The sequence below is a fragment of the Prionailurus bengalensis genome, chromosome B2 (genome assembly GCF_016509475.1).
Source record: "Prionailurus bengalensis isolate Pbe53 chromosome B2, Fcat_Pben_1.1_paternal_pri, whole genome shotgun sequence".
Lineage (NCBI taxonomy): Eukaryota > Metazoa > Chordata > Mammalia > Carnivora > Felidae > Prionailurus > Prionailurus bengalensis.
The window spans coordinates 95,677,883-96,254,598 of record NC_057349.1 but is presented as its reverse complement, the minus strand read 5'-3'; the positions used below and the strand labels follow the sequence as shown (position 1 = coordinate 96,254,598).

At 39.9% G+C, this 576,716-nt stretch overlaps 4 protein-coding genes and 1 long non-coding RNA gene across 8 annotated transcripts; 2 read left to right on the top strand and 3 right to left on the bottom strand.

Moving 5' to 3' along the window:
• Positions 1–144,877: 144,877 nt before the first annotated feature.
• LOC122489819 lies at positions 144,878–146,238 on the bottom strand. Its single transcript, XR_006299016.1, has 2 exons — positions 145,899–146,238; positions 144,878–145,673 (listed from the first exon to the last, which is right to left on the bottom strand). It is a non-coding gene; the product is annotated as an uncharacterized LOC122489819 (long non-coding RNA).
• Positions 146,239–150,897: 4,659 nt separating this feature from the next.
• Positions 150,898–181,944, bottom strand: QRSL1 (glutaminyl-tRNA amidotransferase subunit QRSL1). Of its 2 annotated transcripts, XM_043592035.1 has the most exons (11): positions 181,835–181,944; positions 173,425–173,584; positions 173,005–173,103; positions 171,889–171,985; positions 168,979–169,155; positions 165,129–165,304; positions 164,926–165,038; positions 162,706–162,898; positions 162,046–162,163; positions 155,156–155,361; positions 150,898–152,366 (listed from the first exon to the last, which is right to left on the bottom strand). In XM_043592035.1, exons 1-11 carry the CDS (start codon positions 181,856–181,858, stop codon positions 152,146–152,148), a joined length of 1,584 nt encoding a protein of 527 aa, XP_043447970.1. In that variant the 5' UTR covers positions 181,859–181,944; the 3' UTR covers positions 150,898–152,145. The 2 variants fall into 2 exon arrangements, with proteins under 2 accessions (XP_043447970.1, XP_043447971.1); XM_043592036.1 differs by lacking the exon at positions 168,979–169,155.
• Positions 181,945–182,093: 149 nt separating this feature from the next.
• On the top strand, positions 182,094–230,889 carry RTN4IP1 (reticulon 4 interacting protein 1). The gene is made up of 9 exons (XM_043592037.1): positions 182,094–182,763; positions 192,775–192,926; positions 194,192–194,260; positions 195,166–195,290; positions 205,972–206,020; positions 214,392–214,528; positions 218,173–218,356; positions 222,321–222,413; positions 230,762–230,889. Exons 1-9 carry the CDS (start codon positions 182,487–182,489, stop codon positions 230,867–230,869), a joined length of 1,194 nt encoding a protein of 397 aa, XP_043447972.1. The 5' UTR covers positions 182,094–182,486; the 3' UTR covers positions 230,870–230,889.
• A 1,277-nt stretch (positions 230,890–232,166) lies between these two features.
• Positions 232,167–418,851, bottom strand: CRYBG1 (crystallin beta-gamma domain containing 1). Its single transcript, XM_043592034.1, has 22 exons — positions 418,636–418,851; positions 346,521–346,659; positions 282,481–284,096; positions 275,050–277,387; positions 271,951–271,998; positions 271,747–271,865; positions 269,899–270,064; positions 266,701–266,840; positions 259,541–259,667; positions 255,581–255,616; positions 254,431–254,585; positions 253,640–253,766; positions 253,405–253,550; positions 246,760–246,886; positions 246,522–246,554; positions 245,382–245,494; positions 243,629–243,758; positions 241,181–241,320; positions 238,607–238,730; positions 238,015–238,173; positions 236,361–236,523; positions 232,167–233,937 (listed from the first exon to the last, which is right to left on the bottom strand). Exons 1-22 carry the CDS (start codon positions 418,806–418,808, stop codon positions 233,849–233,851), a joined length of 6,408 nt encoding a protein of 2,135 aa, XP_043447969.1. The 5' UTR covers positions 418,809–418,851; the 3' UTR covers positions 232,167–233,848.
• A 27,468-nt stretch (positions 418,852–446,319) lies between these two features.
• Positions 446,320–576,112, top strand: ATG5 (autophagy related 5). 3 transcript variants are annotated; one of them, XM_043592031.1, is made up of 8 exons: positions 446,320–446,609; positions 455,156–455,321; positions 469,369–469,496; positions 478,412–478,490; positions 499,745–499,907; positions 522,341–522,435; positions 556,233–556,350; positions 575,336–576,112. In XM_043592031.1, exons 2-8 carry the CDS (start codon positions 455,214–455,216, stop codon positions 575,470–575,472), a joined length of 828 nt encoding a protein of 275 aa, XP_043447966.1. In that variant the 5' UTR covers positions 446,320–446,609; positions 455,156–455,213; the 3' UTR covers positions 575,473–576,112. The 3 variants fall into 3 exon arrangements, with proteins under 3 accessions (XP_043447966.1, XP_043447968.1, XP_043447967.1); XM_043592032.1 differs by lacking the exon at positions 446,320–446,609 and adding an exon at positions 468,828–469,002 and having other exon boundaries at positions 455,208–455,321; XM_043592033.1 differs by lacking the exon at positions 469,369–469,496 and having other exon boundaries at positions 446,322–446,609.
• The last annotated feature ends 604 nt before the right edge of the window (positions 576,113–576,716 follow it).

The following is a 576,716-nucleotide window of genomic DNA, read 5'->3' as shown; positions in this document are numbered from 1 at the left end:
ACTCTGGAGTGAAGGTTATGGTGGAGAATGGAAAGGAGAAAAACATTTTGAGGGTGCCAAAGTGGAGACGAGAGAAAGAACTATTTTATTTGAAGTCTCAAGTTTTTTTTTTTTTAATCCTACAAGCAACTCATGTTTATTAAAGGAAATTTGGAAAATACAGAATAGATCAAAAAATAATTCTACCCCGAGCACAATTATTTTAAATTTCATATTCTGCTTGTTTTCATTTAGCATGATCTCAACATTCTTGAGAACTTTCATTCAGAATTTTATTAAGATTGATGGCTGCAAATGTTAAAGGATATGAACTACTTTCCCCCAATAGCATTTTTTTCTTCTTATTAAATAATATATAACTGCCATAAACATTTAGGGGGAGGGACGCCTGGGTGGTTCAGTCAGTTGAGCTTCTGACTCTTGATTTCCGTTTGGGTCATGAACTCATGGTTAGTGTGTTCAAGCCCCATCTCTGTGCTGGCAGTGGATAACCTGCTTAGGATTCTCTCTCTCTGTCCCTCCCCCACTTGCACTATCTCTATCACTCTCAAAATAAATAAACAAACTTAAAGAAGTGACATTTACTTCTGAACTTCTGGAGAACTCTTCTGCACCTTGAAAAAAAAAAAACATTTAGGGGGAAAAGTTGACGTTCTTTTTACTCCCAAAAGATGCCAGACTCGGGGCGCCTGGGTGGCACAGTCGGTTAAGCGTCCGACTTCAGCCAGGTCACGATCTCGCAGTCCGGGAGTTCGAGCCCCGCGTCAGGCTCTGGGCTGATGGCTCAGAGCCTGGAGCCTGTTTCCGATTCTGTGTCTCCCTCTCTCTCTGCCCCTCCCCCATTCATGCTCTGTCTCTCTCTGTCCCAAAAATAAATAAACGTTGAAAAAAAAAAAAAAAAAAAGATGCCAGACTCATTCATGCCTCAGGGCATTTGCTTAACTGTGTCCTCCGCTGAGAATGCTCTTCTCTCTGATTTTCCAATGGCTAGATCCTTCTAGTCTTTCAGACTTAGCTGTCACCACCTCAGAAGGGTCTTCTTTGATGGTTATTGTAGAGGAAATACCAGTCAACTCTGTTATTAAATTATTCTATTTAAAATTTCTTGTGGGGGAACCTGGGGGGCTCAGTTGGTTGAGCGTCTGACTTCGGCTCAGTTCATGATCTCACGGCTCATGAGTTTGAGCCCTACATTGGGCTCGCTGCTGTCAGTACAGAGCCCACTTCCGATCCTCTGTCCCCCACTCTCTCTGCTCCTCCCCATTCATATTCTCTTTCAAAAATAAATTAACCTTAAAAAAAAGAATCCTTAAAAAAATTCTTGTGATGCTAAAGATCTGAATTTTTTCTTACTTATTTGCCTATTTTTTGTCTCTCCCCAAAGCAGCAGAAATCTGGTTTTTTCTATAGCCTCAGCCCCTGGCATAGTGCCTGGCACACAGTAACACATAGTAGATGCTCCATAAATATTTGCAGGATGAGTGAGCTCGGGTTCCACATACCCAGGCTATTCACTATAGGGTCTTCCTCCTCCCTTCCTTCTTGGTGGGATTCAAAGAACTTACTGGTGTCAAAGAAGTAAGGCTTACCTCTTCATCTGCACCTTCATCTGCACCTTCTGTGAGCTTGCTTTGGCCACACAGAAGCTGACCCACTGTGGCTACGGGAGGAAAAGTTCTGTACTTTCAGAATTTCATCTGCTAAAAAAGGAATGTAAAATATGAGGACTCATTCATGGTATTAGATTGGTCTGGGTTTATGGATATACTCAGCATGTGCATCACGAATAATTCAAAGATGGGGAGCCTGGGTGGTTCAGTCAGTTGAGCATCTGACTCTTGGTTTTGGCTCAGGTCATGATCCCAGGGTCGTGGGATCGAGCCCCGTGTTGGGCTCCATGCTGAGTATGGAGCCTGCTTAAGATTCTCTCTCTGCCCCTCTCCCCCTCTTGTGCACTCTCTCTCTAAACAAATAAGAAATAACAAAAAAAGATTAATTAAAAGTTAATCTGCAACTTTTATCTAAGATCGACTAGTTTCTTCCAAAAAGGGTTGGAGTTGGTGGGGTCACTAATAAATAGGCTTCCTGGTTCTTGTGCAGGCTGGTTCCTTTTTTTGCAAATGCTTTGGTCACACACATTGCCAAGTGTGCAGAATGACTTTTGGTCAAACCATCTAAATATAAGTTCTGAATTCTGCTATGCTTATCTGTGTTGTACCTAGTCCGTTCACAGATAAATACAAAATGAGGTAAAAACTCAATTTTTACTGCTTAATAAATGTTTAAGCAGCATAATAGTATAACATTTACTAAAAATGTCAAATATTGACTAAAGCCAAGGTAAATATTACTTAAATTGGCAATAGAACTGGGAAGGCATAAGAGCTGAATAAAACACATGGTGATTGTAGAAAGATTAAGGAGTATATAAGAAATTTAATAAACCTCCAACTTGAGAACTGAGATCCAGTAGTTTTTTTTAAATACCATTTTTGAGGACTGGGTTTTATTCCTGATTTTCTTTACTGGAAGGGGGACTTCAGGAAGGCTTTAGTAAGGGAGCCAGATTTCCTCTCAAAATCCTCTGATAGCATTAGATATGGTAATTCAGTATGTTTAGTACTTGCATGTTTATAAAATTAGATGATTTTTGTTATGCACATTTTTGAGGTCACTTAATAAAAAACTTGTTTTCTTATTCAAAGTATTCAGAGGCGTTTCATACTGGGACTATTTAAAGAAATCACCCAGTGGAACTACAAGTTGACAGTAAGTTGGAAAGTCAAATTGACTGTTGCTGTCATCAAAAGATGAAGCCTTAGTTTGTCTCGAGTGAGGTTTCGTGAATTATGCCCACACTTGGCATAGCATTGCAAACACAATAAGCATTCAAAAGCACGTGTTTATTTTATTTATTTATTTATTTATTTATTTTTTAAAAATTTTTTTCAACGTTTTTTATTTTATTTTTGGGACAGAGAGAGACAGAGCATGAACGGGGGAGGGGCAGAGAGAGAGGGAGACACAGAATCGGAAACAGGCTCCAGGCTCTGAGCCATCAGCCCAGAGCCCGACGCGGGGCTCGAACTCACGGACTGCGAGATCGTGACCTGGCTGAAGCCGGACGCTTAACCGACTGCGCCACCCAGGCGCCCCGAAAAGCACGTGTTTAATGGATAGTGTTTATATGCATTGCAGTTGATCTGTCACATGTAGAATCATGCCATATTTTAAGATTTTCATTTCATGAGTAATTGCCATAGAAATTCTTCTCTACCAAATCCCTTCATTTAAGTCACATTGTTCACGGTTTTCCAGATACCAAAGCACACTTGCCCTCCATCCCCTTGCTCATTCTGGGCCCTCTTCCTCGGATCCTCCCCTCTCTGCTCACCCTAATCTTATCCATCTTTCAAGATGGTAAGGTCAAGCTTGAGATCGTATGAAACCCTCCTCTGCCCATGGTGATTAATACTATTTATCCCTACCTTTCTTGCTTTCCATTCCCTTGTTGGGCCCCCTGCACTGATCAGGAGAATCACATACCACCAATGCTAATCCAACGTACAATCACCCAGAAGAATCTACAAAAAGTGGCTGCTGTAACAAACTGGGTTGGGGGTAGTCGGGTAAATAGAAATGTTTTTTTCTCACAGTTCTGGAGGCTAGAAGTCTGAGATCAAGGTCACCAGGGTCAGTTTCTTTTGAGAGCTGTGAAGAAGGATCTGTTCCAAGCCTCCCTCCTGGTTTTGGGTGGCTTGCTGGTGGTGATCTTTGGTGTTCCTTGACTTGTGGGTGCCCCGATTTCTGCTTTCACATTCACGCTGTGCTTTCTCTGTGTACAAGTCTGCCACTGTGTCCAAATTTTCCCTTTTTATAAGGACATAGTCATATTGGAGTAGAGCCTACCCTAATAACATCATTTTAACTTAATTACATCTGTAAAGACCCTATTTCCAAATTAGGTCACATTCTGAGGTACTGGGGTTTAGGACTTGAACATATCTTTGGGGGAAAACAATTTAACCCACCACAGTGGCCCATGTGGGAAATGGTTCTATCAAAGATTTGCATCAAAGCCTTTGCCCTCATGGGTTGGGGTTCAAGGGTGAAATAGAGGCTCTATCTAGATTTCTCTCCCAATGGCTTCTTAGCACCCATGGCTTGGTACTGACCGGACAGTGGTTTTATATTTCAGCTGCTTTAGAGGATGAAAACCTACAGCTTTGAGGTACCTTCCTGGAGGCTGCAAAAGTGATTTTGTGTGTACTTAAATAAAATGGATTTACCATTTTAATTTTATTTATAAAGATTAATCAATAGTAGTTGATAGGCCATAGAGTATAGAAGTTAAAAGTGTGGATTCTGGAGCCAGAGAGCTTGGCTTCAAATCCTTGCTCACCTCTTATTAGGTGTGCAATTTCAGGCAAATTCTTTGATTTTTCTGTGCCTCAGTATCCCCATCTATGCAGTGGAGATATTAATAGCCCTAAAGTCATAAAATTCTCATGACAGTTAAAAAATTGAGTACACATGAAGCTCTCAGCAGAGCGTCTGACACATAGATACATTGAAAGTGCTCAATAAATGGCAGCTACTGTTATGTGTCCCTAGCTACCTCTGCATGTCCCTCCCTGTGCTTAGTGCTGGGCCTACAAAGTCGAAGACACAGTCCCCATCCTTCAGAGCTTATGGTCTAGAGGAGACACTGCTGCTCCACTGTCACATGGTAGGAACTGGATGTTCTAACTCTTCCATAACTGGCACTTAGCTGGTTGGTTTTGTAGCTGCTCATGGGTGGGGACCTGCTGGGAAGAGCTGGGGTGCAAGATTCCAGCAAAGAGCCTCAGCCAAGGCCCTGTCCGGGTTCATGAGCACCCCAGGAGCTGAGTCATCATCACCTGCTTGTTACCCAGCTTCCCCTTGTCTGCAGCAGGACCTCTGCCAGCTGGTTCCCTCGTTGGTGCCAGAGAGGACTTATCTGAACAGCATCAGGCACCTCACCCATTGTTGCCCTGCAGGATCAATGCCTAAAAGGATTCTGACTCCAGTTCGTAAGTCGGGGGCGAGGGGGTTGAGTGGGAGGACAGGGATGGGGTGATTTCCCCACACCAACAAGCAGCTTTTAGACGCCAGCTGAGTGTACTACAATTTAACTTACTCTGACAACATCTATCCAGAGAAAGCATCAGATCCCACAAGTTAAGGGCTCGGTTCTACAAGACTGCTGCCCCCCACTTCAGATGCCAAGTGCAAGCCCAGGTTGTCACCTGTGCTCCTGACTGAAAAGATCAGAGGTTCCCGTGACCCCCTCCCTGGCTATGATTAATTTGCCAGAGTGGCTCACAGAACCCAGAGAAAGATTTTGCTTATTAGATCATCAGTTTATTATAAAAGCATACAACTCAGGCACAGCCGGATGGAAGAGATACACAGGGCAAAGTATGTGGATATGGGCACAGAGCTTCCATGCCTGCTCCTGGCACACCACACCAGGCACTCCAGGCACCAGGCACTCTAGGCACCAGCACCAGCACCTCCATGTGCTCACCAACCCAGATGCTCTCTGAACTCTGTAATTTGGGTTTTTATGGAGGCTTGATTACTTGGCATGATTGATTAAATCATAGGTCTTTGGCAATCGATTCAACCTCCAACCCCTCTTCCCTCCCTGGAAGTGAAGGGTGGTGGGTGGGACTGATAGTTCCAGCTGTCTAATCTCTTGGCTGGTTAGTTTTGGTTCTCTTGGCAAACAGCCCCCATCCTTAGGTGTGGTCCAAAAGTCACCTCATTCACATGACAAAAGACACTTTATGGCTCTGATCACTTATGAAATTCCAAGGGTTTGAGGGGCTCTGTGCCAAAAATACAGGGACAAAGACCAAATATACATTTCTTATTATAAATCATAATATTACAATGCGTGTCTGTATCCAAGAGTTGGTTTAGAGTCTGAATGATTACTCTGATTAACACCTCTTGGTGTCCTCCAGGCATGCAGAAGCTCCCCTAAAGAAGGGTAGGGACTTTATACACTTACTGGAGTTCTGGAGATGAGTTTTGTTCAGGTGCAGTTGCTGATATGGGGCAGTGGTTGCTGACAGCTTTGCTGGGAAGAGGTGGCAGAGACACAGGCTTGGTACAGAGGTGGCTGCAGAGAGGGACTGAGCAAGGCAACTGAAGGTACAGGCACAGAAGTTGCTATAGACTGAATGTTTGTGTGTCTTCCAAAATTCATAAGTGGAAATCCTAGTGATGGTATTTGGAGATAGGGCTTTTGGGAGGTAGTTAGGCCAGAAGGGTGGAGCCCTCGTGGTGGGATTAGTGCCCATATAAGAACTTGGTCTCTCTTTTTGTCTTTTATGTGAACAAACAGAAGGCAGCTGTCTATAATCCAGAAAGCAGGTTCTCACCAGACACCAGATCAGCTGGATCCTTGATCTTGTACTGCTAGGCTTCAGAATTGTTGAGAAGTCAATGTTTGTTGTTTAAGACACCCAGTCTATGGTATTTTTGCTGCTGCAGCCTATACAGACTAAGACAGAAGGCTCCCCAGAGGAAGTTCTTGATCTAAGCCTTAAAGAATGTGGAGACATTTGACAGGCAGATGGTGGGGAGAACAGAGGCCCAACCTTAGGAGAATGGGAGGCATTTCATTATAGGCAAAGGTTAGAGAGAAAAATGGCCAGAGGTGAGGCTAAGAAGGGACTGCTGTTTTGGCCCAGCGGGCTTTACTAAGAATTTTGTGATTGGTCTTGTGTTACTGGGGCTTATTGAAAAAGTTCTGAAGTGATAAAAAACTATTATATTTTTGACAGATCCTGCAGGTTTTCTGGGTATTGGATAGATTGATGAGAGGGGGGTGGGTGGAAGAAAGAGCCAAAAATGGAGGTAAAGAGACCATTTAGGAGGCATTTGTAACATCCAGACATGAAATATTAAGAACCTAAGCTAAAGTAGTGTCTGTGGGATTGAAGAAAAAGGGATCTACTTAAGAGACATATAAGGTGTAGCCCTGGCAGGACTTAATGAATGATTAAATATAGAAGAAAAAGGAAAACTAAAATGACTCCAGATTTCTGGTTTGAATGATAGGGCATGTGGTGATGTGCATAACAGGACAAGGTATATGTGGAAAGGAACTGGTTTAGAGAACAGGGAGGGAGAGAACAGGCAAAGACAATAGGTTCTCTATTGGAGTTCTTACTGTACCTGTTATGGTTTCACTTATGTTTCCCTGAAATTCATACATTGAAGTCCTGATCTCCATTACATCAGAATGTGACCTTTTTTGGAAATAGGGTCTTTGTGGATGTAATCAAGTTAAGATGAAGTCACTAGGGAGGGCTCTATTCCAATATGCCCGTGTCCTTATGAAAGGGGGAAATTTGGACACAGAGACAGATGTGTGCACAAGGAGAACATCATGTGAAGGTGAAGACAGAGATTGGGGTGATGCATCCACAAGCCAGGGAACTACCAAAAACTAGGAGAGAGACCTGGAACATATCCTTTCCTAGCATCTTCAGAAGGAACATGGCACTGTTAACACTTTGATTTTGGACTTCTGGCCTCCAGAATCGTGAGACAATAACTTTTATTGTTCTAAGGCACCCTGTTTTTGGTAATTTGTTATGGCATCCCTAGAAAACGAATACAGTGACCAATGTACAATGACCAGTCCAACTGGGGATGTCTGGGAGCCAGCTGATGTATAGGTCTGGAGTTCAAGAGTTGGCATTAAGCCAGTGATGGAGTCATCCATCCCTAGCAGTGTGGTGGACACATGACGTTTATATCTGATCATCATCTTTTTTTTTTTTTTTTTTTCAGAAAGACTTTACTACTCCATGTGGTCTCAGTAGAACTGATATCTTGGGGCATCTTCTCCAGCTTGCAGACATGGTCTATCTGTAGCAGGAAAAGAATGCAGCAAATACTCAAAGACAAACCAAAGCAAGCAGACATAAGAAGTGGTCAGAGATAAAATGTCCTGATAGAGTTGAGCCCTGGATTCTCGTCCCTGGGGCCCAAATTCTTGAAGATCTGGGAATTCTGTGAGCTACCCCAGCTGTATCCTTTCCAGCTATCTGAGGCAACACATTCTTCATCTGTTTCTGAGAGCTTAAGCATCAGCTGCCTTCAAAAGAATATAATTGTTTGTCAAAATCATGAGAGTGTTTGAGGCAGTGCATGTAGAATGAGAAAAGAATAAAAGTGGAACTCTGGGAACCACAGAGAGGGGGAGACCAAGAAAGGATGATGAGAGGTGGGACTGTAGAGGAGATAAGGGAAAAGATTAGTGTTTCATGGTTCTAGAAGGGAATATGAAAAAGAAAAGGAAGCATTCATACATAGCAGAATTTGAGTCAAGTAAAGGATAAAAACATAGTTATGGGATCTGTCCCCTAGAAAGCTGTATTAGTTATCCATTACTGTATAACAAATCACCCCAAAACCTAGCAGCTTAAAACAACAAATATTTATTATCTCTCAGTTTCTGAAGGTCAAGATTCCAGAAGGAGCTCAGCAGGGTGGTTCTGGCTGAGTCTCTCATGAATTTGAAGTCAAGTTGTCAGTCAGGGATGCAGTCTCTGAACGTTTGACTGGGACTGGAGGGTCAACTTCCAAGGTGGCCACTCACATGACTGTTGGTTGGAGGCTTCAGGTCCTTCCCTGTGGGCCTAAGGGACCGCTCGAGACAGTTTTCTCCATAGCCAGTGATCCAAGAACTGAGCTCTTTTTATAACCTAATTTTGGAAGTGATATAACCAACCACTTGTGCCATATTATATTGACTTGAAGCACATCATTAAGTACAGCCCAGAGCCAAGAGAAGGGACATTATACTCTACCCCTTTGGGGAGAAGTATCAAAGAATTTGTGGACATATTTTCAAAACTACTTCAGAAGCCTTGGGTGATTTCTGCCAGAGTCCATCGGGGCAGTGGATAGAGAGAAACAGTGTGGGCTCCCAAGTGAGGTGAAGTCAATACCTCTCTCTGGAAATTTGGCTCTAAAGAAAGAAGTGTAACTTCATAATTGAAGGAGGAAGATTTAAACAAAATTTTTTAAATGCTTATTTATTTTTGAGAGACAGAGACAGAGCGTGAGTAGGGGAGGAGCAGAGAGAGACAGAGAGGGAGACACAGAATCTGAAGCAGGCTCCAGGCTCTGAGCTGTCTGCACAGAACCTGACACAGGGCTTGAACTCACAAGCTATGAGATCATGACCTGAGCTGAAGTCGGACGCTTAACTGACTGAGTCACCCAGGTGCCCCTAGGAGGAATAATTTTTAAACTCCCTATACTATCTGTTAGCACAGGGACTGTATTTTTATATTTTTATAGTCCCCCAAATGTTAACAGACTGAATTCAACATTGGTGAAATAGGTTTGAATTTGGGAAGGCACTTTCCCACAGAAATGCCTTCCGTAGGAAATGGGGCCACCACACAAAAACCTATTTGACCCATGTTTCATTTATGGTGCAGTAGGGTGCCAGGGCCATCATAGCATCCACTCACTTCTGTGTAGGATCTGTTACCAGGTAGGACCCATTGCCCATTTCTGCAAGGATCCCCAAGTTCACCACTATGGGGAATGCCAAACAGAGAGCCCTTTGTAGGTAGACCCATTTATCACGTAGACTGCGTCTGCTAGCATCTTTCTATAAGAGAATGTCCTCTTGTCAATCCAGCTTGCCATCAACTGGAACGCTGCTCTGTCTCCGGGGCTCTAAGCAGTACTTCCCTGGGCTTGGGTCCTTGGTGGGATTGCGCCTTCACGAGGGAGAGGAATGAAGGCATAATGTGAGAAGAAGGAAAGGAGATAAAGGAAGTAGGACTGACATGGATCAAAAACTTTACGTACCTGTCACTTGGGTTCTCACAATCATCTAGAGAAGTGAGTCTTATTCTTTACCATGTTTAAAAATGAAGAAATGGAGGCATGGGTATAAAATATTGGCCAGTTGTAGAGCTACATACCTATATAAATTCTATAATAAATAATATATAAATTAAATCATAATAAATTATAGTGAAAGTGTGGCAGTTAGCGGTATGGGGAAGCCTGCTCAAACCAGCTGATCATGTACAGCATTTTCCAACTCTCTATTCAGTGACATCATATCAGCAGCTTGAAATCAGCCACAGCAGGAGTATTTACATCATGGAACTGGACAAATGTTGCAGATTCTCTTTCCCCATAGAGCCAGGTGCTAAACATTTACCAGCACACTACTGGTTATTGTGCAAATGTGAGGTGGAATGTTGATGAAATCTAATGGCTCACTGAAGAAACGGTGGCAACCTCAGTTGGCAGAGAGGGGGCGTGGGGCTGGTGCAGAATTCCAACCACCGAAATTAGGCAATGACATCTAAGTCCCTCAGTGCAGCTGCAAGGGGTGTAATTTCCTCTTTCACCTCTATTTCCTGCCTATTTTCTGCACATGCAGGTCAAGTTGGGTGTGACATATGTAACTTCTTTTGGGTGACATTAAGGAAGTGGACTGATTGGGGAAGAAACTCCTCTTTGGAGGAGCTTGAGAGGTCATTTGCTTAGAGATTGACAGCTGCAGTCTCCCTTGGAAAGGCCTAAGTGGGAATCTTTGTCCTCGCAAGAGATTGAGAATAAGGAATTAACAAATTCTTCCCATTTGGGGTCTAGACCTACAGAGTTTTTATATCCAGTTCTCTTATAAAAAAGAGAAACTCTAGTCTCTCTTCTACTGGATTCTGGACCTTGAGAATTCTGTGGTTTTTCGAGTGTGGAGACGTAGATGAGGACTTCTTCAGAGCCCTCTGCCCCCACCAGCTTGTCTGGTTGTTCTAGTCTAAGCTCGGGAGCTCAGGGCAGAAAGAAAGGGTTTTAAGACTTGATTGTTCAGTGACTGTGAGGGGATAGTGGCCTGGGTTAAGCTAGGAGGAAGCTGTGGGTTTCCTTTACTAATTGTTTTCAGGCCTGTTGCTTAAGACTTTACTCACCTTTTCAAAGACTTTACTGCACTGTCTATAGTGCAAGTTACTTAAGAGGCTCTTCTCGCATCACTGTTAACACCAGCAACTTCAGTCACAACCTCACTTGTTTTCCCCGACAGTGTGTTTCCCTGTTATTTGTTGCTTTTACCTGGGGAATCAGATTATGCTTCCACACCCTAAGATGAAAAGTTTTGGAAGGATATGCAAGAAGCTGATACAATGAGCCCTTCCAGGGTATTAAACTAGAGATCCAGTATGTTTCATATATTTTATACATTTCTGAAATTTTCTATTTCTTTTTTCCCTTTTACTTATTTCCTTGGTTCTTTAGTCATTTGAAATATTTCAGTAAGTGCCTGTGAAGCCTCCACCCTGAACAAAAGCTGAGATCTTTCTAATAATTTCCATTTGGCCCTCTGATTTCCCTACTTCCTTCTCATATCCCTGCCAGCCCTCAACTCATGATAACCTTCATCCTGGATTCATCATTCTCTCACTTTCTTTCTTACACAGTTTTATTGCAGCAACTGGATTCCTAAAGATTATATATTTTTATTGTAGTTGTCTTAAATTTTATGAAAAAGGAGTAATGTTTTATATAAAATTTGGCACTTATGTTTTCTAGTTACTATGTACTAAACTGTTGAGATTCAACCAAATATTTGATTCATTTGGTTGCTTACTGTCTAAATGTTTTACCAATAGTATTTTGTACAATTTTAGTAACAACTAGCTTAAATCTTTTTTTTTTCCAGAGAGAGAGGGTGCAAGTGGGCAAAGGGCAGAGAGAGAGGGAGAGAGAGAGGGAGAAAGAGAGAAGTGGGGCTCAGCTGAAGCGGGGCTCGAGCCCATCAACTGTGAGATCACGTCCTGAGCTGAAGTCAGATGCTTAACTGACTGAGCCACCTAGGAGCCCTAAATCTTAAAAAAAATTAACATAATTGACAAAAGGAATATCATGTGTATTAGCAGATGAAACAACAATTTGATATTATCTTTCAGTGGGCAGTAACAGGGCTGTACCTCCTCTGAATGCACATTGCACAGTCTTTTCCGATACTGGATTTTCAGTGTCTAATCTTTACCTCTGAATCAACCCTTTTTCTCTTGTTCTGCTTTCTAATCAAGAAGTCAAGCTTAATGGAGGCATTATATAAAATGTAGAATATCAGAAATAACCTGAGGGACAATACAAAAACACTGATTTGCATGAAGTTTATATTTTAAAGATACCAAGCAATCTTTCAACTTTCCACTTGCTTATGCTTCGCAAAGTATTATACATCTTATAGTAAGTGTTAGCATTTTCTCTCTTAATTTTCTTAGAACCTTGTCAGAAAAGAAGAAAATTTTCCTCTAAACTCTTAGATTTAGTTCTTAGAGGCCTGTGAATTAAACTGATGCAATTAGCAAGAAACAAGACAAAATTTAATCATGTATTTGTATTAACATATGTACAGGAGTTCATAGAAAACTATGATTCAAAGGGAAGATTAAAATTTGGGGTTTATAGGGCATCTTAATAGGGGAAGGGGAGGAGGAAAAGGGCACTTCTAGGAAAACAAAGAACTTTCTGGAAAGATAAATGAGCCCTTAGGTTCATATGAGATATGACAGCTTTGTGACCATGTCTGTTTAGATGTGGGTAGAGACTTCTCACTTCTAGTTGTCCTAGGGAGTCGATTTATGATGACTGAATTTTTTGAATTCTTTGATGAGGGTCTGCTTTTAGGCAGATAAGAGACTTCAGGAACTCAAATGCCTACTGCTCAAAATAATTTTTATGCCACAGAGGTGTATTCTGGACCCTTTCCCCACAACTGCAACCTGTAGTATTAAAATGTCTGCAAAATAGTCACCAAAATTTCTAAATTATCTCACCTCTCCTCTTTGCCATTTTAAACATGTGTGTTCATAAGGCATAGGGAAACACTGTTCTTCATTTGTAATTCTAAACAGCATTTGATAAAATCCTATGCAGATCAATGTTGAAGAAATTTCTGATATCTATGGCAACCGTGCTGGGAACTGTCTAGAAAGACTTTCTAGGACCTCAAGGCTTTCTCCAGAAACCTGTTGCCTTTGCCCAGCGAACAGCCTAAGGCCTCCACACTCCAAGGAGCCAGTACCTCCCCAAAGAGACACATCTGCGTGACCCCAAGACTCTTTGATAAATGCTCAAAGATGAAAGTTGGCTCTCTTCCCTTGGAGAGACATTGGGGGATGTCAAGAGATAAGAAGTTTCTAGGAAGAAAAGAATGTAAGGGGAACAGCAAGAGGATAAAAGTCTTCAGATAAGAGGCAAGCGAGAAAAGCATTTTCTGCCAACATTGTGAGAAGTGGAAGAAATATAAGCAAGCTTGCTTTAGGGCAGAACTAAAACCAACTGAGCAAAAAGAGACTTAACTTGTGAGGTATGGGGTTTTGTAACAATGAGAAAAAGCCCAAGGGTAGTCCAAATGCTGGTCCAGTGTTGCCTAGGACAAGGTCTGCTGTAGGTGACCAGACAAGACACCTGGCCCTGTGGGGGGATTTCAGAGCTACCAGAGAGGCTCCCTGGACCCCCCCCCCCCCACTGCCTCCACTGTTCTCCGTGACCTGAACAAGAGTCTGAGGCTACAGGTGAGAGTCAGGCAGAACCCCAGCCTGCCCAAAGGGCTGCCTTTCAGTGGGGGGAAGGGAATCTTTGCAATGGGAGGAGGTTGTGTGTGCCCATCTTTTTCTAGAAGCTCCCCAATTTCAATTCTTGAAAGACAGTCCATAAAGGAAGGTGTCATTCCACCCTGTAAGGTGCTTTTTTTGCAAATAAGAAAGTGGCACCTCTGTAGGCAGCCTGGTGTGGCAGACACAATGTGCAGATAATGGCACAGCAGGTGAAGGCCGGGGCTGGGTGGGCCCAAGTGGTTCTCAGAGGGGCACCTTCCAGCAGGGCTTTCCGATTCATGGATGCACTCTGGGACCTTGATCCCTACTTAGAAGAGAGGTTCAGCCTGAAGTTGCCAATCATTTCTACCTCCCTGTGAACCACCTTTGGAATCCACTCTGTGCACGGACTTTGGTGGAACACCAGGACAGAACCAAGAGGCAAGGGCATTGAAGGAGAGCTTGAATGGACCGCGCTTTTGCCCAGGGCCAGCCTGAGCCTGGAGCAGGGAAACAAGGAGCAACTGTAGGAAGTAGAAGCCTCAAGGCCACAAGGCTGGGCTGCTTAGACTGAGCCGATGATGCTCATGGGTTGGCTTCCTTCTGAAAGATGAGAAGACACAGCAAGTGAGGAGGAGGTCTGGCTGAGGTTGACCACGGATTACCACTGAGAATGGACCAGACCAAGGCCTGGGAAGGAGCCGGCTGTGGGCAGATGGTCCTAGCACTTCCCAAGCCAGTCTGAACTTCTTGTTCTCTGTGTTTATTTCCCTTTTACTCTCTCTAATGTTCAGTCAAGCTTTGCCAAAGTTCCACCCAGTTTCAGCTTACCAGAGCAATAAAGAATGGGGAGCTGGGTCATGGTGAAGGCAAGGGAACAGAGGACAAATTGGGGCTTGTTCGTCCTCCAGCTTTTTCTGCCTGTAGATGCTCTCCTGGCATTATTTCTGCAAAGCAAGACATTATTCTAGCTCACTCCTCATGCCCGGGGAATGCCTCTCTCAGGGCTCCAGGTGCTGGGCCACCCAGCACCTCTGGCCCAGGATAAACATTGAGCAGTGATTTCCCTCCAAGGTGTTGGAGAGAAAAGTACATTATTTTGTAAACAGGCAGATACATTGTAGAGGACAAACTTCATATGAGCTTCAAATATTTAACACAGATTTCAAAATAAATTTCTTAAAAAAATTAAAAATTAAAGAAAAATTAAATAATTTTTTAGCTTTGGGAAAGCGGCCCCTCGAACTACTCCCAGGTTTTCTTGTGATAGTAAGTCATTCATCCTCTTCTGCTTTTGGGGGTATTTCAGCAGAAAAGTTTGAGAAATAGGCTTTAGCAGAAGCAAATGAGATTATGAGGCAGTTGAGAATCACAGAGAAAGGAGTTCTCAGACTCAGGTGGGTTGTCGAAAAAGGGCCTGGAATGTTGGCAACAGCTGGCTGAGAACATTGACAAGAGTGAGTTTGGAATTTAAATGTGTAATTCAATGCTGATGTACCTTTGAGGACTTCACTCCAGGCCTGGAGCTCTTAAGTGAGAAAGGGCTTTATGTTCTATCAGGTCCTTCCTTCTCTTATTTCTGGGGAAGACCCATAGCCCAGAGAAGTTAAATTATTTGCCTCAGGTCACACAGTTATTCGCAAGGATGGAACCAGAACCAAGGTCTCTTGTCCCCCCCCTAAAGCCCTAATTGTGATCATAGGAAGCAAAGCTCTGTTTCTTATTGTATTAATCTCTAGGTTTAAAGATCAGCGTATTCTTACTTACATTTACTTCCAGGTTAACATAAACCTTTCAGGGCTAGAAGTTTCTTTGGAGTTGTGATGGGGGGCATTCCAAGAATGGAAAAGTGAGATCTTCACTATTTGTTCATTCACCCAGTCATTCAACGTGCCTTAATTGCTTGCCTGTTGCGTGCCAGACACTGTGTGGGTGCAGGGAATATAAAGATGAATTATTTTCTGCCCTCGTGAGGTGGAGAGATTGGACTGGGAGATACCCAGCCTAATGGGGTTGGTGGTGACCCATCACAGCACATCAGGATGAGTGTGGGACAGCCACGCACAGGGTTTTTAGGGAATCACATAAGGAGGTTATCTAACCCAGACAGGGATGGGATCAGGGAAATTCTTTCAGAGGTATCAGTTTATAAAATAGCTGGGTTATGGTTGGTAGGCTGGAATGAACCTTTTGATAATAAAGTTCACTCTGCCAGAGTTCTTGAAATATTTGAAAAAACTTGGCAGAGTATAGTCCTTGTATGGGTCATGTTACCAAATGTTTGATTTGTTGGGCTCCTGTGGGCCACACAATGGAAACAGCTTATGATGTCCACCATTCAACCTTATGCCATCATACACGGCAACAGGGTCATTCACCACAATTTATTTCTTCTCATGTCACTCTCCCCATGTCCGTGCTGCTCGAACCACACAGCCGCTTCCCTGTGACTCAGACACACTGAGCACACTCTTAAGTCAGGGCCCTTGGACTTGTTCCTCCCTCTGGTCACTTGCCCACAGTATCTCCATATGCTCCTCACTTTATTCAGGTCTCTGCTCCCATGTCCTTTTGACAGGGACAGCTTGGCTTTCCCAACTACATCATGAGAAAAAGTAACATCAACCTGTAGTGGGTTGACTGGTGGCCTCTCGAAAAGATATGTCTCCATTCTAATCCCCAGAACCTGTGAATGTGACCTTACTTGGAAAATAGGTCCTTGCAGACATAATTAAGGATTTTGAGATGAGGATATCATCCTGGATTATTTGGATGGGGCCTTACATGTAATCACAAGTGTCCTTATGAGAGAAAGTCAGAGGGAGAGTTGAGATAGACAGAGGAGAAGGCCATGTGCAGACGTGGGCAGAGGTTGGAGTGGTGCAGCCACGTGAAATGCCAACAGCCACCAGGAGCTGAAGAGGCAAAGAAGGGAATGTCCCCGACAGCTGCTGGAGGCTGGGAGGGCCTACTGATGATGTTGGTTTTGGACTCTGGCCTCCAGACTGAGAGCATAAGTTTCTGTTATTTTAAGCCATCAAGTTTGTGATAACTTGTTATGGCAGCCACAGGAAACTAGTGTATGACACAGCTCCTGCCAGTCTCTGCCTCCTTAGGCTTGTTCTTCGTTATCAGTACTCGACATATTCTTCTGTCTGTCTGTCTATCTATCTATCTATCATCATCATCATTATTCATCTAAACACGCACACACACACACACACACACACACAGAGGCGCGTGCGATTTCTTCATTCTCTCTTTTGAATTCAAGGGCGTTGTTTTTGTTCACTGTTATATCACCAGCCTCTAGAATAGTGCCTGGCATATGGTAGGTGCTTAGTTGACACTGAATGAATGGATGGAGGAGACGTTGGATTCTGAGGCTTTGCAGGCACTTGGCATTACTTTTTCATCCTGTGTGTAACTGAGGAGACAGAAGGATCCCACTTCTGGTGATGCAGGGCTTTGAGTAATGGGGAGGGTCAGTGACGGAGAGATCTGGATTTAAATCATGGCTCTGCCACATGTTAGCTGGTGACTTTGGGCTCAGAACCTCAGTTTCATTAACAGCAAAATAAATACTGTTGCTGTAGGGCTGCAGGGAATGTTAATAGCATGGCTGGCTCGGTGCCTGGTGGGTGGTGCTCAGCATGGTTCTCTTTTCTCTCCCATTCATGGCCCTAAAACTCACTGTAGGGACAGACAGGAAGGCTTTCCTCTGTGTGGCCATTTCCTCCTGCCTCAGCTGCCCAGGTTCCTGAATACTACCTATCCCCTAGGGCTAGCCCTTGCCATTCTCTTTAAAGGTAGGATTTGCTTAATTGAACATAGCAAACCTGATGATTCTCTATTGTGAGATGATGGGCTCCACGGGACCTTGAATTTCCACCCTGGACACTAACTCTTACAATCACTTCATTTTATCAGCCTTTGTGCTGTGAGGAGAAAAGTAGAGGCCATTTTTACACCTGCATCATTATGATGGTTGCTGGCATCCATCAATGTTAGAGAGAACAGCCTCTTCCAGCTTGCCCTGTAGGGATAGCTCTTTAATTGTACATTTGTACCTGGTAGATCCTCATATTGTTTAAGGAAGGTTATACACCCACACATGCGTGTGCGCGTGGATCTAGTTCTCTTTCTCACAAACATTGGTTAAACACCTGAAATATTAGAGAGATTAGCAGTTATTATCTCTAGGCTCCTGGGTTGTTGGATAAAGCATGGTTTTAATCTTTTTCTTGATGCTTTTCTTCATTTTCCAAAATGTAAATTAAAGATGTTTCTAATTCATTTTTTCCGTCAGATAAAGCCACAGGCTTTGCCTTTGAGATTTCATTCCTAGAAGTGGTTCAGAATATAAATGTTGAGGTTAGCTTCAGTGCCAGTGACTGGGGATTTTCTCTAGTCTCTGGCTGAACATGTAGAAGTTGTGTTTTTCATTTCTTTTCTGTTCTTAAGCCATCATACAGACACAGACTTGCATGGTAAAGAGGAATAATGGCAACTGTTGTCTGTCAAGAAGGTTAGCTGTGATTTCCTCGATCTGCTTCTCATCTTTGCAATTTCACTGGTTCCCTTGATGCGAACTTTTCCTGAGGTCTTATACAGACTCCCTGTAAAGCAGTGATTTCATCACACTTCTTTAGCTTCCAGTTAAAAATAGAATATCTCATATAATTCCCAGGGAAAATCAGTTTTGTCAAAACTCATTGTTAATTCATAAAGGGCATTTGGCTGTGCAAAGAGAAGAGCATGGAATCCAATGGATGTTTCCAAAGTTATCAATTCTTACAGGAGCTTAATATGCCATCTCTGTCAACTGTGTGGGCCTGAACCGGTTAAACTTACTTCATCCAGTGGAGATACATTTGATTTTGCATGAATTAGGGCAGCATTTGCAAAAAGCTCTTGACAGAATATTTCATACATATTCAGTTCCAGCATCTTGTGCTTTTCTTTAAAGTTGGGAAGAGAAGCGTTTCCACTATTCATTGTAGGCAAATGTGTTCTATGTTTTCAAGTGGAGCTAGCATAAGTTGTTATTATGATAACGTTAATAACACTTTTCATGTACTACATTCTGGTTGACATTTCCCCCTAATTGAGAAAAATCTAAAATTAATCTTTGTAAGAAACAAGACCAGAGAGGCTAATCAGGTCTGGAACTGGGACTAATTGTACCATAATCAGATTGATGGGCTGTTAAATATCTGATGTGAAAACCATGGCATGAAATGGCAAGAAAGGATCTGTGCAAAAGTCCCATTGAATTTTCCCCTTGTCCTTTATTTCTCAGTTTGTTCAAAAGGCTTATTACCTCAGCCTCAAAGCACAGATCCAAGACCTCTACCGTTCGGTAACTTTTATTTTTTGATCAGCTCAACTTTTCCTGAGAGAGTTGCAATAAATAGACAAGTAAGTAAGTAAATCTTTATCCTCTCTTTGTCCAGGATAAGGTCCTACAGTGATGCTGGTTTAGAGCCTGAAGCTGTTGCTGATTCTGATGCTTTGTGATTAATTTTCAAGTCTGCTTATGGTTAAATTGTTGCTCAATTTTGGCAGATTGAGACAAGCAGACAAGGGACTAGGCACTGGGTAGAATGGGATAGGTCTGAGCAGCAACTGTTAGCTCTTTCACCGACGTTAGATCCCTTTCATCATCTCTGGGGTGGGGTAGTCAGTCTGGTCAGGGAGTTGGTACTCACGATCCTGTAGCCTCATAAGAGTTCCGTGGGGAGTGATGTGGGGCAGAGGTGTGGTGGCGCATAAAACACTAGATTAACTTTTGCTTTTCTCCTGGAAGCAGCAGAAGTCAGAGGCAGATGTTCTATGGGAGGGACTCCATGAATTTATATCAGAGACAGTCTAAAAGTCCAAAGACCACCTAGACCCATGGTCAAGGATGGCCAGTCACCAACGTGATGATACTGATGAAGTCAATAGCCACGTGCCCCCTGCTCCAGAGTCTTTGTTTTAGAGTCGATTGTTGAAGTAGGAGTGTTGTAACCTCAGATTCAAGTTGCAAAATGACACTGAGAGATTAGGTGTCAAGTTACAGGCTTGATATTTGAATAGGAGGCTTGAGGCGGAAGCTGGTGGAAGCAGAATAGGAGATGGACTCAGATGAGGAGGAGGATCGTCAGAAAGTCTAACTCAGAAGAAAACTCCGTGGGTGTTTGTAGGTGCAAAATGTATGCCCTGAAAACATTCAAAGAGGATGTATCTTTTATTTGGTGGGGAGGGGAGAAAGGCATTGATTGATTATGTAGGATTTAAAGCACATAAATCCCACTCCCCTCTAACGTCTCTGTCCCCCCAGGAAGTGAAAAATTGCATGGAGAGCACACTTTAACCCAGAATTTTGTGAAGAGATTTAATGAACTGAAAACAAAAACAGAAAAGCCCCCCAAAACCCATTAGATGAGAAGAAAGGTTCCTGAGATTACTGCTCAGTCACCCAGTCACTGGAGTCAGATTTGTCTTGTTTTCTTCACCTTGAGCCCCTCTGAATGTTCTATGGAAGGACCATGTCAAGACCTTGTCGTTTCTCTTTCTTAGCCAGAGATCCCTTACGCCCTGAGCTCCTAGAGCCTCCTGGTGGGGGCAGCCCTCCTGTTGGCCCAGCTTTCCTCCCATTCCCCGCCCCCCCCCCCCCCCCCCACTCTTGGCTTCTCACTCACCAGGAGCCAGCTTGGTATGCTCAGGACCTGCCTCATTTTACAAGGCACAGTTCTCTACAAGGCACAGTTTTCTGCCTTAAAAGTGTTCACTTTCTAGAGTCTGGTCTAAGACAACAGTGGAGGATCCTAGCAAAGGTGTGGTGTCTCCAGCTCTGACTTCGCTGACTGGCTTGGCTCGCTCATCTCCGGATCCCTGCCCAACCCACCAGGACCATCTTCCAACTGCCCTTCCAGCATCCCATTCATACCTCAACACCAAGGGTGGAGGGGCAAAGGAACTCCATTTGCAAATCATCTCTGTGGAAGAGGGGAAAAGAGCAAGTGACACAAATGCACAGGTGTGGAGGGGTGCCTGGTTGCTTAAGTGTCTGACTTTGGCTCAGGTCATGATCTCGTGGTTCATGAGTTCGAGCCCCACATCAGGTTCTCTGCTGTCAGCACGATTGTGCTTTGGATCCTCTGTCCCCCTCTCTCTCTGCCCCTGCCCCACTTGTGCTCTCTCTCTCTCTTTCTTAAAAATTAATAAACATTAAAAACAAAAAACAAAAACAACCCAAATGGACAGGGGTGGCTTCCGCAGACACCAGAAGCTTAGAGGACCGTACACAGTCAATTCTGGCCAAACCCTCCTCACCAATGCAGAGTCCCTGAACCTATTTGCTTCATGGAGGCAAATGACTCAATGAACTCTTTAAAAATGTCTGTTGAAATATTAAAGGCAATAAATATCTGTTATAAAAAAATAAGACACGTGAAAGTAAAGTAAAAAGTGAAAGTTTTCATTCACTTTGCTCTCCTAACCTCGTCTCCTCCCCTGAGGGAAACACTGGTGGCCTTTGAAATGAATTCTTCCAGATCTTCTTCTGTGCAATATGAGTGAATAGCAATTAAGTCTTTGAATTGTTACATCCACAAATGTGGAAACTGGAAGCATCTTGGGCAACGAGAATATGCCGTTAGCTTATTAATAACAAGGCCTGGAGGCGTACCTCAGTTCTTTCCTTTTTTTTTTTTTCTTTTTCTTTTTCTTTTACTTCTCTTATCCTATCTAAAAATGTGAAGCCCTGCTAAGGCTATATATCAATTTTACCTCAATAAAAAAATGTAAAGTCTTAAAGAATATGTCTAAAGAGAATCTTTGCTTGCTCCGAAGCTCACACACATCAAAATTCAGAGTATTTATGCTGTCCACTCCTGCTCCGCAATCCCATCTGTATCTGCAGCCTACTGTTCAAGTACACTCTTAGTGAGGCTTATTAAAGAAAGGCTCCCGGTTCTGATTCCAGCCTGCCTTGTGTGTTACATGTGTGTTTCTGGACACCTAGAAAACAGTCTCAATTATTTAAAAACAAAACGAAATGCAGTGATCTTTCCCACACTCTTGACCTCCAAAACGTCTTGTGAAGTAACTGCTTTGAACACTTCCTGATTTGGTTGCTTCAGGATGGAAACAACTGTTACCTGAATGTTCTGCATACTGCAGCCCTTACCGACTCACACATCCTGCATCGAATGTCCCGCAGACGTGGTCTTCTTTTCCTTAGCAGGATGGACCCAGCATTTCCTTTTTACCAAGGGTCGCTCCCCAGGGACCACACATGCGTGAGTCTCTCCGTTCTAGCCTTTTGGCTAAAGAGAGAAGCTTGTGAAGGTTGGAGTGGTCACCCCAATTTATTGTTTGTTCCCAGCCAGGAAAGTGGAAGACCCGGCTAGTTTCACAAGAAATTTTTTTTTTTTTAATTTTTTTTTCAACGTTTATTTATTTTTGGGACAGAGAGAGACAGAACATGAATGGGGGAGGGGCAGAGAGAGAGGGAGACACAGAATCGGAAACAGGCTCCAGGCTCCGAGCCATCAGCCCAGAGCCCGACGCGGGGCTCGAACTCACGGACCGCGAGATCGTGACCTGGCTGAAGTCGGACGCTTAACCGACTGCGCCACCCAGGCGCCCCTCACAAGAAATTTTTTGAGAAGTCTTTTGAAAACAGTAACACAACAGAGAAACTTCATTCTAGAGTTGTGATCCATGGCCTCCAGGGCAAAGTGATGTCAAGGAAGCCCCGGGGCATGCAACTGGGTTCAGGGGAATCTCATCAAGAAAAAACCCTGGCAAGAGGCTCCAAGGGATTGCTGCAATCTTTTCTTTCTTTTTTTAAAAGTTCCTTTATTTATTTTGAGAGAGAGAGAGAGAATGAGAGAGAAAAAACATGAGCGGGGGAGGGGCAGAGAGGAGAGACAGAACCCCAAGCGGGCTCCAAGCCATCAGCACAGAGCCCTATGTGGGGCTCGAACTCATGAACTGTGAGATAATGGCTGAGGTGGAGAGTCGGACACTTAACTGACTGAGCCACCCAGGCACCCCAGGAGTTCTTCAACCTTAATTGCTACTATTGAAGGAAACTTGGGGTTATCTAGCATAATCTCCATGTTTTATAAATGAGAAAGAGAATGCACAGAGCGGGGGAGGAGACTCGTCCATAGTCCCAGAGCTGGAACAAGAGGCCGGGTTTCCAGCTCTCCACCCAGGACACCTTTCAGTGTATCCAGCCACCGCTCTGTCTAGGACTCCTCCAAATTCCAAGTTTTTGCTTCAAAACTGCGACTCGAGTTGTATATGTTGCTATTTCTACATCATTCACGGTGCTCATTTTTGAAATGCCGTTTTCATTAAGACTTTTATCTATGGCCTCCAAAGAGCTCCCGGAGCCGCCTCGTGCTGGTGATGTGGAGCCCCGTCCAGTCAGGGGGCCCAGGGGCCCAGAGGCACCACTGCTTCAGAGGAAAGAGTGCTAGGCATGCAGGTGCCCTGCCAGGGAAGGAGGCCTCCTATCCAGAGCCGAGCCCCGCGCTGCAGCCTGTGCCTCTTCTTACGTGCCAGGCCAGGTGCTGCTGGTTCGGATCTATAGCAGCTCCTATCAAAACCTGCTTCAAGTCAGCGGGGAAAGATGGATTATTCAATAAATGGTCTCGGGGTGACTAACCATCCCGTTAAAAAAAAAAATGCACTGCTGCCTTCTTATTCCTTATACAGAAACACATTCCAGAGGGATCACACACGTAGGTGTAAGAAAGTGAAGTCGTAAGAGTGTTGGAAACAAACATGAAAGAATTTTTTTTTGAAACATGAAAGAATTTTAAAGTTTAATAATCTCACGCTGGGGCCAGAATTTCTGAGGCTGAGACACAAAACCTAGAAGCCATGAAAAAAGAGACTAGGAAGTTTGACTGCATAAATAATTTAAATTTCTGCAGAGCAAAGAATTACTATAAAGGAATTCAAAAAATACAAATAAGCCTTAGAAAAATTATATATATATATATATATATATATAACAGAGGCAAAGAGCTAATTTACTGAGTGTCTTTTTAAAAAGTTTTACAACTCAGTAAGAAAAGGATCTGCAACTCTATAGAAAAATGAGCAAAAGGCAGCTAGAAGCAGACTAAAGGAATCCAAGTGGTTTATAAACAAAGAAAAACGGTCAGGCACATGAATAATTAAATAAACACTAAAACAATGGCAATATTTTTTACTATTAGATTGTCACAGATCAGAAATTTTTTTAATACATTAAAAAAATTTTTTTTCTTAATGTTTATTTATTTTTGAGAGATAGAGGCAGAGCATGAGTAGGGGAGGGGCAGAGAGAGAGAGGGAGACACAGACTCTGAAACAGGCTCCAGGCTCTGAGCTGTTAGCACGGGGCTCGATGTAGGCCTTGAACTCAGGAATGGTGAGATCATGACCTAAACCGAAGTTGGACCCTTTACCAACTGAACCATCCAGGTGCTCCGGAGATTTTTATATAATAAACAGTTTAGGCAGTAGGGAAACAGGCACTTAGATGCAGGTAGGAGACGTGTAGTTTGGTGCGACCTCTTTGGAGGGAAAAGTGACAATATTGATGAAAAATTTAAATTCAAATACATTTTGACCTGGCAATTTCTTTGTAAAAAAATTATGCGAAGAGATTTATATAAAAGGATGCTCATTACAACGCTGTTTGTTACACAAAATCACCTAAATGATTTTTTTTTTAATTTTCTTTTTTTACATTTCTTTATTTTTGAGAGACAGAGAGAGACAAAGTGTGAGCAGGGGAGGGGCAGAGAGAGAGGGAGACACAGAACGAGAAGCAGGCTCCAGGCTCTGAGCTGTCGGCGCAGAGCCCGATGTGGGGCTCGAACCCACGAACTATGAGATCATGACCTGAACTGAAGTTGGACGCTCAACTGACTGAGCCACCCAGGTGCCCCCTAAGTGATTGTCAATAGCAAGGTGGCTACATAAATGATGTACCTTCCCATGACGGAATGTAGATATGTCTGCGCCAGAGGTGAGAGGACATGTGTATAGGTACAGTCATCACAACATTGTTTGTAAGTTGCAAAAAAAAAAAAAAAAAACATGGGAGGGACCACCCAGGTGTCCTTCAACAAGGGCCCGGCACTGATGGGAAGCTGTTGCCAGAGAGATGAGAACACATGTACAGCCGCATGCTGTTAGCGTGGTGATCACAAAGACACATACATGTCTGTGTGTCCTTTGAGAACCTGGGGAAGCAGTCACAGGAAGGGGATGACGTGCCTGCTTCTGGGGAGAAGACCATAGGGTCTGGGGAACAGGGTAGAGAGGGGAGACCTGCTTTTCATTGTGTATTTGTTTGCACCTGGGACCTGTATGTCATGCTCTTAAACATTATTGCTGATCCCGCTGAGTTTTCATTGACACACACCATATTAAAAACTGAAGCTGAGAAATTTTGAAAACACAAGAAAATAAGCAGATTCCATCATCAGAGCCCTGATGACATTAAGGAATCATGTAGCCTGAAAAATTTCACTGTATACTAGTTGAGAGATTAAGAGTGAAAAGAATAAATAGCATCTTAGTATTCTTGTGAAAGTAGTTCTGACTTCGTGAACCCCACCCCCAGGGGTCCCTGGTCTGCACTTTGAGAACCACCGTTACAGTGAATATAACAGATACTGATAGATGGTGAGAAAACCAGGCACACAGACCAGGGCTCTGGACACCAGGACTAGGCTGGTGTCCCAGTGAAATGCTATATCCTGGTGTCTCCCCTTCCCCTGGGCCGATGACAAAGGACAGCGGGCACTCTCGGCCCCCACCCCTCGCCTATCTCTTCCTTCAGCTGCAGGGCTTGTGTGTAACTATGTACAGTAGCTTTGGAATGTGGCGTCACCCAGGCGCATTATTTCTTGGCCTTAGAGGCAGACATGTGACCACCTGGCCTGGGAGCCCAGCCCTGGCTCTCTCCTCAAGATGATGCTGACAAAATTTGTGGGGTTTGGCTCTAGAGCAGAGCCTATTTGGAAGTGGGATTTGGGGTCTAAGACTTTTGAGAGATTCTTTATTTATTTTTTTAAATTTTTTAACATTTTATTTATTTTTGAGACAGAGAGAGACAGAGCATGAATGGGGGAGGGCCAGAGAGAGAGGGAGACACAGAATAAGAAGCAGGCTCCAGACTCTGAGCCATCAGCCCAGAGCCCGACACGGGGCTCGAACTCATGGACCGCGAGATCATGACCTGAGCTGCAGTCGGACACTTAACCGACTGAGGCACCCAGGCGCCCCTCTTTATTATTTTTTTTAATATAATTTATTGTCAAGTTGGCTAACATACAGTGTATACAGTGTGCTCTTGGTCTTGGGGGTAGATTCCCATGGTTCATCGCTTCTATACAACACCCAGTGCTCATCCCAATAAGTGACCTCCTCAATGTCCATCACCCATTTTCCCCTCTCCCCCACCTGCCCACCTTCAACCCACAGTTTGTTCTCTGTATTTAAGAGTCTCTTATGGTTTGTCTCCCTCCCTCTCTGCTTTACAGCCTAGACAGTAGCTGAGCTTAGGAAAAGTATCCTGCCTGGTTGACACGAGGACTCAGCCACAGCCTGTCACGATGCCTCTTAGGTGGTGGGGCCAGGGGGAGCCCGGCCATGCTCTTTCAGCTTCTTGCTTCGTACCTGACTTCAGCATTTCAGTTTCTACCTCAAGTTGGCAGCAATAGAGTGGGGGGCAGGAGGCATCCCTAACTGTCTCGAGCAATACTTGGAGGAATGAGACCCTAGAGTGGTTGGGATAGGAATCTTACTCTGGGTACTTTACGCACATTCGCTGACTTAAACCTCACAATCATACCATGAGGTGGCTATTATTACCTCCACTTTACAGATAAGATGATCTTAGAGAGGTTAGTTCACGCCCACGTTCACACAGCTATTATGTTGTGGAGCCGCATTCTATTCTGTCTGACTCAGTGCTCACGGTCTTACCCATTCAGAAATACTGCCCAGAAGCCTAGAAGGTTTCATTTGAGTTTTGCTTCTTTGCCTTACCCAGTTTTGGAAAGAACCATCCAGAAACACTTTATCTCTCAGGAGATAGGACAGGTAAAAAAAAATGTGATGGGGCAGGAGATTGGACATGTGCCTTTCTTTGAATTCCTGATGAAGTTTTATTTGCAGGTAATTCTACACGAAATGAATCAGAATAGCCTCCTTACTTCCATTATTCTATCTGAGGAACTGAGGAATTTTGTTCAGGTCAGGGACTGAGAAAAAGTGAAATGGGCCTATTCTCAGTGTCCTTGGGACCACGTCTTGACTGCTCTGTGACCTCAGCAAATCCCTGTCTCTCTCTGTGACCTTTGGTTCATCTGTAAAAAAGTTTGGAATAAGAGTTTTTTTCTCCTTAAACAAAACAACAACAACAAAATTGCCCAAGTGAATTCCAAACTCCATATTAAATTCCAAATTTAATATGAATGGTAAGATTGGGTCTGATTCATTTTGCATAGAATTACCTGCAAAAAAAGTCATAATGAATTCAAGGTTGACTATTGGGTTGCTGATTCTTTTTTTTTTTTTGGCATAATTGTTTTATTTTTTTAAAAATAAATTGGTTAATTTTTAAAAAATGTTTATTTGAGAGAGAGAGAATCAGAGACAGAGACAGAACATGAGTGGGAGGGAGGCAGAGTGAGAGAGGGACACAGAATCTGAAGCAGGTTCCAGGCTCTGAGCTATCAGCATAGATTCTGATGCGGGGCTCGAACTCACAAGCAATGAGATCATGCCCTGAACCAAAGTCAGACGCTTAACGGACTGAGCCACCCAGGTGTCCTGGCATAATTGATTTGTGTAGGGGTATGGCACAATCCTTCACTTTACATTTGGTTTTCATAGTACACACATAAATGAGGTTGGGTTGTTTTTGTTTTTGCAAAAATATTCCAAGCTGTTATCAGTTTTCCCACAAGTTTCAGCCCAGTCCTTTGATATTTAAATGATCTCTTTTGAAGCCCCTATCCTGTCATCACCCTCAGATTTTCTCTTCTTCAGTTAGTTGGTGTAGCTTTCCCAGATTCTCATTTGTTAATATGGCTTCATGTGTCTGATTTGAGCAGCTTGCCAATAACACTTTCACCCACTTCACAGAAAGTTCGTTTTCCCCAACATTTGCCATCTCTTGGCATTTTTGCATGTACCACTTACAAAATAGTCTGCAAAGAACATTCTTACCTTTGGGGGGAACTGGCTAGTGTGAAAAGGAGAAGGACGGATGGCTGAGAAGGTATACAATAGAAAAGTGGTCAGTACTTTTAGTGAATATTTTGTGTTGTGATTAACTTTTGCTTTCTGTGTGCAACTTCATAACTGAAACGTGGGTAGTAAATGCTCGTCTAACAGGATCCATGGGAAGGATCAGCCACATACTTGGACAAGGGAGAGCAAATAGGTATCACCCAGTGTACCCACTCCAATTGATAGCTAGTGCTTGTCTGAAGCATTGTGTTGAGAAGGATCCTGAGACTCCTTTTGGCCTTTCTAAGGAAGAGTAGTACAATTGATTAACATGTTTGATGATGTGTGGGAGGGACTGAGTGGCAGTCTGTGTGCTGACATAGCCCATACTAAATACTCAGCAATTGCCAAGTTTTCTTTCTTACAATGTGGCATTATTGAGGAGAGATTAAAAAAAAAAAAAGGAAAGAAAAATGATGATGATTACTCAGAAGTAGTTCACCTCTGAGAAAAGATGGACAGAGACAGGAGTTGGTTGAACATTTATTCTGGTAGTACCTGCTTTGGCTGCTTGGCCAGCCAGATGACAAAAAAGAAGTCTAGTGGTTATTAAGAACACAGATGACATTTTTGTTGTGACGATTTTTGCTTCCCCCTGCTATCTGACAATCGTGGAAATGTAGATCTAAAACAAGGAAGTGAGATAAAGCAGAAATGTTACCTCTTGTTATAACTCAGGCTCTGGAGTCAGACAGATTGGGGTTTAATTCCAGTTCCAACATTTATTGAATGACGGTAAGAAACTAGCTAAATCTGTCTAGACCTCAGTTTCCTCATTTGCAAAATGGGAATAATAATAGTAGGTGGCGCTCTGGGTTGTTAGGAGGACTCCAAGTGCATGTGCAGCAATTTCCTGCTTCCTGAAATGGGATAGTGAGTTTCTCTCCCAGGAAATGTGTGTGATGCATAGTTAAGGGTAATGTATGCAAAGTGCCAGAGAGTTTAAGTGCCACCGAAACCACACATCAAAGTCTTGACCCTAGGGTCACCCGGATGTCACTGAAGCCACAGAGAGAGCTTACAGAAACAAAAGAAGCCGATGAACCAGTGGAGTTACTGCTCAGGACTCTCTTGGCAATCTCCTTCCTGCTTCTCTCCAGGAATGTGGTTGCTGCTCAAGCAATACTCCCATCTCCACTAATGATCTTAAAAGCTAATCAGAAGATACCAAGAAATACAGCATTCTCAGCATGCCTAACCTTTGCTGAACCCTCTTAAATGCTTTTGTTTGAGAGAAAGTTGTTTTAATTCAAATCTATTCAGTCTTTCAGTTTCAACCTTCTCTGTTTCACTCAAGCTAAAGGTATCCTTATTCTCTAGCCTGGGAGGGAGCCCCAAGGTCAGTTTCGTTTGCACTAAAAAAAAAAAAAAAAAAAAGAGAGCAGGGAGATGGGCTAGGGGCTGGGATGAGAGAGGGAAAAGGTTCATTATTTTCTAGTCAGAGAGTCAGTGGGTTGTTTGTTTTACCATCTCATTTTGAGATTTTTCTTGTTGACGTGAAGAGTCAGATTTTTCAGGAGTGAAAAATCAAATGATTCAGAAGCCAAGGGGAGAAGAGTGAACAGGTCACAACTTAAAATATTAATAATGACTTTTACAGTCAAAGGGTAGTCAGATAAATTCTGTGAACATTGAGTACCCTCTGAACATAAATCATCGATGAGCAGCCTTTGTAAATCTGCCTCACTTGTATTGTAGCTCCATGTTAAAGTGCAGGGGCATCAGTTACACGGCAGAGAGACCGGAAGTGGGAAGGAGAGCACGCCTTCGGGGCACCGAGGCTCTGGTATCAGGTGCAACCATTTTCTGAGCTCTTGAGAGACAGGCTAGGCATCTGCTAGCCTGGGCTCTCTCGCTCTCTAGCTGTAGGACACGTGGTCATACATCTCAAAGCCTTAGGCTCCTCGTCTGTAACGTACAGGTCATAGTGTTGCTATTATTAGGCCAGGCTCAGCTCTGTGGCTCTGCTTCCACTCAATAGTGAGTGATCAATTACAATGAACAGTCAGCATCTTATAGTTTACTATCTCCACGCCAGGAAATAAGGGACTTGCCCAGGGACACATGGTAACAAGGAGAGCCAGGAATCAAGCAGACCTTTGAACGGACAAAATCCCTCTCTTGGTTCGGTACATGGCCCTGATCTCACATGTGGAAGTCATAGGTACCGTGAACAGTGGCTGCTCAACCAGAACTAAACGCAGAGTAATGATCTTGGATGGTCGTGGTGCAGCCTCTTTGGAAAAATAAGCAAAAGGAAAATTACTTATGTGGCATACTCTACCAACAACAGTTTTTCAATGTTTATTTATTTTTGAGCCACAGAGCGTGAGTTGGGGAGGGGCAGAGAGAGAGGGAGACAAGATCCGAAGCAGGTTCCAATCCGACGCAGAGAGCCGACGCGGAGCTCGAACTCGTGAACCGTGACACCATGACCTGGGCCGAAGTCGTCTATTTAGCCGACTGAGCCAACCAGGTGCCCCAAGAACAATTTTTAGAAGAGGATCATTACCCTATGTTAATTGGACAGATAGGGTTGTTGTTTTTTTTTTCTTTTACATTGCTTAGGCTTCCTAAGGCATCGTCTATATTCATATGGGCCTTGGCCTTCTATGGACAAAACTCGAAAATGTATGACCACACCTGGAAGAAGAGGCACCTGTATTGTCCTTTCAGGCATGAGGTTGAAGCCAGGCCCTCTTCCTCTGCCTCTCCATCACTGCCTACACCATCTCAGTGTGGCCCAGGGGCTGTTGCCAGCTCTCTTGCCCAGTGAGTGCAAGTGGGCACTGAGCTGGCTATGCTATTACTCCTTGTTTAAAGCAAACCAGCGCTTGGCTACCCAAGTCTTCCCAGATTTTCTTTTTGCCTAACTTGCCCTACAGCTGTGTGTTTTAAACTTCCACGTGCACGCAAACCTCCGGGAATCTTGTTCATTCTGGCTCAGTAGGTGTGAGTTGGGGTCTGAGATTTTCCAATTGCATCAGGCTCCCGGGAGGTGCCCTTGCAGCTGACCACGTTGATTATAAATAAAATGCACCAGCTTTTCCGGCCAGGGCAAAATGGAGCATCTTGAAGCCATATGGTTTTAAAAGAGACTTTAATAATAATAAAAATAAAATAGCGGGCTCTGCCAACCATGTACAAAATAGTTTACTAAAATGGTCTCCTCTTTAAAAACGCTCCCCCCTCCTCACCTCCACCCTTCCAGTATCCCAAGAATGCATTTAGAGTCAGCTACCATGCCAAGATTTTTGCTGGACTCTCTTGCCTTGGGTTTTATTTCTACATGTGCTTATATCAGCCTTTACCTAGTACTTGAAATGTGGGTCTTTCAGAGAGCAGTGCCTCTGATTTGATCTCCAAGTTAACCAGGGGCTGCTGACAGATGGCCAGTGAGGGCTGACATTCTCCTGTCTCTGCCTTATAGTGAGCTCTGGCCTTGGCTGCTGTGTGTAGTTGTGAGATTTGGCTCATGGAAACATGATTTCCTGACTGTGGGCTTGGCGCCCCTCTCCTTAACACCAGTGATAAGCTTCATCCAGCACTTGATAGTCCACGATGTCTATCTGGTTGTTTCTGCAAGCCAATGGACTTTGGCTGCCAGCAGGCAGTCCGGAATTCTAGCCTTGATGTTTCTTGTATTTTCATTTCCTTCTCGGCAGATGTCAGCAACTGCTGGCCTGCTTCTGTCAGTCCGCCATGACCATTCGTTCGGGGGTCAGGATGGGAAGCTCGGTTACTTCGTAATTTCCTTCCCTGCATCCCCTCCCTGCCAACCCCAGCCATGAACAACTAAAAACGCAGCAAGAAGTTGGAAGACCCTCAGAGAGAAATCTGCAACATGGCTTTATGGATAATGGCTTAATATCCAGGTATTACTTTCTTACTGAGTCTCAAAGCTGCCATCAAATGCCTTCCCGCCACTGTTCTGATGATACACGTTGTGTAGATTCGAGAAGCTCTGTGGGTCTCAGTAGTGCAGAACACGGGGTTGGAGAAGGAAGGTATGAGATGAACTCCCCCTTCGGTCTTTATGCCTCTCGCACAAAACTTGATGCCATGGCAACCACTTGATCCTGGGGACAGGTCCACGGAGGGCCTTTCTGTAGGTCAGCAGCATCACTGGTGGACCACTATAGGAAAAAATAATTAAAAAAGAGTTTCCTGTCAATCACTGAGATCTGTCCCTTTTCAAAATGCTTTCTGTGTGCAGCCTTTCCCCACCATTGGTGCTGCCTGCAACCGCCTTGGTTCAGCCCTCCTCCCCGCACCCCCTCTCCCGGTGCCTTGAGGCCTGCGGCTCCTCAGCACACGCTTACAAGGGAAGTCTCCCTAAAGTACTGTTCCCCTTGTGCTGTTCCTCCACTTAGGAACCCAAAATGGCTCCACATTGCCTTGGAGATGAAGCATGAATCCTGCTGTACATTTCAGGGACTATGCAATCTGGCATTCCCTGATTCGTCAGCCACATTTCCCACCACCCCAAGGTGGCTCAGGCCCATGGCCTTGCTCTCTGCCATCTCCAAGGCAGGACTCAGGACTCAGGACTCGGGGTTGCCCTTTCTTTTCCTTTGTTTATTTGTAAAAATTTTTAATGTGTATTTATTTTTGAGAGAGACAGAGAGACAGAGCATGAGCAGAAGAGGGGAACGGGCAGAGAGAGAGACACACACACACACAGAATCTGAAGCAGGCTCCAGGCTCCAAGCTTTCAGCACAGAGCCTGAGGCACGGCTTGAACTCATGATCTGTGAGATTATGAGTTGAGCCGAAGTCAGACGCTTAATCAACTGAGCCACCCAGCAGCCTCAGCGGTTGCCCTTTCTGCCCAGCTTTCTTCTTCTAATGCTCCCCAATCACCTTGTCCTTCTCCTTCCTGGTTCCTGGCATGCTTGTCATTAATGTCTCGATTGCATAGTTGTTTGTTGTCTGTCTTCCTCAACACCCTCATGCCCTGTGAGGGCAGGGGTACCGTGCTAGGGGTACGTCTGCTAGGGCCGCTGTAACAAAGTACCACAGACCAGGTGGCTTAAACAACGGACATTTTCTCACAGTTCCGGAGGCTAAAAATCCAAGATCGAGGCATCAGCAGGTTTGGCTTCTCCTGAGGCCTCCCTCCTTGCCTGCCAGATGGCCACCTTTTCGCTGTGTCCTCACATGGTCGTGCCTCCGTGTATGTGTCTCCCTGGTGTCTTCTTGTCCAAATGTCCTCTTCTTCTAAGGACACCACTCAGGTTGCCTTACGACCCACCTTAAAGGCCTCATTTTAATGCACTCACCTCTTCAAAGGCTCTACCTCCAAATATGGTTACATTCTGAGGTACTGGGGTTGGGCTTCACCATATGAATTTGGGAGGGGGGTACAACTCAGCCCATAATAAGCACTCTCCTTCCCTCTCACTTGTGTATGGCCAGCGTCTAGCCCTGTGTCTGGCTCATGGAAGGCAGGTCTCAGCATAGGTTTGTGGCTGAATGATTTTGTGAAAGAAGCTACTGTCCATCTCTGACGTGTCCTGTCCCTTGTCCCTCGAATCATTTGAGGCCTGGTCCAGCCTTCCCTCACCTGGGAGGACTTCCCAAAGCTGGCTGACTTCCTACCCTGGACTTCTCTAGCCTACACTTATGCACACGCACATGCCGACTCTTTCAGGGCTATTAGCCTTGACCCCTTAGCTGGAGTGCACAGCTGGAGCTGTGCCCCACTCCTCATGGACCAGACACAAGGAGGGTGCTCTAAAACAAACTCCCTAAACAAATGTGTGGGTGATTTTCCCTTAGGAATGATTTGGATCTGTTGAGGAGGTCCTTGAGGGAGCTCTAGCCAAGTCCAGGGAGAGGGACCACTCAGACTCACCCGGCCCCCAGAACAGAGCTGGAGGAGAAGCTGTGGGTTTGGGGACTTTAACCAATAAACTGCGTTTCCTTTGTCCTGGAGATCATCACAGACCAAGCTGGAGACACTACTCATCAGCCTTTCCCAGATAACAGCTTGACACATTTTATTATCTGAAAGCATTTAAAATCTGGGTGACTTTGTCTTCTTTCCAACCATTATTCTCTTGCCAGCCGTGGGAGCATATCTTCTGAAATTCAAAGAGTTAGGCCTGGTTATATATTGACCTCATTCCCCAGCAACTTAATTATTGACCCAGCTTGTAAATCATTCATAGCTTTCCAGAGGTATCCATATACCTCTGCTGGCAGCAAATGGTACCTTGGGCTATTTGTGGAATGGAGGCTGGGGTCAGGGAGAGTGTGAAAAATTAAGAATAACAACACTTCCTTTTCTCCCTGAACTTTAACCGCCCTTTTAAATACAGCTAATGCTTTCTTCCTTTGCCACCTGCTCACAGAACCTAAGTTTACTGCCAAGAAGGCTATGTAGTTTCACTTACCATTCTCCTCCATGCCATGCCACCCCAAGGACATCAGGTAACTTCAGTTTCATCTAGGAGGGAAGTAGCTGGAACCAGCCGTCTTGCCTCAAGTCTCTCTGGGTTTCAGCCAGGGCGTTAGGAATGTAGCGTCTTAACATTTTAAGTACCCCTTCTAATCGTATCTGTTAGGGGCTGGATAAGAAGTAACGGCTTTCAGCTGGCCTGCCGGTGGGGCGTTCAGGCGGGTTTGTGGTTAACCAAGGCCACACATCCAGTGAGCAACAAGATGGGGTTTAATTGTAGTGGTGTCTGGTGGGGGGCCCGCACCTCTGTGGCGTCAGGTATCAGCCAGGCCTGCTTACTCTCCAGTGAGGGGAGAGGGCCAGTCAGGTCTCACCGGCTGGCTGCAGGGTTCAGCTCCAATGCCTGTGAAAACAGACACCAAAATAATCAAAGCGCTGCATTCCTGTGTCTAAACGGCAGCTAATCCCCTCTGCTCTGAAGGAGCAGAAACCACAGGTGACAGTCCAGCCCTGGGTGGAATCAGCTGTTTGGTTCATTTGTCCCCCAGTCTTGTAGTTCTCAGAGTTGAAAGGAACCTGAAAGATGCCTCAGTCTGTCTCCCGGGTGAGGAAACGGAGGCTGGAGCGTGTTCAGGGGTTGCTTCTGTTGACCACTTGTGAGCGACCCTGACCCCAGTTCTGCTGTCTGCTAGGCTATAGGGCTTTCTTTCCATCATGTCGTGAGTTGTCGTTCTCAAATGGGTTAGATAAGCCTTCTTTACTCGAGTTTCAATTAATATAAGCTGGAAATGGGCCTATTTTATTAAACCTGGAAAAGAAATGAATGGCAAGAGTCTTTTTTAAAGTAAACAGTAGAACATTTAGAACGCCAGAAGATGATGTCACTATTTACCAAAGCTAGAGACAAATCGTTCTCAACTTGTTCAGTGCACACGGTCTGGCTCCCAATCACTTCTAGCCAAGCTTGTCCTGAAGCACAGACCCTCCCCACCTCCCTGCTCCCCGAAAACTACTGGAACAGGTGGGCAGCTCCTTTGTGCTTTAGAATTGCCTCTTTGTTTCCCTTGGAAGTGTAGTCGGTTGGCGTTGGGTGGGGAAATCCAGGAGAAGAGATCTGCTGGGGAATTTTTAACAAGGTTTGAGTGTTTTACAAGCATCCTTGCAGGCTTCACTACAAGATGCCCTATGACTGCCTGCCCCCTTGTAGATGCTTCTAGGAGCCCGAGATTGCAAAATCAAACTTTGTAGGTAAGCAGTTGAGGGCTGCTGCATATCAACGAGCCACTACCTTTCTTGGTAACCTCTTTTTTTTTTTTTTTTTTTTAACCTTTGGAGAGCATCTGTTAAAGCCAAGCAAATCATTTTTTTCTAAATTTTGCTCTCACTTGGTACCACTTCTGCTCAATTGCTTTTCATATATTAATGGACTCATTTAATATTCATGAAAACCCTTCAAGGTGGGTTTTCTCATCCCCAATTTTCAGATGAGGAAACTGAAGCCCTGAGCAGTAAGTGGCTTTCTCGAAGTTACATAATTAGTAGTATCACCGAGTCTGTCTTCATTCCACTGTACGTTTTTAGCAAAGCACAGTATCCCATGATTAAAAATAAAAACAAAATTCTTGACCTTAATATGCAACCCTGCTTAGTTAGGCAGGTGACCAGAGAAGGTTGCTGAGTGTCAGAAGAATTCACACTGTGTGATTTTAGAGTCCTGTGCCTGTATATTACGTGTGTGTGTATGATGGACTGAATGTTTGTGTCCCCCCCGCCCAGATCCCTATGTTGAAATCTGAAATCCTAACCCCCAATGCGATGGTATTAGGAGGTGGCCTTTGGGAGCCCTCATGAATGGGATCAGTGCCCTCATAAGGATAGATGTGAGAGAGCTTTCTTCTTTCCCTTCCTCTGCCATGTGAGGACACAGGGACAAGGTGGCTGTAAACCAGGAGGAGGGTTCTTATCAGAATTCGACCATGCTTGTACCTTGATCTTGAACTTCCAGACTCCGGAACTGTGAGAAATAAATATTTCTATTGTTTAAGCCACCATAAGCCACCTGGTCTATGGTAATATGTCACAGCCTCTCCAAGCAGACTAAAACTACGAATACTTATACATAGCATCATCATCATTTTCCCTCTGGGATGGAGTCCGTGGTGGCCTGAGGATGAGGTCTGTGACTGTGGCTGCAAGCTTTGTCAGTGTATTCACTGGGCAGAGATGTGGGCCCTTGCTTTGGGGGGGCAGGTGGTAGGAACATCTTGTTTACTCCCAGAGTTCTGCACATCTTGCTCTGGCTTAACCAGTTCACAGAGGGATATGAACTCGAAGTAAGGGAGGCCTTTCCAGATGAAATTATCCAATTATATTTCTTAATTTTAACAGTGTGAGTAATAGAGACAATGTTGGATAATTTGCAGGCAGGTCAGAGAAAACAATATGCTCCCTCACGTAAAGGCTACACCCTAACTCCAGCACGGGAAAACACCATACAGTCCATCCCTCGTAAACCCCAGGTGCGATGCCAGCTCCTAGGGCCACACCAACGTGGCACAGATGAAAAAAGCTACCGGAAATGCCACTTCAGGCTGTTAAGCTCCTGCTGTTCTCTCTCTCCATACTTTTTTTGGCTGCTGGTAATTTGCCCGAGGTTCCAACCCCTGCTTCATGACCAGCCCTCTCTCCTCAGCCAGCTCCGATGCTCCCACCAAGCTGAGCAGATGAGCCCAACAGTGCTCATTCCTCAAGGGGCTCTGTTCCAGCCAGCCTCCTCCTGGGCCCCCAGAGTGCACGTATAAGAACAGCATTTTGCTTACAATTTTGCTTTAAAAAGATTATAAAACTGACTTCACCAATACTGGAACACTGGTTGTGGCCCTAAGAGCTGGCATCGTGCTCAGGGTTTATGAGGGGTTGACTGTATGCTGTTTTCCCATGCTGGAGTTAAGGTGCAGCCTCTACGTGTGGGACAATATTGTTTTATCTGACCCGCCTGCAATTGATCTAACGTCAAATCTCTATTACTCACACTGTTGAAATTAAGAAATGTAATTGGATACACATCAGGATTTATAATTTATTATTTTATTGTTATTTGCTGCATTTATTAAATCTGGCTTTCTGTTGCCTTAGTTTCTAAAGCTGTTTAATACCTTATATTTACTATTTTATATCTTATATTTACTCTCTTACGGTAAAGAAATATATCAACCAAAAAAGACGGTTGAAAGATATGTTTTTATCAGTGTGTGGTCCTGGATTCATTTCTGTCTCCGAATTGGGTTCCCTACCCCTGGTCTCAGTATAAATTAAGTTCTCTTATCTCTATCTGACAGGGAAGGTCCTCAATAGAATAAGAATTATCAGGTGGGAATGTCTGCAGCTTTCCTCTCTTTCCCAGATGGCTGAAAAAAAAAAAATGCTATATCTGTCCAATTTCCTCTTTCCTTTCCCCTCCTAAAAAGGAGGTGTTTTCATTGCTTTTTTAATCACTGGGAGAGGGTTTGTATCAATGTACATAATCAGGAGACAGAAAGAAAAGAGGAAGTAAAGAGAGGAAAGACAGTGTGGGGCTGGCTTGGAGAGAGATGCTTGAGAACAGCAGATATGAGTAAAATGGGCAGTGAAGGAAGGAGAATTCATGAATGTTGGTTTGCCTTCTCTTCGTGGTTTCCAAATAAAGACTTTGAGTCTTTGAAATTCCTTTTTTTGTGCTGAGCTGTACTGTTTTCATCACACCACTATTAGACTGAACCATGTGGATCCTGGCTTTATTCAGGTCATATGTGAAAAATATTCCCATGTCCTCTCCACTTTTAGGGCTTTCCATTACTTTGCTCCAAGCAATTCAGAGGCATGGAGTTATGATCACAAGCGTCATGATTTTGGCTCTCTTAGGTGGATCACAGTCTTTGGGATGGGTCTACAATAAGTCTGGACAGAATTCATCTCTAATGAATCTGATAAGCCTAAGAGGAATTACTTCATTACCATGAATAAGAAGCTTCCTAACTGGATTTGATTTCAATAGTGAGGACATGGGGAACTTACTCCAGATGTATTGACTAGAATAATAATAATATCTGTTAGATAAGTTTCAAAATATTTCAGATTTGTTCCATCTTTTTGTCTGGAGAATCCTCTGAGGACCACACCTGTCTTGTAGAAATGTAGTCAAGATCATCTTTTAGAGGGAATGGTGATTTTGCTGGTGTTCTTTCAAAAAATTTTTTTTCTTTAATTAGAGAAATCTCCACTGCTATAAGCTGTCAGAAAGATGTGGTGCTGTCTTTATTTATAATAGAAATGTGTTCAGCAATTTTCCCCCCTGTATGTTTTACTAGAGAAATTGTTTATATTATTTATAAAGTTCAAAAATGCATTTTTAGGCAACATTCTCCAACTCAGCCTGTCCAGGGTGCTCACAGAGTCTAAGAGATACCTTGTGGTCCTCAGGACTGCCAAGAGCTGCAGAGTTGAGACTACTTTCTCATTCTTTTTTTTTTTTTAATGTTTATTTTCTTCACAAATTTTTTTTTAAATGTTTATTTATTTTTGAGAGACAGAGACAGCATAAGCAGGGGAGGGGCAGAGAGAGAGGGAGACACAGAATCTGAAGCAGCTTCTGGGCTGTCAGCACAGAGCCCCATGTGGGGCTTGAACCCGCAAACCGCGAGATCATAACCTTAGCAGAAGTCAGAGACCTAACCAACGGAGCCACCCAGGTGCCTCAATGTTTATTTAATTTTGAGAGAGGGAGAGCATGATGGGGAGAGGTACAGAAAGAGAGGGGGACAGAGGATCCAAAGAGGACTCCATGCGGACAGCAGAGAGTCCAATGAGGGGCTCGAACTCATGAACCATGAGATCATGACCTGAGCCGAAATCAGATGCTCAACTGACTGAGCCACCCAGGCACCCCTTCTTTCTCATTCTTGTGGAAATGGTGTGCTCTCAATTTGGGGACAACTAAATGACTAACATCTGGGATTTTGCCCTTGTTCACTGTTCAGGGGTTTGCCACTCTGGCAAGAAGTTTGTGAAAGACAAGTTCTAAGTGATTAACAGACTGGAAGCTTATGTTTGGTGACTAAAGTTTCCCTAGTTCATTTTAGAATAGAAAATAGAGGGGCGCCTGGGTGGCGCAGTCGGTTAAACGTCCGACATCAGCCAGGTCACGATCTCGCGGTCCGTGAGTTCGAGCCCCGCGTCAGGCTCTGGGCTGATGGCTCAGAGCCTGGAGCCTGTTTCCGATTCTGTGTCTCCCTCTCTCTCTGCCCCTCCCCCATTCATGCTCTGTCTCTCTCTGTCCCAAAAATAAATAAATGTTGAAAAAAAATTAAAAAAAAAAAAAGAAAATAGAAATTTGACAGTATTTCTTTTTTTTTTCCTGTGCATTATTTTAATCATTTAACTGATTTTTTTTATTAAAAAAATTTTTTTTTTAAGTTTATTTATTTTTGAGACAGAGAGAGACAGAGCACGAACGGGGGAGGGGCAGAGAGAGAGGGAGACACAGAATCGGAAACAGGCTCCAGGCTCTGAGCCATCAGCCCAGAGCCCGACGCAGGGCTCGAACTCACGGACCTCGAGATCGTGACCTGAGCCGAAGTCGGACGCTCAACCAACTGAGCCACCCAGGCGCCCCTTAACTGATTTTTATCTATGCAAGGCCTCATTCTCCAGTTCTCTGGCTTTCTCCATTGTCCGAAGCATTTTCCCTTCTCGACCTTCCCAGCCTGGGCCTTGAAGTATACCTGGGGTTATGCTAAGTGTTGACCAGTCCTACAAATGTCACCTGATTACCTTTGGTTGGGTGGCAGGCTGCACTGCAGACACTGTCAGGAAGTAAAAATATGGCTACTATTTGACTTCCTCCTTCCAAATCTGATGCAAAGTTTCTTGGAGGCTTACTTTGCGTTTCTGTATAGGGCTTATCTCCCCCTCTGGTCTGCTGTCTCCTGACTGTGGTGTTGGGATGTCAACTTTCTCCTCCTCACTGGGAAGCACCGTCCAGGAAGTCAAAGGTTGAAGCTGACTCTGGTAGGAGCTGGGGCTGCAAACTCCTGCCAAAATGGTGGGACATGCCAGAACCTGAGGACCAAGTCAAGCCAGAGTCCCTAGGAAGACTGAGGTCCAAATACCAGGCTGCACATGGATGAATATGATATTTAGGAGGTCCCAGGCAGGGACCTGACTCAGGGACTCAGAACCCGGAGTTTGGAGTTTGGGGATGAAATTAAAGTGAAAGGAGACTGCCGTCAAGGCTAGGGTGAGAGGAAGAAAAACACCAGAGCAGCTGTGTTTTATCATAGCTGCTGTATATTTGAATCCATTTGGGGCATAGTATATGGGGAGACATATCTGAGAAGTAAACAATGTGGAATTTCTCAAATAAATCAATAATTAAACATTAAAAAAATTTTATTTCATGGGGGGGAGGGGCAGAGAGAATCCCAAGGGGGCTCCGCACTGTCAGCATGGAATCCAACATGGTGCTTGATCCCATGCCTCTAGGATCATGACCTGAGCCAAAACCAAGAATCAGATGCTCAACCAACTCCGGCCAGACCTCCTTTATTGGCTTCACAGAGTCCTGGGCCAGGTGCAAGTGTAGCTCCGTGGCAGAGAGTGCCAGTTTTTCCTGCAGGTCACCGTACGATCGAGGTTGGAGTTGATGAGAGATGCAGGTTCCAGTTTGTCTGCAGTGTCCATTTGTCCTTGTTTCTACCCACTCCCAGCTGCTTTCGTAGCTGCCCCACAGCATCTGGCTGACCCACAGCAACTTCAGGCTCAACCCCAGACACAGGGCCAACTGATGCCCCCAGCTCATGCAAGTGCAAAGGGAGGACCTCTGTACACTTTATTCTCTATCACCCACAGAGGTTCTGCATCTTTGATTGGACCCTGATGGATACAGAATGATGTATCGATTGCCTCTCAGAGATGCTGTAACGGACTGTACTTGGAATTTGTTGATTGAACAGAAGATCAAGTTTTAACTGTATATTGATTGGAGTGGTGGAAAATGAGCAAGACATAAAAATGCCCTGTGGAGATGCATGGAAATATATATTCTCTAGTCTGAAAAGCAAATCCTAAGTAACACAGCGGCCCTTCTACTCTGACACTCAAATAGCCTGCATATTCTTCAAAGAGGAAGTAATTATGAGTGCTTAATTATTCATTTGGGGCTTCTGGGTGGCTCTGTTGGTTGAGCATCTGACTCTTGGTTTTGGCTCAGGTCATGATCCTAAAGTCATGGGATCAAGCGCCATGTTGGGTTCCACACTGACAGTGCGGAGCCCCCTTGGGATTCTCTCTGCCCCTCCTCCCTCAATGAAATAAATTTTTTTTAATGCTTAATTATTGATTTATTTGAGAAATTCCACATTGTTTCATGGGGAAATATCATGTTCATCTATGTGCAGCCTGATCTGGCTGGCTGTGGTCTGGGTGTCTCTTCACCCTAACAAGTCAAGCCAGCAGTCAGCAACAACGTTTTCTGGAGGCCACAGCACCTGCTGCAATGCAGACACCTTCAGGAAGTAAATGTATGGCTGCTCTTTCACTTCTTCCTTCCAAATATGATGCAAAACATTTCTTGTGGCCAGTGCTAACCCAGAACGATACAAGGAAGGGAATTCTTAGAAACATAGTTTCAGGTTAGCTCAGGTCACAAGGTAAAAGCCACTGTGGTCTATTCCTTGTCAACTCAACATTCACACACCCTTCTTTTGCTCATGTCTAATATCCAAATAAAGACAATAGAACATTGTGCTTTTGCCTAACGTGATACAATTATTTTTATACTACCTAAGACGTACTACCCTGTCCTACAAAAAGTTCTAGAGTTCTTGCATCGCTTCTCGGCCTTTTGGCTGAGATCAAGTGTAGAGTTCTTGTTTCTGCATTGGGAGGTATTAGTTTCTCCCTTACCTAAGTCACACTCCCCCTTTGCTAGTCTGTAACTTAAATGCTGAGATCTAAAAATTAATTACCATGAACACATCTCATGTTAGATGTGAGGAGAATGAGAGGGTAATTAACCTCTTTAAACAATCAAACATATTGACCAAAGCTAGACTCAGCAAAAGCTTTCTTTTGAATGAGATTATGGATGTACTAAACTGATGCCTTAGTCCCTGAACTTAAGCTGGCCATTTTAGTTTCTTTTAATGCTGTCAAATTTATCCTGAGAGGAGTGGGGCTCCCAGCCAAGCCTGAACTGTGATTCTGCAATTTGGCCTGGTGGTATCTGATTAATTTGTGTGCAGGAAACCCCCTAGGCATCTATTTACTTAGAGAAACTGAAAACTCTGAGGAAGAAGCTTTGAACAGAGCTCCCACTCACACCCCCGCTGAGTTGGGGGACAGAGGTTGAGAGAAAAAGAGGAAGGGCAGCGTCTGCCTTGCCCAGCTCCAGGGCTTAGATCTGACCTCCAAAGATAGGGTAGGGAACTATAGTCAGAACTGGTAGGGGATGTATGTTTGGCAGATACAATCTTACTTGGAATTCAGGTGGAAATTGTGGCAGAGAGTGAGAGAGTAGGCAGTCTCTCTATTTCTTAGAGAGCATCACAGTCCCATCTGGCATATCTAAAGTGTGTAGGCTTGGGGGTTTCCGGAGGCTGCATCCTGGGCAATAGCACATAAGCCTTGGGGACAGATAGAGCAGAAGGGGAAGAACCAGACCTTCCTCAGGCCTGTAGGAAGTGAGTGTCAAGCAGGCTGGAGTGGGAAAACATGTCTGAGATTTCTCTGTGAGATACCTTCTGGGGACTCAAAAGGAAGTGGGGACAGGGGTTAGGGAGGGGACAATGAGGAAGATGGGGTAGCACAAGGATCTTTGTGGTGATGAAACAGTTCTGTATCTTGATTGTGGTGGTGCTTACATGAATCTACATAGGTGATAAAATTGCATAGGAACACACACACACACACATATACACACTGAATAGAGGCAAAACGGGAAATTTGTGGCTTGTACCAATGTCAATGTCCTGGTTTTGTACAAGATGTTACCAGTGAGAGAGACTAAGGGAACACATTACCTTTCTAATCTATTTTTGCAACTTCCTATGAATCTGTAGTTATTTCAAAATACAAAGCACATTAAAAAAATGAAACTGGGGGAAATCAGTGAATCTGAATCTTTAGGTCTGGGCCTGGGCATTTCTGATTTTTTTCCTTTTCTTCTTCTTCTTCTTCTTCTTCTTCTTTGGCATTCACCAGATGATCATAATTGACCCAGGATTGAGAATGATCACTTTATCTGAAATTGTGAGGGTCAGATATATGAATTTTAGTAAGGATATGTGATACATTGTACTACATATTATATTCTCTAGATGGTCCTGAGGCAGCACCCTATAATAAAACATGAATATTTTTTCAGCAAAATTTATAAATATTCACACCAAGTAGGATAAACAACAATAAAAACTGGTAGGAGACTTTGAAGAGAGGGTCCAGTTCTTTCCTTTGTGCCGGGGGAGGAGTCGAGAAGCCACACTGCTGTAATTTGGGCAAAATTGTTCATTGATCTCATTTACTCCACAGGGAGCTAGGAGATCTGAGGAAATATGGGAACTCATCAGAGAAGCATATACAGATTTCTATATAGAGCGATGTCTGTCCACTTTAAAATTGGAAACAATTAGAAGCAATCTAAATATACGACTATATGGCCTTTTGCTTCCTTACACTGGAGAAAGCAAAACGGGTCACTAGGAGTTCTACTGGAGCCATCCAAAAAAAAAAAAAAAATTCAGCAAAGGCATTGGCTCAAATCAGCAGTCTGACCTGGAACTACAGTGTCAATATGTGCTGCCAGTGTTCCCGTGATTAAGTCGGACTAAGTGAACTTCCTTGAATGGGTCATCCAAGATATCTACCTTCCCCCAGAAACAATGCCAGCTCTTTGTACATAAAATAAAAATACTTCAATCGTGAGTGTTTATATATCTACAGATACATATGAAAATGGTTATGTAAATTATGTTACAGATCTACTGTGGAATATTATACAAGTATAGACTTTGCATTTTAAAGCTATAATGAAATAGAACATTCTCTCTTATGTAATATTTAGTGAAAGTGAGTTTATTTTGATAAGCAGTTTTTTAAAAGACAAGCTACATCAAAGTGTTAACAGTGAATATCTCTAGATGGTGGGAGTACAGGTAATTTTTATTTTCTCTTTTATATTTTTTATTTTAAAATGTTCTACAATGAACAGGCTGACTTCTATCACTAGAAATAAAACAAGTATTATTAATTTTAAAATATGACAAATAATGGTAGTGTGTCAAAATATGCTAAATTATAGTTGATTATTTTCTTAAGTTATGTCTTGAGACTATCAAAATACTTAAGACTTAATTAACATGTTATAAAAGTTTTGGGGAACACTACTTAACAATGTAAATCTATACTGAAATGTTGTAATAGAGTAAATAACCTACCAGGATTTACTTGTCCTTCCAAAATATACATACTTATTCTTGTGATAATTTTAATATTTATGTGTTGCACAGTGCAACTTAATTTGAAATTTTTCTTCAGTTTCCAGATTTTAAGAAAAACAATCTGCATCCATTTTAAGTGAGGCAAAACCATATTAGTAAAACAATTTTTCTTGCAAACTAATTATATGCTAACTACTTTACCTTTTTTCTTTCTTTTTTCACTTAATCCTCACATCTGCCCTATGAAATAGGTGTTATCATTACCCATTTTACAAATAAGGAGACTGAATCCCCATTAAGTTAAGGTCACGCAGTTGGCTGCCTGACTTCAGAGTCAGGACTTCTAACACCATAGTTCTCAAGGAAAGAGGTTTAGATTGTGCTGGAATGGGGAATAAGATAGAATATGAAATTCCACATGAATGGGAGCTTTTGATCAAGATCTGTGCAGGAGTGGATGGAGTTAGAAGGCAGGTGGAATTTCTCTATGTGGGAAGAGCTGTCGGAGCAGAGGGGGCCAGTCACAGCCTGTGTCAAGGCCCTGGCTTTTACTTCCAGACCTCTTAAATGACTTGGAGAAAATGAGTTATTTACTCCACTGGGAGAATTGCATGAGACAAAACAGAGGCTTTCCACATCCTTTAGCTTTCTGAGAATCATATTTTTCTTTAATATTCTCATTAAATGACTGAAACCTCCATCCCAGATTACATAGTGAATTAATCTTCCTGCCAGTGTGTTAAAAGATTCCTGGGGCATTTACATTTGCATAGCCTCCCTATTTCTCCAGTTCTTGCTCAGGTCAAATTCTTTTTTTTTTTTTATAATATAATTTGTTGTCAAATTGGTTTCCATACAACACCCAGTGCTCATCCCAACAAGTGCCCTCTTCAATGCCCATCACCCACTTTCTCCTCTCTCGGGTCAAATTCTTGAGTGATCCAGTATTGTCCTGCTGGTCATGGTCACTGCCCTCTCTCCACCCTGCTTCCTTCCATACCCGACATTACTCCCTTCTCTTGTTCTCCAAGCAACACCTACATCTGTTAATTAATGTCATGGTAGGTGGTGTCAGCACATCTGGCTGACTTTCACTGAAGATTTGGAGGTAGAAGGAGGGAAGTATGGTTCTGTCTAACCCAGCACGAGAACATGCCAGTAAGTCAACTCCAGACAAGTTCTTTCAAGTTTCTAACAGGTTGTCATAAGTATCAAGTCCTCCTCTTTCTTTCCTGGGAAGGCTCTTTTCTCTTCAACAACTGTTCTCATTCCTGGAGTTCTATGGCCAGTTCATCAGATCTCCACTATTGTATTATGCCAAACAAGTCCTGCTTTTTTTGTCCAACTCCTGGGGTCCATCCTGCCTAATTACAAGAGGGAAGATATGTCCAGCCATTCTCCTCTCTACTTTGGCCTGTTTGATCATGGGTGAATTATGGAGCCATTCTGAGCCTCAATCTACTTGTCTGCATGTTGGGGTAGTAACTACACTTCACCCCCCAGGACTATTGTGATAATTCAGTGAACATATTCACTTAGTATAGGGCTCAGAGATCAATGCCTGCTCATTAGTATTATTCCTTGACTTCTTAACTTCTGGGAACATTCAGACTTGTTTTCTCTCCTGTTATGTGTTGAGTCCTTGCTGGGCACCCCCTCTTGGCCAGAGGGAGGTGAAGACTGTTCCTTGGAACTTTTACCTCTGCTATGACTAGTCCTCTCTTACTGTGGATGTCAGGGAAGAATCTCAGTGCTCTGAAACCAACCAGACCTGCCCTTGCCCAGGATGAACAGGGAGAATGTGGAAGCCATAGCTATTGTGGACTGTTGGCCAAGTGTTTGAGTTGGATGATGAACCCACAGATGGTCACATGGCCCTGGAAACTTGGAGAAAGGACTGATGAGAGCAGCTCAAATGTACAACTTGGTGGTTTCTTTGGGGAGAGGCTGGGAGTGAGTGGGAGGGAAGGGGATGGCAATGAGATTAGGGAAAAGAAATCTGATGGTATTGAAAGTTAACATAACTACTGAAGAGTGTTATGGGTGGGATTTGGTGATCATGAATAAACACAGAGATATTGGTCAGGTCCATTATATGAGCAAGAGTGGACAGAGGAAGAGGAGGAGTTCAGCAGCGTGGCTGAGAGGACATGAGGCACATGTACCAGAGTCAGGTAGATAGCTAGGAAGCCTGCAAGACATTCCTCAGAGTTCTTTCAGACTCGATGGTGGTATGGACCCTTGAAGTGCGGCACACTCTTGGTGTCCCACTTACCCCCACCCCTCACAGTGAGGTGCGTGCCCTCTCCTAAGGCCCTCCCTCATAGCTGCCTCCTCCAGAAATGGGTAGGGGCAGGCCCAGCCAGTTCCTATCCTTCTGCTCCATTGGAGACTGTACTTCTGGGACACTGGTGTACCCACAGAGTGCCTGGCACAGAGGGCCCACCTGCACTGGAGTGGGAGGTAAGGGCTGTCAGGGGCCCCTTCTGTAGTCCAGGAGAACATGGAGCTGACTTTATCTCTAGCTGATGGTATCTTGTTCCCTGGAGGAATAGGGTACCAGGTGTGGGGACCCTGTGAGAGAATGTCCCCTCCCTCAAAAAGTTCCTCAGGATGGGCTACCTTGTGAAGTTGGCCACCTGGGAGTAGGCAACTAAGAGAAGCCAAGGACAAGACCCTTCCTCCGTTCTTAGCTGCCCCACAGGCCTACACCTGGAGGTCAGGTGTGGGGCAGCTCCTACTGAAGAGGCAGGATGTGGGCATCAGCGGAAATATCAGCCACTGCCAGAGAGCAGCTTTGGCACTGGATGGGGTTATCCTTGGGGTAGGCAAGGCAGGCACAGCCTCTGAGCCATCTCTGAGCCCATCCTCGATGCTTCAGGGTGTGAGGGGGTACTTGGCTTTCAGGAATTATGTTAGTGGATGCTCAGCAAGAGACTATATGCATTTTGTTGTTGTTGTTGCCAGATTTATGGGGATCACACTGTCTGCCTTTTATAGCCTTTAGGTTAAAGAAACCTAGGGGAACACATGATTCAAAATAAAAGTTGGTTCATCTTTCCAGATCAAAGAGTTATAAGTGTCAAAACTCTCAGGCAAGATCTATCAGTGACGCCATGACCACATGCCTCTATTGAAATTTCTCTTTGCAAGTAAAGAGGTATGTATTGTTTTTTCCAGCAGTGGAAATACAAATGATCTACTCTGGAAACCTTGGCTGTTTTACAGATAACTAATTTGTTTGCTGATAAATGATTACCCAGGAGCTGGGGTGGAGACCCAGAAATCCAACTGCAAAAATAATTAAGTTCTCTCTGCGCAGGCCATTGTGCTAAGTAGTTAGGGTACTGCAAAGAATGTGCAGGGTACAGACTTTCTCCATTAGAATTTATGGGTTAGTAAAAGAAAGAAGACAGGAAAAACAACACGAACACATATAACTGTAACAGATAGGACCTATGCTACTCACACTAGCCATTGTATGATTAGGATAGGGTCAGAGACTCAGAGGATGACTTCTTGAAGGAGGTGTTCAAGCCATGGTTTGGAGATGAGAATTCAGGGTCTGGCAGAGAAAGGAGGAGAGCAGGTGGATATTGAAACTGCTCTCATAGTATTTTTAATGTTGCTCTTATTTTTTTTTTTTGAGGGAGAGAGAGTTGGGGGGGGGGAAGAATACGAGAGTGGGGGAGATGGGGGCAGAGGGCTAGACAGAGAGAATCTCAAGCAGGCTCCATGCTCAGTGCAGAGCCCGACATGGAGCTTGATCCCACAACCCTGGGATCATGACCTGAGCCAAAATCAAGAGTCAGACAGTCAACCGACTGAGCCACCAGGTGCCCTATATTGCTCCTGTTCTTGTTGGTTGATTCAGGGCAGCCGTAGTGCAAGAGCGATAAGGACATTTGATTTAAGAAATGAAACAGGGTGTTCCAAAATTAGATCAGAAGTTTTGTTCAACTAGAGTTCAGAACTGGGTTTTGGAAATGTTGGGGAAATTGTTAGTTTTATTCCCAGGACCTGATGCTTCAGTGGTTGGATATTCTACATGACTATTTGCTTTCTCTGCTCATGCAAATAATAGATTTCCCAGACAAATAGTTTAGTGATCCTGGCACCTCACTTCTCAGATGGAGAGGACCTTGTACTGCCATTGTGGGCAACGAGGAGCCATTGGAGGATAGGAGACCAAGAAGTTGGATAATTATATCTGTATTTTAGAAAGATAATCCTATCAAAGGCAATATGGAAACATTTAAAACTCTGCTACTATTATGGTTGGGTCTGAATTTTGAAGTACTATATAGTCTTTTTCTTCCTAATACTCTTTCCTAACCCTCTCACCCACCTCTCCTCTCCTTGCTGCTTTGAGCAAAGTTTGTGCTCCCTGCCTCAGTGAAGGATACTCAACACAGAAGAAGTATAAAGCCCCATTTTGCTGGCTTTTGAGTTTCTCAAGTCTAAACCATGGGAGTGAAGGACCCCAATATATACCACAGATTTGGGAGTACATGATGTTTCATTTAAAGGTCCCTGTCCCCAGACCCTGGGGACTCTGGTGGAGGAGGTGGCTTAGAGGGAAAGTAAAACTGTATAGTCATTAAGAGATTCTTACAAGTGGGATTGTGTGTCCCAGGTGCATGGGAATGATGGAATCCATTAATTAGTTTGAGAATGGAGAGACGGGTACCTGTTTCTTCTAGGGTCGAGCCTCAGGAAGGTAGCAAGCCCCTAAAGAAATGGATTTGGGGTATGCCTGGGCAGGCAGGGCTGTAGATACAGCCTCACAAAGTTCCCCAAACCACAGCATAGACTGAGAGCAACAGAATAACTCTCATGATGCTAAGAGGGGAAGAAAAGAGTGGCTGGCCTTTAATGGACTTAGTGGGTGTAGTGAGGGTGCACTCAGCTGCCCTGGGCATGGACAATGAGTGACCAGTGCCAGATGAGACTATTGTGTCTCAACAGACGCCAATGTGGACAGATGACTGAAGCCCTCATATTATGCTGAGTGAATATCAGACAGAGAAAGACAAATGCCACATGAGCTCATTTACAGGTGGATTAAAAAAAAAACAACAAAACACCATGGGGCACCTGGGTGGCTCAGTAGGTTTAGCGTCTGACTTCAGCTCAGGTCATGATCTCAGTTCATGGGTTCGAGCCCCACATTGGGCTCTGTGCTGACAGCTCGGAGCCTGGAGCCTGCTTCAGATTCTGTGTCTCCCTCTGTCTCTGCCCTTCCCATGCTCATGTTCTATCTCTCTCTCTGTCTCTCAATAATAAATAAAAGTAAAAGAAAAAAACCCCAAAACACCATAAGGGCTAAGTTCATAGATACAGAGAATAGATTGGTGGTTGCCAGAGGTGGGGGTGCGGGGGTGGCTGAAATGGGTGAAGGTGGTATAAACTTCCAGTTATAAAATAAATAAGTCATAGGGATGTAGTATACAGTTTGACAACTATAGTTAATAATACTGTATTGCATTATTTGTAAATTGCTAAAAGAGTAGATTTAAAAGTTCTCATCATACACACAAAAATTCTGTAACTATGTGGAGATTTTGGGATGTAACTATGTGTTGATTGATGGTGATAATTTTGCAATACGTACAAATATTGAATCATTACATTGCACACCTGAAACTAATGTAATGTATGTCAATTATACCTAAAAAAAAAAAGAAAGAGAAAGAAAGAAAGAAAGAAAGAAAGAAAGAAAAAAAAAACAAAAGAAAATACTAGAGGCCCTTAAATACATGCACACACACACCCCTTAGTACACTGAAACAAAGATACAACCTTGAACTGATTGAGATAACGTTTGGACTCCTCTGGTGAAGGGCTAAAATAGAAATTAAGTGTGTCATAAATGAGTAAAGAAGAATTTATGTATCTGTACACTAAGATTTGTGCCTGCTATTGTCTATTGCTAAATGATAAAGATTTTCTTCCAGTTAATTTTCCTGGGGTTCTAATCGGCTTTCTAGAAGATTTTGGATGGAACCCAGGGATTTTTAATGTCATAGCTTTTAGTTCTGATCCTGCCTTTTGGGCTTAATGTCACATTCCTATGAATTCTCAGGAATGTTGAAAAACAATTATTAGGGTATCCCAAGTTTATGTGAAGCACAAGCAAAGAGTTGGAAGATAAGCCTGTGGTGGATCATGGCCAGGCCTGCCCGTGGAAAGCCCCTAAATGTATACAAATAGAAATTTCTTAGCTCCCATAATAAAAGAGCAGACAAAGGGAAGTTACTTAACTTGTAGCATTGGCAAAGAAAAAAGAGAGACTGCATAAATACTGGGCAGTAATTATTTTAGAATCCCAAATCTGACTATAGGCCTAGGGGATATGCTTGCCAAGCTATTGCGTGGTACAGTGATACGAATTATCTCTGGGGACTGGCATGGCCCTTCCAGAGGGGAGAAGATAAAAGCTAGGGAGCCCCTTGGTTTTGGGCTCCTGGGCTTGGGCTAATTCCTCACCCCAGGGGCTGATGCCTACAGGACCATCCTAGGTATATATAGTTAAGGAACATATGGGAATCTTGGGAGGCTGTATTTGTGGTCATTTATTTGTAAATACTGTAGCATGAGTAATGTAGTATGTGTGTGAGTTAATCCTAATCTGCCCTAACTCTTTGGAGTGGTTTAAACACTTTAAACATTTGTGGATAAAACAAGTAAACCCCTTCTAGTCTCTGTCAACAATTTAGATTGCTGTATTTGCATAAAAAGTATTAGAAGTAATTTTTGATTTAGTAGAACCTGCAGATTCTTGGTAGGTGTTTGGTTAGGAGTAATATAATAGGACCAATTGTCTTGTATGAATAAAGGATAAAAACCAGCAAGCTTGATAATTATGCCTCAGTGTAGGGCTGAGGGGTGGAGTTCACTGGTGTGATGTCTCAAAGGATAAGACCACTCCCCCGTCTCTCCCCACTATCTAACCATAGGAACCCAGTCTCTGTGTGTGCTTCAAAAAGCCTGACTCCAACTTTTGAGGCTGGGGCAAGAGTGCAAATGGAGGCCCACACAGGATGTGTCTAAGTATTTAAAAGCTATAAATTGAGCTAAAAATCTATAATATAGAATATGTTCCATCCTCTTGCCTTGAAAATATAGATATCTTCAGACAGACCCAGAATGCCAAGTGTGAATACATTCTTGGACCCCTCAGAGTTCTGCCTACTCCCTGAAGTTCCCTTTCTCTGCCCACCCCCAGCTCTGTCTCACACATTAAAGACACGCCAGCTTACATGCCCAATTCTCTATGAAGAGCTGTCCCCTTAAGCCTAGGGGTGAGCACAGCCATGGGATATTCTTCAACGTTTATTTATTTTGGGGACAGAGAGAGACAGAGCATGAATGGGGGAGGGGCAGAGAGAGAGGGAGACACAGAATCGGAAACAGGCTCCAGGCTCTGAGCCATCAGCCCAGAGCCTGACGCGGGGCTCGAACCCACGGACCGCGAGATCGTGATCTGGCTGAAGTCGGACGCTTAACTGACTGCAGTCGGACGCTTAACTGACTGCGCCACCCAGGCACCCCAGCCATGGGATATTCTATCCTCAATACTCAGACCCCAAGAAGAGGCCTGTGCATGACCTAGAGATGGGTTTGGGACCCTTGGTGGGGAATTCTGGGAGTCTGGGTATCAAAGAGTGATCTGGAAAGTGAGGTATGGGCTTTGGGTGGGCTTGTTTCCTGGACCCTGTGACTCATCACTCTGCGGGAGAAAGGGTGCCCAAGGAAGGCCAGATAGGTACCCCTGAAGGACAGGGTTGGACAGCGGCTCCTCTTGCCTTGGTGTTTCTGATTTTTTTTTAAATGTTTTTAAGTTTATTTACTTTGAGAGAGAAAGGCATAGAGAGAATCCCAAGCAGGCTCCATGTTGTCAGCCCAGAGCCCAACGTGGGGCTCAAACCACGAACCATGAGATCATGACCTGAGCCAAAATCAAGAGTTGGACCCTCAACCACCAAGAGTTGGACCCTCAACCACCCAGGCGCCCCTCTGCTGATTTTTGTTAGGGTTTGGGGGGAAGGTTGCAAGAAGAAGGGAGAGAAATCTCTTCTGAACCACAGTGAGTTTTTTTTTAAGATTAATTTTGTCTACTATCTAACAAAGTTCCCTGCATTTGATGAAATTTGGTGTGAGCTGAGACTTGCTTTTATGGCAACAGCTCCACTTGGCAGCAAGCTTGTGGGGGTGGGAGCACATAGCCTTTACTTGTGTACAACATGGCTGGTTACTGCTATTTTCTATGGTCGGTTCATAACTTCTGGATGCAGAACCAACCATGGCCCAAGGGTTCTGTTTGCAATTGCTCATGCCCATGCTGGACTTAGCATGTGCTGAATGACTAGTTGTGTCCGCTAAGAGCTTCCATTCCTTCCCTCAAACTTCAAAATGGCATTCTTTAGGAAGTGGTATAAGTTTATGGATCTAAGACCTGTCTCTCCCCGTCCACCATGGACTTTGGGCAAGGACCCCTTCCCACTGGTATCTGAACCTCATGGAGCAACATGGATGGTAGCCTCATTCAGCCCCATCTAGGGAGCTGACAAACAAGAATAGGAGAACATGAGCTCTGATAATTCAAGGGTCTTCAGAAAACCACAGCAAGCCAGGAAATCCACCATGTTCTCTGGGGAAGCAACAGGGGGAAGGGATCCAAATCTCTTTTTCTTTCTAGGCCTCAGTTTCCCTACCTATAAGATGATGAATGTGAATTAAGTGATCTAAAGTTCCTTCTAGTGCCAGAATTCTTAGGTTACCTGGCTCTTCTTGATTAAGGTGACTTCTAAGCAAAAGTAACATTCCCCTCTTCTCCTTCAGCACAAATGGAATTCATTCTGAAGGCATGATGGGCAGCTATGTCCTGGAGGGCTGGGGGCAGGAAGCCACATCCATTTGCCTTGAGTCAACAGGACAGGAGACCTTCTGCCCACCTCTTCATGACAGGCCTGGACTGCCCTGCTCAGCCAGGCAGTCCTCCTGCAGGCTTCAGTGAACAATTTCCTTCTCCCTCACATTAGTTTAATTGAGCTTTCCTTTTTGTGTCTGCATGTCAGTTGGTACTCAGTGAATCATGTGGTTTATAGATGTATAGATAGAATTTGATTCTAGAACTCCTTTCCTCCAGGCTCAATAGCTCTGGTGAACTGTATGCCTCTCTTCAGCTTTCTCCTTTTTCAGGAAAAGTGACTAAGAGGTGAAGAAAAACACCTTGAGAGGGAAGTTGCTGGAGCAAGCTCTTCCCAGCTTTAATGTCCCAGCTGGTGCCCAGATTGTACCCTGCTCTTAGAGATTGTTCCAGATCTTACCCACTCGGCCACTAAGCCCAGAGGCAAATACAGCCTGCACAGCAGCCAGACAGAAAGATTGTCCAGCTGCTTTGCTGTTTTCCTTGAGTGTGGATGTCACGAGGCTCATAAGGTTGTGGGGGAGACTGGGAGTCTTAATTGTTGGAAGAAAGATAAATTTCCTCAGCCTTGTTTACATGTCTCAGACTGGCTGTTGTGACCTGGAGGTGAGTTACGGGAAGAAGTTGCATTGCCCAGTGGTTGAGATTGAGCTGCTGTCAAATGGTGGAGACAAGCCTAATGTCATGTGGTCCCTTTTTTTCCGGGCACACCCACCTTCCTCTTTTTCTAGTGTCTTCCTCAGTTATCCTGCTGACCGTCCCTCCCTCCTCTGCCCTTAGGTCAGCTTAGGCCCCACCAGCATTTTTTCATGATGACATGTCTCCTCCTTGAGTCCCATGCCTATGCTCTCTTGTGAGTGTGTTATGGCAATGTTTGCAGGACTGTGGGACAAAGACACCTGAAGGTGTCTCACTTGAATGTAGGAAGTGAGCAGTCAAAGGAATTGGGGGTTGTCTGTTTTTCAGGAAGATAGTTTGGTGGGATTGTTTTTTGTTGTTGTTAATGGTGGCAGCCTCTTCTTGACAAAGTGATAAAGAAGGTCAAGTGTATTTCAGACCCTGGCTTTCCTTTCTGAAATATCTTTTTCACTGACTGCTCTAGCCCTCCCAAACCCAACTCTGTCCTGTGAAACCTCTTTCCATGAAAATCACCCCCATCATTTCTTTCTTTCTTCTCTCTCTTTCCCTTTTTCCTTCTTTCCTTCCTTCCTTCCTTCCTTCCTTCCCTCCCTCCCTCCCTCCCTCCCTCCACAACTTTGAACATATTTAATAAGATGGTCAAGGTCATGAGGGACCTGGGGAGCTAGACACTGGGATCACTGAGAAGTTGGGAGAAAGAAGTCTGCCAATGTTCCTGGAGGTTCAGCCCCTGGTTGTCCCCTTCAAGTGGTGGAGTCATTGGCTGATGCCAGGCCATACAGTTGGTGGAGGAAGGAGAGTGGAGAGTCAGGCTTTCCTGCTGAGGTAGGCAGCAAGACCCTAGGGAAGGTATCCCTCCCTCAGCCATGATCCCCCATCATTTCTTCATTCCACTTTACCCTCCTCAGGATGTCATGGATTATCTTGTTAACATGCCCCTCAACTGTCTAGTAGGTTCCTTTTATCCTTAGCTGACCAAGTCTCAGAATGCTCGGCACCAAGGTGCAAAGAAGGACGCAACCAGCCAGAGGGCCCAGCAACCTGAGCAGAACACACATGAAATCTGTCCCTGCCACCAGCGTGTGGTGGTGCAATCAGCCAGATGACACCTTCTATTATGTTGAAATTAACCTGCTAGACAACTCTGAATTGGAGAGCAACTAGCTAGGAGAAAAGGTCCTCAATTATAGTCATTTGCAACTGGATTAAGAGTTTTAAAGTTCCTGGTATTAGTAGATGAAGTCTGTTGTTTACCTGGCTGGTAAGGAAAGAATGATACACTGGGCAGAGCCTCACCAGGACTCACAACAAGTTCCAATGCACTTATGGCCTCATTTTGTTGCCACTGTTGCTTCTATTTGTATTGGATAAAAACCTTCATGTGGGCTGTGGTATGAACTGGTGTCTGCTTTGGTTTGGTCTGAGCAGGTTTCATCACTGCTTTGTCTCACAATATAGGCCAGTACAACTTTGGTTTTTTTATTTTTCACAATGAAGTGCTCCCTATGAACTCAGTAAAATTCACTGCAGAATAGGGAATTTTTTAAAGCCTCCTCAGGAATATTTGTATTTTAAACCTTATTGCTAATTAGGAGGCGAGTGAAAAAGTCTGCCCCTGTTAAGGGAATTTCAGGCATATGACAGCCCATGGGGAGGATTCAAGGAGAAGGAGTGCCTTCTGTGACGTTCAGATCACACCCAGCATGGAGCTCCCTGGGCCACAAAAGGTCAGTTCAATGTCTGCTGATTGGTTCAAAATTATTTTTCGGGTCTAAGGGATTTTTTTCTTTCTCTTTAGAGAGAGAGAGAGAGTGGGAGAGAGGGATGCAGGAGAAGGGTAGAGAGAGAATCTTAAGCAGGCTCCACATTCAGCACAGAGCCCAATGTGGGGCTCGATCCCACAACCCTGGAACCATGACCTGAGCTAAAATCAACAGTTGGATGTTCCACCACCTGAGCCACCCAGGCAGCTGTGGTGTAAGGATTTTTGAAGTGCTTTTTCCATACTGTACTACTCAGGGATGCTAACTTAAGGGGAATAAATTCTTTAGAGATTATTTTAAAATATCACCTAAAATTTATAAATGAAGGAAATGATTCTACATTCTACCATGATAGTCTAACTTAGCTGGGTCATCTTACACTAAATGTGGACTACTTTTTCTTTTTAAGTTTATTTTATTTATTTTTAGAGACTTAGAGTGTGTGTGTGCAAGCAGGGGAGGGGCAGAGAGATGGAGAGAGAGAATCCCAAGCAGGCTCTGTGCTGCCAGCACCAGCATAGACCCCAACGTGGGGCTCGATCTCACAAACCATGAGACCATGACCTGAGCCAAGATCAAGAGTTGGACACTTAACCAACTGAGCCACCCAGGCACTACTTTTAATAGGCCATTTTTGTGTAACATTACTCACTAGTAATTGATGTAGATGGAGAATATTTAGCTAAAAGAGACTTGCATGTCCTTTATTCCTGGCTATTGGAAATGTGGTTCATGGAGATCTGTAGCATATCTCCCTGTCCCCAATGTGTTTCACTAAGTTTGGACTGGAGCCCAGAGAACTCGGTATTTAAAAAAAATCTTCTTAGGAACAGCCAAGTTTGGGAACCATCAATCTGGTCCATCTTTTGTTCTCCCGATGAGGAAAGTGAGGCTCAGAGTGGTGAAATGACCTATCCAAATTATCAGCACATTAAAAACACTCACTACCAGGCCAACCTACGTTAAAAAAAATCACATTACCACACAAGATTGGAAAGACTATGTACTTGTGGAATTTGTCCCAAGAAATAGAAGGGGTTTTGCCTGATACAACACCAAAGCTTGGCACACACAAAGGAATTAGAGGAATTAAGAGTGGCTCTCAAGGAGCTTCTAATTCAATGGGGTGAAGAAGATGGTGGCCAATCCAATAAATAAAAACACATGTAAGAAAAGGAACCTATAAGTGCATTTGCCACTCCAGACCCATGTATGTGCATCTTTGTATTGGAATTGTTTTGTCCTCCACAATCCCGTAGCATTTTGTTTGTTTCCCTACTGGGCCATTTCTAGCCTCCACTGTATCAGAATTCTTTAAGTGTGAAGCTTTGTGCCTAGCCCCTAAGCAACAGAGTGCCAAACTCTATCTTTTCTTTTCTTTTAAAGATTTTATTTTTAAGTAATCTCTCACCTAACAGTGGGACTCAAACTTACAACCCTGAGCTCGAGTCGCATGCTCCACCAACAGCCAGCCAGGTGCCCCAAACTCTTCCTTAATGGCCATAGTAGCCAGGCTGCCAGTGCTCTGCAGCCAGTTGGAAGGCAATAGCTTTTTTTTTTTTTATTTAAACATTTATTTATTTATTATTTTTGAGAGAGTGAGAGGGGAAGGGACAGAGATCAAGGGAAGGTCTCTGTGCTGACCGCAGAGAGCCTGACATGGGGCTCAGAACTCACGAACCACGTGATCATGACCTGGGCTGAAGTCGGATACTTAAGTCCAGGTGCCCCAGAAGGCAGTAGCTTTTGAGGAAAGGAATGCAGGGAGCGGGCCATCCTCCAAGTAGCCATGTAATCAATTACCTGATGTACAATAGGTGCATTGAGTGGTGATTACAGGACCAAGATTATAAAAGATAGTCCTACCCTAAGGATATTTATAACCTGGTAGGGGAGACTATGCATGTTCTCTTAAAAATATAACCAAGATTATTGGCACGCCTGGGTGGCTCAGTCGCTTAAGTGTCTGACTTCAGCTCAGGTCACAAGTTTGCGAGTTTGAACCCCCCTCGGGCTCTATGCTGACAGCTCAGAGCCTGGAGCCTGCTTGAGATTCTGTCTCCGTCTCTCTCTGCCCCTCCCCTGCTCACACTCTGTCTCTCTTTCTCAAAAATAAATAAACATTAAAAAAATTAAAAAATGTATAGATAACCAAGATTACAAGACAATATATAATAAGGGCCAATTGAAGAATTAAAGAATGTGGAACCAAGGTTCCCAACCCTATTAGACCCAACACTCTGTTTTTATAACAAATACTTTTAAATGGTTCCTTTGAGACACCTGTGGGGTTCAGTCAGTTAAGTGTCTGACTCTCAATTTCAGCTTAGGTCATGTTCTCACAGTTCATGGGATCTAGCCCCACGTTGGGCTCTGCCCTGACAGCACAGAGCCCACCTAGGATTCTCTCTGTTTCTGCCCTTCCCCTGCTTGCATTCTCTCTCTGTCTCAAAATAAATAAAATAACAAACTTAAAACAATAAAATAAAAAAATAAATGGTTTCTTTATTTTCCTGAAATAGAATCTATGAATAATATAAATGATTCAACAACAGTATAATGAATTCCTTAACTCTGATATAAATAAGAAATAAAATAAAAGTAATTTGTAATAAAACCAGATGTATTTTAATATAGAAATGCTCAGGCACATTTATGCCAAAAAACATAATGAAGCAGTCAGATATAAAATCACAGCCATTGGAATGGCTACAATGCAGACCGACACAGAGATCATGTCCTGGAGACTGAAATTCTGTGAGCAGCAATGCTATGGAGAACGTGTGTCTCCAAAGTTGTGAACAAAGGAAAAGTTCTTAACAAAACAAGGGCAGTCCTCCCTGAATTTTTACAGAAGCTGAATTCCTAGACAATTCAGTGTATATTAAAACCATGCAAGCAATATTTGGTGTCTCTAGGTAAAAAGGAATTATGGAGCGCCTGGGTGGCTCAGTCGGTTAAGCGTCCGACTTCCGCTCAGGTCATGATCTCCCCGTCTGTGGGTTCAAGCCCCGCGTTGGGCTCTGTGCTGACAGCTCAGGGACTGGAGCCTACTTCCGATTCTGTGTCTTCGTCTCTCTCTCTGTCCCTTCCCTACTCGTGCCCTCTCTCTCTCTCTCTCAAAAATAAACTTAAAAAAATTAAAAAAAAATAAAATAAAGAACTAGGTTCTGGGCTAAGATAATTAAAAAGAGGTTTTTCACCTACCTGGCTGCCTGGCAGCACTTTAGAAAGCCATGTGACTTAAGAACCAAGTTTTCCTTATAGGGGACTGTCCTCTGTACTTGTCCAGTACCATCCCTGCCCACTCTTGCTAGTGGCACTCCTGCCCCGCACCCATCAGTGTGACAAACCCCAAATCCTGTATATGTTCCCAAAACACCTAATGTGACTTCCAATGAGAACCACCAGGAGAAAAGTTACCTGGGGGTAGAGCAGTGCTTCCCAAACTTCAGCATGCACTGGAACTCCCGGGGAATCTTGCTAAAATGCAGGTTCAGGATGTTTGGGGTGGGGCCTGGGAGTCTGCATTTCCACCACAGTCCCACAGTGTCTAGCCAGAGCCAGGCTAGACAGATCCAAGGAGGAAAAATACACTTTGGGTTTAGGTAGCAAAGACCTCACAGAAACGAAGGGAACACAAACAGGGCCTTGAAGAGTAAACAGATGTGGAGCTGATGACATCCCGTGAGGCCTGGGCCGTTGGAAGGTAGGCACCAGAGAGGGAACAGCAGCGAACGGTGCCCAAAGCAAGCGAGCAAACAGTCTTGAACCCACAGTGGCCCCACCGCTCCACAGGCCCGGTAAAAATCACAGCTCCCTATTGGGGGTGTGTCTGCCAGACCCTGGTGAAGTTCATCTCTTTTGATAAATCCAGCGGCTTCCCCTTTGATAAATACTGTCAAGGCTGGAACATGTGGTGCTAACAAAATATGGTTTTAATTTGGGGCCCACTGCGCTCGTGGTTAAATACTGTGCGTGTGTACACAAAAGCAGACTCACAGCGAGCCAAGTTAATATGCCTGGGCTGAAAATGACTCAGCCCAGGAGGATTCGGTTGTACAGATTTTGCTGCTCTGAAAGGCAACCTAATCACCGTCATCACTTTTAATGCTCCAAGACTTCTTGTGAACATGGAGGCTCTAAAAATCCAGCCATTTGCGCGTCTGTATCCAGCGCTGAAGCAGCACACATGCGTCTTCCTGGTTATGTGTTGGCTGCTTTATTGTCATATGTTGTTTGACATTCAGAAACTAGCACGCTGTTTTCATCAACTCAACACTGCATTAAAACTTGATGGTCCCTAGCTTTGCAGCAAAGGGAGGTGGGGGCGGAGGGGGGAAGCAGAGTGGGAAGAGGAAATGAGAATCCGAGAGTGGCAGCAGACCGGGTCTTGTTCTGGTGGATCCATTCCTGGGAAGACAGACACGCTCCGTGTTTTTGTCAATCTGTGTGTGTCCACGCTGGAACGGCCCAGTGAAAGAAGGGAACTGGCTAAACAAGTTTCTGTCTGGCCTCGGAGGTGGACACTGCAGGTAACTGGACTGCGGCCCATTCGTGAATAATGAAGTCTGCTCCGTCCAGAGTGTAGGTCACAGGAACTGCACCAGGGCAATTGCTCAGCAAACCAAAGATTACAGCACCTGGCCAGTAATCTTATCGGTGAAACAAACAAAGCTGAGAATGAGGTCAGCGACAGGTGTCCTCCGTGCAATGGGACGCAGAGAAAGTGAAGAAACCAGGTGGGTGGTGGGAGAGCAGGAAGGAGGAAGAATCTACGAGAATATCCCGACCCTTCAAAAGACCAGCTCACCAGGAAAGTGAAACTGAGGGAAGCGAGCCAACGTGTTTCATGAAAAGGAGCAAGGAAGGCTCTGATTTCTTGAAAAGACTAGGGATTTATCACAAAGGGAATATGAGGATGAAAAGAGCTGATGGGAATTCTTCCTTCCAGAGGCATCTGCCATGTTGCATTTTAAAATTAGCCAAAAGTGTATTTTCTTTCTATCATGTTATATATCATCGTAGTGACAGAATAAGCATGAAATGCTGTGAGCCGTGTCTTTCTAGTCAGCCACTGGTTATCAGGGGAACTTCTAAGGGAGCACAACTTTGTGGGAATGTTTAAGCTTTGAATATCCACATTTATTTTAATTTTTTTTTGTGGCAAAAGTGAGGTATGATTATTATAGACAAATATAAAGTACTAAAAAGTGCACCCATTTTTGAGAATCAGGGAGAGTTCTCTTATTACTGGGCTAAGTCTTTCATGGGGCTACCTTAGAATGATCAGGTTCAAGTCAGAAGATGTGAGGATCGAATAGACTGAGAGATCCCAAGGTATTTTCCAGTGGTCTCTGGGGTCCCCCAAGTCTTCTCTGGTTTTCTGGAGGAGGAGAGAAAAGGAAGTCTCATAGCCGCCCCCACCCCCCACTATGAAGGCTACAAGATGGTTTGGAGCTGTGGGGGGATGCCAGTCAGGCATTGTCCAAGCCAGGCGAACATTTGGAAGCATTGCTGCATTTGGGATTTTCTTCTTTTTTCCTTGGATTCCTTCCTCACTAATGGAAAAGATTGAAAGGAGGGCCTGGCAATTTATCTGGAAAAAGCAGTCAGACCTCTAATGGTATAGAGATTGTGTACCATTGGAAAGGGTGGGGACAGAAGGATCTGTTCCTGAGCACTCATCATGGTGATGAAATGTTATAGGGACAAGAGGTCAGTGGGCATTTAACCCACACCAAATTTAGCAACTGAAACAAGCCTCTAATTGGAGGCCTGGATTCCACATTAAAAGCCATTCTCCACCTGATACCTTTTTAAGATACTGCCGTGGTATCTGAATTTCATGGACTTCACTCATTGCAGGTCCCCAAGCACGCTAGCCATGAAGCCATGCTATAGCACATCACCTGCTTCCAGCAGCCTTGACCCCAAGGGCTAAGTGGGAAAAGAGGCAGCTTTTCTCTTTCAGGCTCCCTATACCTCTCTAGTTTGTGACCTTTTAACCCCCTCCGGGTACCTTGGTTCTAGTCTCTTCCAATAATCATCTCGGTGGGCCTCTCTTGTTTCTACACCAGTGTCTGCCCTTCCAGTGAATAGGAACCCAGATATTTATCAGGGGGACTCCCCCACCCCCACTCTAAGTCCCAGATATTTATGGGGGGGCTGCCCCCTCCTACCCTCAGTCTATGAGGGGCTGGTGAAACTGACACCCTTCTCCCTGTGGGGTGGGACAGGTGAGCCACACTTAGGCCAATCATTTCATCCTACTTCATGGCCACATGATTGTTCCTGAGATGGGCACCGCAGCCCAGGCAGAACCTAGGAAAGGCAGTGTGGATTTTTGTAGCTGCTTCTGGAAAACAGCCTCTCCCTTTCTCCTCCATACCAGATACCTGGGAGGACACAGGGATGAAGTGGCTGCCATCCTCTTGCAGTCCCAGGAAGCTGGAATTAATTCTAACAGTGCAATGGGCAGGTTTGAAAGCTAGGAACAGAAAAGAAAAAGCAAAAAATCAAAAGCAGAAAACCTGTGTTCTACTGATACTATATAAACTCTAAATCCAGCTCTGCCCAGAGCTAGCCTTTTTATGGAATTTTAACCTATATTTCCTATAAATGCCTTTGCTTAGGTCAAAGTTGTGGCAGGTTATCTGCCACTTGCAATCAGAAGACAGACACAGCCAGGAACTTCTTGTTCTTTCTCACTACCCATATCAAAATCTGTTTTCAGAAAAGGGTTGTCTGTTCTAAATTATGAATGACTGATAATGCTTCAAAGTATGATTCCTTCAAGAGAATTTTCAGTTGTCAGCATTCCTTCAGCAAATATTGACCCCTTATGGTACAAAGAGACATGAGAGAGTGTGGTATGAGGAAGGGATAGCCAAACTTTCCCACCAAACTCAGAATTTTTTTTAAGTTTCTTTATTTGAGAGAGACAGAGAGACCATGAGGAGGAGAGAGGCAGAGAGAGAGAGAGAGAGAGAGCAAGAATCTCAAGTAGGCTCTGCACTGTCGGTGCACAGCCCAAGGTGGGGCTCGAACTCACGAAACTATGAGATCATGACCTGAGCCGAAACCAAGAGTTGGACCCTCAACCGACTGAGCCTCCCCGGTGCCCCCAAACTCAGATTTTTACTGTTTAATTTTCTCCATTTAGATCAGTTCCAACTTCTGACAGTGGCAGAGTAAATTGTATCTGACTAACCTTTCTGCCAAAGACAATTATAAATTCTGGACCCCAAACAAAATAATAACAAAACCTGTTTAAGGCACAGGAGAGCAAACGAAATGATTTGGTTCTGCAGACAAAACCATCTCTGGGGAAGTGATGACCCTTGAAAAAAGAGAATCACACTGGGTGAGATCCACATTGATGAGGCATTTCCTTGCACCACTAAGCACTTCCCACTGTGGTAGGAGACAGCGTTCGAGAAGAAAGTGGCAATCCTACCGAGCTGAAGACTCAGACGTTGGAGTTTGGGGCTCCCATAGCAGTTTGAAATTGGGGAGAAGGGAATCCCAGAAAGGAGGGAGCCTCAGATGGGGAGCTTTCAAACCTATGTAGAGACTTCCTGCAAATCCTTGGCTTACTCCTAATCTGTGCATGTGCAGGGGAGGCACAAAGAGCCCAGGGGAGAGAGGAAGGCTGAAATAGCAGTTGCCTTGTGTTGAGAGATGGAGCTGAGTTCAATCCCCGCCAAGTCAGAGAGGTGTGGTAAACACCTAGGACCTTCCACTGGGAACGCAAAAGGGCACACTTTGGGAGTGAGGAATGCTCACTCTGTTAGTGAGTCTGTGCCCTAGGAATAAAGGTGAAGCCCAAATATACCTGCCCTAATAAAGCCTAAAACCAAGTCCCCACAGCTGCATTATTCAATATAGTAACTTCTAGGTATGTGTGGCCTTTGGAATCCAGTTAAACTTAAATAAAAAATTTAAAATATAATTCCCCTGTCACAATAGTCATATGTCAAATGCTAATAGCCATTCGTGGTTAATGGCTATTGTGTTGGACTTCACAGATTATGGAACGTTTTTATCATCACAGAAGTTTTATTGGATAGGATCAAGATAACGTGCTAATTTAACTGCTTGCTAGAACAAAGCTCAGCTTTCTTTTAAGAAAGATAGCAGAATCCAAAGTCTCCTTAACTTATCATACAAAAAGCTCAGTGTACTTCCCCCCCCGCAAAGTGCAAAGAAATAGGAAAATGCAATCTGTAGTGAAGAGAAACAATAGTCAATAGAAACGCAGACCCACATATGACCCAGATGTTAGAATTAACAAAGACTTAACAGCTATGATAAATAGGTTAAAGAATCGACAGGACATTATGGGTATAGCAGGTGAAGAGACAGGAAATTTTAAAAGAGACAAGAAAATTAAAAAAAAAAAAAAAAAAGAACCAAATGGAAATCCTGCAGCTAAACAATACAATATCTGAAACTGAAAACTCATTGGTTAGAAATTAATAGCACAACGAACACAAAATATAAAATTATCAGTAAACTCGAAGTGACCTTGAAGACAAGTCAATGGATATCATCCAAATGGAGAGGGGGGGAAATGACTTAAAGCCAAAGAACAGGGCTTCAGTAACCTGTGGGATAGTATCGAGAAATCTAATATACATGTGAGAAGAATCCCAGAAAGAGAGGAGAAGCAGAGTGAAATGAAAATATATTTGAAGAAATATTGGCTGGAAATTTTTTCAGTTTGATTAAAAAAACAGTAATCTCAGCAAACCTCAAATTTCAGCCATATAGGTGTCTTTGACCCAGCCCCACCCACTCACTGACAAGATACGGGGGATCTTCTGTAAGTACAGTAGGGCCTGCGTTAAGGATGCAAATATTCAGAGGCAGCTCTGATACTGACAAAATCCCACAGGTCTCTTCCTCCATTTTTGCTGACTCCAGATAACAATTCCGGAGGACACTTTTCCTACCTAATGATCTGACATCCTTATTTCAAGCCACCCTGAAATGGGATCCCCACATATTTTGAAAGACTTAGGTTGATTTGACTCTAGTTTAAATTCAGCTTGAAGGACATGTTCTATTTAAGTGGAGAATAATAGTGATTTCTGAGAGCTAGAGAAAATGGGGTGGGGTGGGGTGGGGAAGAAACCCACCTGAGATTTCAGCCTGAGAACTTGTGGCACCTGGGATGTTTTCCATGGCAGATAATAATAATAATATTAAAAAAAAAACATACTGTACCAACTTGAGTGAAATACAAGGACATTTGTTATCTCACAGGATTCCACAGGTGGGGTAGACTCCAATGATGTCAACAAGGACGCACATGTTCTCTCCTCCCCTGTTCTGCTCTTCTCCACAAAGGTTTCGTCTTAAAGTTGGTTCCCTGTGGGTTTTAAGAAGGCTGCTAGGGCGCAGGGCTATGTGTGTAGACCTGTTCACATCCAGCAGGAGAAAGCAAAAAAAAGAAAACAAAGAATATAAGTCCCTTCCTTTAGTCTGATTCAGCCAGCTTCAGTTGTACCGATAAGGAAGAATATATTTATTTTAGACTCCAGTGGTTAAGATTTTAGAGCAGAAATGTGGATGGTACCTTTAAGACTGAATTTCTAGTCAGGTTCCTAAGAAGGGTCTCGGATATCAGGGAGGTTCTGGAGTTACAAATCTTGAGGGTTTAGAAGTAAATCTCCCGTAGCAACAGTAAATTGCATTTTTGTTTGTGTTACTACAGAGCAAGCTGATGAGCCAACTCATTGAAACTCCATCTTTGGCCTGCACTGCAGGGTTTTCGCTAGTATCAGACATTTCTCCAGCACCTCGGGATGAAATCTGATAGGCAGCAAGGGCATGCTCTTTGAGACAGTTCGTAAGCCTTTTAGGTGACAGATGATAATAATCAGAGTGCCAATAATCGAACCAATGCACACACAGCACCATCCAGAAAATATCGAGGGCTCTCACAACAGCAACCATAAAATCCAAAACAATAATAACAAAACAAAATAGAAGGGAGAACGCGGAACTGAAAATTACAGAAAGAGTTTTGATTGAAGCTATCCAAGTGGCGATAAGTTCTTATGTGATTACTCTAAGTCATCCTGTTGCGTAGAGAAACGAGTTTGCTAAGTGTGTTTTTCCCACGTAAGTGGCTTTGTATTCTAAGTTGGCCTATCCACTGTGGCGCATGACTATAGGTCACAGGGAGTGAGGAAAACAATGACAAACAATTGTGATGTTTGTCAAGATGAGGTCACACCTCTCATTCTAAGCATTAGTAAGAAAATCACAATAACCCCAGCTGTTGCCCTGAGAATGGATGAAGGCGGGAGGTGGATGCCCAAGCAGAAGTGAAGCAGGGGAAGAACAGCACAGAGAAGTCACTGGAGGACAAGTGCAAGTATAAGATATAGTGAGAGGCAGACCTAGAAAACCATCCAAAGAATACTGGCCTAAAGCAATCCTTGGTGGGTGCATTCTTTTTAATTTGTTTATTTTTTAATGTCTTATTTTATATTTGAGAGAGAGAGAGAGAGAGAGAGAGAGACAGAACATGAGCAGGGGAGGGGCAGAGAGATGGAAACAGAATCTGGAGCAGGCTCCAGGCTCCGAGCTGTCAGCACAGAGCCCGAGGTGGGGATCGACCTCACAGACCGTGAGATCATGACCTGAGCCGAAGTTGGACGCTTAACCAATTGAGCCACCCAGGTGCCCCTGGAGTATTCTTTTTAAACAATGGTGTTTGGCAAACCAGAAAATAAGGACACAAAGGTAAAAATCATGTCAGACTAAGCAAACAGCAGCTGGAACCAAAGAAGCCCAAGGACAATCTTGAGCATGGAGAAAATACTGCTGGTTAGGCATTGTTCTCTAGAGCCAGACCACACACATAGAGTCACCACTGAAAATGAAGGACGATTAGAGTTGGCATATGTGTGTGTTTTTGAAAAGCAGGAATAATGCTTTCTGAACACAGACACTTATTTTGAAATCTCTGTAATGACAGCTCTTTTCACAAGCTGTGACCAAAACATGCTCAAGTTGAAGCCTCTCCTCTTCATCCCTGGTCCTTTCTGCTGCCTCTTCTCTCTCATCAGGGGCCTTGGTACCTTAGCCCCATGGAGAACCTCCATCTTCTTGCCTGAGTTGAAACCCATCTCTAACCACAGTACTGCTAACTTTTGTAGGTCTTTTAGGTATTATTCCACACCCTGCACACCCAAGAGGAGTGGGTATAGTCTGCTCCTCATTTCCTGGTACAGCATCCAAACATTCTTGTAAAATGGCTGCTCCCCTGAAGTTCTGGGGTCATTGTCATCCACTGACCTCCCAGATACCCCCTCTCATTCCCCGAGGACTTTACCTCCTAGCTCACAATATTCCATCACACCCCAACCCTGCCACCCTCCTAGGATATGTTGCTGTATCCATGGATGACCTAGTAAATCCTCTGGCCTCCCAATTCCTTAACCTTCTCCACCACCACCAGCACCTACTTCTCCGTCACAGCCTGGACCTTCTCATCTCTCAAATCTCCCACTCTGACTACAACTCCCTCCCACTTTAGTCTAGCCTGCTTAATCACCCACTCAACACCTCTTTTTACCAAGGCCCTTAAGCTTCCAGCCCCTCTGCTTTCCATTATCCACCAACCCTCTGTGTCCTTGTTTCCCTTTGAAGTCATGTTTAGATCCCATGGTTCACTATGTGAATCACCATCTGGCCAGTACCCTAAACTTACTGGTCTATTTTGTCCTTTCCTCAAACCTGCCTGGAAAAATAAAATCAGTCCTGGAAGAACTCAGCAATACACCTTCTTCACGTCTCCTCCTAGGCAGCAAAGCACAACTGGAGAAAAACCCCCCAGCTTAGCAAAGTCTTCTCCATCATCACTTCCACTGACTCTCAAACTACCTTCCCCTTCCCCCTGGGGAACCCTTTTGTCCTCTTGTCCACTCACCCTTTGTTCTCTGAAATGACCATTTCAAACTTTCTTCTCAAAGCCTTTAGTCCCCCTCTTATCCCTCACTCCTGGTAGATGTCTTTGCTCCTACTTCACAGAGGAAATAGAAGCCCTCATGTGGGAATTGCCTCACTTCCTGGACCTGAACCTATAAATCAAACTGCATCTCTAATTGTACCTGTGTCCATCCTTTGTTCTTTTCTTCTGAAAAAATGGAAGTAATGTCCCTCTTCCTAGAAAGATCAACTCTCTTCCCCATGCTGTGGATTTCAACCTTCTCAGAAAAGGCATGTTACCAATTATCCCTCCTTTATTTTTTTCTTTTTTCTTTTTATTATTTTAGAAGGAAAGAGCATGAGCAGGGGAGAGGGGCAGAGAGAGAGAGAGACTCTTAAGCAGGCTCCATGTTCAGCACAGAGCCAAGTGCAGCACTAGATCCCATGACCCTGGGATCATGACCTGAGCTGAAATCAAGAGTCAGAACTCAACTGACTGAGCCACCCAGGAGCCCAAACTCCTTCCTATCTCTGATTTGTTCCCCTCTAGTATATTCTTTTCATCAGCATCTAAAGAGCATCTAGTCACTCCTATTCTTAAAAAAAAATCCCATTTCTGGACTCCAAATTTTCTTTGTGGCTCTACTCTTTTCCTCTCTTCCCACTCTCACCCAAACTGATTGGAAGAGTTGTACATAGTCATCATTTGCCCTAATTCAACACCTGCTTCCTCATTAGCCTCCTCCAAAAGGCTTCCTTCCCTATTTCTCTATTAAAACTATTTTTATCAAAGTATCTAGTGACCTCCATGCCTCTAAATCTCATGAACACTCCTCGGTCTTCATATTATGCACTCTCAGTGAACTTTAACAAAGGCGACCCTTCCTTCTTTTGGGGAAAAACCAATTTTCTTGGTATCCAGCCTCCTACACTCCTCTGGTTTTTCTCTCATGTCTCTGCCTCCTATATTTCCTCTGTCCCTTTGCCAGATTTTCCTCTTATACTTGGCCTTTAAATGTTGGAACTACTCAGGTTCAACCTTAGATCCTAGCTCACAGGAGGCTTCACCTCTATGCTGAGAGCTCTCAGATTTGTACAACTGCATCTCCAGTCTCCAGAGCCACTCGACTACCTGCTTCATACCTCTGCTTAGATGCCACAAGAGCATTCATTTAAAGCTAAACCATGGCCTTTTCCACCATGCTAGAGGTCTTAGATTTTTTCCCCCTGTAGATCCCCTCTCTGTCCAGGAGGCTAACTTGGTTGACTATGTCCACTGACTTGCTTGCCTGAGGCTTCCCGTTGTGTTTGGCTGCTGAGGATATCTGGCAAGAGATTGTAACCAGAGGAGAGAGTTAGGTCAAGGTATTTATTCCCTTAGCTCCCTCTGTGCGGTTGTCACAGGTTGTGTGAGTTCCATGACTGAACATCAGTGCTTCGATTATTGGGGCCTTTTCCATATGACCCTCTTCCTCAAGTCTAGGGCATTAATGCTCAGCTGCTCCTCCTCCTGGGTTTTGCCTTCTCTTTTGTGATTTCCCTATGCCCTATGTATACCACTATAAGTAATTTCCACTTTAAATTATCCTAATTTGAGCACAACCCGGTACTTACTGGTACTCTGACTGGTACTCTGACTGATACAGTAATTGATACTAAAAGGGACCACGAAATCGATCTTTGTAATTGGAATTTGAGATTGGGTTGATCATGTTTGAGGAGTTCAAGGGATAACCTTGTGGGGAGTGGGGAGATTCAAAAGATGGAAATAGATGCCAATGATCTACACATGCAGTAATATCTCAATCATTCAAATCATCCGTGGTCATAGCATGGGATAAAGAGGAAGTGGGGAGGGGCAAGCCATTAGGAGATCAAGATAGTATGGCACTTAGTTATTCTGTCAAAAGTAGTGATTTTAAAGACTGTAAAGTCATTTAAAGTCTGTGATGGCCTACAATTATTTAGGTTGAAATTCTGTAAATTGTCTGGCATAGTGTAGAACTGTGGTTGATACAGAGTGATGACCATGTCATCTGGGACCATCAGCATCAACTGGGAACATATTAGAAATGGAAATTCTCAAATCTCACCCCAGATTTACAGAATCAGAAACTGGAGCTGAGCCCTGGGAATTTGTACTTTTGAAAATGAATCTTGATGCACATTAAATTTTGGGAACCAGTGCCGTAAAACAAATTTAATGTGCTTATGCATCACCTGGGGATCTTGTTAAGATGCAGATTCTGATTTGGCAGGTCTAGAACAGGAGTGAGATTCTAATGTGCTCTCAGGTGATGTGAAGATGTTGTTAGTCTGTGAATTACACTTTGAGTAGCAAGGCTGTAAGAGTGGAGGGAGCCTGGAGGCTCAGGGAAATGGGAATGTTGGAATGAATCAGTTACTCCAACCTGTTCAAGTGTCACTTAACCAAATGCTCTGTGAGGATTTGAAGAGCAATTCACCAAGGCAGTAAAAAATTCATTGGTAAAGGGAGGTGTCAGAATCCTTGAAGAGCTCTGAGGTGACTCTCTAAAGGTCAGAGTGGCAGTGCTGATGCCATAACAGAATTGGTTTCCCTGGTCTTAGTAGGACTGTAAGCTACAAGGTACACACAGTGACCTTCATAAAAGCACAAGGATGAAGAGGCAAAGTGTTTCATACACAGGTATCTTTGGCAATGGCAAATTGATCACTAGATTCCAGAAATGAACTAGAAGAGCAGTTTACTAAATCACTTCTTCACATAAACAGGGAGAAAACTTCTAGTTTTGCTGGGCAAAGATCTAACTTGAATCGCCATAGTGGGTAATACATGGCCTCTTATCCAGTTCCCAGGCTTAAGCCAGTCCATAGCCCCAGAACCCTTTTGGAAAGGACCTGCAACTTCCCCAAGCCTTGGAGAGACCAGTGACCATTTATTAGGGTGACCAGTGACCATTTATTAGGGTACTGGAGAAAGAGAACTATCCAGGGTTTGAGTTTATGCTGATCCCTAGACCAGAAATGCCATCTGGGTCCACTTTCAGAATAGGGAATATGGGGTCAGATGATAGGGCCTTGACTTGAACTCATCTGACAAGGGATCCAGTGAGACTACAGACCAATTTGATACTCTGTCTGGGAATGTATACTGAGGAGATACACTCAGTAGCTGGTAGAATCCCCATGTTGGTGAAAGGACCAAGTGGGAGCCCCTGTATGAGCCACCACCTCTCTGACATCTGGTAAATACCCCCATCCCAAATAGCAAACCCAAAGCAATATTTTATTTCTGTCTCCACTGGGAAACCCCAAAAGCATCCCTCTCCACCTTCCCTCTTCCTTTTGAGTCTGTGCATTTCTTCTCCACAACTCTTCCCAGGATATTCTTCTCCCTCCCAACCCTCCCCTATTCCACTGGAGATTACTCTCCTTTTTACATCCTTCAGCTCCTCTCCGAAGATGCTTTGCTCTGCTGGCCTTCTCAGAAACTTGCCTCTCCCCACGACACTTCCTTGGTCCCAGTTTGTTTGAGGAGACGCTGCTCATACCATAGAGAGTTGGTTAACTGTCATTATTGGTATATTTAAGTTCTCCTTATGGTTAAAAACAACTACTTAAACCACAAAACTGTTGGTTGTAAAGCACTGTAAATATACAGGAGAATATAGACTAAAACCGAACTCTCTTTTCCTCTACTTCAGAGGAAACCAGTGTTAAATTTCCTATTTATTCACATATACACACCAACTGATATATGGCTTTGTTTATTACAAATAGAATCATCTATCATTTTTTGATATGCTTTTCTCACTCCACAGGTATCATAAACCTTATATCACATAGATTCACCTTGTATCTTCTAAAATTACACTTTCTATATTGAGATAATGGTAGATTCACGTGCAGTTGTAAGAAACAACAGAGATCTCATGTACTTTTTACCCAGTTTGCCCCATTGGTAATACCTTGCAAAATTATAGTACAGTATCACAACGAGGATATTCATATTGATACAATAGGTCAATCTTATTCAGACTTCCCCAGTTTTACTTGCGCTCATCTGTGTTACCGTGTGGGTGTATGTGGCTCTAAGCAACTGTATCACCTGTGTAGGTTCCTATATGTACTATCACAGTCAAGATGCAGAGTAGTTCTGTCACCATGAGGATCCCTTGTGCTGCCCTTTTATACCCACACCCACCTCCCTCTTGCCCCTTCCCTCACTGCTAATTCTTGACAACCACTCATCTGTTCTCCATTTCTAAACATTGGTCATTTCAGAAATGTTACATTTATGCAATCATATAGCTTACAACCTTTTGGAATTGGCTTTTTCATTCACCACAACTCTCTGGGGATTCATCCAATTTGTTATGCATGTCAACTTTTTATTGCTGCGTAGCAAACAATGATATGGATGTGCCACTGTTTGTTTAACCCCTCAACCATTGAAGAACATCTGGATTGTTTCCAGTTTTTAGCTATTATGAATAAAGTTGTTGTGAACATTTATGTACAGTTTTGTATAAATATAAGCTTCTATTTCTCCGGGATGAATGCCCAAAAGTATAATTGCTGGGTCATATGTTAATTGCATGTTTAGGGAAAACGAGCACACTCCTATTCTACAGATTTAAGTGCAAAATGGAAGAATATTTTAGAAGGGTCAATTGGCAGTATTTACCATTTTAAAAATGCATATTAATTTTAGCTCAATTTTGCTTCTAGGAACTGTCTTCTAGAAATATTTGTGTACTTGCTAAAAGATATATGTACCAGGATGTTCATTGCAGCATCGTTTGCATTGGGAGAAAATTCAAGACAACCAAAATAGCTATATCATAGTATACACGATAAATCTTTTTATTTTCTTGCTGTTGAGTTGTGTACAAACTGTTATGTTTTATTTTTTTTTTTAATGTTTATTTATTTTTGAGAAAGAGAGAGAGACAGAGCACAGTGGGGAAGGGGCAGAGAGAGAGAGAGAGAGAGAGAGAGAGGGAGACACAGAATCCAAAGCAGGCTCTAGGCTCTAAGCTGTCAGCACAGAGCCCAACACAAACTGAGATCATGACCTGAGCCGAAGTCAGACACTCAACCGACTGAGCCACCCAGACACCCCTAAACTGGTATGTTTTAATTTGAAACTCCTGTAGGAGTTAAGGTGTAAGCATTTTTTTCATAAGATTTTTGATTATTTATATTTCTTATTCTGGGCCTAATTATCATGTTCCTTGCACAAAATACACACTTTAAGGGTTAATCTTTTATTGACTTTTAGGCATTTGTACACAGTCGATATTATGGGTGTTAACCCTTTATCTGTAGGTCTGCTGCTCGGCCTTTGTAACATAGAGGTTTCTTCTTTCTGTGTAATCACATCTGTCACATTTTCCTTTATGGTTTCTTGTCATGTTTTGGAATTAGTTTCCTATCTTCCATCCCAGTTTTACTCCTATTTTATTAGAGTTATGGGTATACACATGTGTTTGTAACGAGCCTCGAATCCTTTTTGAAGGAGGCAAGGAGTATATGGATCCCATAAATAAATAAAAATGTTGGGTGAGATATGGGAAATTATTTTTATCTATTCATAACTGTCATGTTTCTTGACAAATATAATTCTTGCTGTGCTGTATACATTTTAAAGTGATGCCGGAAGGAGTAATTATATCATGACTTTTAAAGGATTATGAACACCTAAGGGAAAGGTAGTGTTTAAACACGTTGCTAATAATGTGTTTGCACATTTTTCAAACTGCTCAAATTACATTCACGAGCATCAGCAGCATGATCCGTACCGGCCTCCTTGGAGAGGGGCGGAGGATGGGAGGAGGTCAAGAATATTCCAGGAGAGGTTGTTTAGACAAGGAAGTAATTTATCTTGCTATGGACAGAATGAAGAGCTCACCACCCAGCAATTTGTAATTGATCACAATTATGTGGCCTAGCGGTGGGGTGCAAAATGAAGGAAAGTATTTGGTCAAAAGATTAGCACAAATAGAAGAATGTTTAGTGAGATCCAAAATTTAAGTTGGTTTAGCAACAAGAAAAAACAAAGCCGTTCGGAAGGACGAAAATGAAACAAAGTAAATGAAAATGGAGATTTAGTCCACATGTTGTGGGTTGATGTTTCCTTGGAAGGAATGGTTAAGAATTTTTGATCCTTAAAGCAACCTCATATTAAAGTAGTTTAACTAATTTAGACATGTTTGACACTACCACAAACAAAATAAATTATATTGGGCTCTACACTGGTGGCTAAGAAGCCAGTTCACCGAAATGGAAGGATATTGAAGGTACTCACATTATGTAATCGGTACAGTATGTCAGACCTAGTGGTCTGGTTAACCAAATGAAGGCATATTTAGTGAAATTCAGTATAATTTTTTCCTAGAACTACCCCACTTGATTACAGCAAAATAGGATCTACTAATCATAGACTGCATAAATTGGAGATTGAGCATGGTTTTGGGAACAGAGATGCTTTCATTATATTGTTTGGTCTTCTGTGGCACATGAGGGAAGATGTGTCAGCAAGGCTAACATGGGTCCTTTCTTTAGGAATCTGCTTACGATGATCATGGAACTTGAACAAGCTTCAGTGCTCATTTAGTCAACTCCCTTCGTATTCCAGAAAAGGAAAGAGAAGAATAAAGGGTGTGACTTGCTTGAAGTCATGTAGTGAGTTCAGGACCCAACTGGAGTATACTCAGGACTTCTGATGCCCAGATCAGTGTTCTTTCCACTGTAGGAAAATGCGTGCTTCAAAAGTCCAGGCTCAATAGGGCCTCTGGCCCAATTTCAGGTTAACTTGGACATTTTCATAGTCTTCCCTAGGTATAAAGCTACATTGAGTTAATTCCATCGAACAATGGAAGGTATAAAGAAGGGATCCAGAAACTAGGCTCTGAGCCTGAGGTGAGGGCTTTAGCCTTTTTTTCTTTCTAGAACTGACTTTGGTTCTTCACTGCAGATGAAAATCCAGATGTGGCCACCATTGTGGAGAACTCAGGTCATCAGCTCCTGCTCACTCTCACCAGCCACTGCTGGTGGCTTCATAGTTTGGAACAATGCACAATGGGCTGAAGTCCCAGGGAACTCAGCTGGGAGTAGGAATATCACCAAAGAGGAGGAAAATGTACCTATCTAAGTGTGATGCTAATTGATAACTTAAAAAGGTAAAATTTGTGATTTTCTTATGTATTTTGGAGCCTGTGATTTACTCCCAAGTCTCAGTTTAAGTGCTGAGAAGCTCACAGGCCCTATACTAAGCTGTGGAGCCTAAGGGATAGAGGACATGGAAAGGAGGCCATCCCTCTGCTGCGATGTTTCCTTAGTCTCTATAGTACCCCTCACCCTGCCCAGGACTCTCTCAGGTTTGACCCCACCACAAGAAGATCCTGGAGTGACCCAGACTTGCTGAAAATGACAAATTAGGAAACTTTGAGCCACATGATCTCTCTTTTTTTTTTAATTAATTTTTTTTTTTACCGTTTATTTATTATTAAGAGACAGAGCGTGAACAGGGGAGGGGCAGAGAGAGAGGGGGACAGAATCAGAAGCAGGCTCCAGGCTCCGAGCTGTCAGCACAGAGCCTGACATGGGGCTCGAACTCACCAACTGCAAGATCATGACCTGAGCCAAAGTCGGACGCCCAACCGACTGAGCCGCCCAGCCACCCCCCACATGATCTCTTCTTATTCAAATCCATTTGAAAGCAAGTTTACAACTAAGCTAGGTGTTATGTCCTGTCGGATTTCCTTTTCTTGCTTATCCAATAGGATCAGGCCAGTTTTCTTTCATTTCCTCTATTATTAATATAATAGTGTGAATGTAATGTTGTTGAAGGCAGGACTGTAGTGAACATGTGGTATTTCTTTGTCTATTTAATATCCATTCCACCCTCCAGATGGCATCTGATTTCTTTCAGGGACTTACCTCTTCTACATGTATGCAGTCTAAAGCCAGAATCCACATGACTCCGTTTATATGAAGCCTGAGAACAGGCAGAAATAATCTATGGTAATAAGAACAGTGGTTACCTTTGGAGGAGTGTTGATGAGGAAGAGGCACAGGGAGACTTCTAAAGTACTGGAATTTATTTAATCTTGGTGGTAGTTATATGGGTGTATACATATGTAAAAATTCATTAAGCTGCCACTTAAGATTTGTACATTTTATTGTATGTATGTTATACTTCAATAAAAATGAAAAAAGGAAAACATAAAACAAGAAAATGATTGTATGGACATCAACAGCTCCATAAGTTAAATATGTTTTGTTAATTCCACACACAGTCAAATTAGATTTGTACCCCAATCCCATATATGACGTTGAGAAATGTTTAAAAACCTTTTGTATTTTTCCCCTCCATTCTTTGTTTATATCAAGGCAATAGGAAGCTAATGTGTTTCCCCTTCCAGGAGTATTTTTATGTTCAAAGGAAAACCATTGGGAGAAAGTAATAATTAACACAAAGGAATGACTGGCTTAATGGTGGGCTTTCAGGCATCAGTAGAGGAGGTATTTCAGGTCAAGGGAGGGTCAAGAGAATCTCCCAGAGAATTCCACACTGAAAGGGTAGAAATGAACAATAAATTCCTAACAGACATTTCTGCTAATTCACTGGTGTGGCCAACAGTCTTTGGTGTTCCGATCCTTGGATGGAAAAATCAGCCTACTTGTTTTCAACTGATAAGAGAAGTTTGCCTCCTGGGGATGGTCGTTTCCTCAAAGCAGAGGGAAGGGAAATTTCGTGGGCAGCTTTCCCTCCATACTGAGAAGAGAACAGAAAGCAGGAAATAGCAAGGCCAGGAGAGGGGATGCAGAAGTGAGGGTGAGAATGGAAAAGCACAGGAGAGAGTGGGTGTGGGCAACACCTGTGGGGAACTGATGGAAGATCCAGCAGGGGGAAGGGGAGAGAAAGGGAGCCCAGCAGAAAGTCAAATGAAAACAGAGACAGTTCATGTGAAAGAGACCAGAAGCAAGGCACTTGGCACCTGCAGCCTGTGCGTCCCCTTGCCCCTCATGGAGCATCTGGGCAGGTGAGTGGCCTCCTGGCTCCTTCCTTTCGGTTCCCAAGCTTTTCACTCCATCCGCTATGCCTACAACGGCGCAGTGGTCTTCTTAAGACCTCATCTGATCATACTATTCCCCAGCTTAAAATTGTTTAACAGCTCAACATTATCCCCTTTAAAAGTCCACGCTCCTAACCATTGCATACCAGAGCCTCTCATGACTCGTCTTTGCTTGCCTCTCAGCCTCATCTATTTTGTGAATAAAGAGTGAATGCGTTCAGTGAATTTTACTTATACAACAGGCCCCCTTATCCGCCGTTTCGCTTTCTGCAGTTTCAGTTTCCCACCGTCAGCCAGGGTTGGGAAACAGATGGTCCTCCTCCTGACATTGTCAGAAGATCAGTAGTAGCCTGACGCTACATCACACTGCCTACGTCACTCTCCTCACTTCATCTCATCACCTGGGCGTTTTATCCTCTTATCAGAACAAGAGGTGTGAGTACAGTACAATAAGATATTTTGAGAAAGAGATCACATTCTCATAACTTTTATTACCGTCTATTGTTATAATTGTTCTATTTTATTATTGGCTAGTGTTAATCTCTTACTGTGCCTCATTTATAAATGAAGCTTTGTCATAGTTATGTATGTATAGAAAAAAACCCAGTGTATATGGGGTTTGGTACTTCCGCAGTTTCAGGCATCCATGGGGGGTCCTGAAACGTATCCCCCGTGGATAAGGGGGGACGACTCTCATCCTATTCATGGAATTTGGCTGTCTAGTTGCACTTTAAGAACCCTAGGAGGGTATTGATTGTATTTATACAACCCAACTCCAGGAGATCACTGTGAGTGAGTACCTGACCATACAGGAGCCTGGACAGGACTTGATTCCTCCAACCAGGACTACCTGGACCCTTACCTACTGAATGGGGACAGGAAGTTGGCATTCGCTAATCGAGATGTGAATGCAGAGATTACACCGTTACCTATGACTCTTATCAAGGACCCTGGTTCTTTCAGAGAAAGCCCTCTCTTCTGCTGTCTAAATCCTGGCTACCCTTCAAGACTTATCTCAAATACCACCTCTATTGTGTCCACTCAGGCTCAGAAATAAGGCTTTCCTGTATTTTTGCAGCAGCCCTAGTTTGTAGGGAGAGGGAAGGACTTGGGGCCAGAAGCCAACAGGCCTCGGGATGGTAACATGAGGGGGGTGCTAGTGGTCAAAGGTCCAGTCTTCAGGGGCCCACAGCAAATATGCTTAGTTCCTACAACCATCAATCAGTCACCTAGAGGGTCCACACTCCTGCTGGGGCATAGAAGCAGACAGTTCCGGCAGCGAACCTTGGCTGAAATTAACTGAGCAGTCTCGTCAGGGTGGTTCCCAGTGACTGGTACATTTACAGCGGGAGTCCTCCTGGGGACAGGAGATTGTGGTTCAGGTGCCCGAGGGAAGAGGCAAACATGAGCAAGGCAGGATGCCCGGGCCTCAGTCTGGATTAAGAAAGTTGATCAGATCTCAATCACACAGACCAATCTCCCACCAGGGAGAGCTCAGAGAAGGTGGAAATGCTGTGGGTCCCAGGTGTTCAAGTCTCAGTGGATGCCGCATCAGCGAACTGGCAGCAAACTGTTGATTCCAGCCCGACCAGCTGCTAGTCACCCCGGCTGGTGCTCCAGAATGGCTGAGCTCGAGGGTGGAAGGTGTTGTGAGCCGCAGCTCCTCTGGGCCAGGGGAGGCAGGGGCCGTGAGAGGTTGCCCTGCTCTCCTCCCCGTCCCTGTTATGTTTGCTGTCACCCCTCCTTACTTTTGTGTTCTCCTCCTGTAAATAACCCCTGTGGCGGGTAGCAGAGGGCCAGGCACACACAGTAAATGAGAGTCAGTTGGATCGAATTGCATTGAGCTCCTTGGCAGTTCAGGCCTTGGTCTGTGCTACGCTGCCCAACCCGGTCCTTTTCCATATTTTTTATATCACCGATGAGGACTCCTCTTCCTCTGTGCGTGGGTGAAATGTAGAAGCAGTGACTCTCCATTCTCCAGGGTGAGTAGCTGGACACATAGGAAATGGAAGGCAGTGCATTGTTTCCCACACCCTGCCTTCCTCTGCCCCTCAGCAAAAGTGATCTATCCCTTCTTCCTTTCTGTCCCCGACATCAGTGGAAAACTTGATCTGGTTGCCATGGAGACCAGCCACTGACTTCAGAGCGCCTGTTTATTAAAGATGAAAGTAATGTATGCCTGGCTGATCTGAACAGCTGTCAGAGATTCGGCTGTTAGCAAAGGAAGTCACTAATTTCGAGGTATAATCACTCATCTAAGAGAGAGACGGCCCGCCTTCATCTTCCGAGTGGAGCTGGGCTGTGCGGGTAAGGTCGGCCCGAGCAGGCATTTCTGGTTCTTTTTTTTTTTTTTTTTTTTTTGGCTGTTTGTTTTATGACTAATACGGTAACTCTACTTCTTTTCTCCTTTATTTCCTACTGAAAATACATGGTCTTTCAGTCGTGTGATAGATTAATTCAGTTTCGTGGGCAGGCCCAGGAAACCCAAACCCTCTTATGACGTCGTTTCCTTTGGAAAATGTATTCTGGATTCCAAGCCACCTACTTACAGATGAGGTTGTCTGTTTATCCGTTCAACAGCCTCCACCAGGTGTGCAAGAGGAAAAGAGGCAGTGTTGAGCCCCACAGAAAGCAGACTTGGTGTATCTTGGGTGTGCTTCGACAGGTGGGAGAAGCAGGCACCTTCCGAGGGAGGCAATATATTAGAAGAGAGGTGGGGTCTTCATCTTTCAGCCCAACGAGCTGTGTGATCTTCAGGAAATTAGCCCCTTTCTTTTTTCTTTTTGCTCTTTCCATTCTTTCAATGATAAGCCCTGAGTGTTCTCCAAAACCGACTGAGAAAATGGGTTAATCCCTGCTGGGTTGTAAGGAGCGGCAGTGCCCTCCGCAGCACTCCGGGAAGACCCAGCGACCAGGGGGCCTGTGGTGCAGGGAAGAGGCTGCTGGTTGCTGATGCCTGCTGTCTCGTCACAGCGCAGATGACTCTCCATTCTTTTCTGCTCCCTTTCCTCATCTGAAAGAGAAGTGATGAGTAAGCTGATTCTTTCCAACTGTAACTTTTCTTTTGTTCCATAGACACTTAAGTGTGGGTTTCCATGAACAGAGAGGCCTCCCAACACTGGACAGCTAAACAAGGGTTAACCCTGAGTCTAGGTCACCGTTAACCAAGTACAACCTGTACCTCTGGTCCAAGTTGTCTCTGGCCAAGGCAGGGGCTTGTTTCCGTCTCTTGGCCTCGATGTGCAGGTACTTATGTAGTGGTCTGGGCAGGAGCTCCTGTCCCATTTCTCCTGAGCTGCCCGGTGTTTGGGAACAAAGATGAAATATGAAGTGGGGATCATTAGTGCCTTTAGAACATGGTGCACCCAGAGCCCAGATTAGCCTGGACTCCAGAAAGGCAGCTTCTGGACAGGCAAACCTCAGAACTGCCACCATCTATCCCCTGGGAGCTTTTATTTCTCATCAGCTCCATACCTAGGGTAGCCAAAACAGCCATCTCCTTGTCACCATAATGCTTCCTCCTTTCCGAGTTCATCCTGAACCCATTTTTCTCCACAGGATGTGAACCTGTCTTAGGTTTACATGTTTCACTGAAGGAAATTCAAATCCCATTCATGGGATGCCAACGTAGGTCATAACTTAACACTTGTTATAAGCACATCTATTTGATTATTTTTTTTTTAATTTTTATTTTGAGAGAGAGAGAGAGAGAGAGAGAGAGCGAGCACATGTGCACAGGGGAGGGGCAGAGGGAGAGAGAGAGAATCTTAAGCAGGCTCCATGCCCCACATGGAGCCCAACTCACAACTGTGGGATCATGACCTGAGTAGAAATCAAGAGTTGGATGCTTAATCGACTAAGCCATCCAGGTGCCCCAGTACATCTATTTAAAAATTTTTTTATGCTAATTGTATAAAACAGTAGAGGAAAGGAAGAATACTCATTCATCCATCCATCCATTTAATAATTACTTATTGTAGGCACTTACTATGGGTCAGGTAGGTTTATGAGGTAAATCTGGTCTCAAGGAATGTGCATTTATTTTTCTTAAAACCTGCCTTATTGAGGGACACCCGGGTGGCTCAGTCGGTTAACCATCTGACTTTGGCTCAGGTCACAGCTCACAGTTTGTGAGTTCAAGCCCAAGTCAGACTTGTGCTGACAGCGCAGAGCCTGCTTGGGATTCTTTCTCCCTCTCTCTCTGCCCCTCCCTGCTTCCCTCTCTCAAAAATAAATAAATAAGCATTAAAAAAAAAAACGGTTCAATAAACCAATTCTACAAGTGGATTGCACTGTCAAAGGAAAACCTTTTCTTTTCCAAACTTCTTTCCTTTTTCAAACTGAGAGTGATTAAGGAAACTCATTTCAATTTCTTGTTTTGTTTTGTTTTGCCTTGCTTTGTTAAAGGAAGACCGGAGGAACCTAATCCTAAGTACTGCTATTGTATGGGGGCTGGGAAACTAACACAGCACTATTTAGTGTGGGGCAGAGCCTATATGGAGGGAAAGCCATTTTGTCCCTGTCTGAGGCCAAGGGAAGCCATGATCTTCTCAGAAACTCATAGAAATTCCAACTGAGAGAAAATTAGTATGGCGTTCTGTATGCAATTTCCTTACTTTCACAGAATTTACAATCTAAAATGCAAAAACCCTGGGGCCCCTGGCTGGTTCCGTTGATGGAGCCTGTGATTCTTGATCTCAGGGTTGTGGGTTTGAGCCCCATATTGAGTATAGACGTTACTTAAAAATAAAATCTTAAGGGGCACGTGGGTGTCTGTCAGTTAAGCCTCTGACTTGAGCTCAGGTCATGATCTAGGGGTTCGCGAGTTCCAGCCCCACATCAGGCACTGTGCTGACAGCTCAGAACCTGGAGTCTGCTTTGGAATCTTTGTCTCCCTCCCTCTCTGCCCCTTCTCTGCTCACAGTCTGTCTCTCTCTGTCAAAAATAAATAAACATTAAAAAAAATTAATAGACCATAAAATAAATCTTAAAAAAATAAAATAAAATGTAAAATCCCATTCTTTGGCAGTTCTCACAGAGGTTTGGTGTGAGTGAGCTATAGATCCATAGCAGGCAGGCCAGGCTTGTCCTGGGGCCCTTTTCTTGCCGCAGAGGGAAGTGAATCATAGATCCACCACTCTCAGATGCAGATACTGTTTTCTCTCATCCCAAAAAGAATTCAGGCAACCGTGATTTCATCCACATATGTCATGAGTCAGCTTATCAAAGTCTGAAGTGGGACTACCCTTAAATGATCTGTGTTTAAAAACTACCTCCCCCCATCCCCATAAACAAGAAGATGTAAAGGAGCACTCAATCACCTACATAAAAATCATGAATCATGAGCGCTCATCTTGCCTGCCTGAGAACTCTGGCATCTTACACATTTGATTCTTTTTTTCTCTGTTCTCCTTTGGGTTGACACCCAGAGCCAGGCCTCATGGTTGTTTATCAGCTGTCCAAGGCTACTTTAAAAGATTTTTGCTTTCATTTATAACATAAGTCACATTCTTCTTGCATCCGCTACTGTATTTTCCAAAGGGGTTATGTTAAAGGAAACTCAACACCCACTTTTCTCATTATTTGCTCCTCAGTTTGCTCACTCATCAAAAGGCCAGTGCTATTTGATACTTCAGAAGATTATTTTCCCTGTTAGGTGATGTGTCAAGGCCAGGGGAGCTGGCCCCAGTGTCAGGTGACTGAGTTTTGTTCCCATTTCTACTGTTGACTCAATAAATGTCCTTGGGCAAGTCATTGAGCCTTTTTGTGCTGCAGTCTCTGGGGATTAAATCTGCCAACTGTATCATATGGATTTGAACCATAATGTCCTCCGGGATAAAAATAGGAGGGGGCCAGGTGTCCATGGGGCCCCAAACTGATGGGAGGAGGGTGACCATGGGAGCTCAAAAATGTCCTTGAGCTGCAAACCCTGTAACAGCTTCAGGTCACACCAGTGCCTTTGGGCATTTGTCCAGTTGCCTGTGGGGTCAATTCCAGCACTTGAATTTTTCCAGAAAAAAGAAGGTACTGCATTAATCACCCAGACTTGTATATTCTGTCTGCTCCATATCCCTATGCCTTTATACTTCCTTCCCCTGCTATGATACTCACCACTGACTGCTATTACTTGTTTGATTGCTTGCCTCCTGGGCTGGAAGCTTCTTAGCAGGGGATGGAGGGGAATCATGTCTGCCTCATGCAACATTGTACCCACAGTGTGGACCATGTGCCTGGCAAATAGAAATTATACTACAAATATTTGCCAAATGGATGAATGAATGAGTGCTGCCTAGCCTCAATAACATCCCATTTTGTTATCACTGAGGTTGCCTATTCCTGGCCAAGAATGTCGTGGGATCTGATTATCCCCATCTCCCCACAGCCCCACTATGGTATGACAACAAAAGCAGGTCTCAGACCAAATGGCTGTCATGCACACACATTTATTAGTAAGAAGATCCAAAAACATTCAAAAGCAGTTGGTTCCATAAGCTCAGCAAAGTCCCAGCCTTCTGAATTTTTAGGTGTTCTGTCCACATTTCACATGAAAAATTATCTTGACAATGATAGGACAATATCCTAAAGACCAGATTTAGTTAACATTAGGCATCCAGAATTGTCCCACTTCATGGCCGAACACAGGACAAGTTCCAAATCATGCCTTTGACTTCTGAAAGGTGACCATTGAAGAGCTGGTTACAGTGTGATACTCAGCGTTCATAAAAGTGGGGACCGCCCCTAATGTTTTAGCCAATCCACCTGTCTTGAATACCACTTGGTTCAAAAGCCCAGCGCTAGCCTCCTTTATATTAATTAACAGATTGCTAATTTTGCCAACAGAAGTCACTTCTATCCATTTTGCTAGTCAAATTTCTGCTGTTGACTCCAGATAAAGATGGTTAAAGCACTCGAAGTAACCACCTGAATAGTTTTGTCAAGATGAACTAATGGAAGCAATAGAAGCCACTCAGACTTTTAAAAAGCAATTAAAAAGGCCCATGAGGCCCTGCTCTTGGAAAATGAAGAGTTGCTTAGCTCCCCAGGGCTATCCTCCTCCAGTGTTCTTACTAACCATCGGGGGAGGGGGGTTTGTCTACTGGTTGCCTTCCCCAGGTGGACCTCAACCTGTGCATTGTAATGGAGTATAATATATTCCAGGCTTGGCTATGCACATAATTGTGGGTCCAAAGGAAAGTTGTCTGATGGGCCCCAGAACCTTTTGGTTCTACTGACCAAGGAAGTTTTCCTCACCTTCCTCTTGTTTCTGATAAATATTTATATCAAGGTCAGCTGAAAGGTCACCCTCACAAACTCCTCTTGGCTCCCAGCTTCTCCAGTCTCTCAGATCTGACATGGATGCCCTGCACCGCTGACCCACTCCATAATGGTCAGGAGCCTAAGCCATGTCACAGAGAGAGGTCTCTGGGCTCCTGGGTGGCTCAGTTGGTTAAGCGTCTGACTTCGGCTCCGGTCATGATCTCGCTGTCCATGAGTTCAAGCCTTGCATCAGGCTCTGTGCTAACAGCTCAGAGCCTGGAGCCTGTTTCAGATTCTGTGTCTCCCTCTCTCTCTGCCCCTCCCCTGCTCGCTCTCTCTCTCTCAAAAATAAACGTTAAAAAAATAAAGAAAAACAAACAAAGAGGTCTCATGCTATTTGTACCACACTGACCCTTTGTGCTATTGTGGCTGATATGTTTCCCAGAGTTGTATCAATGTTCTCCCCTTACACACACACACACACTGCATTCTATAGAGTGAAACTCTGTCTTGGGAGTCTGCTCTGAACCTCAGACAACGTGGAGATTCTGCCTAGCTTCTGTTGCTCTTCCCTGTAGAATTAGAATATACCCCAGGCAACATGCAGGCAATCACAGGCTCTCAGGGGAACCATGGCCCAGAACCATGCCATCCCGCCACACTGGCTATCAGGAACCCCTTGGAATACAATACACAGCCTGAAGCTGCTAACCCCATTGGATATTTTATCCTCCTGGCTACCTCTGGGATAACGAATCCTGCTGCCCTAATTCTACCTAGTTATAGGTTCTTTTCTATCCCACCATGTGTGATGCCAAACTTGCACAGTGTATTTGACTCATAGTGTTATCACAGCAATAGGGTTAATTTCATATGTGTCTCTCTCCATGGGAAACAAGTTACATTATCTGTCATTCCCACTTACCCTGCTGGGGGGGGGGGGGGCGGCGGGGGGAGGGGTGGGAAAACCCAAAAGAGCAGCTTTAAGTGGTTGTGCTTTGCTCCTTATGACCCCGCTCCTAGAACTGGTCCAGCGGGTGGGGGCAAGGGAGGGAGACACTAACCAACAGGCAGCTAATCAAAAGGCTGGTCAGCAACTCATTTCATAACCTGGAGCACACGCAGAAAAACTGGGTTAATCTCCGTTTCTCTCAAATTTAAATAGAAAAATGTCAAGAAAAAAAGACGCGGTAGGATGCTTAGAAACAGGAAGAGTGAGGCCCCAATGGGATCACAATGAGCCCAAAGTACAAAATATTGAAACTATGGGTGAGCGGTAGCAGTGGAAGAGAGGAGTTTCAAGCCAAGGAAAAGAAGCAGCTGGGAGGAAACTGAGCCAGGGCAATGGGTGTGACCCTCTTGCTCCTGCCACGAAGCCCAGAAGTTTCCCAAAACTAGAGTAGCTCCCCAGTCCCAATGCTGTGAGCCTGCCCCGTCCAATGTCTGTTCCTGGCTGTCTGTGGAAGACCAACTCCGGTAATGTTCTGCATTTAGTTTTACAAAAAAAATAAAAAATACCCCCCCCCCGGCCCCCGCCAGGCTAGTCTGCCTGAATCTGCTCCTACGGCCAAGAAAATCGTCCATCTTTCTGGACGATTCTCAGTGTGTGCAAAGATGGTTGGCATGTATCTTTGTAGCTTTTGATCCCTAATACAACACATGGTAAGCAACAGGTTCTCTGTAATTGAAGCCTGAATAAAAGAATATTTGAAAGCCCAGTGAACAGTCAAGTTCATGCAATTACTATCTTATGTTGCAATGTCTTCAGTTTGGCTCTCAAAGTTGAACAAAGGATGGTCACATTTCCTAGCTCCCACCCCTCAAGCCTTTCCTGCTCCATGAGATTCTAGACACACGGCTAATTTTTAAAAATATAATCCTTAATCAGATTCAAAATCTCCCTTGAGAAAGTAAATTGTCCTATTCCTGTTCTCATTCCAGTTTGTTGAACTAATCAACACACACACACACACACACACATCATTTTGATTTTGGACTGTCCTCACTATTTTTAGTACCCAAGTTTGTGGTTCTAATCAATTTATCTAAAAATTAACCAGAACTGGTTTGAGTTCCTCTTCCTGTTTGAAAGGTATTTATCAATTCACTCTTCTGTAACTTTGAAGATAAGTTAATTTATTACAGGAAAGCAGTAACTTTTTCTCCCAAAGGTATATAAACATCAGCTTGGTTATGAAGGGAAATTTTTAACTTGGGGCTATTGAAAATTATTTACCAGAGGAGGCATATGTATTGATCCCCTAACACAATGACGAACATCACGGTCCCCTCTCTGGTGGCTGTCCATCTAGAAGTGGAAGTTGGTCCATCTGTTTTCCCCCACCATTCTAAGAGCAGTGGTGGCTTTTGCTACCTCAGCTGGCCCTGGCTGGACATCAGGATGGGGAGGGAGAGGGAGGTTCATGCTAGACCCGGGTCAGCAAATATTTACAGTAAAGGGCCAGATGGTAAATATTTTAGATTTTGTGGGCCTTACAGTCTCTATCACAACTACTCAAATATGCTGTTGGAGCACAAAAGCCACAGACAATATGTAAATGAGTGAGTATAGCTGTCTTCCAATAAAACTTTATGGTTACTGAAATTTAAATTTTGTTTTGAGAGAGAGAGAGAGAGAGAGAAAGCATGCACATGAGTGAGCAGGGGAAGGGCAGAGGGAGAGGCAGAGGCAGAGCAAGAGAGAGAATCTTCAGCAGTTTCCATGCCCACTGTGGAGCCTGATGCAAGGCTCGATCCCATGACCTGAGTGGAAATCAAGAGTCGAGGGTTTAACCAACTGAGCCACCAGGCACCCCTGAAATTTGCCTTTTATGTAATTTTGTGTGTCACAAAATATTATTCTTTTGATATATTTTCAGCCATTTAGAAATGTAAGAGCTATCTTTGCCTAGTGAGCTGTACCAAAGCAGGATAAAAACATGGATGTAGGTATGAGGTCCCTGCTTCCTGCCCTACTTGAGCACTGGGGGTTCAGGATATAGAATAGATGCCTCAGATAAATGTGGCAACTCCCAGGGTGGAGAGATTTGGGTCTCCCACCTAGGGTGAGTCCTGGGGAGACTTGAGCCTCCTATAGAAATTTCATGTCCCTCATGGTATAGGAGCATCAGAGTGACAGTGGTCAAGGGAGGAACCTAGAGAGATAGGCCTGGAGCTGGCTCTGTGACAAGCACCCAGAATCATGAGGGCAAAGTAGTCAAAATTCCTGAGACCCTATCTGAAGGGAGTGTAGGGGAGGTTGACTGGCATGCAGCAGATTGAGAGAAGAGGCTTGCTGGGAAGAGACACCGTCTGGACCTACAACCAGTGGCCCCTCAGCAGGGACAGCAGAGACAGTGGCTGATGCCCAAAGATCTCATGGGATGTGGTTCTCTTCAGAGGAGAAGCAGCTTTCCCCCACTCCTTCAGGTTTCCTAGAGCGGATGAGAGGCTCCTCACCTGCCTGAACTAGAGGTCCCAGAGGATTGTGCAGAACATGCTCTGAGCTCTGCCAATGCCAGAGCCGAAAAGTAGCCTTTCCTTAGAGAATATTGCTATCCACAAATGCAGAAGATCTGGACTCCCTGTGCCCCCCACCCCTTCTCCCTGGAGTTCTTAGGCAGATGGAAAGAAAGTGCTGCAGCATCTAGGCAGTCTCGAGAGGAGTTTCGGGCTCACTACTACTCTCTGCCCTCCACTGGCATCTTCTTAGCCAGAAGCTGTCACATCTTGTCCTCACAGTCACGGGCTGGCATCTACTATCCATGCCCCAAGTCTCACCATGGTCTTCAGTCAGCAAGTGCACGTGTTTGCATTCTTTTGATGTCAGTCTCACTTTCCTTTGGCTCTGCAAGCTTGTGATACTTGGACAGTTAGGCACACCTGGCTGCTTTCTCTTCCCCTCACTAGAGAGTAGGCGTCTTTGAGACACTCCCTCGGCCTCTCAGTCATTGCTGGTGCCATGCCAGGCAGGGCCAGCTCTCATATGCTTGCAGAGCTCCTGGTCCACATTCAGGGAAGTGAAACATAGCCCCCTCTGCCCCTGCTTCATCTTTGACCAACATGGCATTTTTGTTGCCCCACCTCCCAGACTCGAATAAGGAGGCTGATGGTGAGGACAGTCAGGGGCCCTCTCAAAGACATGTATTCATATCTATCTAAAATTTATTCTCATAATTCTTTCACTTCAGACATATTAGGTCTTGGTCTGGATGACTTAAATTATAAAGATGTCAAATATCTCCAAATTGATGTATCAATTCAATGGCATCCCAATCAAAATCCTAGTTTTAATTTTTTTTTTGAAATTGATAGACTTATTCTAAAATGTTTGGGGAAAAAAAGAAGTTCCATAGATAGCTAAACCAATCTTGAAACAGAAGAATAAAGAGGGGGAAATTGCCTAACAGATATTGAGACACTTACAAAGTTGTTTTTAATGTGCCAGTGAAGCGGAATGTAGAGCTCATAGGTAGCCCTATGTTTACCTATGAACTTCACCTAACACAGAGTTGGCATCACAGACCAATAGGGAGAGAGGATGGATTATTTAGTAGATGGTGGTGGTGAAATAGGTAGCAAAAGGAAAATAAATTTGGATCCCCATCTAACCCTATATACAAAGAGATTTCCAATGGATTACAGACCTAAATATGACAGGTGGAACTATAAAGTTAACAGGAAAAAAGTGTGGTAACCTGGAATGGGTAAAAATTTCTTAAACCAGCCTTCAAAAGTGCAAACCATAAAGCACAATGATAGATCTGATTACATCAAAATTAAGGGTTTCTTTTAACAAGTGACACCACACTTGAGCTGAATTTAAGAGATAGATGACAGATGGGGAGAAGAGATTTATGATGTCTAAAAGTGACAAAGGAAAGGCATCTAAAATACACAAAGCCCTGCGATTGAACAAGAAAAGAAAGTGGGCCAAAAGAAAAATACATTAATTATGCAAACAGGTAACTTACAAAAGAGGAAACCCCAAAGCTTTAAAAGGATAGGAAAGAAACTGTTCATTAGTAATCAGAGAAATGCAAATTAAAGCAATGATAGAGATCACTTTACATTCTGAGGGTGTGTTAAATTGTAAGGTTAACAGCTATTAGGTTGGCAAAGTTAGCTGGATAATGCCAAGTGCTGGCAGGGGTGTGGAAATAGAGATTCCTCTTGCTGCTGGTAGGACCACAAGTTGGAGAATTATCTGGCACTAGCTAATCAAATTAAGTATGGATACTTAATGACCCAGCAATTCCACCAATGACATAGACCTTGAGAAATTCTCACACACACACACACATTAAAGGGACATGTAGAAGTAGGGGTCAATCCAAGATTTCTGGGGCTCGATGTTTATATTATTTGGGGAAGCCTGGCTACAAAAAAATGAATATAAAATTAGGTACAGAGCTTTGGAAAACCCTTTGGGAAATGAGACCTTCAAAGCTTAGGCTTTATCAGCCTCTCTATGAACCTGTCTCTGGATCACTGTCATGTGTGCAGACTGGGGAGTTGAAAGCTTCTAAGCCAGTTTTGTTACTACACCTACTGGGCTCCTTAGGGGTAAATAACTTAAAAAAAATGTAATCTTCCAGTAATGGAGATCCAGATCCCCAAACTGGCTCAAATAATCCCTATCACTATAGCTGAGGACCACTGGGTATAAATATGCAAGAGGGCCCAGAGAGATATAGTCAGGAAATCCCCATGACTCTGGCTTGGCAGGAACACTCAGATGTACTTATGAGAGAGATAATATTTTGCAATACTTCCCAGTTTATTTATTTTTGGGAATGCCTTTCAACCAAGGAGAGTGCTTAGAAGAGGAACCATGAGAGTCCCTGGGGTATGCTGGCTTGTTCTATTCTGCATGCTGAGAGTCCAGGACATGGCCCTGGGCAGTGTGCTGGGTTCATCTGCCCCAGCCAGCATTTTTGGAAGGGCAGCAAAAGCTGGAAACACTGGACTCTTCTTTGAAGCACAGTAGCCAGAGAAAAGGAAGAAGCTAGAGGAACCTGAGCCTCTCCTATGTGGAGCTAGATCTACAGATAGCTGGTGTGAGGCCTCTGGGAGGTGATGAGGTCATAAGGCTGAAGCTCTCATGAATGGGATTAGTGCCCTTCTAAAAGAGGCCTAAGAAATCTACCTTGCCCCTTTTGTCACATGAAGATACAATGACAAGACAGCCATCTGCAACCCAGAAGAGGGCTCTCACCAGAATCTGACCATGTGGGCACCCTGATCTTGGACTTGCAGCCCAAGTGGCAATAAATTTCTGCTATTTATAAGCTACCCAGTCTATGGTACTTTGCCATAGCAGCGCAAATGGACTAAGACACCTCTATAGAAAGGATCATTCGCGAAGGTTGCATGCGGTGGATCCATGACCTGAGGCTGATAGGGTTTGTGATAGAGCATGTAACAGAGCACCAAGGAGGCACTGCTGGACATACTAGATGGGGTTCAGGACAGAAGCCCAGTGACATGGAGGAATGGAGTGGTTGGCTGATGCTTAGGGCAGATTGGTCACCCTTTTTAAAGGGCCATCATGGTGTATTGAGAGTCAGTGAGGTGTGTGTGTGTGTGTGTGTGTGTGTGTGTTACAGAGAGAGAGAGAGAGGGAGGGAGGGAGAGATGTGTTGGGGAGTAACCACTGCTGCTTCAGCTCCCTAGGCTCACCTCAGGCTCAGAGCACAAGGTCAAAGACAACTCAACAAATTCCAGCTGCCACCTGCTGGTGCAGCTGGGGCTTCTAGTCAGGAGCTCAGCCTGCAATGATAGAGCAGCTGAGCAGAATGGGATTGAGGGAATTAACTGGTAACATTTCACCTACGATTTGCCTAGCAGTTATGGAGGAGGAAACCCCATGAGCCAAGGTAGAGGAGAGAAATTTCATGGGCCCTCTGGGGCACCCCTGGCTGTGGTATGGACTATATGGCTTAAAATGGTGGAAGAAGACTGTAGAAGAGAAATTTGGGGTCCAAATGGCAAGGGCCTTGAATGATTGTGGCCTCAGAGTTCAGCCAATGATGAGCAACAGAAGATTTTTAGAGAGAAAAAGGGGAAATTAAATGTTTTTAGACAGAACTCTGGAAGCGGGAAAGAGAGGAACGGGGGGGGGGGGGGGAGGGAGGGGCTTGGACCTACTGTGCAAGACCTACTATGAAGGTGCCTGCAGAAGTCTCTGGAAAAGATAACAAGGACCTGAGCCAGGGGCACAAGGATGCAAGGCCCAGATATCCACTAAACCTAGCATGGGAAAGATGAGAAAATGGATCAATACAATGTCAGACACAGCCTGTGAGGACTATGGCAAGGCATAGACAAGCACCTCATTGTGCATGGTGGCAGGAATATCATAAAGAGACGGATGGTGAGCTGTGTTCTGGAGGATGATCCAGAATGAGCCAGGCAGGAACACTGAGCAGAAGGTATTCCAGGCAGGAGGAACAGTACGTGTGAAGGCCTAGAGGCCCAAGAGAGCATGGGGCCTTTGGGGAAGTGCAAGGGATTTGCTGTGTGTAGCTGGTGTCTGGGGTGTGAGTAGGGGATTTCGAAGAGATTTACCTCCCCCCCACCCCCGACCCCCCACATCAGGCTCATGGAAGGCAATTAAGAGCCACTGAAGGTCAGGGTTGAAATGCAGATCAGGAGCTGACAAGCCAGGTAAGGGCAAAAGACACAGATTAGAAGATCATGTTACGCAAACACTGATTTAGAATAGCTGAAGGAAAACTCCCAGATTTCTTTTCTCCGTGCTCCATTCTTAAATTCTGTTTTATGTGGCAATCAGTTTAACTGGTACTTTTCTCCCAGTCTAGATAATTACTAAGCATATGGATTTTTCCAGTATGAAATTAATCTGCTCTATGGAGTAAATTGCTTGGGCAGAACTACCTCAAACTTTTTTTCTGCCCTGGCAGTCCCCACCCCCAGAGGGTCTCAGGATGTGCTGAATTTGACCATGGACTAAGTCCCAGGTGGGCTATTGAGCCAAGGCTGAGGTGAGAGGGTTCCAGCAGGAGGTACAGGCAGTGCAGCTCCTACTTGGGCCTCAAAGGACAAAGGCTTCCGCTGGGGACAAATGGTGGGGAAGCAGACAAGAGAGAGGAAGAGTAGAGTGAGGCTCCTTTCCAGCTCGTCCTGCAGTGATGGTGTTACGTTTAGGAGTCAACAATTTTTCTAGCCAATAAGAAATTCAAATTTCCTGAAAGGGAAAACACCCTGGCATTGATGTAGCAAATTTCAAGTGGACTCCACATTCCACGGGAACAATCTAGAATGCATGTACTAGTTTCGTCTGTTATTGCAGGTTGCATTCCCTGGCAGGCCAGCTTCACTTGGCAATATCACATTTAAAGAGAAATGGACTTATCTCCAGGTTTTGTGTCCCAGGCTTACCAAAAAGAAGAATAAAATTAAAATAGAATCTGAAATTTTAAAAACACTAAAATTAGTGTCTCGGTTCAGATTGGCTTTTCTTAAAACACTGCTCTCTACTCACAGTTTTGCTGCTGAGGAACCCATAATAACTGTCTACAGCCTTTGGATTTGGTTATAACTTTCTTTAGTCTTTAAGGCTCTCCATAAGGAGCAATCTCTTCAGTTTTGTCTCCCACTCCTGTGAACTTCTATCATGTATCCTAGTTCAGCCTATAATCTTACTGATCCCCCTGGACACCAGCCCCCAAGCTTGTTTCTATTTTTGCATTCTATTTTGCCTTCTGGTTTATACAGCTTTCCCTAACTGCCCCCTTCTTTTTCCACCTGCCCAAATATGTCAAGATTCAGATTTGGACCCAGTGCTTCTGTAGCTGACCATATTTTGTAGCCTCTCCATATATCCATGTTTCTCTTCTCTCAGACCTGTTTAGGGGTCCAGCTCTCCCCCACTCAGAGGATGGTGACCTGACTGCAGCTCAGGGTAAGTTCTAATTGGCTAAGTCAATCATTATGGTCTCTTCCACGACTAGTTGGGGTGGACCATGAGTTGTAGGGGAAGAGGTCTGCCCAGACACCTCTGAAAAGTTTTCTTTCACTAATGGACATGGCCATGTTTGGATGCTCCAACTGGACACTGTGTAGCCATCTTGTGCTCAGGCAGGAAACTACCAACTACACGGAAAATGGATGAGTGGAAAGATGGAAAACTCCAGCGTTGAGATTCTAACACCTGCCCTGTCTCTATATTTGCCATTGAGTGAGATAATGCATTTCCATATTGTTTAAGCCTCTTTGAGTTGGAGTTTTTGGGGCAATGACAGCCAACAGCTTCCTAAGTGACCCAGGCCTTCTTAACCTGAGGTACACAGACTCCCAAGAGGTCTGAGGATAGAATTCAAGGGTCCATGAAAACTGTACATTTAACATTCAAATATTTCCTTCTGTTATGAATGTAGGCAACAAGCTTCAGCGATATTAGTAGAACCTGTGACTTGGTCCTAATAGAAATCATGGTTATTTTCATATCATATTTTGGTTGTTAGAAATATTGTGAACAGCACTTCATAATGATTTTCATAGGCCCTAGGCACCTTTGCCTTTGTGGATCTCTTGCTCCATGAAAACTATATTTTGCTACTGCAGTATAAATACAAATGTATAAGTATATATTAAAGCATTTTCTTTGGCCTCAAATTTACATTTTCTTTGGACTTTAAAATGAAAACATTTTTAGGGCCCCTGTGGTCGCTTAGGCACTGTACCTACAGTGACTAATGAATAAGTCAGGTCTGATCTCAAATATCATTAATGTTTATCACTACTTCAAAATTTTGGTAGTTACCTGACCCATTGCTAGAGCTTCAATGCATTAACTCAGAAGTGCGTATTTATCACATTACAAATTAGGGTTTTTTTAAAAAAACTATTTTAATAGTTTTATCTCAACAAAACTGATATGTGATACATAAACATATATATTTATGATTATATTCTACATTTTAAAGTATTATTCTGGAAAAAAAAATTTCTGTGAGGGCTCCACAGGCTTAACCAGACTGTCAAAGGGTCCATGGCATGAGATTGGTAAAGAATGACTATTTTAGCATTCCCCATGATTGGAGGTGACTTTGGCTTCTTTCCATCAAGACTCATAGTAGTGCCAGTCGTTTTAAGAAATGATTCTATTGAACTCAGGATTTTAAAGTATTTGCTTTCGCCATGAGTGATGCTTCATGTTTTATTGTTTCTGTAAAGTACATCTCCTCCTCCTGTAAGCTCTTTGAGGGCAGACAATTTGCCATCCATTTCCTTCTACCAAATAGTACTGGCCCAGCCCCAGTCATCCAGTAGATGCTCAGTTAATGCTTGCTCACTCTCCCTGGCCTCTGAGAGCCACCTGAGAGAGGTGATGTGGAAGGTTGTGGTTGTCTTTTATAACATCAACCAGCAAAGTCCACAAACATTCTAGTTTCCCTTAATCTGAGCTGCAGGCTCAAAGCCCTTACAAATTTCCCCAGAGCAAAATGAATTCTAAATTGAACAAAAGTCCAGTGTTTAGGATTATAAATGTAGAAACACAGGGATGTGGGGGGAAAAGTAAGAAATCTCATTTCAGGGAGGCACAGAGAAAGAGGTCTTCCTTAGAGCTTAAACCAATACCCCATTTTCATACAGGTGTGTATGGGGATTTAGGGACCTCCAGGCCAAGTCCAGAGTCCAGCTCTATGCACTTTCAAATGCCAGCTTCCAGCTAGAAAAGTAGGGGGGTGCCTAGAAACCCTGGAAGAGGAGGCTGAACACAAAATAAGAGGCTGAAAATGAAGCGCTCTCTGCTTGTCCTCCATTTATCACCAGTAAAGGCCCCAGGAAGAGTGATGCACACCTCTGACTTGCACACACTGTCCTCAATTTAATCCTTACCACAAACCCTGTGAAGCAGATATTATAGTCCCTGCTCTGCAGACCAAGGAAATGAGCCCAGAGAGGTTGAAAGTTATAGACCTCCCAAAACTAAACTCTTGCTTTTTTTCAGTGTGTATCTCCTAAGAGATCCGTGCTCCATAGACTCCTATGTAACAATGGTACAATCAGTACTGTGTTAACTCAGAAAGGTCAGCATTGGTGAAATTCTATTATTTAATGTACAGTTCAAGTTCAAATTTCCCCAATCATCTTAATAATGTCCTTTTTATCTTCTTTTCCCCTTGACCCAGTATCCAATGATTACACGTGGCATTTAGCTGTCACATCTCTCTTCTTTAATCCAGAACAGTTACCCAGACTTATTATTATTGTCTTTCTTAACAATGACATTTTTGAGGATTTCAAGCCAGTTGTTTTGTGGGACATCCTTCAATTTGGATCTGCCTGTTTTCTTTGTGATTAGATTCAAGTTAAACAATTTTTGGCAGGAATATGGATAATTTCTTCTTAATTAACTGGTGTTTTTTGCCTGCTGGACCCTTTAAAGTGTGAGGGGGAGGCAAAGAATCCATGTTCTTGGGATATCTTGTTTACAAGCAAGTTTCCCAGGTACATAGCAGTTTTGAAGACACTGTTATCTTTGTGTTTCTTGTCCCAATTAATGAAGCTTCTTCTGTCAAGACAGGCCTTTATTTCTCCAGACCCCTGGCCATCCTGCCCATCCAGACAGTGCCTGAGCCGGGGCCCAGGGGCTCAGCTAAAATGGTTGTCAGGAGATCAGGTAGGTGAAAGCAGCAAGGGGCTGACAAATGCCTGCTGTTTCCACAACCTCCCTTCCAAGTTTCCCCAGGGATTCGGCAAAGGTTTAGCTTACAACCTCAAGGACTCTCTGGCTCTGTCTTCTTTCTGCCTGGTGGCTCCCAGCTCCAGCCCTAAAAGGCTGAATAGGGAAGGGAATGGGGCCAGGCACCATTATAACAGGTGCAGGATAAATGGCCTAAAAGTCAAGACTATGTAGAAACAACCAGAAACCTGTAGATGGGAAAGAGTTTCAGCTGCTTTTCAGATCACTGCTGTGAGCCAATATAAACAATGAGTAAATTCAGTTGCTCAAACTTTATTTTGCTTACCAACATTCGGAGGCTTTATGCAAATTTCCAAAGGAGCTATATTCTTTAATATCTTCAAATCTCCCCTTTCCCATCCGTCACAGTTGTCCTCTCTCTGACCCCAAGGGCTCAATTACTCCTATCAGAACTTAGTTTCCCTATTTTTGTTCATGCGAAAATATAAGTGACTAACAATAACACTTTAAAGTATTATTTCTATGACGATATTGGCATTTTGCCAGGCTCAATGGCCAGTGGAAGAGATGGAGCTTAAAGTTTCGTGCATCTGGCGAGCCTGTGAGCCAGCTGCACCAAGGGCCTGAGGCTCGGGCAGGTGAAGCTGGTCAAGGGTGGAAGAGGCTGAGGACCGGAAGCAGAACTTCACAGGAAGCCCAGAAGCAGGGAGCTGGGAGGGCCTGGGAGAGCATGGGCAGCTGCACGCGGCTCTGAGGGTGGCTATCATGATCGTGCAGCCCAGGTAAAAACAGTGAGCTTGGGGCACGGACAGTGAAAGGTGAGAGTCGAGGGGGATGCTGAGTCCTGTCAGCTTTACCAGAAGTTGCTTCCAGGGTCTTCTCAGCCGTCTCCCAATCTCCAAGGATTTTACAGAGAGGAAACAAGTCGAGTGTGAGCTGTGGCTGTGAACCTGAAGCAGGAAACAGGTAAGGGCCAGGAAACCAGAGCTGGCTGAGGCCGTGGAAGGTGAAGGGTCATTGCAAGAGCCAGACGTTTGGAGCACAAAAGAGTGGGTTCATGGGAATCTGAGGATATGAGGACACTACAGTTCTGACAGTTGTAAGGAATGGGATTGGCCCCAAGCTTGGTTTTGGAAGCTCATGGCCTTGTGTGTGTTTTACTAAAATTCTGCCAGAACTTGTAGAAGACTAGGAATCTGGTAGAGATAGGGTGTGGTGGCTTCCAAAGTACCGAAAGTTTGCAGAACAGGCTTTGGAGGCAGGAGGAGTGGTTATCTGGAAAGGATGGAGAGCCCTAGGGTGCATTAGATAAAGGTCGGCTATATGGAGCCAGCTTCCCGGTGAGTTTAGCAGAATCACAACATACTTTGACCACGTATTCTTGGTAAAAGTGATTTCACTTTTCTTTCAGTGAGTGGCTCATATCTGCTAAGATAAAGATATTTACCAAGCACTTGATGATTTTGTAATGTGGACTGTGGGTGATTTTGATCAAGCCTACCCAGATTCAAGGAAAAAAGACAAAAAGAAAACAAATTTTCTTGCATCTGCCATGTGGGGAAAGTATGAGTTTGTGTGTGGAATACCCCTAAAATTATTATTTTTTGTTTCAATAAATATTTATTAATGCCTATTACAGTAAAATCTTAGGGAAATATAGGGATGAATATACAAGTGCACAGGAAAGAATTCATACAAATGGGAAAATGTGGCATTGAAAGTTAAGTAAATGTCTTGCCTGAGATTACCAAATTTACTTCTGCCAATCAATACATAAATCACTCAGATGTTTATTGATTATTTCAAGATGTACCTTTCTTGATACAAGAATTATCGGGGAATATTGGAGAAATGTAACTGAGTCTGTGACCTGCATTTACAATCTAGTTTGAGTTGCAAAAATAATATGCATGAAGCAATTAGCCAGTGAGGCAAAATAATGAGTAATTAGTTATTAAACTGTGTGGCATAAAAAAATAAGGGTGTTAGCAGAGAGGAAAAATAGCCTTTAGTATGGACATCCTTACCATCTCTGCTCACATATCACATGTTGGCTTGTTTTTGTGTTTTGAGGAGGGTGAATATTTTTTAAATTCTAGAAAGTACAAAGAATAATGTAACAAGCACCTGTGTTCCCTTTTCCCGGAATTAAAAAATGCTGGAATTTTTCACTTTTGTTTCAGACATGGTTTTGTATAAAATGAAGAAAATTTCTTAGAGTTGATGTTCTTTGTTCCACTCCTCATCCTCTCACCTAAAGGCTTCTTTCGTTGAACATTATACTTGTGGGATTTGTCAGTGGTTAATGTCATTTGTTCATTTTCAGTGCTGAATAATGTTCTATTGTTTGAATAGAACAACTTTATTCATTCTACTATTCATGGCCATGTGAGTTGTTTTCATTTTGTACACCTTTTTGGTGAGCAAATGCACTAATTTCTCTTGCTTATATACCTTGGAGTGAAATTGCTGTAACAAGGTGCAGGTGTCTCTTCAGCTTTAGTAGTTATTGCCAAACAATTTTCTAAAGCAGTTGTACCTATTGTTCCATAGGTATTGTCCATATCTTACATCTTTTTAAACTTTAGCTTTTTGGTTGGTTTAATAATATCTTATTTGTACTTCCCTGATGACTAATGACGTTCAACTCCTTTTCACGTATTTTCAGGTATTTTCTCTTTTGTGAAGTGCTTGTTCAAGTGTTTTGCCCATTTTTTTTCTGTTGTCAGTTTTTACTTATGGATTTGTAGGTCTTTATATAGCTTGGATATAAGATCTTTTTATGTATTACAAATAATTTTTCCCTCTCTGTGATTTGTTCTCTTACTGGTATCTGGATGAACAGACATTCCTAATTTTATTTATTTTTCAATATGAAATTTATTGTCAAATTTTTTCCATACAACACCCAGTGCTCATCCCAACAGGTGCCCTCCTCAATACATTCCTAATTTTAGATTGTCCATTTTTTTTATTAAAAAAACCTTTTTATAGTTAGTGCTTTACAATTCCTGATTTGGAAATCTTTGCCTACCCCCAAGGATATAAAATTATTCTTTTATACTAGCATATTGAATCTTAAGTTGTTTTACCTGTCTACAATCCACTTGTAATTGATTTTTGAGTATGGTGTGACACAGGAGTCAAATTTTGCTTTTTCCCATCTGAATATCTTACTGTCCTGCATTTATTGAAATGACCATTCTTTTCTTACTTTTCAGTGCCATCTTTGTCACAATCAAGTGTCCATTCAACTGTGTATTTGTTTCTGGACTTCCTCCTTTCTGTTCCTTTGGTCTATTTGTCCTTGGACTTTGACTACGTATTCCAGACATCTCTTATCAAGGGCTGAGGAAGCTGGGATATTTGTTGAAATTTGTTGACCAATTCCTGTTATTCATTGGTTAAAGGTTGCTCCTGGAGCCATTAACTCCCTAGTATTTCTGTCCTCCTCCATTGGAAATCCAAGAATAGTTTTGCCACTAGGAAAAGCCTTGAGATCTACTTTCCTACTCACTTGGTTGTTGGCAGCATATAGTTCCTTATGGTTGTGGGATTGAGAGTTTCAGTTTTTGGTTGGCTGCTGGTCAGAGGCCATTCTCATTTCCTAGAGGATGCCTAAATTATTCACTACTTTGGATTGCCCAACATGGTCACTTACTTTTTCATAAGGAAAAAAGGCTTTAGCAAGATGGGCACTGCAATTTTATGAAACTGCATAATCATGTACACATAATCATATATCCTGCCACCTTTTCCTTATTCTATTCAAGTGATAGGTCTCACATTTACAGGGAAGGCATCCAACAAGAGCGAGAACACAGAGGAGCAGGAATCATGGGGGCTACTTTAGGAGTCTGTCTGCCACAGCAGGTATGGGAACTATCTACCAAGCTGAAGGTGACTGCCGAAGTGTGCCAAATAGATATTGGCAAGATATTGCCAGGGTCTCTTATATATCTCCATCCTAAACCTCTCTTGAATTTCAGACTTACAAATACAATGGGCTCCTTAATATCTCCTCTTGCACATCCAGTAGGCATCTTGTCCTTCACATGTCCCAAGCTAAACTTAATTCTCCTCTTCCACACCACCAATAACAAATAGAAAAAAATCTTGCATTCTTCCAATTGTGAAAATCTTGGAGATATCTTTGATTATTCTCTTTCTTTTGTAACTTTGTTGGTTCTGTCCTTAAGTTATATCCAGAACCTGACCACTTTTTATCACCTCTATAGCTATCAAACTGGTCCAAGACACCATCATCTCTGGCCTGTTTCTAGACTTTGACCCCTGGAGTCAGCAGCTGAAGAGATCCTATTTCAATATAAGTTAGAAGTTGGCAGTTCTCAAATCAAAAATCTTCCAGTGGTTGCCCAAGTTCCGCAGAGTACAGGCCAGAGATCTAGTGTGCCTACAAGCCCTACGTGCCCCCTAACCTGAACCCCCTAATCCGTCCCCCACCATTCTCCTCTCTTCAATCTGCTCCAGTGATGCTGGCTACCTTGCTGTTCCTTGATTGTGTTCAGCACATTCCTGACTTAGGGGCTTTGAACTTGCTGTTGTCTCTACTAGAATACTTCTCACCCTGATAAACATATGGTTTATTCTCTCAGTTCCTTCTGGTCTCTGCTTAAATGCCCCTCTCACTAGGGAGGCATTCCCTTACCATTTGACATAAAACAACACCCTATCCTCCTTACCCCATTGCATTTCCCTCCATAGCAGTTTCAAATAGTCTGATGTACTGTGTCGCATTTCCTTATCTATTTATTATTTCTTGTCCCCCACTAAAACATAGATCCCATTAGGTTAAGAACTTTGTCTTTATTCTCTATCATATCCTCTAGATATAGCCTAGAATAAGGCTTTACATGTGGGAGAGGCTCAATAAATTATTGTTAAAGTAATGAATGCTGTATCCCACAAGAGACCATAGATGTCACTTGGTCTGGTCTCAGTTCAGAGACAAGACCAGGCTACCACACATTTAGTGAGTGGTGGAGCTGGGGCAAGTGTCTTTTTTTCTGGTTTGTTGTTCTTCCCATTCCACTACTTTCTACTCATTGATGGAAGCCCAATCCTGATAACTGGTAATTAGGTAAAGTAATAGGGAATAGTACTGAACATGTTCCTAAACGTTTTGCCAAATAAAACTATGCTGTTCTTTCAGTCTACTAACTTAGCATCCAAAGCAAATATCAATGGTGAGTAGAAGGGGGCAAGACATGTTATAACTGCTTTAGACTTATAGTTATATTTACAGATCAAGTGAGTCATTGTCCTGTCCAGGGAACAATGGTCTCAGTTGTCTGCAAAGATAAATGACTCTGGTAAAGAACTCAGTTTTCTCCTTTGATGAATAGGCAAGGAAAGGGTCTGTCTGCTCAATTCCCCCCTTTCACTCTGTTCTGTACCTGAGCAGTGCCTCCATAAACCACATCCAACAAGCTCAATGTCTACCTCACAAAGCTCAGAAAGGGAATCCCTCCTGTAGGAAGTAGTTTGGGCTTTTTTGCAGAGAAGATTCATGTGGAGAAGAATACCTCCTCCCCCATCTTCCTCCCACTCTTTCCCCTGTCCCATCTGTCTCCACTTTTGTGAGTAAACGTTGTTGTTAAAACAACTTAATTAAGCTGAAACAACTTCCTAAGCCCCCAAGTTATTTCTTTCCCCGCCTTTTTCCAGGTGCCTTTCTTTCTCTGTACTTTATTCAAATACCTTTTCTGTAATGGCTGGACGTGGAGCTGGGATGCAAACTAAAAAAGAATGGTATTATTTCATTTGCATATTTCCATAATTCCTCCAGCAATATGATGGATGGAAGTGGTGGAGGGGTTTTAGATGTCAAATTTGCAGGTAGGATATGTCAGAAAGTTGTCTTTTTGCTAATTTAAAATAATTCATCATAAATACAATGATGCACATATGTGTAAATTAACTCTAATATTCACTCTGGGGGTCATGGATAACATGTGAAGGAAAGTAATCAGGAAGCCACCATCTAGAAGTGTTTATGTAAGCATTATAAATATTGTTATAGAAATATATTCCAGAGAGTGTGCCAATTAGCATAAATGATGTAAGGAAGACTTTGTTATTGACTAAATGAATAGTCTTTTTGAGCTATGAGCTTACATAGAAAACTATATTGGGTCTCTTTATCCTTGTGTGGGAATAATGTACCTTTCCAGCAACCCCATGAGCCTTACACCTTGGGGCAATGCTCCAGGTCCAGAAATCCATCTTGCCCTGCCTCTTCCACTGCATGTTAGGCAGGTTCTGCTGCTTTATCCTACCAGAAGCCCAACTTAGCTGCTGTCAGCATATTGGGGTGTCTGCCTGCTTCTTTGGTAAAATGCCCATTGGTATCTGAGTGTGGGGACTTGGCCAAGATTAAAGGAAGGGTTCAATGATGTGTTTTGTGCCTGCTTGCTAATGAAGTTTTGCATGTGTGGCAGAAATTGGCCGAAGACTAGCTTTCATCATAACAAACTGCCTGGGGGAAAAAGGGTAAGGTGGTGGGAGAAAGGGATGTAGAGGCTCTGCCCTCCTCTCATCCCAGGTATTTATCAGTATTTACCACAGGAACCCAATAATTACTGAATGGTTAAATTGGCTTAGGTCAGTTTGCAGCCCACATCTTCAGCCATATTTTACAGTTGTTCTTGATGAAGATACAAAGTAAATAGGCCTAAGTGGCTAGTGGAGGATGACAAGAGGTAAGATTTTTCCTCAAAGTTGTCCATTGATCTCCTTAAAGATTCTGACTCTCTAGACTTCTTGGTACCTTTTATTTCCTTCATCTGGGAATATGGTGGACACAAAATGGTAGGGCTTACTTGGGTTTTCCAAGGTAAAAACTGTTATTGAAAAGGAGAATTCTCTTAATGGTAAGTGAAAGTCAGACCTGTGGAGTCCAGGGCAAAGTATCAAAATATCATATACAAAAGTAATTTTTGGCATAAAGGCCATTGGTACCTAAGGCCAGGATGGGGCGACAGAAGTAAGATAACAAGATGAATTTTCAAACTACAGCATCATCACAGAAAATGTTCCTCGTGGCCAAAGTACCTCCTGAGTAGAGTGGCTGAAGTGTCCTTCCTGTGCAATGGTTTGGGCTGATGAAGGGTGATTCTCAGAAAATAAGTAATGACCCTTTAGGAGAGATCGGGTTTCTAAGGGCCATATGTAGGAGGGCACTCTTAGTTATGGGACTAAGGAAGGTGTAGACTATGCAGAATGATTGACATATTTTTACTGATCCAGATGACTGTAGTCACAGAGAGATATTATCTCTGCCCTTATTTTATTGGGGGAGGGACCTTCCTCAAAACAGACACTCAGAGTCCAGTGGGGGCTTGTGCCCCAGCAATTGTGCCTTCTGGCCTGGCAACTGTATGGAAGGAGAGGCAGCTACTTTGTTTTTCTCTTTTGCAGCTTGAAACATTTGAGGGCAGATGAGTTGGCATAAAGCAAACATAATTACATGTTAACTTCAAAGATGGAAAATACTATGTACATTAAATTCTATAACCTGCCAGGAAGGAAATTATTCATGTTGACCTAATTTTATTTCTGATCATCCTACCATTGTTTAGAATAAAAATGTTGGTGGTTGACTTTATAATTCAATGTTTTTATTGGAAAACAATTTTTAAAATGGCAATATACTGCAGAATAGAATGTGCCTTGTCCCAATTACATATTTTACAAGAAACTGAAAATTATGGATAGTGGGTGGCCACCTAGTAGAGAATTTAGGATCTTTATTGAAAGAAAAACTATAGAATCAGCCATTTTGTCTTTATTTGATTTGGTGATCTTTTACCTTATCATGATTATTAATTTATCATTATTAATCATTATTTTTTTTTTACTTTCTTATTTTTATGCATCAACTCAACATAATTTGTGTTTAAATTTTTGCTTAGACACAACATTATTTCACAAAAACATTCTGGTTCATTTTATCTTAAGTACTAGGGAAGAAAAAAGTAGAGATCAAAGGAATCTTAGTAATCACTCAATCCAATCCCCTCACTTTATTTTTATTTTATTTTATTATTTTTTTAATGTTTATTTATTTTTGAGAGAGAGAGAGAGAGAGAGAGCGTGAACAGGGGAGGAGCAGAGAAAGAGGGAGACACAGAATCCAAAGCAGGATCCAGGCTCTGAGCTGTCAGCATAGAGCCTGACACGGGGCTTGAATTCACAAACTGTGAGATCATGACCTGAGTCGAAGTCGGATGCTTAACCGACTGAGCCGCCCAGGTGCCCCTTTTATTATTATTTTTTAAAGTAGGCTCCATGTCCAGCCCAACAGAGGGCTTAAACTCAATACCCTGAGATCAAGAGTCACATACTCTACTGACTGAGCCAGCCAGTAACCCCAATGCCCTCACTTGAAAGAAGAAGAAATTGGTATCAAGAAAAATGGTACTGCTTACCCAAGGCTGCATAGCTGGTTAGTGGCAAAGATGGATTCAGAACCCAAATCTCATGACTCATGGGCTAGGGATCCTTCTCCCATACCATACTGTTCCCAATTTCCCTGGCCATGCCATACTTTTAAATTCTGGTTCTTCCCCTTTGAGTGAATATAGACCTTTTAAATTTTTTTTTGTGTTAAGATGGATTTTTTCTGGTCTCTACCCCTTCCCCTTTTCCCTCTCCACATACCTTGTGGGATCTTTGGGAGGAATTAAAAGGAGATTTCGGGGAGAGTGGGGAGTAACATCTAATAGAAGTCAGGGGAAGGAGATAGTCGACACAAGCAAGATTTGTTTGTCTTGTAGATGCTGCAGTTTGAGGAATCTGAAAGACACAAAGGTTTTAAGATCAGGTATAGGCTCCCAGGCTGGAGGACGGGGCAGAGAATAATAACAGCAATATAATGATGACAAGAGGATTCAAGAGGTGGAGTCAAGGAAGAGAAACTAGAGAGAAAGAAGGGAACCGGCGATGCACCCAAGGAGGACCCTATGTGGACTGATAGAAGGCTCGGCACCAACCCTTAGACTCCGTGTGGTTGAATGATTGGCTCTTGATAGGAGTCTCTCTTTTGATGATAGGTTATGGGCCTATTAAAGGTTACATTGACAATTTGGGCATATTGGCAGGTTTGGGTTTTAATATTACCACTCTGCTATTTGGAATCGTGTTCCACGCCAGCTACTCTGGGCAATCCTAAAACAGCTCTTATTATTGATATGTCAAGTGGTCCCATAGGGCATCTGCTTAATAAGGGTTCAGAGGGCTGTACAGGATACATAACTGGAGTGATGCTTGGGGCGCTTCATTTCTCCCACAGCTGAATTCTAGACCAATTCACCTTATGTGAGCATATTGCAGTATAACGGTTATAGGCTTTAGCATTAGATCCAAATTCTAACCTCCCTTCCTAGTTGAGGACAAAATTTCTTTAACTGCCCAAGTCTCAAATTTCTTATAATAATATATACTTTGTAGTGTTGTTGTGAGAATTAAGTAATATGGATAACACACTTGGGCTATGCTTGGCACAATTGTCAAAAAATGGTGACCTTTATTTTTCTGGCACTACTGAGAAGAGGAGGGAGAGAGATAAATGTCTGAGGAAAAAAGGGCAGGAGTTTCTTTATCCTTGGATGGAGGAGGTTTTGGAGTTGGTAGAGATGCCTGGTAGGAATAATGAGTTGGCTAAGAAGAAAGATGGATGGAGGGAGGAAAAGAAAGATAAGGTGGAGAAACCAGTCAAGGTCCCCAGAAAGAAAAGTAAGAAATGGCTGTGAGCAGTAATAGAAGGTGTTTTATAACCCCTCTCTACTGAAAATGTGGTCCTTGTACCAACAGCATTGGTCTCACCTAGAAATTTGTTAGAAATGCAAAGTCTCAGGCTCCTCCCCAGACCTTTTAAATCAGAATTCATAGTTTAACATGATCGCCAGGTCATTCCTATATTCACTAAATCTGTCGATGTTGTTTTTATGAGCTAGGGGTTGAGCAGATTCAAATCAGCAGGAAAGCCCCCTGGGGCCTTGTTATCTCTGAATTTATCAGGACAGTTTCTCAACTAAATGGGTCCAGGATCCAAGATGTATCACTCCCTTTGGCACTCTGATCTGGACAGGAGGTTTTCCAAGCCAGTTAGGCTGAAGAGTCTGAGGGATTCTTAGAACTTCTCACCTGGATCCAAAGTAACAGGCTTGGAGGAACTGAAAAGTGGAGTGATTAGCATTCTTTATCTATTGAGGAAACAAAAGGAGAGTTAGGGTTGTCCCTTAGACACACCTGGTAACCCAAGGATCCACCCTGCCTGACAGGCATTCTGCCACCTGCCCCTTCAGCTCCTGGTACCTTTCCTTGCCTCTGAACAACAGAAGCACCTTTGTGCCCAGCATTTAAGAAACCACAGGTGCTTTCTTCTTAGCCAATTCAACAGGACTAATGTCCTCAGGCAAGCCACATCACTTCCCTGTTCCCAGTTCCTGTTCCCTGTTCTATTTAGAAAGGCTCCTGGGGTTTCCCAGTGCACTGAGGACAAGAACCATGACATTCTGGTGGCTCTTCGTACTGAATTATACTCCTAAGTAAGCAGCCAAGCAGGTGATGAAAATGAGAGAAGTTGCTAGATATAAGAAAGTGTTAGGTCTGGGGCCAACAAGAGAGCACTTGCACCATCAAAAAAGGGTAGTCTCCATTCAATCCTGCCAGTTGTCAGGGCCCATGGTAGCCAATCTTTTTTCAAAGGAAAGCTAGAAGTCCAGGCTTTTATGTGAAGTTTTCTGATTTTAAAAGCTGACAATGAATTCATTTTTTTTTAAAAAAAACCCTGCTGCTCATACAAACCATATCTGAGGGCTAGATGCATCCCACGGACTGCCAGTGTGTGACCTCCTTCCTAAGTCTTCTAAAAGAGGAGGATTGAGGGGCACTTGGGTAGCTCAGTTGGTTAAGCACAGAATTCGGCTCAGGTCATGATCTCATGGTTCATGGGTTCAAGCCCCATGTCGGGATCTGTGCTGACAGCTCAGAGCCTGGAGCTTGCTTTGGAATCTGTTCTCCCTCTCTCTCTCTCTGCCCCTCCCCCGCTTGCGCTGTCTCTCAAAAATAAATAAACATTTAAAAAATTTAAAATAAATAAATAAGAGGATTGAAATTTTCATCAGACTTCAAATAGACAAATGAGACAAAGACTCTTGAATTGGTGTTTGCCCAGCATGGTAGGCCCTGGGGATGGCTGCCCAAGGAAAACAAAGATGCTGACTTACTCTTCTAGCTGGACACAGTTTGAATGAAATATTGCTGTCATACCTTTCCATTGCAACTAAATACAAAAATACAAAAACATTCAATAACTCACATGTTCTGGGATGAAAAGAGCCTATCATAATTAGTTGATTAATCATTGTCAGCCTCTTGTCATGTGCTGATACATGAGTAACGTATGTTCAGAGTATTGATTGCATTCAAGCTAGGATTCCTTTGAGGCTGTCACCTGAAGGACACTGTGACCACAGAAGTCCACCTCAGGTTACTGCCTTTTGCAAAGTGATAATGGGGTGCACAGCCAGGTGTAATTTAAGCACATCTTCCTACAGGCAGTGGGCGGTTATGGCTGCACTGCTGTCACTGTATTGCTTTCAGCTTTAATGGGAATCTTTATTGAAACAGAAACCTAATTCCATTTGGGTTAATAATATGCCCACTCAATCTTCCTTTCCAGAACCACCCTGATCTTTAAACTTTCTGAGGGGAGACTGGCAGTGATTTCTCATTGCAGGTGGATATCTCATCAGATAAACCAGGGTCTTAAAAGACTTATGCAGAGTCATTTTGATTCCTTTTTTCATAGTGAAACTGCAGTAACTCTCTCTTATCTCTGAATATAGTGGTGCTAAAACTGTGGTGGAGGACCACAGGAGTTGGTATTTGTCTCCCAGATATACCAGCTTGAAATTCAGGAATGGGATGAGCTTGTATTCAGGTGCCAAACCAGGACTAGAGCTATTCATTCCAACTCTGCTCTTTTAATCCAGGCTTTCCCTGTGTGATTAATGGCTATGGAAATAATTTATGAGAACCAAATGGGGGTTCTGGGACTATGACAACCCAGATGCAATTTCCATCTTTCCTGCCGCCAAACCCCAAATTTCTTCTTCTCTGGAGCCAAACACCTGCTAACTCCCATGGGTGCTTGGGTGCAGGTGAGGCCTTCAGCTTTGGTGGGTTCCAAGCAGAGAGAATTGTGGAGCTCCTTCTTCAAGTGGACTGGGCAAATGTTTAGAGAATAATGTCAAAGGCTGTAAAGAATGGAGGCAGTAAATCCTGGGAAGGGTTGCATTGTCAGGTCTAAATTCACCAAAGGCCCAGTGTGACTGCACTGAGTTTTCCAACCCCAAGAGTCCGTGGAGGAGTTGAATGGGGACTGAGTCCTCTCCCCTTCAGCTGGGACAGTGTAGGAAGTCTCGAGGAAGGAGGGTTTCCTGCAGGTGCCTAATGGAGTGCAGGCAGCTTCTATAATTCAGCGTGTGGGGCCTGAGATTTCTTCACCATCTGTGGGAGTCCCACCACTTGGAACATATAAGCCACCATACCCTAAGACCTAAAGATAAAATACCATACTATTTAAACGGGGCCAGGCGGCCAGAGAGAGGATAATCAGAAAAAGCAAAATACATTCCCAGCAAAATGAAGCTGGGAGAGGAGTGTCTAGGTGTGGGAGGGGCAGGGATAGGAACCTGAATGAAAAATCAGCAACTGTTGGTGAAAAGAGAGGGAGAAATAAACAAGATTCCAAAGGTTTATAGAAGGGAGGAGAGAAAGTCAAAGGATTCTAAAGCTCTTGTCGTATCAGAGTAAGGGAGCACCAGGAAGGAGCTAAAGCATCTCTGTGGGGAAACAATGCATACTGCTGAGGATAGTAGTATCTTGTTTTTTTGGGGAAAAAAATATACATATATATATATATATATGTATATATATATATATATATATATATATATATATATATGCTATATAAGAAGCAGTTAGGCTCCCAGGTCACCTCTCTTGCTTTACACAGGATGAGTGGCACTCTACTGCCTCCTGGCAGGACTGTCTGAGAGGTTGAACCAGAGGGATTCAGGACTCAAGGACATCAGGCTTACTGAGGCAAGGATATCACTGAAAATGGGGATGAGGAGGAAGATTAGTTACAGAAAGTTGGGATCCCTCATCTTCCTCTGTGCCTTACCTTCTAGAATACTAGCTACCTATGCTTAATCCTCCCACTAAGGGAATTAGAGGTTTCCTCTTTGGGGACGTGACCAGCTCAGGAGAGAAGACTTAAAGATACTGACAGAACCCCTCAGTGAAGCAGACAGTGCTGGAGAGAAGCCCACCAATCAACAGATTCCACTCACACCCTCTGAACTCTGGTTCAGTTAGCACATCACTCTTAAATATGAGCAGACAACCAAGGATTACAGACATGTAAGAAAATCTAACATGAAAGGCAGAGACCAAATAAAATAAAATAAAATAATAAAAAGTATTCTGGAAAAAAAGAAAAAAGGAAGAAGCTTGAAGAGCCCTCAATATCTCCAGAGAGAAAAGAGAAGATATCATATTCAAGAAATGAAAGAAGTGATTAAAAAGGAGAAGTGAGAGAACAATTGAAAGAGATCTTGGAGATTAAAAACAGGATAGCCGAACGGAACAACTCAAGAGATGAAAAAGTATTGTCAAAGTTACCAAATAAAAATACAGGACTCCAGTTTAATTTGAATTTCAGATAAACAAGAAATGTTTAGTGTAAGTATGTCCCATGCAATGCTTAGTTTATCCGAAATGAACATTTACCCGGGTATCTTCTATTTTATCTAGTAACCCTAGACTGAAGACAAAATTGATGAAATCTCCAAGAAAATATAACCAGAGAAAGTGAGCGAGAGAGAGAGAAAGATGGATAGATAGGTAAAGTGAGAGAGAGGCACACAGAGAGAAACAGAGGATAAAATTCAAGGATTTGTTAAGTCTAGTATTTGAATGATAAGGAGTTCTAAAAAGGGGAACAAACAGAGAAAATACACTGTAAAAGAAATTTCCCACAACTGATAGAGTCTACCCAGAGTCAAGCACAGAGGACAAAAAATCCCTGACAAAGCACATCATTACAAACTTGCATAGCACCAATGACAAAACAATGAAAGATCAACCCATATACAGAGGATCAGGAATGAGAATGGCAAAATCTTTCTGTAGAAAAAAGTAGAGCAATGCCTTCTGAATTGTCAGAGAAAATTTATTTTCAGTCTAGAATTCTACACCCAGCTAAATAGACCTTCAAATCTGAAGGCAGAATGAAAATTTTTTCCCAGAACCTTCAAGATATTAAAAAACTTACCCTCCAATACCCTTGCTTAGAAAGCTATTGGAGTATGTGCTGCATCAAAATGGGAGAGCTAACCAAGAAACAAGATAAGGACCCCCAGGAGAGAGAGGCACAAAATCCCTGAGATGATAAAAAAGGGAGATTTTAGGATGACAGCTACACAGCAAATCTAAAGAATGATCAGGCCTCATTGGAACAGAACAGAAGGCTCCAGATGGGCTATTTGAAAAAAGATAAATTTTATAGAATATCTGATGTTTGGAAGTATTGAGATGAGATTTTAATTCTGTCAGAGAGTTTGATTAATAATTTGGACACAAGAAAATTAAGAAAGTGAAAAAATTATGAACTCTAAAGAAAACCAAAAATTGTACAATAAGGAAATTTAATTATACTTCATTTCATGACTTAATAGGGAATATTATTTCATTATTATTTTAATATTAATAGCCATAATAATATAAACTCAATATTAATCAACAAGACTATGATATAACTACATGTAAGGAGAAAAGTATGCTTGTATGCATTAGCATGCCTGTGTGTGTGTGTGTGTGTGTGTGTGTGTGTAAAGTTTGTGAGGGTAAAGAAGCCAAGTCTTATAATATAGTAGTTAGGAGTTTCTACATAATAATCCAAAACTGAAATAACAAGAAATAGCTGTATAAGGGGCTCCTGGGTGGTTCAGTCAGTTGAGCGTCCGACTTCAGCTCAGGTCATGATCTTCTGGTCCATGAGTTCGAGCCCTGTGTCGGGCTCTGTGCTGACAGCTCAGAGCCTGGAGCCTGCTTTGGATTCTGTGTCTCCCTCTCTCTCTCTTGGCCCCTCCCCCACTCATGTTCAGTCTCTCTCTCTCTCTCTCTGTCAAAAATAAATAAATGTTAAAAAAAATTTTTAATAAAAAAAAAAGAAATAGCCATATAAGCATGCCATTTGGAAATAGACAAGCAAATACCAGAAGATATAGATATAAAAGTTGTGGGTAGTTGTCTTCTAGATCATGGAAATTAACAGGTGGTAGGGGCAAAAGTGTAGAGTACTATTTTGTATTATACGTGTTATATAACTATTGACTCTAAAACTATTTACCTTAATAAAAATAAAGGTAAAGTTTTAAAGATTTAACACATTTTTATTTTATCTGGAATCCAGTAATCCATTCAAAGAACAGCATTCTCAACCACGTAAGAGTTAGTCTAGGAACTCAGTATCAGAAATTCAATATCAGAATTCTGGAAGTAATACCAGAAAATCTATCAAAACCTTCAAATATGAACAATATGAACAAACTGAAGTTTTTCACATGATCCTATCCATAAAAATCGTTTTTATAAAATTTAGCAGACACTCCTCAAAAGTTTCTAAATAATTAGAAATACAGAAGAATAGTTTATAAAAATGATAAGGTGTATTAAAGTCTACAAAGATAAAAAGATTAAATATCATCCTAAATGGCATAAGGAAAATGGTAGGGGATTGTTCTTGAGAGGTAGCAGCCCCTACAGCATCAAGAACCTCTTTTCCTGTGATGTGAAGGCATTTAAACTGTATCTTTCCTGTAGTCCTCAAAATTTGAATGATCACCTGCATTAGAAACACTTGCTCCAGGCACCCCAGAGTCTACATTTAAATAAGAGCCCCAGATAATTCTCTTTTGGATTAACTTTGGGAATGGCATCTTAGGCCAACAGAATTTACCACCAGAGGCTTCAAACTGAGAAGCAACAGAAACAGATTTTCAAAGACCTCCTTATTCCTTTTCTTCCCCCAACCCACCCACCCATTCCTGCATCATTACAATAGAGGACTAATGGCTTGTTACTCAAAGTCAACCACACCATTTCCTATGGAAAAGTTGGGTCACATTGCCATTCGATGCTGGAAAAGTTACTGGAAGTGGCCTTGGTTCCCGGAGCATCCCTACTTCATCAGGTTGTCGGCAAATAGCAAGATAGCATCTTCTTGGGGAGCAGGGAGAGAAATGCTGTGATGCTGTGTGTTGTCAGCAAATCTGAAGCTGGCCTATCTTGGTTTTGAAGGTTTTTTTTTTTTTTAATTCCATCATAATGAAACTTGAAATAGTTCTCTGAATGGTCATTGCCACTTTTGCAAGTGCTGGAGGAAGTAACCAGGGCAGCAGAAATCCTCTGGGTAGGACTAAGAGTCCAGCTGGAGCCATTTTCATTCAGAATTTGGTGACATCAAGGGCACCTGGGTGGTGCAGTCAGTTAAGTGTCCGGCTCTTGGTTTTGGTTCAGGTCATGATCTCATGGTTTGTGAGTTCGAGCCCCATATCACCCATATCAGACTCCACACTGACATTGCAGAGCCTGCTTGGGATTCTCTCTCTCCCTCTCTTTCTGCCTTTCCCCCACTTTTCTTGTTTTCTCTCTCTCTAGCAAAAAAAAAAAAAAAAAAAGAAAGAAAGAAAGAAAGAAAAGAAAAAGAAAAGAATTTAGTGACATCAGACTAGGAAGGCAGATGAGCTTGCTTTGGAGACCGGAGAGTAGCAGCCATAGAGAGCCATGGGGATCTCAGGCAGTTTACACAACAGTGACAAGAACAAACTGTCTTTGAGAGGTGGCTCCAGGGAGGAAATGACTGGAGCGACCTAGTGAAGCCTTCTCACCCAGGCGATCTGTTGAACAGAAACTCTAGGCAGCGGCTCTGGAGCTTTAGCATGCATCAGAATTACCTGGAGCGCCTGGGAAAACCACCAACCGCTGAGCCGCAGCCCACCATTTCTGATTCTGTAGATCTGGGTGCAGCTTGAGATCTGGCATTTCTTTTTTTTTTTTTTTTTTTTTAAATTTTTTTTTTCAACGTTTTATTTATTTTTGGGACAGAGAGAGACAGAGCATGAACGGGGGAGGGGCAGAGAGAGAGGGAGACACAGAATCGGAAACAGGCTCCAGGCTCTGAGCCATCAGCCCAGAGCCTGACGCGGGGCTCGAACTCCCGGACCGTGAGATCGTGACCTGGCTGAAGTCGGACGCTTAACCGACTGCGCCACCCAGGCGCCCCGAGATCTGGCATTTCTAACACATTCCTGCTGCTGCTGCTGCTGCTGCTGCTGCTGCTGTGGGGCCACTTAGAGAACTACTGCCTTGTGGTTGGCAAGGGAAATCTGCTCAGCGACATTTTTTTTTTTTTTCTGGGGCAATGGCCTTGTGACTCGACTGAGGGAGAAAAGCTAGGGAGGCTGATGGCATGCACACTGGGGCCACTTCAAGGTCTGCGGGGCTGTAATTAAATGCTCCTCTTGAGGCCAAGAAAGAGACTTGGGCCCCGTTGGCGAAATAACTACTGCACCTGTTTACATTCATCAACCCACAAGTATCTGATGAGTGGCTATCATTGTTATAGCTATCATTTATTTATTAAAAAAATTTTTTTTAATGTTTACTTCTTTTTGAGCAAGAGAGAGTGAGCGAGAGAGCGTGAGCAGGGGAGGGGCAGAGACAGAGACACAGAATCTGAAGCATCTCCAGGCTCTGAGCTGCCAGCACGGAGTCCCACGCGGGGCTCAAACCCACAAATCATGAGATCATGACCTGAGCTAAAGTCCTATGCTTAACTGACTGGGCCACCCAGGTGCCCCTATTGCTACAATTTATTAAGTGCTGTCTGTATGCCAGGCACTTCATAGACATTCAGACTTTATGGCAACCCTGTGACCCCCTCCAGACCTTGCCAAGCGTATCCCGCCCCAGGGACTTGGCACTGGCTGGACCCTTGGCCTAGAATGTGTTCCCCTCTTTACGCCCCCAGCTCTCCCCTACTCTCGGGTTTTGCACCAATACCATCTTGCCCAAGCAGCCTTCCCTGGCCACCCCCTAGAATCTCAACCCCCACCCTAGGGGAACTTCCATTCCCACCTTCAGGCTTCACTCTTCTCTCTTGAGCACTTAACCACTGACATTCTATATATTTTGTTTATTAGCTGCTCCCTGCATTAGCATGTAAGCACAGGGCAGGGCTTATGTCACCATTGTTTCCTTAGAGTCTAGAACTGTCTGGTACACAGTTAATAGTCCGTACTTATGGGTAAAATGAACAAATGAAACCTCTGGAGAGCCAAGCCTTCCTTTGCAGGGATGTGCAGAATTTGGTAGCGTGATGATTAGAGCCTATCAACTAAAAAAGTATTCGTATCCAGCTTATTTCATTGGAACTGTTTACATGTGAAGAAATTGAAATTAAAACAAAAAGAAGATGGGTACAGGGGCTAGGAGGAGGGAGCAGGTAGTGACACCACGCATGTGGACCCTGGGGATAGTTAGTTGTCCCTCAAATCTCCTGGCAAGAGTAGCTCTAAGTGGGTGGGTGTGTCTCTTACTGGGGGCAGAAAACGGCTACCACAGTCAGCAAACACGGAAAACCTTGCCCAGCCCAGCTGCTGGGAAGCAGGTTTTCTGAAATGACAAGGAAGGGTTAGTTAGAAAGAGGAGCTGCCAGATAGCCAAACCAGCTGACCCTGGAGGGAACCAGAACTAGGCTGTCACCCAGAAGGAGCAGCAGGCACAGCAGCATGGCGGCACTGAAGATTCAGGGTCAAAGAGAGCCGGCCACGAGCCAGCCACCTGACAGACTCCCGAGGCAAAAGGAAGAACCTAGGCCCCTGATTTAACTGTATAAACGGACTCCGTCTGATTAGAAACACTGATAGAGTCCACGCCACATGGAAAATATTAAACATTTCCTCCCTTGGCACCTGTTGCTAACGGACAGGCTGCAGTGTTGATGATTTTGCAACAATATATAAATTCAGTCCATTAATGAACTCCAGGGAGAGTCTACATGCCCTGGCTTATCTCATATTTGAACATAAAAAAAAGAGAGTGCCTGAACGGTTGCGTTCACAGCGTTGTGCAAACAGGCAGGTGCTTCGGTCACGCTTCATAGCACAGCACCCAAGTGAAGAAAGAGGAAAAAGAACATAAATGTTAAAGCCAACAAACAGACTTCACCCACAGTGATCAAGTGACCAGCAACGAGATTCAATTCAATTTAATTCCATAAACAGTAATTATAGGAGTCAGCCTGGGGTGAAAAATCCTCTAAGCAGAAGCTGAAGTGTGGTCATCGTGACTGGTCCCCGACATTAAAAGCCCTCTAACGGAGAGTAATTCGGTGATTTGGCAAACCGTACTTCCTATCGCCATCAGGGGAGCATTGAAGACCTACCATGGGCTGTGTGTGTGTGACGACAATCACCATGCCAGGTTGCAGTGAGCCCAGTGTAGTCAAAGGGAGTGGCCATCAGGCTAAGCTTGGTCTAGGGTAGTGGAACTGTTAATAGAGGTTGTTTAATAATAGGCCTCAGGGTCAATATGTGTGGGATCTATCCGGTTAAGCAGAGGTTAACCTTTAATGTATTCTTGTATAGGCTAATATACACTGGAAATCTATGAGAGGACTATGGTAGAGTGTTTCTCAAATATCTGACTATAGAAGCGTTTTTGCAAAGAAACCCACATTAGAAAAATCTAAGCCCATTTCTCTCTCTGCACCTATGTTGAGAAGACAGTTATGGGCTAAGTGTGACTGTTTGTTTATTTATTTTGAGAGAGAGAGAGAGAGAGCGAGCAAGCAGGAGAGAAGCAGAGAGCGAGGGAGACAGAATTCCAGGCAGGCTCTGCATTGTCAGCACAGAGCCCAGCGTGGGGCTCGAACTCATTAACCGTGAGATCCTGTCCTGAACTGAAATGAAGAGTCGGACGCTTAACTGACTGAGCCCCGCAGGTGCCCCAAAGTGTGACTGTTTATAAGCAGATTTTGTTATATTGGTAGGGAAAGATTTGGTCACTACTAAATTAGTGAGTTCTTGAAATGGATGTTAAACTTCCTCGAGCCTCTAAACCTGCCTGTGACAGTGACCTGGAGAGAATGCCTCTCTCCAGTAATGGGAACTCAAGGAGTCCTTTACTGGATATGATCTCACACTACAAACCTTCAGACAACACCTGCCATCAGAGTCAAGTGCTTTTTTTTTTTTTAAAGTGGTGTTTACAGCTTACCAAATTGATTTTATTAATCCCCAAAAAGTTGGAAATTGCAGTTTGAAAAACACAAGTTGTATCCAAATGGGAGCCTATTAAAATTCTTATGCCTCTTCCCTCAAAGAATTCTGTGTTCATTGTCTCATGTGGCATAAGGGAGCTGGAAAAGGCTGGGGACCAGGTTTCTCCTCCAGGAAAGGTGGTATTTAGCACCTTCTTCACGTGCTACAAGCTCTTGACTAGGCCCCTGATTTGGAAAAGAACAGGGCAAGCTGTGGTTAAAACTGTTTTTAAAACAACGCTTTTAAATTTTAAATGTTATTCGTATTTTAATCTTACTCTGTAAACAGTCCATGGCTATTGCCAATATTTGTTCTAATTGAGATCCCAGGTGACCGCACAGATAACAAAATGATATGGCTCCAGCTGCCCCATGTTGGGAGGCTCCCAGGTAATCACGGGTTAGGAGCATTACCTACAATGCTCTTTTTTTCCCTTCGCCTCACCGTCGGTGTCTGCATGCCACATCAGGCCGGGCTTATCCTCTGAGGGTCAGTGGACCCAAAGTCTCCTGGTGCCCTGAGAAAGGTGAGAAAGATTAGTGACTTAAAAAAAAAAAAAGAGATTCTAGGGGCACCTGGGTGGCTCCGTGGGTTCAGCGTCCGACTTCGGCTCAGGTCATGATCTCACAGTTGGTGAGTTCGAGCCCCACGTCGGGCTCTGTGTTGACGGTTCCGAGCCTGGAGCCTGCTTCGGATTCTGTGTCTTCCTTTCTCTCTGCTCCTCCCCTGCTCACACTCTGTCTCTGTCTCAAAAATAAATAAATTTTAAAAATTAAAGAAAAAAAGATTCTTTAATACTTTCTACTCTAGCAAAAAGGCCTGAGCCTCAAGGCCCTGGCCTCAACCCCCGCCGTGTGGTTCCTGGGGCCAGCACGCACCGCTTCCCTACCTTTCAGGGCACCAAGGGTGCTTCCAACATTTTTTTTAAAAAACTAACAATTGAATGTGATATTTTGCAATACACCGTGGTTTTTCAAGCTTTAATATTGAGGGTTCTAAAAAAATGTTTGTATTCTCAATTTTCTTTTCTCACTCTCTTTCTTCCCTTCTTGATTTGCTTGATGTTTTCTGAGCATTTTGGCTGTGGCGTTCTTCCACTATTGTCCCTTGGAGTAATGTCTTAAATATAAAATACAATCTTGTTGCTTGGAAAATTAAAGAAAAATAGAAGTGCAGGTCATGGGGCCTGGGGCGCAGTAGGAGAGAACAGAGGTGGTGGTGGGGGCAGGGAAGGATTGTAGTTCAGTCCGAATGACACATGATTCACTGTAATGTCAAGATTGAAAAAAAAAAAATGGATTTTACCGTGCTAACTCAATTTAACTGTTCAAATGATTATTGTCCCCCTGCTGTTTGTAAAAACATATGAGATGAAAGGAAACGGACTCATAAAGACTTGAAGAGTTTTCAGGAACCATTATGCCCACAAAATCTGTTTTGATTTTGCCAACATTATGTATCCTGATCTATCCATTTTAGTGTCTGTAGAACCAAGACAGTAGAGAACGGAGGTCAAGAGGGACCTCTGTCGCTGATTCACTGTGTGACCTTGGGCAAGTCACTTCACTCTTTTAAATGGGGATTATTCACAATTGTGCTTACCGTTCAGGGTTGTTGGCAGGATTTAATGAAATAATGTGTGATAAGCACTTAACTAAAAGCTGTCATGGGATGCCTTATTGGCTCAACTGGTTAAGCATCTGATTCTTGATTTTGGCTCAGGTCATGAAGTCACCGGTCAGGAGTTCAAGCCCCACATTGGGCTCTGCGCTGACAGTGTGGAGCCTGCTTGGGATCCTCTCCCTCTCCCTCTCTCTCTGCCCCTCTCCTAAGCACATGATTTCTCTCTCTCTCTCAAAATAAATAAATAAATAAACTTAAAAAAATGTCTGTCATATGGTGAGTGCTCAATAAATTTTATTATGAAACTCTGCATGCATAGGAGACCAGGGTTCCATCTTTGGCAGAGTTCCACAAAAGCCATCCAAGAGAAGTCTTGTAGGCCTTTTGCACCGGATATTAAGCACAACAGATTTCAATGGCAAGTGATTTGCCCTTCAGGGGGTATTTTCAATGCCTGGAGATATTTTTGGTTGTCATAGATGTGTGCATATGGGAATGCTACTGGCAAACAGTAGGTGGAAGCCAGGGATGCTACTTAACATTTACTTTGCACAGGGTAGCCCCACTACCAAAAATTATTTGGCCTCAAATGCCAATTGTGCCAAGGTTTAAAAAAAAAACGGTTGGAGCGCCTGGGTGGCTCAGTCGGTTGGGCGTCCGACTCCAGCTCAGGTCATGATCTCACGGTCCGTGAGTTCGAGCCCCGCATCGGGCTCTGTGCTGACAGCTCAGAGCCTGGAGCCCGTTTCGGATTCTGTGTCTCCCTCTCTCTCTGCCCCTCCCCTGTTCATGTTCTGTCTCTCTCTGTCTCAAAAATAAACATTAAAAAAAAAATTAAAAAAAAATGGGCTTAGCACAGCCCCTTTAACATCTTAGGTCCAAAGATTATACTTTTCTTCATGGCTATGAAAGGAGTTGTATTAATCTGTATGTGTACAGTTTTGTGATTTTTCTTTTTTTGTCATCTGACTTTCAGAAGCTTGTGTGGAGACGAGATGGTGAATGACAAGAGTGTTCTGAAGTTGGCTATTTTTGTATAATTTTTATTTTTTAAAGTAAGCTCCACACCCAACATGGGGCTTGATCTCACCACTCTAAGATCAATTAAAAAGAGTTATAAATAAAGTCTTAAGAGAACAAAAGAAAAGTCTCAATTTCCTAAGGGTCAACCCATTGGCAAAGAGTTTGGGGCAGAACTGGGAAATGCAGTTAATGCTGGAGACAGAACCCTGGTATTTATTCACCACTGTTCCAGACTTTCAATGCTGAGGTGAACTTGTGGGAGCACAGAGACCCACAGGGAGAGTTAGACAAATGAGAACATGGACTTACTTTGAAGAATTTACCTCGATGGCAAGAGAAAATTTTGATGTTAACCTAGGTCTTGAGATGAAAGCACAGATAAGCTGAATTATTCACAGAGCTAGAACAAACAATTCTAAAATTTGTGTGGACCCAGAAAAAAACCCAAATAGCCAAAGTAATCTTGAAAAAGAAAACCAAACCTGGAGGCATCACAATTCCGGACTTCAAGCTGTATTGCAAAGCTGTAATCATCAAGACAGTATGGTACCAGCACAAAAACAGACCCGCAGATGGATGGAGCAGAACAGAGAATGCAGAACTGGACCCACAAATGTATGGCCGACTAATCTTTGACAGAGCAGGAAAGAATTTCCAATGGAAAAAAAGACAGTCTCTTCACCAGATAACATTGGGAAAACTGGATGGCAACATACAGCAGAATGAACCTGGACCACTTTCTTAAACCATACACAAAATAAACTCAAAATGGATGAAAGACTTAAACATAACACAGGAAGACATAAAAATCCTAGAGGAGAAAACAGGCAAAAACTTCTCTGACCTCAGCCACAGCAACTTGTTACTTGACGTGTCTCCAGAGGCAAGGGAAACAAAAGCAAAAATGAACTATTGGGACCTCATCAAGATAAAAAGCTTCTGCACAGTGAAGGAAACAATCGGTAAACCTAAAAGGCAACCAATGGAATGGGAGAAGATATTTGCAAATGACATACCAGATAAAGGGTTAGTAGCCATAGGAATGCAAGCTGGTGCAGCCACTCTGGAAAACAGTATGGAGGTTCCTCAAAAAACTAAAAATAGAACTACCTTATGACCCAGCAATTGCACTACTAGGTATTTGTCCAAGGGATACAGGTGTGCTGTTTTGAAGGGACACATGCACCCCCATGTTTATAGCAGCACTATCAACAATAGCCAAAGTATGGAAAGAGCCCAAATGTCCATCGATGGATGAATGGATAAAGAAGATATGGTACACACACACACACACATACACGCACACACACACACAATGGAGTATTACTCAGCCATCAAAAAGAATGAAATCTTGCCATTTGCAACTATGTGGATGGAACTGGAGGGTTTTATGCTAAGTGAAATTAGTCAGAGAAAGACAAATATCATATGACTTCACTCATATGAGGACTTTAAGAGACAAAACAGATGAACATAATGGAAGGGAAACAAAAATTAAAAACTGGACATAACATAAGAGACTCAGAAATATGGAGAACAGGGGTGCCTGGGTGGCGCAGTCAGTTAAGCGTCCGACTTCAGCCAGGTCACGATCTCGCAGTCCGTGAGTTCGAGCCCCGCGTCGGGCTCTGGGCTGATGGCTCAGAGCCTGGAGCCTGTTTCTGATTCTGTGTCTCCCTCTCTCTCTGCCCATCCCCCGTTCATGCTCTGTCTCTCTCTGTCCCAAAAATAAATAAACGTTGAAAAATAAATAAATAAATAAATGTGGAGAACAAACAGAGGGTTACTTAAGGGGGTATGGGAGGGGGGATGGGCTAAATGGGTAAGGGGCACTAAGGAATATACTCCTGAAATCATTGTTGCACTATATGCTAACTAATTTAGATGTAAATTAAAAAAATTAAAACAAATAAAAGTAAAAAAAATAAAAATAAAGGGTTAGTATCCAAAACCTATAAAGAACTTATAAAACTCAACATCCCAAAAAAGAATCCAGTGAAGAAATGGGCAAAAGACATGAATAGACATTTTTCCAGACAAGACATCCAGATGGCTAACAGACACATGAAAAGATGCTCTCAACATCACTCATCATCAGGGAAATACAAATGAAAACCATATGATTTACCATCTCACACCTGTCAGAAAGGCTAAAATTAACAACGCAGGAAACAACAGATGTTGGTGAGGATGTGGAGAAAGAGGAATGCTTTTGCACTGCTGGTGGGAATGCAAACTGGTGCAGCACTCTGGAAAACAGTATGGAGTTTCCTCAAAAAATTAAAAATAGAACTACCCTGTGGGGTGCTGGGGTGGCTCAGTCAGTTGAACCTGACAGCTTTGGGCTCTGTGCTGACAGCTCAGAGACTAGAGCCTGCTTTGGATTCTGTGTCTCCCTCTTTCCCTCTCTGCCCCTCCCCTGCTTGCACCTGTCTCTCTCTCTCTCTCTGTCTCAAAAATAAATAAACATGAAAAAAAGAACTGTATGACCCAGCAATTGCACTAGTAGGTATTTATCCAAAGGTTGCAGGAATGCTGATTCGAAGGGGTACATGCACCCCAATGTTCACAGCACCACTCTTGACAATAGCCAAAGTATGGAAAGAGCCCAAATGTCAATTGACTGGTGAATGGATAAAGAAGTTGTGGTATATATATACAATGGAAAATTTTTAAAACTTTTTAAATGTTTATTTTTGAGAGAGAGAGAGACAGAGCATGAGTAGGGGAGGGGCAGAGAGCAAGGGACACAGAATCTGAAGTAGGCTCCAGGCTCTGAGCTGTCAACACAGAGCCTGATGCAGGGCTCGAACCCACAAACCGTGAGATTGTGACCTGAGCTGAAGTCTGACGTTTAACTGACTGAGCCACCCAGGCGCCCCTATATACAATGAAATATTACTCAGTGATCAAAAAGAATGAAATCTTGCCATTTGCAAGAACACAGATGGAACTAGAGTGTATTATGCTAAGCGAAATAAGTCAGTCAGAGAAAGACAAATATCATATGATTTCACTCATATGTGAAATTTAAGAAACAAAACATATGAACATAAGGGAAAGGAAGCAAAAATAAGATAAAAACAGAGAGGGAGACAAACCATAAGAGGCTTTTAAATACAGAGAACAAACAGAGTTGCTGGAGGGGTGTTTTGTGGGGGGAATGGGCTAAATGGGTGATGGGCATTAAGGAGGATTTGTTGGGATGAACACTGGGTGTGTATGTAAGTGACGAATCACTACATCCTATTCCTGAAATCATTATTACACTATATATTAACTAACTTGGATTTGAATTAAAAAAAAAACACAAAGAAGTTGAATCTAAGGGGAATATCTTTTTTTTTAATGTTTGTTTATTTTTGAGAAATAATATGCAGGGGTGGGGCAGAGAGAGGGAGACACAGAATCTGAAGCAGGCTCCAGGCTCTGAGCTGACAGCACAGAGCTCGAAGTGGGACTTGAACCCATGAACCGCGAGATCATGACCTAATCCAAAGTCGGATGCCGACTGAGCCACCCAGGTGCCCCTAAGGGGAGTATCTGAACGGATAATTCTTTAGACCTATTTAAAAGTAAATATTAGATCAGATTGGATCTTCCTTATGGGAAGGCTTTTTTCAATTCAAATAAATATACTAACGTGTGGATAATTCTCCCAAGTGTGCACAAATCAGATCTAAAGACTTTTTAGAATGTTGTTGATCATAGCCCCAAAGAAGAAAGTGTACCTTTATGCTTTGACAACATCCTACCTTCAATTTGTGATCAAACATAATAAGACAAATCAGAGAAAGAGGCTGAGAAATGAGCTGGCATCACGTGGTGTCACAGACTGTCAGGTGTGGCCGTCTTTCCTGTCATCTCTCAAGGAGCAAGTTCAATGGAAAGTAGACAGTTCTGTCCTCATGAGATGCAAATCTATGTACTTCCAAGCCACTCCTTGCATGTGTCTGGCAGAGAGAAGACCACGTAGCAAGAGAGCCTCTAGGATGCAGGTTGGCAGACCCGGTGAGCCCAGCAGCCCTTCAGGCCACAGCCTCTTTGGCATTTGCCTGAGTTTTGTAGCCTCCAGTCGTGGGGATAGTGAAAGGTAGGTGTAAGGATGGCAGGCCTGACTGGAAGAAGCAGAGTTGGAAAAATCCCTGCAAAATGGCCATGACCTTCCCATGTTAAACTTGGAAGGTCAGTGCGCCACTTGAACTGCCGTTATGGCTCATTCCTCTTGAAATGTTCTCACATTTAAATTTCTATTGGAGCTGAACCAAGCGTACAAGTTCTCCAAAGGCAATTTAAAGTTGAAAACATTTCAAAGGAATGCAAAAATTGAATAAACCTCTTGGTTTTGTGAGGGGATGATGGCCCACTGACCTTGCCACTTTATGAGCAGAAGGCAGGTGTGAGCTTACAAATTAATGTTCCAGAATGTCCACAGGAAGTGAATAAAGATTACCCTGTTGTCCCGTTTGAATGCCGTGCCACTGTTAGCAGTGCCAAAAAGTTTGATTGTATGGTCACCTTTGTTGCAAGAACAGAAGTTCAAGTGATCTTCATAATATGGATAGAAGCAGTTCCAATAAAATATTTCAAAAGCAGAATGTTCCTCGGAGCCTGAAACTTTTGGTCATGGAAGGGAACATCTGCAAGTAAATGACTTTGTGATAAGCATATATTTAAAGAGTTCCCTAACTGACCATGATATAATAATGACCTCTTACAAAACACTTAGCTCTGGAGAGGCTCTAATGGAACCTGGGGATCTGTATGGTTGGAAAGAAGTCTCCTTAATGCCTACATGAATGAAAAAGGCAGCATGGAAAAGTTCGCGGTGATAAAAGAGCACTGGACCAGGAACCTGAAGACCAGGCCAGCTTCTTACTTCCTGCCCTTGTGATCTCATTGTCCAACCCTGTAGAGTTCAGCCCCATCAGTAAAATGAGTATGGATGCTGGCATCTGCTATGTACCCTACTGGGCTGTGAACATTTGAGAAAGCTTCATGAATTGTTTACCAAATAACCAGTGTCTTACTGTTCTTGTCCAAAGGTAATGAGAGTTAGAATCAAATTGTATCTTATTAAGGAAATATGTTTATAACCAAATTACTTCCTGAGAACTTCGTTTCCTGGCATGGTCTTGCATTTCTCTCCTAATAGAAAATCGTCAGGAAACCTATGTTTCACTGAGTAGAAAATCGCATCGCCAATAAATAATATTTTCAGATGTCTTATTTTATGGCCATCTCCTTTGGTCATCTAGATGTGGTTTTTTGGAGGGGGTCTCAGCCAGAGACCTTCTCATTACGGACGACAGAAACCCATCCAAGTTAGGTCAAATGAGAGAAAGCTTGTTACAGAAACAAAAGTGAAAAACAGCAGTCCAGCTCATGTGCATCCCAATCCAAATAGAATCACCCCTCACACTGGGTTTGGGAAACATCCACAATCAAAGTAATGTGTTTTTTTTTTTTCTTCGATGGTTTCATGGCTTATTTTTCTCTTAAACACACCACAAACCCACATACCACAAAACTGGCCCAGTCAGTATCCCCAAGTCTATAAGACTGTGTTGGTGTAATTCCATGTACCACAGTTTCTGTGTCTCTTAGTTTACTGTCCTACTGTTCTTCCTTCCTCTTGCCTAGAATGTAGGCGCAACACTATTCTCTCCACACCAGCTTCCTTTACAGCAGTTGAAGCTCAGAGTGCACATCACCAGAGCTATAAAATGATAAGCAAATCTGGAAGTATACTTTTACAAGACCACCTTTGGGCAAGTGATTTAACTTCTTTGTGTCTCAGTTTCTTCATCTGTAAAATGGGGACAATATTATTCCCAACCATAGCGCCTGGTTCATGATGCCCAACATTAGCCATTATCATTATTAATTTTCAGGAGAAGCTAATTTATAAAACTGACCAAAAGCAGGCATAGGACTGTATAATCTAAACACTATATCAAGATCCAAAATAAGAGGACTTAAACCCTGCATTGAATTTGTCCTGTAAGTTTCCAGAGAAGATGACTTGGCCTAGGTCCTAAAGGAACTGACTGAAATGACTTGGTGAAGAGAGATGGTTTGGTTTTCATCAGTGACTGTAACAAACCACCCCCAAAACTTAGTGGTTTAAACAACAACAATTATTTATTTACTCACAGTTCTGCAATTTGGGCAGGGCTTGGCAGAAGCAGCCCATCACTGCTCCACATCTACTGGCTGGACCATCCAAGATGGCCTCTCTGCTTATGTGCCTGACACATCAGGTGGGGCTGGCCAGGCATCCTCTTTCCATGTGGCTTCTTCATGTGGTTAGCCTGGGCTTCCTCTCATCACGAAGGTCTCAAAGTAGTCAGACTCCTTACAGTGTGGCCAGCTTCCCTGAAATGCAAAAGCAGAAGCTTCCAGACTTTCTTTGTGCCTGGGCTCAGAAGTCCCAGAATGTCATTTCCATCATATTTTATCAGTCCAGGCAGTCACAGGACCAGCCCAGCTTCAAGGGGAGAGGATTTAAGAGGGCATGAATATCGGGAAGCTTGGTTCACTGGGACCACAGATGAAAGGGACTGCCAAGAGATTCAGGGTTCAAAGGTTCAAACTAGGAAGTAACAGGACAGCCCTCCACCCCACAAAGATCCCTGGAAGCTGTCATCTTTGGGGAATTTGATTCATGTCTTTCTTCCCACTCCAGGTCAAATCCATTGAACTTGTATCAAGCTTTCAAACCGGCATGCACACTAGCAGAACCCAACAGTGACAAAGGCTCTGAGTCAGACCTCTGATAAGTTTATTTCCATGGGCACTCTTCATCACTTACTATTAGCATTTTTTCCTCTCAATTTTTCCATCTATTTCTGTTTCCTGAAGCAGTAAAAACCTTTAATTTTCTGTGAGCTGATGATTTTCCATGCGGGTAGATCTGGAAAATTTCCCAAAGAACCAGTTTTTGGTTTGGTTGACCCTGGGTATTGTTTGGGGGATCTGCTTTCTGTCCCCATGGGTGGGGGTGGGGCGGGTTGCTACAAGGAAAGTCTGAGGTTAGTGTAGGGCGACTGCTAAGGCCTTCACCGTGGTTGCTCAGGTGGGGCTTGCAATTTTTACACCAGTGTTTCCCTCTCCTGCCCCAGAAATGGAGAGCTCAGGCCCTCCTTCTGGATACCTCTCTTCCCTTAGAGGGCTAGTGGAGCCCGTGAACAGCAAGGCATTCTCCCATGGCAGAGGCATCAGCGTTTGTAGGGAGCTGGGGCCGGCCTTGAGGTTATAGCTGAGGGAATGTCAGGGCCCCTTCCATTCACAGAGGCTGCCTCTTCCTTAGCCCCCATCTGCCACTGCCTCTGCCTCTTCACCCTGCACCTGCTGCATAGGTCTCTGGAGATTAGAGCCCCTCTTCCCCTTTCTTCATTCTTATCTCCAGTGTTCTCTAGGGTACCTTCAGAAGGTAAGATTGTTAAGAAATGTACACAACTTCACTTGAAAGCAGCATTAGTCTCAGGGTTCATTAATTAAGACATCACACTTAACGAGAATGTTAATTCATTCTTGGAACAGCCCTCAGTGCTTGGCACAGAACACGGTGCAGAGTAGGAACTCAAACCATAGCTGCTGAATGATGCATGAATACCACCCTGCAAGGAATCACACCCAGCTTGGAATTTTCTATTTTGTTTCCTAAGTTTGTCCCTTTGGACTCTGCTTCCATCGCAGGCTGTATCAAGGGAAAACAAGAGATGAGTTTCTTAGAAACAGCTTGTGTCAACTGTCCATTTCCCTCCCTCCCCCTCCCCTGCCCAAAGTGGTGAGGCTGTAAACAGCTTTCATCAGAAAACTGGCACTTGGAAAGCAGAAACCAATTAGGGAGCTGCAGAATGACTCAGGAGAGTACTATCAGAGAACCAGGAGGGAGAACACACATGTATCGGACACCAACCTTTAAGATGTAACCTTTTGGAAGACAGCATTGATTGTAAATAGTCAGGCTCTAAGTTTAATCATTCAGCAGTTACTCAACTTCTCTAGATATATCTTGTTGGGCTTTGTAAGATTGCTGAACTAAGGGGATTTATCAAGGGGAAAGCCTGGATCGTTCTTCAGGGAAATGTTTTATGTGATATTCTTTTGCCTTGTATATTAATCTGCTGGGGCTGCCATAACAAAATACCACAGACTGAGTTGCTTAAACAACAGAAATGTCTTCTCTCACAGTGCTGGAGGCTGGAAGTCCAAGATCAGGGGGCTGGCAAGGTTGGGTCCTTCTGTGGCATCTCTCCTGGGCTTGTGGGTGACTGCCTTCTTGCCGTGTCCTCACATTGTTGTCGCTCTGTGTATGCTTGCCTGGTATCTCTTCCTTTTTATGAGGACACCAATCATATGGACTAGGGTTCGCCCACATGATGTCATTTAGCCTTAATTAAATGACGCTATCTCCAAATACAGTTGGATTCAAGGAGGGGGGTGGGGAGGGGACACAGTTCAGTCCACAGCACCTTATATGCTTGTGGAGGTGAAGAGTACCAGGGTGCGCTACCCTAAAATATACCACCTTGGCATAAGGATTATTTTGAGGTAAGGGCACTTGAAAAACAACATATGTGAAAAGGACATTCCAACCTCTCCTTTTCTTCCTAAAAACATGAATGTACTCCCTATACCAGGAGGAAAGAAACATTCTTATCACCAGAGATGGGAAGGAGAGGCTGAGAGAAATCTGTTCAAAACAGACCTTGTTAAAATAACCCTTATCTTCCTCTAGTCCCTCCATACATTTTAGTTACTTTTTCACAACTACTTTTTGTTCACCTAGTACATACACACTTAGGCTAATTGCTTTTGGGGTCCTCGCTTTCTTGTGAAGGCTCCTATGTCCATGTAAAAATATTAAGTTGTATGCTTTTTCTCCTTTTACTCTGCCCTGTATCAACTTAATACTCAGGCCTGTAAGAGACTGGAGTCTGTAAGAGGATGGAGGAAAAGTTTTGCTTCCCCTACAGGGGTTTGCTAAATACTTTATGTTGGATGAATAATGACATCCTTTCTCCCCCTCACCCACTCTTTCTTCTAGTTCCTGGGATTATTGAAATACAAATAGGCTATAAACAGGTAAGGGGATTGTGCAGGGAGCTCCAAGAGGCACGTGTGAATATGGATGACTTACCAGGGGGCCTTGGCCCTACCTGCTTTGCCTCTGTTTCCCTTGAGATCATTTGACTCTTGCCTTGTTCTGTTTGTTACAGCAAAAGAAATTAGATTGCAGACTCATTGGATGGGGGGTGGGGGGACAGTGCAAGAAAGCAGTGACTGAATTACTAACAGTCTTTTCAGAAGTCCTGTAGGTTTACCTCTGTGGAAATCCCATGGGGGGTCTCATTACAGTATTTTAATTGCCTGTAGGGCAAGGAATCAGCTTGCTAGCTACAGTTTCTCCACAAGTCTTGGGATGTGTAACACTTCTCATCTTTTGTCTTGAGAGGTGTCTTGTGTGGTCTTAGAAGTCAAAGCTGTGAATGTAGGAGAGACTATAGCAAGTTGTCATGTGACGCTGCTAACCTACTGCCATGGCTTTGCTGCTCATGAGTTCCCTCCCAGGACGACGTTCGGCAGAAAGGCTCCTCTTCCTGACATGCAGAAACCGGAAGACAGGCTTTGCTCTGCGATGATGCCGTAGATTAGAATTTAATGATGTGTCTCAGATGGGACTCACTGAGAGGGATGACTTTGGCATAACCCTGGAAAGATGGAATTTTGGTGTGGTTGCAGTATGGCGGCTCTAGATTTCACTTCCAGGTTACAGCTACACTTGTTCATTTTTCAAAAGAGAGATGTCTCCTGATAGTTTGAAGACTGATCACGTCTTAGCCAACCAATGTCCTTGATTTGAAATGCTGTTGTTTTCACTTTCTTCCTGTATGAGAGTGGAAAATGGCATCAGAGAGAAATGATACAGATTTTGCCTTCACTTGTATGTCAGGAACTACTAAAATAATTTCTTTTAGAATTATTTATCTAGAATGAACACTATGATGACTGAGTCTTACAATTCCTTTTCAGGCCACATAATCCCTCTCTTTTCAAATAATAGCAAATGGAATTATTTGCACAACCGAAGCAATTATTTACTATTGAGTATACAAATTTATCAAGGTTTACTTACTGAAATATTTGTCTTGTGTTTTTGAGAACCATGGAAAAGGACACATCCAGAAATGTCAGGGGATTGTGTGTATGATCGTCAACTTAACTTTTAAGAAGGGCAATTTTGATTAAGTCTTTAAAAACACTTAACTAAAAATAAGAAAAAGCTTAAATTATCGTTAAAAAAATATTTTAAATTATTGTTAAAAAAATTTACAAACTGCTCCTTAACTCACTTTAACTTATATTTTATACATTTAATTTAATTCTATGAAAACTCATGAAGCTTACCTTGCAGAGGTGTGCAAAATTCATTCTTGTTACCACATTGTTTGAGTTTTTTACTTAACTTGATTTTTTTTCCTTATAGGAATGTATTAATTTCCCAGAGTCCATTGGAAAAGTAACAATGATAAATCTATGTGTTTTTTAAAGCTGTTTTCTAGTCCAGAGCAACTTCTAATTAGACTCTGCAAAATCAGTTTTGAGTCTATGTGGATAAATAAATGGGCTTATTAATGGGTCAGGAACTTCATGCAGATGAGATACCTTTAAAGGAGATATGGAAGAAAAGGCAAAAATACATTAATATGCCCCAAAGCTTCTGTTGACACAGAACTTTTAGAGAATAGTGGGTTCATCCCTGTTGTGGGAACACTCTCTGAGGACAAACTGGAATCTCCATCCTGTATCCTGCGACTTAGTTCCTGAAAATTGTCTTCACTGCTGGCTTTCTGGGCTCGTCTTAAGATACAGAGTAAATGCAGTTAGTCGTATGGAATCCAGCTTCAGTGTAAGCAAACTCTACTGACCAGAGCTACTGCTGACAAATGTCAATAGCTCCTAGAAAAGCATTGTAAGTTTGTTTGTTTGTTTATTTATTTAAAGTTATTTTATTTATTTGTTTATTTTTATTTTAGGGCAAGAGTGTGCAAAAATGGGGGAGAGGGAGTGTGAGAGCGAGAGTGAGAGAGAGAGAAAGAGAGAGAGAGAGAGAGAGAGAGAGAGAGAGAGAGAGAGAGCATCTTAAGCAGGCTCCACGCTCAGCAGGGAGCCCGACACAGGGCTCCATCCCACAACCCTGGAATCATGACCTGAGCAAAATAAAGAGTTAGACACTTAACCAACTGAGCCACCCAGGCACCCAAGCACTGTAAGTTTAATAATGTATGAGGTGTCAGGGAATGCTAAATGTCCTTTACAAAAATTCTGGTCAACCTCTGTGAAGATAAAAAAGTATTTATATATTTCAACTGATAATGTGTCATTATGGTTGATTGCAGCTTTTGTTCATTTCTCTATTAAAAAGGCAAACAACTACTTACCTTCAGAACAACTGTATGGAATGTTCCATGAGACCCAAAGTCCATTCCTAGCTGAATCCATGCACATTCTGTTTCACTCTTTGGTTGACACATTCTTCCTAACACTTCAAAAACATTCAAAGCTTCAAAAACATTCATCTATGTCAACACTTGAGACAGAAATTGAAATATTTTCAACAAATATAAATTCAAGTTCCACCAAGTGATTTCTGGTTAAATGTTTCAATTAAGCAATTATGTTTATCACTTCTGCTGGAAACAACTCCACATAAAAATCATAAAAACATAAAAACCACAAAAACAAAAAGAATGAACGAAAAAATGAAGTAGCATCAAAAAACTAGAAGCTGGCAGTATTTGTACTAAACGATTTAGGACGGGGTTTTTCAGCCTCAGTACTGTTGACCTTTGGGGCCAACTAATATTTTGTTGTGGGGGGCTGTCCTGTGCGTTGTAGGATATTTAGCAGCACTCCTGGCCTCTACCCACTAGATTCTAGTAATAGCCCCTCCCCAGTTGTGAAAACCAAAAATGTTTCTACTTATTGTCAAATGCCCCCAGGGACAAAATTGCCACTGTTGAGAACCACTGACTTAGAGAGTGAGAAAAATGTAAAAGTGTCTCTAGGGAGAGTCCAAAAGCAGGCTCATTCTGGCCAGAGAACCTCCAAAAGACTTGGGGGTCTAACGGCAGCAGGCAGAAAACAGGATTGGCTGACAATCTGTGTAAGAGGTAGATTAGCCACTCTATATCCTTTCTGCTAGAGATTCCTTCTTTGAAGAGGCTGAGTCTGGGGAGACTCCAGGCTTGGGACATCAGGCACAGCTGAAGATGAAGGTTCCATACTGAATGTGGGTATTGTGTATAAACCTAATAAAGTCAGTGCAATTCTAGCTCCTTTCTCAACTCAGTTCAAAGAACACTGGCGTCCAGGTATGTATTTTCCAGGTAGGAGACTGGAGCATTCTTCTGATGAAAAACTAATGAAGCCAAAAAAAGAAAAGAAAAATCTGTTGTTATTCAGATTAGTAAATGGACCTGGTCAGACCACCCTAAACTCTAAAGTCTCCTGGTCAGTTACCTACCCCCAGCCCCCACTCCCATCATTTCTACTCATAGGTTTTCAGTGCCCTGTTCACATGAAACAGCCAGCCAAGAAAAGCTAGGCATTTTAAGAAAACTTCAGTGTGATAGAAAAAAAAAAAAAAAGAAGAGGAAAGAAGGGACTTGGAGAAAACAGTAATATTGTGAGGAGCACATAAAAGCTTCAAAACATCATATGTGAAGCTTCCCTTTCCAGAGCTTGGTTTCTAAATACCATTCTCCACTGGGCTAGATGCAGAACAACATCCTCTTGTGCCAGAAAATAAAGAAATGCTTAAAGCATGCTGAGGTCTTGGAAAAGAAAACAGGAGCCAGCTTGAATAGGTGTCTTCTAGCCCAGTTGGGGGCAGTTTGAGCATAAAAATAATAAAAGTATAGGATTATGACCCTCAGTTAAAATAGGAATTCATGGGGGCATCTGGGTGGCTGAGTCGGTTAAGCATCAGACTTTGGCTCAGGTCATGATCTCACGGTTTGTGAGTTTGAGCCCCACATTGGGCTCTGTGCTGTCAGTGCAGAGCCTCCTTGGGATTCTTTTCCCTCCCTCTCTGCCCCTCCCTTGCTCATGCTTTCTCTCTCTCTCAGAAATAAATAAACTTAAAAAATAGCAATCCATGAATCCATACTGATACAGGCAAAAGAAGGAGAAGGGAAAGCTCTTCCTTCCAGTAGAATATCGGCTAATAATTGTAGAGGGAACAACAGAAACAGATAATCACCAGTTGGCCACCCAGTCAGTGGTAGCTGATACAGAGGAGGTCATCAGTGAATGCTAAGGCTGGCAGCGGAGCAGGATTGGCATACTCAGAATATCCCTGCACGAAACACCAGTCAAATACAGAGAGGGAACTGGCGACTTTACAGTGAAGAAAACTGGCGGACACCAAATGACAGGTGACCAGGGTTACTATCACCAGTAATAGAATGAGTTGGTATCCTATGTCTGATGTAAGGCGCCAAGAAAGAGCACAGCATCCTTTTCGGAGTATGTGTAAGTCTGTCTGTATGCATGTAGCAAGCCTGGTCATGGGGAAACATTGGACACACCCAGGGTGACGATCATCCTGCAAAATGGAAGGCCTGTCCTCTTGATGCAAGAAAGACTTGATGCAGGCGTGTTTTAGACGGTCATATAAATTCAGTATATGGTTCCATGGGGAGTCTAGACCCTAAAAGAAAAAGAGAGATTGTTTGGACAGTTGGAGACATTCAAATGGGGTCTAGCAAAGATACCACATCTGGTGCAGTAGCTGTAATTAGGGGCACTTCTTGTTTACATTGTCCACTGTTTCCCTTAAAATTCTGACAGACTGGTGAATTAAATGGAAATATTGTGAGGTCCACTTACTACCCCTGCATTCTTTTAACTTTTTCAGAGTGGCACTAATTTCTGCTAGACCCCCTGTGATGCGATATCGTTTTTGATTTACTATCTTGGCTGTGTGTGTGTGTGTGTGTGTGTGTGTGTGTGTGGTTGTGTGTGTGTGGGGGGGAGGGGCAGAGTGGCACATTCAGAGCTCCTTCCATTTGGCCATCTTCACTAGGATAGCTCTTACCCCACAGACCAAAGAGGCGGTGTGGTATTGTGTCAATTCCTGGGAATATCTATCCCAAGTGTATATTGGGAGACCAGGAAAATACTACAGGTGGGTCTACAGGTCCAAAAGATACACTGTAAGCCACCAGAGCCAGAACTTCATTTAGTATCAGGACCCTCCTATATCCCCACACAGGCCAACCCAGCACAAACTGAAAGAAAAGACCCCTTGTTCAAAAAATTATTAATAATTTTAAAAGGGTACCACCCAGGCATTAAACCAAGAATTAAAGCAATCACAATTAGAACCTGTTGTGTTATTTGTTTTCCCCACAGTTAGAACTTTTTAAATGTAAAATCCTGTGTGACTGCACAGGTCACACACATGTCTGTGACACTGGCCCTGGCCTACTGTAACAGGGTACCATGATGATATTCCAGGGCTCTGGGTATCAATGTCAAACTGGACCCTGTGTCCAACAGTCTTCGTGATGTTTGGATCTTCCCCTTTCCCCAGTGGACACTTACCCAAGTAAATGGCCATGGACCCCTCTGGGGAAAGACCAGTTAATCATTACTGTGAATATTTGTGTCTTCCTGGCCACCTAGCCTCTTTCAATTGATGGGTTCTGGGTCCCAAAACTGGCTCAGTCCTGGAAGACGGGCAGGGCATCCTGGCTTGACTGGGATAAATGCCTTCACCCTCCATCCTTGATTTCTTTTGTTTGTAAAGTTAACTAATAGCTTTTGTTTGTGAGGTTACCTAGTAGCTTTTTTGTTTTTGTTTTTGTTTTTTACCTACTCACGTCTTTGCCTCTAGGAACACTACATTTATTAACCATCTCCATAACTCTGTGTAGGTCAGACCACTGCAAACCTACCATTCATTACAATAATTACATCCATCTGACTGATGGCCATGTCCTACCAACTGGCCTCTTGCAGGGGATGGCAAGTTGGGGGAGTGATGGAGGAAAGGGGTGAGTTGTCCTATCATTCTCATTGCTGTCACTGAGCCCAGGCGTGGAAAGATAGAGCTTGATACCTGATGTCCAGAGGAGAGCTACCACTGAACTCTTGGAGCTCCCTAGCACATGCCTTATTGCCTTGGTCAATCATGTATCCCCTGGATCTTCCCATGGAGCACAGTCATTTGGCTTCATATAGTATGTCCACCCTAGAATGCCCACTTTTCTGAGGCCTTTTACCCCCTCTTCCACCATCTGCAGGGCAATGCTGGCATTTCAACCTCCCTTAATGGGGACCATTGCTTTCTCCTTGCTTGTTGGGACCATCCTGTCATCATGCCTACACCATCTCGTGGTGTTCTTGTCAGAGTGTTGAATCCTATATTCCAGGACAGTGCTCCAAATAAACACTTCTTATCCAATGTAATGTATTGCCTGCTTTGATTCAACACCCCCTGAGTGCTGTCCCACGGATTTTCTCCTAGCTCCTGCTGGTTCCTGTTGGCTCAGTCCCGCCACTCCTTTGGTGTGTAGCTGCTTTCCTCCTCAAGCTGAGTTATGTTTTGACTTCAAGCTAGTTATTGGCCTAGTGGCCAGCTAAAAACGTAGGGGCAGATCTGAGGGGGGTGCATGCTGTTTCTTAGGGGAATGGTCTTCTTGTGTTGTCTTCAAGAAGAGGGAGTATTCACCCGTGATGCGGAGGGATGGACCAGTTCTGCAGCTTTTTCAAAGCAGATGTCCCCATCCTACTGTCCTTTCTCAACCAGGTCCCTGACCTTGGCATAGCACACCTGCCGAGTCTGAGAACTTAACTGTTTTGGAGATCTGCTACCCTGTAATTAAATCCTGAGCTTGGTCCTTGGCTTTCTCTGCTGAAGAGAGATTCTTTATATGCTACCAAGGAGGCCTTTTTGCTTTCACGCTCTCACACTTTTTAAAGTCCGTCAGTCACTCTCTCTCATTATCTTTCCCCATAGCATGATCTGAGTTTAGTAATAGCCACCTTTATTGTCCTTTTAGTTGCTGTTTTTGCCATGTTGCTCAAATGCCCGATACAGCGCACGAGCTGGTACATTTGCCACCACCAGTGAATGGTGAACAGCTGCATTGTTACCTTGTGCTGTGTGGGCCCCCCCTCCCACCAACAATGGGGCTCTGCCAACCAGATGGCAGGTGACCCCTCTCCAGAATCTCCTCTTGGCATCTGCTTTCTCAGACCATTTCTGGTATCAACTGTGGCAGGTTTGGTTCCTCGGAAGGCGACCCTGAAACAGAGATTGGCAGGCAGAAGCCTTATGGGGGAGAACTTTTGGGATCCATACCTGTGGGAAGGAAGAAAAGAGAGGAAGCAGGATTGCACAGAGGGAGAATCTGGCCGTGACAAAGACCCCATAGGGAGCTCTAAAGCTGGGCTGGCCCTTGAGAATTGTCCCAAGCTGCAGGGGGAGGGCCTTTTGCCACCATGTTGAACAGTCATTGAACGACAGCTGCTCAGGGAAGGGGTCGTAAGGCAACTCTCAGAAGTTGAACCACTTCCAAAGCAGGCTGCCAGTGGAAAGGTGTCTGCGAATAGCACTTCCAGCAGCTGGGGGCTAAATCCTTCCATCCTGAAGAAGGTGTCTCACCACAGCAACTTCTGCAGCTGTCTGGTAATCACGTGAAGTTATATCACTTTTGATGTAACTAAAAATTGTGCTATAATTGAGAAAAGGAACGCGTGTGGTTTTGTGTATGTGTGAGATTGAGGAATGCAAAAGAGAAAATCCTCTCTTTGCATGGTAGGAGGCCAACAGATTAGACCTCAAATTCTATTTAAAAAATAAGACAAAAAAAATCTATGAAATAGGCTTGCACAAGTTGCCTAATTTACTCAGGTATTTCCATCTTCTCTTGTTAAAGATGCTGTGCTGTCTACTCACCAGGATAGGTAATGGTATATTTCTAAAAATATTTTCAATATTTTCCTAATGATAAAGGCCTTTTTGTGTCTAATCTTTAGATTTTCATTTTGCTGGACAGAAAACTAAACCACCAATTCAGAGGTAGACACTGGGCAAACTTAGTGGCAGTGAAGACAGAACAGATTAAATCTGATATATTTGGAAAGGATTGGTCACCTCTTTCTTCTTTCTTAAAAAATTTTTTTAAACTGTTTATTTTTGAGAGAGACAGAGCGCAAGTTGAGGAGGGGCAGAGACAGAGAGAGAGACACACACACACAGAATCTGAAACAGGCTCCAGGCTCCGAGCTGCCAGCACGAGCCTGATGCAGGGCTTGAACCCACCACAAACCATGAGATCATGACCCGAGCTGAAGTCGGACGCCTAACTGACTGAGCCACCCAGGTGCCCCTGGTCACCTCTTAACAAAGAAAGATAATGGGCAATTTAAAGTTGTTTGACATCTTTCTTTTTTTTTTTTTTTTTAGTGTTTGTTTATTTTGAGAGAGAGAGAGAGCATGAATAGGGGAGGGGCAGAGAGAGAGGGAGAGAGAGAATTTCAAGCAGGCTCCATTCAGAGTCCGATGCAGGGCTCAATCTCACAAACTGTGAGATCATGACCTGAACTGAAACCAAGAGTCAGACACATAACCAACTGAGCTACCCAGGTGCCCTGAAAAATTGTTTGACATTTTTCAGATTACTTTTACATCTTTAGTTCTTGTAGTAATCATCCAGTGTTAGTAGAGTAGATATTTTATCCCCATTTAACGGGTGAGTTAATTGAGGCTCAGAGGGGCTTTGTTTTACCAATGAAATCTGTATATAAGTATTGGACAATAAATTTAATTATAAATAGATTTACTTAGTTTCAATTGATTGTCTTGAATTTTAAAACAATTGCCGATAAAAAGAAATTGTTGAATGATAAACTATGTTCTACGGCTGATTTTTTTTCTGCCTGTGGTTTTCTAGGGTAGTCTTCGACAGATAAACTTGTTCTAGAATAATTTCTTCGGGCTCGAAGAACATCGTGTCAATACCCAGAAAAATTCACTCTGTCTTTTGAAAGATCTGAACTGTCTGAACTGTCAGACAGCAAATGGTGGGATTAGACAATTCCATTCCTAGCGGCAAATGATGTATCATTTGTGTTAAAGATTGCTGGGTGTAAGCGTCGACACTTTAGAGCGAGACGGAAGTGTTTGGGTAGGTGGAGGAGGGTAGGAGGTACACCGGTAGTTGCATACAGTGGCATCCGTGCCAGAGTGCTGGGGAGGGCGATGGAAGATTGTAGCTCCACTCTATAAAGCATGGTTTTATTTAGGATGCTCTGAACTCATTCCGCTTCTCATCATTTAGCCCATTTGTATTTTTACATGGTGGAATGACTGCAGACTACTTTGGCTCTTCACTTTTGCTATAATTCAAAGTGCTCTATTTATTATTTATTTATTTCAAACAATTTTCATCTGGAGAGCAGAGTTGCGCAGCGGAAGCGTGCTGGGCCCATAAAAAATTTTTTATCTTTGTTTATTCTTGAGAGAGAGACAGAGCATGAGCAGGGGAGGGCAGAGAGAGAGGGAGACACAGAACCCAAAGCAGGCTCCAGGCTCTGAGCTGTCAGCACAGGGCCCGACGCGGGGCTCAAACTCACAAGCCATAAGATCATGACCTGAGCTGAAGTCAGACGCCTAACCGACTGAGCCACCCAGGCTCCCCTGTTCTCCCCCTTTATAAAAAGTCTTCTTCTGGGGCGCCTGGGTGGCTCAGTCGGTTGAGCATCCGACTTCAGCTCAGGTCACGATCTCGCGGTCCGTGGGTTCGAGCCCCGCATCGGGCTCTGGGCTGATGGCTCGGAGCCTGGAGCCTGCTTCCGATTCTGTGTCTCCCTCTCTCTCTGCCCCTCCCCCGTTCATGCTCTGTCTCTCTCTGTCCCAAAAATAAATAAACGTTGGAAAAAAAAAAAATTTTTTTTTAAAAAGTCTTCTTTAAATAATAGAAATTCCATCTGAACATGTACCTACTGAGTGCATTGATAGGTCCTCATTGCTTACTAAATGCTTATGGAACAGCTTACTGAATTTTAACCTTCTAGACAAGAGTTCCCGCACTGAAGCCTAAAATCACTGCCCACAGACCTTTTGCAGCTCTTACATAAAAAATTGAAATAAATTTAGGACAAGGGTGGAAGCTACATAGGGGAGATGCAATACTTGTATACATCTTAGGTTTGGGTTTTTATAATTATTTGATTTATTTTTAAAATAGTTAATTCATATATATTGTGCAAAATTCAGTAGTTCAAAAGAGGCATCAGTGAAAACAAAGTCTCTTCTTACCCCTGTCCTGAGCTCCCAGTTTGCCTGTCCAGAGGAAACCAATTTTGTGTTCCCCTCCCAGAGATCCTCTCTACACACTTAAGTCTATACATAGATGCTACACAAATGGTAGCTTACTACATACTTTTTATACACACACTCTCTCTGCAGTCCACATCAAAACATAATAGGGGTGCCTGGGTGGCTCAGTCGGATAAGCGCCAACTTCGGCTAAGGTCATGATCTTGCAGTTCGTGAGTTCGAGCCCCACGACAGGCTCTGTGCTGACAGCTCAGAGCCTGGAGCCTGCTTTGGATTCCGTGTCTCCCGCTCTCTCTGCCCCTCTCCCACTTGCGCTCTGTCTCTCCAAATCAAAAATAAAAATAAACATAAAAAAATTTTTTTTGAAAACATAATAGAGCTGCACATTTTCTTTTCAAATGGTTAAATAGTATTAAATTGAGTACATACTATAATGTATTTAATCAGGTTGTTTCTGGTATTTTGCTATTATGAGCAATGCCGTAATATAGTTTTCTTTTACGTTTACATTTTTACTACACTTGGAATTGATTTTGGAGTAAGGGGTGAAGTAGGAATACAAATTTGTTTTTTTCTAGGTGGTTATCAAGTCCTAACACAATCTGCTGAATAATTCATGTTTACAATTGATTTGAAATGCCTCCTTTATCACATACAAACATTCTATAGGTGTTTGAGTAAGTTTCTGGAGTTTCTCTTCTGTTTTATGTATATCACTCTAGGGCTGTTCCTCTTATTATTTTTTTTTTTCAGAGTTTTTGTGACCTTTATTTCTTGTTTATTTTTCATGTGGCCTATGGAAAATAGTTCCAGATTGTCTATTTCCCCCAAAGCTTCAAGTGACTATTGAAGACTTGGACCATGGCTAATGTCACTAAAAAGCCAATTTTAAATTTTTTTTTGATTTTAATTAAAACTTAGTTACATGTGACTAGTGGCTACTGTGTTGGACAGTGTGGTTCTAACAGATTCTTATTTGTGTATAGAAACATGACTGATTTCTGAACGTTAATTCTGTACCCAGCCACCTTCCTTAATTCTTCTGTTCTTCTTTTTGTGATTGAAGTATAGTTAACACACAACGATTACATTAGTTTCAGATGTATGATATAATAGTTCACCAAGTTTATATGTTATATCCTGCTCACCGTAAGTGTGGCCACTGTCTGTCACCATAGAATGCTATTGCAATACCACTGACTGTATTCCCTACATTGTACCTTTCATCCTGTGGCTTATTCATTTCATAACTGGAAGCCTGTATCTTCCGCTTCCCTCCACCCATTCTCCTGACCCCCTCCCCTCTGGCAACAATCCACTCTCTGTATTTATGGGTCTGTTTCTGTTCTTTGTTTATTGCTGTACTCATTTTGTTTTTTTAGATTCCACATATAAGTGAAGCCATATGGTATTTGTCTTTCTCTATTTCACTTAGCATAACACCTTCTCAGTCCATCTATGTTGCAGAAAAGGGCAAGATTTCATCCTTTTTATGGCTGCGTAATATTCCATTGTATATATGTACTACATCTTTATCCATTCATCCATCGATGGACACGAGTTGCTTCCATATCTTGGCTATTATAAATAATGCTGCAATAAACATAGGGGTGCATATATCTTTTCAAATTAGTGTTTTCATTTTCTTTGGGTAAATACCCAGTAGTGGGATTACTGGGTTGTATAGTATTTCTATTTTCAATTTTATGATGAACCTCCATATTGTTTCCCATGTTGGCTGCACTCAGTTATTCTATTATTTAGAATAATTTCTTGGTTGATTCTCTTGGGTTTTCCAAGCATGCAATTATGTAATCTGAAAGTGATAATTTTACCTCTTTCCTTCCAGTTATCTTGAGAAAGAGACCAAGCACAAGTGTGAGCAGGGGAGAGGCAGAGAGAGAGAGAGAGAGAGACAGAGAGAGACAGAGAGAGACAGAGAGAGGGAGAGAATCCCAGTCGGGCTCTGTGCTGTCAGCAGATGCTCGAACCCACGAACTGTGAGATCATGACTGAGCCAAAACCAAGAGTTGGATATTTACCTGACTGAGCCACCCAGGCACTCCATCTTTTAGTTTAAAGGAAACAGTGGTACACTGACAACTTCATGGTATCAATTAATTCAGCAAACTTTAGTTGTCTTCTAAATGTTAGATACTGGAGAATACAAAATAATTAAGACGTATTCGTTGTCTTCAAGAATTTGTAGTATGGTGATAGGAATATCTCATAGAGAAGTATATTACAGTATAATAAAACCTAGAATAGAGATCTACAAGATTTTTGGCCAGTGCAATGGCATGAAAGTGCCTTAAGTGTGCGTGTGTTTATGTGTGTGTGCACAGGCACGAGCAAGGGAAGACTTTTGGAAAGAGCATGCTGAGGCCAAGTCTTAAAGAATTAGCTGGAATTAATCAGACGAAAGGTAGAAGAGGATCCAAAGAAGACATATAGATGGCAAACATACACATGAAAAGATGCTCAACATCACTCATCTTCACTAATGCAAATCAAAACCACACTGAGGGATCACCTCACATCTGTTAGAATATGACAAGAAGTAACAGGTGTTGGGGGGAATGTGGAGAAAAAGGAAGCCTCATACTCTTTTGATGGGAACGTAAATTGGTTCACCACAGTGGAAAACAGTGTGGAGGTTCCTCAAAAAATTAAGACTAGAAATATTGTACGATTCAGTAATTCCACTACTGGGTATTTACCTAAACAAAAAGAAAACACTAATTTGAAAAGATATATGCACCTCTGTTTTTTGCAGCATTGTTTACAATAGCCAAGATATGGAAGCAACCTAAGTGTCCATCCATAAATGAATGGATAAAGAAGATACGGTGCATAGACACACACACACACACACACACACACACACACACACACACACACGGGGATATTACTTGGCCATAAAAAAGAATGAGATCTTGCCATTCACAACAACATGGATGGACTTAGAAGGTATTATGCTAAGTGAAATGAATCAGGTAGATAAAGACAAATACCATGTGATTTCACTTTATGTGGAATCTAAAACACAAGCAAAGAAAAAGCAGAACAGACCCATAAGTACAGAGAACAAACTGATGCCTACAGGAAGAGGGGAATGGGGGAACAGGCAAAATGAGTGAATGACAGTAGGAGATACAGGCTTTTAGTTATGAAATGAATAAGTCATGGGGTTGAAAGCTACAACACAGGGAATATAGTCAATGCTATTGTAATAGTGTTATATGGTGACAGACAATAGCTACACTTGTGAGCAGAGCACAACATATAAACTTCCTGAATTGCTGTGGTGGACACCTGAAACTAATGTAACATTGTGTGTCAACTATAATTTAAAAAGATGGAAGAGGAGATATGAATTTCAGACTGAGAAGACAGTAACTTATCTATAAATATTTTAATATTGTTTTTCTTTTGACTTATTAAAAATGTTTACTCTTTAGATATGGTTACAGGCATTTGCGCACATATTTATACAACATATTGATCAAGCATATTTTGAAACTTCATTTATGTTTGGAAAGTGTGAGGGCTTTCATAAAAATAACACATGATAAAAGTTAAAATGTTACTTTCCAATAATGTTTAAGTTGCCTGCCTGTAATGGTAATAATACAATTTAGCTGTTAGACTAATTCCAAAGTTAATTCCAATTCCAAAGTTAATTCTATAGTAGTCCTAGTTTCTTTGCTAGTAATTCTTTCACAGTGGCAGTTCATTAAGCCTCAAAATGTATAATCCTTTCCTAGTGGAAGTGCTCTAATATCAAGTGTTTTATGTCCCGTACAGAGCCAGTGGGATAAGTTTAAATGCCCTTGGAAACTCTCGACTAAATTGTTTCTTCTAGAAATGTTGAAATTGTAATTAATCACTCACTGTCAAACAAAAAACAAAACAAACCAAAAAATGGGTGTTGACACTCTTTGATACATAATGGTACTTCTTTCTCTCCCCCAAACGTTACCTGTATTATGATGATAAAATCTCCACTATTGTAAAGGTCTAAGTCAAGACAGCAATTTGCCAAATGATCACTTTATCAAATTATATACACCCATTTTGTTTATACTGATTGCTCACAGTTTACACCAATTTATATTTTGCTGAGGCCTCACTGTTTAATGCATTTAGAGAATGAGCACATCAGTGTCAAGAGTTTTGTAAACGTCCACTAAATAGAAGCACAAAAGGCCGTGGAATAGATTGAAAAATGGTAAATATGCATCAAATTTGGTGAGTTAATCTTATATTTCTTTATAGTGATCTTTCTGGGCGGTGTGGAAGGTTTTGCCTTTCCTGGGAACTAGTTTTTTTCCTCTGTAAATTATTACCTAATGTAACTTATATAAATGTTTCTTTTATCTCATCTCATTTTTGGCACACTGGCACAGTTCTAGAACACTCAGCTTCCTTTTTTAGAAATGTTTGTTTGTTTTGGGGGGGCAGGGGGAGAGAGAGAGACAGAGAGACAGAAAGAACGAGCTGGGGAGGGGCAGAGAGAGAGGGAGGCAGAGAATCTGAAGCAGGCTCCAGGCTCTGAGCTGTCAGCACAGAGCCCAGCGTGGGGCTTGAACCCATGAACCACGAGATTGTGACCTGAGCTGAAGGTGGACACTCAACCAACTGAGCCACCCAGGCGGTCCTAGAACACTCAACTTACCCTAAGATGTAGCTGAAGTTGTTATGCATCTGAGAAGAGTGAATGAGGGCACAAAATGTGAGAGCACTTCAGGCCCAATTGCTTCATGCACTACCTGAAGCTCTTCCTTCAGCTCCCATTCAAAAAAGACCAGTGCACTAACAATACGTCAGTGACTGGTATATACTGAAATAGGCTGCTATGCTTCATTAGCTTTCTACCCCAAATTTCAATGGCTTAAAACAACAAAAGTCTTAAAAGGTTTTTATTTTTTGCTCATGCTACCGGTCCACTGGGTTGACAGAGGAGCTCTACTAACCTTAGTCATTCAGGGACTCAGGCTGATAGAGCAGCCACCATTTTGGACATTGCTGGAGAGAAAAGAGAACTCTGGAGGGTACCAAGTGACAAACTCTGTCCCAGACACATGGTACTTCCAGTCACAGTGCATTTACTGAAACTAGGCATGTGTTCGCACTTAACCACAGGAGGGTCTGAGAGTAGAGAGAACTGGAAATATTTGGCACACAACATTAATGATTACCACAATTGGATTGAAAAGGTATTGACTCACTGGGTTGTGTACCTGAAGCTAGTATTGTACTGTATGTTGGCTAACTAGAATTAAAGTAAAAACTTAAAAAACAACAACAACAACAGAAAATGTGTTGAAGAGCAGTTTTGGCAAGAGCAGAGATGACCTCAGCAGAAATGGAAAAACAAGGTGAACAGTGCTGGGTCACAGTGTTGGCTATTCCATGATTGTTGATACTTCTCTTTCCTAAAACTGTTTTTTAATTCAATTTGCTTCAACTCAATTCGGTTCAATTCAACAAATATTTAATAAATGCCTTAGAGTGTGAGACACCTGGCTATACAAAGGTGGGCAGAAGCAAAACTGTAGGTATCACTATTTTTTTTGAACTCAGGCTATGTTGGGGGTTGCCTTAAGAGAAACTAGCAAAGCTTTGACAACGAGGCTAAATCAGACCTAATTATATAGAGGCATTAGACTATAGTAATAGTGTGGACAGGTACTGAGCTAATTGGTATATTTTTAAAAGTTAGATGCCTTCATACCATTTACTAAAATATATTACAGATACATTTGACATATGACACCAAAGGCAAAAGCCACAAAAGCAAACATTGATAAATTAGACTTCATCAAAATAAAAAACTTCACTGCTTCTAAGAAAACCATCAAGAACATGAAAAGACAACTCACAGAATGGGAAAAGTTTTTTACAAGTCATATGTCTGATAAGGGATTTCTATCAAAAATATGTTTTAAAAAAACCCTCAAATTCAGCAATAAAAGGACAACCTAATTTTAGAATGAGCAAAAGATAGGAACAGACTTTTGCAAACAAACAAGTAAAATATATATAGTAAAACCTTGGATTGTGAGTAACTTGTTCTGTGAGTGTTCCACAAGACGAGCAAACATTTCTAATAAATTTTAACTTGATAAACGAGCGATGGCTTGCAATACAAGTAGTATGTGATGCCGAACGTCACATGATCACAAATGAACCAATGGTTCTTGAAATTTGCCTTGATATCCAAGTGCTTTGGATTACAAACATGTTTCTGGAATGAATTATGCTCGCAAACCAAGGTTTCACTGTATATGAAATTGTCCAGTAAGCACATGAAAAGATACTCAATGTCATTAGTCATCAGAGAAATGCAAATCAAAACTACAGAGAGATACCAGTTCACACTCACTGGGTTGACTATGATAAAAAAGATAGACAATAACAAGTGTTGACAAAGGCGTAGAGAAATTGGAACCCTTGTACATTGCTGGTGGGAATGTAAAATGATGCAGCCACTTTGGAAAACAGTTGGGCAGTTCCTCAAACTTACATACAGAGTTACCATATGACCCATCAATTCTACACTTAGGTATATATTCAAACAAAATGAAAACACATTCACACAAATACTCATACATGAATGTTTATAGCAACATTCATCCCCAAAAATGGAAGCAGTCCAAGTGTCCATCCAACTGATGAATAGACAAAATGTAATATGTTTTTACACATGGCATATTATTCAGCCATAAAAAGCAATGATAGTGATACATGTTTCAACACACATAAACCTTGAAAACATTATGTTACATAAAAGAAGCCTCACACAAAAGGTCACATATAGTACGATTCCACTGATACAAAATGTCTACAAAAGACAAATCCATAGAGACAGAAAATTAGTGGTTGCCAGGAGCTAGGGAGAGAATGGAATGGGATGTGACTACTTATGGGTGTGGGATTGATGAAACAGTTCTGGAACCTAGTGGTGATGGTGGCACAGCCATGTGAAATATGACACCAATTGTATTAATAAAATGCATATATCTACATCTGTATTTACATATACATACATCCTGATGGTGTAGATAACAAGTGATTTTTTACTCTTTTTGTGTCTTTTTCTGTTTTCTCTCTCGCCACCACCATGGAGAACATACATTACCTTTGTAACTTAAAAATGAAAACCTCCTGGGGCGCCTGGGTGGCGCAGTCGGTTAAGCGTCCGACTTCAGCCAGGTCACGATCTCGCGGTCCGTGAGCTCGAGCCCCGCGTCGGGCTCTGGGCTGATGGCTCAGAGACTGGAGCCTGTTTCTGATTCTGTGTCTCCCTCTCTCTCTGCCCCTCCCCCGTTCATGCTCTGTCTCTCTCTGTCCCAAAAATAAATAAACGTTGAAAAAAAAAATGAAAACCTCCTGAAATCAGTTCAAATCAAATTCAAAAGCTGAGATCTTGCATTCTCCTAATAATCTTTTAAGTAACCCATGGCAGATTACATTCATATGAAATTCTAGAATAAACAAAACTAGGTTGTGTTGGGAAAAAAAAAATCTGAAGAACAATTGCCTCTGGAGGGGTGGGGGCAGGGACTAAGTAAAGTCATAATTTTCTGAGGTGACAATAAGGGTCTATATGTAGATGGGGATTGGGTTACGCAGGTGTATGCATTTTTCAAAAGTCAGGGCATCTACACTTAAGATTTGTGCATGTCATTGTAGAGTTTTACATTTAAAAAACCAATAAACAGGGGCGCCTGGGTGGCTCAGTCAGTTAAGCGTCCAACTTCAGCTCAAGTCACAATCTCACTGTCTGTGAGTTCAAGCCCCGCGTCGGGCTCTGGGCTGATGGCTCAGAGCCTGGAGCCTGCTTCCGATTCTGTGTCTCCCTCTCTCTGCCCCCCCCCCCCCCCGTTCATGCTCTGTCTCTCTCTGTCTCAAAAATAAATAAACGTTAAAAAATAAAAAATAAAAAACCAATAAACAAATACTGAACTCAAGTTAATGTTAGGTATGCTTAAGTATTCAGGGCAAAATGCAATTTGAGATATACATTTTAAAAATAAGGTAGATTAATGGATGAATAGAGAGAATAGCAGGATGGACACATGACAAAGGAAATATAGTAAAATGTCAATGGTAGAATCTAGGTGGTGGATGTGTGGGTGTTTGCTTTTATATTTGAAAGTTTTCATAATAAAACATGGGGGAAGAAGAGACCCGATATAAAGACGTCACTATTTAATATCCTTTTGACTCCCCAAACTCCATTTTACTTGTCTCTCTTCCCACTGTTAGGTATTTCCACTTGGTTGTGGAATTAATCTGCAGCCCCCACAGGTCATTCTTCCCTTCCTTGTTTTTAATAAGAGTGACAGCATTTCTTCTAGTCGTGGGCATTTCTCAGGATAAAAATCATGTTTCTTTCCCTCCTTTCTCTCATACCCTCTAATCCAGGCAAGCCTTACATTATAATTTTCATTTTATGGTATTTCACTTCTTTTCCCATTAGCACCACCTTAATTCTGCACCAATTACCTGCCATTTCCATGGAGAAATAGACTGGTATAGCTAAGAAAATAATTTGCATGTAATTTGATGCTTTACTTTTATATGCAGGCTATAAAATGGTTCTGATAGAATACTGTATTAGACTTGGTTATTGTTAAGTCTTAGAACTCCCACATTCTAGCCTCACTTCCTTTTAGTTTATATTCTAATGATCTGAAACCGGTTGGGGATGATTTACACACACATGTAAATCACAGAAATCAGAAAAATAAGGCTTCTGTACTATGTTTGGCTTCTATAGACAACTCGTCCTGCTAAATAAACTATGCTAAAGTCGTCAGTTACCGTCTTGTCAGATATCTTACACCAGTCCTATCATGTTATTTTGCAGGTCCATTTTGCAAAATATTTATCTTGGAAAACACTTATCTTACATGCCCCATGGGTACTTCATTAACTTTTTTCCCCCTGATGGCTATACTAGCAGGCCGTTGGCAACATCAACCTTAAATTTTTCCCATTTTAAAATAATTGCAGTGAAGATGTAGCAATTTGGGGCCTCACTTATCTGTATCTATATATTGAAATGGAACAGAGTTTTAGTAGGAAGACCGTGGCTCTGTCAGAAGCATTCCCTGCCCCCCAATGGGAATATGTAACAGCCGTATTTTTGAGAGACTTCATTGTTTTTTGTTTGCTTATTTTGAGAGAGACAGAGAAAGCGTGAGGGGGGCAGGGACAAAGAGAGGGGAAGAGAGAGAATCCCAAGCTGGCTCTGCTTGGGCTCGAACTCACAAACCCTGAGATCATGACCTAAGCTGAAATCAAGAGTTGGACTCTTAACTGACTGAACCCTGCAACATATTCTTTTAACAATAGAGCTTTTCTGGGAGCCTGGGTGGCTCAGTCAGTTAAGTGTCCAACTCCTGATTTTGGCTCAGGTCATGATCTCATGGTTCGTGGGTTCAAGCCCAGAGTCGGGCTCTGCAATGACAGTGGGGGGCAGGAGGACCTGCTTGGGATTCTCTCTCCCTCTCTGCCCCTTACCCACTTTTCTCTCCCTCTCTCTCTCAAAAATCAATAAACATTAAAAAGAGAAGAGTATGTTGGTACTGTTCTTCATTTGATTGGCAGAGCACAGGGGCCTTTTGAAGACCTTCAGTTCTTTGAACGTTGTTGGCCAATTCTCTATCAAAAAAAAAAAAAAGCTCATGGAAATTGCTTTAAAAATATGCAGGCCATTGGTTCTTCTTGATATTTTAAAGTCCATCCTTAGGGGAGCCAGATCATCAGGGAGCTATAGAAACTGGTCTCTAATACAAGTTTTCAGCAAATTGTTACTTGGTCACGTGCCGTTAGTTTACCATGCATGCATTGATGTGTTGGTATTATCTACATGTATTGATAGTATCTACAGTTGACCCTTGCACAACGTGGGGCATCGGGCACTGACCCCATGTGTAACTTTTGACTCCCTCAAAACTTAACTACTTACAGCCTTACTGATAACATAAAGTTAACATGTATTTTTTTAATGTTATATGCACTATATACTATATTCTTAACAATGAAGCTAGACAAAATTTTATTAAGAAAATCACAAGGAATAGAAAATACATTGTACAGTACAGAGCTGTATTGTACTTATACAAAAAAAAATTCACACGTAAGTGGACCCATGCAGTTCAAACCTGTGTTGTTCAAGGGTCAACTGTGTAAGAAAATGACTTAAATTCCTAATTGTATGCATTTACTTATAGCTACAAATTATTGAGTGGTTAGTCTATCAAGGCATCATGCGTCATTTAAATTTAATCCTTCCAAACATCCCTTGGAGTAAATATCATCTCTATTTTACAAGTCAGGATACTGAAGCTCAGACAGGTTACACATCTTGTAAATGGCAATAATAGGGTTCAAACCCAAGTTTATTTGATTTTTAAACCGATGGCCTTATCCATTAGGTAGCCTACAGGAAAATTCCCCACTATGTCATACTATATACCTTTAAGCATCTGTGTATCTTGAGGAGAACTTTTATTTTTGATTTTATTCCTGGTTTTATTCTTTTTCGTTACTTTCATCGTCATACTTATTTCCTCAACTATTTACTTTTATGCCATTGTAATAATGTTTTTAATAAATTGCCTAAAATCCTTTTGGGCTTATATCCCACTGAGGTGTGAAGAAAAAGAAATGAAAAAAATAACCTACTGAGATCCTCCAATAATTACTTTTAATGTTGGCTGGGTTTTTCTCATGTTATTTGACTTTATTAAATTTTCAGGTTTATGTTTTAGTGTACATGCTGCTTGAGTTATGAAATAACTGAGGAAAACCTGCTTTAAACTGTTCTCTGGCGCTTCTTACCACAATGAACAAATTTTAGCCTAGGCTTGCACAGTCAGTACCTATTTAGCCTCGGTATAGATAATCAGATGTTTGCAGAAAGAGAGGGAGTTAAAAGTAGTTAATGAATGAAAGTTATGGTGGAAATTCCATTAGCTTGCTCCTGTCCTTGACTGGAACAGGGTATGACACAGTCTGCAGGATCCCTGAGCTATACCAGCTCTCTTCACTGTCCTTCAGTCTAAAATCCTAAAGGTATTTCTTCTCTCCATTAGAAGGTACAGGTGATTTCCTAATGGGAGTCACCATTCTTTTTTTTCTTTTTTTGTCATTCTTAGAAGCTCCTCTTCCAAACCATGCTTTTTTCTAGCTGGCTCAAGGTCCTCTGTGTTCCTGATGACCTGGTAGCAAATGGCCAAAGAGAACATTCTGCCTCCCTGGTTTCAAGTGATTTTCTTGGGAATGCGACTTTCCCACTTGCTCCCTGGGCTCTTGGTGGTGTTGGGGTGCCAGGTTTTGTGATCTCATCACATTTTTTCACTCTAGCAATGCTTCTGTTGTTGAATCTAACTGTTCTTTGTTTTGCTGTGTTTGATCAGAGAACTCATCTTACACTTGTAGCCACCTCTGCCTTTCAGAATTGCTTTGCTGCTAACAATTTCAGGGTTTAATTAGCTGGGATACAGAAACCATTTCCCACTTAAATTCCCAGACAGTGATTTGGTAAAATGAGATCTCCTAGATTTAGGGTAAAGATGGAGGAGAAAGAAAAACAAATTAGGTATTATTTCATGCTAGTTGGGTATAATTATGTGAGAACACTCAACGTTTCACTTCCTTATTTCAGGATTCACATCATTAGTGCAGCTCAAGCAGAGATACACGAATAAGAGAGATAGGAATAGGAGAAACTGTATACACATTCTTTGAAAAAAAAGTTATTTCAAATTATACACACATTGAAAAAAGACTAGGGCAAAGATTTATTATTTGCTTGCTTTTTACATCATATTAGCTCCTTCAGCTAAGATGGATTTCCCTCTTATAAAATAATGCAGTTCGGGGCGCCTGGCTGGCTTGGTCGGTTGAGTGTTGGACTTCGGCTCAGGTCATGATCTCACAGTCCGTGAGTTCGAGCCCCACGTCAGGCTCTGTGCTGACAGCTCAGAGCCTGGAGCCTGTTTCAGATTCTGTGTCTCCCTCTCTCTGTGACCCTCCCCCGTTCATGCTCTGTCTCTCTCTGTCTCAAAAATAAATAAAAATTAAAAAAAAAAAAAATTAAAATAATGCAGTTCTCTCTCATGAATTTCTTCCTCTTTCAGGGATTCAGAGTCAAGATTTGTAAGAAAACTAGTGGGCCTGGCACCGAAGGCTTTTATATAAAGTTTGTCCAATTGAGTATTTGGAAATGGAAGGATCCTGGGAGGAGAGAAAACTATTAATGAAAAGGTAACAGGCAGGTTAACTTTCTACCATGCCAACACTCCAGTGACTCTGCAGAAAGTTCTGCCACTTACATTTCCCCCTCATATAATTCATATTTAGAAAAGATTTCTTCCTTACTAAACAAAGTGAATTTATTAAAAAATAATTCAGTTTCTGACATATACGTATAGTAACATACAAATGACAAATTAGAAGACCTGATCAACACGAGATGACAATGGTGTTCTGGCAAAGACAAATCCAATGATGAAACTATACCAGGTAGATCTATGATTTTCATAAATATTTTCCCAATTTTTGAATACAGATTCTCATTAATGTCTCTTTGGGTTCAAGGGACTCAAAATAGAGAACACCTGTAAAGAAAGCCAAGAGGGCAAGGAAACCATAAGGAACAGAGAATCTGAGGTAAAGGAGGAGGCTATGGGCCTCCTCTCTTTGGCATCCTCACCAAATTATCCACAAGTTTTTCATATTGGGTATTTCTTGTGTATCTTGAAAGTTTCCCACTAAAGTCATGATCCACGACCAAGTTTCAAGTCCAAGATGGTCTCTCAAGGTTACAACAAATATTTCTGTGACACCAATGAGTTCATTTGTGATTGGTTAACTAGAAAAATGAAGTCAGTACAACGTGGAGTTGTTCTGGTTCCTTGGCATGGGGTTCTGGGAGAGCAGAAGTAAAATTTTCACCTTCAGCAAAAAAGGAGAAAGTTCTCAGTCATTGCAGCTCTATTTTTAGAGAAATAAAGAGTGTCTGCACCTGTGGTTTTCCCCAGAGAGGCATGCCCCCAGTCCTGCATGACTCTGGGCCCCAGCAGGTTGCACTTCCTCCGGTGCTCAGAGCTCCTCTTGTACCTCCTCTGTTCAGAATTCAGAAGCAAATACTCCCATTTTATTGTTTTTGTGCATTTTTAACATCTCCTGGGACAGCCTCCACCACATGTTCAACTACCTGTCTGCCTGGCTGTTCAGGTTGTCTCTGGAGGTACAAATTACACAGTTTTTATCAGCACTTTGGTTACAAAGATGTACAAGTTTTGAGAGGTTTATCCCTAAGCTTACTTTTACTCTAAGCTCTGTTCTTATCAATGAACATTTTTTCAGAATGCATCATTTTTCAGGAACATGTATCTTGTGTTAATGCAGAAATCCTGTACTTTACACTTAGCGGATACTTAATAAATGCTGACAGATGATTTATAATTAATTAACTATATCACAAGAATTTTAAGAAGTGAGTCCAAGGAATGACTGTGTTGACAGTGAACCAAATTATAGGAATTTAGCAAGATCATCTGACTTCCCTAGGCTATAAAATTTTCAAGTTATTTTAATTTGTATGCTATATGTATCACTACTGTTTTAGAGAAACAGAAGCTAACTTTTCAATTTCAAAGACTGATGAGCAATCATCCATTAGCTCTTGAAGTTGAATAACAGGAAACTGTACTTGTTTTTCAAACCACTTGGCAACTGTAAGAAGCTGCTGGTCACAAAATGCACGTCCGATAAACTGTAGTCCTACTGGCAACCCTTGGTTTGAGAGCGCCACAGGGACACTCACCGCCGGCAATCCTGAAGAAAACAAGGAAACCCACGAATTAATTCTTCATTGTAAGAAGTGGAGACTTCTGCTTCCCAATGCTTGTAGGTACAAGACAGATGAGGTTAAAAAAATAACAAAAATTGTATGATATACGTGCTTCCGTACCTTCCTTTGCTCACTTAACAATGTATCTCAGAGGGGCGCCTGTGTGGCTCAGTTGGTTAAGCATCTGACTTCAGCTTGGGTCATGATCTTCTGGTTCGTGAGTTTGAGCCCCACATCAGGCTCTCTGCTGTCAATGCAGAGCTGGCTTTGGATCCTCAGTCCCCCTCTCTCTCTGCCCTTCCCCTGCTCACACACATGTGCTCTCTCTCTCTCTCAAAAATACACATTAAAAAAAAAAAATATATATATATATATATGTATATACGTGTGTGTGAGTGTGTGTGTGTGTGTGTGTGTGTGTATCTTGGAAATCACTGTGTATCAGGTCACAAAGACTTCCTTCCTTCCTTTTTATAGCTGCATAGCACTCCGTTATGTGGTTTGTGCCATAATTTATTCACCTATCTTCAATGATTGGGTATCTGGGTTGTTTTCAGTATTCAGCTATTCCATACCATGCCCCGGTGAATTACCTTGTGTACATGTTTTTTAGTATTCTTGAAAGTTTCTCAGATGAAAAGGGATTGTTTCATCAAGTGATAAATGCATATGTAATTAGACATTGCCAAATTCCCCTCCAAAAAAGTTGTATTATTTTGAACTCCCACTGGCAAAATGCTTTTTCCCTGACAGCCTTACCGATCGAGTATGTTGTTGAACTTTTGAATTTTGGCCAATTTGTTATATGAGAAATGGTAGCTCAGGGTAGTTTTAATTCCAGGTTTGGGGCAGAGAAAGTAAAAGATCCTGGGATATCTTGTTATGCCATAAAATAAGGAAGTTTTTAGAAATTAATGGGGATAGGTCTAAGGGATATATGCAACTTGAAAGGGCTCTTGTTGGCCAAATTTGGGACAATTTGAAGATCAAAACCAATAATGACAGTAACTGTTTACAATACATTGAATTGAAAAAAAGGGAAAGCTATTCTTTAGAGAAGACTGCCAGCTCATATATATAGAAACAGAAAAATCAACATTTTGTAATTCTCTAAGAAATAATTTAGGCAAGGATCATCAACAGATCTAAAACTGGGTTCAACATTATTGGGGCACCTGGGTGGCTCAGTCGGTTAAGTGCTGACTCTTAATTTTGGCTAAGGTCATGAGTGGTTCGTGAGATTAAGGCCCCCATGGGGCTCCGTGCATGGAGCCTGCTTGGGATTCTCTCTCTCTCTGCCCCTCCCCTGCTCATGCGTGCTTGCTCTCTCTCTCAAAATAAATAAACTTAAAAAAAAAAAAAGATTGTTGGGGAATAGGATGTTCACGCAATCTCAAAGTATCAGCTCCCCAATTGGTTATAATTGATAAAAGGAACAATGTACCTTTACAAGGAAAACATCTGGCAATTTTCTCCTTAACCAAGGGATCAACTTAAAGTCTCTAAAAGTGGAACAAACTGACATGAACTGTTTCCTGACATGAAGAGTATATAGTATTTCTGCAACAGTTGTTTGACTCAACCGAATCATGAGGAAGCAATCTGACAAAACCAGATTATGGATGGGACATACTATAGGGCAAGTGCACTAGACTCTTCAAAAACAAAGTCAATGTCAATTAAAAAAAAATTTAGAAGGTGGGGCATTTCTTATCAGAAACTATGCAGACCAGAAGAAAGTAGCATAACATTTTTTAAGTGCTAAAGAAATGTCAACCCCAAATCCTATATCCAGTGAACATAACCTTTAAACATGAAAGGAAACCAAGACATTCTTAGAAAGAAAGTGAAGAGAATTATTTGCCAGCAGACTTACCCTAGAAGAAGAGCTAAAGGAACTTAAACAAAAAGGATATGATAAAATAAAGACTCTATATGCCAGTGAGAAATGAACATAGTAGATAAAAGTATGGGGAAATAGAACAGGCTTTCCTTTTCTTGAGTTTTCTACATTATGTTTGATGACTAAAACAAAAATTATAACACTGTTTGATGTAGCCCTAAAAAACAAAACAAAACAAAACAAAAACCACCAAAAACATAGAGAACTAGGGGATTGTTCTAGATTGTTTTAGATTACATTTGCTAGATAAGCAAATGTAATATATCAGGGGAAAAACAATTTTATAAAAGACATTTTTGGTACAATTGAGAAAATGTAAATATGGACTGTTTAGAATATTATTATATTCATGTTAGTTTTCCTAGATATGATAACAAAATTGTGGTTATGCAGGAGAATGTTTGTATTTTTAGAAGATTTATGCTAAAGTATTTAGGGGTGAAGTATCATGATGTTGAAACTTTCTTTCAAATTATTCAGCTAAAAAAGTGTGTGTGTGTGTGTGTGTGTGTGTGTGTACAGAGAGAACGAGAGGAAGGAGAAATTAAATGAGGCAAAATGAATGAATCCAGGCAAAGGACATATGGGTACTCATTATACCATTCTTTCAACTTTTCCACAGGTTTGAAAATTTCCAAAGTAAAGTTAAAATTATGCTGTTAAGGGGACTGATTCTGAATATGCGTGTGCATGGTGGGTCAAGTGCATGCATGCCTAAACATTACACACACCACACATACATGCACCCCTAAACATTCTAGAAGGACAAGCTGTTGCCTTCAGAGAACCATGTAGTTAGAATCTAAGTTAAAGACCAGATGCCAGTCTAAAAACTTAAAGAAAACCAGAACATTCCTAAAGGATCCTCACCTGCCATATTTACAGCCTGTGTAAAAATATCATCCTGGGCGCTTCGCGTCCTGTTGTCCTCTTTAATGAACTCCAGGTATGGCACCGCCTCACTCAAGGTGGTGGGGGTCAGCAAGACATCCACTCCAGAGTTAAAAACATTCACAAAATCATTAGCAATGAGCCGTCTCACTTTCTGTGCTTTGATGAAATAATTTGCATAGTTTCTGTGGAAAAAGAATAGATGATATTTTAAGGATTTTTTTTTGTTATTTCTTTGAATCAATTTTCATGTATAAGGCTCGTTAAACAGTGACTGGATTCTTGACCTTTATAAGCAGGCACCGCTGAGATCCCTAACAACACACAAAAATGATTTTTGTTCAAGTGTGCTGTTATTCTAAAAATCTGTATCAGGAGCTTAATCAGAATTCACCGCTAGATACAATTCTACACATCTAATCACAAAATATTAACACTTCCATGGACATCCTTAAACCAGAGCATTTATTTTCAGGTGAAAAAAAAAATCAAGTGCATAGCAGTCAAATGACTTTTCCAAAGATTACATGGATTGGTGGTGGTAAAGGAAAGATCAGAACTTAGGTCTTTGGAGGCTTATTTGAATTTTACCTTCATTAAAATGTCTTATTTCACCTGTAGTATAATGATAACTCATTATTATAAGAATTTGAAATTTTTCAAAATTCTAATATGCCATCATAATTAGACACAAGGAGACAGGCTCTGGAAAGATAAACTGGAGTGTCTGCAATTCTGTATTTTATGGATAGGAACACCCCCCAGAATGGGAATCTGAAATTCATGAAAAGATGCTTACTCTACTGAAAAGATTAAGAATTAGCCAGCTACAAAAGTGACTATTAGTCAATCATGCAAAGAAAGGGAAAAATAAAGCACTCTTTAGATCCTCCTGAAGTGAATTAGAAAGGCTGGCAAAAGTACCATTTTTAAACTTCAGTTTTCTCACCTGTAAAAATGTATACAACTACTCCAGTCTTACTGAGGACCAAATACAATAAAGACAAAAATGTGCTATAAGAATCCTATAGGGGCACCTGGGTGGCTCAGTCAGTTGAGCATGCAACTTCCGCTCAGATCATAATCTCACAGTTGGTGGGTTTGAGCCCCACGTTGGGCTCTGTACTGACAGCTCATAGCCTGGAGCCTGCTTCAGATTCTATGTCTCTCTCTCTCTCTCTCTCTCTCTCTCTCTCTGCCGCTCCCCTGCTCACACTCTGTCTCTCAAAAACAAATAAAAATGTTAAAAAAAATTTAAAAAAAACCAATCCTATAGAAATATCAAATGCCCTTACTATCATTGGACCACAGGGCCTATACGGAGATAAATGCAAGTATCACCTATAATTTGTACAATAATAACACTTGATGGCTTAAATAATGTCATTAATAGCATCCCCCAAACCTCAATTTTATTAAAACATTTTTTGTTTTCTATTAAACTTTTTTCTACTTTAAATATGGTTCAAAAGCAGAACTTCTGCTTCCATTAATGATAGAGTAACAGGGATACAATTTACCCTGCCATAATAAACAATTAGAAAACTAGGCAAGGGGCACCTGGGTGGCTCAGTTGGTTAGCGTCTGACTTCAGCTCACGTCATGATCTCACGGTCCATGAGTTCTAGCCCCGCGTCGGGCTCTGTGCTGACAGCTCAGAGCCTGGAGCCTGCTTCGGATTCTGTGTCTCACTCTCTCTCTGCCCCTCCCCCACTCATGCTCTATCTCTGTCTCTCTCTCTCTCTCTCTCTCAAAAATAAATAAACATTAAAAAAAACCACAAGTTTTTAAAAATTGAGGATCCCAACATTTGTGTGTGGGGGTTATATTTATAAATATTAGGGTCTAGAAATAGACCCTAATCCACTTTCAACCCAGGTCATGATCTCACGGTTCATGAGTTTGAACCCTGTGTGGGGTTCTGTGCTGACAGCTCAGAGCCTGGAGCTGGCTTCGGATTCTGTGTCTCCCTCTCTCTCTCTGTCCCTCCCCTGCTCATGCTCTGTGTCTATCAAAAAATGAATAAACGTTAAAAAAAAAAATTAAAAAAGAAAGAAAACTAGGCAAAATAAAGCAACCATTTTCAGATACTACACAACAGGCATTCAAGAGAGGGAGTTCAGAACTGCCTGGAGGCAGTTTCCAGGCTTCAGCTCAAACGGGAGGAACCTATGCAAGTTTCAGGGGGCAGTTGTCAGAAAGTTAAAGAGACCAAGATTGGAAGTTCAGGGAGGCCAAGACAACTGGAACGTGTAGGGAAGAGTACTGAATAGGAAAAGTAGCACACAGAGAGGGCTCAAGAGACCTGCAGTGAGCCCTCCAGTCTTTGGCTGAGTACTGATCTGTGCTTGTAGGAGATGAAATTCTCAAGCTGGGGAAAGAACCACTGAAAAATCAAACAATTCCAAGAGCTCATATAGGGCTAGAAATAGTGTATGTTCCTAAGAGCCAAAGTGGAAAGACTTCATAATACATGAGGCGTCTGGCAGAAGCTTCAAGGGTATTGCCTACAGTAGAGGTAAATTAACCTAAACTAAAGGCCATTTTGGACTCATCCTAGCAAAGCATTTTTAAAAGGAAGTCCTGAAAGGATCCAACAGATTCGAAATAACTACATCCCAGAACAAAGCCCAACACTGTTTAAAGGAATACAACAAAAATCCAGCATATGACAAGGTAAAAGTCACAATGCCCAGTCATGCTAAAAAGCAGAAAATAAGACCCAAAAACTAGGGGGTAAAAAGCAATCAATATAAAGACATCCAGAAATGACAGAAATGTTGGAATTAGCAGATGAGAACATTAAAGCAGCTACTGTAAATATGTTCATATGTTCAAGAAGATAGAAGAAAACATGAAATGATGAAGGAATTGAAGAAATAAAACCTACTTGGAAGTTCTAGGAATGAAAAATACAAAACATAAAAACAACACTGGATGCGACAGCAGATGATCAGTGATTCTGAAGATATGAATAGAAACTATACAGAAAACCACACCAAGGGACATCACAGTCAAATTCCTGAAAACTAATGATAAAATCACCCACAGGTGGGAGGGGAAAAGGTTATACACAAAGGAATAAAGATAAGACTGACTACAGACTTCTGAGAAACTATGCAAGTCAAGAGACAACAGAACAAGATCTTTTAGGTACTGAAAGAAAAACTATCAATCTAGAATTTTATACTCAGAGAAAATATCTATCAAAATTAAAGGTAAAGTAAAGACTTTTACATATAAACAAAAGCTGAAAGAACTCCTTGCTAGCAGGATTGTACTACAAGAAATATTAAGGTTCTTTAGGCAGAAAGAAAATTACATCAGATGGATATTTGGATCCACACAAAGGAATAAAAAACAACAGAAATACTAAATATTTTGGCAAATATCAATGACTCTTTTTTTCCTTGTTTTAAATCTCTTTGTGAAAAACGTTATTACTTAAAGAAAAATAAAAGAAGGCAGGAAAAGGGGCGCCTGGGTGGCGCAGTCGGTTAAGCGTCCGACTTCAGCCAGGTCACGATCTCGCGGTCCGTGAGTTCGAGCCCCGCGTCAGGCTCTGGGCTGATGGCTCGGAGCCTGTTTCCGATTCTGTGTCTCCCTCTCTCTCTGCCCCTCCCCCGTTCATGCTCTGTCTCTCTCTGTCCCAAAAATAAATAAACTTTGAAAAAAAAAAAAAAAAAAGAAGGCAGGAAAAGAGGTTAAAAGAACAGGACAATTTGAAGACAAATAGAAAAGAAAAGCAGATTTAAATGGGGTTCAAATGTAAATAATTATTTTCATTAAAAATAAACCATGGATTCCTAATTCAATAAATTTGTGATTTTGAACACAAGGTAGTAGAAGAATGACAAAACTGTAAACTGAGTTACCACATGAAGAAAAAAAAAATGTTAGGTATTGTTATAGTTCCTGGCACATAAATTGACTTTTAAAGATTAAAAAAAAGTACACCCAAATTCCATTTTTCCTATCACTCATGTCCATCTTTCCCTCACAAAACAAATGAACAAGCAAACAAAACTCCTCAAAACAAAAAAGGTTACTTAAATGCCTGAACTCAAAAGACAGGGATACCAGCAGAAATTCTCACTTCCTTTTGTCAATACTCCCAACTGGTGACCATGGAAGAAGCTTTCAGACTCCTCTCCATCAGTTTCTTTTCATGCTGTTACAGTGATCTATACAGTCCATCAACTTGTGCCCTGAGATATACAATTTGAGTCTCATCAGTTAGTGCCAAATATAACATCTTCAGCTTCATAAAAGTCTTTGCTTAGAAAATTTCTCAGCAGTATTTCACTTTCTTTTCCTACTCCCAAATCATTACAATCATCTGGTCAATATGGAAAAGAGTCTTTTATTTTTGTGTTTTTTTTAAGTTTTTATTTAATTCCAGTTAATTACCATACAGTATTATATTAATTTCAGGTGTATAATACAGTGATTCAACACTTACATAAATCACCTGATGCTCATCACGACAAGTGCACTCTTTAATCCCCATCACCTAATTTATCCATTTTACCTCCCTCTGGTAACCATCAGTTCGTTTTCTATAATTAAGAATCTGTTTCTTGGTTTGTCTATCTTTCCCCCCACCCTTGCTCATTTGTTTTGTTTCTTAAATTCCACATAAGAGTGAAATCACAGGGTATTTGGCTTTCTCTGACTGATTTTCACATAACATTATACTCTCTAACTCCATCTATCTTGTGGCAAATGGCAAGATTTCATTATTTTTTATGACTAAATAATATTCCATGGTGTGTGTGTGTGTGTGTGTGTGTGTGTGTGTGTATCACATCTTCTTCATCCATTTATCAACTGATGGAAACTTGAGCTGCTTCCATATCTTGGCTATTGTAAATAGCACTGCTGTAAACATAGGGGGATGTGTATCCTTTTGAATTAGTGTTTCAGTATTCTTTGGGGAAATACCTAGTAGTACAATTGCTGGATAGTAGGGTAGTTCTATTTTTAACTTTTTGAGGAAACTCCATACTGTTTTCCAGAGTGGCTGCATCAGTTTGCACTCCCAGCAATGGTGTAAGAGGGTTCTTTTTTCTCTACATCCTCATCAACACCTGTTGTCTCTTGTATTTTATCCATTCTGATAACTGTGAGGTAATATCACATTGTAGTTTTGATTTGCAGGAAAAGGGTCTTTTAACATGGAACATAATCAAACATCTTTAGGTTTTTTTTGTTTGTTTTCAGCTTTATTTGAGATGTAGTTGACATATTAAAATTATGTATTTTTAAGGTGTACAATATGATAATTGGATATATGTATATATTGTGAAATGATTTCCACAATAAGGTTAGTTAACACATCTATCACCTTACATAATTACAATGTGTGTGTGTGTGTGTGTGTGTGTGTGTGTGTGTGTGTGTGTCTGTGTGGTAATAACATCTAAGATCTATTCTCTTAGCAATTTTCAAAGACATAATACAGTACTGTTAACTATAATAACTATGCTGTGTATTATATCCCTGGAACCTATTCATCTTATCACTGCAAGTTTGTACCCTTGACTAACATCTCCCCATTTCCCCTAGGCCCAGACCTAGGCAACCACCATTCTACTTTCTGTTTCTAGGAGTTTGGCTTTTTTTTTTAGATTCTATGTATATGTGAGATCATATAGTATTTGTCTTTCTCTGACTTGTTTCACTTAGGATAATGACCTCACCATACACCCATGTTGTCACAAATGGCAAGTTTTCCTTCTTTTTTTTTTTTTTTAAATTTTTTTTTCAATGTTTATTTATTTTTGGGAGAGAGACAGAGCATGAACGGGGGAGGGGCAGAGAGAGAGGGAGACACAGAATCGGAAACAGGCTCCAGCCTCTGAGCCATCAGCCCAGAGCCTGACGCGGGGCTTGAACTCACGGACTGCGAGATCGTGATCTGGCTGAAGTCGGACGCTTAACCGACTGCGCCACCCAGGCGCCCCAAGTTTTCCTTCTTTTTAATGGCTAAATAATACTCCATTGGATATAAACACACCACATATTTTTTTTTATCCATCCTTCTGATGATGGACACTTAGGTTAGTTCCATGTCTTAGCTATTGTGAATAATGCTCTGAGGCATTTCATTTCCTCTGATTTCATTTCCTTTGGATTCACACTCAGAAGTAGGATTGCTGAATCATCTGGTAGTTCTATTTTTAATCTTTTGGGAGACTTCCATACTGTTTTTCATCATGGCTGTTCAAATAATATTTTTGGAAAAAGCAATCCTAAGCATAGGCCCTGAAGGGATACATAGACAACAAAATGCTTTCTGTTCTTAAGGGCATGTAGAAAAACTCTAGAAGTATTTATTACAACAATCATTCTTGTTTTTTCACAAGAAAGTATCCTCTTAGACAGACTTGGTGGTATGCAAGATGAATCCTATTTATGAGCTGATGAATAAACTTATATTGAAGACAATCTCAGTAGGAGCCCCAGTAATTTAGAATTCTTTCTTGGAGCAAAGAGATACATAATGTAAGGGAAAACCAAGTTAATTTACTCAATTTTTCAAGATATACCAATGTAACTTCCTGTTTAAGTGTCTAACAACAATAAGCCAAGGTGGCAAGAATAGTCAGGGGACATTTAATGAAGCTAAAATTCTTTAGGGCTTCCTACCTAGTTTTGTACTAATCATTTAGCTAAAGTGTCAATGTGTTTTTTTTGCGTTTGAATAACCAGGAACCAAAAGTACTATAAGCAGGCCTTTGTGATTTCTAATTCAAAGCATAAGAATTTTGCTTCTTTAGCGCATATCTCAACTTGTAATACCTGATAGACATATTACGAGTTTACTCCTGAGTTTTCAAGAATGGAGGAAATTCTTAATTACTTACTCTTTTAGTAAGAAAAAGTTTCCTGCGAGAATCCTTCCTCTCACCACATCATTAAACCCTTCTCGCCTGGTTGCAGCATACATGGCTTCAGTAGACACATCAATGTCACACCTGTGACCTGAAAACAAAACAGAGGTAAACATCATTTGAAAAGGAAGTCAAGTTCTGGCTGAAAAGCAAGCGTAGATTCACATTTGTGACCAATACTAAACTTTTGGAAGACTGTCCTTAGTGGCTCCTCTTCTTTATCTGCCTTGTGCCTACCAGTCAGGGATCAAGTCGAGAGGAGAAAATAACCAACAGGGAAACATCATTTGTTCACTCCCTCATCCATCCATCCATCCATCCATCCATCCATCCATCCATCCAACTACTGAACTCCTGCCATGTGCCAGGCACTACATTTGACAGACTGAGAATACAAAGATAAGATACTGTTTCTTTAAAATATCCACAGTTCAGAGAGGGAAGCCAAACATACGGAGATATGTACAAGGAATACAGTAAGCAGAAGGTTAAATGACAAAGGCAAGAGGATTCACTGGTTTACTTGTCTAAATCATTAACATTATCTCGGGGAATAAGTTTCTTAACCCTACAAGTAAAACTGTCAAATATTTGAGGCAACTATTTTAAAAAACCCAGACACAACCATCTTACCATATTCTAGCCCGTCAAATCTTGCCATATTTGATGCCACTTCTGATGTACACAATACATGGTAGCAGACAATTGAATAACTGGTGTGGGGCAGGGACACTTCAATTACTTTCGCCCCCTCAGACTCAAAGAGGTTAGCAGCTTTGGACCAAAAAGATCGCACTTCACTTGATAATTCTGGTACAAGATATTCCTTATTGGAAAAAGTCAAGATACAGAAATTAGAACATCTGTATACATGGTTTTATAAAACTATGTTCTTCGGGACCTTTGGCAATACATTAGAAAATCTGATTGAATTCCTGATAGGTAGCTAGAAAGACTGAACTAATTTAGGGGTGTTTATGGCATGGCAAGCACTGTACTAGTTATTTATAAGCTGGATATGACAATATTAAAGATTAGAGAACTAGTTGGAGAAGCTATATTTGCTAAATGTTCATTATCAGATACTCTGCTAGATGCCTTTCAAAGGTTCTCTCATTTGGGGCACCTGGGTGGCCCAGTCAGTTAAGTGTCTGCCTTCAGTTCAGGTCAGGATCTCACGGTTCATGAGTTCGAGCCCTGTGTCAGGCTTTGCGTTGACAGTGTGAGGCCTGCTTGGGATTTTTCTCTCTCCCTTTCTCTTTCTCTCTGCCCCTCCCCTGCTTGTGCTCTTTTTCTGTCAAAATAAATAAACATTAATAAAAAATAAGTGGAAAGGTTCTCCCATTTAATGCTTTTAACAATCCCATGATATAGGTTATTATCACCCTTCATTTTATTAATGAAAAATAGTGAGACTAGACAATTAATTTTCCTAAAGTTACATAGTGGGTAAGTAGAGGATCTACAATTCTAAAATAGGTCTGTACTCTTTTCTAAATCTTTAAAAGAAGACATAGCTATGATCTTAACTGAAAATTTTAAAGAAAGTATTTCTCTCAACTTGGTGTCAACTTGGGGACAATTTTATCCCCTTTCTCTCAACCAGGGGACATTTGGTAATGTCTGCAGACATTTTTGTTTGTAGGGTTATGCTGTGGTGGGAGTGGTACCTCTAAGGGTAAAGGCCAATAATGTTGCTAAACGTCTTACAATGCATAAGACAGTGTCCCACAACAAAAAATTATCCAAGAAATTATTGGTAAGCTTAAAATTAAAATATTTTTTGAAGGTCAATAATTTAATGTATTTACTTTCATATATGAATTACTCAATTGCTACTGTAATACAATAGTAAAGGCTTAATAAATGTTACCTTCTTTACTATCATTATTAGTATTATATTTATTAAGATTTTACTATGTAAGGAATGGTTCTGGGCTATGTCCTTTACATTAGGAATTAGCAGACTATGGCCTATGAGCCAGATATAACTTGCTAGATATATTTTTTTTATGTTTTTTTTTTAATTATATTTTTGAGAGAGAAAAATAAGAGGGAAGGGCGGAGAGAGAGGGGGAAAGGGTGCAAAGTGGGTTCTGTGCTGAGAGCCCAATGCAGAGCTTGAACTCACGAACCATGAGATCATACCCGACCCGAAGTCAGATGCTTAACTGACTGAACCACCCGAGCACCCTGCCAGGTATTTTTGAAAATAAAGTTTTATTAGAGCACAGCCACACTCTTTCATTTACACATGGTCTATGGCTGCTTTCACACTACAGGGGCAGAGTTAAATAGTTACAATACAGACTGCATGGCCCACAAAGCCTCAAATATTTACTAACTGACCCTTTACAGAAAAAATTTATAGACCCCTGCTTAGCATCATTAGTTTTTTTTTTATTGAGGTATAACTGATACACAACATTATGAGAGTTTTAATGTTTGATTCAATATTTGTATATGTTGAGAAATGATCACCACAAGAAGTCTAAATTAATACCTGTCACAATACAGTTAAAGAATTTTTTTTCCCTTGTGATAAGAACCTTAAGATCTATTCGCATAGTAATTTTCAAATAAGCAGTATGGTATTACTAACTATAGTCACCATGCTGTATATTATATCCCAACGATGTTACCAAATTGAAACCTTACTATTCTCTGAGATCAAAAATGTTATCCCCATTTTGTAGATCAGGAAATTGAGCTTAGATTAAGTCACGTGCTCAGGGTACATAGCTAATAAAAGTGGCATAAGCAGGATTCAACCCCAACCAGTCTGTTGCCTAGGCCTGGGCTCTGTATTTGATCTGACAGTATTTCTGTGAACTAATGAAAGGGAAGAGATACCTTCGGAATTCCAATACATAGTTTGCTCACATCTGTCAAGCTGGAAAGCATAAATGGTTTACCAGGATCTTGTATTGTGGTAGAATCTTTGGGGTCATGCCCAGCCAGCACACCTGTGAGGAAAAATACTTAGGAATGACAGACATATTGTTTTTACAGTGAAATTTATAATGTTTTGAAATTCTATGGAATCATATAAATACCCAACACAGTTGCTGCATCATCCACACATCTGGTTAAGATTCCAGGCACATCCATGGAATTCACCAGGGGAATGAGACCATGACGAGAAACTAAGCCATAGCTTGGTTTGAAACCAACAATCCCACAGTGGGCAGCTGGATTTCTGGTCGATCCTCCTGTATCTGATCCTAAAGCCCTGGAATTTAAATGGAACTTTCTTTAGAAAAATGATGTATCTCTAATTATATCTGGAATCTGTTTTTAAGTGTATACTTTTCAACTTTACTTGCCCCTGGTTACACAAAAGTAAGACACGACTGTCTCAGAGAATTTCTAAAACGTAGAAAAATATGAAGAAGAAACAAAATATTCTACCACCTGAGGCAAACACTGTTAACATTTTGGCATATTAACTTCAAGACTTTTTAAAAATGCATTTTTCTTTCATAGTTCAGGTCATTCTGTAATTACAAGTTGCCATCTCTTTTTTGCTTATCAAGAGCCTTTTGCTACATCACTAAAATTACTGACAAGTTAAAATATATATAATGTTCTATCCTATCAATTGGCGATTCCCGGGATTTTAAAGCCCATTCTCCTATCAATATGTATACATATCTTTTACCTTCCTTTCATGGCAGTTATCCAGTATGTTTTCACAAACTAAACACACCACTCCCAGAAATTCATATACAGAACCTTCCGCTACCTCATTTAGAATCATAGATAGAAATGTACTTTAATTTAAACATTTATGTTGTTGCCAATTATGGTAATAACTGCATAATAAATTACTTCGTAATAAACACCTTTAAACATAAATCTTTGCCTATACGTCTGAATATATTTTAGGCTGGCTTCCAAGAAGTAGAGTTAATGAGCCATAGGGCCTGTTATTCTAAATTTTTAATCTATATCGTCAAATGACTTGTCAGAGGGCTTTTGCCAATTTATATTCCCAACTGCAGTGAATCAGATTCAGTCTCATGTTTCATTATCATCACTGAGTACCAGAAGTTCTTAAAATGTGGTTAATTTAAAAAACCAAAAAGCTTTGTTAACGTGTATTTTTTAATAATTTTTCATATTTGTATTTGCATTACGAACTATGAAGGGTCCGTTTCTTTGCCCAGTTACCTCCAGAGTACATGTTTTTCTTATGAAAAACAAAAGCAAAAACTAATCTTGAGAACATTATGCTAAGTAAAACAGATAAGTTATGAAAGTGCAAATACTGAATAATTTCACTTACGTCAGGTACCTAGAGTCTTCAAGTTCATAGAGACAGAAAGTAGAACAGTGATTGCCAGGGGCTGGGAGGACGGGCACATGGGAAGCTGTTGTTTAATGGGTACTTAGGTTCAGTTCTGCAAATTAAACAAGGTCTGGAGACTGGCTGCACAATAACGTGCATGTATTTAATGCTAAATTGTACACTTAAAGATGGTTAAGATGGTGGGGAGGAGGAGTGCCTGGACGGCTCAGTCTGTTAAGCAATTGACTCTTGATCTCAGCTCAGGTCTTAATCTCAGGGTCATGAGTTCAAGCCCTGCATTAGGCTCCACGCTGGGTATGGAGCCTGCTTAAAAAAAGGTTTAAGATGGTAAATTTTATTTTTTTTAATTTACAAAAAAATTTTTTTAAATGTTTATTTATTTTTGAGAGAGAGACAGAGTGTGAGTAAGGGAGGGGCACAGAGAGAGGGAGACACAGAATCCGAAGCAGGCTCTAGGCTCTGAGCTATCAGCACAGAGCCTGATGTGGGGCTCGAACCCACGAACTGCGAAATCATGACCTGAGCTAAAGTCGGATGTTTAACTGACTGAGCCACCAGGTGCCCCAAGATGATAAATTTTACGTTATGTATGTTTTACCCTAATTAAACATTTTTTAAAACTTTATTTCAGGGGAAAAAAGGTTTTTCTGATTAGAAAAGTGTATGCGCCAACTACAAAAATTAAGTATTATATAAGTATATTGTATATAAAGTGAAATTTCTCTTATAATCACTGCCTCCATAATAATCCTGTTATCAATTTTGATATAGTCATCCAGACACTTCCATGCACATAACATATATACATATGTAATGACTGCTTTTAACAGAAAGGTCATACTATATATACTATTCTGCAACTTGTTTTGCACTTAACAGTGTATCTTTGATATCTTTCCATGACACTCTAGCTTATTCCTTTTAGTGGCTGTGTAATACACCAAGAACTTTCCTGTTTTTAAAACTAATTATAAAAGAAGCAAATCAAAAGGGGGAAAAACAAAGCAGAACACTTGATAGTTTGGGACCCATTCAGTCTGGAGTTACTTTGGGTCTGTGCTTCTGCTGAATATACCCAGAAAAAAGCTTTGAGCTGCACAAGACCACTAGGCCCTTGAGCTCTACAGAAAATGCAGATGAGATTGTCTTTCTTAACAAGTCCATATGAGCTACAAAATCAGGCTGTTGCTTTAACAATTTCTAAAAGGACACGTTTTCTTATTAGGATTCACTGACGGCGGTGTAAAAGTAAAACCTACATTTCCATAGGAATTATGTGTCAAAATGCCATCTTCTCAGAGCACATTCAGAAAGCTGAACATTAAGTAGGGTGATGAAGATAGAAAAAAAAAAGCACCTAATCTTCCAGTCCTAACTTGTCAGAACTCTCATTAATATTAATGCAGTGCTCTAAAATTCCACAGAGATAAAATGAAATGGTTTTACTTGTAAATAAGATTTCAGAGAAACTAAAAACAAAACAAAACAAAACAAAAAAACCCTGAAGATTCTAAATCTCCATAGCTCTAAAAAAATATAAATAATTTACTGGTTGCAATGTCTGTGAAAGAGCTTCATTTCAGTGGATAATTAAGGAGAAATAAAATACATATAGTACTACTAAAGTATTTATACTGAAACAGATAAATAACAGTGAAATCTATTTAGTCTTCTTTAGGTGGTTAAAAAATGCTTTACAAATGAGACTTAAAACATAGAGCATGATGGGTGGATTCTTCCCAAATACAAACAATGACAGTTGAACAAATCAGCTCCTAACAAACTTGAAAAAAACTTTACTCAATGATGCACATTTTTAGTGGTAGATTTATGAAAACACTATTTTAAATATCCTATTGATACATATTAGGAGCATTTCCCCCACCCACCCCCCCTTTTTTAAACAAAAGCCAGATTTAGCTGAAGGATAAACCATAATTAACAGCTCAGCACCACTCAGCCAAAGCCACAGTATATTAGTCCCTAAATATTTGTACAATCAATGAGCAGACACCCAAATAAATTATTTTAGAAGTGAAATTTAATTACACTAACTGGTTTATTCTGCAAGATCCATAAAAGCATGTTTTTAAGAGAACCAGATACTATAGAGGAAGAGTTTATTTTTTTTAATTTTTTTTTTTAACGTTTATTTATTTTTGAGACAGGGAGAGACAGAGCATGAACGGGGGAGGGTCAGAGAGAGGGAGACACAGAATCTGAAGCAGGCTCCAGGCTCTGAGCTGTCAGCACAGAGCCCGACGCAGGGCTAGAACTCACAGACCATGAGATCGTGACCTGAGCCGAAGTTGGCCGCTTAACTGACTGAGCCACCCAGGCGCCCCATAGAGGAAGAGTTTAAATACCTAAAATTCAAGTTATATGTATAAAATACATGTTAAGTATACTGTACAGTTGAACACATTTATGAGATATAATGTTGATATATCGATCATAAATAAGTCGAGCATAAATAAGTCACTAAAAAGAAATGAAAACGGCACGGTATGAACTACTCTGTTGTTGGACTGTAAGTATGGTTTATGACTGTGTTTTGATGGGCTCTACAATACAGACAGAAAAAAGCATCTTACGCGAAACACGTGAAGGCTGATACTGCCGCCGCACTCCCACCCGAGCTTCCTCCAGTTATAAGCCAATTCGAATCCTCATTCTCACCATGGGGCTTCTGCTTCCTCTTTTCTCTATATTGTTTCGAGTAACTCCAGGGGTTTTTAACTGGGCCAAATACACCATCTGTGCTTCCAGATCTGAGATGAAGTGAAGCAAGATATCTTAATGAAACTTTGGTTCTTTATATGAAGATTTCACCTCCTGATCATATTATTTACTTCTAACACTGTATAATCCACTGGAACTTGAATTGGAAAAGGCAAGAAGCCTGCTTAGATGTAGCTTTCATTAATTAGATGGTTGAGGAGGTGGACGATGGGAAGTAAGAGCGTGTGGGAGAAAGGAGAAAAAACTAGTCTGTTAAGATTTTTATCCCAGTTGATTATCCAATTCAGCTTATGATGATTTCCCTTGTAAATCCAGGTGTTCCAGGTTAAGAGGGTCACAAACATTCAAAGAGTTAAACAGGAAGTCCTCTGAAGGATTCCCTCTATAACCAGACGTGTTAAGACAAGCATAGTTGAAAATTAATAACTTATTTAAAAAGTTTTGAAATAATTTCAATCTTACAGGCAAACTGCAAAAATAGAAATTATATGAAAATAACTTTATACCCTTTACCCAGCTTCACTTATTGTTAAAAAGCCACCCAATTTGATTTGTGTGATTGACACACGTTGTGTGTAACATGTACAGATCATTTCTTCCCCCACAAACCACATAAAAGTAAATTATATATATCATGGCCCTTTACTCCTAAATATTTTAGTTATGTATTCAGTGTGCATTTCCTAACACTAGGGGTGTTCCCTTATGCGGTCACAGTAGCCAATCTCAGTAAATTTAACATCCACACAATGCTTTTTATCTAACGTACTGTATGTAATCCAGTTTGGTCAGCTGATCCAGTAATGTCCTCTGCAGCATTTCCCCCTCCTAGTAAGGGATGGAGTCTAACATCAGGTACTGCATTTAGGTATCATTGTCTCATTAGCCCCTTTTTGTACTTTTTAAATCATTTGCTAGCCAATGGGCATGGAGTTATTTCTAGTTTTTGGCAATGATGAATAAAGCCACAATAAATATTGTACTGAAAGACCCTGGCCATTGCTTTCATGTCAATATACCTCTTCATCTCTTGACTAAATAGCAGGACTGAGATTGTTAGATCCTATGCTGTTTAACTTTATGAGAAACTGCCAGACTATTTCCCAAAATGGCTATACCATTTTGCATTTCCTACCAGGATTGCATGAGAAACCCAATTGCGCTGCATCCTCGTCAGCACTTGATATTGTCATTTTTAAACCATTCTAAAAGATGTATGTATCCCCTTGTGGTTTTAATTTGCATTTCCTTAATGACTAACCATGTTCAGTATTGTTTTCATGTGTTTATTGCCAACTATATATCTGGTTTGATGAAATGTCTGCTTACATATTTTTACCCCTCCCCCCTTTTAAATTGGGTTGTTTTCTGATTTTTGAGTTGGGAAAGCTTCTGTATATACTGGATACCAGTTCTTTCTCAGATATATGTTTTGCAAATATTTTCTCCCAGGCTGTGGCTTATTTTTTCATGTGTTAACAGTGTATTTCAAAGTATAGAAGTTCCTAATTTTAGAGAAGTACAGTCTATCAGTTTTTTATTTTATGGATTGTACTTTATGTGTCCCATCTAAGAAATTTTTGCCTAACTCATGGTCACAAAGATTTTTCTCCTGCATTTTCTTCTATAAGATTAAGGTTTTACTTTTTTAGGCTCTTTTAATCTGGAATATTTTCACAGCATTTCTTTGTCTTTTATGATATTCATATTTTTATAGAATGTTTCTCATTTCAGACTTATCTTCTGATTCCCTGTGATTAGTTTCAGGTTTAACATTCTCAGCTAGAATACTGCATAGGTGATGGTGTGTTCTTCTCAGGGAATCACATCTAGAGGTACAATGATGTCCACTTACTCTCACTGACGATGTTCATTTTGATCAGCTGTTCAAGGCAATGTCCTAATGACCTATGTTCAAGTTTACTCCCGTGGATTAACTCATTCAACATATATTTACTGAGTGCCAAGAGATAACACCGTAAATAAGAGAGTCAAAGACTCTGCTTCTATGAAACAATGCTTTGGTGAAACACTGAATTTTTTCACTCCAAAATCAGGAACAAAGAAAGGATATCTGCTCTTATTACTTCTACTCAGTATTGTACTGAAGTCTTAACCAACACAAAAAAGAAAGAGAAATAAGAAGAAATAAAACTGTCTGTATTTGCAGATGACATGATCATCCACATAAAATATGCCAAGGAATCTACAAAGATCAACTAGAACTAATAAGAGAACTTAGCAAGGCAGTGGGATACAAGCTCAATACAGAGAAATCAATTATATTTCTATATACTAACAATAAACAATTAGAAATGGAAAAAATACCATTTTTCTATAGCATTAAAAAAATGAAATACTCGGGAATGAATCAAATACATTATGTACAAGATTTATATGCAGAAAATCATAAAAACACTGCTGAGAAAAATTAAAAATCTAATAAAGGGATAGAAATAAAGTGTTCAAGGATCAGAAGACACATATTAAGATGTCAATTCTCCCCATCTGACCTGTAAATTCAACACAATCATGATCAAAATCCAATTAAGCTTTACAGAAATCAGCAAACTGATTCTAAAACTTATATGGAAATGCAAAGCACCTAGCATATGTAAAATGATTTTGAAAAAGTTAAAGGACTCTTATTACCTAATTTCAAGGTTTACTATAAAGCTATAGTATCAAGATAATGTGATATGAAAGTAAACCGAGACAAAGATGAAAGAAATACAAGAGAAGAAAATTTCAATTTTACTTACCCCATTGCAAACTCATCTAAATTAGTTTTTCCCATCAGGACAGCTCCCTGATCCAACAACCTCTGAACTACTGTAGCATTATAAGGTGGTACATAGCCTGAAAAAAATCAGTTATTTTTGTTGTAGGAGAAAAAAACATGAACATGTGAATCACATGCAAGAAACAAGATTTTAAATTGCAACTAAGCTGTCCATATTGACATGAGTTAATTATTTCTAATTTGAGTTGTAGGTAGTACTTTCTTCCTGAGGTTAGTTAATTTTAATTTTTCTACTGCTAATTTCTACATTTTCCAAAGACAGTCGGCATATTCACTATTTTTATCGTCTAAAAACATAGACTATAACAGTTCGTACTACTAAATACTGAATAATAGAGATGTACCCAATTCATCTGAAACTAACAGCACATCATTATTTTGCCCATTGTACTTGAAATGCTACATCACACAGTAATTTTTATCTATTTCCAGTCACACATAGATCTCTATTCTCATTTAAATATCATCTAGTGTATATTCCAGAACAATTAACAATAATACAGCTCCTAGAGGAACCTGTGGCATATTCCCCAGAGACTTTCTTTTAGGGTACAGCACTGTGAATAAGCTTTTTCTAGTTCTTTGTCTTTCTAGGATCCCCAAATCTTGATAAACATGTTTCCTTTTGACCTACTAAACTGTAAAGAACAAAATTAAGCATCACTATATGCAGGTAAGTATAGTGACATAAAAGATGGAAGACTCAGGAAACACAAAACAACTAGACAATAGGTGGTAATCCTCACAGAGAGGGGTAATGACAGGCCCTTATTCCCATATTATCAATGAGTGGGAGTCAGAGGTCACTTAGTGTGTATTTGGTGGTCAGTTATTGAGTCTTCCTAAGTGGGATTTCTAAAATTTCCTAAATAGGATACATCCAATAAGCTGGCCTACCTCTAAGGAATAGTTGTGCATTCTGAAAGAGCCGATAGTAAAAATACACCAGCATAAGTACTTCTTTTGCAAATATAACTGGTCTCAGAATACTTTGGTGCTTTAGTATCTTACCTTTTATTTAAACTGAAAAACTAGTTTTGTAAAACTACTAATGCTCTGGTCAATTAAACTTTACCTTTCAGCATGTTTGATGCACATGTTGTCTCAATGCCTGATGTGCTAAAGTTGTCTTTTACTGCAACAGGAATTCCATCTAAAGCCCCGAGGGAATGACCTGCATCAAAAAGCCGAAAGAACAGGAGCTATACATCGAGTTCAGGATATAAAGACACATTAATACTAGTTATTATGGTAACTATTAGTTTTTGGTAAAGATACTTCTTCATAAATCAAGTTTATGTTAGAAACTATTCCAGTTGGGCATTATAAAGCATCACATATCCATTACCCTTATTTTTATTATACCTCATGGCAAGTTCTTTAAATAAGGGTATGTTTTATGTTAAAAGCCTCGCTTGCCAAATGGAGACTGCTACATCCAATTAAATTGTTTCTCTAGGGATATACCAATTAAGTATAATTCACAGTAATTTACCTTTCTTGTATCTTTTCTCTGATTCTTCAGCTTGCTTTAAGGCCACCTCTTCTGATATAGTAATGTAAGCATTTAGAAACTTGGTCTTCTTGATAAGGGAGAGACATTTTTGACAGAGCTCTACTGGAGTAATTTGGCCTTGTTTCAGCGCTGCAGAAACCTATAATGTATACAATTCAAAAACCCTTTACTGAGCCTGCAGAAGTTTCAAGTATTATACTGAGTAGGCAGACAGAATGGGGAAGTATACAATTTTGAAGTGAAGCTTGGATTCAAAACCAAGAGAACGCTATACCTAGGTGGTGTACTGAATGAGGGTAACATATCGGTTAGCTTGGGTATTGGTTGGAGGACACGACGTTCATTGCCCTAGCAGAGGGCTGTTTCCAAGTCAGGTCTGTACCAACAAGAGCAGTGGTTTAGGTAAGCCATCCTGTCTAGTAGCAGTGGAGGCCTGGGGTGGGTGGAGCATGGGTTAGGGTAGATCGTGCAGAGAGTAGTTTAGCTGCAACACACACAACCCAGAGTGAAAAAAAAGAAAGAAAGAAAGAAACTGACTGGACAAGGCCCTGAAGGGGCTTATGGCTCTAGGTAAGATCTTTATAACTATTGTAGAATTCAAGTCAGAGCCACTACAAATGGAGAGTATGTTTATAAAATACGGGTTCAAAAGCAAACTGAGAGGAAACTTCTCTGAAATCCTGGCTGGGGTGCATTAGGAAAGCTAGTAAAAGAAGTGTTAAAATAAACTGCATTACAAATGAGCAGAACCTAGATGTTTACAGTAAAGCCTGAAGTGATGACTATTTAATACTTCCTGTAGGAAGTAGTAAGTACTTACTAATTAGATAAAAGGAATGAATTATAAGTCAAAGAAGACACCGCAGCTTTGGAGATTATATGAAAAGAGTTGGGATGGGAGCTCAGAGAGAAGGAAAATGGGCGAAGGAGTAATATTTATTATTAACCAAGAGCCAGACATAGGTGCTTTACATGCATTATTACTTCACTTAACCCTATAACAACCACATAAGTTATGTATTATTAACCTCATTTCACAAATGAAGACTGAAGCTCAGAGAGGTTAGTGATTTGTCCAAAGCCACATAGTAGTATAGGGGAGAAGTAACTTCATAATACAAGCTCCTTCACCATCTCTCTCCCCAAATGAGTGCAAGCTTAGTTTGTCTTCCAAGTTGACTGTATTTTCAGGTGTCCTACATCCATCAAGCAACAGGAGTTTGCATTCGAGGGGAAAATCTGCAAATCATCTGCTCTCATCTGTTGAATAAATCATCAAAGCAGCGGTATTCTTAGGGCTGAGCTTAAGATTAGAAACGCAGTGGGAACAGGCCACTGAGAGGACCCCTAAGGCTGATGCACAAGAGGAGGAAAGCACTGCCGACAGGTGGCTGAGGCAGTGACTCAGGGAGGGGCGGGGGCAGGCGGGCCAAATTGTAAGAATGACAAAAATTATGTCTCAATGTCTTTCCTTCTTTGCCTCCCCTCAAATCTCCTAATGCCTACTATCCTCAGATGCTTTGTGACTTGCCAACTGGTACAAGAATACAAGAGAAACCCGTTTCGGTTGTGGTTACAAGGGCAAGAAATGAGATTGTCTAGGAGCACTCATTTGAAATGCTGCTGATCTTCGTTAGGACCATTTTTAGGAAATCCAGATTTGAGAAAATGAAAAAGAGAATTGGAGAAGAGAAATGAAAACAAAGATGCTAATTAACTAGAATGACCTGAGCATAAGGAGTGTGAAAATATAAACAGTGCAGCTTCCCTGGGAAAAAAATTGAAGGTGTCATATCTGAATATGAGATAAAATTGACCATAAAAGTTTTTGTTAAAAAAACCAAATTTGTTTTCCCTGGCACTTCTTTTCTCTAATAGAAAATAGGTGTTTCCTTGAGACCACTGCTTCTCCTGCAGCTTTCTCAAGAGATGACTGTTTTATTAATTTTTTTCTTAAAAAAGTTTTTTTTAATGTTTATTTTTGATAGATCACGAGCAGGGGAGGGGCAGAGAGAGAGGGAGACACAGAATCCAAAGCAGGCTCCAGGCTCCCGAGCTGTCAGGACAGAGCCCAACGTGGGGCTCGAACTCATGGACTGCTGGCGCATGATGTGAGCTGAAGTCAGATGCTCAACCCACTGAGCCACCCAGGTGCCCCAAGAGATGACTGTTTTAGCTTCTACCTACCGTGGACCAGAGTCCAGAAGGGGAGGGGAGAGTGTGCAGGCAAGTAGCCTCCTCATTTTTCAATGCCTTCCTCTTCCCTCTTCACTCAAAAATCCCAGCTCATCTGAAGTACAGGACTTGGAGGAGTTTATATCACTCTTCCTGGGGTGTGAACCTACTGTCTGCCTGGTACCCCTTTTCATTCATCAAAGATTTTAGCACTTAGCTCCCTTTAGTCTACTTTATAGTGGCTCCTGTTGTTATTCTTGTTGACTTCAGGCTTCAAGTAATGTACACTGAAACCCGGCCTCTCAGTTCAACCTCATTTCTGGCAAACTCTTCCTTCACCTCGCTCAGGTCATCAACTCGTCCCAGATGACATCATTACCAAGATATGTGTAACCTCCAAAACCTCAATTCTAGTTATCCTCCAACTCCTGTCCGCCCAGCTCATTCGCCCAACCATCCACACGGTCAGCCAAAAAACGGGGACCTCAGTCCTACAGCTGCAAAGAAATCGAGTCTGCCAACAACCAATGAGGTTGAAGGAGGACCCTGAGCTTCAGATGAAACCACAGCCCTGGCCCACCCCTTGATTTCAGCCTTGTGAGACTCTTGTGAGCAGAGAACCCAGCTACTCCATTTCTGGACTCCTGACCCACAAAACTGTGAAATGATAATAAGATTATTTTAACCCAAAAAGTTTATACTAATTTGTTAGGCAGCAATAAAAAACAATACACCTTCTTAGAAAAAATAAGAGATCTTCCTCAGGAGTCACTCTTCTTAGAAACTAGGGGGAGAGAGAATTCTAAATACATATAATTTAGCAAATTTGTTCTGTAACAAAATTAATGTTAACAATAGCACTTAGTGCTAGGCATCATCCTAGATGCTTTATATTTCTTTCTTTTTTTTTTTTTTTTAAGGTTTATTTTTTTAGGGGCACCTGGGAGGCTCAGTCAGTTAAGCATCCAACTCAACTTCAGCTCAGGTCATGACCTCATGGTTTGGGAGATTGAACACTATGAGTGCGGAGATTCTGCTCGGGATTCTCTCTCTCTCTCTCTCTCTCTCTCTCTCTGCCCCTCCCTCAGTCGTGCTTGCCCCTTTTTCTGTCTCAAATAAATAAACATTAAAAAATATTTACTTTTTAAATTTTAATTTAATTTTTTAATGTTTATTTTTTGAGAAAGAGAAAGAGATAGCACGTGAGCAGGGGAGGGGCAGGGAGAGAGTGAGACACAGAATCTGAAGCAGGCTCCAGGCTCTGAGCTATCAGCACAGAGCCTGAGGCGGGGCTCAAACTCACAAACTGTGGGATCATGACTGGAGCTGAAGTCAGATGCTTAACTGACTGAGCCACCCAGGTGCTCAGTTTTAAGTTAATTTTAATTCCAGTATAGTTAGCACAGCGTTATATTAGTTTCAGGTATAAAATATAATGACTCAACAATTCCATACATCAGCGGGTGCTCATCACAACAAGAGCATCACCTATTTACTACATCCTCCCACCCATCAATGATTTATATTTCATTTAATCTTTATATCCACTCTGAGGGGCTGATATTATTGCCTCCATTTTACAGATAAAAAGCTAAAGTTCCTGCGTGAGGTCACAAAGCTGGAAAGTAGAGTGGGGATTCAACCAAGGCCTGCTGTTGTTTCCAAAGCCCACACTCTGGACCACTATACCACTAACTTTACAGACAGCATCAGAAGTTCACTTAGAAAAAGAACTGTCTTTCAAAAATAATTGTCTTAATAAATGCTGAAGGTATAGGAAGGAGAGTCCTTGAGGCCGGAGTGTCCAGTTGACTGGTACCCATTAATACATTCCATTCATGTTTTTGTCTCCAATGTTCCAAGAAATTGTATCAAGATCACTAGCAACCTCCACATTCCTAAATCCAGCAGTCACTGCTCAGTCCTAATCGTATACAGTATTTCTCAGCAGCATTCAACTTAAGAGAGCACTCTCTTCTTGAAGCTTTTTCACTTGTGTTTCAGGACACCAAGACTTGGTTTCCCTCTTGCCTTACCTACCATTCTTTCACATCTCTTTTGCTGGCTCTGCTTCCTATTGCTGACCTCTAAATGTTGGAAAGTTTTAGGCCTTCTTCTATTTTTGTGCTCAGCTCCCTGGGTGTTCTTATCTGTCTACGTACATTAATTATCTTCTATACTCTGGTCAATTTATATCGTCATACCTAGCTGCTTTCCTGATCTCCAAAACTCCTATATCCGCCTGCTTAACCAATATCTCCACTTGCATATCCAGCAGGCATCTCCAAATTAACATGCCCAGAAGTCTTGATAACTTTCTCCTTCCAAATATGCTTCCTAAGAGTCTTTTCTGTATGGGGGTCCTCAAAAAACTAAAAACAGAAGTACCGTATGATCCAGCAATTCCACTTCTGGGTATTTATCCAAAGAAACGAAAACACTAATTTGAAAAGATATATGCACCCTTATGTTTGTTGCACATTATTCATAATAGCCAAAACATGGAAGCAACCAAGGTGTCCATTGATGGATGAATGGATAAAGGAGATGTGGTGTGTGTGTATGTGTATATATACACACACACACGCATATATATATGTGTGTATATATATGTATATATATACATACACACTTCATTTAATATATACCTAATATATGGTTACCTAATGGTCCATTATATATATATTATATATATTCCACACCTAAGTGAAATCCTACGGTATTTGTCTTTCTATTGTCACAAATGGTAAGATAAAAAGAACAAAATCTTGCCATTTGTGACAATAGAGAAAGACAAATACCGTATGACTTCACTTATATGTGGAATCTAAAAAACAAAACAAAACTCGTAGATGCAGAGAAGAGACAGATGGATGCCAGGAGGGAGGGGTTAGGGGATGGGCAAAATGGGAGAAAGGGGTCAAGAGGTAAACTTCCAGTCATAAAATAAATGTCATGGGGATATAATGTACAGCATGGTGACTATAGTCAACAATATTGTACTGCATATTATGTAACTTTATATGATGACAGGGAAAAACTAGACTTATTGTGATCAATTTGCAGTGTATACAAATACCAAATTATGTTGTACACCTGCAACAAATATAACGTGATATGTCAACGATACCTCAAAAGAAAAGTGGGAAAAAAATCTTTCCCATTTTTTTTAAATGTTTATTTATTTTTGAGAGGGAGACAGAGCATGAGAGGAGGAGGGGCAAAAAGAGAGGGAGACAGAATCTGAAGCAGGTTCCAGACTCTGAGCTATCAGCACAGAGCCTGACACAGGGCTCGAACTCATCAACCGCAAAATCATGACCTGAGCCGAAGTTGGACGCTTAATTGACTGAGCCACCCAGGCACCAAGTCTTTCCGATCTTGCTGTTACCATCTTCCCAACTGCCCAGGCCAAAACTTTAAGCATCCTCCTTCATTCTTCTCTTTCCCTCAAACTCTGTATCCAATCCATCAGCAACTAACTTAAAGAAAAACACCCGTTTCACATTACCTCTACAGCCACCCCATCTGTGCTGCCATTATCTCTTGCCAATGCAACAGCCTTCTAACTGGTCTTTCTGCTTCCTCACTTGCTTTCTTGTAGACCACATCTTTAGGAATAGCCTTTAGGAGCTTTTCCTTACCATGGCCTAAGAAGTCCATGATCTGGCTCCTACTTATCTCTCTAACCTCAATCTCCCACTATTCTCCTCTTCATTCACATCTCTCCAGGCACACTGGCCTTCTTGCAATTCCTGAACATGTCAAGCTTGCTCTTGCTGCAGACTCTTTGCACTTACTGTTCCATCTGGCTGGAATACTATTCCTCCAGACCCTCCCAGGGCTCACCCTTCATATCCTTCAGGTCTCTTTAAAATATACCCAGGCAGTCAGAGAAACCTTTCCTAACCACTCCAAGCCATCTGGCTCCACCCCCACCCCTACTACTTCTCACACTATAGCCTGCTTAATCTTTCTTCATATTACTTATACTACCTGAGATTATATTATTTACTTAAAAAAATAAAAACTTATTTAATGCCTGTTTCCCCATAAAAATGCAGGCTTCATGAGTGCAGGAACTTCTGTTTGCCTTCAATGCTAATCCCCAAAGACTGGAACACAGAGGTGTTCACTAAATGTTAATTGAATGAAAAACTGAGTTGTTTAAAATTTGGAATCTGTTTTCCCATAGAACAATTAAGGGTTCTTAGGCAGACCCCCAAGAAGCCTCTTGAATATATAATTAATAACTTTAGGATTAGTAATATTAGCCTGGTGTCTGGCTCCTAGAAACAGTGGGATCATGCCACAAAGGGGGAAGGTAAAAGTGAGACTCCTCTTTCCTGAATGTACCTGCATAAAACTTACAAATAGTTTTATCTCCTGTTTGGCATGTTACCTCCTTTGAGTGCCTCCTCTCAGGGCTCCTGTTACTCTAAGCCTTACGTAGGTCCCCAACATTGCCTCAAAACTCTATTATAGTTCCCAGCTCCTCCCCTGAATTTCCTCCCCAGCAAATTTTCCCTTTCTTCAATTGATTATAGCAACTATGTGAGGGAGAGAAATTTTATTGAACTATTGTAATTCACAACAATGCGTGAATAAATCATTCGACCCTCCCAGGTGTCTTTACATATTTAAAAGAGAATGTGTACTAAATTAATTAATTTCTAATTGGTAGAATTTGGGACATCAGTACAATGATGTAGAAAAAACATGGAGTGGACAGAAGATACTTTGGGGGGTGGGAAAATAACTACCAAATAATGTTTTGTTTTTATAATTTTATTTTTTTAAATTTTTAAATGTTTATTTTGGGGGGGGGGGAGGAGCAGAGAGAGGGAGACAAAGGATCCAAAGCAGGCTCTGCACTGAGAGTGGAAGCCCTATACGAGGCTTGAACTCATAAGCTGCGGGATCACGACCTGAGCCAAAGTCAGATGCTTAACTGATTAAGCCACGAAGGCGCCTCTGTACAGAAATATATAGTAGAGACCACGTGTAATATAAGATGGTAAAACACTAATGCACTTTGGGTAAGGGCTATTTATTATTTAATGCCTGTCATTTTTGTTATTGTAATTTACAGCTTTCTAAAAGGCTACTACATGGACAGATAAAAAGATTTCCCAGGTGAAAATACAACAGGAAAATGGAAGGCAGGGTAGGTCCTAAACCCCTACTTATTAGCAGATTCACCTGGAGCCCTGGTTAAACCATATACTCTGGACCGCAAATCACAGAGCTCCCAAAGTGGGACACAGCTGTGGTTCTAACAAGAGCCTGACAGGATTCTTATATGAGTGGGCCTGCAGACAGTTCCCAAGTTTGAGAGATACTGGGCCAGAAAGCAAGGAGATCTGAAGTCTTAACAGCAGAGAGGAAGCAAAGAAAACAGATTCCAGAGGTAAATTCAAAATAGAATTAACAGGGCTTAGTGATTTATTGGATATGACAGATGAGGAAGAATGTTAAGGGCAACTGGGATAACAGCTGTGCCATTAAAAAGAGAATATTAAGAATTCAGAAATCAGGTTTTGATTTGTTTTTTAAGGTGGAGGTTGAGAAGTAAGAAGTGGTCCTGTTACAATGATGAAGTCAACTTTCCTTAAAGTAAGTTGAGGTTGTTATGGGGCATTTTGAAGAGATGTCCAGAAGGCATTTACAAACATAGCCTAGAGTATAAAACTGAGCTCCAGGAAATGGAAGACACGGGTGAGAGAATCCTTGCTATCTTACTGATAGTTGAAGCCTAAAGAATCTATCAAGGAAGTGGGGACGGGGCGGGGGGGGGGGGGAGATCTAAAAATTACTCGTTTGTATTTTGCAAAGTACAGATTTCACGGGCTTCTTAAGCAATAACTGCATTAGATGAGTGTAGGGAACCGAAGAGGGACTAAAGTGGACCAGCAAAGCCCATCCACTAGGGGCCTGACCCAAGCTTTTAGCAAACGTCTAGTTGAAAGAATCCAGGGTACACTTCCACCGCACCGTTCCGTGCTGCGTAAGCCTCCCCTGCTGAGGTCGTAACTCCAGAACGGGTATAGAGAGTACAGCTGAATGGCCCAAAGGTCGGAAGCCCCCACCCAGTTCCAGGAAAGGAGACGGCCGAGGCTGACCAAGATGCGTGGTCAGACCCCGGGGCTCCTTGTCCACGGATTCCGCGAATCTTTCTGACCTCCCTGGGCCCTCAACAGCCAGTTCCACTCACTTCTTGGAGGGTCCGGCCCAGCATGGTCCTCGTGCCCAGCCTGCCACCACAGGCACCAGGTGACAAGGAAGAATAAAAAAGGTCAACACCCGCGCCGGTATTACATGGGCGCAGCCATCTTTGGCCGTCACTGACCGTTTCAACATCGAGTACTTAGATTGGTCGAATTGCAACCCCGGGGAAATTATCTTTGCACGTGATTGGTGGGCGCCGCAAAGCAACTCCTGCTGCGAAGGAGAGAGGGTCGTAAGGAGACTCGGGGCTAGGGTCGCGGAGGGAGTCGGGGAGTCTCAGGTTCTTGGTAGCGTGTGGTAATTGAGCGGGGTTTGCTTGTCCTGCCGGGGGCTTCCGGGACAAGGCTGGCTTCTAGGGGTTTTGTATTTGTTTTTCAAAGGGGAGAAGGTGTAAGGAGGGAAGAGAATGACAGAATACTGACTGGAACGCTAATTGGAGATTTTCAAATGGGAAGAGCAGAATAATTCCATGTTCTTCTTCCTTCAATTGCTCCATTAGGCAGGCTGACTAATATTTTGAATTCTCAACTTTGAAATCAGCCAGTGTGTTTGGCAGATATTGACCTAATTTAGGGGTTAGAGTTTGAGCCAATTTACATGCATTTTACTTAGGGCCCACAATACAACCACTGTTTACGATGGAACTTCTGCTGAAAACCTGTGTACTTAGAAGAAATGCATGTACTGCGGTTTGCTTCTGGAGAAGCCATGCTGTACAAAAGCCTTCAGTTAAAAAGATTAGCACTACCTCTCCAAGGAGCACCGTCATGCCCGCTTGGGTGATAGATAAATACGGAAAGAACGAGGTGCTTCGATTTACTCAGAACATGATGATACCTGTCATACACTATCCAAATGAAGTTATTATCAAAGTTCACGCCGCGAGTGTAAATCCTATAGATGTTAATATGAGAAGTAAGTTTTCGGAAGACATTCCACCTTCCCTTTTTCTTTCCTTTTTTTTTTTTTTTTTTTCATCAGGGGTCAGTTTTAAAAGATGTTATTTGACTACAGCTCTTTGGTTAATACAAAGGAATTGTTTGGGTTTTTGACAGTATCTCAGCACATATTATTTTTCAGGTTTTTGAAATTGCAGTGTTCATGGTATACTTCAGTCTTCGACAAGATATAAGGAAATATATGTTTGAAATTTTTCCATGCCTCTTTACAGTGAGGATTGGGATTTGAGCTAATTTGGGGTCCACAGCTAACTTTTTGGTATATCATCCGGGGAACTTTGTGTATTCTGAGGGCCACTGCAGGTTTTGGAGGTATGATTATGTTTTCACATCAGTTCAGAATTTGCATTTTTATAATAATTCTCTGCTCTCTCACTATTCTCGTCTGTCTTTATTGTTCCTGTGGACAAAACAGAACAGGTTGCCAGGATTTGGACACAGTACTTCATTTCTGCTGTTGGATTTTTGCTCTCGCCCTTTAAAATACCCTTTCCTGTTTGCTTCATCCTAAATGGGAATGTTACCATCTTAATTTCAGCTGAGGCATATTGCCAAAGTTTGGAAAGCACTATATTCCTTAAAATTATGTACGCTTTGCAATTATTATAGTGCCAAAAAGATTGATTACCCTTTGTGAATTTAACTTTTGGAAAATAATGACAAAAATATTGCTTGCGGGAACTCCTCCATGTCTTCTGAAAACATAAAAATCTCTTGAGATGATTAGTTAACCTCCATGTTCTAAATAAGCTGCCATATGCAGTTTATTTTAACCGTGAGTCTGTGTTTTGAAGGCCTTGTGTGCAACATAGATTGCCTCATAACAGTTACTGTATGTGAACTGTGCGTGATTAGTTCAATTTCTTGGTTCATAGAAACCAATTACAAAGTCAACATTAATGATAGAATGAATCATTTTGTGAAATTTATAGAGAAATATGAAAGTGTTGAGACTGACATCTTTTCATTTCTTCCTCCTATTTTCCAGGAGCTGTGTGATAGATTAGGATGGCCGTTCTCAAGCTTTTTGGTCTTGAGATCTCTTTAGCCTGTTAATAATTAAAATGGGCTTTTGCTTATGTGAGTTATAGCTGTCAGTGTTTACCTTATTAGAAATTAGAAGAGAAAATTTTAAATTTTCATTTAAAAATGCAGTGAACTTTTGTGTTGACATTACAAAATTTAAATTAGGGCAGAAATATAAAATGACATAAAATGAGAGACAAGTCCATATGTGAAGCATTGGAAAAGGTGGTGGTTGATAGAGTGTAGGGTCTACTTCAAAGTGCTTACAATGAAAAATAACTAGTTTCCAAAATAAGGAAAAAAATTGAGTAAGAAGGATAGCGCTGTTTAACACATTTGCTTATCTCTGTGCCTTCTGGTTTAATAAGACAGGTGGATTTCATATGAACGGCTGTATTCAATCTGTTGCAATACATCATTTGAAGTTAGTGAAGAAAATCCAGCCTCCTGCAGGTTGAAAGGAAAGGACTTAGACTCCACAGATCTTGGGGATGTGAAAACTTGGAGAACTGCTGGATTCGGGAAATAAAGCACACTTTCACAGTCTAGGTTTTTTTGTTGTTTTTTAAAGATTTTATTTTTAAGTAATCTTCACACCCAACATGAGATTCAAACTCACAACTCTGAGGTCAAGGGTCACATGCTCTACTGACTGAGCCAGCCTGGTGCCCTCTTGGTCTTTAGATCTTTTGACTCCAATTTTTAAAGTTGATATTTTTAACTCCATGAATATATCTAGACCTGTGCTGTCCAGTATAGTAACCACTAGTCACAGGCGGGTGGTGAGCAACCGAGGTGTGGCTAATCTGAATTCAGATGTGCAGTTAGTGTAAAACGCACACTGATATCAAAGACTTAGTAAGAAAAAAAAGAATGTTGGGGTGCCTGTGTGGCTCAGTCAGTTAAGCCTCCGAGTTCAGCTCAGGTCACGCTCTCCCAGTTTGTGAGGTCAAGCCCTGCATCAGCTCTGTGCTGACAGTTCAGAGCCTGGAGCCTGCCTCTGCGATTCTCTCTGCTCCTCCCCTCTCCCCCCTTGTGCGCGCGCTCTCTCTCTCTCTCTCTCTCTCTCTCTTTCTCTCTCAAAAATAAACATTAAAAATTTTTTAAAAAAGAATGTGAAATGTCCCAACAATTTTATATTGATTACATATTGACCTGATAATATTTTGACTATATTAAGTAAAATATGAAAATTAATTTTATTTGTTCATTTTTAGTGCCTACTAGGAAATTTTGAATTAATGTGACTTGCATTGTATTTCTATCGGACAGTCAATCTAGACAATGTGAGGAATAGCTATTACACATTTCTTTGTGGGCAGGGGGTTTGAGGAAATACTTAGATTCAAAAAGTGTTTGTAGCTAGAAACTCTATTAAGGGAGAATTGAAATGTCTTTACTATGATTGTCCCATGAAATCCACATTTGTATTCTTTTTGTTTGTTCTGAAGAGTTGCTACTAGTTGGAAATGGTGTTTCACTTTATTCATTTACATAGGGTATAAAGATAATAGTTTTTATAGGCTATGCCTTTAAGTGGAAGGTTTATACCCAATGATCAGTATGTTTTGTCATCCCCTTTGATTATAAATCCTTTGAAGGTAGATCTCATGTTCTGTGTCAACTACTACCTGTTTTAGTGCTTCACATATGTAGTTGTCATTCAGTCATTATTTTTGTGTCATTTTATATTTTCATTTTAACTTAAGGTTGTACACTAAAATTAGTGGTGTTCTAACCTTGAGTACTTTGTACATTTTGTCTTCATTTCAACCTGTTAACTTTTCATTTCTTTGAATGCACATGCACAATTTGTATTGTGTATGTTTTGATTTCAGTAGGTTGGCTAGATCGGGACTTTCTTGGCTGCTATTTAATAATGTAATGTTGTGGCACATTTTACTTGTATATAGTATTCTTGAGACATCTTAGTTTTATATAACTTAACCAAGTAATATTATTTGTAAGTTACCCTGTTTCCTGCTCATGAATCCTTTTTTGTTTTTTTTGTTTTTTTTTTTTTTTTTTTTTTGCGCGGGGTGGGGGGCGTGGAATGTGTGATTGTTGTTGCAGAAGATTGCTGAAATGGTAGCTTGGGGAAATAAAATAATGAGTACTAGATTATAAACTGTAGGAAGCACTTGTTTCCCTTGACAAGAATGCAAGGACCTGTCTATTTTGAAAGATGAAGGCAGGCTGTTTTTCTGGAGATGGCCACTTTCATTGGACATAAAATCATAAATCCTGTAAATGGCTAAATAAATGCAAAAATATATATAGCCAACAGAATCATCCCAACAAAGTTTGATTTCCTTAGATGGGATTGAAGTCACTGAAACTGATGACAGATTAGGATTTTTCACATCATCCCAATTCTTTTTTTTTTAATTTATTTTTTATTTTTTAAATTTACATCCAAATTAGTTAGCATATAGTGCAGCAATATTTCAGGGGTAGATTCCTTAATGCCCCTTACCCATTTAGCCCATCCCCCCTCCCATAACCCCTCCAGTAACTGTTCTCCATATTTAAGAGTCTCTTCTGTTTTGTCCCCCTCCCTGTTTTTATATTATTTTTGTTTCCCTTCCCTATGTTCATCTGTTTTGTCTCTTAAAGTCCTCATATGAGTGAAGTCATATGATTTTTGTCTTTCTCTAATTTCACTTAGCATAGTACCCTTTAGTTCCATCCATGCAGTCGCAAATGGCAAAATTTCATTCTTTTTGATTGCTGAGTAATACTCCATTGTATATACCACATCTTCTTTATTCATCCATTGATGGACATTTGTGCTCTTTCCATGCTTTGGCTATTGTTGATAGTGATGGTATAAATATTGGGGTGCATGTGTTCCTTCGAAACGGCATACCTGTATCCCTTGGATAAATGCCTAGTAGTGCAATTGCTGGGTCATAGGGTAGTTCTATTTTTAATTTTTTGAGGAACCTCCATCCTGTTCTCCAGAGTGGCTGCACCAGCTTGCATTCCCACCAGCGATGCAAAAGGGATCCTTTCTCTGCATCCTCCCCAACATCTGTTGTTGCCTGAGTTGTTAATGTTAGCCAGTCTGACAGGTCGGTGGTATCTCATTGTGGTTCTGAGATGTATCATTTCCCTGATAATGAGTGATGTTGAGCATTTTTTTCATGTGTCAGCCACCTGGATGTCTTCCTTGTAGAAGTGTCTATTCATGTCTTTTGCCCATTTCTTCACTGGATTATTTGTTTTTTGGGTGTTGAGTTTGATAAGTTCTTTATAGATTTTAGATACTAGCCCTTTATCTGATATGTCGTTTGCAAATTTCTTCTCCCATTCTGTCGTTGCCTTTTAGTTTTGCTGATTGTTTCCTTTACTGTGCAGAAGCTTTTTATCTTGATAAGGTCCCAATGGTTCATTTTTGCTTTTGTTTCCCTTGCCTCTGGAGATGTGTTGAGTAAGAAGTTGCTACAGCCAAGATCAAAGAGGTTTTTGCCTGCTTTCTCCTCAAGGATTTTGATGGCTTCCTGTCTTACATTTAGGTCTTTCATCCATTTTGAGTTGATTTTGTGTGTGGTGTAAGAAAGTGGCCCAGGTTCATTTTTCTGCGTGTGGCTGTCCAGTTTTCCCAACACCATTTGCTGAAAAGACCCGTCTTTTTTCCATTGGATATTCTTTCCTGCTTTGTCAAAGCTTAGTTGGCCATACATCTGTGGGCCCATTTCTGGGTTCTCTATTCTGTTCCATTGATCTGAGTGTCTGTTTTTGTGCCAGTACCATACTGTCTTGATTACAGCATTGTAATACAGCTTGAAGTCCGGGATTGTGATGCCTCCTGCTTTGGTTTTCTTTTTCAAGATTGCTTTGGCTATTAGGGGTCTTTTCTGGTTCCATACAAATTGTGGGATTGTTTGTTATAGCTCTGTGAAGAATGCTGGTGTTATTTTGATAAGAATTGCATTGAATATGTAGATTGCTTTTGGGTAGTATTGACATTTTAACAATATTGGTTCTTCCTATCCAGGAGCGTGGGGTCTTTTTTTCCATTTTTTTTGTGTCTTCAATTTCTTTCATAAGCTTTCTGTAGTTTTCCGTGTATAGATGTTTCACCTCTTTGGTTAGATTTATTCCTAGGTATTTTATCATTTTTGGTGCAACTGTAAATGGGATTGATTCCTTGATTTCTCTTTCTGTTGCTTCATTGTTGGCGTATAGGAATGCAATCGATTTCTGTGCATTGATTTTAGCTCATTGGGTTTTCCATATAGAATACCATGTCATCTGCGAAGAGTGAAAGTTTGACCTCCTCCTGGCCAGTTTGGATGCCTTTTATTTCTTTGTGTTGTCTGATTGCAGAGGCTAAGGCTTCCAATACTAGGTTGAATAATAGTGGCGAGAGTGGACATCCCTGTCATATCTTGACCTTAGGGGGAAAGCTCTCAGTGTTTCCCCATTGAGGATGATCTTAGTGTTGGGTCTTTCATATATGGCTTTTATGATCTCGAGTTATGATCCTTCTATCGCTACTTTCTTGAGGGTTTTTATCGAGAAAGGATGCTGTATTGTGTCAAATGCTTTCTCTGCATCTATTGAGAGGGTCATATGGTTCTTGTCCTTTCTTTTATTGATGTGATGAATCACATTGATTGTTTTTGTGGATATTGAGCCAGCCCTGCATCCCAGGTATAAGTCCCACTTGGTCGTGGTGAATAATTTTTTTAATGTATTGTTGGAGCCAGTTGGCTAATATCTTGTTGAGGATTTTTGCATCCATGTTCATCGGGAAAATTGGTCTATAGTTCTTTTTAGTGGGGTCTCTGTTTGGTTTTGGATCCAAGGTAATGCTGGCCTCGTAGAAGGAGTTGGAAGTTTTCCTTCCATTTCGATTTTTTGGAACACCTTCAAGAGAATAGGTGTTAACTTTTAAATGTTTGGTAGAATTCCCTTGGAAAGCCATCTGGCCCTGGACTCTTATTTTTTGGGAGATTTTTTTTATTACTGATTTGATTTCTTTACTGGTTATGGGTCTGTTCAAATTTTCTATTTCTTCCTGTTTCAGTTTTGGTAGTGTATATGTTTCTAGGAATTTGTCCATTTCTTCCAGATTGCCCATTTTATTGGCGTATAATTGCTCATAATATTCTTATTGTTTTTATTTCTGCTGTGTTGGTTGTGATCTCTCCTCTTTCATTCTTGATTTTATTTATTTGGGTTCTTTCCTTTTTCTTTTTCATCAAACTGGCTAGTGGTTTGTCAATTTTGTTAATTCTTTCAAAGAACCAGTTTCTGGTTTCCTTGATCTGTTTTGTTTTTTGGTTTCAATAGCATTAATTTCTGCCCTAATCTTTATTATTTCCTGTTTTCTGCTGGTTTGGGGTTTTATTTGCAGTTCTTTTTCCAGCTCCTTAAGGTGTAAGGTTAGGTTGTGTATCTGAGACCTTTCTTCCTTCTTTAGGAAGGCTTGGATTGCTATATACTTTCCTCTTATGACCACCTTTGCTGCATCCCAGAGGTTTTTGGTTGTGGTGTTATTATTTCCATTGGCTTCCATGAACTTTTTAATTTTCTCTGTAATTTCTTGGTTAGCCCATTCATTCTTTAGTAGGATGTTCTTTAGTCTCCAAGTATTTGTTACCTTTCCAAACTTTTTCTTGTGTTTTGATTTCGAGTTTCATAGCATTGTGGTCTGAAAATATGCACGGTATGATCTCGGTCTTTTTGTACTTGTTGAGGGCTGGTTTGTGTTCCAGTATGTGGTCTATTCTGGAGAATGTTCCATGTGCACTGGAGAAGAATGTATATTCTGATGCTTTAGGATGAAATGTTCTGAATATATCTGTTAAGTCCATCTGGTCCAGTGTGTCATTCAAAGCCATTGTTTCCTTGTTGATTTTTTGATTAGATGATCTGTCCATTGTTGTAAGTGGGGTGTTGAAGTCCCCTACTCTTATGGTGTTATTATCAATGAGTTTCTTTATGTTTGTGATTAATTGATTTATATATTTGGGTGTTGCCACATTTGGTGCATACATGTTTACAATTGTTAGGTCTTATTGGTGGATAGACCCCTTAATTATGATGTAATGCCTTTCTGCATCTTTTGATACATCAGACAATCTAGACTTTAAAATAAAGACTGTAAGTATGGCTACTCCGTCTGTCTTTTGTTGACCATTAGCATGATAGATGGTTCTCCATACTCTTACTTTCAATCCGAAGGTGTCTTTAGGTCTAAAGTGGGTCTCTTGTAAACAGCATATAGATGGATCTTGTTTTCTTATCCATTCTGTTACCCTGTGTCTTTTGATTAGAACATTTAGTCTATTGACATTTACAGTGAGTACTGAAAGATATGAATTTATTGCCATGATGTTGCTTGTAGAGTTGGAGTTTCTGGTGGTGTTCTTTGGTCCTTTCTAGTCTTTGTTGCTTTTGGTCTTTGTTTCTTTGTTTTCATCTTTTCTCCCCTCAGAGAGTCCCCCTTAAAATTTCTTGCAGGGCTGGTTTAGTGGTCACAAACTCCTTTAATTTTTGTTTGGGAAACTTTTTATCTCTCCTTCTATTTTGAATGACCGCCTTGCCACATCATCCCAATTCCTGAGCCTTATTGACAATCTCTAACAATGGGCCTCCGAAGGGCCCCCATTCCTTTGTGTCACCTAGCAGGTTTTCACTTGCTACCAGCTGCATTCTGGATTTGGGGCTTGTTTAGCTAATAGTAGCAGTGAGCCAGTGCTACTCAGCTGATGCATCAGCATGTCAGGGTGACCAAGAAACCTGAGCAGCCTTGTCCTGCAGCCTCTGTACTTCAGAAGGGACCGAAGAATTTTGGCAGCTTTGAAACAGCAGCTACACCCTGACATGGCTAAATACCCACTTTTGTTGCCCAGACCACATAGGACTTTCAGAGAATAATTGTTTAATTGTGTTTTAGGCATAGAAAAGGGATGTAAGACAGGAAAAATGAAATATGACTTCCATAAATATTACATGTGAAGTTGCTTTTTTTTCCCCCCTGACAGCGTGCACCCCTAATTAGCCAGATGGCAAATGTGTAATATTGGCATGATGGCCATAAGCTTAGGTTTTCTGGGACTATCCCAACCTTGAAACACTCTCTCCCATAGTCTTGATTTTTTGTTCATTAGAAAAACAACTTCTACAGGCCACCCACCTGTCATCTCCCCCCTGGATCTTCTACCATCCCTCCCACTGTATGGATTAACTGTCATTGCTGTTATCTGAGGCCAGTCTTCCTCTAGATTCCATCCCCTTTCATCATCTCAGGAGCACGGTTTCAGAAATTCATAACTGTATCATCAGTCTTTGCCTTTCCATTGAATCATTCTGATTAGCACACAGTCTTGTTGTTATGTCTCCCCTCTTAAAGAGGAAAAAAATACACACTCAAAAATCCTCTCTCCATCTCACTTGCATCCCTCCAACCACTGTTTCATTTCTAGCTCCCCTTTAGAGCAAAACCATTTGAAAGAGTTGAATGGTCTCAGGTCTCTGGTTCTTCACCGCCCGTTCTCTTTTGAGCACTCCATGCCACAGCAACTGCTGTCAAGGTCACCAAAGACTGCTATGTTGTTGGATCCAGTTGTTTGGTTTTTTTGAAAAACCTCTTGGCAACTTTTTATTTGAAAAACTGTCTTCCCTGTCAGCATTTGACTTCTTGAAATGACCCTCTTCCCTTGGTCTTCAGGACCCCTCTTCACCAGTCAAGCCTTCTTAGTCTCTGTTGCTAGTTTCTTCTCATCCTTAGGATCTAATGTGCTACCACTGAGGGTGGGTGGATGGGGAGGAAAGAGGAGTCTTACGGCGAGGTTTAGTGGTTTGGGAGCTTAAATGTGGTACATGACACTGGAAAGGTAGAAAGAGTGCTTATCCTGAAGAACCTCACCTAGCAGAAATGTTCTCAGAAATGTCAAGCAATAGGGGTAATAACAGATACTTTTGTGTCTTAGAAAAGTCATTTTATATGTTGAAATTTTGTAATAAACTACTTTGGGTTATTATAGAGTAGCCAATTTATTTAAAACAGAAAAGTTACTAGAATGTTTTCAGCTCTAGTTAGCTGATATTTATGTCAATATTAAAAAAAAAATAAAACCATGTATAATAAAGCAGTTGACTTGACTTGTATCAGAATAGATGCAGTCAAATGGCTTTTTTCAACTCCTGAATCTATGTACTTATTTCAAAGATGTTCTGGAAACATTTTTTGGGACATGGGGAACATTACTCCTAGACAATGTCCATATCAAATACTAGACCCATGCCTATTTGTTAACTTCAAACAGCTTTAACATTTATCTTCTTCACTAGACTTGGCACCAAATGACTTTGTTGTTTAAAAAGATCATGAATGATTTGGGGTGCCTGGGTGGCTCAGTCGGTTGAGCTTTGGCTCAGGTCATGGTCTTGGGCATCGTGGGTTTGAGCCCTGCGTTGGGCTCTGTGCTGACAGTTCAGAGCCTGGAGCCTGCTTCGGATTCTGTGTCTCCCTGTCTCTCTGCACCTCCCCCGCTCATGTGCGCACACGCGTGCATGCTCTCTCTCTCTCTCTCTCTCTCTCTCTCTCTCAAAAATAAGCATTAAAACCAATTTTTTTTAACTTAACGAATGAATAAAAGAAACCATCTTCAAAGAACAGAGTAAAAGTATAAAAGAAAATCCCCTAAATTCTGAAGACCACTTCAAAAATTGGAATTTCAAAAACATTTTGAGCCCTGGTACCTTTAGTTTAACAAGTGGTTATAACTTTCCAAGTATATAATTTTCTTTGAAAAGAACATTCATTGTTTTTGTGCTTTTGCATGTGATGATAAAAAAAACTGTAAGGTTGATTATTTTATAATCTACATCTTGAGGATCTAGAATTGTATGTGGCCTGTAACCCTGTAGTAGTTTTTAAATCCTTCCATTCTTTTGGAGGCAACGGATACATTGTATTTCATAGGTGGTTATGGAGCTACGGCTTTAAATATGAAACGTGATCCTCTACATATTAAAACCAAAGGAGAAGAATTTCCCCTGACTCTGGGCCGGGACGTCTCTGGGGTGGTGATGGAATGTGGACTTGATGTGAGGTACTTCAAGCCTGGAGATGAGGTGAGATCTGCGTGGTCACTCTTCTTTTTCTAAATATACTTCTGAAAGAAGCAAAATGAAATTCCCATATCTGTGTCCTTGACCTTTTTTCTTCTTTTCTTGTTTTTTTTTTTTTTTTATTTTTTTTTATTTTTTTAGTGTTTATTTATTTTGAGACGGAGAGAGAGAGCAAGCGGGGCAGGGGCAGAGAGAGAAGGAGACACAGAATCTGCAGCAGGCTCCAGGCTCCGAGGTGTCAGCACAGAGCCCGCACAGGGCTTGAACTCACAGAGCTGTGAGATCACGACCTGAGCCGAGGTCGGACGCCCAACCGACTGAGAGACCCAGGCGCCCCTTTTTCTTCTTTTCAACAAGTATACTGAACTTTGGCCAGAACCTTCATGTTCTTGGTTCTGTTGTTACATTTTTCACAAACAATTAAAAAATAGCTTGATTGATAGGTGCCTGGGTGGCTCAGCCAGTAAGTGTCTGACTCTTGATTTTGGCTCAGGTCATGATCTCCAGGTTTGTGAGATCGAGCCCCACATTGGACTTCACACTGGGCATGGAGCCTCCTAGAGATTCTCCCTCTCCCTCTACTGCTCATGCTCTCGCTCTCTCTCTAAAAAAAAAAACGAAAAAAAAAAAAAAGCCAAAAAGTAGCTTGACTGTACCTGAACTTTCTAAATCTAGTGCTTAAGAATTGCCCAACTTTAAAATATGTAGGATTGGGCGCTTTTTTTTTTTTTTTTTTTGCCCTGGAAGAAGTCTTTAAATGACAGTTTCTACCCTATGTGTTAGATGTTTTCAAATAGCTAAAGTTTGGTATAATAACCTGTCATTTGTCACTTTGAACTTTTATACCAAGAAGTTAACATGAGCTTATAATAATAGCTAACACTGTTCTAGTTGCTTTTCATAAAATAACACATTTAATCCTAATGAAGTAGGTAGTTAGGCACCATTTACACGATGGGGAAACCAAGCTATAAAGAGGCCCTGTGGCTGGTAAGCACGGGAGCCAGAATTCAAGCCCCAGAGACTGTGCTCTTACTAGTACTCTAAGTAGTCAGTAAATACACTAGGATTTACTGGCGTCTGCTTCCAGTGTGGTTGGACTTGATAAATCCAGAATCGTACTACATTTATATTATGTGAAAATAACTCTTTTGCTTGGTATATTGCTGATTTGTGCTTTTTTCACAGGATGGGGTCTGTTACTGGGGAAAACCCTCATGCTGAGCTTTGGTCAGAAAATATGTTTCTAATGAAGTTGTGTGTTTCAGGTCTGGGCTGCAGTTCCTCCCTGGAAACAAGGCACTCTGTCAGAGTTCGTTGTAGTCAGTGGGAATGAGGTAACTCACCAACTCTATGCTGAAATGCCATTAGAAAGTATAAACAAAGACTGACAAATATCTCTGAAATAACTGGTTGTTTTTCAGATCAGGTTTTTGTTTTATGGGTAGTTTTGAAAGAGCTAAGATAGAGAAGAGGAACTATTGAAAGAGTAAAAAAAAAAGTATTTCATGTCATTAGTAACACTGCCTGCCAAAGCGGTTCTTTGTCTCCCGTGGAGCAGGGATTTGGAGTGAGATTGAGAAGCCCTGCTGTGTTTCTCAGTTTTACCCAGTATGAGCAGTTGAAACCAAATATACCAAATGGAGCATACCGATTAATCATCAACAGAAGCATGGGAGTATTAGGCTGTTTTAAATAACTTTAAAAACAGTCTAGTCGAATACAGTCAGGTGAGCTTGATGATTTGAATAGAGAGAAAGGGGTTAACATTGAGCAAATTGGCTACAGAAGGCAGGGCAGGAAGGGAAAAGGGGGTATATTACTGAGATCAGAGAAAGTCTGGAAAGATTATCTTCCACTAAATGGGAGTAAAGGAAACAGCTGATCTCAGAAACAAATTAGAATGTGTTTATGAGGGCTCAAGGTTTATTTGGATTTATATCTGGGTATACTCAGGACTAATGGGATTATTGAATGTGGTCTCTTTATGAAGAATTAAGCTGCTTTATCTGATAATGTAGCCTATAAAATATTACTGAACCTCTGTGAGGTAGATTGAGTCATTAGGAGAATATTCCTTAGGGATAATCTTGGAGGAGGGCATGCAGTAAACACTGAACCTGGTAGAATGTTACAGACTTATCTATGAAAGTAGTTGGATTCCTACACAGGTAAAGATGTTTACTTGTGTTCATAGGTTTGCAAGTCATTGCTTATTTTTAACTGCTCTCTTCGAATTTAGGTCTCTCTGAAGCCCAAATCACTCACTCATACTCAAGCTGCCTCTTTGCCGTATGTGGCTCTCACAGCCTGGTCTGCCATACACAAGGTTGGCGGCCTGAATGACAAGAATTGCACAGGAAAACGGTAAGTATCAACTGTGACATCTAAACCTCCCTTCAACTTTATTTGTGTCAGGTTGCACTTTCTTGTGTTGATTCTTAGCCCGAGCAAATGGGAATTAAAAATTTTTAAATGGAAACATGTAGGTGAATTTTAGTTGTGTGAATCGCCTAAATAGTGTGATTTCGTATGTGAATCTCTGCAAAGAAGATCCTAGCTTTTATTAGATTCCTTAAAAGTTTTAAGGATCATCTTATACATTTTCTGAAGAATGCTGTGAAGGTGCAGGTGTTTTTGTTTTGTTTTGTTTTCCTACCTCTACTAGGATTTACTCTCTCACTTGCATATTATATTCCAAAGACCAGATATAAAGGGACTGCAAAACACTGTTGATTATTCTTAAGTTCTCTTAGGCTCAGTGCCTGGCACCCGTTAGGTCAATTCTTGTGCTTCAAAGTGTTTATTGTTTGAGTTAGCAACAGCAGTGAGTAGAAATGTCTTCGGTGTACTTGAGTCTGTATCCAGACCCTGCTCCTTTCTAGCTGGGTGGCGCCCTCCGTCACTTCTCTTCTGTGAGTTTTGTTTTAATGGTTCAATGAGAGAACACAAGTAAAACTAGTGGCCCAGATTGTGGCCCATGGAAGGCACTCAGTAAATAGTGGCTGCTGTTATGAGCCATGAGATTGTATTTTTTTGTATTTTAGAAAGTTGGCCCGATAGGGGATACTGATTTTATTTTTTGGTGAGAAAAGGAGAGACTAAGAACCATATAATGATGGTGATAAAGGAGAGAGCTATAGGTCAATTTTTAATAAGTTAAAATGAGTTTTTTGATTACTAAGAATTGTGCAGGTAAAATAACTATACTTTTCTGAAACCTTACCCTTTACATTTAATGTGTTGGGTTATAAAGGATTGAATTTAATGAAAGCTTAATAGCTGTATTTCTGAAAGCAGTGTGAAGATGATTCATCTAATGAAGTGCTACCCTTTGTTGTAGAATTCATGGCAGGTGTTTACTCTAAAGGTCAATCCTGTTTATTTTTTAAGCTTTTGAAGTTACCATTTAGGTCAACTACTTTGTTTAAAGTAAATTAGACTGGCCACAAAGATTTTTCTAATGGTTTGTTTACATTAATAACCTTGCAAAATTCAGGGTTTTTAGACCTTTATTATTACTGTAGGCTCTGCATTGACATTGATGCTTTATTATTTTGTTTTGTTTTGTTCTTCCTTAAAAACAGACTTTCTATGCCTGCGTGACCATAAGTGCACTATGGTTAGAGAGCTCTCATTTCTTTTGCCAGTTCAGGGTTCTCCACACATACTTGTTTTTAGTATCTTGAAGACAATTTAGAAACAACTCTAGTTGCCTCTTCTCAGGTACATGGATCTGTGCCCCCATTTTATTATAAGCCTTGTGGGTAATTCCTTGGTACTGCATTGCCTTCTGTTTAAGCAGTAATGGCTTGGAACTGGGGAAATAGAGCCCCAGGTTCTGTTCTCCAACTCTGCTGCCGACTAATGAGGTGACCATGTGCGTGCCATTTCCGGTCTTGTGCAGTTTCCTCCAAAGCACTGGGTGTAGGACGGGGCAGGTTGTTAGGGGAGCTCTGAGAAGTGGGAAGTCTTATACCTTCTAAGGCCATTATATTGTATATTCAGTTGGGTGTGTTCGTTGATTTAGCCACATATTAACCACACTGGAGTGAAGTCTACTGTAAAGAGCCTCCTTAGCTCATCTCCTGAATTTCCTGCATCCCCACATACTTGGTGACCTGACCTGTAGCATGCCTTTGTTCCAAGTGGTAATGAGACCTGGCCCCTGGGTGCTCTAGGAAAGTTGTCTACTGAAGTGGTCATAATGGCCCACTTTTCCCACTCCTTATTTGTGGGAATTGAACGAGTGATGTGAGCATGTTAAAGCACTATAAAAAATAATTTTATGTGAAGAAATTCTGACGAGAGTGGGATTTTACTATACATCAATTCAGAGGTTCCAGTGTCCAGAGTGGCTTTTTTCAGTTTGACTATTCATTGTGAATGGGGGAGCATATTTTAGTGTCTCTAAGCCATAATTATTCTCTATTAGCTGTTGGCATTGAGGCATGTTTTAGTCTGCAGTAAAGCAGGTCAGTGTTTGTTAACAGGGTCTTAATAGTCTGTTTTTCTAACTGGTTAATTAAAAAAAAAAAAACAAAAACACCCATCAGCACCCTGGAAGATTTTATAGGATTTCTCTATAACAAACAGCTTTTTGAAATTAAGACCAAGCTTTCTAAGAGTTCAATGTGTTTACTTTTTCCTTTTTTGTTATATAATTGTATTTCTGCAACAACTGAGCATCAGTTAACCGAGGTAATAGTTTAATATTGATGTCACAAAATGTCATTTATGCCCACACTTTGATAGCACTAGAAAATGTCAGGTGAAGTGATTTTTTTTGTTACCAGCCCATCCATAGTTTCTTCATGATTTATTAAGTTGGAAAACCTAGATAACCTAGGGCTCTCAAGATGATAGACAGGTTTTAAAAAGTGGTTACACCAGGTATATTTTGAAAGCAGTTCAGTCTGATGTTCTATTTATTGGTAGTGTCATGGTACATCTTGCGTATTTCATGCTCTACCTGAAATTCATCTTTTACAGGGAAAGTTGTACTTCACTCTTTTTGACAGAAGTATTAGAAAGTCTTAGAAATTGAACCATTCCTCTTCTACAAAATAAATTTCACTTTTAAATTGTGTATACAATGCAATGAATTTAGGAATGCTTTTCGCTGTTTCTTACCTGATTAGGCTTTTTGACAGTAAAATTTTGTCCTATGATTGTAAATTGTGTGTCTGATTAGTTCTGTTACAGAATTACACAGGCTGCAACTTGAAAAACATCGGGTTTATCCCCCACTATCACTACCACCACTGTGCTTATATCGGTAGTAACACAGTTTCCTTCTTTCAGAAGCCTTCTGCCTGTTCTTCACTGGACCACCCACCTATTTCTCCCCGTCTCCGCTCCCGCCACCCCTGTGGAGTTCGGGTTTTCATTTGCACTTGACTGGGTGGTAGGGTTAGAGGGGTAGGGGGGAGAAGAAAGAAACCCCGGCCCTTTACTTGCTCCTTTGTGAAGAAATCTTGGGGCCGGGAGAAGAGGAGAGGGAGGGTGGAGACTCTGGCCGGTGTGATGCAAATGGATCTTGACTCTGCTTCTGGACTCCCTGGAGCCCCAGGAGGGCTCAATCAAAGAGATAGTAGAAAATTTTCTCCTAGCAATTTGTGTTTTACAGATGAGTTTTCTGGGTGACTAGGATAATACCTTGGGAAGTTGAGAAGTCATTTGCTCCTCAGTGACCGTAATTTAGCTTCCAGCATTGCCATTCAGCTGCAGCTGTTCTCACCGGGGTCATAGCTGACTAAGTGGCCAACCAGGTGATCTTTCTCAGTTCTTCTTATCATTTGATCTTCGTGAAGTATATGGCACTGTTAACCACTAACTTAATACTCACTTTTTTCATGGTTTCAGGACCCTGGACTCCTTTAGTTTTCTTGCCTTTTTGACCATTTCTTGTAATTTTTAGAGGACCCTTTCTTTCTCCAATCCTTAACTGTTACTGTGTTCCCAGTGTCCACTCCATCATTACTCTCTGTCTCTCGGAGATCTCTCACCTACTCCCAGCTTCTGTGTATATTATGGAAGCTTGCAGATCTGTTTCTAATGCCAAACTCTCTGCTGAGTTTCAGTTAGATGGCTTCTTCATATTTGAAGCTCACCTGGTACAAAACAAGACTTCCTGACCGCCACCCTGGCTCTTCTCTACATTCCTAATGTCCATTAGCTGGCATTTCCCTTAAGCCAAAACCTGATACTGTTTCCGAACTCTGCTGTCTCCCCGTCCATGGCACAACTCATTGTTCATGTCCTGTAAAATTTAGGATGGTTATCAAACTGGGAAAAATGTCTTCCGAGCTTCGTTAATGTGGGAGCTCTAAGATTTCTAGGGAGTCCAAGTTTTCTCATGCAGTGAGTAAGCCTCAAATGCTTTTGCATTTTAATTGACAGCCCTCATTTGTTAGTTTGGTGTTGATGTCTTCCTGGTAGCAGTGTTAAATGACAAAAACAATACAGTGTGCTAGTGCATTTATCCTGTGTTCAAGGGGAAACAAGCCATAGATTGGGGAGCACAGTGCCTCTCAAGCAGGGGAGCATTCTTCCTGAAGGATTTTGGGCAGGAGCGAGTTTCATAGAGCATTGGAAGAGGCAGCACGGAAATGGCGTGGTTGGCCAGGAGGTCAGTGATTTCCTGATAAAGCTAGCAGGGCCTATTTCTTAGTAAGGTCAGCTAGCTAAAGCTGAGTTGGAGGATTGTGATCAGTGTTTGGTTTCCTTGACAGTGATGCATTCTTTGTAAGGGCAGACTTACTTAGGTTTAGATTTGACGTGGACCAGGCCTTGGGGTAGCCTCCATTTTGTGGGTCCTGATCTAAGAATTAATGTATTAGTGGTGTGTTGTAAGTTTTTACATGTCTTTTAATTGGAGGAACTTTCTACAGACTAGCTTCTGGTTCTGCACATCTCAAACCTTCTTTAACCATTTTTCTCCTCACTACTTGCATAATCCAGTGCCAGCTACTGTGATACGTCCCTCTTATCATAATAAGATAACAGGTTCTTGATGCTTTGTTGTGCTAAATTGGTGGGAAGTAGGAGTATTCCTGGAAGGCATTCCTTAAGCAGGAAACAGCCTGCCATAACTTAACTCTACTCAGAAAGGACTTTTAACTGCATCGCAAAATGTATTTCCAAATGCGCTTCCCTTCCCTTTGGGCTAGCATGTCCTGAACCCTGTTAGTTCCCTGGTTCCCTTCAGCCAAATCTCGTGTTACCGGTCAAGAGGGGAAGTGTAAAGGAGGGTGTAGAAATGGAAAGAGACAGAAATTTTAACGGATCGTAGTTAATACAGGAGGAAAAATCATTTCCCTCTACCTGAGTTCTCTGCTGAGACCTCTGTAATAAAACATTAACAAGAGAAACACAGTTTATTAATGTGTATACCACATATTAATGAGGTATACTTAGAGGAAAATGAGGAACTCAAATGGGTAGCTTAGAATTCAGACTAAAAAAACCTCTTCAGCTAAAGACGGAAGAGAGAAACGTGGGGGAAGGCTGTTGTGAAGAGGTTACCAGGAAAAGCAAGGTAAAATTTGTTGTACAGATTGAAGTTGGTGCCTCCTCCACGGATAAGAGTCTAAAGTTATCTCTAGGGATTAACCTGTGTCTTCCTGGTAGCTAGAAGAGGAGGTATGCCTTTGTAAATTTATGTCCTTAGGAAAACAGGGGAAGGGCAGAGAGCTTTCTTGGATCTGCTGCTTCTTAACTGCCTTCAGCTCAAAATAATCCTTATGCCAAAGGTGGTATATTTGGGGGCAACATATTCTGCCTCTTCGTTAGCATATATCGTTTGCAAATTTTACAAAAATCTGTGTCTATGCAGATATTTTGCTAGGGGTTCATCTCAGGGCCTTTGTAAGGAAAGGGCCTGGAGCTAAAGCTTCATTGGTTCTGCTAAGAAGGAAAATAGGGTTTTCTTCTAGTCTAAGTTCTTGCCTGGGGCCCCCTGTAAACAAAAGACAAATTAAAAAGGGAAAAAGCACACACATTTGAGCTTTACATGACCTGAGACCTTCATAAGGAAATGAAGATCTCAAGAAATGGTTAAACCTGAGTGTTTTTATGCTACATTTGATGAGTGAAGAGTCTTTAAAAAAAAAAAAAAAAAAGTGACAGGACAAATGGTATGAGCTAAGCATAATCAACTTGGAAATTTTAGCAAGGCCTATCCGTTGGGATTCCTCTCTGTACCTTTCTGTCTTGGAGATAAGGATGTCCCTTTCCTCCAGGTATAGGAGCACACCTCTCACATGAGGGTCTTGTGACCTGCTTTAGGGAAGAAGGTCAGGGAGTCCTTCCTGTATATGCTGTTTCTCAACTTCCATTAACTTAAAATATTCAACATGCCAACATGCCATTTTTGGGGGTGATGTGTCCTGAACCCTGCCAGCTCTGTGGTAAATTTTTCTCTGACCAACCATGCTCCTTTTGTCCTTATCTGTCATATTGTTGCCATCATAAACATTCCTTCTTCCCATCTTCCTTTTTTCTCTCTGTTCTACACCAGATTGAAGGAACCAGTGATTTGGGATGGTTTCCACTGCCTGTCCCATTTGGGGAGATGTGTTCCTGGTACCTCTGGTTGAACTTCTGAATTTCATTACCACAGAATCATTGTTATAATATTGTATGAGGTTCTTGGTCCATTATGGGTTAGCTAAGCCTTAATAAATGGCTACCCTGGGCACCTTGCTAACATATATAAATAGCTTTGTTTTCATGGGAAAATGTGTTTAAAGTTCCAAACAACTAATTCACACATGAACTCTTCTGCAAATTGGGGAATGTCTACATGAATTACAGAGGCTTAGAAGAGGACACACAAATCTAGGCTATCTTGGCTGAGTGTGGTTAATTTGTTTTGTAGTTCTACTTATTCAAATTAAGTTTCTCACTTTAGGAAGTAAATTTAGCATGTTTTGCTATATAACCTTTTTTCCCCTAGATTTAAAAGCATGAGAAATAAGTGAGATTATAACCTTTTTAGCATCATCCCTAGTTTTTATATTAATTTAATCAAAAAGTTTTTTAATGTTAATTTATTTTTGAGACAGAGAGGGACAGACTGCGAGTGGGGGAGGGTAGAAAGAAGGAGACACAGAATCGAAGCAGGCTCCAGGCTCCAAGCTGTCAGCACAGAGCCTGACACAGGGCTCGAACTCACAAACTGCAAGATCATGACCTGAACCAAAGTCGGACACTTAACCAACTGAGCCACCCAGGCGCCCCTATATTAATTTAATTTTATCTGATTTGATTTAATTTAATTTTAGAGTGCGAGTCGGGAAGAGGGGCAGAGGGAGAAAGAGAATCTCAAGCTGAGCTTGAAACCTGATGTTGGACTCAGTCCCACAACCCTGAGATCATGAGCTGAACTGAAATCAAGAGTCAGACGTTCAACTAACTGAGCCACCCAGGCGCCCCATCATCATCCTTAGTTTTTAAAGACCATTTGTTTCTGCTTATGGAAGAGTTAGCCATATTTAAGTCATCTTTGTTCCTGAGCCATTAGGACTTTAAATAGAGGGCACTCTAATCTTGCAACGTGGCTTCTTCCCCCGCCCCCCCCCCCACACAAGCACATTGTCTAGGGAGAATCATGAAGGTCATATACTTCTATGTTAGAAAAATGGGGAAAGTAAATATAAGCTTAAATAAGATGGAAAAAGCCAATTTTTCTTTTTTGTGGACTCCTAGGGTGATCATCATTTCCCAGATGAATCTGAGGCATGCAGGTTCAATTAGTGAGAATTAGGACTAGAACCCAGGTCTCTAGATCCCCAGTCCTGGCCTTTTGATTTCTGGGGCTAAGCCAGGATATAGAAATTTGAAAGCTTATTCCTTGTTTCTGGATCTCTGTTTTGTTTCATATATTTTTTTATTTGCAAGGCAGTTTGGGTGTTGATGCCTTACCTCATCAGGCTGTAATACTGAAAATGTGATTGTAGATGACTTAGATGCCCAAATACAGTAAAAAGTGACTCAGTCATGGAAAAGAAGCCAACATTGACTTAGTACCTTAATGTATGTTTAGGCGGAATTCAGAGATTAGGCAGAGGTGACAGGGAAAATCAGGTTGTAGGGCTTAAGAATGCATATGCAGTGTAATAATTATTCATACTTTCTCCTGTATTTTTATCTCTGCCAGAGTGCAAATCCCACTGACTTCAAAGAAGAGCTTCACATGTGAACTTAGGAAGTAAGAGAGGAACGTGATTAAAAATCTTGGCCATTTTGAATTATAGTGCTTTTTCCAAATAGAGTATTTCCTGGGTACTTGCTCTATACAATAAGCAATATTCTTCACTCGGCAAATAGACTTCTACTTCAGCGAGGCTTGAATATATAGTGTGACCATTATAGCAAGCTGGGTAGAAAGTGTTTCTGCTGTATAGCACTTCAGTGAAGGGCCACTGGGGGTAAGCAACAGCGGTGCTTTTCCCTTTGTATTGAAAGTGCTTTGAAGAGTACAAGAATAGTTAGTTCAGCCACAGGACTTCAAACCATGGAGGACTAACTGACCTATTGCTGGCCTTGAAAATTCATTTTGCCTACTGTCCTCTTTTGAGACTTTGAAGAAAAGTGCAGGCCCTGATTGAATCTGCACAAAACATGGAGTTTGCAGGACCAGAGAATGCTGTGTCCCTAGGTCTTCTTTGCAAGCTGATTGTGGCATTCCAACGGGCTTGCGCCTTGCCTGTTTTGCACTTGGAGGTGCCATCAAGTGGCAATATCAGGAACTGAAGCTGCTGTTGTAGAACCACTCCCTCTTCTGCCAAGCAGTGCTGTGAAACAACATTTTTGCTTTTTAATTTGGAGGAATGAGGCTACTGTGGATCAAGAGTTATGGGGAGGCGATCAGCTGACAATAATAAGGTTGGAGATGTATCTGGCAGTTGGATCCTTAAGCAGCCATTATGTTTGGTATCCTCATTTGTTTGTTCATTTACTTTGAGAGAGAGCGAGAGTAGGGGAGGGGCAGAGAGAGAGGAGAGGGAGTGAGTCCCAAGCAAGCTCCACACTGCCAGAGCAGAGCCCAAGTGGGGCTCAAACTCATGAATCATGAGATCATGATCTGAGCCAAAATCAAGAGTCTGATGCTTTATTGACTGAGCCACCCAGGTGTCCCTGGTATCCTCTTAATACAGCATTCCCAGGGAGAGAAGTAGAAATGAATTTCAAACTTTTCTTTACTGGAAGAAATTTTAATGCAGTCTTCCAAATATCAGAGTGATTCCCTCACTTGAGGTAGTAGCAATTGTTGCCTTGATTGTAGGATAAACTGCTGATTTGGATGATATTTGACGTCAAGAAACATCAGGCATTTGTTATGTCCAGGGTAGTATGCCCAGTGCTTCATAATACGTGCTCTCCCCCCTCAAAGCCTTCCAGAATAGCTTGGGAAGCAAGCATATGGGTGAAAGTTAACATCATGGCAAATGCCAAATGCATAACATTGGGGCTTTTTTTTAGGGGTGTAGGAAAACGGATTTGGCTGCAAGGGCAGGGACACTTCAGCAAGCAGTAAAGGCATTTGAGAGTTTGAGGAATGGGCCAGTATGCATAGGACTTGAGCATAAGAGTGAGGGGACCAGGGTAGCTGAGAGAGTTCTATTTAGGAAATAGAAGTCAGAGTTGAGATAAAGATTAGACTGTGAAGAATTTACATGAATGTTTAACTTACCACATTTCCATAAAAATGGGCCAGAATAACAAGAGAATATTTCATGGATGAATTAATTTTTGGATATGTCTGTGAGGCAGTTTTAATGCTTCTCATTCTTCCTCCGTTTAGGAAGTACTCAAGCTATTAAATGTATGAAGTGTAGGATTTTAGAGGAGTTTGTCTTTGAAGGTTTTTTTCCCTTCTGTGCACTTTATAATTCTTTGAAAATTAAAAGTAATTTCTCTAGAAGGAACACAATTAACAAGGAGACTGATTTTAATTACATTTAATAGTATTGCTTTCAAAGGGAATAGCTGGCTCAGAAATTTTAGTAGTAACTTTTAAGATCTAAAGGGTGACGAACAGCCTTCTGTGATTTGGGTAAGAGAGGAAAACATAAAATGAAACTCGGGTTAGGATTATAGACAGAATGCATGTCCCGAGATCCTGTGTACTTGCTAGAGGCAGGTGGCAAAATTCTCTGCACTTTCTAGCTGCCAAGTCAAAGAGGGACTGACATAGTTTGGGCAACCGGAGCTGAGAGAGAGGAAGTCCTTTTGGGTTGAGACCAAACTGATAGGAACCCAGGATTGGCGTGTTAAGGGCAGTAAGAGAGGTGTAGAATCCAAACCCCAAAATAGCAAAATGATCCGGGATGTTAGATGGTATCCGTGGCCATAAAATGAAACCGAAGGTAGGATAGGAGTGAGACAGGGCGAGGGAGAGAGCCTGGAGGATGTAAACTCCAAACTGAACGCCCTTGGTCTAGAAGGACAAGAGGGCTACACTAAGCAAATGTCGTAAAACCCTGGAGCCCAAGGTTGTTTGTGCTGATAGGACAGATTCATCTGCTTTAATAGGAAGCCAAATTGAGGATAAGATTGATTTCTATTTATGAAAGTTGATGAGCTTGTCGGGACATGTCTGAACAAAAGACATTCTACTTTGGCAGGAATGTGGTCAGGAATGTGATTTTGTTCTTAGAGAGCTACTGAATCTAACACACTGAAAGGATCCCATAGCTCCCTCTTATAGAGAAAGTTATGATAATTTTAGCCTGGAAAAATTGTAAGGCATATGTTACCAAGAACTGTTTGAGACACTTAAAAAAAAATACAATATGTGGGTATTTTTGGTGTTTGATATTTTTGGTATTTGGTATTCTTAGTAGAGAGTTCATAGAATGTTTAACTTTAAGCATTTATAGATTCTTGGTGAGCCTAAAATGAAAATCCTTATGTGATATAACCTTGGGAAGCTGAATGATTTTATTTGCTTTGAGCCAGTTCATATTGAAAACCTCTTGTCTATTTATCCCATTATGTTGACCTAATATTTTCATTAATTGTAGTTTCTTTTGCATTACAGTGTTTTAATCTTGGGTGCTTCAGGTGGAGTTGGTACTTTTGCTATACAGGTAAGACAGTTTTTTTAGTTTTGTGAATAGGAAGATTATTTTCATGAATTTATAAGTTCACACGTTATAAATTAGTTTAAGGCTGAGAGAAAGATAGGTTCAGTAAATTCATTGTAATTTCAGCTTGCTTTTCTAAGAAGGAAATTCCCTAATGTAGAAGGAAGCATTAACCTCTCTAGTGGTGTAATACATGAGTTAGTTTATTGATGTCCTCTATAACAAATATAGGAAAGCCTTTTGGAAGGAAGACTGGGGACAATGCAGGTGGATGGAAGTTTGCAATTTGGTAGAAACTGATAAGCTGATTCTAAAATGTATATAGAAATGAAGTAGCCAAAATACTGTAAAGGTGGCATTATTTCCCCAAAGTGATCTATAGATTCAATGCAGTCCTATCAAAATGGCAACTGCCTTTTTTGCATACATGAACAAGCTGATCCTACAATGCGTATGGAATTTCAAGAGACCCCAAATTGACAATCTTGACAAAGGACAAAGTTGGAGGATGTACATTTCTCAATCTTAACACTTACTACACAACTACAGTAATCAAAACAATGTGATACTGGCATAAAGATAAACATACGGATCAATGGGATAGAATTGAACATCCAGAAATAAAACCATACATCTATTGTCAATTGAATTTTTTTTTTTTTTTTTTTTACTAGGGTGGCAATACGGTTAAATAGGGAAAAGAATAGTCTTTTCAGTTAATGGTTCTGAAACAACTAGATATCCACATGCAAAAGAATGAAGGTAGACTCCTACCTTACATCATGTGTGAAAACTAACTCAGCCCGGGTCAAAGACCTGAGCATAAGAGCTAAAACTATTGAACTTTTAGAAGTAAACAAGAGTAAATCTTCATGACCTTGGATTTGGCAACAGATTTTTTGGTATGACACCAAAAGCATAAGCACCAGAAGAAAAAAAAGAAAAAAACAGATAAATTGGACTTCATCGAAATTAACGGTTTTTGTGACTCAAAGACAACATTAAGAAAGGAATAAGTCAACACACGGGGAGCAAATATTTGTAAATCATTTCTCTAATAAGGGTATACTATCCAGAATATATAAAGAATTCTTACAACTCAACAAAAGACATCCCTGTTAACAAATTAGCAAAGGACTTGAATAGCCTTTTTTTTTTTTTCCAGAGAAGATCTACAAATGGCCAGTAAGCCCATGGAAGGATAGTCAGCATCATTAGTCATTAGGGAAATGCAAATGGAAACCATAGTGAGGTACTACTTCACACCTACTAGGATGGCTATTGAAAAAAAGAAAACAGAAAATGGCCATGTTGATCAGGATGTAGAGAAACTGAAACCCTTGTACATGCTAAGGGAAATGTAAAATGCTGCAGCTGCTATGGAAGACAGTTTGGCAGTTCTTTAAAATGTTAAACATATAATTGCCATAAGACTTAGTAGTTCCAGGGGTGCCTGGGTGGCTCAGGTGGTTAAGCTTCTAACTCATGGATCTTAGCTCAGGTCATGATCTCATGGTTCATAAGATTGAGCCCATAGTTAGGCTCTGTGTTGACAGTGCAGAGCCTGCTTGGGATTCTCTCTCTCTCTCCCTCTGTCTCTGCCCCTGCCCCTGCCCTGCTTGCACACACATGTGGACGCTCGTTCTCTCTCTCAAAATAAACATGAAAAGAAAAAAAAAGACTTAGTAGTTCCATTCCTAGGTATATACCTGAGAGAAATGAAAACATATGTTCAGACAAAACCTTGTACACAGATGTTCATAGCAGCATCCATATTCATAGTAGCCAAAGAGCGGAAACAACCCTAATGTCTATCAATTGATGGATAAAGAAAATGTGGTAGATACATACACAGTGAAATATTATTCAGCCATAAAAAAGGATGAAGTTCTGCTGCATTATACAACGTTGATCAGCCTTCAAAACATTATGCTAAGTGAAAGAATCCAGACACAAAAGGTCACATTTTGTATTGTTCCATTTATATCTTATCCAGAAGCAGCAAATCCATAGAGACAGCAGATTAGTGATGCCAAGCATTGGGGAAGGAAGGAATGGGGAATGACTGCTTAATGGGCATGGGGTTTATTTTTGAGGTAAGGAAAATGTTCTAGAAGTAGACAGTGGTGATGGTTGTTCAATGTTGTGAACATACATAATGAATTGTACACTTTAAAATTGCTAACATGTTGAATTTTATGTTTCTATCTGAACTTTACCTCAAACAGAAGAAAACAAAACAGTGCCCTGAGCTTCCAGGAACAGGTTGGCACCTAGTGGCTGCTTCCATTATGGTTGAATGTGTAACTGACTGGCTCCTGAGGGAGGGGGCTTGATTATTGAGCCTCCCTCAATGTGCAGGGAGAGGTCCTTTCTGCAATATGGGGCTAGTGAGCATATTCAGAGGATCGGCCACATCACTTTCCAGAAGGGAGACTTCAGGTGCTATGCTCTCCCACCCAGGCCCCACCTCAGATCTTTTGAAGACCCAGATAGTGGTGGAAGGTTTCATCTACGTGCTAACTAAATTAGGGGAAGGGGAGAGGACTGCTAGGAGATGCACACCTTGACTTCTTTTTAAGTCAGATGTAGGTTAATGAATAACTAAATGGAAGAAAGGAAAAGGAGAGAGGGTGGGAGGAAAAGAGAAATACCATATCCTGCTGGTTAGCGTGTAAATTGGTACAGGCACTTGGGAAATCACTGGGTACCATCTAATAAATCTGAATGTATGTGGCCTTATGGCAACCCAAAATATCCACTTTTATGAATATACTCTGCAATTATATGCACTGTTAACATGCATGTACCAGAATTATAGATATTATCTCCCACTGGAAACAACTCAAATGTTCATCAACAGTAAAATGGATAATTTGTGGTATAGTCTTACACTGGAATATTATATAATCATGAAAACTATAGTTGCACACAGTGAAGTACATGAATCTTATGAACAGCATATTAAAGAAGTCAGACAGCCAATTCGATTCTGTTTAATGACCTTCAAGAACAGGTTAAACTAAAGAGTGTTAGGGAGTAAGACTCTAAAAAGGGTCATGTAATAGTCTGGATGGTAGTATTACTTTTGAGGGAGTGAGGGGGCTTTGATTGGGAGGGAGAAAGTTAGGAGGCTCATAAGCATGATGTGCGATCCAGGTCTTAATATGGAGTGATGCTTACAGTATTGTTTGCTTTGTAATAATTTGTTAAGCTATGCATTTAAATTCCATACACTTCTCGGTGTTACATTTTACAACAAAAATACTTTTTAAAATTTCTTTTAACTGTTTTTTTTGAAAGAGGGAGAGAGAGAGACAGACAGAGTGTGCATGGGAGAGGGGCAGAGAGAGAGGGTGACACAGAATCCGAAGCAGGCTCCAGGCTCTGAGTTGTCAGCACAGAATCTGACACGGGGCTTGAACCCACAAACCACAAAGTCATGACCTGAGCTGAAATAGCATGCTTAACCAACTGAGCCACCTAGGCACCCCATAACATAAATATTTTAATTAAATAAAAACAGTAATAGGAAAGTATCAAGGTTTGATCTCATACAAAGTTATTATGAGAATAAGGAATAGAAGAACATATCTGCAGACGATAACAGCACATCAGAAAATATGCCCACAGGACAGATCAAATGTAACCTATGATTTCTAATTTTTTTTTTTAAGTAGACTCCACATCTAATGTGGGACTTGAACTCACAACCCTGAGATTAAGAGTCCTATGCTCTACCAAACTGTGCCAGCCAAGTGCCCCCAAATGTAGCCTACAATTTCAAAACAGGTTTAAAAAATTAAAAATATACAAGACATGAAAAAACAAACAAAACAGACTTGGAAAAACTTGGGGAAAAATGTAAAAATAAACCAAATTATTTAGCAATGAAGACTAAACTAGAAGGAATTCAGTAGCATCAAACACAATCCATAATGCTGCCATAAATAGAAATAGAATGTGCAAAATAGGAAAAAGTTTAAAACCCAAAAGAAAACAAGTAAAACAAATTCAAGAGATAGTATCAAATATTGAAGAGAGGAAAGGTGACTGATACGTGGACAGTAGGAATCTGTGAAGAGGAAAACCAAAACAAGGGAATCGAACAAATACTAAAATCTGTAATTCAAGAAACTTCTTTATTTTCCTGAAATTAGATTATTTGAAACTATATATTACATGACCACAGCACTTCTCTAAGGACAGGGTCCTAGAATGAGCAATATCAAGGAAAATCCTAGTAGAATTACTGGCTTCTAAAGAAAAAAAAACAACAAAAAACCTTGGGACAGGGACACCTTTAAAAAAAAAGTCACTTCTGTGAAATTTTTTTACTTCTGAGAAGTAAAAATTAGATTAGCATCAGACTTTTTGACAGCAATGTTGTAGTGCCAGGGGGAAGGATGGAGTAACGTGTTTAGTATACCCTTGCTTGCGTGTCTTCAGACTATACTAACTTTTTTTTTAATGTTTATTTTTAAGAGAAAATGAACACGAGTGGGGGAGGGGCAGAGAGAGAGAGAGAGGGAGACAGAATCAGAAGCAGGCTCCAGGCTCTGAGCTGTCAGCACAGAGCCCGATATGGGGCTCAAACTCATGAAGCATGAGATCATGACCTGAGCCGAAACTGGCTGAGCCCCCCGGGCGCCCCAGACTATACTAACTTTATATACAGCCAAACTGGCCTTCATGTAAAAAGATCACATAGGAACTATTAATAACTTGTAAGAACTTGGAGAATATGTTCTTACCCCTTTCGGAGAAATCTAGAGCATGAACTTCTGACAACTGAAATGACTGGTGAGATATCAAATTAAGGACTGGTGGGAAATGTTAAATATAAATGTATCTGTAGAACTAAAACTAAGGGCTTAGAGTGCATTGTTAAAAGCCATATGCTCTGATGAGGCAAATACAGCACAACTCTTTTTTAAAAGAGGGGGAAAACTGGAAGAGCATATATTAAAATTGTAATGCTTTCATTAATCAGGTCATTAGTGTTAGTAATAATAAATAATGTTAGTACTCAAAGACTGTTACGTGTATAATGTACAGTAAAAAAAACCAAACCAGGTATTTATGGTATATTTTAATTGTTGCGCCTTGTGTCTTTGACAGCCAGGATTTTATGTGTGGAAGAAAGGAGATACAGGTAGAACAGGAAAGCAGTTAAGTAGGAGCTTTGTAGTCCTGAATTTGAATTGGAGATCTCAATAGGAACTCAAGAGATACTTTGTGTATGTAAAGCTATCTCTTGATAGACCATTGCTCATGAAAATAATACAGGACTTCTTGGAGAAACGCAGATTCTAGATCTAGGACACGAAATGTACAATAATGTGTCTAGAATATATGAAATAGCAGAGAAACTATCAAAAACTACTTGAGTTGTGTCAAAAAAGACTTGGGAGCTGAGGTGCCTGGAGGGCTCAGTTGGTTAAGCATCCAACTTCGGCTCAGGTCATGATCATGCGGTTCACGCATTCAAGTTCTGCATCAGGTTCTCTGCTGTCAGTGGGGAGACCACTTTGGATCATCTGTCCCCCTCTCACTTTGCCCCTCCCCCGCTTGTGTGTGTGCTCTTTCTCGAAAATAAACATTAAAAAAAAAAGACATAGGAGCCAACTTGAAGACACTAAGATGTGACAATTTTAGCTTCAACAATAGTTATACAGTGGATTAAAATCCTTCAGATACATGACTTAATATATATTTTTTAAATGGTCACCTTTGGGAAATGATAGGAAAGCAATTTATTTTATAAACTGGTAAAGGAGAAACAATTATTTGTCTTACCTTTCCTATATGAACTGTATACCTGAATAAGCAAAATTTATATATGAGGGGAGATGTTTCTTGATGATAGTATTCCAACTACTAAATGAAAAAAGAATTAGAATATCACTATTTTACAACCACCATTAAATAACGGCTAAGATCTTCAGAAGAGCAATAACCAGACATTATGTGCCCCTTACGATTTTGCTAGCCTCTATCCATAGTCTTGTAAGGAGAGTGGAAGAGAACACAGAGACAAAGCAGCATGTGGAATTGCCCTGTGAGTGTGCAATAAGAAGTTCCAGACTGTGGGAAACTCTACAGGTCAGATGGCCTGGATTCTTCCACAGATAAATTATAAGAAAGTGAAGGGCTAAAAGAGGAGCCCATAGTTTAAAAAGAGAGACTTAAAAGACCTCCTGTTTTTAAAATGCATAAGACTGAACTGAAGTGTCTAGGGAATGCATATTTGGGTGATAAAACTATTTTTAAAATTTTTTTTTAACTTTTTTTTTTATTTATTTTTGAGACAGGGAGAGACAGAGCATGAACAGGGGAGGGTCAGAGAGAGGGCGACACAGAATCTGAAACAGGCTCCAGGCTCTGAGCTGTCAGCACAGAGCCCCATGCGGGGCTCGAACTCACGGACCGCGAGATCATGACCTGAGCTGAAGTCGGCCGCCTAACCGACTGAGCCACCCAGGCGCCCCTAAAACTATTTTTTATAATGGAAGGAGATGATTACTTTAAATACCATGATAATGGTGGCTTCTTAGAAGGGAGGCTGGGCACCTGAAAGAGGTTGTAGAATGCTTGCCACATCCTCCCTCTTTATCTGAGTGGGGTCTACCTTCCAGGCATTTTCTACACATGTGTTTTATTTGACATAATCCTTTTTTAAAGCTAAAACTGTTTTTAAAAGTCTTTAATAGTGTTCAAAGATACTACATAGTTCTAAGTGGGAGAGGAAAAACTAGGAATTTGAGAAAAAAAAATTATTGAACTGTTTCAACATGAGACATATTCTTCCTGAGGATTTAATACACATATTAAATGCTTAGAACATAATTTCATTTTTCCTTAACACTTTTTTAAGATGGATACTGGATATTCATCTTGGATTATGTTTTGCACCTACTTTAGTTTGGGGCTTTCTGCAGACAGCAACATATCCTTATGCTCAAGTATTTCTGTTTATAGCCCATGAACATCGTAAAGTTGTATATGAGGTCACTCCTAAATGTTTTAATTCCCCTCAGATTTCCAGGGCATATAAACCCTTGGTCAGTATTGCTTTGGAAGAGTGAGAAGTTAGATAAGATTATGGGTGGCCTTAAAATTCTTTGTTTAGTTTTTGTATTTAACAGGTATTTATTGGTACCTGTGTATGTCACAGAGTAGGGATTCAGTGGTGAACTCAATAAACACAGATCTCTTATCTTCTAATGAACCTTTGCAACTCATAAGGAAAGCTCAGGAAGTTGATACTTGGGACAGGATTGAGAAAACAGCTGATCTGTTATGACCTATGATCATCAGCACAAAAATTACTCCCTGAACTTCAAACAACTATTCTCAGGCTGCTAATGACCCCCTTTTAATTCTATGAAATTGTCATTGTAGAAAAGAACAGCAGTTTCAGAGCAGGATGCTTTCTGTATACTTAATCTTAAATAACATTAAAATTCAGTTCTTTTTACTTAAGTCTACTTGCTCCTTATTTTAAAATATAAAGCATCTTCATTTAAATCCTGAGAACCATTTTTACTCCAAAAGAGAGGACATGACCCATGTTTTGAAGATAAAATGGCCACATATTTTTTTTAACTTTTATTTATTTTTGAGAGACAGAGGGAGACAGAGCATGAGCAGGGGGAGGGGCAGAGAGAGAAGGAGACACAGAATCTGAAGCAGGCTCCAGGCTCTGAGCTGTCAGCACAGAGCCAGATATGGGGCTAGAACTCACTGTGAGATCATGACCTGAACCAAAGTCGAATGCTTAACTGACTGAGCCACCCAGGTGCCCCTAAATGACCATATTTTCTTCCACCTCTATTCAAGAGTACTTTTCATTAATTATCTAGTACCTGATAGCTGGTTGCTGTTTCGGTACCGCTGTCTGACTCAAGACTATACCAGCACTTACTAGAGATGCAGATGAAGAGATGTTGCATTTTTATGTTCTGGACATATTTAAAATTGTCATTTTCTAAGGACATGTGATTTTTGTTGTTTTCGCCAGCTGCCTTTGTCATCATTGAAGGGCTAAACCTGAGGCTGTCAACTCATATCTTTTGGTACTGGTGAGGTACTGAGTTCTTCTCTAAGTGGATTGATTACGATTTAATGACAACAAGATGACTGGTTGTCCTGTCCAGGAAAAGGAGATCTATTTCTTGAAATTTTCTTGGTGGATAAAAGTTTAATCATTTTTACTAAGTCTCTGACAAGTGGCTTCCTGTAGTTCTTGTTAAGATGAAACACTTAGAGTTCTCTAGGGATTAGTCTGAAAAATGCACATATGGGTGCCAACTATTTTTTCAAAAACTGCCATCATTTTTTCTACCCCCCACCTTTTTTTTTTTTTGGACAGGTAATGAAAGCATGGGCTGCTCATGTAACAGCAGTTTGCTCTCAGGATGCGAGTGAACTTGTAAGGAAGCTCGGCGCAGATGACGTAATTGATTACAGATCTGGAAATATGGAAGAGCAGTTGAAATCTTTAAAACCGTATGTATTATTAGAACAATGTTCACACTGGGAAGTAGGAACGAAGACAATTGATCATGCAGGGCTGAATGGTTTGGCGACTTCGCAGTCACGTTGGAATCCCAGAAAAGAATCGATAACAATTCTTGCTCCGTAAAAAGTCATTTGGGTGGCTTCTGTTCTAATTCCAGATGTGATACATACTGAGGAAAATATTTTGCTTGCATGGCCTTTTGCTAATTTTTTTAAGTTACCTTTTATTGTTGGTTTGTAAGAGGTCTAAAGACAAAATTGGAAGGGTATTCCATTTGGTGGCATCTATCACCACAGGAAAAACGTGGAGAGGTATGGGGAAAATACATGTTTAATGCTAATCATGCTTGCAGTGTTTTGGCTTAGTAAAGGCTTCAGAGAAGCAAAGGCAGTAGAAATGTTGGTAATCAGAGTACTGTGGATGTTCTCAGTGCATCTAAACGCCAGGCTGTGGCTTGGTTTAATGTAGCAAACAGGAGCAGATTCAGTGATTTGTTCACACACTGTTGTTCTTGCCTGTGGCTTGGGCAGACATAGAGAGGGTGCTGATGACTGTGGTCTTCATCTGGCCAAGACAGAACTGCAGCTGAGAACACAGCTAAGGAGCATTTAGAAAGATGTTTTATTGCTTCTTTTTCAAAGGTTTTCCTTCCCTTTTTCTGTTAGTTTTTGAAAGCCAGTTATTCTTGTCCATTTTGAGTCGAAGTGCAGTTGATCCTGGAACAGCACGGGGGCTAGGGGCTACTACTACATGGCCCCCACATAGTAGAAAACCTGCGTCTAACTTTTGACTTCCCCAAAACTTAATTATTAAATAGCCTACTGTTGACCAGAAGCCTTACCAGTGACAGAGTCAATTACACATATTTTGTATATTATGTATATATATATTCATATATTTATTTATATATTTATTTATATATATTTATATAATATACTGTATTCTTAAAATAAAGTAAGATAAAAGAAAATGTTACTAAGAAAATTATAAGAGAAAATAAATTTATGATATGTGCTGTATTTATTGAAAAAAAAATCTGGGTTCAGCTGGACCTGTGTACCTATTCAAGGGTCAACTGTATTTTCATGGGTTTAAAAAAAAGGGGGGCACCCCATTGGACACTAGCCTTTCTCAGCTAGCAGTGCCCACTCCCAGCAGTCGTGTGGCAGCACGGCCCCGAGGAGCCAGCCAACTCCCTATGCCTTCAACCCTACAGCACCTGCTGTGCCGGGCAGTGTTAAAGCATGTGATAGAGATACAGTGGAGAACAAGACAGGCCCCCCACCACTTCCAGGGGGCTCCCGCTGTAGTCGGGGGGTGGGCGTCAATGGCACGTGCTCCTGAGAACACTGATGTAGGGAAAGGAAGGGAAAAACTGAGGGGAAGGAGGCCCTTTTAGGGAGGGGGTGGGGGGGAGTTAAAACCTCTGAGGCATTGGAGCAGAGGCTTTTCAGAGCAAGCCAGGAAAATGGGATTTTTTTGTTTGTTTGTTTGTTTGGTCCCCTGCTATGTCCCTCTACCTGGAACAGAGTAGTAACATATGGTAGGTGCTCACTAAAAATTTGTGTAATGAATTTTTGAGGGAATCTAGGAGGAGAGCACTTGTTCAGGTAGAGATAACAGCAAATATAAAGGCCCCGTGTCAGGAACACACTTGGCATATTTGAGGAATCACACCGTTCCTTGCAGAGATCTTATCAGCTACTTCCTGCCTGTGTGTCAGGACCTAGGTCTCCCTGGGCCTCCAACAGCTGGCTTCTAGACAGTGGAGTTTCAATTGATCTCATGTCTTCTACTGCTCTAGTAATAGCACCATGAGACTAAGTCCAAGGACAGTCCATTCCCCCTATCTGCCTTACGTTTTATATACATTGGAATTTGTCACCAGAGAACGGAGAACCTGACAGATGGAAAGCTGGAGCACGCCCAGCCTGGCCCCCGAAAGTACACCACGGTTTGTCCCTCTGCGTTTTCTCACAGTGGTCTTGCTCCTTTTTGGTAAGGGGATCTCTCTAGCTTGCAGATGCCAGACTGTTACTTTGACTTCTTTATTTTTTGACAGCTTCAGTTTCAGTTGATCTTTGTGACCTTTGCATGGAGTTTGGCCTTCGAATCCACCAAGAATAAAATTATTTCTCCTTTCAAATAGCAACTTTTTAGATCAAATCTTAGAATTTTGCAGTTGGACTTGAAATCCTTCAGTCCAACTCTGTCATGTTATAGTTGAGAAACTAGGGGGCAGAGGACTTTGGAGTTTTTGCATGCTCAAGGTCATGCCACTTGAGCAATAATGGGAGAGCTGAGTCCACAGCCTGTCTCTGGACTCCTTTTTCAGGCAGTGCCTATTCTATAATACCAGGCTGCCTTTAAATTTTATTTAAAATAAGTATTATGTTTGTCTATTCAAAATTTGGGAATGAAGTAGAAACTTAAACTCGTAAAAATAATTTACTGTTCTTTTCTAATGAGAAGAGTAGTTATCTAGTAAGGTCATTCTCTTATCCTTCGGTTTTTATTTGTCCTTCTTTAATTTGGTTCCATTTGAAAGGCAGGCTCAAGATCCACAAATTTGGCCAAAGCTGGTTTTAGAAGCTTTGATGTTTTATTTCATCCAGATGAATTTAAAAGGGAAAATGGATTTAAAACGGAATTCATTTATTAACTTGCTTAACTTCTAAGCATGCATTTTCTAAATAGATGTTTGTTTATACAGTATTTAAAAGTGTTATTGGGTTTTATCCCCTGTAAGTGGAATGCAGTGATTATAGCAGGTTTAGATCAGCTTTAAGAAGTTGAATATCTATCAGTTCCTAGAGATACCATAGGACTGGGTTTGGGGGGCATGCTAGAGCACAGTTGAAGACTGAGAGCAGATTGTTGATTTCTCCATACATTGTCCTGATGCTGTGCATGAAGCCAAAACATAGCAGTAAATTCCAGAAGATGAAGAGGATGGTACACAAGCAGTTTTGATATGGAGGGAATAAAAGCAAATCATTCTATGGGTGAAAACCTTTGCATGCTTTTCTTTCAAGTATTCAAATGCACTAATAAATACTTTGACTTATATTGGATAGATTGCTTTGCAGTTTCCCATAAAGCTTAGGTCAGGGTTTCTCAACCTTGGCAACCTTAGTTTCTGAACTACTGACATTTGGGACTGGATAATTTGTTGTTGTGAGCAGCTATTCTCTGCATTCTGTGTATATACATCATTCTGGGCCTCTAGGTGCCAGTAGCCCTTCCCACCACTTCCCCTAATTGTGACAACTAAAAATGTCTCTAGACATTGCCTAGTATGTCCTCTGAGGACCAAAATTGCCTTTGGTTGAGAACCACTTATTTAAGTCATTCTTAAAGTATTAGAAAAATGATATGATTTTACGACAAAGAACTAGCCACATTTGACTTATCTCAGCGGCAGGGGGTAGTCAGAGCAGACTAGTGGGTGTGCCCTTTTCTCCTTTGTCAAAGCAGCCCCCCCCTCTGCTGGATGGCATGCTGCAGTGAGGTTTGTGTACTGTCGCTGAAATAGACCCTATAGCTGATAGGCAGTGCGAATGAAGGGGAATGGAGCTGTAGTTAAAGACTAACAAGGATGTTTTGATTTGATTTTTTTTTTTCTGTCCAGGTTTGATTTCATTCTTGATAATGTTGGTGGATCCACTGAAACGTGGGCTCTAAATTTTCTCAAGAAATGGTCAGGAGCCACATATGTGACTTTGGTGACTCCTTTTCTCCTGAACATGGACCGATTGGGCATAGCAGACGGCATGTTGCAGACAGGAGTCACCATGGGTTCTAAGACGTTAAAGGTAGGGAGGACAGTCTTGGTTGATGTGAGCAAGCAGGCGCCTCATGCTTCTGGGAATTGGCTTCCACCTAGCCTTTTTTTTTTTTTTTTTTTTTTTTTCCGTCTTGGAGGCAGCATGGCACAGCAGCTGATCAGATTCACATTCTGGACTCCACTCAATAGCTGTGTAACCTGCAAGTTACTTATGTCACTAAGCCCCAATGTCTTTACCTGTAAGATTAAACTAATAGGGTAAGGTATCTACCTTACCACGTGTTGTAAGGAGTAAGTGAGATAATCCATGTAAAGAACTTGGCAAAATGCCTAGTATATACAACACTCTTATTAAATGTTAACCTTCGTTATTAGCTGTTACCTTCCGTGATTCCATCTGATATACCCTCTGCTCACTGTTATTAAATGTTAACCTTTATTATTAGCTATTATTACCTTTCGTCATTCCATCTGATACACCCTCTGCTTCCTTCTTGCCTATATGTGATGACCTTCTGTCTGTTTCACCAGTCTTAATCCATGCAGGCTCTTGTATATGAGGGGGGAAGCTTCATTAAGACTGTGTAGAGCTGGTTGTGTCCAGGGTAGTACCACTGGGTTATGCCGGTGATTTCTAGACTGGAGCTTTCAGACCTGTAGAGGTCTGTGGGCATTTTTTTGAATTTCAAAAACCTGAAGGAAGTTGTGTTCTTACTTTAGTGAGACCACAAAGGCAAATAGAACTATGATGCTTTTTCTGGAATTATATCAGCTTGTCCTAACACTGCACATCCCATGTGAATCAGGTAACTCTAGCTATTGATTACATTCTGGTCATTTCTGAGACTTGATTAGTCAGCCTGGCTCTGTCACTGAGGCCACTGTTACCAGAGCCATAAGAAGCTTTCTCACCCAATGGAACAAATCCAGTGTGTGGTGGGCCTTGAGGTTTAGTGCCCAGCAACCCTAGCTGCAGGACTGATGGCTGAGCTTGAGAGGGTGCTCCCTACTTAACATGATAGCATGTTGTCCTCACAGTGGGGACAGGCCTATATAGTGTCATGGTACCCGTTCTTGGTAATTCTAGATCAATGGCTTAAGGCTTAAAATCTGAATTAATATTGACATGGTGTAAGTGATAGGAGAAAAAAAGATAAATTCTATTTTTATTAATCAGACAAAATACTTCAGACTCAGGAAAAAGGCAGTAGAAGGTTGTGAGTCGTCATGCCAGGCTAACAAACACTGACCCATATTTAAGGAATGAGTGGCTCAAGGGCCATCTTTAGCTTCTTTATTCTTGAAATTAATTTGGGACATTTTAAGAGTGAACTTCAGGACTTTGGCCTCTTGAATTCTGTGTAGTAACTAAATAGGTAGAGGTATTAACTGAGGGCTGTGACCATGGAGTAGGAGGCCTGTGTGTGTGTGTAGTGTGAACATATGAGGCTCTGGACTCAGGCTCCTTCATTTTCACCTGATTCAGGCGGTGGCCGGAAACGGCGTCCGTGCGCTGCTTTGGTACATGGAGAAAAGAATCTTAGCTGTCCTTCATCTCTTCTTTCTCCTTTCACAAAACCCAGGCTATCCAAGTGGTTTCAAGATAGAAGTTAAACTTTTCTGTAAGATTTCACAGTTTGTACTTGAGTGAGACCTCTTACAAGCTAGCCTTCTGAGTGGTCCTCTGAGAGTAACACAAGCACTTTCTCTTTCCTCCTACTTGAAAGAGGATAGTGGTGATCTCCTGTGAAAACCTTTTAAGTAGTTTCTGATGTCCTCCTGAGAATGTGCACGGTTAAAGCCTCATTGTAATGCTCCAGACTCCTGCCTGCTTTGGTTTACTTTCTCCTATAATGGCCTGGAAAAAATACACAGACCCCTTAGAGCACAGTATAAAAATTCTGCTGTTGCAGACCAAAAAGTTTCACTTTACAGGCCAACGTGCTAGAAAGAATTATAGACATGAGTTTTTGACCGCTGTAGTTCCTTCTTTAAAACCCTCAACAGTTACCAGAATGTTTTAATTGTCTGAGGCCAGGCCTTAGGGAGAAGTACAGGAACGGGTCTTTTGTGATTGTAGTTAACTTGGCCTTCTGTAAATTTGGGATGGTCTCAGTGCCTTCAAATGGTACTTTTTTTTCCTTCTCTTTAACTACATTTGCCTAGACCAGTGCCTCACAACTTCTTTCATGCTGTGACACCTGTAGAAAATTATTAGTGTTTGAATAGATACTGCGTTTGTTCTGGGCCAAGAGCAAACTACCTGGAGACGTGTGCCAGCCTGGGCTCTGCCTTGCAACCTGGAGGGCTGAGGTGACTCAATCTCGTCATGCCTATTTTAGGGTAAGATTGGCTTTGTTTGCATCCTGTGGTCCTGGGATAATTATTATTGATGACTCATTGAACTCTCAGAATTGTTCCAGGTTAGGTAATAAATTACAGGGTCATTCATCCAAACCAGTAAGCCATTCCGGGTACAACCATTGCAAAGCTCTGCCCAGACAGCAGCTTGCTTTTATCTGTCTTTCTATAATCTTTTTTTAAATTTTATTTTTTAAAATTTACATCCAAATTAGTTAGCATATAGTGCAACAATGATTTCAGGAGTAGATTCCTTTGTGCCCCTTACCCATTTAGCCCATCCCCCCTCCCACAAGCCCTCCAGTAACCCTCAGTTTGTTCTCCATATTTATGAGTCTCTTCTGTTTTGTCCCCCTCCGTATTTTTATATTATTTTTGTTCCTCTTCCCTTATGTTCATCTGTTTTGTTGTCTTTCTATAATCTTAAACTCTGATTTGTTATTGCTGCAATCTTTCCTCAATAAAGTTTGCTTTCAGCACTAGATAAGTATTTATTGAATAATAAATATAAATATTTATGCATATGATACCTTATGCGTATCAGGCGCTTTACATTCATTCTCATTTAATCCTTCCAACAACCATGCGAGCAAGGTATCGCCATTCTTTAGTCCAGGAAACTGGCTGACCTGTGTTTAGCTTGACCTAAATAACACAACGGTTAAGTGCCTGAGCTAAAGGAGCAGGGGAGTCCCATTGCACTTGACAATTTCATGCCGTGGTAGTAGCTTCTGGCATGCTGAGGAAATGTGAGACAGAGGCCATTGCGGGGAGGGAGATAGCATGGTGCTGGCTAATCCTGTAAGTACCTCTGGATGGCTCTCATCTAATGAAGTTGAGTTGGGCAGGTCATTGAGGTATGTATCATAGAGAACCTCAGTTCACTTGTTATTTTGATAATGGCCTACCTTACCTTTGACATAAAGAATAACAATTAAAAGTGGGGGTTTGGCACTAAAGTGGTCACAAACCCTCTGGGTAGAAGAATTTTCCTTATTTTTATCTGGGGATGTATTGTCCCATAATCGATTAGGTGGCTTGGGACTTGTTATAACTGTAGGGGGAGACCCAACCGTGATGTATAATGAACTTTATGCTTTGTTTTGCCCTTAAAGCTGTCCTGTTCCTCTCAGAGCCAGAAAACTATCTGTGATTGGATTTCTTGTCTAAGATTATATTTTGGTGCCTTATTGCCCCTTAAGCATTCTTGAATTAGGTTTAAAAGCTCTTCTCTGTTGCCTCTGGGCTTTATTTAAACCCTAGTAGGGAAAGCGTAGAGGTCTTAGCCCCTAATTTCTCCTAAGGAAAAAATTGAGTGTGTAAGATTATTTAGACTATCATTTTAAGGACAGCTTTCCTGTGCTTACTTGCTTGTCATTCACAATTTAGCAAAAAAGCCTATGTTCATGTGGATACAGTTTGTTCATTCATTAATTTATTAAACATTAATGGAGCATCCATTCTCCATCAGTCACTGTGCTGTGGTGTTGGGCACACAGCTCACTGATTCAAAATGAATAGGAAATCAGTTTGTCTGTCTTAGTCATCCAGAAAATACTCTTCCCTAAATTTTCATTTAGTCAGATTGTATCCTTTCCTATATTTGACATGTTTGCTTTTCTCCTTTTCAGCATTTTTGGCAAGGAGTCCATTATCGCTGGGCTTTTTTCATGGCCAGCGGTCTATATCTAGATGACATCGCAAAACTGGTGGACGAGGGAAAGGTACGTATTGCTAGAGCATCCCCTGGCATCTCCGTGACCTGCCCGTCAAGCCTGGTCACTGGGAATGCTCCAGGGGTAGGCATGGTCTGTGCACATTCTGCTTTTACGTGGTCATGTGTAAGTGCCGTATTTTTGGTTCTGTCTCCATGGGAATTACAGATCTAGACTGCTACATTTAAAAAACAGTGACACAATCTGGTTCAACCCCCTTAGTTTACAGGTGAAGAGGCAGGCCCAGAGAGGATATGTGATTTTCTCAGAGACACTTAGTTAGATGGTTAGCAGAGCTGGAATCTACAGCGAGGCTAATAGTATTTTGGTAATGGTCCTGAAAAGATGGCACCACACGGGTCATCTGTGCACACACTTGGGAGTTGACAGTAGCACTGCTCTGGAGCTTCTATAGTCCAAGGGTGAGGCTGCTCTGGAGGTAAGCAGATTCCCAGATGAGCCAGGTGAACAAATACTGTGGAATCTCTACCCTAAGAGAACTGGACCAGAAGTCAGGTCCCAGGTCTCCTGTTCCCCAGCTAGTGTCACATGCTCAAAGGGCAAATAGCGGTATGTCTGAGGGTCAGTGGGCAGGACATCTGTGAGGACTGGTGGGGATTTTGGTGGGGACCACCGGTTGATGGTTCTGACTGCTTGCGTCTGTCCTGCATGGACTCTGGTGAAAGACTCCTGCTTCTAGTCAGATCATCCCTGTTTGGGTGTCCAAGACCTTTTAGGACAGCTGTGGGTTCAAAGGTTCCTCATCTACCACTGTTTATTTTGAGTTTTCACATGGTCTTAACAGCTCTGACATTCTCTCTCTGGAAGAATAACCTGGAAGGAAAATTCATATTCTGGTGCTGATGTTTATGATTTTATTGAGAGACTATATGAAATTATAGGGTAGAGACCTTTATATACCCTAGACGGTTGCGTGAGGTCATAGGTTAGGTAAAATGATTTTCATTTTACAGATGAGAAAACTGGCTCAGAGAGATAAAGGCACATGTTTAAGTTTGCAGAAGTGGGACCAGAAGGCACACTTCCTGACTCCCAGTCCTGTGCTTTTCCTTCTCCGTCATTCAGCTGCATCCTTAGTGCTTGAGGCTGATCTGGGACCTTAGCTTAAGTTGTCTCGTTCTTGTCACTTTAAAATGGGCAGGAAAAAATGATGGAGCAGGACCAGTTTTACACTGTATGATCCATGCTGGGCCATTTGGAAAGAGCCCCTCAAGATGGGCTTTCTTGTGCTGGTACCTGCACACCACTTTGATTTTGGAAAAGAATGATTTTAGGACCTACTGGTTACTTTTTGTGCATTTAGTTTTTTTGTTCTGTTATAGCCATGGAACTATATGATAGAAAATGCCCTGCTACTATTTCCCAGATTCTGTGGTTTCAAGATTACTTGCCTTTTCTCGGACTTCTAAGTCTTTGTGTGTCCTGGGTGGATGGTCTCAGCCTTATGACTGTATGTAAGTGCCTCTTGGTAGGGTTCTTCCCTTATCCCACAAGGATGCTTATTGCTAGGAAGAAGGAAATGAACAGTCATTAAATAATGTGGCCCATAGTTTTACACAGTCTTTCATGCGATTGGAGCCCCATTATTAGAGGGGTCCCCGTCCTCCAAAAGTGTACTGTACAGTTGTGCTTGTCCCAGTATCTGCGACAGGCTGTCCACGTGCTTACCATTGCTTTTTTGTATTCAAAATATTGTGGCTCCCCCTCTTTCTCTCTACCTGGAAATTACTATTTATGCAACAGAGAAGAGAGGTGATTTGTGTATATGTAACTATTCAATTTGGCAGATAACTGGTAGAATGGCTAAAAGAGGACAAGGTAGAAATAAAGATGCCCTTGATGTGTCCTCAAACGAGGGTGAGTGAGGAAATATTCTTTTGGCTTTTGATTCTTCTCTCTCCTGACCAGCGTTATTTGGGCTCAGGAGTCATTTCTGACAGTGAAGGACTCTGGGACTGTGGAAGTTGGTTTGTGACATTGGGTGCCGTGACGGGGTCAGCTGTGTTCTTGTGCATCCTGCATCACTCTGGGTGTGAGAGGGTGCCTGTCCATGCCGGGAAATTGGAGCAGGTAACAGAGCACGCCTACTTCTGTATTGTGTGGTTAGTGGAGAGTATTAAATTGAATGAGGACAGTGAAGTTCTTCCAAGCTTTGGCTGAGCGTTTGGTGAATCTCATTGGCAGGTATCTGATAGAGGGACTGTAATTATTTTTTGACAGTGTGAAGCCATGAACCAAAAGAACCTGTCTTTTTAAAATACTTTTAAGTGTTTGAATACATAATACATTTACAAGGTTCAAAATCCGAAAGGTAGGAAAAGTTACTTCATGAAATCTTCCTTTGACTGCTTTTCCTCAGTCACTGAGATTGTCCTTGTCAGATACAGCCATTGTTACCAGTTTCTTGGGTATTCCAAAGATGTACCGTGTATCGACAGAGTGATAGAAAAGAATGATTTGTAATTACCACACCGAGCGTAACAGACTGCTACTGAAATTGTGCTTTATGTCTTACAGTTATTTTGCATTTTTTTCCTTTTTTCCTAAATACAATAAACATTTCTTGTTTTATATTATCCAGCAAGCTTTTTTGGGTTAGCATGCTCAAAGATTAGAAATAGGAAAACCTAGCACATGTCTAGTTTATTGTCTTCACCCCACCCCCTCGTCCTGCCACTGTGTCTCATTGAAGAGAGAGACCCCAAGAGATTATGTGACATGTTCAAGGGCCCAAGTCTCTTGACCTCCAGGACCATTCCTTCAACCACCCTTTGCTATCAGTAATAGTTAAAAATCAATCAATCAATTTCTCATATAGTCTTCGTTGTTTTCTGCTTGTTCAAATAGTCATCTAAACATTTAGATAGGTGGAGTTTGAATTGTATCAACAAAGTCTTTCTGTATTTTTCAGTGTCTTTCAGGCCAGCAAGGAGGTTTTACGGCAGATTTTTTAGACTGTAGTCAGCTATTGATAAGAATGACTGTGCTTTCAGGAAATATATATATATATATGTATGTGTGTATGTATGTATTTGCTTGTGTATGCGTTTATTCATTTCCTATTTGCTGCTGTAACAAATTCCTATAAATGTAGTGGCTTGAAACCACACGAACTTACTATCTTGTAGTTCTAGAGGCCAGAAGTCTAAAATGGGTCAGCAGGGCAGTGTTTCTTTTGGAGGCAGGCTGCAGGGGAGAATCTGTTCCCTTGCCTTCTTCAACTTCTAGAGGCCACCTGTATTTCTTGGCTCAGTCTTGCATCACTTTGACTTCCACTTCCGTCATCCTGTCTCCCTCTGACTAACTGTCCTGCCTCCCTTTTCTAATGGCCCTTGTGATTACATTTGGCCCATCCAGATAATCCTGCCCATCTCAAGATCCTGAACTTAATCATGTCCTTGAAGCCCCTGTTGTCCTGTGAGTGATGATATTCACAGGTTTAGGGGCTTAGAATGTGGACATCTTTGGAAACCACTATTCTACATACAGTGCATAAAGTATCTCAAAAGATACGAAAAAAACTTGAAATATTGGTTGCCTTGGAGGAGGAGAACTAGATGGCTGGGGCTGAAGTGTGGAAGGGAGATTTTTCTTTGTACCCTTTCATCTTTTTAACTATGTTTATCTGCACACATGTAGTTATTAAAGTTCTTTGATGTCATGTGCTTAACATTCACAGATTTGTTTAAGATCCTAGGTGACCAGCCAAGCTTCTTGACTGAGCAGTGAAAGAGATATCTCCGTTTATTTCTTTTAGTTAGCATTAGAATAGTTCCTATATAACTTATTAGAATTTAATTCAGAACATTTACTGAGGGCCCACTATTTTCACCTAGTAGGGTATGGAAATATGTGTTGGCCATGTTGAGTTACCTTCTGAACAATGATGTCCACTGGAACTTTCTGCAGTAATTGAAATGTTCTCTGCCTGCACTGTCCAATATGGTAGCCAGTAGCCACATGTGGCAATTGAACACTTGAAATGTGGCTAATCCTTCTGAGGGACTGGGTTTTTCATTTTATTTACCTTTGATTACTTTACATAGCCACATGCAGCTAGATGTTACCATGTTGGACGGTGCAGCTTTAGAGAAAAATGTAGTAAGTTCTGAGGCAAGCAATTTCCCAGACCTTTCTTGAGATCTGTGGCCTTAGTTTAGCAAGGAATTACATTTTAAAACTTTAAGCTTCTTGCTTGCAACTGGATTTTTTCCCTCCATGGAGAGGATGTCATGATTAGGGATGGAATCCTGAGGACCGCTAGGAGAGAGTTCTCTTGCTGGAGAGGACGGGCACCTCATGGATCCCATCACCCTGCTGTTACTGCAGTCTTTCTAATGCAGCTGATTGTTTCTGTGGAGAAACGTAGCCAAGTTTCTCCTCTTCTGGCTGGAAGGAGTGCCTTTTCCAGGGGGACCTAGGGACAAGTCCTGGATACTTTCCAGCATGGGAGCATTCACTCCTTTGGAGTGCACCCTCCATTAACCCTCCCCCACCCCCTTCTTACCACCTTTCTTCCTGCTTTGAGTTTTCTGGGACCCGAAAGTTCCAGAAATAGCCAGTCCAAGCAAAGCCCACTTCTTCCTTTTGTCTTCTTCATGTCTCCTTAGTTCAAGTCCCCTTCTACCTGGGAATATGGAATTTATCTAGAGGTCGCAGGGGCATACCTGTCTAAGAGTAGTGCTGGAACTGTGGCCCTGCCGCCCCTGCCTCCGGTCCCTAGTGCCGCACAGGTGTGTGGACTTGGATTTAGGGCAGGAGCCCTTAGGTATCCCTTGTGTCTGTCATCTGTTCATGTCTCTTCACACACCTCGCCTTCTGAGATCTGCAGTTTCTGTGCCCAGTGGAAGCTGAGATTGAGGGCTCAGGAAGAGGTGGCTGGACTGTGGCTCACGCCCCCCTCCCCAGACTGCACCCGTGCCGTGCAGGATGCAGGACCCTCACTTTGGCTCCTGTGCTAAAAGCTCTGACCTGCATTAGCACTTAACCACTTGCACTCCGGTTTCCTAATCTATCCAACAGGCTCGCTCAGATATTTAGGTCCCTTTTAAGCTCTACCGTTGTGTATTTTAAGCTCTACTGTTGTGAAAATGGGGATTGAGGGGATACCTCTCTGCCTACTGTTCTGCCTGCAGAGATGGTGTCCTCCCTCCACCAGCTCTCCTGAAAAGGGTTTCTCTTTCCTCTTCCCCTCAAGGGGCGGAGAGTTTCTGCCTCGGAGACAAGGAGGCTTGCCCAGTAGCTGCAAGCAACAATATTCCGAGGCCACGCCAGGCAGTTGAGGTTCCCATCGTCCCTGTGTTCTCACAGAAGGGATGTCAGGCAGCAGGTGCCAAGTCCTGGGGTCTGGCTTTTACAGCCTTTGTGTAAGAAAGGTAAGGCACAACCAGGAGGGCCTGACTTTGGGTCCAAGACCAAATGAACGCTGCTGCCATGAGCGTCTCCCAGTCAGCTGCCGGCCCCGTGCATCTGCGTAGCGGGAAGTGTGGTGTGAGCCCACCCGCTTTATAACAGGGCTCCCTGTGCCGGCTGGACTATAGCAGTGTCATCACATAAATGTCCCCACCTCACTGGGAGTAACCTTTCTTTCCCCTCTCTGGATTTTGACTCTGATCTCTTTGTCCGTAACAAACAAGCATTCTAGGTCTGATGTGAGGCTATATGTAGACACTGCTCCATTATCCAGTTAATCTCCATTTGCTGTCACCTATTCAGCCAACAGTGGCATCTGCCTGCCTGTTGATCGAAAGCCTTTTTTTTCATTGTCACTTATGGGAACAGCTGAATGACTCATTATGGCCCAGTCAGCCCTCTGGGGTTATTCGGCACAATAGGCCTGACCAGCCAGATTAAAGTGTGCGGTCACTGCAGGCCGGCTGTGTCATCAGTTCGGGGTCTGTGTCTCCGGTCAGAGTTCTAAAGTGAGCATAGCTAGCCGAGCCTGGGCATTCGCTCTAGAGTTGAGCAGGTGGCTTCACGGTTCTCCCTGACCGACTGTAACACCGTGGCTGTGTTGCTTTTGTTGCCGGTGTTCAAAGCTCAGTGAAAAGCTGATGTTATTGCCTCCTTTCTTTCCTTGGTTTACCCTCAGGAGCCTGTTTTGTCTAGCTGCTCTGGGTTAGTGCCTAACATTTAGAGGGTAGACACTTGGTCAATCTTTGTGTGATTCTGAATGAATGTGTCTGACACAAGTCAGGGATCCTAAGATTAAGGCAAAAGGCTGCGGGGATTCCCACTCCAGTGGGCACTAAACTCACCTGGAAAGCTTACTGAAAATGCATGGTCTCCACCCCACCCCACCCCACCCCCTAGAGATTCTGGCTTAGTTGTTCTAACTGGAGACCAAGGACTCTGAATTTTAAAGAATTTTTTTAACGTTTATTTATTTTTGAGAGAGAGAGAGACAGAACATGAGAGGGGGAGGGCAGAGAGAGAGGGAGACACAAAATCAGGAGGAGGCTCCAGGCTCTGAGCTGTCAGCACAGAGCCCGACACGGGGCTGGAACTCACAAACCGTGAGATCGTGACCTGAGCCGAAGTCAGATGCTCAACCGACTAAGCCACCCAGGCACCCCAAGGACACTGCATTTTAAGCCTGCATTCAGGTGGTTCCTTTTTAGGTAATGTCCCAGGGGCTTTAAAGAGAGTGATAGGTTCAGGAAGTTTCACGTGCGATATGCAGGAAACAACTTTGGTGCCTTCCATTTTTATTTACCAGAGGAGGCAGATAGGTTTCATTTGGGGAGCCAGCTCGTGTCTGTTCCTAGTGACTGCGGAGTTGAAAAAGATTCCGAGGTCATGCTTAGCTTGCTGGGGAGGACTGTGGTTGTTAATCAGTAATGTCCCCAGTGTGGATGGGAGTGTACATGTGTACACGTGAAATTGGACAACTCATTGAACTTTGGGTCTTGATTTCCTCATCTGTAAATGGAAATAATACTGCTACCTACCTCATAATGTGGCCTTAGGGATTAAATGGGGTAAAATCCATAGAGGGCTTAAAAGAGGACAATACATGCTGTTACTTCTGTCATGAGCTTATCGTGATTTATGAGTACAAAAGAATTTTAAACTCTTTGGAGAAGGGAACTTTTGGAGCCCAAGATACTCTCCTGGTGACAGGGCTATAAAGTTCACATGAGAGGAAACTACTTCAGATGCCTCTGAACCCCACGAGAACATATCTTTCTAGTAAAGTGTATGCACTGGCTTATGCCTTCTGACCCCTCCTCCCTGTCTGTGGAGCTGTGGGAGGCAGTCCTCTGAAATACCCAGTGGACAATTATTGATTTCTGCTGGAAGTTTGGAAAAGGAAGAGTTCGGTTGGATTTTTGCATCAGGAGAGAGGGTACTAAGTGGGACGTCCGTTCGGAAGGAGGTTGCTGGCAGTACTAACAATACAGTAAACAGAACCAGCAGCATTCCCGCACTTCTGAGCTGGCCGAGGTGGCTTTCCTGAACATTCTAACCAGCTGCTCTGCCATTTGGCAAACCCTCTCAGGACAGTTCCACCCCGGACAGTTCTCCTGAAACCCAAAGAACCCACGTAAGATTCTTGCTTCCCAGTTATCTTAGTGGTTTTCACCTAGGTGACATTTATTAAGCGCCTGTCCTGTGCCTTACATTGCGCTGAGTGTGGGGGCTGGTGTGCAAAAGAGGTGGCCTGTGCCACAGGTACTGTAAGCTTGGGCTGATAGGCCAAACATTTAACACATTATAAAAAAGAATCTGCCCTTATTCTGTACACTGCCTACAAGGGGGCCACAGAGATACATAGAGCAAAACCTTGGGATGCCCCGTTGGGTGTTTACCCTACCCAACAGAGTGGCTGAGACGAATACGCAGTTGTGAAGGGCAGTCTGTGTGGAGGGCCATCCAAGTTCCATAGCAGTTCCAAGAGAATGTACTGCAAACTGGGGGGGTCGGGAAGGGTAGTGTGAGACCTGGGCTGGGACGGTGGTAGAACTGACAGAGGGGCACAAATTCCCATTGTTCAGACGGTGATGAGTCGGCCATTTTGGAAAAGTGCGGAGTCTGTATGCGGGCCGAGGTTGGGATGGTGGTGGCCTTTGAATGCGTGGCTGGGAGCTGTGGAAGGGCTCTGCATAGGAGAGTGACACGACCCAGCACAGCTACCTTCCAGGGATGCAGTGAGGCAGGAGAAAAGACAGGAGTGGGGCTGCCGTTGTGGCGTGGTGGTCAGCTCCTCATCTAGGTGCGTGAGACAGAACCGGGAGACTGGCCTCAAGGGACGTGGTGAGGACACCGTTGACCCATCTGCCTTGAAAACCTACATCTTTCCTCCCCTCCAATCAACTTCTTCTTGTGTCTTACAGATTCAGCCAGTTATTGAAAAAACCTTCCCTTTCTCTAAAGTTCCAGAAGCCTTCCTGAAGGTAGAAAGAGGACATGCGAGAGGAAAGACTGTAATTAATGTCATTTAAATAAACTCTCAGTTTGGTGATTATTGGCTCTTATTCGGTGAGTGCCTCTCAGCCCCAAATTTCTAGTAGCCATCACTTTCCAGATTAGATGATGAGTTCCGTGATACAAGTTTAAAAATACAGACACCTATTTGCCAGTAATTTCTTGTTCTTTGAACTAAGCACAGAGAGTCCTTTTCTAGCCATACCACCACCCTCTCTGCACGTCCCTGCTCGACATCCGTGCATTCTTGTTTGCCGAGAGGTCCTCTGACCCAAGCACCAGGGACACACGAGTAAGGAAGACATGACACGAAAATATCCACACTTGGACTTGTCTATAAAGTCAGCGAAAATTGCATTGTTTTTTTCAAGCTGTTTTTCACACCAGATTTGCACGTTGTTGTGGCATCTTCTGTCCTAGTAGCTCAAAGTCTTTTATTAATGTTTGTGAGATACTAAAACTTTTGGCATATGGGTGGAGGGCGGCATGAAGAGCGTAAAGCTACTTCTTAAAAAAGTGCTCACTGATGAATCCAACTGGACAAGGCTTCTTTTGCTTTACTGTGGTCGTAACCACCCTCAAAGTTGTAAATCTCTTAGGGTCACGTATAAAAATCTAGCTGATTTGGTTGTTTAGTCTCAAGAAAATGGAAGGTGATGGTAAAGTTTCTAACTTTTTAAAACCCTTACATTTAGCATGAGGGCTAGGCCTCTTTCACCAACTAAAACATGCTCCTCTGAGGACTTGTCCGTGGAAATTGCAACCCTTCTCCAGTTTCTCACCTTAAATGCCTGTACTTAGTTATCTCGCCAATAAGCCCATTGCAGCTTTTGAATCTCTAGTCTGTGACCTTCATTCAAGGTAAGTGTTTATTTCCTGTGGCATTCCTCCTCGCTCCTGCACCTTAGATACTAAGCTTTTAGCTTTGGACATGGACTTGAGTAACCTGATACTCAGTCTGTGCCTATTACACACTCATTTAGTAACACTGGATGAGGGCTTTTCTCTGGAATTGCTGGTCTCACCGGCCCAAATACATTTTAAGAGAAAGAAAGTGGTGTTCTCGTCAGTACTGGCCATTTCTGACTTCCGTGTGAACAGTCCCAGCACTCTTCTTGAGGGCGCCGGGGTGGTATAGCGAGGGGAGGGAAGGCCTCACTTACCCTCGTGTCCTCTCTCTTCACCAAGGAGTCTGGAAAGAAACTTTCCCCCGCCGTTATCCAGCACTGCCTCCTCCCCGCAGTCATCTGTGCCTAATCTGCCCCGGTGAAGCGTTGAAAGGGCTACTGCAAGGACGCTCGCACATCTCCTCAATACAGTTAACCAGAAACCAGTTTATTCGAGATAAATTCAAAACAGGCTACTGCAACATGACCCCAGCACACTGTAGTGATCCGCACGGAGGCCTAAAATCGCAACTCCACATCATCTAAGAACAAGACCTGTTGGCAGCCGTTGGACATGTGCAGGTGTTCCTTTAAAACCCAAGATAAGCTACTGACCACAAGTGCCTATCCAAGCCTCCAGGGAGGAGCAATGGTTAGGAAGTGGAAACACTGGAACAGATAAAAAGGAAATGAGATTTGTTCTTCCTGTGACCAGAGCACCAGTATTATTAACAAGGATAATGAAATATGGACAAAAGGGGGAAGAGTCTATCCAAAGAATGTTCAGCAGTTTTGTTCAAATGAGAATACACTGTTTGAACCTATGGGTCCGTGTATTGTCAGCAGTTAAACTATTTCATTTTTCATTGAGATGCTGCATTTTAGGGTTTTCAGAGTTCTAAAATTTGACCAGCGTTGCTTAAGGCCTCCTTTCGTTCGCGTTTGGGAGAGAATTGCTGGTCGTCATCTTGTAGCCTTCCACCTCTTTTTACCGCTACCAGAAGGCAGTGGCCGCACTCCATGCAGGCCTTGTGCCAATGCAGCGGGATAGGAAGGCAGGAAATTAGGCTAAAGACTTGAGTTTAGCGAAGGATTATATAACATTTACTTCAGAACTAATCGTAGATGAGAGGATAGGCTAGTAAATTAGGTCACGGTAACACTCTTCCGTAGCATCTGTAAGAAAAGCATTAAACACCACTTATTTGTGACATTCTAGGCCAGCCCACAAGTGGGTTAAAATAATCCAAATCCTGCTAATGTTAGCAGACCTGACAAGAAATCTTATAAATTTATTAACTTTTAGTACTAAGAAAATAGTATTTTGTTTACTTAGTTCCTTAAAGTGTCATATAAGCCTTTCCCCACTTTGCTATAGAGCATAATTGATACAGAAAACAGTAGGACCAAAATTATTGGCCTGATATTTCTTCTCCGATGCTAAACAATCTTCTGCCTTACAAACTTGAGCTTTTCTCATTCCCTTTACTTTTTAATGTTTTTTTTTGTTTTGTTTTGTTTTTTTTGAGAGTGTGTGAGCAGTGGAGTCTGGGAGACAAAGTATCAAAGTGGGCTCTGTCCTGACAGCAGCAAGCCTGATGCGGGGTTCCAGCTCATGAACCATGAGATCATGTCCTGAGCTGAAGTTGGATGCTTAACCGACAGAACCATCCAGGTGCCCCTTATCCTTCCCTTTGAAGTGTAAGAGATTTGTAGGCCCACAAAGTATATTCAAGTCTGTTCCTGTTCTCTTCTGTCACTATCTTTGGAAATAATTTAAAATGTACAGAGTCTTGATATAACATTTTCTAAAAACACCCAAAAGCTGCTATTGAGGCAACCTTTTTAAGCAGCTGCAGAAAGGAAATGAAAGAAGGACAAATTATTGGTTTAAAACTCATTATATAGTCTTTTGAAAAGATGAGACATAGTCCAGGTCATGGCAGTGTCATTCAAGCGTGGATTTAGAGTTACTGAAGAAGGAGCAAGTCCACTTTCCTCTTGGCTTGTCTGTTACCAGTCTTTTTTTTTTTTTTTTTTTTTTTTTTTTTTTTTTACATGTAGCTGGAAGACCTCCAGAAATATTCCTCCTGCATTCTTTATTCAGGTTTATAGGACCATGGCTTCCCAGACTTGTGTTAACTTCTCTTTGCTGACAGTGTTGAGGATGATGTGATTTTGGTCATACTGTGTACCCCCTGAAAGAAAGAAAAGGCACATAATAAAACGAAATGGTGTCTCTGGGAAAAAAACCAGGGAGGAAAGCCCTGGAACACATCCCTGGGCAAAGAGGGTGAATCTACTGTTGGGTGTGTTAAAATCCCATCATAGGAGCACCAACAGCTCCTTCTCCTACTTGAGTCTTAAAAGCTAGTCCACAGTTACTCTTTAGATGTCTGAAACGGGGGTGTATGTGTGGGCATGTGTGGAATGGAAGAATCTAGAGAAGGGAAAAGGAAGAAAGAGATTGTGAAATATATTCAATGGTGGGATCATGGGTTTGAGATACCAGCGAGGAAAAAAGGCAGGCTGGAAACTAGTGGAATTGTCAGATGGAACATGTTTTACATGAACAATGAAAAATGGCTTCATGAGGGCAGAGGGGAAGTGGGACCGACAGCCAGATACAGGGACAGGGTAACACTCCTACCACTGGGAACTCACTTGGTGTATGAAGATTCATAGCACTTGAGATGCTGTGTTCAGTACTGTAAAATTAGCATGGTCTCCGTAAACTCTCTTTCACCGGAATGTAAGAATATTTTCCAAGGGTGCCTACTAGATATTTAGATACTTCCCCATTGAAAGAAGAGGCCATGAGGCCATTTTTAAACATGAAAGTGTTGTCTGATTTCTTTTTTTTCCCAGTGTGGAATAAATACCTTCAAATACCTTATCCCTTTTTAGCGTAAGTCTCTGCAGCAAGGTCCTATCACCATGGACTCCATCGAAATAGAAATCTGTTCATGTAGATGTGAGGCAGTATGACTGGTATTGAAATCTATTGCATCCTCAGGCCAAGAGGAATTAAATGTTCTTATTCTCTTTTAAGCATTTACAAAATATCAGTCTAAATTTTCAGACCTTCTGGATCTCTTGTAAGAGGAGTATAATATCATCATTGATAATCCAGAGCCTCTGCACATCTAGGTGTTGCACAGAATATAAGAACAAGGTGCCTGGGACCTTTATGTGTAAGTTTGTAGTGGGAGAAAAAGAAGTTACCACCACCACCAAATCCCACTGTCTCCATTAAGACACACATACTATATATTCCTTTGAGATTTGGGGATGTATGAAGATCACAGTGTCGTCTTGTTTCATTAAGATTATGGTATATTAACATTCTTTTTGTGTACATTACCTAATTAGAATCATGAAGACTAGAAAGTCCTTGAGAAAGGACGTAGGAAGAATTGAGATCATACCAGACTTTCGATATTTTTAAAGCAAGGAGGAATCCTCTTCCAATAATAATACTTGCTGTCTACCAAACGACTCCCTCCCCAGATATCAGGAGATATAGGTTACAAGAAAGATGCTTGGTCTGATAAGTATTAGGGCAATGTTAGCAGGTAACAAATGGCTCCACAGCTGTAGCTAATGAAAATCCTAGTCTATTCATGTACCAGAGAGGTATTTGTATCTCCCTTGCACAGGACGTGGGCCGTGCGGTTGTACTCCTTCATGTCCACAAGATGGCACCACTCTCCCATATTCTGAGAGATTTAAATTTAATGAGGCAAGTGACTACTGCATCTGGCTACCTTAAGTAGATATACTGAGAGTTCACAAACATACTCAAGAGACACTGGACTAATTTATAATGAATTTTAGGAAGGGACCTTGGAGCTTTAAAGCAAAGACCTACGGAGGAAGCTCCTAGAGTCCCACATTTCTTGTCAAGACTAGAAGCCAGGCATCCTTATTCCTTGTTGACTGCCACTGTAGCAAGTGGGAAAACAAATCCTATGGAGCTTCTAGAATGTACGCTCTCTGAAGCCAAGCATTTTTCTCCCCTACTTTGGTACCCATATCTAGCAAAGAGTCTGCCACATACTGGGTGCCCAATAAAAATACACGTTAAGAGAATAAAAAACGCTCGATGAGACTAGCTCATAAAGATTACAAAACTGATCACATAACAAACATGATTCTTTATTTTTCAAAAAAATGTTTCCAATTTAGTCACAGTTCTTTGATTTTGAAACTATCTTGTAAAGTTGATACATGCATGTGCATGAGAATCCTCCACTCTACTTGCGGAATCAGGGCTTTTTGTGATTTTTAATCTAACACTGTTACAAGAAAACAAAACAAAAAAAGACAAATAGTTTGAAATCAGCCTAGGTCTGCATTCCACCAAGGCACTTCTGGGTATGAGATGATTAACCTCTCTGACCCTCACTTTTTGGACTGTAAAATGGGACAGGAGGGCATACCACGGGGCTCGCAGGGTTGCTCTAGAGATGCCCTGAGCTCAGGTAAGTAAAGTGTTCAGCATTCAGCACAGTGGCTGGTGCACAGTATGGGATCTCTCACTATGCTCATTTTCAAAAGTAAAAACTAGATCTTTAGTTGAGTACAGACAGACACAACAGAGAAAATAAATAATTCTTACCTTTGACATCTAAAACTAAATTTGGTTTCAACTTGCTGTAGATTCTGCCATCCGACTTCATGCTCCAGAACTGACTGTCGACATTCTGGTCAAGGGCCAGGCCCAGTTTGGAGCCTGAGGTCACGAGGCTCCCCACGATTGTCAGGCAGCAGTCTTCTGCTATCTGCTTACAGACAGATAAGACTGCTTAGAGGTGAGACACATTCAAGGATCGTGATCAGTTCTTGGCTCAAAGTGATTTTTAAAGTTGTCTTAGTTGTAGTTTCATTTACCCCACACGAGACACTTTCGCCAGAGGAACTGGGATCAAACAACAAATACTTATGCCCTCACTTCAGATGACACGAGTGCCAGAAAGTTCAAGATTTCTCCCCTTTGTAAGGGAAACCTTAGAACATTTTTCCCATTCAGAAATGACAATGATGTGAGGCTGGGTCTGTGGCTCTATCTCCCCTGGCCTAACCATCTCTGCTTAGCCTGACCCTTCTGGAATGTGACTGCATTTCTAATTTGAAAGGCTGCTATAACACTGAAGTGGCTAAAAAGGGCATTTTATCATTTTAAAACATGAAATTCCAGTTATTCTCTTATCTTTCCTTCATGAGAAATGTCCAATAAACATTTCTAAGAAGACATGTTATCCAACTATAAAAAGAGAGAAAGAATAAAATACAAATACAGTGAAGTATGTTTTCATGCAAATATTTTAAGGGTCCTTTTCAAAAACAAATCTATCCTTTATATATAAACTGTGTGGCAATCATGTTCATTTGACGTGAACACATACTGCTACAGAAAATGCTTATGAAAACTATATATTGAGATTAAAAGTGTGGTAATCTAGGATACTTTATCTCACAGTTAAATAACGTCACTAAAATGTTTATTAGAAATAACTGCTGAAAGGCAGTTTTCTTGAATTGTTTAAGATAATCAAAGCAGAAGTTGGCTTTTTAAAAATGCCTTCTAAATTCCAGCTACTTCTGTTTCTCAGGCTATTTCTTCTGTGCCTGTCTAAATACGACTTCTGCTTGCTGAAAGGATGATTCTCCCTCAAGCACAACAGACTCAATTAACAAGTGGTCCTTCTGCTGACTCATGGGGTACCGAGTTAAAAAAAAAATTGGGAGCAAACAGTCAAGCCCATAAAATCAAGGAGTTAAAGAGTACAACAGAAGCATAAGCTTCTCTAATAAAGTCTTACTACATTCAACTTTTTAACATCTAGTATGGCAGGAGTGATGCAAGAGGGAGATGGGCCATTATCTACTTTACAAGGTGTGATAATTAGGAAATGGACTGTCTTGTACACAGGGCATTATCTCTTCACCCTAGTCTGCGGGGACCTCCAAAATCAACCAATCAAGAATGATTTGCCATAGTGCTGGGGCTTATTGAAAAAAAACTATAAAAGATCGAGGAAATAGGGGAGAATAACCCAGACACTTCCTTTTATTACTATATAAAAATCAAGTATAAATACAAATACTCCATCTAGGATAAGTGCTAGATTTACCTCGCATTTTAAGTTCCTTGATTGGTTCTATCAGCTAAAAAATACTTTCATGAAAACCCTTCTAATTTATTTACAAAAGTGCTCAGGAAGCATCTACTTGAAGAAAGATGCTATTTACAAACACTTGTCTAAGCTCACCCTGCATTTGATGCATCCTTCTTGGTAAATCCAAATCTGATCATCAGCACCAACATCTTCCATGACCTGTATTCTGAGAAGCTTCAGATCCTCTAAGTTTCCATTGGTGGACATGAATAACCCTGTTGCTTTGTTTCGAAGTCTGAAATAAATTCGTTTCTGGAAGACAGAGACCCCAGCGATAGTCATCTATAAGTTGTACTGTTAGAAGCACAGAATAAGCATTAATAGAGGCAGAAACCAAAGTGAGGTTGGATTAGAGATAACTGCTATCCACAAGAGTCTCAGAGGGTTTAGGATCTTCTCAATGCAGAGTCTGTCAGAATTTCAAAATGCCGGGGGCAGGGAGCCTGCCTGTGGACAGCCCAGGGCGTGGGACCCACCATGTTTTGATGTTGGGTGTGGTAGCATTTCTGAAAGCTGTCACAACCTTTCAGCACCAGAAACAGAGCCCAAATTTAAAGGAGTGGGGGCACAGAGACCAAGGTTATACTTCAGTTTTATACCGAAACTATAAGGTTGAATTATGTTTACGATAAAAGATAAAGATTGCAGAGAAGAATACTCAAAGTCTAGAAAAGGAATAAAGTACCTGAGCAAAAGGTCGTAGAGAACCTATTTGGCGGCAGCCACTGAATTCATACCAATTTGGGACTTCTGCTGGTGACAGTAGGAACTGCCGACCCCTGTAATTGCCATATTCATAAGTAACCCATCTGGGAAAAAGAAGTGGAAAACCACAGTAAGCGGCAGTATCCCTTTAACAGTTGCCCCTGATTATATTTTTATAGTGCTTCCAAGTTTTACATGGAGCTTTATACTTTAAATATACATTGGGAGAGAAAAAGAAACTATTTTCTAAAACACTTAAAGCACCCATTTATTGACAAATAGCAAATTCTTGGTACATGAGTATGCCACAAAGATCCATTTTTTTTTTTAATGTTTATTTATTTTTGAGAGAGAGAGAGAGACCATGAGTGGGGAAGGGCAGAGAGAGAGAGACACAGAAGCGAAAGCAGGCTCCAGGCTCTGAGCTGTCAGCACAGAGCCCGACACAGGGCTGGAACTCACGAACTGTGATATCATGACCTGAGCCCAAGTCAGATGCTTGACCTACTGAGCCATCCAGGATCCTATCTTGAAGAGAAATAGGTAAGTTTTTCCTCTAATAGGGCAATGAAATTCAGTCCTTTTTGCAAGATTGCCCTGTACCTCCTATGAGGTTTTTGTAAAACCTTTTCAGTTGTAATAATCTTATATTTAAATAGTTACTATTTGTAAAGTTCTTATTAGTGTGTGGCACATGATAAGTATTACATAGGGTTAAGTAAAAATAATAAAGCTTTGTTTAAAGTGGGTATGGGGTGCTGGGAGCTTGGTCGGTGGAGCATCCGACTTTTGATTTCGGCTTGTGTCGTGATCCCAAGGTTGTTGGATCAAGTCCCGCATGGGGCCTGTTTGAGATCTCTCTTCTCTCTCTCTCTCTTTTGCCCCACCCCCAGTCATGCTCTTGCTTTCTCTCTCAAAAAAAAAAAATTATATATATGTAAAATAAAATAAAAATAAAACGGGTGTAATCTTCCTCAATCCAGAAAACTGAAGATTCTCTGGTCTCTTCCACCTGAAGATGCTAGTGCCCACCCCCGAAGAAGTTAAGGTCCTGGCACACGGCATGCAAGCAACCCAGCAACCCTCTTCTCTGGCTGATCTATTACATCAAGGAAGAGTGTTCTCTACTTTTAGTCCTGGAACTTTAAAATGTCATCGTCTTAGTCATTTTATCATAAAAACAAAAAATTAAAACCATTTGGGGAAAAAAAAATCACCCATAATTCTACCACAGTAATAATCTACAACTGTTTTGTAAATAACTGTCGGCCCTTCCAACACTGATGCATACAGGGAGGCCATACCTATTGTTTTTATGAGGGAAAGAAATTTACTTTCTTATAAACATTATGTTGGTAGTCCTTGCTCACTTTTATATCTTAATTTCAAAATTGTCGTAATGTGAGAAAAATCTTCCCATGTTGGCCTTTAATCATTGTACACAGCATCTGCTATCAATTTCTGGGTAAAGAAAATCCAAACCCTTACTCTAAAACCAAAGGACTTGGTCTTTCAAAGGGAGAAGAAAAATCAGCTTCCTTTCTTACTTGCTAAAAAAAAAAAAAGTGCTTAATGTGTTTACTGAGCACTGGTTTGCAAAGCATTCCCCTAGGAATTTGAGAGTACCCAAAGACAAAGTCCTTACCTTAAGTAAATTACAAATGTGGATGAAAAGATGAAATCTACCTGACACAAGGCTTTTCTCAATAGGAAAAATATATTATGAAGGTACATAATTATTAACCCTTACAGAAAATAGGAGGATAAGAGGTTATATTTCAATTTGTTTAAGGTAGCACAGGATAGAAAGAAATGTGATCAAACCTAATTAAAAACAATTTTTTTGAACAATTTTTTTTATTTTTTTAAACTTTTTTTTTTTCAACGTTTTTTATTTATTTTTGGGACAGAGAGAGACAGAGCATGAACAGGGGAGGGGCAGAGAGAGAGGGAGACACAGAATCGGAAACAGGCTCCAGGCTCCGAGCCATCAGCCCAGAGCCTGACGCGGGGCTCGAACTCACGGACCGCGAAATCGTGACCTGGCTGAAGTCGGACGCTTAACCGACTGCGCCACCCAGGCGCCCCTGAACAATTTTTTTTAATGTTTATTTTGGAGACAGAGCATGACTGGGGGAGGGGCAGAGAGAGACACAATCCAAAGCAGGCTCCAGGCTCTGAGCTGCAGTATAGAGCCTGACATGGGGCTCGAACCCATGAACCTCAGCTGAAGTTGGACACTTAACTGACCGAACCACCCAAGCACCCCTTAAAAAAAATTTTTTTTTAATGCTTTACTTATTTTTGAGAGAGAGAGACAAAGTACAAGCAGGGGAGGGATGGGGAGAGAGGGAGACAGAATCCACGAAGCAGACTCCAGGCTCAGAGCTGTCAGCACAGAGCCTGACGTGTGGCTCGAACCCCATGAACCACGAGATCATGACCTGAGCTGAAGTCGGATGCTTAACCGACTGAGCTACCCAGGTGACTCTGATCATACCTAATTTTAAAAATCAAATATCGTATTGAATAAACAAGTAGGTAACTCACTTACATGCCACCAATCACCTGAACAGAGCGTATCTGTGTGTTGAATCCTAGGGATCGGAGATTAACTATTTCTGAATTAAGTTCGATCTTTTTTCCTTTGAAGCCTTCTCTTTCAAAAAGAATAATTGTTGGTTCAGAAAATTCCTGTATAGGAACAAAAACAGTGTTCCGTTACTCATCTTTGATAATAATTCAAGCTTACATGGAAATATCTTGTTAAAGGACAAATTACAAGCTCTGGCCAGGCTTGGCCTTTCCCTGGAGGTCTGGGTGTTCATGCACTCCGAAGCTAAGGAGAGGACAGGCAGGAAGTTTTCTACTACATGGAAAGGTGGGTAAATATAACAGTGTTTTAAAGCTGTTATGGATATGTGTTTTAGCTGTTATGGATAACTGTTTTAAAGCTGATATGGAGGGGGCCATATCCTAGGCACAAAGGAATGGGTATATGTATTGAATCAACACTTGTAATGAAATTTATTTTCAATTTTGCCATTGTTTATTAGGGAAAAGGAGGGGCTGGAAAGCCATGGACATAAATGGTGAGGGTCAGAGGACTATGGCTGTCTTTGGGGTCTAGTGGTAACAGTGGTAATTACCTAATCAAGGAAACTTCCCCTTGTATGCATTTTCAAATGTCTTTTTTGTTGTTGTTGTTTTGTCAATAAGACAACGATTCTTTATACTCATGCTCCCAAACTTTCCTATAGGAATAATTGTTAAAAGGAGAGAAAAAAACCAGTGTGGAAGCTGCATGTTCAAGCCATCATTTTAAAGAGGACAAGGGCACAGAAGTCCATTCATTTTCAGAAAATAAAAAGCAGATTATGCTTGTTTTTCAAATCACAGTTTGAAACTGACCCTAGTCTAAGCTCTAATGATAATAATCCTAAGATCATAAATAATACATCAAAAATTACCTACCTGCTTAAAGTTTTGTGGTTAGGGTGTGGTAACTTACTGCTCCATTGATGTGGATGTGCCCTGACATGTACAAAGATTTCTGCCGACCAGTAAACAGAGCAGATTAGTGTGTAGAGGTGGTTTGTATAGTGTAGGAATTAGGTTATATAAAATATACTAGAAGGAAATGACGTAGGTATCACAAGTGGCTGAACATACCCACCAAGTACTAGGTGAAGGAAGGCATTTGGAAACTGCAACGGCAGTGGGTTTGGTTTTTTTGTTTTTTGAAAATATATTTGGAGATAGCTGTTAGAATTCTAGGGTGGTTAAATACCAAAGTTTTAGATATTTCACTGTAAGTTAGTGAATCTTAAACACCATACCATGTTTCACTGATACTACTTTCACATCTAAAGAAACGGTCAACATTTTAGTTATTTGAACAGGCAGGGAAGAGATAAAGCCATCTCATGTATGTTCTTTCTACCTGTAAAACTGAAGTCACCGATGACATATGCTTTAAGCTTTTTATAAGAGATCAGCTACAAAAAAAAATTAACAAATATTTCCAAAACTACAGACACACCCAGAGTTGAACAATCGGAACATTATCTTGCTGTTTTATTGTACTGAATATTGCTTTAGCTACATCAAAAATTAAAGGTTTCTATGCAAAAAGGGGCACCATAATCTAAAGGAGCACATGTGTGATAAACTGGGAGAAGACGTGATTGCAAATTTCTAAGACAACAAAGCGATAGATTTAAAAACTATGAAGAATTTCTGCAACCCAGTGACAACAAAAGATACAGAAAACTTAATAAAGAGTTTGGCAAAGGATATAAAAACGGACTATTCACTGAATAGAAAATCCAAATGACTAGTGCAGGAGATACTGGTGAAACATAACACAATGAGAAAATACTTTCTACCTAATTTCTTCAAATTGACAAAAGTCAGAAAATATTCAGTAATGGCAATGATGGAGAAAATGAATCCACATGCTCTGCCAGCAAAGATCCCAAGTAGTGGAATCTGGCATTACTTAGAGAAGCTGAATATTCATGCACATGGAATCCTGCAAATCTACTTTTTAAATATATATCTCGAAGGGATTCCCACACAGGTCAACGGGGATACGTGTGCATGTGAGGATAAAGTAAAATAAAAAACATTTTATAAGAATATCTAAGCTGTATCCCAAACACACTAGAATGGGTACCTGTAAAGGAGAGAGGAATAAAAATAGGGATCAGGTATGCAATGGAAGAAAGACAGGAGAGGGGCCTTGAACGAACCCCTGATGACTATACCACGACTGACTGAACACCCTTGACCTGAAGTCTGAGAAAACAGCAAAGAAAGTCAACTTCTATGTTAAAGCTCTGAAAAGAGACCAAAAAGTTATAGGCTGGAACGTTCTATTGCAACTGTTTTCTGTGCCTCTGACTTTAAGTCCTGAGGAAGCCTCCCTGCTGGTTTCCATCAGCTGCATGAACCACACATCTCTGTGACGCCATATTCACACTGACATTTTTATACTTACAACATCTATAAAACGAAGAGACTTGAAAGCTGCTTCAGGCAGGCATCCCATCGCGGAGACACAAGGATAGTGGCCTTCTTCCAACACGTACTGATTACCAGAGAAATTTTCTCCATCATATGCAACCCAGCTATGACAGGAAAAAAACATAGACGTGTACAATATGTAATTTGAATATTCCTATTCAAGAATAGGTAGCCTGCTGTATATAAAACACAATGCCGGTGGCTAACTGTTCTGTCTTCAAAAATATCTAGACCTGTTTACTTTTTTCCATTGTGTTGCAAATGAATATTCATAAGTCAGTTGTTAATTTTGCATTTGGGAAACAAAATTTTTCTCCCCAAAATCTTCAGTTTCTATCTCTGCACCTTCCAGTACTCCTTGCTCCCCTCGTGGGTGCCACCATCCTCTAGCCCTTGAGTCCTCTCTGAATAATCCTTCAACCTTCACAGCTAATCAGTCACCTTGGGTCTACCAACATCCTTCCCAAATGCCTTCCCTTTATCCTCATTTCCAGCGCCTCGGTACTGGGCCATGAGTCAAACTACCATAGTGACTTAGACAAGTCATTTAGCCCCTCAGGGCCCCAGCATTACTAGTAAGATGGTGATTTTCCATGCTTCCTTAGAAGAGGTGGGGCTTTTTGTTTGTTCTTTTAATCCAAGGAAGCTTACTGAGGACTAATTGTAGATCAGGTACTTTTCCACTGCTGGGGATAGGACAGAGGACAAAACGAAGTCCCTGCTATCATAAAATCTACACTCTGGTGAGCTGAGACACACAACAAATGCACAACAACAAAAGTAGCTGTCTGGTAGTAAGAAGTGAAGCAGGGCAGGGGATAAAGAGGAACTAGGACAGAGACGGAGGTGTGTGCTAATAAACAAAATCTTTACTGTAAATCTGTGCACTTGAATGCAAAGCCAGTGCTGTTTCCACTGTGCAGTGCTAACCGATATGATGGTGCTGTTTACACCATAAAGAACTGTATGATTAAAGACACTATTACTATTACTATTATTATTATTATTAGACTTAATTCCTCATCACCTTCTGCACAGTTTGCTCCAAGTGTTTCCTAGCCAACTTTCCCTGACCTTGGGCTCTCCCCTCCCTGTAAAGCTTTTATGAAACTATTTTCAGCACGGCACTTTGGGCTCATGCCTTTCTTTCCCTTCTTATGATTACACTGTTGTCATGCAGAATGCCTATCTACCAGGGCGCCTGGGTGGCTCAGTCGGTTCAGTGTCCAACTTCGGCTCAGGTTATGATCTCACAGTCCGTGAGTTTGAGGCCCACATCGGGCTCTGTGCTGACAGCTCGGACCCTGGAGCCTGTCTCTGTCTCTCTCTCTGCCCCTCCCCTGCTCATGCTGTCTCAAAAATAAACATAAAAAACCTTTTTTTAAAGAATGCCTATCTACCTGTAAAAAAAAAAAAATCCACCTTGGGAGGCACCTGAGGGATTATTAGAGTCCCGTTATGGTGACAGGACAGGCTAGAGAGTAGAGAACCTGGTCTGAATCCCATTGCACAGTGACATGGTGATTTTCAACTTCTCCATTCAAAGTGATCCCATGTCCTCTGCCCAGTGTTCAGATGCTACAAGGTGCACCTCAGTACTAACATGGTCTTGTACCGTTGGTGGTTTCATATAGTGCCAAACACCTAGGGATGTCCCTAAAGATTTGCTGATTTGTGCATTCTACTCTCCTGGGGATTAGGCCCTGCCAGTCCACCGTTTTACTTACCTGCCTCCTAAAACTCTGCAAGACTTGGTAGAAAACGAATCATCAATTTGACTTGTTGTTTCTTCGAAACCTAGACTGCGACCTTGAAACTGTGGTTCTGAAAACAACTGAATCTTTGAAAAAGTAAACAAATATGTAAGCTTATTTTCCTAAACATATTAACTCATTCAGCCTTTGAGATGATGCAAACATGACCTGTTAATAAACTGCTATGAATTTTATAAATCCTTTAATTTTCCACTTCTACATTAATGATCAATTAGAAATACTCTAGCCACACCATTCATGATTATTTGATTCAAAGACATCAAAGGACAATCCGACAGTTGAGGCAGCTTTCTATAGAACACCCTGTCGCAACAAGCTGTGAGGCATTTTAAAGCTTTATTGTGGCCAAAAGTAATTGTTCGTCAGTTCTAACATTTACAAGAAACTGTATTTTAGAAATATAGTTTTCTTCCCTCTCAATGGAAGATACTTGCTGACTTATTAGAATCTTGTGTATGCCAATAAAGGAGGCTACAGTGGTGTTTGTGCCTCTGTAATTACGGCTGTCTGAATTCTGAACACTTCCATTAAAAAGCCTAAATAACAAATGTAACACTTCAGTTGATGCAGACAGCATACAAAGGCTTGAGTGAGAGACTGTATAAAAAGTTTGTCTAATGTAGACCAGCAAATATGAAAATTCATTTTACTGTTTACCACAATAACTGTATGTATTGTTTGAGATATTAATCTTAGCGTATTAAGCAAATTGATTCTATGTAATGATATTAAATTGAACTTTACATAAGAAGAACATTTTATGTATGTATGTCCATGTCCAGAATGGAGCCTAATGCAGGGCTTGAACTCATGACCCTGAGATCAAGACCTGAGCTGAGATCAAGAGCCTAACCAACTGAGCCACCCAGGCACCCCGAGAAGAGCATTTTATAAGAAATATCTAGATATGAGTCAATGCTCTCAAGCCTATATAAGGTAAACCTAAATCTAACTTAGAAATACAATTATGGTTTGAGGTATAAAAATAAGTAAAACTAACAAAATATCCCAAATGTCTGACATTTTACACATAAGGTCAGCTTTTCAATGGAAGGCCCCTAATTATAAAAAATAGATTATTTTTTAAATTACCTGATTTTGTCTCCTTGGGCCAGTGAAAGAATCCTAAAAAATTTTAAGGGGAAGAGAGAAGGAAATGAGTAGAGCAGACATCTTGAAAACATTTTTTTCTTCTAGATCATTAGCAATTACTGTTAAAAATAACCTCAGAATAGTTTCTGTACTGTTAAGTATTACATGAACCCGAAGTACACATTAAGGAAATCCAGAATTCAGTTAAATATTCTCATACAAAAGTAGAATTCCTTACCAAATATATGGGTTGAACAGAAGAGATCTTACAATTTTTGCCTCCCCAGTCCTCAAAACTGGTATAGAAACCTTTATCCAGTATATATTGTTCTCCTGTGAAGTCAGGATTTTCATAGGCTACCCATCTAAAGAAACACAAACATCTACTTGTCATAGTTGATAGTTGACATGTATAATAAAACTATCAAACACATTTAAGTAAATATGTATCATACAGAAATTTTCATTTGTTTTAATAATCAGTAATCTTAATTTTTCTGATTATTAATCTTTTGGGAGATCTGTCTGTATGACAAGTCAAAGTGACAAGTGAAAGAATATCTTTACACAAACCTTTTGGTGTAAGAGTATCTTTACATAAACTTTTTGGTGTTCTCACGTGTCAAATCCTATTCCCTGAGAAAGCTCCCATGAGGATGTTTTTTTCGAATTCTTATTTATTTTTTAGAGTGTGCAAATGAGCAAGGGGGCAGAGAGAGACAGAGAATCCCATGAGGTACAGAGAGAGAGGGAGAGAGAGTGCAGAGCCCTGAGTGGGGGTCGAGCGCACAAACTGGTAAGATCATGACCTGAGCCAGAGTCAGACACTGGCTCAGGTGGCCTAAGCCACCCAGGTGCCCCTCTAATTCTATTCTAAGGAAGCAACGTGGACTTCTGAGAAGTATCTGTAAAGTTTTTCTTTTAAACTGCTCTTAAAAATTTTTTTAAAGATTATTTATTTTGAGAGAGTGAGCAAGCAGGGGAGGGGCAGAGAGAGAGAGAGAGAGATGGAATCCCAAGCAGGCTCCACACTATCAGATAGGCTCCACTCTGATAGTGTGGAGCCTGATGCAGGGCTTGAACTCATGAACTGTGGGATCATGACCTGAGCCAAAGTCTGACACTCGAACAAAGTGTCAAAGTCTGACACTCAGCCACCCTGGCGCCCCTCTAATCCTATTCTAAGGAAACAACTTGGACTTCCAAGAAATATCTGTAAAGTTCTCTTAAAAAGCAAGTAAGAGTTCTTTTTATTTTTGACATTAATAGTTTTCCAGAAAGAGTACAAGAAACTATGTCTCTATCACACAATAAAGCATAGTGGAAAAAGGTAACAGAGGAAAGGCTTTAAAAAAATACAGCTAAGTAAAATTTTATTTGGAACAGGATTTCCAATGTGACATGACTATGTAGTAAGCAAAACTGAACAGATGCTCAGAAACACTAAAATCTCTTTTGGGAGGTTTTCTTTTGTCACCTTTCAAGTGATCCACACTCAGGATAATTAAACCAGGATAACAAAACCAACTTATTGATGCTACTTCCTAGCCAAAGATAGTCTCTGAAGGGAATTTTTTCAATTTCGTTATATTCAACAGATAATTCTGCACCTCCTGAGTTAATTCACTGCCCTACTGATCTGCTCACAGATGAAAAGAATAATACCTAGGTGCTTGTAGACATGCTCACAACTTTCCAAAATGCTTTCACATCTATGACCACATTTAATCTAGGGAGGACTGGTTTTCCCATTTTACAGAAAGGAAAATCTAAAGACACAGAAAAGTTAATTCCCTGATTCTTTCAACAAACCTCGACTGGCCATTTATCATATGCCAGAAACTAAATGACGCTAGGTGTGTGAGGAGGAAAAGTATCACACGTAATTACTTATTGGTGTTTGTTTTGAACGGGAAGGTGACACAATCAGTTAGTGGCCAGGGATGACTGAGTCCATGATGGAGTCTCCTGGGGCTCCCCCCACGCTCTCTTCACTTCATGACCCAAGCTGCCACCGGCCCTGTTAAGTTTCCTTTCATTTACTCTTCCATTACACCAGACTTAAAATAGTCCACACGCTTCATAATTAGGACAGATTATGATTTTACTACCAAAAGGGCTTGACTTTATACAAAAACTCAGATACAGTCGTTACTAGGAAATGAACAGCAATCAAGGAGAAAAAAAGAACACTGTAAAAATCTCCAGTGTTACGTAGCTTATGACAGCTAATGTCTCTACACACACTTCTGCCCAAATGAACAGAGTAACTGCTAGAAGGCCAGTCCCGTCATATTTCAGAAAACACTACTCCATTTCAGAACCTCGTTAGCAATTTTTTAAACCTGTTCTTTAACATGGTGAGGTCAAGAATTAGGAGACCTAGTTCCAGCTATGGTCGGGACATTAACTTTCAGATAACTTTGAAGGGCTCACTTAACCTTTGTGAAAGTTCATAGTCTCATTTGTAAGTAGAGGGCTTGGCCAGGATCCCAGGGCTGACATCATGTGAGGTTCTATGGCTCCTGGGAACCTGAGTGTGCGGCTTCTGCTCACACGGCCTTTGCCTCATGAAGAGAAGCAAAAGCCAAGCAAGAACGTGGAATCCTGCTATGTGGGGAGGAGTAGGTGCACGGCAAGAAAAATCTGTTTCACAAAACCCAGGACAAAAAAAAAAAAAGAAAGAAAGAAAGAAAGAAAGAAAGAAAGAAAGAAAGAAAGAAAGAAAGAAAGAAAGAAAGAAAGAAGAGGTCATAGCCGTATCACAAAATAAGTATTTCTGGTGGGCTCTGTAACAAGTTAAAGAACAGAGGGTTAAAAGGCCTTTTTGCTTGATTGACTGACCTCAAGGTTTGGAAGGGAAAGGGCTGTGAGTGGGGAAAGACCCAAATATAGGGGGAAGAACAACCGAGTGAACCTCAAAAGTAGGTTTATCCAGCACGTTTTTTTTTTTAACCAAGTGCGAATGCTCTATTTCCCGATAAAACTAAAACAAATCACTTGTAAGCAAACACCCAACACCACATAAGCCTAATTCACTGAGGCTGAAACAAACCAACCACTTATTAAGATGTTACTTGAATTGACAGTAGTGTTGTTTTCCTTCCAAGATGCGGCCCCAGATGAATCACTGATGCATGAGGGTAAAAAAAAAAAAAAAAAAAAAAACCTAAAACTCAGGTCTGAGATTCTCTGGTAGATCTATAACTTCTACTTGAGACTCTTACGCAGAAAATTCCTTACTGTCCTTGTTTAAACAGATTCTGTACACATGAATCAACGCTTCTCTGTTTATGAGGTTGGTGGGGTGGCGGGGAGGGGGCCTGCTACAAGTACGTGCAGGTCCCAGCCTCGTGGAAGTGGAATCCCTGCTCAGAACGTAGGGGCAGTGGGGCAAACCAGCCCTTCCATGGAAGAGAAAAGGAAAAAGAATTTAAAGCAACAGCAGTTTTAATTTTTTCAGGTGGACTCTAGAAATATTTCATTTTGTTCTCAGTTTCAAAACAATGAGCCCAGTTGCCCCCATGTGAACAAGAGCACAGTGCAGAACCTGACGTTGATCAGCAGGGCGGTGAAAGGGAGTTTCTTCTGTTTCAGTAAGAAACGGAATGCATTCTCAAAACCTCAACGGTCGGATTCACAAGCATCCTTCCTGAAGGCTGGTCTCTGTTTCTGAGCTAAAAATGAATTTACCTCCCAGGGACTTTATCACCCATGTGAGAGTGAACCTCCTGCAAGACACTTCCAGAACAAGAATCTCAAAAAAGTTTTTCTGAAAAGCTTTTGAGTTCCATACTGAGAAATCAAGAACCAAGATTCCCTAATCTCTAGGTCTTTCGTAGCAATGATTATGTTTTATACAAATGCTGTGACCTCTGTGAAGACATAATATAATGCTTTGCACATAACAGACCTCAATAAATATTTGTCAGATAACCAACTAAATGACCTGTGAGGAAGCAGCTGGCCCTGGTACACACAGCCCTTCCACAGCCACAGAATTTGAAAGGAAGTGGTGATGTGTACACACCTCCCTTCAACTTCCCCCAAGACCACAACTCAACTGCTATTAAAAAAAAAAAAAAAAAAAAAAAACTAAACCAGGAAATACAACTAGAAATGACTAAAAATAGAAACCTATAAAAGCAACATTTTATAAAGGAATCTAATTTCAAGCAAACAAAGACTGGGCTAAAAAAAGAAAAAAAAAAAAAAAGATTGGCTCTGGGTACAATTCTACCTGTGCTAACAGAACCGTGCACATAAATGCCCTAAGAGAATTCTAGCCAGCTTCCTGTTGCTTCCTCTGCTGGGAAGCATGACTGGACTCTGACTAAGGGGACCAACACACCTGGTGAGTACCAAAATGTACAACTATTTGTCCAGACTGAATTGGTCACTGTTTTCCTTCTAAATAATTAGCTTTAAATAAAGGCAGTCTAAAATACTGTAGAACCACAGCATTATCTAAGAGAACTGCCGTACTAATACCTTTGGTCTATGGCAGATGGTAAGATGTTAGGGTTCCAGAGCAGGACACAGAAGGCACTTCCTGCTAAGAAGGAAGACCCAGAAACCCCAGATGTCACTCTATCAAGAGGGCACCACAAGCAGCAACCAACACAAGGATTTGGTGAACATGACTAACAGTAAAGCATATTACATTGTACACACATCTCAGATATCCAGGGACACTACAGGAGGGCTCCATGAAATACAAATGGGTTGAGGTTAGAATGATCCAAATAGCCTAGGTTACTCATGACATAAAAAACCTAACATCAGGGTGCCTGGGTGGCTCAGTTGGCCAAGTGTCCAACTCTTGGTTTGAGCTCAGGTCATGATCTCAGGGTCATGAGATTGAGCCTCGCATCAGGCTCCATGCTGTGTGTGGAGCCTGCTTAAGATTCTCTCTCTCTCTGCCCCTCACACCTGCTTGCATATGCTCTAAAATAAAACTTAAAAACAAAAAACCTAACAAACATTTTCAACAGAACCAACATCAAATAAATTCATATGATTATTTAAGAATACACTCACTTATACCCAACTATAACTGACATCAACCTGGATTATAAGAATAATTGTATAACTTATTTTAATAGACACCTGTTTTGCCCATCCAGTATCTGTCCTCATTATTTCTGATGTTCCTGGGGAACAACTCACCCCGATCATATAAAAGTGGCTTCTAGGGGACTGACCCTACACTACTCCAGAGTTGGGCACATAACATAGGCACGATCATCTCCTTGACTACACTGATTGGCTCAGGCACGTACACATGTCCCAAGCCTACAGAATCAAACCGAAACCTGGAGCTTTTGTAGGAAAGAGAAGTCCTTTCCACTGGATACAGTGAGATGGAAGAACAATAAGTAGCTAATGTACCAGATGGAAGTGGTCTGCTTAAAATGAAGCCAGCACAGAAAAAAAGCCTAGTCAAGAGACAGAGAGCAAGTTCTAATGCCAGTGTCTAAACCCTATATCCAGCCATGAATGAAGCAAAATCTTGTCCAGGACTTTTTTTTTTTAAGTTTATTTATTTTAAGGGGAGCAGGGCAGGAGGAAAAACACAAGTGGGGAAGGGGCAGAGAGAGAGAGAAATTGAGAGAGAATCCCAAGCAGGCTCCATGCTCCACTCTGAGCCCAATGCAGGGCTCCATCACACAATCCTGAGACCATGACAAAAGCCGAGATCAAGAGTCAGATGCTTAACTAAGCCACCCAGGTACCCCCTTTCCAGGACTTTTAAGTTATGTAGGCCAATAAATTCCATTTTTATCACTTATACCGATATAGTTTGGCTTGCAGTCATATGCATCCCCAAGAGTCTTTTCTGACCATCTTTCAATAAAAGCTTACGTTAATAAAGCATTCAATTGCTAACTCCAGGTATGCTGAAACAATTATTTTTAGGTCAAAATAATAGTGAAGAAACAAAACGGTGCAGGTGTAGATATAGGTGCTGCCACAATGGCATAATCAGTGTTATTTCAAAGTAAAGCCTGTGCAATAAAGACACTCATACCCTCCTCTGTCTCCCTGAAAGCAGAGATAATAAATAATAAATAATAATAATAAATAAATCTCCCATGTGAAAGGTGTCCTCCCTGTACCAGGAGGTAGAGACACGCCTTCATCACCAGAGATAGGGACTTTAGAGCTGAGAAGACTGTATAAACAAACCTTGTTACTTTTTATCAATTTACTACATGAGACAAATTCTGTTTACAATTCCATACTAATTAAAGCTCCCAAACAAGTTTTATCCTGCCAATTCCTCACAAATGTATTGTCTTTCTGTCTAAAATATATAAAATTCACCTGCCTCGGTCATTTCTTTGGGTCTCAGTTTCATTATTGGGCCTCCCTGAACATGTAATTAAACTTTGGTGATTTTTTTCTCCTGTTAATCTGTCTTGTGTCAGTTTAATTAACAGGAAGAATCTCGATGGGTAGAATAAAATTTTTCCTCCCCTACAAGGACTGTAGGAAAATCGAATGGGACTTTACCCCAACCTCAGGTTTCTGGTGTTAAGATTATTTTTTATTTGATTCCCATCATAAGAAATCCAGGGAATCTTTCCACGCAGAATGGTAAGAGAAGTGGACCGGTGAATTTCTATCCTGAAACCCAAAGGTCTACTGCAATGTTACATGACACATGAAAAAAAGATTATATGAGAAAGATGTTAAAAAGCAGTTATGAAAGTATTGTGGCAGTACACATTAAATGACTGACTTAATGTTCAGTCGTTGATATGTTTATTTCCTGAGTGCCTACTCTGTCAGAGACGCTCTGTCTCTGTCAGAGACGCTATTAGTTTAATACAACACAAAGTAAAAATGGTTAAAACCCCGGTTGGGTTATTTCACTTACACTCCACTCAGTACATTAATAGACTGGGTCTTCAATCCATATCCGGTCTCCTTTAAGTTAGCAACAATTCCTAATACGTCAATACTGGAACCTTTGGATCCAAAGTTTTTTTCACTGTACATGATCATGTGAGCATTTGAAAAATCCTATTAAGAAAAAAAAATCAAAATTCAAAGGTTAGCCATTCATATTCCAAAAAGATCAAGTATTAGCCATTAGCTTTTCTTTAACTTACACCTAATATAGGTCGTAATGACTGAAGTTCTCCATTGTAACCTCCCCAATCTTTCCAGTCCTTGTACTCCCCTTCTTCGAGCAAATACTGATGACCTGTAAATCCAGGCTTCTCATAAGCAACCCAACTGCAAGAGAAAAAACATGAAGGAGCGGTAATCTTCGTCAGTGTTGAAATTTTTCCCATGTATAAGTTTCATTCACAAATACTAACAGTTATGAAGCTAGACATAGACTCATGCATTATGACAATTGGAATTCTCCTCTAAAATTTAAGAGACTAATAGAATGGCCTCCTAAAGAATAACCTAAGAAACATACATCAATGTTCTGTAAAGGAGTGTAGGGAGTGTGTGTGTGTGTGTTTAATAAGAAGACTCCAAAGAACTTCAGCAAAAAAACTGGCTAAACTTTCATCAAAGCATAATTAAAATATTATATATTTTTGGCTATGTACAAGACTTTGAAGTATATACTTCTAAAGGAAATATGTAAGATACATAAAGTGCAAAATATCATAAAAAATAGCAAACTAACAGTTCAACAGTTTGGAGAATAATATTAATAAGATGTAGATTTGATCAATCTGGGACAATTTATCAGCCTCGTTCAGCTGACTGACCCCAAACCACCACCTCGATCTGCTGTGTCAACTCCAGGTCAGAGTGGACTGAGAAGAACATGTCTGAAGTTCACTCTACCACACTATCTGTAATGGTTGGGGGTGGGGCATGTATATTACTCACTAAAATGATAAAAAAGAAACTCCTCAGGTTACTCCCATCTACTTACATTCCTCTCAGAACTTTCATCGACCCCACTGACGTAAATGGCAAACTGTCATCGGTTGTTCCTTCTGTTTCACCTGCTTCCGCCATAAACCTGCACATCTCTGTTTCTAGTTCCATACATTTTCCTTCAAAGAAAGGCTTTTCATAAATTACTACCTATAATAGAAGATATACCGGTAAGTGAAAGAGGTTAAAGGTTTCAACAGCTAAACTGAACGTTTAGTCATTTAATATCACTAAGCCCTAGAACACAAAATGTTCTGATCATATTTTTTAAACTAAATAACAGTATCTTGTAATTTTAAAACTATGTTTTTAATGTTTATTTATTTTTGAGAGAGAGAGACAGAGCATGAGCAGGGGACTGGCAGAGAGAGGGAGACATAGCATCCAAAGCAGGCTCCAGTCTCTGAGCTGTCAGCACAGAGCCGGACATGGAACTTGAACTCATGAACGAGGAGATCATGATCTGAGCTGAAGTCGAACATTTAACTGACTGAGCCACCCAGACAGCCCTAAATTTTTATCTTGATGTGGTGCAGCCCAAAGACAAGGTTCAAAAGACAGTTAATAAATAATTGGCTTAAAAAATTGCTTTTGTTCAATGTCTAGAACTGATATTTAGAATTTCGCTTAGGCCAAACTAAGGAACCAAGGATCCCACGTTGCTTTAAAAATGAAACAGAGGTGCCTGGCTGACTCAGTCTGTAGAGCATGCGACATCTGATCTCAAGATCATGAGTTCAAGCCCCACAGTGGGCATGGAGGCTACTTAGAAAAAAAAACAAGAAATATAAATGTGTCATAAATGTGCAAAGTAGAAAGAGCAGAAAGAGCATGTTAGAGTAGCAGAAGGGGAGAACTTGTCTTGAAAACAAAGTTTTTTCCTGAGTAACTGGCAAGCGGCAGCAGGCCCCACAACTAGTAAACACAAACACAAATTATAAACTTAACACAACAATCAACCTTTTAAGCCATGACTACACGTACTATTAGCCAGTGTAAGGGCTCTAGTCTGAGGGACGGCATGTAAGCTGGGACAACTTCCTTTAGCTGCGGTTATGTTTATGGAGGCGGATGTGTAAAACTACACAAGCATCACCTTCCTAGAGATGGAATGGGAATAAAATGTAAAACACATATATTTTTACCTTTGGATCTGTAGGGAATTCGACTTTACGTCCACCCTGAAAAGAAAAATAATACAGTAAGAAAACCGGTTTTTCATTGATAGATTACCATATATTACCCATGGTAGTTTATGGTAAGCCATGGAACCTCCCAGTGTGAGTGCATCTGGTTTAATTTATGTTGTGACAGTTCTGATGTCACCAACCATGCAGATGAAGAATGAGGAAGACAGTGTAGAGCAGAGGTGGCCTATAAGCTGAATCTGTGAGTTAGGTTATGTTTTTGTTATACCAATAAGCTGTGTTTGTTTGTTTGTAATTCAGAAAATGTCTCATAAAAATAGATATTTCTCATTTCTCTTAAGCAGTCCTGGGGCGCCTGGGTGGTTTGGTTGGCTAAAGCATCTGACTCCTGATTTCAGCTCAGGTCAAGGTCTCACAGTTTGTGAGATTGGGCCCCCGCTTGGGATTCTCTCCCTTTTCTCAAACAAACAAACAAACAAACAAACATGGGGCACCTGGGTGGCTCAGTCAGTTGAGCATCTGACTTCGGCTCAGGTCATGATCTCAGTTTGTGGGTTCAATCCCTGCATTGGGCTCTGTGCTAACAGTTCAGAGCCTGGAGCCTGCTTTGGATTCTGTGTCTCCCTCGCTCTCTGCCCGTCCCCCACTTACACTCTGTCTCTCTCTCGAAAATAAATAAAACATTTTTAAAAAGTTAAAAAAATAAATAAAATAAAGATCAAGAATCTTGGAAAATGAAAAAAAAAAAAAAAAAAAAAAGCAGTCCTAAGACCTGACATGTCTGGACGCAAATTCTCATAGGCAGAAACCCTCACCTTGTGCACTTACTAATTCTCCACTGGGCTTTTCCTCTAGCCAGGACTTGAGCCTGGTTTGTCTGTCTCTACCACTCAACTCAGCTCAACTCCCAGCCACCCTCACTCATGTCTAGTTGCTGCCTGGCCCCTGGAGGCGTTTGATTTTGCAACCCATGGCTTACAAAACTGTTGAGTTCACACAAGTTCACAACAGGCTCTGCAGGACTCCTGAAATAATTAGGTGAACTGCAGATAGAATTTAAAATAGCCCAAAGGACGGGTCTGAGGGGAGTTGTTATACTTTTATAATAAACAGTTGTTGTAAGTAACCAAAAACTCACTAAAAATAAGCCACAGGAAAAGGTATTACACAGAAATAACAAACAGGGTAGGGATTAAAATCAGCAGCGGGAAAGTCAGGAGAATATTTTCCATGAATATAGAACAGCTTTTTTTGTATTTATTTTTTAAGTTTTTATTTATTTTGAAAGAGAGTGGTGGAGGGGCACAGAATGCAAGAGAGACAGAGAGACAGAATATGAATGAATGAATCCCAAGCAGGGATCCTGCACTGTCAGTACAGAGCCCAATGCATGGCTTGAACTCACAAACCATGAGATCATGACCTGAGTCCAAGTCAGACACTTAATCGACTGAGCCACCCAGGCGCCCCTAGGACAGCTTTTTTGAAAGTGCAGCGAAAGATGCTCAAATGCACCAAACGAACTGTAATTTTGAAGGAATGTTGCTGATTTTATCACCAAACCAGAGTTTAAACAACCTAGTGCAGTAAGTAGTCCCCCGTTATCTGCATTTTCACTTTGCACAGTTACCCGCTGTCAATCGAGGTTTTAGAAGCAGATGATCTGTGGGGAATAAGCTTAGGAATTCCCGGAGCGTGCACTGATGGGTTAACAAGGCATAAAGAATTAGAAAGCCATAGGATGAACACACCCAAGTTTGAGTACACAAGATTAAGTAAACGGGGCAAAAGCCCCCAGTATAGGACAAAGGTATAGGAATAGGAAATCTCAGGATGAAAACATCCAAGATGAAGTAAACAAGATTAGGTATTCAGGGTGGAAATGCCCCCTAACTTAGTACAATAGCAGAAAGCTGCTTTACAGGAAGGCAGGACCAAATTAGGTAAACAGGTAAATAGGGCTATAGACTGCTGTGGGGTGAAGTTGCCCAGAGAGGAACTAATTAGCAAAAGAAAGGCACCTTGTTGACCCTGAGGTAGCAGATTCTGTCTTTCTGGCCCCTTAGGCCAGTTTAGGTAAACAGAGGTGGGGCCTCACTTGTGCTGTCAACAACCTTCTGCCCAACCACGGCCAGGATTTTGTTTGGTATTGACCCAAACCCCCAACAGGGCATATCTTCAAACCCCCTTTCCCTCCTGCCCACGAGTTAGTGTTCACAATTTCATTGTTTCTTTGTGCACGTCCATCACCATGTTTGTAAGCCTTCTGATCCTAATAAAAACGGAGTAAGGACCCATACTCAGGGCTCTTGTCTTCTCCCAGACATTAGCCTCTCTTGCATTTTTAATCCTGCGTTCTGCTTCCTTGCTGTACAAGAAAGAACTCCAGACCCAGAATCTACGGCCATGATCCTCCTCCTGACATACTGTGTCACAATGCCACCTATGTCACTCATCTCACTTCATCTCATCCATCACACAGGCATTGCCTCATTGTGCCTTGTCACCAGAAGGGCGGTCATAGTACAATAAGATATTTTGAGAGAGAGACCACACTCACATAACCTTTGTTGCAGTATATTATTATACTTGTTCTACTTTATTATTAGTTACTGTTAATAATATTAGTTAAATTAGTTACTGTGCCTAATTTATAAATTATAATTTATATTTATGTCATAAATTATATGTATAAATTATATAAATTATAATTTACAAGTTAAACTTTATCATATACACATAGGAAAGTTTATATAGGGTCTGGTACTATCCAAGGTTTCAGGCATCCACCAGGGGTCTTGGAAAGTATCCCCTGTGGATAAGGGGGGAGGGGGAAATACCCTAAGCACCCTCTGCAAAAGTATCTCTTTCTAATGCCATAAACTTCACAGTTTTGTAAATTATTTAAAACAGGCTTCAAAGCCTGGGACAATTCTTTCATATCTTCACGAAACTAAACTTTGTTCTTTGAAAGTGAATTTTACAAACAAATCATTTATAATGTAAAAGCATCTATAATTCAAATGAGTTTTGCACGGAGACCAACAAACATGAGGTAATTAAACCACAGGTTTTGGCAGGAGGGGTAAAATTAACATAAAAATGATCTTCATTGGCTTCCTAATTTGTTTCAAACTGACTCAAGACAGCTGCAAATTGCAGCTGCAAAACCTTGTTCATAAGGAGAGCCTCACTCCTGTGGGTAGTTGGGGAGTGCCTACTGCCGATGAGCACACACCGTGCTTGACATGGGGACAGGACAGGTGCAGCCTGGATCCTCCCAAGGCTTAGAGTCTAGCCAAAGAGACCAAAAGAACAAGACAAATACAGGGGGAGGCCGGAGGAAGCACAGGCTCCTTTCTAAGGCAGATGCTTGGGAGGACAATGTTCAGACATCCAGCCCCAGGGCCCCCAAAGCTGCCACCCAGCCTAGCCTCTGGTGGCTACAATGGGGGTGGTCCCCAACATGCCCTGCCCTCCCCCAGTTCTGCCCTGGCTCACGCAGAGCATCCTGACATCTCCACTGGACACCTTCCTGCTTGGTTGTTAAGAGCCAACTTGATTTAGCACAAAGCTCTCCTAATTATCCCCCTTCTCTGTCACATCACCCACAAGTTGGACTTCATCTGTCCTTCCTGTTTTTCCACAAACGTTTGATCCTACATTTTCTTCACTTCTGAAACCTACCCTGGGCTGAAGCCTTGTACACACGCCCGCGGCTCTGCACGGCTGAGAATGCCTTGAAGGCAAAGAACATGGGCTTAGCCACATTTTTTTTCATCTACAGCGACCAGCAGGTTATCCTTTCTATTATTTCTATCGAGCAATAGGTTCCCTCTACTACAGATTTGTGTTTTTAAAAGTCTGTTTATTGCTTCAAAGTCACAGCCTGTGAACCATCAATGTCAGGCTGACAAAAAAATCACGGACTCCAAGAACCTTTTGTTAGATTTTTACCATTTTCAGAGGCCGCATGGATCCAATGTATGCTTCTTCTGTATCCCAGAAGGATAAGTCGGGGTACTCGCCAGGTTCCAGGATAAAAGGCACACCCTGAAATCCAGGGTCTTCATAAATCAGCCACCTAAGCAAGTATCAAGGAGGAAAAGAGAGGACTTGTCATTTGTTTCAGTGGCACACAGGACCCCACCGAGAAGAAGGGAAAAGAACAGGACGATGTATATATCCGGACGATGTACAGTTCCACTCAGATACGAGAGCAACGTTAGATTCAAGGAGGAGTATGCCGTTACATGCGCCTGTCCTTGATCTTTTACTGGTCTCCTGGTGGTTTTGTCCACTTATTTTAATTTATATTATGAATTGCTTCAGTGCAGATCTGTATCACTTCAAGTAATAAAAGTAGTGATTTTGTAACACTGTATGTATTTAGAGGGGCCCAACATAGGAATCCCAAGCTTTGTTTTAAAAGGCAACATCTCAGGGCGCCTGGGTGGCTCAGTCGGGTGAGTGTCCGACTTCGGCTCAGGGCATGATCTCAGGGTTTGTGGGTTCGAGCCCCGCATCGGGCTGTGTGCTGACAGCTCAGAGCCTGGAGCCTACTTCGGATTCTGTCTCCCTCTCTCTCTCTGCCCCTCTCCCACTCGTTCTGTCTCTCTGTCTAAAAAAATAAATAAAACATCTAAAATAAAAAATATAAAATAAAAGGCAACGTCTCATTTGTAACCAAAGAATCGGATGTCCCACCTACTCATTTGTCACAGTGCCCAAAACTAACAACAGGTAACATCTACCTAGAGCTTGCAAGAAATGCCACCTGGAATATCATCCAATCCGTACAACAATGCCGTGACGAAGGAACACTCCTGTCCCCGTTTTACAGAAGAGGTGAAGTAAACTGTCCAGGGCCACACAGCTGCAAGTATCAGATGCAGGGCTGATCCAGGCCAGGCTCCTAGTCATTTTTTGGTAGCAGTTTTTCTCATTCCAGAAAGTGCACATAATTCATGCGTTTTACAAGGACTCAGGATCATCACTGTGAGCAGGACGGTGCACGGTGGTACCCTGGGGGCTTTGAAGGTCTGTAAGCCTGCTTGTTCCCAGGCCCAACAGCTTTTTGAGTTCTTGAATCTGATTTTTATGGCTTGTCAATACCACACCCTCTTATCAGGCTTGTCAGCTGTCACTTCTGCTGCGGTCAGGGAAGAAGCAGCCCCACCCTCCCCTAATGTGCTAGAAACCAGGAAACCAGGAAACCAGAAAACCATGCCTGTTAGCACTGCCCCTAAAGGCTGTGCAGTCTTAACACTTTCCTAGTCCCTGGGAGGGTTCTGGGAAGATGACATAGTAGAGAAGTGACTTTTACCTAAGAGAGTTATTAATACGCCCCCTTTATACACAAACACAGAACTCTTGGTGACCACGTATCCTCTCCTAATCTTTGTTAGTCTCACTAAAAGAGTCCTAGCTGGGGTATTCCAGGTACCCCAGAACACCATACCAAGGAGAGAATGGCTGCAAATAAAATCTTTTACCAGCAAAATGGGCCTCATTGACCCTCTTTGCTTTCTTCTGGCCCAAGGCACATTTTAGATGACAGGTTTTGTTAAAGATTCCCTTGGATAAATCAGTAACTTCTCTAGACTCACTGATCATACAGGGATTTACAATCAAAATCCTACTGAAGACCTGTCAATACACACACACACACACACACACACACACATATGTTGACAGACTGAGTGGTGTATGTGTGGGGATGAAAACTAATCCACATTGTTAGAAGTCAGGATGGTAGTTATACTGGGGGTATGTTCTAGAAATCCACAAATACTGGTTCTATTTCTTGACCTACATGATGTTTATACTTTGAAAATTCACTCAGGTTATACACTTATGATTTATTGTGCATTTTTTGGTACAAATCTTGTTACATATACATCAATAAAAAATTAAGAGGCAAAAAGGCTTATCTTTTAAAAAATTAGCACTGCAAGGACCCTAACCCATAAGAAAGCAGAGGCTAAGACTGGGGTCCTTTACAGCTCCCTACATTTGAAGCATGACAGGTAAGGATGCATTACATATTTTTTAGAGCTCAAACCTCACACATGCACACCACACACTGATTTCACGCCCTAACTAAATAATGGTGGTTCATCAGAAATGTTGCTATTAGGCTAATGACTCCTCCCGACTGAATGGTGGAATTTTCTGTAAACTCCATGGATGGCTCACAAACAAGTGATGGTGAGATCCTGAAATACTGCTGACCACAGTACCCTTTCACGAAGCCTTTCCTTCTGTAGTTGGAGTGAGGGGTTTTATTCATCTGATACTAAACATTTCACTTTTCTTGAAGCATGTGATTTAGTTACATAATATGTATAGAAGGAAGGTAATTTTGGGTAAAGGGGAATTTGTAAGAAAAAAAAAACTGAACACAAACTGATACACTTGAAAAGACTTCCTCAGTGAGCACGAAGAGCCTGTTAAGAAACTTAAACCCACACTTATGAATGTTGGGCAGACTCTGAAATCTGAAAACTCATACACAGAGCATGATTCATTTTTCCTAAATTCTATTCCAACAAGATACGTTATTCATGAGGCCATCGGGAGAGGGGGAAACTATCTTCAGGCAGTGTCAGTGTTATTTCAGTTTCTAAAGGCACTCTTGTTTTCCCATGTACTTAGGTAATGAGCTTTTACCTACATTATGAACAAGCAGTATAACTCTAAAGTAGGAGCTTTTTAAAAAACCATAAATGTTATTATGTCAACAATATCCATTTGTATGTTTACAATGACTATGTATATATTGATTAAAAACATGTAATTATTCTTTTATAAATACCCTTTAAAAAAATACCCTTTAGCCACACAAGAAAAATAGGTCTTCTCAGGGCACCTGGGTGGCTCAGCTGGTTGAACATCCAACTTTGGCTCAGGTCATGATCTCCCAGTTCATGGGTTTGAGTTCCGTGTTGGGCTCTGTGCTGACAGCTCAGAGCCTGGAGCCTGCTTCAGAGTCTGTGTCCGCCTCTCTTTCTCTGCTCACACTCTCTGTCTCTCTCAAAAATAAATAAACATTAGAAAATTTTAACAATTAAAAAAATTGGTCTTCTCTTGCTCACCTTTTTTTTTTTTTAAGTTTATTTATTTTGAGAGAGAGAGAGAGAGAGAGAGAGAAAATCTTAAGCAGGCTCCATGCTCAGCATGGAGCCCGACACAGGGCTTGATCCCCTGAACTGTGAGGTCATGACCTGACCGGAAATCAAGAATTGGATGCTTAATCGACTGAGCCACCCAGGCACTGGCTTGTTCACTTATCCTTAAGCCAAAAAACAGTATTTCCATCCAGATCCTAAGTCTTATCTCCAGACATGGCTACACATGAACGTTGGCTAGTTACAGAAACCAACTGGAAACTCAAAAGATTAAATATGAATGTGCCGAATTTGAGATTTTTCTAAAGAGGGTGAGCTATGGCTCTCAAAGAGAAAAAGGTCCCTTCACAGTCGAGAGTTGTAGGAGGCACCAACCTAACCAGACAAACAAACTCAGCATCGTTAATGGGAAGCTGGGTAGCACTGCCTCCTTTTGTGAGGTAACAGGCAGATGTGGCACCACCTTTCTGAAGGACCCTTTCCAAATCCGCATGTGACCATACCTCTAGACCCAACCCCTACTATGCAGAAAACTCAGGCAATACAGCAACAAGTCAAATGATTCGAGGAAACGCTCAGAGACGAAACCAGATTGTGGCATATTCTCTATGACAGCAGACCTAAATACTGCAGGGACTGATACGATAGGGTAAAACTGTAAAAAGAGGGTATGAGAAAAACGCAAAATTCCAGAGCGAGGTTACATGTATGGAGGAGTCAGGCGGATGGGACCAGGGCTGGGGACGGTGAGTGGACGCCATGCTAGGTCGGTGGTAGGCACACAGGAATCGGTCTTATTACCAGGCTTCATAATTCACACATATATATATCTTCTTCTGTATATAGCAAATATTTCATAATAAAATTCATCAAAGAATATCTGGCCGTTAAAAACTGTCTCTTGAGTTCAGAACAGCAGCATTTCAGTGCCAGTTATGCTAAAAATTAATCCTAAATTTGAGGAAATGACTAAAGCCAGTCTTCCTTAAACAAGGAAACAAAGAGCATTGTGGAATACATGCTCTTTATGCTCCTGATAAAGTTCCAAAATTCTTTATTAGAAAAATACCCCCTCAAAAGAAATGTACCCCCTGCCAAGAAGATATACCCTCACCTCTGGGAGTATGGGTACTAGCATCAGCCAGGTATTAAAACAAAGGTTTAAAAACAAATTCTATCAACAGAATCTGAAAGAAGATTTTAGAAATTATTCAATTTTCCAGGTAAGAATCTGGCAAGCAAAACCCTTATTTTGTGTAGGCGTAGAAGAGTTTAACCCACAGTAAATAGGTTCTGGGATAAATCTCCTAACGGAATCTAAGGAAACACATCTCTTACGTCAGTTCAGGGGACCAGTGCACCAACAGAAGCAAAATGAGCTCAGGTACTTATTATCAGTTGAATTCTCCCAACCCATCAAGACTCCCTTGGAGATCTATAAAAGTACTAATGACCTGTTCCCAAAGCCAGCCAACCAAGTTCAACGACCCCAACTCTGAACTGACATCCAAAGTAGCTTTCTATTATCCTAACGGCAATAGAAATGAACAGCCAGAAAAAAGAGGTCTGTCCCCACACAAGCCATCATAAACTGGACGCTACGGCAGGTTTGGGACTCCCCCTCTGTGAGACAAGTTAAACTTACTGTGAAGTAAGAGACATTACTTAGATGTAGCTCATTATGCTTCAACAGAGCCCAAGCCTGAGTCATGAAACCGTCCAGACACAGAGATTAAAATATTATGGCAGACGCCTATTTCATTCTTTTCTAAGGAAAGTGGTTGCTCTCAATTTCACATTAATACTTTGAGAAAAAAAGATCTACAGATCTCTTTGATGTAGGAAAAAAATTAAAGGCAGCGCAGATGAAGACCTTTTCTTTTGTTTAGCTTCCTCCTTTTCTTCCCAACCACTTAATATAAACAAGCCCAAGGCTCAGATGGCTTCTCTACTCCCTTTGAGATCTATCCAGTGCACGACTGAAGTACCTTCTCTGTGCTGAGGACTCTTGAATTTCTATCTCCAGCCTCCCTCTGGAACCCCAGTCCCCTGTATCCAGTCACCTTCCTGTCCTCTTACTTGGATGTACAGTTGGCACCAGCTTCACCTCTTTACAACCGAACTCCTGTTTTCTCCATCCCAACAAATGCTGGCGTCCCAAAGCCTAGATATTTCTCAGCCCCTCACACCCCACATACAATCTGTCTGTAAATGCTGACAGTTCTACCATGAAAATGTATCCAGAATCTGACCACTTCTCACCAGCACTAAGCCACCAAAACCTCTTGCCTATATAATTGCAACTGCCTCCTAATTGGTTTCTTTGTTTCCACTCGTCTCTATTTCTTTTTTTTTTTCATTTGAGAGAGAGAGAGAGAGAGAGAGAGAGGAAGAAAGAGCACTAGCGTGCATGCATGAGAGGGGTAGGGGCAGAGACAGAGGGAGAGAAAGAAAGAATTTTAAGCAGTCTCTGCACTGAGCACAAAGGCTGACAGAACTCGATCTCATGATCCTGAGATTGTGACCTGAGCCGAAATCAAGAGTTGCTTAACTGACTGAGCCACCCAGGTGCCCTCCACTCTTGTCTCTTTACAGTTTATTTTCTACATAGTGGCTAGAGTGAGCTTTCTAAAGAACAAGTTAGATCAAAATGATCACCATGTCACTTGGAGTAATCTAAAATCCCTCCCCAAACCAGACAGGACATGAGGCCTCTCTCCCATCCCAGTCCTCCTAGCTCACTCGTCTCCAGCCACCTTGACCCCCTAAGTAGTTCCCCAAACACACCCAGCAGGGCTTCACAATGGCTTCCTGCCTGGGACACGCCCCCAGAGCCTCCCCTCTCAGACATCCCAAGGGCTGACTCCATCCCTTCCTTAAAATGTCACCAGAGACCTTTCCCGACCGACCATCCTTCTAAAACAGCATTACTGCTGTTCCTCGGCTTCGTGTTTCTTGTAGTATTTCCTATCTGACCCGTTACACAGGTATTGTTTTTTGCATATGCCATTGACGAAAACTTTTGAGCCTTCTCCGAATATACGAATATTTATAAATTATATATGTCATCATTGAATATATTATGAATAAAAAACATACATAACAATAAAATCTTAAAAGGAGGAGATTTTAAATGAAATGCAGGGCACCTGGGTGGCTTGGCTGGTTGACCATCTGACTCTTGATTTCGGCTCAGGTCATGAGCTCACAGATCGTGGGTTTGAGCCCCGTGTCCACTAATAGTGCAGAGCCTGCTTGGGATTCTCTCTCTCCTCCTCTCTCTGCCCCTCCCCTGCTTGCTTTCTCTCTCTCAAAAATAAAGTAACATCAAAAAATGAATGCATGAAAGAAATATAGAGAAGCTTCAGCTTGTTTTCTTGCATCTCAGTGGATGTCTTTCCCATGCCCTGGGCTGTTTGTTCCACTTCAGAGACCACGACACTCGATACTCGGGACTGCCGCCTGCACTTTCTGTCCTAATTCCCCCCATCTGAGATATTCCCCACTTCCTTCAAAACACTCTTGCAGTTTCCTGCAATTTGTGAAACCAACCTCGTAAGGGCTCTGGACAGCATTGTGTGAAAATGTTCAAGGAAGTCAAGTACCATGTGTGTTGGCCTTGGAGGGCCTCCTGAAGTATCAGGAACACATGCTTTGAATTACCTCCTTTGAATTACCATGAAGGCAAAATCTGTTACACAGCTCGGAATGAATCAGGTTCCTCTGTGATAAGGAAATCCCAACATTAAAAACGCAGTTTTTCCCTCCCCTGCACTTCCTCCAAGAAATCGTTATTGTTTAGAAGAGAGCTGAACCATAGTGACATAGGTACAAAAGCAGCAGAATTTTATGTGCCATCTGGAAAAAAAAACCCTTTTAGTCGATCATTACTTCACAGGACAACAAATCAGAGAGTAACTTAAGTCCTTCCAGTAGTACACTCACAAAAAAGCTTCATTAAAATTGCATCTGAAATAAAATACTCACGTGCCCCAGTGTACTTTAATGGAACAAGTCTTCTGCATGATACCGAACCCCTGCATCTCTTCAGTGTCGTCAAAGTAGGAATTTAGGAGTCCTAACCCTTCTGGTTCAGTAAATAAGTCAATCTGACTAACTCTGTAATCCTGAAGGAAGAAAAAGAAGTACACGTATATGATAATTATTACAGCATGTACTTAACTCTACAATAAGCTCGTTATTTTTTTTAAATAATTAAAATAAACTCTAAATACACACATACATTTCACAGAGCACCTGCCATTTATCCCTTCCCTATTTTCACCCATAACTTAATAATAGGTGGTCTTTTGGGGCAGCCATGTTGCTTTGGCCATATACCTCAGCAAAGATCCCCATAAGTGTTCTGGAACATATTTATTCCTCTCATCCTCACTGAAAACACTGCTTGGCTTTCCTTGGTGACAGGAATTTTAGTTGCTCTCCTCAGAAGTGACCATCCAACTCCAGAGGCTCTAGAGTCCATAGAGGGGCTGCATTTGGAGCCTTCCTCAACTGCCGTTTTGTGCCTATGAACAAACCCCTTATGGTAACTCTCCTTGACCATGATCAAAGCTCTACAATGGTGGTTTGGTCTAAGTTGTTAAAGCAAAGGTACACATTTATGACTGTGGTCACTGTTCCATGTCCTGCCCAGCAAACATACTTCAAAAGGCCTCTCCTGGCTGAGTGCCTAAGTGCTAATCAAACATTTATTGAACTCTAATCTTGCTGAGCTAGGTGAACTGAGATACAGAAGAAATGACACTTAGGTTGGCTCAGGGGAGGCTATTTTAAACATAACCAAAAGGAACAAATTTAATGCACTAAAAAGGTGACCCTCTTAACTATGTAGTGACTTATGTTCATGTTTAAGCAACCACAGTCCGTTGGAAAAAAAAAATCGTAACGTATCAGGAGTCATAAGTGTCCCTACCCTTTAGCATGACACCATTCAGAAAAATTCACCCTAATTAAATAAATCAGAAATTTATAAATGATTAAATGCACAAAAATGTTCATACAGCATAATTTAAAAGAGTAAAAAACTAAAAACAACCAATTCCCACAAAAAGAAGGTAAAATAAATGATGGTACATCATTTCATGGAAACCTCAAACCATATAATAAATAACATGAAAAGCATTAAGTGCATTAAGTTGGCTCTTACCAGGCAAGATAGGAGGCGCCTCTTTACCAATATGTTTCACTGCCTTTATTTACCCTCCGGCTCTGGAGAGCACCTGAACCCTCACCCACCAGATTCTGACACCGTTGCACCTCACTAAGAGAGGTCACCAAAGGGAGTGTGATCTTCAGGAAAATTATATATAGAGAGAAAAAGGATTGCCAACCACAGTTTTAAGTGAAAAAAGGAAAACAGCACTGTACCTGTATCATGATTATAACTACAGAAAATGGAATTGGCCAAGATGGAGCAGGGAATTTAGAATTACGAGAAAATATCTCATGATGGTGGGATTGGGGTGATAGGTTAAACATTGCTTTATTACCAGTATTATTTGAGCAATAAATAAAAAGGGCAGGTTAATTATCCCATGACTATAACATTTTATTTTTAATTTTTAAGAATATTTATTTTTGAGAGAGACAGAATGTGAGCGGGGGAGGGGCAGAGAGAAAGGGAGATGCAGAATCCAAAGCAGGTTCCAGGCTCTGAGCTATCAGCACAAAGTGGGGCTCAAACTCAAACTGTGCGATCATGACCTGAGCAGAAGTCAGACGGCTCAACCGACTGAGCCACCCAGGCGCCCCTGTCTATCACATTTTAAAATGGGGTTCCTCAATGTTTTAAGGTTTATCACATTACATACTTAAAACTATTAAAAGATAAATCACTTAGAATACCAATGATCATTGAAGTCACTCAGAAATGTTGATTTAAGAAACAAGTGATATTTTCCTCTGCCAAAAGCTGTTAGTCATTCTTACTCATTCTCATTTTGTAACATTCCTTATCTCCCTACTGCACCCTAATGCCCATCTGTTACACAAATGGGGTTTTAATTTTCCACTTGGAAGATACCATTAACTACATTTTTAAAGATAAAGAATCATCAAATTCCAACAGCCACAAAGACAGACAGATACAACTTCCTCATCAACAGATAAGGAACCAAGACATTTTACCCAGTCCCTAAAGTGACTTTAAGTACCTACTGTTCTTACACCCACATGAAATCCCAGAGTTGAACTATCAACTGAATTATTTGGGGATTATTTATTTTTCCAAAATAAAATTCCTGTAAGCTACTCGAGGTAATCAGAACTCACACAGCAACTGGGGCACCTGGGTCGCTCACTCAATTAAGCATCTGACTTCGGCTCAGGTCATGATCTCAAGGTTTGTGAGCTCGATCCCTGCGTGGGGCTCTGTGCTGACAGCTCAGAGCCTGGAGCCTGCTTCGGATTCTGTGTCTCCCTCTCTCTCTGCTCCTCCCCCACTCACGCTTTCTCTCTCTCAAAAATAAATAAGCATTAAAAAATAACAATAAAAAAAATAACTCACACAGCAACCAAAACACTAAGTAAAAGAAAAACTTACTCATATAGAATTCATCAAAATCAGGTTATTAAGTAAAATACATTTGGAGATGGGGATGGGGGACAGGAGTAAGAAATCAATCTTCCAAATTCATCATGAAAAAAAAAAAGACTAATCAATTAGAATGTTTCTTCTAATTCATTTCAAGTGTACAAATGTATGGAAAATATATCCATGGAGCACCAATCAACTGTTTTTCCCATTCACTTATGTCATAAAGTGAATTTTTCTCTCAAAGTAAGTATCATCCTTGGCATTCAATAAATATTTGCTGAATCAGGGGCGCCTGGGTTGCTGAGTCGGTTAAACATCTGTTAACCGGTTCAGGTCGGTTTAGCTCAGATCATGACCGCATGGTTCGTGAGTTTGAGCCCCGCGTAGGTCTCTGTCCTGACAGCTCAGAGCCTGGAGCCTGCTTTGGAATCTGTGTCTCCCTCTCTCTCTGCTCCTCCCCCACTCACGTCTATCTCTCAAAAATGAATAAACAAAATAAATAAATAAATAGATAAATATTGGCTGAATCAGTGGATTCTGGTTTTCCCATAACCTACCTACAAAATAAATAAATAAATAGATAAATATTGGCTGAATCAGTGGATTCTGGTTTTCCCATAACCTACCTGGACTACATGTCTGAGTGAACCAATCACCACAGGCTTAGCAGACTCTGCCTCCTCGTTTCCTTCCAAAGTATCTTCCATACACCAGAGACCAGAGAGTTCCAATTCTCCTTCTTCTAAGGGAATGGAGCGCCCTTCAAAATTTGGTTTCTCATACAAAATCCAACTAAGAGTAAAACACAGCAAAACTATTAGCTACACTTGATGAGGTTTTGATAACTCAAATATTCTAGCTAATAGCCTCTCCCCCTATCCACCCTGCTCTTCCCTCCCTCTCCTCCCCTTCTCTTCTCTCTCTCACGATATACACCGCAGCCAATTATTATATATATTTTGTGGAAATTCTCCGGCAGTTAAGATGTATAAACTCTCCCTAAAACTAAACTTATTGGGCATAATTAAGCCTCTGATAATCGAAAAACCATATCAGGATCTAAAAGAACTTTTGACTGTCGATACGAACATTGTAGAGCCACTAATGTGCTACAGAATTGTCAGTTAGTGAACAGTTGTAAATGGTACTACATCAGATAAATGGACTTTTCTTATAATGCTTTTTTCTCCTTATACATGTAGAAGATATTGCTCTTAGAGGGATTTTTACTTATATTTTAGAACCACATCAATGGGTATATTGATATAAAGTAATATATGTTAATGGAAAGCATTTTAAAATTCTCCTTCCAAACAACAAACATCCAAACACTAAGGAAAATCTCATTTAATATAGGACAGTGCTGCTCTTAGATGCTTACACTTTTAAAAGAGAAGCCAACAAAAGTTGGGGGAAAAAAAGCACTAGCATATTAAAAATAAAATTGATAGAAAATTTGTCTTTAGCCGTATTTCTAGTCGTCAAATTTAAGAACAACAGCTAATTGTAGTTTTGTAATGAATGCGTTGAATATATAGAAAAATATTAAAATATTTAAAGCCTAACAGGAAAGATGTTGCATATTTAATCAAAGAGAAAACAAACAAAAACCCTAACTAGTTTTTTAGACCACAATTGTCTAAAGCCCAACCACATTTCAAAAAAGTTTATAGATAGGTACCAAAGATAAGTATTTATGCCAGATAAGTGATTTATTAAAAATGTCTTTTTTTAATTCAACTTCCTGTGTATTTCCTAGAAGCCATCAAGCTGGTAAATAATTTTTTTACCAGTTCCTTTAATCAAAACCACCTGTTGCTGAAAAGTTGAAAAATAAATTTTAGGTTAGTCATCCAAAATGTCTTTTCTTATAGGATATTTAATATTCTACCCACATGACTACTAAAGTTCTTACCAATGTCTCTGAAAATTCATAAACCAGAAGTGTTAGTGTGGACTCTGATGTGCATTAGTCCCAGCAGTGTGAAATGAGGATATATGGGAAAAGAAAGCTGTACATAATAAGGCATCACCTCTATAAATCAGAAACGTGGTTAAAAACTATAATATCTTAGGGGCACCAGGGTGGCTCAGTCGGTTAAGCGTCCAATTTCAGCTTAGGTCATGATCTCACAGTTGGTGAGTTCAAGCCCCCCATTGGGCTCTGTGCTGACAGCTCAGAGCCTGGAGCCTGCTTCGGATTCTGTGTCTCCCTTTCTCTCTGCCCCTCCCTGGCTTGTGCTCTGTCTCTCTCTGTCTCTCAAAAATAAATAAATGTAAAAATAAAAAATAAATAAAAAATATTTAAAAACCATAATTTCTTACATATGAATTTCTTTTACTACTAAGACTAGTATTTTCTGCCCTTTACATTGCTAAAGGCATAATTTTAAATGAGTACTGAAGACCAAAAAGGTAATTAAAAATGTAAAACACAAACCCTCTAAGTCAGGAACCCAAAGTGCCCTTCTTACCATCCTCTGACGACCTTGACGATTACCACCGGAGAGAGGCTCCAAGAGCTACAATCCTCAATGTCACCGAAAACTTCAATGCACTCCTCAGAGACATCTGGGTCCCTGTAGATCACTACCTATAAGAAAAGGAGAGTCGCAGCATAGGATTGGACGTTATCAGACTAAAATAAAATCTAGGCTAGAAACGGAACATCGTCTTACCTTTCCAGGCCGGGGATTGATTTTATTAGGAACACTTCCTCTAAGTGTCTGTAATCAGATGAACAAAAACACAAGAAATTAAACTTTGTGTAAAAGTCTTCAGACTTTCTCCACCCATGATCCTTTAAGATCATATTTTTGCCTCACAATTTATCAGTTTTGAAACAGTCCACCTTGATCTGTGCCAAAGCTGTACTGAAGTGCTCTTTGAGTCTACACTATTAAATTAAGAGATCTTTTTCTCCTCTAACTGAATGTGCCATTTAAGTTTCTCATTTAAACAGGTAGAATATTTCTACCAATTTAGAAAATTCAGGGCCCAAGAGCCAGACCTTATATCAGTCCACAGAATAAGAATTCAGCTAAGAAATTATAATTCAGATGATCTCTGTACAATCTCAAGAGAAATTATAAAGTATTAATTATGTATCTAGAAGAAGCTGCATTAGTTTTAAGTGTTTATATACTTACTTATTCGAATCTATAAATACTGTCTTTTCACAGTAACATCTTATCACATAACAAGTATTAGTCTACATAAAAGGGGGTTTATGGTATATACCACAAAGTATATTACACACAGTATACTGAATCCTCCCTTTTTGATGGACAAAATACATTTTTTATGACTCTAAAATTAATCATTTTCAAGACAAGCTGACAAGACCAGTAAAACCAGAAATGCATAATAAAAATAGTAATTACACATGAAAAAATATTATAAAACATGAACTACTTTCAATGCTGACCAGGATGCTTATTTTAAGGACTGCCTTTGATCTGATCACTCTTGCACCATGGCACAGGAAAGCATGCCAAAGACCACAAGAAGGCCTCAGGAGAGCATTATTAGAAATCCAAACGGCATATACTTATTTACATATACACATTAGAAGTAGATAAGCTGAAGACAAAGCCTGAAATCTAAAACAAAATTCAGGTAAGACAATAAAGACAGAATAGTTATAGAATAAACAAAGCCCAAGACCTACGGAAAAACAAAAAATAAAATTTTTTAATCATAAAAAGCCCTAGAGAAAGTATAAAGCACTTTGTCTGCTTCTCCTTTTTACTTGATTTGGCGTGATTTTTCAAGAGATTCCAGAGGGAAACTGTGTATTCTGTTGTCAGACTCACCAGACTGCTGTCAAATAAGAGAAGTGATCGAAGAATGATTAAAAAGAGAAAATAAGGCTGGAATGAATGGGAAGTAGACCAGTGGAAATTTTGCGCTTGAGAGAAACACTCAAAAATCTTATGATTTCTGAGCGCTATGTGCTGATTAAATTTTGTTTGTTTACAGCAGTGGTTCTCAAAGCGTGGTCCCGGGGCCCTTGAAGGATCCCCAAAAACCTTTCAGGAAGTCACTGAGGTCAAAAGTGTTGACCATATTATGAGAACACTTCTTATTAAGAAGGGGGGATTTTCCATTTCAGTCTCTTTCTCTCACAAGAGCATGGTAGAATTTTCCAGATGGTCCAGGACATGTGATGGCATAACTTCTCTGATGCCTTAATAGAAGGTGCTTGTGTATTCTCATGACTTAAACTTTTCTTAGTATTAATTTCTTTTTTTTTTTTTTTTAATATTATCGTCAATTTGGCTAAAATACAGTATAAACAGTGTGCTCCTGGTTTGGGGGTAGATTCCTTTGATTCATCGTCCACACACAACATCCAGTGCTCATCCCAACAAGTGCCCTCTTCAATGCTCATCACCCATTTTCCCCTCTCCCCTAGGCACCCCCCCCCATCAACCCTCAGGTTGTTCTCTGTATTTAAGAGTCTGTATTTAAGGTTTGCCTCCCTCTCTGTTTGAAACTATTTCTACCCCTTCCCTTCCCCCATGGTCTTCTGTTAAGTTTCTCAACTTCTATATATGAGTGAAAACATATCTGTCTCTCTCCGACTTATTTCACTCAGCATAATACCCTCCCAGTTCCACCACGTTGCTGCAAATGGCAGGATTTAATTTCTAATGTAATAAATTCCAATAAGCAGAACCCATACGAACAAAAGCTCTTCGGTGTCCTCAACAATTTTTAAATAGGAAAGTGTCCTGAGACCAAAAAGTTTGCAAATTTTTGAAAAGAGGGATCTGAACTTCCACGGGATACTCAACCGTACATTTTGAAAGAGCTTCCAAAATTATATTCTATGACAGGCTCGAGCCGAAGGCCACGCAGCAAACAGAAACGTGCCGTACTCCCTGTAAAACGAGGAAGGGGGCACAGGATCGGAATTGACTGGCTGTGTGAGGCGGCCGGAACAGAGGTCCGCTCCAGTTTTGGGGCTAGCACAGCTGCCCTCTGGAACTTACATTCTGCCTTCCTCATCCATGGTCTTCCCTCCACTTGAGCATTAAGTGAGGTAACAGAAAGACACATTCGCACCGAAAACTCAGTAAAGAAAACAACTTCTGGAAATCAGGTAAAGGAAGATGGAGAAATCATAATTGTTCCTCAAAATCCTGTTCCGCTGCCCTCTCTATCACATTGAGGGAAAGATTCAGTGCAGACCAAAAGCCTTTATGCTTCCACACCTCTGTAGGAAAAAATGTTTCCCTGATGAAACTTCCAAATAAAGAGAAATTAGTTCCTGGATTATATGGGATAATCATCTATCGCTACTTATGGGAAGAAAGAGTGAATCTTACATGGCAAGAGAAGGGATTAGGAAGATTTCTTGGTGGGGGCTTTTTTCAATAAATGAAACAGCTTTACAAATATTCAAAATTCTAAGTACGACACGGAGCATTTTTGCGCAGAACCAGGTAAGAGAGAACATCTGGTCTGTCTCTGAACTCTCAAGGTACCTTACCTACACCTTTCAGAATACAACATATAAATTCATTAGCTTTAAAATATTTGTAGCTCATTTTTCCTGCTACACTACTAAGACCTTGAAGACAGAATCTAAGTACCCTTCTTCCTCCCTAGCAGTCTCTTCTACACATAGTAGGTTTTCAAAGTGATAAATGAACAGCAAACTCTCATTCACACGCATACCCATTTGAAAGAACACGCACGAATGGCTTGTCATCTCTCTCTCCTCTCATTTCATAAACACCCCCAATAAATGGTAATATGTTGCTACTTACGGTTGGATCTGATAATGACATTGCAGAAAAAGACACGCTTGGGTCAAACCGGCCAGATTTGAAAAGACCCATCAAGTCTGTGTCGCTATTTCCATAGTTTGGCAAGTTTGACTTCAGAACACTTTCGACATGATTAGCTTTTTCCAGATCATCGCTGTTCTTCAGTTTAGAAAATTCAGAAAATTTCATTTCTGGCAAGTGTGGATTGCTTCGTGAGCCCAGATCTTCGTTGGCTTCCTCTTTTGGCAGGTATTTCTCCATGTAGCCTGGACTTTTCAAACCCAAAGGAGACGGATTTGTGGTGTTGAAGCTGAAGACCTTTACGCTGTTGGCTGGAAGGTTTGGCTGTTCTTTGTCTGAACCGCAGGGCGGGGCACCCTCGGCCCCGGGCTGCAACGGCAAAGACCGAGAAAGAGAACTGTTCTGAGAAGCACCGAAAGATGTGGTCATAGTACTGACTGATGTCACAGAGGGAGAAAAGATTTTGTCGTGTGGTAAAGAAGATAACATGCTTGAGAAGAGTGCACTTTTTTCTAGCCTAGATCTCTTAATGCCCCCATTTGTAATCTCTTTGTTCTCTTTGTCATTTGTTTCTGGAGCCAGCAGAGGTTCGTCTTTCCCATTAGTGTGAGCGTACAAGGACTTGAAGAGAATACTCTGCTCGGTGGATGTACGTTTGGGCCTCAGTTTAGATTTTGTGTCAAGGTTCTGCATCAGCTGTAAGGCCGGTGACATTTCTGGCTGGTTTTCCCTTTTCTTCCCCAAACCAAAGGTAAACACGTTGGGATCTAACACCTTTTCCAAATTGTCCTCGTGAATAGGAGGCATGACAAAGTGAGGGGCAGGAGAGTTTGGCACCCTGGACTTCTTTTTCTTCTGAGGCACACAGACCGTGCTGTCCATCTTTTTGATAATTTCAGTGAATTTTTCCATATCGGAAGAAGAATCAAATACACTATCATCGCTTCCAGCAGAAATGTTCAAAAGACTGGCAGGGCTGTCCTGGCCATTCACAACATTCCGATGTGGACTTTGAGGAGCTTCTGAAGGATTTCGGTCACCGGAGGAGCTGACGGGGCTGGATTCAGTCTTCGGGGCTCTTCTGTCACCCTGACTTTGAGCCTGGATAGGCAGAGTTTTCTCTGGTTCTGGCGGCATAACTTGTGGGCCAGATTTTGCTGCGTGTTCCTCTTTGCAGTGAGTGTGTTTGGGTGATGTGCTCTCGTTGCCCAGAACTTCCTCTTTCTGGGGAGCACAGCTTGCAACAGAAACCACTTCAAGTTCATCATTGTGACAACTTGGCAACTGTGCTTCTCTGACTGCAGAGATCTCTGAGAGGACCTGGGGGCCTACATCCTGGGTGTTCTCCACGGGGAGCATGAAGGATCGGACCTGGACAAGGACCTTGGACGGACCCTCGGTGCCCACGGCTCCTGGGCTGTGCTCTGTGGACAAAAGAGGGCTTGCTTCTCCTCCTTCTCCTGCAAGTTTGGAGGGGGGCACGTTCTCATCATTCTTTTGTGACACGGGCAGAACACATCCATTATGGTCTTCTGACACTTTTAGATCAGTGCATGGAAAATTGCTCGTGGGAGCTTCAACACATGTGTCTTTGGGTGCAGGCTGTGAAAGAGAAGGCCCGTTAGATGACTCAGCTGGGGGCTGTGAGTCAGAAAACATATCCTGGGGCTTTGGTCCGGCTGTTGGAGGGGACTCTTTGGTATCAAGAAGGGCGGGAATGTCTTCTGCTGGATCAGTCATATTTTTGAGTACAAGTCTTTTGCTGTCTGCAGCCTTTGAGTCATCCTCTCCTAAAAGCTTGTGGTCCTTAACAGGAATCAGAGCAGTAACCACTGCTTCAGAAGGGCAGCCAGCATCTGTTTGCACATCTGCTCTATCACCTTGGGTAAGCGGACAACCAAGAGCTTGACCCTCGGCGGGCTCGCCTTCCAATCCTCCTGCACGGGGGCTCCCGGCTGCTGGTGCAATCTCCTCTTCAGTAACTTTGGATTCTGCAGAGGTTTCCTTCACCCGCATACCATTCTGGTGACTACTTGGCATTACTTTCTTTTCGGATTGCTCCATTTCCTTGGCTTTTTTGGCTAAGTTCAGCTTCGCCCTCCCGACAAATGTTTTATTAGAGGCAGGAGTGTTCCTTGTGCCTCGAATGTCAGCATGTCTTGGACTACTGTTTGCCCGTTTGTTTTCAAACAAGGAGATTTTGTTGGCAGTGTTTCCTTTATGAACTGGCTGGCTAAATGGATTATGCTCATTTCCCAAGCTGTCAGGATTCTTAGGGGTTTTAAGATTTAGTTCCACATGTTTGGGCTTGGCAGGGCTGCAAAAATAAAGCAGGAAGATAAAGTTATTGGCCTAGTTTTAAAAAGTGAACATACCAATTTATTCCAAAACCAACATCTTTCTGGTATAGAACATTCGTTTTTTCATGAGACTATTTTTTTTTAATGCTTATTTAATTTTGAGACACAGAGAAATAGAGCACGAGTGGGGGAGGGGCAGAGAGACAGAGACATAGAATCTGAAGCAGGCTCCAGGTTCTGAGCTGTCAGCACAGAGGCCGATGCGGGCCTCGAACTCACAAACCGTGAGATCATGACCTGAGCTGAAGTGGGACACTTAACCGACTGAGCCACCCAGGTGCCCCTCATGAGACTTTTTTTTAATTATTATTATTTTTTTAACCTCATGAGACTATTTTTAAACAATCCTAAAGACTCTATCAACTATTTTTATTCTTTTTTAAAGTTTATTTTTGAGAAAGACAGAGACAGTGTGAGTTGGGGAGGGGCAGAGAGAGAGGGAGAGTGAGAATCCCAAGCAGGCTCTGCACTGTCAGCACAGAGCCCAACGTAGAGCTTGAACTCAAGAACCATGAGATCACGACCTGAACCGAAACCAAGAGTCAGAGGCTTAACTGTCTGAGCCACCCAGGTGCCTCACACTATCAACTATTTTTAACGGATGTTTTGCTTCTATATGATTTAACTAAGCAAGTCTGGAGGTAGGAGGTTAGCAAGTTTATCAAGTACCTAGTATGTGAGCACAGTGCTCAACACTAGAGTCTGAAGACATCTTAGGGCCTGAAGAACATTAGCATGAATTTAAATATTTAATGTACTCCCTTATTTTAAATATGTAAATGATTTTTACATATCATTGTAAACATCAGTTGAATATTTTCATTTCATCATAACTTTTTAAACATTATTTCACAAAGCTAGATTATAAAAATATTTATCTATTATTTACCTCTTTGGATATTTTATTCCCTTCATCTTCCTTCATGTAACTTTATTCTGATTATGTAAGTGTGTTCACTACAGAATGTTTGGAAAATATAAAAATAAAAAATCACTCACAAACCTACCACTCAATCTCCCTGTTAACATTTTAGTATAATTCAGAATCTGTATGTATAGTAAAATATTTTTTAACAGAATTGGGATGATTCTGTCCACAGAGCTTCAGATCTCATCTTTCAGAAAAAGATTAATCTTATATTTCACATTTTTAACACTTTTTAAGTTACTAAAAAATTTGAAAAGTTTTTTATAAGTCTACATAAAAGTTTCATCATATAGATGTACCATAATTTACTTTCATTACTCAATTGTTGGTTTTGTCATCATTTTTTGGGCAAAGGGAGTTTCCCCTTGCTCTATAAACTATTACTTTTCTTGGTTGTAATTACCCTCTCGTGGAAATCAAAAATCTTTGAATGTACATACTATCTTCTTTCTGAGAAACAACATGTTCTCTGTATGACATTAGCCAGCTCTGGTCCTAGCTCTTAACACTAATTATCTGTGTGAGCTTGGTCAAGTTAACTCACTGGACTGGCTACCTTCTCTATCTGCAAAGCACAAACGAACTAGATAGTTTAGAACAGAGTTCCTCCCTGCACCCCACACACCCCAAGTTATGGCTGAAAGAATTCTTGGAGTTCTCTTCAACGGCTACAGTAGGGACCATAGAGACTGATGAAAGGGGCTGCTGGCCAGCCTCACTCCTTTCAACCAGAATCATTTATTTCTACCTATCTGCTTCATACAGCACTTTTATATAAGCTTTCCTAGAAAAATGGACTCCAAAGCTAAAAACAAAAAAATGTCTAAACCACGGGTCTCGTGGTTTATAAAACGAAGAGATACTAACCACTAACAATCACTGACACAACTTGAGAAACACTGTGCTTGCCTAATGTACAATTTTATACATTCTCTTTTAAGACGAGGAAATTAAAGCCTAGAGAAGGTAGGTATTTTGCCAGAAGTCACACAGCTAGTGAGTGACAGGGTCATAATTTGAAACCAGGTGTTCTGGCTTCAGATGCCATGCTCCTGACCACTCAACTCCTCTGCTTCCCCAGACCTCAGGGACCAAATCTGGTCCTTCCCAGCTTTACCTATTCAAGAAGTTAATGAATTATCACGAGATCTATAAAATTAAGCCATCATATTTTGGAGGCCACCTTGATAATGGGAATACAAAGTAGAGAAGCACTGAAATCTCATGGTGCCTCCACATGGATTCACTGGCCTTGAGGAAGGAGGAGCCTTTTGAAGGAACAGGCAGTAGGACTTTGGGAGAGATTCCTTATCCTTTGGGACAAAATGAGAAGACTGAGGGCGCCTGTGTGGCTCAATCAGTTAAGCATCTGACTTTTGATTTTGGCTCAGGTCATGACCTCATGTCAGGCTCTGAGCCGCTGACAATGCGGAGCCTGCTTGGGATTCTCTGTCTCCCTCTCTCTCTGCCCTCCCCCGTCCCCTCTCAAAAATAAATAAATAAACATTACAAAAAAAAAAAAAAAAGAGAGAGAAGACTTGAGAAGTTCTTCCCAAATACAGCATTAAGAATTTAGGCTTTATTTTTAGGAATTTTATTTAAATACTAAATTTGATATATTCTTTTAGGCATTGCTTTCCCCTATATCTATCTCCATAAGATAGCCAGGCTCCCTCATGGTGGGCCCAGATCGTAAATTGAAAAGGAAAATTAACTTACAAGCACTGCCTCGAAGATTAAATTCTAAAGCCAGTGGATTAGAAAAGCAGAGTTTACAGATGCCACCAGTTAGTGAGGGATGTTCACATACCAGGAAAAACACATTTTAAAAATTCTCACAAATCAGCTCAAGGAACAGTCAAACATCAAAGTAGATCTTGTGATGTAAATGGAAAATGCTGCAGGTTAGACAACTAACTACCTAAAGGACAGGAAACACATCTACATATTAAAGATTTACACCAAGATCAAAATATATTTTACAACCAAACTTTCTGTGCTATTAAATTCTGCTACCAGGAGTCACTACAATTAACCTAGCTCAAACTGATTAAAAGGAAGGCTTCTGTAATTCATGTTGTAATGCCTTTATTATAACGTGAGAGGGGAAAATCTGGTGTCTAAAAGCTGTGGCTAGCAGAGGAAAATTCTCCATATTCTAAACATACCACTGTTAAGAATCACAACATTTAACACTTGGTAGAGACTTGAAGATGCAAATTTTCTAAAAGCATCAAGAAACATGCTGCTGCATAGTCATCTTTCAGGGAATATAAAATAATTTTAACACTTCAGATGCAAATTGTTTTTAAAAATAACATCTGAGTAACATCTCTTCTTGAAATACAATCAGAGGAAAAAAACTGGAAAAAAAATCCATCAGAGAAAAAAAACTAGAAGGAATTAATTTCCCATTTCAATAGTTTGTCGATTCACCAAGTGCAACGCCCTGTGGAAAACACAAATAAGCCAAATGCCTGACAAAGGGAAAGTTTTAGGTAGAAAACAATCTGCATGGAGAAAAAGACACGTGGTTTAGTTCTTGTACAGTAAACGTCACTTTTATGAGTTTCATTATAAGATCTGTGACTTTCATTATAAGATCGCTTCCCAGGTTTGTTTACTCCTGAGCAGTGTAACATTTCTGGTTTTTCCACTGGTGTTTTCTGATTGGAAGACCAGTAAGGGTAAGAAACAGCTACACACACAGCAACTCTTCTCAGGCTCACCCTTAGGAGGTCTGAATGTCCGTCACACTGGCCTTCTACAAATAATTGGCATCATTCACTCTGGTTATTTCTCTGACACAGCCTTTACAGAATAAATAGCTGACTTTATCAAAGGTCTCCAGGGTGGCAGCTGGTGAGGTAGCTCAAATTACTCATTAAGCAGGTTGTCCCTCAAGTGTTTACCAAACAGACCTCCTACTCTAAAGCTTATGTATCCAACAGTTCAAATAGAATGAAACCCATTCGGTTTAAGCATCAAAATGCTGTGAAAACACAAGCTCTTTTAATAAATGTGTAAATGCAGGAAAAACTTGAGGAGTTTAGATGTTTATTTTTCACAGGTGCGAACTGGGAGGTGAGGAAGTGAGAGTATGGCAAGGGGAGAATCTTGATTTCTAAAAAGAGCCCTCCCTACCCCATCCACGTATACAAACCACATTTAGCATCAAGGCGCAACAAGCCCATCTCCAGAAAGCCAAGAGTGATGTCTTCGGGCTTTCTACCTCCCCAGCCTTCACAGCCAGCACCCCACTTCGCAGTTCCAACAGCTATCACCTCATAGAGATATTTATCTGTGTCTTGCCCTGCCAGAGTGGGCCATAAACTTCTCAAGGGCAATATACTGAATCATAGTATCAGTTTTTCCCCATAGTTCCTGGCACCATACCATGCACAAAAGGTACTCAATAAATATTTGGGGGGGGGGGGGTTGGAAATCAATGAACTTAACAGCAGGTAGCCAAACTGTTGTTGAGCTTGATCCTTCCGATGTGTCATTTTAACAGTCTCCCAGTAAGAACCTGGTCCTTTCTCCATTTCAATAACTAAGAATTACTTTTCAACCTGGGGGCAAAAACACCTCTCTCAACTCCTGAATATTCTAAGAAGAGGAATTAGAAAAAAAATTTTTTTTTCTTTCAAGCTGCACTAAATTCCAGAAAAAGTTATGTGAGTTATCTTAAACTCACCCACGTCAAAGCTACTGGGTCATAGTGAACAGAAGAGTGTTTGCTCCATGTTTTCAAATTCACTGCATAGGCGTCAAGAGCGCCCTATCCAAGAATGCTGGTGTACATTTTGAATAAAGATTTAGCTCCTGTCAGGCCAAGCAATCTTCTTTCAGTTAATTATGTAAACATCCAGCCTCAAGAGATTTTTACATTCATTCAGCTTAAATCTACCAAAACAGTTAATGAACAACCCAGGAGGCTCCCAAAGTGCCATCTTAAACTGCGTTAACTAGCCCTTCACTTCTTTCCAACACAGAGGGGAAAGTTCAGTGCAGAGAGAGAGCTCTTCCACAAACGCAAAGACCCTGAGCCTCCCGAAAACGCCCCTCGGCACGTGAGCTGAGACCCACAGCTCCACCAGGCCCCAACCCGCCGCTACTTACAGGGTCACTTTAGTGGTCACCGTCGACCTGCCCACACCGAAATGGTTCCTGGGCTTCAAGCTCTCGGCGTCAGAACCACCGGCCGACCTGCCCAGCTCTTTGCTTCGACTTGCTTCTCCCCGGCCGTCGAAGTGGTTGGGGAGCAGGCCCCTCTTGTGCTCGGGCTTGATCTCCGGCAGCAGCGAGCTGCTCTTGACCGTGAGCTCGCGGGGGATGACACGGGCCGCCTCCTCCCCGTTGTCCCCCGCGGCACCCTTGGCGGCCGGGTCGGGCGCCGGCGCCCTCTTGGGGGGGGACTCCTTGGCGGGAGCCCGAGGGCCGCCTGCAGGCGAGGTGGGCGCGGCCTCGGAGACCCGGCTCTTGCCCCTCCTCTTGGTGGGAGACGAGGCCTGCGGCGGCTGCTTGCCGCGCTCCGACTCCCCGCGGAGCTGCCCTCTGGAACCGGGGCTGGGCTTGGACTCCCCGCTCGCAGCAGAGGCAACGCCCCCGTCGGGGGCCGCCCGCGGAGATTTCACTTTCTTTTCCGCGGAGCCGTTCTCGGTGGCCGCGTTTGGCGCCACCTCGTAGTCGAACACCGCGTCGTCCCTCCCCGCGCTGTCGGGCGGCGCCGTGTCGGGCCCGGGGGAGTCGGTGGATTTCTGCGACCTTCTCCGCCTGCCCGACCTGCGGCCGCCGGACCTCTTCTCCATGTCGTCGGAATCGCCGAAATCTTCTGCCCCCGGAGTAATCGCAACCGGCTCGTCCACCTGTGCCACTTCAGTCTTGCTCAAGTAGATGTCCAAAGTTAACACTGTGGCGGGATGGGTGCGCTCGCCAGGCCGGCAATGTTGTCCTTGGGTCCCGGCTTTGCCGTCTGCCTGCGCTGAGCCAGCGCGGTTCCCCTCGCCCTCCGCCGGTGGGTCACCTGGAGGAGCGGCCGCGTCCTCGGGGGAGCGGCTGCGCGTGTCTTGGGGCCCCACACGGACTGCCCCGGCACACACACGGGGGGCTGTGTCGGTGGCCTCCCTTAGTCCAGCCCCGGAACTCTCCCTGGTGGGCGACCCCGGCACACTCCTCGCACCCTGGGCTGTCTCCTGCTGGAAGCCAGTGCCCGGTGAAGCGTCCTCCCCCGGGCTGCGGGCCAGCGTCTCTGCGTTCTCTTGCCTGGAGGAATTCTCTGGTGAGGAATGCAGCTGCTTGGCAGCGGTGGTGGCACCTGGGAAAGACTCTCCCTCTGCCTCCAGAGGTTCTAATTGGAGTGAATCACGTTCATGGCACTGCTGCCCAGCCGCCGCCGCTGCCTGGCTGCTCGTGCAAGGTGACAGCTTGGCGTCAGGGGGGTCCACCTGTACACAGGTCTCCGGGTGCTCCTCCGACCCCTGGGGCTTCTCCTGCGGGGAACCCTCCTCACACGTGTCAGTTTGCTTTGGTTGGTTGCCCAGAGGTTTACTCTTCTCATTCTCTCTTTCTGGGGGTTTGGAAGAGGCTACATCTTTGGGAGACACTGATTTGGCACTGGAGCTGGTGGGACTCTCTAACCCGTTTCTGCTGGTCCTTCTCCTTCCTGCCGTGAACAGATTGCCAAGTTTCCCCAAAACCGGCTTCCTTTTGTTTTCTTCTGGTGGTTGTGCTCTGGACTGGAAAATAAAAGGGATTGGGGGAGAGAAACTATAAAAAATCTGGGTTTCCCCCTCTTTAATAGTAAGTACATAGCAGAACTACAAGCCAAAATGGTAACAGAGCAGTCTCTGATTGAAAATTAAAGAGTTATGTTTTTGTTACATTTATTCCAACAAAATAAACCCAGATTTTACTTTTTTAATTTTTCTTAAGCCCCATGATGTGTTTGGCACTACTTAGAATAACATGTTCTTCAACTAGGTCTTGTGTTTTAAATAAAAATTGGGGGCGGCCCTTGGGTGGCTCAGTTGGTTTAGTATCCGACTTCGGCTTAGGTCATGATCTCACAGTTCCTGGGTTCGAGCCCTGCGTCAGGCTCTGTGCTACAGCTCAGAGCCTGAGGCTGCTTCAGATTCTGTGTCTCCCTCTCTCCCTCCCTGCCCCTCCCCCGTTCACACTCTGTTTCTCAAAAATAAATAAACGTTAAAAAAAATTTAGAGAAAAACTCGTAAGGTCCAAATAATCACCTACACAAAATAAACAATTGACTCTAGCTTTTGCTTTTTACCTCCTTCCTCAATAAAGCTGCAATTTCAAAACTGACATGCGTGACTACAGGGCATCAGTAAAGACACTAAAGTATCTTAAGGGGGTGTTTTTTTGTTTTTGAAACACCTCCTTTCTTTTTGTAGTAAGGAAGGAAAACCAGGAAAAAGCTCTAGCAGTCCTTTCTAGAACAGAAGGAAGCCGCCTGGGTTCAATAGAACTGCAAATGAAAGCTCTTAGGAAAACCAGGATTCTAGCACCTGGGCCCGCCCATAGCCACACCTGCGGTTCCCGGAGGGGCGGGCCCGCACTCCTCCAATGGGAGAAACGGGCGGGCATTCAAACGCCTGCTGGTTTCCCCCTCTCCCCCCAAAGCCATCTGGCCGCTCTGGCCCTCACCCGAAAGACCTTTCCCCCGCGGGAAGTTCCTAAGAGTGCAAATACGGGGTGTACCTGGGGAAGGAGGACGACCACTTTCGCATACCCTCCCGTCTGGGTCCGGGAGGCGCCGGCGGACAGGAGCGCACCTGGCTCTGTCCACGCGGACCTCGGCCGGGGGCCAGCCCCTCACTGCGGCACAGGGCTTCAGACGCGAGTCCCGGAAGCCGAGCCACCCGTGGGAAGGGGTCTGGGCCACCCGCAAAAATCGTCGCGGGTTCCGGGAAGGGAAAAAACGGGCGCCTCTTACATAGCCTGGAGCCAAAGGGCGCTCACCTGGCGCCTGCGCTGGAAGGGGAGGGCGCTCGGAACAAATCAATAAAAGGAAACCTGCCAGTAGGCGCCGCGGTGGGGTTTGCCCCACGCGGAGAGGGGGTCCGTGGGGCACCAGGCGGGCAGGAAGAGAAGGAGGCCTCCCTAGGAAAGGGAGGGAGCTCCGGACGTTAGCCCGGCCTTGGCTCGTAGGGGAGGGCGGTGTGCTCCGCGCAAGGATCCCACTGAAACCAAGACCACACGTGTGGCTACAAGAACTTAAGAATTACCTCTTCCATTAAAAACCCAAGAGCTTAGCTTGAGCCCCACCCACCAAGGCGAACATTCAGGGCAGTTTTTACAATATTGACTGTTTACCGAGAGGTTCCGGAATAACTCTTCAGCTCCATTTCCTTTGCCAGTGAACTTTGGAAGTGGTAGGAAATAGGAAAGACATCAAGATAAACCATGGATATTAACATGGTCGACAAGTACGTATTGAGACAGTCGCGGCAGAGTAACATGTAATTCTGCAACAGCCTAGTTAGGTGCTGGTACCCCACGGTAGAAATGAGGTAAGCAAAGCTCGGACAGCAAAGAGACAAAGAGCGGCGAGGGGGTACTCCTTCAGCTTCACCACCCAGACCCATTTCAGAGGACGTAGAGGTGCAGAGGGCACTCCTGAGGCAGAGTCAGCCCAGAGAAAGGGATTGAATGCAGGCCATACACCTCCTGAGGAAGTGCTCATGAGTCACATTTACTGACCAGCTCTGAGCAGTTCTTTGGTTTGAGAAGCACCTGGCGGGAGCTTTGGAACGAGCTAGCTGCTGCAGGAGGAAATGGGTCCTTGTTGCAGCAACTGGGAGCTTGTGTGACTGAATTGATATGCTTCTAAAATCTAACCAGATTTTTATTAATAATTCAATCCTACAATGGTTATATAAATAATATAAGAAGGATTCACTGTGTAATTTAAGAAGAAAATAAACATCCCAGCTACCTAAGGAATATATTTGGATTCTTACTACAAGTCAAAAGTATTGCGTGATATTTATTTTTATTTTTGAGAGAGAGAGTGAGCTGGTGCGAGCGGGGAGGGGCAGAGAGAGAGGGAGAATCCCAAGCAGGCTCCATGCTGTCAGCACAGAGCCCGGTGTGGGGCTCGAACTCTTCAATGGTGAGATCATGAGCCAAAATGAAGAGTCAGACTCTCAACCAATTGAGCCACCCAGGCGCCCCGCCCCTTCATTTATTTATTTGTTTATTTATTTACTTATTTATTTATTAATTATTTGAGAAGGAGAGAGAGCAGGAGAAAGGGAGAAAGAATCTTAAGCAGGCTCCACGCTCAGCATGAAGCCCCACATGGGGCTCAACTCCACAACCCTGGGACTGTGACCTGAGCTGAAATCAAGAGTCAGATGTTCAACGGGCTAAGGCACCCAGGCGGCACCCCAGTATTACATGATTTTTAAACATAGTTCATGCTTACTAAGCCCTTCTTAGGCACTAGACACTTAAAAGGAGATTTGCATAGAGTCCCATCTAATCTTCCTAACAGCCCTTGAGGTAGGTACTCTTTTTATGCCCATTTACCAAGGTTACTTTTCGCTGCCCAAAAGTCCACAGCCAGTAGTCTTTCTGACTCTGGAGATGGAGCGCTTTGTCACTGTTGCCTGAAGAGACCTTCAAATGTATCCTAAAGACGTACCCAGGAAAAAAGGTTTGAGTCTGTGGGCTCAATGTTAGCCTGTCTCAAAAGAAAACTGTTAGGTTTATATATTACTCTGTCCTGCCAATCATGTTGTAATCCATCTCTCCCATGGAGTTGAAAGATGCCTGATCAGCAGTCCTCTCTGCCCAGTGCAGGCATTTTTCATTTTTTTGGCTATAGCTGCTTTTTTACAAAACCGGTTGTTCTCTATAACTCAGCCTCATCAACTACTTGACTCCTCTTCCCCTCAGAAGGGCAGCCAATTTATCACCTGCCAGGCTGTTGTTTTGTGTATTGAACTTTCTAGAACTGTAGAGTTTTGTTTGTTTATACATGAATGTTCACAGAAGTTTAATTCATAATTGTCAAAAACTGGAAACAAATATCCATCAACTGTGAATGGAGAAACAAATTGTGGTACATCATACACCAGAATACTACTCAACAATAAAAAGGACTGAACTTCTGAAGTGTGTAATGACATGGATAAATCTTAAAAATGTTATGCTCAGTGAAAGAAGCCAGACTCAAAACATTACCTACTGTATGGTTCCATGTATATGCTATTCTAGGCAATGCAAATCTAATATATAATCATAGAAAATAGATCAATAGTTGCCAGAGGGTAGGGAAGGGGTGGAGGGGTACAATGTGACTACAAAGAGACACAAAGGAACTGTGGGGGTAATGGTGATGTTCTGTATCTTAAATGTGCTAATGGGTACACATATGTACATAACTTTCAAAACTCCTGGAATGATACACTTAAAATGGGTACAATTTTTTATATATAAATTATATCTTAATAAAGATGGTTTAAAAATAAAACTTTCTGGGGTACCTGGGTGGCTCAGTTGGTTAAGCATCTGACTCTTGATTTCAGCTCAGGTCATGATCTCATGGTTTGTGAGTTTGAGCCCCAAGTTGGGTTCTGTACTGACAGTGCAGAGCCTGCTTGGGATTCTCTCTCTTTCCCTCTCACTCTGATTTTCCCCTGCTCACTTTCTCTTTCTCTCTCAAAAATAAATAAATAAACTTAAAAAAAAAAACCAAAAACTACAAATTAAACTTCCCCATGAGAAACAATCCATCTGGCTCAGGAGCACATTTCATAGTTCTTGATCAACAGGAGCCTCAAGTCATTTCAAGAGCTAGATCCTTGTTTACAGCAGAATGCAGCCTTGCTCCAGGAGCCAAGCCCCTGAGTATCTCCAGCATATGTCTATGCAAGGCACTGAGCAGAGTTCAGAATAAACTGTTCATCCTAAGTAAAGTTCACAGTCTTTGAGAAAATCTGAGAAAAACCCCTTCTTAAAATAGGACATACATTTCTTTTCAGCCAGGGATTTTTCTTTCCTCATGGAGGAGAATATAAGCATGGCAGATGGAAGGTGAAAAGCTAGATGGCCTTAGAATTGTCCAGAGAATAGTTACCTTCTTACGTAGGAGTCTGCACCTGGAGTAGTAAAGGTAGGATGGGACCTAGCACTTACTCGCTCAACCTCCATAATAATCTGTTGGGGAGGGGTGTTTTGCAAAGAGGCCATGAGGGCCAATCAGTTTTCATCCTGCTCTCCTTGGCTGCTCCCCAGGCTCTCCTCCCTGCAAGGTCAGGTTGCTGAGGGTTCTTGGGCTGGGTGTTCACAGACTACAGCAGAGCCCTGCAATCCCAAGACCTCCTTGGTGGTTAGCTCTCTCTTGTGCACTCCTGTACACCTTATTTAAGGCAGCATGCACACCTCACTGTACAGAACCTGCATTTGGAACCCACACCTGATAAGGACGAGAGCTGTCCACAACAGGACTACCTCAGAGATGGCCCATGGGTTGTGTGCTAAGGCTTGTCTTACAGTGCTCCTGTTGGCTAATGTTAAATGTGGCTCATTAGCAATATGTGTAAGCATCTAGGACAAGCCCATAGTCCAGCAGCGAGTAGAGGCCCAGGCAGCACTGGCTGCAGGACTGTTTTGTGATCCCCAGCCTTGGTGTGGCAGCGCCTGCTCTCAGCAGCTGCTCCTTCATAACGCCACCCTGTGTTATTACCTGTAATTTCAGAGATCTTGGCAATCTCAACTAGTGGGGGACAAAAGGCCAGGGAATACAGGATAAACTGTTAATATACTACAAATTGTTAACGTACCAAAATGTCTGGACATACAAACAAAACAGTGTGCTTATCCCCCACCCCTCACCAGCCACCTGATTGCCTATTGGAGTCACTGCTTTAAATTTAGAAGTACTTTACCTGAAATTATGTTTGGAGTTTGAAGAAAAATATGTTGAGCATATTTTGTTATTATTATTTTTATGTTTTGATTTTATTTTTGAGAGAGACAGGGTGGGAGCAGGGGAGGAGCAGAGAGAGAGGGAGACACAGAATCCGAAGCAGGCTCCAGGCTACAAGCTGTCAGCACTGAGCCCGATGCAAGGCTCAAACCCACAAACTGTGAGATCGTGACCTGAGCTGAAGTCGAATGCTTAACTGACTGAGCCATCCAGGTGCCCCAATATGTTGAGCATATTATTTGAAAATGTAACTAACATACGGTTTAAAAATAAGTCTTTCATATGTTTCCCACCTTTTTGTTGCCCAGTGGAATATAGGCCCCTTAAGAGCAGGAAAAATGTCCCGTCTGTATTCCCATGGCTTAGCACAGGGACTTATAGCTAGAGGTGGACATAATGTATTTGCTGCTACTAGAATTAGGAACATTCCTTCTCCTTTCCGAAACAGAGTTACCAAAATTCTTGTAGATAAAGTAGAAGCATGATTAGATCTAAACAAAACCAAAACAGAATAGAAATCTTTTTTGCACAAGACTTAGTGTGGTCAACAATTTGCAGCTCTAGTCTGCCCATGTGAAGATTCCACAGGGCAATGTAGCTGCTGGCACACAAACTTCCATTTCTTCAGCTTTACTGCTGGCTGCCAGCCCAAATCTGACTTGAGAAGGCAGATCAAGATCTTTTACATGTACTCACCTGTGCCTCCTACCAGAGCATGGTCACTGAGGTAGAAAAGTAACTCTTTTTTGGAACACTTGTGGCTCCCTAAGCACTCACTTTGATTTCTGAAAATATGCCTTAAAGTAGCTCCTTTAGTTCAGCCACAATGAGGAATGAGTCTAATGGACATTAGTGTAAATGATAGGATGACATGTTACTTTGATAATACCTTAGGTTCTCAACACATGTGTACATGTGTTTGCATTGGTGAGGAACTTTTTTTCTGCATACGTTAAAAAAATAGTTTCAGTTGTGAGGCTTAAAAATATAGGGACTTAAGGGGCACCTGGATGGCTCAGTCAGTTGAATGTCCAACTGTTGATTTTGGCTCAGGTCATGATCCCAGGTTGTGGGACTGAGCCCTGCGTCAGGCTCCGCACTGAGCATTGAGCATGGAACCTGTTTAAGATTCTCTCTCTCTCTGCCCTTCCCCGTCTCATGCTCCCTCTCTCTCTCAAATTAAAATATATATATATATGGGGATTTAAGCTACTTCAACTTTTATTTTTTTTTAATTTTTTTTTCAACGTTTATTTATTTTGGGGACAGAGAGAGACAGAGCATGAACGGGGGAGGGGCAGAGAGAGAGGGAGACACAGAATCGGAAACAGGCTCCAGGCTCTGAGCCATCAGCCCAGAGCCCGACGCGGGGCTTGAACTCACGGACCGCGAGATCGTGACCTGGCTGAAGTCGGACGCTTAACCGACTGTGCCATCCAGGCGCCCCTAAGCTACTTCAACTTTTAAAAACCCTTTTTTTTTTTTAAGTAGGCTCTGTGTCCAATGTGAGGCTCGAGCTCACAACCCTGAGTTTAAGAGTCACATGCTCCACTGACTGAGCCAGTCAGGCACCCCACCCTTCAGCTTTTAAAAGTAAAAGCAAGGATCAGAAAATCCCATCCCATAAGCAAGAAATACTTTGAAGATGTAGAACAATTAAAGAACAAAGATGGAGAGTGGGGAAGGGGAGGGAAGTAAAAAAAACAGAGAAACGGTCAAATTTGGAGGGACAATCTGAGGTAGAGTTAGGATGCAAGAAAGAGAAACACACAAAAAGCAAGAAAGACTTTCATGAGGAGATATTACTGAGGAGATATTCATGAGGAGATATTATATTCAATGAGGAGATATTACTCTCTTTTCTTACAACTTCCAAGATGTTCATGCTAAAGAGTTTTAGAAGTAAAATGAAAATCATGTTTTCCCACGATATATGTGCATATATCTGAGCAACATACATACATATATGTGTGCATGCGCACGCACGTGTGTGTGTGTGTGTGTATGTGATATCTGCACATATCATCTGAGCCTCAGAACCTCAGACAGATGAAGTTACATAAAGGGAGGATCTAGATATGGGTCCCTGATAGTACAGACCTAGATTGCAACAGGCATTTCAAATGACCTACTCTCCTCTATCTCTCCATTTTGTGTTTTTCTTTTCCCTATTCCTTGTGCTAATAAATATGGTCCACTCCAAACACACACACACAATGTAAAAGACGAAATGTTCACATAAATAAACTTTGACCTACTGAGCACTGAAACTTTTCATTTTAACTTTTAAATAAATATTTTTCTTTTATGTGTTATACAGTTCCCTCCCTCAGAGTATACTAAATACAATCTACTACGTAATGATTCTGGAGACAGAACTATGGACCCAGGTTATCCCATTTGTGCTATTACAATGATTTCTTCCAGGGCTGTCATAATGAGTGAAGGCTAAGGCTTGTGCTAAATGACCCACAGACTGTGACAGGTTTAGTAATAAGCAGGCCTTTTGCCAAAAGACATGTGAAATTACTGCATCCGACCACTTTTGATCTACAGTACGACTTCATACAGTGCAACCAGTAATACTTTACATTAGGCCTCAGAGTCTGTCTTCATTGTCACTGATCCCCTGTCTCTCGGGGAGGATGCTTGCTCACCCTGCACAGTTTCCAGTATTTGTCAGCACTCGCAATGCCCACCCACTCTATCTCTATGGCTCATTCTTGTTCTCGTGTGTGTTTGTGTGTGTGTGTATGTGTGTGTGTGTGTTTTATATCTCTTCTCTGTCCATTCAACGTCCAGTGGTATGCACGTCTCTACTTTCTACTTTTCCTACTGTGCCACTTTGAGCCACACAATGACCACATCCTGTTGTATAAAGTCATAGATCTACCACTGGGTCAGTGAAGTGACAGCATGGCTTTTTTCTACCTTTCAAGTGTAACAATGTCCTGAAACGGAGGCATTATTGAACATGAAAGCCATCATTAATGAAACAATTAAATGTTCATTATCCCAAAAGCATTTTATATTCTTCTAGAGGGTTTTATGAAGAAGTGAAGAGTTTCTTTTGAAAAGGAGATTCCCAGTTCCAGTTAAGAATTGACCTTAGGGCATTCACTGTTTGACAGAAGCAGAGTGAAACCTAATTGTTTAAAACTACAGGTATTCGATCAATCAGAAAGAAGGATAAAATCATGGAATGTTTAAATTCTAGGATCATTTAACTCATTCATTCCACTAACCGTTATTGAGAGTGCACTTTGTGCCAGAATTTTCTCATTACCTTAAAGAAGCAAACCACAATCCAAAGATCCTAAGTAATTTTCTTAAGACACAAGTCAGGCTTTCTAAAGTTAGCTCAGTAATTTTTCCCATTTGAGGTTATAATATATCATTAGAAAAATAAGATTTTATTTACTAGAATATGATGTATATACCACTTTTATGAATGTCTGACTGCATACAGTATGTTACACCTGTATGATGTGCTTAGTTCTAGGCTTTGCAATTCAAAAAAGGACATGATAGAGTAAGCAGCTGATAAGCTCTTATTATGGAGTGCTGTTTTTAGAATCAGGGAACTCTGTAAACAGTAGATATTGTTTGCTCACCCTTCCTCACCCCTCTCTGTGCCCCAAACCCTTGACCACAATAGGATATAGAAACTGACTCCTTTAGGGGCACCTGAGTGGCTCACTGGGTTAAGCATCCAACTTCGACTCAGGTCATGGTCTCACAGTTCATGGGTTCAAGCCCCACATCAGGCTCTGTGCTGACAGCTCAGAGCCTGAAGCCTGCTTCAGATTCTGTGTCTCCCTCTCTCTCTGCCCCTCCCGCACTCGTGCTCTGTCTCTCAAAAATAAATAAATGTTAAAAAATTAAAAAAAAAAAGAAAGAAAGAAATTCCTTTACCCTTTGGCTTGGGTTTGGTCCAGCCAGTGGAAGGCAATGATGGGAAATCAAGGGTAGGGACCAGGGTGAGGTCACGTATTTTTCTTTTCCCCATCTCTCCATCCCCTATTGTGCTCTGGGCAGGTATGGCCAGGTTTGGCCATGGATTCTGTCAGCAGCCTTCCCTGCAGCCATACTTCTCTGCAGCCATACTTCTCTGCAGTTCCCAGTGACTGCTTCCTCATCTTGCCCCTTCAGGCCTAGGATGGGAAGGATCTCAACTGGTGCTGGCAGGGGAGTGCTTCACTATCCTCTGCTTAAGGTAAAAACAGGTTTTACGGGGCAGAAAAATTTTGAGAGATTTCTTTAAGAAAAATAACCCCAGGGGTGCCTGGGTGGCTCAGTTGCTTAAGTGTCTGACTTCGGCTCAGGTCATGATCTCACGTCATGAGTTCGAGCCCCGTGTCAGGCTCTGTGCTGACAGCTCAGTGCTGACAGCTCAGAGCCTGGAGCCTGCTTTGGATTCTGTGTCTCCCTTTCTCTCTGCCCCTCCCCTGCTTGGGTGTGAGCTCACGCGCATGCTCTCTCTCTCAAAAATAAATAGAACATTAAAAGAAAGAAAGAAAGAAAGAAAGAAAGAAAGAAAGAAAGAAAGAAAGAAAGAAAGAAAAAGAACCCTAAATTCTGGATTACAGATTTAGGGACAGGATTTTAGAAGAGGCCAAGTGAGCAAAGAACTTGGAAGCTTAATCTTCTTTCACTTCTCTTGGTTTCCTTAACACCTTTCCCACTCTTTGCCAACAGGCCTTCATTATTTTCCTCAATTACCCAAGTGCTCTGTTCCTGGGCTGGGGTCTTCACTAACACTGTGTGCCCAACCATGGGTAACAAATAACTCACAATGTTTCTTTATGTGTAAATTTGATCAAGTTTTTCTTTTTTTCTCAAATGCGAAGATAATGATCATGCTGAATTAATTTGCTTTGTAGTAGAGATACTTAATCCTAATTTGGTGAATTTTTTTCCTATGCATAACATGTAACTAAGAGGAGACTGAAGAATTTGAAATTTATCGTACAGTATTTCTTACTATCTCTTGGACTGTATGTATATCTTGATTAGCACAAACCACTGATTAGTCAGTTCCTAATTGGAGTAAAGAAGCTTAGTCAGAGTGGAAAATGGAAATATGCTCATTGTGAAGTAGTCGAGTTAGTTCCTTTTTAATTGACCCAGAACCAAACAAACAAACAAACAAACAAACAAACAAACCCAAACATGTTCTTTATGCAATCTAACAAGAATGACTTGCACAATTGCTCGGGTCAAAGATCAAGAACAAGTACTTTAATACAGAGAACAGATTGGTGGTTACCAGAGGAGAAGGGGGTGAGGGAGAGCCAAATGAGTGAAGGGTCACAACTGTATGGTGATGGGTAGTAACTAGACATATGGTGGTGGCCACTTTGTGGTGTATACAAATAGCAAATTATAATGTACACCTGTAAGTTATGCAATATATACCGCTTTTACCTCCATATCTGAATGATGTGATGAGGGCATAGGGAATAAGTTGGAGAGAAGAGGGGGAAACAGCCCTGGAGAGGTCTGACGCAGCATGCCTGTCCCCCTCCACCAGGCACAGCTAACAGTCAAGTCCACTGTAAGGTGAGGGAGACCAGGAAGCAAGAAGGAACTTGGAGGTGCCAGGTCTATGAAGAATGAAGCCTCTCCAACACAGTACTATGACTCTAGGCTGTCTACGAGACTTCTAGTGACCTTGAGACTTGAGATTAGTTTAACCACAGTTAAAAGTATGGCAGAAAATAATGGAGTTATTTCTAGAAAATGGAACAATCTCAGTTTTTCCAGTTAATCATTTCTCCCCAAATTTCTCAGTTTTCCATCATTTCTAGTGAGAATTATTGACTTCCTGGGCATTACATTCCAAGTTAAGAAGCAGAATGCATGCTTTCGTGAAAAGAACTGTTACTATATAGGGATCAAATCACTTATCCTCTCAAAAAATTCCTCTTCTGTCATACAGGATTACTGAGAAATTCACATGAAATGATATATGTGAACATGCTTTGAAAAGCACAAAGTGCCCTAAGACAGTGGTGGCTGGCATAATTGATAGTCTGATATTTTGCTGATGTTTCATGACCCAAGTTTAAATTATGGAAACTAAGTAAATAATGAGATCACTTTATAGTTCTCAGGTGGTGAGACAGAGATGAGAAAAGAGACCAGATGCAGTTCCTAAAAGAGTTAGCATGTCTCCAGAACTGGGCACACCATTCATGGCTTATGAGTGCTCATCTTCGTTGTGCCACGACCAGAATAAAGAAAACAAACAGAAGTCTACTCCCCCCGCCTTTTTTTAAAAAACTTTTCTCCCCAGATCATAATGTATAGAAGAAGACACGCAACTAGGTAGAGTAGACAGCTTTGGGTCACCTGATGTAAAACTGAACCTCACTTTCTATAACCTTATCCTCCTTTCTTTTTCTTCATAGCACTTATCATTACTTGAACTTCACTTCATGTTTATTTGTATAGTTTATCATCTGCTTTCTTTATGGAACATAAGCTGCATGAGCACAAGAATGTAGTTTTGTTCGCCACTGTGTCCCTAATCCTTTCTCAATGCATGGTACCAATAGGCACTCAATAAATATTTGTCAAACGAACGCATCAACCTTATTTTCCAGAAATCCCTTACTTACCCACCCATCAATCAGGGAGAGCCAGACAAGAGTGAGTAGTGGAATGATAAGTTAGTTTGAGGGCAATGAGTTATTCCTGAAGTCGTCAGCAAGCAATCCTCAGACAAGACCAAAGCCCTGTCTCTAGCTTCAGTCCCCTTCTCAAATGATTCCTCCCAAAATCCAGGTTCTGAAATACCCATCCTCTGGATTTGTTTTTGGGATCAATTGAAATGTTTGTAAAACATCTAGCATAATCTCTGGGGAAGAAATGGATGGAAAAGGGAACCTTAGAAAATAAAATTAAAAAAAAGAAATACATATTCATATTTGAAAGTCAGACTATACAAGCAAGTACAATGAAGAAAATATAAATTAGCTTTCATTTTCCCATCCCAAGATACTATTATTATTATTATTATTTTTCTTTCCTGGCTTTTTTTTTAAATTCATTCACTTCTTTTTTAAGTTTAATTTACTTATTTTGAGAGAGAGAGATGGTGTGCACGAGTGGAGGAGAGGCAGAGAGAGAGGGAGAGAGATAAATCCCAAGCATCCCAAGAGAATCGACAAGAGAGAGATCCTAAAAGAGTCGACGTGGGGCTCAAACTCACAAACAGAACTGTGAGATCATGACCCAAGCCCAAATCAAGAGTCAGATGCTTAACTGACTGAGCTACCCAGGCGCCCCTCTTCCTGGCCTTTTTTCAGGGCATTATACAGTATCACTTGATAAAAAGCTTTTTCATATATTGTTTTTTTTCACTGAATTCATGCCAATAAATATACATCTAAAATAGTATTTTTAATGGTTACATTCAATTCTATCATGTTAATGTACTACAATTCCTGCAGTTGTTCATTTATGTTATATTCAATGCATTGCAGGCTGCAGAAAGCATATCTGTAGCTTATCTCTACACATATTCTTAATTATTACCTAGGATACGTTCCTATTCAGTAATTAAGGGAATGAAAAGACCATAATGAGACATATTTACACATCCATCAGATTGGAAAATAATTACAAAGTGATAAATCCAAATATAAGAGAGGCTGTGGAACAATGGGAACTCTTCTACACTGGTAATTGGAATATAATTGGTGCCACTACTTTGGAAAACACTGTGGCATTATCTGATAGAACTGAAGATACACAGGTCCTGTGAACAAGCAAGCAATTCCTCTCCTTAGCACACTCTCTAGAGTAGCAGCTCTTAGAATTTTAGTTTCCGAACCCCTTGACACTCCTAAAACTTAAGGCCCCCAAGAGCCTTTGTTTATGTAGGTTATATCTATCAATACCGATAAGGGACACCTGGGTGGCTCAGCAGGTTAAACACCCGACTCTTGATTTCGGCTCAGGTTATGATCTAACAGTTTCACGAGTTCAAGCCCCACACTGGGCTCTGCGCTGATGGTGTGAAGCCTGGTTGGGATTATCTCTTTCCCTCTCTGTCTGCCCCTCCATGAGAGTGAAAGGCAAATGACATCTCAGCATTGTTATGAAAATAGTTTTGACATTACAGTCTCCCTCAGAAGATGTCGGGAACCCCCAAAGATCCTCACACTTTACTTTGAGAACTTCTGTTGTCCAGAAGCTTGTGAACATTGTTCCAGAACAAGTGCAAAGAATGTTGATAGTAGCATTGCTTGTAATAGCCCCCAACAAAAAACAGACCCAGATCCCACGGACGGTAAAATGAGTAAGTTAACTGCGGTACCTTAATACAATAGAATAGTCTACAGCAATATAAACGAGCCAACTTTAGTTGCACACAACCAATGGATGAATTTTATAAATATAAGTTGATCAAAAGAATCCAGACACAAATGAGAACACAGTACATGATTCCATGTATATGAAAGTCAAGAAGAGGAAAACTGATTTGCATTGTCTTGGGATATAGTCATAGGTGGTAATAGTATACAGGAAAGAGATGTGATGGTTATAACAGTTAAGGTAGTGGTTATTGCTTATGGTAGAGGTCCTGTATTTAAAATTTTGATATTTTGGGCTGCCTGGGTGGCTCAGTCAGTTAAGCGTCCGACTTCAGCTCAGGTCACGATCTCACAGTCTGTGAGTTCAAGCCCTGCATCAGACTCAGTATTAACTTTTATTTTTCAAAATATTGTAATAAAATATTATATTAAAATATTATTTGACTGTTGAGTTTTTTGGCAGCCCTTAAACTTTGCTTCTGAAGTGAGTGCCCCATTCCCCTCAACTTAGTACTGGCCCTGGTGGTGGGGTGGGGAGTATGACCAGAGAGACCCAGGGGAGACTTAAGATGAGGCAGCAATGTGTTACATCGTGACCTGCACTTACTTTTACAGGTGCTTGTTTTATAATTATTCATTATACTCTACATTTATACTTTTTACATTTTTCTGACACATGCTGTGTTTTACAATAACTAGGTAAATATGCATGTCTTTGCTAATGGCACTGAACATGTTTCATATACTTATTCTTTGGGACTTATTTCAGCTAACATTTCTTAAGATTGCTTAAGAATCTGCCACATGCCATAACAGTCTTGTGAGGTGGTAATTGTCATCCTCATTTTCAATTTGAAAAAACCGTGGTGTGGAAAGTGATTTGCTCAAGGTCACATGTAGCTGGTGGGATCAGAAGATGACTGACAATGCCTGCACTATTTCTCTCCTTCCGTTTCCTGCTCTGTTCCTTTTGGCTGCGCACACACACACACACACACACACACACACCCTTAAACAAGACCAGGGAGAAACCAGGAAGGTCACTTTAGACAGAGAAAGAGCTGGGAAGCAAAGCATGCTGCTAAGGAAGGTGGGGAGGAGGAGCAGGTGAAGGACAGGAAGTGGACCTTGAAGACCCAGGAGTCAGGGCTGGGTGGAGCAGCCCCAGGGGAGCCCAGAAAACAGCATCAGAAGTACCAAACTGGGGAGGAGTTCACACTTTAACTCACTGGGGCCTATAAAATAATGGGTTTTCATTTGGCGTCTACTATCTTTTTCCACTCTCTGGATCTTCTGGTCCTTCCACTCCTTCTCTACCCTCAGAGAGATCCCCCTGATTTCTACTCCCACAGAATCTGCTTTTATTCTCCACTCCCTCTACTAGACTTGGTTTTGGAGGTTTGCGACTCTGTGCATGCTGGGAATGGGAAGTCTGTGAGAAGGTTGTTGCTCCTTTCGGTTTGAAAAGCAAAGCATTTCATCACCTCTCACCACTCTGTTCCTGGCAGGCAGCATGAGCCTCAGATACCTTCTCTCTGCCTCGGCTTGCACGTTTGGATTGCGTTTTGCAAACACTACTCCTGTACAGGCTTGAGGAGGACAAGTCTGTGCACCTAGGTTGAGCACTGCCCTAGTCCTGATTATGCCTGGAGACACAGGCAGCAGGTTCCTGCCCATTTCAACATTTGAATCAACATCTGAATTTAAGTGTTGTCTCGTTAGCCACGACACCATTAGTACCTGCAGTGTCTCCCATGTACCTTTATCTCATATCAGAGAAACCCAAGGGAGAAACAACCTTCAGGATCGTCAGCCTGGCCAATATACCTCTTCCCCAAGCTCTCCACCATCCCACCCAAGCTTACTTACCAAGGTACATTGGCTATGTTTAAATTCATTTGCTTAGTACATTTTTAGAAGGTTCATAGTCATACTGCTCTTAAGCCAAGATGTTTAATTTTTTTAATTTGGCAAATTTTTGAAAAGCATTTCTTATGAAACATGGGTATTTATTCTAAAGATTTAGAGAGGAGGATTAGGAGCTCATATTTTAATGTAAAGACACTTGTCAGTGTAGTTATTAAGCTATTGTGTCTAACATATCAAAAGATGAAGGAAAGTGTGAAATATTAACAAATAAAATGGCAATAATGCCCAACACTTACTTGGGGTTTTATATTTATGCCTCCACGATCAAACTAGTGAAGCAAAGTCTAATAGACATTATATAAACTTCTTTTTCTTAAAAGTTTACAAGATTGCTTTTTTCTCATAATTTATTTTAAGCCATAGTATTGCTCGAGTGATTAGGGTTGTAAGAAGCTGAGTCTGTCCCATAAATTTCTGTGTCCTAATAAAATCTCGTTTGGGGAAAGTATGTGCAATACATAATAACTTGTTATGGGGACAGGCCAGTAAGAGCAGCAGCCAACGCCCACTGGAGAACACATTTGAACGATAACCTACATTTTAAAAGAATGTATAATTGACTTCTTCCATCTCCTGCCATGAAGAAAAATAAAAATGAGTCCTTACTCTCAGCCTAATGTTTCCCAAACAGTTTCTTCCATGGGGCTGGACATCAGTTTCCCTTTGAAATCTGGGAAAGGGGTGCAGGGTGGTGGGGAGATGTGTTGAATTCAGGGGATAGAAAGGATGAAATGAGAGTAGCTTTGTCACTGATGACCTGTGATATTTTCAAGAACCTAGGAAAAGGCAGAGCCAGCAGATCACATACTAGGCATTTTCATTTCTACTTCTAACAAAGCCTCTAAGATACTCAGTCTCCCACTATATCCTTTCTACTCAGAATGCTTTATGATTTTTGAGCCCAGAGAATTTGCCAGCTCTAGACAATATACCCATTGTGAAGTTAATTATGTCGTGAATAATACTACTATACAAATTAAAAACAAAGTCTTAGTCAATGAAAAGATAACAAAATTTCGGTTAGTTTCTTACCATGATGTTGCTCCTTTTTTGCTTTCTATAGAAACACCAAGAGAGTACGGGAGGTAAAATGTTGTTGTGCGGGCATTGCCAATATCAATCTTCTTACTTCTCGGGATAGCTTTGTCTAGTCCTCCTCCTCCTCCTAGTCTACCCTGGATAACTCTCACCAGCTCACCTTCGGGCACTGCTGCTCTCTCCCAGGGCCAGAACTGAATGACAGATGCTGACTGTTTACGTGAAAAGCACAGCTAATAAGGGTGTGTTTGATTTAAGAGTTGAAAGGGTTAAAGAGGTGCGCCTTTTTTTGGGTGTGACACTGAACCAAAACTGCTGAAAAGACAACAGAGGAAGTAGTAGGTAGTTTAGGGAAAGTTACCCTGCATGCCGGAAGTTCTATGGAAAACCTGACTTTAGGAGATAGGAAGCGGATAGAGCACGAAGGATCCCTTAGTTTTCTTTCTCTGGTGAAGAAGGTCAGTTTTCTCTAATGCTGAGTTTTTGTTATGTCTTCGGTTAATTCCAGGTTTTATTTATTTATGCTTTTTTAAGAAGCTATAAATTACATCTCATAAGCCACATACCATGTAGCATTACAAAAAACGTAAGCATGCAACATAATAGAAAACGCAAAAAGCATGTTCATTTTATTAAAACCCACCAATACATATAATTCAATAATTATAAATTACCATAACATTTGCTCCAATAGTTTCTAGTTTGTGTAAGTCTTATCAGAAGTTTTCAGTATTTGGTAACCAGTTCCATTCTTCAATGGATCACTGTTATTAGACCTCTGAAGTCTTTATTATTAAGGTGCTATAAGTCAGGACAAAAAATGCTCTCCTATTTTTTTCATCATGACCATCAGTACTGGAAACATTTATTAAGCATCTACTGGCTTATGTCAATGTGCAAGCATATATTGATGATGGTGTGTACATGTGTGAGGTGCTATTCTTTTTAATATTTTAAATTATGGTTAAAAGCACATAATGTAGGGGTGCTTGGGTGGTTCAGTCGGTTAAGCATTCACCTCTTGATCTCAACTCAGGTCTTGATCTCAGGGTAGTGAGTTCAAGCCCCACATTGGGCTCCATACTAGCTTATTTTATTTATTTATTTTTTAATGTTTATTTATTTTTGAGAGAGACAGAGACAGAGCATGAACAGGGAAGGGGCAGAGAGAGAGGGAGACACAGAATCCGAAGCAGGTTTCAGGCTCTGAGCTGTCAGCACAGAGCCTGACGCGGGGCTCAAACTCATGAGCCATAAGATCATGACCTGAGCCAAAGTCAGATGCTTAACTGACTGAGCCACCCAGGTGTCCCCATGCTAGCCTACTTTAAAAAAAAAAAAGCACTGGGGCGCCTGGGTGGTGCAGTCGGTTAAGCGTCCGACTTCAGCCAGGTCACGATCTCGCGGTCCGTGAGTTTGAGCCCCGCGTCAGGCTCTGGGCTGATGGCTCAGAGCCTGGAGCCTGTTTCCGATTTTGTGTCTCCCTCTCTCTCTGCCCCTCCCCTGTTCATGCTCTGTCTCTCTCTGTCCCAAAAATAAATAAACGTTGAAAAAAAAAATTAAAAAAAAAAAAAGCACATAACAATTACCATCTTAACCATTTTTAAGTGTACGGTTCAGTACTGTTAAGTGTATTCACATTGTCGTGCCACAGAGCTCTAGAACTTTTTCATCTTGTAAAAATTAAAACTCCATGCCTGTTGAACAACAGCTCTCTAGTTCCCCTCTCCCTGTAGCCCTGTGAAACCAGTATTCTCCTTTCTGTCCCTAAGAGTTAGACTACTTTAGATACCTCCTTAAGTGGAAACTTACAGTATTTGTCGTTTTATGACTGGCTTATCGCACTTAGCTCATAACATCCTCAAGGTTTGCCCATGTTGGAGCATATGACAAGATTTCCTTCTTTTTAAAGGTGAATAATACTCCATTATATGTATATACTGCATTTTTTATCCATTCTTCTATTAATGAACATGTGCAATGCTTCCACCTCTTAACTATTGTGCATAATGCTGCAATGAACATGAGTGTGCAAATCTGTCTTCAAGATCCTGTCTTCAATTCTCTTGGATATATATACACCCAGAAGTGGGATTTCTGGACCATATTTTTAATTTAGCTTTTTTAATTTAACATTTTTAATTTTTTTTAGGAATTTTCATTTTCCACAGCAGCTGCACCATTTTACATTCCCACCAACAGTGCACAAATCCACATCCTCAATAAAGCTTGTTATTTTGTGTGTGTGTGTGTGTGTGTGTGTGTGTGTGTGTGTGTTATAGTGGTCATCCTAACATGTCTGAGGTGGTATCCTCTCTGTGGTTTTGATTTGCATTTCTCTAATGACAAGTGCTATCAAGCATCTTTTCATATGTTTGTTGGTCATTTAGACATTTTCTACGGAGAAATGTCTATTTAAGTCCTTTGCCCATTTTTGAAATCAGATGATTTGTTTTTTTGTTTTGAAGTAAGAATGCTACTTTTAAGAAAAGTTGAAAGAAGTAGATAGCTACACCTATTCTTAATTATATCGTATATGTGCTGCCGAAGTGAGCATGCTACACCTATTTTTAAAATATTACAAATTTCTCTAGGCTTGGCAAGCTCTTAGTGTAAACTCAGCTGTAACTTCCTGTATAATTTTCTATGTAAAAGAGATAAATTTTGAATGATCGAGAGTTAAGTTCTCCTAAGAATTAAAAATATATATATCTTAAATTACCACTTAAAAATATAAAAAAGGTTCGGGGCACCTGGGTGACTCAGTCAACGACTTTGGCTAAGTGTACGACTTTGGCTAAGTGTCCGACTTTGGCTCAGGTCATGATGTTGTGGTTCATGGGTTCAAGCCCGGTATCAGGCTCAGTGTTGACAGCTCAGAGCCTGGAGCCTACTTCAGATTCTGTGTCTCCCTCTCTCTCTGCCTCTCTCCTGCTTGCACTCTGTTTTTCTCTCTCTCAAAAATAAATAAACATCAAAATGTTTTTAAATATATAAAAAGGTTCAAGGGCACCTGGGTGGCTCAGTCAGTTGAGCGTGCAACTCTTGATTTCAGCTCAGGTCATGATTTCATGGTTTGTGAGTTTGAGCCCCCCCATTGGTCTTTGCACTGACAGCACAGAGCCTGCTTGGGATTCTCTCTCTCCCTCTCTCTGCCTCTCCCCCACTGATGCATGTGTGTTCTCTGTCTTTCAAAATAAATAAACATTTAATAAAATCAAATTTTATATTATATAAAATATAATATATATATATATATATATATATATATATATATATATATATAAGCTTATTTACGAAAAAACTTAATAATCACTTGCCAACCATAACTCACACTCATGGTTACATCAGGGCTCTTATAATTCATTTATTCATTCAACAAGCATGTATTGATTACCAGCTCTTTGTCAGTTTCTGCAGGTTTAGGAATTAAAAGACAGTCTCTGCCATCAAGGAACTCAGTTTGGGGAAAAGGGAAAGAAGGAAGACAGATGTTTGAAGACAATGCAAGGCAATATTGCTTAGAGGTATGTATAGGATGCAGCGGGCATATGATGATAACTATCATTATGAATGGCCCATGTATAAAAAAGTAGTGTTTTATTGAAGGGGTGGTATTTGAATAATACTTAAAATTCATGCATCCTAGCTCTGGGCTTTTTCTTTCTTCCTTTCTGTCTTTCTAAAGAAATATTATGGCTGGTAGCAGATAAAAACCTTAGACCCAATATTAATCAACTCTGTAGCAATCATTCATATTAAAATAATTTATCTGGTACTACAGCTATACATTTACTTGACATCATATTGTGAAAATAAGAATTATTCTACTGGTTCAATCTGGACACAGAAACTATGAAATAATATCTTCAATATAGTACCTACCATATACTCAACTACGTGAAGGTTAGGGAATATAAGGCTTATTTTGACTTCTAGAAGCTTGTGGACCTGTCTATAAAACAACCACCAATGGGAAGGCAGGCATATAATTAAATGCTGTAATGCATAGAAGAGACATTTGTAATGCTTTAAGAGTTCAAAGAGGAAGAGATCAGTGAGGTGTACCAGAAAATGCAGGAAGGACATAGTTTAATGAGGTAAGGGTGGAGGAATGGCATTCTAGGCAAGGGGAATAACCTGAAGAAAAGCAGTGAGGTGATAATGGGCACAGGGGGCTCACTGAAGTGACTGAGCATGACTGATGGTCAGTGGAATAAGTAAGTTGAAAGTTGAGTAAGTCAGATTAATTTAGTTTGAGGAGGGCCTTGAAAGGCAGTCAGGAAGTATAGGTGTGATGTTGTGGGAAATAGGAGATCTTTGCATGTTTCTGAGCAAGGAGTTGACATGATCCAAAGCTGTGCTGGAGGAAGATAAGCATGGCAGCCTTTGGTGGGCCCAACTTGATGGAGACCTGGAGTTAGCAGTGCTATGTGCTATGGGGCTGAAGTGACCACCAATTATAGAAAGAGAGGGAAGAAAAGAAAGGACTGAAGGAAAAGTAGAAAGTGAGAGACGAGTCCAAAGAACTCCATGATGCAGTCTCGAGGCCTAGAACACTGGAGACTTCCATTGGAGGGCCAGGGCTAGGGGTCAGTTAATATTTCCAAGTGGAAATGTCCACAAACCAGGTAGAGTAGACCAAGAACCCATTTTCATTCTCAAAGCTAAATGTTTATACTCTATCTGAACCCAAAATCCATCACATATTAGATCACAATTGGTATGAAAAATATAAGTGACAGATTATAACTGGCATCACCGGCTCCATTCTAGGGCAATAAGTGCTATTACCCTCTGTAAAACAGACAAAAGACACATTTATCTGTCTTCAGTCGCCATCAGCATTTTATAGTTTTTGATCAGGAGTCAGTGCTGTGCCTGCAGCCTCTGCACAGTGGCTCATAGAGCCACCTTTGTAGTGAGAAGTTCATTAGTAAGCATAAGTAATAACTACTCTGACATGACTTGTGAGTATTTCATCATTTTGTTTGAAAAAAGTTATGCTTTGTGATTATCATAATGAATGAAATAAAAATAGCAAGCCTGTAGTTTTGTTTTTAAACAAACCAATGAAATCCTCTTGCGAGAGGAAATGTCTTTAAATTAACATCATACAGAGATTAACATCCTACAGAGATGAGAGGAAGAGCTGCCACTTTTATTTACTTTCTGGCCTTGTTCAAGGTATTGTACTATTTCATTAGTACACATTTTTTTAAAAATACAAATTGAAAACTGACCCAGTGCTCAGCCCTAGCAACAGGACTTTTCAAAGGGTGTGGGGAAAGGCATGAGAATTTGGCACACCTTGTCCCTCTTTTTGTCTCAGCCAAATTCCCCAGGGGTCATTCCAGCTTTGGGGACTTTTCCACATGCTCATTCTTTCCCTGCCTGTGTGAATCTGTACTCTGGAGCACAAAAGCAGGAATAGGGTGAAAAATTTCTGCCCCTGACACTATGACTGGGTCTCTGCAGAGCACAGATGCAGGGCCTGGTGCAAAAGTAAGCAAAATTGCCAATGCCTGACTTCCCTCCCACATTCATTGGCCCTGCCCTTCCACATCATGTTGGAAAAAATTTGTATAAACATATTTCAGCTACTAGTCATAGACAACATGCATATGAATAAATATACAGCATGTGTTCACAGGGTCCAACAAATGTTCAAAAATTCAATATTTAAACTTCAAAAATTTTCCCAAAAAAATCATCTGTAGGGGCCAAGGGCAGGCTGCCCCAAGATGGGCCACTTTGGTATGAACGTTAATTTGAGGTAAAAGTAATCAAAACCCAGAAGATGCAGGAAGAGGTCTTTTCTTGGTTGTCAATTGCCTAAATTTATATTGGAAAGGAGAGCCTGTACCAGGAAGAGAACTATTAAGAGAGATTCCCCTTTATCTAAGAAACTTATCTGCATAACAGGGCAACCTTGTTTTCCAAACATCTCCTTTCACCTTCTTTCTCCTCTTTGTATCCTCAGACCCTACCCTTCTCCTTAGCTCAAATAAGCATGTCATTGTCTCATTATCTTTGGAATTTCATGTCTGTGGATTCCTCGTTACATTCATTATTAAGTTTGATTTTCTCCTGTTAATCTGTCTCATGTCAAGTTGATTGTAAGTCCACCAGAAGGATCTCCCCAACATGTCCTTAAATTGCCATTCTCTTTGTTTAATCTACCCAATCCATTGCACTAGATTTTGACCATCACAATCCCACTGGGGAGATATTTCCCTTATAAACTGAACTATAGATTTTTCTTTCTGTCCTTATTCCTTTAGCAAACCTCAGGCCAGGCACAAATCTGATTTAAAGATGGTCATGTTATGGTTGATGCCCACCCCCACCAAATCTCATGCCAGGATAAATGAGGAATTCTCCTGGCTGTATTAAGAAACCCAAATTTGTGGATATATTTGAACTTGAAAACTTAGTAGGGTTCTGAGTGGAAAATCACACTATAGAGCTCATTAGATTAAGGACTCACCTGTGCTTGACTTTTGTGCCTTGCTGGAGGAATTATTCTATTAGTTCTTTACATATTCTTTCTGTAGTTCTTTACATGTTCCTTGATCTATATAATTTTTAGGCAGACATTTCATCTGTTTGCCCAGTTATTAATTAACAAACTCAGCTCTGTCACTTATATAGAATAATTTTGTGTTCTTGTTTCCAGATTGAACACGAACTGAAACCAACTCTGAACAATATAAACTACAACCAAACTAAAATGATTGTTTTTATTTACAATGTACAAAAAAACCCCAAATAAACACAAACAAACAAACAAACAAACAAAAAACCAATGGGGGAATTGTCTTCTATCACAGACATTATTTAAAGACCTTTCCATCTAAAATAGTAACTAAAGTTTTTTTCTTCTATTTTGAAGCAATTTGGTGTCTTGTGACACAATCAAATAAAAAATACTCTATTAAGACCATTGCCCCAAAAATATTTGTGATAGGAAGAATTCTAAGATAATTTCCCAAATTCCCACCCCTGGTGGACACTCATTCTGTAATCCCTTCCCGTTGAGTGTAGTGGGTGGGACCTGTGACTATGATGGATGTCACTCCATCACATAGGATGTCACCTATATTATGGAGTAAAGATGAAGAGATTTTGCAGATGGAATTAAATTCCCTAAGAGTTGATTTAGTTGGCCCAATCAGGTGAGCCCTTTAAAAGAACATAGAGAGGGGCACCTGGGTGGCTCAGTCAGCTAAGCGTCTGACTTCAGCTCAGGTCATGATCTCGCAGTCTGTGAGTTCAAGCCCCATGTTGGGCTCCTTGCTGATGCTCAGAGCCTGGAGCCTGCCTTGGATTCTGTCTCCCTCTCTCTGCCCTTCCCCCACTCGTGCTCTGTCTCTCTCACTCTCTTAAAAGTAAATAAACATTAAAAGAGCATATAGAGGTCAGAAACTTGAAACATCAAGGACTCTCTCCTGATGGCCTTAAGAAAGCAAGCTGCTTATGAGTTCCACATTTGCAAGGAAATGGATTCTTCCAACAACCACAGAACCTTGGAAGGAGACCCTGAACCGCGGATGAAACTGCAGCCCCAGCTGACAACTTGATTGTAGGTTGTCAGGCTCTGAGCAGAGAACGCAGCTAAGCCTTGTCTAGACTACTGACCCACCCAATAGAAAACTAATTAAATATTCAACAAATATTTATTGGCCACTTTTCATGCACTGAGCACTGGGGTACATTGTGCCATGGATTTGAAAAAAGTGTGAGGATTAACTCATGAATTTGAGGAACTTTAATCCACTGGGGACCATAACTGAGGCACTTATTTGAGGACAAAATAAAGCAGCATGTATTTGTATTAGTTGTAGCAATGAAGAGTTAGCCACAGGGAGGGAGAGAGCAATCAGGGAAGGCTTCATGAAAGTGGTAGCACAAGCTAGGGTTTGAATAGTTTTGTTAGGTAGAAATGTGGTGGAACAACATCCCAGGCAAAAGGAAGAACATGAGCAAAGCAGAGATGGAAAAGTGTTAATGTCTATTTGGAGAAGTGCCAATAGAACACTCTGGCTGAGACATAGGGTTCCCATAGGGGCTGCCTGGGACCTTATTTGGTGGTCAATAGGCAGCCAATGAAGGTGTGGAGGCCAAGAGCAGGGCCTCCCAAGACAGACTACAATGGCAGGTAGATTATTTTGAGCTGAAAACAATCAAGGCCCAAAAGATTCAGGAAGAAACTTTGACATCTCTTGAACTCCTTAGACAGAGGACCTGATCCAGGAGGAGAGAAATCACATAGAAAACTACATTATAGGGGCACCTGGGTGGCTCAGTCAGTTAAGCATCCGACTTCGGCTCAGGTCATGATCTCACGGTCTGTGAGTTCGAGCCCCGCATCGGGCTCTGTGCTGACCGCTCAGAGCCTGGAGCCTGTTTCAGATTCTTTGTCTCCCTCCCTCTCTGACCCTCCCCTGTTTATGCTCTGTCTCTCTCTGTCTCAAAAATAAATAAACGTTAAAAAAAAATTAAAAAAAAAAAGAAAACTACATTATAATATGAACAGAGTGGGGGTGGGGGAAGGGGGACAAAGTCCATTTGTTAAAATCCATCTCTATGTCCCACTGTTTCTGTGTGGCCCAGCAACATTTATTTATCAAATATTTATTCTTTTTCATCTTCTCGTGAATTGCATTCCTTCTCTTTGAAGTCCCAGACCCCTACCCTCTTCTCTTAGTTTGAAAGGACAGGCTTACCTCCTTTTGCCTATCTTTGCACTTTCATGTCTGTGTGGATTCCTCGTACATACAAAATTAAATTTGACTTCCTCCTGTTAATCTGTCTCATATATTTCATTCTTTGTCCAGCTAGAAGAACCTTGGACAAAGGAAAATTTCTTCCTCCCTGACAAAGGGATCAAGAGGAAGAGCAATTTGTGTGTTAACAAAGACAGCAAGTATTGGGCTCTCCTTCTGGGTTGAAAAGTGGGCTACTTTCTCAATATAGAGGAGGATAAGGGGAGACCCTTTGCTTTCTCCTGCCACTTCTGCTTGTTGATACTGTTATCTCCCTTCTTCCTGCTTATTCTATTCAGTAAACACTAGGGCTATTTTCCCCTATGACATTCCAGGTGCTTTGTTTACTAATAGAAAGGAAATTTCCACTCTTTGTAAGAAAAAACTGTCTCCATTTCTTCAAGGAATGGGGGTGGGGGGGTGGCACAATCCATACATCTGTTCTGCTCTCCTCCATCTAAGAGTTTCCTTTGATTTGATTCTGCAAAAAAGATAATAATTTCAAAATCTGTGCATTTTAGTGTATAGATATCTAAAATAAGGTAACTCTTAGTTTAAGAGAAATTTTAAAATATTTATATATCAAAAAATAGGCTCGGAGTAGGAAGTACAGATCTTCATGGAAAAAAAGGGAGGGGGGTGGATTTTGAGGACCTAAGACTGGCCTCTAGAAATAGTGAGAGGTTGATACTTCAAGAAAAAAAGGCCAATGAAACATTCCCAGTTTGTGGAATGGCTGAGGAAATTTTATCAACAGCAGAGACCAATATGTGATTTTTAATTGTTTACCATACTATGCCAAGCCCTCAGTAAAAGTTTGCTGTATGTAACTGCATGAGATTATGATGCTTTGGGAAAATCAAAAAGAAGGGGTCTGGGTTCCATGAATAGGCTGATTTGTGGCAGAAGGAACCATGGGAGGAGAGGTGAAAGAGAGAGTGGTCATTCAGAGAAGGATCAGAGCCAGAATGATGGAGATGGGCAGGAAGGATGTATAGGATTTGTCTCCATCTTTTTATCTGAATGTTCAAGAACAGGAGCCCTCCTCTGGCCAGAAGTCTTAAGGGACACCAGATAGCAGATATTTGTGTTATATTTTTAAGAGCTTTGACCATAAGGTTAACTATGCCCCATACAATTTGTTAAACACATTATATACATAATCTCACTGAATCTGAAGAGGTTATTGTTTCCATTTTCCATTGAGGAAACAAGTTCAGAGAAGGTGGATAACCTATCCAAGGGCATGGAACTAATCAACAGTGCCCAGTTTCAAATCCAAGGCTGCTAGTCTCCAAATCACCTGTTCTTAACCACCTTTCTCTATACCAGCTTCCACAACACTCTACCATGAACCACTCTGTTTCTCTGGTTCCCTCTCGTCTTCTCTCACAACCTTCTTGCTTATCTTTCTCTTATCAACTTCCTTTTTTTTAAATCTCCACTTCCATTCCCAATGTAATTTTTGCTATCTCTTGGGGGTATCTAGCCATCTTCTCTCTTGATACACTCCCATGCCATAGATGCCATGTCACATTCATTATATAGATTAGTTTCTCATCCTCCTGGAACATATTAGGGGATGTGGTTGAGTCCACACAGGACAAGGTGAGACCAGTTGCCAACAAAGGTAATTTATATATGGGGACCCATAAAATGGAGGCAATCCACATCACAAATCTAAACCTAAGTCTACCTGCATTTACAGGAAACACTTGTTAAGGAAAGCTAACAGGCACCAATCACGATCCTCCAACTCATCTTCAGTTAGCTAACCTTACCCTGGAAAATAGGACCTTCTAGCCTTATAGGGAATTCCCCACCTTCCTATCCTTGTTTCTGTGCTGCCTCTCTATATAACTTGCTCTATAGTACTCAGTCTTACCCAAAATCTCTTGGGAAGAATGCTCCAGTGTTTGTGAGGCACTGTACTCCCCCAATGCATGGATTGCTTTCTCTTGAATAAAGGACATAAAAACTTGTTATTAAATTGTATTATTTTTGTCATCTGACAGCACTACCTAGGGACCCTTTCTCCCTGTCACACCAAATGGTGATCCTTTTAAATGTCATATCATGTCACCCCTCCCTGCCCCGCCCCCCCGCCCTTAAAATCCTCCAGTGGCTTCCATTACATTGAGAATGCTTTTACAATGGCCCCCAAGCTCCTGCATGATCTGGCCCCTGCCTGCCTCTGCCTAGTCTCTGCTTCATTTGCTTCCCTCCAGCCCCATGGTCTCTTTACCACTCCTCAATCTGGCACAAAGAATTTTTGTGCATGCTGTTCTTCTAGAATGCCCTTCTCCCAGGTAGCCACACAGGCATTCTTCATTAATTCAAGTCTTTTCATAGAGGCTTTCTGTGACCACACATTCTACCTAAAATAGCACCCCTTGCCATCACTCTATTCCCTTTGCCTGTTTTACTTCCCCCCAGCACCTATCACTAGCTATTGATATAATGTATATCAATTTGTCTGTCTCCCTGTCAGAGTGTAAACTCCTCAAGAGCAGGGATTTTATGATCTCGTTTACCCAAAACCCCTAGTGCCTAAAGAGCTGGCTCATAATAGGCATCTCACATACATAATAGGTACTTCAAATAGGTACTTTTTATCTTGATGAAGTCCCAATAGTTTGTTTTTGCTTTTGCTTCCCTTGCCTCAGGAGAAATATCTAGTAAGAAGTTGCTATGGCTAATGTCAAAGAGGTTCTCCTCTAGGATTTTTATGGTTTCCTGTCTCATATTTAGATCTTTACATCCATTTTGAATTTATTTTTGTGCGTGGTATAAGAAAGTGGTCTAGTACTCCCTTTGATTGAACACAACAGGAAGCCGGAAGGCCAAAGCCAGACACAGAGCAAGGTGGAGAGTGACCTGGAGGGACAAATGGAGGGTTTCCAGTGGGGAAGGCAAAGGAGTCAGTAGGGGCAAGAGTAAGCTGTGTTTCTGCCTCTTGCAGTTTCCTAAGGAGATGCAGACGAGATTAGACAAGGGAGGTTTGGAAGCCTCATGATAATGGACACCAGCATGGTATATTGTAGGCAGGCAATTCATGATTTAATTCTACTGGCTGGTGAATAGAATTACCAGCTGGTAAGGTTTGCTAATTATTCTCTTCATAAATTTACTTTGTCAGGGGTTCCTGGGTGGATCAGTTGGTTAAGTGCCTGACTCTTGATTTTGGCTCAGGTCATGATCTCACAGTTCGTTATTTCAAACCCCACGTCTGGCTCTGCACTGTCAAGCCTGTTTGGGATTCTCTTTCTCTCCCTCTCTCTCTGCCCCTCCCTCAAAGTAAATAAATAAACTAAAAAAAAAATTTTTTTTTAATTTGTCAGAGTGACAGAGTTCTTCTAAGCTGAGCTCTCACTCTCATTGCAACAGCCATATATATTTCTTTTGATACCCAACTGTCCTGATAACTCTAGGCTGAGGTGAGCAATCCTACCTTGGTCATAGGGTTAGCCAGGCCTTCCTATGGCCTGCACCACCTTTGCCTGCCATACTGAACCTAATCAGAACCTCAGCCCTTACGAGCTTTGTACTTCATTTAAGTCCTGGCCATCAGTTCTGCAATTATGTTTTCTTTGGCATCATGCCGCAGACTGTATTTCTAGCAAAAAAGAAAAAAAAAAAAGAGAGAGGGGCGGTGATGACCCTTACCTCACTCCAAGCAACCAAAAACTTTAAAAAAGATAAATTGGGGGTACCTGGGTGGCTCAGTCGGTTAAACATCTGACTCTTGGTTTCGGCTCAGGTCATGATCTCATGGTTTTTGAGTTCAAAGCCCAAGTCAGATTCTGCACTGATAGCATAGAGCCTGCTTGGGATTCTCTCTCTCTCCCTACCTCTCTCTGCCCCTCCCCCACTTGCGTGCATGCTCTGTCGCACTCTCTCAAAATAAATGAATAAACTTAAAAAAAAGATAAATTGGACTTCATCAAAAACTTTTGAGCTTCTAAAAACACTATCAAGAAAGTGAAAAGGTAACTCCCACAGAATAAGAGAAAATATTTGCAAAATCATATACCTGACAGGGATCTAGTACCCAGAACTTTTACAATTTAACAATAAAATACAAATTAACCCAATTTAAAAATGGGCAAAGCAATTGAATAGACATTTGTATATCCAAAGAGGAGATACAAATGGCAAATGAGGATGTGAAAAGATGCTGAACATCGTCTGTCATTATGAAAACACATACCAAAACCATAATGAGATGTCACTTCCCTCCACTACAATGGCTATAACCAAAACGATGACAATAAGTATTGGTATAGATATGGATTTGTTAGAACCCTAGTACATTATTGGTGGGATTGTAAAATTGCAGACACTCTGGAAAGCAGTTTGGTAGTTTCTCAAAATGTTGAACATATGACCCAACAATTTCACTCTTAGTTATATACCTAAGAGAACTGAAAACACATATCCACAGAAAAATTTGCACACCAATGTTTATAGCAACACTATTCATAATAGCCCCAAAGTGGAAACAACCCAAATGTATATCAACTGATAAATGGATAAATAAAATATGGCATATCCATATAAGGGAACATTATTTGGCAATAGAAAGGAATGAAGCATTCATACATGCCACAACATGGTAGAACCTTGAGAACATTGTGCAAAGTGAAAGAAGCCAGACATACAGTATATGATTCCATTTATATCTTATGTCCAGAATGGGCAAATCCACAGAGAGACAGAAAGCAGGTTAATGGTTACTAGGGACTGGGGGAAAGAGGGTATGGGGAGAGACTATGGAGTTTCTTTTTGCAGTGATGAAAATGTTCTGGAAAATACTAACGTATAGCTTGGAAATATACTAAAAAGCACGGAACCATGGTATACTTTAAAAGAATGAATTTTATAGTATGTGATTATTTCTCAATTTTTTTAAAATGATGATGAACAATTACAAAGTGAGACTATTTCTTATTGCACCATCCCAAGGAAAGTAATGAAAATAATAAAAATCTGAAGTTGCAAGAAGAAATGTTATGGGGCTCTGGAACAATGCCAAAACCAAATCAATTAAAGTCCCATGTGAGTCCTTTTCACCCTTGTTCTAGTGGCTGCTGTAGAAAGGGAAATGGAAAGAGGGGAGGACGGGAATCAAGGTCCATTCATGCCTCCTATGAACCTCCTATAGCAAAGCCTGAGGCCTCCAACCAGGCCTCCTCCAACCAGAGGAGAGCATGCAGCCCAGGCCTCACATTCCTGAGGGGCTTCAGATACAAGCCTGTACTGCATTTCTATGCGATGCTAAAGACTCAGGTACATTGAGACAATGATAGGAATTTCTGTCTTTTATAAAACTGCATCTTAAAATACAAAAATTACATCTTGCAAAATACAAACTGACATTTTTTAGTATAGGTCCTTATCTTGCGAATTACATAATTATATTTGTGATATGCTAAGAACATTAATTTGTTAAAAGTAAACATTTAGAACATATTATTTTTAATACCTATTTTTGATATTTGTTCATTTTTGTTGTTGTTGTTGCTTTAAGGTATCAGGAGTTTTCAAAATGGAAGCGATCTGGGCCTCTCTTAATTTCTGAGGAGGCTGATCATACTTAATGCCCACAACCATCCTAAAAGGTGAATATTATTGTCCCGTTTAATAAATGGGAAAACTGAGGCTCAGCAAGGCTATAATAATCAGCCAGTTTTGCAAATCTATTAAGTGATATAAATGGGGTTGGAACTGCATTTCATATTGAGACTCACGGTCCACTTTTACATGCTAAAGAAAACAAAAGGTGAAAACGTGGATTCTTCTCCATTTAACTGCACCACAGCACCCTCTATGCCAAGGTCCCAGTACCACAAGGTGCCCCTGTGTACCGTGTTGCTTGTAGCCAGGCTACTACTGGCAGAACTACTTGTATCCAAAGCTCTCATGCTCTTACAAAAGATCTCACTCTTAGTCATCCCTGTTGATCCGAGCTGCAACCAAATAACCAGAAAAGAAAAGAAGAGGGATAAATGTGGACAATGAGTCTTTTGTGGCCCCATTCTTTCCTTTGACTCTTTCCCCATTGGTAAATGGTTTTCTGCCAAAGTTTTCTGGAAGTTTCTCTCTGTTCCTCAGCTAAGAAGGAACCATTTTTCATGGGGCTCATCAGAAGTGGGTGTGAAGGGTTTTTTTTTCTATCTGAAGGATTCAAGCCGTGAAAAGGTCTTTTCATTCTCCCTTTAGTTGATTCAGATCAGGCACTGGACCGTTTGGAAAGGGTGTGCCAAGGCACTGGTTCCTTCCCCTTAGGGCAAGAGAAACTCCACAGGGTTCCTGTCCCTATGCAAAAGGAGGGCACAGCAATTCTCCCTGGCAAGGAGCCTGTCAGTGGCCCAAGTGCTAGGCCTGTGTCCCTACACTGGGATGCGGCTGTCCACTGTGTGAGGCAAGCTGCTGAGGGGTGTCGATAGGTTCCTCCCCTCCTCCTCCCGCAGGTTTAGAAGATTTCAGATAAACCTTTATATGCTGCCCTTCTAGGCTAGATCTGCACACCATGAAAGAGCTCCTCAGTAATGAGGGTGCACAAAAATGAAAAAGAAAATAATGTGTGTATGTTTTCTCTTATGTTAGAAGATGAGATCTATCTTATCTCTCCTTCTAAGCCTTAATTCCAATCATGTTTGTAACCAAATAAAGCCAGTTAAACTGTGGTTTGGGCTGAGGCTGATGACAGCTACAATCTAGAGACTGATGCACACGCTGAATTGTAAAATCTTGTGTGAAAAGTAATTGCCATGTGACACAGTGCCCGAAGGTCTGGGTAGTGCCTCTCTCAGGTCTGCTAAGGGCCATTCAACTTTTGGCAGAGCACAAATCAATGTGAAGTATGTTTACATCAAATGTATTTTCTATTCCAAACCTACCATTTTTACAGGACCCACGTAATCTTCGCATACCTTCTACTCTGAACACTGACCACAGCTTTATTTTTGAACCCTTTGTGGCTGAGGAGACCATGCCTTTGCCAGTTTAGCGTTAAGGGAGATTTTCCTAATTGGTATGCACCTCTAATTAGACATAAACGCGTGGCAAGAGAAACCTTGACAGGTAATACTTGATGCTCAGTAACTGTTTGAATGAATGAACGAACACAATTCTCAAGGGCTTTAACATCAAGAGCATAGAGTTGAATTGAAAATCATTTCCACCAATCCAACATGCATATCCTTCACAGTATTTTATACCTATTCTGTGATTGCACATTCTTTTCTTCTTTCCGTTTTCAGAAAGCAAGAAGGCAGCATAGCAGTTGCTATAACATGTTGCACAGATTTCACTTTGTTCTGGGTGGATCTCATACTTTCTACCCTTATAACCGAGGAAGCACCTCTTTTATCATTTGTGTGTTTCTCGTGTTCAGATAACCCTCTCTAGCTGGACCCCCAACTCAGTGCAACTTTCTATATTTTGAGGAAGGTTTCTTACCCTAGTGACACTTTGGTGGAGCTCAGTATATGGAAGCAGAAAACAATCTTATTCTTTGTCATCACTCTCCTTTTAAACACATTCTATGGGGTTTTTTTCACCCCTTGAATTTATCATTCACTCTTAGAAAGTAAAAAGGCTTTATTTTGGTGATGAAAATGTGTAGCCCAAAGTAATAACCAAGACTCTAAATCGCACTTCAGTGAATATTTTCCCCCTTGCCCAGCACTTGGGTGGGTTTTAGGTGGGCACCCTGCAGTGGGGGAGAGACACAGTCATTTCTGTTCCATTCCTCCTTTTCCCCAATTTTGCCTTTTTTCTCTTCAATTCCAGTTCACACTATTCATTCTTTGTGGGTTAGGCCCAGAAGGAGTGGGGATTCAGGGGCAAAAAGGGGCACTTAGGCTGAAGGTGTTCTCTGGAGTAAGCATATATTTACAGCTGCTTCTTTCTCTCCAGGAGACTTGTGGATTTCTCTGGGGCTCTTCTGTTGGACATGTATCTTATATGTGATTCCCAGGATGGCCAATGCCTTGGCCTGTTTATAATTTGACCCTCACTCCTCAGGCATTTGGTAAAATAAATTTGGCTACTTCTCAGTAGTACTACTCAATACTACTCAGGCATTGAGTTCACTCAGATTTGGTAGCTCTGCTTTTATGGCTCTCACAATTAAGTATTAGACTTGTGTAAGAACTGGACTACTTTCTTACACCATATGCAAAAATAAATTAAAAATGGATGAAAGACCTAAATGTGAGACAGGAAGCCTTCAAAATCCTAGAGGAGAAAATAGGCAGTAACCTGTTTGACATCCATCAGCTGTAGCAACTTCTTACTAGATATGTCTCCTGAGTCAAAAGAAACAAAAGCAAAAATAAACTATTGGGACTTTATTAAAATAAAAAGCTTCTGCACAGCAAAGGAAATAATCAACAAAAGGAAAAGGCAACTTATTGAATGGGAGAAAATATTTGCAAATGACATATGTGATAAAGGGTTAGTATCCAAAATATATAAAGAACTGATACAACTCAATAACTGCCCCCCCCAAATAATCCAATTTAAAAATGGGCAGAAGACATGAACAGACATTTCTCCAAAGAAGACATACAGGTCACCAACAGACACATGAAAAGATGTTCAACATCACTCATCATCAGGGAAATGCAAGTCAAAACTACAATGAGATATCACCTCACACCTGTCAGAATGGCTAAAATTAGGGGCGCCTGTGTGGCTCAGTTGGTTAAGCACCTGACTTCAGCTCAGGTCGTGATCTCACAGTTTGTGAGTTCGAGCCCCACGTTGGGCTCTGTGCTGACAGCCCAGAACCTGGAACCTGCTTCGAATTCTGTGTCTCCCTTTCTCTCTGCCCCTCCCCTGCTTGCGCTCTGTCTCTCTCTCTCAAAAATAAGTAAACATCAAAAAATTTTTTAAAAGAATGGCTAAAATCAAAAACATAACAAACAATAAGTGATAGAGAGGATGTGGAGATAAAGGAACCCTCCTGCACTGTTGGTGGGAACACAAACTGATGCAGCCACTGTGGAAAACAGTATGGAAGTTCCTCAAAAAGTTAAAAATAGAACTACCCTTCAACCCAGTAATCACACTACTATTTACCCAAAAAATATGAAAACACTAATTCAAAGGGATACATTCACCCTGATGTTTCTATCAGCATTATTTACATTAGCCAAATTATGGAAGCAGCCCAAGTGTCCACCAATAGATGAATGGATAAAGAAGATGTGGGGTGTGTGTGTGTGTGTGTATACATATATATCCACATATATACAATGGAATATTATTTAGCCATAAAAAAGCATAAAATATTGCCATTTGCAACAACATAGATAGAGCTAGAGAGTATAATGCTAAGCAAAATAAGTCAGTCAGAGAAAGATAAATACCATATGATCTCACTCATATATGGAATTTAAAAAACAAAAGAAACAAGCAAAAGGAAAAAAGAGAGAGAGAGAAACCAAGAAATAGGCTCTTAACTACAGAAAACAAACTGATGATTACCAGAGAAGTGGGTGGGGGGATGGGTAAAATAGTGATGGAGTTCTGGGGCGCCTGGGTGGCGCAGTCGGTTAAGCGTCCGACTTCAGCTCAGGTCACGATCTCGCGGTCCGTGAGTTCGAGCCCCGCGTCAGGCTCTGGGCTGATGGCTCGGAGCCTGGAGCCTGTTTCCGATTCTGTGTCTCCCTCTCTCTCTGCCCCTCCCCCGTTCATGCTCTGTCTCTCTCTGTCCCAAAAATAAATAAAAAACGTTGAAAAAAAATAAAAAAAAAAATAGTGATGGAGTTTAAAGAGGGCACTTACCATGGTAAAAAAAAAAAAAAAGAGTAGAAGTTTTCAGCTAAAAAAATAAAAATAAAAAATAAAATATTGTCTTGTCTAACAATAATAATTATAATAATACTTTACCAAATATAAAACACTACTGCTACTTCACCAAATTTTCTTGTGGTGAGTGGTGTTTAAGTACTTCACACGTAACAAACTCCCTTCATCCCCATAACTCAACGAGGCAGATGGGTAAATTGAACCACAAAACTAGTAACTTGCCCAAGATCATACAGGTACAAGCGGCAGAGCTTGGATTTGAACCCAAGTTGAACTGACTCCAGAATGTACTCTTTTAATCAATTCACCACACTGTCAGCTTTTGCAAAGGTGCTTGTGGTTCTACATAGGGAACTGCCCTCACTTCATGTCCCTCATGAGCAGTCCCTGAAAAGTTCACAGAAGGAATATTATCCATTTAATTACATCTACAAGATAACCCATTTTTAATAGTGATTCAGTGGGGGGAGGGGGATATAATTTTACATAATAAAAAACCTGATAACCTTGATACACAATCAGCACTTAAAAAAAAATCTCCGCCTCAACTTTCCCAAAAATTAATCCATAGCTGATAAATCCATAGCTGAGTCATTGGTTGGTGTCAGAGCCACCAGGAAACTCCACCAGAGAGTCCAACTCAAAGCGCATTAGAAATTCATTTTATGAGGGGCACCTGAGTGGCTCAGTTGATTAAGGGACCAACTCTTGGTTTCGGCTCAGGTCAGAATCTCACAGTTCATGAGTTCAAGCCCCACATCAGGCTCTGTGCTGACAGTGCGATGTCTGCCTGGGATTCTCTGTCTCCTCTTTCTGCCCCCTCCCCACTCACATTCTCTCTGCCTCAAAAATACATAAGTAAACATAAAAAAAAAAAAGAAATTCATTTTACAAAATTTTTTGGTGTTAGATGTAACTTACATAATTATAAAACATTAGAGTTGGAAAGGGCCTTGGAGTTTATAGAATTTAATCTCCTTAAGTGAGGCTGTCCAAGAAGGATAAATGAATTGCCCCAGGGCTAGAGCCATTCCATGGAAGGAATATGATGAGAACAAGCTCACAGACTTTCCAAGGTCCAATGTCTTTCTCCACTTTACCAGGCTGCTTGCCCCACCCCATGTGACAGTTTTATATATAAAAAGTAACATGTTCTCATTACTTGGGGCTAAAGACACTTTCCTATGCTCTGTACAAACAAGGTTAGCATAATTATATTCCACTGGTTGAATTTTGCAAATATCCTTGATCTACTTCGAACACAAGTTAGGTGGTGTTTGCCCTTTCTTCATTTAGAGAAGCAGACAGGTAAACATGTGAAAACACTAGAAGGACATAAAACATGAGTGTGGTGAGTATCCTATGTACATGGGTACTCGTTTTGTTTATCCCATTATATTTCATCAGCAGTCACTTATTCCCAGTGGAAATTGTTGGTGATATATCTGAAAACCATAAGGAAATGTTTTAAGTTCTGTGATAGAAAACATGTCTTTTTGCAAAATGCCAGACCCTTGTCCTCTTCTTGGGTCCATGAGCCCAGGACCTCTATGGTCTGCCTGCCTCTTGTCTCCCTCTGCCAGTCCATCTGAACACAGTAATTTGTTTATTGAAATCACAGATTTCATCTTACTATCTGTATGTCAAAAACCTTCAGCAACTATCTATTGTCTTCAGGCTAAAGCCCAAACTTTCAGAGCCCTAGACAGACAGCACCATCTACCTTTCAAATCCTTCTGCCTTTGTGTACCAACACAAGCCATCCACTCTAACCAAATTAGTATGTCCCAGTTTCCCAAACATACATGGTGCTTACCCGTCTCTGTACTTCTGCCTGCTTCCCACCCAGGATATCACCTCATCTACCTGCACCGATACGCTTCTGAGTCACAAGGCAAGGCCCAGCCTGGAGGCCTCCCTGACTACCCAAGCTTCCTGAAATCCTCTGAAAGCATTTATTACTGGTAACACCGATTTCATATTTGCTGCTCTGTTTTATTTTCATTTTTCCATGTACGTTTCTCTTGCTTCCCATCCAGTTTATAAGCTCCTTTAGATCAGGGAACAATTTTCAGACTAAAAACATTTTCTCTATGTCTTAAACACATCTGAGTAAATATCAATAGCTGATAGTCAATTGCTTTTTCCACTTTCTTCCTTCTCCCCCAATATTCTCCTTGAAAAGCTGGCAATTTAAAACATTTGGGATGATTTTATATACTTATTCTAAAAACCTAAAAACTATGGACTATATCTTTAGGTAGAGCCATTTACCTATAATTCATGGATGAATTCAATGATACCTGTTCAAGCATTTAATAGGTTAACAGAATTAAGAACATAAGAACAGATGAGTTCAATATTTTTTGTTTTGTTTTAAAAACCTAGCGGCGCCTGGGTGGCGCAGTCGGTTAAGCGTCCGACTTCAGCCAGGTCACGATCTCGCGGTCCGTGAGTTCGAGCCCCGCGTCGTCTCGGGCTGATGGCTCAGAGCCTGGAGCCTGTTTCCGATTCTGTGTCTCCCTCTCTCTCTGCCCCTCCCCCGTTCATGCTCTGTCTCTCTCTGTCCCAAAAATAAATAAATAAACGTTGAAAAAAAAAATTTTAAAAAAAATAAAAAAAAATAAAAACCTACCCAAGTTTGCCCCAACATTGGTGGCAAAAGGGGAACAAGAATATAAATGGAGGGTCATAAATTTAAATGTATTTAATGTATTAAAATGTTTTAAAGTTATAAGTGAAGCTAATGAACTGTTAAAGTATATTCTAATTTCTTGCCTTTAAAAATACACCTTCAAAATGACCTGAAGCCCAGGTTTGCCTCCTACTCTTCCCTCCCCTGTCTCCATTCTACACTATGAGTGGCTCCCATGTCTGCCAGTGGACAGCGCATACATCCAAGCATTGCGCATACTCCCTGACACCTGTCGGGCCTGGAAATACACACCCTGGCAGCAGGGCCTGCCCTCCAGGATAGGCAAAGAACAAAGAACAGGTCCTTTTTAAAGAGGGTCCTCTTGGAGCGCCAGGGTGGCTCAGTGGGTCTATGAGTTAAGTGTCCAATTTCAGCTAAGGTCATGATCTCACAGTTTGTGAGTTCAACCCCTCTCCCACCCCATTGGGCTCTCAGAGCCTGGAGCCTACTTCAGATTCTGTGTCTCCCTCTCTCTCGCTGCCCCTCCCCAACTCATACTCGGTTCTCTCTGTCTCTCAAAAAATAAATAAATGTTAACAAAAAATAAAAATAAAGGCCCAAGTCAAGGGGAGATTCTAAATCTACTCTTTTTTTTTTTTTACTTCTTAACATAAATCATTCAGAATTTTTTAGCTTCATTCAAAATACCAGATAAAAAGTAAAAACGCTCATGACTTAAAAAAATCAGTCAAAAATTTTTAAAGTTTTATCTTCTTAAATGTAAAAGCACATAAAAAAAGAATCACAGTACAATTATAAAAATCTGCATATTACTATACAGTATTAATTATTCCTAGTAACATACCAATAGTTTAATAGCAAGACAGTTTATACTAAAACTCATTGGCAAAGGTGTAACAGCCACACTTGATAATATATGAACATATCCTTTTTAAAAAATTACCACAGATGAGCATACCATAATGAGCAGCAAGATAGTTTCTTCTGTGTTTTTCAACCCTCCAAATTAGCTTCTGAGTCATGGTGTAGTTTGGCAAATGTAAATCACATTGTGTATCTTTTCTAAGCTCTTCTTATCAAGATAGAATCATGTGTAAACTTCTCATGAATTGGATGCCTCAGTGAGAAAGCAAATACGTGTTTATCTCAGTTTATTTGGACAGGTCTATTTCCTGGTTGGTGCATAAGATTACAACAGACCAACACGTGTTTTGAAATTATATGTCCAAAAGATCATCTTATATACTAGATAAGTAAAGGGAACAAGTCAAGAAAGAGGGTTCAGTCTTATTCTGCTAATTTATAGTTAGTTCTCAGATTACATAAGGAATTCAAGAAAGAGATGGCAAACCAGAGATTGTCTAGGTCAGCAATCAAGCATTACTGGAGCACAGAATATTTGCTAAGGACATTCTCTCCAGTGTTCGTCTCCTCCCCCTTTCTGTTTTTCCCTCTTTTATTCACTTCTGCTGTATATATCACCTGGTTTTCTCCTTCTTTCTTCTCTCTTGCTTGTGCTTTAACTCTGCCAGTGACAATCACCCTTGCTGGAAATGGAATTCTCTTCCTGCTACTTCCCTCTTCTGGAAGTGACTTGCTTAACCATATTACAAATCTACACTTTCAATGATAAAAAGTCCACCAGTGTCTTATAAGCCTAATAAGTCAGGGTTCTTAGCTTTTTCTTTTCCCTTAATAATTACTATATAGTTGAAATCACAGCACAGACAGCAGACAACTAACAGGACACATTTGGAAGTTTCTAAAAAGCAACAAATCATTATCTGAAAACTGGGAAATAAAGAGGGAAAAATCAAGCATTTATTCTGCCTTTTCTAAATTAAGTTTATTTATTTTGAGAGAGAGACAGAGTGAACAGGGGAGGGGCAGAAAGAGAGGAAGAAACAGAATCTCAAGCAGGCTCCCCACTGTCAGCCCCAATGCAGGTCTCGATCTCATGAACAGTGAGATCATGACCTACGCTGAAACCAAGTCAGACGCTTAACTGGCTGAGCCACCCAGGTGCCCCTATCCTGCCTTTCTTATGAACTGTTTCTCAGAACAACAAAATAGTTGATGTGGGAAAGTTGTTTTAGAAAAATCCCAGCAAGGGGCGCCTGGGTGGCTCAGTCGGTTAAGCGTCCGACTTCTGCTCAAGTCATGATCTCACAGTCCATGAGCTCGAGCCCCGTGTCGGGCTCTGTGCTGACAGCTCAGAGCCTGGAGCCTGTTTCAGATTCTGTGTCTCCCTCTCTCTCTGCCTCTCCCCCGCTCATGCTGTCTCTCTCTGTCTCAAAAATAAATAAAAACATTAAAAAAGAAAAAAGAAAAATCCCAGCCAATAAATGTGGATGAAATGAGTTAATAGATCTAGGCAATAGTCATCAATGACTGCTAAGACTGTTTGGCAAAAGGCTTTGCAAAAGGTGGATCAGGAGGATGACACCAATCTGTACATCATGGAAAAAGAAAGATCACCTGTGATATAATTCAATAGTATATATAAAACATCACCTGTGAAATATTTCTGCAAAATTAATCTAATCAAGTTTTAATTACTGAATTATTATTTACTGTGAAGTAGTAGGGATGGAGGAAAGTGTTAAGTGACACCATGAGAATAAAACCAATCTTCTGCGTGGGAGATTCATCTCTTCTCCTTTATTTATTCATTCATTCATTTATTCATTCGTTCAATTATTTATTTCTATCCAATACCCTTGAATGTGGACTCAAAAATATTCACTCTATACTTTGAGTTCTGATACAATACTTATTTATTTTCTTGCTCAAATTGTTCCAGTTTGAGCTACTGGGAGCTCTTTCAGCTGGCTCCTATGTCCATTTCACATGTCTCTATCAGTGTGTGTGTTGTGTGTGTGTGTGTTTGGCACTTTTTACATTCTGGCACTACAAGACACTCCAGGCTCATCTTGTATATTTTGGGCTCCAGTTGTACAATCGGCAATTTTTCTAAGGAGCCCTGGTACATTTTATTGGAGAATGGCATTAGAAACCAAGATCTGGGTTCTAGGTGTGTTTGTTACTACTGGGGTATCATTGATTCTAGGCCCTCTGAGATGACAGAGTAAGGAAATAAATATGTATACTAACCAGTATATATACAAATATATCTAAATATTTCTATATGTAACCATTTGTATCTATTTTAAGCTAAACATGATGTTGGGATTCATACTGATTTTGGGATTGGCTTTTAATCCAGCTGTGGGATGGTAGGGGAGGTATAAAGGGAACAAGGTGGCCCAGAGAATGGTAAATGTTGAAACTGGATGATGTATACATAGAAGTGGAATGGTGTGGTGATCCATTATGATATTCTCTCTACTTTTGAATATGTTTTTAAATTCATATAACAAGAAAAACTTTTGTTAATACAATAGTTAAGGTTGGAGAAGGCACTTTTGGCCTCACTTCAAGCCCATTTAGTCTTCCCTTACACAACATTATGAGCATTGCTAGCTAATTTCCAAACACATATCTAATTGAAACACTATGAACATTTTATTTTTTAATAAATGTTTATTTATTTGAGAGAGAGAGAGTGAGAATAGGGGAGGGGCAGAGAGAGAGAGAGAGAGAGAGAGAGAGAGAGAGAGAGAGAATTCCAAGCAGGCTCCACAATGTCAGCACAGACAGAGCCTAATGTGGAGCTCAAACTCACAAATTGTGAGATCACAACCTGAGCCGAAATCAAGAGTTGGACACTTAACCAACTGAACTACAAGGCACCCCACAGTTAAAACATTTTAAAGGACTTTTTTTTAAAGTACACAGCGACAAAAGTAAGAAATTATAACAAGAAGGAAACATCTAGACAAAACTATTTAAAATAACACAGAAATGAAAATTTACTGCAATCGCAGATAGAACATACACTTCAATAAGTTCTGAGAACATTACTGCATATCCATAAAAAAGCTGTTATCCATAATAATCATTCTTTAAAAAAGTTTTTTTAACATTTATTTTTGAGACAGAGAGAGACAGAGCATGAGCACGGGAGGGGCAGAGAGAGAGGGAGACACAGAATCTGAAGCAGGCTCCAGGCTCCGAGCTGTCAGCACAGAGCCTGATGCGGGGCTCGAACTCACAAACCGCGAGATCATGACCTGAGCCGAAGTCAGACACTTAACCGACTGAGCCATCCAGGCGCCCCTATAATAATCATTCTTTATCAAGAAAAGTCTAAGTAATGTTTAGTACATTCTGTTTAAGAAAAAAAAAAACAAAAATAAACGTAGCTTTAGTTTTTATTCAAAGCAGTAAAAAATTTTAAGTTTCTAACCTACAAAGATAGACACTAAGTTATCTATAATAGTCAGTTGTCTAGAACAACTTATTCCCCAAGGATCCAGACATCCTAGTATTGCAACTCAGCTCTAGACATCCAGTTCCCCAAAATATCTAAGTAACTTATATTTTCACAAAACATACATTTTGTGTTCATGAGAGTCTGATTTAACTTAAACAGAAATTCAACAAAACCTATTCTTACCCTAGTAATTCAGTGAAGGAAAATATTACAGGAAAGAATTTTTTCCTTCAAATTCCATTTCTGATTAAAAATGTAAAGCAGGTATCAGCTTACGTCCACAAAAATTTTCATAGAGTACTATGCTATTTTTCTCCCCCTACAAAAGAGAAGCTAAGCCATGTCGATATGCCTAGGTTCAGAGTAAATATGTTTGCTTTAAAATACCCTGAATCAGTGAATTTTTTATTGGTCAGCTCAATCTGTTGAAAGAAATGTTTGGGATGCCTGGCTGGCTCAGTCAGTAGAGCATGGGATTCTTGATCTTCGGGTTGTGAGTTCAAGCCCCACATTAGGCACAAAGCTTACTGAATTAAAAAAAAAATGTTTTGACACTTACTATTAAACTTCTCTCCCTAAATTTGACCAAAGATCAGAGACAGGGGGTGAAAGATTCCTTTTTATCTATTCTATTGTCTATTATGTATTTTTTATTTCTATCCTTTTTGCCTAATGTCTGCAAATCAACAGGACTCTCTTTCTATTTTTAGTGCCTGGCATAAGCAGGGCACTCTAGGGATAAAACATGCTTTGGAAAGGGGAGAAGCTTGGAAAACTGAAATCACCCAGAGGCTGCCTCCTCACTTCCTGCTGAGACACCCCACACACCCCACACGTCACCTGGCTATTAGTGCTGTAGACTTCTTGGGATAATAATTTGCATTCAAGAGATTGTGCCAAGCACTTCCCCAAGATGACTCTTGTTGGGGTGTGATGTTCCTGAAATTAACCCCATACTTCTTTACTGATCTGGTGCACAAAAGCTTCTTGGTTCCTTTGAATAATTTCTACAGAAGACTAAAATAGATATGATCCTGTAGAAGTATGAAAGCAGAAACCAGGGTCCACCTGGGAGGCTCAGTTGGTTGTGTCCAACTCTTGATTTCAGCTCAGATCATGATCTCACAGCTCATGGGATGGAACCCCAAGTAGAGTTCCGTGCTGATAGTGCAGGGTCTGCTTGGGATTCTCTCTCTCCGTCTCTCTGTCCCTCCCCTGTGTGCTCACTCGCTCTCTCTCTCTCTCTCTCTCTCTCAGAATGAATAAGCAAATAAACATTAAACAACAACAAGAGAGAAACCAGGCTAGCATTACCTATCAGCAGACAAGGCAGGTACCTATAAAATGCCTGCAAAGAAGACCCACACACTGATGTTCTGTCATTCCTGGTGTTAGGATGATACTTCCTTTAAGGACAAGATTTGTCTGCTCTTTGTTTATAGGATTTACCAGAAACTTAGGAAGGGGAGGCCAAGTTGCAGGATTAGCCCTGCTCCCTGACTACCAATGTATCTTTCAGACTTCATAGACTTCCTTAAGAAGGAAAGGTTCAGGTAACTTCTCTCTAAAAACCAGAAATCACATGATGCATTTTCCTTCCACATCACCATGCCATACCCCCACCCCCCCGCCCCTTTCTTGCTAGTCCCTCTCATCCAGCCTTCAACCATGCCAGGAGAGAGTAGTGTCCTTTCATGTGAAAAACCACAATGATGGAACCAAAATACTGCAAGAAAAACATGTATCTGGGGCATTTCCATTTGGCTGTCTTCAGTAGTACAGTATATTGATTCCACCATGCAGAAACCCAAGTTCAGTCTGAGAATGAGGAATTCCAAGATTCTTTTTTTAAAAAAATTTTTTAAATGTTTTATTTATTTTTGAGAGAGAGACAGAGCATGAGTGGGGGAGGGGCATAGAGAGAGGGAGATAGAGAGAGGGAGATACAGAATCCAAAGAAGGCTCCAGGCTCTGAGCTGTCAGCGCAGAGCCCAACTCAGGGCTCGAACCAGCAAACTGCGAGATCCTGACTTGAGCTGAAGTTGGATGCTTAACCAATTGAGCCACCCAGTTGTCCCCCAAGGTTCTTTATTGAGCCCAGCAACACACTGTTTGGAGTCTAAGCACCAACACCCTTGCTTTTCCTTGTTTGCAAAGCAGAGATAATGACACCAACTCAGGGACTCGTGCATGAGCTAATTAATGATTGCACAGTGCTAAATAGAAGGAGGCTTCATAGTATAGGCAGGTAATATGTTCTTTTAGGAGTGACACATGTTAATTATACTGTGTGAGAGCCCAGCAAAGCTGCCATCAATTACTTTAAGAAAGGTGGTCTATGTAGATCCACCCTATTTCATTTTATGACGATATCCTTGATTTTTGGTTTTCTGCTCCTAGATTCATCTTTGTAATAGTGCAGAATTATTTTATTTCTATTTCTTATTTAACTCCTTACCTGTGGCTGGCTAGCAATCAGTTCAATTTCCCTGGGTGTGTTACAGAGAGTTGTGTTTACCAGGCTGTTGCTGGACAGAGTGAAGCTCCCTGTCACCGAGGAGAAGTCCAGGAGTGGCCTGGCAGCCTAAGTGCTCCACAGAGGGGCTGTGTCCTCCCCTGTCAGCACAAGCGAGGGCTTGCTGCCCCTGCATGGGTAGACTCTGGGGGCTGTGAGGCAGAGTTGCCAAAGCTGTTTGCTACCAAACTGGTTCCTGACCAAAAGTATTGACTTTCTGTACATGAAATAGCTATAAAGAAAGATTGGATTATTTTTTTTTTCTTTTAATGCCATTAATTGGGGCAGTGGATGAGAAGGCTGTATAACAAGGGAACAAAACAGGTTTTGGACTCAGCTGCCTAGGAAACATCACAGGGATATTAATCCCAACAGTTACAAATTGTGGGAAAGAGACACAATGTGCTGTACTTACTGTGTCAAATTAAAATTAATAAATCAAATCAAATTAAGGAAATTGAGCTGCAGAATACCTACTAAGCCTTAAGCAGACATTGGGAAATAAAATAACTAAGGAAATTAAGTTGAAAAGGGTACAGAGAAAAATTTATCTATTCATTCAACATTTATTGATCACCTAGTATATATCAGCCATTGTGCTAGGAATGGGGATACAGTGGTGAACAAGAAACAAAAATCTCTGTTTACATCGTGAGGGAGAAAGACAATAAATGAGCAAAGAGAAGAGCAGGAAAATATAGTAATATGAACTATGCAGATAATTCATGTAGGATGAGGTGATCATAACTGAATGTCTTTTCTTCAGAGATGACATTTAAGCTAAGTTATGAAGGACAAGATGGAACCATCCCGTGAGTACAGGGGGAAGTGTGTTCCAGGACAAATAAGCAGGGAGAGTCAAAAGCTCAAGGCAAGGGGCGCCTGGGTTGCTCAGTTGGTAAAACGTCCAACTCTTGATTTTGGCTCAAGTCATGATCTCAAGGCTTCATGGATTCAAGCCCCACATCAGGCTCTGAGCTGTCAGCACAGAGTCTGCTTGCGATTGTCTCTCCCTGTCTCTCTGCCCCTCCCCAGCTTGCGCTCTGTCTCTCTCAAAATACATAAATAAACTTAAAAGAAAAAATCTCAAGGCAAGATAGAGTCCTGCAAGCCAAGTAGCTGCTCCAGTGTGGCTGGAGCACAACAAGGGGGTGAATTTAAGTTACTCAGGGGCAGGAGACGGTTCACAAAAGGCCTGTAAGCCCACTTGACCACTGGAGAGCTCTCTTCCAAGTGTGATGGGAAGTCATTGGAGATTTGCAAGCAAAGACATAGTAGGATCTGATTCATGCCTTTTAGATGACTCTGGTGCTCTGTACGGAGAGATTTGTAGGTATTAGAGTACAGGAGACGGATCCAGGGGACCAGTGAGGAGACTTGCAGTTATGATGTTAGCCCTGCGAGAGTTACTACTAGCTTGTTATTTGGGAAAGCTAATGACAAAGGATCATGTTGTGTGCATCTATAAGTCTGCCGGGAGAATCAAAATATTCTTTTTTTGTGGATTAGGAGATTTCAGACTGCATTGAACAGCAAAAGAGCCATGGCCAAACACTTCTTTATGCACATGTGGACTGTAGAGTTATGATGTTTAAGTCATCCTGGCCCTTTTGACAGTCATCATTTCCCTGTGGATTTCCTGTCACACTTTGTCAGTGGCTACTCCAAACTCTTCTCCACATTCCCAAACCACCCTCTTCTCAATCATCACTTTTTCCCCAGACCCATTTCTGGAGGTAGTAACTATTTTGTTCTCTACAAAAAAAAAGTAAAACTCCTCACTGTGAGTTTTTTCTTGTGTCAATTTCACATTCGGATACTTCCTTAATTTGGGAAGATGTGTCTCCGCTCCCTTCCAAAGCTTCTCCCCTCCACTTGTCTGAAAATCTGCTTGTCAGCCAGTTTGCCCCTCTGAAATGATTGCCTCATTCTGAAGCATTTTTAGTATTATCTCTTCTCCTTTGTTCTCTTCTCTGCTTCTAAAACTGCCTAGTTTGTCCTATCTTGATGGGCAGTCCTGCCCTCTGTGCTGCTACCCTTTTGTGAGTCTGCAACATTCCCCTTTCTGGTCTCTGCTTCTCCTCCAACTTGTAAATAAACATCAGCCTCCCTCTCCAATTCCCAGTGCCCACACCACTCTACTCCCATAACCTTCAAGAACTGTATGGATTCAACCATATCTTACTTTTTGCCAAATCCTTTATCTGCTTCAACTTACCTATTTCTTGATTTCCCTCCTTTACTTTCTCTTTGTGCAAACTTTATGTTTCTCTTTTTAAGTTTTGGGTTTTTTTTTTCTTGATGTTTATTGATTTTGGAGAGAGACAGAGAGACAGAGAGACAGAGAGAGAGACAGAGCATGAGCAGGGGAGGGACAGAGAAAGAGGGAGACCCAGAATCCGAAGCAGGCTCCAGGCTCTGAGCTGTCAGCACAGAGCCTGATGTGGCGCTTGAACTCACAAACCCTGAGATCATGACCTGAGCTGAAGTTGGACACTTAACCAACTGAGCCACCCAGGCTCTACCACCTTCCCCACCCTCTTTTTAAGTTTAAACATTCATTAAATCTCTCATCGTTTATTCAACACTTACAGATGACTCCCAGTTATGTAGGATTCTGTAAAGTCCCTCACTGGCATTCTGTCTCTAAACTTACTACAGGTCCACAGTCCCTTATGCAAAGCCCCTATCGGGGCTAGAAATATTTTAAAAGTAAAAATCTTCAGATTTTGGAAAAGTAAATATATACCATAATGCATTAATATGTGCAGCAAAACTGTATGACAATTCACACCAAGTGGGATAATTAAAGACAATGAATTGCCTCCTAAGAGTTTAGGTCAGATTTTGCTGACAAATGAGTTTAGATATCAATATACAAAAGGAAGGAAGGAAGGAAGGACGGAAGGAAGGAGGGAAGGGAGGAAGGGAGGAAGGGATAAGGAAAGAAAGAAAGAAAGAAAGAAAGAAAGAAAGAAAGAAAGAAGAAAGAAAAGAAAAGAAAAGAAAAGAAAAGAAAAGAAAAGAAAAGAAAAGAAAGAGACTAAAAGAAAATGTGGAAGGTTTTGAGTTTCTAATTTGTTCTGAGACTATCTCAGGTCTATTTTCTCTATACTGTTTTTTCTGTTACTTTAAAACTTTCTAACTGGTTTCCAAGTTACTACTTCAAAGTCAACATTTTCTAAAAAGAAACAATCCATTTTTCTTGCAAGCTGTTTTCCTTTCTGAAGAATTTCACTTTCTACTAGAAACATCATTTCTTAAAGCCTCCTAAACTAAAAACCTTAGATTCTTTTTGTTCCATCCACTTTTTCTCCTATATATTATCTGTCATCAAATCTCTTGACCTCAGCCCATTCAACAGCCTCTATCTTAATACAAGCCTATGCTGGTTTAACAGCCTTTTGGGCAGTTTCTGAGATTCTAGTCTCCATCTGTGATCCTTAAACCCCACCTTTCCATCGCACCAGGAATATCAATGACACTACCTCTGAAATATTTCATTCATCATGAATGCTTCTTTGCTCAAGAACTTATAGCACTTTCTCTGTCTATATTTAAAGATAGGCCCCAGGGCACCTGGGTCGCTCCATCAGTTAAGTGTCTGACTCTTGGTTTTAGCTCAGGTCATGATCTCACAGTTTGTGAGTTCAAGTCCCATATGGGGCTCCACACTGTCACTCCACACTATGACAGTGTGGAGCCTACTTGGGATTCTCTCTCTCTCCGCACCCTCCCCTCCTCAGAATAAATAAATAAACTTTGAAAAGAAAAAGATTGGGCCCCACTCCACATTTATTCCTGAATAAAGTTCTACTTCCTAAGGTTCCTTTCTGTACCATTCTAACCAAACACATGGTACTTTGATTTATCTTCTTATGAGATCAACTACCACCTTAATTCTGATGCCTTTCCTAATTGTAAGATAGAACAACTTGATATCAAATGTAACTGACATACTGTATTTTATTTTTTTGTCTTAAATAAAATTTGTCTTTCCTTTTAGGCTTGTTTTAGGGTAAGTTGTTGGCAGTTTGTGACTGAGTTAGTTGGGTACTCCCAACAATTCCTTTTTCATTCCCTTCCATTTTCACTGTAAGGAGAAACTCCCAAGGTACCTCATTAACAAGCATGAAATGAATAAGTAAATAGCACATGTATCAAACAGAAGGAACAAAGCTTAAGCCACTGGCAGAATGTTAACATTAAAATTGCAGAAGTATTAGGGAATTTAGTGAGCTCTGAATGAATGCTGAGTACATGGGTATTGAATCTCTTTCTTGATTTTGTATACTTTGACCTTCTAGTGCTTGTTTCCTCCTGTAATCTACCTACTAATTCTTTCATTACTATTTATGCTGTGAAAATAGCTGTTCCATTTAGTACTTGGGGCAACAGTCAGTGAATATTTACTCACAAACTTGAAAATATTTGCTATCTCAAATATCATTAAAAAAAAATTTAAGTACAAGGGACCTAGCTGGCTCAGTTGGAAGAGCATATGACTCTTGAATTTGGGGTCATGAGTTTGAGCCCCATGTTGGGCACAGAGATTACTTAAATTAAAAAAAAAACTTAAAAAAAGAGTGATTCTATAAACTACAGAAAACAACAGTATCGACAAGCAGCTTATTCTGTTTTAAAAAGTAACTACAAGATATAACAGACAAGTTGGGCTAGGTAAAATACAGAGCAGAAAAGATCTGTATGGGGGGCATATAAATAAGGAGTTAATGAGATCAATGTGATATAAAGTTGTTTTAAAAGGCAATATGAGGGGTACTTGGGTGGCTCAGTCAGTTAAGCTTTTGACTCTTGATTTCTGCTCAGGTCATGATCTCACGGTTCATTGGTTTGAGCTCCACACGGAGCCCCACATAGAGTTTTGCACTGGGCTCTGTGCTGACAGCATGGAACCTGCTTGGGATTCTTTTTCTCCCTCTCTCTCTGTCCCTCCCTCATGGGAGCATGCTCTCTCTCTTTCTCTCTCAAAATAAATAAACTTAAAAAATAAATAAAAGGCAGTATGATGAGATGAGTTAATAAAATTGTTACATAAAATGACAGATACTAGAGGCGGAAGAACATGATATGTAATCTAGTCAAATTGTTATGATTTTTCCAGGGGTAAAACATTTTATTCAAAAGAAATTGTACAGAGATTCAGCCATATATAGAAAACAGATATAAGGGAACTTCCCTGAGTGAGGACATGGCATGAATCTTGCAAGCCTGAGTTCATCTCCCATCTACCTCTCCATCCATCCTTTCTCCCTGTTACACCCCCTGAGGCACCTCAGAGGATCTCTAGGGTTGTGCAGAGCACTATCTAATCCAGCACCCATCACCTAATTTACAAATATAAAAGCTGGTGCCCAGGAAGCATAACAACCTACCGAAGCTAATGCAGCTGGCCTAAAGAAGGGCTGGAGTCAGAGCTCTGGTCTTTTGGTTACATTCAGGGCTGTCTAATTCACTTTCCTGGTCATTGCATTTCCGTGTATTGAGTGTCTTTTATATGCCAGACACCGCATTAGGTGTAAATGAGAGGGGAATGCCCTGCCCAGGAGGGCTAGTGAAGAAGAGATATGTTTCTGAAAATTACTTGGGATATTACAAAATTCGATGAGGACATGAGAGATGTCAGACAATGTCAGCTGAGAATTCAGGGAAACTTCACAAATAAGATACTATTTAATCAGTTTTAGAGATGGATGGATGTTGATCAGGCATAATTTTTTACATTCACAGATACTTAATAGATTACCATAGCCAGTTCAGACTATTACAGTTTTAAAATAAAAAACCAGGGGCACCTGGGTAGCTCAGTTGGTTAAGTGTCCAAGTTTGGCTCGGGTCACGATCTCACAGTCTGTGAGTTCAAGTCCTGCATTGGGCTCTGTACTGACAGCTCAGAGCCCGGAGCTTGCTTTGGAGTGTGTGTCTCCTTCTCTCTCTGCCCCTCCCCTGCTCACACTGTCTGTCTCTCTCTTTTTCTCTCAAAAATAAACATTAAAAAAAAATAAAATAAAACAGAAAATAAAAGAGGGGTTTTTTAAAGGCATTTATCATTGTTATAACATATAACATTTATCATTTTATAAAATACCAGGAAAAAATTCAATATTTTGAATTAACATGTATCTTTTGGTGGAACTTCACTTAGTTGCTAAACTCATAGAAGTTAATACTTCCTAGAAGTATTCGGATATTCTGTCTAGTCATTTTAGGCAAAGGTTATGAGAGAACTCACAGGGCAAAGTTCCCTGTGCTGGTTTGAATGATACCACCACGAACAGGGGGATGCTTTAAATGAGTTTTAGCATCAATGCCAAAAACAGCCCCTACTTCCCTCATTCTCTAAGTTAGCCATTCTTCATTTTAAGATTCTAATAAAACAAAATCAAATGGTGAAAATGTCCTCATTATTTAGGGTTCTTATTTGGACCATCATGGTGAATTGTATGTTCAGGTTTCTAAGACCTTCATCCTAAGTCAGCAGGCAATTAGGTTCGATGATACAACATGATGATGCCAGTTGCCTTGGAGAGATTCCTTTTTTTTTTTTTTGCCACATTTGTCATAATCACAGAGATCTCTCAGAATCACATGGTACCTAAGTACTCTAAGCATATAAGGTAGCATTATCTGTTTGTCCTCCACTCACAACTCTTTGTTTTTCCCTATGTTCTTCCATGATGCTGGTTAGAAGTCATTAAAAATATTCCCTGGTAGCTGACCATTACTGATTAGTAATTAGCAAAGGACATAAATCTATGCACAGTGAATTTTTGACCTTCTATACGTGGTTTTTGACTAAAGCTTCCAAAAGAGAAAGTCATCAGGTGCAATAGCAGAGAGAAACCAAAGCTTTTCAAAGAAGAAATAACAGTAAAATCAATAGACATGGGAATAAACACAGAATAATTAATATACTAGTCCCTTCCCTCTAGTCTTGAAATAAGAAACAGCTATGAGGGTCCATCTGAGTGATGTGGTCAGCAAACTGCCAACTTCAAATGTTTTACTCTACTTTCTTTTTATTATTTTTTAAATTTTTATTTATTTTTGAGAGAGAGAGAGAGAGAGAGAGAGAGAGAGAGAGAGAGAGAGAGAGAGAGTGTGTGTGTGTGTGTGTGAGCAGGAGAGGGGCAGAGAGAGAGGGAGACACAGAATACGAAGCAGGCTCCAGGCTGAGCTGTCAGCACAGAGCCCGACATGGGGCTCGAACTCACGAACTACGAGATCATGACCTGAGTTGAAGTCAGACAGTTAACCAAATGAGCCACCCAGGTGCCCCTGTTTTACTCTACTTTGGACTGTCACTTCAGCATTTAAATATTCTTCAAAAGTATATGTGTGTAACACACAAACATATCTATGTACCTCTCTCTCTCCCTCTCTCTCTCTCTCATATATATATATATATATATATATATATATCACACAAACACACACACATATATATATTTAAATCTAATACCTATTTCATTAAATTATGGGTTTTAGTGTAATCAGTACCCTGGAGAAAAACAATAGATTAGAAGTGTGCGGGGCATGCTTTTCTTAGAGCACATTACAAAACTCGTCTGACATATACATTCTGCACATTCCATTCCAAAAGCTTCAAAGCCATCATGTGAAAACAAAACAAATATATATCATAGGTGAACAAGAGAGGGATAAATAAGCATCAAAGGTGAGCACAGGTTGGTAGGGACGGCCACCCCACATTTTACAAAGTAACACAACAGATTTAATACTAAAACAGCACACTGACTTTTACAAACAGGGACTGGGGGTAACAAGTAACCATCAGGGTTGGCCTTGATTCACCTCTCAATCTTATGGCAACATCATCTGTCAAAGCAGGTACACAAAAGGCAATTCTGAGCTGGTGATCTGGAATCTTAAGCTAACCATTCTACTTCTTAAAGCACCTTTATGTGATTTATTAATATCTGATTCAAATAAGAACATGGCATACTGCAAATAAGCCCAGCCCAAAGCAAAGCAGCTTTTGAGAGAGAATAAAGTAGCTTGGTTCTTTACCATCATTGAAGTTCTGAAAAGCCTAGAGAAGAGACAACTAAGTCTCAGAGAACAGTCCCCAGCAGGAGCTACCTTCACAGGCATTTACTTTGCTCGTTAAGCTCTAACCAATTGCAAGATCACCATTTAACACCCAGAAAAAAATAAAAGGTATTTAAGTGAATATGTTAATAAATAGCACCCAGGATACCTGCAAATATATGAAACTAGAATGGCATTAGCCTTGCATGATAGTAATAGATACTGATTCACAATCACAAACCTCATTCTCAAACATTATAAAAGACACACTGGACAAGTCAGTGACCCAGAGGGATTCCCTCAGCAAGGACTTACCTCAAGATCCCGGTCATAGTCCCTGTTTCTGGTATTTTCACATCTATTCCGGGAGTCAGGATACCTATTCCGATACTCAATGCTCCTGCTGCGATTATTAGCACAACCATTGCACCTGCCACAGCCACAACCACAGCAGGTTCGAGCCCCCATCGAGGTTCTGGATGGGACCAGTCTTCAGATTTTTCTCAAGAGAGAATAAGAAGTGGAGTGGAGAAGTGGAGTCCAGAACTACCTCTAGAACTTACAGCCCAAATGCTGTCAGAGTGCAACCAGAGGCCTTTGTTCTCAACAAAAGAAGGGATCCCCAGTGAGGGATTTCTGACCTACTATGATATGAAAAACTCTTCATCAATTCCAAAGTGACAAACCCCCGATTTTTCACCTCTCCATCCAAAATGATGATATGATCCTCTCTCAAAGTCCTCACGAAAACAAATGAGCATCATTGGCCAGCGACTCCTCTTTATTATGGGTATGATGTCACAAGAGCTTTAATTTCCCCTTGTACTGCATTAGCTGTAGGAATTCAGTTTGAAATTTAAGGATGTCAGAGAACAATAACAGTAATTATTACTTATAGAGAGCTTTGTATATGCCCCAGGCTTTCCAATCATTAGTGATTCCTTATAGCAAGCCAGGCATGTTGGTCATGATGATCACCACCCAGGATTCTGGAAGGAAATGGATCTGTCTTGACTAGAGTTGAAAACAGAATCCCAAAGGACTTTAATTTAAATGTTTTCAGTTTAAATGTTTGATGCTTTGAGTCTAAGATTGTTTTAAATATTTTTAATAGCAAGTGCAAGAAACTTATTTGAAGAAAGGGACTGAAAGATATGCAGGAGCAGAACAGGAATGAATGAGAGGAAAGAGCGTTTCAATTACTCTTCTGAGACCTTCATTTAATTCCATTGCATGCAGGACCAGAAAACAATTCAGGAGTCCCCCTCTTGATATCCCCTCTCTAGTAAGGGCAGAGAAGCATTCAGGGTTTTCACTACTTAATAGCTCCTCCCACGCAAAACCCCCGCCATTTACATCCCCACAAAAATAACAAACTTAAACCCTAGTTGGATAACAGAACAAAATTATTTAAACAGAAGAAGAAGCACACAAAAAGATTAAAATGTCTCATACAAGAACACGGTTTTTATCAATTATGATACCAATGATAATTAATTTATCACGATATCTCAGCAAGATAAACAATCCAATACAAAAATGAGCAAAGAACATGAAAAGACAATTCACTGAAAGAATATAAGTGGCCAAAAAACAACAACAAACAAGAGCTTAACTTAACTTGACGTAATGTAACTTAAGAACTGCAAATCTAAACAACGATAACAACAGACTGGCAAGAGAAAAAGATTGACTATATATAACATTTACAGGGTGGTAGAAAAATAGGCACATTCATTCACTTTGGTTGGGAGCTTGGGTTGATAAAATCTTTTATCAAGTCATAGTTATATGTTACAGTATCTATAACATTTAAAAATAAGTGTGTTTTCAAATCAGTAATTCTGTTTCTAGGGAATTTGTCCCACAGAAATACTGTCAACCCCCCCCCCCCCCACAGAGACAGCATTGTTGATTGAAGAAAAAAAGTGGAAATAGGGGTACCTGGCTGGCTTGGTTGGTAAAGCATGCAACTCTTTTTTTCTTTTAATGTTTACTGATTTTTGACAGAGAGAGAGAGAGAGAGAGAGAGAGAGAGAGAGAGAGTGTGTGAGCACGAGCGGGGGAGGGACAGAGAGAGAGAGGAACCAGGATTTGGAGCAGGCTCTGTGCTGACAACAGAGAGCCTAACAGGGGGCTTGAACTCACGAACTGAACCGTGAGATCATGACCTGAGCCAAAGTCAGACACTTAACCGACTGAGCCACCCAGGCACCCCTAGCATGCAACTCTTGATCTCAGGGTCATGAGTTTGAGCCCCACATTGGGGGTAGAGTTTACTTTAAAAAAAAAGTGTAAATAACTTAAATGTCCATAAATAGAGATTGGTAAACTATAGAACAGTATACCCATTCATTCTATTATATATATGAAATACTCTGTAGCGATTCAGAAGAGGCATATTTATAGATAGTGACTTGGGAAGATGATCATAAAGATTGATAAAAAAAAAAGTCAGAGAACCGTATGCAGCATATGATCCCTTTTGGTAGGAAGAGTACAAATGGACTAACTCTGTTTATATAAATGCATAAGAAAAAATTATGAAAAGATACACACCAAACTAGTTATCTTCAAAGGTGATGCGAGAATTTAAGTCTTTATTTTGTATGTTTCAGAGTTGGAAATTTTTGCGACAAGCAAATATAATATGTAGAAGAAAAATAATAAATGCATTATCACGCTTAAAAAAAAAAACCCTGAAAACCCTGCCACAGTCAAAACCTTCTAATTTGGATTAATACAGGAAATGGACTGGCTAATATATATTTATATGTTTATTTATACATATGTAAATAACAGCACCCATAGTCATTACCTCAAAGGAAGACAACACATATACTTAGAGTGGAAAGAAAAACAAGCCACTCACATTTCCTGCTACATCCTAGTGACCACAGTACATTCAAATGCGTGGTACCACAGATTAATACAGATAGACTGGATTTTTCCAAGGCTGGCTGTACATAGGAAATCAATCTTTTTCTTATAGATCCAGATATTTAGCTTTGGTGGGAAAACGAGTATATCATATCCTGTTGTTTATAATGCTGTACTTAGGATTAAAACAACATCCTCCAAACTAGAGAATGCCCCAGCTGTGAAACCTATATAGCAAAGGCAGCTCTGGCTGCACCCAATAATTCCAGGCTTTTTCAGAGACAAAGAAGTGCTCCCTATGCCACCAAGCTCTACCTTGATCTCTGTAATTCCACAGCACAAATGTAGAGAAGGTGGAGGCGTGCTCTCGAAACAGTCACATTCTCTTTCTGCTGCCCACACATGGCTTATTTATGTATATATGCATACATATATTTGGTGAGCTTTCCTGCTCTACTTTTAAAAGCCCAAATAAAAATGAAATTTGTACTAGAGCTGAAACACTGCACATCTGCAACAACGTTGTTTTCTATTTATTTTTCTTCCTCTCTATTTTTTTTTTTTTTTACTGTGAGTATACAGCATTTCATTCATGCAAAATGTATAGCTAATGTTCCAGCCACATGAATGCAGTCTGACCCTGGGGCCTCCTAGTTCAGTAAGGAAGGAGACTTGTAAATCAATATGGTAAGTGCTGAGTTTGGAGTACGTCCAAGGTAAATGGCAGCACAAAGAGGAAAATAAGCAACTTTTCTGGGGCAGACATCACAAAGGAAGAGCTGTTTGAGCAGGATCTTAAAGGATGAGTAGACAAAACATGGACAGACTTTGCAGGCGTGGGGAGGAATGTTTGCAAAGGCAGTAGAGTGGCCCACTATGCGCGCTTGGGAATAGTAGCGGCCCCCTCAGATAACGTCAGGTACAGATTACAGCAAATCGAAGAATCATAAAAAAGTACACATGCATACCTCAACCATTTCAACTGAACTTTAATTACACTGTAACTTAAATCATATTTATTCATTCCTCCATCTTCGAAAGTTTCCTGAATATGCAGTATCTTCACATTCAAATTCAAAATATAAAAAAAAATATACAGCAAAAAGTCTCTCTCCTGCCCGTGTCTCCTATCTGCTCATTGTCCTCTACCCCATCACAGGTAATTATTGGTTTTCCATGTACCCTTCCATAGTTTCCTAATGCATCTACAAGCGAATACACTTATTCCAATCCTCTACCTTTTGCACAAAATGTAACATGCTACACACATTGTTCTCTATCTTTATTTTTTTTTTCTAACAGTATATCTAGACTTTTAGATCAGTACTGATAGAACACAGAGGGACTCCTGCCATACAGATGGTCTGAGAAAGGTGAGAGATTGAAGTTGGGTAGTAGACCTACCTGTGTGGATAGGGCAGGTCCTGGGTGAGGTGGGGTGGAATAGTGGTGAGATCTGGCTGGTGATGAAAGCAGACATTTGGGACAAGGAAGATCCAAGGGCTCAGCAGTCTCTAATCACAACACCAGATGGCACAGGCGATTGGAGGTGCAGTGCCAATCGGAAGGTGAAATGTAGCATTGGAATGAATGAATGATACTCACAAGTCTATTAAGAAAGTCACTATTGGGAAGGTCTAACCTTAGTAAATACCTCAGTCTCAGGGTGAGGGTTGGAGGTTAGACTTCAGGATTTGGAAAGTCCTACTTTTTGTACAATGATTTTAGAACTGTCCTTGGTGAGATTAGCAGCCTGGGCATCTTGAGACAAAATGAGGGAGCCCAGTGGTCAATGTTCATGTAATGTGTCCTAGGCCAACCCAACAGTGGACAAGATACAATATGATGTTCCCTGGGATGGAGCATGGTGGGGGTGGAGTGAATAAGTCTGAAGCCTCTTAAGTACTTCATATTTTGAACCTGGTCTAGTCTAAGAAATGAGGTAAGGCAAGGATTGAGCATTCAGAGAAAAATTAGTGGACCCATGTGGAGCAGCTGGAGAGAGAGAGAAAGGAGAAATAATGGGGTGGGCAGAGAAATGGGGCATCACCTCTCTAAGTGCGCAACCACCATGGAAAATGAAAGTGTTACAAAATGTTTTTTTCTTCTTTGCTACCTCCATAAATGCTTGTTGAACTGGACTGCTATACTTCTTGACTAAACTAGAATAACCAGGCTGGAAACTGGAAAATGTTCCACCTTTATTTTTAATTTTTTTTAATGTTTATTTATTTTTGACAGAGAGAGAGAGAGAGAGAGAGAGAGACAGAGCATGAGCGGGGGAGGGAAAGAGAGAGAGGGAGACAGAATCTGAAGCAGGCTCCAGGCTCTGAGCTGTCAGCACAGAGCCCAACACGGGGCTCGAACTCACAGACTGAGAGATCATGACCTGAGCCGCAGTCGGATGCTCAACCGACTGAGCCACCCAGGCGCCCCTGTTCCACCTTTAATTAGAAGATGAATTAGGCAATAAAAAAGCTGTCAAAAGTGATTATGGTAGAACCATTTCTGAGATAGTCGAGACTAGAGCAGACACCTGTTTTAATGACTTGAGAGCATCCCAATCTCAAGAGTGAGATTAGAGAGTCACGGATATTTCCTGAATGGTGGGGCAGAGAAACACTGACAAGAAGCAAAATCTGTACATGTGACTTCTGAAGGCACAACACTGATGTGGCAAAATTTTTTCTCCTCTATAGATCATAGTTACCTTTTATTTTGGAAGGGGGCAGGGGCTTATTTTTTCTTTTAAAAAATATACGTGTACACATACTTACGGACAGTATGGTATGCACAGCGGCTTTATCCAGGTCATCAAGAATGAAAGAATCCAAATGGTTAAAGCAAAAGAGTTTTTTGCTTGAATTAATCAAATAATTGCTATACCTGTTTATTCCATTTTGCTTGTTTGAACTAGGCTCTAGAATGATTAAAATTTTACTCATAATCACTATAGTCACATACAATCTTCTAGATCAAAATAAGTGACTATAATTGAAGACGAATAATTTTTATACTAGAAATCATAGAAATTCTCATTAAGGTAATTGCCTTCTTTGAAGATGCTGATTTAAAATTTTTTTAAAGTTTATTTATTTATTTTGAGAGAGAGAAAGTAAGCATGAGCCGGGGGTGGGGGGCAGAGAGAGGGAGAGAGAGAGAATCAGAAGTAGGCTCTGTGTACTGTCAGTACAGAGCCCTTCGTGGGCCTTGATCCTATGAGCCGTGAGATCATGACCTGAGCTGAAATCAAGATTCGGATACTCAACCGACTGAGCCACCCAGGTGCCCCTGATGAGGCTGATTTTAATTAAACAATACATTGCTCAGTCTTCTTGTTCTATTCTTTTTTAAAGAAATGTTTTCATTAATAAAGGGTGTTCCTTCATGTCCTAGAAATACCTCCATGTAGTGGAATTAAGACATTTTGACTTACAAAATGAAGTAAGCAGAAAATATAACATAATAAATATAAGTACATTAATATAACAGAACACAATAATCTATACTGTTAATATCCTTACATGCAAAGAATGAATTATTCAACACGATTGTCATATATATATATATATATATATATATATATATATAATATATGTTTTCATTTAGTGATGCCACTTCCTTATGGTTTTCTCTAATATGAAAAAATGGTCTGCTAGAAATATAAACATTTTACATAGACATATCTTCTGCTTTAAAATGGACTAAAGATTTTATGCAGCCATTTAATGGAAAGATAGTTTTGTACAAATAAATATAAAATCCCTGGTGATTTTTCTCATCTCCGATTTAAATTATAGTAATATTCTATCTTGATTTTTGTTGCGCTTTTCCCCCTACTTAATGTATATATGCATTTGAGAGGCAATACCATCCTTGTAATTATAAATCCGTATTTCTGTTTACATAAGCAGGTACAGTAAATGTCTTCTTATTTTAATTGAAGGATTCAATATAGCATTATCAGCTTTAAGGAATGTCTTAGGAATTTTAATAGCATTTTAAATAAAGAAATACAATAACAAATTGTACAGAACAAATATAGAGAATGAATAAATTCTGGTTGAGTGGGGAAAGGAAAATTGCTTAACTTTAATGCAAATAAAAATGTAAACACTCATCTGAATAAATAGATATAACCAAGAGGGTTGGATCAACCCAGGAATCTTAAGAAGAATTTATGGCTTTCTGCTTGGGAAAGATGCCAAAGGTGGCCCTGATGCACCAGCCTAGTAAATCTGCTGATCCTCGAAGGAAGTGACAAGGCTCACTGCAGAGCAGACTAAGAGAAGGGTACTTTGGAAAGCATGGGAAGTGCCCTAGCACACAGGCACTCACAGTAGGTATAAACCACCCAGAATCTAAGTTGAGTTAACTTCTGTTTCCCAATGATACTGGCCAGGCCACTGTGGGGAGATGTCTTGCCCTTTTGAGAATGGTCCACTTACTGCTCTCAGCCAGGATCTCAAGAGACAAAGTTGAGAACACATTAGCAGGAAAAATAAAGTCTGCTCCACTGCTTTTCTCTTTCTCCAGGGCTGGTAGAATACGCAGATGAGAAAGATCAAGATAGCCAGAGCTCAGAAAGAGCAAAGAATAAGAAAAAAGGGATGGTGCATGGGGAGAAGAAAGGAAAGGGGCAGAGAGACAGAGACAATAGAAAGACCCAGAAGCAGACCTCAGAGCCAGTCCTTCCTACTATGGGTATTTGGCCATCTCTGAGGGGGAAGGTGAGGTTACAAGTAGAGAGTACAGGTGGTGCCTGGCTGACTCCATCCCAGGAGTGATGCTAGGAGACAGTATAGCCAGAATGACAGTCTGCTGCTGCTTGCTTCCTTCTCCAGCTTCTTGCCCTTCTTCTATCTGTTCTGGCTCCCTCCTACACTGGGTTCCCAGTTCACCTGTTTCTGGCGGCAAGCCTCCCTGCCGATGGGTCTCCTACCCCCTGCCTGCCCTCGCAGTACTGAACTCTCTTGGGTTGGCCTTGGGGCCTCTCTGTGAGGGCTGCCCAGTACCCAGAGCTCCTTGACTGCAGCCTGGGAGAGCAAGCAAGGCTTGAGAAACCATGTCCAGATGGCATATCAGTGCTGGGAAGCAGACAGGACTGCTGTTGGGCTGCAAACCAAGGGAGAAGGGCATTCCCCACATACCCTCCTTGGCCATTCCTCTTGGAGGATTTGTTTTGTGCCCCAGCTCTGAATGCTGCCACCAATTGTTTCCTGGACTTGAGTAAACCTACAGAGTTACTTTTATTTTAAGTTATTAAAAAAATTTGTTTTAACATTTATTTATTATTGAGAGACAGACAGAGCATGAGCAGGGGAGGGGCAGAGAAAGAGAAGACACAGAATCTGAAGCAGGCTCCAGGCTCTGAGCTGTCAGCACAGAGCCCGATGCAGGGCTCGAACTCATGAACTGTGCAATCATGACCTGAGCCGAAGTCGGATGCTCAACTGACTGAGCCACCCAGGCGCCTCAGAACTAACAATCTTATGTCCCCCCCCCTTTTTTTTTAGTGCTTTCCATTACTAAGTAATTAAAAAATTGCATTCTAAATACATTTTTTAAGTTTATTTATTTATTTTGAGAGGGAGATAGAGAGCACACAAGGGAGGAGCAGAGAAAGAGAGACAGAGAGAGAGAATCCCAAGCAGGCCCACATGGTCAGCATGGAGGCCGACACAGGGCTTGAACCCACAAACAGTGAGATCCTGACCTGAGCTGAAGCCAAGAGTTGGACACTCAACCAACAGAACCACCCAGGCACCCCTAAATTTTTTATTCCAAACTGTGGTAAAATACACATAAGATAACATTTACTGTCTTAATCATTTTAAGTACACAGTTCAGTAGCATTATGTATATTCATATTGTTGTACACCCAATCTCTAAAACTTTTAATCTTGCACTAATTATTAATTTTTAGGACATAGCATTACTAAAGCAAATTTCTTTTTGGTGAGGGGAGGGTTTCTTTCATGACACAATATGACAACCCTCACTGATCTCATAGTAGTAGGTTGTAACAAGAAGTGTACTTTCCAACCTTCAAAGCATGGCAGCTAAACCAGCTCTCACACTATGAGTAAAGACATTATTGAACTTTCCTACTGCAGACAGGTGCGTGAGTAATATCATTTTATGAGTGAATGAATGTGTTTAACATGCATATGCTTCTCTGTCTCCCACTTTGGGGAAAGCTCTTTTTCTAAGGCAATACAATTGAGTCAGAACTTTCTGTGCAAACATTTAGATATTAAGAAGTGATTGCTGATTTAATGATAACAACTCTAATATTGTTGCAGTAGGAAGTAGAATAAATGCTTTTTATGGGAATTCCAAATATTGATGTTCTACTTCTTTGTATCCCTTTGAGTTAAATCAATCTGTGTAAAAAGAAAAAAGGCAGGCGAAAGGCACCTATGGCAATGAGGAAGGACATCTGAAGCTAGCACAGAGCAAAGATTCACACTCATCAATAAATAATGAGACTCATTATTTATTATCATGGTGCTTTGATATGTAATGCCCTTTCTATAATTCATATTCCTTTTAAGTATGTGGTTTTCAATCAGACAGGGGCTATTTTACCATTTTTTAAAATGTTTATTTATTCTGAGAGACAGAGAACAGGGGAGGGGCAGAGAGAAAAAGAAAGAGAGAGAGAGACTCCCAAGTAGGCTCCATGCTCTCAGCACAAAGCCCGATGCAGGGCTGTCTCATGAACTGTGAGTTCATGATCTGAACCCAAATCAAGAGTTGGATGCTTAACCAACTGAGCCACCCAGGCACCCCTATTTTACCATGTTTTAACTCATGGAAGTGTTTGTTGGTGGGAGCCAAATATTGGAAATGAAGCATTACCTTTTTAAACATTCCAGGTTCCATAGGTAAAGGACCAGGCACCTCACTGGTGACGTGAAGGAACTGGGACTCTCCATGGTGCAATGCAACTCTCTGGCACTCTGGAGCCACATGGCCTCCGTCCACTACCTCCAAAGCTCTGGAAAGAATGAATACATAGTTATGTCAATAACCTATCAAGAACTCTGGAAACTCAAGAAACCCAAAGGCACATCTCTGTCTCTACATTTCCAATTAGCCAAAATAAGGAATTACTCTTCAAAACCTACACAAGATTGTAGATAATTGGTACTCTCATACACATTCAGCAATAAACCTTGATGACTTCACCATGTGGCCAACAGAACTCTTGTAAACCCTATGCAGAAACAACTAAGAGCTAGATAGTAGGTAAATAGTAGTTATAGACAGGTTTAGGCATAAAAGCAACCCAATTTCACTTTATGATTTCTTGGTGCTCTGCTATCAATGCTTTTAAGAAAAGAAAGCAAGAAAATTTTTAAATTTCCTGAACATTGGAAAGAAAGTAGGAACTGAATCCGTTAGGAGAGGGATCTAGACAATGCCAAGGAAAGGGAATCATTCCCAGGATTTTATTAGATTTAAAAGAAATGGAAACAAATGAAGGCAGAGTGTTCTGGAAAACTCTGGTGGTTGCCTACCCAAACCATTTCCTTTATCCAAACACCCAGACAACCTCCCACCAACACACACACATGTACTTTTTCTTTGCTAATAACCCTGATTTTGTTCAGATATCCATCCTCCATGTGCCTCAAAGAAAGCCACTTCTGGCTCAGTAGTCAAATATGATTGGTCTGATCCTGGTGTCCCATTCCCCTCACCAGTAACTGTTTTAGGTATATACCCACACATATCTCTGTTGCTGATATTACCCCATTGATTTATGTCTCTCTGACCCTCTAAACAGATTGCACTTTGCCTGAATTATCTGGTGCAAGTCTGGTCAATGAGATGTAAGGGAGTCTGCTGAAAGAACCAGTCAAAGGTCTTTCTCTGAAGAATGAAATATGGCCCTTTGTAGCAACATGGATGGAACTGGAGAGTGTGATGCTAAGTGAAATAAGCCATACAGAGAAAGACAGATACCATATGTGTTCACTCTTATGTGGATCCTGAGAAACTTAACAGAAACCCATGGAAGAGGGGAAGGAAAAAAAAAAAGAGGTTAGAGTGGGAGAGAGCCAAAGCATAAGAGACTCTTAAAAACTGAGAACAAACTGAGGGTTGATGGGGGGTGGGAGGGAGGGGAGGGTGGGTGATGGGTATTGAGGAGGGCACCTTTTGGGATGAGCACTGGGTGTTGTATGGAAACCAATTTGACAATAAATTTCATATATTGAAAAAAAAAAGGTCTTTCTCTGAAAAGAAGGTTTACAGAAAAAAATAGCTCTTCTTCCCTGCAGACCAGTGTCATGCCTGCACATGATGAATGTGACAGCCACTTTAGGACCATGAGTGGCATTAGCCTATGGAGAATAGATGGAGGAGAAAGCAGGACAAAAATATAAGAGCTTGAGTCTTCAAATATATTGCTGAGCAATTGAATTAACCAATCTTAGACCTGCCCTGGCTCTAGAGTTCTTGTTATGGTACATAATAAAATCTCTATCCTTTAAGCCATTTTGAGTTAGGTGCTCTCTATTATCTGCAATTGAGCATCCTAAGTGATACAAGGGTTGATATATTTCTTAACCGTATTATTAAGACTAGATAAAGATCCTGGAGCAGGATAAGGGCTTTGCTTGAAGAATGCTAATGAAGGGAAATCCAAGGCTTTAATAATTCACAGGAGAAATCGAAGGTAGGTCTAGTTTCTCAATCGCTGGAAGAAGGGGAGGCTATTACAGCTAGTCCAGGGAAGGTGGTTGCTTCACCCGTATTTCTGAAACAGGAAATGCTGAGTGTTTGTAGCACAGCCAATAACCCCCAACCTTCCTTTGAGGGGAGGAGGATGAGGATGTATTGGCTGACTTCTCTTTCCTCCTGACCCAAATACAGGCAGTATGGCTGTGCACCTGATCACAGGTGCCATTATTTCAAACTTGGCTCCAGGACTCGGTTGGGAGATAAAGAAGGCCACAGGATGTGTGGGCTGGGAGGGCTTCACAAGCAGAGCTCAACTTCAGGACAGCTTCTCACCTAACCCCAGATGCTCAGGCTACCCCACAAGCATTTCTAGTTCCTCTCAAGAGTGTCAGACACAGACCTTGTACTCATAGGAAATTTGTTGTACAAGTGTGTCTGCTGAAACCAATCTTCACGATATAGTACACAGAAATAGTAGACTTAGAATCATGCCAGAAGGTTCCTAAGACCTTTTTTCATTTTTATTTTTTTTAATGTTTTTATTTATGCTTTGAGAGAGAGAGCATGTGTGGCATGCACAAGTGGAGGAGGGGCAGGGAGCAAGGGAGACACAGAATCCGAAGCAGGCTCTAGGCTCTGAGCGGTCAGCACAGAGCCTGATGCGGGGCTCGAACCCACAAACTGTGAGATCACGACCTGAGCTGAAGTCTGATGCTTAACTGACTGAGCCACCCAGGTGCCCTCCTATGGTAACTTCTTAACAGCATCTAGCATTCATTCTTTCAGCAAGCATTTGTACATCTCTTGCTTTGTGTCACGTGTCAAAGTGCATAAGATGAACAAAGTGACATTCTGCCCTCAAGGATATTAAGACCTGGTAGACAAGATGCTCATTAAAGGGGCACTATTAATTCTAAATAATAGTTGCATATGGAGCTAGATGCAGATAAATTTCCCTAACCTAAAAGCCAAACTTAGTAAGTGTTTGCAACACAAAAGGTCAATCGGAAAGGTTATTTTTTTTCTTTCCTAAAGGGTAAATTTTAGTTTAACTCCTGAGTAGGCTATGGCTAGTCATAGGAAAGGCTAAGCTTGGCTCTTTGGTGAGAAATTTAAGATTTGTAAATGAAGTACAATTTTCTTTGTGAATAGTCACTACTGGTCTCTTATTAAGGACAACATCTCTTGGGTTAAAAAAAATCATAAGACAAAATAAAATAAAATCCCCTAAACACTGTCATACTGGTCTGGAGGTTTAGCAGAAAATAATTTATTACTTTGCTAATTATAATCTGTACTTTCCTTATTTTAGCTAAGATATGTTGCCAGAAATTAAAGAGTTTCAGTGTTAAGTCTTTCATTTTACTGAGACTCATAAATAAGTGGAATATGTGCCAGCTCATCCAGTTACTCTCTCTGTTTCCTTTTTATTTGGCTTGGTTTTAAAAATCAGAGTGCCCTTTTCCCTGGAGATTAAGTTGGTATAAAATTAATAATGGCAAGACTGTCTACCCTTTCCTACGTTAAAAACCACATGGCTATTTCCAGACAAATCCAAGCTTTGTGAGGCTTGAAGCTTATATAATTTGAGAGACCCTCTTTAAGAGAAAGGTAACAAGGCATCTTACTTTTTCAAAATTTATAACATTAGGGCCTCTCCTGAAGCCTTGGGAGTGGCCCATGAAGTGTAAGTCTCATTTGCTTCCTAGAACTCTGCTTCATGTTTTCTTAATTTCGTCTACTCCATCAAGTTGTTGCTCAAACATTTTAATACATGTATCCCAATAAAAAGCAAGTTAAATGAGTTTCTTTATCTAATAATTCTTGCTTCAAAGATAATGTACATGAAAAATAATAAAATGTGACACAAAACTAAAGGTTTAGGTTTAACTACAGGGTATAAGTTGATGCTTTACTGCCATCTATTGTCTACTCAAAGAATTCTTATTGTGTTCTGGTAGGCCTTGGAGCCATGATTTCCAGCTGCACTGAATTATTTCCTCATGAGAGTTTAAAACACCAGATATTAGAATCATTCTTCTGAATCAAGGCTGTGGTTGTATGGCTACATAAGTTTTCTGGCCATGAACAAAGAGAGAAAACTTTTAATTCATGAACAAGCTAATAGTATGTGTAGTTTTTTGGTTTTTTTGTTTTTGTTTTTTGTTGTTGTTGTTTTGTTTTTGTTTTTTTGCTGCAATTGCTAAATGGTAGAGAGCTACTATTTCCTGAGCAACTCAGATTACGGACACATACCACCAGATCATTCTAGACTTGAAAAGGCCCTAAAGATTACCCGGTGCAGTCCCTCATTGAAGATTTGAAGAGACAGTGGCTCTGAGAAACCATGAGGCTGACAGAACTGTGGGCCTGCTGATTACCCATGTGCATGGAACCGGAAGTCTGACTTCTATGCCAAGGCTCACAAAGAGGCAAATGACAGTGTCAGCATAAGGCTATGTAAATCTGTCCTATCTCCAAAACAAACAGACAAACGTATATATTTACCTTGGAAACGGAGTGTTTTAAATTTACAGAATGGGTTTTTCTTTAGGAAGCAATGTTGTATGCAGACTTCTATTTTTCTCAGCTGAATAGGAGATGAAATATAGCTATGGCATACACTCAGATTTCAAGTCATATCAGGCTAGCAATTGGCTATGTGACCTTGGCTAGTTACTTGACTTCTCTAAGCCTCTGCTTCCTCATCTGCAAAATGGGCATAATAACCAGACTGTCATGAGAATTCAATCAGCTAATGCTCATAAAAATTAGCTACTGCTCATTAGCTTAGTACTGGCACATACTAGGTGCTCAGTAAGTACCAGTTATTTTAATCATGCATATGAATGCCAGTTAACATTTCCTGCATAATACCTCACTGGGTATCATATGGATGTTACGCTGGAGCTAGCATATTTATCAGTCTCAACTGTGTAATGATATAGAAACAAGAATGGCAAAAATGGGAGTACATAACCTACTTGACTCCCAGTTCAGAGACTAATCTCAAATTCTCTGCAGATGAGTTTCATGATCACAAAATCCCCAGCTGGATGGAGAAATAAATATAATTTTCTATGTTCATTCAAGTTTTAAAAATCCAAAACATCCTCAGTGTTAGCAATACAAAGAATACTCCAACATTAATGTAGGTATTGAGCTCAGCAAATGGTTAATAGCTTTTAATGCGGAAACTCTGCCATCTACTGGTTGCACAAGAGCAGTCCTCTCTCTCTCTCTCTCTCTCTCTCTCTCTCTCTCTCTCTCTAATAAAAAGTAACATTTTAGTCCAATCAGCCTTTACCCCCCTGGGCCCCTCAATGTTTTAAATGGCAGCTTGAAAGCTTGGGGCCATCTACCAATATGCTGTGTGGGGCAGAATGTCCAAGTTCCCCTCCTATCTGACGACTGGAATGCAGATCATCTCTCCAACAAAGGTTGGGGACCTTTGCCATAATAATTTCATTTTGTGAAATCTAGACTTTGGATACTACAGGGTATGTGAAATTTAATCAAGCTATCTCAGAACCAATAATATGTACATTTTGGTCATTTGGAATCACTCTCCATGATTAATAAACTATGAAGCCACCCAGAACCAGGCTGGGCTCAGCAAGGTTTAGCTTTATTGTTGATGTTCCCAGAGGAAGGAAATATCTCATTCTGGGCAAGAGCCAAGAGGACAGGAGACCAAAAAAACCTGGGGGAACAACTGTCCCAAACCCTAGGAGAACTGAGGAACTGAGGTCTGTGTCTCAAGGAAGGGCTCAGGTTCATTAGGAGACTCATGTTTCATGCATGATTGCACATGCTCTCATTTAGAGGAGCTGAAGATCATGGTATTTTTTTTCAACTTCTCTTTATGACATTCAAGTTGGACAAGTTTAGTTGTTAAAATATGAAAGAAGTTTTCTTGATTGCTGGTATTTTCCTTCTAAGGCTACCTGAGTTCCTATAATCTAATGGCAGAGAAGAGCAAATGTAGCTTTTCTTTTGAGGGCATATATAATCCCCAAAGAAAGACTGTCTAATGACCTTCCTAAGCTTATAAATAACAAATGAATAATGCAAGAGAGAGTTTTTAAAATTGCTATCCTTTGCAACACAAAACAAAGCTAGTGGTGATTATATTACCACGGGGAAGGCAAGGAGCAGGAAGCCTGGCAGAATATGATTATATGTTACAAGTGTAGAAAACCAACCCTAAATCATCAGAGGCAACACTGGGGAGTCATCCCTGGGCTCTCCTCTCCCATCACCCCATCTCTGATTACTGGTCAAGGGGCTCTTTGTCACCACACCTGACTTGCTTTGAGAGACACTAAAGACACAAGCACGTAAGAGCCTCTGTTGGATGCACTGCAGGGAAGCTGAGAAGGGTGTTAGCCAACATCCTACTTAATAGTTTCTCTATGGGGCCTGAAAGGAGAAATTTCTCTCATTCTTAAATGCCAAAATACCTTTTCTTTTCCTTGCTTGCTGCCTTTCAGACAATGTAGACTGTGCACCTGATCATGAGTCAATTTTAGTAATGATATAGAACTTCATGAATGTACACTTCTGTAAAGTAATGATCTCTCAGGTCTCATCACATTATTATTCCTTTAGTTTTCTCATCTTCACCTACTTACATCGCTAATTGGATAGAAACTACCACAAATCCCTTGGAGGAGGAAGTGGTGGGGTATAAATATATGAAACGTGTTGCTTCCACGTCACCAGAATGACAGCCATCTACCCTTGTCCATTCAATTGGCCATTCATTATCCTAGTCCCCAACTTCATTATCTCTTCAATTTAGAAAGTTTTCTAGTTATCTTCTGCTACCTTCTCTCCTGTATCCCCTAACCTGCTCTAATACTATAGATTGATCTTTCCGATGTATTCTCTTATTTCAAAACTATTAGATGGGTCAGCACTATGTTCACAATAGCCCCATATTCAAGCTCTTCCATCTTCTGGATGCAGTCCATCTTTCCAAACATAGCTCCCTTACACACCCTACATTACAGGCAGTTTTGCTATCTTGTAGTTTCATTATAATCATCGATGCCTCTCTCACAGAGTAAGTTCTTTTATGTCAGAGAGTAAGTTCCTCATGGAGTTCAAGTGTCTGGTTCTCTCTGTTTCTGCCATGGCATATAACCACATCTGTCACATCACAGATGTTCAGCTAGGGTTTACTGGGTGAGTCAATACGAAGCCCCTTCTGCAAAGATGGTTTGACTCATAACTACAGCAGCTGCTTGCAGAGCCTGTGCTGTCGTGACTATTTCAAATAATGTCTGTATAAAGCTTTGGTTCAAAAGCACCTCTTCCTAACCACAATAGTTGCAGCTAGGCTGGTCCATCTGTTGTTATTTTCCAGAAGTCTATGGTGATGTCACACACTTTGAAGTTGACTTTATAGCACCTTTATATGTATCATCTGCTTCCTTTATTTACCTTCGCCCCACCTAGCTCAATAGTCCAAAATGACTCTGGTGCCAACTACGATTAGTAAGAGTCTAGGAAACTCTAGGGTCCCTAAAGAACCTGGCACCAAACTTGTCTGATTTTGTTAGTCCTCCCAGGCATTCAGAGAAAATTATCTTTACCAATCTTGAGCTTTGATAATGCTTACATTGCTACAAGCATTATTACTTTATAGCAACTTTAGAAGCAAAAAGTTTCAAAATAATTGCATAATTGTTCCTTGTATCAAAAGTTTTTACCATTTACTGTATTTCCTGAACTCACAAATAATCTCCTTTTCCTACAGATCAAGTACTCTCAAAATTCTCACAGCCATAATTCCAAGATTTAAAGTCTCTACTCAATAGATTCTTACTATACAGTGTTCTATACATCTTACAAACCTAGAAGTGAGGATTTAGTCTTTGAATATTACTTATGAGACATATTAAACATCCTCACACACAATATGGTGCTTCTAGTAAAAGCCCTTTGATGATAATATGAAACTAAATAGATTATTTTATTTTATTAAAAAAAATTTTTTTAATGTTTATTTTTGACAGAGAGAGAGAGACAAAGCATGAGTGGGGAGGGGCAGAGAGAGAGGGAGACACAGAATCCAAAGCAGGTTCCAGGTTCTGAGCTGTCAGCACAGAGCCCAACGCAGGGCTCGAACTCACGGACTGAGAGATCATGGCCTGAGCCGAAGTCAGACGCTCAACCGACTGAGCCACCCAGACGCCCCTAAAGAGATTATTTTAAAATATGAGAATGAGTTTCTTTCTTTCTTTCTTTCTTTCTTTCTTTCTTTCTTTCTTTCTTTTTCTTTCACTTTTTCAAGATAATTCTTATGGATGTTAGTTTTTACGTTAGTTTCCAATTTCAACTGTCAATTTCATCACGTTTGATTTATTCAATTTCCAAATACCTGGCAGTTATTCAATGATTAATACAAAATGATTGGTAATTAGTACATAATTGTCTGAATTACATCTTTGGCTTCCCCCATCCATCTGCACCAGTCATGTAAACTCTATAAGAGACCAAAGTTGCTCAAGGGCCTCCTAAATCCGTCCTTTGGTAGTGACTAGAATTGTCATCATTTATTTAATGATGAGTTCAATCAGTGTCTTTAACTCGTGCTAATGTTACAAAAGAAAACTCTAATTAAAAATCATTTCTGGGGTGCCTGCGTGGCTCAGTTGGTTAGGCGTCTGTCTTTTGACTTTGGCTCAGGTCATGATCTCATAGTTCGTGAGTTGGAGCCCCATGTTGGGCTCTGTGCTGGTGGTGCAGAGCCTGCTTAGGACTCTCTCTCCTCTCCTTCTCTCTCTGCACCTCCCCTACTCACTCTCTCTCTCTCTCTCAAAATAAATAAGTAAACTTAAGTCATTTCTGGGGCATCTGGGTGGCTCAGCAGGTTAAGCTGGGGCATCTGGGTGGCTCAGGTCATGATTTCACACTCTTAAGATCGAGCCTTACGTCAGGCTCCACACTGGGCATGAAGCCTGCTCACTATTCTCTCTCTGCGTCTCCCCCCAAAAATCATTTCTAACAAGAAGTAATAATGCAAAACATATTACAGACACTTCAGGAATATGGATTTGCTAACTGAAGACAATGACAAGCCGAATCTGAGAATAGACTTATATTTCTACTCTTGGTTCCCATGAACTGAAATCCTCTAAGGTGTATGAGGCAAAAAGAGGTCATCACTACTCTCCATCTAGTTTGATAAAGTAATCCTTACAGAGATGCTAGCAACAAACTCCAAATTCCCCATGAAGGGTACTCCACTGCCACTCCAAGCCCTTTCTTCCCTCAGTTGTGGTCAGAGAGATTTGTCTGCTCTTCCCTTAGGCACAACTTGTTTCATGATTTATTCTTTGCTTGGTTTTCCTATTCTTTCCCCTGACTTCCTTGCAATCTCTGGCTATCAAATTCTATTAAGTATAATTTCAAAATTCATTTATTCCATAACACCACTGATTGTAATGAATCTTGTGTTTCTTTCCGCCTTAGGTATCCACTTTATACTAAAGGAAATCCCAACTAACCAAAGAGCTGTGTTCCAAAAAATTTTTTTAAGGTAACTGCCTTTTATCCAGTAAGTACAATATTATAAATGATGGTAAGATTTCCGGATAAGCTACATGAAAACCTGATTTCATGTAGCTAAAATAGTACACTATAGCAAAAAAATAAAACAAAACAAAACCCAAAAAACAAAAACAAAAGCAAGAAAGTAATAAAACAGCCTTAGAAATAGTATTTCTTTTTCTCAACGACAGATTATTTTCTTTTTGGAATAGGGATTATTGAGAAAAAGCATATTCAATTAAGAAGAGATAATGGTCAGATCATTTTTCAGAGATTATAAAGTGACTTTATAGGGCTTTTATTGTTACCAGATCTAGATTACTATTGTTTCACAGCAAAACTTAAGGTTTTCTCTTCTCTACAAATGTATCACTAGCTTTTGCTCTTGGGCCTTACATCCACCAACTACATGATCATGATTCACAACAGAATGGAAAGTGACACAAAGAATAGAAAGAAAAAAAGGAAGGAAAGGAAGTGAAGGAGAAGGGAGAGATTTTCTTTGGCTAAGAGTGGAAAGAAAGAGGAAGAGAGGAAAGTATTGCAAATAAGGTGAGGATAATATGCTTAGGAGGAAAGAAAATTCCCACATGTGGAAGTAATGTAGCTGAAAAGAAACAAGAGAAGGCAGAAGAGGCGGCACAGCATATGTAAAATATGCAGAGTTCTCGAAGGGAAACAACACTGGCCCCACACTTCCCTAGGCTGAGTGCCGAGGTGCCGGACAGGCCTTTGTGCACGACTGCTCTCAATACATAAAGGACTAAAGGACATGCAAAAATCAGGTGAGTGACAGTAACTGGTTGTGAACTTTCAGGCTGAATGTTACGAAGTAACATTTTTATAGGTCAAAACCAGTCAAATAAGGTTCAACCTAGCATTATTTGTTAAGTGTTCATATTAGGTGAACATATATCTTTTCCTCAATTCAGTTTTGGACTCTTTAGGAGTTAAAAACAATATTGTCTTCTATCCCTATAATCTGTACTCAGTGGGTATAAAATAAATGATTTTTTTTTGATCAGGGATGATATAAAACAAGTTTTTTCATGTGGCACTGTCTGATTAAGAATCCAGGCTTCTAGCACTTATGGAGAGTTGAGTCACTAAACCACAACACAGTCTACTCCAAGAAACTATTTATTTTGTTTAATAGAATTTTTTTTAATTTTTTTTTACGTTTATTTATTTTTGAGACAGAGAGAGACAGAGCATGAACGGGGGAGGGTCAGAGAGAGAGGGAGACACAGAATCGGAAACAGGCTCCAGGCTCTGAGCTGTCAGCACAGAGCCCGACGCGGGGCTCGAACTCACGGACTGCGAGATCATGACCTGAGCCGAAGTCGGTCGCCCAACCGACTGAGCCACCCAGGCGCCCCTGTTTAATAGAATTTTAAGTTAGGGAATGTCGTCTCATCAGGTAGAATGAGGACTTGGGAGTGAATGAGCTCTGTGTGTACACAGGAGATCTTTATTTCTGCCCTCAAGATGAAGGTAGCAACCTTCACAGTACTTGTGGATATCAGGCACAAGCTAACAGAAAAAAAAGAACAACTATATTCGTTTTCTTCACTTAAAAATATCTTCATACTGCTTTTAATAAAAATTTTTAAATACTGCCAATATTTCCAAAAGGAATTAAACTTGTGTTTTATAAGCCAGATAATGGTGGGACATATCACACGGTTCTCAAAAATGAGCAATTCATAAAATTAAACAGTAGATATATAAATTTCATTAAAATTTTTATTTGCCATATTTATAATGGAAGAAAAAGGCTATTGGCATTTTCCCAGCTTCTGCAATTGCATTTTACTAAAAAGAATCAAAATGATGTTATTAGCAAAATTAATTCCCCAATCTGTCATCCTCTCTTCTCGTTAAGATAATAGAATCTTAGGGTTTCTCCATATTTCGGAAATAATCAAAATGAAGTATATTCTCTCCCTCTAAAATTTAGCAGTTACAACTCATTCACTGGACTTCAAAAATGAGAAAATCATATAATTGCAATTACTATTAATTTATATAATACATTTTTTTGAAAATCAAAAAGCTTGGATATCAAACCATTACCTGAATCATTCTAATGGATTACTCATTTTGTCCTTTCACTTAACCATCCAGTAGTTTATGTGTTACTAATAGGAAAAGAAGATAATTGATCAACCTAACTAAACACTTGGATTCGCCACTTCAACCACAAGCAAGTTACTGAGAAAGCAAAACACGTGTGGATTTACTATTTACCTGGTTACAGGACCAGCCATAGGCAAAGGGGTAGGATCGGACATTTGCCACCCCTCCCTTGGCTCTCTCTGCTGGTTTCTCCCTTTGCCTCCTCACTACAGATCCCAGGATTTTCTAGTGGTTCCATATCAACTGTTAAACAGAAAAAGTGATCTAATAAAGCTAAATAACAGGAAAGAACTATTCGCTTACTATCTGTACTGGGATGAATAATGTTCTCTGAAAATTCCTGTGCCCCTAGAACCTCAGAATGTGACCGTATTTGAAATAGAGTCTTTGCAGATGTAATTAGTTCAATTCAGGTGAAGTCGTACTGGATTGAGGTAGGCCCTAATCCAATGACTGGTGTCCTTATTAGAAGAGAGAAATCTGGACACAAGGACGCAGACACACGCAGATACAGAGGGAAGACGACTATGCGACAGCAGAGGCAGGGCCTGGAGAGATGTAGCTGCCAACCAACAAATACAAGGGTTGCTGGCAGCAATTAGAAGCACAGAAGAGGCAAAGAAAGACCTTCCCTGGAGCCATCAGAGGAAGGATGGACTTCAAGCCTCCAGAATGGTGAGAGAATACATTTGTGTTGTTTCAAGCCACCAACTGGGTGGTAATTTGGTACAGCAGCCACAGGACACTAATACAGTACGCTGCTCTGCTGAGGTGAATGCGTGTTTTTTAGCAAGGCTTTTGGGAGAGGGTGTTTAATGCAAAGAGAAGAAATAACAGGTATATCTGACATCAATAAAAACTCAGAGAAGAAATTTTTAGGGAACTGAGTCTTTGAGTAAGTTTTATTTATTTCATTTTTTAAAACTTCTTTTTAAAAAAAAATTTTTAATGTTTATTCATTTTTGAGACAGAGAGAGACAGAGCATGAACAGGGGAGGGGCAGAGAGAGAGGGAGACACAGAATCGGAAGCAGGCTCCAGGCTCTGCGCTGTCAGCACAGAGCCCGACACGGGGCTCGAATTCATGGACCGTGAGATCATGACCTGAGCCGAAGTCGGACGCTTAACCGACTGAGCCACCCAGGCGCCCCTAAAATTTCTTTTTAAAGTTTATTTATTTTGTAGGGGGAGGAGGAGCAGAGAGAGTAGGCGACAGAACCTGAAGCAGGCTCTGGGCTCCAAGCTGTCAGCACAGAGCCTGCTGTAGGGCTTGAACTCAAGAGCCGTGAGATCATGACCTGAGCAGAAATCAGAGGCTTAACCGACTGAGCCACCCAGGCACCCCTCCTTTGAGTAGCTTTTAAATGAAACATAGCAGGTGCCAGCCTCCTGTAAAGACATATGGGACTGGGCTGGTCTGAGTAGAGTGATTTACTAAGCCTTGTGGAGGAAAGAAAGAGAAATGAAAAGAATGCGTGCACTTTGCCACACAGGGCACTCCAAAGTCCTAAGATGACACCAAAAGTCCTAAGATGAAAAATGCTGCTTCATGGAGGAAGAAACCCTGAAGTAAAGGCAAGAACAACAGGAGACCTAAGGAGGAATCACTGAGTTAGAGAGGACCGTATGTGTCTATACCATGCATTGGCCTAGATCCTGGCGAAGTTACACTCTATATCAAAGTTAATTCCAGGTAGCTGAAAGAATTAAATGTAAAAACATCAAGTCACCAAGAAGTTAGAAGGCCTAATATGGCATGTTAGAAGATAACATAGGTTAAGAAACAACTTCTTAAGATTAAAAGCAATGGAAGAAATAAAAAAGAAAAATACTTGTAATAGTGTTACTAAGTAAAAATTTTAATTTTTCATACTTTTTTTTTTAATGAAAGGCAATAATAAGCCAAGAAAATATTTTCAACAAAAACATCCAACAATTGCATAAGGGCCATACTGGATAAAGAAACCATACAATCATATAAGGAAAATATTAGCAAACCCAGTAAAATGGGAAAGGAAAATAAATAATTTTTAAAGGAAGAAAAGGTTAATGAATATATTTTCCCAACCTCACTAGTAACCAAAATATGCAAATTAAAGTAACAAAAGGCACAATTTTAATTTTTGTAAATGTTTATCTGGTTTTGAGAGAGAGAGAGAGAGAGAGAGAAAGAGAGAGAGAGAGGCAGAATGAGTTGGGGAGAGGCAGAGAGAGAGGGAGACACAGAATCTGAAGCAGGCTACAGGCTCTGAGCTGTCAGCACTGAGCTTGATGCGGGCCTCGAACCCACAAGCCATGAGATCATCACCTGAGCTGAAGTTAGATGCTTAACTGACTGAGCCACCCAGGTGCCCCCAAAAGGTACAATTTTAAATTAATAATGCTCAATGCTTTTACATACTACTGGGGGATATATCAACTGCTTTAGTCTTTCAGTAAGCTATTCATTAGTACTTATCAAGAGACTTAAAAATGTAAATATATCTATAACCTGTGATTCTACTTCTAAGAAATGTTTATAAGGAAATAATCAAATGAGTCTCCAAAGAGTTATTTACAAAGATGTGTATGCCAGTGCTATTTATGACAACAAAATGTGCAAACAACTCAACTAATTCAGGTAAGGATTTACTAAGTTATGGAACATCCATATTATAAGAATGCCATTTATCCTCTACATCATTGGGTAAAGCTTGTGATATAATAGCAAGTTGAAAGTAGGATAAAAAATTGTATATCAACTATGTTAAATATCCAAGAACGTATGGAAAGGAAATACATTAAAATCTTAATATTGGTCATTTCTGGCTGATTGAATTATGAGTACATTCTTTTCTGTTATTTTCCACAACTGTTATACATTGTCTTATAATGAAAAAAAAATTAACAAAAGTTGTAAAACTCCTAATAGGCTCCTTGGGGAAGTCTAAATAATAAGGATTTTGAGTGGCAGTAGCAGAAGGTAAAACCCAGATGATGGAACAGATCTTTTAACATAATTGAATAAAATATTAACGTACAGATTTTACCTGCCAGTCTCAATTTCTTTTTCCCAATTCCTTAGGACAATAATTCCCAACCTAGATTTTGGAACACCTCAGGTTATTGTCAATTATCTCATGAGGGTCACAAAGTTTTTCTTGGATATTTTCCAAGATATCACTTGTTTTAAAAATTTGCAGGGAAAAAAAAATACTAACAAGGAACTTCACCCTGTTTAAAGCAATCAACATCTATTTTGACGTTCGTCAGAGAATTAAAAAGTAATCATTGAAAGGTAATTTTGCAGGAGTGGCAGCTAGATTGGGATGGGGGCAGAGAGAGTATAGAAGTTAACAAGAGAATGATTTTATCTTGTTTCCTACTGTGCATAATTTCAAAATCACTTATTCCACTTCAACAGGGGCTAGGGTGCAAATATCCAAAGGGTAGCCTGATGCCATTCACTGCTTCATTATTCAGTGTTCTGTATCTTTTTATACTTCCTGTGGCTCCTTTTTATTATCTACACACGTTTTATAGAACAGATCAGTAAACCCATAGAATGAAACTGGGAGAAAAAAGTAAACCTTTTATCTTTCACTGTGATTCTAGATAAAAGCTTCTGATTTAGTATTCTATAGTTTTCTTTTAGATCGAGGGTTAGCAAGCTATGGCCTACAGGCCAAATCTGGCCCACCACTTATTTTTGTAAATAAAGTTTTATTGGAATAACTACATAGTGACCCTAATACAGAAGTCCCTATGGCTGCTTTTGTGCTACAGGGGCAGAACTAAACAGCTGCAACAGAGACTGGATGGTTGATGGCTCCTAAAATATTTACTATCTGGCCCTTTACAGACGAAATCTGCTGACCCCTAGTTTGGATTATAAATTCCTACAAGCTTGTTTGGCAGTGTCTTCTTTCTGTACTTTTATAACCGTCATTGAAGAGGAATAATACTCCCAAAACTCTAATATATATTATCAGACAATTATAATATAACACAAGCTCAGGTTTACCCAAGCCTAGATAAATTTAAAGACAGGAGAAATTCACCCACAATCTTATATATAGGACTAAATCTGAAAATCTCTTTGATTTATTTAATTTTAATTACGAAAAAAAATACACACACACATATATGTATATATTTTTAATCTTATTTTAAAGGAATAGAACAGTAGGCAAGGACAAATAGAACCTTCTCCAAGATGTTTCCTGTTATCCTCTCCCCATCTGAGCCATCTCCCTATCTGACTGAGCCATCCAGGTGCTCCTATAATCCACACCTTTCAGAGATGTCTCAGATATAATTTCCAAGATGATTTGGAATCTGTATGTTTCCAGTTTAGAAAGACTGTGTGGAGTAAGTATCTGGATTAAATGAAAAACTAACATGTTCACCTAAGAATGTGTGTACGTGTCACTGTGGAAGGTTGCAGACTATTTAGAGAGAGGTTTGTTCCAAAGCCGAGATTAGGAGACTAACTGGCAGGAGGCTGGATGAACACATTCATTGGAGGCTGAGGGAACTGGTCTCCAAAGGCGGCCCCAGCAATTCCCTTTCTCGGGATACTGCATGCTGCTTCTCACGTGCACGCGTGCAATTCTTTTCCCCTTTTGAGCTGCCTCATAAGTGGTACAGCTGTCCTGGGGGACAGGCCACCTGGGGAGGGGATGTGGGGTAGGACCTTGGAGCCTAATCAACAGCAAGAACTGAGTTCCTGGCTATAGGCCCCAGTAAAACTGTTCTCACCAGCGCCCAGATGTTTTAGTGAGCTGTCAGGCATGTGACTGAAGAAGTCACCTCAGAAGTCCCAGCCTCAGTGGACAACCCATAGAGCAGGCACAAGCTGATCCCACATGCCCTGTCCAAATTCCAAACATCAGAACAAAGAAAATGATTGTTAGTTTAGGTCAGGATAGCTGGTATACAGTGATTGATAACTGAAACAGGATAAAGTCACATAGCCTTCTGCTAAAATCTATTTTTAGGGGCACCTGGGTGGCTCAGTCAGTTAAGTGTCCGACTTCAGTTCAGGTCATGATCTCTCGGTTTGTGGGTTCGAGCCCCACATCAGGCTCTGTGCTGATAGCCAGGAACCTGCTTTGGATTCTGTGTCCTCCACTCTCTCTGCCCCTCCCCCTCTTTCACTCTGTCTCTGTTTCTCAAAAATAAATAAATGTTAAAGAAAAAATATTTTTAAATCATTTTCAAAAAATGTTATGGTTTGTCATTTCATACAGAAATCATCCACAGAAAACTCAGTTTTTCTAAGAATTTATTAGGTGGAGTCTGAAATTTGAAATTTGAACACATATACTTTAGAAAGGATAGAAAGATTCAGGGAGGATTTTTAAAAACAGTAATATATGTCACAGAATATATAAGTATATAAATATAAATATATAAAGTTATTTATATATAAAAATAATATATAATAAAAATTGTTTATATATATGTATATATATATATAAATTTTAATCTTATTTTAAATGAATGGAGCATTAGGGGAAGACAAATAAAAAAGCAACCCAGTAGTACTAAGCACTTAAGATAATTGTAATTTAATAGTAATGAATACTTTTTATTAGGTGATTGCTATATTCCAAACACTGTGCTAAGTGCTTTACATCTATTTCTCATTTAATCCTTACAACACACCTGTGAGATAGGTGTTATTGCTGCATTTTATACAGATGAGGAAACTAAGTCTCAAAGAGCTTAAGCAATTTGCTGAAAGTTACACAGCTAGGAAGTTGTGAGGGTGGGATTTGAACCTAGCCAGCCTGACTCGAAAGTTATTTAACTGTTTAATGTACTAAATAGCCTCCACCTTTAATAGAAAAATAGTTTCATTATTCAGATACTTTTAGGTTCACAGAAGAGAGTGTCTCACAGTAATAACAACTAAAAATAAAAGCCATATTTTGGTCTTAAGTGACTCAAAGTATTTTGCATGCAATTTAGCATCCTTTGGCATTACGGCTAGGGGATTTGGTCAGATTCACGCTATATAATTCTGGGAGGATATAGGAACATTTCTCATACACAGTATGTGCAACTGTCCTTTTGTTAGTTTATCTTATATTTCTTACAAGATTAAAATAGTAATCAAAAACCTCTCAACAAAGAAAAGCCCAGGACCAGATGGTTTCAGTGGTGAATTCTACCAAACGTTAAAAGAATTAACACCAATCCTTCTCAAACTCTTTCAAAAAATAGAAGAGGAGGGAACAGTCTCAAACTTACTTTACAAAGCCAGCATTACCCTAATACCAAAGCCAGATAAGGACACTACAAGAAAAGAAAATTACAGGGTTTTAACCCTGGGTGGTTAAGTCGGTTAAACATCTGACTCTTGATTTTGGCTCTGGTCATGATTTCATGGTTGTGAGATCAAGCCCTGCATCAGGCTTCGAGCTGGGTGTGGAGCCTGGCTTCAACTTTTATTTATTTTTGGGACAGAGAGAGACAGAGCATGAACGTGGGAGGGGCAGAGAGAGAGGGAGACACAGAATCGGAAACAGGCTCCAGGCTCTGAGCCATCAGCCCAGAGCCTGACGCGGGGCTCCAACCCACGGACCGCGAGATCGTGACCTGGCTGAAGTCGGACGCTTAACCGACTGCGCCACCCAGGCGCCCCTGGAGCCTGGCTTCAGATTCTCTTTCTCTCCCTCTTCCTCTGCCCCTCCCCAACACCCCTTCCCAGCTTGTGCACGCATGAGCCCAATCTCTGTCTTCAAAAAAAGAAAATTACAGGCCAATATCCCTGATGAATATTGATGTAAAAACTATCAACAAAATATTAAAAAACTGAATTCAACAGCAACCTTAAAAGGATCATATATCATGATCAAGTGAGATTTATCCCTGGGATGCAAGGATTGTTCAACATACACAAATTAACATAAATACAAGATACCACACGCTAATAGAATGAAAGATAAAAGTCATATGATCATCTCAATGCAGAAAAGGCATTTGGCAAAATTTAATATCCTTTCATGATAAAAACTCTCGACAAATTGGGTATAAAAAGAACATATCTCAACATAATAATGGTCATATATAACAAACTCACAGCCAACATCACATTCAACAGTGAAAGGTTGAGAGCTTCCCTGACAAGATCAGGAACAAGACAAAGGTGTCTACTTTCCTTGCTCTTATCCAACATAACATTGGATGTCCCAGCTGGAGCAATTAGGCAAGAAAAAGAAATAAAAGGCGTCCATATCGGAAAGGAAGAAGTAAAGCTGTCAGTTTGCAGATGATATCTTTATATACAAAATCCTAAAGACTATCAAAAACTGTTAAAACCAATAAATGAATTTAGTAAAGTTCCGGGATACAAAGTCAACATATGAAAATCTGTTGTTTCTATACACAAACAACAAAATCTCTGAAAAATAAATGTTTTTCTGAGTTCTGTGAGCTGCTCTAATACATTATTTGAACCCAAGGAGGAAGTCACTGAAAACTCCAATCTATAGCTGGTTGGCCAAAAGCACAATAACATTCTGGCTTCTGACTGGCTCTGAAGTGGGGTGGGTGGGAGCAGTCTTGTAGGATGCGCCCCTTAACCTGTGGAATCTGACACCTTCTTCAGGCAGATAGCGTCAGAACTGAGTTGAATTATAGGACATTCAGCTGGTATTGGAGAATTGCTTGCTGATGTGGGAACCACCCCAACCCCCCACATTGGAATTGGGTGTAGAGTTGTGTACAGCAATCCCACTCTGGGGTACACATAGAAGAAAATAAAATCACTGTCTTCAAGAGATAGCTGCACCCCATGTTCATTGTAGCATTATTCACAATAGCCAAGACAAGGAAACAACCTGTGTCCATCCACCAGATGAATGAAAAAAGAAAATGTGATATACATATCATCCACCCACACTCACCCACTCACCCACTCACCCCCCCCCCCCACACACACAGGATTTGAACCTGAACGTGTGTGTGTGTGTGTGTGTGTGTGTGTGTGTGTGTGTGTGTGTAATTCAGCCATAAAAAGAAAGGGACTCCTGTCTTTTGTAACAACATGGATAGACCTTGAAGGCATTGTACTCAGTGAAATAAGTCAGACAGAGAAAGACAAATACTTCCACAGGGCTGAGGAGGCAGGCAGAATGATGGTGTGGAAATCAAGAAGAGGAGCAGGAAAACACTTCCTCCCCCATTGAGCTGGGGAACTGAGAGAGAACAGACATCCAATATCCCAGAGGGATGCGGGAAAGGTCATGTCCTTGGGGGAGATCCAGGATTTGCTCTGAGGGCCCCCCAGAGAGAGCTTGGGGCATTTTCCTGATGATAGATCATACCTACAGGCACTTTAAGGTATGTGAGTCACACCCACTTTTGAAGGCCTTTCAAAATACCCACTCTTTACCTACCTTCCACTGCAACACCACTTTTCTAAATGAAGCTCCTGTAAACAGGAATGCAGTGAATCATGTTAGTTTTAGGCACCTAATCTCCATGCTTGATAGTATTATCACTGCCTTATCTAGCTATCGATTCAGTCCAGTGACTTTTTCTTTAAAGCTTATTTATTTATTTTGAGAGAGAGAGAGAGCACAGGAGGGGCAGAGAGAAGGAGAGAGAGAGAATCCCAAGCAGGCTCTGCACTGTCAGCACTGTTAGCACAGAGCCCGACTCGGGGCTCTAACACAGGAACAGAGAGATCATGACCTGAGCCACAATCCAGAGTCAGACGCTTAACCAACTGAGCCACCGAGGTGCCCCTTGTTGCCCGAGTTGTTTACCTTTCTAAATCACTCTGAGATGAACACTCATTTATTCAAATATTTATAAATTTCCTCCTTTTCTCAAAATTTCAGCTGAAGTCCCACATTTGAGAACAGCGGGCAACACATTCTGCAGAAAGGTATCAGAAGAACCTGAGCCAGGCTTAGTAAGATACGGCAGAACCAGTCTATCAACCCCTGTCTTCTACCTCAGGCTTACATGAAACAAGACTAGAGGGGCACCTGGGTGGCTCAGCCGGTTAAGCGTCGACTTCGGCTCAGGTCATGATCTCGTGGTTCATGCATTTGAGCCCCAGGTGGGGCTCCGTGCTGACAGCTCAGAGCCTGGAGCCTGCCTCAGATTCCATGTGTCCCTCTCTCTCTGCTCCTCTCCTGCTCATGCTCTGTCTTTCTCTATCTCTCAGAAATGAACAAATGTTAAACAAGTAAAAAATAAAATAAAATAAGACTAGAAATCTGAGTGGAGACTAAAGATGCCATCAAAGTAAAGCTTATGCTTGGGTGTCCTTCTAGTCCTTCATGGGGGGGAGAGTGTTTCTCCCCCTACTACAGCAAACCAAGTGAGGGATGCCCCAAGAACACTAAAAATAGAAATTAGGAGTGTCTTGCAAGAAGGAAAGACAGTACTTCCTCCTCTGATAACTGTTCATCGCGCCATGGAATTTGGGCCCTGGAGCTACCATGGGTCTACAGTAGAAGCATTCTTAGGAGGGTCTGGCCAGTATGCCCTGGAGTTTGGGGATGTACATGGACCCAGAGGGCACTGCTGGCTTCTTTCTGGGAGAACTCTGAAAACTGAGGGTCTGGAGTCCGTCTAATAGCAAGGCCAAGGAAGGGGGTATTGGAGGCCTGCCTATTCTGGGAAGGGGAACTCGGCAATAAAAGGCTGTGGGGTAAATTCTGGGCACAGTTCAGAGAAGGGGATCCTAAGAGGGCAACCACACCATTGCCTACATCAGGGAATGTTGCAGAGTCAAAATACCTTTCAGGGTCCCCAAAGAATCCACAAAAGGACCCCAAGAGAGAAACAGCCAGCATCTGAATGCCTGCCATATACAAAGGCCAAGAGAAGACAAATTGAAAGCTAAATAGAAAGATTTTTGCCCCTCTTCCTTCAACCCTCCCTCCCTCCCTCCCTCCCTCCCTCCCCAACCCAACCTTGTGGGCAGAGCTGCGGAAAGAGCCCTGGAGATTAGTTTTATATAAACAGATTTTTTAAAAGCTTTTTAAATGCAGAATTATGTCATCTATTTTTTTTTAATGTTTATTTTTGAGAGAGAGAGAGAGAATATGCACAAGTGTGGGTCAGGGAGGGGCAGAGAGAGAGAGGGAGAGAATTCCAAGCAGTCTCTACACTCTGTGCAGAGCCCAATTTGGGGCTAAATCCCATGAACTGTGAGATTGTGACCTGAGCGGCAATCAAGAATCAGACACTTAACCGACTGAGCCACCTGGGAGTCCCAATGTCATCTTTTTTTTTTTTTTTTAATGCAAAAAAGTAATGGCTATTTCCTGAAAACAATTATATCTAAAATGTATTAATGAGAAGCTTGATGTTATTTAACTTGAATAAGAAGTTGAAATCATGAGATGGTCTTAGACCTTCTATCAATTTTGACTTTGCATATTAATGGTAACCACAGCAGAAAACTTGGACTATTCATACAGGTTGGAGGAAGAGGTAGAATCAGAGCTCTCATCTCTCACTTTGCTAGATAAAAGGCAAACTTACGCGGGAAAAGATCAAGATTTATTCAAAATTCAAAATGCATTTGCATTCTTTCTGTTGTCCTCAACTCGATGAGGCTATCTTCGGCAAGGTCTGTGTCACTGATGCTCCTTCTATCAGAAAGGAAGGGATTATAAATGGACGTTCAATTTTTAAATCACGTCGGTTGAAAAGTACCCTTCAAGAATTCAGTAGTGTTTCAAGGTGATCTCTGCCTGCAGAGAAAAGTGAAAGCCTGCCTCAACTCCATGTCCATTCCTGTAAAGTACATACAGTTGCATGCCTCCAAGTTCTTCTTCCGGAGAGGCGGCTTGGAACTGGTGGCTAATCTCATCTGTCTCTGCTCCAGCAGCAGCATCCTGAACATTGCCTGCAGGGTTTTTTGTTTTGTTTTGTTTTAAGTTTATTTATTTATTTTGAGAGAGAGAGAAACTGGGGGGGGGGGGGCAGGGGGGAGGATGTGTGCAAGTGGGGGGAGAGGGGCAGAGAGAGAATCCCAAGCAGGCTTCATGCTGTTAGCAGGGGGTGAGGGGGTTGGGGGGAGGCTCAGTCTCACAAACTGAACTGTGAGATCATGAGCTGACACTTAACCAACGAAGCCGCCCAGATGCCCGCCTGCAGCGTTTTGAATAACAAAGTTCACATGATTGATAAACGAAAAATATACGCCAAGTTAAGCCACACCAAAGATTTACTGCTCCCAGTCAACCGCTCTGAGAACGGACTTTCCTTCTCTCTCTCTCAAGAGAAAGTGAAACTTTGAAGAAAGTCAATTAAGCACTTCAAGCAACTTTCCGTACCAGTGGCCCTCTGTGTAGTAGAGAAAGACTTATATTCTGCTCTCAGTTCTTGGAAAACCTTCTCAAAGAGGAGACAATTCTGACTCTGGCTCTGCAACAGTAGACAGTAATAGCAACATGCCTCTCTTTGGTCAGGCGCATGGAGGCAATCCATGCCAGGACAGATGTCAGGGAGCCAGTGAGGTTGCAGGGGTTCTTCCTCAACAAAGGAGCAAAAACCATATATGTTGCTAAGTATCCAAGGAGTTCCACGGGCGTACAGAAGGTCAAGATTCACTTCCATCTGAAGTGTTGTACAGAAAAGTAACATTTCACTATTTCAAAGACACTGTAAGTCTTTGAAGTATCCAAAAGGGGCTCACTCAGCAAATTTCATCAGATGAAAGAACACACACAGCATAGAGGAAAACCAGGAGCTGGTTGTGCTAAGAGATATCAACAATTTCATTCAGTTAGATGCTAAAAGAAATGAGATCATTGCCAATGTCTCCAAAATCTGCTTTTAAAAATTGGAAGAAATATCAGCAACTCTGGAGTTAATACAATATGACAGAGATTCTGATATACTTTTCTTCCTCTGCAACGAACTCCAAAGCAGACTATAAATCTTATGACTGCACAGCATCACCAAGGTCTCTCTGAACGTGGCTTCTTTTACCCTACAGTGCTGTATGAACTTTCACAATGGTTAAAGACAGGGCTTTTGTGATGGAGTGAAGCCAAATTTTGATGAAGTTAAATCCTTTAAAAATTCATTTTCTTTTCATGAAGAAGATCTTCTCAGTCTATAGTGGCATCTGTTTATTTTTGCTGGCCCAGAATTTCATCTGTTGTTTTTGGTTTTGTTTTTGTTTTTTTCAGTTATAGCACATTGATTACTCTTGGGGGCACACCTACCCCACTTTGACAGTCTCTGCTGGGACTAGCCCTAGGCACAGGCATGACTGCTGTGGCCAGGAGGACGGACTGACTTCACAAGCATGGATGTGTAACCCAAATTAGGCCAACGAGATAGAAGCCTGAATCTTTTGTTGGAACAAGTAGGAAAGAGGAGTTCTCTTTTTGCTGGGAGGTAATATAAGTTGAAGGTCAAGGGGGACCACTTTGTGGCAGGGGGTGGGAACATAGTTACTTGAGAATGTTGCCCTCACAGAGGACAACAGAGACAGGTGAGGGTGATAGGACTTTGCCTCTGGACCCAGCCACTCCTATGACCAGGACCACCTTGGGCTTTTCAAGTATGTGAATTAATAAAGTTCTTTTTTTGCTTTTTATTTTGTCTGTTTGGATTTTTTGTTTGTTTGTTTGTTTGTTTTTTGTTTGTTTGTTTCAGAATTTGAGCTGGATTTCTGCACTTGAAACTGAAAAAGTCATGAGTGACACAAAAAGTCCAATTCACTCTTAGACAGACAGATATAAGGCAGCTTCTTTAGCTTTGCTGGCTTCATGTGTCCACTGGGAAGAATTTTGCCACACACAAGAAGCATGGAAATCTGGAGCTTGATCAGGTCCAGAGTTGAAGGTAAAAATAAGGGATAATAATGTTTGTTTATTTTCCTTGCTTTCACATTTCCCAACTTACGTTATGCCAATGTAAACAAAGACAGATATCCCTAATCATAAGAACAGGACATAAGTTCCTTGGTTCCTGTCAGTAGACATGATAGTCTAGCAAAAAGGACACCATACACTTTGGTTACGGTCTACAACAATCCACCAATTTGTGGGATAAAACAGTAACCTAGTAACATAGTTTTTTCTCCCTAACAAAATCAAATTTTAAAGTAACAGGATTTTAGTTGAGATGATTAAGAAGCTACTCTTCTCCCATCCAAATACATAGGGAATCTGAATAAATTATCTAAAATACATAATTATACTCAACATAAAGAGAATTTGAAGGTGCCAAAAAGGAAGAAGAAACTCAAACCATCAGCATAAGCAGTGTGAAGCTGCCTGGTGTGGGGGAAGGGAAAGATTTAGGGCCAAAATAGTCTCCTTACAACTGAATCTTTAATGCCGGCACCAGGATGGGCATGATGGGTCCTGTGCTCACAGTGGGGAAGGTGAAGCTGGGCTTCCCACACAGGTATGAGTGCTGAAAACTGTCCTATCTGCAAACAAGGACTAGAAGATTCTACCGGCAGGCCTGGTGACAAGATGTGAAGAAAACTTAGGGTGAAAAAAATCATTCAAAAATAATTTACTCCCGAAGAACCTCAGCCTGTGTAGATACAGATCTGTGGTGGCAGAAGCTTTGCATGAGGAAATGACATTAACATCAAAGATATTGAATCCTAATGAAACCCATAGGCAAATGGTAAGCTGCCTCTTGGGTTCACCTCCACAGGCCAGGGCACACATAAGACTCCCATGGAAATCAATCCCTGCTCCAGACAAACTCATTTCAGAAACAATTCCCCAGTCAACATAGACCAACAGTAGTTGAACATTTTGTTATGGCCCAAAGTGCCACATGACAGTTCAAAAAGCTGATTTCCTCTAGAAACACAGCAGTGTATAGTAAAAGAAATGTACTTCCAACTGATTTTATTATTTCACATCAACATACACAAATGCTTTCTAATTTATAAATAGATATATATTACTTATTAACCACATTTTATCTTTCATCTTCCTGGTTCTTAAGATTAAAATCAACTTCCCAGGGGCTTTCATTTCTACAAAAAGCATTTTTATGATGAATACATTTCCTGATTTGCTTTCTCACTCTTTGTGCCAAGATACCAATGAAGACATTAAGTGACTGAGATTTGGATATTCAGATGTAATCATTCTTTTTCCGAAATAGATGAACTATTATTATGCTCCTACATTTCTGAAGAAGCAGTTCATACACCTCAATTTAACATTTTTTAAAGTTTATTTATTTATTTTGAGAGAGAGAGCAAGCGGGGGAGGGGAAGAGAGAGAGAATCCCAAGCAGGCTCCACGCTGTCAGCGCAGAGTCCGATGCAGGGCTTGAACTTAACAAATCATGAGATCGTGACCTGAGCGGAAACCAAGAGTCAGATGCTTAATGGACTCAGCCACCCAGGTACCCCTCAAATTAAAATTTTAATACCAAACTGATTAGAGAGTATTAACAGCAGAACTCTTATAGTTACAGCACCGAGATGTATACCTGTCAAAATACTGCCTGTCGCTTTATAAGCCGGCTTCCTTCTTCCTGTGTATGTATGACACAGTGGTTTGATGGAAAGATCGCCAGACCAGAGATAAGGAGGCCTGGAGTCCAGCCCTGTGCTGTCCTTCCAATAGGCATCTAACCTCGCGGTAAGTCATATAACGTCCTTAGGCTTCAGCTTCCATATTTATAAACAGGTGATAATATCACCAAGCTTCCATGCCTCACACTTGTGGAAAGTACTGATGGGGAGGCTGAAGGGAATCATGGGAGATCACAGATGTGGGAGAAATCCGGTCACTAGTCCTCTTCCAATAATACCTCATGTGCCCTTAAGCAAGTTGACTCTACTTTGATGCTTTTCATCTGGGAATCTGTAACTCCCCAAATCCTTCCCACACTCGACACTCTGTTATGAGTTCCCCTGGAACTAGCCTCTCTCTAGATTTCTGTTTTGCATGTTGTTTTTAAGCTAGCATATCTTGGCCTTTCTTAGATCACCTAAAGTTGTTTGTTTCTGTAATTTTATGCATACATTATTAGAGTATCCATTAGAGTATCCATCATTAGAGTATCCATTCCCCATAGGACTGTTTTTCAAACTGTACTTATAACCCATGAGTTACACTGATTTTGACCACTACTGGTTAAAAATACCAAACAGAACAGAAAATAATGGAATGCATTACACTTGGTAAAGCTAAGCATTGTTCAAAAAAATTATTTATGTGTGTGTATATGTGTTTTTTATTAGGCTACAATGTGAAATATGTTTCTCACTGTCGGTCATGATCAAAGAGCTAGAAAACACCGCTCTACACAGTAAAGCAAATACCATCACGTTATCCCCTTGCTTAAAATCCTTTAATGGTGTCTCACTGCCAGGGACAAAGCCCACTATCTTTAACGTGAACTACAGGTCCTAATATCTCTCAGAATCACTTTATTCCATGCAATCCCCTGCTCTCTACGCCACAGCAACAATGGGATCTTTTCAATTCCTCCTTTAACAGTTTTTGGTGAAGAACCTGTCACATGTCAGACAATGTTCTAGGCACAACAGAGAGTAAAGAGCAGTTTCCCACCCTCACAGAGCTTACATGCCATGACTTCAGTGCACACTGCTCCTTGCCACCGGTGGGCGTGGTCATCACACTGCTCACAATCTTCATCCCCTTCCCCCACTGCCATCCCACATACTGTAGAGCTAATGATCTAACGATCACTTCTTCCTCAGGCCCCAGACCAAAGGCATCAGAGTTACCTTCCCTAGCATGTCCCCATCATTCACTGAAAGATCCTGAGTTTCAAAGACTTATTCAGAAGATAAGAGAATAATGATATCATTGATGATAGAAAATATGACTGAAAAATCCTCAGAATCGAATTTCTTATTAAAGGGAAGCAAACTGGAGGCTAAACTCTCTTCATAGTAAATAACACATAGAAAATACAAGTAAAATCCAAAGGATTCACCAGTTGTTACTTAAGAGTCACTTGTTACAAATGAGTCCAGCTCTCTATTCTCTGCACGTTGAAAAGAGGTTAAGAGAATCTTCACAGTTTTACATTTAATATAAAGAAAAAAAATGATCCTTTTTACCTCTTTACCCCCTTACCTGAAAACTCAATTATGACTGGAAAGTCATTAAACGATGTAGGAGCTTGGAAGAGGAAAGGCAGGCACTGACAGAGAGGCAGACAATGACCCGTATCTCAACTAGCGAGCAAGAAAGGTAGCTCCCAAAACACGATGCATTTACTCTGGTCGCATTGTTTTCCTTGATTAAAATGGTCTTCCCCTCACTCTTCTTTATCTGGTAAAATCTGTTTCCCTTTGAGATTTCATTTGCATGACTCCTTTGTGAAACCCTTGACTTTCCCTCAAAAAACTGATCATGTCTCCCTGTGTCCTCATAAATACTGCAGGTATTGTAATTTTCACATGGCATTATAGCTAGTTGGTCAGGGCCTGTCTATCCCACTAGATTATGTGGGCCATGGAGGCAGGAATTGTGGCATATTCATTTTTCTATTTCCATTTCTCATTCTTTGCACAGTGCCTGGCACTTATCAGGGTTTATTCTGTGTTATATATTTATTACATACTTATAGAGACTTTGAAAGGGCTCTACTAAGTCAGTTTATTTCAATTCCAAGGCAAATCTTTCCATGACTACCTAAAAATATTCTGCCCTCGCTTGTGATCAAGCTTCTCCTGCTGCACCTGTTTCTATTCTTATTCTGGAATATTTTCCCCATCCATTGCTAGGAGTCAATAAAGTAAGAGATGGAGAAAACACAAGTACAGTTACACTAAAATAAAAAACGAAAGAAAAAGGGCATTGCCTTAAGTAAGATCTGGTAATGTCTGCTGTTGTATTGTACAGGTACATATTTAATTAGTAATGCACCTTAAAGAACAGATCTGGAAAACCCAAGCTGAATTTATCACACAGAAAATTCCTTCTAAACCGTAAGAGAATACTTAAAGCTTACTTCCTTGGGCCCAGATGGTCTTTAAAAATTTTACCATGTCTATATTTTACACCCAAAAAGTTATTCAAATGGGTACCCTCAGCAAGTTCAAAACTGTCTAACAAAGACATGAACTTAACTTTTTAAGTTATTGCTATTTAAAGATTGATATGCAAAAAGGGCACCAAACAAGTTGTAAGATAGCAATGAGTTGTTTTTTGGTCTAGAAAACTAGAAGGACAAACTAAAGCATGTGACAAATTGTAACTTGGTGAAAAAGGGTGAAAAACTGAAATCATGTCGGGATTTTCTACTTAACAATATTATCGAAATGCTGACCAAAAGGTTTTTCTGAGGTAAAGAGATTTTGACAGGAAGTGGTAAGGTGATTCATCAGGCTTCTTTGGTTATTTTTTAAAGGCAGAGACTCCATCTGGAATAGAGTTGGGATTTTTAAGTATTCATATATACTTATTGGATGCTTCTACTATGCAGAATAAACTACCTTTCTAGGCAAACTTCCTCACTGAGAAGGTTTAATGAAAGGTGAATTACAGGGGTGCCTGGGTGTCTCAGTTGGTTAAGCATCTGACTTAGGCTCAGGTCATGATCTCTCAGTCCATGGGTTCAAGACCAACTTCAGGCTCTGTGCTGACAACTCAGAGCCTGGAGCCTCCTTTGAATTCTGTGTCTCCCTCTCTCTCTGCCCCTCCCCTGTGCATTCTCTGTCTCTCTCTCTCAAAAATAAATAAACATTAAAAAAAAAAGAAAGGTGAATTACAGTTCATAATAGAACCTAGGTAAGAAACAAAGACGAACTCCTATTCTTTATTTATTCACTTAGTAAATCTTTATGCACAAATCTTTGTGGCACATCCTATGTGCCATGCCACATATCATGCTAGGCACTAGGGGAAAGATGGCACTAGTCTTTAAGGTGTTTATACTCTTACAGAGAGAAATAGGTGTGAAAACAAATGCAAACAAGCATTATAAGATTTGTGACAGAAGGATTCAGAAAATATGAAATAAGAAGAAAGAGGGTCAGTTTTGCCTGGAGGAAACCAGAAAGATTTCATTAAAAAGGTGGCACTCTGACATAACATTCCAGCATTTGAGAGGTAGGATAGGAAAATGAGTGAATAAGAGTTCAGGATGGCTTAGAGGCCAGAAAAAAGTCACCCAACAGAGTTTTTGAATGTTTAGACATTTCAGTATATTTGATCGGAAATAGATTTTTGCCATCAATTGCTGAAATGGCTTTTCTGAATTCACTGGGTGTTGTTACACTGTTCTCTCAGTTTTACATGCCTGACACAGGCCTGACATCCTGTAAAAGTAGGGAGGATGGGCAAAGGCTCAATCTACATACTGTACTTCAAAACTTCCTGGAGACGGGGGCCTGAGTGGCTCAGTTGGTTAAGCATCTGACTTTGGCTCAGGTTATGACCTCATGGTTCGTGGGTTTGAGCCCCGCATTGGGCTCTGTGCTGACAGCTCAGCGCCCAGAGCCTGCTTTAGATTCTGTCTCCTTTTCTCTCTGTGCCTTCCCTGTTTATACTCCGTCTCTCAAAAATAAATAAATGTTAAAACAAACAAACAAACACAAAAAACTTCCTGGAGAAAAAAAATGAGAAACAACTGTGTAGAATAGCTCAGTGAGACTTAGTATTTTGGCACTTATTGATAAACTGCCAGAGGAATACCTCTCATGATACCAAATGCTAGGGAATGTGGGCCATATAAATTGATATAAAGATGGTCGATACCTAAAGGCTCCAGAGACTGACACAGAGATATAGCAACTCAAATTCCTATGTTTATGACAGAAAGGGTAAGAAACATAGGGTTTCCTGGAATTATACAGGAACTAGGTGACTATTACAATTTATCTCTAGTTAATGCTTTGTTAGAAATGTTCCAGTTATAGAGATTATTGCTCAGTGGTCAAGGAATTAGTGGCAATATGCCCCACTGATTTCATAGAGGCAGGAATGCCTGTAGCCTTCCACTGACCCCAAACCATCTCAGTCTGGGCATAATGCCCTAACTCCTGAACTCTGTGTTCCTTGGTCACACCCTCTTCTTTATCAGAGATGAGGGACCTAAAGTTGAATATTATAAAAGGATTATGTTGCATAATTGAATTGAGCTCATTAAAAGTACCTAATGCTTAAAGTTCCTGAAACTAACTTGATGTTTGTCTTATTTGAGGCAATTTCTGGACCAATGATTCCAAGCCTTCCTTGAATCTATAATCACATGCATATTAGAATGAATCAAGATAAAAGTCATTTGGAAAAACATAGCTTTTAAATACTACGACTTCATGTAATACCACAGCAACTTTAGTGTGGATGTCTTTGCATACCATGATGCAATCAATCAAAAATGTCAGTGTTCAAATAGTGGGTGGTTGTCTGAGGTCTTGTTTTTCTGGCAGAACAGGGTATTAGTAAATCCACAATCTGCACATTTGGTCAAGAGGCAATGCCATTAAACTTGACCTTTCCAGTTACCCATGCTAAAAGTTGCATATCAGAGATTTTAGGTGCTGGTTTTTTGAACTCTGGTGCTAAACTTGTCAAAGAGAATAAATGTTCCAGTAGAAATGCTAGAAATGAAATTATATATTCCCACAGAAGTTATAGAATTCTCCTTTACTAGAAATTGGTGAAGTCATACACATAGATGATAATACTTTAACTAACTTGATGTTTAAATATGGAAGAACTGTGATGTGCTCTTTGCTTTCCACTAAAGTTAGGACTTTATTCAATGTTCACACTGAAGCAGAGGTCAAAATTCTGTTTAGAAAGGATGTGGGGTGGCTAATCAAAGATTGACACCTTTTCACTATACACTCAGAAATGTGAGCTAAAAATTAATTAAAGTTCAAAGAGTGAAAAAGAAAGAAAAAGAAGTGTCTTGACATCAGAAACAAAAAAAGACTTCAAACCAAAACCAATTAAGTGTACAAGATGGCACCCTGGCATCCTAGTGGATAGCAGGTCCAGAAATAAGCTCTAATATCTGGAGACTAGGGCTTTAATGACTCTGAGGAGGCAAGAGACATAGCTGTGAGACCATGCAAGTCAGAGAGCTAGAAATGAGACTCTGTCACAAAGCTGGATTCATGGATAGGATACTTCCTCCTTGAAAATTGAAGCCAAAACAGTCTCCAGTGGCCCAGGGAAGTAACAAGGAAGCTTGCCATGTGTCCAGGACTCAGGATGGGGACAAAAGTCTCCTATGAAAAGCAAAATACCAAAGCCTGTGATCTGCACAGATATGGGGTCTGAAATTACAATAACTTAATTATTGTAATACAATAATCATAAGCTGAGGAATTAATATAAAACTTAGTCTTGAATGGATAAGACTCCTGCAGGGAGGGCAAAAGCAAAATCACTACCTAAAGAAAACAAACAAAAAAATGTTATACCTTTGAAAATTTATAATCTCACCTCTAAATTACTCATGGGTCCCAGAAGATATCACAACTGAAATTGTAAAACACAGCTGAACAACAATAAAAAATACTATATAACAAGTTAAAGGTATACGGCTAGAGATAATTTATAGCTTTGACATATATGTGTGTGTGTGTGTGTGTGTGTGTGTGTGTGTGTTGAGAAAAAATGGAAGAGCAAAAATTAATGAACCAAGCATTCATTCAAGAAGTTTAAAAAAAATAGCATACACCCAAACAAATGAGAAGAAAATGACTATATAGATCAGAAGTTAATGAGGTAAAAAAACAGAGAAATAATTGAGAGGAAAAAGAAAACTAAAAACATTAGGAGTAAAGACAAAAACCTACCTACAGCAACAGAGATTTTTTTTAAACCATGAAGATATTACACAAATATATTTGGAAACTTCAAGAGAATGGAAATTTTTCTAAAAATATGTAAAGTATCAAAACTGACTCAAGATGAAACAGACACCCTGATTAAAGTCCTACTAAGTTAAGGAAATTTAAATAGTATTCTAAAGATTACTCAGAAGTTACTGGGCTCTGATATTTTTACATTAACCTTCATTAAAATTTCAGGTAACTTTTATAACCCCTCTAATATAAACTGTTTTAGAAATGGAGAAAGAAGGAAAGCTCACCAATTAACTTAACGAGTCTCATATATCTTTGATATCCAAAGCAGAAATGGGTTATAAAGTAAAGAACTATGGGCCAATCTCAATTATAGGCATAGTTATAAAAATGCTAAATAAAATAGTAGCAAAATGAATTGTTCAATGTGTAAAAAATATATCTTCACCAAGAATAATTTATCCCAGGAATTCCACCCTGGTTTAACATTAGACATACTATTAATATAACACAGGAGAGTAACAGATTGAAGGAGAAAAACTGTATGGTTTCCTCAATATACACAGAAAAATATCTTGATAAAATTCAATAGCCATTCATGTCAAAATCCTCTAGCAAACCAAATAAAGAAATTCTTATTGGGAAAGGCAGTCTGCCATGGGTTCCAAACATCCTTATACACCCTTTCTGAGTGAGTGTGTCAAGCCTGAAGGCTTTAACCGCCTGTCCTTGAGCAATTTCTGTAGCTAGCTACATAGGCAATGACATAGGTAAACGCAATGATAACATGACTACACTGTCACCACTCGCTCTACAGGGAAGGAGGATTGCCTTGCTCATTGCTTGGTATAAAAGGTGCTGAGCCCCTAGCTTTGGATTCCCTAGCTGTGGCACACTGGGCCATCACATCACACCATGGGAATTGGGGTAAATAGAACTACTGTTACCATGCTTATGCCCATGCTGTTTTCTCTGGTGAGAATAAAAAACTGTCTTCCTCTGATCCATTATCTCCTTCTAGCATCTATAGCATTATAGCAAGGCAATCTGCTGGCATGTGTCTCTTTTGGAGTCTTATTGGTTTTTGTAATTCTCAGTAAGGTTGGAGTTCTTCTCTGGAAAAACATATCACAAAAAAGCACACAGTGAGCATGATACAATAGTGAAATGTTAGGAACAGACTCTTTAAAGCTAAGAATAAAGCAATCATACCTTCTATCACTGTTACCTATTTATCAATGAACTGGAGTTTCTAGCTACTGCAAAAGATAAAAGCAAGAAATGTAGTATAAAGATTAGAATGAAAGAAATAAAATTGTCCTTATTCATAGATTAAATTATTACCTAAGAAAATCCAAGGCAATCTACAAACTATTAAAAATAAGAGAACCTATCAAGGTCACTATAGTAAAGATCAATGTAGAAAATCAGTAGTGCTTCTATATACCAAAACTATAATTAGAGAATGTAAAAAAAGTTAAATCCTATTCACAACAACAAAAAAACTAAAGGTACCAGGATATTTAAAGAACAGATAGTTAAGGTCTTCAAGAATAAAAGTATACTCTTTCCTAAAGGACATGAGTCAAGGCCTAAAACAATAAAGAGATATAATTATGGATAAGAATAATTCACATCATAAAGAAGTCAATTTTCCTCCAAATTAGTCTATAAATCCACTGCTTTTCTAATAGAGATACCATTAGATCTTTTCAATAGACTTATAAGGCTTACCCTAAATTTATAGTGGAAGAGCAAAAGGCCAAAAATAGCACAGGCAATATGGGGAAGACTAAAAAGAAATCTCACAGGGAGATATTGATAAATGTTATTACATTTAAAAATGTAAACTTAATACACAAAAATAAACTCAAAATGGATGAAAGACCTCAATGTAAGACAGGAATCCATCAAAATCCTAGAGGAGAGAGCAGGTAAAAACCTCTTTGACCTCAGCCACAGCAACTTCTTACTCAACACATCTCTGGAAGCAAGGGAAACAAAAGCAAAAATGAACTATTGGGACCTCATTAAGATAAAAAGCTTCTGCACAGTGAAGGAAACAATCAGCAAACCTAAAAGGCAACCTACAGACTGGGAGAAGATATTTGCAAATGACATATCAGATAAAGGATTAGTATCCAAAATCTATAAAGAACTTATCGAACTCAACACCCAAAAAACAAATAATCCAGTTAAGAAATGGGCAAAAGACATGAATAGACACTTCTCCAAAGAAGACATCCAGATGGCTAACAGACACATGAAAAGATGCTCAACATCACTCACCATCAGGGAACTACAAATCAAAACCACAATGAGATACCATCTCACACCTGTCCGAATGCCTACCATTAACAACTCAGACAACAACAGATGTTGGCGAGGATGCAGAGAAAGAGGATCTCTTTTGCACTGCTGGTGGGAATGCAAACTGGTGCAGCCACTCTGGAAAACAGTATGGAGGTTCCTCAAAAAATTAAAAATAGAACTACCCTACAACCCAACAATTGCACAACTAGGTATTTGTCCAAGGGATACAAGTGTACTGTTTCAAAGGGGCACATGCACCCCAATGTGTATAGCAGCACTATCAACAATAGCCAAAGTATGGAAAGAGCCCATATGTCCATTGATGGATGAATGGATAAAGAAGATGTGGTAAATATATATACGAGGGAGTATTACTCGGCAATCAAAAAGAATGAAGTCTTGCCATTTTTAACTACATGGATGGAACTGGAGGGTATTACACTAAGTGAAATTAGTCCATCAGGGAAAGATACATATCGTATGACTTCACTCATATGAGGACTTTAAGAGACAAAATAGATGAACATAAGAGAAACAAAAATAATATAAAAACAGGGAGGTGGACAAAACGTAACAGACTCTTAAATATGAAGAAGAAATAGAGGGTTGCTGGAGGGGTTGTGGGAGGGTGGATGAGCTAAATGGGTAAGAGGCATTAAGCAATCTACTCCTGAAATCATTGTTGCACTATATACTAACTTGGATGTAAATTTAAAAATTAATTAATTAATTAATTAAAGGTAAAAAATGCAAACCTCAGTGAACACTGAGCAATGTAGAGAATTGTTGAATCATGTTATACACCAGAAATTAATATAACACTGTATGTTAATTATACTTTAACAAAAAATTGCAAACTTCTACATTACATAAGGAATCACTAAAAAGTTAAACAAAAAATGCTTGAAAAAGTTAAACAATAACAACAAAAATGCTATAGAGAGGAGCTATTTACAGTACATATAACAAGTAAAGGATTAGTGTTAGAATATAGGAATAACTTAATAAGGACAACTCAGTAGAAAAATGGGCAAAGAATAATTAATTCACAGAAGAGGATGTTTCTATAACTAATACACATACTAAAAGATTTCAACGTTACAACATGTAGATTAAACTACATTAAAATTCAAAATGAAGAACATTCTATGAAAACATGAGGATTGTATTCTCCAAAAGAAAGACTGAGTGAAAGGAGACTAAAGACGTGCAGCAATCAAATGCTACACATGGTCTTGAATTGGATCCTGGACTGGGGAGAAGAATGATATAAAGGCCATGATTAGTCAATGGACAAAACTGTGGGTGGTAGATTAGATAAAAGTATTGTATGTCCAATTAATTGTCCTGAAGTGGACATTGTACTTGGATAATATAAGAGATGTTTTTATTCTTAGAACATACACATTGAAATATTCAGGTATAAGGGGGCAGAATGCACACAGCTTAACCTGAAGTGATTCAGAAAAATATGTATATATAGAAACATAAATAAAATGAGGCAGGGGGCCCCTTAGTGGCTCAGCCGGTTGAGCATCGACTTCAGCTCAAGTCATGATCTCACGGTTCATCAGTTCGAGTCCCACGACAGCTGGGAGCCTGACAGCTCAGACAGCTGCTGACAGCTCAGAGCCTGAAGCCCGCTGCAGATTCAGTGTCTCCCTCTCTCTCTACCCCTCCCCTGCTTGCACTCTGTTTCAAAAATAAATGAACATTTTTTTAAAATGAGGCAAAATGTTAATAATTGATGGATCTGGATAAAGAGTATCTGAAAGTTCTTTGTACTATTTTTCCAACTTTTCCACAAATTTGAAAATATTCCCACATAAAAAGTTTAAATAAAAATCCAACAACTATACTCTGATAACATTTTTCATGCATCATGTTGGCAAAAATTTAAGAGTTGGATAATACCAAATGTTGGTGAGGATGTAAAAAGTGGGAACTCGGACCTTTTGATAAATTGACATTGGAGAAGAATTTCATACTTTCTAATAAGGTTAAAAATTCACATATTCTATTACCTAGCAAGTCTACTTCTAGGTAAAAACCCTAGAGAAACTTTTATACTGTAAGGAGAGACAGACAAGGGTGCTCACTGCCACACTGTTTGCATATTTGGTCAAAAGGCAGTCCCTTAAACTTGACCTCTCCCATGACCCACACTAACGAGTGGCATTCAGAGATTTTAGGTGCTTTTTTTCCTAACTTTGGAGCTAAAGTTGTCAAAGAGGATAAATGAGTCCTTCCTGAAATGCTGGAACTGAAATTAGATATTCTGGCAAAATTGTAGAATTCTCCTTTGCTAGAAATTGGTTAAGTCAAACACACACAGATGATAATACTATAATTACTTGATGTTTAAATGTGGAAGGATTGTGATGTGTTCTTTACTTCACACTGAATTTATGAATTCATTCAGTGTTCACACTCAAATAGAGTAGTATTTTCATATAGTGAAAAATTACAAAAACAGAAAAACTGTATATCTATCAATTAGGGATTGGATAAATAAAGTATGGCTTGCATAAAATGTAAATCTCTATAGCAGTTAAATAGACTAGACATGCTTATATCATCATAGATAAATCTCAAAACCCGTAACATTAAGAATTTTAAAAAGCAGATTGTGAAAGATGGACAAAAGCAATATGATACTATTTATGTAAACTTAAAAAACTTTTAAACAATAATATATATCATTTATGGGAACATACACATGCAATAAAAACATTAAAACATGAGTGGAAAGGATACACAATGATTTCAGTTTAATAGTAGCAGCTAGAACGAGAGGAAAGGGAATGGACCAGATGAGGGCACTCTTAAAACAATTCTGGGGGCGCCTGGGTGGCGCAGTCGGTTAAGCGTCCGACTTCAGCCAGGTCACGATCTCGCGGTCCGGGAGTTCGAGCCCCGCGTCGGGCTCTGGGCTGATGGCTCAGAGCCTGGAGCCTGTTTCCGATTCTGTGTCTCCCTCTCTCTTTGCCCCTCCCCCGTTCATGCTCTGTCTCTCTCTGTCCCAAAAATAAATAAACGTTGAAAAAAAAAATTTCTTTTAAAAAAAACACAATTCTGTATTAATTTTTTTCTTAAAAAAAAAGGAGACAGATATGGAAAATTAATAAACTATTTTTTGTGTGTGAAATGCATAATGAATAATTTAAAAGAAAAAAATTTTAATTATTTTATTTCATTAAAAAATTCAAAAAAATTTTGTTTCTATTTATTTTTGAGACAGAGAGAGACAGAGCATGAGTGGGGTAAGGGCAGAGAGAGAGGGAGACACAGAATCTGAAGCAGGCTCCAGGCTCTGAGCTGTCAGCATAGAGCCTGATGCAGGGCTTGAACTCACAAGCCGGGAGATCATGACCTGAGCCAAAGGTGGACGCTTAACCAACTGAGTCACCCAGGCACTCCTAATTTTTTTATTTTAGAGGGGGAGAGAGGGATTGAGTGTGAGTGGGGGAGAGGGGCAGAGAGAGGAAGAGAGAGAGACAAAGAGAGAGAGAGAGAGAGAGGGAGAGAGAATCTTAAGCAGGCTCCACACTCAGCGCAGAGCCCAACGTGGGGCCCTACGCCCTGACCCTGGGATCATGACTTGAGCCTAAATAAAAAAATTGGATGCCTAACCAAATGAACCAGCCAGACACTCCTAAAAGAATTTTATTTTATTTTATTTTATTTTATTTTATTTTATTTTATTTTTAATGTTTATTTTTGAGAGACAGAGACAGAGCGTGAGTGGGGGAGGGGCAGAGAGAGAGGGAGACACAGAATCTGAAGCAGGCTCCAGGCTCTGAGCTGTCAGCACAGAACTCGACGCAGAGCTCGAACTCACAAGCCGTGAGATCATGACCTGAGCTGAAGTCAGATGCTTAACCTACTGAGCCACCCAGGCACCCCAAAAAAAGAATTTTAAAGAAAGACATGGATGTATATTAGCACTCTTTGGAACTTAACAGCATATCCATAATTTCAAAGGAGATCCCATATTTAAAGCTCTCCTAAAACAATAATATAATAGTAATAAGTAATGATTTTTCACATCTCTAGCAAGAATAACTCAAGGAAATAAAACTTTTTAGGTTTACCCTTTCAGAAGTTGATACAGGGAATTCTTTTTTCCTTGAATTGTTCTTTATAAATCATCAGGTATACACTGACCTACATTTAAGGTTTTAGTCAGATCTCAAGTGTTTCTGCACTTTTCCTTTGGAGTGTAAATATTTTCAGAAGGAGCATGTCAAAATATGATGAGTATCGATTATTGTTGTGTGTATTTAACCCACGATTGCTATAAATTCCCTAAGGCATTGCACTTCCAATTGGGAGATATTCTTTGTGTTTTTTTCTTCTTTGAAAGATAAAGCCTACCAAGTTTTTTTTAAACAATTCTTGCTTTTAAATGTAACATCCATAAGCAGAAATTACATGGTTCATTTGACTTGAATGCCCTATCATGAAACAAACTTAACTTGTTTAGAAACTGGTTTGCTTTCAAAAACAAGCTTATATTTTGGAAATAATTCATAATCACTTTGTTCATTTTTGATAGACAGAATGCTTAACAAAGTCAGGAATGAAAATCAAGGTGTCATGATGTCCAGTTTCCCTAGATTTAGCCTCTAAAAAAAAAAATCCCTTAATAACAACTTTTAGATAATCTTACAAAAACATAGGGGAAGCTTGGAGGTTGAAAGAAAAAATGTTGCAGAGCCTAGGTGGCTCAGTCGCTTAAGCGACCAGTTCTTGGTTTCAGCTCAGGTCACAATGTCATGGTTCGTGAATTCAAACCCCACATTGGGCTCTGCACTGACAGTGGAGAGCCTGCTTGGAATTCTCTCCCTTTCTCCCTCTCTAAAATAAATAAGTAAACTTTAAAAAAAAGGAAAAAAAATGTTTACCAATATGTTTTTAATTATCTGTGATAAATGTAAACGGACATGATACAGAAAACAATGATATTTAGTAAATGCTTAATGGGTAACAAAACCCTATGAGAGTAAGACACTGTTTTGTATGTGTAAGAAAGGTAGAAAAAAATGGAAAACGCTCCTTCAGAACCTGCAGAAAACATGACAGTAAGAGGACAAGGAGAAGGTTAAACAATGTTAGAGACACTTATTAACAAGCTATGTTCAGAGATGCCAACAATATATAGTGTCAGAGAAGCTGAATCAAGTGTACCTAAGGCTTTGTGGCCTGGATGAATTTTAATTTGTATGTGTTAGAGACTATTTCAGGCAGTTCTACAACCCAATATTGGTCAGATACCCTTGTACTGAATTTCTGATAAAAGTGCTATAGATCGGTAATCAAATATCTTGATTTTAATTTTTAAAAAAATTTTTAGTGTTTATTTTTGAGAGAGAGAGAGAGAGAGAGAGAGAGAGAGAGAGAGAGAGAGAGACTCCAAAGCAGGCTCCAGGCTCTGAGCTGTCAGCACAGAACCTGACATGGGGTTTGAACCCATGAACCTGGAGACCATGACCTGAGCTGAAGTTGGACGCTCAACCAACTGAGCCACCCAGGTGCCCTGGTAATCAAATATCTTACAGGCAGGAAAAGACAAAAAGGAAGAGGAAAAGGAGCAGCAACATAAGGAGGTACAGCTTTATTATACACAAATGGAATGAGGAGGTAATCAACAAAGAGCAATAAATCTTTAGGTCTGAGAGCAGTGGTGATAGTGAAAACACTTAGCCCAGGTAAGGATTCAGCACCATGCAATCCCTGACAATCCTTGCAGGGCTCAGGCGCTGCAGGGACCCTTGCAGTGCCAGTGCAGGGAAGGTCAAGGAAATGGGGTGCAGAAGGAGCCCCCAGAGGGCTTTGGACAGCATCTGCTTGCTCAGGGGTGTGGTAGTGTGACAGTATCTTAACAGTGAGGCTGCACAGGTGCACACAGGTGGATGCTACCTGCCCCAGCTAAAGGGGCTTTAGAGAGTACTTCTTCCTGCACTCACCAGGCAGCATCATTCTGTGTTACCAGGCCTTGCTTTCTAGACAAAGGACCACAGCTCTGCTGGTCTCCCTCTCAGAATTCTGAGGAGCTGGACCAATGTCTACAGTTTAGAAACTTTTGGCATATTCTTGAACTAGAGCAATACCTGTGAACAAACCAGATTCTGGTATAGTTTGCTACTCTGAAACCTAAAAATTGTCAATGTGGTTTAAACAAAAAATTCAGTCATTAAATTACTATATAGCACTACAGAAGTCTTAGCAGTAAACATAAGCAAGCTAGTCAATGATAAAGAAAATGAATGGGAGAGGTACCTACTGTCCACTAATGTTCAGCATACAAAAGAATGACAATTATAATATTCATTTGACAAAAATAGTATAGTAACCTCACCTAATCAGTTTTCAGGGCTAGAATTATTCTGCATAGCTGTTTTTAAAACAGATTTAAAAAAATGTTTAATGTTTATTTTTGAGAGAGAGAGAGAGACCACAAGCACAAGTGGGGGAGGGGCAGAGAAGGGGGAGACACAGAATCTAAAGCAGGCTCCAGGCTCTGAGCTGTCAGCACAGGGGCTCAAACCCACAAACCTGTGAGATCATGACCTGAGACGAAGTTAGATGCTTAACCCACTGAGCCACCCAGGCGCAACTTAAAACAGATTTTTAAAAAAACAGGCAATTGGGCACCTGGGTGGATTAGTCTGTTTAGCATCTGACTTTGGTTCAGGTCATGATCTCACCATTTACGAGTTTGAGTCCTGCGACGGGTGAACATGAGCCCTACTTTGGGTGAGCACGAGCCTCATTTCAGGTGAGCCCCTCTTCTCTCTCTCTCACGCTCTCTCTCTCTCTGCCCCTCATAGGATTCTCTCTCTCCCTCTCTATCTCCACCCTTACTCACTTGCACCTTCTCTCTCTCAAAACAAAATTAAATTAAATTAAATTAAATTTAAAAAAACAGGCTATTACCCTGTCAGAATGGCTAAAATCAACAACACAGGAAACAACATGCGTTGGCAAGGATGTGGAGAAAGGGGAAGGAACCCTCTTGCACTGTTGGCAGGAACGCAGACTCTTGCCTCCACTCTGGAAAACAGTATGGAGTTTCCTCAAAAAGTTAAAAATAGAACTACCGTAGGACCCAGCAATTGTACTACTAGGCATTTACCCAAAGAACACAAAAATACTAATTCAAAGGGATACATGTACTCCTATGTTTATAGCAGCATTATCTATAATAGCCAAATTATGGAAACAGCCCAAGTGTCCATTGACTGATGAATAGATAAAGAAGATGTAGTACACACACACACACACACACACACACACACACACAATGGGATATTAGTCATAAAAAAGAATGAAATCTTGCCATGTGCAACAACATGGACGGAGCTAAAGAGTATAATGCTAAGCGAAATAAGTCAAAGACAAATACATGATTTCACTCATATGTGGAATTTAAGAAACAAAACAAATAAGCAAAAGGGAAAATGAGAGAGACAACCAAAAAACAGACTCTTAACTATTGAGAACAAACTGCTGGTTATACAGGGAGGTAGGCAGGGGGAGAGTGAAATTGATGGTGGGGATTCTGGAATGCGCTTGCTGTGATGAGCACCATCAAGGGACACTATCCAGAGAGTAGAGAAGCTATAAACTGGGAAAGCATATATACAGTCACGGCATATTTTTGCACATGCTTTCTTTATGCATATGTATCATTTATATTACAAAAGGGTATAATTTTATAAATATTAATGTGTATAATCAATACTTTGTAAAGAAGAAAGTTTCTTTTCTAAAATAGGTAAAATATTTAAACAATCACTTCACCAAAAAAGGATATCAAATAGTCAATAAGTTTATGAAAAGGTGTTCAACATCATTAGTTAAAGATAAACATCATTAGGGAAAGATAAACCAGGGCGCCTGGGGGACTGTTGGTTAAGAGTCTGACTTCGGCTCAGGTCATGACCTCACAATTTGTGGGTTCGAGCCCTGTATGGGGCTCTCTGCTGTCAGCACACAGCCTGCTTTGGATCCTCTGTCCCACTCTGTCTCTGCCCCTTCCCTGCTCAATCTTTCTCTCTCTCTCAAAATAAATAAACTTATTTTAAAAAGATGAACCATGATGAGATACATCATCAACCATCAGTGCACACCAGAATGGCTAAAATTAGAAGGACTGATGAGCAACCGGAATCTAATACACTGCTGATAGGAGTGTAAATGGGTATGGTCACTCTGGAAAATAGTTTGGAAGTATCCATTAAATGAAGCATATGTTTGCCATATGTCCCAGAAATTTAAATTCTGTGTATACCCAACAAAAATGAATAAATATTTGTGTTCCCCAAAGATATATATAAGAATGTTCATAAAAACTTCATTCATAATAGTATGAAACCGGAAACAATCCAAAGGTCCAATTACAATAGAATGTATAAATTATGACACAGTTGCATAACAGAATATTACACAGCAATAAACTACTATTTTGCAAAATATGGATAACTCTCATAGATGCAATACTGTGTGAAAGAAGCCAGATATATCCCATATGATTCTGATGATTTGAAGATAAAGATAGCAAAATTAACCCATAATAAACATAGGTCAGAAGAGTAGTTACTTTTATGATGGAGGGGACAAGGACAGTGCACAAGAACGCTGTCTGGGGGCGCCTGGGTGGCTCAGTGGGTTAAGCATCCAACTTTGGCTCAGGTCATGATCTCATGGTTTGTGAGTTGGAGTCCCATGTCGGGCTCTGTGCTCACAGCTGAGAGCCTGGAGCCTGCTTTGGATTCTGTCTCTGTCTCTGTCTCTGTCTCTCTCTTTCTCTCTCTCTCTCAAAAAAAATAAATAAACTTTAAATAAAACCTAAAAAAAAGAAAGCTGTCTGGAGTGATGGTATTCTGAATTATCTGGGTTGTGGTCACATGGGTATATACATATATAAAAATTGAGTTGTGCAATTAATATTTTTGCACTTTGCTCTGTGTAAGCTATACCACAGTTAGAAATGAAAGGAAGGTGGCACTTGGGTGGCTTAGTTGGTTAAGCACCCGACTTCAGCTCAGGTCATGATCTCCTGGTATGTGGGTTCAAGCCCTGTGTCGGGCTCTGTGCTGACAGCTTGGAGCCTGGAGCCTGCTTTGGATTCTGTGTCTTGATCTCTGTCTCTGCTTTTCTCTCTCTCTCTCTCTCTCTCTCTCTCTCTCTCTCTCTCTCAAAGATAAATAAACATTAAAAAAAAAGAAAGGAAAGGAAGGAAGAAGAGAGGGAAGTGAAAGAGGAGAAATGGAGGTAAGGGAGGAGAGAGGACAGATCAGACCTATTATATCATGCCACTGCTTTAGACACTGTGATTTCATAAGGAAGCACCAAAGAACCTAAAATAATATCATAATATTTTCAGCTTTGTTAACAAGTCTCCAACACCCAGCATTTCCAAACAGTAGAACATTTTTTCTTTGGTAGGTCTGAGCAGAACACAGTTTTCTTTACAGGTCCATCCTACAGGTGATTCATTTTAATGCTATTTGTCCTTGAACAATAACTGGCTTTATGGATAAAATTAATTAAACTATTTACCTAGACCTAGGGATTATTTTCAATTAAAATAAACTGCAGACATAAAATAACAATTTACTCAAAGGTTGCCTCAAAAATGTATCCTCTGCCAAAAGAATAGGCACCTAAGTTATTTTCATAGCTATTATAAAATAGTCATTAATGACAAGTTATAGCAGCTGAAAAAAGCCAAAATATCACAATCCAACAGAAACTTACCTCTCGTTATAGGACTCAATTAGACTAGAAAATTATGTAAAAACATAAAAGTGATAAAATATGCTTTTATGTTGTACATATTCATAAAAGGAAATGTCAGAAAAGACTCAACTGCCTCTATCACAGACAAAGATATCCAGCTAACATACATTGTGTAAGTTACTTCAAATTCCTGCTCAAGAAAGAAAACTCACGCTTCTGAAACAGGTAAATAAATAATTATTATGTTCTGAAATATGACTTAAGAAGACAAACTAAAAAAAAATGAGATCTCTGTTTTACCAGAATTCTTTGAATTTTGAAACAACTGATCACTTTATTTCATAGTATATTTTTAAAGGATAAATTAACTTTGACAAAATTTGGAACATTACTACGGTTGATAAATTTTTTATCAGGCATATACAATTGGATTTTATAAAAAAAAAAAAGCAGTTCTACTTGCTATCTTAAGAAAAAGCATATTGCCGATTAATACCCTCTACCCACTTTAATTTCATTCCAGAGTGCTAACAAATCAATAAGAAAACACATGGGGCGCCTGGTGGCACAGTCAGTTAAGCGTCCGACTTCAGCCAGGTCACGATCTCGCGGTCCGTGAGTTCAAGCCCCGCGTCAGGCTCTGGGCTGATGGCTCAGAGCCTGGAGCCTGTTTCCGATTCTGTGTCTCCCTCTCTCTCTGCCCCTCCCCCATTCATGCTCTGTCTCTCTCTGTCCCAAAAATAAATAAACATTGAAAAATAAATTAAAAAAAAAACACAAACACACCAATATTAAAATGAGCAAGGGGCATTCGACAAAGGAAGAAACACAAATACATAGCCAATAGGCAATATCTACTTCCCTAGTAATCGAACAAATATAAATCATACAGCAAAAAGCAAATTTTTACCTAAAAAAGTGGGAGAGATTTTTAAAATTATCAAAGTTACAGATGCAACTATGAAGGGAGACTTGGGGAAAGGAATTTCAATTCCAAGTGTAACATCAGTACTGAGCCGGGGATAAAAAGGTAAGCAGAAACACAAACTAAACTCTGGCAATTTAGAAATCGATAAAATTGGTACCAGTTTTATGCCAGTGTTTACTTTTCTGCTTAGGTATTCTCTTTTTTAAAAGTTTAGATGTACTACAGTGCCTGGGTGGCTCAGTTGGTGAAGTGTCCAACTTCACCTCAGGTCATGATCTCGTGGTTCAAGAGCTCGAGCCTGGTGTTGGGCTCTGTGCTGACAGATGAGAGCCAGGAGCCAGCTTTGGATTCTGTGTCTCCCTCTCGCTCTGTTCTCTCTCTTTCCCCCACTCGCACTCTGTCTCTCTCTGTCTCTCTCTCAAAAATAAACAGAAGAGGGGCGCCTGGGTGGCGCAGTCGGTTAAGCGTCCGACTTCAGCCAGGTCACGATCTCGCAGTCTGTGAGTTCGAGCCCCACGTCGGGCTCTGGGCTGATGGCTCAGAGCCTGGAGCCTGTTTCCGATTCTGTGTCTCCCTCTCTCTCTGCCCCTCCCCCGTTCATGCTCTGTCTCTCTCTGTCCCCAAAAAAATAAACATTGAAAAAAAAATTTTTTAAAAATAAACAGAAGAGAAAATTTTTGTTAAGTTTAGAAGTACTAACTATTCCTAATTATCATGATAAGGAATTCTGTGTTTCTTTCAAAATGGATAGAACTGTCAAAAGCACTGGTTTTTCTCTTAGCTAGCCACCTGTATGGTATACAGCGAGTATTTTTACAAGATGGCTACAACCCAAATACTGTTGCTTATGTGGTGGCACCTTATTCTGATTGTCAGGAGAATACATAAAAAGAAGTGACTTGAGGAATAAATTTGCCAGTCTGAACTATAAAGTGAAAAGTGTAATTTACATGACCATATATCAGATGGCACTTTTCTCTGCACACTGATGGTTGATGCCAGAAATGACTATTCTACTATAGAAATGAAGTAGAATTGTTCACCATTTTTAAGAGGATACTGCTTAAAATGAAACTTTTTAATACGTATAAAATTCTAGATTCAACATTTTTTTTAATTTTTTTTTTTAATGTTTATTCATTTCTGAGACAGAGACAGAGCATGAACGGGGGAGGGTCAGAGAGAGGGAGACACAGAATCTGAAACAGGCTCCAGGCTCTGAGCTGTCAGCACAGAGCCCGACGTGGGGCTCAAACTCACAGAACGTGAGATCATGACCTGAGCCGAAGTCGGACGCTCAACCGACTGAGCCACCCGGGCGCCGCTAGATTCAACATATTTTTAAACCATAAGGGCCTTTGCTCTCTAATTACTAACAACAGAATTAGAGGGAAGTAATTCAATGAAATAATCTCCCAACAATTCATGAAGAATACTTAGGTCCTAGGCTGGGCTGGAGGGAAGGGGCAGATGGGAAAAGGGATCAAATCTCTCCTCCTTTCTTCACATTTTAAGTGCAATGCAGAAACACACAATGATCTTGCATTAGCCCCAAGATTGTTCAGGACCCAGAAATATTTGGAGGTGCAAATACAGAGATAACAAGAATGTCCACAAAGTGATTTTCAGACTTTTAGGGAAGTTTTTCAATATATGCAGGAAAGAAGTGCATGTAATTTAACACTCTACCAACATGGCAGCAGGGGCTTGAGTTTAAACTCAGTAAAAGCAGTCATAGTGAACGGTCAGGTTCATGGTGGGGTGACCTTATAATTTGTTGTCCAAACAAGGATCTATTCAGAGTAAAAGAGGATGCTAGTAATGAGTGCCAGGTAGGAGGGGAGGGAGGGTGCAGGGGTCAGCTGTGACTGTAGGGGATGGTACCGTAGACCTTTGCTCCATGCCCCAAGATGAAAGTGAGACCTCTTCCATCTCTCCAGCACACCAGAAAAAGGTTACGAGTTTATCTTCCTCAGCCTTTTCCCTTCCTCACCTCTCCTAGGTATTTACATCAAAACGTCTCTTTCCATCTAGAGTTCAAGGCATTTTGCAATTCCATTGATAATTAATCTCACTGTTGTGGAAAATTTGAAAGTTCAACCAACTCTTTAAATCCCTACAACTTCATGTTGCTATTTTATTAACTTGCATATCAATTCCTAGATGGCATCACATTGGCCCCCTGCAGACCAGCCTTAACTAAATTATATTCCAAGTTAATATTAGGAGCTATAAAAAGCACCCCCAAGAAATTTGTTAGTCTATTTTAAGAAATTCTCAAAACATTGTTCCTTAGATCATAGAATTCTCTTTATAAAGGTGCCTGAGGAGAAGCATAAAATACCTAGGAATAAATCTAACCAAAGATGTAAAGGATCTGTATGCTGAAAACTATAGAAAGCTTATGAAGGAAATTGAAGAAGATTTAAAGAAATGGAAAGACATTCCCTGCTCATGGATTGGAAAAATAAATATTGTCAAAATGTCAATACTACCCAAAGCTATCTACACATTCAATGCAATCCCAATCAAAATTGCACCAGCATTCTTCTCGAAACTAGAACAAGCAATCCTAAAATTCATATGGAACCACAAAAGGCCCCGAATAGCCAAAGGAATTTTGAAGAAGAAGACCAAAGCAGGAGGCATCACAATCCCAGACTTTAGCCTCTACTACAAAGCTGTCATCATCAAGACAGCATGGTATTGGCACCAAAACAGACACATAGACCGATGGAATAGAATAGAAACCCCAGAACTAGACCCACAAACGTATGGCCAACTCATCTTTGACAAAGCAGGAAAGAACATCCAATGGAAAAAAGACAGCCTCTTTAACAAATGGTGCTGGGAGAACTGGACAGCAACATGCAGAAGGTTGAAACTAGACCACTTTCTCACACCATTCACAAAAATAAACTCAAAATGGATAAAGGACCTAAATGTGAGACAGGAAACCATCAAAACCTTAGAGGAGAAAGCAGGAAAAGACCTCTCTGACCTCAGCCGTAGCAATCTCTTACTCGACACATCCCCAAAGGCAAGGGAATTAAAAGCAAAAGTGAATTACTGGGACCTTATGAAGATAAAAAGCTTCTGCACAGCAAAGGAAACAACCAACAAAACTAAAAGGCAACCAACGGAATGGGAAAAGATATTCGCAAATGACATATTGGACAAAGGGCTAGTATCCAAAATCTATAAAGAGCTCACCAAACTCCACACCCAAAAAACAAATAACCCAGTGAAGAAATGGGCAGAAAACATGAATAGACACTTCTCTAAAGAAGACATCCGGATGGCCAACAGGCACATGAAAAGATGTTCAGCGTCGCTCCTTATCAGGGAAATACAAATCAAAACCACACTCAGGTATCACCTCACGCCAGTCAGAGTGGCCAAAATGAACAAATCAGGAGACTATAGATGCTGGAGAGGATGTGGAGAAACGGGAACCCTCTTGCACTGTTGGTGGGAATGCAAATTGGTGCAGCCGCTCTGGAAAGCAGTGTGGAGGTTCCTCAGAAAATTAAAAATAGACCTACCCTATGACCCAGCAATAGCACTGCTAGGAATTTATCCAAGGGATACAGGAGCACTGATGCATAGGGCCACTTGTACCCCAATGTTCATAGCAGCACTCTCAACAATAGCCAAATTATGGAAAGAGCCTAAATGTCCATCAACTGATGAATGGATAAAGAAATTGTGGTTTATATACACAATGGAATATTACGTGGCAATGAGAAAAAATGAAATATGGCCTTTTGTAGCAACGTGGATGGAACTGGAGAGTGTGATGCTAAGTGAAATAAGCCATACAGAGAAAGACAGATACCATATGGTTTCACTCTTATGTGGATCCTGAGAAACTTAACAGGAATCCATGGGGGAGGGGAAGGAAAAAAAAAAAGAGGTTAGAATGGGAGAGAGCCAAAGCATAAGAGACTGTTAAAAACTGAGAACAAACTGAGGGTTGATGGGGGGTGGGAGGGAGGAGAGGGTGGGTGATGGGTATTGAGGAGGGCACCTTTTGGGATGAGCACTGGGTGTTGTATGGAAACCAATTTGTCAATAAATTTCAGAAAAAAAAAAAAAGAAACTTAAATGAACCACAATAAAAAGCCTTCCGACCTTAAAAAAAAAAAATAAAAATAAAGGTGCCTGAGGGAAAATTCTGATGTGAGTACAAAGAAGCGTTGTAACCCTCCTGATGGGTCTGTGCTTATCTTAAAGACTCAACTGAGTAACTTAGACCATTTCTTGTTTTACTGAGAGCATTAGAAAAGTTAGTGCCAGATTCGAAATACAGTCATTATGACCAGCAGATGTAGCTTTATCGCTTATTAACTTGCATTTCAACTTTATTTTTTCTTTGTTGTTTTCTATATTTGCAAATCACACTATACTACTTTGGCATATTTTATGTCCCCTGGAAAGCCCTCTGCAATCCTTGCTGGATTAACACACAGTTCTAAGAATAAGAAGGGAAGGGAAGAGAGGAGACAAAAGTAGAGCTACTGTTTCCAAGTTCTATTTTTACTTTAATCAAGGTCAAAATCAACCCTGTCCCAACTGCCTTTTCCAAAGAGGGCCTGGGTGCCCTGTGGCAGCTCGTGAAGGGCCAGTGGGTCACCGAGGAATCTCTGTAGACTTGTTCTGGGTCAGAGTTTAAACTCCTGCAGTTTCCCACCCTAAATAAAGGTGACACTAACCTCCAACCATCCACAGGGAGTGCCCTGCAGGTTGCCTCCTCTTCGAGGTGATGTGTGTGCTAAGCTGAGCAACACACTGGCTCTCACCTGCTTCCTACGTGGCCAATACTGCACATCTTCAGGAAGACCTGCCTTGTGAGAAGGGCTGTTTATGAACAAGGAAGTACCTTTTTTGCTTTGTGCAAAATTGACTGACCACAAACAGAAATGAGAACCACAGTCATGGCTTCATTAGTCCTAAGTACTAATCATGAAAACTCACCAGCTCAGACAATCATCAACTATCTGGCTCTAAGCAGTGTATTCACTGGTTGGAACATGTAGGAGACTGAATATGAAGAACTACAGGAGTAACTTAGGAACTTATCTGTGGCAAACTTGCCAAATATGAAACAATAGATGTGGAAATGAAGAAGTGATCAGAGAAAAAATATGTATGACAAACCATATGATACATTTATATCAGAGACTTGTTAGAAATCCATTCATATAAGAACTTTTCATTTGCTGTGTTGTGTGGTTTTGTTTGTTTTGTTTTGTTTTGTTTTTTAGGACATAAAGCCCAGCCTTGCAAAATGATTCTTATGCTAGTCTGCATAAATTTTACTTACGTACTTACATATATAAAAGGTTTGAGACTTTATACATCTGCTATATTTGGTACTGTAGTAAATGATTACTTATCATTACTTATGCAAGATATAAGTTTGGGATATAGATTCAAATATTTATAAAAATTATAAACATAATGTAAAGAAATGAACTTAAAACTTGGGAGACCTGGGTTTGGCCCCAGATCTGTCACCAGACATCTGGATGCTTTTGGGAAGATCCTCATGAGATATCTGTATCTTAATCTCCACTGGGCTAGAGCCATGGTTCTCAAACTTTGATTACTTTAAAAAGAGGTTGATTAAAATGCAAACTCCTAGGCCCTACTCAAAACCTACCAAATTTCCATTTCTGGAGGTGGGGAAAGGAATCTGTTTTTTTCTCCAGGTGATTTTGATTTGGATATTTAAGCAACACATTTTGAGAAACCATAGACCTCTTCTTTTAAAGGCCCATAAAATTTTCATTCCATGATTAGGTCAAGTTGAATTTTCAACATCCTTTCCCCAAAAAGCTACTTAAAGAGTCCACCTACCTTTCATGGACATGGAGACAAAAGAAAATGATTGCAGGATTTCTGATTAGCTTTCCTGGATATCAATAATTTTGTAGAGTAACTGGTTACTTAATAGCAATATAATCATTGTGCCTTAACTATAATTTTCTTTTGCAATATGGCTAATTCAAGGACAATGATTCACCAGGTCATATTATTTTTTTTTTAATGTTTATTTTTGAGAGAGAGACAGAGCATGAGTGGGGGAGAGGTAGAGAGAGAGGGAGACACAGAATCTGAGGCAGGCTCCAGGCTCTGAGCTGTCAGCACAGAGCCTGATGCAAGGCTCAAACTCACCAACCATGAGATCATGACCTGAGCCAAAGTTGGATGCTTAACTGCCTGAGCCACCCAGGCACCCCCATATTATTGTTAATAATACCTTTAAAAAAAATAATAATCACAAGTGCACAGATTATCAAAGGTTTTCTGCTAGCTTCTGCATATCAGTAGTACAGAAACCATTTCTAAACACTTAGCTTTTAATTGTGGCATAAATATTAAAAATTAAGTCTAAATTATTTAAAAATATTAAACAAAGTTATATCTCTAACACATCTTTTCCACTGTATAAATAGCAATCCATAGAAAGATCCATTTTTAGAAGCCAATTTCACCAAGTTTGTATAAAACCTCGGGGGATGCTGAAGGAACAAAACCTCAGTGCTCACACCAAACATTCTATTTCAAATCTCAGACATTTCAAAATCTGTCAAGGATGTTACTGACAGCTAGTCTGATCCTACAGAGGAATTGATAGAAAATTCTGTATCTACTAACATTCTTTTACAACACATCAGAGAATTTTCTTTATAAAAAGAAGAGTTTCTACAAAATATAATCTATATTCCTCATGGAGTGTCACCCTTTGCATCACAAACACGAAGTCCTCATGGATGCTACTCTCTAGACGTGGCCAGCAATTAAGCCTGCAATTTTGACTCCACTGACTGCACGTGTACTGTCAACATGACTTTTTGCAACGTCCATATCTTGCCTCCCAGAGCTAAGGCTAATAGGCACGGGAGCCTGCCCCTCCCTGGCTGCTACATGCCATTGTGTTTAGAGATAGACAGGAAGTTGCTGCAGCTGAGGACTGCTCATTGCTTCCTGGGGTACTGCTTCAGTGTCCCTTAGTGGTATTTCCTTCTAAGTGTGAATGCATAACTACCTTTAGTTGGTGCCCCACAGTGCAGTAGTTTGGATGTACTGCTCTGGCTATACCGCTGTAACCAGATTATACAAGCACTGTAACTGTCCATATCCACTCAGGACATTGTAGCCTGGGACTGATGAACTTCCAAGCACATGCGGGCTTCCTGGCCAGCAGGGGCCCATACTGTGGGAGGCAGGAAATACCAGGGAAACAGTGTCTACAGGAGCAGCCCTCAACCCATGACTGGCAGTACTAAAAGTTCTAATACAATACCCCTATTCCTCTCTCCAATGCATGGCATTGCTCTAACTTCTACAATGACATTCAGAATTTCCCATGGGGACTAACCTCCACTTAACCACAGTGGAAACTGGCGTGATAATTCCCCCTTTATAGGCTGGCTTATCTTTTCCTCTCACTTCCCCATTTCCTATGAGTATTTCCTGAATTCCGTCTGTACTTAAATCCTTGTCATAGATTCTGCTTCTGGGAGAACCCATCTAAGACACCATCTTGTAGGCTGTCATCACCCTCATTAAAACAACCTTTCATTGGGCATGTATTTCTTTTAAAGTAATCTCTGTGAGCAACATAGGGCTTGAAATCAAAACTTCGAGATCAAGAGTTGTATACTCTACCAACTGAGCTAGCCAGGTGCCCCACACTGAATGTGGTTTTTAAAATTTAGGATTGGATGGTATGTAACTGTTGGACGTAACATTTGTCTTTGCTAATGCCCTTCAACCTCCCCAGGAGCCAGTTAGAATCTCTAGACAAATAGAATACAAAATCTGGAAAGACATTGATAAATTTCACTTCATCCTTTCACTGGTTCATTTTTCTTATTTCAGGGAAATGATTCACTTCCAAAGAGGTGAAGTGATTTACCTAAGGTAACACAATCAGAAAGTGGCTGAACCAGGAGCAGAATTTAGGTATTTTCGCCACAAGCTCAGGGCTGAAGAGACTATGCTTCAAGCCGGTAAAGAAACCAATATGCTCTTTTATTAAATCAAAGATATATCATGACTCTAGAAGCCAGACATTTTTCTCTACATCTTTGCTTTCCCCTAAATTTTCCTCATTAGTAAGACCTTCTAAGCTGTAAAATAGTATGTGCACGTATCTTAGTTTAAATTTTATGATCCTATGCTGAATTAGTAAAATGATGATTGAACATAAAGACATAGATGTATATATCTTTAAAAAGTCCTCAAAACAGCATTTATATGTCTATGTCTTCACATTATATGTGTGAACTAACTTTTATAGTTTTCTCCTTTTCCCTTTTGCAATTGTCCAAGTGGTGCAAGGTTTCTACTGGGAGGGAAGTTTAAAAACCCTAACTTTGCCAACCTACTTCATGACTTTGATGGCTTTAATGTTTCACCAACAGACATTCCCAGTAAAAAGGGTGGAAACAACTACTTCACATTAGAACTAGTTCAGTTTCCAAATGCATTAAGACATCACTATTTATTGTACTTACACCCTGACCAACTTTGCTGGAAAATTTATAAACTCAGATTTGTGATTCAGTGGACTTTGACAAGAACAAATCTTGCCCCTCCTACTATAATTGAGGAATCTAAACCCCAAGGAAATCAAGTAATTTTACTGGGTTAACACTGCTAGTAAGTAGAGATCCAATTCTTCAGATTTCTGGTTTACTTCTCTCCCCAAATTGTTATTATCAATCTTTTTTTTTCTGAAGTCATCTACAAAAGTCCCGAAGGTTATGGGGCTATGATAGGAATAGCTATATCACCTGCTCACACTCCCCTCTCTGTGCTAATAAACCACCAACAAGCCCTCCGACCCATCACCAAGCTTTGATGCCTCAGGGAACTTGGATTGTAGCTACTGTGGGTTCCTGCCCCATGCCCAAGCCTTGGCTTTGGGGCACCAGAATCTCTTGATAATTTAATCAGAGACCTTTTCAAATCACAAGGGCCAAAAGGAAATTACCCTAGGGATATTTTTGAATTGTTCAATATTTAAATTTCTTAAATACATTGTGTTCAACATTACTCAAATTTCCACTTAAGAAATAAAAGGGGGGGCGCCTGGGTGGCTCAGTTGGTTGGGCATCCGACTTTGGCTCAGGTCACGATCTCGCGGTCCGTGAGTTAGAGCCCCGTGTCGGGCTCTGGGCTGATGGCTCAGAGCCTGGAGCCTGCTTCAGATGCTGTGACTCCCTCTCTCTCTGCCCCTCCCCCGTTCATGCTGTCTCTCTCTGTCTCAAAAATAAATAAAACGTTAAAAAATTAAAAAAAAAAAAAGAAATAAAAGGGAAGGTGCGTGCATGTTAGGACCTGAACATGAATAGCTCTGATGGAAAAAGTGTCTCGTGGGGTAACAATTGCTGGGGTTTTGCTCCACCAAAGTCACACAAGTCAGGACAGTGTCTGTGGTTATCAAACTCCAAATATTGAAATGCCCTAGAGACAACTGTCTTTCAAAAGAACATAAAATAGGTAAGAGTCAAAGTTGAGAATTCAATAGTCGGCCATTTGTCACTAACAAAAATCCATTATTTTCTAGATACAGAATTTTCTTAGAAATGTATTAAAATTTTAATAGTCATAGTAGTGTTGTGCAAATGGGGGAGAGGCAGAGAGAGAGAGAGAGAGAGAGAGAGAGAGAGAGAGAGAGAGAGAAGTCCAAGCAGACTCTGTGTGGTCAGTGCAGAACCTGACTCAGGACTTTATCCCAGAAACCACGAGCTCATGACCTGAGCTGAAATCAAGAGTTGGACGCTTAATTGACTAAGCTACCCAGGTGCCCCAGTAGTGTGATCTTTAGAATGTAAAGATCAGTATCTTACTCTACTAATCAAATAAATATTTTCAATTTCCTCTTCTACTTCAATGTCATTTTACTCCATTAACATATAATAGAGTGTTAAATTTAAAAAAGGGAAGAAGAATAAAGGACATTGCAATAAATCAGTAAAGCTACAAAAGATTTTTTTTTTCAATTTCTGTCTATTCTGGTGGTATATTTGTGGGTGTTATAAAGGAAAGAGGATTGGCTAAAATTCAAGAGTCCTGGAATATAGTCCTGACTCTCATTAAACAACTTCATGTCTCAATTACTTAATCTGCAAAACAGAGACATTCAAACCCGACTACCTCCCTGAATTCTCTGGGAAGCCCATATGAGCTTCCTCTGTGCAATAAATTGCATCTGTAAGAGAAAGGCAACCTGGTGGCAGTGGCTGGGGAGGAAATATGGGCATGTCCATCCAGCTAAACAATTCCCACAGACATAAAAGGTAGTAGAAGACTCAGGCAAGTGGGGAAGAAAGCAGAGAAAGAGGGGGCCATGCAGAGCAGCAGCAACAGGGTCCACAGAGCCCCCCTCTTTCAACCCATTGCTTTGTGCAGGGACATGATGGGAGGGCCCCAGACCAGCTGCCAACCAGAATTCCAGAGATAAGGAGGAACGCACAGAGAGGAGATGAAGGTGGAGAAAAGACTGGGAAAAGCAAATATTGCCACGTATCCACTCACTTCTGAAAAGACCACAGGAAGAAAAAAAGAATGTACAAGGCTTCCAGAAAAGTAGTGGTGAGAGCCAGAGATGAGTCAAGGGGTCATGGAGCTCCCTCGACCTCATGGCTTCACAGTTCTCACTGGTCACTCAGATTGTTTCAAAGGAGCCTCTCAACAGTTTGGTTAGAGGGGCAGGCAGGTTGGCGGCATCCCTATCTTGTTCATAAGTACCATGAGGCACAAAGATCTTAGATAATTTGCCCCAAGTCACCTAATTTGTAACTGACAAATCCAGGATTAAAACCCAGGCCCTCTCATTTCTATTTACCAGTGGATTTTTGTTTTCATTTTTTTTCTTTTCTGCTCTCGATGGTCATTGGTAAGTGGTAAGAATGTTATATATTGAATTTTAAGTGAATTATCCTTATCTTATACTTGCAGTAGAATAGTAGTTCTCATTTTTAAGAGCTGAAATATAACCTATCAGATCAACAAGAACATTTCCTAAAATAGATAAAATTTATTTTAAAATGACACAAAACAAGGACTGGGCCTTTTGAGCAACCCAGTGAGTCCTTGGATAAGCCTCAATATTCTATCAGTCAGGGATCCTGTCAGTGATGACCCAGTAAGTGTAAAAAAAAAAGTATCATTCGATTTAAGTAATCTGTGAAATATTAACAACCAAACCCTGATTGCTTTGACTGCTTTGGCATTTATTCTGGAAAATTATAGACTTCGATATCTAGAATTGAAACAAACGCAAATGAAGTTAACTGCTATATGCTTTTTTACTCTTCATTTAAAGATTAAGAGAAAGTTATCATTCACATATGGAGGAGTGCCAAAAACATGGTAGTATCCATTCAGCTCACAAAATCCCGAGTGTGCATTCTATGAGGAAGAGGTTGTAAGCAAACGTATAGATAAAGAAGGAATATATAAGAAGGAATATATGTATATATGAATATGCAAACTGCCAAGAACAGAAGGAAAAACATTAGGGGTTAGCCACAATGAAAAGAAATGAAACAATCGAACCAAGAATATCTAAATAAAACAAAACTGGGAACATGTGGCAGCTGAGGTATCCTTATCTATGAAGCACAGGAGTCCAGCAAGGTGCGGGGAAGAGTTTATTGCTCCCTTCTTTCTGTTCCAACGGCAACTTGTTGATACCTCCATGAGAGTACTTTAATTCAATCTATGGCCATTCTTTGCTAAGACCAGCTCAGACCTGACATAACTTAATGCCCCTGCCCAACTCTGAGTGGTCTTTTACCCTTCTGGAGTACAAAGACTCAAGCACAAAATGAAATAAAAAGAGCATACCACTTAGATTTAGATGATGTCGGTCAGTCAGAATCCCAGCAGGGAACAGATGGCACGTACAATAGAGATGATTGAGAAATGTTTAAAGAACTGACAGTTTACAAGATGTGGGCAGGTGAGGGGATATCAGTAGGAATAGTGGAGCAGCCAGGGCTCTTCACAGCAGGAAGCCTACCACCCCTGAATGAGGAGGCTACGCGGGGAGAAGGTGCTGCAACTAGTGAGATCGGAGCTGTAGAAGAGGTCCACCCATCAGAGGCTGTAGCCTTGAGTGTCAGACTGAAACCTCCACCATGCTCCACATAAACTCCTGCTCCTGTCCTCTCCTCTAGAGCCTCCCATTGCCTAAACCAAACTAGAAATCAGAGGGCAAGTGAGCTTTGCCCATGCAGTCTCTAAATACAGTTCTCGGGAGCACAGAGAAGGGTGAAGAGTGGACCTGGAAGGGCAGATAGAAAATATCCAGAGACTGAGGTTGCCCACAGTGCTGTTCACTGAAGTATTACTTATGATGGTAAAAAATTAGAAAGAACCCAAATGTCCATCAAGCAGGGCATGAGTAAAAAAAATATTTTACATATTTTAATGAGGTGAGAAAATGCTAATGATACAATAATAAATGAAAAATAAAGCAGGGGGTACCTGGGTGACTGAGTCAGTCGGGCGGCTGACTTTGGCCCAAGTCATTTTCCCATGCTTCGTGGGTTCGAGCCCCGCATCGGGCTCTGTGCTGACAGCTCAGAGCCTGGAGCCTGCTTCAGATTCTGTGTCTCCCTCTCTCTCTCTGTTCCTCCTCCACTTGCACGGTCTCTCTCTCTGTCTCTCTCTCAAAAATAAATAAACATTAAAAAAAATCTAAAAAAGAAAAAGAAAGCAGGATACAAAAGGCATCTAAATTGCTGCCTTTGTGATGTCATCTTTAGTGCTAACTTACATGAAAATACACACAGAAAAAGAACAGAATGTTAATAGTGTTATTCACAGATAGTGAGATTATGGATTATTACAACTATATGGTAAAACTGCCAAAATAGCTAAGATAACAGTAAACTACATCAATCAATAAAATGAGAATCTCAATTATAAAAGAACAATCCCTCAGAATGTTCACTGGTCTGACCACCTCTATAAAAGTGGCATCAACCTGGAGCACCTGACTGGCTCAGTTGGTTAAGCGTCCAACTCTTGATTTCAGCTCAGGTCATGGCCTCACAATTTCATGGGTTCAAGTCCCACATCTGGCTCTGTGCTGACTCTGCAGAGCCTGCTTGGGAACCCCCCCCCCCCTCCAGCTCATGCTCTTTCTGTCTCTCTCAAAATAAATAAATAAACTTAAATAAAATAAAGAAATTCTAAATCTTAAAACAAAATTTAAATACTTTGACATAGCATTAATCTCCAGGCATATTCTGATTTTTTCCCTCTCTCTCTCATCCCTGCTTTGCTAATGTTGTAAAAACATGCTTAATTTAACAAGTGGGTAATCTAGCACAGAATACATATTTGGATCTTCCTCAACTTATGATGGGGTCACATCTCAATAAGCCTATCTTAAGTTGAAAATATAATGTCAGAATTGCTTTTTTGTTGTCATTGTTAGAGAGAGAGAGAGCATGTGAGTGGGGGAGAGGGGAAGAGGGAGAAAGAGAGAATCTTAAGCACCCTTCATGCTCAACATGGAGTCCAACACGGGGCTCTCTCCCATGACCCTGGGATCATGACCTGAGCTGAAATCAAGAGTCTGACACTCAACAGACCAAGCCATTCAGGTGTCTCAGAAATGCATTTAATAAACCTAATCTACCAAACATCATAGCTTACCCTAGCCTACCTTAAACATGCTCAGAACACTTACGTTAACTGACAGGCAAAATCATCTAACAATATAAAGCCTGTTTCATAATAAAGTATTGAATGTGTCATGTAATTTATGGAATACTGTACTGAGAGTGAAAACCAGAATGACCATGGGTGCAGAGTGGTTGTAGGCGCATGGATTGTTTACCCTTGTGATCACGTGGCTGACCGGAGGCTGTACCTGCCCGGGGTCACAAGAGAGTATCACACCCTGTACTGCTAGTCCAGAAAAGATCCAAATTCAAAATCTGATATACAGTTTCTACTGAATGCAGATCACTTTCACACCATCGTAAAACTGAGAAATCATAAGTCAGAAAAATCATAAACTGAACCATTCGTTGTAAACTGAGGACCACCTATATAAGTAAAATACTTCAGTGTTGGAATGCATGTGTGCATACAAATATAAATATAACCATCAATTTGGAGATTTTATATACCTTAACTGGATCGTGAGTGTACACACATACCACAAATGTTAGCAGGTGTTCTTTGGAATACCATGATCAGTGATGGGGTGGAGAGCTCTCAGGGATTATAAATTCTCCATCTCCTCGGAGGTTTAACCCACTGTATCTCTCAGCCTTTTCTTGTACCTGTTTGAATATTTTCTTCCTTATTAATAACAGCAAGTGTGGAAACTTTATTATTTTAATGGTGAATATTGCAGCTTCTCCAAAAGACAGGAAAGTGAAACTCAGTTCCCAGAGATAGAGCCTGAACTGGTTTGCCAGCCCACGCACCACCAGCCTCCCACACGGCAGGTGTCCATGAGTGTTTTTTAAATAAATGAGTTACACCGGTGCAGTTTATTGTAAATGTGGTGACACTCACATTTACTTACCTTCCTGAGTGTGACACAGTCACTAACAGCCATTCATCAAGACTGTTTTTGAGAGAGGTAACATCTGCTCAATTGGCTGAACCACAAATGGAAGAAGCAAATCTGAGGCTTCAATTACATGATCACTGAATAATTGTTTTTAATATTAGAGAAAGTCTACAACAAGCAGAACTGTGGTTTAAGATAAAGTGGCAAATTTTCAGTTGTACTCTAGAAATTGAGCAGTACTAATGACTATAAGTAATTTATGCCAGAGCATGTTTTTAGTCTAGCATAATGGAAAAAGAAATGTACTCTCTTCTATGACCTACTGTGAATTAGTTCTGTGCATTTAATAAAACTCATAGAAATTAATGAGCTTTATTAAATATAATTTTTTAAGTTTATTTGGAGGGGAGGGGCAAAGAGGAGGGAGAGAGAATCTCAAGCAGATTCTGTGCTATCAGTCCCCAACTCGGGGCTCAATCCCACAAATGGTGAGATCTTGACCTGAGCCAAAACCAAGAGTCGGACGCTTAACCAACTGAGCCATCCAGGATCCCCTTAAATATAATTTTTTTTAATTCCTCAAATATATAAAAGTTAAAATAAAATTCTATTTTCAGAGAAATGGGCACTAAAGACAAACTTACTATTTCCTATAAAGATAATTTAAAGGATTTTCATAATCTTTTTACATCAAGCTCTCTGGAGCTGTGTCTTTCAAGCCAACAGTATCTCCTATAAATTTGGAGTTTGGGTCACCAGCAATGTCTTTCCTCTTTTAGAGCTGTGATTAACTTTTATGAAGAGTGAAGCCTCAACATTTTCACCGTAGATTCTTTTACATACTCTGTGAATCATGCCAGCAACAGGTAGTAAGACTCCGGCTTTTAGAGTAGTTTGGAAATCAGGAGCAACAAGTTTAGTTAACACTTCAAGGACTGAGTCACTGATTTTTGGCAGAATTATCTCAAGTCAAGGGTTCCCAGGAAAACAAGAGTGCCCCACTGACTTCCTAACACATATGAACTCTTCATTCTTAGATATTCCCCTTCTCACAATGAGACATTTTAAGGAGCATGATTCTATTTTGGTTTTTGAAAGGATGATAGCTCTGAAAGCAAGTGGATAATTACATTTGTGTTGGATACTTCCATTCTGCAACTGACTACCTACCACACACAGATACACACATTCTATCAACTACTCATTCAAAGCTTTAGTTTTCTCATGGTTTGGTGAAACTATTATGAGCTTTGGAGTTAGAAAGACCTGGATTCAAATACTGCTCTATCACTTACTGACACTGTCAGATTCTATTTTCTCGATTGTAAATATGGGGGGTAAAATGACTTACTTAGCAGAGCTTTTATGAAGGTTAAATGAGATACACTGAATATGAAAGCAACTACCACATAATAGGTACTCAATTCATTAGTTCCTTTGTCTTAGTTATTCTTGAAAAAGGTTTTCTCGTGTTTACTTAACCCACAGGAGAGGTTAGAAATTAGGTGACTAAAAAGAATTCCCCTCACCCATATCCCCATGCCACACCCATTTTCCTCAGAAAACATACCCCCTTCCCACCCCCACACAAAAAAAGGAAACATGCCCAAATCCAACTGGCTGTTACTTTTGTTATTTGTTGATCAATTATTGAGTGACATTAAGATAAAAATTGGTGTTCCTCCTTGTTTAACATCTGCTGGCTGTGTACATTTATGGATGTGTAACCAGGGTGTAATTACACACTGAGGAAAGCAACCTTGTGAGCAAGGAAGTTGATGCATAAATTCCTGAGGGGTTTCTCTGTAGGAAGAAACTGCTTGATGATGAAGGACCCAAAGCCTCAATGCATCTTCAGCAGTTATCACCTAGATCTAGGGCTGGTTGTCCCCTTATGGGTATAAAAAAGGCTTTTAATAGAAGTGAAATAACAAGGGTACAATTCACTGCCAGCAATGTACTGGCTACTAAGATTTCTGGGTCAAAGTTCTTAAAACTTCTTATAGGATGATATTAGGACAATCACAAAATCAAATTGGTAAAAGTCAGAACTTGAGCAAGTGCCAGAAATTCAGTCATACTTTATTTTTATCTTGAAAAAAATCCAAAATCTAGTTTTAGGCTAGCTTGTTTAAACATGTTTACTGACACATACAGGAATACAAATGCTGTTGTTTCAATCTAAAGTATGCTCCAGTGAAGGACTCGGGACCGATGAGTGAATCTCTTTCAGACAAAATTGTTTTGGGTAGTTAGTACTAGGAGAGACTAGTTCTGCAATCCCACCTAGGAACAACTACATTTTCTTGTTGTGCAAACAACAACAACCTCTTAGTTCCTGGGAGCTAAACAGTGGGGAAGAAAGCCAACATTTGCAAGGCTGTAGAGCCAAGAAAGTCTGGCAATGCCTGGGGAGCCTCCACTGCACAGGCTTGAAAAGGACCAGTTCTTAGGTTTGCACGTGGCATTCAACATAAAGGAGGCACTGTATTTCAACACGAATGTCAACAGTTTGCTTCAACTGTTATGTCTTTTTCAAATAGCAGATGCAAATACAATCAAACTATGCTTTCATAAGATATTTATAAATCTACCGGTATTATCAAAACATTTAAATGACAAATGATGAATAAAGTATATTACATGTCATAGTACCAGCATTACTTCAAGCCCCATTAAGGGAGTCCTTGCTTGGGTATAATACGAATAGACCCTATAATTTCAAATTGACATTTTGTTGTTATAAAATATGGCTGTGCAAGTTAAAAATATTTTTGTGAGAACAGGAATTCAGTTCTTTTTAGTGGGGTGTTTTGGTAGTCGGTGAAATACTAACTCTAGCAGAAACTCTGAAAGTAATTGATATGTCAATAACCACACTATAGTGTATATACACTAGCTGAATAACTCGTAACTCAATCTTGCAATCCATCTCATGGTTGTTGGCTTATGAAACAAGGGGAAGATTTCCAGGGGAATAGTCATCACGAAGTTAGATGAATCAGCTGGGCTCCTATCAAAGGTGGTTACAGGCCAGGAACAGGGAGGCACAGTCTACAATCCAAGAGAACCAAAAACAACAGCTGCCCAGAAATCAGAAAACCTGTTTCAGGCCCACCTCCTTCACCAGCATTGCATGTTTTGAACTTCAATCTCCTCATGTTTAAAATGTGGGCATGGGCCTACCGCACAGAGCCATTATGAGCTTCAGGTGGGTTAAAATACCCGTAATGGTTTATAACCCTTCAAGTGTAGAGCCAAGATAAGGTAAAACTTGAATTCGTTGTCAGGGACCCCTCAGTGATAAATCAGGAAGTAAAACCAAAGGATTCAAGCAGCAGGACTTCTGGAGACCAAAAGTTAGAAGTGCTCCTTGCAGCTCAGCTTGAGGAATTCTGATATACCCCCTTGGCCTGGGCAGCAACTGTAAATTTTGAGGGTCGCCTGCCTTGCCTTGTACTGCTTGTGCCAAGACTTTGGGAGATGAAGGAGGGTATACAAACTAGGCCTACATCTTGGTTATGTTGTTTCCTGACAAAGGCTGGGCAGAAGCTCCAAACGCAGGATCTAGACACATTACTTTTGTATTACATACACTTTAAAATTTCTGCTTTAAAATTGTTTTTTTCTGGGGCACCTGGGTGGCTCAGTCAGTTAAGCATCCAACTCTTGGTTTCAGCTCAGGTCATGATCTCACAGTTCATGAGTTCAAGCCCTGCATCAGGCTCAGTACTGACAGTGCAGAGTCTGCTTGGGATTCTCTCTCTCTCCCTCTCTCTCTCTGCCCCTGCCCTGCTCATGCTATCTCTGTCTCTCTCAAAATAAATAAATAAGCCTAAAAATTGTTTTTTCTTCCAATATTTTTAATGTACTTATATTTCTGTGAATTTACATATTTCTCTCTCTACTACTTAACATAAAAATTGTCTAGTACCAAAATTAACTTGATTTCCAATATATATTATAATTTCTTCTTGTGAAACCAAAGGCCTAAACATACTCATTGTGGGAATATAAAGGAGGCAGCATCAACCACAGTGATTTCAATTTGCAGTGATTAACCTCAGGACTCAAGACCACCAGGTGAAGAATCCCAGCCCCAGATCTTATGAGCTCTGTGATGCTGACTAAATTACCATACCCTCGTGTGCCTCATTTTTCCTCAAAATGGGGACAGTAATAGTACCTACCTCCCAGGGATGTTATTAATTAATTGCAGTGAGTTAATATTTGTAAAGCGCTTAAAACAGGGTCTAATATATACCACGTATGTTAAATAAACTGCATCTTTTAGCCAAATCTTGATGGAAGACAATGTTTTCACAGACATGGTCTGAAGTTGTTATTATAAACCAAATGCTCCCTCTCATTTCTTATTTTATTTGGCATATGTTATTTTGTCTCTTGACTCCAGTCACAAGATTAAAGAACATCCAACTAGAGAATCCAAAGAACTATCAGGAGCTTATGCCACTCATTCACTAATTTGAAAAAGATGAGAAGGTGTATTATGTATGGTGTCTTTATATAACTATTAGCCAAATCTCTTGTACAAGCTGTTGATACTAACTTCAGGATGCCATAACCCTAATTTCTAATAAATGAGATTCAGTTAGGGTTGTTGGTTTGAAATGGCACACAACAATACTAAATACAGCCAACACCCACTTTCTTCACCACAGAATATTTTGCCAAGCTTAACAGCAACTTACTTTTACTTGTTTAGTTGCCATCTATGGGAAGGCAAAAAACAAAAGGCACTTGTTAATTCTGTGTTTCATTTTTCTGAGTTAGCTACAGGTTCAGCCTGTACTTGTCTTGTCTATAACTTGTTGGTAAGAGGAGCTGGGGACACCACAATGGACTTTGGATTCTCTGAGTCACTTGTACGTCCTTGGGGTCTCCTGGCACTTTGTCAAAATGTTCCCTTGTTATGAAGGGTCTCTGGTATTGCTTCATTTCCACTGAACAGGCCCATCCAGGAGACGTGCAGTGCCGTAAAGACAGCACTAAGCAAGTACTCATTCTCTAGAATAAGACTTTTCATAAATCTGAACCCTTGGAGGTATTATGATGAGGCATTTGAGTCAGCCCAATGCAGCTGTATTCTAAGGGAGCTACAAATGGCTTTTCTTACCACCCCCCACACATGTCAGACATTCATACACACTTTATCTTTAAAACTTACTTTGGGATAAGATTTTGAATTCACATTTCAATTCCATCTTCGGAAAAAGCTGAGAATTCATTTTTCTGAAGTGAATATGTGGAAAGACAGCTGTTGGATGTGCCAGGCAATTTAGTATGAAAATAAAGATATTGTGTGTGTGTGTGTGTGTGTGTGTGTGTGTGTGTGTTTTAAGGAAGAACACCTGCTTTGAGAAAATAGGCAATGCTGGACTCTCCTTGAAAGAGACTCCAGAATCTCTTGACAAAGATTGAGTAGACACCAGGTTAGCTCTTTGGATCTGTAAATCTATCTAAAGAATGTTAAGAACCACTTATTTTCAGTCTATAATTTTAGAATGTCAACATCATGTTGACATCATGTATAATTTCAGCCAAGGTTTCAAATGAGTATGTCACATTTCAAGCCCAGTCTTTCTTCCTAGATGTCAAAATATGACAGAAGAGCTGAAATAATACAGTCTCAGGCTCTAGATATTTTAAGGAACTGGAGAAAATTATTTAAGCATAATCCAGAATACATGATTCTCTTTGTCTTAAATGCTACTATGAAGATAAAAGTTTCCATGAGCACTGGGTATAGTTTAAGATGATTATAACCTCAAGAAGATTTGGAGCCTCTGATGATCTTCATATCAGAGGGAAAAAATTGTCATTAATTATTCAATATGAGTAAAACATCTTCATCAGAGAAAAAAATTTCTGCTTCTTCAAATTTCTGATCCTTCTTCTGACCTTAGGACATTTGATTAAATCTTATTTTAAAACTTATTTTTGACAGAGAGAGAAAGCTGGGAAGGGGCAGAGAGAGAGAGGGGGGGGAGAGAATCGTAAGCAGGCTCTGCGCTGTCAGCAAAGAGCCCAACATGGGGCTCAATCTCAAAACTATGAGATCATGACCTGAGCTGAAATTGAGTTGGACACTCAACCGACTGAGCCACCCACTTGCCCCTAAATCTTATATTTCTGCCCTTCATGCATCACCATATGCTACTTTATTCATTTTCATCTGTATGCTCCATTCTCCACTAGTGTGCAAGTTTCTTAGGAACTATGACCACTTCTGATTTCATTGTTCTATTTCGCAGTACCTGATATAGAGTAAGTGCTCTGTAAGTGTTTTTTTGGTCATAAGAAACTTCTCTAGAATTTGATCGGTAAACATTTCAATAAGAAGATACAAAAAGGGGCACCTGGGTGGCTCAGTTGGTTAAGTGGTGGACTCTTGATCGCGGCTCAGGCCATGGTCTCACGGTTCATGGGATTGAGCCCATGTCAGGCTCTGTGCTGACAGCATGGAGCCTGCTGGGGATTCTCTCTACCTCTCTCTCTGCCCCTTCCTGGCATGTGCACACACACTCTTGCACTCTCTCTCTAAATAAATAAAAATTTTAAAAATTATCATTTGATTTAAAAAAAAAGAAGATGCAGAAGGGAATTTGTGCCAGAGAATAATCTATCATTAATCCTAGAAAAATGATTTCATGAACAGAATCTGTAAATCTTTTGTACAGTAAGTACAACATGAAATGGAGATTAAGCATTATTTGATAAAAATTTCAAGGTAAACAGAAATACATGCAATTCAAGATTCAAATTGTCTTACCAGAAATCATTGTTTTAAAAAAATAGATCAATTTTTTCTGCATGGACATCCCTGAAACACACTGACCCCTTAGGTGAACTCAACTTTAAGACAGACATGTGTTTTTCATATTCATAGTAAGATGGGCATTTTGAATGAATATTTGGAGTTAGAAAACGAATTTCAATATCTAGTATGTTTGCTGCATTGCTTTAATCATGGACAAATAGTAAAGCAGTGATTTACTGTCTTGTCCTTCCAAATAAGATTTATAACTAAAAGCTAAAAAAGAAAAAGGAAGTGAATCCAAGCCCAGCAGTTCTAAAGGTCTCCAAGAGCATGTATATCACTTACATATGGACTAAGAAGATCATGACTGAAAGTATAGAAATGGATAAAGTACTACAACAACAGAGAGAAGGGGGAAAGAGTTAGTCTATACTGAACTCTGATGCCAAAATCACTTCAGGAGAAACTCCTCTAACTTCAAGTATAAAGTTTACCTTTTCCTTCCTCACTCAGAGGTATTAAGACTTTTAAGTCACCGAATGCATAAAGGGCCACTCTTTTATAGACTAACAGGCACATCCAGATATCCAAAGGTACTTCAGGGCTTGACAGACCTAGTTACAACTCCTGGGCCTCTTAAGTTGCTTGACTCTACTTACAGTGTGAAAACAGATCTGTTAATGCTGCCTCCATTGCTCTGAAGACAAGAATCACAGCCATCACGGCCCCTGTCACTCTAGCTTCTACCACCTTTCATCTGTCCAGCACCTGCCTTGGGCTAGGCCCTGTGCCCCATTTTACATGTATGATATCTAATCCTCTGAAAGCCCCATAAGGGAAGTGCTGGCATCTCCATTTCACAGGTGAGGAAGCTGAGGCTTCAGGAAACTTGGATCCAAATGGCAGAGGCAGACCTGAAACAGTCTGTCCAACACCACAGTCTCTGCCTTTTCCACTGCAGAGCTACTATTTTGAAGATATATATTTAAAAAAAAATTATTTTTATTTTTTAGAGAGAGTGGGGCAGGGGAAAGGAGCAGAGGGAGAGAAAATCTCAAGCAGGCTCCATGCTGAGTGTGGAGCCCTACACAGGGCTCAATCCCACAATCCTGGGATCGTGACCTGAGCCGAAATCAACCGTGGGACACTCAATCGACTGAGCCACCCACGCGCCCCTCAGAGCTACTATTTATTGGGCATCTGTTCTCTTCCAGGTGCCATGCCAGTTGCTGAAAATATATTAAGTCTCCAAAACAATGCTCAGAGGTAGGTTGCAGATCATGACACTGAAGTTAGACCAGAGAAGTAACTTCCCAAGAAGCTCACAGCTAGTAAATGACGGAGCTCAAATTTAAATTCCCGGCTCATCAGTGGTGAAATAAAACCTATAATTTCAAATTCTTGCCTTTGGCATAAGCTAAATAAGAAAAGTAACCCAGTATTAACCGGTTTAGATATAACATTGGATAAAACGGAACCAAACTAGCCATGTCCTTTATGTTAGAAAATAATTAAACCTGTTTAGAGTCCTAAACACCAACCCAGCCATAAAAGACTGAAAACTAGAATCCACTTTAAGTCATGAAGACTAACACTCTACAGTTCCAGAGTGCTTTCAAATAACATTTTAAATAATTGTTCCATTTCTGAAGGAATCAAACATCACTTTATCCTCACAACATTCTAGTGATATATCAGGAAATAAGTTGTTTTCTCTCCAGAGAAGGGAAAGGTCCATTGAAGTACAGAAAAATGGGACTGTGTACTATCCAGAAACTTGAGCCCGCAAACCCTGACTTGGAGGTAGGTCTGTGCCCACCCAGTGAGGATGCTCTGCCCTCAGGCACTGGCTGCATTTTTCCTCCAAAGGAAATGAGGTCTGCAGATTTTCAGAGGATTACGAGGCTCCCCACCACTTGAGTTTGGCTCTTTGGCAGACAGCATTAATGCTTGCTTCTAGGTTTGGGGTTCAATTTAGTTTAAGGGTAATCATTTTCACTTCACTGCATTGACCTTTAGCTAAGAGCTAAATAAAGGAAATTATAGAAGGAAGCACCATTTCCATCATATAGCAGAAAATAAACACATAAAATTACTACAGACAAGGAGGTATAGGCAAGATAGTAGTTAGAAAAAAGAGAAGCAACCTTCCATTTACTGAGTGCTGAAGATGTGCCACTCACTGTTCTGAGCACTTGACATGTATCAACTTGTTCATTTTTATAACAACTCTTATTATGCCCCTTTTATGGATGACAAAAACCAAGGCACAACTTGCCCAGGATGACATGGCTGTTACACTAAGTAGATGAACAGGGATTTAAACCCAGATAGAGAATCCACACGCTGAACAAACTGTTTAAAAAATGGAGTATAATTCCAAACTTGATAAACACGTGCCACTAATGGCTGCTAAGGTAAGTCCTGCCACAGGTCGCCACACCCTATCCATATCCTCTCCACTGGACCTTTTAAGGCAAGACAATAATGGACTAGACAGGGGATAGGCTGCCCAGGAGCAGGAGGGCAACAGCTCTATTTCTATGAAAAAGAACATATTAACAGGGGCGCCTGGGTGGCTCAGTTGGTTAAGCGGCCGACTTCGTCTCAGGTCATGATCTCGCGGTCCGTGAGTTCGAGCCCTGCGTCGGGCTCTGTGCTGACAGCTCAGAGCCTGGAGCCTGTTTCAGATTCTGTGTCTCCCTCTCTCTGACCCTCCCCCGTTCATGCTCTGTCTCTCTCTGTCTCAAAAATACATAAACGTTAAAAAAAATTAAAAAAAAGAACATATTAACATGTTTTACGAAAAATGAGCTGAAAAAAAAAAGGGTGAATTTTAGGAAGAGAGGCAGCAATGTTCAAATTATTTGACATTAAAGAAAATGACCATCATTGGTTTTTAGAACATCCACACTAAAAGCTGAAAATATTGGCCGAACAGAAATCTGACCACAATAGACTTTAAACCTTCTTTGGAGTGGTAAGCTCTTCCAGGAAGGGAAGCATTTTTTTCCCCACCCAGCCTTATTTTTTTCTATTTCTTCCACTAAGATCTTGGCATTTATAATGACGATGATGATGACGATGATGATTTTACATTTACTGAGTTTTTACTTTGTATCCAGAAGTGCGATAAGAGTTTCACATTTAAAACATAAACTCATCTGATACAACAGCTCTCCATAATCACTATTACTATTTTTCCATTTTCTGAATGAAGAAACTGAGACTCAGAAAGGTGAAGCAACTTGCACAAAGTCACACAGCCAAGATACAAATTCATTCTTGTTTGCTCTAAAAGCCCATAATAGTAATCATATATGTCCAGCAAAAACACACGGCCACCTGACTGTCCCATCCCCATATACAGACAAAGGCCACAGTGAGCACTGCACGATTTGCTGAGTTCCACCACCTCAAGTCCTGGACAGAAGTGAATGGATGTGGTCCAGACAGCTCAAGAGAGCCACGCTGGCCAAGACTACCAGAAACCTAAGTGTGCCTTAGACTAGAAACAGGTACACTCTCTCAGAAGTAAATATAGTATTTATGGAGATGATCTAACTAGGAAAACATCCAAAGACAGACCAGTATGTTTAGTTTGGGGAACATTTGTTAGTACAAAGTTCATCACAGCTCTGAGGGAAAGAATAAAGCGCTTCAAGACTGAATGAAAATACAAGCTACTTGAGAAGAGAAGCAAAAGCTCCTATTTTAAGTTTTAGTCTAAAATGGATTTGCATTTGAAAATATTGTCTATGGCTGTGTATGATTCCATTTTGATAGACAGGAAATTATGGGAGCATGTCAGAGGGAAAAAACCATCAAGGAAATGTTTGAAGTATCTATGGAGGTAATTGGAAAAACACTTCAATGATGGGTACATCGTTATTAAGTAACATTTTTTCTAAAGAAATTTCAATTTCAATGAGCCTGGGTGGCTCAGTCGGTTAAGCGCCCGACTTCAGCTCAGGTCACGATCTCACAGTCCGTGAGTTCGAGCCCCGCGTCGGGCTCTGGGCTAATGGCTCAGAGCCTGGAGCCTGCTTCCAGTTCTGTGTCTCCCCTCTCTCTGCCCCTCCCCCGTTCATGCTCTGTCTCTCTCTGTCTCAAAAATAAATAAACGTTAAAAAAAATTAAGAAAAAAAGAAATTTCAATTCGTAAGTGAGCACAGGAAGTCTTTGAATAAAGAAAAATATGTTCTATGACAACGAATTGTCACCGTGGATGATAAAAATATGAGCAAAAATAAAATGCCTTCTCTCTCAGCACTCCTCTCCCATCCCCTCCCTCACACATACTCAGAACATCCTGAACCACTTGGACTTCTCAGCAAGTGCCATGGTCTTCCCAGTGTTGGTGATGCTTATAGTGCATCCTCAGCCTGGAAGTCGTGGCTCCTCCCCTTTTCTGTCTGATTAAACTACTCAGCCTTCCTCCTCCGGGAAGCCTTCCTGGGTCCCCTCTTCTGTCCTAACATCTATCATAGGATTCATCCCACTGTTTACTTGTCGGTCTCCACAAGAGACTAAGAATCCTTTGATTACAGAGATCACTCTCATTGCTTTTTATATCCCAGCACTTAGTTAAGGCGCCCAACACAGTTTTACTGAGCCAATAAAAACACATTGCAAAGTTAAGACTCTTTTAGAAATGAAAGGAAACTATATCTAAAATGCGAATTTTGCACTATTTTATTCTGGCCCTCATAGTTCCTAAGGGTGTACTTAAAATATACGCACAGCAGGATTTACTGGATATTGCCAACTGTCCTTCATTAAAAGTATTTTATACCCCCAAACCACAGAAACATACTGGTACTTCAAACAGATTATTGTTCAACGAATGTATCAATTCAAATAGTATAACAGTAATCACACAAAGTGTTGATAAAAATTTAAAGAGCATAGTGGCAGTTATATTTTAAATAACTAGGTGCTGCCTAGTGCTGCCTAGTTCTGACACTGATTCCAATGGGGACAAGCCATTCACCTTTTGGTTTCAGGTTCTCCACCCATAAAAATGGGGATAATATCACTGCCACTTCCTCCTCCTTTCAGGTCCTATGAGGCCAATGGAGGTCTGTAAGAGTGGAGATCTTCACTATTAATAAAGGCACCATTATCAAGGTTCCTATTCACTCAGGTGGCAATAATCCTTCCCTACCGCACCCCTTCTTAGCAGGTTAATAAAGTCTTTTCTTGCATAAAGTCTTTGCCAGTCAAAACAAAAGGCACATGGGTGGGCACAAGTTCCTCTCGCTGCTGCTTGGTCTGAGCCAGAAGCCACGAGGAACCCGAGGCCACGAGGACCCGGCAGAGGCCGCGTCTGTGCCCCTCTGGACCCCGTTACACCCCTGCCGGGTGAAACGGACTCTGGGCCTTTCCCCCGCTCCGGGTGGGGAAGAGCGCGGCTGCCGGTGGAGACGACTCGTGTCATGGGTCATCATAGCCCGGAGTAGCTTGGGGGAAAGGTCGTGCGACTCTAGGGCGCGGGAGAGGAGCTTACCTGGCTTCGCAGAGAGGCGCCGGGGGCGGGTGTGGAACGAACACCCCACAGTCCGACGGCGGAGGCTGCTGCTTCTTCTTGGAGCGCCAGATGTGGAAAGGGGTGTGCTTCTTGGGGGTCCTGGACGGACCGGACTCCGCGTGGTCGCCCTGAGGTGGCGGCGACAGTGGCATCTTCTTGTCCGCCTCCTCCGCCGCCCGGCCCTTGTGGAAGAACATACCTGGGCGCCAGCTCGCCCGCCTTTCCCAGCGCGCCGTCGGACCCCGCCCCCTCGTCGCCGGTGCGGGGGACGGCAGAGGGTTAGAGGACGAGGACCGAGCAGCGCGCGAGCAGCCTGGCAGCCCGAGCCCTCCGGGCTCAGGCGACTTCTCGGCCGCGGCACAGCGCCCCCACGCGGCGAGGGCGGCACCCGGCGCGTACCCAGGTGCGGCGCGCGCGGTGGGAGCCACAGGTGGAGTCGACACGCCCCCGGTTCCCACCCTGGGGACGCCCGGCAGCCGTGGAGCAGCGACACCTGCTGGACTCCCTGGGAACTACCTCTCCTGACACGGCATCGCCGGCTCTGGGCTGGGAGCCAGAGCTGGGTCGGATTTCGACGGCGCCCCTGGTACACGGGCCATCCGTCGCCTGCGGAATTGTTGGCCACTTGCGGCCTGTGTCAGGCTGGCGGGATGAGTGGCTTACCCAGGAGCCCCGCCTGAAGAAGGATGGGAGAGGCGCATCCCGTGGCCGGGCCACCCGGCAATTAGGACTGTTCCACTCTGACCTTTGGGTGGCTTGGGCAATGTCACATGTTGGCTGGCTTCCGTTCTTTTTTTGTAAACACGCGTGCCAACTCCTCTCCTCTCCCTTCAAGAGTCTAAGTAATTAATTTGTATTTGCGTCTCATAAATCGCAAAAGGATAAAAAACAGAAGGGAATTGGGTATATTCCCCAGTTCCCAAAGGGCTCCCTCACGGTGAATTAAATGCCAGTCCCAGGAGGTTGTCATTATCTGCTTTACTGTTAATGGCTTTTCCTTTCTTAACCTCACAGTTGTGCTTAAATAGCAAAGAACTGATGTTTAAGCAAAGGAAGCGCATGAGCAATTATTAGGGGGCATTATTAGAGTATAAAGAGCTCAAGAACCTAGCATTGCTGCTTAAAAATTAAATGCAGTTCCAGTCGTCCCTCTTATACTTCAATACCTTCTTTTCTCTTTACGGACCCAACTCATTCACTCCCTCCTTCGTTCATTCACTCATTCATTCAAGGAACATTTATTTTTATTTAGGTTTTAAATACATTTTTATCAAGAAACAACCTACATACGGTAAAGCAAACGCACAGATCGTAAGTATATAGCTCAAATGTTTACATATTATGTGGTTGGGGGTGTAAAATGGTTTTAGTGAAGGACAGTTAACCTTGTCTCAGAAAATCCTTCTGTGTGTGGCTTTTAAATATACCATTATAGGGGTGCCTGGGTGGCGCAGTCGGTTAAGCGTCCGACTTCAGCCAGGTCACGATCTCGCGGTCCGTGAGTTCGAGCCCTGCGTCGGGCTCTGGGCTGATGGCTCAGCGCATGGAGCCTGTTTCCGATTCTGTGTCTCCCTCTCTCTCTGCCCCTCCCCCGTTCATGCTCTGTCTCTCTCTGTCCCAAAAATAAATACACGTTGAAAAAAAAATTTAAATATACCATTATAAAAATATAGAGTATTTCCAAAACTTCAGAAGTCTCTTCTGTCACCTTCGAGTGCCTTAGTGTCTGTCTTACTTCTGCAAAAGATAACCATCCTTCTAAACTTCATCACCAGAGGTTAATTTTGCCTCTTCTGGAAGTTCATATAAGTGGCATCACAATATGTACTTTTCTTGTGTCCAATTTCTTTTGCTCAGTATTAGTCTATAAGAATCATCCATATTGTTGCATGTAATTTTTCATTTTGAATAAAAAATATTGTGCACTATTCTGTGACATGAATAGACCACAATTAATGTATCCAATCTGTGGTTGGGCATTTAGGTTGTTTGGGACTATTATGAATAAAGCTGATATAACATAAGCACTTTTGGGGGGATATATATCTAAGAGTTCAATCTCTGTGTTACAGGGTATGCAAATGTGAACATGTGTAAATTTTTTTGCTAATGCTCAACATTACTAAAGTTTGCCAAGTAATTTTCCAAAAAGGTTGTCAGTTTATATTCCTTTCGGCAGTGTTTGAAATTTACAGTTTTTCCACATTTTCATTAACACCTACTATTATCAATCCTTTTTATTTTGGCCATTCTGATGAGGGCGTAGTGGTTTCTCATTGCAATTTAAATTTATGTTTCCTCAAAAAAACATTTATTGAGTTTATTTCATGCTGATTAAATGCCCAGCCCTGACTTGGCATGAGTTGAGTGACACTGACAGGTACACAGATGACATACATCAAAAGGAAAGAGAATTAGCAGAGGAATGTACAAAGCGTTACGGGAGTTTGGAAACATTACTAACACAGTCTGGGAGTCTGGGAGGGAGGAAGAGGAGTGGTCTGCCGAGATTTATTATAAAAATGGTCCTTGAACTGATACTTAAAGGGCAAAGGGAACAGCAAGGAAAGGGGAAGAGAAGGGAAGAAGGAAGAAAGGGAAAGGGAAGCAAAGGGGGAGAAGGGAAGAGGGAAAAAGAGGAAATCTCATGCACACTTGCTCAAATATTTTCAAGTTCAGAGATTCCATCTTTTATTCCTGACTCCCCCAAACAGCATTCTTCAAGCCACTCCCCCTTTGAGCCACCAGTTCCAGATTTGGTGGAACCAAATCTGGAACATATTTTGGTTAACACACTGTGCACAATGCATGCACATTATTTATTTATATACCTGTGTCTCATAGTAGCCTGAGAGAAACTTAAGGACATTTCTCATTTATTTTTATATTTTCAGCACATAAATGCTCATTAATTGAAATACTCAAATAAATTGGTACACTAACTTAATTGGATACGTAGAATGTTTCAGGCACAGTTCTTTTAGATTGTACACTTTGTTGTTTTCTTTTCTTTTTTTTCTTCAGGAGAGAGAGTGGGGGAAGGGGCAGAGAGAGAGGGAGAGCGAGAGAATCCCAAGCAGGCTCCATGAGAGGCTTGAGCTCACGAACCGTGAGATGACTTGAGCTGAAATCAAGAATTGGACGCTTAACTGACTGAGCCACCCAGGCGCCCCTAGACTGTACACTTTGAAAAAGCAAAGATCCCGTGTGTCTTTTTCACTGTAATCTCTCCAATGACCAGCACAGTGCATGGCACAGAGTAGGCACTCGATGTATAATTTTAGTTGAATCATTAAGAAATCAGGTCTATGCATAGAAGCATAACATACAGTACTCATGATAAATCTAATGAGGGAAGCAAGCACCTTCATACTATACAACTTGATTAAATAAATGACAACTTGCACAATAAAACGCGCTAAGTGTTCTAACCAAAGTGCTTCACTGTTTTTCAGTCCTTGAGAAACAGATCTACTTGGGCTTGTTTGGGCGATGAATTAATTTATCCCAGCATTTAGGTGGCCCACGGGATATCCCACAGAGCCAGAGAGCCAGACCCTGAAACCCAGCCATGGCCAGCCACCACAGAGAGCCGGTCTAGCAACACTGCTCTCCCCTCTCAGCACAAGGAGCTTCACACAGGCAGTGCTGTTCCTATCGCCCCAAGAATCAAAGGCCTGTTCCAATCACTCTCGATAGACCATCAGCCTCCCCCCCCACCCCCCACTTACACATGTACTGTGAAAGGAGTAAGAGTTTCTAAAAGAAGAGTTTTATGAAGGCATGTCTGATGTGGGGGAGTCTGGGTCATTTAACAGCTTCCTAGCTGCAAGGGAAATTAAAGTTTTCTGGATTTTACTTCAGAGAGATGAAATTCATGTGGCTGAAAATCTGCCAAACGTAGCACATCCCATAGCACATAACACAGTCTAGGCCCCCAAAAGCATGAAAGATGGTCACTGCCAGAGGAAAGGGCAAAAGGCTATGGGAACACAGAAGTGACTAACTCTGTATGGCTCAGGGAAGTCATTAGCAAGGAGGTGACTGGTTTATGAGCTGTGCTGATGAATAAGAATTTACCAGATGGAGAAGGAAGGGCTGGCAATCCAGGAAGAGTAAACAACATGGGCCAAGTCCCAGGATTGTGAAAGGGCGTGCGTTGTTGGTGGGGAGTAGTGAGAAGCTTAGTGAGGTTGGGGGGAAGGAGGATGGGGTGGGGCAGGCAGAGTGGCAGGAGATGACGATCGATCGTGGAATTAGGTGGGGCCAGATGGCTAAGCACTCATTAAGCCATGCTTTTAAGGAATTAGCTTTCAGGCAATAGGGACTGAGGATACATTTTTAAGTCGAGGAGTGACATAAACAAATTTGGGATTTATAAAGTGTACCCTGAATGGAGTGGAGCAGGGTGAAACTAACTGAGGAAGACCAGGTAGGAAGTTGCTACAAGAGGTCAGGTGAGGGCGATAGGAGCCCACACCAAAGCAGTCGGGTGGGAATCTGAGAGGAGGGTACGTGTAGGAGATGGAATCACTAGGGATTGTGATGAACAAAGAAGGAGAAGCAGTCACGGATGACTATGAAATTAGGTTTCCAGGTTAGGTAAACGGACGGAGGTGAAACCATTAACTAAAAAACAGTAAAACGGGAGAAAGAGTAGGTCATGAAAATAAATTTGGTTTTGAACATATTGAGGCTGAAGTGCTTGGTGGCTATATGAGCAGAGATTTCTAAGAACTCATTGAAAAAGATGGTTCTGGAGGTCACAGGTCGGAGCTACGCGTCATTGAACAGGTGGGAGTTGATGCCATGAAATTGAATAAGACCACCCAGGGCAAATGTGTAGAACAAGGAGGAACAAGGTCAAAACTCTGAATAATGCAAACATTTAACTAACACTAACATTAAGACGTAGGAGGATACCTGGCACAGAGTGTATCCCTTTGGCAAGGTCATGTTGTTTCTGTCTTTAGGATTTTACTGAATAGATAGAGGTGGGGTCCTCTTATCTATCTTATAATGCCCTTCACACTCCTCTCCCTCTATCCAGCAATCGGAGGTCCATCTCTAATCTCCTCTCATCCTCCAAGAGGCCAACTCCCTCTAACCTACAGGGATTATTTTTTTCTTTCTCTAGACTTCTGTTACACGTTCTATCTGAATTTAAGTTGACATTATGGTAGATTGTAAAAATGCCCACAATTCTCCACTCTTTCCATAAAGAAGCAGGGTCTCTTTTCTCACTCCCTAAATCTGGGTTGGCTGTGCCTTATTTTGGTAAATGAAACGTTAGCACAAGTAATGCAAGGAGTACTTGAAAAGATCTTGCACACTGGGCTTACCTCCTTGCTTCTCTTGGAATCTTACTGCTATATGAACATGCCTAGATTAGCCTGCTAGATGATAAGAGATGCGTGGCCAAGTCACCCCCATCACTCCCTTCTAACAGAGAGCCACCTGTCACAAATGTGAGTGAGACCATTTGGGATCAGCCAGTCCCATTTAAATCACCAACTGGTCATTGACACATGGAAGAGACTATTAGAGATTAGTGGAAGCTGTCCCAGATCAGAACTGCCCAGCAGAATCATGAGCTAACCAAATGGTTGTTTTAAGCCACTAGGTGTTGTTGTTGTTTGTCTAAAAATATTTGCTGCAGAAAAAAAAAAAAAATAGTGACCTGGAATAAGGTCAGTAAAGAGCCAACTCAGTTGCAAACACCATTTGTATTTTAATGTCAGAGATATAAAATGAATGGAAGCTGTGGAAAATCCTGAGCTCTCACATAAAGATTCAATTATATTCAAACTACGTAATAAGAAAATGCATCTCAGCCCAAAGCAGTCACAAAGTGTTTACTTGAATTGGACCGATTAAAATCTACTTAAAAATCATTTAAAGAGGTGGAACTGGGAATCCTCAAACTGGCCTTAATATCACCACCATTTTTAGAGTACACTTGTATTATATTAGAAAGATAGTGTTCAATTAAGTCACTAAATTTTGAGGTAGTTTGTTATGCAGATACTAATCAGATACTAGCAGATTAAAATCTGTTCCCTTCAACTACTATTTAGGTGAGCTCATATTCTTGACGTCTCCAACGTACAAATTAGCTGTACTTTGTAAGTCAGTTATTTGAAATTTGGAATACATTGCCTCATGGAAACAGATTTATTTAGAGGTCCACTTCATACACTAGCCCACAGGAGTCAATTTAACATATGATGGAGCCCAAATACCTTATTTTAATGCAAAGCCATAGAACATAATTCCCTTATTAGTAGTGTTGACTTGGGGCACCTGGGTGGCTTAATTGGTTAAGCATCTGATTCTTGATTTTGACTCAGGTCATGATCTCATGGTGGTGAGATCAAGTTCACACCAGGTAAGTGTCCATAAATAGTTGAATGGATAAAGAATATGTGGTATGTATACACAGTGGAATATCACTTAGCCATAAAAAGGAATGAGATCTTGCCGTTCATGACAACATGGCTGGACCTAGAAGGTATTATGCTGAGTGAAATAATTCAGAGAAACAACTACAAGACGATTTCACTTATATGTGGAATTTAAAAAACAGAACAAATGAGCAAGTAAACAAAAAACCAAAACAGAAACAAATTCATAAATACAGAGAACAAACTGATGGTTGCCAGAGGGGAAGGGGTGAGGAGGATAGACAAAGTAGGTAAAGGGATTAACAGGCACAAACTTCCAGTCATAAAATAAATAAGTTATGGGAATGAAAGGAAAGCATAGGGAATACAGTAATATTGTAATAATTGTGCATAGTGAGATAGTAACTACACTTACCGTGATAAGCATTTTGTAATATAATTGTCATCTCACTATGTTGTACACCTGAAACACAAATAATATTGTATGTCAACTATACTTCAGTAAAACAAAAAAAAACTTAGCACTCAACAAAATACAGTTTACAATGTTCTACATCCAGTAAAAATTACTAGACAGATAAAGAGGTAGGTAAATAAGGCTCATAAGCAGGGGAAAATTCAGTCAGTAGAAACTCATCCAGAAATGACAAAGACGATGGAAATAATATACAAAGCTTAAAACCATTATTGTAAATATTCCCAAGCATTTAAAGGAAAACATGAACATAACGAAAGAAAGGAAAAATAGAGAAAAGAATCAAATGAAATGTCTAAAGGTGAAAAAAAAATGTCATATCTAAAATGAAAAAACAGGGGCGCCTGGATGGCTCAGTTGGTTGAGTGTCCAACTTTGGCTCAGGTCATGATCTCAGTTGGTGAGTTCGAGCCCGGCATTGGGCTCTGTGCTAACAGCTCAGAGCCTGGAGCCTGCTTTGGATTCTGTGTCTCCCTCTCTCTCTGCCCTTCCCCTGATTGCACTCTGTTTCTGTCTCTCTCTCTCTCTCTCTCAAAAATAAATAAACATTAAAATAAAACTTAAGTGCAGAAAAAAAATGATTCACCTAGGATTTTTTATCCAGTGAAAATGTTCTTTGAAAATGAAGACAAAAATTAAGATACACTTAGAGAAACAAAATCTGAGAGAATGTATCACCAGTAGACCTGCACTATGAAAAAATAAAAATATTAAAAATAATAAATAAATAAAATATCAAAGGAAGTTCTTCAGCTGAAGGAAAATGATTATCAGACAGAACGTAGATCTGTGATTATCAGAGAGAACATAGATCTATATGAAAGAATGAAAGCATATTAGAAATGATAACTATATGGGTAACTACAAAAGGCATTTTTTTCTCATTTAAAAATTTGTACAAGAGAGCTGACTAGAGTAAAAATAATAGCAATGTACTGAGAAGTTTATGACATACTTAAAAATAAAGTTAGGACAAAAATAGCACAAAGGAGCAGAGGTGAGACATGGAGGCATGGGGGGAGGAGGAAGGGAGGAAGAGAGAGAGAGAAAGGTACAATGAACCCCCATATACTTTCACTCCGGCTCATCAGTTGTTCAAAATTTGCCACTTTTATTTTCTCTCTCTCTCTCATGTGTTAATTCAGCAAATTTTCGTTGAATTATTTGAAGATAGTATGCTGACATGAAGATACTTCACCCATAAATACTTCAACGTGTGTCTCCTAAGTACACGGATAATCTTCTACATAACCATGATACAATTACCACACTCAGAAAATATAACATCATTATAATACTGTCATCTAATATAAGTTCATATCACATATTCCCAACTGTCCATAGACCACATGTTTTGAATCCAAAATTGAGAATCCCTCCCAGAAGGAAGTTCCCCAGCACTAGGATTATATCTTTCATGTTCCTGTCACCTCTCTGGCACCACAAAAAGAAAACTTGGTTTACTCTCATCTCTACTGAATTTCAGCTATTCTTTTGTGTGAATGTTTCCAAGTCAGGTGTCCATTTGCATTTATTTCTGTGACTTAATATTTATTTGGGTATTTCTTGGGTTACAGTCCACTTCTCCCATGAGAATGTTTCACAGGGTAGAGATTGTTTCCCTCTAACCTCAAATGTATTCCCAGAATTTAGCAAGTGTTTGTCACATAATAGGTGTTCAATAAATATTTTTGGAACAAATGAATGAATGAAGTCTTTAAGTTGTGGAAATACCTCTATTTCTTTTATGTTTCTCTGCATGACATAGAAGGGGCCCTCCGTGGGAATGTAAAAGGTCCTTGTTAACAGAAAATATTCAACTGTTCAATTTCACTGTTCCTTTTGTACTTTCCTTCAACATTTAGAGAGCAGAAAAGGAATACAGGGAATATTAGATTTGATCTCCAAATCAGTACACCAAAATGTAAGAATCTAGTTAACTATGGAGAGAACTTATTTCTGTGGCAAAGGAAGAAATTTTTTTTTCATAATTTTGATATAGCCCTCTAGAACAATTATTTACTATGCATTTCCTAAGTGTCAAACACTGTGCTAAATACTTTACATGCATTTTCAAGTTTTATTGTTTTATTTTTTAAAGTCAGATTTATTTAAGTGTACTTGACATTCAGTAAAATTCATAGTTTTTTTGTGTATACTTGTGTGAATTTTAACAACCTCACAAAGTTGTGTAACTATCATCATAATCATCACCTCTTATGTCCCTTTTACACATGTTATTTAATCCTCCTAACTACTTTTTTTAGGTATTTATATTCACCATTCTTATTCTGGGAGGAAGAAAAACTAAGGCTAAATGCAATTGAGTAACTTATGTAGCATACATAGTAGGTGGCAGGGCTTGGACACCACACAAGGTCTGTTTGACTCTGAATCTCAGGATTCAAGTAGTCGGCGTGCCATTATTAAGTTGTGGTATTCCATTTGTCCAGCGTTGAATTTCCCATTTTGTTATACAATGGAATGACCATAGAGCTGTGGCAACAAGAGGAAATTAAAGTGAACCTTTAAAAAATACAAAGGATACAGTAAATGAATTACAAGGTAAATATTATGTCAAATTAGAGATACACACTATCTTTTTTTAAAAAAAAATTAATGTTTATTTTTAGAGAGAGGGAGAGCACACATACAACCGGGGGAGGGGCAGAGAGAAAGGGAGACAGAATTTGGGACAGGTTCCGTGCTGTCAGCACAAAGCCAGAAGCAGGGCTCGAATCCACAAATCCTGAGATCAAGACCTCAGCTGAAGGAGGATGCTCAACTGACTGAGCCCTCCAAGCGCCCCTGTATACTTTCTCTTCACACAAGATTAAAGCAAGTAAATTTTTAGCTCATTAATATGGTAGTAAACACTTGTTTAGTTTGAATTTTAACTTCACTTCACAATTGAGGACTCCATGAGTCCCTTGCATCTAGAAATGCGCTAGGATAAAATTTGGGGTTTGGTGACTGCCTGACATGTTGGACCCAGATAGTTCCTGTCCTCATGCAGCTTACCGTCAAGTTTCACAGATAAAATGATTATCTGCTTTATGACTTTATTCAGCATTCTGACATGATGGTAGTTACAGCTAGATCCTGGCTCTGCTCTGGCCTCCCTGATTTCCAAAACCCTCTCTACCAACAGTGGCAAAAGTGAAAAAGCAGCGGAAGCCAGAGGTCAACCAGAAGGTCAGAGCCACCTTTATCACACCCTTGCATGACGTCAGCCTCAAGCTGTCGGAAACAACTAAGTAGTTCACGGCTAAAACCTGGTCTGTTTTAGAAATACATAAGCTAATAATCCTTAAAACATGGAATATAAAATATGTTGTCCCTCCTCAAAGTTGAAACTCCAGAAGGCCACACACTTGTTGAGCAACAATGTAATCACTCAGAGCATCAACAAAACTCTTTCGCAATTGCCTTTAAGCCCTTTATATTTTATCAAGAAAGCTTTTAACGCTAGAAGTAGACCAATATTTCCATTGCACGATCTAATGCCAAATATGTTGCCTTGAGCTAATTATATATCCATATTCAGCACATATGTTTGTACCTAGATGTTTGCTTATAGTCACAAAATTTTGTTATTCTCCAATCTCTTCTACATTCAATCAAGCCTCTGCGGTGTCTGGTGATGCTGTTATTACAAACATCATTGCCATTAACCGACTTTGAGTCCTAGGAGATGCCTGCTGAAGATTATCCCCTTCATTGGTATATAATGAATATTAATGCTAGAATAAATTTAAGAATGCCTAGAGAGAGTGGTTCATTGGTTAATCATAGACAATCCTCACTACATGAATAAAGCCTGAGTACATGATTTAGATATGGAGATTTAATGTAATAGAATGATCATACATCATGTTTATTTCAGTACATTTAGTGACAGCAAATTTATTTTTCAAGGATAATTTTTTTTAACATAGAGTAGAGGTATCTAAAGCCAAAAATAGTTAATAAAGTAGATGACCCAAATAAGTTACTTGTTTTTTTTTTTTTTTCCGGGGGGAGAGTATAAAAATTAGCTATGTTTATAAAGTAATGTGAATTGTTTTCCTTGTGCGTTTCTTTAACTAGGTTTAAAGGCAGTTGCAAAAGAGTTTTGTTGATGCTCTTAGAAATTTCATTATTGTTCAACACGTAAGTTGTCTTCGGGAGTTTCAACTTTGCGAAAGGACAACATATTTTATATCGTTATGCTTGCTTGAAAAGGTCACCCAACTTTATAGTTATACCTTTTTTTTTTAAGTTTATTTATTTTGAGGGGGGGGGCAGAGAGAGAGGGAGAGAGATAATCCCAAGCAGACTCCATGCTGTCAGCATAGAGCCCAATGCAGGGCTTGATCTCATGAGCCATGAGATCATGACTTGAGTTGAAATTAAGGGTTGGACTCTTAACTGACTGAGCCACCCAAGTGCCCCTATAGTTATACCTTTAAGCTAATGGCCTTAATTCAAGAAACTAATTTTGTCTGTAAAGAGAATTGGGAACTTGGGAGTTAACCCTGGAATTTTTAATATATGCATCCTTAGTCAATCAATAAGCATGGTTCAGGGCACCATTAAGTGCTATGTGGGACCCAAAGTATCTTTTAGGAATTTAACATCTAGTTTAACATAGGACTAGTAAATATTAAATGATTTGATGACAAAATAAAGAAGTTGTTGCTTTGATGTGAGTTTTCAATTATTATTGTATCATTAGCTTACTAGTCGAATGAATAAAACTAATAAATTTCATTTTTTTTTCTATTCCTTGGGTGGACCTTGATCTACTATTACTCCTTCTCTCTTCCTTTCATGGCCTAAATAGCTACTCAGGACAACACCCATACCTTATTTACTGAAACATTCAAATTGTTTGGACGAGGCCTATCCTGCAACTAACTAACATATGATAGATTTACATACCACATAGGTTAAGCATTGCCCTTCCATAGTAAATTGAGAACATTATGTAATTATTCCATATGAGTGAGGATTTTGCAAGAGAGGACATAATTATTATATGAAGAAATGAAATGAAAATAATACTTCTCATTTGTATTGCTTACTAACTTGTATGAACTACATATTCCTGGATTTTTAATTCATATTTGCCATTTTCTGAAAAAGGATTTGAGACAGGTGAGTGCAGTGTAGATAATACATAAGCAATGGGCTGTGTAGGTTGGTTTCTGTACTCAGAACTTAGAATATAATTTTATACCCTGTAGTAATAACATAATAAAAGTGGTTTAAATGTTTAAGCAACCACCTTCCAACACTGCTTACCTTGATAGTTGTGGGTAATATACATGAGTGAAGTTAATGCAGGAATTTCTATAATTTCATGTCCAGAACAATCCGTATCAATGTGGGCTGATTGTTCTGACTAAAAGGACCAGGCAATTCAAAGCAAAAGTTAGTGTAATTGATTTTCCTCCTACTGAATTGACATTGGCTACGATGTACCAATTACCTAAATTATTGGACTCTGGATTCATGCCCATTATATCAGATCTGAAACAGGTTGTCATTTTGTTGTATTATTTTTTAAAGATTTTTAATTTTTTAAAATATTTATTGATTTTTGAGAGAGAGAGAGATGCAGTTTGAACTGGGGAGGGGCAGAGAGAGAAGAAGATACAGAATCAGAAACAGGCTCCAGGCTCTGAACTGTCAGCACAGAGCCTGACATGGCGCTCGAACTCACGAACAAGGAGATCATGACCTGAGACACCTAGACGCCCTAAGATTTTATTTTTAAGTAATCGCTGCCCCCAATGTTGGGCTCAAACTCACTATTCTGAGATCAAGAGTCACACGCTCCTCTGACTGAGCTAGCCAGGTGCCCCAGATTGTCATTTTAAAAAGTAGAATTAAAGGGCACCTGGGTGGCTGAGTCAGTTAAGTGTCCAACTCTGGCTCAGGTCATGATCTCACGGTTCGTGAGTTCGAGCTCCATGTCAGTCTCTGTGTTGACAGCTCAAAGCCTGAGACCTGCTTCAGATTCTGGGTCTCCCTCTCTCTCTGTCCTTCCCCCACTGGTGCTCTGTCTCTCTCTTTCAAAAATAAATAAACATTTTTTAAAAAGTAGAATTAAGTGAGGTCATGTAGTAGACATGGTCATGTAGCCCAATATCCATGTCACCTTCTTTAAAACATTACCCTGATTATATCTGAGATCAGAAATGTACCCAACTAAAAATACTTGATATTCCAGTCTCTCTTCCAGATGGGAGTGTCCATTTGACACCATTTGGCCTAAGACATACAGATGGATGCCCCTGGGCTGGGTTTGCCTTCCTAAATAAAGTAGTAAACCTTTAAGAGGAAAAAGTCTCTGGCCTGCATCCTTTTCATTTTCTTGTCTTCTTCCCTCCTGGGATATGAATGTTATGCCAAAGAAGCATCTTATAAATCCATCTTATGACCCAAGAGATGGTGGGGCGGGAAGACAGAAGTATCCTGCGACAATGATGCCATCATGGAGCCATTACCCCAGCCCTAGTTATTTACCTCTAGGTTTCTAATGTGAGAAATAATACATTTCTATTTTGGTTGAGTTTTCTGCCATCTTCAAATTACACAGGCTAAAAGCATAAGAGACTCTTAAAAACTGAGAACAAACTGAGGGTTGATGGGGGTTGGGAGGGAGGGGAGGGTGGGTGATGGGTATTGAGGAGGGCACCTTTTGGGATGAGCACTGGGTGTTGTATGGAAACCAATTTGACAATAAATTTCATATATTGAAAAAAAACAACAAATTACACAGGCTATAAAAGTGCCCTAACTGGTTGACCAAAAAATGGTAGCTATTCTCTGTGAGATTTGGTGAATAGGAAACATTTTAGGAAAGCTTTAATTCATTAATAAATTGATATGAAAACACGTGAGAGAGGGGAGGCTGGCTGGCTCAGCCGGTAGAGCATGTGACTCTTGATCTCAAGGTTGTGAGTTTGAGCCCCGTGATGAGTGCAGAGATTACTTAAAAAATTAAAAAGGAAAAACAGGTGAGAGAATCTAATGGAGGGAGGTAAAAGCAATGATATTATTAATAATTATTATTATAGTTAATCTTTATTGAGTGGTTACCATATGCCAGGCACTGTGTTACGTGTTACATGTATGGTATCTATATCTCACTTATTACTTTCAGCAATCCTATGGGGTAGCACTAGAGTTATCCCTATTTTATAGGTAAGAGGAATGAAGCTTGGAAAAGTTAAATAATTTGCCTTCGGTTACACAGCTAATTGGTGGTAGGGCTGAGATTCTGGTTTTTTGTTTTGTTTGTTTGTTTGTTTGTCAGGAGGTTGGTTCCATCTGAGACCTCTCATGGCTTCCTTCTCATTGTGTCCTCACATGTCATCTGTGTGTTTGTGTCCTAATATTCTCTACTAATGAGGATACCAGTCGTAGTGGATTAAGGCCCACCCTAAAGAACTCATGTTAACTTAATCCCCAAATAGTGTGTCACATCCTCAGGTGCTGGGGGTTAGGGCTTCACCTGGCCTGGGATTCTTAACATCATGCTGTGTCTCTCCTTAATCTTCCCTACTTCCCACAACTCCATAGCCAGATGAGAAGATAAGGCCCAAATATAAAGGGGCAGGATGGGAATTTGAGTCAGTCCAGGGATAAGTGGGCAAAGATTAGTAGCAGAAGAGAGTTGCCCAAAAAGAAGTAGAGGAGAAAGCATTAGCTCACAAAACAACATCCTGTTTTCTAAATGAGTCTCAGATTATGATATGTAGGCAACAAAAAGCAAGGCAGGAGCAATTTATGATGAACAGAATTAACTGTTAATTCCTAAATATGAGTAAATGAGTGCCAGGAACAAGAGAAATCTGAAAAGGAGGAGGAGTGGTCTGAAATCGTCACTAGGAGAGGCAAAGTTATAGACTGCCCTGCAGAGCTTCTTGATTGAGAAGGGTAGTTTACAGAATTGGACTTGTACTTACACTGATGTGTATGAACTAAATGATGGTATGTGCTCACTAAAGTGTAGTTGTGACCAAGAGAATACCCCTCACAGACCTCTAGGTGTGAGTGAAAGTGGTTGACCAAGGGCCCAATGTGAACTCTGAAATCCACGTTTCCCGCATGCTGCTCATGGCCAAGACCAATGAATGAATATGGCCCAGACTCTAAGGCAGTCCTAATCCTAGGAGACACCCTCTCCCCTGATTGATGACTTTGGCTTGAGGATTCTTCAACATTCTTTGCTATGCCTTCCTTAGGCTGCAATAGCTGACTGATGGCTTTCCAGGCCCCTTCCTGTGCCTCCTCCCCAATTTTCTATCGCAAGGATTTCTCCTAATAAAACCTTTGCAAATTTGATATCCTTTTATACTCTTTTGGTATCTGCCTCTGGGAGGACCAGACTAACACAAGTGATAAATGATTTCCTAAGAAAATGTCTTCGGTCTGGACTTAGCTCTCAAAATCTAGATGTCTTTAGATGTTACCAAAAATGTACACAAGGATTCTTCACAGGCAAGCTCCATTTTGTATGCTGTCTTGGCATGAACCATAACTGAAACCCCAGCCCCCCTCATACACACTCTCCATCTAATCAGTAACTATTTCTCCTTCCCATCCCACCCCCACTACCTTTCTTGTCATTTTTCAGTTGACTGTAGTAGCTTTTCAGGTGTTCCCATTGCCCCCAGAGGCATCTCTGTCAAAACACCCTTGGTGTTGTGGTCTGAGGAAGCTTCTAAAACCACAACTCTGATCATATCACACCCTTAATTGAGACCCTTCAATACATCTCTGTGGTTACAGCGGCAGCTTTAGAACCTTCCGGAGGTGACCCACTAGAAGAAAGAAATTCTACATCACAGCACAATGCACACATACTTATATAGGATATGCATGTATGTGCATAATATACCTGAAGTAGAAGTTTTATGAGAAAAATTTACCCTTGCTACTTGTGATGCACTGTGATATCTTCTATTTTATGCTACTGTATTTTTTATAAAAATGTATTTCACACAAAAACAAGCATTGCAAACCACTAAATTGACCTCATTATCTACTAATAGATCATAACTTACAATTTGAAAAATCCTGGTCCAGAGGATAAAATCCAAATTCCTTATCTTGGTTTCAAGCCTTGTCCTGATAAAACCCCCCACAACAATTTTTTAAAAATATTTACTTATTTTTGGGAGAGCGCAAGCAGGAGGGAGGGACAGACAGAGGGGGACAGAGGATCTGAAGTGGACAGGCTCAGTGCTGACAGGCTGACAGCAGGGAGCCAGATGTGGGGCTCTAACTCATGAACCACAAGATCATGACCTGAGCCGAAGTCAGAAGCTCAACCGACTGAGCCACCCAGGTGGCCCCACAACAACAATTTTGTCTTCATTCATTTATTCATCTCACCAGTAAATAGCCTCCGAATGCCCACTACCTGTTAGGCACTATATGGGGAATTAAACAGTGAATAAAGGCTCAGTGCCAACCAGAGAAGAGAGTATTTTGTGAAACACAGAGCAGTGAAAAGCCTATTGACATTCAATGATAAAATGAATGTTTGGGCAGCACATAGGAAGTGTTCTTAGGCCATTCCTGGGGGTGTAGAGAGCACTTCCCAGAAGAAAAGACACCTAACAAATTAAGTCAGAATTAGCCAGGAAAAGGGAGCAGTGAGAAGTAGTGTCCCGGGCAGAGGAAACAGCTTGCCTGTGGCCCCAGAGATGAAAGAGGGTAGGACATTTTTGAAGAGTGAAAAGTGCCTCAGTGAGGCTGCCGGGCAGAGCCCATGGTAGGAGATGAAGATGGAAAGGCAGCAAATGACCCACAGATGCTGTTGAAAGCCACTCTTTCAGGTCAGGGTTTTCCAGATGTCTCAGAGATGCCTTGGGGACTGCAGAGAGACACAAGATAAAGGCCAAGCAGGTTGGGCTCTCCTTACCCCCTTCAACTTGAATAGCAGTGGCACAACATTAAAATTGTAGGGGCCAATGGCAGGCCAGCCAAGACGTACCACAAGAGCCCATTGATGATTTTGATTGAAGTTACTTAGGAGTCAACCAGGGCAAGGACCTTCAGCCCCTCCTCTACAGAACTCCCTCCCCGCGCCCCCCCCCCCCCCCCCCGCAAAGCAGAAATCTTCCATATAAAGCACAGCCTCCCTGTACTAAGAAGTAAAAGCACCAGATAGGAGCTTTGAAGCCAAGAAAACTACAAAAAAAAAAAAACTGTTACTTTTTTGCTACTCTACAACCTCAGCCCAAACTCTAGTTAGAAGTCTTACTAATTGAAACTCCTAAACCCCCGTTTTCTTTTTTCTGTCACTTCCTCATGAATACATTGTCTCTTTGTCTAAAAAGCATAAATACCACCTGTTTGGTCATTTCCTTAGGCCTCAATTTCATTACTGAGCTTCCATGCACCCATAATAAGGCTGGTTTTTTTTTTTTTTTCCTGTCAATCTTCCTCAAGTAAATTTTAGTCCAGCTAGTAGACCTGGAAGGGTAGAGGAAGAATTTTTCCTTCATATAGCATTTGATATAGAACATTCTGGAGGAAGTATGGGGAATGGATTGGAAAAGGGCCAGGTGGACAGGGGCCCCAAGCCAGGGTAGTGTCAGTAAGAGAGTAAGAGGAGAGAAGTGGAAAGAATTTAAAGTTGAGAAGAGAACTAGAGTGGGCTTGTGACAGAATTCTTGAACAAGCCTCATCATTTACACTTGCAGCATCTTCTCTTTCCTTTGCCGAGAACGTGGGTTCTTAACCTTATTTATTTATTCTTATTTTGGCGGTGGATCCCTTAGTCCAGTGAAGTCTATGGGGTCTTTCTCAGAAAAATATATTTAAATGCAGAAACATACATATTATTATAAAGAGACCAAATTATACTCATGTAAAATTATCCAAATATACAAAAAAACAAGTTTGTGTTATAGGATGTTTATTAAGGCAAGAAATAAGAAGGTCTCACGGTGGGGTCTAAAACCTCTAATTTCAAAGTAATGATACATGTAAATAATATTTCGAGACTATGAGTCAACTGCAATGTCAAGTTGACTGCATCTACGTTTCAATCAGTGGCCAGTTACAAGTATCGCTAATATTACTTCAGTCTGTGGCCTGTATTTATGATTGAAGGAAATTCTAAATTTCAAAGGGAGGAGGTTAGTGAAAATAAAGATGTAATGATCTTCCTATACAAATTCTTCAAACCCCTGAATTTGAACCACAGACTTCTTGGTTAAGAGCCCCTGGCTTAAAAGTCCTTTGCTTCCTTGTCTACCTGTTGTATCCTATCTGTCCTGCAAGACTTCTTTTATACATTGCTACTGGTTTGTTCTTGAAGCTAGGTTCCCATGATGGGTGTAAATAGTTCTATTACAGCCTGTTAGGGACTGTCGCAGTGATTTGTTTACTTATCAGTTCTCTGCCACACTGGAATGAGAGTTCTTTGAGGGAAGAAATTATTTCTGATGCGTCTTAGTATCCTGAGTACCTTGCATAGCTGCGCACAGGAAAGCCTACCCTAAATGAATGAACACATTGTTCTATGAGAAACACTCATCATTTTATAAATTGCTGGGAAAGCATTGGGCGGGGGGGGGGGGAGGTAGAAAATGATACTTTATTTGAATCTATCTTTCAGGAATACAAAAATTTCATGTTACGGTTAGTGGATGAAAAGAATGTTAGAAAATCTGCCTAGAAGAAGGCAGTGAATAGAATAAAGATGCATAAAAAAGTGCATGGAAATGTGGGGCAGGCAGGTGAAAGATTGCTGTTTAACTTTGCTCTTTGCTCTAATGGCAATCCAACAAAGATGAACAGTTTTTCTAAGGAGAAGTTTAGATCATGGGCCAGAAGCAGTCTTGGATACCTGAGACAGGTGAAGTATCAAACTACCTGAAGGCTACTTCTTAACTTCAGTCTCTGAATGGTTAAAGAAAGGATTTACAGGGAAGCTAAACTTTCAGAGCCCTACACTTGCATGAGCCCTTTCTGAGGGCATTCAATTTTGTATTTGTAAATTATTTATGAGCATGCGTGCTTTCTAAAGAGGACTTCCCAAACTGTATGAGCCTTGAGACCTTGGTTAGAATAGTAGAAAAATGTTACAGAATTGTGCCCAGCTCATAGTATGCTCAGTCCTGTCAACTAACCAGACAACTAATGGATACATGATGATGTTTCCAGCTTTCTGACATATAATATCTTACATTTGCAGAATAAAACACACTCACGACACCCCAGAGTGACATGATTAGTTTGTCCCTGCTTTTGATCAGTCTTTTATTCCTTTCCTGAAATACCTATGCCTTTTCCTTCTCTTTCAGGCTCTTAAGCCATGCCAGTTTTTTAAAGCCCAAGGTAATAGATGGATCTTAGAAACACAGTGATGGATAGAGAATGTTTCCGTTGTAGCGTTTAGAGAAACATGAAAAGTAAATCATGGCTTGTGTCTGGTAGTGAGAAGGCCAGAGGAGAAAGATAATGGAGAAAGATAAAGGAGGAAGGTGTGGGCTGGCTGTGCCATCAGATCTGGGAGGTGAATGCCAAGGTAATGATTATAAAGTGGACTTTTAAAAAATTCAGCACTTAAGCCACAACAAACTTTTTTTTTTGAGGTAAACCTGAATACTTTAATTAAAAAAAAATTAGGTGGTTTAAACCATACTGCTTGTCCCTAAAATTCAGAGGGCCTTTAGAAACATACTATTTCTGGGATGGAAATTCTGACAATTAATGTATGTGGGCAAATTATCCCACAGAAAGGTCCCAGCACAATAGTTGTTGATACATCTGTATTAAATTTTACTTACATTTTAAAGCAAAAAAGCGAAATCATCTTAATATTCTGCTCTGTGTAGTTAAATGGCACTTATACTTAACATTTAAAATTTTTATTTTAAAACATTGCACCTGAAAAGACTTGAAGGAAACTTAACTGCCTATTACTAAGTGAAAGAAGCCAATCTGAAAAGCCTACATGCTTTATGATTTCAACTATATAACATCCTAGAAAAGAAAAAAATATTGAGACAAAAGGATCAGTGGTTGCCAGGGGTTGGGAGGAAACAGGGATGAAAAGGTGGAACACAGAGGATTTTTAGGGCAGTAAAACTACTCTGTATGATACTGTAATGGTGGATACATGTCATAAATTTGGCCAAAACTATGGGATATACAACGCCAAAAGTGAACCATAATGTAAACTATGGAGTTTAGGTGACAATGGAGTGTTAATATATGTTCATCAATTATAACAAATGTATCATTGCAGTGTAGGCTATCTGCCAATAAGGAAGAGACTGTGTGTGTGTGTGTGTGTGTGTGCGTGTGTGTGTGTGTGTGTGTGTAGACAAGGGATGTATGTGTATATATATATATATATATACACACACTCTCTGGACTTCCTGTTCAATTTTGCTGTGAACCTAAAACTCCTCTAAAAAATAAAGTTAAGTAATTAAAAAAGATATATTACCTGCTCTTTAAAGTTGGGTAACCAAAGGCACAGGAAGGTCAGAGAGAGACCAGCCAGACAGGTGATGGTAATGAAGCTGGAAAGCTGGATTAGGGTTAGACCAAGAAATTTGGATTTAAATCTGTTGGCAGCAAGGATTTGGTTTTTGTAAAAACAGGACAGAGGCATAATTAGAACTGTGCTAAAGAAGACAGCTCTGGAAGCAGATTGTAAAATGGGTTGGCAAGGAGGAATGGTATGTCCGACGAAGGACATAAAAACAACAGCTCCCATATGTTGAGAGCTCACTATGTGCCAAGCACTGTAGTAAATGTTTTATGTGCATCATCCTACTTAATCTTCACAATGAATCTCTGAGGCAGGTGCTATCATTTTCCTCATTTCACCGCAAGGAAAACGGAGAAGTGGAAGCTTGGAGAAGTTATATAAGAGCCAGGTTCTTGGGCATGTGACCTCTTCAACTGCCCATCTCTTGGTTTAACCATCTGCTGTCGCCATCTTGTAATTCTTTTTTTAAACAAGGGGGCCTCATTTTGATCTTGCACTGGACATTGCAAATTATGTAACTAATCCCGGTTAAATCATTTTGTCTCTGACCACACGGGCAATAGCTGTATGATGTGGGATTTAAGAGCTCATGTCTCTGACTGCTCTTCTACACTAGTTTATGATCTAAGAACAAATAGAATGTGAAGGAGAGGAAATAGATTTGAAAGAGATTTTGTTTAGTACTGACAAGGTTTAGAAAGTGGGTTTTTTTCCTAATGAAAATAATTTTGTTGTGAGAATCTAAAAAGATTCGCAAGGTTTTCACAAGATCTCTTGACTAACCAGAGGTTTCCTATTGGGAAACACTGTAACATCATTGAGGGTGCCCTTGACTGGCCCCACTGGCTAAGGAGCTCTGAGCTTCATGTCAGGTTGATTGTGACACCTGGTGACAGCAACGTGTTATTGCAAGGATTTATTTGCTGTTTCAAGAATCAGGCTGTGTGTGGGGTTTTTTTTGTTTTTTGTTTTTTGTTTTTTTACTTCCTCATAAGTTATACACGTCCCATACTACTTTTCCTTCTGTACTCATTGAAAAATCATATTTACAAAACTGATTTACTTGTCTGAGTTATTAATAAGAGCTTTTTATGGAAAAATATTCATATGGGAACAGCCAAATGATCTAATTCAAAGATTGTTTTAGAATAATATTAGTTTACGGGATGAAAAATTAGAACACAGATATGTATGAATTATGAGTATAAATATGTATATATTCTACAAAGAATATTTGACATATTGCTTTAATTCACTCCTGCAGAACTCATCCGTGTAGACAAGTAGATAGAGAGTTCTGAGTAACTGGAATCATACAGTCTTATAACACAATATTTTCAATAGAAATCTGCATTTTATCCATAGCAGTGATAGAATTACACGCCGTAGTTATAGTTCACATGGTAGTCAGAAGAAAACTGTCCCAAACTGTGATTTTAAAATAAATTTTCATGAATGTATTTAAATTTGGGGGTCCCTGTAATGTTGTTCAAGAGGTTTTTTTAAAATTATTTTACCATGCACATGACAATGTAGCCTCATGAAATAGTTGAATGAATGAAGACTTGACACAGTGCATGAAAGGCTATCACTGGAGCAAAATGAGTCTATGTATCCAGCTCCTGGATAGATTTTAGAATGCCAGTGAAATAGATACAAATGGAATTCCCAGGATTGTTGAACACTGCAGGTCTTGAAATATTTGGATCCTCCAAATGCTTTCTCACTTCATAAGATAAGACATATATATATCTCCCAACTTTCAAACGTATCTTTAGAATTGATTAAAAGTAAAATCTTAAAGCCATAAATATGATCATAATCACAATTAAATGTATGTTAAATTCTTCAGTGTAACATATTTTGTACTGGTTATTTAATTTTTTATTCAGCAACATTAATATCTATATGCAAAACTTGAGGTAGGCAGTGCCTTAGAAATATGACGAGCTATATAGGAGGATAAGCTCCAGTGCTTCCAGTGTCCGGGTAGGTAATCTAATGTCCACACAGGTGAGAGTGTGGAGACAATGGCGACGTGGGGAGGGCATGCCCAGCCCAAAAGGGGCCAGCTACTGCTCCACTCCAGCTCATGGTTGCCGTGTGGCAATGTGGGCCCACAATTGTCAGGTGCCAGCATAAGCCAGAAGGCCAAATTGTTTGGTAAAAACTGTTATTAAATTTTTTTAGGGTTTTAAAAACATTTTAAGGGACAAAGAGAATGTATCTGCCACTATGGCTAACTGACAAAGACTAATTTGATCATGTATAACTCTTAGGTTCTTTTCCCTAGATAACTGTAGCCACCAGAGAAGCTGAGGTGGGCAAGGATTAATTACTTTCCCAGAATCTGGATGTGAGATTATAATGTAAGCCAGTCTTAGACCAAGTTCCTTTGTTCATGCAGACATTTGTTAAACAAAATAGTACCTATAACCCACTCTATAAGGTTGATGAGATCCCAACTCTCTGCCTTTTAAAGATGCTCTCATATCTCCTTGCAAGAAAGGTTCTCTTAAGGCAGGTATAACACCATTCCTGAGGTTGAATTCTATAAATTTTATAGAAGACATAAGAAAATTTATGGATGAAGCTTTAGGCTTCATGGATTTCTACAGTCTGTTCATCCAAGAGTGGTAAGAATCTCTAAAATATTTTAGTCCATCTACATATCCTAAGTACTGCTAATTTCATAAAGATCCCATTTCTAACACTTATCATACCTTTGAGCAAGCCAGAAATAAAAACCCAACTCTGACATTCACTATGCTAGCAAACCATGAGATGTTGATCAACATAGTGACAACAGACATCCTTGTGATACTTGCTCCTGGAGTGTGGTCTTTCCGATGTTGGTACCTGACCACCTCCGGAGCATGGAATTCTCAGTTTGGGCAATTAGAATTGAAACTTAACCTAGCACATGCATCTCGTCACAGTATGTATGCTAAGGTGAGAGTATATTCTAGCATCAAACCAGTGATCCAGTTCCAGCCTCTGGAACTCTGGTTTGTAGTCCTTCACATATAGGAGCTCATCCCTGCTTTCTGGGAGTTTCCATTCTAGAATCATTTGAGAGGAGTCATTTGAGTAAGGATAAAAACAGAAGAACAGAAATACGGTTGTGTTCTGGGAATACACTAGAGAGTGCGTAGTCAGATGGAGGAAGCAATGACACATTCCCCACACAGATCAGAAAACTGGCACAGAGACAGGATATGGCAGTGGTGGAGACCCTTACTGCCTGGTGACTGGGGACACCCAATCTGCTGACAGCAGGGTGCCTTCATCACTTTCAACTTTCCTTGCTAATAATTTTGAAATTGGTAAAGTAATAAAGGAAACCACTTCTCTCTACTTAAACTCTAAGCTATGAGGAAGAATTTAGTTCCTCAGGTGACAGTGATGGGAATCATGGAAGAAAACCCATGTTCAGCTTAGTTTATTTCAACAAACATTTATTGAATGCCAGGCATCATGCTGTCATTAAGGATGCACGAAAAGATTGAGGAAAGTATGAAGAGCGTCTAACCCAGATTGGGCGGACCCGGGAAAACTCTCTCTTTTTTAATGTTTATTTAGTTATTTTTGAGACCGGGGTGGGAGGAAGGGCAGAAAGGGAAAGAGGAGAGAGAGGGAGAGAGAGAGAGAATCCCAAGTAGGCTCTGCATTGCCAGCACAGAGCCCAATACAGGGCTGGAGCTCAAGAAACGTGAGATCAAATAAAGTCAGATACTTAATTGACTGAGCCACCCAGGTGCGCCTCCAACTCCCCACCGACCAGGAAACTTTCTAACACCTGAACAGAATGTTGGGGAATGAGTAGTGTATGGTAAATGGGGGAGAAGGGATCTGGGGGATAGAATTTTAGGGAAGAAGGGTCTGGTGGAGGATATCATTTCAGGCAGCAGGACAGAGGGATCAATGACACAGAAGCATGACATAGCCTGAGTGCACAGAACTGCAAAATGTTTGATACTATTAAAGTTTGAAGTGCAAGACAGGGAGTACTGGGAAAGGAAGGAAGGAACCAACTGATCACGCTAAGAAACCAGGAATTCGCCCAGAAGGAATCGTTAAAATGTTTAAGTATCAGAGTGACATGGTTAGAGTGCATAATAGTATATGGTAGTGCTCCCTTATCCGCAGTTTCAATTTTCAGTTTTGGTTACCAGCGGTCAGTTGAGGTCGGGAAGCAGATGATTCTCCTTCTGACATATTGTCAGAAGAAGGTCAGCATAGGCCTAATATTACATCACAATGCCTTTGTCATTCACCTCACTTCGTCTTGTCACATAGGCCTTTTGTCATTTCACATCATTATGAGAAGGGTGAGTGCACTACTGTATGTTGAGAGAGACCACATTCATGTAACTTTTATTACAGTATGTTATAATTGTTCAATTTTATTATTAGTTATTGTTGTTAATCTCTTACTGTGCCTAATTTATAAATGAGACTTTATCATAGGTATGTATGTATAGGAAAAAACATAATATATATAAGACTTAGTACTATCTGTGGTTTCAGGTATCCGTGGGAGGGGTGGGTCTTGGGACGTATTCCCTGTGGATAAGTGGGGATGACTATAATCTACTCTGGTTGAAATCAAAGGCAAATACAGATAGATGGAGCAAGGCTGGAATCAGGGAGACCAGTTAGGGAGGCTGTTGTAATTGTTTAAGTAAAAAGCGATGAAGGATTTTAATAGGAGGAGAGCACATTTGAACATGGCTATAGACTGAAGAAAGAAACCAGAAGTGAGGGAAATTGGGGAAGCAGGTCAATTGGTTGGGGCACAGTCAGAGGAGCTAGAGCTGAAGTAGAAGAACTAAATTTGGCTTAACTAATTCATCCTCTGAAACCAGCAGGTTGAAGACAAAAGAGAGTAAATGAGACCTTTGAGCCAGAATGGCATGTTAGAGTTCATGGGGATAGTAGAGACAACTTAGAGTTTAGGAAAGCAAATTTAAGTAAATTTAGAGCAAAGAAATTTGTGATCCCATGGCTTTGAATCTTACAAGTTATGAGGCATACAAAAATAAAAACCAGACTTTACATGTGCAGACTATTATAGTGAGAAGAAAAGAAAACATGTCATTAACAGAGACTTCACTGGAATCTCTCCTTTCAATCAATAATTTTGGAGGACTTTATAAACAAGTTGACACAATTCAAAACAGCTGCCTGAGAATCATCCAGAATGAGTTGAGGTTTGGGGGAAATGGTAAGGTCAGCCAAAAAGAGCTCTTTAAAAGTTATCTTCATAGAACAAAATTTTGAAAGATATAGTGTCACTGACTGAGAGACAAGACATAATGTTAACCAATGGAAATGACAGGGAGCAAATATAGAATTCCTCTTATTTCCAGATTTGCTCAAGGAGAATAATCATGAGATGGGAAAGAGTACAACTATTTAATAGGGACAGTGACAACTGGACCAGATCCAGAAGAGTGATATGTCATGTGAATAATGGCTGAAAGAATCGACAGTTGTTAGCTCAAGTGAGTTATGGAGCATGAGAGCTATCTTTTAATATCTGAAGTGCTATTAGAGCAGGGGTTAGATATTTCTATTGCAGTTTGTAGGCACAAGGTTGGGAAAGGACAAGGGGAGAAAAGAAGAAAACAGGGTCAATACTTAAAAGTTACCGGAAGCTGAATTTCAGCTCAATGTAATAACTTTCTTCCTATTTGGTTCTCTTCTTTCTTCCTATGTGGGTTCTTCCCCACATTTTATTAGAAAAATTTTCAAACATATAGCAAAATTGAAAGAATCTTACAGTGAATACCTATATATTCACCACCTAGATTCTATTATTAACATTTTACTGTACTTACTTGTATTATCACATATTTATCCATCTACCCATTCCTCTACCCATCCATAAATTCATCTAATATTTTGGATACATTTCAGAGTAAATTCCATACAATTTTGGCTATCATTGGGAAGGTGTGTGTTCTGTGAAAGGGAGGCATAGGCAAATGACCTCTAAAGTCTGAAGGAGCATTAAGACTGAAGAAAAAGGCCACAAGCCCAGCTTGATGAGAAATGGTTTATTAACGGATTTACTGACAGAAGTATGTCTTGTGTGGCTACAAGACCCCACCTCCTGTAAGACCTGCTTTTATAAACCTGAATTCCGGAGAGTATAGCATGATTAAACAAAAAGAAAGAATGTATGTGTGGAGAATATGCTCAAGAGGGCTTCAGGTCACAGAGTGGTCATCATGGTTGATTTGTCCAAGATGAGGTAAGTCTAGTTCACATGGTGGGACATCTCAATTCCAAGAGCTTTTTCACAAAAACTAATGGCTGACTACTGGGGATACTGTACAGGAGATTTCTGCATTAAGTAGGTGGAGTGGGCCAGACTATGGCTTCTAAATTTTTGGATTGTTATCCATACCAAGAAATGTATTTCGCATTCCTACCCAGTGTATGCATACTGAAGTAAAAAAAATTCAGGAAACAAGCATGCCAGTATTTTCTACTATATTTCATTTAAAAATGCCAGTCATGACACACTAAATTAGATGACCCACCAATGGGTTGTGACTCATCATTCGAAATCAGTGGACTAGTCAATCTCCAAGATTTGTCGTTTTGAAAGAATCCTGTGGCTACTACTAGGATTTCCCTAATCTTTCTAACGATCAGGAACCTATTTTGAGTCCCAGCACAGTATTTACCTAGCAGGTATGGCATGCATAATTACGAGAAAGACGTTAAATGCCCAATTAAATCTTATGGATAGATCAGATTCAAACGCTCTTTAGGAGTTTTTGAATTGTTTTTATTTTCACAAACAGAAAAGGTATAGATTTGGATAGAGGACTTCAGTACTCATGCGTTTTAGTCTTCCTCTGTTAACTACGGCTATTAATCCCTGTTGTGGTTCCGCCAAAATTGAGAAGATCAAGAAGATCAAGTGAGAAAACAGATAAGAAAACACGTTGATAACCAACATTTTATTACTATTATTCTGCGAAGCCAGTTAAGGGGAATGCTGCGGTCAACCTCTATGAGGCAGGGTCTCAGTATTTTTGAAACTCTCTACTTTTACAGTACTGTTACATTAGCCTCTCGAAATACCTAACCATGCAAAAGGCGTGAGCCTCCCCTAAAACGGAGTTAGCTGTAAAGTTGCCAGAGGTTCGACCCCCAAGCCACGCGCCCCGCTCCGTCTGCGCATGCTCTAGTGCAGCTCCCGCCTCCTCCCGGGGTTGGGCGGAACGCGGAAGGTGGGGCGCAGGCCACGTGGGTTCGGTGACGTCATCTCTGGGCGCCCAGGGTGACTGGACTTGCTGTGGGCTTCCAAGGCCCCGCGGCGCTGCGGGTTGTATTGGCAGGATACCGGAGGGCGGAAGTGCAGCAGAGATCGGCACCGACCTCCACGCCGCTGCCTTCTGCGGCTGCGCGGGCTCTCGGGACTCCAGGCTCCCGCGCCTCTGCGGGACAGTGTATCAAGCAGCCAGCGCCGCCGCCCTGCCAGAGCCCGGGATCCGAGCGTCTTCATCGGTGCAGGAAGCGGGAGAAGGAGCTGGCATTTCTGGTGAGTGTGAGTGTGCGTGTGCGTGTGTGTGTGTGTGTCTGTCTGCCTCCGTCTCCCAAGGGTGGGGAAATGCCCGGAGGAGAAGAGTTGGGGAGGTGCCAGGTAGGTGTGGTAAGAAGGAGGGGCGAGTGGTAGGCGAGAGGAGCGCTCCCCCGGGCGGCGGTGGCTGGTGAAGGTGGTTCCTCCGGGGTAGGTGGGGTTGGCCAGATGCCGCCCCCCGGGGACCTTGGGCAGGCCGGAGGGTGTAGCCTGTGTGATCTCTCTCCGGGAATCTGTCAGTTTCTTACTAAAGTAGGAAGCCTAGGGTCTTGTCGCAGGCTCTAGAGTTTATTTAGTTCAAGACGTGCATTTTTCGTGGAATAGTTATTTAAATCATAATTATTTCACAGGCACTTTGATTCTGTCCTAATTTGGTGGGTATTTTCTCCAGTTTATCTTCTCGATGGCATTCGTTAAATCTCATTTTAATAATATTTAGTGCTAACGAAGTCGTTTTCTGTTGGCAAAGAACTTTCACATCCTTTATACTTTGGATTATTTTGAAATCCTACCTGAAACTTGAGGAACGTAGGGAAACTGGATTGGTTCTAGTTTTTTCTGGTGAGACACAGCATGTCTTAAGCGACAGTCAGAACTCAAAGACTGTCAGACATCACTGAACTTCCAAGGCCTTCCAGAATCCGCTTGATAAATCTCAAAGAGTCTTTTGGACTGGGTACTTGGATTTGAACTTACTTGTTTGTGATTTGCATAGATGGATTTGTTGGCTGAATTTAGAATTTGAAAATAAAGATATTGGGCTGAAGGTAGTAATTGAGGGGAATTTTATTTTATTTTTAGAGTTTTATGCTAGATTTGAGCATGTGCCATGATCTTCAAAGGTATGCGGGTTAAAATTGGGGGAAAATGAGCAGAATGCTACTATCTGGCTCTGACTGTTTAGAATAATGTCCATACCTCAAGTGTAGGTTTGTTTTATTAATTTAACAACTACTGAGTGCCTCTTATGTGCCAGGCACTGAACAAAAAGTAAATAAAACAATAAACAGTGAATAAAATAATAAAAACTCTTGCCATCATGAAGTTCACTTTGAGCATGTGAGGGGAAAGACATTAATATAAAAATTAATTTAAAAATATGTCAGGTGGTGAAAGTGCTAGAGAGAAAAAATAAAGTCATGAAGGGGAACAAGGACTGTTGATGGCCTGCGTAGGAAATTGCAGTGATGGCTTTAGAAAACATGGTATTTGAACAGACACCTAAAAGTGATAAAGAAGGGTTTCATGTGGATGTAGTGAAATGAGGCATGAGACCTACTGCAAAGTCCCAAACGAGCATACCAGCTAGTCTGGCTGGAACTGAGTGGGCAAAAAGGGAGAGGAGTAGATAATCAGGTCAGAATGGGTCCAGGTCATATACCACCTTGTAGGCCTTTGTAAGAACTTTAGTTTTTACTTTGGATGAGATGGTAGGGTTTGAGTAAAGGAGTAAATTGATCTGACTCATGTTTAGAGGGATCTTTCTGATTGCTGTGTTGTCTGCAGCAAGGGCAAAAGTAGGCCATTTATCCAGGTGAAAGGTTAAGGTACCATGAATCAGTGTGGTAATAGTGCCGATGGTGAGAAATGGCCAGATTCTGGATTTGTGTCTCGGCTAGGGCAGTAAGGTATGAGGAAGGGTCAAGGATGACTCCAAGATTTATGGCCTTAGCAACTAAAGAATAGTTACCACTTAGTGATTTGGGGAAGACCACAGAGTAACAAGGGAGCTGAGGAAGGAAGGTCTGAAATCATTTTCTGTTTGGACGTGCTAAATTTTCAAATGAAATGTCAATATTGTGTGGTATATATAAAACTAGAGTTCAGAAGAGAAGTCTGGGTTGAAGACATAAATGGGGGAGTTGTTATTGTAGAAATGATATTTAAAGCCATGGGAGATCTCCAAAGATGTAGTTCAAGGACTGAGTCCAGGTGCACTTCAACATTTGGAAGAAGTTGGAGAGATTTAGGAACTATTCCCCCATGGAATTGGGCTGTTCATTAAAACCCGTTGATAACCACTGATCCTTAGTAACAGAATAGAAGGAAATAGAAAGCCAGTTCATTAGTTGCAAGAGAGTGAGGAAGGAGATATGAAAATTAGAGGAGAGAGGGGATATGAAATGGTGCTCTAGGATGTGGGAGAATAATTGGACTAGAGAAATGTAGGAACGCTGGCCAGTACTCAGGGCCTACTTTTGAGGTTAGTGTTCATGAATTTAAAAGGAGACCAGCCAGCATAGATTATTTTTAGATGTTTTCAAATTTACTACTAATAGTTATTTGATATTTTAAGTAATTTCTAGGTAGTTGGGGATTTTGTCGGCAGAATAGCTCCAGGTAATAGGTTAGCCTTTCTTGGTTTGTAGTGTGAAAGAGACTAATAATTGTACATTGTACCTTTATCATATTGTGCTGTTTGCTAAATGTTGTTGGCTGGGCACCTGCTTTGTTCCAGGCTTTGAATTAGTTGCTGAGAATGCAGCAGTCAGGAAGTAGCCCCTGTCCTCCAGAGCTTACTTCTAGTAGACTGTGCGATGGGTTGTGATTTGTGCGCTTCCAAAACATTGCCTTCCAATTGGATGCATGGTGATGATAGTGTAGTGTATGTTTGAGAGGGGGAAAATATTCTTGTAAAATAAGGAAGTTTGCTGAATTTATTTTCTCTCTCTTTATTTTGAGAGAGAGACACACACAGAATGGGCACGCATGTGGTGTGCGAGTGGGGAAGGGGCAGAAAGAGAGAGAGCGAGAGAGAGAGAGAATCCTAAGCAGGTTCCACGCCGATGCAGGGCTCAGTCCCACGAACCTCGAGATCATGACCTAAGCAGAAATCCAGAGTCAGACGCCCAACCAACTGAGCCACCCAGGCACCCCTGCAGTTTTCCGAATTTAAAGTGTGATTATATTGATTTGGAGAAGAGTTTAGCTGGAAAAGTTTCTTAAGTAGCTAGTATAACTTTTCAGTTTATGAATTTTCTGTATTTTCCAATCGTTTAATAAAAATTCCAGATTCTGCTATGTGCTAGTTATGCCAGTATTGAGGATTCAAAGTAAATATGACTCCATTTCTGCTGTTGGTGAACTCACAGTTCAATGTGGGGAGGGGCAAGAGGTGGATAAGATAAACATAACTGCAATGCACGGTTGTAACATGCTATTATAGAAGTAATTAGACGGGAGATTGCTTAGTGGAAAGCTTCTCGAAAAGCTGACGTTAAGCTGACTCTTAAAAGAGGATTGAGGGGGTGCCTGGGTGGCTCAGCTGGTTCAGCGTCGGACTTCGTCATGATCTCACAGTTAGTGAGTTCGAGCCCCGAATCAGGCTCTGTGCTGACAGCTCGGAACTTGGACCCTGCTTTGGATTCTGTGTCTCCCTCTCTCTCTACCCTTTGCCTGCTCAAACTCTGTCTTTCTGTCTCTCTCTCTCTCTCAAAATAAACATTAAAAAAAATTAAAAAAAAAAGAGGGTTGAGAATTGACCAAAGAGGAGCAAAGGAGTTTAAACTGTCTGGACAAGGACGCATGAAGAAACCATGTATTAAATGCATATGCCATTTATTGAGTGGTTACCAGGTACTAAACAACCAACAGCCCTGTGAAATTAAAATTATCTTCAGTTTACAAATAGGTTCAAAGATGTCAGGTTTGTTATGCTAGGACACACAGCTTATAGCTGGAAGTCTGGGTGTAAACGCATGTCAGTCTGATTTCAAACCCCTTAACTATTTATCTATATTGCCTGCTGTCAGCATTTAAATCTTCCCTGTCTTTGTTCTTTATCCCTCAGCCAGTTTTTCATCACCTTCTATTCATTCTTCCTTGGAAAGGCTTCTTATCTGTCTCTTATCCATCTACTACTACGAGTCTAGGCCAGGCACTCATTATTATATGCCTTAGTGCTGAAATTCCTTTCTGCCTACCCTCTCTTGGACGTGGGATCTCCTTTTGTGTACTACTAGGTAATTGTTTTTATTTCACCATTATCAAACCATACAGGCTTTGTAGGTTGGATGAAATTGAGAACCCACAGTCTTCTGTTTGGTATGCTTCATGATCTAGTCTTATTTTACATTTACAGGTTTGACATTAAAGGTATAATAATTGCTTTTATTTCCCAGCACTTACTATGTGTCCAGTACCGTGTCAAACACTTTGTAGATATTTCCCCCCCTAGAACAACCTGGTGAATTTTATAGATAAGGAAATGTGACTTGCCTAGGATCACAGGTGATACTAAAACATGTCTCAGTGTCAGCTCTTTCATTATCTACTACTCAAAGTTTCCTAAAAAATTGGTACACATATTGCTTTTATACATTTTCTGCCTCTGTTGATGTTCTTTTGCCCTACTTGTAATATTTGTCTTTATTCTATATTCTATCTATGGAATATTCTACCCGTTCCGTATATATTCATACTTCTATATTCTATCCATTCTTCAAGTTCCATATCTTTTCAGTTCTCTGAACACTATAAGATATGTTAATATTTTTCTTCTCCCTTTCTACCTTCCTCCATTATGAAAGCTTTCATAAAATAGCACTTAATTATAACTGTGGGCATTTGGAATTGGAAGGCATGTTGACAACTGGTATGACATAAATGAAAGAATATGAGATTGGAAATCAGAGATAAAATTTTTTTTTAATGTTTTAATTATTTTTGAGAGAGCGAAAGTGGTGGGGGGGGGGCAGAGAGAGGGAGACAGAAGATCCAGATCAGGCTCTGCACTTCTTCCCTATGTGAGGCTTGAACCCATGAACCACAAGATTGTGACCTGAGCTGAAGTTGGACGCTCAGCCAACTGAGCCACCCGGGCGCCCCAAAAATCTTTACTCTAAGCCTGTAAGTATTGTAGTAGAGGAAAAGTAAAAGTGCAGTGAGGAAAGAGAGGTTTTACCTGAGTTATTCATAAAGGGTTATTTTGAGTTGGGTCCTAAAGGATATTTCAGTCAGAAGATAAGGTAGGGAAGGCTACTTTAGGGTCAGGAACCACCAGCGTGAGGAAAGCCATGGAAAAGATGTGAAAGTACGTGGTATGTTAGTAAATTAAGAGACAGTATCTTCTGGACAATTCCTGAGGTTTTAAAAAGTTGTTGTAATTGTTATTTTCACTACCATCATCATCTTATATGCTCTCAGCACCTGCCACAGAGCTGGGCATATCAAATGATCAAATATTTATTGACTCTGTATTGAGTGTTAATAGCAGTGTTCAATTCTGAGACATGCTCTTGTTTTGTAAATTATGATAGACACTTCGTAGTACTATATTAGAGGCATTATTCTAAGTGCTTTACGTTTATTAATTATCATATGTGTTTTATGGGGTAAGTGCTGTTATTCACATTTTACGGATGAGAAGACAGAGACACAGAGAAGTTGACTAACTTGAGGTCACAGAGTAAGTGATGAAGTGAATCTAGGCAATCCGACTCCATATTCTACATTTTGAATGTACTACTACCACATTGTAGTGCCTCTCAAGAGTTAAATTTTGATTTTCTGCCTCTATTTTAAAAAGGATGATTGAGGGAAACCTGGGTGGCTCAGTTGGTTAAGATTCTGGCTTCAGCTCAAATCATGAACCTGTGGTTCATGAGTTCAAGTCCCGCATTGGGCTCTGTGCTGACAGCTTAGAGCCTGGAGCCTGCTTCAGATTCTGTGTCTCCCTCTCTCTCTCTGACCCTCCCCAAGTCTCTCTCTCACTCTCTCTCTCCAAAAGTAAATAAACATTAAAAAAAATTTGTTTGAATAAAAAGATGATTGAATATTCGCATCCTTTAGTTTTATCCATGTTATCAGCTAGTTTTTTGGCACATTTTTTAGTTAGGTGTATTTGCATGCTTATATAATTCGTTGTAGATGAATATTTATTAATATTGAAAGACTAACATTTTATGATTCTATAAATTTAGACCTATTCTGAGGCTGTTAGTTGACTTATTTGAAGTTTTCAGTAAATCTGTTTAGAAGTTTCTATGGTTTGGAAAATTTGTATTGATACCACATTATACTTCAGCTGCTTTGGCTCAGTTAGTTCTTCCCTTGAGGTCCTGCAAGGAATATATACATAAGAAGCAATGGTATATGGGAAATAAGATGCTGATTGATCTTTGACCAGTTTTGTACCTAAAATCTTACCTCAGAACTTTGGTGAAGTCTTCTGTTTCAGCCCAGTTTACCAAAATTCTGTGCAGTTGAATTTTAGGTACAGAACCAGTAAAAGATAAGCCCATGCTTCTATCACTGTTGGGCAGAATCTCCCAGAAACAAAGAGAAAAGAGGGACATTTGCCATTTCTTTCTGTTGCTCCTGACACATGAAGAAACAAAAGAACATGACATGGAAAGAAATAGCAGCATGGTCAATGGCAGAGTAGAGGGGAGAGGAGGAAGCCATACCTAAATGCATGATATTTGTGTTTATGGTGACCCCTGCCTGTTAATAAACAAGGTTCAAATGGTGTCTTGGAATCTGAAAAATCAGATTATTACTCCTTGAGAGGACAGTGGCTGGAGAGAAGGGAAGTACTTGTAGAAATAGCCTTTCCTTAGGTGGCTGTACCCATTTTAATTTTTCATTTTCTTTTGAATTCTACTGTCCACCTGTTTTTTTCTGAGGCAGAAAAATTATCCAGTGTGACAATATTGGTAGTGACTTTCAACTTTAACATTGTATTTAAATGTTTTTAAAATCTTTTAGGAAAGTAGCTCTTTGCCTCATTTTTTTTTGTAGGCAAGAGAGGAATTGAAGTTGTAGCTAATGGTTAATTGGGTGTATCATGGTTACAGAAACCACTGCTTATCACCTTGTATTAGATTCAACTTTCGATTTACTTATTTGCCATAACTTAGATCTCGTTATTTCCTGTCACCAGTAAATTTATTCACAAAGAATGAAGTATTAATATAGTCAGGAGGTAGTGAGATGTTTTCTGTTTTCAGTGAGCTAATTGTACGTGATTTGTAAACTTGGGAATTTTCTGCAGAGAAACGCAGTGTATTGTTTGAATTTGAAGCCTATCAGGGTAGAATTATATGAAGTGTGAATGCTTGTATCATTTGCTTAAAATGGTGACTTTTATGGATATATGTCAGTAAAAATGAAAACATTGTTATATGTTGGAAAGAGCACTAGACTCGTTCAATAACTGTGACCAGAGTTGTTCTCCTGGTTTCACTGTTACTTAGTGGTCTTGTAATGTTTATCCTGGTTTGACTGTTATTTAGTGCTCTTGTAATGTTGGACAGAGTTTTTCACCTCTTTCGTTTATTTACCTGTAGATAACATTGCATCCATTTGACCTCCAACGCACATTTAAGTATAGTGATACAAGATTCAGAACTCTACTTGAGGTTTTCTGTCTTTGACTAATAAATTATGGTAGTCTTGATGTACTTGGTGTTGGTCAGTGGATGAGAAAAGAGAGAAAAAGCTCCTTGAATAATTCAGTGTTAGTAATTGGTATTTGGCTAAATTAATATGGTTATTTTAAATGTCTCCAAAGGATATGCCAACCTACGAAAGATAGGATATATATAAATAAATATATGAATACAAGGATATTGAGTCTCATTACTCAGGTACCAACAGGATCGATTCTGCATTTACTCATATGGTATATTGTATTGCTACCTAGTTGTGGAATATTAGTGCTGGAAGATACTTGGATATTACATAGGTCAAAAGCCATGTTCCTCTGTCATACCCAGACTATTTCAGTGTGTGGTTTTAGTGCTGTATGTGTGGTATAGGGAATATTTTAAGTTCACAGTAGAAGCATTTACTACTCATTGGGGCAGAGGATTGTGAGCTGGGTTTGCAGAGTGGGTAGGATTTGAACAGGTGAGAGATGAACATATTTGTCAGGGGGAATAGTAGAGAACAAGGTATTTAAGTTTCCAGTCTTGCTAGAGGGTTTGTAAAAAGAAATATAATGAGTAGGACTGGAAATATTGGTGGAATCAAACCATGGACACGATGAAATTTAGAATAGAAATAGGTCTATACAAACTTTTTTTTTTTTTTTTCAGGGTGAGAGAGATTTTTTTTTTTCCCCAGGAAGAGTGAACTATCTGGACGGAGTAGGAGAAATTGAATACATTAGGTGGGGCAAGGATAATTGTGGGGATAATAGTTTAGAGTTGGACTATAAGAGACCATAAGATAGGGGAAGACTTCACTTTAGATGAGCAATAGACTCTCCTGGGACTTGAGAGAATGATACAAGTATAGCTTCACTTTGGCTGTGGTTCATTAGTTGCATAAGTTAGCATACATAATTTTGAACTGCTCACTTCTGTGATCCTTTTAAATAAATAATAGCTCTGCATTTAGAATTTGGTGTACTGATTTTGCATTCATTCTTAAGAATGCTGATCACACAAGTTTTTTGAAATGAAAAATGTTTATGGCATTCATTTTTTCCTAGAATCTTTGTTTTAGAGCAGGTTCATTTATCTTTGCAAGGATCTGACTAATGCTCTTCATTTTATTTTCAGTTTGGCTTTGGGTGAAAAAAGAATTTAGCCTATATGCACTGCTTTACCCACTGGAAGAATGACAGATGACAAAGATGTGCTTCGAGATGTATGGTTTGGGCGAATTCCAACTTGTTTCACCCTGTATCAGGATGAGATAACTGAACGGGAGGCAGAACCATATTATGTAAGTATGTTGATGGTAGAAAATGGGATATCTAACTTTGTCCATTTTTGTAAATAAACTCTAAGAACCTAAAGGTTGTTATCCAACATTTTATATACAATTAGTACTTATTATGGAAAAAAATGAGAAAACACAGATCAACAAAGGGAAGGAAATAAAAAATTACCTCTAATCCTACTATCCAGAGGGAGGAAAAAAATTGCTGTTGATATGTTGCTGTGGGACCTTCCTGACATTCTTTTTTCATGAATACATATGTATATAATTTGTGATAATGGAATCGTAAGTTATGTGCTGTAGGAGTTATTTTGAAAATAATAGGTTCAGATTTGATTCTTCTGTATTTAAGTGGCTCCAAGCAACTATCAAATTCTTTTTTATAGCTCAATGAATATATAACATGTGTGTTTTCATCTGTTGATAAGCTAATATGTATTATATAAAACATATTATTTAATAACAGATTACTGTATGTAGACTTGTAGGTTTGAATTAGTGTCATTATCTGTTCTAAAAAAACAGTAAGTGTCTTCTGATTTTGGCCTGCTTTTTTTCCTTCTCTAAGCACATGTATAATCCAAACATATGCATCTGTCAGTCAGAGATAATAATACTTTGCCTTTTTACAGAGTATTCAGGCCTTAAACAGCAAAGACGTTCTCAGTTGTCATTATTTTCGTTTTGTCGCAGATAGACAGAATATTGTGTACCTAGGGGGATCTGGAAAAGTGGAAATGTATTTGTGGTGTTGGACTTTCTTGTTTCACATGAGTAAAGCTTGCCCTTTGCTTTGTTTCTTGTCTATGTGAGAGGTGGCACTGCTCCATAGCCTGCTCTAGCCGTGGGAAGTCAGGCTGGTGGAGGAAGCCACTTAAGGAGCCAACTCCTTCACTATTTGGGTACAGGAGCGGTGTCATTTGCCTTTGTGTCTCCTCAGCATCTGGCATAGGTCATGCAAGTGGTGGTCACTCAGTGCGTGAAAACCTCATGCATTCATGTTGGGATTTTGTTTTATATTTCTGTGGGTTTTCTCACTGAATATAATTTCAGAGAAATCAGGCAGCTTTTTGTTACTAGTACTCAGCTTATCATAACTGAATATATGCATTTAAGTCATTTTAACTTTGGAAATCTTAACAGTTTTCTGCCTTTAGAAGAACTTCCATAGTAAAAAAACAAAATGTGGTCACAGTTTATTTTTGGAAGAATTTCACTTGTTAGATGTATTTTTTTTTTTGGCTTCTTCTGTGATATGGGTTAGGATATCACTTATGTTTTATTTCCAAATTAGTTTCTGTTATTTTAATTCAAGCTCTTCACCTTAGGTAGCTTTCTAATAGTATCTAAACAAAGGAGTGTGTGTGTCTCATTGGTCAAAGTGGCAAAAATGAGAAATGTAATTTCAGTCTGTTTACTTTGAAATCAGAATATGATGGTTGACAGCATTCTGCAGTTAAAAAAATCTAAAGACTACAGTGTTTCTCCTTCTTTGTATATGAATCTGTTAAAGATGAAAAGATTGTTGTGAGAGTAGAGTGTAAGTTGTTTTCCAACAGTTTCTAATTGAATTGAAAATGGCAGCAAGTATTGGGGATATCTGTAGGAGGAAGAAAGTTGTTTTGTTTAATTGATAATTGTTTTTTTTTTAATGTATTTTGCCCTAATTTTTCACCCAAAAGAAATTCATATGGTAATTATGATTATGTTTTTGAAAAGTGTTGGTTGACAGGCATATATACATTTTAAATAAAAACTACAGTTGAAAATCATGTAGCATAATCGAGATTTTGCTCTTTAAATACATACATACTTAAGCATAAGTTAATACATATGGGAAGAAAATATACAAAAACATGGTTAGTCTTAGAATTAAGGTGAGTAATGGTTAGTCTTAGAATTATAGGTGAGAATGGCAGTGACAGTATGGTTTTAGTTCACATGTGTTGTGGTTGTAAATTAAGCTTGAATATTTTTAATGGCTTTGGTTTATAATAATGATAATATTTTAAAGATCCTGGATAAAATGAGGTAAAAATACATAGCCTGAGGGCCAGTATGCCTCTTTCCTAGACATTCTCAAAACTCAGGTGAGGTGATATAACAGGATTGTTAGCATGGCCTGAAAAGTTCACTCATGTTGAAGTGGATGTGTGATAAGGATAGGTGAATGGGAATATACTTTGTTTTGTTTTGTTTTGTTTTATTATTTTTTAAAAGATTTTATTTTTAAGTAATCCCTATACCCAATGTAGGTCTTGAACTACAACCCTGAGATCAAGAGTCGCATGCTCCATGGACTGAGCCAGCCAGGCATCTCTACACTTTTCTTTTTATAACATTCATTCCTTATGTCTTAGAAACTAGATTTTAAATTATCTATTTCTACCACATTTATAAACTAAATTATTATTTAAAGAGTCTTTGCCATTGGAAAAGAATATTAATGTTAAATATATTCCTGTTTATTTCTCCATTTTGATTTATTACCTCTGCATAAATCTCCTTTCAGCCTACATCCCATATCTATGTCAGAGAATTATATATTTTGCAGGGAATATAAGGAAGGAAATTTGTTGGAAATTAGGCAGTCTTTCATTCTGTTGTTGCTGTTGTATTCATTTAAACTGTTGCTTTTCATTTAGATTATCTAATATGAAAACATAATACTAATTTGCATTCATATTTTGTGACTTGTTACAAAAATCATGCAATTAGGCATATGGTCATAAATCTGAGTGGACTGTAAACATTACAGAGCAGTCCTTTTATGTTTCCTTAGTAAGCTTTCTCTATTCTTCTCTATTTCTCTGAGGCCTGACCTTATTTTTCACTCTGAAGAGGTGACCTCACTTCTTGATTTCTTAACCTTCTGTCACCAAGTCTCCTAAACATATCTGCATTCACACATACTGACTTCTTCTTGTTTTAATGGAAGAGGTGTTCTTCCTCCTAGGCAAGCCCTATCCTTCTATCTGCTCTGGATCCCATCTGTAGTCTTCTCAGGAAGCTGGTGGTTTCTGATATTCTCCTACCTCTACCCCTGCCTTCTCCCTTTATTTTACTTTCAACTTCTACCTACTAGCTCCTTTTTTTGCAGCATTTATATTATGTTAAGTCCTTCCTATCCTGAAACCACCTTCTGTTGACCCCATCTCTCTTTCAACCTTTTGCTTTCCCTTCACAGCCAGACTTAGGAAAAAGGTGGTCTGTACTCATTGTCTCCTTCCCACCTTCCACTTATCCTACTGTAATCACATTTTCGCACTACTCCAACAGAATTGTTCTTGATAAAGTCACTGATGCCATCTTTTTTGTCAAACCTAGAGTCTGTTTTTGAATTTTCATTTGCTTGATCTCTCAGTGGTGTTTGCTATTGATTTGGATGTTTTCTCCACTTTGTGACATTGTTCTCTCTTACTGTGCAGTGCCTCATAATCCTGGTTTTGCTTCTACTATTCTGGTTTTTGGTTTTGGTTTTGGTTTTGGTTTTGGTTTTGGTTTTTTTTTGGTCTCCTTTGCCGGATCTCTCTCCTTTGCTTCTTCCTTAGTGTTGGCATTCCTTGGAACTTTGCTTTTTTTTCCCCCTCCACTTCACTCTTTCCCCCCTGGAGCCACCATTTTAATCTCTTGTCGAGCATTTTCATCTTGACAACTCCCAAGATTTTTCTCCTGAGTTCTGTTCCTATATGTCTGTCTGCTGTATATCCTCACTGAGATGTCTTGAAGACACTCAAACTTCGTGTGTTTGAAACTGGACTCATCATCATTTCTTCCAGATAGCCTGGTCATCTGCTGTACTCCCTTCCTATTTGTGCAAGTAGATCTGTCACCCAGCTAATTAATTATTCTCACCAGTAATTAAGAAAGGACTCATCCTTTGTTGCTTCATTCTCTCATATCCCTGACATTCAGTTAGTAACTTAATCCATCTGATTTACATCTCAAATATCTCTGAAATTTAGCCAGCTTCTTCCATACCCATTGCTACAGCCTAGTTAGGACTACAATTTATTATTTTTCTTTTCTTTTTTAAGTTTATTTAAATTCCAGTTAGTTAACATATAGTATAATATTAGCTTCAGTAGTAGAATTTTGTGATTCATCACTTAACATACTACACCCAGTACTCATCACAAGTGCCCTCCTTAATCCCCATCACCCAGTTAACCCATCCCCCCTGTCCACTCTCCCTCCAGCAACCCTCAGTTTGTTCTCTACAGTTAAGAGTCTGTTTTATCATTTGCCTCTCTCTTTTTTCCCCTCATGTTCATCTGTTTCATTTCTTAAATTCCACATAATGAGTGAAATCATATGCTATTTGTCTTTTTCTAATGGACTTATTTCGCTTAGCATAATACATTCAAGCTCAATCCACGTTGTTGCAGATGGCTAGTTTCATTCTTTTTTGTGGCCGAGTAATAGTCCATTGTGTATGTATACCACATCTTTTTTATCTAGTCATCAGTTGATGGACATTTGGGTCCTTTACATACTTTGCTATTGTTGATAGCGCTGCTGTAGATATCAGGGTGCATGTGTCCCTTCGAATCAGTATTTTTTGTAACTTTTGGGTAAATTACCTGGTAGTGCAATTGCTGGGTTGCAGGGTAGTTCTATTTTTAACTTTTTGAGGATCCTCCATACTGTTTTCCAGAGTGGCTGTACCAGTTTGCATTTCCACCAACAGTGTAAGTATATTCTCCTTTTTCTGCATTCTTGCCAACACTTGTTGTTTCCTGTGTTGTTAATTTTACCTATTCTGACAGATGTGAGGTGATCTCTTATTGTAGTTTTGATTTGTATTTCCCTGATGATGTGATGTTGAGCATCTTTTCATATGTCTGTTGGCCATCTGGATGTCTTCTTTGAAAAAATGTCTATTCATGTCTTCTGTACATTTTTTAAGTAGGTTATTTGTATTTTGGGTATTGAGTTTGATGAGTTCGTTATAGATTTTGGATACTAACCCTTTATCAGTTACGTCATTTGCAAATATCTTTTCGCATTCCAAAGGTTGCCTCTTAGTCTTGTTGTTTCCTTCACTGTACGGAAGCTTTTTATTTTGATGAATGAAGTCCCAAAAGTTTATTTTTGCTTTTGTTTCCCTTACCTCAGGAGACGTATCTAGTAAGAATTTGCTATGGCTGACACCAGAGAGGTTGCTGCCTATGTTCTCTAGGATTTTGATGGTTTCTTGTCTCACGTTGAGGTCTTTCATTCATTTTGATAACGAGTTTTTAAAAAATGTTTATTTATTTATTTTTGAGAGAGAGAGTGCACAAGCGGGGGGCGGGGGGGCAGAGAGAGAGGGAGACACAGAATCCGAAGCAAGGCTCCAGGCTCTGAGCTGTCAGTGCAGAGCTCAACACGGGGCTCAAACTCAAGAACCATGAATTCATGACCCAAGCCGAAGTTGGACGCTTAACCTTAGACTGAGCCACCCAGGTGCCCCTTTCATTCATTTTGAATTTATTTTCATGTGTGGTGTAAGAAAGTGGTCCAGTTTCATCCTTCTGCATGTCACTACCCAGTTTTCTCCGCACCATTTGGTGAAGAGACAGTCTTTTTTTCCCATCGTATATTCTTTCCTGCTTCTAAAAGATTAGTTGACCCTATAGTTGTGGGTCCGTTTCTGGGTTTTCTGTTCTGTTCCACTGATCTGTATGTCTGTTTTGGTGCCAATGCTGTACCGTCTTGATCACTATTGCTTTGTAATGTAAGTTGAAGTCTGGAATCATGATGCCTCTGGCTTTTATTTTCTTTTTCAAGATTGCTTTGGCTATTCTGGGTCTTTTGTGGTTCCATATAAATTTTAGGATTGTTCTAGCTCTGTGAAAAATGTGGCGGTATTTTGATAGGGATTGCATTAAATGTGTAGATTGCTTTGGGTAGTATAGACATTTTAACAGTGTTCTTCCATTCCATGAGCTTGGGATGCTTTTCCATTTCTTTGTGTCTTCAATTTCTTTCACAAGTGTTCTATAGTTTTCACAGTACAGATCTTTTACCTCTTTGGTTAGATTTATTCCTAGGTGTCTTGTGGTTTTTGATGCAGTTGCAAATGGGATCGATTCCTTGATTTCTCTTTCTGCTGCTTCATTATTGGTGTATAGAAAAGCCACAGATTTCTGTACGTTGATTTTATATACTGCGACTTTACTGAATTCGTGTATCAGTTCTGGCAATTTTTTGGTGGAGTCTTTCAGGTTTTTACATAGAGTATCATGTTGTCTGCAAATAGTGAAAGTTTGATTTCTTCCTTAATGGTTTGGATGCCTTTTATTTCTTTTTGTTTTCTGATTGCTGAGGCTAAGACTTCAAGGACTGTGTTAAATAACAATTGTGAGAGTGGACATCCCTATCTAGTTCCTGACCGTAGAGGAAAAGCTCTCACTTTTTCTCCATTGAGGATGATTAGCTGTGGGTTTTTCATATATGGCCTTTATGATGTTGAGATATGTTTCCTGCATCTCTACTTTGTTGAGGATTTTTATTAAGAATGGTTGCTGTCCTTTGTCAGATGCTTTTTCTGCATCTAAGGAGAAGATCGTGTGGTTCTTACCCTTTCTTTTATTAATGTGGTGTATCACGATTGATTTGCGAATATCGAACCACCCTTGCAGCCCAGGAATAAATCCCATTCGATTATGGTGAGTGATTCTTTTAATGTACTGTTGGATTCGATTTGTTGAGAACAGACCACCATTTAAAAACTGATGGGATTTGATAATACTAATTTCCCTGTTTCATTCTTGCCCTCTTTCCATTTTTCAGTTTTTAGTTGGCATAAAACCTTTAGTAGCCTTTCCTCATCTTAAGATCCTTCCTGTAGTTTATCTGGTCCCTTCCTTATTCACTACTCTGCTGTCTCAACCCTCTCTATTCCTGTCATATTCAACTTCTTACGGTTCCTCCAGCGTGCCAATCTTTGTCTTCTCATATTCACTTTATGGCTTCTTGTAGTTCCTCTGTCTGGAATAAGCAGCAGTATCTCCACTCCTACTCACAGCCAAACATTCACAGCACTCATGTTTGGTTCACTCCTGTTTACCTTCTGGCTGTTGCCTAAACATAGTTTCCTGTCATGGCTTTCCATAAGCCCCTAGATGAGGTTAAATTCCTTTGCTACTTTGTCTTGTAGCACTCTTTCCTTCCTCCTTGCATTCATCACATTTGTAATTTTGTTTTTGCTGACCATCTATCTAGCCTGTTAGTGCTGTGGGAGGAACTCTTGTCTCATTCAGTGCTCTGTCTTCATTGTCTGGTGTGATGCCTCATGCATTGAAATGGAACAGAATTCTAGTATATTTTAATTCTACTTTTGTTCTAGGTAAATAAGCCTCTAATTTTATAATTGAAAATTGTTGGACAAAATAGGATTTGGCACAAATAAATAATATTGCAGCTACCTTTTTCAGAAACATAAGTAGTCTGTACAGCTATTCCTGCATTCCTTGCAAGCTGTATAGAAAAAAAATGAATCACTTGTGTAATACTCACTGAGTACTTGATAGTGCTACATGAGGAATAAGAGAATGATGGATTGATGCCATGTAGCTGACAGTTTCCCTAGAGGAGGGATAATCCTTTTCATATTAAAAGAAGTTAACCTCAAAGACATTAATTAAAGTGAAATAAGCCAGACGCAAAAGGACAAATATTTTATGGTTCCACTTAGGCAAGGTACCTAGAATAGTCCAATTCAAAGAAACAAGTTAGGAAAGTGATTCCCAAGGGCTCGGGGAAGAGAAGAATAGGGGAGTTACTGTTTCATTGGTACAGAATTTGAGTTTGGGCTGATGAAAAATTCTTAAGATGGAGAATGGTGATGGTTGCACAACAGTGTGAATGTATTTAATGCCAATGAGCTATACACTGAAAAATGGCTTAAATGGCAAATTTTATGCAAGATATATTTTACCACAATTAAAAAAAAAGTAAACCAATGAAATACACCTAAGAAAATCAGTGAATGGTACAATCTGGATATAGAAGACAGGATTATGTTATTTTACTGGTTTTTTTTTTCATTTTTTTAAATGTTTATTTTTGAAAAAGAGAGAGAGAGAGAGAGAGAGAGAGAGAGAGAGAGAGAGAGACAGAGAGCGAGTACAGGAGGGGGAAAGAGAGAGGGAGACAGAGAACCTGAAGCAGGCTTCAGGTTTTGAGCTGTCAGCACACAGCCCAACACAGGGCTCGAACCCGTAAACCGTGAGATCACGACCCGGGCCGAAGTTGGACGCTTAAACAACTAGTCACCCAGGCGCCCCTTTATTTTTACTTACTTAAATATTTACCAGATAAGTTGTATCTATACTTACTCTAATATAGCCATTCTCAAATCTTAGTGTCATTTTTTAGTGCAGCTGTAGATATTTATATTAGTTACAGATTACTCCCACAGACCAATTTAGAAAAGAAGATTCCAAGTACATTTTGGTATAGATTCTGTCTGAAGAATGGGAATTCTTTATTAATTATCATTTTGGCTTTTTGTTACTTAACCTTTGGGATGTGTGTTTCATTCAGCAAATATATATAGTGTGCCTGTTGTATAAAGCAGGCACTATTTTGGGCATTTGGAATGTAGCAGTGAACAGAACAAAAATCCCTGTATTATTGGAGCTTACATTCTAATACTCCGCATTCCTTATGTAAAGAAGTTTTCATTTCATGAAAATCATTTGTGAATTTTTCAGTAACTTTGAACCCTAGGCATGTGGTACGACACCCCAAAATCAGGAGATGATATCCGTGCTCATTAGTCCTGATGTGTTTTCTTTTCTTATAATATCCATAGGTTAATATTCTCTACAGAATAGATTATTATTTAATTACAACAGACATTTTAAATTAAAAGTTTTGGATTTATTAGTATAAAGCTTATTAGACTAATAGATTACAGTTGATTCTTACACAAGTTTGAACTGTGTGGGTCCACTTATATGCTAATCTGTTTTACAGTTCAGTGTTGTAAATGTATTTTCTTTTCCTTATGATTTTAGTAACATTTTCTTAGCTTTCTTTATTTATTATAAGACTATATAATACATATAACATACAAAATATCTTGTTATTTGACTGTTTATGTTATTGGTAAGGCTTCCAGTCAAGAGACTATTAGTAGTTTAAGTTTTTGAGGAGACAAAAGTTATACATGGATTTTGAACCATGTGGGGGTTGACACCCCTAACTCCCACGTTGTTCAAGGGTCAATTCTGTACTTATTTATTTAAAAAAAATGGCTAATTTATTATGCTATTTTAATTTCTTAGAGATGCCCACACTACATTTGTATTTGATTCTGTGATTTCTGATTTTAATGAATCTTTTCTTTGCTATTTCTTTAATGGAACATGATTCTGCAAGTTGTTTAAACTGCATATAAAATAGAGTTGATAATTTCCTGTAAAACAACTAGTGTTTTTTCTTGCATACTGTATTCATTTCCCTTTTCTTTTCTTCCCTAATCCACATTCTAGTTGTTTCTTTATTTTTTTTTATTTTTTTTATTTTTTATGAAATTTATTGACAAATTGGTTTCCATACAACACCCAGTGCTCATCCCAAAAGGTGCCCTCCTCAATACCCATCACCCACCCTCTCCTCCCTCCCACCCCCCATCAACCCTCAGTTTGTTCTCAGTTCTTAAGTCTCTTATGCTTTGGCTCTCTCCCATTCTAACCTCTTTTTTTTTTTTTTTTTCCTTCCCCTCCCCCATGGGTTCCTGTGAAGTTTCTCAGGATCCACATAAGAGTGAAACCATATGGTATCTGTCTTTCTCTGTATGGCTTATGTCACTTAGCATCACACTCTCCAGTTCCATCCACGTTGCTACAAAAGGCCATATTTCATTTTTTCTCATTGCCACGTAATATTCCATTGTGTATATAAACCACAATTTCTTTATCCATTCATCAGTTGATGGACATTTAGGCTCTTTCCATAATTTGGCTATTGTTGAGAGTGCTGCTATGAACATTGGGGTACAAGTGGCCCTATGCATCAGTGCTCCTGTATCCCTTGGATAAATTCCTAGCAGTGCTATTGCTGGGTCATAGGGTAGGTCTATTTTTAATTTTCTGAGGAACCTCCACACTGCTTTCCAGAGCGGCTGCACCAATTTGCATTCCCACCAACAGTGCAAGAGGGTTCCCGTTTCTCCACATCCTCTCCAGCATCTATAGTCTCCTGATTTGTTCATTTTGGCCACTCTGACTGGCGTGAGGTGATATCTGAGTGTGGTTTTGATTTGTATTTCCCTGATAAGGAGCGACGCTGAACATCTTTTCATGTGCCTGTTGGCCATCCGGATGTCTTCTTTAGAGAAGTGTCTATTCATGTTTTCTGCCCATTTCTTCACTGGGTTATTTGTTTTTCGGGTGTGGAGTTTGGTGAGCTCTTTATAGATTTTGGATACTAGCCCTTTGTCCGATATGTCATTTGCGAATATCTTTTCCCATTCTGTTGGTTGCCTTTTAGTTTTGTTGGTTGTTTCCTTTGCTGTGCAGAAGCTTTTTATCTTCATAAGATCCCAGTAATTCACTTTTGCTTTTAATTCCCTTGCCTTTGGGGATGTGTCGAGTAAGAGATTGCTACGGCTGAGGTCAGAGAGGTCTTTTCCTGCTTTCTCCTCTAAGGTTTTGATGGTTTCCTGTCTCACATTTAGGTCCTTTATCCATTTTGAGTTTATTTTTGTGAATGGTGTGAGAAAGTGGTCTAGTTTCAACCTTCTGCATGTTGCTGTCCAGTTCTCCCAGCACCATTTGTTAAAGAGGCTGTCTTTTTTCCATTGGATGTTCTTTCCTGCTTTGTCAAAGATGAGTTGGCCATACGTTTGTGGGTCTAGTTCTGGGGTTTCTATTCTATTCCATTGGTCTATGTGTCTGTTTTGGTGCCAATACCATGCTGTCTTGATGATGACAGCTTTGTAGTAGAGGCTAAAGTCTGGGATTGTGATGCCTCCTGCTTTGGTCTTCTTCTTCAAAATTCCTTTGGCTATTCGGGGCCTTTTGTGGTTCCATATGAATTTTAGGATTGCTTGTTCTAGTTTCGAGAAGAATGCTGGTGCAATTTTGATTGGGATTGCATTGAATGTGTAGATAGCTTTGGGTAGTATTGACATTTTGACAATATTTATTTTTCCAATCCATGAGCAGGGAATGTCTTTCCATTTCTTTAAATCTTCTTCAATTTCCTTCATAAGCTTTCTATAATTTTCAGCATACAGATCCTTTACATCTTTGGTTAGATTTATTCCTAGGTATTTTATGCTTCTTGGTGCAATTGTGAATGGGATCAGTTTCTTTATTTGTCTTTCTGTTGCTTCATTGTTAGTGTATAAGAATGCAACTGATTTCTGTACATTGATTTTGTATCCTGCAACTTTGCTGAATTCATGTATCAGTTCTAGCAGACTTTTGGTGGAGTCTATCGGGTTTTCCATGTATAATATCATGTCATCTGCAAAAAGCGAAAGCTTGACTTCATCTTTGCCAATTTTGATGCCTTTGATTTCCTTTTGTTGTCTGATTGCTGATGCTAGAACTTCCAGCACTATGTTAAACAGCAGCGGTGAGAGTGGGCATCCTTGTCGTGTTCCTGATCTCAGGGAAAAAGCTCTCAGTTTTTCCCCGTTGAGGATGATGTTAGCTGTGGGCTTTTCATAAATGGCTTTTATGATCTTTAAGTATGTTCCTTCTATCCCGTAGTTGTTTCTTTATAAAAGAGGAACTTAACATTTTGTTGAATCCACATTGCTATCCAAAAGCTTAGCTCTAGTATTAACAAGTACCTTCCGTTCCATCCTGGAGCATGCCAGCTACCTCCTACCCCCTGTACCCTGTTGTCCCTAGGACCACTGTCATATTCTCTTACCCAGTTGGGGCTTGTTATCTTGATTTTCTGTGATTAAATATTAGTTCCCTTAACCAGAGTATTTCTCTTTGTATGTATTCCCCAGCCCAGTTGTTCTACTTGATTTACTAACCAAAAGACAACTTTTTCACTTAATTAATTAATTAATTAATTAATTTGTTTTCTTGAGAGAGAGTGTGTACATGTGCTCACAAGCAGGGGAGGGGCAGAGGAAGAGGAAGAGAGAGAATCTTAAGCAGGCTGCATATCTCCTGAGGTTGAGATCATGACCTTAGCCAAAATCGAGAGTCAGATGCTTAACTGACTGAGCCACCTGGGCACCCCCAAAAGACATAACTGAATAAACAGCATGGAAAATGCAGCAGAGTTAGCCTGTCAAAAGCAGCTGAAAGAGAATAACAAGACAATTTTACCAGCAAAAGACAGAAGCTTAGAAAGTAAGAAATGGCTAGAGTATCTACTACAAAGGAGGGAAAAACATAAATTTTTGACACTTTACTCCTTTAAAAAATTTTTTTTTAACATTTATTCCTTTTTTGAGAGACAGAGTGAGTGTGAGTGGGGGAAGGACAGAGAGAGAGGTAGGCACAAAATCCAAAGCAGGCTCCAGGCTTCAAGCTGTCAGCATAGAGTATGATGCAGGGCTCAAACTCACAAATCGTGAGATCATGACCTGAGCTGAAGTTGGATGCTTAATGACTGAGCCACCCAGGCGCCCCAGCCACTTTTCTCCTTTTATCCACTTGTGTGTTCTTCTTTATAAAAATTCTAGTCAATTTTCTTACATACTCTCATGTTTTCTTTCTGGGTATCTTTGGTGGGGGAAAAACAATGATGGCCATTATAACTATGCTGGTTGAAGGTTTACCTAGCCCAATATTCCCTCCCAGACTTTTCTTTCTCCAAAGTCCAAGTAGCCCCAGGCTCTGTGAAGACAGGATTGAAGGAGTTGATGGACAGTGGCAGGATCACCAGTCTACTGGCATTACATCTTAAGCTTGTGTCTTATTGCACTTTAAAGCTTTAGGGGTGCCTGGTTGGGTGGCTCAGTTGGTTAAGCATTAGACTTTGGCTCAGGTCATGATCCCATGGGTTCCTGGGTTCGTGCCCTGCATCATGCTCTGTGCTGACAGCTCAGAACTTGGAGCCTGCTTCAGATTCTGTCTCCCCCCCTCTCTCTGCCCCTCCCCTGATTGCATGCTCTCTCTCTCTCTCTGTCTCTCAAAAATAAACATTAAAAAAAATTAAAGATTTAAATGTGTAGCTCAATAATCATCTTTAACTTATTTTTCTCCTTCAGTTTTTTGATTAGTAGTAACCAAAATCTGTCTGACTGATTTCCAGACCTTTCTCACTTTTCCATTCCTTCATGCCCATCTCCTCATGTGATGTTTCCTTAACAGATTTCCAGTCTATAATCTTACCTTCTTTAAGTCTTTTACGTACAAACTGCTAGAATATTCCTCAAATACTGTTTCTCATTGTGCCATCCTTTTATTCATGCTATCATAGTGGGCCCCTCTTGCTCATTAAACGAGCTTCTATTTTACCTTTAAAGGCCTCTCTGTTGCTGCAATGAAGTAGTTTTGTAAGTACTTCTTATGAATTTTTTTTTTGCCTTTATTTTAGCCTCATATAGAAGAGGACAGATTATATCTTTGTCTTGGTGTTCTTCATTGCAAGTAACCTAATACACAGTAGATTATCAAAACATGATGGACCAGTTGAGAAGTCCTGATTGATAAGTCAAGACGTACATTAGGACTGAGTTGATTATCTTCTCAGAACAGTTTAATTAACTCAGGTGAATCATATTAATTTTTAAGTTAAATTTAATAGAAGTAAGAAGCATCCTAAATAGCATGACATCTGATTACATTGTATTTTTATTTGGAGAAAAGTATTACAGAAAGATTGTATGTAGATTGATTTGTGTTGTTTATTCTAGGTACTTATACTGTAAGCTGTACTTTAAGTAATGACAAGAAATTTTAACAGTTATTAACCTTTAGCCTATAAAGGGTTTGCTATAAAAAGCAGTTGACTTTGTGTGGAATATTCAAAATAATGCAAAAAACATGGCTGTTTTTCCTTAAGATTCAAAAACCTATTTAGTATATACATTTAAAAAAATAGTAAATAAATACGGTTTTACAAATTTTCATTTCAGTTGCTTTTGCCAAGAGTAAGTTATTTGACGTTGGTAACTGACAAAGTGAAAAAGCACTTTCAGAAGGTTATGAGACAAGAAGACATTAGTGAGATATGGTTTGAATATGAAGGCACACCACTGAAATGGTGAGTGAATTTTTCTGCATTTTTAAGCATTGAGTATATGCTAGCTTTAAGAAGGTATAGTGCCCTCTAGCAATTTTAAAAAAGTTACATAAAGAAATAAATCACTAGTCTAGCTCATATAATTTAGTGCATTTTATTCAAATATTTTACTGAAAATATTTCTTCCTTCTGTTGGATGCATGGGAGACTGGACACATTTGTATATATTTTCAACAGTAGATTTTTCTATAGCATAATAGTAGTGTATTTGGTTATGCGGTTGTTGGTTTTTTTTTTTTTCCCTTTCTTCAGATACATTTAAGACTCCCCTAAGAATGTCACTCTGTGGCAGTATTCAATTTTGGTTCTATTTCCAAAGTTTTTATAATAGATCTTTATATGCACATGATTACCTAAAGTGGCATCTTTCCAACCGATTGCCACATTTAGTTGATCACTGTGCCAATATGCACATTTTATCTAGCCTTGGTTTAGTATTAAAAATGTATTGATTTTCTTTTTATGTGAAAAATAATTTTGATACTATATCATTCTGAAGAAACATATTGAAAATAAATCCTAAATCTGGGCTTATCCATGTATAGATGATGTATTTTGTGCTTCCTCTGTTACTGTAGGGAGTTTTGTAAATTGTGCTTCCAAAAATATTTAGTGAAACTGGAGAAATTACAGAGAGAGGCGTATAAAAAAAAAGGTTCAAGGTATGCTGGGATATAGGTGTTGAAATGCTGCCATATGAATGTAGTTGAATGAAAAGATAATAGACTGAGTCAAGACTCGAAGGAAATATGAAACGTATAAATAGGTTGAAAGTAGACTTGGATTCCGAATCTCGGAGTATTAAAATGAAGAGTTTAAAAAGAGTCTTATAAAAAAGGAAGCTAGTAGATGTTTAATAAGTGCAGTTGACTTAAATACAAGCATTACTTAGAAATAAGGAGTGAACTTTTGGAACTTACCTTGTGTTGATGAATTCCCACGAGTGAATAGATTTCTCATGATGGTTTAGAAACCTACAAGGTGATTTTGTATTGGGTTATGGGTCACGTCTCCAACTTTTTGAGGCAATTCTGGGAAAGGATGACAAAGTTCTTTATAGCATTCATTTTTTAGTAAAAACCGTACTGATGAGCTTCATAGTCATATATCAGACTCATTATGACTCTTGACTAGTTCTAGATCTCAGACAGCACAGATAAGTCCATGTTTTCTGTTTCTTTTTATTTCTCAGAATTGGAGGTTTTGGAATGGGAAGGTGGCTTAAAAGAAGTGTAAGAGGAGCAAGGACCAGGAGAGTAGAGGGAAAGGAAGGAGGGGGAAAGATTGTGGCTGAGTAGCAATAGGATATATCTATATTCTTGGCAGTTCTATCTGTATTATAGTTGGGTATTGAAGTTATATTGCTTTATGTGTATTAGTTGCATACACATTATTGTAAGAATCCATGTGACTGACACTAGGCTTTTCAATTTTATCATTGTAAAGTAGGGCTTCTCAACAACAGCCCTGTTGACATTTTGACCCAGATAATTTTTTGTTGTGGAAGGGCTATCCTATACATTGCAGGATTTTTAGCAGCAGCTTTGACCTCTGCCTGCCAGTGCTAGTAATATTCCCTCTAGTCATGATTATAAAAAATGTTGCCAAATGTCCCGGGTGGAGGGGTACAAAACCACCCCCAAATGAGAAACTCTGAAAATGATGGGAAACCTCAATTTAACTTTTACAAGTAAATGAGTGCTTAGTCATCATCCTTCAGCTGCTTTTTAATCCATCCTGTATGGTGGTTGTTTTTGTATTTGATAGGATTTGTATTCTATACATTTGTATTCTGTATCAGTAAATAATGTTTGGACCCATTTCTCCCTGTTACTATGGAGTAATGATCTTGGCTTAAATATATCATGTCCTTACTTTGTCAGGATTTATCCCTTCTGAAAGTCTTTTATTAAAGAGTAAAATTAAAATTAGTTTTACTTTTAGAGAGCTTGTATGAAAGTTACTGTGGTCACATACTTCATTGTAGGTTTTGGGGTGATAACTTTTTATTATGCGTGATGTCACTCTCATAGTTACATGTCTTGTTGTAAGCTCATTGTGTTTAATGGCTTTTGTTAAAACTCTGCCTTTAGTGCAGTAGTCCCCCTTTATCCTGCGGTTTTGCTTCCGTAGTTTCATTTACCCTCAGTCAGCCATGGTCTGGAAGCAGGTGATCTCCTCTGACGTATTGTCGGAAGGTGGTCAGTGGTAGCCTTATGCCGTGCCATAATGCGTATGTCATTCACCTCACTTCATCTCATCAGGTAGGCATTTTATCATCTCACATCATCACAAGAAGAGTGGTGAGTACAGTACAGTAAGATATTTTGACGGACCACTTCATGTAACTTTTAATATAACTTAATGTAATTGTTCTATTATGTTATTGTTGTTAGTCCCTTACTGTGCCTAATTTATAAATGAAACGTTACCATAGGTACATTTAGGAAAAAATGTAAAATGTGTTGAGTTTGGTACTATCTGTGGTTTCAGGCACCTGCTGGGGCAGTCTCGGAATATATCCCCTACAGATATGGGGGACTAACTACCATATTGTTAGGTACTCCTTGTATTTGAGGAAGGAATAGCTTCCAGAGGTGTGAATGTAACCTAGGACCTCTGGGCTAAGTCTTGATCTTTTTCTCTTTTTCCTCCTAACTGTTGCAGTTTTCTTCCACATTAAAGGAGTTATCTTCCCTGTGTTAAAGGAGTCATAGGCTATCAATATCTGGCATTTAAGCAGTGGGCTTCATATAGGGTAATCATGTAGGGAAGCAGCTACCACTGAAGTTTTGTAGGACTTGGACTTTTGAGACCATGCAAGTGTCTTAAAGAGTACAAGAACATGTATTTGAGTAGGATGATAACATCTTTCTTATACCTGATTCTTTGGAGTTTTAAATAAAGTCAAGTGAGAAAAAAATCAAACACAAGATAATTCATAAAAGAAGGAAGAAAGAGCATAAATTGATATTCTTTCTTACTCTAGAAGTCCTATTCATATTTATTGTTAAGATTGTTTAAATATCTGCACGAGATACTTCAGTATGGGCTTTGTACCTTAAGTAGCAGTATGTAAGAGGTGCTAAGTAAATGTTTGTTCACTGCATGAATGAATCTAAATTAAATTAGTCTCTTCTTTTTATTGAGAAAATGAGGCTCCAATCAATAAAATAACTTGCTCAAATGAGTGAGTAGGACCGGATTTTGAGTTCTCAGTTCAGGGCTCTTTCTACCACACCTGCTGATATTCTGTTTGCTAGTTGTTGTTTTTTTTTAATTCTGTATGTTCTCTCTGCATTGCTTATGTTAATTGTCCATCTTAGAATAGAAATATATTTAAGAGCAGTGGTATACACATCATGAATACTTAAGATATTGTTGATTTATAGAGAGAATCCGAGGGGTCTTTATTTGATTAATGTTTTATCCTCTACAGTCCTTTGTTTTAAAAATTACATGGCAGGTGGAAAGTGCTGATCTAACTCAAATGTAAGGATCTTTTTTTTTTTTTTTTTTAAAGAGTGATTTGAGTTGATTAGTCAGCAGAGGGTGCTCTAACATTGCATTTTAAAAGGTGAAGTTACTTTTTACCATAAATCAAGTGTCCAAAGATTGTATTTGTTACTTTTGTATTAGACTTATTTTAAGAGAACAGTTTCTGGTTCTTCAAAAGAATACTTTGTTTGTATACCCTAATATTGGTTAGATCTTAGGCCTTCAGTATAAGTTTTAGAAAAAGTTTTCCTTTCTTATTATTATTATCTTAGGTAAACTGACTTATTTTCAGGACTGATTGTTGAAAGTAAGAAGTTGAAACTACCTTTTGAATAAAAAAAAAAAGCGGCACTGATTTTGATCTTAAACATAAACGGAATGACCCAGAATTTAATACTATATCTGTGTGGTTTCAGAAGTAAATTTTAACAAAATGACATCTTAATCATAAACACTGTGCAGGCTTTTCTGTCTTATGGATAGTCATTTTTCTAAGGTTTTGAACTTCTAAAATTTTATACATTATTTTTTAAACTTGAATTTTGAAATGTGGCTTACTTAGCATTTTAGACATTTAGTATCCCCTTGGTTATTTTTGTAATTTTTCATGCATAAGAATAGGTTTAGAAAGCTGTGAAACACAGTGCTAGTCTACAGTTATTTGTTCCATAGATGAAGCAGGGCAAAATTTATTGTAATCATTAAATTACTTTGGTGTACATTTGAGTTGTGCCCTTTTTATTCAATGAAATGTAATCCTGTTTCTAGTGAATCACTGTAACAGACTTATGAATAGGCTGCATTTATTTCAGTGACATGGAGTAGGATGACAGTTCTCTAGTATATGGGGAAGCTTTCTTTTGCTGCTGATGTTAGAATACTGCTTTATTATCCCACTGCAGATGTTTAGACTACTGTGAGCACCCTTGGCTGACTTAGGAACATATCCGTTATTGCTATACATGTGGCCAGTATGTGTGTATGTATTTTAGCAGTAATGAAAGGGTGAAGAAGAAACAGCTTATGCAAAGAATAATGAAAATATTACTCATTTTGAGAAATTGAATTTAGAAAAGACTAGATCAGTTTAAGGAAGAGAAAGAAAATGAATAAAATGTGAAAATAGACCTCACACTAACTTCTAGCACAGTCAGTTGTTATGGGGCGGTAGATGGAACCTTTACTGTTGGCTCTCTTCTGGGATATATTCCAGGTTCATATCCTCACCGCTTCCTTTTCTGTTAAATTTAGGTTAGATTGGCAGGAGTAGCAACATAACAGATAAATGGCTACATTATGATTTACTTATAGTTATGGCTTATGTGGTTTCTGTGTTGTGGGTTAGCAGCCTCCTGACAAAACTATGTAGAATATCTATTTAGAGGAGTTGTACAAATTAGTACTTTTGAAACCCTTGATGTAAATCAGATTATAGTGTAAGAGAAATTCAGTACCTTTAATTTTTGCCAGTTCTGTTTTTGGTTGTAGATTTTCTTGCATATTAATAAACTCATCAGAAATAAGCAGTCTTGGAACCAGTTAATTCAGATAGTATATTTGTTTGGAGTTGGTATCCTTGCATCAAAATCATTCTGACATAAACACCTGCTTTGAGCCGTATATAAGCTGTAGATGTTGACCGGACAGTATAAGGAAGTAAATAGTTTTTTTTGGTGCAGTTTTATTTTTAAGGAGTGTTACAGGGTAGTTATTAGCTATTACATTTAGAATGCTTTCATATTAATACTTTACATACATTTATATTTAAATATAAGTATTAGGAACCATAATATTTAAACTTCATCCTAATATTTATCAGGATAAAGAGTCTTCACTTACCATCTGAGGAAGTGAACTTAGATAGACAGAGTCTTCATTTACCATCTGAGGAAGTGAACTTAGATAGATACACAGACAGACATATGTTTAAGTCATTTTATAAAGAACTTAGAGACGAATAAAGGAATAGTGAATGACAACTTTATTAGAGATTTTAAGAAGTATTTAAATACAACAAATTCAGATTTTCACTCCGTATTTTCCTGGTTTTGAAGGTACAGATACCTGAAATGGGCAGTGTCTTCTGAATGCAACTAACTACTCATTTGTTGTCATGTAAATAGACCTCTACGAGGTTCTGGCTTATTGGTACTTTACAGCAATGCTTAAAGAAGTTTTTAAAACCTTTGACAGATCATGATTTTGTTGTAAAACTTGTGTTTACATTAGTAAATACCAATTCGAATGATCAATACTTTTTCATTTCTACATCATATGATTCCTTCCTGTCATCTTTGGTACAAATCTGCCTTTAGCACTTACCTGCTTCCTATCAGGTAAATTGCAGTGCACAAATAGCATACAAGATGTAAAAATACTATCACACATCTTCTTAGCAAAATGATCCAGATTCTTGTCATAAAATACTGTATAATGGAATTCTTGCTGTTGAACGACTAAGTGGATAAGAATGCCATCTCTTTAGAAATACATTGTTCAAAAACAGATGAACATAGGGGAAGGGAAGGAAAAATAAAATAATATAAAAACAGAGAATGAGGCAAACCAGAAGAGACTCTAAAATACAAAGAGCAAACTGAGCGTTGCTGGAGGGGAGGTAGGTGGGGGGATGGGCTAAATGAGTGATGGGTATTAAGGGGGCACTTGTTGGGATGAGTGTTATCTGTAAGTTGCTGAATCACTAAATTCTCCTAAAACCAACACTATACCATATGTTAACTAACTTGAACTTTAAAAATATGTATCTATCTATATGAGTATATACATACATATATATATAACCAAAAAAATACATTGTTCATTAATTAGTTTTTGAATTCTGTAAAATTCGCCTAGAATATCATCTAATGACTCATAATCTGAGATTTCACTTAAATGATCAGTTTTACGGTCTAAAGTCTAAAGTACTGCTCTTTTTGTAAAAATCATCTGATTTATCAGATAATTGCATAACATCTTCCCTTGTCAGTGTTTTCTCTCTTTCCCACTATGCATGGAAAACAAGACATTTTTTTGCTTTCAGCCATGTTAATGATACCTAAAAGTAGATGGGGTCTGGATCCTTACTTTATGCTTTCTTGAAATATGATATTCTAGGTGAAACAGTGAGAAAATGGAAGGATGCATTATTGTATCATCCTTCTAGGCATGCCATTATTCTTCCAAATTGCTACTATTTTAGTCTTTTTTATCTTTAAAGCATAGATGGGAATAATTGATGAATAATGAAATAATACCTAAAATGATGAACTAGAACTCCTAGAATAGAACTAACAGAGGTCTCTTTTGTAAAAATACAAGGCATTATATAGAGCTCATACAATTTAAGAAGTTCAGAGAGAAGGATGAGAATTGGATAGAAGCTATAACTTTTCTATAAAGCAGCATTTTTTGTCTTTTTTTAATTATTATTTTTATTTTAGTTTTTGGCAGGCTAGGGCTTTTTTTTTCTTTTTTTCTTTTTTCCCCTTCCATGGCTTTTGAAATGTTTCTGAAGGAAACGTTCTATTATTTAGGTAATCCAGAATTTCCTTCAGTACTCATATTTGGTTATGAAAGATTTGTGTTAGATGCTAACTTTCAAATAGAGACATTCGAGGGTGTTATTAAGAGATATAACACATATGTGACTAAAACTACCTACTGTTTTATTTTACTAGCAGGGCATTCATTCTAAATTATTTCTAAATAAATACATGATCTCTGGTAATTGATGACTTTTTCACAATTATGTTGTGTAGATGTAAGCAAACATAACTGGCATTAGTTAATATTTGAATCTTGGTTAGGCAATGTATTGGGTCACCATTTTGAGAGGAATTAGATGTATTTCCAAATTTTTCAGCTTTTAAATCTAGGCATAACTCACTGACATTCAAAGGACAGAACCGTATAGGATACCAGCTAATCGTGTTTTTGCTTTTTTGGGGAGCATTATTTAATTCTATTTCATTATTTAAGCCACTTTAGATTCTTTGAAAGGATGATTTTAAAAATAAGGTTTGTTGAAATCTGCAAGGTTTGTATTATTAACCTTGTATTTATTGCTAAATAATTTGCTTCACTGTGAGTAAAGTTATATTAGGAAATGTTCTCTTATTTAGAAGTCCAGAATATATTTTTTCTTATTTAAAAAAATTTTTTTAATGTTTATTTTTGAGAGAGAGAAAGAGACAGAACGTGAGCAGGGGAGGGGCAGAGTGAGAGGGAGACACAGAATCAGAAGCAGGCTCCAGGCTCTAAGCTGTCAACACAGAGCCCGATGGCGGGGCTCAAACTCATGAGCCTTAGAGCTGAGAGATCATGACCTGAACTGAAGTCAGCCGCTTAACCCGACTGAGACACCCAGGTGCCCCATAGAATTTATTTTAAAAAGGGGAACCTGGGTAGCTCAATCGGTTGAGCGTCTGACTTCGGCTCAGGTCATGATCTCACAGTTCGTGGGTTTGAGCCCTGCGTTGAGCTCTGTGCTGACAGCTCAGAGCCTGGAGCCTGTTTCAGATTCTGTGTGTGTGTGTGTGTGTGTGTGTGTGTGTGTGTGTGTGTGTGTGTGTGTGTGTGTGTGTGTGTGTGTGTGTGCCTGTTTCAGATTCTGTGTGTGTGTGTGTGCCTGTTTCAGATTCTGTGTGTGTGTGTGTGTGTGTGTGCCTGTTTCAGATTCTGTGTGTGTGTGTGTGTGTCTGTGTGTCTGTGTCTCTGCCCCTCCCGTGCTCACGCTCTGTTTCTGTCTCAAAAATAAACATTTAAAAAAAAAAACACACTTTAGTTTGAGGTTGCAGAAAAATATTCAGTGACTTTGGAAAATGTTGACATGATGTTATATGAAAAAAGCAGGGTATAGTATTATGTAAAGGATAAGCTTAATCTATATTTAGATATGTATGCATAAATAGAAGGCTGGAAATTTATATGCTATAGTAATAACCAAAAATGGATGATTGTATGCTTTCTTAGGTGCTCTTCTTCTTAAAATTTTCTAAAATTTTAAGTTTTAAAAATAAAAAAAGAAATTTAAATAAGCTTTAAAAAACTGGTTGTCCAATATGAACACTGGGATGATAATCAGGTGTTGCAGTACTGTGATATAATAGTGGTCATGACTGATAAACGATGTTTTAGCACAATCCCATTATGTATATTGAGGCTTCGTTGGGGAATGAAATGGTTAGAAGAAGGACTAGTACCTGGCAACAATACCATATTAGCTTAGGCAAGTAACTGTGTAAAATGTTGTCTTCCTGTGATTTGTGGTTAAAGCCCCCTGATATTTGATGTTACAATATGTGCTGAAGTTTATTTTGTAGTTGTAGTTATAACTTTAAAATTCTCTTTCTTAAAACGTACTCTTTTGTTTTTAGGCATTATCCAATTGGTTTGTTATTTGATCTTCTTGCATCAAGTTCAGCTCTTCCTTGGAACATCACAGTGCATTTTAAGGTATAGTTGAAGTAGCATTTCCCATTTATCCCACTTGTGGTATTTAGTAAGTAGACTTATGAGTAGAATTTTTGTTTTAAGCGAAGTTGTTTATTGCCTCTCCCATGATACTTTTTAACGCCTAAGCTGCCACTAGTGTTCATCCATATAGGTTTCGATTTATTCCTAACTCTTGACAGATCCATTTAAACATTGTATGCATAAATGCCTATTTGTTGGAACTGAATGTACTACATTTAAAATCTGAAATATTGTGGAATATTTATATTCATTAAAAAAAAATCTCAAATAGGAAGAACAAAATCCTGAGTTTAGATGTAGGCATAGGAGTAGGGAGGGATACAGCTTAACACTGCTGAGTAACTCTAAGGCTATTTTGATTGAATTGTGAGAAAGGTTAGGAGACAGAAGTCCAAAGACAAGATCTGAGTGTGTTTTGAGAAATTTTAATTCCTGTACTTTTTAAGACCAGTCCAGATTTATTGTAACTTAATTTTGTCCCAGTATTTTATAACATGGTCTGTCTTTCCCCTTAACCACCTTGATTTTTCAGCCCCTGCTCCCCAAGCAATTCACGAATACTATTGAAGGATTGAAATACCTCTGTTAGTTGATCACTAGGCAGTGATTCTCAGAGGGTTATGGATTGTGGGAGGGAGGTATGTTAAAAGATTGAAAAGTCGTTTTAAGTGTCTAATTTGCTTTCCTGTAAGCGGCACTCATTCAGAGTCACTGCCTAAAGGCTGCTCACCCATTCTTCCTAAGATGCTTTCCTTTTCATTTTACTAAAAGTGAGTGTGTGGGTCATTGGCGTTTATTTCCCTGTCATTTGCACTAATGTGCTTTGCACAGTACCATGTTACCACAGGTTTTATTACCACAGGACCATACAGAGTGAGGATATGGTTCTGATACGTGTGACTTTCAGTTACTATGGTACCATGCAAATCAAAGGCTGCCTGTATATGTATAATATTTTAAGTTTAGAATGGTCTGAAGATAAAACTACTCCAAGAATAATGAGGGTAAAGGTTCCATATTGCCTAACACGTTAGTCTTTCCCATTACGTTGAAAAATAATTCCCATAATTAGATTATTTGCATGGGTGAGAAGGATGCACTCTAAGACTTTGAAATCTAGGTTAAAATATATCACAGCTACACTTTTATTTATTTATTCAGCAAATACCAGAAACATGCTGTGTGCCAGCCAAGCACTATTCTACAAACTTGAGGTACATGAGTGAATGACCCAGAGACGCTCAAAACACTCACACACTGTATGGTGCCCAGCTGGCACTACATACCAAGCCCTCTGTAATTACCCATTGAATGAATCAGTGGATTGTAATAATGATAGGAAAAGCTTCAAATTGTTATGATTGTTTTAGTGTAATGGTTCTCAAAGCAGTCTGTGGACCCATAGGGGTACCCGAAGCTCTTTGAAAAGATCCATGAGGGTAAATCTATTTCTGTAATAATAATAAGATGCTAGTTTCCCTTTCCTCTGTGTTTCCATTTGTACTCACCTGCAAAAGAGATGGTGGGTAAAACTGTGGTGCCATAGCACAAAGCCGGGCAGTGCACGCACCACACCGCGCAAGTGGTTATCGTATTCCTCACTGCCACAGTCGTTCACTTAAGACTATTCTGGATGAAGCAGTACAGGTTATTGATTATTATTAACTACATGCCTTTTCAATCTGCTTTGTGATGAAATGGAGAGTGTATATAAAGCACTTCTGCTGTATGTCAAAAATGATGGCTGTCTTAAGGAAAAGCACTTGTGCCCTTGTTTGAGGGCAGGCCAATCAAGTCACTTTGTTCGTGAAACACCATTTTTTTATTTGAAAGAGTGACTGACAGTGTGGTTATTCATATTTGGGCATTTGTAAGACAGTTTTTTTTAAATAAATGAAGTGAATCTCTCATTGCAAGGACAGCAACTGACAATATTTGTTGCCAGTGATAACGTGAACTTTTAAGTGAAAATTGGAATTTTGGAAAACATATCTGCTACCATGAGCTCGACAGCTTTATTATTCTTAAAACAATTTTCTGATGAGATTGGTGGTCATTTTAACATCTGCTTTTTAGAAATTTTATGTAAGAAATGTGTCAGCATTTGGAGATCTACATTAATTCAGTAAACAAATAATTCCCAAATGGTCAATGCATGATGTTACAAAATAATGATTGTGAAAAAGATCTGTTCAAAATACAAGGTCAGAATCAGGGATTTTAATGTCACAGATCAAAATGTTTATTGATATGTTTTCAGATTCCACATTAATGTTATAATAAACTGAAACTAATAAGATAATTTATCTGTTTTCTACTAAGCCACACATTAAAAATATTTGTAAAACCATAAAACAGTGCCAGTATTCTCCCTAAGTTTTTATTGTTGTTGTTCTGGAAAATAGTTATTTTTCACAAAAAAATGATTTTTGTGTTACATCTAATGGTATATTCTTGGTATTTTTAAATGAATTGCTTTTTGAGGTCTTTAGTAGGTCACACATTTTCTTCCCAGATGGGAAATTTATTAGAGAAATCCAAAAAAAGCAGAATCTTAGAGCTAATAAGGAAATTATGGAGGATGTTTTAAATTTGCTCAAACTACCAGCGTGTTTTTCATAGCTGCCCTTTGTACACTTTCTGCCCCTGGCCTGTGTTGGAAGAAAATTATTGCCCAGATTTCTTTCTGTAAATTAAGTTCCCTTTATTTAGGATTATAAAACTTAGCTTTCCTCAAAAGTTGTCCCTGAGTGTTTAATTGATGTGGTTCATTTCTGTTGCATTACTTTATGGCTTTTGATTGATTACAATAAAATTGAGTAAGCATTACATTTGCAGGTAGCAAAGCAGTGCTTTTAGAATGAGGGAGCAGAGTTTTGCTTTGTTTTTAGTTTCTAGATAATAGTTTATCAACAGATTGAATTGATCAAATAATAACTTTGTCAGTTGATATGAATGTATTTTATCTCTTATGATACTGCATTGAGTATGCCAAATGGTGTCTGTATTTTAACCATACAGCTTGCAATTTATTTCTTTTACAGTTGCTTTCGAAGATATTAATTAATTTTGATTAGGTTTTATGCAATAATAAGCTCTCCAAGAGACTCTGTCTGCATAAACACACACACACACACACACACACACACACACACACACACACACACACTGGATCATTTTGTAGTTCAGACTGAATTCTTGGTGGGGGAAATCTTTTAAAAAGCTTTCAGGTATTTTCTTTTTAACTGACTTTGATGCTTGTCATTTGAATAGATATAATGTTCAGAGTAAATGAGTTTTAATGTCTAGAGCAGTGCTCTTCAAACTTGTGCATACAAATTACCTGTGTGTCTTGTTAAGGTGAGGATTTTGATTCTGATTCTGTAGGTTTGGGCTGAAGGCAGAGGTTCTGCTTTTTTATTTTTTAATTTATTTTTCTTTTTTTTCCATTGGATTTTTAGACTTTATTGCATGAGTTCATCATAACTTCACAGTCAGCATAGATGTTGACACATGAACATATTTTATATCAGCTACCATAATGATTGCCATTCCTACAATAAAACGTATTTAGTTGATAAACCACCCTCCATGGAGGAAATATTAAATGATCACCAGCTGTACAATGAGCCTTATGTTTTATTTTCTTATTTACAGTAGGAGGTCTAGCAGGACTTAACTCTAGCTAATTGATCCTTGGGCCCTGTTCTTCATGATACATATTATGTAGTAGCATAATTTCATTACATCTTATCAATAGAAGCATTATTGGTCATTATAGGAGGATTTGTTCACTGACTCCCATTATTTTCAAGCTATACATTTAACTCAACCTGAGCAAAAATTTGTTTCACAACTGTATTTGTAGGTGTTAACATAACTTTCTTCCCACTACACTTTCTTGACTTTTCAAGAATGCCACCAGCTCACTTTTATCCAGATGCATATACAATATGAAATACTACCTCATCCATAGGTTCATTCATTTCATTAACAGCAGTGATATTAATAATTTTCTTAATTTTAGAGGAATTTGCATATAAACAAATACCAATAGTAGAATTAATAGCTACTTATCTCAAATGACTACATGGATGCCCCCCTCCCCCATATCATACATTTGAAGAATCTTCTTACATAAATGTAAAATAAGAAAGGAAGGAATCGAACCTGCTCAAACTGGTGTCAAGTCAGTATCATAACTCCTATGTCTTTCTAAATGAGTGAGGTATTAGTAAAAATTATATAACTTTGTCAAAGTGAAATTATAGGTTCAAACACTTTATATCTTGTTTTTATTTTAAGTTTATTTTGAGATAAAGTGTGCATGGGGGAGGGGCATAGAGAGAGGAAGAGAGAGAGGGACTCCCAAGCAGGCCCTATGCTATCAGTGTGAGCCCTCTGTCAGTGTGAGCCCGATCTGGGGCTTGATCTCTGTGAGATCATGACCTGAGCCGAAATCAAGAGTCAGACACTTAATGGGCTGAGCCACCCAGGTGCCCCTCAAACACCTCATATCTTGATGACATATCCATTCTGGCTTGGTTTCTAAGATGCAGCATCACCTATTGTACAATTTTTACACTTCATGATCATACATTATAATTGTTCTGAGTAGCTCCTTAGTGATTTACCTTATTTCATTGATGTTAACAGCTAACCTAACTCACATAAGTACAATAGACATGCAAGAAGTAGAAACAGCTTGAACTATTCTTCCAGCCATTATCCTAATCTTAGTTGTCCTGCCATCACTATGAATAGATGAAGTTAATAATTCTTGCCTTACTGTAAAGACTGTGGGTCATCAATGATATTGAAGCTATGAATATATACATTTTTATTTATTTTTCTCATCATGATAAATGTACTCTTGAATCCCCATCCCCTATTTCCCCCATCCCCTTACCCACCTCCCCTCTGGTAACCATCAGTTTGTTCTCTATAGTTAAATCTGCTTTTTGGTTTCTCTCTCTCCCTCTGTCCCTCTGTCCCTCTCTCCCTCTCTCTCTCTCTTTTTACTGGTTTGTTTTGTTTCTTAAATTCCACATGTGAGTGAAATCAAATGATTTATCTCTTTCTCTGACTGACATTTCATTTAGCATTATACTCTAGCTCTATCCATGTTGTTGACAAGGGCGAGATAATCATTCTTTTTTACGGCTGAATAATAATCCCATTGTATATTTGTGTGTGTGTGTGTGTGTGTGTGTGTGCATGTGTATGCACACATGCACCACTTCTTCTTTATCCTTTCATCTATTGATATGGACACGTGGGCTGCTTCCATAGTATGGCTGTTGAGGTTCTGTATTTTTAACAAATTCACAGGTAATGTAATACTGTTGGTCCAGCAGACCACATGTGGAATAACATGAGTTTGGAGAACAGTGCAGATCTAAAAGTTAATGATATTGTGTAAAGAACCAAAAGGTTGTAAGGATGATTCAGAAAATTAAAATGTTTTTAGAAATTTTTACATTATTTTTGGAATTCTGAGAGAGAAATAATTACATAATTGCAAAGTGTTAACTGCTTTAAAACATAGATCTGGATATTTACTTTGTTTTCTTTCTCTGTTTATCAAAACAAGAATGAAAATGGTAACTTCTTCAGACTTTTCTAATTAGCATCAAGAACATTTTTGATTCCTAAACTTCATTAGCTTATTGAGAAAATTATTTCTCTTCTTCACTTTTTTATTTAAAAAATTTAAATGTGTTTTGGAAAAGTTGAGAGTTGTCAGGTGAACATCTATATGTTTTTTTACCTGGATTTGCCAGTTGCTAACATTTTGCTACCTTTGCTTTATTTTTCTTTCTCTATGGTTTTTTTCATCTGAAATTTTCATTACTCCTATAGGCATACTGTTTGCAAAGCTGCATTATAATTAAAAAGTTGCTTACAGTGTGTGAAATTTTTAAAAAGAAATTTGTAGTGTGATTCAAAAATATAGTAACATCAGGTAAAGATAGTGGGCTCTTTAAAATGCCCAGTTCTATTGCATATCCTAAGTAAGAGTTTCATGAGTAAACAAAGTCAACAGTAACTTGGTGTTTTTCTTTCTGTCCTGATAATGTGGTACTAAATTGGTATAACTTGGTTCTGATAAGAGCACAAATTTTAATTCTGAATTTTGGCTGTGATTATTAGGTGTAATGGTTGAAATTTGCTAGGTAAAAAAGGGTCAGCATTAAGGTAAGTGCTTCTGTGCAAACACTACAGAATGATTGTGACTAGACAAAATTAGGTTTTTGGATCAAAGTATTCTCTGTGTTTCCTACAATGCTTAAAAGGCACTACTATGGGTTCTGAGTGTTCTTTAAATAATTTGTATGACTGCCCCACACCCTTTTTCTGACGAACAGATCCTTTCTTGCTAGGCCAAGAGCCCCTGTGTCTCCCTGGGGAAATTTACTATATCTCTGCTTCTTCACTATGTGTTGAAGACATAGGTCTGAGGTAGTTCTCCCTGTTCTTGAGTACACATCGCAGTCAGCTTCTGCTGCAGGTACTTGCCAGCTCTAAATATTGGTGGTTGTTTTGTAGTATCTGTCAGTAGTGTATTATATTAGTTATTTGTTGCTGTGTAATAGATCACCACAAATGTAGCAGTTTAAAACAACACAAATTTATTATCTCACAGTTTCTGGGGATCTTTCTTCTTGTTAGGGTCTCACTGTAACCGTGGTGTTGGCTGAGCTACATTCTTGCCTGGAGACTGAGAATCTTCTTCCAGGCTCATTCATGTTGCTGGCAGATTTCATTTATTTGTGTTTGTAGGACTGAGGGCTCTTTCTTATGTTAGAGGCTGCACTGAGTATCTAAAGGCTGCTTGAAGTTCCTTGCCATGTGGACTTTCCTGGTATGGCAGCTTACTTCACTGAGTCAACAAGAAGTCTCTAGAGCTAGAGACATTAAAATTTTTTTAATGTTTATTTATTTTTGAAAGAGAGAGAGAAACAGACATAGAGACAGAGCATGTGGGGAAGGGGCAGAGAGAGAGGGAGACACAGAATCTGAAGCAGGCTCTAGGCTCTGACCTATCAGCACAGAGCCTGATGCAGGGCTCAAACCCACGAACCATGAGATCATGACCTAAGCTGAAGTCGGATGCCTAACTGACTGAGCCACCCAGGCACCCTATGATTGGAGTTTTATATAGCATGACTTAATCGTAGGAGTAAGATCCCATAGCCTTTGCCATATTCTTTTGGTTAAATGCAAATAAAAGTCTTGTCTATAGTCTAGGGGAAGGGATTGCAGAATGGTGTGAAGGAGGTGGAGATCATGGAGGGTCATGTATACTTAAAACTTTATAAAATATGGTTTGTTTAGCCATTAATTTATTCATTGAATATTTATTGAGGTTAACATCTGCTTTTCAGCTATGACAGAGTAATTGGATTGGATTTTTCCTCCAGCCATAAACAGCTATAAAACTGGACAAAATATATGAAGTAGAGCTCTTTTCAGGCACTGGACATTAGAGAGAAAGAACAAACAAGGTGAGCACCACATTTAGCCCATCTCTGTGCTTCAGGGCAGTTTCCTGACTGTGTCATGGGGAATGAAACTCAAATAGAGCAGACAAGTCCTGCTGAGTTAAGGATGCAGAAATTGGAGTTCTGAGCCACTGAAGCAGCTGGAATTTGCTAAGCAGGGTATCGAAGAAAGCATCAGTGTGACTTTCCCAAGAGTCCTTTACTGAGAGTTGGGCTACACATGCATAGGCAATATTCCTCAAGGCCAACTAGAGAATGCATGTTAGATTGGGATAGGTCCCATTATACCTGGAGAGGCTGGATTCCAGCTCATCTGGAGAGAGACCTAGTTAACCTAACTAAACATTTATCTGAGACCAGAAAGACCATGCTATAGGAGTAAGAATTATATCTCAGAGCAAGATTAGCAGATTATGATCTGTGCTAAATCTGGCCTACTGATTGTTTTGTGTGGTTTGTGATCTAAGGATGGTTTTTATATTTTTTAGTGGCTGAAAAAATGATTACACAAGAATAGTATTTTGCGAAGCTTGAAAATTATGTGGAATATACATTCTAGTGACTGTAAATAAATTTGTTTTAAAATGCAGCCATCAATGCTAATTCATTTACATATTACTTTTGGGCTACATGGACAAAGTTGAGCACTTGTTAGACACTGTATGGCCCACAAGTCTAATACTTTTACTGTCTAGCCTTTTACAGAAAAAGGGTGGCCAACTCCCATTAAAGAGCAAGGATTGCTTTGGATCTGCTCTAATAAAGCCTAAAATTAGGCCTTCTTGGGATCGTACAGAGAGGCACCAGGCAGAACAAAACTCACCAAAAAGACAATACAACCTAGAAAACCCACACCATATTTACAGGGTTCAGCATACAACTAATTATTACTATACATGCAAATAAACAGGAAAATTTGAACCATATCAAGGGGAAGAATGCTATCGATAGAAACTGGTCCTGAGATAACCCACATTTGAAATTCGGAAAAATGAATTAAAGCAACTATTAACTCAATGACTTAAAATAAGATTACACAATTATAGAACTGAAAAGAATAATACCTGAAATGAAAAATTCACTGGATGGGCTTAACGGTGAATTGGAGATGACACAAGATGGGTTCTGTGAACTTATAGTCAGATCCATAGAAATTATCCAATATGAAGAATCAAAAGAAGAAAATCAGTGCTAGTGGTGGGGGAGACAGAGTCCCGATGACCTCTTGGATAATACCAGGCACTCTTACATATATGTACTTAGAGTCCTAGGAGGAGAGGAAAGAGGGAAGGATTCAGAAAAATGTTTTTAAGAAATAATGATTAGACTCCCATTTTTAGTTTTGTTTTTTTTTTTTAATGTTTCCTTTATTTTGAGAGAGAGAGAATGTGAACAGAGGAAGGGCAGAGAGAAAGGGAGACAGAACATCTGAATCAGGTGGTGTACTGATGGCAGAGAGCCCAATGCAGGGCTTGAACTCATGAACTGTGAGATCATAACCTGAGGTGAAGTCTGATGTTTAACCAACTGAGACATCCAGGCTCCCCTTAACTGTTTTTTTTTAATGTTTATTTATTTTGAGAGAGAGAGAGCATATGTACACGTGTTTGTGCAAGTGGGTGAAAGGCAGACAGAGGGGGAGAGAGAGAATCCCAAAGCAGTCTCTGCACTGTGAGCACAGAGCCTGACGTGTGGCTCGACTTCTTGAACCATGAGATCATGACCTGAGCCCAGATCCAGAGTCGGATGCTTGACTGACTTAGCTACCCAGGTGCCCCGATTAGACTCCCATTTCTTTATTTCAAAGCTACAGTGACCTAAACTCCATAGTATTGGCCTAAGGACAGACATAAATCAGTGGAGTAGAAGTGAGAGTCAAGACTAAAACATAAATTTGTGGGCAGTTGATTTTCTATATGGGTGCCAAGGCAGTTCAGTGAGGGAAAGAATAGTTTTTCAACAGGTTGTGCTGGCAAACTGGATACCCACATGTAAGAGAATGAAAGTGACTGTATGTTAAAAAAAAAAATAATACGTTGGAATGGATCAGAGACCTAAATGTAAGAACTAAAATTATTTAACTTTCATAAAAATAAATAAATTTGTGACATTGGATTAGGCAGTGAATTATTGGGTATAACACTGAAACCAAAGTGAGGGGGGGGGGACAGGTAAATTGGACTTGATCAAAATGAAAACCTTTGTGCTTCAAAGGACGTAAAAAGATAACCCATAAGAGAAAATATTTGCAAAATCATATCATCTAAGAAGGGTCTAGTGTCCAGAATATATAAAGAACTCCTAGAATTCAATACTAAAAAGGTAAAGAGCCCAATTAAAAATGAGCAAAGTAAAAATGAACAAACAAACAAAAAAAATGGGCAAAGTATTTGAGTAGACATTTCTCTAAAGAAGATATATAAATGGCCAACAAGGCATGTGAAATGATGTTCAGAATAGTTATTAAAGAGGGGCAAAGAAAGATACCATTGAGTTTTCTCTTCAACCCACTAAGATAACTGTAATCAAAAAGCTGGATAATAACAGGTGTTAGAGTGTGGATTAATTGGTACTCTCATATGTTACATGTTACTATTAGAAATGTAAAATGATGTGGCTGCTTTGGAGACCAGTCTGACAGTTCCTCAAATGATTAAACATAGACTTGCCATATGACCCACCAATTCCAGTCATAGTTATTTACCCCAGGGAATTGAAAACATATGTCCACATAAGAACTTGCACATGGATGTTCATAGCAGCATTAGTCATAATAGCCAAAAAATGGAAGCAACCCCAGTGCTTATCAACTGATGAATGAATAAACAAAATGCATAGCCATACAACAGAATAACATGGATCAACATGTTCAAATAACAATTTGAAACAACATGGATTTGAACTGCGTGGGTCCACTTACATACAGGTTTTTTTTTTATGTATATAAACATACTACAGTATTATAAATGTATTTTCTTTTCCTTATTATTTTCTATTCTCTAGCTCACTTTATAGTAAAATACAGTATAGAAAACATACATAAAATAGGTGATTGACTCTTTATGTTATTGTAAGGCTTCCAATCAGGTTATTCATAATTAAATTTCTGGGCAGTCAAAAGTTACATGTAGATTTTCAATTGCATAGGGAGGGATGTGAGTTGGCACTTCTAACCACTTGTTCAAGGGTCAACTCTATAATTTAGTCATGGAATTGATCCATGGTATTGATCCATGCTATGGCATAGATGAACTTTGAAATGTCATGCTAAGTGAAAGAAGGAAGACACAAAAGACTGCATATTGTATACACATTGGGATGCATTTATATGAAATGTCCAGAATGTGCAAAATCTAGAGACAGAAAGTAAATTAGTATGACTGCTTATAAATACGAGGTTTTCCTGGAGTTACATAATTTGATAGTAGTGATTGTTGTACAACCTTGTGAATATACTTAAAACTACTGAAATGTACTTTTTTAAATGGTGGATTTTAAGCAAATATCATCTGAATTATATCTCAGTTTCTAAAAAAGAAATAATGGTTAATGATTTTTTGTATTTGGGGGAGAAAACAATCTGTGTATTGGAAGAAGCTCAGGAAATTCTAAGCAAGTAAATATGTAGCATACCTAGGCATATCATAATCAAAATTCTGAAACCCAGTAATATATAGAAAATCTTGAAAGCTGCTACAAAAAAAGAAACATGACCTAAAAGAGAACAGTAAATGATGATGAATGATGGATCTTATGAGAAATCAAAATACAATACAGTGACATCTTAAGACACTGAAAGAAGCTACAGACAGGAGTGAAGAATACCAGAAATGGTTAATAAAATGGTAATACAAAAGATTACCTCCTTTAACTGCTTTAAAAGGGATATGGCTGTTTAAAATAAGAATGATAGAATTTTACAGAAGGGTTAATACTACCATTGAAATAAAATATATGACCACAGTTGTCTAAAGGATAGGGTCACTGAATCCTCAGTTAACTCTGGGTCAAAGAAGAAATCACAAGCGAAATTTAAAAATACTTCAAACTGGGGCACCTGGGTGGCGCAGTCGGTTAAGCGTCCAACTTCAGCCAGGTCACGATCTCGCGGTCCGTGAGTTCGAGCCCCATGTCGGGCTCTGTCTGGGCTGATGGCTCAGAGCCTGGAGCCTGTTTCCGATTCTGTGTCTCCCTCTCTCTCTGCCCCTCCCCCGTTCATGCTCTGTCTCTCTCTGTCCCAAAAATAAATTAAAAAACGTTGAAAAAAAATTTTTTTTAATAAAAAAAAATAAAAATACTTCAAACTAAATGATAATGGAAACACAACATAATAAAGTTTGTGAGGTTCATATAAAACCAAGCTTAGAGGAACTTACAAACTTTCTGTAGTAGAAAACATAATTTATACTGATATCAGGAATGAAAAATGGAATATTACTACAGATCCTATAGCTATTAAGAGGATAGTGAGAAATGAAATGAACAACTTTATGCCAGCAAATTTGACAAATTGACATACTCAGTGAAAATACAATTTACTGAAACTGACACAATAAATAGCAGATATGAATAACCCCTAAATGTATATAGAAGTTGGATTTGTCATTAAAAAAACTTTCTTGTAAAGTGAAATTTGTAAAATTTCATTGGTGAATTCTATCGAATATTTAAGGAATAAATAGTACCCAATCTTTACAGACTTTTTTTTCAGAAAATAGAAAGGGAGGGAATATTTCCCAGTTTGCTCAACAGGCCAGAGTAACTGATGCCAGAATGTGTAATGGATATTAAAAGAAAAACAAAACAAAACAAAACAAAACACAGACCAGTATCCCTCATGAACATAAATGCAAAAACTCTCAAGAAAATACTAACAAACTGAATCTAGCAATATAGGAAAAGGACAATACACCACGACTGTGTTGAGGTTGTCCCAGAAATACAAGGGTGATTCAGCTTTCAAGTATCAATGAATACATATAATTCAGCACATTTACAGACAAAGGTAGAAAAATCATACAGCCACATAGATCCTTGCCGAAAAAGGCTTTTGACAAAACTCAGTATTCATTTGTCCTCAAAACACTTAGCAAATTTAGGAATAGAAGGGAATTTCTTTGATTTGACACAGAGTAAGTATAAAAGCCTATAGCTAAAATCATGCTAAACGGTGGTTTACTGAATGTTTCACCCTAAGATCAGGAAAAAGGCAAGGATGTCTATTCCCACCACTTCTACAGGCAGTTTTACTCTACTGCAAAATATGTATTCCTAAAAAACAATATGCTGTTAAAAATCACAGGACTTGGGGGAAAATTCATTAAGGGCACAAAACTGAAAACTTTATTAGTGACAAAAAAATATAGGAACCTAATAAAAGCACAGTTTTACATATATTAAATTGTTAAGTACATAAATACTACAATAAATATAGCACTTTATATTGAAAAAGACTGGAAGTTTGGTTTGTAGAAATGAGCATTGGAAGAGTTTGCAGCCTGTCACTTATTGTGAAGTGGTGGAAGGAAAGTTGTCTCAAATCAGACAAAACCGTAACACCAGATGTGGATGAGTGTAGCTTGTAACGGGAATCGAGGAGGCAGGTGCATTGCCGAAGTGTGTGTGTTTTGTGTATTTTGTGGCTCAGTTTAGCTGGGTGCCGTTTCTTTATTCACCTAGTATTTCTGGTGGACAGTATTTACAAAAGTAAATATGAAGTTCACATTCCTCAAATTGTTCTCTAATATATCACTTGCTTTGGAACCAATCCAAAAAACTTGAATGGTGTATATACACAAATGTGTATATACATACATATAAATTATTCATATGTATTCACGTAATATGTGTATGTGTATATATGAATAACCAATTAGCACATGAAAAGGCACTCAACACTTTTAGTCATCAGGGAAGTGCATATTAAAACCACAATGAATGCTTACTTTGGCAGTGTATAAATTGGAATTGGAATGAGAGGAGATAAGGATGACACACACAGTTGTGAAGCATCCCATATTTAAAACAAAAAAAAAAAGACTAAAATTAAAAAGACTGACAGCACCAAGTTTGAGGACATGGAATAACCAAAACTCTCATAACTTGGTGGTGGTTGTGTAAAATTGTGGTATCACCTTGGAAAACAATTTGGCAGTTTCTAAATAATGTTAACCATAAACTTATTCTGTGATCCAGCATTTCTGTTTTAAGGTAAATACCCAAGAAAAATGAAAACATGTTCACAAAATATTTGTACACTAAAGTTCACAGCAGCTTTCTTAATAATAGCTACAATCTGGATACAATCTTAATGTAAGATTTTTGGATGAACGGACTGGTTTAACAATTCAGTGGTATACTACTCCACAGCAAAAAGGAACTATTTATACATGCAGTAACAGATGAATTGCAAAAGCATTGTGCTAAGTAAAAGATGCTGGATTATATGCATTTTATGATTCTATTTGTATGTGATTGTATTATAGGCAAAACTAATCTTGTGTTACAAGTCAGACAAGCTGGGTCAAAATGAGGGGGAACTGATTGCAAAGGGCCCCAAAGAACTTTTTGGGTGTAGTGACAGTAATATTGTATATCTTATTTGGGCAGATTTAACTGTTTATCTGTATACTTAAAATTTTTGCGTTTCACTCTGTGTGAATCAGTAACACTGACTTGATTTAAAAAGTTTACTGAGAAAGGACAGGTGAGAACAGTCATGGTCTCTGCCTTGTGGAGGTTAAAAGTGGTGTGACATAAGAACGTAAGTGACATAGAGTTAAGTATATGAACTTTGTGAACTTAACCCAGACTTGGGATGTAAAAAATTTCCTGTAGGAGGTGATGTAAATCTGAACCTGAAGAAGGAGGAGGATATTTTTGTAGTTGTGTAAGTGGTCATGTGATAGGCAAGGAGAGAGAGGGTTCTAGGCAGAGGAGATGTTTTGTGTAGAGGCACAGAAATGAGGGAGTAAGGCTGAGAGAATGAGTAGGTGATGGATAATCAAGATCATCGGAGCAGAGAATGTGTGTGTGGGAGAAGGGAAAGAGAATGGAGTATGTGAAGTGGGAGCAAGAGATTATGATGAAGAGGTTAGCCGAGATGTAAGTCTTTCAGAACCTCGAAGGCTTTGGGAGAAGTTTGATTTTTTTTCCTGAAAGTAGAGCAGAGCAGCTGAGTGTGAGAAGATCTGATTTGTATTTTAGGAAAATCACCGTGACTCCCAATGTGAAAATCGAATTAAAGGGCTTAGGACTGTGGGCATGAGACCCAGCTTCAAGGCTTCTCAGAAATGTTGGATAGTTGTCAGTTTGTACTAGGAAAACGGCTCTGGGGATGTTGAAAGTGAATGGATTCAGATCTATTGGGGATGTGGACTCAGTAGAACTTGACTGAATGTGGGAGGTGGAGAGGAGGAATCAAGAGGACATTTCTTTTGGATTTGCTGAAGTCTCATATGCCTACTGATATATCTACTAGATTAATGAGCATATGCATCCTTGTCATGAGAAGGATCTTGGCTGGGACAGATATCAAGACTTATTAGTCCATAAATGAAGTGGAAGTAGGAAAGCTTAGGAGGGTGAGCATGGAATGAAAAAAGCAATGAGGTCCTAGGCTAGAAACTTGAAGAATACTGGCATTTAAGGAATGGCGCTGGAATAGGCTTTTTGCAGATGAGAATGAGAGAAGATCAGAGAAAAATGAGTAGTGTGGTATCACAGACTTGAGGATGACTGCTTCAAGGAGTGTATTCAAAGATGCTAGATGTTTGGTGAGAGCTTAAAACAAGGGCTGAAAGGTACCATTGCTCACCTTCAAGAGAGCAGTTTGCAAGAGTGGTGAGGGTAGCAGACAGATTACATGGATAATAAGAGCTGACTGCCAGCTTGGTCACCTTAAAGGTTGGCTCTGAAGGGAAGAAGAAAGAGGACTATAACCAGAGGGAAGTTGGTTTTGTTTTTTTTTTAATTTAAGTTTTATTTTATTATTATTTTAATTTTATTTTTTAATTTACATGTAAATAAGTTAGCATATAGTGTAACAATGATTTCAGGAGTAGATTCCTTAATGATTCCTACCCATTGAGCCCATCCTTCCTCCCACAACCCCTCCAGTAACCCTCTGTTTGTTCTCTATATTTAAGAGTCGGTTTTGTCCCCCTCCCTGTTTTTATATTATTTTTGCTTCCCTTCCCTTATGTTCATCTGTTTTCTTTTTTTTTTTTTTTAATTTTGCTTTGGGTGCATGTTTTATTTTTAGGAACAAATAATGGGAAACAGTGATTAGAGAGAAAATCGTTAAAAATGATTTCTAGGAAGAGGGGAATAATTAATTGCATTGAGTTTCAAAGATTCAAAAAGATGGGATATAGCAAATAGGGTGGCAGATACTCCTTAGATTATACCAGGAAGGAAGGAGATGATTGGTTGAAGGTAAGTTTGTAGATTGGATTTGGTAAAATTAGAAGCTTTAAGGAAATTGGGGTGCCTGGCTGTCTCATTTTGTAGAGTGTGCAACTCTTGATCTCGGGGTTGTGAGTTCAAGCCCCATGTTGGGTATAGAGATTACTCAAAAATAAAGTCTTTAAAAAGGTTTAAGAAAATCAAGAAAGTTTAGCCAATTTTAGTGCTGATTTTAGCATTGATTGCATTAACTTTCATGGCATATTCTTCTGTCATCCTGAAAATTATATTTTAAAAGATATATTTGAAAAATCCCCTCCCTTTCGATCCCCACATGCACACACACCAAAGTGATCTTAGAAGGAAATTTTAAGATTTTATAAAAGTAAGTCTTTTAAAACTATGGCCTTATATTTTCCCTGTAAGAATGCGGAGTGTGCTATTAGAGGTGACTCAACAGTCAAATAAAACAACATTGCTATGTATGTTATTTTGCCATAACAAAATACCACAGACTGAATGGCTTAAAAAGAGAAATTTATTTTCTCACACACGGTTCAGGAGGCTGGAAAATCCAAGATCAAAGTCCAGCAGGATTCAGTTTCTGGTGAGGGCTGTTTTCCTGGTGTGCAGATGGTTGCTTTCTCTCTGTGTCTTTATATGGCCTTTCCTCCTTGTGTGTGGAGAGTGAGTGAGCTCTGTGCTGTCTTTCTTATAAGGACACTAGTCCTGTTGGATCAGGGTCCCACCCATATGATTTCATTTAACCTTAATTGATTCCTTAGGGGCCCGTCTCCAAATACAGCCACATTGAGGATTAGGGCTTCAGCCTGAGAATACTAGGGGGACACAAACATTGAGTCTGTAACACTGTATTAGCAACTGCTGCATTTTTAAGGGGGTGTTTGATTCTTTTGGATCACATGGAGACTTTTTGTTTTCCTCTCTTGTCTCACTAGAGCTTACAGTATTTTTTAAAAATTGAGGTATAATTGACATATAGTATTATATTACTCTTGAGTGTGCAACATGATTCAGTATTTGTATAAGTTGCAAGAAGATCACTAGTTAACATCTGTCACCATACATAGTTACAAATTTTTCTTGTGATGAGAATTTTTAAAATTTACTCTCAGCAGCTTTCAAATATACAATACAGTATTTGTTTTGAGAGAGAGAGGGCGAGAGTGATCAAGGGGCAGAGAGGGAGTGAGAGAGAGAATCCCATGAGAGGCAGAGAAAGAGAATCCCATGAGGGGCAGAGAGAGAGAGGGAGAGAGCGTGAATCCCACACAGGCTCCACACTGTCAGAGCAGAGCCCGAAGTGAGGCTTGAAGCGGGGCTTGAACTCACAAACTGTGAGATCATGACCTGAGCCAAAGTCAGGTGCTTAACCGACTGAGCCACACAGGCACCCCTACAATACACTATTAGTGACTGTAGTTATTGAGCTGTACATTACACCCCCATGTAATTATTACTTATTTCATAACTGGAAGTTTTTATCTTTTGATCCCCTTCACTCTTTTTGTGTAATCCTCAACCACTGCCTCTGGCAACTACTAGTTTATGCTCTGTATCTGTGAGCTTCACCACCCCCCGCCCCTTTTAGGTTCCACATATAAGTGAGATCATTATGGTATGTGTGTTTCTCTTTCTGACTTACTTCACTTAGATAATGCCTCAAGGTCCATCCATGTCACAGATGCAGAGACCTTGTTCTTTTTAATGGCTGAATGGTATTCTATTATGTGTGTATATGTATGTGTATATATACATACACACATACCACATCTTCTTTATCCATTCATCTGTCCAAGGACAGTTATGTTGTTTCTATGTCCTGGCTACTATAAATAATGCTGCAATGAACATGGGAGTGCAGATATCTTTCTGAGATAGTGATTTCGTTTTTAAGTTTTAGAGAAACCTCCACATAGTATTTTCCATAGTGTCTGCACCAATTTATATTCCTGCTGTCAGTACAAAAGGGTTCTTTTTCTCAACATCCTCATCAACATTTGTTATTTCTTGTCTTTTTGTTAATAGCCATTCTATTAGGAGTGCGGTGATATCTCACTGTGGTTTTGATTTGCATTTCTCTGATGATGAGTGATGTTGAGCATCTGTGTCTGTTTGTCGTATGTAGGTCTTCTTTGGAAAAATGTCTATTTTTTAATTGGATGGTTTGTTTTTTGTTGATGAGTTGTATGATTTTTTAAAATATATTTTGGATATTATTCCTTTACTAGATATATGATTTGCAGTTATTTTCTCCTCTTCCATAGATTGCCTTTTCATTTTGTTGATGGTTTTTGCTGTGCACAAGCTTTTTAGTTTGTTCTAGTCATACTTGTTTGTTTTTGCTTTTGTTGCCTTAGCTTTTGGTGTCAAGCTTGAAATATTAATAAGTTGAAAAGCCTTTTTTTTTTTCACTTGTGAGTAGTTTCAGTTTAGTGTTGTTTGGTTATCTAATGTTTATGTATCTGTTTTAGACCATCTAAATTGGGTTAATATTTTAATTAAAGGACACTGACGATAATATCTAAGTAAGTGGTATTTTCCAGATTAGACTGGGATGCCTGGGGTGGCTCAGTTGGTTAAGCATCCGACTTTAGCTCAGGTCATAATCTCACGGTTTGTGGGTTTGGGTCCAGTGTTGGGCTCTGTGCTGACGGCTCGGAGCCTGGAGCCTGCTTCAGATTCTGTGTCTCCCTCTCTCTCTGTCCCTCCTCCACTCGCTCACTGTCTCTGTCTGTCTGTCTTTGAGGGGGACTTTGACTGAAGTCAGCCAAAGAGGGGACTTTGGCTGAAACATCTGTCACTTTATTCATTGCAATGATTGATTCAGTTGCTGTGACTGCCTGTGTAGTATTTCCTCTTTCTGTTACTGCTTTCATGTTTCCTTTGAGTTCATTTTATTAAATAGTTCACTTTCCTCCTAGAGATATAGAATATTCTCTCGAAGCATACATATATAAAAACCTGCACTCTTGATAGACCACTCATTTACAATAAAGACTAGTCATTTATGATTGTCAGCTATCAGTTATGGGTGTCTGCAAATTGGTTAAGTTTAGAAACATGCAGAACAATAGAAATCTGGGAAGAGCAAGGCTTCAGTATCTTTTCTGATTGCAGCAGCCATTGAGGGGATTAGCCGCCTATGCTGAAGCAACACTAGAAAATGGGGGATTTTTCCCTTTGATTTCTCAAACCATTGTTTTTGAGAGATCCTAACTACTTTTTTCATAATCAGATTGTACACAATTTTAAGAAATTCCAACAGTATGTAAGCTTAAATAGGTCATAAATTCAAGCTACATGAAAGTAATACTTACTTTGGAGTATGAACTTTCTTATTTGCTGCCACTCATATATCATCAAAATGGACAGTTAGTGGCACAGAGAACTGTACAGTATCTGAAAAAGCCATTCTAAATTTAGAGACCAAATATAACAAAGTTAAAGTTTTCATAAATAGAAATAATTACTATAATGTTAATCCATTTGAATATCGTAGCATTGATATGATGTACATTTTATTGTTTATCCTGGTCAGGAAACCAGGACAACTCCCTTCAATCTAGCCTAAGCAGAACAAATACAGTGGATTGTAAAGCCGATTAAGGCAGGGACCCTCCCTCTGCCATCCATACCCTCTCCCATCTTGTAGTGTTGCCTTTCTCTCTCTCCTATTCTCCTTTTGCCTTTTCATTTTTACAGAATTTTATATTTTCTCATCATCTTTGCCTTTGTGGGCCTATGTCTGAAAATCCCTGTCTTTGTTCTTCATGGATCTCTGGTTCAATAGCACCATGAATCTAAAAATCCCTTTGTACCTAGAGAGACAATTTGATTGTCTCAGCTGGTCTCTTCTCCAGGCAGCTGTGACCAGTGGGGAGTTAAATAATGCCTTACCTTTTTACTCAGCAGATCTGTGCAGTCCAATTCTTATTAGAACAGGAGGTATGACTGACTATTTGCATTAAAAAAATATATATTTTAGGAAATATCAGTGGGTAGTAAGGCGCCTTTTCTTTTGGTAGGAGGGCATGCATTGTAAATTTCCTTGTCATTCAGGAGCTTTCCATGATTGGGGTAGTTGAATGTTGCTATTAATAGTATCCGAGTAGGCTATCGCTAAGTGCTTTTTTCTGCCATTATTACTTGTCTCAGTTTTTACCAAAGGACTTATATGACTTTTGGTAAAATAATGTTCGAATATAATCATTACCTTAAGTATTCAGGTCTTATGGAGGAAGTGGTATTGCATAGTGGTTAAAAACTGGGACTCTTGAGTCAGACTACTCCTCGCTTGACCACTTGCAAGCTGTGCGACTCTCTCTACTCCCTGATCTTTTTAATTAATTAGTTAATTAAAAATTTTTTAATCTGTGAAGTAGCAATAACAGTAGTTTTTACCTTAAGGGTGGTTATGAAGATTAAATTACATAGTCCATATGAAAAGTCTTGTACAATGTTTGTCACATAGTAAGTGTTCAATTAGTGTTGGCTCTTACTCTCTTTCTTTTTTCAGTGAAAAGAACTGTAGTCATCTAATTCACATAACTGCTTATCTGTCTAGTGATCTTTGCCTCACCTGCCTAAAAGATTCAGTGACATGTAGGATATAAATTTTGGTGTTGACCTTAAAAGCTGCATTTTAACCGCTTCATTAAGGTCTAATTGACATGCAGCAAACTGTACATATTAAAAATGTACACTTTGATAAGTTTATACTACAATTTATGTGTTCATTTACTTGTTGACATTTAGGATGTTTCCTAGATTTTGGCTGTTAGAAATGAGACAACTGTGAATATTCACATGCAAGTCTTTGTATGGAAAAGTGTTTTTGTTTCTCTTAGGTAATTGCCTAGTTGTAGAATGACTGGATCAGATGGAAGGTGTATGTTTACTTTTCTAAAAAATGACCAAACTGTTTTCCAAAGTGATTGCACTGTTTTACATCCTCGCTAGCTGTGTATGCGAGTTTGTAGTCCACATTCCTGTCAGCACTAGGTATGGCCAAGCCAGAGGGCTATTTTTGAAATTATTACTCTTTCAGAGCCTTCTTTTATGTTGTTTTAAACATAATGTTACATAAGGATTATTAGAAAAAGTACAAAATACACCAGGTAGCTAAATATTTTTAACTTAATTTAAAGAGTATTTGGAATTGTACTGAAATCTCTTCATTGGGAAGTTAACAGATGGTTTGCTAAAAATATTGGATAATTGAGGGACATGCATTTCTTTACGAAGCTAATTTTGTAATATGTGTACCTGTTTTATATGTGTATTTTTTTCCTTCGATAGAGTTTTCCAGAAAAGGACCTTCTGCACTGTCCATCTAAGGATGCAATTGAAGCTCATTTTATGTCTTGTGTGAAAGAAGCTGATGCATTAAAGCATAAAAGTCAAGTTATCAATGAAATGCAGAAAAAAGATCATAAGCAGCTCTGGATGGGATTACAAAATGGTAAATATAACACCGTTTAATTTCAGAATACCACTTTTTAAAGTATGAAATAACTGTAACCCTGTGAATAGTTGGTGTGATTGGTGGTACAAGTTTAAAAACTCCAGCCCTTGCTTTCTCAGAGCAGTATGACTTGCTTCGTGCTTGCATTCTCTCTCCCCTGACTGGGATTTAGAAAATACACTCAAGGAAAAAGCTGAGAGGAATCTGCAGCTCACCTCTGTATTCTCCCATCTTCTTAATCTTGCCTGCATTGATTGCCCCCCAGTTGTCTTATTTACAGGCAGCCATTGTTTTGCATGGGTCCAGTAGTTAATATGCTTTAGTTAAATAATACTAGGTCCTTAACAATCTGGTTCAAATTTCACTTACTTTCATATAGTTACTGAAATTACATAAAGTACAAACTTTATTGCTAGCTCTTTAGTCCATGAATCATTTACCAGCATAGATGCATCATGATCAGAGACCAGTCACATCACTTCCTTCAGTGTCTGTCAGTGAATCATCGTTACTCACCTGTTACTTAGTTTACTCACAGACCGCAAAGCATGTAGTTGTGTTCCCTCCTTGTCTCCAGTGATAAGCCCATATAACATTTTGTAAAAGTGGATAATTGAAAGAGGGAATTGGCCAAGAAAGATCAAAGTGTAGCAAATCCACAAAAAGTGGTAATGTTGGTCGTGGGATTTTACAGGAATAGTGGAATCGTAAAAGAAACAGCGGGCTGTGAGCGTGTTGACACTACCATCTTTTGAGATGCTAGATATGCAGCCACAGGAACTTGGCGAAGGTGAACGTTTCCGCGTAAATGGGGAAAGTGATTGTGACAAAAAGGGTGAATTTATCCCTGGCAAAATGGTGCTGGCAAAAATCTTAGCATTACAGGAACGCTCACGTTCCTGTAATGTTTCATGACATTGGAAGTGCAAATGATGAAATGCAAATGATGAAGTCGATCCCGACCCAGAAAGGCATGTGACAGTTTGCCAAGGTTTAGGAAAGATGCTCGCTTGTAAGCTCTATGTCAAGAAAGCGAGCACTATTCAAACTGTGCTTTAGTTTTTTACAGAATAATAAATAAGATGCTGGAATTCTCAGCGCTTCTCATGTTTTAAATTCCAGTGTACTAAATAAATTAATTTTGTTTACTTCATTTTCTTACGCATTTATAACTAAGAAAGAGTTTTTAATGTTTTGACAATTTTTAAAGACCACACCATTGATTATTAAGATCACTTTGCACGGTTTCATGGTGACTTTTCCAGTCCTGCACTACTATGCAAAGCCAGGCTTGCCTGTATTTGTCCATATAGTTGTTTTTAGATAGGAAATTAGTCCAAAATAAGCTGGAATTTAATGGCAATAATGAGAATAAAATAGAAGACCCACTTTCTCCCCCCGACTCCACCCTTGAAAACATAATTTTAGTAATTTTTAAAAACTGTGATCCATTTTTATCTTTGAGACTATACTATTACCATGGCAAAGAGGTGTTTGTTGTCATGTAGTATTTATTGAACTTTCATTATACAAAACAGGGCATTATCTGAGACTTCAGTAGTGCAAAAGGTACATACTTTATGACAGTGTGTATTGTAAATTAAATTTTGTCATTTCTCTTAATTTCTTAGATTTGAGTTACAATGAGTTGCTCCTTAGTTTTATATTTGTATGTTTGGTATTTCTTAATTGGATTGTAAGTTTTGCAAAGGCAGCCTTTCCCCTCCTTTATCTTACTGAGTATACAAATTCCTATTAAATATTTAAGAGACTTTACAATCCCTTAAGATATATTTCTTCCTTTTTCTTGCTGGCTATTTGAAGATGAATTGAAATTGTAGGAGACTTGTGAATAAGAAGATAACCTAAGGTGAAGAAGCCTGGAATCTTGTCAAGAGAGCAGGGATCTGAGAATAATTTGGCTTCAGAATTGAAGTAAATAATTTAAATGGGCATTCAAGTAGGTGTTCTTGAAATCTGTTGTGAACTGGGTGAGCCTGCTGTAGAGAGAGCTCAAGGATTCAGCAGCGGATTCTAAAGATGATTAAAATGTTTCACTTGGGGCATTGGAGGCTTGGGTGTGAGGGGCTGGTTAGGAGTTGTTTAGTCTCAACTCTCCTAGCAGCTCCGTAGGGCAACTCATTCAATCCCTTTGAGCTTCAGTTTCTTTATATGTAAAACATGAGCATATCTGCTATGTTCTCTTATAGGTGTCTTTAGAGGCTTTAATGAAACACACAGTTTATGGGAAAGTGTGTGAAAGGAAGTAAAGCTGTCTTGAAAAGAATTACTGAGAAGTCACTTTGAGACCCTAGAACAGGGGGTTGTCAGACTATGGTCATGCGTCAGCCACCAGTTTTTATAAAAACAGTCTTTATAATAAAGACTTATTAGAACCCTGCCACACCCGTTATTTGTGTATTGTCTGTGACAGCTTTCATGCTACAATGGCTGAGTTAATAGTTGTGACAGAGACCATGTGGCCCACAGCCTAAAATATTTACTCGCTCTGCCCGCTTTAGAAAGCATTTGCCAGCTCACAGAAGGTTGACTAAACCAACAGCTCGTATTTATCATTGACCTAAAGCATGACTCAGAATGTCACATTCAGAGTTTGGTATAACTTAATGTATCAGACTTGGTCTAATAACTGCCTTCATTGCTATTTTTTGGCGTAAAATACCTCTTTTCCTATTTTTGTCTTAGCTCATATTCTTTCTTGGACATATGACTCTTTTAAAGTTAGCTTTATTAAGTTAAATTTTATTAAATTACTTTTCAAATTGAATTTCATTAAATCTGACTGGAAATGGTATGTGGTTAAAATGTACTTTCTTCCATTTTTATTTTTAGTTCTAAATTATTTTTTGTAGCAATTCTGTTTGGTCTGTCTTGCTTGTACTGGTAATGATTGAACTTACACTCAAAATCGTTTGTGTGGTATCCTGTGGGTACTGGAGACCTTGGTAGTTTATTTATTCTACTTTTTAAAATCTAAACTATTCATTTAGGAAATTTTTAGCTAAGTAAAGGCTGTTTGTAGGAAATCTATCTGGGGATAAAAGGCTGAATGTTACCTACATTAAAGTAAATTGATGAAAGATGGGTTTAGTAGTTCCTTCTGCCTAAAATGCCCTTTCCTTCTCTTTTGTCTAATTCCTACTTGTGCTTTCGTGCTTATTTCTCTCATCACCTGCTATGTGAAGCCTTCTTTATTTTTTTAGCCAACAGATATTTAAAGAAGATCTAACATGTTCCTGACACTACTAGGAGTTAGTGACCATCCAGCAGTGATAAAACAAACATGGACCCTGTCTGCATGAAGCTTATAGCCACATGGAGGCAGAACTACCCATGTTTTCATGTTGTCAGGGCTCCTTGTCTGCCCATATGCATTTTTGCCCTCCTATTTTATCATGCTCTCATATAGTTATGATTTATGTAATTCTGCTAGAATGTAAATTTCTCCTGGTTGGAGTGTATTATACATTTTGTAATCCCTACCATCTAGTCCAGTCTTAGGCATAGAGCAGACAGAGTTAATATTGACTGAATGACTATTTATTCCTTTTTAATACTGTAAGGAAATAATATCAATGGCTTTTTATAAATAGTTTAATACTAGTGTAAAATGGAGGAAGTATTTTGTTTGAATTTATTTATGGAAATGGATTTTATGTTTAAGAACTTTTCCGTCCAAAAGAAGGTCCTATTAATTTGTGAAAACAAAGATATTTCACCTTTTGATTTGTATAATTGTAAATTGGACAGAATTGAGACATAGCAGATGGTAAATGTATTTCATTCAGAACTGCACCTGTAGATCCTAACAACTAAACAACGATTTAAACAGTTTTTGAATACTTTCAAATGCTAATTTTAATTTTTCAGATCTGTGTGAAAGAGAAATAAGAAAAACTTTTGAAACCAAGAAAACTCATTTAAGACATACTGTGCCTTTCAGTGTTTTTTATGGGTTTTCATTTTAGATATAAGAGTATTTAACCTCCCTGTGAAACCACGTTAATGACCACAAAAAAGAAAAGAAAGTAACATTTTTATTATATATGAGGCTGTTGTCACTACATGTGCAGGCTATTTTCTATTAAATGTCAAGCGATTTTTCTTATAAGCTAGAGATTTTCTTATAAGCTAGAGATTTGAAGAAATCTCCAAAATATATTTTTACATATGACTTAGTTTTCAGCATTGGTTTTTTGAGTACGCTAAGAAAGAAAAGATAGCATTAAATAAATTCCATAGTCCTTCAAATAAATCTAAGTTTTGACTGATAAATCTGTTGAAAATTTACATTGTTTCTGAAGTATGGTTAATCCTTTTGAGCTAAGTAATTTTTTAGAGTAATCCATTATTTGGTAGTGAGCCATTTTAACCTAAAACTGGTTTTTAAAAGGAAATAATGAATCCTGAAAGGTGATTTTTAAAACAAGTCATAACATTTTGGAAATACTTTTGTTTGGGGGCGCCTGGGTGGCTCAGTCAGTTAGGTGCCCGACTTCGCCTCAGGTCATGATCTCGAGGTCTGTGGGTTTGAGCCCTGCATCGGGCTCTGTACTGATAGCTCAGAGCCTGAAGCCTGCTTCAGACTGTGTCTCCCTCTCTCTGCCCCTTCCTAGCTCATGCTCTGTCTGTCTCTCTCTCAAAAATAAATAAACATTAAAAAAATTTTTTTAAAAAAGAAAATACTTTTGTTTGTTAGGTGATGTAAAAGATAAATGCAATGGTTTTAACTCTTTGGAGGCTTGTATGATAGAGGCAGTTGGATTGTAATTGCATTGCTTTGTTTTTATCAGTTGCATGTAGTAGAATAAGTATTGGACTGAAGATCTGTTGGTCTGAGAAGGACCTGATCTTTATGTCTTATCAGTTGTGTGGTCTGGCAGATCACTTTCCTCTCTAAGCTGGAGTTCCTTATAAATGTGAATGCGGTAAGAGTTCACAAAAGTCACATTCAAGGACTATAAAGTCGTAATCATATATACCTGAATTCTAATGATTAGATCTTTTCAATTGATTCCAAAGGATTTCTTGGAAGAAGATTTACTATTGATGATCTCTCTCTCTTACCTCTCCTCTTTCTTTCTTCCCCTCCCCTCCCCCTCTTTCTTCCCCTCTTTCCCTTTTCCCTTCTTCCCTCTCCCTCCCTGTCCCTTTGAAGCAAGACTTGAGTGGAAGGTAACTTTCCAGAAATAATTGTGGTGTCATAGAAAGAGTACTAAAGCAGAGAGAGAAGAGATTTTAAGATTGAGCTCTGTGTCTTGAAGCTTCAATTTCTATGATGTTACAGTGTCAGATGCTGTTCTAGGTGTAGGTGGTATGGAAGGAGGTTCCTAAGAGGAGGCATAAGTACTTCTCTTGCGCCTTTTGTCTGAACGACAGGTCGATATTTGGTAAGCTTTCTGTTTGTCTTTAGCAAAATTCAGATTTTTACCACTTGTGAGAGCACTGAGTTTACATTGTGTAAATAAGAGCAGAGTAAATAGTATAATGAGCCCCCACATACCTGTCACCCAGCCTCAGCAGTTATCAGTATGTGGCCAATCTGTTTCCTCTATTACTTCTCGTCCCTCCCCCACGTTCAGTTTATAGGAATTTTTATCCTTTCATACAGTGCCACAAATATTGTTTATAGATTTATATTCTTCATAGATTTTATATTCTGATATTTAATGAAGGCATGCAAACAACATTCATTATACGAGAGTCATGCCCAGATCCTGGTAGTTTGGTTCAGCCAATTACAGGAACCTGTCATGTGCCTGGCACTGCACTAGGCATAGGGGCCCCTGGGGTGGATGTGACAGGCAGAGTCCTTTCTTCAGAGCTTACAGTCTGTTAGACGAGCCAGACATTAAACAGATAGCCTTTAAATAATTATCACATTTATAACTTGAGTTGTGGAGGAAAGAGGAAGGCATAGAAAGCAGGGTGGTTGTGATGAAAGTGTTCCAGGCACAGGGAATGACCGGGTTGGGCAGAGAAGCAATAAAGAGCTTAATAAGTTCTGAGAGCTCAGGGAGGCCATTCTGACGAGAGCATGGTGATCAAGACCGAGAGTGGCTAGTAAGTAACAGTCCAAATTAGGCAGAGACCTGACAGTGCAAGTTAGCCGAGACCCTGTCTATTCAGGACCTTATAGGCTATTTTAATGATATGGAACTTAATCCCTAGAGAGTGAGGTGGGGTAGATAGGGGACCACTGAAAGATTTTAAGTAAGACTATAACAGATTTTCTTTTTAGAGGCATGTCTTTGAATGCAATGTGGTTAACGAATTAATTCCTGCTGTATAACTTGGTCCGTATTTTATGGGTATCATTTTCACGCTAATTCATTGAACAAGTAGTTAGTGAATCTATGCTGGTGATAAAACAGACTGAAATTCCTACCCTTATGCAGCCACAATTCTAGTGGGAGAGACCGACAAGAAGCATATATACATAAGTAAAATGCTTCATGTGTCATATGATGATAAGCGCTGTGGGAGAAAAATAAAACAGGGAAAGGTGAGAGAGAACTGTGTGGGGATAGGGTGTTGTTATTTTAAATAGAATGGTTGTGGAAGGTGTCACTGATTGGGTGACATTAAATAAAGATCCAAAGCAGCATTATGCTTTATCTTGGGGTTAATACCTCCCTAGGCAGAGGGAACATCGAGGGCAAAGGCCCTGAGGTGAGAGAATGCTGGGCAGTTTCAAAGAATATAATCCTGTTTGTAGCTTTTTGAAATTACAGATAATGTAAGGGTTTTTTTCTGGCATACCTCTTTTTCTCTAGCCTTCTTGTCTATTTTCCCTCTATAGTCTCACTTTTGTTTTTTTCTGTGTAGCAAAAATGACACTCTTTTGTATCTACTTGTTTTCATAAGTCTCTTGGGATACAAAACATCCTTTTGGCAGTTGATTTTACACTATTTGAAAGCAATAAACAAAGTGTAAGAATGGATACCAGGAGGGATTGGACCTATTTATATTAAGGTGGTTAGGGAAGACCACTTTTAGGAGATGATATTTAACCTGAAGTCTTAAGGATGAGAACAAACGAACTGCCACTTCAGGAATAGCGTGCTTCAAGGACACGAGACAACAAAGAGTTTGGTATGTTTTAAGGAACTGGAGGAAGGCCACTGTGTCGTGGATAATAGTGACCACGAGGGAAGGGTGACATGAGGTGGGGTTGGAGAGATGGGAAAGAGCTAGATGATGCAGGGCCTTGTATAGGCCAAGGAAAATAATTTAGATGTTACCTGCGATGGGAAGTCACTGGAGAATTTTTAAGCGGGAGAGTGATGAGATACAAAGAGGATGTAAGAACATTCTGGCTGCTGAATGGAGGATGGAAAAGAAGGAGCCAAGATTGGAAGTGGAGAGGCTGTAGTAGTAGGTCCAGGTATAAGATGAAATGGAGAAAAGCCTGTAAATTTGGGGTTTATTCTGGAGGTAGAATGGACAGAATCTGTTAGATTGGCTGTAATGTTGGGGTGAAAAAAAGGGAGAGAATCATTTCTGGATTCTGACTGGGACAGCTAGATGGATAGTGCTGCTTTATACTGTGATATGAAATAACTAGATGGGGAACAGGTTTGGGGCGGGGAACCGACCCTAACTGAGGAGGTCAGCTTTGAGGCTGAAAATCTGAGATGTCTCTGAGACATTCATGTGGAGCTGTGTTGTGTTAGCTATTGCTAGAGTTAGTTATTGCTACTGTGCGTGTGTGGCAGCGGATGGAGACGGCTTAATAAGTTTGCATTGAATGCCGCAGGTTCTCATTTCCTACTCGTTTACTTTTACAGGTGCCATCTTTATTATTTGTCCTTTAAGTCAGTGTCCCCAGTGATACACGGCCGCGAACTATGGAGCAATTGCATGTATTCCTGATGTTTGGCAGTTCTTTATACCCACTAACCATTGTGTGCTTTCCTTTCTGCATACAGCTGACTTTGTCATTTCCAGTATTTTGCCCGCCATACAGTAAGGTGGGTAAGTTCAGCCTAAAGCTGTGTGTGTGGCATTCCAGAATCTACAACTTTGTGAGAAAGTTGCTTAAAGCAAATTTGTAACCTGCTTGAGCATTCAATTAAGTTTTACTGTGAAACAGTCAGGTATTTTTTACTCTATTATGTTACATCTTTTAAATCAGTCTCTCAGTGTTCTACTTTCTGCAATTAAAAATAATGATGGAAATCTAAAAAGGTTTTGTATTTGTGTTTTAATATAAAGCTATACAGATACTTTGTTAGGCTTTTGGAGAAAGATTGCTCAAGGAATTGCATGATTCCAATGAATAAATACATTTGGTAATAATTTGGATCATAGCCTCTTACAGTTCTTTGGGTAGTGTTGGCAGTGAACATCATGAATAATAAAACTTGGTGAAAACATTTAGACAGTTACTTCATAATATCCTACAGATAATCCTAACAAAAGTTTTTGGCAACAGTCCATTAATAACAGTGAATGGTCATCTGTCCCAGCGTTCGTTGGTGGTAGAGAATACGTGAGATGCAATTGATATATGATAAATCAGTATGACTAGGTTAATTATCTAAACTCTGAATAATAATTGAAAATGTTTTGGTGAATTCCTAGCATTATAGGAACACAAAGATTTAGTTTTTAATGCGCTTTTAAGTATAATTTCAAATCATCTACAATGAAATGATTGCTCTATCATCTCTTTTATTTATATTTCATCCAGTTAAAAAACTGTCTAAAAATTTATACCTGCTAACATACTATCATTTTTTTCCTATAATGTAAGTGTGGAAAGATTTAAGAAGCTTTTCCTCCACCATGTAGAGGAAATGCAAACAAACATCTGTCTCATAAATGATTTTCACTGTTGGAGCCATGACCTGTCATTACTATTTGAATTTACAGCATGGTTTCTCTTGGAAAAAATTTATACACACACAATATATGCATATATAGTTCAACTTATTTTGTTTTTAAGTGAATGTTTTGTTTCGAAACTTAAGATATTTCATGACTTAAGAGAACAGAAAACCCCAGAGGTACTTACTTTCCTAACATTTTTTTGTTTTGTCCTTATCACTTTTCTTAAGAGTACTGTTTCTCAAAGTGTAGACACTTGGGTCCGAAGCATCAGCATTACCTAGGAACTAATTAGAAACGTACCCTAGACCAACTGAATCAGAAACTCTAGGGTTCCAACAAAAGGTCCCAGCAGTCTATGGATCCACAAGCCCTCCAGATGATGGTGATGCACTGAAGTTTGAGAACCACTGCACTGGAGTGGGACTCCTCAGCCTTAGCACTATAGATAGTTTGGAGTGGATAATTCTTGGTGTTGGGGCAGCAGCAGGGAGGGAGCTGTCTTATGCATTGTGAGCATTTGGCAGCATTCCTGGTCTTTCTCCCCACTCGCTAGATACCAGTAACACAGTACTCCCCACTGTCTATCATGACATTAAAAAATACCTCCAGACATTGCAAAATATTCCCTTGGGGGCAAAGTTGACCCATTTGAGAACCACTGCTCTAGAGAGAAGTGATGGATACAACTGCTTTTCCTTCAGAGTAGCAGTGACCACTTATGGAATACCCAGTTTCTGTGCTGGGTACTTTACATGAATTATCATTGTCATCAGAGCAGCCTTGCAGGATATGTTTGAAGGTTCATAGCCTGGGCCAACCCGTTGATGAAGTTTCTCATCTGTTTCACCAGGCCAACCCTTGAGAACTATTATACTCAGTTGTTACAGGGACTCATTTAGGGTATATTTGGAACAAAAGGAACTTGGCATATAAGTGAATTAAAGTTATTTTAACCAGTTAACTCTTCTTATCTATAAATTTAACCATGTGAACTTCTTATTGTAAACTTAGCCCTACGTGTTTTTGGATGGCTCTCATTGTATTTTTGCTGTAGTGACTGGCTGTTAAGTGACAAATGAATCAATAGTATGCTGTCATTTCAGTAAGACTGAAGTGCTGACTTTTTTTTAAATAACGTGTCTTCTATATTTTTCCTTTTCCCTCTTTTGCCTCCTTTCATCCCCCTCTCCACTGTGCAGCACTTGATCTAGTTCTGCATATCTTAGCCCTTTTTTCCTCTCTCTTCCCTCTCATTTAAATTGACCTAGTCTCTGACCCATTCCTTCATTATCTTTGTAGGGTCTGGATGGCCAGATTTACATTTTAGTTTAACAACTTGTAATTGCTACTGGCCAGTGTGTTACCTGTTTCCAGATACCTCTTTCATGCACTTTAAAAAAAATTTTTTTTATGTTTATTCATTTTTGAAAGATAGAAAGAGACAGAGTACAAGCAGGGTTGGGGCAGAGAGAGAGGGGGACACAGAATCTGAAGCACACTCCAGTCTCTGAGCTGTCAGCTCAGACTCGACGCGGGGCTCGAACTCACGAACCGCGAGATCATGACCTGAGCCGAAGTCGGACACTCAACTGACTGAGCACCCAGGCGCCCCTAACTTTTTAACAAAGACCTAGACATTAACTTTATTGAAAATTTCAGAATTTCAAGCCCCTTCTCCCCCACTCTTCCACTCCCCACTCCCCTGACCTTCTGTTTACTTTGTGTCTGCCAGTGCAGACCAGTTTTGGTTAGTGACTGTGGTAATGACTTCTGGATGTCAGAATTCTGTATATTAGAGATGTTCTTGTCTGAACCAGAGAAGTGACTATAGCTGTACAGCAGTGCTAATTTCTTATTATTCATGTCTCTTCTCTTTGATTGCTGTAGAAACTGTCAAAGATTCAGAAATTCTTTTATGTGAAAATCACATTTACAATTATTAAACCATGCCAGTATTTTAATTTGTATGCAGAGAGTTGCAAGATTTTAACCCCAAAACTAGAATAGAAATAGTTAATTTAAAAAGTGAGTGCAAAATAAACAAATTTTTTCATCTAAGATACAGTGTGTTCCCTCAAGTCCTGATTATTATCTTCAGAGTATCTTTCTGTATAATAAGCATTTCTTACCACAGGGTCCCTTTAGAATTAAGGCTATCCTTGATACCTGGGCTTTTTTGACATATAGCTTATTTCTTTCCCACTAGAAGGATATCAATAAAATACCCCAAACCGTATTTTTAATTGGAGTTGATTTCATAAAATATTTAACCAAAAATACTTCATTTTGAATAGCTTTAAGCCATAGTGAAAGCTAAACAAGAAAAAGAGCCACAAAAACGTGGCTCTTTTTCTTAAACTAGCTTCTTGGTTTTGTTAACATACACCTCAGATTTTTCCCTACAGTATTGTGCTGTTAGCCAGCATTTTTTTTTTCATTTATTTTAAGGTGAGAAATTTTTTTTAATGTTCATTTATTTTTGTGAAAGACAGAGCAAGCAGAGGAGGGGCAGAGAGAGAGAGAGAATGAGAGAGAAAGAGACTCCCAAGCAGGCTCCACATTGTCAGCGCAGAGCCTGATGTGGGGCTTGAACTCACGAACCATGAGATCATGACTTGAGCTGAAATCAAGAGTTGGACCCTTAACCGACTGGGCCACCCAAGCACCCCAAGGTGAAATTATTTGTATGTAGGATTTTAAAACTCTGAGAAAACATCTTTTACATATTTTTTTTGCAAGATAAAAAGTATTGATATTTGTCCACTCAAAATGTAAGGAGAGGTTGGATGAGAGAGCAGTCAGTGCTCTCTAATCTCTAAGAAGTAGGAGGAGAAAGAAGACAATTCCATAACCTTATTGAGTTAAGGGGAAAAACTTTAAACTTAGAAGTTTTCTCACCCATATTTTTATAATAATTTATTTTCAGGTGTTACTACACTCAAAAGAATACCATATGGCATTTAAATATTTGATTTATAGGGGTGCCTGGGTGGCTCAGTCGGTTAAGCGTCCGACTTCGGCTCAGGTCATGATCTCGCGGTCCGTGGGTTCGAGCCCCGCGTTGGGCTCTGTGCTGACAGCTCAGAGCCTGGAGCCTGTTTCAGATTCTGTGTCTCCCTCTTTCTCTGACCCTCCCCTGTTCATGCTCTCTCTCTGTCTCATAAATAAATGTTAAAAAAAAAAAAATTTTTTTAATATTTGATTTATAAATCAGTAAGTTTAGAAACACTGCTAGAATAATTTCACATTTAGTAACTATTCTCATTTTTACCCTTAGGATTCTTAGAAATCCTGATTAACTTTTTTGCCTTGTAGGGTACATTATATATATGACTTGTCACTAAAAGCTACTGAATACATTTAAAATAATAGTATTTAGTCCAAACTAAACTCATTATAGGACATAATAAAATGTGTAAAATACTGGGTGCACCCTATTTTGTAAGGTATGTATATAATGTTAGGAATCAACTTTGTTTTGGCAATGAATGAGTTATAATTAATTTTGTATTAAATGCCACCTGAATAATCCTAGTAGCTAATAATTGAACTATGATTGAATTTTCCAGTTTCAGACATCATTGTCCTTGTCTTCTTTTAGGAGGTGGTTCCTAATTGAGTGACATTTTCCTTGGTTATCACAGTGCATATCTACTTATTCTTTGAAAAAATTGTGCCTTCACGAACATGTTGAAGCAAATAGTATTTATTTCTGCACTAGCTGCTGCTAAGTGTTCAGTATTGTCATCTGTAACTGTGAAAGGAGACAAGATTTGTTAAACTATTATACCTGACACTTCTATGAGTTTTGAAGTCCGGAACTCTGGAGTTTTCGATAACATAAACATTTCATTTGTTAATAATTTCCTGGATTCCTGTTAATTATAGGTCATTGAATATATTCAACTTGGAGTTTTACCAAGCAAGCAGTGTTCTTATTTATAGAAATGTAACTCAAAGTTTTCTGTGATATGGTATTGTATCCCTGAGAGTCTACTGGCTGGATGATGTCAGGTAAATAATTTACTTGCTTTGAACTTCAGTTTCCTCCTGTGTAAAATGAGGTTAACTATTCAGTAAGTTGCTATGAAAACCAGACAACATGAAACCCATATAGGGTTTTAATATTTTCTTAATGTTTTTAAAACCCTAGCTAAATTCTGTGCAAGTATGTTTTTACTAATAAAACCCATCTCTGAGGTCTTACTATAATTAGAACCCACAACTTTTCACTCTAGCTTTACTTCAGTGTGTTGTGTTGTTTAATACTGCTTCTTTACCAGCCTTCCTTCAGCATGCTTTCTACTTACGTGTCTGTCACGTGGTCATCTGCCTTTTAAAGACATGGGGTTGGGGTGGAGAGGACTTGGGCCCTTAAGCACTGCCAGTGCAAGATAAAGGACAAATCAGACCTGTTAGAAGTTGTGATAATTTTACATGTGTCAGTTTGGTTTCTCCAACTACATATTAAGTGAAGGACAGAACCTATTGTGTACTTATTTTTTTTAATTCTTTACAGCTTTCAGTACTTAATGAAGTACATAGATAGGAGCAGATAGTTTGATAGATTTAACTCTGTGCAGATGCTACAGAGTAAAAACTTGTTTGAGCACTGTGTCACCTTTTCTTTTCTCTTCCATGCCTAGAATTAAACTGGAAACTCATAGAATGAACCATTTGCAAGTTAGGAACTTCTTGTAAAGGGATATTTTTCACGTAGTTACCATGGAGAGGTTAGATGGCTTTCAAGTAGAACAGAATTTACCTGGAATTATATTACACTTACTAAACTCTTGTGATGTCCTAGGTCTGGATACTTTTACATGTAGTATCTCAGTAATTCTTCACATGAATTAGGTAAACATTATCAACTTTGAAAAGAAGGAAATGAGCTCACGGAACTAGTAAGAGATGGGACAAGGATTTGAACCTAGACCTCTAATTCTAAAATGATTGTATTTTCCATTACATCTGGGGGTTATGAACTCTGGCTTCATATTAGAATCATCTGAAAGCTTCCAAAAATTACAGTTGCCAGGGCATCTGAAATAAGTGGTCTGGAGTGAGTCCCTGACATTTGTAGTTTTGTAAACTCAGGTGATCGAAGTGAGCAGCTGAAGCTGAGGAATGTTGCATTGAACATGGTGTCCCCCACTACCCCCCCCTTTTTAAAACTTTCGTTGTCAGTGAGTATTAATGGAATTTTTCTCATCAAAAGCACAAAGGATTTGCATTAGAATAAAGACAATATCCTGTGTAGTAAACATTGCACAGATATGGTGAACATAATGGATGTATGTTTTTCTCTGCCAGTCTTTCAAAAATTAAAATAGATTTTTGATTTTGTCTTAGGATTTTAGTGTGTTCTCTGAAGTGAAAATGAGCCTGCTGTATTTGTTTCTGGCCTTCTGACTTTAGGAAAGTGATAAGTTTTAATTTAGCCTAAGAGGAAGAACATTTTCTCAATTTACAGTAGCTTTGAAAGGTAATAAATCAGATTATTGGTTATAAATCTACAGGTGATATACACAGGGATACATTTAGTTAATTACTCTTGGCTTACCACTGTGCTACAGCTCTGTAAATCTCTGGCAAACAAGCTACTTTAAAGATTGTCTTTTAGATTAAATGAAGACTTAATTATAATTGAAGATCATTCTTTTTTTTATATTTAACATGAGCACATAGAATAAGTTTTTTTTAGCATCATGAAATTTTTGAGTTTTCAGTCCCTTTTATGTAATCATTGGCCCAATTTCAAAATAAATATGAAATAAACTTTTCTTAATTGGCCAGAATACAGTTACTGAATTCTGTCTACTTAAGAATAAAGTCAATTACTGGGATTGACTGTTGGAATACATTAGAGATGTTATAACCTGCAGTTATAGTTTATTGTGATGTTGAAATTAAAATTTACAGTCTGCTTTTTCCAGGTCCTAGTAAGATTAGTTTTCTTTAATTTCCAGCATTATATTTTAAGCCATTTTTAAAGTAACTAGTTTTTTCTGTCTCTGTTTATAGATCTGTGCTGTAAAGTATAACAAATCTGAGCCTCTCATCCTCCCAGATTAACGAGAAACCTCATTTTCCCCCCACCATGCTTATCCCCTCTCTCATAATATTTTAAGACATGTTAGGAGAAGGAGGGATGAGGAGGAATTGTTATTAGATCTTACAGATAGTAGAGGTAGAACTCTGACTGACCTGCTAAGACTTGAGGACTTAGATGTTTACCTAGATGTTCTCGGACCACTGTTCCTGTCCCCACCACATTTTATGATATGGCTGGAGATTAATGCAGTTGAAATTGACGGAAGGTGAATGATGACTAAACTGTTCCATAGAGTGAGAAGATAGGTCTTACATGGTAGCAGAAATGGTTGGAGGAAGGAAAAGGGGTCATGAGGAGAATTTGGTATTATAAAGTGTTACAGCTGGATTGTATTATGGCTTTTAATCCCCCACCTGGGTAGGAAAGGCCACTCAGTTGCGTAACTCCAGGAGGCAGCACTCACACAGAGTTGGATGTGAGTGGTGTGAACTTCCTGGCCCTGAGACAGACTGAGTGCTCCGGCAGTCTTGTGATGATGGGGTTTTGGCAGAACCATTTTCCCATACTGGGTTTGACACTTCACACACCTTGCTGCTGAATCTGGAAGCTCAGTGTCTTCTCTTGTTGACTCTGAAGCAGCCTAAGAGATCACTTAAATGTAGTTCTTACTTTGTGCAGGATACTGTTGTATTTTGCATGTATTAACTAATTTATGTCTTGGGATGACTTTATGAATATGTACGGTTAATGCCTTCATTTTACAGGCAGTTCCATTCACAGGAAATGAGAAAACAAAGTTTGAACGTATCTTGCTCAAACTTCTGCAGCTATTAAATGACCAAGCTAGGGGGCAAACCCGTGCAGTGTGGCTCAAGTGTCTGCTTTTCCCACCATGCTATGTTACATTAGAGATTCCTTCTTTTTATTGTTCCCCATTCCCCTAAATCAGTCAGTCAGATAGTTATTTAGTCACTTAAACATTGAGCATTTACTTTGTGCCAGGAACTTTCTGGAGCTGAAGACAAAAGGCCTTGCCCTCATGGACCCTATATTTTATTTGGGGGAGAGAGACAAGAAATAATAGACATGTAAATTGGGTGGTTTTAAATAGTGAAAAGTGTTTAGATAGAAAATAGAACATTGCTTTAGTTCTAATTGAGGGGATCTTAGGCGGTGGTACTTCTGTTGTGACTTGAATGATGAGAAAGCAGCAGCTCATATGTGAAGGTTAGAAAGGTAAGGATTCCAGGCTATGAGATGGTACATGCTTGGTGTTTTTTAGGGACAGAAAAGAAAAATCTCATGACTTGGAGCTGAGTAAGTAAACAGATTGGTGGGCAGTGAGATCTCAGAAGACTTCAGGAGTAGCTGTGTTGCCAGGGGGTGAGAGGGAAAGATGTTACGGTTGCTCGCATGCAGTTTGGGCAGGGAGCAGTCTGCCCCTGTTGCAGGCAATAAGGAGGTTCAGTGGAGTTTTAAGTAATGATTCTAGTACTTCACAAACCGTATTGTTAAAGTATGTCATAAAGCATTGTTCCTTGTGGCCCTTTGGAAACATGGTTGGAAAATTATCCATGTGATTTGCTTTATGTTTTAAAAGACCACTGTGAATGCTATGTAGCAGGGATACAAGTGGAAGGACAGAGTCCAATTAGGCGGTCACAGTGGTTCAGTGAGAGATGACAGTGCTTATGAAAAGTTGTGGCAGTGAATACAGAGAAGAGAAATCATGCTGTCAATATATATGTATTGATTACCCTCCTTGTTGTCAGTTGCCTAGACGGTAGCACTTCTGTTGTAGAGCAGAGAACATGTCTCCTCACAGTTTATTCTAAGACAGTTGATAGTCCTGGTTGAAATTTTCCTGAGATCCAGGTTTTATTACTCTTTTGATTCACTCAAACAACAAATTCCCTAGGGTACAGTCTTCCTGCCAAGATGGGTGTTTCAGTGTGGGATTAGGGATCAGCCTTCTCCAGGACCAGCACTCCTCTCAGCCTTCATGCAGCGCCAGCCATCTGGTCCTGTTGTCTGTCTTCATGATGGATTCTCAGGGACCGTGAAGGCCTTCCAAGGCTTCTTTGCTTTGGTTAGGGCCTCCTCACCAGATCTAGCTCAGGACCTTTAAACCTCAAAGAGAAGGGTTCACAGAAATTGTGTTGAGCAGCATCCAAGCACCAGTGGATGTGTTACTGTGGAGAGATGCTCCCTGCCATGGCTCAGCCAAACACCTGTTAACCCAGGATTCTTTTAATTTGACTTGACTTAGAAGACAAATGAGTGTCAAGATACTGGTCACCTATTTAATGCACATGTATTTGGCAACCTACCAAGTAATTATTAATTTTTTCCACTCTTGTTTTGCTTTACAAATGTGTTTCCATATTCCATATGAAGAAATTAATTCAAATAGGTTTATACTTGGATATACTGTCTGTTACATATTTTGAAAGCCTCTGGTCAAAACACTACATGTATTACAAGGCCATTTGTAGTACTGATTTGAATTATACTGTCGATAAGTGCATAACTTCGTAAAGCTGTGATTTTCCACTATTTGATTTTCTCTTCAAGAAAAAGCTTAAAGTCTGTGTTTTATGTGCTGTGATGATCTGACACTTATTTGGGATGCTGTAAGTCTGTTCTTTTTGACATCACAGATGTTAAAAGACTAGGAAGTGGATAGTGTATGCAGGTGGAGGCCATTTCACTCGTTGCCGATAGTGTGAGGGTCCCAGCCAGCCATACCATAATGCTGAATTGAGGCTGAATAGCAATCCCTTAGATGCCCTCCACGTCTCTGGGGGGGCTTTAAGACACACACATTATTTGTGACATTAGAATGTTAAAACTTATTTTGCCTTGAGTTCTTAACTCTCATAAAGCTCAAGTGGAAGAACAGATACAACCTTTAAAACTGCCACTTTTTCTTATAGTTTTTCCCACGTGAGGAACAAAGAATACGAAACTTTATTTTTTAAGGTTCTTAGGGAGATACTTAATTTAAAAAATGTTTTTTTTTCTTGGACACGTAGGTTGCTCAGTTGGTTAAGCCTGAGTTCGGCTCAGGTCATGATCTCATGGTTTGTGGGTTTGAGCCCGTGTCAGGCTCTGTGCTGACAGCTCAGAGCCTGGAGCCTGTTTCAGATTCTGTGTCTCCCTCTCTTTCTGCCCCTTCCCCATTTGCGGTCTGTTTCTCAAAAATAAGTAAACATTAAAAAAACAATAAAATAAAAAATGTTTTTCCTGAACTTTTAAAAATTCCTAAGACCAATGTAGAAGCTTAATTCAGTAAAAAGAAAGAAAAGTTGGTGGCCACCAGGATCTTGAGGAATTCTATTTTTAATGTCTTTATTTAGAAAATAGATTCACTTTCTGTAAGACAGTCGTTCAGTTATGTGATTCTTAATTTTGTAGCCCTCCTAAATGAGTAAGCTAAGTTTAAAAAACAGAAACTGACTTACCATATTGCTAATAGCTCTGGCAAGAAGGATGTTATCTTCCCTTCTCCCGTTCTTTGAATAGGCTAAGTGACTGCTAGTTTTAATTTTCAACTATGCAGTTGTTGGTTTTCTTTTACAATTAGAACTGAGTTAATTTGAAAGTTCTTGAAATTGATGTATATTTACCTATAAGGGCCGTTTAAAAAACAAATAAAGACCATTATGCTTCTTTAACTTGTAGGTACTGTTTTCATGACTGATAATTAACTTTTATGACTTAATTATAATAACTAATGGCATAGTTATATTCAAAGTGTTGCTTGGTAACAGGTCAATATGTTCTTCATTCATTATTATGTAGAAAGTTAGCAATGCATCCTAACTCCAGCTTTATTGTAGTTATTGACTAGGGGTTGGAAGAGATACTGATATTACAGAATTCAGTGTGAATGATGATTGGTTATATACTCAGTCTCAGGACTGATTTTCTTTTAATTCCTTCTATTTGTATCTTTCTTGTTAATAACTTTGGCTTATAAAAGATTATTCTCGGTTGGAATATTTTTAGTATTGTTGAGGAAATACCTGTTTTATGTAAGAACATAACAGTTTTATAAGAAGATTAAAAGCTACTATTAATACAGATCTTTCATTATGTCTTTATTCCTTTTAAACATAGTTGTATCAGACTGAGTCCAGTCAGGAGATAGAAACCACACAGAGGGTTAAGCAGGGTAAGTTTCATATGAAGAAGTATTAAACTCTGATAAAAGAGTGACTGTAAGATATAAGAAAACTGCATATGGTGCTCTAGGGCCAAGGGAGAAAAGTGACACTTACATAGAGCCTCTTCCCCAAGGCTGGATTTAGAACTTGTTGGAAAGGGTGTAGATCAGTCCACTGGACTAGTAGAGAAGTTCACTCTTTTGCCCATACTGGAGCTAGTCTGCAGTCACTGGGCAGTCAGGACAACCTGGAGCACAGTCCACTAGCAGCAAGTGGACTGGGCATGCAGACAGAGTGGCAGCTCTATGGGAAGCTGCAAGTAGGCCACCCATGTGGGCCTCCAGAGGAAACCAGGGGCTCACGGGGTCTGGAGGTCTTCAGTGTGCCTATGCAAACAGGAACCTCTTTCTCTGGCAGTGACCTTTTAGGACTCTACTGAGAAAGCTTAATGTGGCTGTCAGAGTGGAAATACTTCAATTGTGTCCATTATGGCAGGACATCCACGAAAGGGTGAGTTTGAAGCAGAGAGTCATTAAGTTGATAATGGGCACAATGATGTTCATTTTTTCCAGTTTCTTTTTTTTGCCATGTAGGTATGTAAAAACTTTTTTACTAAATTACCTGTCTGTACTTTTTACTGTTTGTGTTTGCTTTCCTTCCCTTAGCCCTATTGACATTTTGGGTCAGATAATTCTCAGTTGGGGGGGGCTGTCCTGTGCATTGTGGTGTGTTTGGCGGCATCCCTGGCCTCTACTCAGTAAATGCTAGTATCACACGTAAACAGTTGTGACAACCAGAAATTTCTCCAGCAAAAATCTCTCCTGGTTAAGAACCACTGCTTTAAAAAACGCTGTTAGAAACAGTCCAGTTCTGTCTCATAAAGTTTTGCTTGTGATTTTTAGCAAATTCTGTTTCAATAAAAGAAGGCATCTCAAATAATTATAAAATTGTGTTTTTGGAGGAGGTATCAGAAACTAAGTGAACCTCTTTATTTCATCTATAAATGAATTAGTCAATTTTCAATTGATTGTTTCTATTCGCCTAGCTATTTGGTTGTGTACCTGGGATTGGAACCCAAAATGTTTTCAATAAAAGGCTATGTGTATAGTATTCTCTTGTTCATTCTTTGACCCAAGAGCATATGTTATGCCTGCACTCTCCCAGGTGCTAGAGACTTGATGATGAGGTTGTGCATAAAATTTCAGGTTTGCGTGAAGAATCATTTCATTTAGCTATCACATTCTTTCTGGATACTTGATGATAGAAAGGTGTTTTTAAAAAAGCATTGAAAGAATAATTCATCCATATATGAAAGGACTGTGGTTAAAGGAGCTACTCTTAGCATTAATGCAGTTTTGTGGTTGCAACTGTTGAAATGGTTGTGGGCTTTGAATCAGAAGACTGAGCATCTGGTCTTGGTTCTTCATGAAACTCATAACCTGGGCCTCCGTTGTCATCTGTGAAATTATGCTGGACTAACTGGATTCAGAGTTACCTATCATACCTGTTCTGATAAGGTGTGAACTCCCAGGTCGGAGTTGAGGATAAGAGTAGAGAAGGCCTAGAGACTGTCACAGTCCTCTAGGACAGGGATACGAGAAGCATCTAAGCTTTATTCTCTTACGGAAGTATGATGGCCTAAACAGTATTGACAGATTGGCAGTAAATTGGATTGAGATGAGTCTAGTAGTAGAGAATGTGCTTCAATACCAAGATGATCCCAAATTCTTGTACTGTTCATGTGCTTTACAGAGATCTGATTCTGAGATAAATTTCTGAGTATAAAAAATAATTTTAAGGTAGGATTCTGGGTAAGTCGATAGGAGTTACTTAAAAAACAACACATAGAATGGGGAAAAAATATTTGTGTAGATTTATCAGTAAGGGACTTGTATCCAGAATACATTAAAAAAAAAAAAATCTTACAACTCAACACTAAAAAGACAACCCACTTAGGGGACAAAGGATTTGATAGGCATTTCTCCAAAATAAATATGTAAATGGCCAGTAAACAAAAGATGCTCAACATAGTCATTAGAGAATACAAGTCAAAACTATACGGGGATACCACTTCAGACCCACCAGTGTGACTCTAATAAAAAAGCCAGGCAATAACAGGTGTAGACATAGATATGGACAAATTGGAACGCTCATATATTGCTGGTGAGAATGTAAAATGCATCGTCTTTGGAAAGCAGTTTGGCAGTTTCTGAAAATATTGTTATCATACAGCAGTTAAACAGTTATCATAGAACTCAGCATGTCATAGAACTCAGTTTTCCAAGCAAATTGAAGATCCGCATCCAATACAAAAGCTTGTACGTGAATGTTCATAGCATAGTAGCATTATTCATAGTAACCAAAAAAAGGGAAACAACTCAAATGTCCATGAACTGATGAATGGGTAAACAAAACGAAACAAAAAATAGATCTCCATACAATGAAGTACTATTTGGCCATAAAAATGAATGAAATTTCATTTATGCTATAGCATAACTGAACCTTGGAAACAAGCTAAGAAAAAAAAACAGATACAAAAGTCAACATATTGTATGATTCCATTTATATGAAATGTCTGGAATAAAGATTAATGATATCTAGGTGATAGGAAGAGAGGGAAAGGGGGTAACTATTAATGGGTATGGGGTTTTTTTTTTGGTAGGATGAAAATGTTCTGAAATTAGATACTGACAGTGGTTGTTCAACTCTGAATACACTAAAAGCCACTGAGTTGTACACTTTAAAATGGTGAATTTTATGGTATGTGAATTATATCTCAGTAAAGTGGTTTTTTTTAATTGAGCCTGAAAATTTTAAAAAGGAATTATTTAATCACTCTGAGATTAAGCTACAGTTGACAGTTATTTCTTAACTACCAGTTCCACATTTCTTTCAAACCCTTTCCTGTATTTTTGTCTTTTTGCTGTTTAATATTTATTGTGTTTGGTGTTTTGGCTTTGTTTCTTTAAATAAGTTCTGGTTAAAATTTAGATCACTTGAAGTTGTCCTTTAACCGTTTAGACAGTAGGAATAGGACCAAGGGAATCTAGACATTCATCCCTATGTGATGTTATTTTGCCTTGATAACACAAGTAGTCATAACCTGTTCAGGGTTTCTTTTATGAGATAAAATGTCTATGCAAAAATCTAGGAGGAGGAAGCAATAATGTAGACAAAATTAATTTTATATTTTGCCTTATGTTTAGTTATGGAAAGATAAGTTTAAGAAAAAATATGTAAATGAAACTTTTTCAGAAATGTCTAAGGATTTTTAATAACTTTCATTTCTTTATGTGAGGCTTTAAAGTTATAATGTTCATTTTTAATAATAAATAATTTATCATTACAGACAGATTTGATCAATTTTGGGCCATCAACCGGAAACTCATGGAATATCCTGCAGAAGAAAATGGATTTCGTTATATCCCTTTTAGAATATATCAGGTAGGAAGTAGTGTTTTTAATGATACCAGCTTGTGAATGCCTCAGACATCTTACTTCTTGAAGTGGTGTAATCCAAAACTCTTTAAATTGGCATAGTAACTGAAGAGTATTGATTAGTCGATCTTCCCAGATCTTTATCTTTTGGTGACAATCACAGCAGAAACCATGCTGAAATATTTGGTTCATATACAGTTGACCCTCATTATTTGCAATATTTGCTTGCTTCCTAAAATTTACCTGTGACCAGAGTCAGTACTCAGCAGTGCGCTCATGGACATGTGTGGAATTTCAAAAAATTTGGTTTGCCCAGCATGCACATTTTCAGCAATGCCATACCTTCTTATTTCTGTTCTTTCCCCAGTTGATGTTTTTCATGCTTTTGTGCTTTTTTTGGTGATTTGTTTAAAATTGCTCCCAAGAGCAGTGCTAAAGTGTCATCTTTAAACAGAAACACACATCAAACAAGGTTATGTGTTGATCAGTTGAAGAACGTGTTGTGACCAGAGGCTCACAGTATCCCAACCCTGTATTTCCCCCAGGGACAGTGGTTCAAATATTTGCTCATTTAGCGTTTGCAGTGATTTTATAAAATGTAGCTACCACCAATAAAGAGAATCGACCTATTTGTTTTAACAGTGAGGCTTTATTTAGTGTTGTACAACAAAATAGATAGTAGGCTTTCCTTATAGCACAATTTCTTAGGTAAAGAAACTCCTTTTCTGTAGAGTACTTTAGAGCTTGTAAGTGCTTTACATATAGCAAATACTTTGTGAATATTTGTTGAGTGAATGGTATTCCAGAAAGTGAGTTACCTACTATCACAAAGAAGTCGTTGGGAATAGGAATTGGAAGATAATATCATAGACATGGACTCTAATCTAGCAAGATTTCCATTCAAACTCAGAGAGATTATGTCATAACTTCCCCTTGGTAGCCATTTTCAGTATCCCACAGTCTTTACCCGTAGTTACTTCTGTAGTATTTTTTAAATATTTAAAGAGCCATCAATCACATAACTATATTAAAGAGGAAAACAAATTATCTAATTGAAAGCAAGTAAAAGCCCACTACACTCAAAGAATGAAATAATTTAAATAAGGTTTCTTTTCATTGATTTCATTAACATAATGGCAAATAGGCTATTTTTAGATCATGGATTTGTAATATGTACAATAGAAATAAAATGGGAAAAATTCCTGTTGGAATAAGACCAGATGATCTAGTTAGCCACACATCTCTGCTTTCTTTTTTTAAATTCCACCAGTCTTTGTCAAGCACAGATATTATGCAGTGGGTTTGGAATTACCATAGTTTATTTATTTATGCATAATCCAGAATTGCGAAGAATCCGAAGCAATTTATACAAATATATAATCAAAACAAAAAAGAATTTGAAGTCAGAGCCATGCATCATAAAAAAAAAATCTGAGGGAATGTACAAGAATTTATAATCACAAAGTAGAAAAGAATTTAAAATCAAAATCACTGAAAATAAAAAATAGAAACTCAGCGTGAGATTATATAAGCTTTGACTGAGTGAGATACTTAAGTTTATTAAAATTGACCTGCAGATTTGACCCTGAGTGTCCTTGTATCCAAAACAAGGGAAAAGAAATGTGGTAACATTTTTTTCCCCATCATACATAAAATGAAAACTTACTAGGTCATTAGGGAAAGCTAAACTTTCTTGGGCATTATATAGGGAAGAAATTTCTCATGTGGCTTCATTTATAAGGAGTAGGGCAATGTTTTTTTATAACTTCCCCACAGTAAAAATATAGTAGTTTTCATAAAGCTGCTTCCTAAAGTGTTATTCAGCAGTTGCTGAAGACAATGAATTATAAGTCACAGATCATCCACAGTATAATAAAGACTTGGATAAAGTAATGGGAAGGCTAGGACTGAAAAGATTTTTAGGTTATTTTGTTGAAGAATGTTTTTATCAAATAAGAAGGAAAGTAAGTGTGGAGCAAAGCATTTGGGGATTGGTATTCACAGTAAAGGTTAACCTGGCAGAGGAGAGGTTTACAGAGAACTGCGAAGGGAAAGAACGAGAAAAATTATTGCGCTCACATGGGAAAGCCTCAGTCTTTTCTGTGTTGCAAGGAATAAAGCCACCTGCTGAAAAGAGGGCTGGTAGCAGTTTTGGACACTGTTCTGTTTGACAGTGGGCAAGTAGAAGAGTTCCTATAGTTGCATAAAATGATGTGAGAAAGAAAGATGGCAGGAAGCCTAGCTATGTTGAGAGAAGAAATGTCTCACGTTAGATGACTCTGTACTGACCACCTAGGAATTCTATAAGAGAAACTTCTGCAGAGCTAGATTTAGGAGTGATGTGCTTTAGCTCTTCCATAAAGAAAAGCCAAAATGGAGCCAGATTTTATGGACTCTAAGTATAATACTTTTAGTGAGTAGGATTCAGGTAGTCCATAATCTCATAGAGGGAGTCTGCTTTACTTCTTCATGGATATTGGTGGTTAAAGTACATTTTAAAAACAATAACAGAGTAATCCTTAAGTTTTCTGAGTGGATTTCAAAAATTTAAAAAAAAAGTTTAAGTAAGCCCTACATCCAATGTGGGGTTTGAACTCACGACCTTGAGATCAGGAGTCATATGCTCTGCTGACTGAGACAGCCAGGCCCCCCTCAAAAGTGGTTTTTAAGCAGCAGCCCACTTTAAGGCCAAGCTTGGGAGGGGACAAATGGGACTGGGTCAGGTGGCTTGACTCCTTTCCTCCTGGGACTTGACAGTCTGAAACTTGCCTTTCTATCTATGCCAAGACAGAGTCAGGTGCTTTGCCCAAGTTAGATAGTTCTTGATCTAGCTAGCATTCTGGATACACTACTACCCTCAAAATGTTAGTGTTATCTTTGAAGGCAAGATTGGATTAAAAAAATCTGTGTACTAGGATTTAGCACAGTCTTTCATATACTGTGAGTGCTTTATAATTACTTAATTTAAGGTGTTAAATTAATAGGGTGTTAAAAAGCACCAAAGATCATATAATTTTAAAGCTGAAAAATAGACTTTTCAAAAAGTTAAATAATCCCAAACTGAAATAGCTAGCTGTTTTCTTTGGATTTAAATGTATAACAGCGGAAAAGAGCTAGAAGCTTTGGAAGGGTTAAAACAGCTGTGTACAATAGATCAAGATCACAGTTTTGCTTTATTCACTTAGTAGAGAATTATCTTGGCCTCTTTCTGCTTCGGTTTCATAGTCTGACAATTTGACTTACATGTAAACCTCACTGAGCTCAGAAGGTTCGAAAAGATTTGAGACATAAAGGCTAAACTAAGTACTTTTCTTTAAAAAATAAAGTTGTATTTCCAGAAAGAGCGCTGAACTAGAAGGCAGGGCCTCCAGGATTCTGGGAGGTCTGACACTGACCTTGGTGGGCCTTTGTTTCCTCATCCATAAAATGAAAGGGGCATGACTGAATGAATTTATATATCTGGTTAAAGTTTTTCTCCAAAGAAGCCATATTACAGGTTTATATAATTCTGTCAGTGACACTCTTATTTTTTAAAACATTTTAAACTCCTCACTTCAGAGCAAATTTGTCATTTTTACAGCAAACATAGTCCTTTCCTTTATGGGATTGCTTTGACTGAAGTCCTTTATGGTACTGTATGACTTTTAATCACTTCTAAAAATGAAATTTATACTCTCTAAGTGGTTTATCTTTTTCATGAAGGCAGGGCAGTTGTTTTGTTCATGCTGTGTGTCCAGGGTCTTAGAAAAGTGCCTGGCATGTAGTAGGCATTTGTGAGTATTTGTTCATTCATTAAATCATTCCATCTGTCGTTAGTAGTTGATTTCGGGCTATTCTGTTGTACCACGAGCTCCATAGTAACGTACCATAATGCATTCCCAGACCCTAGCAAATTATCTTACTTGTGGCATTTAGTTAAATAAAATATACCACAAACTCTAAAGGCATTCTCAAAAGAGGAGTTTAAAAACTATTTTGAGATTTATACCTTTTAGCAGTTACTTGGATAGGTAGGTTCTGGCTTGTATACTTTACTGTAGTTTCTATGCTGTGACTACTTGACGCTCTGATAGGGAAAGTATGTTATATAATCATCATTTATTGTGGGGTTATTACTGTTAGAATAATGGTGCAGATGTACAGAGCGGGAGGTGTGCCTTTCCGTGTGTATGTTATGTTCTGGGAAAAATTGTCAGATGTATTCATACCTTTTGTTGTGGTGTCACAACACAGAAGGATTTAGAGAAGGATTTAGAGAGAATGCGAGGGGGAGGGAAGAGAAAGAGAGAATGTGTGTGTGAAAGAGAAAATGGTTTTATAAAGTTCTATAATTAGATTGAAAGTGGGAAGCTAGAGAATTCTTGAAATTTGCTTGACGAAATGTGGCTGCCAGGTGGGGACTTTGTTAGGAAAGAGCTTGCTGCCTGATCTTTCCTGTGCCAACAAGTTGGCAGTTTCTCCTCAGATAGGAGGAGCTGACTTTCCTGTTGGTCTTACCCCTTTCCAGCTGGGTTCTTATTTGAATTTGAGTAAAATTTTAGGAGTAAGGTATGTAAGTGAATATAAAAATTTAGGAGTCTTAGTTTTGCCCATTCTTAGTTTTGCCATTCCTCACTTTTCCCATTTCTTTATATGTTTGAATCCTCATTCATGCCTTGACCAAAGGAAGATGGGTTCTGCTTCCTGTTTTCCTAATTGAACAGTCTCAAGGGGAATACAGGTATCTGTTGCAGACTCCTTTACAGCTGATATTAGTTCATATGGGTAGGATATTCCATTAAGTGTAGCTTTTACTTATGCAGTGTTTTGATTAGTCTGAACCTTTCATTTCTTTCATAGTAGATATAAATCTCTGTACTGAGAACTTAAATTAGTAATAAGTTTAAGCAGTACCTGAAACTCTAGGTTTATTAAGATAAATGAAAGACATCATTTTTACTAAAATATTTTTCTTTGCAGAAAATAATAAAATTCCTCTGTAGCAAGGGGTGTGAAAAGGAAGGGGCACTGAGCATGCTTAAATCATACTCACTTCATCTTTTGAAGCCTCAGAACCACCATATGATGTAGGTATCATCATCTGATTTTACATGAGGAAGCTGAAGCCCAGGGGTTTTCAGTCGCTTGCTCAGGGGTACACAAATGAAACACGGAAGAGCCAAAATCAGACCGAGGTGAGACTTAAAAAGTATAATTTTACGTATAAGATGAGGTTTACAGAATTTTCAGGATAGAATTATCACATAAAGTCCACCTCAACTAAATAAATTGATAGAAACCTCGAAGTCTTCTAACTGGTGATACTCTGTAAAGGCTGGCTTTTGTCCAGACTGTTGGGAAAACTCCGTTGTTTTTCATCTGTAGTTTGATTGTCATGGGCTCAGAATGACTACAATCTAGCGACAGACTTTTAGCGGTACAAGTAAAATAGGTACAAAAGTAGTCTAGAGAGCCATTATAGACCAACATGTGTCATTTCTGTCATTTACATAACAGTTTAGTTTGGTGTGTGAGTTTCAGGTCTGTGTTCCTGAAATCCAGGTGCTTTGTATTAGCTGGTATTCTAGAGATGAGGTTGAAGGCAGAAAGTGTTTCAGAAATGTAACCTAAATGTCATTTAGAATAGCACACGTAAACAGATGGTGATTAATGGGGATATCTGTTAAAAAGACTTGTAAAGTGACGGTGAAGTCCTTAGGCGTTGGTATTTAGGTTGTAGAGTGAAATTAGACATGTTTTGTTGTGTTTTTCAAGAAGCAATGGATTCATAAATGTTATCCTGCCAAAATACTTTGCATAAGAAAAGTTTATTTTATTCAGTTATTCGTTCATTCATTCAAGTTCATGGGCTCACAGATATTTGCATGCCATGCCCTGTGCTACGCATGGGGGATACAAATGTTGGTTAATATCCTGCATCACCCTTTACAGAGCTTGTAGTTTAAAGGTGGAAGGTAATCAAGTAGGTATACAAACAAATGTAAAATCACCACTATCATTGGTGCTGGGAAGCAGAGGTAGGTATACAACAAAAGCCTCAATCCTCTAGGGAGAGTTTGATCTAGTTTGGGAGGGCAGAGAAGGCTTTGTTGGTGCAGTGTTGTAGCTCTTGGAGAATCAACAGGTGGGTGGAATTAAGGAAGGCAAAGAGTGATGATAAGAGCTTTGTAGGCAGAGAGGACCTTTTAGGTGTTGAACACAGAGTTGGGGGAAAATAAGGCTGCAAATGTAAGGGTTAGACTATATTATGGAATTTTCTTTTTATTTTCTGAAGAATTTTAGTAATGTCCATATTATCTGAATATCCAAATTTACTCAATAAAGCTTACCTAATCACCTACTTTGTTCTTTCTAGAAGTTATAAATAAACTTATTTATAGAAGTTATAAATAAATTCAGAGAATCCTCTTAGGAGCAACGTAACTGTTATTTTTAGTTTTAAACAAAAACATGAAGCTGATAAACGATGCTTATTTTCTAATGAGGTTAATTAATGATTCTTAGTTGTTTTTTGGCAGTTGTTCATCAGTTAAATGATGTCAGAGTTTAGCTTGGCAATTCCTGGACTGAAGAAGGAGTCAAAATTTTAGATTCTGTTTGCTTTCAGAAATGCTGATTTATGAATTTTGAAAAGTCAGAACAGCAGAAATGTGTGGCAAATTATGGTGGTGTTTATTCAGATTCCTTCTCTGGGGTTATGGCAGTTTGAGTGAGAAATTGTAATTCTGTTCTTTTGTTGTTTCCCATTTTAGTTGATACCTTGCAATAACATGCAGCAGAAAAGGCCAGAGAAAAAGAACAGGGACTTACTATGTGGTAAAGTGAATAGTAATTTTGTTTTTCATTTCAAAAAGAAACACTGAGTAATTTGTAATACATTTTGAACTGTGTAAAGATATTTAATATCTTTAATAGGATAGAATGTATTCTCTGTTCTGCAGTTGAACATATGTTACTTAGTTTTTTGTTGAGAGTTATTTTCAGTACCTTTCCTTAAAATTAAAAAAAACAAACAAACAAAACTTTTGATGGTAGCAAAATACATGCAAAATTTACTGTCTTAACTATTTTTAAGTATATACTTCAGTAGTGTTAAATACGGTCTCTAAAACACTTTCATGTTGCAAAACTGAAACTCCATACCCATTAAACACCAACTATGAATTTGATTACTCTAGGTACCTCATATAAGTGAAGTCATAAAGTATTTTGTGTGTGTGTGACTTGCTTATATTACTTAGCATATTGTCCTCAATGTTCATCCATGCTGTAGCCTGCATGTATACACCATGTTTTATGTATCCATTCATGGACACTAGAGTTGCCTCCACCTTTTGGCTGTTGTGAATAATACTGCTATGAATACGGGTATGTTAGGGTTTTCCAGAGAAACAGAACCAACTGGATGGGGGGAGAGAGAAAAATTTATTTTAAAGAATTGCTTCACATGACTGGCGAGGTTGGTGAACCCAAAATTTGATGGAATAGGGTGGCAAGCTCGAGACTTAGGGAAAAGTACAGTTTGAGTCCAGTGGCAGTCTTCTGGCAGAATCCCTTCTTGCTCAAAGGAGGTCAGTCTTTGTTTTATTAAGGCCTTCAACCGATTGGGTGACACTGACCCACATTTTGGGGGATACTCTGTTTTACTCAGAGTCCACCAATTTAAATGTTAATCTCATCTAAAAAACACCTCCACAGAAATATCCAGAATAATATTTGACCAAATATCTGGGCATCACAGCCCAACCAAGTTGACACAGAAAATTTACCATCACAGTAGGTGTACGGATATCTTTTTGAGACTCTACTTTCTTTTCTTTTGGGTATATACCCAGAAGTAGAATTGCTGAATCATATTGTTAATTCTATTTTTAAATTTTTAAGGAGCTGCCATACTGTTTTCCGTAGTAGCTGCACCATTTTACATTCCTACCAGTAGTGCACAAAGGTTCCAATTTCTCTACATCTTCACCAGCACTTACTACTTTGTTTTTTGGTTTTTGTTTGTTTGTGTTTGATATTATGTTTAGATGAAATATAGCCAGAATATGTGTGTGTGTATGTACACACACACGTATACATATATACATACATATATGTATGTATACATATATGTACACACATATATGTGTGTATGTGTGTACATATATATGTATGTATGTATACACCTGCAGGTTATACATTGTTTTCTGACCTAGCTTTTCTTATAAGATAGATTTAGAGAAGTACAGCTTTCCCACCACCCCACTTCTAGCTGCTGACTTATTGATAAGATCATTTATTAAATAATGTTTGGTAAACTTCTTTCTTGAAGAGCCAGATAGTAAATATTTTTGGCTTTGCAGCCCAGATGGTCTCTGTTGCACCTGTATAACTCTGTAGCTAGAAAGTAGCCACAATTTACAAATGATGGACATGACTGTGTTCCAGTAAAACTTTATTTACAGAAACAGGTGAAGGGCACAATTTGACTTACAGGCAATAGTGATATTATCCTTTTCTACTGGATAAAAATGCCACCTCTGCTTTATATTAAAGTATTTTGACTACTGGGATCTATTTTTGGGTTCCCTATTTTGTTCCATTGGTATATTTGTCTATTCTTAAGCTGGTATTATTTTTATTTGATTTTTTTAGTTTTCTGATACCTACTGGGGAAATTCATCCCTTACCTTTTTTTTTTTTTTAAATACTTTCCATGTTTATTCTCTGTCATTACCTCTTTTTTTTCTTTTTAAGTTTATTTATTTATTTTGAGACAGAGATAGCACAAGTCGGGGAGGGGCAGAGAGAGAGGGAGAGAAAAAGAATCCGAAGCAGGCCCTGTGCTGCCAGCCTGCATCCATTAAAGCCATGAGATCCACCCACAAAGCCATGAGATCATGACCTGAGCTGAAACCAAGAGTCGGATGCTTAACCCACTGAGCCACCTAGGCACCCTGTCATTAACTTGTTTACATGACTTTTATAATAATTTTATCAACTTCCCATAGCATCTTGTATGGTTGGAAGTGGAAATACATTAAATTTGTATTTTTAATTTTGGTAGGATTCACCTCTTCATGTTATTAAGTCTTCCCAGATAGGAACATAATACATCTCTCTTATTATTCAGATTTTATGTTCTCTGTAGATTTTAAAATTTTCTTCAAATAAGCCCTCCCCGTACCTTTCTTTTTCTTTTATTTTAGGTGTTTTATAGGTGTTATTTTTATTCCATTTCCATTTCTACATATTTTTACAGGTGTTTTGTAGGTATTGTTTTTCTTTATTTCATTTCCATTTCTACATATTTTTTACACTGGCTAAAAAAAAGCAAAAACAAAAACACCTTCCCACCAATTTTTGTATTGACCATTTATTTTTCTTGCTTTATTGCATTGCTGTTATTACATTGCCAAGATACTATTGAACAGTAATGATCCTAGCAGACATTTCTGTTTGGTTTCTGGTATTCATTGATATGGTTTTAATATTTCATCATTTAGAATGATACATAGCCTTTATCAAATTAAACTAATTTCCTTCTCGATTTTAAAATTAGAAATGGATGCTAAATTATTGACTAATTAAGTTACTGCTTTTTCCCCTTTTTGTCCTTTTTAATTTGGTACTTCTGTTAATGTTGACCTTCTCTTCCCTGAAGATCATAATCATATTATTATAAGATCCTACCCATTTTCCTCACTGTGACACTCTCACTGCTTTTCCTTTCCATAAGATGAAACCTTTAGAATTTCTCTTCTCTGTATTCCTCCAGTCTTCTACTATACAGAGACCTTTATACCACTTTAACTTCTGGGTTTCTCAATGCCTGGTTTTTGCCAGAATAGTTTAGTATCTTCACTTTTACGCTGTTACTAGATTTTCCGTTGCAGGTTCTGCCTGCCTTTTCAAGGATACTGTTTAACATTTATATTTCATATCCCAGATATTCTGTCAATATTCAAGGTATCAGTTTCTGATAGAGCTTTTGGTAGAAATCTCTGCCTGGCCATCTCTTTCTTTTCCTGCCTCAAGAGTAAAAAGGATCCAACCTTTTAATCAGCTTTTCCTTAGCTTTTCGAGTCTTTATGCTTACTGCTCCATAGTCTCTTGTCCACCCAGAGAGAACACTGCAGAGGTTTATAGTTCCCTCCATGTAGTCCCTGCCTGGCTACTCACCCCAGCAGCTGCTTTAGCCCAGGAGAGCTGTGGTATTGGGTGGGAGTCAGAGCTGGGAGTAGAGGCGAAAAGGGGAAGTACACTAAGCTTCCTCACTCCCAAAATACCCTTCATGTATAGTTGCTAATATGTTATTTTTCATATAAAGAATTATATAACAGTATTCCTTGGGGAAAGTGTCTAATACTTAATTCATATCCTAGCTGTGGCAGTAGCATGCTAAGATATATGTTGAAGTATCTGTGCTTAAAAAATAGGATCTGTATGTTGTAGGTAAAGAAAGACAAAGTACAGAATGGATGCTCAGTTCTTAAAAATAACTTTTGGGAGCACCTGAGTGGCTCAGTCTGTTGACTCTTGATTTTGGCTCAGGTCATGATCTCCCAGGGTTATGTGATCAAGCCCAGCATTGGGCTCCATGCTCACAGCATGGAGCCTACATGGTATTCTCTTTCTCTTTCCCTCTGTCTCTGTCTCTGTCTCTGTCTCTGTGTGTGTGTGTGTGTGTGTGTGTGTGTGTGTGTGTGTGTCTTCCCCTCTCTCTCACCCCTCCCCTGCTTGTGATCACTCCCTCACTCTCAAACATTAAAATAACTTCTGATCCAAGTGAAGATAACAGTTATAAAATAATAAATAACTTGGAAGTTGAAGACCTATCATTCATTTTCACAGCCATCACCACTGTCTGTTTTCAGAATATTTTCATCACCTCAAAAAGAAACCCTATACCCATTAGCAATGCTATTATGGACATATAAATAGAATCACTTAATGTGTCCTTTTTTCACAGGCTTAATACTTTCAGGGTCCAACCATCTTATAGTATGTACCTTATCCTTTTTTATGACTGAATAACATTTCACTGTAGTGGTATACCATATTTTGTTTATCCATTCAGTCAGGTGATGAACATTTGGGTAGTTCCTACTTTTGGACTATTATGAATAATGTTCCCATGAACATTTGTGCATAGGTTTTTGGGTGGACATATTTGCAGTTAGTTCCTGAGTACATACTTAGGAGAGGAATAAGTGGGAACTCTGTTTAACCCTTTGAGGAATCGCCAAACTGTTTTCCAAATTGGCTGTACCATTTTACATTTCTGTCAACGTTGTGTGGGTTTTCAATTTCTGCATGTCACTGCACCTCTTGTGACTGTTCATCTCTTTGATCACAGTCATCCCAAGTAGATATGAAGGGCTATTTCCTTACGATTTTTATTTGCGTTTCCCTAACGAGTAGTGTCTTATTGAGCATCTTTTCTTGTGCTTACTGGCCGTTTGTGTATCTTCTTAGGAGAAATGTTTCTTTAAATCCTTGCCTCATTTTTAAATTAGATTGTCTTTTCATTGTTGATTTATAAGAGTTCTTTTTATATTCTCGATACTAGACCTTAACTAGATGCATGCTTTATAGATTTTTTCTTATATTCTGTGGATGTCTTTTTACTTTCTTGGCAGTATCCCTGAAACACAGAAAGTTTTTGTTTTGATGAAGTCCAGTTCATTTTTTCTTCGATTACTTATGCTTTTATGTTGTCGTATCTAAGAAACCATTGCCTAAATATAGAGTGATGAAGATTTCTTTCTCTGTTTTCTTCTAAACTGTTACAGTTTTGGTTCCTTCAGCTAGGTCTTTGATCCATTTTGAATTAATTTGGGTGCGTAGTACAGGGTGGGAGGCTCACCTGCATTCTTTTGTACGTGGATGTTCCAGGTCTTCAGTGTGATTTGTTGAAAAGAATTATCTTCCTCTCACTGGATTGTCTTGGCACTCTTGTTGGAAATGAATTGTCCACAAATGTATGGTTTTTATATCTAGATTCTGTTCTGTTGCACTGGTTACATGTCCAGCCTCTACCACTACCACACTGTCTTGAACTCTGTAGTTTTGTAGTAAGTTTTGAAATTGAGAAATAGGAGTCCTCTATCTTTGTTCATTTTTTCAAGATTATTTTGGCTATCCTGGATCTTTTACATTTCCATATGAATTCTAGGATCAGCTCATCATTTTCTGCAAAAAAAAAAAAAGGCATCTAGGATTTTGATAGGAATTGTATTGAATATGTAGATCAAATTGTGTAGTATTGCTATCTTAACAAACAATCTTAAGTCTTTCAGTCCTTAAACACAGGATCTCCTTCCATTTATTTAGGTCTTCAGCTTGTCTCAACAAGGTTTGTAGTTGACGGTATACAAGTCTCCTACTTCTTTTGTTAAATTTGTTTATTCCTGTGTATTTTTTTGATTCAGTTGTTTTTTATCATTTTTAGATTATTCATTGTTAATATATATAAAGAATATTGATTTTTGTTTATTGACTTTATTTTCTGCAACCTCATTGAACTTGTTTATTACCTGTATTAGTTTTTTTCTGGTTCCTTAGAATTTTCTTCATAGAAAATCATGTCACTACAAAAAAAAGATAGTTTTACTTCTTCCTTTCCTATTTGAATGCTTTTATTTATTTTTCTTGTCTAATTTCCCTGGCTAGAAATCCCAATACAGTGTCAAAATAGAAATGACAAAAATGAAGGATTGGTGTTAAATCTTTAAATAATTGGTGAAATTCTCCTGTGAAGCCATATGGTCCTGGGTGTTCTTTGTGGGAATATTTTAAAATTACTAATTCCTTCTCTTATTTGTTATAGATCTGTTCTATAGATTTTTTTTTTTTTTTTTTACAGATTTTGCCAGTGTTCTTACTACTTTTATGGAGAAAACAGTATTTGAAGTTCTTATTCCACCATTATTGAGGACATCACCATTTCATGATTCTTAACCTTCAAATTTAGATAGGTGGATTTTGTAGAAATTTGAAGAAAGCAAAGGCTGAAGAGTTTTCTGAGTTTTTTTTTTTTTAAGGAGATCTGCTCTTTGTAATTATTTCTAAATACAAAGATTTTAACCCAGTATGTGGTTTGAGAGCATGAATATTGCTATAAATTATTATGGAAGATTACTTTTTGTAAAGTTGTACATTCTTGATTTTTTTTGGAAATTTTTTCCCACATAGTTCTCTGATACATAACTTTGAAAAATTTGAAAGAATCAAATCTGTAGCATTCATTGATATAGCAAGTGGTTAAGATGGAAAAGTTTTCATTTAGGCAACTTTACTAAGTTTGTATGTGTGTGTGATTTGGGGCATTCATCTCACATCTCTGGACCTCAATTTTATCATCTGTAAAATAAGGATAATAATCTCTTACAGAGCTGATGTGAATATTAAATGTAATATTTTAAATACAGTATTGTGCTTGATACATAAATAATTTACAGATTATTTGCTGTTATTAGTAGGTCATTAGTTCTGTTGTGAGTTATTTTATCAGCAACAATGATGGTTTGCTATGCCTCCTATGTTCTCTTATTTTTATGATTGTTAGGACATATTGGACAAATAGCTCATTCCATTTATTAATGTATTTCTGGTCTTAGCATAGTCTTCTCTGTGAGGCTTTATCTGGCTCCCAAAATCTATTTCTCATCACTACCAAACACTCATATACCCTCTTTTTTGTTTCAGTTCCCTATTTCTTTACCACTTTCATTCAAGTTCCTAGACCAATACCTTGGAATCACTTTTGATCCATTTCTTAGAACTGTACATTGTAATGTACTAGAACCATTTGCATTTATCCCCTTCTGACCATTTTCACTAACTTCTAGTTCCTGTTACTTTGATTTTCGTAAAACACAGCTAGACTCTAATCAAATAGTATCACATGTTCCTCAAAACATGCTTGATGTTTTATTTTCTTACACTGTTCACTTGTCCTGGGAATAGCCCTTAGTCCCAGAATGCTTCTAAACTCAATTCAAATGTCATCTCCCCCAAGAAATCTTTCTTTATTTCTCCATATAGGCTTCAACCCTTCATACCATATAAAAATTATTTCTTCTTTCTCTGAGTTTTATTTTAAAACATTTCCTTCTAAAAATGTTTTCCTTCTACCTCTTATTATGACAGATACAATTATAGAATATTAGAGCTGAAGGGAGCCTTAGGAGTCATCTAATTAAAACCTCTAATTTTAGAAACAACTTGCACAAAACTCTTCCCCAAAGTTCAACTGGATATTTGATGGCAGAGACAGGAGTAGAACTTGAGTACTAGATTTCCAACCTAGTTCTTTTTCTATACACAGCATTGTGATATAGCATAGATATTTTTTTTTAATTTTTTTTAACATTTATTTATTATTGAGAGACAGAGACAGAGCATGAGGATGGGAGGGGCAGAGAGAGGAGGAGACACAGAATTCGAAGCAAGTTCCAGGCTCCGAACTGTTAGCACAGAGCCCTACGTGGGGCTCGAAGTCACAAACCGCGAATCATGACCTGAGCTGAAGTCAGATGCTTAACCAACTGAGCCACCCAGGCGCCCCTAGCATAGATACTTCTTAAGCCATTTTGTAGTATTTCACTGTGGTTCTGTTGAAGTCTGTGTAGTTTAACTGCAAGCAGTAACCTATGAATTCTTGAAGGACAAGGAATTGTTTGGTTTTTCACTGTATCTTTATAGATGTTTCTCAGAGACTATTTCCTGCTAGAATGAATGAATGAGGACATAATACTTTGCTTAGTATTAATATTCTTTCTTTTATGTTTGTTTATTGGGGGGGTTGGGGAAGGGCAGAAAGAGAGAGAGAGAGAGACACACACACACACACACACACACACACACACACACACACAGAATCTGAAACAGGATCCAGGCTCTGAGCTGTCAGCACAGAGCCCAACATGGGGCTCGAACCCACGAACCATGAGATCACGACCTGAGCCCAAGTCGGACACTTAACCGACTGAGCCACCCAGGTGCCCCTGGTATTAATATTCTTAATGTTAAAACTCAGATGATATTCTTTACTTACACACCTTTTAAAAGAAATTGATGAATTGAGGCCTGTAGGGGGCAGCCCAACACAGCAAGTTTTGATTGCCTTTGCTAAATCAGCTAGCTACTACTCTGAGATGGTTTTTAGACTTAAATTGCTTTGTCTGTGGATTTTTGAAAAATGAAAGCAACTATAAATTATAAGCTTATGTGGTAGGTGTATTTTAAAACAATTTTCATTTATAGGAATAGTAACTGATGCAGATGATTTGCTGTTTTATTTTTAAAGCATTGGATGAGAGAGCAAATGATATTTATTAGAGCTTTGTAAAATTTTGCTTTATTAATTTCTAACAGATAATCTGATGGCAAATATGTCTTATTTTTTCATAGAGAAACTAAAATATGCGAAGTTGTTGTTATCCCAAACTCCTAAAGTTATTTTTAAATTAATAATTAAATTAAAGTCAACGTTTTCTCAATATTATTTTGTTGCACTAAGCTAGGTCATTGTTTCATTTAATACTTTCAAGATTAAAAATACTGCTGGTAATTAAACTGTAGACAATATAACAATTAATAGCTGACATTTATTAAGTACTGTATACCAGATACTATTTTAAATATTTTACGTTTTTAAATTCATTTAATTCTCTCTACAGTCCTCTAGGATATATGCACTGTCCTCGTTGTGTAGATGAGGTAACTGAGATAAAGATGGGTCATTGAAACTTGCCTACCGTCAATCACCTTAGTAAATGGAAGAGCTGGTAGCCCGGCTCCAGAGCCTGTACCTTTAATCACTGTTCCTTTTGATATATGTTAAGTTTATTTCTTTTATTTCCTTACTCTGTTCTAGTGTAACTTTCCATTTGAGACTGTTTTCCAGTTTTTACACATATCAGGCTTCTTATTACTCCACCCTTTTGGTTGTTTCCTGCCTACAGTCCTTTTTTCTTCTACTAGAGAAAATGCATGGACAGAAAGTAAAAACATGACATCCTTTAGTGTGAAGAGATTGAAACAGCTAAAATTGTGTGGTCTTCTTTCTCTTTTATTTATAGAATGTTCTTTTTCTAATTATCAATTAGGCAATTTTTAGTGATTACATGAAAACCTGAACTCTCAAACTTAGGAATAGAATGAACTTCACTCCCCATGCTTAAGCATGTAGTAGTATGGGATAATTTTAAAAGCCAACATATTCAATACCTCATTTTAAAAGAGAAATGGATTGTGTAAGGTGGTCTTAATTATTTCCCCAAAAATGATTTTTTAGCTTCCTCCACAAAGAAATTCTTCATTGTCATAAGACACATAGTGTTTTTATTGTAATATTCTAACATATGTAAAAATTAACCTTATTATCATCTAATTGGTATATAACCCATTCTCTGCTTTTGATCATTTCATCTCTCTTTAATACCTCTTTGAGAATGTGAATAGATACAGTAAAAATAAGTTTGTGTGGTGAGTTTGAAATTTGGCAAAAGCTTAGGTTAAATGTGAGATGGCTTAAAAAGTTATAACTGTTGGCTAAGATGAAAATAGAGCTGTTTCATACCTAAGTTCAGTAGTGTTTATATCATAAAATATGGTCTTTGTATGTAACTCTTTTAAGAAAATATTTTTATGTCAGCTTTACTCCTTGATTATTAGTATGCATTTATTAAGGCACCTCAGATGATAGTTAATGTTTGAGTTTCTTGGAGGAATTGTCAATCCTGGTAATAGATACCAGAAACAACCTATACTTTATGATGGTCAGCCAGAGTCTTCCTGCTGCTTTAGGGACTCACTTGTCTTCCCATCTTTCCCCAGTTTACTGCTGGCCTAAGAGTGTTGGCAGTTGCAAGCCTAAGCTTAGTCCCGAATAATGTTCCTTTAACCTATTATTTGAAAAGATCTCTGAGACCCAAATTAGTTTCTTTGTGTGACTACCACATTTTTCATTCTGTCCCTTTTCTTTCCATCTCAGAGAGTGCCAACATCCAGAAATGATGCCCTGTATGGTGGCCATTTAATCTGTTGATAATTTCACAGTGTAAGAAAATTTGCTTAATCATGTATCTATTCCAATAGTGAAAACTACCTTCTGATTTTTTTTTCTGTTCTTCTCATAAATGATTTTCATATAACATGCCAGAACACACAACACCTGTCTGTTAAGAACAGAATTACTAGGCTTTGATTCTTAGTAGTGGTTCCTTCTTTTGGGTAAATATGATAGTTGCTTTTGGTTTACTCATACTTTTAAAATAATGACTAATAATTTCAAGTAGGTAACAAATAGGATGATTATTTAGGAATACTAGAAGAAAAAACCAGGGGGAAAAAGTGCAAGACTAATATCCTGTTCTTTTTGTCTGCCCTGGGCCTGGCAAATTTTGTTTGACATTTCATTTCCTTGTATCATAGTCTAATGAGGTGTATATCTTAGTTGTTGGGTCATACTTATTTTTGTTTTGTTTTGTTTTGTTTTTAATTTTCAAGGCTTTGTGGGAGATTATATAGTCTTTGTGATCCATGCAGATTGTTTATAGTAATAAGTTCTAGGGAGATAATATAAATTTAGAAAAACCTGTGTACATATACTGATGTGTATATTAGATAGATAGAGATATTGATGTATACGTATTTGAAACTCCTCAGATCTTTAGGCAAGTTACTCCTTTAACAGAATTCATTGTGATAAATTAGAATGTTAATTCTCAGTTAAGAAATATGATCTAGTGTAAACATTCAGTTGTATGTATTATCTCAATTTGATGCTTTAAGGGCATTTTACACAATATATCTTGTCTTAAACAGGATGTATCATTCAAAGGTCTGCTTCTAAAAAGGCTAAAAATTTAAAGGGAAGTCAATGCTGGTTCAATGTGCCACTGTTCGTGTATTGCTTGAGGCGGGTAGGTGGGAGGCGGGGGTCTCTATCAGTGGAACAATGTATCTGATCATGAGTTCAACAGAATTGGGGTACATTTGGAAACCATATTTGAATAGACCATAGATCTACCTTGGATGTGATCTTTTCATTTAAAGTCATCTGTCCACATACATACATTGTGACACAATTTTATACCTAATGTAAATTTATAAAAATTGTACTAGCTGTGAAATGATAATGAATTAGTACTCTGAGGATTTCACTTGATTATTGAATTCACTAATGAGTGATTTGTGTATGAGATACGTGGCTAAGTTAATATGCACAAAACGTTGAAGAGTCAAACTAATGTGTGTTACTTACTATTGAGTTTAATTTAACCATGTTTTACACCATATTAAACTTGTCTTTAAAACATCGTTGTAAATGGAAATTACATTTGCACTGTAGACAATTAACGTATTTTAAGAAATAGCATGCTTTCATAACTGGACTCAGAAATCCAGTGTAGTAAGATTCTTAACATTTTATTTGTCTAGATTTTTCAAAGCATAGATAAGAGGAACATGAGTTATTTCATGTATATAAAAGGAAAGAATTTCTCCTGCTAGTTTCAAATGAGAAATAATATATTTCATATAATATAATATAATATAATATAATATAATATAATATAACATATATAGGTCTTTCTATCCTTTTACTCTTCCTGTCTCTTTTCTTTTCCTCCTTTTTCTTTTACTTCATCTCTATGTCCTGTCCTTACTTTTCCTCCTTTCAGAGTCCTTCCTTTCTCTGCCTCACTAAACTGAGAAGTGTTTTTACTATGTAGTAAAGCATTTCCTATTTTAATTAAAGTTTTGAAGTTTATTTTTAAAAGCAGAGCTTTGCTATAGGAAAAATACCTCTATTAGCTTACATTGAAAATCCTTTTCATCATGATGAGGGTAATTATCTGTTACTTCTTAGAAGTAAGCCATAGCTAATTTCTGACTCTGTGTACATGTTTAAAGCAACTTAGAATCAGCTTGGGACATTTCTGACGTCTGCTTATGTAATGCAGCATCCATACTCTTCACTAGGTGTTCATTTTAGCTACAGATGCTTCATATAAAACAGGGTAGAGTAGCTTTCAAAAGGATATTCACATCAAAGTGTAACTTGAACTTAGTTTTTACGTTGCTTGAGGAATCCTTAATGAAGTAGAACTAACAAATTTGCCTTTCCCCCTAACACGTTATCATTATAAAGTTTAAATAAATTTAGACTTCTGTAACTTCTTAAGCCGTATTATATATAAGTGAATAGTTTCATTTTTTTGGAGTATTTTAACAATGCCCACATTAAATATTATTGAAATCCTATACTGTACAATAAGGAAGGTTTCCTTTAATTAGAATTAATTCTGGGGACCAATGATGCTGCTTTTGGAAGAGTAAAAAAATTACTTAAATTAAGCACTGTATTTTAAGTTGGGATCCACACTCTGATTCATTTTGTAGTTTGGCTGATACCTATTCATGAGGCCAACCAAGTTTATCATTTTTTAAGGCCTGGTTCCTAAGAGGGCTTCAGAGTAAGTACAGTGATTGTTGCTGTTAGCCACAGTGCATCCTGATGCTTTTGCTAGTGAGTTCTTTGAAGCTGACTGCTTCTTGCCTCTCCTTACCTCCATTTCTCAGTTAGATAAACTCACCTAAATTATGCAGGAATTAATCTTTGATGTATATGATCCTCTTAGTCCCCTATTTAAAAATCACCATTTCAGTGTACTCAATAACAAAATGTTTATTGTTTTAAAACTTCCATTGTGGAAAAAAAAACCCTGTAATTTGACTTGCTGAATTGGTGGTATTGGATTATTGCTAGCTTGAAATAAAATACTGTTGGGATACATACAGCCTTCTTTGGATTCTATAGACCATTCTCTATTCAGGTATTGTATTCCCCAAATTTCGTATTTTGGGGAAGATAGGGGCTTGTATTGTAAATAATAAAATTCTTAGGAAAGGCCGTGTAAATCATGAGACTGAACTAAGACACCAGTACTCTAGACCCTAACTTGTGTTTATGGTGGTGTTCCTTTACCATTCTGGATTCAAAGCCAAGAATCTGCAACAGGAAGAATCCGTCCTTGCTACGGAGTCCCTCCTCCCCAGTCAGGTCACAGTAATGTGGGTGGGAACCAGAGGTTCCAAGCTAGTAAGGGAGTAGGAAGGTGAGCAGCTCCTTTGCTACCCTGACTGGTAGAGAGGTTTGTGAGAAAGCTCAGAAACAGTAGACGTAATGAGTCCACAGTCTCAGTAGCCGCTTATCAATAATGACATTTTTTATGATCTAGACACTGTATTTGGTGACAACTTCTATTTTATATAACCCCTTATTATTAAATTCTTTGTCTATTTTAGTAAGCCCACCCCTTTTAACAGCATTTTTAAATTTCAGAACCGTTTGGTTTTAAGTATCAGAGCATGAATTTGAAATGAGTTTTGGTGAACATTTAAGGTAAAGTTATTGAATTTTCTACAGACAGCTTTAAAATTGCCATTATGCTATACAACTTTCTAAAGAAAAACCTGTAATTTTTTTAAAGTTTATTTATTGAGGGGCGGTGTGGAGAATGAGCAGGGGAGGGGCGGAGAGAGAGAGAGAGGGAGAGAGAGAATCCTAACAGTGCGGAGCCCAGTGTGGTACTTGAACCCACGAACCTGTGAGATCATGACCTAAGCCAAAATCAAGAGTTGGATGCTTAACTGACTGAGCCACCCAGGAGCCCCAGTGATTTTTTTTTTTTTTTTAAATTAGAGCAGGAATCTAATCCTTATTCTTTGGGGGCTTTTGACCTCCTTTAAAAAAAGTTTAGGGGTATCTGGGTGGCTCAGTTGGTTGAGTCAATTTCAGCTCAGGTCATGCTCTCACATTTGTGGGTTCGAGCCCTGCGTCAGGCTCTGTGCTGACAGCTCAGAGCCTGGAGCCTACTTTGGATTCTGTGTCTCCCTCTCTCTTTGCCCCTCCTCTGTTCATGCTCTGTCTCTCCCTGTCTCAAAAATAAATAAACGTTAAAAAAAAATTTTTTTTAAATAAAAATGGCAGTATCTATTGGGTCATCCAAGTTTGCTGGTACAAAGATCTTTATAGTTTATGTAACTTTGTTCTTCTAATGGCCATCAACAGAAATTGAATGGCTGTTAGTATAAAAAATCCTTTTGAGGGTGCCTGGGTGGCTCAGTCAGTTAAGCATCCAACTTCAGCTCAAGTCATGATCTCAGGTTCATGAGTTCGAGCCCCACATCAGGCTCTGTGCTGACAGCTCAGAGCCTGGAGCCTGCTTCAGATTCTGTGTCTCCCTCTCTCTCTGCCCCTCCCCTGCTCATGCTCTGTTTCTCTGTCTCTCAAAAATAAATTTAAAAAGTTAAAAAATTTTAAAAATTTTTATTAGAATATTCTAAAAAATAAAAAAAAAACATTATTTTTAGACTATTCAGAGAGTTGATGCAGCTGTCACTTCTATATAATTCCAGATCATTTTCACTCCAAAAAGCATCACTCCTCATTTTCCCTTTTCTCCAGCCCATGGTAACCACTAATCTACTTTCTGTCTGTTCTGGACATTTTCAGAATAGAATCTTATAACATGGCTTTTTGTGTCAGGCTTCTTTTACTTGCATTAAGTTTCCATGTTTCATCAATGTTGTAGAATACTTCAGTTCATTTGTTTATGGCCAACTAATGTTCCATTCCATGGAAATACTATATTTTGTTTATTCGCCAATTGATGGACATTTAGATTGTTTCTACCTTTTAGCTATTATGAATAACTGCTGCTATGCACATTAACATACAAGTTTTAGTGTGGACATATATTTTCATTTTTCTTGGGTAGATACTTAGGAATAGAATTGCTGGGTTATGTGGTAATTCTGTGTTTAATCTTTTGAGGAACTGCTGGACTGCTTTCCAACGCATCTGTACCATTTTACATTCTCATCAGCAACGTTTGACGGTTCCCATTTGGCCACATCCTTGCCAATATTTGTTATTTTCTATCATTTTAATTATAGCTGCCTTAATGGGTATAAAGGGGGTATATATTTTTGGTTTTGATTCACACTTCCCTAATTACTAATGATGTTAAACATCTTTTCATGTGCTTAGTGGCCATTTGTATAGCATTTTAGGAGAAACATCTTCAATTTCTTTGCTCATTTTTAAATTTGGTTGTCTTTTTGTTGTTGATTGTAAGAGTTCCTTTATATATTCTGGTTATGAATCCTTTATCAGATACATGATTTGCAAATATTTTCTGCCGCACTGTGGGTTTTCTTTTCATTTACTTGATGGTATCTTTGAAATACAGCGGTTTTGAATTTTGATGAAGTCCAGCTTATTTTTTCTTTGGTTGTTTGTGCTATCGGGTTGTACATCTGAGAAGCCATTACCTAATTCAAGGCCATAAAGATTTCCTCCTGGCTTTTCTTCTATGAGTTTTATAGTTTTACTACATTGCTTTTTTTTTTTTCATTTATTCTTCATAGTAGTCAAGTGCTGGGTTTTTTAAATTTCTTAATCACCAGATTACTTCAGCAGTGAGATCAGTGAAATATTTGTCACTTGTTTTCATTTGCTGCTTCCAAAAAGAAAAATCACCAGAATTATGGAATCTGCTTTTTCTTTCTTTTTTTTTTTTTAATTTTTTTTTAACGTTTATTTATTTTTGAGACAGGAGAGACAGAGCATGAACGGGGGAGGGTCAGAGAGAGAGGGAGACACAGAATCTGAAGTAGACTGCAGGCTCTGAGCTATCAGCACAGAGCCTGACGCGGGGCTCAAACTCACAGACCGCGAGATCATGACCTGAGTTGAAGTCGGACGCTTAAGGGACTGAGCCACCCAGGCGCCCCTCTTTTTTTTTTTTTTTTTTTTTTTACAGAAAACCAGCATGGAGCTCAAACTCACAGCTCCCTCCCCACCACCCCCCCCATCAGGAGTCACATGCTCTACAGACTAAGCCAGCCAGGCACCCCTACGAAATCTACTTTTGATGATACTTCAGTGAGATGAATTTTTTAAATTGTGTCAGAAACCTAACATTACCCACATTCCTACATTATCCACTTTATTTAGCAGTCACTGTAAACCCACAGACCATGCTCACAGGGCTGAGGGTCTTTGTAGAGCTTCACTAGCTCCCGGCCCAGAGTGAGAAGCACTTTTCTAGTGGATGAGACACTTGACTGAGCATCAAGAGAACAGAATTTCAGTTCTGTGGTCAGTACAACCTCTTTGACTCAGATTTTTTTCTTGCTACTTTGATTTCTTTATTTATACAAATTAAAAGCTGCACTTAATTATTTTACTGAAGTATCTCATAAAGAAGAAATAGTCTGCATACAAAAGTGCTCTTTTTTTTCTTCAGTAGAAAAGTCTATTAATTGTGTCACTCTTGTACGCACCTTTTTAGTGTGGCTTTGGGTAAAATTCACAAAGATATTTAAAAGCTCTTATAGATAATGAAATTTAAACCATGATTCCCTTGGTATGGTTTTGAAATCTTTTGGAAGAAATCTTAGAAGAAGTAAGATAATTATTACTAAAAACATCAATCCTAGCACTTTTGTAGGCAGCTTCTCATTTGGTCACTCTACTGATAATTTCATATAAAAAAATTAAAAGCCATAACTTGTTTTATAGATCGGCTCATAAGTAGCATTAAATTATCTCAGTCTTGAGTAAGGGAGGTAGTGCTTCCCTTTAACACATTTTATTCAGTGAACGCATACGAGGAAGACACAAACTGTTGCTTGTATTTGAAGAAATTTCGCCTTAACCATTTATGTGACAAAGTATATTTGGCATTGTCTAGACAGAATTATAATAAATATAACAATTTAAATAACACAAAACACAGACTTCAAACCAGATGTGTGGATGTACTTCTGATGAGTGCTTTCATTTAATCATAGTCTCAATTAAGATACTACTGCTTTGAGGATGAAGTGTCCCTGACTATAATAATGACAGCTTTTCAAATGCTAATTATTATTTTTTAGTGTTGTTGGGAATATTAAAAGTGGACTTCAGACTCTGGTAGCATAACTACAGAAAGTGCTTATTTTCAAGTCTTCTATTTCCCTACATAAAGGATAAAAGTAGTCTGATTCAGTGGCACAGACTCCCTTCCTCCCCAACCCCCAGTAGCTCCCCTCCCGGTTCCCACCACCAAAAGGACTGTTTACTGTAAAGGTCCGAAAGCATTCATTTGAAAATAGTCCGTTCTTTCACTTAATGAGGTATTATAAATGTGTATATTCTTAAGCTAATTTTAATATGAGGCTTCTTTTGTAAAGCTTGTGATACAAAATTTGACATGCATGAATATATCTTGGGCCAAATATGCATGTCACAGTTTGAAGCACATATCATGTGTCATTGTTGGTAATATCTGGCAGCATATCCTGTGCAAACCCCTGTTTGCTTTTTCTTTCTGCCACATATTTATTCTAATAAGACTTCAAAGGGAACTGATGCTTGAATACCAATTATTTTTCATTCTCTCTCTTATTGATTCTGTGAAGACTAATGTTACCTTTTTTTTTTTTTTTTTTTTTTTTTTGGTTCCACAGTTAACAGTGGTTTAAAAGAGAGGAATGAAAACCAACCCTTGTTAAGCACCTGCTGCAGTAGATGTTTTATGTATCTCATCTTATTTCATTATCACAGCAGTAATTCAAAGCTATATATTTGTTCCCATTTTTCAAATTCAGAAACAGGCTCCTGAAGATTGATGTAATTTGCTCTAGGCACACAGTCAGTCATGTTGTGAGCTGGGATTCCACCAAGCCTTTGTTAATTTCACTACATTTGACATTTCCAGGCTCTGTATGCTAAGCTCTTACCCCACTTTTGTCTCCCCCCATTCACTCATTTCTCACAGGTATCATCATGCTGCAGCTGCACTCTGCACCCGTTAGTGAGCAGGGGACATAGGAAAGAAAAGATTGGTCCTGGACTCTGCCTGAAATGGCTTTATCTCTTTCTCTATTTAAAAATTTTTAGCTACGTATTTCAAGTTGGAAGTTCCAAGATCTTCTCTATTCCCTCTGCTGTTTTCATCCTCTTTTGAAACTCTCCTGTTTTCATATATTACATTCTACCACATTTAGCATATTTTACTTTGTACCTACTGGTGTATCTTCCAATCTTAGGAGATGAAATCATGTAACTACTTACAGCTTTTTTGGTTTTATTTTTGTTTTTGCTCTAGCTGCCCAAAAAGTGCAGAGTTAAATTTTGTGTTCATGCTTTTAAATTTTCTCTCCACAACACTTTGTACATATTTCTGTTATCGCTTACTTAACACCATGTTACTATTATTTATGTGTACTTTAAACATTTTGTTTCTACCAGCAGCGATGCTGTAGTAAGTGCTCAGTAAATGTTTAATGAGTGAAGATTTCTGAGGTAAATTACCCCCGACCCTCTGGTTGTTACTCAGAGGTCCTATATGTGGATACTGCTATTGGAATAATTCTGTTCAAGCTGCACATTTGTTCAGTAGTTTTTGTTGTCACCATACACATGCTTTTGTTATAAGCATTCTTCATTTTTTTTTTTTTTTTTTTTTTTTTAACATAGGCACGGAGTGCCTAGTTGGTTGGGCGTCCAACTTCAACTCAGGTCATGATCCCACGTTTTGTGAGTTTGAGCCTGGAGCCTCCTTCAGTTCTATGTCTCCCTCTCTCTCTGTCCCTCCCCCACTCATGTTCTGTCTGTCTGTCTGTCTCTCTCTCTCAAAAGTAAATAAACATTAAGAAAACGAAAGAAAAATAAACTTGGCAGGAATTAAGTACAGTATTCTTCGTTGCAATGTATTCATCTTTATATCTTTGTAATGCCTGTCACTGCTGTTAATGGAGTATCAGTGACTACATGATTCTATAAAATTAATTATATTGTGGATTTGTTTTGTTTTGTTTTGCTTTTTTACCTAAGGATCTGTAAAAAAAAGTTATATTGGTCTTCATCATGGTCACCATTTTGGTACAATGAAACTTTTGCTACTTGTTATGTAAAGCTCTTCAGAATATTAAATTTAGTTCATATTTTAAAATTGTCAAATGAAAGTTCACTGATTTTGTTGGTGAGGTTTTTGATATTGGAAGCACTTTGTGCATGGATGGCATATTTACAGTTACTTTGTGTTATATTAGAGTTGTAAATAGTAAAATCTAGTTTTTGTAATGCTTTTCAGTATAATTTATGCTGGTTAGTACATATATACAAATGAAAGTATATTACATAAGTAATTTTTGTATATAAATGAGAGCAATCTTTTTTACTTCTTGGTATTTGTCTAATTCATCCCTTTTCTAGATTCAGTTCTTTTAAAAGACAGTGCTACTTATACAGTTAATGAAACAAATCAAATTGCATTCTTTATTAATCAACAAATTGCTGATTTCAGTTACAGTTCAGTATAGCCGATTTAAAAAAAAAAACCTACAAATCTAACAAAAGAAATCCTTTGCTATACTTATAGAACTCTTGTAAATCGAATAAATTGTACTTACACATGTAGTGAGTCATCCTATTTCAGATGATTTATAAGCAAAGTATACACACAAAGTTGCTGATGATATCAGAAATTGTTGCTACACCTAGGAATATGCAACATATATATAGTGTCAAGAAAATATTTGTTTCTTTAACCCAACCAGCCAAGGGGAATAGAATGCCCATCTAAGACTCACTATAGCAAATGATCAGTTGACAGTGATTCAAATCAGTGGTTGGAGACCCTGAACGTGGATACTACTACTTGGATGATTCTGTCCAAGCTTTTTTAACAACCAGGGCCCTTATCCTCATCAAGTTCTTCTGCTGGCTGTTTCAGTAGGAGACCCCCAATCTACACTCCTCTCCTCCTTTCTGCCTTTTAATTAAGGCCATTTGTAAGGTTCACAACCTAATGAATCATGCATCTGCTGGGCATTGTTGAGGTTGTATCCTTGCTGAATTTTTGTTTTTCTCTTTCATGATTTTTAATCTCACTTTGTTTGAGTGAACAGAAGAATCTCCTTTTACTGTCTGATGGGATTTTCCCTCCTCTTTATGGTCATTGGTTGGCTCCATGGTTTGACTTGCCCTTCTAGCTGTAAATTGCCATTTTTGACAAAACCAACGCTTCTAATTCATATTATATGTTGATACAATATATATGACCAAAACAATAAAATCATCACTAATGCTATGTAGTGACAGGGTAACTATAAGATTAGTGTATCTTCTTATAATCCTGCATGTTTTGTATTATGACTCAATACAAAATACATATTCGTATTCAACAAATTTCTATGGAGTGTCAAGTCACATTTAATGAGAACATTAATAGCACTTACTGAACATTTACCATGTGCTAGGCATTGTTCTAAATGCTTTACATCAATTTCACATGTATAATTTTCATGTGCAGGTTTAAGAAATAATACTGAAAGATCTTTATACCCCTCACTCAATTTCCTCCATTCTTGACATCTTGTATAACCATGGTATGATATCATATCCAGGCAATGGACATCAATACAACCCCCCAGGCCTTATTCACATTTCTTAGTTGTGTTCCAACATAAGCCTTTCTTGGGTTACCTACCCTCTTATAGCCACAGCCACCTACCTCGCTTCTTCCTCTCCCTAACCTCTGACAACCACTGATTTGTTCTCCATTTCTACAATTTTATCATTTTACTAATGTTATATAAATGGAATCATACAGTATATATGATTGAGATTGGCTTTTTCTGTGTAACATAACTCCCTTGAGTTCCATACGAGTTGTTGCATATATTAATAGGGATGATGATGATGATGATGATGATGATGATGATTGCTGAGTAGAATTCTATAGTATAGATATACCACAGATAGTTTAACCATTCACCTGTTGAATGACCCTGTGATTGTTTCTAGTTTGGGTATTACAAGTAAAGCTGCTGTGAAGATTTATGTATAAGCTTTTGCAGGATGTAAGTTTGCATTTCTCTGGGGATATTCAGGTGTAGAGCTGCTGGGTCATATGGTAGATACATGTTTAGTTTTGTAAGAAACTACCATACTGTTGTTCAGAAGGGCCTTTGCCATTTTACATTTTCACCAACAGTGTGTGAGTGGTCTAGTTTCTTCACATGCTTGCCAACATTTTATTTTAGACATTCTGGTAGGTGTGTGGTAATACTGCGTTGCGGATTGCAATTTGCATTTCCTTAATGGCTAATGACGTGTGAGACATTTCCATTTGTGGCGTGCTTGGGTGGCTCAAGTCAGTTAAGCGTCTGACTCTTGGTTTCAGCTCAGGTTATGATCTCGCAGTTTGTGAGTTCAAGCCCACATTGGACTCTGTGCCGACAGTGTCGAGCCTGCTTGGGATTCTTTCTCTTTCCCTTTCTCTCTGCTTCTCCTACTCTCTCTCAGAATGAATAAACATTTAAAAAAAAAAGTAAGAAAAACTTAAAGTTTTTTTGTGTGTGTGTGGTTTTTTTTTTTGTTGTTTGTTTTTTTTGTTTTTTTGTTTTTTTCCATCTGTATATCCTCGTTGGTTAAATGTCCTTTTAAAATATTTTAGCGTTCTCGGGGCACCTGTGTGGCTCAGTCGGTTGAGCCTCCGACTTTGGCTCAGGTCATGATCTCACAGTTCAGAGCCTGCATGGGATTCTTTGTCTCCCTCTCTCTCTGCATCCCCCCCCTCCCCACTCGTGCTCTGTCTCTCTCTCTCAAAAAACAAATAAACATTTAAAAACTTTTAAATAAAATATTTTAGAGTTCTTCATATACCTAGATTAAGACGTTTATTGGATATGTGGTTACAGATAATCTCTCCCAGTCTGTGGTTTGTCAACATTTTCATATTCTTCATACTATCTTTTACTGAGCAAAAAAAATTTTTATGAGGTCTCCTGTATCAATATTTCCTTTAAACTGAATTTCATGATTATGAATTTCATGACTTAGCATCCAGACAAGTGAACTTAAGAGAAAATAAGATTGAATAAAATTTAAGTCTGCTAAATTGGGATAAAGCTTAAAGTGTTGATCATGGTGGCAGTGTATGTCTTAGGATGTGTGTTTAGGTGGTCCTATGTACTGTAACTGTGCTGTGCTTATATTTTATTTCAAAAACTCTTCAGTGTAGATATTATCTCTGTTTATACCTGTGTGTGTGTGTGTGTGTGTGTGTGTGTGTGTGTGTGTAATCCTGTTTTACAGTTGAGGAAACTGAGGTTCAAGAAAGTCAGGTAACCGTGCCCATGGACCTATAATAAATGACAGAACCTGGACTTAGAGCCAGTTCTTTCTGGCTGCAAAGCCTGTGCTCTTCAACAACTGCCTTGCATGTTTGCTGCAGTATGTACTTTATGTAAGCCATAACACTCAAAATAACTTGGTCTTAGCGATATTATCTGTTGTGCCTCTTACTCTTAAGTCTATACATTGTCTGGTCATTCAGCCTCACATAATAAGTCACCATTTCTTGTTTTATCAACTTTAACGTTAACCTGTCTGGTTAACCGGTTGGCTGTGTTGGAAATAAAGCTTTTCTCTATATCTTATTTCTTGGATGTAAATTTGATTCCTGTGCTTCTCTTCAGTATATCTCCACGGTAAATCAGCCGCATAACTTTTCCTGTACAGGAAAACTTTTCCTGTACAGGAAAAGTTATTATTTCATTTATGAGTAGGGGAAGGACGGGGAGCAGCCAGCCAGTAGCAGCCCAATTTTATATTCTATTTGGTGTATTTAAGAAATGAGTAACATACACATTTTTTGAAGTATGTTCAAAGTCAAAGGTGACTTTATGAAGTCATATTATTTCTTACAAGAGAACAAACAATACTGCTTCTTGGAAGTCACTGAAGTAGTTTGCATATTTATAAATAAATGGCTAGATTAAGTAAGCATTGTATTATATTCCTGTTATAGTGGCTTTCTTGTGAAGCTAAGATTCAGGTAATGTGGATATCGTTAGCATCATCCAGTTTTATGTATACTAAATCAAAGTTTGCAGAATTCATGTTTGTGGAGTTTTTTGTATTTTTAAAATTCTGTCTGTATTCAGAAGGAAGATAGCTTTTAAATACTCTAGCATAATTTAGTCTTCTCTGCTGAACTTCAACTTAGGTTTAATGAGATCTGCTAAGAAATCTGCATGAATCTGCCCTGCATACTGATTGTCCTTCAGAACCTTTGTATTGTACTTGAATGCATGAGCTTTCTGTGAGGAGCTTTTGTTTTAAGGGACAGTAACTCCCGAAATTAAGTCGTTTTCATGATCTTGGTTGTAGCTTACTCACTTAACTGTTCTTTTTTAGAATACTAGATTTTAAAGAATAACAATATAAAGGCAGTCTAATGAATATTAAACAGAAGATATTTAGTGGATTTTTTGATTGAGGTATTTTGGGGAATTGTTCTTTTAAAGTAAGATTTTTGTTACGTGAGAAATATCACTTTACTTTGATGAGAGTTTTCTTAGTTGCTATTCTACAGAATTTACTTAGAGTATGGTAATAGTACAAGGCCTTCCCCATCCCCCACCCCTCCACCAAGCAAAAAACACCATTATAAAGGTTGTTGAAGTCATACCTTTATTATAACTGCTCAGATTTGGGAGAGTAGGAAGAGGAGAGGTAAGAGAAGAGGTAAGAGAAGGCCATTTCCCTAGGAATAGGAGTGGAGAGCACTTCCTGTTTTTTAATATCTCGCTAAGCCCCCTTGGGGCCTTTTAAAAAGTATATTGTTTTCAGGTTGTTATAATATATATTATTATAGCTAACCGCTTCACAATTAGGTCACCAAGTAGGGGGTGAATGAATCCTGAAAATGTTTTTTGACTTTGCTGAAAATCTTAGTATTTTCAGATCGGACTGGGGATGATACATTTTAACTTTATTTTTATTCATTGAGGGTATCGTCCTGACCCAGCCCCAGTTGTCATCACATAGGCTCGCGTTATTCAGACAGCCTCTCACCCCTCTTCCAAGTCACCGTACACAGTGCTGCTTTCCATTAGTCTTGAGAAAAAGCCTCTTTTGTCACGTCACTTCCTTTGCTAAAAAGTCTTAAAAGCCTCTCCATCGCCTGGAAGATAGAAAGCCCTAAGTGGGTAGTGGCTATTTTAAATTATTACTACAGCCCTCTATTCATTTATTTATTCTTTGAACTCCCCTAACCCTTATTATTTTCACATAGTTAATCCTTGATTTTACATGATATTGTTCTCAGTTTCATCTTGTGTGAAATGTATGTGCTTCCTAAATTGAAGGATACCAGTCATACTTTTAGAAAAATCCAGAAAGAGTTCAATTAGTGAAGTGAATTGCATTATAGTCAGTGCATATTAATTATCAAGATTCTTACCAATTATCGAGGTTTTTTTTCATTGCCACAGATACTTAACTGTTATTGGAATATAATTTTTAACATTTGTTATGTATCCACTAAATACACAGTATAAAGCTGGGAAAGGTAGCTCACATGCTATATACTGTGTCTGTTTTTTCATACATTTTAGTTTAATATCCACACTTAAAAACAGATGTTTTTTTAACCAAATTTATAATAGTTATGTTGAAGAAATTGAGATATACCTCTGTGATTAAAAAACAAGCAAACTTGGTTTTTAATGGTTTAATGTCTTTAATGGTTAGGTATTTGAAGTAATTTTTTTAGAAAGCACTGTATGTAAATATGAGTATTTTTACTTACAAAGTTGTTCTTTTGTATGTTTTTATGATTTTTCACCCCTGGAAACTTAAAATAAAAACTTACCATCTTAAAATGAAATAACAGTTAAGGGGAGAGGTATTTATTCTCTTTAACATTCATTCATTCATTCTGTGTGTCTCTCTGTGTGCTTGGCTAATTCTTAACTCATTTCTATAACAAACTTAAGAGATACCAAATGTCCCAATGTTCCAAAGAAACCCAGGGGCAGAATCACTTAGCACAGAAATGATAGTGCTATTCAGATGGGGTGATTCCAGGGCCTCTGCACTCTGTGTCATGATGAGGCTTTCCCCATCGCCGTTGTGCTCCTTACAGAGGCAGTGTAGAAAAATGAAACCACCCAGGTACCTTGGTGGCCCAGTCGGTTAAGCATCTGACTTCACTCAGGTCATGATCTCGCATTTGTGGGTTCACACCCTGCGTCAGGCTCTGTACTGACAGCTCAAAGCCTAGAGCCTACTTCAGATGCTGTCTTCCCTCTCTCTTTCTGCCCCTCCCCCGCTCGCGCAGGCTGTCTCTCAGAAATAAATAAAACATTAAAAAAAAGAGAAATGAAACTTAGTTTTAAAAGTGGGCAATACATTGAAATTATTAGCAGTAAATTATAACATAGTGGCAATAACAGTTGTCAGGATATTCTTTATCTGCTATTTTGAAATTTTTTGGGGTTCTGATTTATTAAATTGTTTTTTTTTTACTAAGTGATTTTATTTTATTTTTGAGAGAGAGCGTAAGTGGAGGAGGGGCAGAGAGAGGGGAGACAGAGGATCCCAAGCGGGCTCTGTGCTGACAGCAGAGAGCCTGATGCAGGGCTCAGACCCACAAACCATGAGATCACAACCTGAGCTGAAGTCAGACGCTCAACCGACTGAGCCACACTAGCACCCCTGTTTTTAATTTTTTGAATAGAAGTATATCTAGTTGATACACAGTGTTACATTAATTTCAGGCATACAGCATAGCGATTAGACAAGTCTATACTTTATGCTGTGCTCACCACAGCCATAGCTACCGTCTGTCACTACACAATGCTGTTTCAGTTCCACTGACTGTATTCCCTATGCCGTACCTTTCATCCCGGTGACTTACTCATTCCATAACTGGGAGCCTGCGTCTCCTGCTCCCCTTCACCCATTTTGCCCCCCATCCCTCTGGCTACCATCAGTTCTCTCTTTATGAGTGTGTTTCTTGAGAATTTTCAAACATACATAAAAATTAAAATACTACAACAACTAAGCCCATATACCCTCCACCTAGATTCACCAGTAGTTAACATTTTCCTACATTTGTGCATGCTCTGTCTCACACACACACTCTCTCTCTCTCTTCGTTCTCTCTCAACCATTTGAATATATGTTTCAGACAGCGTGGCACCTCATCCCTGAATATGTGAGCATGAATTTCTTAAAGGATATTGTCCTTATAACCATGATCACATCTAAGAATTTGACATTAATTCAGTAATATTATCTGACGTTCATTCTGTATTTCCCCAGTTGTTCCAAAAATGTCTTTTATAGCTGATTTTTCCCCTCTGATACAGTATTCACTCAAGATTTATTGTTTGTACTTAGTTGTTATATCTTGCCAATCCTTTTTAATCTTTTCGTATTGATGTGTTTTGCCTTTGACTTATTTGAAGAGTTGAAGCCAGTTGTCCTTTTTTTAAAATTTTTTTTTAAACGTTTATTTATTATTGAGAGACAGAGAGAGACAGAGCATGAGCATGGGAGGGGCAGAGAGAGGAGGAAACACAGAATCTGAAGCAGGCTCCAGGCTCTGAGCTGTCAGCATGGAGCCCTACATGGGTCTGGAACTCACAAACCGCGAGATCATGACCTGAGCTGAAGTTGAACGCTCAGCAGACTGAGCCACCCAGGCGCCCCTTTGGCCCAGTATCTTTAGAATGTCAAACATTTTGGATTTGTCCGATTGCTTCCTCACGATTAGATTTACTTGAGGTTGTGTTAAACATTTCTGGTGATATTACCACATTGGTGATGTCATATGCTTCTGATTACACTATATCAGAAGGCATCTGATGGCAGCTTGCAATTTCTGATCTATAAATTTGTAATTCACAGCAACAAAGATGTAAATGTTTGAATTCTGTTTTCATTTTTCAAATAGACAACGACTGAACGACCTTTCATTCAGAAGCTTTTTCGTCCTGTGGCTGCAGATGGACAATTGCACACACTAGGTGATCTCCTCAAAGACGTTTGTCCTTCTGCAGTGGCTCCTGAAGGTAACACAGTCAGCAGCACTAACACATTTCTTTCATGTCTCTTTATGACTGAGGTGTAACATAAGCATTCTGCATTTATGAATCACGTTTCCTGGTTCCTTCAGGAAAATGTTTTCATTATCTTGTAAGGGAACAGTCTTTTGAAACAGAATCACTTAATGTTTAATTTATTACTTTATGTATTTTTGACACTAACAAAGTAAGGAATTGACTATCTCTGCTTTTAAATTACTCTCTGACATCACACACTCTCTTACCGCATCTCTGGTGCCCTGGGTCTTTCATTTCTAGCTTCAGTTCTGGTAAATACTGTTTTAAATTTTACATTGTGTTTCTTCATTCTCTAGGAACAAGAGATGGTAAAAAAATTTTCTTACCTTTGGTTGAGAATTTAAAGTTCAAAATACTGAATAATGGATAAGCATTTTATTTGAATTTTCTGCCACTTCCTAAAGTTTCACTCAGCATTGTTCTCTTTGACGTTGACATTTCACATGTGCGATTGAGAACTTGTCCTGTTTCATAGTCCTCATTTTGTAACGTAGGTTAAAAGTATTTTCCTGTAGGCAAAGGAAAAATAGCAAAATTACTGAATTCTGTTTTCTTAATTGCAATATAAGGAATGCAAAGAAAGTGCAGAAGTAAAAAAAATAATAAATGCTATCATCCCCCTACCCCTGGAGACCACAGTTGACACACACATGTGTATGGACACTAGAGTATTTGAGAGGGGTGTGCGTGTGTGTGCGTAAAATTGTATGTCCTGCTGTATCTTTCACCTAACAGAACATGAGCATAGTTTCAGTCATTAAAAATTCTCTAAAGCTATTTTTTTTAATGGCACTGTGGTCCTTCATATCAGTGTACCATAATTTGATCATCACCCTGTTATTGAATAATGACTTGCAACCAAGCAATTGGTTACCAAGCTAAAGGGGAAATTTCAGTGGACTATTATTATACTTGTTAATATGTTACACAGACTTATATTTATCATGTAGAAAAATTTAAAGCTTGCTACTTTGTATCCCTTATGGAAAGAGGTAAGGCATTTATAAGTATATTACTATTATTATAACAGTATAACTTCAGTGGATAATGGTATGTTTCTTATTAACATATTTATTCAAAGTTGGGATGATTATAGTATTACTTACATGACTAATAACTCTTATCACACAGTTCAAGAAGCATGTAGTGTCTAAGGAAATAGTTTGCCTAACAACTAGAATTGGAAACAGAGTGGGACTAGGGAAATGTTGATATTTCAACCTAAATGACTAAACAACGAATATGGAACTCAGTATAAGTCATTTGGTGTGTGAATGCAACTATTTTCCTTAACCGAATGTGTTTGCCATCCCTGGCATTCCTGTGTGTTACAAGTTCTTCTAAAATGCATGAATGCTGGAGCACCTGGGTGGCTCAATCAACGTTGGACTCTTATTTCAGCTCAGATCATGATCTCACACTTGGTAGGATTGAGCCCCACCTCAGGCTCCCTGCTGGGAGCCAAAGTCTGCTTGGGGTTCTCTCTCCCTCTTTTTCTGCCCCTCCCCCATGCACACGCTCTGTCTCTCAAAATAAATAAATAAACTTAAAAATTAAAATGCACGAGTGGTCAACAGCAAGGGGGAAGAGGGGCATCTAAAATATCATCAGAACCAGTACCAGAAAGGATTGATGAGAAAGATCATTGACTGGTACTCAAAATTGTCGAAGTTAAAAAAGTTTCATTGGTGTAAGAGGTTATAAATATTATTGTATAAGGTCATACTATATCATCTGTCATCACTGTGCTCTACTAGACTATGCAGTCCAGAACGTTTGATGGTGTCTTACACATCCTCGTATCTCTAGTGCCAAGGTAACAAAGTTTACTCGGTATTTCATGTACTGAATTGTTTCTTTGTGTTGTTACCTGAAACACTATTTAGGATCATTAAATCACGGCATAATTAACATTAACTTTATTATAATACTGTTGCAGAATCATAATCTATCTTTATTGGTGTATAATTTTAGTCATCACTAAGAGTTTCAGTTAAATAGTTTTTTGGCACTTCAATTTTTAGTTTTAATAAATTTGTAAGTTGAACAGCCATCACCATAATCTAGTTTTAAAATATTTCTATCACTTCCAAAAATTCCTATATGCTTCTTTGCAGCTGATCTCTTTTCCCAGTGCCAGTTGTAGACAACTCCTGGTCTGTTTTCTGTCTCTGTAATTTACCTCTTCTGGATATTTGCATAAATGCAATCATACAAAATTGCAACTGGTTTTTTTCATTTAGTGTAGTGTTTTGGGGTTTCATCCATATTGTAGCATATATCAGTAGTTTTTCCTTTTTATATTGCTGAATAATATTTGATTGGGTATATATATATATTTTGTTTATTCATTCACTGATTGATGGGCATCTGGATTGTTTCCAGCTTTTCACTCTTCTGAATAACGCTGCTATGAACGTTTGCATACGTGTCTTTGTGTGGACATACGTCTTTATTTTTCTTGGGTTGGATTCCTAGGAGTGGAATTGCTAGGTCATGCAGTAGATCTGTGTTTAATTTTTTAAGAAACTGCTAAACATTGGCAAAGTGGCTGCATCATTTTACAGTATTACCTGCTTCACATCCTCGCCAGCATGTATTTTTTTGTCTTATAGCCATCCTAGTGGTTGTGTAGAGGTATCTCTTGGTTTTATTTTTTATTTCCCTAATGACTAATGATGTTGAGTGTGTTTTCATGTGCTTATTATTATTTGTGGATGTATTTGGTGAAATGTTTATTCAGATTCCTTTCTCATTTTTTTCCTGGATTTTTCATCTTATTACTGAGTTTTGAGAGTTATTTATATATTTGGATACAAAGCTTTATTTTTTTTTTAATTTTTTTAAGTTTATTTATTTATTTTGAGAGAGAGAGAGCCCCTGGATACAAATCTTTATCACACATATGATTTGCAATTATTTTCTCCTAGTCTGTAACATGGCTTAATTTTCTTTTGAAAACTAAAAGTAGGGGCACCTAAGTGGCTCAGTCAATTAAGCGTCCAACTCTTGATTTCAGCTCAGGTCATGTTCTCATGGTTGGTGAGTTCAAGCCCAGCATGGGGCTCTGCACTAGCAGTGTGGAACCTGCTTGGGATTCGTTCTCTGTCTCCCTCTGTCTCTGCCCCTTTCCTACTCACGCACTCTCTCTCAAAATAAATAAATAAATAAGTAAGTAAATAAGTAAATAAATAAATAAATACTTTTAAAAGCGTATACTTACCTAAAAAAAAAAAAAAAAAAAAAAAAGAAAAGTAAAAGAAAAGGATTTAATTTTGATGGATCCCTATTAAAGTTTTTATGTATTACCTTCAGTTAAATAATTTTGTTTATTAAACTTATTCTTTTGAACTCAGCTTACAGAAATTTTCACTGAGAAATTCCCAGTAACTTTTATTGATTCAGGAATAACCTTACCATTCTGTTTCATTTTCTCCATGCTATAGGGATTGTTTGTTTTTTTTTTTTTAATCTGTTTACTGTCTGTTTTTCCACATTCTTGAAGATTTGGGAATATAGATTAGTTTTTCTATTTAAAGTACAATTAAAACACTAATCACTTTTATTGCTGACAGAAATGGAGTTCATATACCTCATACCTGCCCCCACTGCAAACATTGGCTTTCAGTTATTCATTTCTCTGTACCGTATTTTTTATTCTTTTTTAGTACTTTGTAGTGTTTTAAAGAACAGTGAAAAATGCTTGTATCAACTAAGAGCAATTGAAATTACTTTATAGGGTGGCAGATGGTGCCTAGACTTATGTAGTGATCATTTCATGATGTATGTAAATGTTGAATCACTGTGTTGTACACCTGAAACCCATATAATATTGTATGTCAACTCTTCTTCAGTTTTAAAAAAAAGAGCAATTGAAATTTAAAATTTAATATTGAAATGTCTACCTTGCTGTTCTTTTCTTAGATACTTTTTGGCAGTCCACTTTGAAAAACATTATGTCATTTAGAATTTACTTCTTTATAAGATCCTTGACTTCTGAGTGAGAACATCACAAAGAAACTCAAAACCTTGGTAGAAGGCTGTTCTACTGCAATATGTGCCCTAGCCAGCAGCACAGTTAACAAAGACACAGAGTGATGAAAGCTTTTTCTAGAGGAAAGCAGGAAGAAGATTGGTTGGGTGTTAATTTTGTATTTGACATCTTTAAAGAATCTTCAATTATCCAACCTTAAAGTTAGTGTAGTTCAGGCTCTTGACTTCTTTTCTTTTTTTAATGCTTATTTATTTTGAGAGAGAGCTTGCAAGCCGGGGAGGGACACACAGAGGGAGAGGGAGAATCCCAAGCAGCCTCCACACTCAGCGCTGAGCCCAATGTGGGGTTAAATCTCAAGAACTGTGAGACCATGACCTGTGCCAAAATCAAGAGCTGGACATTTAACCGACTGAGCCACCCAGGTGCCCCCAGGCTCTTGATTTCTTAGATGAGTAGCTGAGGGTCTCTTGGCTACTTAGTGGCAGAACTAGGTTTAGAACTCGAAGTCTCCTTCTCCTGGTTTACTAGTTTTTCTGCTTTTCTCTGCTTCCATTTGTTTTCATTTTCACTTTTCCAACCTTTTAACTTTTTTTATTTAGTTTAAAATAGCATTCTGAAATGTTTGCTTTTTCCCTCTTTATCCTATGATTTATGTTTTAATATCTCATCTTGCTTGCTTACAGCATATTTACTGCTAGGATCTTAGGAACCTGAGCTTCTGTTGTTATTTTGTCCATGTTGTTATTTTAGTGCTCCTGTGTATAATTCCAGCCACTTTTCCTCTTAAACGTCTTAAAATGGTGGCTCTGACATTCAGGCAAGAAAATGAACAGCAGCCACGTGCTTTGAGCTGGTGCACTCTGTCGAAATGCACCTCCGTGCTCTTTTGCCATTCCTACATCTGGATCACAACAACATGTACAAGATTAGCGTGACCCAGCACAAATTTGTGAGGTCGTTTTATTCTTTTAAAGGCTCTTTATTCTCTCCTAAATTTGTAGCCTGCCCAACCTGCACGTCCATCCCTAGAGAGTACACTGTGTGATTCCCCTTGCATTTTTTGAAGGGGCCAGTGAGGTAGCCACACTCACAACTCTAATCCACAGACTGCCTCTTAGGCAACTTCAGATGTTACAGGTGGATCTCTTTGTGACAGGTTTCTTCCCAGCTGTCACGTGCTTACACCGATTGGAGTGCACACACACACACACACTATACACACAGTTCATTGAAATGATATAAAAACAGCATCTGTACTTTTGAGGTACTTTTGATAGTACCTTTCATACCAGGGGAGGCCACGTTTCTAACACCAGTATCTTATCTTTGGAAAAACTTTTATTTGCCTCTTCCTTTGGTAAGCTCATATTGGAAAATAACTGTCATTTCAGGATCTGTGGGGAGTATCCAAAACACCAAGTCACTGTTTCAGTAAAGAACTGTTTACTGTCTGGTTCAGTCCACCTGTGGTATTATCTGACAAATGGGAAGCATTTTGAAACACCTGCCCTCGACTTAAGTTGAAAGCGAAAGACTCTAAGACTGGGTGTGTGTGGATAAGAATTGGCTGTCATCACATGACGAAAAGAGAAAGTGCTTCATAAATGTTATGTGGCACCATTGTCTACTGCTCCTTATAGCAAGTGATTCATGCATGAAGGAATTCTGCCTTATTTCATCATATGAAAGTAGAGTGTACTAATATTTGTGAGGATGTGCTTTAGGTCATTGTTCTCGTGGAGTAACTAATGATGAGCTGCTTTGTGTGTTTCTTTTTTTGTTTTGTTTTGTACGTGGCTACAAGAGTTAGCCAAATTAGAGGTAACAGGAAATAACCAAAGGTGAGCTCAGGTAAAAATTTTTTTGTGGTGTCAGCGGTAGTTAAAATGACTCAGGGCTAAGCTACGGTACCAGACCTGAAGTGAAATATTTCTCTCTTCGTTCATTAAAGACAACTTACAAAAAAATAACAAAAATTTAAAAATATAGCTTTTATTCTTTTACTTTGGGGAATACAAAACACCTATAAGCTTTGTCCAATCATAATTTATTTCCCAGTTTTCTAAGGTAAAATAGAAGAACCTAGTCAGTTAGGCTTATAAGAATGAAAATGCCTATTTTCACTTTTATAAATTTATTTCAGGGTTCCAGTTGATCAGTACTCTGTCACAGTTGGGCTGGTTTAATCCTGAATTCATATGTGATATTGTACAAGTGGAGTGTATGTGTAGGTAAAGGCTTATTTACATTCTGTGGCAAATCAGTAGTTTCCCCACATCTCTCTTACCAACAAGGACGGTCCCGTAGCCACTTACCTTTTTCCATTTCCATTTCTGCTGTTTCCCGGGGTTTTTTTAAACTCTTTGAGACCCTTCCCAACTACCATTTAACTTTTGGTTTCCATTTGATGTTATGTATTTCATTCGTTATCAATCAGTTCCTTTGCATCATACTGTCTGCTGGCACTGGCTATCGTAAGACGTATGAGACATAGTTCGTGCTTTCAGGAGACTTGACTACAGTTGGAGTGGGCAGAAAGATGCCCGGATGTGGTGTGTGCAGGAATGGAGGAGACATGCAAAGAATATTAGGAAGCGCCTGGAATTGCTCTTCCGTATTCTGAGCTGAGTCTTAAAAGATGAGCAGAAATTAGATGAAAAGCAGTGACCAGGTCATACGTACCACGTGGCCACCAAAGAGGTAGACTCCTTCACCAGCTACCCAGGGGCTGGTTACTAAGTGTAATATTTGGTCTAAAGCGCTCTTCTAAAATTTCCGTACTCTGTTTGCTGAGGGACTAGCCAATTTTTTTCTACTTCTCTCTCACAAATGTGCAGAAGATTTTCAGTGATGACAGAAATGTGGGAAAAGCATTGAGGAGCTGAGTGGTCTATTTGTTTCATTAGCATGTTGGAAGATAACAACTGAGACTAGAGGTAATTATAGACCCCATTTAGGTGGTCTAAGTTAAAGTTACAGTGCCCTAGGGGCGCCTGGGTGGCTCAGTCAGTTGATTTTGGTTCAGGTCATGATCTCAGGTTGTGGGATCGAGCCCAGGTTGGGCTCCGTGCTGAGCTTGGACCCTGCTTAAGATTCTCTCTCCCTCTCCCCCTCTCACACATGCTCGCTCACTCAAAAAAATTATATTGCTCTATTGATATATGCTTTACAAAAAACAGTGGTTTTTACAAAAAGTAAAAAGAGATGGTGCATTCACCTTTTTTCTCCTTTGCTCTGTAAACATTAGATTGTGTTTATATGGTGAATTAACTGTTGGATGTTATAATAATTTTTTTAGACATAAAGCAATTAGAGAAAAGAAACATTTAAATTTCATGTTATTCATATGAGTCAGATCCTTTGAGTGCTAGAATTGAAGCTGGTTGATTGATGTCTTGTGATTTGAGGTTTGAACCAACAACAGTCACTTTTGTCAGCATGATGACACTGACACATATTCATACCACAGAAACATAAAACCTACAAACCCCCAAACTTCATCAGAACAAAGGTTTAGGAGTAAGAATAATGGGTTTTACAATTTTGGTAACTTTTTTTCATTCATTTAGAATTCATTTTCATTGTATTACCCTTTGTACCTTCACACTGGGTTGGAAGATCATTTGGTTGGTTGTTTTCTTCTTTCTTTCCTTCCTTTCTTTCTCTTTCTTTCTTTTTTGTTTAATGCATCCAGGTTTCTTACTCTGAAATAAGGATGACTCCTGCTATCAGCCTCATAGAATGGTTGTAGGGTTTAGGGAAACAAAGTATTTGTTTAAAAGTGAGATTTCATGAGGTGCCTGAATGGCTCAGTCAGGTGTCCAACTTTTGCTTTCGTCTCAGGTCATGATCTCACCGTCAGGGAGTGGAGCCCCTTGTCAGGCTCTGCACCAAGCCTGGAGCCTGCTTAAGATTCTCTCTCCCTCTCCCTCTGCCCCCCTTCCCCCATCGCATGTATGCACATCTGCACGTGCTCTCTCTCAAAAAAAAAAAAAACCTCGGGCGTACCTACCTGTGTGACTAGGTCAGTTAAGTGTCTGACTCTTGGTTTCAGCTCAGGTCATGATCTCACAGTTCGCCAGTTTAAGCCCCATGTCAGGCTCTGTGCTGACAGGGCAGAGCCTGCTTGGGATCTTCTCTCTCTGTCTCTTTCTCTCTCTCCCTTCCTCCCTCCCTCCCACTCTGCCCCTCCCGTGCGCGCTAAAGTAAACATTTTAAAAAACTGCCAATAAATATTTGAAAAAAAGTGTTTAAGAAGGAACACTAAGAATTTGTGAAGACATGGGAAGATGTCCACAGAATATTAAATTTAAAAAATAAATAAAAGTGATGGGGCGCCTGGGTGGCTCAATCGGTTAAGCATCCAACTTTGGCTCGGGTCATGAACTCATGGTTCATGGGTTCAAGCCCCGCGTCAGGCTCTGTGCTGAGAGCTTAGAGCCTGGAGCGTGCTTCGGATTATGTCTCCCTCTCTCTGTATCCCTCTCCTGCTTGCGCTCTGTCTCTCTCTTTCTCAAGAATAAATTAACATTAAAAACATTTTTTTTAATAAAAAATAAATAAAGGTGAGATTTTATAATCGTGTTTCTCCAGGGTTTTACAATTAATATTTTTTTCCTGCAGTTTTGTTAATATTTTTTTTTTTTTACAAATTACTGTGTTTATAAGAAATTTACAAAATAAAGTTAAAAGGAAGCAGTTTTTTCTTGTTGTTTGTTGATAATCCCACTCTGCAGAGACAGGTACTTGTTGATATTCAACATATGTACAGAAAGTATAAATTTATGATGAACTTTAAATGTAATGGGGCGCCTGGGTGGCGCAGTCGGTTAAGCATCCGACTTCAGCCAGGTCACGATCTCGCGGTCCGTGAGTTCGAGCCCCGCGTCGGGCTCTGGGCTGATGGCTCGGAGCCTGGAGCCTGTTTCCCATTCTGTGTCTCCCTCTCTCTCTGCCCCTCCCCCGTTCATGCTCTGTCTCTCTCTGTCCCAAAATAAATAAACGTTGAAAAAAAAAAAATGTAAATCAAAGGGCACCTGGGTGGCTCAGTTGGTTAAGCGTCTGACCAGCTCAGATCGTGTTCACACAGTTCATGAGTTTGAGTCCCGCATCAGGCTTTGTGCTGAGAGCACGGGGCCTGGAGCCTGCTTTGAGTTGTGTCTCCCTCTCTTTGCCCTTCCCCTCCTGCCCTCCCTCTCTCTCTCTCTCTCTCTCTCATATAATAAATGTAAACCAATATTGTAACTTTTTTTTTTAATTTTTTTTTTCAACGTTTATTTATTTTTGGGACAGAGAGAAACAGAGCATGAACGGGGGAGGGGCAGAGAGAGAGGGAGACACAGAATGGGAAACAGGCTCCAGGCTCCGAGCCATCAGCCCAGAGCCTGACGCGGGGCTCGAACTCACGGACCGCGAGATCGTGACCTGGCTGAAGTCGGACGCTTAACCGACTGCGCCACCCAGGCACCCCTGTAACTTTTTTTTTTAATGCTTATTTACTTTTGTGAGAGAGACAGAGTGTGTGCTGGGGAGGTGCAGAGAGAGAGGGAAATCCAGAATCTGAAGCGGGCTCCAGGCCCTGAGCTGTCAGCACAGAGTCCAAAGTGGGGCTCAAACAGAGGAGCTGTGAGATCATGACTTGAGCCAAAGTAGGACACTTAACTGACTGAGCTACTCAGGTGCCCCTGTAACTTCTTATATATCAGATTATGGCAAGAGTTCTATGCCACTGATTTTTTCCTTTTTAAAAAAAAATTTTTTTTAATGTTTATTTATTTTTGAGAGACAGAGACCGAGTATGAGCAGGCAAGGGGCAGAGAGACAGGGAGACACAGAATCTGAAGCAGGCTCCAGGCTCTGAGCTGTCCTTTTTTTTTGGTAAGAAATTAAATTCTGGACATGATTAGAATATACCAGAACTCTGGCTCTGGCAAGAAAGAAATAAGCTTACTTCACTAGGGCACCTATTTAATCATTGCGGCCAGCTCAATTATCATACACTTGTTAAAATATATTTAATGTAAAAATCTTAAGGCAAGGGATCTCACAGTGTTGCTGTTAGTGAAGGCTTTTCACTGAAGACTCTAAGCAGTGGTTCACACATTTATTTGAAGTTTCAGCTATTCACAAGTAACCATGGAAGGCCCATTCATAACTTTGCTGAGATACTGTGGGTCTGACATGTGGGACTGGGTCCTTTCAGCCTCATCCTGACCCTTTCAGGCTCATCCTGACACTCCCTGGTCTTCGTTGTTCTCTCTCCCTCACTGGATGCATGTGCATATTTTATATTAAAAGATGATGTAGTGTCATTCACAATGGGAATTCAAAAAGTTATTTAAATATAGCCCTCATGAGCAAAGATCTTCACTCCAGTTTGGACACAAGCAATTTGTTAGGCTCAGTTTAAACTTGGTAATTATAATAGAGTTTCTTTTCTTAAATTTATCATTTTGCCATCCAATTCTAAGTGAAAATGAGTGAAATTCTTTGCCTTGATTGTTTCATTCTCCCTCCATCTTTGTGCTTTGTCCCAACACATGGACAGTATGGACTAATCTTGGTCATACAGAATCTGTTCATGACTTAATTCACTGGCATATGCCTTTCCTAAGGTCACTGAAATAATAAAGTGATAATTTTCCTCATTCTCCATGAGTGAGGATGATGACATTACTGTGCCTGTCAGAAGATGCTTCTGATTTCCTCTCAATTCTTGTTCTTTACCTAAATCTCAAGAAGTTAAATGAATTAACCAGACTCCTTAAAAAGTGGGTGTAGACCCATCATCTTTAACACTAGAAAACAAAATTCCCTTAACAAAATAACACATGCAGGTGATTAAAAGCTAGTCATCTCTTCATTAAAAACTCCTGTGAGACCTCACTCTGGCCATATATAAACAAGTGTAATTATTGCTTACATTTTAAATAAAACAGTGAACTATCCTGTAATTCATACTTGACAAATATTAATGTTCCCTATTACACCCAACTAGAATTACTGGGTCATTTTATGAAAGCAGATCAAAAACATTTGAACCTATATTTCCAAAGTTTTATTTTGTTTTTGGGTTTTTTTTTTTTAATGAACAAGTTTTAATGTCTAACTTTTATCACATTTTAATCTAATTACCAGGAGGCTTTTAGTCAGTTTATTAAAATGGTCTTTCAGTCTCTTAATTTAATACAATATCTTTTTATAGCTAATTGTGGTTTTTTGGTTTAAACTTTGGTTTATGTTCTCATTAAGAAATATGAAGATTATAAGCAAAAGTCAATGAAAGAATTAACCTGGACATGTTTTGAAAATCTTGTTTAAAATGTTAAGAGTCTAGGCTCTGGGAATATTTGGGGCAGATACAATTTTTTAAAATACATAAAATATAAAAATTATGCATGGAAAGAGATATGTGGTATGTATTAATTGTGATATTATATGTTCATTAAGACCTGTACTACTAAGTGAGTATGTATCAGGAAGAAGTTAATGTAAGTATTTTTAAATGGGTTTGTATTTCTCTGATAAACAGCACTCTCCTTCTGTTTGTGATCACAGGATAAAAGCTCTGTAAGCTTGTATATGTTCATTTTTACTGCTACATCATGTAGTGTGCTCTTAAGATTGAGATCTCATTCCCCAGGAAGCATTTCTGTCTAAGATTAATTGCCCTTTTAAAATCAGCGTTTGATGTATTCCTTTGGCTATATCCTGGCTTGGTTTAACCCTCTTTGACCTGACCTCACTGACTATTACCGCTGAGGCTGAGTCAAAATCCTTCAGCATGATGTATGCACTTCAGATTTCTGCCTGTGGTTTTTCATGTTGATGGATTCAATTAGTTGGCGTTTTACTAATGAACATATCAGAGGTTAAAGAATTTATCAGACAGAACCAAATTGTTCAGACTAGTGGTAATCCAAAAGCTCATCTCTTTTATTTGTTTAAAACTTTTTCAGAAGTATTAAGTATTTTTCAGAAGTTTTACTTTCAGCATCACACATTCCAAGATAACAAATCAAGTCATTTTCTGCTGAATTATAAAATATAAATGTGAAACCACAAAGCTAAACACAATGGTTACAGCATTTGGTCTTAGATTTCTGCTATTCCATGTTCACAAGTATGAACTAAAAATAAAAGTTAAACTGAAATTTTTGGATTAAAGCATTTTCCTTTGAAGGAATACCATTCATTTCTCTAGCTTCCTTTAAATTCAAGGAGATTCACATATTTAGTATGCTTATTAATGGTAAAAATGAAATTCATGCATCTCTAGAATCTCAGCTAGCCTATTTTTAAAAACATTTAGGTCATATTCCTTATTGAAAATTGGCTAAAAAGTAAGGACTAAATTCAGATTGAGATGGGGAAGATTTGAGCCATTGCTAATAGAAATCTCTAAAAGGCAGATCTGTCATACTGTCAGTTCTCAAATAATGACCTATTTTTAAATGTATAACAGAGATACTGGAAGGCTTTTTTCTCTACCTGAATGTTCTCATCTTTAAAAAAAAAAAACAAAAAAAAACCATTACCTAAAGTCTACTAAAAAACATAACAATAGTACAGTCTAGCTCATTGGACTTGTCAGTGATATGCTTTACTAAGTATATTTGTTGAGAGTACAACTAACTTAATTCAGAGGGTTTACAGTCCGGAAGGAATTGTTTAAACTGTCATTCCTTCTCTTGTTTGCATAATAATCAAGTCTTTGGGTTTTCGTTGTTGTCATCTTTCTTTCTTCCTTTCTTTTTTTTTTTTTTTTTTTTAGCACGTTCATGAAATTTGTGTGCCACACTGACACTGCATAATAATGAGACTGAGTAATTCAGAGTCTGTATTAACATTAAGCCAAATTCTCACAGCCCTTTGCATGCTAATTACATAGTCAAATCCATGGTTTTTATAGATCTTTTGATATATCTGGTACTGAAAGAATTACCGCATTCCCATAACTTTGTGTACAGGAAGTACAGGAAGAGAACTACAATGAGTGTTTACTTTTTGTTACTATACTATGATCTTTTAAAAACTAGTCTTCTGTCTTCACCTACTCTGTAATATTTTCAGCATTCTTGTGTTTTTAGGGAGTGAGCAGGAGAGAGGAGTGGGGAAGAGGGTCACTAATTTTACTGAGTACCTACTGGGTCTAAGCCCTGTGTATGACTCTGTGCTGAGTGCTCTACTTGGATATGCCACTTACTCTCCATGCAACCCGGGAAATTAGAATTCTTTATCCACACTATGACAGGAGGAAATTGAGACTCGGAAGATGAAGTGAATTCCCTAATAATTTAAAACTAGTGAATTATGCTAATTTGAACTCTGAAAGAAATATTTTGCTGTTTAAGCATAGACAACTCATACTAAAACTGGAAGATATGTTAGGGATCCTCTGTTCTAGAACGTGCTTTACAGACTGACCCATGGAGTCCTATCAGCAATTCCCATGGCTCGTAAGTCAGCAAAGCAGCAGGACTTGGGAGATGCTCAGTCCCAAATCAACCAGAGCTGCCCCTCCTTCACCAATAAGGGTAATTCTATACCCTTATTGTCGTCAGATTTATTCAAGGGAACATTGAAAAACAGACTTTATCCCAGAGATTGATTTAGAAGGTCTGGAGAAGAGGCCAGTTTATACATATTTTTAAATCTCCCAAATGATTCTAATCACCAGCCAGATTTGCAAACCATGGATCTACACAGACACCTTCATTTTATTTATAAGGAGATCTGAGGCCTGCTGAGTCCTTCATTACCAGAATTGGAATTCAACTTGCCTGCCTCCCAGTTCATCTTTCAGTAGCACCTTGTTAACCAACGATTAACCATACTTGTTCCTTCATGTCTTGTTTATATTATTATGTCTATCATTATATTCATGGTGTGTATTTTATATATACACACATGTATAATACATATATTACTACATACATAATTTATATATATATACACACCGTTATATAGGCATCACTTTTATATATACACAAGAAGTTAATATTGTAAATTTATAGTTTTCATTAATGACTTGTGTGGCTAATGCAAATTTTTTTTGCTTCCATATCTAATTCTTACCATTCTAATCATACAACCAACATCTGTCTGAATGTATTTGTCTTTTCTTTTTAATTTTTTTTAATGTTTATTTATTTTTGAGAGAGACAGAGATAGAATGTGAGTGGGTGGGGCAGAGAGAGAGGGAGGCACAGAATCCAAAGCAGGCCCCAGGCTCTGAGCTGTCAGCACAGAGCCTGATGTGGGGCTCGAACTCACGAGCTGTGAGATCATGACCTGAGCCGAAGTCGGATGCTCAACTGACTGAGCCACCCAGGCACCCCTGTATTTTTCTTAAAATGTCACACAGCTCTAAAAATGCTCACTTTAAAGTAGATGGTAGTTAAGAACTGAGTTTATTTTTATTAGCCTATTGGTGACAATACAAAATTATATGATATATTTACATTTTTATCTTTTATAGTATTTATAAGTAAGATAAATATAAGAAATGAAATTTTATTGTGATATTCTTTGTGTTATAAGATCTCTTCGGATTTACTATCTGACTCTTAAAGTGAATTGAATTCTACCTTTAATGAGTATACATATCTATGACATAACTTTCTTTTTCCTTAATTTACAAACCCAAAGTATTTATGAATGACTGGCCTTATATTTACAAGATGGACTAAAATAATTAGGTTTAAAATTGCTATGCAGACATTTTACAAAATAATGATGCACACTGTTCAAAATTGTCAAGGTTAAGAAATTGAAAGAAAGGCAAAAACTAAACAAATTAAAGAAGAGTATAGAACAGGAAAATGCAATACAATGTGTGATTCCTGGACTAGATTCTAGACAGGGGAAAGCAGTAATTGGGATAGTTGATAAAGTTTGAAATGATTACAGAATAGCATTATATCAGTGTTAATTTTTCAATTTTGATAGCTGTATTATGGTTATGTAAAAGAATATCTTTATTAGCGAGTATACACTAACATTTGGGGGAAAGGGCATAGTATTTCTAATTTACTATCTAATTATTCAGAAAATAATTGTATACACACAGAATGATAAAGCAAATGGGGCAAGATGTAAGCAGTTGATGAATCTCGGTGAAGGGGAATCCTTGTACTACTCTGGAAACTTTTCCAGAAGTTTGAAATTCCATCAAAATCAAGGGGCACCTGGGTGGCTCTGTCGTTTAAGCTTTCGACTCTTGATTTTGGCTCGGGTCATGATCCCAAGGTTTGTGAGATCGAGCCCTGCATCAGACTCCTCACAGATAGCATGGAGCCTGCTTGGGATTCTCTCTCTCCCTCTTTCTCTGCCCCTCCCACACTTGCACTTTCTTTGTTTCTTTCTCTCTCAAAATAAATAAACATTTAAAAATATCAAAGTTGCCCCCCCCCCACAAGAGCCCTTTTCATATGGAACTAGTCCACTTGATTACTGTCTCAAATGTTTGCCTACTTTAAAGCATCGAACCACCTTAAAAAACATCTGAGTGGGTGAAGTATGGTATAACATTTTTCTCCTGAGTCATTTGCTTTGTAGTGATATATTTCTTATTTCCAAGTATTAAATTCTAGATTCCCATTTTGAAACACAAAGACATATTTACCAAAAACATTTACTTTAACAATATTATCAAGTGTTTCCTTTCTACTGTTAGGAAAACAAGAAAATCTGCTAAGTTTTCCCTGCTCCATTTTGTTCTGATATTACCAAAATGTCCCATCATGCTCTGTAGTTATTTGTGGTGGCATGAGTTCAGGTGATAGCATATGTGCTGCTTGGCTTATCTGGAAACATTTAGACTTTCTAGTGTTTTAATAACCCAAACAGTTTTTATAGGTGGAGCTCTTCTCTCTTCTGCATAGTAGTGCCAGCCATCAGAAATTATTCTCTCAACTTTAATTTTGGCGGTGTCTTCTGGTGGTGTTTTCTACCAGCAACAAAATTATCCAAGTTCTGAAAACATTTATTGACCAATTACTAAGTGTCAGGCACCAAACTGGCACTGGGGATACAGTGATGAATAAGAGAAACTTTAATAATTCCGAGGGAACTGCTATTCCATTCTAAGAATTCCTCTGGTGGCAGTTGTGTCATTGGGGTAAGTCAGAAAACAAGAAAGATAAAAAATGTAGGCAGGGACAAAATCTATATTTAAAAGCTTAAACTGTTGTGTTGGGGAATATGACAGTTCCAGATGCATTTTTACAGCTGTCTTAGTTAGTGATACTTTTATGATACATATTAAAAGTGGCCCCAATTTAGGGCTGGGTGACTCAGTTGGTTAAGTGTCTGACTTCCGCTCAGGTCGTGATCTTGTGGTTCTCAAGTTTGAGCCCTGCATCAGGCTCTGTGCTGACAGCTCAGAGCCTGGCACCTGCTTCAGATTCTGTGTCTCCCTCTCTTTCTGCCGTCCCCCACTCACACTCTGTCTCTCTCTCGCTCTCTCAAAAATAAATACACATTAAAAAAATTTTTTTAATAAATAAAAGTGGCCCCAGTTTAAACCAGAGAACCGGTCCTGCCTGGTCAGATCTCTCATAATGTGATTTATTAGGTTTGTTATACAAAGTATTTGAATAGCGCTTATGTTCTCCACCTTATATTGTACAACTCAGACTCCCTCCATCCTTTTTGTGTAACAGGGTTGGTCTTTAGCCTTTCATACACACTTATGCACGTAAGTGTGCCATATTGTATTCTCACATTTAAATACCACTTTAGGTACAATGTTTTGGATTATTGAGTTGAGACTTGTTTCTTATATTCTGTTTCAGTGTATCCAAAGGTAGCTCTGGCTTAAGGAAAAACTTTACAGATAAGGAACTCTTACACCACTGTTCTTTCATTTTTTGACTCAGTGCTAAGTAGGAGGAAGATTCTGAGAATATTAAAGTATTTCAAAGAAATACACATAAGAATATGAAAAGAATGATACCGGAAATGTTTTCAAATATTCTAAGAAAGATTTAATGCAGTAAAAATTTGGCAATCTAGAACTTACAAAGAATGAATCATTCCAGATACCTGAGGGTTTGTCCATTTGAATACCAAGAGTTTAAAATCTTAGTACTAATACGATACTTTCTATAGTATTCTGTACATTGTTTAATCCTTTATTTATAGATGATTCCCATCATTATGAAAATTAGTCATTGTAGGGGCGCCTGGGTGGCGCAGTCGGTTAAGCGTCCGACTTCAGCCAGGTCACGATCTCACGGTCCGTGAGTTCGAGCCCCGCGTCAGGCTCTGGGCTGATGGCTCGGAGCCTGGAGCCTGTTTCCGATTCTGTGTCTCCCTCTCTCTCTGCCCCTCCCCCGTTCATGCTCTGTCTCTCTCTGTCCCAAAAATAAAATAAAAACGTTGGAAAAAAAAAAAAAGAAAGAAAATTAGTCATTGTATTAACACTAGAGATCACAGCTGTGTAAAAACACAATGCAACAAAGATTGTCAGAAAAATCAAAACAGAGCATTTTTTTAGGTGAGAAGTATTATGAGGGGATACTTTTTTCCAAAATTATTTTAAAGTATGGCAGTGATTCAAAGGTGTGTTTTGGAACTTCTGCATGGTTATATTTGGGATTGATAGTGCATTTGTTAGTTTTTTCTCTTTGGCATCATTGTATCAATTCTTTGTAGTGTGTTTGTGTCTGCTCCTATTGTCAGTCTGTTGGCTGTCACCTCCCAGGACTCGTGCTGCCTCTAACAGGAAGTTTAAATACTACTTTAAAAGGGTCTCTTGTTTGAGGTGCCAGCCAAGCCATTATCACCATACATCATCAGCCCGTTTTGCCTGGACATTAGAGAACTAGGGATGAACAGAGCACAGAAGGAAAAGGAGGGAGGGTATTTCCCTCTCATATAGTTCCCTGAGTTCCCTGTTTTCCTTGTTGTCTTCTGTGTCCAGGAAGCTGAGAGCTTTAGACATTGTATTTTGGAGAGATTAAAAGAGACAAACCAAGAATTGTGCTGAAGGAGTGACACAAAGTTTCTTGAAGGTGGTTTTGTTTCGCTCTCAAAAAAGGAATCTCAAAAAAATCTCAAAAAAGGGTTTTGCTTTCTTTGTCTTCCTATTACTACCAAGGAAATGGTTCTGAGGGAATCATAAACTAACTAACAGTTTCAAGGAACCCGCTGTTTTCTTTACAGGTTGTCAGTACAGCATATCAGAAGCATAAAAGATATAAAATTAACCCTAAATTTGTAATACAATTTGAATTTGAAAGAAAAGTGTGAATTGCAGCTCTCTTTCAATTAGCCAATGGGTGTTAACAGAAATCAATCAGTTTTCATGACTCTAAAACAGGACTCCTGAGTCAGACTCTTCGTTCCTTGTCTTGAAAACTGTAACTCCATGTCTCTAAAACTTTCTGATACATATTTGAAAAACTTGATTGAAAATGAACCTACAGCTCCCATCTGTTTCATTAAACATCTTCCCAAACACCAATCTTATTCTTGATGATTTCTAGTCATATTTCTGTCTTACATATTTCAGATATATATATTGACCTATTTCATATATCTGTCATATTTAATAACCATTTAGTACAGTTTTTAATGTGTAACTAAAATAAATTTTGGTCAGTGGGTACATTGGGCTGTTTTCTCCACTATGGTTTCATTAACGTCAATCTTAGGTAAGCACAGTAATTAAGAAAGAATGAATACTTTCACATATAGCAACAGAATTTTTATCAGAATTCATTGCAACCCTCAGGTTTCTGTTTTGGGTGATACATATTGCAACATTTCAACTTTCTCCATGTCCACATTTCCTGCTCAGGAGACAGACCAGGTTTAACTGTTCAAGCTGTAAAATCCATTTAACTCACCCAGGACTTTCAAAAGGCAGCAGAATATTTTTTTTCTTCTGTTTTGGCCCTTCCTGATTACTGTTGGATTTCTTTCTTGGAATAGATGGGGAAAAAAAGAATCAAGTGATGATTCATGGAATTGAGCCAATGTTGGAAACACCTCTGCAGTGGCTGAGTGAACACCTGAGCTACCCAGATAATTTTCTTCATATTAGTATCATCCCGCAACCAACTGATTGAAGGATCAAGTCTATGCCTGAATGGAATTGCCCTTAAACAGGATTTACCAGAGCATGCCACCCTTCTGCTTCAGTCAGGTTTAGTGGAGGCAACCTGACCAGAAACCCTGCTGCAAGCCAAACAGGAAGATGATTCCATGTCAGATAAGGGCACTCGGGCTGGTCTTACTTTGCATCACCACTGCTTTCCTCCACTGCCGTCATTAAACCTCAGCTGCGGCATGAAAGACTTCACAGGACCACTGCGAGTCTTCTGTTTTCTTGTAAAATATAATGAAGCCGAAACCTTTGGCCTAAGAAGAAAATGGAAATATGTGCCACTCGATTTGTATTTCTGATTAACAAATAAACAGGGGTATTTCCTAAGGTGACCATGATTGAACTTTAGCTCGAGGGAGTGGAAACATTGGTTTAATTTTCTAGAGAATTCGACTTAAGAAAGTAAAAGAGAAATTCTGTTATCAATAACTTGCAGTAATTTTTTGTAAAAGATCCAATTACAGTAAACCCATCTTTCCTTAATGAAAATTTCCTATGTTTACAGTGTCTATTGGTATGCAAACAATCTTGTAACTTTGATAATGAACAGTGAGAGATTTTTAAATAAAGCCTCTAAATATGTTTTGTCATTTAATAACATACGATTTTGTCACTTTTCCAGTACTTTCTGACTCACACACAGTAGATCACTGTTTTTACTCTGTGTTACCATTCAGGCGGGTCGTCATTGACAAGGAGTGGATGGAGGGCATAGGATAGATAACTTGTCTCAGGAGCTGTTATAGAATTTCTTGCTGCCGATTTTTAAATCTATGTGCTTTACATGCTAGAGGTGTAAACGTTACCAGTTATCTTTGCTGTTTTATCACTGTAAACACTGTCAAATCATAGTATGCTAAGTATCTGTATAAGATAATTTTTCATTATTTGGAAAAAACCCAGCCCTTTCCAAGCAAGTGTTTTTCATTGGCTTCAAGTCTGATATTTCACTGTGGCCCCTGGCAGCCAGTCTTTGAAGTCTAAAGATTACCAATCTCTTGACTTAACTTTACCAAAAATATTCAGAGGTTCCTGGAGTTCTTTTTCAGCATAAGGAAGGTTTTGCTGCACTTTATTACCATGCTGCTGGGATTCTACCAGCTGAACGTACTTGTGCATTACAGTGTTTCTTGTGAGCTAGCTTGCTATCCATATTGAATGTCGACCCATTTGAATATGCTAAAAGACATAGTATCATACAATAAT

Excerpts from the sequence above, each read along its gene's own strand:
- CRYBG1 (XM_043592034.1), bottom strand. The coding sequence starts at position 418,808 with ATGCCACTGTCGCCGCCACCTCAGGGCGACCACGCGGAGTCCGGTCCG. Across the intron at positions 266,841-269,898 it reads CACTCAGACATGTAGTCCAG|GATTACAGAGTTAGTCAGAT; the intron begins GTAGGTTATGGG and ends TTCTTCCTTCAG. Across the intron at positions 254,586-255,580 it reads AATTCCCTACAGATCCAAAG|GTAGTAATTTATGAAAAGCC; the intron begins GTAAAAATATAT and ends CTTCTATTATAG.
- QRSL1 (XM_043592035.1), bottom strand. The coding sequence starts at position 181,858 with ATGCTGGGCCGGACCCTCCAAGAA. Across the intron at positions 165,305-168,978 it reads TCAGCCTTCACGTGTTTCGC|GGCTTTAGGATCAGATACAG; the intron begins GTAAGATGCTTT and ends TTTAAATTCCAG. Across the intron at positions 162,164-162,705 it reads ATTTGACGGGCTAGAATATG|GTCACAGGTGTGACATTGAT; the intron begins GTAAGATGGTTG and ends TTTTGTTTTCAG.
- RTN4IP1 (XM_043592037.1), top strand. The coding sequence starts at position 182,487 with ATGGAACTTCTGCTGAAAACCTGTGTACTTAGAAGAAATGCATGTACT. Across the intron at positions 194,261-195,165 it reads TTGTAGTCAGTGGGAATGAG|GTCTCTCTGAAGCCCAAATC; the intron begins GTAACTCACCAA and ends CTTCGAATTTAG. Across the intron at positions 206,021-214,391 it reads TTGGTACTTTTGCTATACAG|GTAATGAAAGCATGGGCTGC; the intron begins GTAAGACAGTTT and ends TTTTTTGGACAG.
- ATG5 (XM_043592031.1), top strand. The coding sequence starts at position 455,214 with ATGACAGATGACAAAGATGTGCTTCGAGATGTATGGTTTGGGCGAATT. Across the intron at positions 469,497-478,411 it reads GAAGGCACACCACTGAAATG|GCATTATCCAATTGGTTTGT; the intron begins GTGAGTGAATTT and ends TTTTGTTTTTAG. Across the intron at positions 499,908-522,340 it reads CTGGATGGGATTACAAAATG|ACAGATTTGATCAATTTTGG; the intron begins GTAAATATAACA and ends TTATCATTACAG.